This window comes from Eulemur rufifrons, chromosome 8, assembly GCF_041146395.1.
Source record: "Eulemur rufifrons isolate Redbay chromosome 8, OSU_ERuf_1, whole genome shotgun sequence".
NCBI classification, from domain to species: Eukaryota; Metazoa; Chordata; class Mammalia; order Primates; family Lemuridae; genus Eulemur; species Eulemur rufifrons.
The window spans coordinates 7,312,801-7,886,648 of NC_090990.1; the positions used below are offsets into that span (position 1 = coordinate 7,312,801).

The 573,848-nt window shown below is 46.1% G+C and overlaps 10 protein-coding genes, 2 non-coding genes and 3 pseudogenes across 17 annotated transcripts in view; 12 read left to right on the plus strand and 3 right to left on the minus strand.

The window, feature by feature from the left end:
* Positions 1-3,324: 3,324 nt before the first annotated feature.
* Positions 3,325-39,532, plus strand: TNFRSF1B (TNF receptor superfamily member 1B). Of its 2 annotated transcripts, none has more exons than XM_069477344.1 (10): positions 3,325-3,441; positions 22,402-22,501; positions 24,243-24,371; positions 24,766-24,915; positions 25,321-25,414; positions 25,774-26,012; positions 26,572-26,649; positions 27,205-27,239; positions 33,077-33,284; positions 37,550-39,532. In XM_069477344.1, exons 1-10 carry the CDS (start codon positions 3,364-3,366, stop codon positions 37,831-37,833), a joined length of 1,395 nt encoding a protein of 464 aa, XP_069333445.1. In that variant the 5' UTR covers positions 3,325-3,363; the 3' UTR covers positions 37,834-39,532. The 2 variants fall into 2 exon arrangements, with proteins under 2 accessions (XP_069333445.1, XP_069333446.1); XM_069477345.1 differs by having other exon boundaries at positions 37,553-39,532.
* Positions 39,533-41,162: 1,630 nt separating this feature from the next.
* Positions 41,163-42,526, plus strand: LOC138390238 (dnaJ homolog subfamily C member 13 pseudogene; annotated as a pseudogene).
* Positions 42,527-55,731: 13,205 nt separating this feature from the next.
* Positions 55,732-303,844, plus strand: VPS13D (vacuolar protein sorting 13 homolog D). Its single transcript, XM_069479363.1, has 70 exons — positions 55,732-55,775; positions 59,111-59,276; positions 64,784-64,861; positions 68,738-68,928; positions 69,005-69,085; positions 73,444-73,560; positions 77,350-77,454; positions 78,691-78,861; positions 79,315-79,415; positions 80,266-80,434; positions 82,070-82,171; positions 82,312-82,513; positions 83,240-83,419; positions 85,336-85,466; positions 86,318-86,393; positions 87,179-87,349; positions 88,673-88,803; positions 91,845-91,977; positions 93,507-95,720; positions 97,169-97,320; positions 99,929-100,960; positions 102,476-102,566; positions 104,755-104,881; positions 106,366-106,546; positions 114,281-114,463; positions 119,214-119,391; positions 121,810-122,020; positions 124,083-124,254; positions 124,443-124,555; positions 126,576-126,788; positions 130,159-130,424; positions 131,992-132,125; positions 134,388-134,543; positions 135,672-135,882; positions 136,709-136,783; positions 139,367-139,573; positions 140,785-140,874; positions 143,220-143,360; positions 145,879-146,001; positions 149,676-149,678; positions 151,968-152,070; positions 153,100-153,252; positions 155,156-155,291; positions 156,442-156,489; positions 158,797-158,947; positions 159,137-159,347; positions 164,784-165,031; positions 167,488-167,679; positions 167,990-168,116; positions 169,956-170,098; positions 173,891-174,021; positions 174,236-174,411; positions 178,682-178,805; positions 179,629-179,864; positions 182,958-183,066; positions 188,249-188,412; positions 189,617-189,725; positions 192,632-192,811; positions 194,589-194,705; positions 195,532-195,681; positions 202,196-202,345; positions 203,271-203,367; positions 205,407-205,555; positions 215,297-215,431; positions 216,611-216,778; positions 252,695-252,827; positions 256,289-256,484; positions 291,060-291,191; positions 301,001-301,241; positions 302,822-303,844. The coding sequence occupies exons 2-70, from the start codon at positions 59,180-59,182 to the stop codon at positions 302,951-302,953; spliced, it is 13,050 nt and encodes a 4,349-aa protein (XP_069335464.1). The 5' UTR covers positions 55,732-55,775; positions 59,111-59,179; the 3' UTR covers positions 302,954-303,844.
* LOC138390997 (U5 spliceosomal RNA) lies at positions 241,992-242,108 on the minus strand. The gene has a single exon (XR_011234643.1). It is a non-coding gene; the product is annotated as a U5 spliceosomal RNA (small nuclear RNA).
* LOC138391236 (small nucleolar RNA ACA59) lies at positions 301,400-301,542 on the plus strand. The gene has a single exon (XR_011234840.1). It is a non-coding gene; the product is annotated as a small nucleolar RNA ACA59 (small nucleolar RNA).
* A 37,744-nt stretch (positions 303,845-341,588) lies between the features above and the next one.
* DHRS3 (dehydrogenase/reductase 3) lies at positions 341,589-380,714 on the minus strand. 3 transcript variants are annotated; one of them, XM_069479365.1, is made up of 7 exons: positions 380,592-380,714; positions 378,826-378,975; positions 349,557-349,700; positions 349,031-349,150; positions 348,449-348,687; positions 344,410-344,535; positions 341,589-342,108 (listed from the first exon to the last, which is right to left on the minus strand). In XM_069479365.1, the coding sequence occupies exons 2-7, from the start codon at positions 378,973-378,975 to the stop codon at positions 342,024-342,026; spliced, it is 864 nt and encodes a 287-aa protein (XP_069335466.1). In that variant the 5' UTR covers positions 380,592-380,714; the 3' UTR covers positions 341,589-342,023. The 3 variants fall into 3 exon arrangements, with proteins under 3 accessions (XP_069335466.1, XP_069335467.1, XP_069335465.1); XM_069479366.1 differs by lacking the exon at positions 380,592-380,714 and adding an exon at positions 379,149-379,381; XM_069479364.1 differs by lacking the exon at positions 380,592-380,714 and having other exon boundaries at positions 378,826-379,382.
* Positions 380,715-400,933: 20,219 nt separating this feature from the next.
* On the plus strand, positions 400,934-413,005 carry LOC138389160 (arylacetamide deacetylase-like 4). Of its 2 annotated transcripts, XM_069477346.1 has the most exons (4): positions 400,934-401,110; positions 405,016-405,232; positions 408,875-408,938; positions 412,231-413,005. In XM_069477346.1, exons 1-4 carry the CDS (start codon positions 400,943-400,945, stop codon positions 413,003-413,005), a joined length of 1,224 nt encoding a protein of 407 aa, XP_069333447.1. In that variant the 5' UTR covers positions 400,934-400,942. The 2 variants fall into 2 exon arrangements, 1 of the variants encoding a protein (XP_069333447.1); XR_011234492.1 differs by lacking the exons at positions 400,934-401,110; positions 405,016-405,232; positions 408,875-408,938 and adding an exon at positions 410,678-410,714 and having other exon boundaries at positions 412,231-412,283.
* Positions 413,006-434,679: 21,674 nt separating this feature from the next.
* On the plus strand, positions 434,680-444,783 carry CFAP107 (cilia and flagella associated protein 107). 2 transcript variants are annotated; one of them, XM_069477347.1, is made up of 4 exons: positions 434,680-434,790; positions 440,519-440,632; positions 443,126-443,303; positions 444,596-444,783. In XM_069477347.1, exons 1-4 carry the CDS (start codon positions 434,680-434,682, stop codon positions 444,781-444,783), a joined length of 591 nt encoding a protein of 196 aa, XP_069333448.1. The 2 variants fall into 2 exon arrangements, with proteins under 2 accessions (XP_069333448.1, XP_069333450.1); XM_069477349.1 differs by lacking the exon at positions 440,519-440,632.
* An 8,364-nt stretch (positions 444,784-453,147) lies between these two features.
* LOC138390239 (PRAME family member 12-like) lies at positions 453,148-455,869 on the plus strand. Its single transcript, XM_069479141.1, has 3 exons — positions 453,148-453,434; positions 453,831-454,412; positions 455,323-455,869. The coding sequence occupies exons 1-3, from the start codon at positions 453,148-453,150 to the stop codon at positions 455,867-455,869; spliced, it is 1,416 nt and encodes a 471-aa protein (XP_069335242.1).
* A 6,025-nt stretch (positions 455,870-461,894) lies between these two features.
* On the plus strand, positions 461,895-464,262 carry LOC138390240 (PRAME family member 12-like; annotated as a pseudogene).
* A 12,754-nt stretch (positions 464,263-477,016) lies between these two features.
* On the plus strand, positions 477,017-479,647 carry LOC138390241 (PRAME family member 12-like). The gene is made up of 3 exons (XM_069479142.1): positions 477,017-477,303; positions 477,711-478,343; positions 479,263-479,647. The coding sequence occupies exons 1-3, from the start codon at positions 477,017-477,019 to the stop codon at positions 479,645-479,647; spliced, it is 1,305 nt and encodes a 434-aa protein (XP_069335243.1).
* Positions 479,648-486,707: 7,060 nt separating this feature from the next.
* On the plus strand, positions 486,708-487,756 carry LOC138390242 (smad nuclear-interacting protein 1 pseudogene; annotated as a pseudogene).
* A 7,597-nt stretch (positions 487,757-495,353) lies between these two features.
* On the plus strand, positions 495,354-495,830 carry LOC138389162 (large ribosomal subunit protein eL42). The gene has a single exon (XM_069477350.1). The coding sequence runs from the start codon at positions 495,377-495,379 to the stop codon at positions 495,695-495,697; it is 321 nt and encodes a 106-aa protein (XP_069333451.1). The 5' UTR covers positions 495,354-495,376; the 3' UTR covers positions 495,698-495,830.
* Positions 495,831-517,596: 21,766 nt separating this feature from the next.
* LOC138390243 (PRAME family member 12-like) lies at positions 517,597-520,380 on the plus strand. The gene is made up of 3 exons (XM_069479144.1): positions 517,597-517,883; positions 518,300-518,872; positions 519,807-520,380. The coding sequence occupies exons 1-3, from the start codon at positions 517,597-517,599 to the stop codon at positions 520,378-520,380; spliced, it is 1,434 nt and encodes a 477-aa protein (XP_069335245.1).
* A 38,383-nt stretch (positions 520,381-558,763) lies between these two features.
* The window catches only part of LRRC38 (leucine rich repeat containing 38), a 26,389-nt gene continuing 11,304 nt past the window's right edge, over positions 558,764-573,848 (minus strand). The window contains exon 2 of the mRNA XM_069479145.1: positions 558,764-559,017. Within this exon, the coding sequence (XP_069335246.1) occupies positions 558,764-559,017 (254 nt within the window). The remainder of the gene's footprint in view (positions 559,018-573,848) is intronic.

The window sequence follows — 573,848 nt, forward strand, 5'->3', positions numbered from 1 at the left end:
CGTATGTGTAAGCGTGCCATCAAGCCGGACCCCCGTGCGAGAGGATGTCTGTAAGCCATCTGGCCCAGAGCAGACTCGCCATAACCGCCAGTCTCACAATTACTAAGAGAGGAGAGGGTGAGTAAGCAACGAATAACAATACCGAGGTGAGAGTTATGCTCACGGTCTGTCCAGTCCCGCCTGGGTTGCTGGGGTGTGGTCAGTTTCACAGAGGAGGGGGAGTGGGGCTGTGACTGGAAGGACAAGTAGAGGATCACCAAGCAAACGAAGGGGGAAAGACATCCAGGCAGAGGAAGCTGCATGGACGAAGGCATGGAGGTGAAAACTCAGAGTTACCCCGGGTGCCCAGGGTTAGAGTGTGGAGTTGGAGTCATGGTGCGGGTCTGCCTGGCGGGCAGTCCAGGCCAGGACACGAAGGCTGAACTCAATTCTGAAGGCTGTGGGAGGCCACGGGCTGGGTCAAGTGTCTCAACCTTGGCATTACTGACATTTTGGGCTGGCTAATTCCCTATTATGGAGCATCCTGTGCCTTGTAGGATGTTCAGCAGAATCCCTGGCCTTACCCACTAGGTCCCAGTGGCACCTGTGCCTGCCGCCTGCAACTGTGACCGCCCCAAATGTCTCCAGACGCTGCCAAATCCCCTCCTGCTGGACTAGGGGACTGGCAGGAGTGTATGATGCTTAAAAGAAATGGATGAGCAATCAATCTGGAGCATTATGCTTTTGAGGGCTGGCCCTGACCACAGCGTGGACAGCAGACGAAAGGGACAGCCCCTGATGGCCAGGCCCCGTTGGGAGGCCACTGGAGCATCACAGGTGAGAAATAGAGCCAGGGCAGGGCTGTGGAGCAAGAAGAGGGCCAGGGGATCCGGGCTGTGGCAGGTGTTGAAAGGACTGACCCTGCTGTCTCTGAGTTCTACCGATTCCCCAATGGCAGGTACAATGTGGTGGCTGTCAAGATCAAGCCTCCATCCTGAAGAGAAAGTCCTGGGCCACCTGTGCAGGTCATGCTAAAAGACAAACTGGTTCAGCCAGAATTTGCCATTTCCCCCTCCCCTCCCAAAGAGAAAGGATTTTGGGGGAGGAGCCCTACTGAGTGCCCCCTGCTGCCCTTTGTTGGGGAGGAGGGAGCATGCCCCCCTTACCTTGAGCCAAGTGGGGTTTAGGAACCATAACACTGATGGGAGGTTCTTGTCTGTTTTGTCCACTGCTGAGTCCCCAGAACCCCAAAGCTGGCACATAGTAGGTGCTCAATAAAGACACCTGCTGCTAGGTGGGCATGAGCCGGGCTGCTACAGGTGCAGAGCAAAGAGCAGGGCAGTGGTGGACCCCAGGGAGGAGCCAGCCTTGAGCCATCGCCACCCCAGAGTGCTTCCTGGTGGGGGAGGTGGCCTCAGCAGGAGAAGTGTGGGAGACCACCACTCACGTAGGAGCCAAGGGTGGGGTGTAAACTGTGCTGGCAGGAGGTTCAGGCTTTCCTGGTGCTGGGGAGCCGTGGACACAGGAATCAGCAAGAAGGTCTCCAAGGAACCTGCAAAAGTGCCCCCGGAGAGAATGAGCCAGAAACTGCCTCCCAAAGGCCCCAATGCCAGGTGGGTGACAACTTTGGCTGCCATAGAACACTGTACCCTTTCTCCCAAAACCCTCACCCCTGGGCCTGACCCTCAAGGGCTCAAGAACTGCACTTGGCAGAGTTAAGACAGAAGTTGTCTGCCCTCAAGCCTGGCTCGTCCTGAAGAAGGGGAGAAGCTCCACATTGCACAGGAGACCGAAACTCTAATGTGTTCCCAGAACGGGCACTAATCCCAGGAGGATGCTTATGTTTGGGAGGTGATGGTGCCATTCACTGGAGTGGGGAAGCTGGCAGGGGAGCCTGTTGGAGGGCATGAGTCACTTGGACCCCTATGGGTTTGAGGTGTGTGTGGGACATCCAGGGAGAACTATTGTCCCCTGCTTCCACCAGGTGACATCCCACTCCTGGCCTTCGGCTCTCTTTTATAGATCTGGGAGGCCTCAAAACTGCTCCCAGGTGAGGCTTATAAGCACCAGAAGAAATCTTCATACTTGTTCTGGAAAGCTGACCCTCTCTGCAGAAGTAAGGGTGTAGGTCATGTTGGCCACACCCTCAGCCTGGCGCATGGCGCAGAAACGTGTGGGAACCAGGTGATTTCCCAGTCTCCTGGTCAGGAGGTGGGATTTTCCATCCCCGGAGAGTCACTTCCCAGTTTCTCACTCAGCACCTAGTAGCACCATCCTTGTGGTCTCCATCATGGGGTTGGTGGCCCAGAGCAGGGGCCTCTGTACCTCTTTAGGCAGCCTGCAGTGAGGGAACCGGGAACAGAATGGCCTCTTGCCGCCCTGCCTGCCCCACTTTCGGAACTGCCCTGTGTGCTGGGGGCAAAGAATCCCCCATAAGGATGTTTAAGGATAAACGAACAAATGAATAGTAGTAATAACAGCTAATACTTAGACAGCGCTTAAGTATATATATTAATATAATATAAACTATATAATGTATACTATAAATTTTTTTTTGAGACAGAGTCTTGCTCTGTCACCAGGGCTACAGTGCAGTGGCATCATCATAGCTCACTGCAACCTCAAGCTCCTGGGCTCAAGTGATCCTCCTGCCTCAGCCTCCTCAGTAGCTGCGACTACAGGCAGGGGCACCACCACACCAGGCTCATTTTTCTATAGTTTGTAGAGACGGGGTCTTGCTCTTGCTCAGGCTGTGTATATTACAAATCTTTTAATCTTCAGAATAGCCCTCTGAGGTCAGTGCAGAGATTCAGACCCAGGTGGTCTGGCTCTAGAGTCTCAATGACTGAATGATCTAGAGCCCCCTTGGTTCCCCAAAGAGCGGGTGTCAACTTTGGGGGAGGTTTTCAAAATAGTGTCCCTCTCCCACGGGAGTGGGAAGCCTGCGGGAGCTGGGAGGGGCAGGTGGAGAGGCACAGCGGGGGGCAGCCACAAAGCTAGTGGGAGCCTGTCCCCAGGGCTGGTCTCCTGCCCCCCACTGGGAATGGTGACTCCAAGGGGAGGGGGCGACAGGAGGAGGTTGAGGGAGTCACCCGAGTGCTGGGAGTGACGCTGGAGGTGGCCGGCACGGCTGGCTGGCACGAGTCTGGGTCCGGGTGTCCGGCAGCCGGCTGGGGCGGGGGCGTGGAGGCAGCGGTGGGGGTGGGGAGGCGTGTCCAAGAGGCTCGGGCCGCTGGCCCCGCCCCGCCCCGCCCCGCCCCGCCGCCAGCCAAGCAGCCCGCGGCCCGCGCCGGCTTTCGCTTTCAGTCGAGGCTCGCGGAGCCTGGAGAGAGGGTGCGAGCGCGGGGCGCCGGGACAAGCGACCACCAGACCACGCCCGCACTCATGGCGCCCGCCGCCCTCTGGGCTGCGCTGGCCGTCGGACTGCAGCTCTGGGCCGCGGGGCACGCCGTGCCCGCCCAGGTAGGTGACTCGCGTGGCCCCACGGGGGACAACCGCCCCGCGCGCCCACCCCCGCTGGCACGCAGCCCCCGGGAAGCCGTCACGGACCGCGGGCCCCGAATCGCTGCTCCTCATCCCCATCAGACACGCGCCACGTGTCTCGGGGGACCCTCTGGCGACCCCGGGCCGGGCACACATGCGCCCGGGGCAGAACTCCTGGCCCCGTAGCCCCGCGTCCCAAGGAAGCACCCGGCTCTGCCGGGAGTCCGAGCGCAGACCAGGGCTTCTCGGGCTGATCAGCGGGCCCTGGGCGCAGACCCTGGACCCCTCCTCCTTCACCCTTGCGACTGCCGCGACAGCTCTTCCCTCCCACGCGGGAGGAGGCAGCTGTACTGGGGCGCTGCCCCCATTGCCCACACCGGGCACCCTCTTCAGAAGATTTCCTCCTCCTCTGGGCTATGGTTTTCCTCTTTCTTAGAAATACTGGGGCTGCGGCGTGTCTTAAGAACAGGGCCAGGTGTGCGGCAGGGCCTAATAAGGGCACGTTTGCACCCTGCACTTCCCCTCGCCTGGGCTCCTTTCTCAGCCCCCTCCCGATGTGTCTGGGGGCTATTGCGGGGTCTGTTGTCTGTGGGCTCTGGGGACAGGGGAGGTGAGGGAGGTCTTCTGGGCTGGTATCAAGTAAGGCAGACAGGGTGCCCAAGGGGCCCCAGGAAAGTGGACAGAGCGGAGACCCTAAGCTGTTACTCCATACTGACATCACCTGCCCGCCGTAGCAAGGGCAGGTCTCTGTGGGTCCTTTGCCTGTTTTTGATCATCTCCAGGTCTGGTAACTGCATTTTACAGAGAAGGAAAGTGAGGCTCAGAGAACTTGTATTTCGTGGAAGGGCATGGGGAGAGGTCTTCCTCCAAAGGGGCATCTTCTTCCTTTGCCCCCCGTGGCTGGGGAGGAGGTGCGCCTCCACCCCTTCCTCGTGAGCCTACCCTGATGGACACATGCTGTGCTCATCTGTCTGGACATCTTACCGGGGAGGAAGGTGGGAGGTGGTGTTGGCTCTTGTGGTGACATGAGGTGACTCAGGAATCCAAGGCCAGAGTCCAGGTCTCGTGGGTGGAAGATGGGGGCTGTCACACTAGAATTGACTCACCCATGGTGGCTTCCAGGAGTGGGTCCTGGGGAGCTGCCCCAGTGGAGGTCCTGGGTGGCTTTTGGGTCAGGAGAATCCCAGCTCTGAGGACCGAATGTGACTGGGGACACCTGTGGTCCTCAGCCTGACTACGGGATGCTGCCACAGACTCTGGCCGCGGAGGGGGTCTTCCTGCCACTGAGCTTGGGGCTGCCTGGGGGAACCCTGGGGCCTTGTGAGCCGCTGGCAGGGTATGGAGGGCCGGCACGGGGCTGTGAGGACACAGGCTAAAGTCCTGGAGCTGCATGAGGGGTTTCCTTCCCACTTCCTTCCCCTTCCGCCCAGCTCCTGCGTCAGCTCAGACTCCCTCGTCCCGGGACTGCTGCCTCAGCCACTTAGCTGGTCTCCCCGCCGGCCCCTCTCCCACTGCTCCTCCTTGGCAGAGACCCTTCCCAAGTGTGGAGCACATCTGCCTGCCTGGGGAGCTCCCGAGGCTCCCAGTGGCCAAGGCAGAGACTCCCCCAGGTATCCCAGGCCAGAGTGAGCCATCTGGGTTTTCCGCCCACCTCCCCACACACATACTCCTCACCCCCGTGTAGCCGATGATTGTGGTCATTGTGTATCATTGTGCAAAGGGTCTTTGCCCATGCTGTCACCTCTCCGTGATACACCCCTTAGTCCTGCCCTTCAAGGCCTTTTGCAAATGCCTTCCTCCCCAGGAAAACCTTTTCTCATTCTCGAAGTTGGATCTGATCTCTTGGAACTCTCGGGACCTCTTGTTCATTTTGAGGACAGAATACATTCTGCTTTTCAATCTAGTTGTGTCTTATCCACGTTAGTGGATGGAAGGTTCCTTGAGGGCCGGGACTGTGGGTTCCTCCTGCACCTGATAGCTCCTTTTTCCTGAACGCCCGCTAAGTGTCAGGCACTGTGCTGGGTACTTTGCCACAGAATTGCACTGAAACCTCCCCTACAGCAACTCCTAAAAGGTGGAGGTGCTGTTCCCGTTGAGAGATGTGGAACCTGAGGTCCAGAGAGGTGATGGCATGTCCCGGGGTTGCAGAGCTGGGACCGAGGGGGTGGGATTTGAATACAGGTCTGCCTGATTCCCAAGCTCTTTTCACTCTTCACTCCCGTGCGTGTATCCCCTCTCCTGCCCCAGCCAGTCCCACACGCACAGTGGGTTCTCAGGAACGCTGGAGGGAATTTGACTGAGTTGTAGAAAGAGCCCCAGCGAGACCTGCTCCAGCTGCACGCACACTTTGCCATCAGGGCTTTTGCCCCCTTCAACAGCCTTATTTCCCAGTTGGTGTGGAATGCATCATTCATTCACTTAGTCGTTTATTCATTTGACAAATGTCAGTAAAGCTGGCGGGGCAGGTGAGTGCTTGGTGTTCTCTGGGGTGGGCAGGGCCCTGTCTGTCTGGGGAGAAGGTGAGGGGTCTCTGCCTGCTGGGTCTGGCCTGCTGATCCCTGGAAGTCTTGGGGCTGAGGGGCTGCTGTTTGTCTCAACACCCAGGGCCTGGGGCCAGCTCGGATTAGAGGAGAAATCGGGACTCCCAGGCTGGACACTGGAGAGGAGTTGGGTGATCTGAGTGCTTGCTGGACCCCGGGCTCTTCCCTCCTTCCACCACATCTCTGTTCCTTTGTCCCTTGCCTGTCGTCCCAGCAGGGAACCTGTGTGCTCACTGAGGATGTGGCTGCATGGTCGGCACCTCTTCAGAGGGCAGTGGGCAGGTGGCCAGGCACCCTGATGCGGAGCCCTTCATTCATTCATTCCCGAAATGTTCATGAACAGCTACTCCAGGTCCAGCCCAGTGCCTAGCTCTGGGGACCTCGAGATGACCTCTACCCGGCTCCAGCCCTCCAGGAGCCACACTGCCAATAGGTCACCTGGGCTCTGCCCTGACTGCCCTTGTGACCTGGCCCCAGTGAGTGAGCGTCTGCTTTCTCATCTGTTGGCCTGGAGGGCGTTCCCCACACTGCCCTGCTGCCCTCCACAGGGCCCTGTAGATATAGAAGGCTGAGAACCTGCCTGGCATTCTTGTGTTGGACAGTGGCCCTAACTGTTGTCCTGGGGCCTAGCCTAGTGGCTTCCTGTAGCACTGTCCCTCCTCAGGGCTGTGTGACACTTTATGGCCCTTACCATCCAGTGTTTCCTGGAGGAGTAGCCAGGACGGTGTGTGCCGGGAGGGAGGAGCACTGCTGCTAGCCGCCGTGTGTGTGTTACATTCAACTCACTTTTATGCCACACCGGCTGCTTTTCTAGTCCTCGAGCGTGCTGTACACTCACCTGCCGCAGAGCCTTTGCACTTACTTTCCTCTTTGCCTCGAATGCTCTTCCCACTGATAACCGCTGGTCTCACTCCCTCACTTCCTTCTGCTCAAATGGACCATCCTGCCTATAAAAGCTGCCTGCCAGGTACTCTCACTCCCTGACCTGCTTTGTTTTTCTAGATAACACTCTTGACCTGTTGTATTTCCTTCATTGTTATTGTGTCTTCCCACAAGAATGTAAGCACAGTGAGAGCAGAGATTCATTCACTGCTGCAGCCCCATAGCCTAGAATAGGGTTTCTCAATCTCGGCACCGTTGACATTTAGGCCATATGAGTCTTTGTTGTCGGGTGTTTATCAGCATCCCTGGCCCCTACGTACTGGATGCCATAGTGCCCCCCTCAGTTGTGATAATCAAAAACGTTCCAAAAATATTCATCTGACCTCTATAATGACCTCGTTTTACCGACGAGGAGATGGGAGAGTTTGAAAAGTCAGTGGAGGCAGAGCTGGGTTCTGGTTTGCCTCCCTCTCTGGGCCCCTCTCCCTGCTGTATGGGGCCTGCTGAGGCTGGAGATCCTCTCCCCAAAATGCTCACACTCCCCCTGTCCCCCCCTGGCTCACGATGGGGCCACCACTGGCAGTGACTCAGAGCCCCAGTAAGCATGTGATTTGCCCGGAAGCAGGCGGAGGGGGAAGTTGGGGGTGGGGAGAGGGGTGCCAGGGGGTGAACAGGAACAAAGTGGAGGTGCTGGGGCTCCCAGTTCTGGACCCTGTCCGCCAGGCGCAGGAGAGCAGCCCTGATGACTCTGGGGAAAGGCGCAGGCCTCCCTCTGCTGTTTACTGGCCATGTGACCTTGGCAAGTCTTTCCATCCCTGGGAGCCTCTGTGTTCTCGTCTCTAAAATGGGAATGAACCCCTCCCTACCAGCTGCTTGTCAGGATTAACAGTGCTTTCTGGTCCTACCTGTGGCCTTGCAGGCCTGACCTGATCTTCTGGGTCATGGAGGGGTGCTCAGGCCAACATGGGGACCCCCGTGGATTCAGACTCCCTGGCTCTGAGCCAGAGGGCTCCAAAGCTTGGGTGCCAGCCCTCTAGTTGACCAGAGTTCCTGTCCAAGTGGCTTTACTGCCCAACATCTCTGAGAGCAACTTCGCTCGTACAGGCCTCCCTCTCATACCATCTGCCCAACTGAAGGGCCTCCATATTGGGGCAAAGGCTTCGAGGTCAGGAAATCACCTCCCTACCCCTTTCAGCGAGTGACAGGCACTGTGTGTCATTTAGGGGTGAGCGAGGGATACATTTGGTGTGGTATAGAGGGGATGCAGAAGGTTTCAGCTTGCAAGATGCACACGGGTAGATTCCATGTGGTCTCTAAAACCTCTTCCATTTCCAACCTCTGTGATGATGAAGGTTGTTTACTTGTGACCCCAAGGAGGGCATGCTCTGTGAGGACTCTTCTGAGGTCACGCTGTCCATTCCCTTGTCTCCAAGTGACTTCTAAGATAGCGTGGCTCCAAGGAAGGAGCACTGGCCTGAGTGTTAGATAAGAGTTCCCATCTGAGCACTGTCACCAGCTTACTGTGTGACCTTGCTCAAGTTACTTAACCTCTCTGGGCCTAAGCATTCCTATCTATAAAACCTAATAGCACCGGCCCCAACATTCTCCCAGAATATTAGGGAAATGTCACCTTGTGTGCACTTGACAAAGGCCACAGATTTGGGGGGAGGGGATCTAAAAGTGTCTCCAGGAAGGAGAGCCTGGCACCCCCCACTGTTAATATGACGGTTCCCCAGCTTCTCTTCTTGCTGACTTTGATACCACTTGCTGTGATTGAAGTTATTTCCTTGACTGGGCCTCAGGGGTATGGAGAATTCATGGCTACCGTCAGCTAGTTGAGGACATGATGCGGGATCCTCCTCTGGCAGAACTGGGATTCCTGTGTTCCTGCCTCTCTGCCCCTTGGTGCCTAGTTAGCACCTTTTCAAGTTCACAAGCTAGACCCTTTCCCCAGACCTGGGGAAGTCCTCGCTGTCGCTGTCGGCCTCCACTGCAGGGCCCGCTGTCTGGGAACCCACAGGTTCAAGGAAGCCGTGAGCAGGAAGGGTGTTTTCCTCGAAGAAGTCCTTTGTCTCCGGTAATGGGCACACGCCCCTCCGCCCTGGCTCCCAGCCCTGCCCTCTTTGCAGCCCAGAGCTCTGGGCGTCTGTCTCCCTCTGCCGAGCAGCTGACTGTCGAGCTGGGGCTCTGAAGCTCAAGGACCACCCCCCCTCTGGGGACCACAGTCTTTTTCCACTGTGGTGCGTTGTGATGTCACAGGTGGTGGTGGCGTCACTGTGGTTTGGGGCACTCGACAGTGAGCCCGGGAGGAGGAAGTGTCTGTTCACTGACTGGGGTTCGGAGGAGTGAGTTTCCTTCTGCCCCGAGTGTGAGCCCCGAGCATGCTGGAAAAGTCCAGTGAGGATGCAGTCGGCGCATGTCCCGGGACTCCCTGTCTCTGGCCCTGCTTCCCTGCGGACTGTGACAAAACACCGTGCCTCGCGGAGCCTCCATTTCTGCTTTGCAGAGGAGGGTGGGTGGGAAGTGTGTGATCACTGGATGATGGATTCCGTGGCTAAAATCCCGAGACCTGTTACCCAGCTAGCTCACCCCAGGGGAGGGAGGCTGCAGAGCCACCTCCCAGGAGGGCCAGCTTCCCCCCTGTCCCCCGCTTTGGTGGCAGACACTAGTGGCATGTTCTGCTGAGGAAAAGTGACAGCGTGCGTGACTTGGAAGGCAGCAGGGTGAGTCCCTTTCGGGGGCGCTGGCTCCCTGAGAGGCCTAGCAGACCTCCGCTGTTGGCCCTTTCGGAGCCAGGGCCCTGGGTTGACCCGGCCACTCTGACCGGAGGCAGGGCAGAAATCCCCAGGGGGTTTCGTTTGTTTTCTATCCAGACAGTGGCCCACCCTCTGTTTCAGTCTAAGCCTCACCCTGCAGCGGGCAAGGCCGACGTGGCCACAGGTTCAGGGAATCGAGTGGGCCTGAGGGTGACAGCCAAGCGGGCAGGGATTGGTGGCCAGGCGGGCTGTGAACAGGGGGACGTGGTCCGGCTGTCAGTGGGGGGCCTGCTCAGATGCCTTTCGGGAGAGAGGCCAGGGGCTGCGGAAGTGCACAGAGCCCGGGGCTGGGGGTCGGGGTCTGAGGCCTGGTCCCGGCTCGGCCTCCACCTCAGGGAGGACTCGGCTGTGCCCTTCTCCCTTCTGAAGCTCAGCTGCCCCTGCTGTGACTTGACATTAGCAAGGACCTCCCCAGCCTTGGGATCCTGGGCCCCAGTGTTAGACTGCGTGGTGGCGAGGGGAGTTGAGGGTGGGTGGCTTTGAGCAGGGAGTGGAGTGCAGATGGGGCCTCCACGAGGCCCCTCTCCGAAGCCCGGTCTGGCCAGCTCAGGCCTTGACAGTGGTTCCATGGGGACGGGCTCCAGCACTCTGCCTTGGTTGGCGGGAGTCCCGCCAGCATCCTTCCCTGCCTGCCTTTCCTCTTGCTGAGCCTGGACTGGGAGGCCCCCGGCTGCTGGCGACCCTGTCACCAGATGCTCCTGCTCGGGTCTCCTGCTCCTCTGGATCCACGGCCCCCAGTCCTGCCCCTTTCCCGTCCTGTGCCCCCGGCTCCCTCAAGCCCCTCCCGCACCTCACAGTGGGCCCCCCTTTCTCCCCAGTCATCACCCTGCCCACCCCCTTGGCTCTTTTCCTCCTGTCCTGGTCCTTTGTTCACTCTCTTCATCTATTCTTGTCACCTTCGAGGTTCTGTCCCCATCCTGCCCCTCTGCAGGCCCACATGGGGGGCAACTTCCTAAACACTGAGCCTCGAAGGGTGAGCGGGTTTGGGATGGGTGGCTCCAGGTGGCGGAATGGTGTGGGGAATGGTGTGGCCGAGGTCTGGAGGCGGAACAGCAGGGGTCAATGCTAGACTGTCCTCGTCGGAGCCTGAGATTTGCCCGGGGCAGTGATGGCAAGTTTGGGGCCAGTTTATGGCGGTAGTAATGCCAATTACATTAAAAAATTGTACCAGCTATAATTTGGGGGGAGTTTACTGGATACATGTTTTATCTCACTGAATCCTCTCATTAGCCCCAGGAGGTATGTGCTATCATCAGTCCCATTCTACAGATGAAAAGACTGAGGTTTATTAACCTCCTTTATTTATTTAAAAACAAAAGAGCAACTCCTTCAAGGCTGCTCGCTAATCAGGTGGGGACTCTGGACGCAAAGCCAGGTATCCTCATTCCACAGTCTGGGCTTTCAGCCACCACACGCACCTGTTGGGAGTTGAGGCAGTGGGGAGCCACTGATAGTTTTTGAGCAAGGGAGTGACTGGGGCAGAGAGTGTATTAGGAAGGTCACTCAGGCCTCAGTGTGGGGACAGATGGGATGGAGAGACTGGAGGCTGTCACCGTGGTTCAGAGCTCTGGGCTGGGGAGAAGAACAGGAAGGAAGGGATGAGAGCTTGAGGGAGGAGGCGGAGGCGGCCTTTGGACTGGACCGTAGGTGCAGGGTGGGGACAGAAGCACGGAGGAGGAGGAAGAGGAGCTCCCTGCACCCCTATCTTACAATGTCAGGCCTCTCTGACCTTAGCTCCATCCTGGCCGAGGCCCAGTGGCCTGATTCTTGTCAGTGTCGACTCCACGTGTCCCTGGAGCTCTCATGGTCAGTCACAGGGCCAGCCTGGCCTCGGTCAGCCCTGGCTGGTCACCCTGGCTGGGGGGCATGAGACTGGGCAGGGCTGCTCTGTCCATCTCATGTGAAATGACACCCCCCACTGGCACGGGGGGCAGGATTCCCGGGGGCCTTTGTAGCTGTGCTGCCAGGGCACCTGGGGACCCCGTGAGCTGCTCCCTGGGCTTTGGCTTCCTCGGCTGTCAGGTAGGAGTAAAAGGACTCTCTGTCACTTCCCATCGGCGCTGGGAGCTGCTGGGAGGTGCCGTGAACCCAGAGCTAAGAGGTCACATCCAGGGGGTGCTTCTGGGATGCCAGGCAAGGGTCCGATGCATTAAAGGTGTGGGGTGCCTTCTATCCTCACAGCCACTGGGGGGCAGGGGGCATTATTATCCCCATTTTACAGAAGAGGCACCTGAGGCACAGAAGTTAAGCTACAAGCTCCGGGTCTCGCAGCTCACTGGAGGAGGAGCCAAGACTCCATCCGGGCGGCCAGGCCCTCGCCAGGTGGTGGTCGAGGTGATTGTGAGCGGCTGTTATCTGAAAACCGCCCCTCAGTTCGCCCCCCTCGGACACCCCCTCTCTTTGTAAGTCTTGCCCAGTTCTCATGCTAGCCCCAGCTCATCTCAGCTGATTGGAACTTAAAACTTTCGCTTCTGTCAAGCAGTTGAGCACCTATTAGGCACCAGCTCTAGGCCATGCACTGGCTGGGCGTGGAGCAATGAGTAATAAAAACACGGGTGACACAGAGCTCTTGCTGCCAGCGGGCATGGCACTGAGCACGTCACACACACTGACTCCATGATTCACAAAGCTGTGTGCAGTGGGCACTGTTTTTGTCCCCATTTTGTAGACGACAGAGGCGGGGGAATGGCAGAACTGGAATCAAAAGCTGGGTGTCTGGCTCAGAGCTCAAGCTGGGTGTGGGAGGAGGCACGAGAGGAGCAAATAATTCACCCAAAACTGGTCTGCTCTGGGCGGTACAGAGATGCACCCGGGTTGTCATGGGAGCCCCTAGGAGGGACCTCTGACCCCATCTGAGATGATAGCGGAGGGGACTCCCTAGAGAAGCCGAGGCGTTAGCCCTGCAGGGTGGGTTGGGACGCTGGGTACAGGCAGCAGCGGGAGTGGAGGACGGAGGGTCGGGGGCCAGGTGTGTTATGGACAGTGACAGGTGAGGTGCCCACGGCCAAGACGCTGGCAGGGGCTGGGCTTGCTGTGCCAGGGCACCTGGCTGAGGGGTTGTGCTCTGCCCGAGGGCGGCGGAGCCAGTGGAAGCTTTTAAGGAGGACCAGACTTGATGTAGGATGGTGGCTCAGGTCCATCTGCAAAGGGACATCAGGCTGGGGACCAAGAGTGAGGAGCCTGCAGCCGGCGAGAGCTGCCGAGGGTGGTGAGTGGGGGGCTGTGCGAGATGGGGGAGGTGGTATCAACAGGCCCCACGGACGGTGACGATGGGGAGGCTTAGGGTGCTCTCTGTCACTAGATGGAGCATTCCTTGGGGGCAGGGACCATGCGCGGGCATCTTTGCACCCTAGTACTTAGCACAAAGCCTGGCGTCGAGAACCGGATACCAGTCTGGGCTTCCTGTCTGCCCCCAGCTCACTTCTAAAGCAACATCACAGGCAGCAGGCTGGGAGTGGGATGTGTCACCCCTGGGCCGCCTGCCTGTGATGTGGTCAGTCCTTCCTGACGCAGATGCCGTTCCTCTCCGTGACGGCACACGGACCTCTGCTGCCTGGCCCCGGCATCGCTGTGGCGGCCTGGCCTGATGTGGCTGCACCCCATAATCCACAGGCTCCTGTGAACCCCCAAAATCGAGACCCAAATGCCTCTGCTGCCTCCCACCCCACCCCCGGGGCCCAGGGACCTGCCATGCAAAAGATGTGGTTTCTCTATTGCTTGAAGATGGTTTCCGCTGTTTGGGGGTCCTGAAGTCCCTGGGTCCTTGGGCAGACATCTCTGCCCCTCGCCACAGCTGCAGCATCTGCCCCTGGGACCCTGGAGACCCTTTGCCTGGGAGAGTCACTGCACCACCGCCCCTGCTTGCTGTGTGTTCTTAGAAGAGTCACTCCCCTCTGTGGGCCCCTTGTCTATAAAATGAGATAGCAGGACAAGATCACAGGGCATAAAATTGTCAGAGGGCACGGAGGCGGCTGTAGCTGCGGTTAACTCCTGATCTGCCGCTTGCTGGCTACATGGCCTTGGACAATTTGCACCAAATCTCCCAAAACCTCCATTTCTGCATCTGTAAAATGGGATCGTACTGACCTCTTCGCACTGGTGCAAGGATAAAGCGAGAGAGTGTATGTGAACATGCCCAGCACCGTGTCTGCACACAGTAGGTGCTTTTCCTGGATCTGAACAGTCTCTGTCCTTCTGGCTCTGTGTAAAGGGTAGGTTTGAGGAGTACTCTCCACCCCCAAATCCTGAGACTTCTCCCTGTGGCCACCTTCCCACTGTGTCACCTTCCTGCTCTCAACTGGCAGATCCCTGCCCAGGGGTGCTCCCTGGGGAAGGCTGGGGGTGTGACCCAAGGGTACTGGCACCTAAGAGGGATCTCCGGGAAATTAAAAAGCCACGAAGACCCCCAAAGGATGCTGTGCCAATGGCGGCAGGGAGCGCAGAGGGCTCCACAGATTCCCTTTCAGAGGACACTGTCTTGGTGGTGGCCACTTCTTCCTCTTCGCCCAGGCCTGCCCACTTTCCTTCCTCTCTCACTGTCTATTTATAAATAGGAGAAGGGACTGAGGGGCCCCACCTTGGGGTACTGGCAGGGCCTTGGTGTGGGAACAGAACAAGTGGCAGATAAGCTGCCCCAGAGTTGCGTGGTCGCCGGAGAGCTGACAGACTCCAGAGTCAGAGAGACCTGCGTGGGCCCTGGCCCTGCCGCAGAGGCCCCATCCTGAACTAGTGTCACTCCCCCAGTGCTGTCCACTGGCTGTGCCTGAGTCCTCCAGGGTGAGAGTGGGGCCGGGGACAGGAAGAGAGGGCACAGGGGGCAGGAAAGGTGGTGCCTGGCTTACGAGGTCAGCCTTCCTGTTCCAGGTGGGTCGTGTCCTGCTAGAGCTTTGTCCCCAGCAGGCCTCTGGGGCTCACTTTCTTGCAGGGACTCACAGCCACGTCGTCCTCTGGCTGGCTGCTCATAGACGCTGGCCCCTGGGCTTTGGCCACCCACCCACTCAGACTTTTTATTTTGGGGTCACATCACTCCTCCACTGTTCTTCTGAGCAAAGTCCCTTTGAGCCACCCCAAGGTCACTCTCTGGGAGGCCCATATCTTGCCTGCAGGAGTCTCCCCCCTCTTTTGCCCCACCCAGGCCTCTGCCCTGCCGTCACCTCAGACTATAGGCTTCCTTGGGAATGGGCCTGGTGCCAGCCTGTGGGTGACACCACAGCACCAAGAGGCACAGGCTGGCTTCCCCGCACTTGCTCTGGAGGCAGGAGGGAGGCTCCCCGCTCTGCAAGGCCCACATGGGCCGTCTAACACCCCACTAACACCGGCACCTCACTGCCAGGGTCTTGTTCTCACCTTGCCAGTTCTCAGCCGGCACCAAGGCAGAAAGAGGCGAGGTCTCATTCTCTGTAACACGTGCCTACGACTCAGGGCCTTTGCATACCCTTGTAGCTCCCCCGAGGGCCCCTAGGAGTCTGGGAGAACACGATGCCCCCACGTTCAGACCCTCCTGCTGCAACAAGCCCTGGAGGAGGCAGGGCAAGGTGTGTGACTCCCATTTTACAGGTGACAATGCTGTGGCTCAGAAAGTAAGTGACATCCCTCAGTCTCTCAGGACCAGCATGTGCACCTGGACCCTCTAAACTAAGCCATGGCCCTCCTACAATGCCGGGTGTCCAGTGTACCTGGGAGGGTGGACATCTCTGGCCCCTTTCCTTGCAGAGGTCACCTGCCCAGTGTGCCCTCCCAGGGGAGAGGGGATGGGGGCAGGGACTGGAGCGTGGAAGCTGCCCCACACCCGCCCTCAGCTCTGCTCTCCTCAGATGCCGGGGACCAGCCAGCTCTGCCGCTCGCCCAGCCCCCAGCCCCAGCTCCATCCACCTCCCCACCCTCATGTGGGTGGGACACACACCCACCCAGCACCCTGAGGTCTTGTGAGGGGGCCGAGCCTTTTGACACCCATGTTTAAGAACCCAGAGTTGGTTCTTTGGCTTGAAACATCAACCCAGCCCACAGTTTATAGGCAGGGAAACCGAGGCACAGAGAAGCCAGTTACCGCCCACAACAGAGGGGGCGCCCGAGTGTGTGGGGAGGGAGGACCTTCGGAGTGGGCCCAGGTGTTGAAACCCAGTCTTCCTGGGCTCGTGTCAGCCTGGTGCCAGGGAGAAGACACGGGGCTGGGGGTGAGGAGACCTCTTCGAGGCTGTTCCTCGCCCGTAACTTGGGACTGGCAGTGGCACCAGCCTGGCAGTGGCCGATGCGGGTTCGCAGAGGCTGTGCCGTGGAGCAGACCCTTGTGAGCTGCGCTGCTGCTGTTTTCGCCTCCCCTCGCCTTCTCCCCGGGCCCCGCTGCCCCGACCCCGGCCGTGCGCCGAGCCAGCCACACGCGTCTCCCGGTCGCCCTCGCTCTGCGCCTGGCTTTGCCTCTTTCCCTCGCTCTTACTCTCTTACTGCCGCCTCACGTTCGTTCCCCACCATGTGCGTACGTGTCTCCCAGCTAAGACGGTGGCTTCCCGGGGCAGGGATCGGATTTGCTCAGTGCTGCCGTGCACCCAGCACCTAGAACGACAGGTGCTCGCTATGTTTGTTGAATGAATGAATGACTTTGCCTTGCCTCTGACTTTCTCCACCATTAGAATGGGAGGTTGTCTGAGATAACGTCTGAGGGTCTGGAGCCTCTCTGCTGTGCCCCCTCCCCCTCTCACGGGCTCCCGTGTTCCCTTCTAGCACTTGCCAGAGCTGCCGACCAGCTCCGTGCGCACACACAGCTCTGAGCCTGTGCTGCCCTGCGCCTGCCTGCGGCCGAGCTGCCAGGATGGCGGGAGCCCAGCGTGTAGACGTGGGCAGCGCTGGAAATGGCCGGGTCTCTGGTGCTGCGTGTCCCCGCCTGCTGCAGAAACCCCTCGTTCTGGGGCTCCTGCGTGGTTACCTGGGAAGCCACGAGCTGAAGTCAGGATGGAGGCCTGGGTCCCCTGTACTGGGGTGTGTGTGTGAGAGAGAGAGAGAGAGAGAGAGAGAGGAGAATGTGCCCCAGTCCGTGCTGGAGGTGGGTGCATGGGGCTGGTGGCACGGTGGTGGCTTGGGGACAAAGGCAGAAGACAGAGCCAAGGAGCTGCCCCTTTAGCTGTCGTGAGGAGGAGCCAAGGTCTTCTCCAGAGTTACCAGGGAAAGGGTCACATCCCGACACCACCCGCTCCTTCCTGGATGACTGTGGACAAGTGACTTGATCTCCCTGAGCTGTGAAATGGGCCCATGCGCACCTGCTTTTTGGGGTGGAAGTGGGACTCCATAAAGTGCTGCCATCTGGCCTGGTGCATAGTAGGTGCTTCACAGATACCCTGTTTTTTTTTCCTGCCTCCCCAAAGGGCCGAAGCTGAGACCCTGCAGGAGCAGCAGGGTGGGGTCTAACCCCTGGGTGACAGAGACAGCTCCTCTCTGGGACGGAGCCTGCTGAGGTTGGGCCGTTCAGCTCCGGGGCCCCTGGAGTCTCGGGTCTGTGTTGAGGGGGAGGAAAGCTTGGGCCCCAAGAGAAGAGAGGCAGGATTGGGGGCGGCAAGGATCGCAGCTCTCCTGGTGTAGCCTGGGGCACGGCACGTCACCTCTGTGCCCATCTGTGACTGTCAATGAGAAGAGCAGGTCAGACCGTGGACCTAACACGTACACTTGTCCCTGGGGGACGGTGGGTGCTTGGTACCATTATCTACTCCCAACTGCAGGTGCCTGCGGTCCTAAGAGGAGGGAGCACCGTGCTGCAGAGAGGAAATGGAGGGCGGTGGGCCCTGGCGTGTGGCAGCTCTGGGGCCTGTGGGTGGGCCCCGATGGGCTCAGTGTGCACAGTTCCCCCTCTGCCTGCCACTGTCCAGGCGCTGGAATGGCCCGAAGTCTCTGGGAGGCTGGGGGAGGTGGCTTTGCCTGTTTCTGTCGCCATTATCTCATCTGTGAAATGGGCACGATCAGACCTGCCTCGACAGATGGGATGTTAGATTCGGAGGCAGTCATGTACCTATCAATCTATCTGTCTGTCTCTCTGTCTTCTCCAATTCCCTTACCACCAGGTCACAGATTCCCCACCTGTTCAACAGGCAGTTAACCCGTAGCAGTGATTTCCGAAATTTCACCCCTCATACTTTGCAAGACCAGATCTGCTAAACGTGCTGACTGAATCAAGTACTCTCCAGTTTATTTCCTCATTTTAAAATGGGAAAGATCCCCCGTGGGGGGTGGAGTGTGAATCGGAGCCTCCCAGCTCAGAGCAAAGGGGCTGCAGGCTTCCAGAGTGCTGCATTTCCCGTTTCCCGGGGCGGGGGGCTGCTGGCCATGTTCTGGGGACCTCAGGGGGCCCCCCCGTGGGACCTAGGCGGCTCCCAGGGCTGTGGTTTGGGCCCGACCCCTGCTCTGGGGAGCCCTGCAGAGGAGGGAGTAACCTTTTGTCCTGCTCTGCAAGGGGCTTTCTGTTCCTCATTGTTTAGCCATGACAGGGCTGCGGTTTTTTGTTTTTCTTTCTCTGTCCAAGGGGATAAACAGGCCTGGAGATTGCTTAAGGGGGCCGTGACCCTCCAGCCGCCGCTGGGGCTGGAGTCACACATTGTGCAGGAGGAGGCGCAGAGAAGGTTATTCACAGCGAAGAGGCAGAAGGCGGCTGGTCAACCGCCTGGGGGCTGTGGGGGTCCTGCCGCCTGTCCAGGGGCAGCAAAAGAGGCCGACTTGGCCAAGGCAGGGCCCTTTCCCATCAGGCCCTCCAGGCGCTGACAGGAAACCCTTCCCCAGCCAGGGCAGGATTGTCCCCCCCTGGAGCCGCCCTGGCCCTGCGGTTCTCAGGCCCTGGAGGGGTGAGGCTGGGGGCAGCGGGAGGGCAGGGGGCGGCAAGGAGAGAGGTGCAGCCCCGCCTGCCCTGGGGATGCTGTCTGAGGGCCTGGGTGGCCACTCAGTCAGAGGGGACAGGCACAGCCCCTCCCCTTGGGGAAGCCACGCAGCAGCCTCAGGGAAGGCCAGTTTGGGGGTCTGTGGGGGGCCGCTGGAATGATGTGTGCAGAGGGAGCTGTAGAAAGTACGATTTCTCCGGTCTGGGGCTTCCCAGCCTTTTGACACCGCTGCCTGTCTCCGTCCTGTGCCCTTTCCCCACACCTCCCCTCGGTCACCCTGCCCTGTCCAGGGAGCCCTAGGTCGTGGTCAGTGGGGGAGCATCGGAATCCCTGGGGAGGTTTCCTTTTGCTTTTGCCTTTTTTCCTTTTTTTTTTTTTTTTTTTTTTATGATAGCAGTACAGCTTCCTGTGCCCATCCTGAGAGCCTGCCCTGTTTGGGGAGTGGGAGTTGGCATTCGTGACAGACCCCCGTTGCTTTGGACACAGGCAGGGAGCTCCCCCGACACTGAGAACCCTGATAAGGCTTCTCCTCTTGTCCAGGGTGCCTGGACGTCTACTCCAGCACCCAGCTGGGAGAGGAGAGGTGCTGGGACTGCGTGTGCATGTGTGCACGTATGTGCGTGTGCGCGCGCCCACACACGTGTGAACTGACGGTCCAGAAGAGAGTTGCAGTTACTTCTTTGGACTCTGTGATGCAGAGTGGGCCCCACCTCCCTTCCTGGCCACCTGTGTCTCTCCCAGCCTCCCCCGAGCTGACTGTCCTGGCTTTGGCCCTAGGCCTGGGGTTGGGGTACGGGCCTCAGAGGCAGGCCATGGTGGTGGGTGTACCCACATTTGAGTTTCATGGCTCTGGTGCTGGGGTTGGACCCTTGCAGAAATGACACTGTGACAAAGCTCACTGCTTAGTTTAGCCGCCGCTGGGTACCCACTCCATGCCTGGCTCGGGGCAGCAGCAGAGAGAAACCCCAGCCCACAGTTTTAGGGGGTTCCCCACCTAGCAGGGGCCCAGGTGAGTGACCCAATGGCCGTCCTGTCTGCCAGGAGCCCTGAGGGAGGAAGGTGGGATTCTGGTTCCGAGTGACTCACTCAGGGTGGGGTGCAGACCTTGCAGGGGGAGGCTGCTGCCAGAGACGGGCTCTTGGGGATGAAATGGAATTTGTCAGAGGAAGCACAAGGCTGTTCCAGGCAGAGGACAGCTCGGGCCAAGGCACTGGGGCAGGAAGAGCTGGAGATTGCCCTGCAGCAGGGACCCCCAGCCCCCGTAGGTCCTTCCCGCTGATGGCTTCCAGCTGTTGGCGCCAGGCTGTGTGCAGCCAAGGCGGGTCAGCGCTGCCTGCCAGGCCCACTGGTCACTTCCTGTGGGGGCCAGCCAAGGGCCTGGGCTGTCACGACTCCCAGGCAGTGCTGTGGTGGGGGGAAGGGCGGCACGCTGATGATGGAGATTCGGCCAGGTCTGCGCAGGCCCAGCAGTGCCCGTATCGTGGCTGGAGTCTGTTCTGATTGGCTTGTTATAGCTGATGTCCAGGGTGACTGGTCAGTGCCTACGGATGTGCTGGCTGTTGAATGTTTTGAATATCTCCCCTGCTCCTATGTGTTAGGTGCTGAAGTCCAGAGAGGTTAAGGCCCTTGCCTAAGGCCACACAGCTGGTAAGTGGTGGAATGAGGATTGAAACCAGGTCTTTGAGACTCTCTCTATCCTTATCACTCATTCAGTGAGGTCTGTGGAGCTCGCACTGACCATGGACTGCGGCTGGCGAGGCAGTGGGGCCTGAGCCAGCTCTTGACTCTGACCTCCTGGTCATTTCAAGGTGATGTGTCTAAAGGGCCCCCAAGGGACCTTGGGGTGTGTGTATATACTTCTTTGTTTGTACAGACGTGCGCACGCCCAGGTTTGCCTACACATGAATGTAGCAACTTTGAGCTTGCTGACAGCCACTGCAAATGTGGCAATTACTGCTTGTCCCCAAAGGCCAGACGGCCAACCCAAATCTTTCAGGAGGAAGGGCAGGCCTCAGGGGCATGTGCCTGGGGACAGGCACAGTGGGGACTGTTGCCGCTGCCCTGCACGCCCCAAGGGCCGCTCAGAGACCGGGGAGGCGAGCTCTGTGTCTGGGGTCTGTTCAGGCTGCACCTTCTCTGCACTGTTCCTTTCTCTTTCCTCCTCCTCTTTCTTCTGTTTTCACTCACCGCTTGGCTCGTCTCCATGCGGAGGCAGGTGGCACCGTGGCTAAGATTGCAAGCTGTGAACTCAGACAGGACCCGGGTTCAAATCCTTCTCTGTCACTTACTGGCTCTGGGACCTTGGGCAAGTGACCCTCTTGAAGCCTCGGTTTCCTGTTCTGTAAAATGGCCACAGTGAGGAGACCTTCTTCACTGGGCTATGGGGAGGCCTCACAGAGATCACACAACCTGTCTTGTAGAAGACAACCTTAGGTCGGGTCTTCTAGAAGCAGAGCCCGAGGCAGGGATGCTTGTGAAAGTGACTTACTGGGAAGGTCTCCAGGAGAAGGGGAGGACGGTGGCAGGACAGGGCAGGGGTGTGGTCGCAGCCGGGGCCTGCTTCAGCCTGACGCTGCGGGGGGCTCTGGACCGTGAATGGTACCAGAGTCGGTGCCACCGTGAGACCAGGGGATGGCCCTTCCGCTGTGGAGCCGCTGTCAGGCAGCACCTGCAGAGCTGGGGGATGCCTGCTGGCGAAGGGGGTCTGAGTGGGGGGCAACAGCACCCACAGACTCGAGCAACCGAAGCACCTACAACAGTGCCTGGCACCTAGGAGGTGCTCCAAAAAAATGTTAACAATTGTCATTGTCATCAACCAACATTCATGCACTGAGCCCCACCTCCGCTATGGGTCCTGTGTCAGAGGCCAAGGGCCTAAAGATGACGAGGCCACATCTCTGCCCTCTACGTCGCAGGCGCGCGCGTATGTGTGTGTGTGTGTGTGTGTGTACATATGTGTGTGCACATATGTGTGTGCCCACACGTATGTGTGCATATGCACCCACGTAGGGCACAAGGACAAGCAAGTAGCCGGTTCAGAGCAATGAGACAGTCCTTAGAAAGGGCCATATCCAGCATTCAGAGAGAGCCTGGAGGAGGATGAGGAGCCTAAATTAGCCTGGAGGAGTCAGGAGTCAGGGAGGGCTTCCTGGAGGAAGCAGCACTCAGCTTGAAGTACAAAGGGACATTTCCGAGGTGCAGGAGGAAGGAGAGGCATCCTGGGCAAAGGGCAGCTTTGTGCTGAAGATCTTGGCTCTCTGTGACCAAGGCCACTGTCTTCTGGGCCTGTGTAGAAGTACAAAGGGACATTTCCCAGGTGCAGGAGGAAGGAGAGGCATCCTGGGCAAAGGGCAGCTTTGTGCTGAAGATCTTGGCTCTCTGTGACCAAGGCCACTGTCTTCTGGGCCTGTGTAGAAGTACAAAGGGACATTTCCCAGGTGCAGGAGGAAGGAGAGGCATCCTGGGCAAAGGGCAGCTTTGTGCCGAAGATCTTGGCTCTCTGTGACCAAGGCCACTGTCTTCTGGGCAGCTTCAGGGCCCCACATCTGCCCTGTGTAGTGTTAGGAGCCACAAGGCACTGGGGAAGGCCTAAAGCCCGCCCCAGCCTCTGGCCGGTGGGCTCAGTGCCTGCACCTGCAGACATAAGAGTGCTGCATGGAGGGGGGAGGCGAAGGAGGCAAAACAAGGCCAGGACTCTGCCTTCCACTCCTCCTCCAAAGAGAGAGACCCCCACATCAGTAGAGCCCAGCAGGGAGAGGGCCAGACATTTGCAGGACAGGGACCTGGGCGTCAGGTGTGGTAGAACCCAGGGTGGCACTGCTCATGGCTGTCTTCCCTTCCCCCTTCCAGGTTGCGTTTACACACGATGCCTCGGATCCCAGGAGCATGTGCCAGCCGAAAGAATTCTACGACCAGACAGAACAGATGTACTGTAGCAAGTGCCCGCCTGGTGAGGGGCAGTGCTGGGGCCCCGACCCTTGGGCTGGCTGGGCCTTGGAGGGCCGGTGCCCTGGAGGGGCGAGTGTGCACAGGGGCAGGAAGGGGCAGGGTCATGGCCCTCAAGCCCCACTGAGCTCCGAGTTCCAGGTGGCAGCCAGCACTCCCTCTTGCTTCTGGGCCTTTGCACATACTGTTCCCCCTGCCCAGCACACTTCCTACCTCCCTTCCCCTGGTTAACTCCTACTTATCCTTTAGATGTCTCCTCCTCCAGGAAGCCCGCCCCACACTGCCCAGCCAGGCCAAGTGCCTCCTTTGGACGCCCACCGGCCCCTGGTGATCCCATGGCAGCTCTTCCACGCTGTGCGATCGTGGCCTGGTCCTCTCTTGTTGCCCCCACTGTGTGCTCCTCCAGGGCAGGGACTGCAGCTTGTTCTCCGCTGAATCCCCATCACATGGCACAATGCCTGGCACATAGTAGGTGCTCAGTGCGTATCTGACTGAATCAGTGAATGCCTACCCAGTTCACAGATGGCGGACCTGAGGCCAGCCCCGGTTGGCAGGGCCAGGTAGCCAGACTCCTGGAGCCGTCCATCCTTCCATTTGTTTATGTATTCACTCCCGTCACACTCCTAAAGCATCTAAATGCTGGGAATACAGCAGAGAGCAGGGCAGGCAAATCCTTGCTGTCGTGGAGTCTGAGTCCAGTGGGGGACACAGACAGATAAACTAACAGCAGGCGTGTGGTCCTCCCTGTCAGCCAGTGCTGTGCAGAAAACAAGGCCAGCTAAAGCAGAGAGGGGCAGAGGAGAGCGAAGTGTCCTGTTGTACAGGGGGCGGTCTGGGAAGGTCGCTCTGAGGAGGTGACGTGTGGGCAGAGCCCTGCAGGAGGTGAGGGAGCAAGTCCTGCAAATATGCGCGGAGCAGCGTGCCAGGCAGGAGCAACAGCAAGTGCAAAGGCCCCGAGGTGGAAGCCTGTTTGGTGAACTTGAGGGGTGGCAGGGCCGGCGTGTGTGGCCCAGCGTGAGTGATGGGGAGCGTGGTAGGAGATGAGATGACGAGGTAAGCAAGGGCCACGGCAAGGAGTTTAGATTTTATTCTGTGACAGGCTGGAAGCCAGTGGAGGGCTTTGAGCCATGAGCTTGAGATGCGGGCTGGCACGTGTGTACCTGTCACCTCCTGTGGCCATTTAAGAGACCCCCAGGGAAAGTGACTCTTCTTTTTTCTGTGAATGGGCAGTGTCTCCAGGAAGTTGCTCGCCTAGCGTGGCAGTGGGCAGGATGGGAATGGGGACGGGGCTCAGAAGAGTGAACTCCTTAAAGGTCTCCCTTGGTGTCCTGTCCCCTGGCATGCAGGAGTCCGTTGCCCTGTCCTTGATAGGACAGCAGGGACGACATGACACTGTAACCGCCTTTTTGCCCTGTGGCTCACACCCCCAGGTGGGGAGTTTTAGTCAACGATCAAGAAGAAAGGAACTGGCAAACCGGCTCTTAGGGACTTGACTGGTAATAGATGGTAGGATTTCAGGCCCGTGGGAAGAGCAGAGAGGAAGATATCTTTTGAGCAGAAGGGGTGCAGAAATATACTGATGGCTGGTACATGCCAGATGCGAGATAAGTCAGAGGAATTAGAACTCCATCAAAACGCCTTCCCAGCTAGGGTTCCGGAACGCTGGGGCTCTGGGGACAGCCGATAAGCCCAGGGCCCTGGCAGAAGCCCCAGCCCGCTGAGGCCGCTGGCCCTCGCTTTCGCAGGCTGCCGCGTGAAAGAGTCCTGCACCAAGGCCTCAGACACCGTGTGTGTGCCCTGTGAGGACAGCACCTACACCCAGCTCTGGAACTGGGTCTCCAGCTGTTTCAGCTGTGACTCCCGCTGCAGCTCTGGTGAGTGGGCCCAGGAGGGGGGTGGTCCCCGCACCCTGCCCGGCCAGCGCCCACTCCAGCCCCTCTGGCTGCGAGCCAGCTGGGCTTACTCCAGGCCAGGGGTTTTCAGGACCCGGGGCCTGAGGTGGCCCGCGTACAGCTCTTTACTGCTTACACGTGGCATTTCCGCCTCTCTCCCACCAAACCCTCTCCACGGCCTGCGGGGCAGGTGGTGGGAGAACGGTGCCCATCTTAGCCTTGAGGAGGTGGTGGCCGGGAGAGCTTGTGTTCTGTTTGCCCCGTGCGTGGGGCCCACCAGCCTCCTGGAGAGCAGAGCTGTGCGGGCGCTGGGCTGGCTGGGAGGGCAGCGTGGCGTGGCGGAGGCGGGAATGACCCTGGGCTCTTGCTCCTCCAGACCAGGTGGAAACGCAAGCCTGCGGCCCAAAGCAGAACCGCATCTGCGCCTGCAGGCCGGGCTGGTACTGCATGCTGAGCAAGCAGCAGGGCTGCCGGCTGTGCGCACCGCTGCGCAGGTGCCGCCCCGGCTTCGGCGTCACCAAACCAGGTATGGGCCAGGGCCCGCGGTCTCGGGACCCCCTTGGGCCTCTTCTTCGTGGACATCTCTGCGATGGCACAGGCATCAACCCGTCAGTCTAGCTTGGGAACATTGTCAGTGGTGGCCCGGTGCTCACTACGCATCCATCTGCTCGGTCACCAATCAGTCCTCCCTCCGCACTCCTACCGTGTAAATCCGCCGAAGCTGCGGAAGATCAACCCACGTAGCCCTGGAGACCATGCGTGTGCGTGTGTGTGTGTGTGTGTGTGCACATGTGTGCGCGCATGTGTGTGTGTATATTTTAAGGGGTGGAGGTACAGAGAGAGGTCCTTGGGCCTAAGGCTCCAGTGCCAGGGCCCACCTGTTCCACAGAGCATTTGAGTTGTTGACAGGTTCCAATTTCTTTCCTCGAAGGAACTGCAACCTCAAACGTGGTGTGCACCCCCTGCGCCCTGGGGACATTCTCCGACACGACTTCATCCACGGATACTTGCAGGCCCCACCGGACGTGAGTGCCTGAGTCCTTTGGTTCTGGAGGAGCAGGGAGGGGCTGTCCCCGGGTGACCGTGGTGTCTAGGACACAGAGCAGCTCACCTGCCAGCATCGTCCAGACTGGTTCATCTGAGGGTGGGTCCCAGGATAGGTGGCACAGCAAATAGGAGCTTGTCCTGGAAGTCCGGGCGGGTGCACGGAGAGGCAGGGTAGGGACAGGAGGCGGTGGTGTGGAGAGAGGGCGTGGCACACCCTCTCACTCTCCCATCCCTGCTGTGGGGACCCGTGTCCACTGCCCAGGCTCCCATGAGTGAGCCCAGCCACCCCAAGCCACTGTCCTCTACTGCCTCCTGACCGAGCCTCCTCCCCCCGCAGCTGCAGCTTGGTGGCCATCCCTGGCAATGCGAGCATGGATGCAGTCTGCGCATCTGCGTCCCCCACCTTGGGAGTGCCCCTGGGGCCAGCCCGTGTCCCCCGGCCGGCGTCCACGACATCCCAGCACGTGGAGCCAACCCCAGGGCCCAGCACAGCTCCCAGCACCTCCTTCCTGCTCCCCGTGGGCCCAAGCCCCCCGGCTGAAGGGGTCAGCAGTGGCAGCATCTCTCTTCCCGTCAGTAAGCAAGCGGCCCCTTCATTCACTCGTTCATTCATTCCTCCTTTCTTTCTACTCCCCTCCCTGTTTCTTCCCTCCCTCCCTCCCTCCCTGCCTTTCCGAGGTCTTACTGAGAGCCCAAAATGGGCTGGACCCTGTGCTCTGTCCTGGCATACAGGTGACAGTGGGACTGGCCTCTTCCTGAGACCTGGGCTGGCACTAAGGATCCCTGGGTGGGAAGGGATGAGGTCAGCATTTTACCTGAACGTGGAGATGGTCTCCTGGTTTCTGTTTCTGATGGAGCCACCAGGCTGAGAACACAGTGGGCTGGTCTAGGTCACCTCACGGGTCTCCCTGCGGGGATTAGGCCTGCAGCAGGCCAGAGGTCTCAGACTGGTGGCTCTCGGGTTGAATGTGGCCCTCAGACAGGTCTGATTTGTAAAAGAGTTTGAGAACCTCCGGCCTGGACTTGCCCCTCACCTGCAGCCACTCCAGCCACCGGGGTCACTGACTTCCCTGCCTGGCCCCGAGTACGTTGGGGTTTGTTTTTGCAGCTGTTTGAGCTTCTCTTTTCTTTCCAGGTCTCATTGTGGGTGTGACAGCCTTGGGTCTGCTAATAATAGGACTGGTGAATTGTGTCATCGTGACTCAAAAGAAAAGTAAGATTCCATCCTTCCTTCATCCACTTGTTCAGGGGGCTTTTCTGGGGTGCCCCTTGTGAGTCTAGCACGGGCACAGCCTTCAGGGTCAGACAGGGCTGGACCTGTAGTCCCTGTTGCGTGGAAGCTTAGAGCCGGGGCAGAGGCCACTTCCACTGACTTAACTACTGAAACGCAAGACATGAGCAGGGTCACCCAAGGGAGTAAGAGTTCAGGATTCTTATCCAGGAAGCCGGGGGGGATTCAGGCCTCCTGTGGCAGGCGTCTCTGAGCTGGGCAAGATCTCTGTGGGTGGAGTATGTGCAGGAAAGAAAGGGTGCCCCACATGGAGGGCGTGGCGTGGGCAAAGGCGGGGAGGGGGCTGGAGAATGGTAGGGGTGGTGGAAGGCGGAGCTGGACGGGGCCTCTGTGGACCTCGGCTGGTGGGCAGTTTCCGCCCGCAGGGCTGGGCCTGCTCCGCTGGATCTCCTGGGCCTCATGCTGCCCTGCTGGTTAGAACAGACATTCCCCGAGGAAGTCACACTCCCTGACTTGTCCCCTCTTTCCTCTTTATAGAGAAGCCCTCCTGCCTGCAAAGAGAAGGCAAGGTGGTGAGTATCCCTCCGCCCTCTCCCTCCTCCTCCCCTGGTCTCCTTCCAGGCGGGCTGGGTTGTCACACAGGAAACAGTGAATTCTTTCTTTATTTTAGACAGAGTCTCACTCTGTTGCCCAGGCTAAAGTGCAGTGGCATCATCATAGCTCACTGCAGCCTCCAACTCCTGGGCTCAAGCGATCCTCCTGCCTCAGCCTCCTAAGTAGCTGGGACTACAGGCACACGCCACCATGCCTGGCTAATTTTCTACTTTTTGTAGAGTTGGGATCTCACTATTTCCCAGGCTGGTCTTGAACTCTTATCCTCAAACACTCCTCCCACCTCAGCTTCCCAAAGTGCTAGGATTACAGGCATGAGCCACAGTGCCCTGCCAGGAAACAGTGAATTCTCTAGGTTGATCTGTCCAGTGTCAGGAGGTACACAGAGCCCTGGAGGTGGAGGAGAGGCCTGGGGGCACGGCATGGGCGAAGGCAAAGGCCCTCCATGGGCTGAAGGAGACTGAGAGTGTGAAATGTCCCATAAGGGAGCAGGGGACTTAGTGGTGTTAGTGGCAGGCATGTGGTTCTGGACCCACAGTGTAACCTTGGGTGGACATGAAATTGCTCTACGGCCATTTCCTCATCACGAAGTGAGGGTAGTGTCTGCTTGGTCCAGCTGGCAGGGCTGTGCCCTTCAGTGAGCTGGCACAGTCCTCATCATCTCCGTGTGCTCACAGAGCGCTTGCGCAGGGAGCAGTGAGACAGTGAGTTCCAGGGCACCCCGGTGTGCCACCGAGGTTCCTGGGGGTGTCACCTCTCCGGTTTGAGATGGATGCTGCAGGGCTGGGCTCTGGGTCTTCCCCCGACTTCAACGCAGCTCCCCTTTGGTCTGTTGTATAGAGTAGGGTCTGTAAAGGACTTTTGTTAGAAACAGACCAACAGTGTAGTGTCACAGTATTTTGTTAGTTCTCCATCAGGAAGGCATTTGGCTGCAAGGAACAAAACTTACAAGTGACTTCAAACAAGGGCTTTATTTTTCTCGTATTCCAAGAAGCCAGGGGGCTGGTGTCTGCTGGAATGGATTCAGCCGTATCTTCCCGTGGTGCCAGCAGAACCCTAGACTCTGCCACCTTTAGTGTGTTGGCTTTAGTTTTCTCGCTTGTGGCCCCGTGTTATAAGATGGGGATCATCACTTCGTATGTGACCTCTGGGTTCGAGGCAGAAAGAGGGAGAATGGCCAGGTCGGCCATGTTGCCTTTATCTGTAAATCAGATGGCTCCCTAGAAGCCTTAGGTAGACTTCTTCTTTCATCTCATTGGCCAGAACTGTGTCATGTGACCACTCCTAGCTGCAAGGGAAGCTGGGGAAGGGGGTGCTTTGCTTTCCTAGCCTCTATGGAAGAGGAGGATGACGGAGAGGGGTTGGAAATGGGTGCGGGGTGAGCCAATACATGGCGTCTGCCGCAACCTCAAACCTGGTAGGTAGGGCAGGTTTTTTAGCCAATTTTACAGATGAGGAAACAGAGTCCATGGAGCTACGTCATGTTCCCTGTCCTGCTAGGGCAGAGTTTCTCAACCTTGTGGATATTTGGGACGAGAGAGGTCTTAGTTGTGGGGGGCTATCCCGTGCATTGTAGGCTGTTCAGCAATGTTCAGTAGATGTCAGTAGCACCCCCACCCAGCAGTGACGACCAAAAATCTCTTGACATTGCCAAGTATCCCCTGGGGCCAAATCTCCCCAACTTGAGAACCAGTGTGACCAGGAAAAGCTCAGCCCTGCGTGTCCCAGTGCCTGAGGTTTACAGGGGGCTTTTGAAATCAGGTAGACTGGTTTCATCTCCTGATTTTGCTGACAAGAAAAGAGGTGCAGAGAGGGAGAGTGACTTGTCCACAGTCACACAGCAATGTCTCCCAGCCCCATGCTCTGCAGTGTTTAAGTGGGGATCAGACTGTTTCTCATCCTCCCAGGGTGTGAATCCCACTTCTGCCTTTCTGTGGCTTCAGTTCAGTGATGCTGACAGTTGCTGCCTGGTGGCATGTAGAGCAAGTGTCCCCTCCAGGCTCTGCCCCAGCAGCCCAGCTGCGTCTTCTCTTTCCCAACCAAGTGTTTCCCAACCTCTGTGCAGGGAAGATGTCCTGGGTGTGGCCCGTAGCTTCCGCTTCCCCTTTCCCTCCGCCGAGGTTCCGTTCACTGCGTGTGAGCACCCCGTTTGTTGAGTGCCGTGTACACAGAGCCCAGTGATAAACCAGCGGAAAACCGGCTCTCCAGGGGGGAAAAACTCCAAAACCCTGATGTGTGGTGTTTGCTAATTTCTGTGGTGTAAATACGCCCACTGTGGTCAAGCTACCAAGGCCCTCCTGAATATGGAGTTGGGAAGAGATGTGCACGGGTCTGAGCTGGGGCCAGCTCGCCACGGGCGGGGTCCCTGAGCTGGTCTCGCTGAATCCTCACACCCCTGCGAGAGAGAGAGTGTCATCGTCGTGTTTTACAGAGGAGGCTCAGTTTCCCGTGTAAGGTTAGATGGTTAGGTAAGTAGCATATCCCAGGCTTGAAACTTAGTCTAAATCTGCAGGCTTTGCCAGGGGAGACATTCAAAGCTGTTCCAAGCCCTCAGAGGTTGGCCACCTTCCCACGAATCCTTCAAGCCCTGGGCTCCCACCCCCAAGCCCGGCCCCCTGCTTAGCCTGTGCCCCACGCCGCTCCCCGGCTGCCGGCTAGTCAGGCCGCTGGGCTTAGGTGAGTGTTGTCAACTCAGCACAACCTGTTCCTCCTGCTGCAGAAATAACTCCTGGGGCACAGGGACAGTGGCTTCCCGTTGTTTAGAGAAGACCAGCGTATGCACATGTGTGAGCCCACCCATAGTCACCCCCACGGACACGCTCGTGCATGGGCTCACGTTTAATAATAAGCACAAACATTTAGCAGGTGTTGAATTTATTTATTTTAGCAGCCATGCTGCAACACACAAGGAGTATGATTAGCGCCCCCATTTTATAGCCCAGGAAACTTGGGCCCAGAGAAGTTAAGTAACTTTCCCAAGGTGGCACAGCTGATGAGAGTGGCCTGGGACACAAACCTAGGAGTGCCTCTCCTCACCACCCCCGGCACACACACTAACCGCGCCACTCGTAGGGGTGTGTGAGCCTTGTGAACACACACTCATGCACACAGACACGGACCCAGCAGGAACCTGGAGGATCCAGCCGGTGGCTCTTGCCAGGGTGTCTGCTTCTGCCCAGCAGGAGAGGCTGGGAGCCGAGGGGGCTGGCGGCTGGCTGGGAGCCTGTGTTTTGAAGGAGCCTCCTCAGTACTCCACCCCTCTGGGGTCCCAGCCCAAGGAACAGGACTCAGGTTGTATCTGTGCCACCCGCAGCCTGTCTGAACTTTGCAGCTTGTGGCTTTGGAGGAGGGAGGTGGGCTGTGACATTTGAGGGTTTCTGTTCTGCCTGGCTCTAGCCACCAGCAGAGAGGATGAGGCACAGACCAGAAAAGCCCCTTCCCTGGGGGTTGTGAGGAATGACATTTGGAGGTTCCTCCTCCCCTTCCAAGCCCAGAGCAGGGCTGGGGGGCGGGGAGTGGTCAAGGTTAGACCACCTGAGTGAAGGTTCAGCATGAACTTGAAATGTCTTCCATTCCTCCAAAACTGGAGAAGTCAGCCCCGTGGGTGGCCTCCTGGGGAAGCAAGAGGGCACAGCGGCAGCACACAGCCCTGGCACACTGCTCTGGGCTTGTCCTGTCCCTACAATGGACCACCTGTGTGGTACTGAGCCTGGAACTCACCCTCTCTGGGCCCCTGTGGCCCCATGGGTGGCTTGCACAGGATTCTTCCAGTCCCAAGGCAGAGGGAGTTGAGGGTGGGTCTCAGCCATGCCCAAGGGCTGGTGTACCTGTGCCCTCAGGCCCCCTCACGTCCCCCTGCTGTGCTGGTGAGTCCTGCCAGCCATTCACTTGCCTCCATCCTCACTCTGTCCGAACACTCTCTCTCGTCCTGGGCAAGCCAAGGGGCAGGGCAGCTGGTGAGGACATGGCCCCTGCCATCTCCCTGTTTCCGGGGATCTAGTGATCACCGAGAACCCCAAGGCAAGGCCTTGAATTCCTGTGCAGTCAGTGTGGACAGACAGCAGTCTCGGGGTGGAACTTCCAGATGCTCCCAGCACGGTGTCTGGAAATGGGGACCTTGTCTTGAGTCTCCAGAGCTGAAACCCCAGACACCCAGGAAAGGCGTTGTGGGTGCCCAGCTGTGCTGTATCCGAACTGTGACCTCAGCCTCTGTGATTCATCCTGTCCGTGCCTCTGTTTCCACGTTTGCAAAGCGAGGACAACACGGGGCTGCTGGAAGGCTCCATAGAGAGAGTTTCTGGGGGAACTTTGGCACAGTGCTTGGCACTAGGTGGCACTCAAATGGCAGCTAATATTTTATGATGATTATAATATTCTATGGGGAAAAGATATCAGGAGAAGTCACAGAGCATCCTGGGGGTGGATTCTGGAAAGGGGAGGTGGGACGGCACGGCCGACGGTCCCCAGTGAAGGGCTCCCTGCCCTGGATGGGTCACCACGCTTTTGCTGCAAAGGGCCAGATAGTAAAAATTTTAGGCTTTGTGGACCACGTGGTCTCTGTGACAACCACCCCAACCTGCCCGTGTAGCAGCAAAGCAGCCATAGACAGCACGTAACCAGGCGAGAGTGGTGTATTCCGATAAAACTTTACTTATGGACCCTAAAACTCGAATTGCACATCATCCTACCTGTCACAAAATATCATTCTTAAAAAAAATATTTTTTTAACCGTTTAAAAATGTGAAAACCATTCTTAGCTTGCAGGCTGTACAAACATAGGTGGCAGGCTGGATTTGGCCCAGGGGCAGTACTTTGCCTACTTCTGATTTAATAAACTCTTGTGTAGAGCTTACTATGCAACAGGTATTGTGTTAAGCACTTTAAAAATATTCAGCTTTTGGCCGGGCGCGGTGGCTCACGCCTGTAATCCTAGCACTCTGGGAGGCCGAGGTGGGCGGATCATTTGAGCTCAGGAGTTCGAGACCAGCCTGAGCAAGAGCGAGACCCCATCTCTACTAAAAAAAATAGAAAGAAATTATATGGACAGCTAAAAATATATATAGAAAAAATTAGCCGGGCATGGTGGTGCATGCCTGTAATCCCAACTACTCGGGAGGCTGAGACAGGAGGATCCCTTGAGCCCAGGAGTTTGAGGTTGCTGTGAGCTAGGCTGACGCCACGGCACTCACTCTAGCCTGGGCAACAAAGTGAGACTCTGTCTCAAAAAAAAAAAAAAAAAAAAAAAAAAATTCAGCTTTTAATCTTCACAACAACCCTACGAGACAGGTTATTATTCTCCTTTTATAGATGAAAAATGGAGGCACAGAGAGGTTAAGCAAGTTGTCCAAGGTCACACAGCTAGTGAGTGTAGAGTCATGATTTGCCCTCCTGTGGGCTGGATTTGGAGTCCGTGCTCTTGGCTGCTAGGCTGAGCCACATCTCTCTGTGCGGATGGGGTGACCTTAGGAAAGTCGCTTTCCTTCTGTTTCCTTATGTAAAATGAGGATGGAAATCCTGCCCCAGTGCTAAGACTGTTTGGTGAACAGGGCCACGTGGTTGCAGCCCTCACAGGGGTCACACTGCCGTGGTGCAGCTGGATGCTAATAACAGAAACATGCAAACCACGGAGAGTCACACCTCCCCAAAGCGCCCACGTGTGGAAGGCCGTGTGGGTGTGGGCAGAAGCGGCAGGGTGAGCTGTGAAGTGCAGACGGCAGGAGGGGCAGGCGGTGGTGAGGAGGGGGAGGGGGAGAGCTGGCCGGTGGGCTGACCGCTCTCCCTCCTCCTGCCCGTGCAGCCTCACCTGCCTGCCGATAAGGCCCGGGGGGCGCCAGGCCTGGAGCAGCAGCACCTGCTGACGGCGGCGCCCAGCTCCAGCAGCAGCTCCCTGGAGAGCTCGGCCAGCGCTGCACACAGGCGGGCGCCCACGGGGAACCAGCCGCAGGCGCCTGGCGTGGAGAAGACCGGTGGGTCTGCCGAGGCCCGGGCCAGCGCCGGGAGCTCAGGTAAGAGCGTGTCTGTCTGTCTTGCCTGCTTGTCACAGCTTCTCCTCTGGGAGCCTCCCCGCAGGGCAGGGCGAGGCCAAACCACAGGGAACTTCTTTCGGTTCCCTGAACCCACCCCTGTCCATGTTGACCTTTCACCTGGAAGACCCTTCCTTCTGCTGGACAATCCCAACTTGTCCTTGGAATTCCCAAGATCTGGCAGGGAGTTTTCCTGAGACCCTTCCCCAACAGCCCCCCAATACCCCCCCCCACCCCCGGCTGGACTGGCTCCTCCAGGCTCGCAGGCCCTTGCATCCCCTTCCCGGGACTGTCAGGCTGCATGCATAGCCACTGCCTGTCTCCTCCTGTCCCCTCGCCAGGCTGGGGACTCCTGGGAAGCCTGGATCCTCTCATTCTTCCCTGTCACAGGCCCAGCACTGCATCTTTCTTGTAACAGTAGCAGTAACAGTAGCTTATACTTACTGAAGGCGTATGGCGCATCAGGTGCTGTCCTGGGCACTTTACATGCATAAAATTCCCCTGCACGTCCATGCTAAGAGAGAGTTATCATTGTTATCCCCATTTCACAGATGAGGAAACTGAGGCCTAGGGAGGTTAAACAGCTTGTTCGAGGGCACACAGCTAGTAAATGGAAGGGCCAGGAATCCCCCCTGGGCTGTCGGGCTCCAGAGCCCTTGGGTTGGGAGATGGATGAAGAAATGATGCCTCTAGGGCTCTACTCACTGTGGCTTGTTGCTGGGTCCCTTTGGGCTTGAGGAGTCAGGATTGTGGGGACCGTGTCCTGTTTACGCAGTCTGCATTTTATCCTGCACCTGGTCTGTGACAGATGTCACCCCTGGTTGGCATCTCTAGAGCCCACGCTAGAGGGGGCCCCCAGAAATCCTGGGGTTTCCTTGGGTTTGTTTGCACTGGGGAGGCCAAGTCTACTGGCCTGTGTCTCTCACTCTCGCCTAGCAGTGGCAGCCAGTGGGACTTCAGAGAACGACCATGAACTTGGGTCATTCCCAGATCCCTGCCCAGCAACTCTGGTGCCATGAGTATCTGAGCAGGATTCTTAACCCTGCCAAACCTCAGTTTCCTCATCTAGAGGTGAGCCCGGGCACCTCCTTGGCAGGGCAGGTGAAAGATGAGCCGCATTGTGCCTGGCTTGGCACCTGACCAGGCCAGGCTCCCTTTGGGCCACCTCCAGACGGGGACTGACAGCGGCAGTCCTCCCCCCACACCCCACGCAGGCTCGCACCCACCCTGCTGCACCCCTGCCTCTTGCCACCCTCTGCCTGCAACACCCTTTCCTACCCATCACCTGACTGCCCACAGGTGCTAGTATGCCCAACTCTGTCTGCCCCATCCTAGCCCACCCTCATCAGTGGGATGTCTCACTAGGGCCCCTCATTCAGCCTGAGAACTCCCCGAGGGAGGGCCTGGATCAGTGCCCGGAACAGAAGAGGTGGCCCTAAACATTTGTTGAATGAATGAATGAGTGAATGAATGCACTCCAAATCTAAACTCTCGGTCTTTGTCCACCTCTTGAATTTATCTTTCTGATTTCTTAGCTACACCTGGTGTGGCTTCCTCTTTGGGCCCAGAGTGGACCCCTGAGCATGCGTGCCTGTCCCTGACCCTCTGCCCCTTCTGCTCTGTGTTCCTTCTCCCAAGAGTCCCCCGACCCTCTCCCTGACGCTGCCTTGCCTCTGTTCTCTCCCTCTCCCCCCACCCCTGACACCTCTCCCCTGTGGGAACCTGTAACCCCCGGGCTGTGCCCCGTCCGCCCCCGCGATGTCTCATTCGCAATATGCAAAGGCCATGGTGACTCTGGGTGACATTTGGGTGCTGCGGAGGCTCAGGGTGGAAATTTCCTTCCGGCCCTCTGATCTCAGCGCCCCCCTCCCCAGCCTGTTCTGAGCAGAGCAGCTGGCCAGCCCCACGCTCCTCCCAGGCTCCCCCGAGTTCCTGGAGTCAGGGGAACCGGCCAGGGTGAGGACCGGAAATCAAACAGCTGCCACGCGTCTGGGCGCCCGGCAGATCCCTGCAGTAGCGGCAGTGACAGCAGCTGTCATTCTGTGAGGGGCTGCTGTGTGTCAAGCGCTGGCCCATCATCCAGCTCCTCCCCAGCCAGTTAGGAGACTGCTGCCTGCGGGGGCTGGGCCGGAAGGCGGGGTGCACCTGCACCCCAAAGTCCTCCCTGCCAACTGCTTCAGGTATGTGGGCCCGCCGTGGCCAGAGCGCCCGCATCTGGTCCCAAGGGAATCCATAAATCCAGATTTTTAAATGTAAACACCTGAATCTTAAATGTTGGCAGCCGATTCACTTAAAAATACTACTACCACCAAAAACAAAACATACCTGTTGGCTGGTTTTTATCCATCAACACCTGTCCCTGTTATAGGCACTGAGAACACGTGTATCAGGGAACAGTCAAAAAGTCCCACCTTCCTGGGCTCAGGGCCTGGTGTGGGGGGGGGTCACGAATGAGCAATAAGCAGTCCAGGAGCCAGGGCCCCCGGAGATCACAGAAGTGCGTAGGGACCCGGGAGTGGTGGGCGGAGCGGGGTGGAGGGGTGGGGGGGTGAGGGATAAACATCTCTAGGGAGGAGGCCGGGGGTTCTCCGAGCTGAGGCATGGATGACGGGAGAGAGTGAGCCACACGACCAGGGAGGAGCTTTCCAGGCTGAGGAAGCACTATGTGCAACGGCCTCGAGCCCTGGGCTCCGGGGGCTGCGGGGAGGTGAGCGTGGCTGGCAGGAATCCGGGCAAGGTCTTGGAGCGGCCGGAGAGGGGTGGGAGAAGGCAGGCTCCAGGCCAGGCCAGGCCCGGCCCTGTGGGCTGTGGTGAGGCCTGCGGGTTTGTGAGCAGCCAAGGCAGTGACCTGACAAGTTAAGGGGCAGCTCTGGCTGCTGGCAGGGAACGGACTTCAGAAGGGGGGGGTCGAAACCAGGACACAGGTGGAGGATGTTCCCACTGGTCCAGCTGGGAGTGGGTGGAGGCTTGCATGGGACAGTAGCCGGACAGTGGCAACTTTAAGTGATCTTTGAAGGTAGTCAAGGCAAGAATTGCTGATGGGCTGGTTGTGGGGTACAACGGAAAGACGAGTCCAGAGTCCAAGGCTCTGAGCCCAAGCAGCTGGGGGCAGGGGGTGGCGGGAAACGGAACTGCCGTGCAGAGGGGCAGGCAGAGGGGAGATGGGCTGGAACCAAGAGTAACGTTTGAAACCAGGTGTGGTGGCACATCTGTAATCCCAGCTACTCCAGAGGCTGAGGTGGGAGGATGCTTGAGGCCAGGAGTTCAAGACCAGCTTAGGCAACATAGGGAGATCCCATCTGTTAAAAAAGTTTAGTTTGAGATGACTATAATTCTCCAAGCACAGGTGCTGAACAAGTGTTCAACCCCTGGTTCATTGAGAATGTCACTCTGTGTCTAGGAGGTGTGTAGTCTCCAGAGATGCAGCAGTGAACAAGACAGAGTTGCCTCTGCCTGCACAGAGACGTACAGGGTCATTATGCCCATTTTATAGCTGGGCAGACTGAGGCTCTGAGAGTTAAGTGACTTGGCCAAGACTATGGAGGCAGAGCAGGGATTCAAACCCAGAATTGTCAGACTGCAAACACCAGGCATCCTGGACTCGGTAATGAAGACAAACTACCCCCTGACTTCATTCTGGAATCCCAGATTTAGTCCTAGAGACGGCTCTACGTGATGGAAAAAGATTTGCTGAGAATAAAGACAACTTCAGAGTCAGTGTTTCACCTCCATAAAGGCACAACAATTTCCAGGCCCTTTCTTGTTGATCCTGTGTCACTCGGATAATGTGCCCATGACAGGGTTCTTCCCTTGTATTATGGCAGTGGGCGTGGCCGGGCTGCCGCCGCCTCCCCGCGGCATGGGAAGGTAACTCAGCGTCCTTAGCGCTTGACCAGTGTTCTGGAACGTGCACTTCCTGTCCCCGCTCACCTCTCTGGTTCTTTTTTGGGAGCAGGTTTTGTTCCTGGAGCACTTTCATTTGCTTTATATAATTGGCGCCTCCCATCTGCGGGTGGTTTGGGCTGGGCAGGCGGTAATGCTGTTCTTACTTGGCAGGTGAGGGAACTGAGGCCCACGAAGGTTAAGTGACTTGCCCAAGGTCACATGGCAGAGCTGGACTAGAATATTGGTCTCCTGGCGCCTGACTCAGTGCTCTTTCCCACGTCTTCATTTGCCTCCTGGGCTGTGAAAACATCCCCCAGTCTGAGACCCCTGGACTGACGACCCCCCTCCCATCTTGTGCTTAGCAGAGTCTTCCCCTGGTGGCCACGGGACCCAGGTCAACGTCACCTGCATCGTGAATGTCTGCAGCAGCTCCAGCCACGGCTCACGGTGCTCCTCCCAAGCCGGCTCCACGGTGGGAGACACAGATGCCGGCCCCTCGGCCTCCCCCAAGGACGAGCAGGTCCCCTTCTCCAGGGAGGAGTGCGCCTTTCAGTCCCAGCTGGAGACTCCAGAGACTCTGCTGCAGAGCTCCGAGGAGAAGCCCCTGCCCCTGGGTGTGCCTGATGCCGGAATGAAGCCCAGTTAACCAGGCCTGACCCCTGGCAGGGTGACCCTGTGAAGGGGTCCCGGTCCTTCTAGGCCCCCACCCCCAGGACTCTGTAGCTCTTTCTAGGCCAAGTGTCTTTAGGGGCCCCTCTAGCCCCAGCCTCCCTCTCACCTGCAGGCTGAGGGATGGGACAGCGAGTCATGGAAAGCCTCTGCTGTCTCGGTGTGTCCCTCTCGAAAGGCTGGCCGGGCATGGATGTGCAGGACAGCCTGGGCGAGTCCTTGCCTCCCTGAGGCCTGCCCCTGAGCTGGACCTGCGAGCTTGGCTTTTGGAGCCCATGGTGTTTTCTTTTTATTACCCTGGGCTCTGGCCTGGCTCTGGCTTCCAGATGCTCGAGCATCCTCCCCGCCGGAGGGGCTTGCCGGGAAGACGGACGCTGCATGAGTCATCCGTCAAGACAGGCTTGTGCTTCAGCCTGAATGCTGAGACTGCAGGACGGTCCCAGCAGGGCAGGAGGAGGCCATCGGTCAGATGGTTCTGGGTGGGGAGGTGGTGGCAGCCCTCTGGGGGACGGGGCTCCCTCAGGTTAACTCAGGACTCTTGGAAAGCACCACCTCCAAATTCACTTCTGCTAGCTTGTCCTTTTGTACCGAGGTGCGAAAATCTGATGCCCAGTGGGCCCAGGCAGGCGACCTTATTCAGTGCTACGGCCTGGGCAAGACGACAAACTTCCTAACCGGAAATCTTCCAAGTTTAACATGTAGCAAATTTTTAAAAAGTAAGTACCATGCAGGCAAACAAGCCAACAGCCAACGAAGCCAGACTCTGAGGGCCACGTGCAGCCCTTCCCCTGCGGTTGCCCCCTCTGCTTCACTCCAGTACCCGCCGGTCCCTCCTCCCTCACCGTCTGGGGAGGTGCTCCAAGGCCACGCCTACGCCGATCAGGGAATTTCAGGAACTGGAGATGACTGAGGCCCCACAGCCATCTCTCTCCTCCTACCTCAGCTTGGACCTTCCTCCTGCTTCCAGAGAGGTGTGTGCCTCTCACCCTGCCTCCCGCCCCCTGGCCCCAGGGGGGCTGCCGAGCCACTTTGGTACCTGGCCACTGTGATCCCGGGTGGATGCGAGTAGCCGAGTGCCGGCCTTGTGTCTGTGTGTCGGTCTGTGCAGCCAAGGTCGTTAAGTTGAACGACCTGCCTCCAAGCAGCCGAAGCCATCGATTTTGTCAATGGATCCTCTCTATCAGAGAGCCAACCCAGCCCCCTCCAAACACGTGCCCAGAGCCTGGCAGAGGGTGAACTCAGAGGGCCTTGACCAGGTTCTGGAAGGAAGGGAGATGGGAGACTCCTTGAGAGCCTGGTCCAGTCTCAGGTACTTGGACCCCATGTTGGTAAATTCCACTGGACTCGAACTTGGCAGCTGAACTATTGGCGGGTGGGAGAGCCCAGCCGTTGCCATGGAGACAGAGGGTTTTCCCAGCCTGGAATCGCATGTCAGAGTGCCTGGACTGGCCTCATCAGCCCACGCTGGCCCGTGCACGGCTGTGGGGCGCGTGTGCCCCCTGGTGGGCAGTGCTGGGAGGCTCTCGGGCTTCCTCTGCATCCCCGACCAGAGCCAGCAGCCATGAATTCCAAGGAGACTCTTTCTGGGTGTGGCCTCCGTTCCCCCGCTGGATTGATCCCAAGACCACGAGAGTTTGTACTGTATGCTGGACAGCATTCCTGCTTGTGAATAAACCTTGCGTTTGTTTTACACGGTGACCCCTGGCTCTGGCTGGGGTCTGGGCTATGTCTGTGGTCCTGCTTGTTCACCACCAAGGTATAGGGGCAGATGGGGTCATGGTCACTGAGGTCTGGCAGGCCCGTGTTGTGAGTGGACCAAAGAGGCACCCCCATTATAGCCACCCTTGCTTTGAGCCTAGCCCCCCCCCCCCCCCCGCCCCAGGGCAGGGCACAATAAGCCCGAACTTCCTGCTCAGGCCCCACCCCCCGCACTGGTCTCCAAATATGCCCTTGTCCTTCATCTCAGTCTGCTCTCGAGATTGGGGTGGGGTCTCTGCAGACCACAGGCAGCCGGCCTCCTCACCCAGGCACGGAGGCTTTGCTCTCCCGGGGGGCCCCACGCTTCTCAGATCAGCACAGGGCTCTGGGGGCATGGAGGGGCCCTGGGCCTGGTGAGGGGTTGTCAGGGAAGGGTTCTGTTGCTGACCTCTGACCTATTCCTGAGTGATGAGCAGGAGTTTTGAACAGCAAGGGGCTAGGAGGAGCTTGCAGGCAAAAGGAGTTCTGAGTTTAAAGGCCTGGAGGGGAGAGAGACCCCTTGGTCACCTGCCGTCATTCTTGGCTCTCACCATTATTTATTGTTATTTGGTACTGGGTACAACTGTCTTTATTCTCATGATTTCTGGATCTGTGGATGGTGGGATACCCCGCCTCTTGGTTCCTGGATCTCCTCTCATCCAAGCTGTGTCCTCCACCCTAGACCAGGGCTGGACACACTTCTATAAAGTGCCAGAGAGTCAACATTTCGGACTTGGCAGGTCTTACGGCGTCTGTAATGACTTCTCTGCTGGTATAGCGTGAAAAGGGCTGTACACAATACATAAAAGAAGGGGCTGGCTGTGTTCTGGTAAAACTATTTATACAAACAGGCGGCAGGTGGATTTGGCCAGGGGGATGTGGCTGGTGCCAATGCCTGAGACCTGGGTCTTGCGGATAACCACACCATACTCCCGGTTTCCAGCATCCCACTTACCCCCACCCCTGCTGCCTCCTGTCTTTCCCCCTCACTGGCACCTGTGAGCCGCGGTTGTTTTCTCCCTTGTACACACCCACGGCTCCCTGTTCTGTCCCCGGCCTCGCTGCTCTCACTCTGGTTAAATGAGGTGCTTGTGCGTGCCACACCTGCCCTGCGCACCTGGGTGAGGCAGGATGATGACATTCAGCCACGCTGGCTGCTTTTGCTTTGATTTCATGATTGTTAAACTCCAAAGGGTCCTTGGTGCTGCCCAGCAGTGACAGCACGTCCCCCTCTGCCACCCCCACCATATTATTAATAGTTCCTCTTGCTGCTGTAACAAAGCACACACACTTAGTGACTTAAAACAACACGAGTTTGTTCTCTTCAAGTTCTGGGGATCAGAAATCTAAAATGAAGATGTAAGTGAGCCTCTGCGAGGCAGAGGGAGGAGATGGAGGGGGCGGGGAAGCAGCGCCATGGAGGCACCAGGAACCCCGCGGGGGACAGGGGAAGTGGGGAGGGCCAGGAGGCCTGAGGGCACCTCATCCCACTGTGGACGCTGAGCCGGTGGCGGCAGGAGGAGCTAGGACTGGAGCCTCTCCAGGCTTCCACAAAGGTTTGAGCACAGAATGAACCTAATCAGGGAAAATAAGGATCTGGCATGTTTCTATACAACAAAACATTCACGGAGGAGGAAGTACAAGCGTGTCTTTCCAGTTTGGAACCCATGTGATTACTACATATAATCCCAGTACCTTAGAAGTAACAGATCAGTGGCCTTATGGAGACATTTGCAGCATCAGCCCTGATGGAAAAGAACAAGGAATGGAGTTCAACCTCACATTTCGTAAGGCAGTGGGAAAAAGTCAGAAACTGTAAAATTTTCTACGGAGCACAGAACAGAACTTCTTACAGAAGCATTGGAATTTAGAACTGCTTTTTCAGAGGGAAAAATGACAGGAAGGAGATATAATTGCTATAAGCATCACTGGAGTGATAACAAGAAAACCTGTAATTTTGGAGGTAACTCGTGGAGGCTTTGACCAAATTAATCCTGCAACCAACAGAGTTCTCTGTTCCTATGACTATAGAAATATTGAAGGCTTTATAGAGCCCTCTCATTATCAAGGAAGATTTTGTATACTTTATGGAGGATTTAGTAGATTGCATTTATTTGCATCAGAGCAAAGATAAGAGATTATCAAAAGTACATACACCATGCTGGCAATTGTAATACACAGGTATTTCATTGTGGATCAGGAAAGAACCTTTAGAATTTGACCAATATTTGAATCTTCACTTTGGAAAATACGGCACTGATAAATCCATAATGTCTTTAGCAGAGATTATAGTCCAAAAGATGTCACCTAGACATTTGGAACCTGTGAAAAGAGTTCTAGCACTTATAGAAACACGTTTAGTAGACTGTGATCCAGCAACCTGTAATATTGCAACATTGAAGCCTTTAGGAGAAGTGTTTGCATTGGTTTGTAACTCAGAAAATCTACAACTTTTTACCATTGAATTTATAAAAGGACAAGTACAGAAATACTCTTCAACAGAAAGAGATTCCTTATTAGCAAGTTTGCTGGATGTTACGAGTAAGGGCCTCTGGTAACAGGGATGTTTGTGTAAAAATGACCCCAACCCCTAAAGGTCAGCAATATCTAAATTTAAAAAAAAAAAAAAAAAGAAAGGTATAGCCAGAGCTGCCAGGCTCTAGTGGGGAATCTGGTTCCTTGCCTTCAGCTTCTAGAGGCACCTGCATTCCTTGGCTTGTGGCCGCTTCCCCCATCTTCAAAGAGAACCCAGCGTAGTATCTTCAGTAGTCAAGTTTCTCTCTGCCTCCCATTTACAGGGACATTTGTGATTCTCTGGGACCCACCCAGATAAGCCAGGATACTCTCCCCATCTCAAGATTGTGCAAAGTTTCCAGGAATTCGGAGTCCACATCTTTGCAGGGGCCATTATCCAGCTGAGGACTGACCTCTGACCTTTTCTCTTTTGCCCAAATTCCTTTCTAAGAGGCGTAGTGAGTCACACCTACAAATGATAAAATGTCACTAAATGGGTTTTATTAACCTGGTATAATGTGATTTACTTTCCAACCTGATTCCAATATAGCATCACATGACAGAAGACACCCCCCCATCTTAACTCAAGCATCCCAGTGGACCCCTGTCTTAACCCAAGCATTCCTTTCTACCGACTCCAGGTCTTTAGGCAAAGCTTAACTTTTTCAATCAATTGCCAACTAAAGAATCCCTGAAGCCCACCTACGACTTATAAGTCCCCGCTTCAAGATGTCCCAACTCTTCGGGCCGAACCAGTATATACCTTCCATGTATTGATTTACGATTCTACCTGTAATTCCTGTCCCCAGTATGAAACCAAACTGTCATCCGGGTGCCTGCAGTGCATTTTTTCAAGACCTCTTGAGAACTTGTTCCCCAGGCCTAGGTAACACACATTCGGCTCAGAATAAATCTCTAAATTATTTTACAGAGTTTGGGTTTTTCCCATGACGCAGCCTACCATCACCCTCGCCACACACACACCATCCAGTCACCGTCTCACCTCCTAGCTAGACCACACTGTGCCCTCTCCTCTCTCCCCGAGCCTCCGCCCTCCGTCCCAGCGTGCCTCGAGCTGGCTGCCTGGCTGCCTGTGTCACTGAGAAAACAAAACAAACACTAGGGAATGTCCCAGGCTGCACCACCACAGCCTCCACTCCGCTGCATCCCTGCCTGCGGCTTACGGCTGAGGGCAGCTTCTCCTCTGCACGGATCTCAGCTTCTCTCCAGCAACCCTCCCCTCTCTCCTGCATCAGCTTCCTCTTCTCCTGGGTCTTCCCTGTGTCATACGAACATTCTAACTTTTCTTCCATTTACAAAGCAACATGCTGCCTCCCGCCCATTAGGGTGGCCGCTATCAGAAAACCTGAAAATAACAAGCCTTGGTGAAAATGTGGAGGAATTGAAACCTTTGTGCATTGCTGGTGGGAATGCAAACTGGTACAGCAGCCATGGAATACACTATGACGGTTCTTCAAAAAATTAAACATAGAATTCCTATGTGACGCAGCAATTCCACCTCTGAGTGTATACCCAAAAGAATTGAAAACAGAGTCTCAAACAGATAGACATTTGTGCACCACCGCTCACTGCAGCATTGTTCACAGTAGCCAAAAGCTAGAAGCAACCCAAGTGTCCAGCAGATGAACGGATAAACAAAATGTGTTCTTACATTCAATGCAATATTATTCAACCTTAAAGAAAGAAATTCTGACACATGCTACGACATGGATGAACTTTGAGAACACTACACTAAGTGAAGTAAGCCAGTCACAAAAGGACAAATTCTGTTTATTCCACTTACACGAGGTCCCTAGAATAGTCGGATTCCTAGACAGACAGACAGCAGTTACCAGGGGATGGGGAGTTAGTGCTTAGTGGGAACAGAGTTTCAGTTTTGCAAGATGGGAAGAGTTCCGGAGAGGGATGGTGGTGGTGGTTGCACAACAGTGTGAAATATTTAATGCTACTGATTGGCACACTTAAAAATGCTTCAGATGACACAGTTTATGTTATATGTATTTCACTACAATTAACAAGAACCACCTTCTAGCACATGATTTTCCTTCTAGGTACTGTCAGATTTCTCAACCACTCTTCCAGCAAAACGACCTGGAGAAAGAACACTGTCTGTCCAGACTCACTGTCCCCAGTTATCTTCTCCCATGTCCTTGGGAGCTCACCACTCGTGTCCCCCACTCCACGTAAACTCCTGTTGTCCAGGTCTCCACTGACTCCCGAGATGCTAAATTCAATGGTTGGCCTTGGTCCTCGTCTCCCTTCCCGTCCCAGTGGCACTTGACCGGAGCGATCAGTCCCCACTCCTGGGGACCCTTTGCTCCCCCGGCCTCCAGAGGGCCGCACTCCCTGGTTCTCCTGACACATCAGGGGCTCCTCTGCCTCCTGGCCTGTTTCCTCCTCACCTTGTCGGTGGCCCAGGGCTTGGTCCCTGTGCCTCTTCTCCCTCTCCAACTCACTCGCTTTTGGATCTCATCCAGCCTCGTGGCTTTATTTTTTTTTATTATTTTATTTTTTTCTGGAGGCAGGGTCTCACTTTGTTGCCCAGGCATGAGGGCAGTGGCGTGATCATAGCTCACTGCAACCACAAATTCCTGGGCTCCAGTGATCCTCCTGCCTCACCCTCCCAAGTAGACTTCAGGTGCACACCATCACACCTGGCTAATTTTTCTAAATTTTGTAGAGACAGGGGTCTTGCTATGTTGCCCAGGCTGGTCTCAAATTCCTGGCCTCAAGTGATCCTCCCATCTCAGCCTCCCAAAGTGCTAGGAGCACAGGCATGAGCCACCACACCTAGCCCAGCTTCATGGCTTTAAATACCATAAATATATCCTGACAACTCCCGAAGCTTGAAGGAACAAATATTTATCGTGCTCTTAGTTCCTCTTGCACTCTAGGTGCTGGGGTACAGCAGTCTACGTAGTGGGTGGGAAGAAAAGGAACCAACAAGATGATATCAGAAAATGAAGCTGGACAAAGAGGACTGAGGGATGGGAGTGCTCTTTGGGATCAGGGAGGGGACTGGGAGAGGGGACCTGGGAGCAGGGACCTGCAGAGTGAGGGGGGAGCCAGCCTGCCCTGGCCTGGGCAGCAGGTGGGGCTCAGCGAGAGGGAAATGAGGCTGAGGTGTGGCCAGTCCAAAGGGTGGCCACTGTCCTGCTAAAGCAGAACAGTGGCAAAAAGGACGCATTGGAGAGATTTCACCCGTGGGGAGATATGGTCAGACTTATCTTTTGGAAAGATGTCTCCAGCTGCCAGGGACAGAGGGGGCAGGGGAGGGCGGCTGTGGGGACTGCTTACCAGGAGGTGGGGATTCTCCCGAAGCCCCCTTTCGCTGGATGCCTTGAGGGGATGGCTGGGGGGGGGCAGGTTGGAGGCAGAGAGAACAGCAATGTGCTGATTATTCTCTGTCTGTCCCTCCGGTTCCTCTCTGCTCAGCTCTGTGCCCTGGGAGGCTGCCCTCTGCACGCACCACCCTGGACCCCTTGCCCTGGGGGTTCCGGCCCTTCTGACCATGGAAGGGCACTAGGGAGAGACTGGAGGAAAGCAGGCCTAGGCCTGTGTTCCCTCCTCCCCATGCACTTTCTAGCGGCTTCTCCCTGCGGCCACCATCTTGCCCCTGTAGCTTCTCCACGGTGCTCCTCCAGCATGGTCCCCTGACTCTTGTGGGTGCTTCTAGTGCTGCCCTCCCTTCTGCAAAAGGCCCTTCCTTCCGCTTGCCTGTGGCTTGCCTGTGCGATCTGTTTCCTGGCTACTGCAGCCGCGGTAGCTGGGCCACTCACTCACGGCGCATTCCCAGAACATCCAGGCTGCAGGGGCTGGAGATACAGCAAGTTCGAATCGGGTTCGGTTTCCTCATCTATACAATGGGAACAATAACAGCACCAACACTGCCCCCCCCCCCCCCCCGCCCCGCCTGGGGGTGTTAATGTATGAAAAAAATGAGCTGAGCTCTGGCTCATGGAAACCGGAGCAAGCTCCCTTCTGGGGCACAGAATTGACTCGCGGCTGGGGAGGAGAGGCCGCTGTCCTCTGCGTTCTTTGGCTCCTTCCTCTCCTAGACTTTGAACATCCCCTAGTGCCAAGCCCAAGGGACCCAGCTGTGCCCAGATCCAGCGCTTGCTGCTCCCCAGAGCTAACCGCTGACCTGTGGAGACGGACGAGGCACTAGACAGTCCCGTGTGAGAGGGTAAATTTGGAGCAACCGAGGCTGGCTACCTGCCTGACATGGTGACAATCTGCCTGACATGGTGACCAGCTAACATGGCCAGGTGCAGCCCCTTCTGCCTATTTCTTTCCTTCAACAGAGCAAGTTGTTTTGGCTGAGCCAGGGCCAGCTTGGGTGGGGAGGAAATGTCTTTTTGATTCTTCCTCTGGTTCTCGGTCACTCTGCATCATTATGGAGCACTCTGAACAGAGGCCAAAAGTGGTGGGTTGTCGAGGCCTACCTGCCCAGGTGCAATCCTGGCTGCACCACTTCCCGTTTGTGTGACCTCAGGCAAGTGAATGAACTTCTCTGTGCCTCCCTCTCCTTATCTGGGTTGAGAAAGTTGTCTCAGAGGCACTGGCATTTAAGCAGGCACCTTTGTGTGGGGAGAGTGGGACAGCCATGGGACTAAGGGATGGGATGGGATGTGAGGTTGGGGAGGGTGGCCAAGCCCTGTAGTGTGGGAGGTGCCATAGCATTGCCTGGTCTCACAGTTGGGAGACAGCTTGGGTAATTTCACCTCGGTATCTGCCCCGAGGGATAGGCAAGGTACCCATTATCCCTGCTTTGCAGAGGAGGACGCTGAGGCTTGCTGGGCTGGCTGGGCTGGCTTTGATACTTATCTCTGGAGCGGGTAGGCAGTCTGTTTACTGTGGGAGGCTCCTGATAACCAGCTCGTTAGAATTTCACAAGAAAGTCAACCAAGCCTGGATTTAAAGGTGAAGAGTTCTCTCTGGGCCTGGCATTGAGCTCTGTGTTCAGAAACTAACTAGAGTTGCCACCCGTAAAGCCGGGAGGTTGGGCTGAGCAGCTGCTTGGGACAAAGGCTAGGTGGTGCCTTAGGTCCTTCACTAATTTGCCTGTGAACTTTGAACAGCTGGCATCCCTCTCTGGAGCTCAGAATGTCCATCTCTAAGATGAGGGCCTGGCCTCTGAGTTGTGCTCTCTGTTCTTGGTCTTTTGTCTTTTTTCCCACAGGGTGACAGTACCACCCCTGCCCAGGCTATCTGCATTTTCACAAAAGACTCCGGGCACATGTGGCTGTTGAGGCCCTGAAACGTGGCTAGTTCGAACTGAAAGGTATAAGACACATCTCGATGCAAAATAGTGAATATGGAAGACTTACTGCAAAAAACTATATGTATATGTTCTGGTTACTGTGAACAAATAGAAAAAAAATGAAAAAAGTAAAATAAAAAAAGAAAATGATTTAAAAAAACTGTATGTATAAATATAAAAAACTATACGTAACTGTAAGGTTTTTGGATGGTTGGCGCCAGAGAAAGAAAGAGGAGCAGAGTAGAAAGGGGTAAGCAACGAGGCTTTATTGGAGCGCTCCCGGACGAGGGTAATGGGTCCCAAGAGAGGGGCCCAGGGTGAGGTTCATGGGTCCCAGGAGAGAGGGGCCTGAGAAGTCGTGCCGCCCAGTTTTGAGTAGGCTTATATAAGTTTTTAGAGTTGGAGGACGGGGGTTTCTTGGCGGGAAGAGTGAGGAATTTCTTTGTTGCAGTATTAGGGCAGGTGTTGAGAAATAGGAGGGGCTTTTATCAGGGTGACCATCCAGGTGTGGCATTCTTTAACTTAGCTGGGCCTAGCAGTTATTGTTTTCGGCAGGTCTCATGGGCTTCTTTTTTTTCATTAGGGAAGGAAGGGGTGCCCACCACCAGCCTTACAGTAACAATCTCATTAGTAACTTTATATTGATTACATTTGAAATGATATTTTGGATATGTTACGTGATGTTAATGAGAAAAAAAGCCAAACTCTGTAAAATAATTTTAAAGAGATTTACTCTGAGCCAAATTTGAGGACCATGACCCAGAGCCATGCCCAAGAAGCCTTGAGCAAGTGGGCTCGGTGTGGCTGCAGTTACAGTTTGGTTTTATACATCTCAGGGAGACAGGGGTTACAGGTAAAGTCGTAAGTCAAAATGTGGTTTGCATTGGTTTGGCCCAAAAAGTTGGGCCATCTAGAAGTGGGGGGCGGGGCTTACAGGTTATAGGTTGGTTTAAAAATTCTTTGACCTGTAATTGGTTAAAGACATGAAGCTTGTCTGGAGGCTTGGAATGTTCTACGATAAGAAGCTCTAAGCAGCTCTTAATCAGAGATAAGCCACCCGACATATATTTGTTGTGTAAATTGAGGACTTGTGAGTTTGTCTTGAATACCCTTAGGCCTGTTAATGGGTTACAAAGGATGTCCCCAAGAAGGGAGAGGGCATGATGAGGCCTGTCTGACTTCCTTCCTCCTGGCAGGCAATTTAGTTTTAAGATATTCCTTTGACCACGAGGAAGTCCATTCAGTCAGCTGGTGGGGGGGTGGGGGTAAGCCTTAAAATTTTATTTTAGTTCACAGTTAAATAAAATATTAACATTCATTTCACTTGTTTCTTTTTACTCTGTGATTTGGCTACTAGAAAATTTTAAATTATGTATTTGGCTGGGATTCTATTTCTTTTGGAGAGCACTGCTCTGGTAGGTAAAAAGCCTTTGAAATCCAATTAAATTAATTCATAGTTAAAATGCAAACTTCACCCCTGGGATCCTATCCCTCCCCATGAAATTCTTAAGGTACTTAGCACCTTCTCAAAGATAACAGATATCTTTGCATATCTTACTGGCTTGGTCTCCTGCTAGAACACAAACTCCAGCAGGGCAGAGCTTTGTCTATGTTGCTCAGTCACGTACCCCCAAGTGCTGAGAACAGGGCCAGGCACACAGTAGGTGCTCAGTGGACGCTGAATGACTGTAGGCACCGTTTTTCTAGAGAAGTTCTAAAGACACATTTTCATGTGTGATCTCCAGTTTTTTCAATGTTGTCACTAATTCCAGTGACTTTAAAGCATTATATGGGCCCAAAGAAACACTTCTGCAGGAGTTTTGGCTACCTGTCTGCACCCTGTGGTCTGGATGATTCTGGAGGCTGATACAGCAGGCCAGGTGTGGAGGGACCTGATGTGGGGGTACTGAGCAGGGCCCCTCAAATCTGCCTGTCCCAGAAAACTTGCCAACATGCATCTAAGTAGGTGGTAATTAAGGAACGACCCCCATCTCCTGCAGCCCCTCATTTCGTGTGTCTGCAACTAAAAAGAAAGCAAACTCTTTTTCTTATACTCACATAGTACTTCTGACTCCAATTTGTGGGTTTCCCACACTCCAAGCAATTCTCCAGTTCTCTGGAGATCAACTGGGTGTCCTACAATTCCATTCCATTCTGACACCATCTACCCGGAATTGGTGGCAGATCCCACAAGTTAAGGACCCAGCCCCACAAGACTGCCCCCACTTCAGATGCCAATCACAAGTCCAGGCCACTCATACTTCTGGCTGACCAGCTGTAAATCAGGGAGCTCCCATGACTTCTTTAGGTTTGATAACTTGCTATAATGGCTCACAGAACTCAGAGAAACACTTTATTTAGGTTTACTGGTTTTTATAAAGGATGCAACTAATAGAAGAGGTGCACAGGCCAAGGTGTTGGGGGTGGGTGGGGCTTGGAGCTGCCATGTCCTCTCCCTGTGAGCCCCCTTTCCAGCACCCCTGGAGGCTCTCTGAAACTTTAGGGTTTTTATGGAGATTCCATTATGTGGGCATGATTGATCGGGGATTGAACCAATCTCCAGCCCTCTCTGGAGGTCGAGGATGTTGGGTGTGTGTGTGAGAAAGAAAAAGAGAGAGAGAGAGAGAGAGAGACAGTTCCAACACTCTAATCACATGGTTGCTTCCTCTGGCACCCTGCCCCCACTCTGAAGCTATCTATGGGCTTTCAGCCACCAGTCATCTCATGAACATACAAAAAGACGCTCTTATCACTCCAGAGATTCCAAGAATCTTAGAAACTCTTGTGTTGGAAGCCTGGGGATGTGGATCACAGGGTGCAGAGTTTCAGTGGGACAGAAGGAATAAGCTATAGTGCTCTATTGCACAGAATGGTGATGATGAATAACGCCTTTTATATATCAGAATTGCTGAAAGCATAGATTTTAAATGTTTTCATCACAAAGAAATAAGTATGTGAGGTGATGGATTTGTTAACCAGCCTGATTTCATCATGGCACATTGTAAACATGTATGGAAGCATTGCATTGTACCCCATAAATATTTATAATTGTTATTTTTCAGTTAAAAAATTAAAAATAAGGGACTAAATATAACAAAAGATGCAGCCTACAATTCTAGGGCCACAGCATGGGTGGGGATCAAGGTAGGAACTTCCCTGTGACCAAAACTCCTCCCTTCCCCTCAGCCAGCCTGGCGTTTGATTGCTTTGTCCCCTAAGCTGTAAACAGCACCAGATTCTCCCACAGCAGGTTTAACTTATGCTGTAACAGTTGAGGCCACTGCTCAGGGCAGTGGGCTGGTACAGGAAGTTCTGGCGGCGTATTAGAGAGGGCTCCAGGCTTTCATCAGAGTCCTGGATTGTCTCATGGTCTTTTTGGGTGACTTTGAGCAAGTCCCTCCCTTTCTGGTGCTCAGGTTGCCCTTGTGAATAAAGAAGGCTTTGAGCCAGCTCTGCGTTTCCAAACCCACTACCTTGGGAGGCTGGGTTCCCCCTGCAGACTCGCTAGATCAGACCCCCTGGGGCCACATCTTCTCGTGGAGGCCTTTCCTGGCCACGTATCTAACACTGTACATCCCTCCTCCCTGTCTTACTTCTCCACGGTCACCACCTGCTTTGCTCTATATCTTATATTGATTTTGCATATTGTGTGTCTCTCCTCCCCTGCTGGTATCTAAGCAATAATTTACAAAAAATGTAACTTATCAATTTTAACTGTGTTAGGGACCAAATTTTCAGGTGGCAGATACAGGCCAGGAGGGCTGTTCCTAGGGGTAGGAGAAGGTGGGGGGAGCCCAATCAGGGGAAGGGACTGCAGGAAACTGCAGAACACCTGACCATCATGTATATCAAATCACCTGGTCACATCCCATGTGCCACACCCCCAATCCCGCCCTGCCTCCCCCCCTCACCACCAGTAAAAGGGAACCACCTGGGAATCCTTAACATCTTTCTCCACTTGTGGAGACTGACTGGTCCTCTCTGGAACATACTCTCCCTTTGTATAGCTCCCTTTTTTCTGCAGTAAAAGCTGTTTGTGTGTCACTCTGTCACTGTCCCTGCTTGTGAATTTTCCAAACAAGGAGCCAAAGAACCAGGATAACAGTCCACCAAGAGGCCAGACCTGACATTTGGTGCCAAAACCCAGGAATCTCTCTTCTTAGAAGGTAAGGTGCTGGAGTGTATGTGTGTTTACTGGAGGTGGCTTGTCACATGGTTTTCATGTCTCCTTGCTTTCCCGAGCCCGGTGAGATGTGGTGAGTAGTGCAAATATGGTGCAAACCCTGGAGTTCCTGTCTTTTTTGTTAAGACACTAGGACACAGGAGATGGCATTGTGGAAATCCAATCCTGCTACGTGCCAGTCCAGGTCTTATGGGACTCCCCTCGCCCCAGTCAGAAGAGGGTGAGAGTGAAGCCCTGATGTGGGGAAAGAATAAGAAGAAGGTTTTCAAGACCTAAAACAAGCCTTAACCCACCTGCCGGCCTTAGGAATACCAAACTTAGACAAACCCTTTATATTCTATGTTGATAAGGAAAAGAAAGTGGCTTATGGGAGTTTTGGTATAAGAGTTTGGAGGGGAATTGCAACTGGTAGGATATTTTTCTAAAAATGTAGACCCTGTATAGCCAGAAGCTGGCCCCATCATTTGAGAGTGCTGGCTGCCTCAGCTCTCCTGGTAGAGGAAGCTCAAAAGTCGGTCCATTCCAGGACTCTCAACGTTTGGGCACTACATCATCTGGCTCCTCTTTTAACCGAACAGGGACCGAGTTGGCTGTCCAATAGCCTGGTGTTAGGATATCAACTCCTCCTAATAGAATACCCAGATGTTACGCTGGAAACCTGTGCAGCCTTAAATCTGGCCACGCTGGTTCCCGCAGAACCAGGCAGAACCAGGAGAATGTGGAACTGTACTGTGTCAGGAGAGTAAGACACATTGGGTCCAAAATCTTCCCGTTGCTTTGATGCAAATCCCTGTCTCTCCCAGAGGGACACTAAAACTCAGTCCTCTTGAAATCTATGGCCGATCATTCCAAGTGCAAGTTATCAGGGAATGAGTTGAGGCTAGTTATCTTCTAAAACACCTCACAGATCTGGGGCAAGTACAACAGGCATTGTTGGACTATGGGCAACAAGTCCTGCCTGGTCCATAGGAAGGGAAAATCACTTCCCCCATATAACTGGGGGACTGGGTCCTTCTTTAAGATTGGAAAGAAAGGGGACCTGCCTACCAATCAATTAGAGCCCATGTGGAAGGGTTTTCTACCCCCACAGGAGTCAAACTGAAGGGAATCAGAGCTATGTACACATCTCAGGAGCTAAACCAGCGGACGCCCAGAGCCCAACACCGGCAAGGACGCTGAGACAACAGAAACCTACAAGTGCAAACCAGCTGGGGAATTAAAGGTTCTCTTCAAAAAGGTGAAATAATTAAACCTCATGGGTTATGCCACCACAGATAGTAAAATTCCCTACATAAATTTCCTCGTCTTATGTTAGCCTTTGTTGGAATCCTCTGCATATTAGATATATCTATTGTGCCACATGGGTATAATTCTGTACATGCCTATCTTCAAGCACCCATAATTTTCATATTTTCATTATGATTTCATTTTTCTTCATCGTACTGCAACTTTTTTTTTTCCCACTATTACCAAGTATGACCCGGTTGTGGGACCTTTAGTGGCCATTGTCCTTCTATTAATATTTGGCCCATGCATTTTAACCTTCTCATTAAGTTTGTGTGTCTTCAAGGCTTCAACAGTTCCACGTGAAGCTTATGCGAGCTCGGGGATTACACCCCATACATGAACAAGATAACACCACCAGCCATGGAGCCGCTGCGTAAGGCCACAAGTGACTTCCACCTGTATGTAGCTGGTAAAAGAGGTCATGGAGCCTGGAGAACATCGTATCTGTTCAGCTGGAAGCAGCTACAGAGGACAGACCTTCAGCCCTTTCAGGTCCGACTTCTTGGCAGACTGTTGTCCTGGTTCTTTGGCTCGTTACTTGGAAAATTCACAAGTGGGAATGATGCAATGGAGTGACCACAGACAGGAAGCAATTTCACACAAATGGCTTTTACTGCAGAAAAGAAGGGAGCTGTACAAAGTGAGAGTATGTCCCAGAGGGGGTCAGTCTCCACAAGTGGAAAAAGATGTTAAGGACTCCCAGGTGGTTCCCTTTTATTGGCCTGGTCTGGGGTGGGCTTGGGGGGCGGGCATGGGATGTGATCAGCTGATTGATATACATGATGGTCAGGTGTTCTCTATTTTCCTGCAGTCCCTTCCCCTGATTGGTCTCCCAGCATGTCCACCCTTAGGAACCACCCTCCTGGCCTGTATCTGCAACCTTCAGATTTGGTCCCTGCCTAACAAGTGCACACTTCAATGACTTTTGACAACTGTATACAGCTTTGTGACCATGCAACCATCAAGATAAACAACAGTTATATCACTCCAAAAACTCTCTCCAGCCGCTTCCTAGTCAGTCCCCTCCGTACACACCCCTGTCCCTTGGCAATCTCTGACCTGCTTGCTGCCTTTGTAGTTTTTTCTCTTCTGAAATTTCATAGAAATAGAATCATTACAGCATGTGGTCTTGTGGTCTGTTTTTTTTTTTTTCACATAGCTAATACTTTTGAGGTTCCTTCCAGATAATGCCTGTATCAGTAGCTCGTTCCTTTTTATTGGTGAGTAGTGTTCCACTGTGTGCATCTACTGCAGTTTGTGTATCCACTCTCCTGATGGACATTTTGATTATTTTTTTGGCTTTTATGAATAAAGCTGCCACAGGGCGTTCATGTATATAAGTCTTGGTGTGGGCATATGTTTTAATTTGTCTTGGGTGATACCTAGGAGTGGGATTGCTGGATGGTAAATGGATGTTTAGATTTTTGGGAAACTGAGATAACACTGGTCGAACAAATGGTGCCGTGGCATCTGCATCATTAACGACGTCCCCAGGTACAGCCAGGTGTCTGTGCTGGATGATTTGGACTTTGGGATCATTTGGCTCTGAAGGGTTGCCTGCCTTCTGCCTTCCATCTGCAGAGTTTGGGGTTTTAGTTTCAAACTTCAGCCCCTGAGGAGACCCAGCATAGAGATTCTGAGGGGTTGATCCCACCTACCAGGAACCCAGGTCTTGCTTAGGACTGAGCCAGCCCACAGCCACCCTCATTAGTTCAGCATTATGTAGGTTGACAATTATTATGATAAATACGCTTTTGCAACCTTGCCATCCTTCTTCCTGCATCTTCTGACTTTATATGAGCCTGAGGTGTTCCTCTTGCCCTACTTGTGATAATGCAAGAATGAAGTATCCGTTCATTCATTTATTCATAACACACTTATTGAGTCTTTTTGTGCTAGGCAATGTCTAGTTGTTGAAATATTTGTGAAAAAAATAAAATCTCTGCTTTCATGGTACTTTCAGAGAGGGGAAGGATGGCAACATGTATAAACAAATAAGATAATCTAGGTAATATTAAGTTCTATGAAAAAAATACAACAGAGTAATGGATAATGGAGCTTTAGATAGATAGGGAAAAGTCCAGTCTAAGGTGGAACATTGGAAGCAAGGAGTCAGCTATATGAATATCCAGAGCTATTCTGGAGCCGTTGGCCACAGGAGGCTATTGAGGACTCAAAATGTGGCTAGTTTGTATTGAGATGTGCTGTACATGTGAAACATTCCCGAATTCCAAGAAGTTACTGTAAAAAAACCTAATGTATAATGTATCTCAATATTTTTTTCTGTTGGCTACATGTTGAGATGATACTCTTTTGGACATATTGGATTAAATAAAATTTATTAAAATGAAGTTCTTTTTTTTTTCTTTTTTTGGAGATAGGGTCTCCCTCTGTCCCTGGGCTAGAGTGCAGTGGCATCATCATAGCTCACTGCAACCTCCATCTCCTGGGCTCAAGCGATCCTCCTGCCTCAGCAGGGAAGTGCATGGTCTATTGATTCATGCGGCTGCTAAGGGGAGAGTGGACTGTGGGTGGGCCAGATAGAGGGTCAGTTGCACCTTCCCGTGGATGGAAGGCGGGGCGTTCTAGGAGGAAGAATCTTAGGTTCCCATACTCTCTGAGCCAGGGTCATATGTGGCTGGGCCTCCCGTGGGACTCAGTTTCCCCGCCTGTAAAATAGGCCACAGTATCCGTGAACCCTGGAGGAGCCCACTGCCCTGCAGGAGCGGCCGTCGGCGCCAGGGGGCGCCTCCTCGATGACTCGGCGCTCGGCTGGCCAGGCGCTGGCGCGTCGCCCACTCGATTGGTCGGGTCCGGGCGGGCCTGAGCGCCGCCGGTCTGCGCCATTGAGGAGCGGCGGGGAGGAAGCGCCGCGCTGTGCCGGGCTAAGGCGCACGGCCCAGGGCACCGACAGGTAGGGGCCGAGCGGGGCCGCGCCGGGCGGCGGGCAGGACCGGGACCACAGGGTTGGCGCAGACCCGCGGTCGGCCGCTCGGGCTCCGCCTCAGACTTGGGGGCCAGGGCCCACCCTCGGGGAGCGCGGCGCTGGAAGCCCGGGGACCTCAGCGTCTGGCCCACCTTCTGAGCCCCTCCGGGGAGCCCTGGGGCGTCCGCGCCCCCGAGGGCTCCGAGCCTGTGGCCCTCACGGGGACCCCAGGAACAGGGTCGGGGCTGGCTGAGCCACGGGGATCCTGGCGTCCATGTCCTGGGGAGTCTGAGCCCCTGCCAGACCCCGGGACCCTTTTCAGGGTCCCAGCAGCCTGGCACCCTGGGATTGGGGGTTAGTCTGCGTCTGCCCACCTGAGTCTCGGTCTCAATGCGGGACCCCAGCGTGCGAGCCCCCCACATTACACCCAAGAATGGGGCGCCAGTCAGTTCTCCGGGGTGTCTTAAGTACCCCGTTTAGCCAGCTACCCGAGGTCACGCTATGGGGTGGAGACATCAGGCCTAAAACCTGCCTTTATCTCTTGGCCCCCAGGGTCGCGCCCTGCCCGAGACCTTAATCCCAGGTGTGGGACCCTCGGGACATTCCCTCCAGGGAATTGAGCAAATGGGTGGTGGGGTCTCGGTTCCTTGGAGGTGGGGTTAGGGTTCTTAGAGCTGAGGGAGTGGCAGGAGGGCTGTGGGAGCCTCTCCTCTGGGCTCTTCCTGTGGAGCCAGCGGCCTGACACCCGCCGCCGGCCCCCGGTCTCGGAGCTCCCTGATGGCGGGGTGCATTCTGCCCGACCGCCTCGAGGAGGGACGCCCGGGTACAGTGGCCAGTCCTTCCTATTCCCCGGTCTGGCCGCTCCTCGGTGGGAGGGGCCTGGCTCAAGGTCATACCCGGCTGTCTGCCCGCTGGTGGGCTGAGCACGATCCCCCAGTGTCACTTGCCCCACTGGGTAGGGGAGGCCAGGTGGTGGTTAGTGCCAGGCAGCTGTCTAGAAGCCCCGATGGACCAGAGTGTAAACACTTTGGGATTCTGGCCAGTCTGGCGGCCCTTCCTGACACCGGATTCCTTAAGGGAATCCTTGAAGTGGCTTCAAGCCCGGTTTCAGTGCTTAGCAGAGCTAATGGATGCTATCTGGTTTGGGTCTTAATTTACTGACCAGGGCCTTTTACAGTGCTAATCACTCATGTGTTTTGTTTTTTTTTTTTTAATCTGTGCTTTGCATTCTTTTACCTTCAGGGAAAGGAGGTAGAGCCTGAACATGTTTACAAACTGGTTGTTTCTCTTTATTTGGAGAACATTGTAGTTGGTACTTCAGAGAGAGTTGACATTTAGGGCCAAAATTAGTGGCAATAACTCCAAAAATAATGAGTACCCTGACTTTGGCACCTTGCCTAAGTGTGTTTGGAGTTCACATAGTGAGACTAGACTAGTGAATTTCACATTTTATTTTCACAGATTTATTTGTTTAAAGTTACAATAGAGAAATGTTTCTTTTATTTAGACTGTTAAGCATTTTTTTATTTTAAAAAATTTGTTCTTGTAACCTTTCTAAACAAATGTAGCCAATAATCCCTAGCAGATTCCTAATTTTACTTAACTGTAAACTTATCTTTAGGCCTTAAAACATATCTTCCGGCAAGGCGCTGTGGCTCCCACTGTAATCCTAGCACTCTGGGAGGCTAAGGTGGGAGGATTGCTTGAGCTCAGGAGTTTGAAACCAGCCTGAGCAACAGGAAGACCCCTGTCTCTGCACAAAATATAAAAACTAGCCTAGCAGTGTAGCATGCATCTGTCGTCTCAGCTACTCGGGGGGCTGAAGAGGATCGCTTGATTGAGCCCAGGAGTTTGAGGTTGCAGTGAGTGAGCTATGATGATGCCACTGCACTCTATCCCGGGCAGCGCAGCGAGACCCTGTCTCAACAAAACAAAACATATCTTTGGAAAGAAATTAGACAAGTATTTTACTAAATGTCATTTTTTTTTTTCTTTCTACTGTCTCTTGTTGACAAATAAAAATAAATCTTGTCTGGAAGTGCAAGATACTGTTGACAAAAGTCAGTCTTTCCGGGAGATTGAATTAACTCTTAAAGAGACTTTGTGTTTTGGGTTGTGATTCAGTAGCAACCTTTCAGTTGGGATAAGTGTGTCTTCTGGCACTAAGATGAAGCAATAGAGGTGGGGGAAAGTATTTGGAAAGGATCCTGAACCTTTCAGTTGGGATAAGTGTGTCTTCTGACACTAAGATGAAGCAATAGAGGTGGGGAAAAGTATTTGGAAAGGATCCTGAAAGTAGGCTGGTTCCCAGTGGGACGCATGCCATAGCAAATCCGTTGTGCCCAGCATGTTGGCTGATGACCAGCGTGGGTGGATCAGAGCAAGATTTGGAGTCACAGTTCTCACTGGGCTCTACTAGTTGAGCCATCTGAGAACCCATTTAAACTTTTGTGTCTGAATTTCCCTCTTGTTAACTTTTTGTAATATTAAAAGTAATGTTTTTTGTAATATGATAAAGATCAGTTATTAGAATGGGCAGTAGGTACTGAATCTAAATACTGTAGCTGGCACCAGAGGATTTCTAGAGTTTGTAATTAATGACTAAGGTTGTTCATTGTGTCAGCATCATGTGGTGCCCAGGTACCAGAAATGAAGTTCTAGGACATACAACAATAGTGATAAAACGCTGCCTTCTCCCTCCATTTATGTTATTTTATGAATGATCCTCATGAATAAATTTGCAAAATTGAATTAGGGCAGCCTTAATTAGGATCATTGGAGGCTGGGAATTTCATTCATATAATCTCTTAGGCATTTTGGCCTTAATCTAGGGTAGGTTTTCTTAACATTGGCCCTGTTTACATTTGGATTGGCTGATCTTTGCTGTGGGGGCTGTCTTGTGTATTGTAGGATGTTTAGTAGCTTCCATGGTCTCTACTCACAGATGCCAGTAACAGCCCCTAAGTCTTGATAATCAAAGATGTCCCCAGACATTGTCAAATCTTGCCCATATGAGAACCTCTGATCAGGACAAACTAATCCCAAGGTAAATCACTATAAGCAAGCAGTTTAATGTGCAGTTAAATTGAAAAGATACACAACTTTGAATTGTAGGTAATGAGTGACTATTCCTTGCAGCTGCATCAAAATGTAGGTGTATTGGTTTGGCCCTTCAGTTACTGATGGGGACATTTTATAGACTCTTACCCTGTCTTTTAAAAAATTCCGCTTTGTATTTGTCCACCTTCAGGGAGGTAGAGTAGGAAATCAGCTTAGAAAATCATCCAGTTTTTCTGTTGATTTCCATTTTTTTTCTTTCATAGATTCTTCTGTGACCATGAGAGAGAAAAATGATCCATGACTTTTAAACACCTTTTCCTGAGGATATAGTCATGTTGGAAGGTCTGGTAGCCTGGGTTCTCAATACCTATCTGGGGAAGTATGTCAATAACCTGAACACTGACCAACTCTCAGTGGCACTTCTCAAAGGTGAGTACGTGTATTTCTCTTTGGTTAAAGTATTGCTTTGTAGGTGGCATTTTCTGTTTTTTATATATTTTATGTTGTATTGAGAATCATAAAACCTAATGCCTAGATGGCTTTTTATTAAATACGTGTAAAAAGGTAGTATGTTCTCCCATATGGCCCTGATAATTATTACAGGGTAACTTAAGTATGTAGCTGTATTGCTGTAGATTTCAGGGAACTATTAAATATTTAAAACAAAACAATCTATACTAGTGGTGCCTGTGCTTTGCCCTGGTTAATTTTTTAGCTTTATGGAGGCAGCCACGCTATAGTGACAGTGGCATTGAGTTTGGTTTCAGATATCGTTTTGTCACTTACTAACTATGTGAACAATAGCTAATATTGAAATTCTGAGCCTCAGAATTTTTTTAGAAAAAGAGGTAATGTACTGCCACAGGGTTGCTGTAAGGATCACATGGTCTAACATTTAAATCTCCTAGCTTGCTGGCGTATAATAAACACCCAATATGCAGATGATGTGCGCTCAAAAAAAAAAAAATAAAAAATAAACATCCAATAGATGTTTTAAACTATATTACTGTGAGATCTTCAACAGAATTTCTGAGGCCTTTTCTTGCTCAGTAGTAAAGGACCGAAAGCTTAAGACATTTTAGCCTTTACAGGCCTATGTTTGGTAAATGCAATCCCTGATTTGGCATGGGGATTGGAAAACTGGACTTTCTCCTTTTCCATGTTTTAATTTAAATTCTCTTTAATATCTGTAGAGAAAGAAGGCAAACTTAGTCTGGAAGCATGTAAAATCATAGAAGTGGAAAGGAGAGCTCAAATACAGTGAAAACCTCACCTTCGGGGGTATGAGTTTTGGCAGGTAGGCCAGGACAGTTTAGTAGAGAAAGCAGTGATAATAGATGTTTGCATAGTCCTAAGAATAGGGTACCAGTGATTCACCTGTTCCTTAAAATGTGTTGCTTTCCAAGTTTTTCTGACCAAACACTTGTGGCAGCAATAGGCTGTGGGAACTGTCCCGGTCGCCCTTCTCCACTCCCTTCCTTTCGCTGGAGACAGAAGTGGGTTCTTTCCTATTCTGCTTTTCCTCCTGTCCTTAGAAGGGAGCAGCTCAGTGGAAAGTGAAAGTGGTCAGTCTGTCAGGGACGAGGAAAAACCAAACCAAACCGTTATTCTCTATGACTTTTTAAAAAAAGTTAAATTTTTTTTTCTTTTTTTTTTTAGAATATGAAGAGGGCAGTGCGAAGGGGAGTTCAGTTTTCTTTTTTTTTCTTTTTTCTTTTTTGAGACAAAGTCTCACTCTGTCACCTTGGGTATAGAGGGGCGTCATTGTAGCTCACTGCAGCCTCACACTCCTGAGCTCAAGGGATCCTTCTGCCTCAGCCTCCCAAGTAGCTGGGACTACAGGCGTGCGCCACAGTGCCCTGCTAATTTTTCTCTTTTTAGTAAAGACAGGGTCTCACTTTTGCTTGGGCTGGTCTTGAACTCTTGAGCTCAAGCCATCCTCCTGCCTCAGCCTCCCATAGTGATAGGATTACAGGTGTGAGCCACCACACCTGGCCATTCTCTATGACTTTTAATGAACCTGTGGAATTTGAGGAATGTCCCTCTGCAGAATAGGAAAATGCTTTTCTTTCATAACTGGTGTTAGTGTGGTATCACATACTTACGAATCCAAAGCACAGTGCAGTGCTTGGCCAGAAAAATCGAGGGAGCATCGCAGTGCCCTGGGAGAATGGCTTTGTAAAGAACCTGACGCTGTTTGTTCATCTTGATGACACGGTTAACAGTGTTTGGGGGTGAAGGGTACTAGATAGGAATGAGAGTGTTATTTCAGGCCATCTGCAGATGTTTACTGTCCTAGATGTGTTGGGAGATGCAAAGGAGACTGAAATATAGTAGCCAAGAGTATTGATTTTGTAGCCAGACTGTAGATTTACTCCCTTTACTGGTAACTTGGGCAAATTACTCAATTTGTTTATGCTTCAGTCTCCCTTTTTGTAAATTGGAGATAATGTTAACTATCTCATAACATTCTAAGGACTAAAATTCATGTGGGTTAAAGAGCTTAGAGCTGTTCTTGGCATATAGTGGGCTTTCAGTCAAAGTTAGTTATCATATCATCCATCTTCACGATCATCAACATATGATTGGCTGGTAGGATGGACTTCAAGGGTAGATGGTGCACACATGCAATTATGAAAGTAATAACATGCAAAGTAACATACAAGTAGTTGAAGGACAGAGATAACACTTGTGTTAGAATTTCACTCATACAGTCATTCAACAAACATTTATCGAGCATGTGCTTTGGTCAAGACTCCGTGTTATGGAATGATACAAAAAGGGAGGCAGTAGATTATAAGCTCAGGTGTAGGGTTGAACCCTGGTTTCTCCACTTACAAGCTGTCTGTGACTGTGGCAGTTTACCAAAGCCTCTTCACCCACTTTCTGTCTCCCACTTACTGCCCGAGATCAGACAGATCTAGTATGAACTCTAGCGCTACCACTCACCCCTCTGATTTTTAAGCAAATTGCTTGTTGTCTAAGCTTCATTTTTCTCATTTGAAAAATTGAGAAATTAATAATATTTCCTTGTTTCCTCATTTCCCGTGAGATGAAATGAGATAATGTGTATGAAGTGCCTGGTACATAGTAAGACCTCACTAAATGATAGCTGCTGTTGTTATTATTCCACCTCCACCGCTATAGTCCCTGCCCTTAGAGAGCTGCTAACCTGTCGGGGAGACACAGTATGTAGTAATACAAGGCAGTATACGTTCAATTGTTATGCTGGAGATACAGGCATATGCAGTGGAGCACAGAGCAGGAGAGCCATTCATTCTGTGTGTAGGACTCTGGGAAAGCTATAAAGGTAGCTTTTGAGTGGATCTCAACAGGATTTCAATAGTTGGCACAGGGTGGTTCACCACATTCCAGGTAGAAGCCTGTGAGCAGAGGCTGAAAACTGCAGGGCTTATTTGGAATGGTTTGGGGCCAGGGGGTAGAGGCATCCAGTGCCATGTCAGGGAGTCTGAACTTTGGTCTGTGGGCATATCTGTCTATTTGCAGTCCCAAACTTCAGTTCCCCTTCCTTTTTCTTTTTATAAGCTTTGAACCTCAGGTTGGCCCTTTAAATAACCTGGAGCAGAGGGAAGAGAATTCCGTAATCCTTAGAGATGACTGAAAACCCACCAACCTCTAAATTCACCCCAGTTTTAGTGAATAGATTTTTTGCTAACCTGAGATGAGTTTTTGGATGAGGCATCCATGAATAAGCCTATACGTTGTCTGTCTGGTAATAAATGAATGGCAGTATCATTTATAAAGTACTCACCTACTTTGAGTGCTTTACTGCCAGGCTCCTTAGAGGGACCTTTCCCAGCAGGGCCAGTTGTGGGTGTGTATTTGAGTGGGTAGAGGATTAGGAAACCTTCAGTCCGGAATCACGGCTGTGTTGTTTTGCCTGATCCTTTGCTTTTTGCTTGGTGCAGTCCGTTGTTTCTTCTCATTCTTTCCTCTATTTCCTCATCTTTCTAGACCTTCTCCTTTACTCTCTGCACTTCAGCTTCTGTAACTTTTCATGGTGCAAGTTGCCTATGATTCCTTCCACTTCCCCAAAGCTGTACAGCAGCTAAGCAAACCCAGGGCCCACCTGCCTTTGTGACAGATTTGGGTATTGAAAGATAAGGCGGTTCCAGGTGCAACTGATGCACTTCAAAAGAAGAAACTATATACTTGCCCCCTTTAAGTCAATCTCAACTAAGGAAAATGTTTCATGGTTTTTTCCCCATGATTATTTTCTCCCCAAATGTGGGAATGGGGAGTTGTCTGGGGTTGTCTTTTCCTTTCAGTTAGTTGTAGGGTATGTGGGGCCCCATGTGGACAAATGTTCCTGCAAAAATAAAAAAAATAAGCTAACTGCATTTGCTCAGAATCTGCCAAGTTACTAGATTTGAATTCTTTACAAGCTAATAATCCACAAATCCTGAACAGTCATTTAAAGGAAAAATAATCGAGTTTCTTGCATTGTTTTGTCTTTGGAATAAAAGGCTTGCCTGCCTTTCTTAACTAGTTAATGGTTGTTGTCTGTACTCCCTGTTCTTAAAAATGTATATCTCAGACAGATTTAAATGGTTCAGAAATTATCTTGTGTTGTGCAAACAGTTTTGTAAAATGATGGCTCTCTCCCCAGCAATTTGGGGATGGGAACCTGACCTTTTCTTTCATGTTTTCAGTGGCTAGCACAGTGCCTACTACAGAATAGGGCTCAGTATGTATGTGTGAATGAATGACTCGCATAGCCAGGAGGGTGAGAGATCTAGCTGCCCTCTCGTCTGTGCACTTTTGGGTTTAAGTTATCATAAAAGCTGAGTCTGAAAAGGACTTTCAGTGGTGGTCCATTTCATTGCTTTGCTTTCTGACCACTTATTGCACCTACAAGTAGAGGTACAAAGTAGAACACGCAGAGATGGTCTCTCCTGAAGAAAGAGTATAAATCCTTTTAATGGCCAGTTTTATTAACTAACCCGTGGACTTTAGAATGTAGTGTGCACTACACTCATTTTTTGGTGTGTAGGGGGGTGAGGATGAGAGGGGCTTGTTAAAAATTATAGATTCCTGTGTATCATTCCCCAAGATTCTGATCTAGTATGGGTGGCGGTGGGGCTCAGGAGCCTGCATTTCATCCTAGGTAAGTCAAATGTTGATGTCTCTATGGTGAATATTAGCCTAAGCTAGGGGTTTTGCACACTGGCCAGCTTGCCAGATTTGGTCTGCAGACTAAGGACGGCTTTTACATTTTTTTTTAATTTTTTAAATTTATTTATTATTATTATTATTATTATTTTTTTTGAGGCAGAATCCCGCTCTGTCACCCTGGCTAGAGTGCCGTGGCGTCAGCCTAGCTCACAGCAACCACAAACTCTTGGGCTCAAGCAATCCTTCTGCCTCAGCCTCCCAAGTAGCTGGGACTACAGGCATGCACCACCATGCCCGGCTAATTTTTTCTATATATATTTAGTTGTCCAGCTAATTTCTTTCTATTTTTAGTAGCGACGGGGTCTCGCTCTTGCTCAGGCTGGTTTCAAACTCCTGACCTTGAGCGATCCTTCTTCCTTGGCCTCCCAGAGGGCTAGGATTACAGGCGTGAGCCACCGCACCCGGCCAGCTTTTACATTTTTAAAGGCTTGTGGAAAAAAAAAAAGGACAATATGCAACAGACATCATATAGTCCTGAAATATCTACTATCTGGCTTGTTACAAAAACAAGTTAGATCCTTGCCTAAACTCTTCATGCGTCAGCTGTCATTTATGTGTGAGAGTGGGTGGTCAGGAAATTAGTGTAGATAACACAAATGGGCTGGTGGTAGCACTGCTGTGACCTTTTATAGGTCTATTCTAGATACAAAACTTTTCCTTTTACCTTCAGTGCTTTACACACAGTAGGTGCCCACTGTATTTGTTGGATGGATGTTTCATGATGTTGTTTTTATTTGTAGGTGCTGTTGAATTAGAAAACTTGCCATTAAAGAAGGATGCTTTGAAAGAACTGGAATTACCATTTGAAGTCAAAGCTGGTATGTAGAATTAAAGGAAAGGTAGAAAGTTTTGAGTCTTTGTTTGGAACATGAAACTGAGAGCCCTGGAGTTTTATCTATTTGACCAGGAAGAGGAAGGATAAGAAGTGTTAGGTTTTTTTTTTTTTTTTTTTGAGACAGAGTCTCACTCTGTTGCCCGGGCTAGAGTGCTGTGGCGTCAGCCTAGCTCACAGCAACCTCAAACTCCTGGGCTCAAGCGATCCTCCTGCCTCAGCCTTCCAAGTAGCTGGGACTATAGGCATGCACCACCATGCCCGGCTAATTTTTTCTGTGCATATTTTTAGATGTCCATGTAATTTCTTTCTATTTTTAATAGAGACGGGGTCTCGCTCTTGCTCAGGCTGGTCTCAAACTCCTGAGCTCAAATGATCCACCCACCTCAGCCTCCCAGAGTGCTAGGATTACAGGCGTGAGCCACTACGCCCGGCCAGAAGTGTTAGTTTTTTGATCAGTCTTAAAGTATGGTCCCTGAGCCACTTGTATCAGGATGATCTTGGGGTGCTGGTGAGGAGGTCAGGTGGCCCCCAGACTTACTGAATCAGAATCTCTGAGGGAGTGTTATTGAACCTGCATTTTTAATAAGCACCCAGGTGATTCTTATGTTTATTAAAGTGTGAGAACCTCTATTCTAGATACAGGGCATTCTTATTGTAAGAGAATTCATTACAGGTATTACAGAGAGACTGCATACTCTGTTGAGTAAGAGGTGGACTCTGAAACAGTATGCTTGGGTTTATATTCTATTTCTGCCATTTTCTGGCTATGTGACCTTAGGCAAGTTATTATACCTAACCACTCTGTGTGTGCTTCCTTATCTTTAAGATGAGATAGTAATAGTATCTATGTCATAGGATTGTTGAGAGGAATGCATGAATTAATACATTAAAATTACTCTGAACAGGCCAGGCGTGGTGGCTAACGCCTGTAATCCTAGCATTCTGGGAGGCTGAGGTAGGAGGATTGCTTGAGCTCAGGAGTTCGTGACCAGCCTGCGAAAGAGTGAGACCTGGTCTCTACAAAAAATAGAAAACTTAGTTGGGCATGGTGGTGCACACCTGTAATCCTAGCTACCTGGGAGGCTGAGGCAGGAAGACCCTTCGAGCCCAGGAGTTTGAGGTTGTAGTAAGCTATGATGACGCCACTGTACTCTAGCTGGGGCAACAGAACAAGACTCTATCTCAAAAAAAAAAAAAAAAAAAAAAATTAGAACAGAACCGTTCCTGGCACACTCAATAGATGTTAGCAGTTGTAGGACTTCTGCAGGTACTAGGTTGGGTAAGGAAATAAGAATTGTTGCCAAATAAAAATAGTCACTAATGAATGACCCTTATAAAGTTATTCCCTATTCAGATACCTCTCATCATTCAGCAATAGCTTGTTGATGTAAGTCTTCCCTTTATTTTGGGTGCTTATATTACATTAAAATGCAAGTATAGTGCAAATTGATTGCTAGGTGAAATAGAATGGAAATCTTGCAAAAGATTGAGGCTTTCTTAAAGTCAATTCAAGTGATGGGTGAACTGCCAAAATCACAAGCAAAGACATTGACAAATTATAGAGTTTGAAAGAAACCCTGAAGAATCATGACATTGTGGATACTTCCAAGACAATATTATTTTGGTATCAAAGGATTTAGAAGCTCTTCGGAAAAATTGATGAAGTTTTCTAGTATTTTTGCAAAAATGACCCTTTTTTTGCCTTTTGCATTTGCAAAAATGATCCTATTTTCTGCAAAAAGTAAAGTATAAGAGAGATTATATTTTGCTTGTCAGAGAGCTATCAGAATGATATACATCCTTAATAACATGTGAAGTGCAACTGTGCACTAATTATAATTAAAATTATTTGTGAAAATTGGCATGGTTTTACATAAATTTTATTTTTTTTTTTAGGTAAAGAATGATTAGAATTTTTATTATGAATCATATAAATAAGAAATATGCAAAAACTGTTTTTTTTTTATTTCAGCTTATTGTGGGGGTATAAAAGTTTAGGTTATATATATTGCCCATGCCCCCCCATCCCCCCGAGTCTGAGCTTCAAGTGTGTCCATTCCCCAGACAGTGCACATTGCACGCATCATGTAGGTATACACCCATCCCCTCCGCCCGCCCTGCATAAATTTTATTAAATATAAACTTATTTTCATTTTTTTAGATAAAATCCAAATTTTTTCATTATTGTAAAATTTCTTAATTTGTTATTATTAGTAGATTACATAGTGGATCATTTGGTGTTGTCATTAAAAATATCATTGTTGATGATGTTCCTTTATCTTAAATATAACAGATCAATCCCACTTAAATTCTAGATCTTAGTGGGTAATGATTATACCTTGATAACACGTGCCGTGTTTCGTAGGTAGAATATTAGTTGAGCTTGTAGATCTTTTAGCAACCCATTAGGACAGTTCATATATTCTTATGCTTATGTGTTATTCCTAGAATGGTGACTTGCCTCTTATAAATTGAATTTTAAGAAAGGATGGGCTGAGCGCAGTGGCTCACGCCTGTAATCCTAGAACTCTGGGAGGCTGAGGCAGGAGGATCGCTCGAGGTCAGGAGTTCGAGACCAGCCTGAGCAAGAGCGAGACCTTGTCTCTACTAAAAAATAGAAAGAAATTATCTGGGCAACTAAAAATATATAGAAAAAATTAGCTGGGCATGGTGGCGCATGCCTGGGGTCCCAGTGACTCGGGAGGCTGAGGCAGTAGAATGGCTTGAACCTGGGAGTTCGGGGTTGCTATGAGCTAGGCTGATGCCACAGCACTCTAGGCAGAGCAACAGAGCCAGACTGTCTCCAAAAGAAAAAAAAAAAACAAAAAGAAAGCGTGTATTCTAGGAGGCTTGGCTAGAAATGGAAGAACTCAGGAAATGAGTGTTACCATTTGTGTTACTCCATTTTGCACTACTATAAAGGAATATCTGAGGGTGGGTAATTTATAAAGAAAAGAGGTTTGTTTGGCTTATGGTTCTGCAGACTATACTAGAATCATGGCACCAGCATCTGCTTCTGGTTAGGGCTTCAGGGAGCTTCCCATCAAGGCGAAAGGTGAAGGAGGAGGAGGAGGCCTGTCACATCATGAGAGGAGAGAGAGAGAGAGAGAGAGAGAGAGAGAGAGAGGTGCCAGGCTTTTTTAAGCAGCCAGCTCTTGAGCTAAGAGAGTGAAAACTCATTCATTATCACATGGAGGGCCGCAAGCCATTTATGAGAGATCTGCCCCCATGATCCAAACACCTCCCACCAGGCCCCACCTCCAACACTGGGGATCAAATTTCCACATGCGATTTGGGGGGACCAGACATCCAAACCATATCACCATTTTACCAAGCCATGCTTTTTCTTCAGCCCAGGTTCTCAGGAAGAATCAGAATTCTTTATTGAGAGAGTGCCAATGCAGTGTTTCCGTTTGTGATGGTTGTGTTCAAGACTGGATAAATTATAGGTCTGATGACTCCGAATGAGTACTTATCAACGAGCCAATTAATAGTTAACAAGAACTGAGTTTTGTGTCCATGAATTTGTGCAGGTGCTATGAGAAGAAAGACACCTTAAGGAAATTTAAGACGTAGTCCAATTGGGAAAGATATTTTCTAGAGGAGAGATGTTGCATTTGATGTGATAAAGTCTCACTGAACTTTTTCTAGCTTCTAAGTAATTATGCTTTGTTCTTAGACATCTCAGCCTACTAACACTTGTTTCACATTTGCAAGAGCCTGCCGCCTGTTTTTTAAAATTAAAAAATAAATGGTAAAAGTAATACAGATTCCATAAACAAAACTAGAAACATACAGAAAAATGGAAAGAATTAAAAATGTGTACAGACTTTTAACAAGATTTTCCTTCTTTTTCCAGGCTTCATTGGGAAAGTAACCCTTCAAATTCCCTTTTATCGCCCCCATGTGGACCCTTGGGTGATCTCCATATCCAGCCTTCACTTAATTGGAGCCCCAGAAAAAATACAGGATTTCAATGATGAAAAGGAGAAGCTTTTGGAAAGAGAACGCAAGAAAGTGCTACTGCAAGCCCTGGAGGAGAAATGGAAGGCAAGGCAGAGATCCTGTTAGCCGTAAGAGCAGTTGTGGTGACACGAGAGTCTAACACTGGCTCTTTCCTTTGTAGAGTGAACGCCAGCAGAAAGGGGAATCCTATTGGTACTCAGTTACTGCCTCTGTCGTTACGAGAATTGTGGAGAATATTGAAGTAAGTCCTGCTGACTTTTATAAAATATTAGTGTGAAAGGAATTTGTCAGGCTTAAATGTGTTTCACTTCTTAGTTACTTGTTTCTTGCGGGTTTATCTGACACAGGGTGTATATGGGGCTGGTTGCCCAGGTGTGCTCTTTTGTAGCTTTTGCCAAAGGGAAAACCTGCAAAGCACGTCCTGTGCTATGTGGCAGACACAGCTCTTTCTTGCTTCAGCACGTGTGAGTAGTAGGAGTTTTTGATTCTCTTCCATTTCACTTAACTGCACTTCTTTTTGAATGTTGGAATCCCACTTGCTGAAGGATTTATCTCCCGAGAAGCAAGGTTACCCAAACCTTGACGGCTGTGTGGTTTCAGAGCAATTCACTTACCCTCTCTAGTCTCGATTTTCTTCTGTAAAATGCAAGAGGTTGGTTACGTGGTGTCTAGTTGATTACACAGTGAATTGTGAACAGCCCACTAAGATACTTAACCTCTCACTGATGTATATGGTGGCGATTGGATGAATTACAGTGCTGGGGCTGTTGGCCACGTTTTCTATTTTAATTAGAGTTTTGTTTTGTCCTCAAAAACTGGATCAGGGTCCACACTTAATTTTGTGAATGTCAAAAGGTAGTCCATAGTTATTACCTCTAGGGTTTTCTTGCAATGCCAAGGTGACATAGGCCAAATGTGTGCAAGGTATGCCATGTCCCCCCAAAATACAGTCTGAGGCTGTTGGCTTCATAACTTTGAGAAAAAGATTGGTACATTGCAGTGACTGCTTTAGGTTTTTTTTTACTGTAGAGACTGGAGTCTTGCTATGTTGCGCAGGCTGGTCTCAAACACCTGGCCTCAAGTGGTCCTCCTGCCCTAGCCTCCCAAAGTACTGGGATCACAGGTGTGAGCCACCACACCTGGCCAAGGTGACTGCTTTGAATTCTGTTTCAGGCAGTTACTATTTTTTAGATATCAGATTTTTTAAAAATTTGCCATCGTTTTTTAGTTTTATTAACAGGTTTGTTGAGATGTAGTTCAAAATCAGAAAGTTCACCCTTTCAAAATGTACAATTTAGTGGTTTGTAGTATATTTACAAAGTTGTGCACTGATCACCGCTATGTAATTCCAGAACATTTTCATCATCTCTAAAAGAAACCCATTTCCACGGTGGGTGCGGTGGCTCATGCTTATGATCCCAGCACTTTGGGAGGCCAAGGTGGGAGGATAGCTTGAAGCCAGGAGTTTGAGACCAGCCTGGGCAACATAGCAAGATCCTGTCTCTAAAAAAAAATAAAAAATTAGTTGGGCATGCTGGTGTGTACCTGTGTTCCTAGGTACTCTGGCATCTGAGGCAGGGGGATTGCTTGAGCCCAGGAGTTTGAGGTTGCAGTAGTCTATGATGGCATTACTGCCTGGATGACACAGTTCGACTCTTTCTCTTTAAAAAAAAAGAAAGAAAAAAACCCATATCCAATTAGTGTCCACTGCCAATTCCCCTCCCTCCGTTCCCTGGCAACTACTAATCTACTTTCTCTCTGGATTTGCTTAATCTGGACATTTCATGTAAATGAAATCATATAGTATGTGGCCTGTCTGCTTTCACTTAGTGTAATGTTTTCAAGGAGCATCCATGTAGTAGCATGTATCAGTACTTCATTCCTTCTTATGACTAATATATTCCATTGTATGGGTTGTCAAAGATAAAGCCTGACGTTAGTTAAAGAAGTGAAAACAGATTTTATTCAGTAACTACTGACAGCAGGGGAAAAAGCTGAGCTCCACTCCTGACTTTTGAAGCGAATGTGAGGGTGTAGGGAGAGCGAATGGGGACTCAAATGAAAAATTGCGAAGTGTTAGAGTGAATGTGATTACGCCAGCTGTGTCTGCTAGCTGGCAGTGATCAAAGTTAGGATTCTGTCCTTCACAGAGACTGGGAGGCAGAGGCCCTGCCCTTCCTGATGATTACATTTCAAAGGAATGGCTCTCAGGTCCTTGAGTTGCGCAGTGTCCCCACGTCCTCATCAGCACATGTTATTGTCTGTCTTTTGATCATAGCCATACTAGTGGGTGTGAAGTGATAATCCCTTTGTGGTTTTTCGGTTTGCCTTTTCTTGGAAGAGGAGAGCTTTATTTCTCATAAAGTTTCAAAGTTTGCAGTGGCCATTCCCACAGGCTGGGAAACAGCTCCCAGCCACAGCCAGGCTTCAAGGGAGGGACAAAGGGAACACAATGTTACACTGAGCAGGGTGGCTAAATACATACATATTTATAGGAGGAGTCATGAATAGTTAAGAGAACTTTGCTCCTGTGCAGTGGGGCTTTTTGTCCTTTTATGGAGTCCCTGTTTAAAAATGGCGACCCTCTGTATCAAAAAGGTGAAACAAAAACACTCTCTGTGCATGTAGTGTAGACTGTTAAAGCCACTTCATGGTTGGTGGTCTTTTATCAGGAAAGAATGATGGTCTAACTTTTGGAAATAAAGCCTGATGGCTATTAGCAAGGGAGGGGTAAAATGATACAAGTCATGGCTGGGAACTGAGGTGTTTTTTTTTTTTTTTTTTGAGACAGAGTCTCACTCTGTTGCCCGGGCTAGAGTGAGTGCCGTGGCGTCAGCCTAGCTCACAGCAACCTCAAACTCCTGGGCTCAAGCGATCCTTCTGCCTCAGCCTCCCAAGTAGCTGGAACTACAGGCATGCAGCACCATGCCCCGCTAATTTTTTCTATATATATTTTTAGTTGTCCAGCTAATTTCTTTCTATTTTTAGTAGAGACGGGGTCTCGCTCATTGCTCAGGATGGTCACAAACTCCTGACCTCGAGCGATCCTCCTGCCTCGGCCTCCCAGAGTGCTAGGATTACGGGCGTGAGCCACCGCCCCCGGCCAGGGAACTGAGTTTTAAGGTTTCTCAGGTCCCCTTGGCCGAGAGGGGTCAGTTCAGTCAGCGGGAAGATTAGCATTTTATTTTTAGTTCACAATGTAAATGGTGGTAGATTGTAGGAGCTACATTTCTCAAGAGGAAGCTAGAATGATCATTGTGGTTAGTGGATTGAACATCAATGTAAACTCATGCTTAGCTTAATATAGATGCAGATAGTTATATAGAAATAGTTATAGACACATGTGACCGGTTAGATATGGGACATGGGTCAGTATAAACATATACAGAATCATATGTCACTTAGTGATACGGATATATTCTGAGAAATGCATTGTTAGGTGATTCATCATTGGGTAGCTTAAACAACAGAAATCTTCCAGCCCGAGCAAGAGCGAGACCCCCGTCTCTACGAAAAATAGAAAGAAATTAGCCAAAACAACTAAAAATAGAAAAAACTAGCTGGGCATGGTGGTGCATGCCTGTAGTCCCAGCTACCCGGGAGGCTGAGGCAGGAGGATTGCTTGAGTCCAGGAATTTGAGGTTGCTGTGAGCTAGGCTGATGCCACGGCACTCTAGCCCAGGCAAGAGAGTGAGGCTCTGTCTCAAAAAAAAAAATAAAAAAATTAAAAAAAGAACAAATTTTTCTCACAGTTTTGGAGGCTGAAAGTCTGCAGTCAGGGTGCCAACATGGTCAGGTTCTAGTGAGGGCACTCATCCTAGCTTCTGGATGGCTGCATTCTTCCTATATGGGGTAGAGGGTGGATAGAGAGAGAGAGAGAGGTTTGCATTTTCTTAATAGCTAATGATGTTGAGCATCTTTTCATATGTTTATTGGCCATTTGTTTATCTTTTTTGGAGAAATGTCCATTCAAATCCTTTGCCTGTTTTAAAAATCAGCTTGTTTGTCTTTTTATTTATTGTTGGGTTATAAGAGCTCTTTATATATTCTGGATACTAATCCCTTATCAGATATATGATTTGCAAATACTTTCTCCCATCCTGTAGGTTGTCTTTTCACTTTCTGTAATTATTTTTCAATTCACTGAAGCAGAGTTCCTTTTCTGTAGTGCACTTCCAGGGGCAAGGGGAAATACGTATATACATACATACATACGTACAAAGTTTGTGTGCTTTCCTGGTGTTCCTGGGTCCCGATGCTGGGACACAGAGGCAAGATTAAGATATCAGCAGAACAGGAGGAACAGTTATTTGCATATAACTGTATTATTCTCTTTAATTACTTTTTTAAGGTATCTTGTGAAATGAAGCTGTGCAGCTCTATTTTTGAGATAACACTGATCACAAATGTCATTCATGTGCAGTTTGTGATTATAACTCTCTCAAGAACTTAGAGAATACTAGATATGTGTGTGACGTGTTTGTATAAAATGCCTGCTATGGTTTACTTCAGCGGCTCAAGGTCAGTTTGATTCCTACTTACAGTATCTCACCTACAGAAGTTGTCTACATGTTTTCTTCTTTTTTCTCTTCTTTGCAGTTAAACATTCAAGATGTTCATTTACGCTTTGAAGATGGTATCACCAATCCTTCCCATCCTTTTGCGTTTGGCATCTGCATTAAGAATGTGTCCATGCAAAATGCTGTGAATGAGCCTGTGAGTATGAAATACTGTCATACTACAAACCAGGAAGAAAGCAGTGTTCGAGGGAATGTGGGGCTCTGCCTTCTGTCATTTTGTGTCATGTAAATGAGATCTCATTCCTTTCCACTAGCTCTGTGGTAGGTATGCACGTCTCTTGTCTATATGCAACTTATCTAATTTGCTGAAATAGAGGAACAGTTAATTTTCTCCGACCTTTGGTTATATCACTTTTATTTTACACGGGAGGAAACTGAGGGGCAGAAGGGATTTCATCCTTGATTTTCTTCTCATGCTATGTGCACTCCCTGCATAAACTCATTCTGCTTCATAGTTTCAGCTGTCACCAGGATATCTGTGCTGATGGCTTTCGCATCTTGAACTCCATTCTCTACGTCTGTTTGACCTTCATATTCACATTTTATTTTAAACTACTTACAGGACCCCTCTCTAGTATTCTAGGCTTGTCCAATGAGACACTCTGCTTCTCTACAGTCTTCACACGACACTTTTGACACAAGCAATTCTCCATCAGACATCAACTGTGGGTCCTATAGTTTAACTCAATTCTGACACTAACTGGAGTTGAAGCAGGCCCACAGGTTAAGGACTCAATGCCACAAGACTGCCCCCCATTTCAGATGCCAGTGAGAAGTCCCAGGTTGTGACTTGTGCTTCTGACCTACTGGCTATAAGCTGGCCTTCCCACAACCCAAGTTAGGATGCTTCACAGAACTCAGGGAAATTCTTTACCTGCATTTACTGGTTTATTATAAGGGATATTGTGAAGGGTACAGGTGAACATCAACACAAAGAGAAGCGTCCACTCTCCAGTGTTTCGCAACTTGGAAGCTTATCAAATCTCATTGTTCAAAAGTTTTTATACAGTTTAATATCCAGCCCACCACCCAGAGGTTGGTGGGTGGGTTTGAAAGTCCCAACCTTCTAATCACTTGATCTTTCAGGTGTCTAGCCCCATCCTCAGGCTATCTAGGGGCCTCCTCCTGTCTCTGCATTAGCATAAACTCAGATGTGGTCAGAAAGGGCTCATTATGAATTACAAGAGGCACTCAGGAACTTTCAAGAGTTTTAGGAGCTCTGTACCAAGAACCAGGGGCAAAGACCAATATATTTCATATTATACCACAGCTCTTCATGACCAAAATGATCCCAGTGTATTTCGTCTGCCCATTGTGCTGCCCTAAATCAACTTTTTTCCTTTATTCCCAAACATGTTATTGAATGTTAAAACAAATACCATCTAATAGCTTTTGAGCCCTTTTGTGTACCAGGCACTGTTCTTAACACTTGACATGATCTAATTCATTTAATTCTCCTTAATTTTCACCACCACTGTTATCCTAGTATTAACAGCTGAGGACACTAAGTTGCAAGAGATGAAATGAGAAGTAGAGCCAGGTCTTGAATTCAGGTGGACCAGCTCCAGATCTGGGGTTGGCTAACCATGGCCTGTGGCCAGATCTGGCTCTTCTGCCTGTTTGTGTAAATAAAGGTTTATTGGATCGTGTCATTAGTATTGTCTAAGGCTGCTTTTGTACTCCAGTGGCAAAGTTGAGTGTTGTAGTTACAAAAGAGACTGTTTGGCCTACAACGCCTGCACTGTCTACTGACTGGCCCGTAGCAGAAAAAAGTGTGTCATCCCTGCTCCACAGCGTGTCTTCTTACCCACCACGCTAGTCTCTAGAAGCCTTATGCTCATCCTTGCACTTCTCCTGCTTCAGCCTCCATATCCACTTGGTCACAAGGCCCTGCTCATTTTTCCTGCAAAATGTCTCAAAGGTGTTTCTTCCTCTCTATCCTTAATGTGACTGTCATCCTTCAGGATCCTGTCGACTTTTGCCTGAGCTAATGAAATATCCTGTTCTGTGACCTCCTGGATCTTTTGATTCATTCTCTACCAATGCTTCCCAGTCTTTTTTTTTTTTTTTGTTTTGAGACAGTGTCTTGCTGTGTTGCCCAGGCTGGAGTGCAGTGGTGCGATCCTAGCTCACTGCAGCTCCGAACTCCTGGACTCAAGCAATCTTCCTTCCATGGCCTCCCAGAGTGCTGGGATTACAGGCATGGACCCCCCACTGGCCTGCTTCCCAATCTTGTCAACGTCATGGCACACATGGAAAAAAGTACTGTATTTGTGCAATACACTGAGACAAATGGCTGTGGCTACTTGGGGCTGGAAGTGGCTAACTCAGAGCAACGATATGTTTCTAAAATATAACTTGATCTCGTAAACTTGCTTATGCTTGACACACTCATAATTCATTTTTTCTGGCACGATGTGCTTTACACCATTGCCAAACTTTTCTTTCTAAAACTCATACCTGGTGGTGATACCTGCCTATATCAAACCCCATGGTGGCTCCATGTCTCTTGAAGTATGAAGTCCAAATGGACTAGTATGACATACACTTCCCTTCCTAGTGTATTTGTTTTCTAGGGCTGCCAAAACACATTGCCACAAACTGAATGGCCTAAAAATAGCAGAATATCTTCTCTAATCTAGAGGCTAGAAGTCTGAAATCAAGAGGTTGGCAGGATTGGTTCCTTCTGTAGACTTTGAGGGCAAAACTGTCCTCTCTCTTCGTCTAGTGGTTGCTGGCAGTCATTGGTGTTTCCTGGCATATAGATACATCACTCCAATCTCTGCCTTTATGTTCACATGGTTTTCTCCCCTATGTGTCTTTTTTTCTTACAGGGACACCGCTCATTAGATGTGGGCCTACACCAGTCCAGTATGACCTCATTTTAACTTTACATGCAGAGACTTTGTTATCAAATAAGGTCACATTCATAGCTTCTGGGTCGATAAGAATTTTTTGGGAGGGGAGGATACTATTCAACCCTGTGTACTTAGTAACATTCTTTTTTATTTTTTTAATTTTTTTGTTCTTTTTTTTTTTTTCTCAAGACTGGGTTCCCGAAAAGCATTTTATTTATTTATTTATTTTTTGTTCTACTTAGTAACATTCGAAGCTACTTTTCTCAACTGTTAACTAACTCCCCACTCCAAATATGTATTCATAAATGTGAATCAATACTGCCCCCCCACCCACATACAGTGTTCTAGTTACACAGATGTATTCACTGTCCCTGGATACCAGGCATTTTATATAGTTGGGCCCTGTATTCGAGGATTCCACATCCACAGATTCAACCAACAAGGGATTGAACGGTATTCCTCCAAACCCCCCAAACAATAAAAAAAAAAAATAACAATACACCATAAAAAATAATAGAAGTTAAAAAAAATTCAGCATAACAACTATATTTACATAGCGTTTATATTGTTTTAGGGATTATAGATAATCTAGAGATGATTTAAAGTGTGTGGGAGGATGTGCGCAGGTTATATCCAAATACTATGCCCTTTTATATTAGGGACTTGAGCATCCTTGGATTTTGGTATCTGCGGGGCCCTGGAACCAACCCCCTGTTGGTTGGTTCCAACTGAGGGATGACTGGTTGGCCCAGCCCTTGCTCCTGCCTGACTATGTGCCTAAAACTTTTGACATTTATCTGCACAGTGACTTTTCTTTCTTATTTGCTTATAGCATATTGTTCCTCAGGTTCCCTCTGTGTAATTAAAATTATTTGTTTGTGTGTTTGTATCCCCAGTTAGCTAGATATTGAACTCTATAAAAGCAAAACCATATTTTAATTCAGTTTCATATCCCCCGCACCTTGCAAAGTGCCTGATGCATGCTTCTTCCCAAATGGTTTATTGAATGAGTGAGTACATTCATGAGTAAAAATAGTCATTGTATTTTCTTCCCTTTCTTACCTCAGGTACAGAAACTAATGCGGAAAAAGCAATTAGATGTGGCAGAGTTTAGCATCTATTGGGATGTCGACTGCACTTTGTTGGGGGATTTGCCTCAGGTGGAGTTACAGGTATGATTCTGTCAGAGGGTGTTATTGCAAGACACCACTGAAGGAAAATGGTGTAGGATCACTGCCATGTGGGTTTTTGTCCCCTGCATCTCTGATGCCCATTCTCGTCCCCCTCTTCTCCATGGGCATCCACTCTCAGGTGTGTTGCTTGAGGTAGTTGCTATGTATGTAACTTTGAACAATATACAGTGTTTCATGTATGTTTTAAATTTATATTAGAGTATAGATTTCTTTTTTTCACTTAAATCTACGTTTTTAAGATGTTGCTGTTTCTACTTCAGATTCATTGCTTATGACTGTTGCATAGTATTCTATTGTATGTATGTAGTATAGTATAATTATTCATTCTCTCAGCCACCATGTACTAGGTATTTAGATTTTAAATGAACAAAGCACCAGATCTGATTCTTAAAGCGGAGCTTTCTTACCATATTTATGTTAAAACTTCACCTTTAGTGGCATTCCTTTAAGAAATAGTTAGAAATTCATAAATCATTGAATATAAAGTATTACTGTTCGTGAAGGATAAAATAAAATCTCAGTTTAATCTTTTTGTAAGAAATTTTAGGTGGTTTAAGTGAAATGGGGTAAATGACTCATTTTTCCCCCACCCAGAGTTATCTTTGGCTTGCTTGCTATTGTACAGGATGGGTTTTTGTTTTGCTAATTTGATAAAACAAATACCATATCCACACAGTAGAACAATGTATACCTATAAAAAAAGGTAAATATCTTTATGATGAATATGTAATAGTCTCTAAGATATAGTATTAAGCTAAAAAAACTAAGGCAAAACTGTTTATATATCATTTGTGTAAGAAAACAGAAAATTATAGATTTGTCTGAGTAAGTTCAGAATGCCTCTGGTGGGAGACATAGAAACTGGTATTACTGATTGCCTCTGGGGAAGGTAAATGGGTGGCTGGGGAATGAGAGTAGGAAAGAGATACCACCTTTTTTTGCCTTTAAAATTTTGTTACCTGTTAAATTTTAAATAAAAATTTTAAAATACTGGAGAGCTTTGGAATCCAGTTTTATAGTGGTTTTGGATTCTGATGTAATATAGTGTAGATTAGATAACATACCAACATGTAACTTGATCCCAGAAACATTTGCTGTTATCACACAGCCTGTGGCTTAGCTTTGACCATTTGTCATAAAACCCCAACGTTATAAAAGAGTGACTGCCATAAGGAAAGCCAGTCTGAGCAGAGCAGGTGCTCTTGTGACACGCAGGAGGCCATGGCCAAGAGCATGGAGAGTCGCAGTCATCACTACGTCCTGGAGCCTGTGTGTGCGTCTGCTCTTTTGAAGAGAAACTGCTCCAAGGAGCCTCTGCGGTCTCGGCACAGTCCTCGTATCGAATGTGATATTCAGCTGGAGACCATTCCCTTGAAACTCTCTCAGGTACGCTCTTTCTTCCCAGGAGCTTATACTCGCTGTCAGATTGGTGACTGGGGGTGCAGGAAGAATGTGGGTCGTAAGGGCTTGATATTTGATGAGTGTCCTCAGCTGTAAAGAAAGTGCATGTGAGACCACTTACCTCCAGACCAAAGTTGTGTTAGGTGTAAAACACACTATATCTATTATATAGTTTAATTGGGTTGATCTCAGGTTAGTTTTGTTTTGAGTTTTTAAGAGCTGAATGAAGAATGCAACAGATACAGTAAATATAAATACTTAACTGTCAGTGTTCAGACAGACATGCTACTTGGTGCTGATAGCTTGGTCTTGCAGTTTGCACTGAGTTTCAACTCAGTGGATCGACTAATACGAATTGTTCTTGTTAGATATAGGTCTTAACTGAGTACAAGAAGCAAATCTATTCTAAACTAGTATCTCTTAATCTCTAATAAAAAGCTGCAATACCGGCAAATCATGGAATTCCTCAAGGAGCTGGAACGAAAGGAGAGGCAGGTGAAGTTCCGAAAGTGGAAACCCAAAGTGGCCATATCCAAGAAGTAAGGACTTCTAAGTGTTGTATATGAAATACATCTACAGCATGTTCTTTTTTTGTACATAGATGAGAAATGTGCCTCACTTTCCTTTACCCATGATTGGAGATAAATGTATGATTGATTTTCTGGCCCTTGAAATGCCATTCCTGTTGCTTATTATTGTTGCAGTTATTATGGTATATTTATATGATGTCATAGGTTTACTCATTTTGAGTGTAGTGAAATTCAGGAGATCCTTTCGGTCTTGTTTAGCAAGTAGATTGACGTTGCTCCTGTGGGATCTGGTGTGTAGTAAATATTTTGCAATATTCCCTGAACCTGCTTCCCTCTATGTCTTCTCCCAGGTCGACTGGTCAACACGTACATGGTACGCTTTCTAACTTCCATTGCAAAACCAAATCCTCTTTTCACGTTGCAGTGATAAACTTGACCAGTTTGGCATATTAAAACGTTAAAGATCCTGTGTATTTCAATGTCTTTAGTTAGAAATATGCAATTAAAAACTTTGGTAATCAAATCCTTGGTAATTGTCTTAAGACAGTATTTACCTTACAGTCAGCACTTGATGTTCTGTCAGTGGCTGGGCCTGATACTGTGGGTGATTCCAACCAATTGAGTTCTGTGTGACTGATTTATAAGTTGGGGATCTATTATTTGATGTTCTTTGGCAGCAGATTTACTTTTCCCACATAGTGGGTTTAGCTTAGTATTCAAATGAACTCAAGACGTAGACCGATGGCTGACTGAGAAAAGATGTCTTAGAAGAGGAGTGGGTATGTGGATTGTCCTGGATTGACAGCATTTTAGTTGCTTTTGTTGTGAGAAGTAATTACGTTATTATGGACTATTTCAGCTGCCGAGAATGGTGGTATTTTGCTTTGAATGCTAATTTGTATGAGATCAGAGAGCAGAGGAAACATTGCACCTGGGACTTCATGTTGCACCGTGCCCGCGATGCTGTGTCTTACACTGACAAGTATTTCAACAAGTTAAAAGGAGGCTTGCTGTCTGCAGAGGACAAGGTGAGTGCACTGTTGTGTTTCTTGTCGTCATTCAGAGGATTAGGGTGTTCTCCCAAAGGATGAAAAAAATGGGATCTGTGAAGAAATAAAGTCCCATGCCAAGAGGCATAATTCTACAGGATGGAGTTGGTCTTCCCAGAGTGAGAACTTAGCCAGAAGCATCCTCCACCCTCTGCTGGCTGAGGAGAACCACACCATGGGGTAGAAAGAAGAAAAGAAGGTCATGGTCCTGCCATGCCTTTGTGCCCACACGCCTTCTCCCTACTCTTTGTACAAGGCCCAGAGAGACTTTCTCATGCAGTCACCTACATCTCTTAAAAGCTCGATCCTACTCCTAATTCTTTTCCTTCAAAGTCTGTAACTAATCTCTGTAAACTTTGGCCTACATTTTCTGCAATCCCAGTTGACTTGACTGGCCTTAGGGTTTTTGGTGGTAGAGCCTAGGCAGAAGGGGGTGAAGTAGATAGTGAAGGCAAGCCCATGTTTTAGTTAACAGTAGGGCTAGAGACCCTTAGAACCACCAGTCCTGGAGTCCTGGCACGGGACCCCACCCCTTCGCTAGCAGTCTACCTGCTGTCTCCTAGGGAAAGGTAGGGTTTGCTTTGTGCCTTGATTTGTTTTGGTTTGGTGAGCATCAATTTTTGCAATAGCTATTTAGACCATTTCCAAGATTTTGGCTCAGGTACTGTCTCTTAACTAACCATTTCTTTAGGAGACTCTTCTAAGCAAAAAGGAACATTGCTCTCCCTTCAGCACCTACTGTGTGGTAACAGAGGGCAATCCTGAATACCTAGGGGTTCTCACCTCGCCTGCCAGTACCCTGAGGCCATGGCCCACTCAATTTAATTCCTTTTTTCATCAGTGTCAGACATGGTTACCTACATAGGAACCTTATGAAAAGGAAAGAATAAACCAGACATTTTATTTTGAATGGTTTTCATAAAGGCATAGGGAAAGATGTGGAGAGAGAGAAAAATCTAAATTACAGCTGAGATGAGCAAATAAACATGTATAGACTCCTTTTTCTTAACATTAGGGTATAAGAAACAGTTTAGGAGAGCTGATTCTACCTTCTTTTTTTATCTTGGCATGTAGCTGGCTACCATTGCTTTTTCCTGACGAGTATGAAGCAAGTTAAAATGACCGTATCCTTGCTATTATCCTATATGAAGCATAAAAGAGCTGGTGTCTGCATACTTACTGTATAAAGTTGCTCCTCGGCTTCAGGAAGAATAACTAGTCTGCCTCCTTTGCTCAGCTGAGCTGATGCTTGTGAAAGCCCTTTGGGAGCTGCGTCAGTGCTGTGCAAAGTGTGGGGTGTTGCAGCAGTGTGTCTGCTTCACTGACCCACGTAACACTAAGTACTACTGTACTTTGCTCCCTCTCTCTTTACCATTAATCCCGGATACCGTGAAACTTGTAAGTAATATTCTTGAGACCAAGTAAAATCTATTGGATTATATGGAAAATCTGTTTAAAACAGAAACAGCAATCATGGAAACTGTTTGGCTTTCAGTGCCAATGCTGGAGGCCACGTGGTTCCTTTGCTGTATTTACAGTGGTTTTTAAGAGTGTCCAGTATCTCTGGACCTACAATGTCCGTTTGTTTGTTTGTTTTTGTTTTCACCAAAACAGGAGGAAATATGTCGGATTGAAGAGGAACAGAGCTTCGAGGAATTGAAGATTTTGCGTGAACTGGTTCACGATAGATTTCACAAACAAGAAGAACTAGCAGAGGTAAGAAATCCTCTGCGAGAGGATTTGTTCAGACCCAGCACTCTGAGTGCTACGGTTTTGATATGCTCATGTGTTTGTGGGGGTCAAGCTGCAGTTGCGGGCTCACCACAGCTTGCTTTTATCTTTGGTGATTGACACAGAGCCTGCGAGAGCCGCAGTCTGATTCTCCAGGAGCCTCTCCCGGAGCCCCGGAGCCTGGCGGAGGCAGCGGGATGCTGCAGTACCTTCAGTCCTGGTTTCCCGGCTGGGGTGGCTGGTACGGGCAGCAAACCCCTGAAGGGAAAGTGGTCGAGGGGCTGTCAGCAGAGCAGCACGAGCAGTGGATTCCTGAAGAGATCTTGGGTATGATGGGAGCTGGCCTTCACCTAGTTTATAAAAATTGGTCTGTTACTTATGCAACAGCCTGTGGCATTTTTCAAATTTCACCAAAGTAGATACTTAGAAAACAGTTTGTTTCATGTTCATAGAGGCTGAGAGAAGAAATGTTTTGGGAGATACTCCATTTGCAACTCCATTACTAAAAGTGAATGTTAGTGGCAGTTTCAGATAGATGGCAGTGATTGTAAGAGAACCAAATTTGAGCAAGTTCAAAAATTTTAAACCGAAGCTTGAGTACCAGTCCCGAGCCATTCTTTAAACCTGCCCTGTCCAGTATGGTAGTCATAGCCACAATGGCTATTTAAATTAATTAAAATTAAATATACGTAATAATTCAGTTCCTTAATTGCACTAGCCACATTAGCCACATGTGCTCTGAGTGCTCTGTAGCCACGCGTGGTTAGGGGCCACTGTCCTGGACAGTGCTGGTACAGACCATTTCGCTGTATTGCGTAACACTCCTTTATACTGAACTTTAGCATGAATCTTACCCTGCCTGGTTTGGTAATAAGTTCATAAGAGCCCTTATAAATAGTTAGGGTTTTAAATTAGGGAGTAAAACAGTCACCCATGACTTTGGAGTTCTTCCTTCAAAAAGGGAAAAATAGTTAAATAACATCGTCATAACTGCGATCCGTATGCATGCCTGTGCTTTTTTTTCTTCAAGTTTTTTTCTCCCTTACCTTTTAGGCACTGAGGAGTTTTTTGACCCCACTGCAGATGCCTCATGTCTGAACACGTATACAAAGCGAGATCATGTCTTTGCCAAGCTGAATTTGCAGCTGCAGCGAGGTACAGTGACTCTGCTACACAAGGAGCAAGGAACTCCTCAAATGAATGAAAGTGCTTTCATGCAGCTTGAGTTTTCAGGTACTTCCCCCAAAGAACTACCTGTTCCTGATTCTCTCTGTAGGTGCCACGGTCCAGTTGATTCTCATTATTTGTGGTAGTGACAGTCTAGAAAGTCACTACAAAAACTGCTGCTACACAGCCATTGCTTCTAGGGGGAATATAGGGTTAGGTTCATTCGAGCCTCTGGTCATAACATTTGTTGACCAATCAATACATAACCTTATTTTTTAATGTGTGTCTGTGTTTAAAAATATTTAATATATAAATGCATATATATGTGTATGATCCCTGACTTATGATAGTTTGACTTATGATTTTTTGGCTTTACAATGGTATGCAAAAGCAATACACATTCAGTAGAAACTGCACTTTGAATTTTGTTCTTTTCCTGGGCTAGCGATATTTGGTGTGATACTCGTGATGCTGGGCAGAGGCGGTGGCAGCAAGGTGCAGGTCCCAGTCAGCCACTGGATCATGAGGGTAAACTGGTGTTCTACGCTGGTGGTTTTAAGGTGAAGCCAATGCCCATTTACCATTCTGAAAATCCCAGGGCCCTTAAGAATTACGTTAAATCTACTCTGCCTGTGCTCTGCAAATGGAAGAACAAAGCCTGGATGACAGCACATCTGTTTATAACATGGTTTGCTGAGTATTTTAAGTCCATTGTTGAAACCTACTGCTCAGAAAAAGAGATTTCTTTCAAAATATTACTGATTGTTGACAATGTACCTGGTCGCCCAAGAGCTCTGATGAAGATGTACAGTGAGACGAATGTTGTTTTCATGCCTGCTAGTACAATATCCATTCTGTAGCTCATGGATGCAGGAGTGATTTCGACTTTCAAATCTTACTATTTAAGGAATACATTTTGTAAGGTATAGCTGCCATAGATAGTGATTACTCTTGTGGATCTGGGCAAAGTCTATTGAAAACCTTCTGTAAAGGATTCAGCATTCTAGATGCCATTAAGAATGTGATTCACGGGAGGAGGTCAAAATTTCTATATTAATGGGAGTTTGGAAGAAGTTGATTCCGACTCTCATGAATAACTTTGAGGGGTTCAAGACTTCAGTGGAGGAAGTCACTGCAGATATGGAAGAAATAGCAAGAGAACTAGAATTAGAAGTGGAACCTGAAAATGTCACAGAATTGCTGCAGTCTTGTGATAATAAAACTTGAACAGAAAAGAAGTTGCTTCTTATGGATGAACAAAGAAAGTGGTTTCTTGAGATGGAATTTACTCCTGGTGAAGATGCTGTGAACATTGTTGAAATGACAAGAAAGGATTTAGGATATGACATAAACTTAGTTGATAAAGCAGTGGCAGGGTTTGAGAGGACTGACTCCAATTTTGAAAGAACTTCTGCTGTGGGTAAGATGCAACCAAAGAGCATCTCATGCTTCAGAGAAATTTTTCATGAAGGGATGAGTCAATCAATCTTGCAAACTTCATCATTGTCTTATTTTAAGAAATTGCCACAACTACCCCAGCATACAACCACCACCACCCTGATCAGTCAGCAGCCGTTAACATCGAGGCAAGATCCTCCACCAACAAAAAGATTATGAAGGTTTAGATTATTGTTAGCATTTTTTAGCCAATAACATATTTTAAAATTAAGGTATGTACATTATTGTTTTAGATACAATGCTATTGCACACTCAAAAGACTATAGTATAGTTTAAACATAACTTTTATATGCACCAGGAAACAAATTCATGTGACTTGTTTTATTGTCATACTTTATTGTGGTGGTCCGGAACCAAACCTGCAATATTACGGAGGTATGTCTGTAGATAGATAGGGGTTCTAATTTCAAGGAAGAATAGTGCATGATATCTAGTATTCCTCTGTAAAGTAGAATATCTAATTCTTTTAAAAATACTTTAGGCTCGCATGGCATTGTGTCAACTCTCACATTTATCTTTTATAGATGTTAAACTTCTAGCAGAATCTCTTCCTAGAAGAAATTCCTCCTTGCTTTTAGTCCGGTTGGGTGGACTGTTTCTTCGAGACCTGGCTACAGAAGGAACTATGTTTCCTCTTCTAGTCTTCCCTAATCCAGTACGTACAACAGTGGGTTGGTTTATACATCTAGGGTCTTGGTGAATTGTGGTTTGCTTTAGGCAAACAATAAGTAATACTAACCTGATTCATTCTAACATTTGGTCATCTCGAGACAGATAGGCGGGGGTTAGATAAGTTTTTTTGAATTTGTTAGAAAATGTTGGTGAGTTTTATGGCTATGCCTTCCTCCACTCCTGTGTTGTAGCCACCATGGTATAATTTGCTCTGATTTGGAAGGAAATGCCATAATCACCACCATTTCCTACATTTAATGGTCAGTGATTGAATTTCCTCTGTATTTGACAGTCATTTTCATGCATTCTTACCGTTAGTCACTAATGTGAAATTCATCTTTCCAGGGTTCCAAAAGGGAATTGTCTCTAGTTTTCTATATGTGTAGTTTTTATGTATAATATACTTCATTAGTTATGAGATCTTTGATCTTATTAAGTTGGCAGCATATGGTCCAAATAGTTGAATATTTAGCCACTTATTTTAGCCATAATTTTTTTATGGACAGGGTGAGGGAAAGATTTAGGGGAGGGCAGACTTAAAGTTTGAAAAGTTAGACGCATATGATATTCATTTAGCAATCATTCATTAAACATGCTGAGTGCAAAGTAGCACACTGTCAATACAGAGGAACAGACATGTTCTTATTAGACTGGGAAAAAGGCAAAAAACTAAACAAGTCTGCAAGTACTCTGTGATCTAGCGTGAAGTGAGTGTTGATTCAATTGTGCTAAGCAAGGGTGATGCTAAAGGTAAAAATGTGTGTATGTACATAGTGCCTTGTCCCCCCTCACCCTGACATTTATGCATTTTTTTTTTTCGTCTGTGTTTAATAGCAAAAAGAAGTTGGCAGAGTCTCACAATCTTTTGGTCTCCAGACCACATCTGCAGACAGAAATGATCATTACCCAGGTAATTTGTCACATGTTCTTAAAACTTGTCCTTAAAGCTATTTTTATTACGGATCAGTAGTGTTTTTGAGACAGAGTCTCGCTCTGTTGGCCCCAGGCAAGTAGAGTGCCATGGCGTTAGCCTCGCTCACTGCAACCTCAAACACCTGGGCTCAGGTGATCCTCCTGCCTCAACCTCCCTAGCAGCTGGGACTACAGGTGCATACTACCACGCCTGGCTAATTTTTTCTATTTTTTTTTTTTTTTTTGTTGTTGCCCATCTAATTTTTATTTTATTTTTTATTTTTAGTAGAGACAGGGTCTTGCTCTTGCTCAGGCTGGTCTCAAACTCCTGAGCTCAAGCAATTCTCCTGCCTCGGCCTCCCAGAGTGCTAGGATTACAGGCTTGAGCCACTGTGCATAGCCAGGATCAGTAGTCTTTGATGAATAGCAAAAGAGGGAATGTTTTCTAGTTTGTGCATGGTGGTTTGCTGTGTGGATCTGCTTTTGACCTGGAGACAGCTTGGTGCTCTCTCTGTGGAGTTGTGGAGCTGAGGCTAATCGGGGCAGTTTTGCAGGGTTTCTACAACGGGAGCCAATATGACAGCTCAGCCATTATGATTCCTGTTGAAAATTAGAGTCAGTCCCTACTAGGCTCTCTATTTTAAAAATGTGATGAAAATATGCATAAGCTAATTGGAAAGTAATTTAGAAAATGTCTTTTTTCCCTAGAATTCTCATGTCTGTTTAGAGTAAGGTGATTGTTTTTGCGATGTTCTATTTTCTTTCTCCTATTCTTTCCTTCAGCTGCAGACCCAGATAACCCTGTTTTTGAGATGCTGTATGAGAGAAATCCAGCGCACAGCCATTTCGAGAGACGGCTCAACGTTAGCACGAGGCCCTTGAACATCATATATAACCCCCAGGCTATTAAGAAAGTAGCTGACTTTTTCTACAAGGGAAAGGTTCATACCTCAGGTTAACTTTTTCGTTTGTTTGATCTTATGTTACTTTTTAAAAACATCTTTCTTGTTATTTCTGGTGTTTTGGACAAGGGTTATTATACATTTAAATGACCCGATGATGGTAAAAAAGGCCTGCAGAGTAAGTGGCTAGAGTTTTCCTGTTCTGTTATTAAAGCATGGTAGATGTCCTTGGGCAGTGTCTTTTTCCAGGAGAAATCAGTATCCTTAAATATTTTCTCTTTATTTGCCTCCTTTAGCATGCATTTTTTTGTACTTCTTATTCCATTAGAATAGGGTTTCCTTCACTACCCAGGAAATTTTAGACCAGTGAACTGAGAAGGAATGTTGAGGAGTTGCCTTCTAGATGACAGAATCAGTGGTCTCTTTTACTTGCTTGATGCAGCACTAAATACTGCAAAGTTCTAAATACTGTCATTGATTTATTTATGCCACCCTTTGTTCCCAAGAAAGATTTGAGACAGTAGGTGCAGAAAAAGCACTTTTATTGACAGAGAAATTTATACAATAATAGTATTTTCCTATGTCTGTCCCTTCTCTCCTCCTTTGTTACAATGAAGATGTTTTAGGTTTTTAATCCAGTTTTTGAGTCTTTTCATGGAAATAGTAGCCATAAATGCCATGGCTTCATTGCTCAGGCACTGATAGAATATAGAAGTCATTTCCTTCTAAATTCCATTTGATGTTTCAACATAACATCTTGCTTTTTAAGGATTTTCAAATATAATGTTTGGAATCTTTCAGAAAATGGTTCAAGAAATCCTAGTAACTCAGGTACCCTTCCCTCTTGGATCTCCTTTCCCCTGATGGCTGTCCACTAGTCATCTTTGCTTCATTCCCCTTAACACTGTTTTTTTTTTTTTTTTTGAGACAGGGTCTTACTGTGTCACCCAGGTTGGAGTGCAGTGGCAAGTGGCATGATCATAGTTCACTGGAGCTTTGAACTTCTGGGCTCAAGGAATCCTCCTGCCTTAGCCTCCTGAATAGCTAGCACTACAGGCCTACACCATCACGCCCAGCTAATTAAAAAAAATTTTTGTGGAGGCGAGGTCTTGCTTTGTTGCCCAGGCTGGTTTCGAACTCTTGGCCTCAGTGATCCTCCTGCCTTGGCCTCCCAAAGTGCTGGGATTATAGTTGTGAGCCACCACACCTGGCCTTAACCCTGCTTATGCCAGGTCAGGTTGGAGTAAAGAATTGTTGTTACTGATTGTTTTTTTAGCTTTGGTGGAAATGCTTGGTGAGAATAGACATTATTAGCACTTTCATTCACTGAGCCATTTGAAAATTCTGACTCTCCTGTGTATTTCTAATCTTGCAGGTTTTGGTTATCAGTCTGAACTTGAGCTGAGAGTGGCTGAAGCTGCCCGAAGACAATATAACAAACTGAAGATGCAAACCAAGGCAGAAATCCGACAAACTCTTGATCGTTTATTAGTGGGTGATTTCATTGTAAGTGGGCATACATAAATAATCTCTAGGGTGTGGGGAAGGGGCGGGCAAGTTCTCTACTTCTCTATCTACTATCTACTGTAGATAGGTTTGCTTGTATCCATTGTACTGATTAAGTAAACTGAAAATATGAAAAAATTATCATCTGGCATAAAATGAAAGCTCTTGTCTTTTATAGTCAAGGTTTAATTTAAAAAATGAATGACTGACCTTGTACCAGTCTGGGATTACTTTCAAGACTCATCTTGTTCCATTTTCCAGACCTTATATTTTGTAAATGTTTTACCTAAGAGTGTCCCCCCTTTTTTTTTCTTCTTCTTTTTTTTTTTTTTTAATTTCATCTTATTGTTATGGGGGATACAGAATTGCAGGTTACATACATTGCCTATGTACCGCCTTTCCCCCCAAATCAGAGCTCCAGCTGTGTCTGTTCCCCAGGTAGTGCGCGTTGCACCCATCATGTAGGTATATGTCCCTCCCCCCCATCCCCCCTTCCCGAGTCAGCACCTTCAAGTGTTACCATTCCCCAAACGGTGTGCAATGCACTCATTGTGTAGGCATACCCCCATCCCCTCCCCCACCCCCCACCTCAGTCTGATATCCGATTGGTGTAGTTCCTAGATGTGTATTTAGGTGATGTTCAGGGAAACCAATTTTCTGGTGAGTACATGTGATGCTTGTTTTTCCATTCTTGGGATACGTCACTTAATATAATGGGTTCCAACTCTCTCCAGGAGAACCATAGAGATGTCGTATCTTCATCATTCCTTATAGCTGAGTAATATTCCATGGTACACATATACCACAGCTTACTAATCCAATCATGTATTGATGGGCATTTGGGTTGTTTCCACATCTTTGCTATTGTGAATTGTGCTGCTATAAACATTCGGGTACATGTGTCTTTGTTACAGAATGACCTTTTTTCCTTTGGGTATATGCCCAGTAATGGGATTGCTGGGTCAAATGGCAGGTCTACTTGAATCTGTTTAAGATACCTCCATAATGCTTTCCACAGGGGTTGCACTAGTTTGCAGTCCCACCAGCAGTGTATTAGTGTTCCTGTCTCTCCACACCCACGCCAACATGTGTTGTTTTGGGTTTTTTTGATAAAGGCCATTCTCATTGGGGTTAAGTGATATCTATTTGTGGTTTTGATTTGCATTTCTCTGATGATTAGGGATGTTGAGCATTTTTTCATATGTTTGTTAGCCATTCTTATATCTTCTTTTGAGAAGTTTCTATTCATGTCATTTGCCCACTTTTTGATAGGGTTGCTTGATTTTTTCTTGCTGATTTTCCTGAGTTCTAAATAGATTCTTGTTATCAGTCCTTTATCTGATGCGTAGTATGCAAAAATTTTTTCCCATTCTGTAGGTGGTCTGTTTATTCTCGTGACTGTTTCTTTGGCTGTGCAGAAGCCTTTTAATTTAATCATGTCCCATTCATTTATTTTTGTTGCTGCTGTGATGGCCGTAGGGGTCTTCTTCATAAATTCTTTGCCTAGGCCAATGTCTGTAAGAGTCTTTCCTACATTTTCTTCTAGAATTCTGATTGTATCATGCCTAAGGTTTAAGTCTGTTATCCACCGTGATTTGATTTTTGTGAGAGGTGAAAGCTGTGGGTCCTGTTTCAGTCTTCTACAAGTGACTAACCAATTCTCCCAGCACCATTTAAGGAGTGTCCCCTTTTTACTTACTGTTATCAGAAGAAAAGCAACTGGAACGATGCCCCAGCTTTTATTGCAGGGTATGATGATGGTCACTTTGTGGTGCCAAGTGACTAGCTTGTCCTGAGGATGCCATAGACAGGGAGAGACGAGAGACATTTTAACAGTCCAGCGAAAAAAAGTTTCTCACAATGTGGCCTGGAGGTGCACTGCCAAGATACAGCAGCAGGTGGAGCAGTTAGGAGGAGTGTGGCTTCTCTTGAACAGTGTACAGCCAGTTGTAGGTGTCAGGGATGGCAGAAATGTTCAAAGCAAAATGCTTAGAAGTCTGTAGTATGGGATGGAGAATTAGTCCTGTTTTCTTGGGGGGGTGTGTGTGTGTGTGTATATGTGTATGTGTTTCAGCACAAAGTATGACAATTAGTGTCCTCTTGTTATTTTAAACAAAAGAGATTTCTTTTTGATAAAATTTATGTAAATTAGCTTTTGTCAAGTACATACAATTGAGGCTAATTTTAGTCACAGGGAAGAACAATTAACAAATTATTAATTGGTATTTATATTTATATATTTATATAATTTATATATTTATATTATTTATATTTCAAATGTCAAAGCTTATGTTTTTCACTAAGATATTTTGGCATGAAAGTTCATGGTTACCAATGTCCACGAATAAGTAAAAATATTTGAATTTCTGTGTTTATTTGAATGCCATAATTTCTACAATACTTTAAAGTGTTAAGCCCTGTAAATTAGAAACACAGTCTTTCTTAAACCATGGATCATCATAATCAAAGTACAAACAGCTAGGGGCTGGGCATGGTGGCCCACACCTGTAATCCTGGCACTCTGGGAGGCCGAGGCAGGGGGATCACTTGAGCTCAGGAGTTTGAGACCAGCCTTAGCAAGAACGAGACCCCATCTCTACAAATAGAAAAATTAGCTGGACGTGGCGGTGCACACCAATAGTCACAGCTACTCGGGAAGCTGAGGCAGGAGGATTGCTTGAGCCCAGGAGTTAGAGGCTGCAGTGAGCTATGATGATGCCACAGCCCTCTAGCCCAGGAGACAGAGCAAGACCCTGTCTCAAAAAAAAAAAAAAAAAAAAAAGTACAAACAACTGCCCAAATCAGTAATTTGCTAAGTTTTCCTCCCCATTTCAGACATTTGCCTATGGTAATGTCTTAAATCTTCAAGCATTTGAATCTACTTTTGTCTTAGACTTTTTACTCTAATACCATAGACCACTAAGTCACTTGATAATCCTAGCTGTGGTTTTCAGAAATGCTTGAGCACCACTGATAAAGCTGTTCAGTTTTAGCAGTTACAGTTAGCAGTCATTTAATTAAAGTTTCTTTTATTTTTACAGGAGGAGAGTAAACGGTGGACTGTGCGGCTAGATATTTCTGCCCCTCAGGTGATATTTCCTGATGATTTCAAATTCAAGAATCCTGTGTTAGTTGTTGTGGATCTAGGAAGAATGCTGTTGACAAATACCCAAGGTATAATGTGAATGGGAAGTAATGAAAATGTATCTTGGTAGATCTATCTATCTATGCTTAACTAAGTAAACCTTAACAAAAACTTGATTGATTGATTGATTGCAAGCAGGCAAAGAGCCAAAGTTTATTAAAGCATCGTTCGTTCTGGAGAGAGAACGAGTCAACCCCCTTGAGTGGAGGAGACCAACAAAAAGTTTATAAAACATTTTAAACTCCAAAATTTACCTCTTATTTTATAAATAATAGTGTATTGAGATATAATTCACATTTTTGAAGGTATAGTTCTTTTGTTTTTAGTATATTGATAGAATTGTGCCACTTGCACTACATTTAATTCCAGAACTTTTTCATCTTCCCTAACTGAAACTCTGTACCTATCGAACACTAACTCCCCTTTTCCCTCTTCCCCCAGCCCTGGCAACCACTAATCTTCTTTCTGTCTCTGGATTTGTGTGCTCTGAATGTTTTATTTGAGTGGAATAATACAATATGTGGCCTTTTATGTCTGACTTTTTCGTTTGGCATATGTTCAAGATTCATCCATGTTGTTGTGTCTATCAGTACTTCTTTCCTTTTTATGGCTGAACACTAGTCCGTTACGTGGGTATACCACATTTTGTTTATCCATTCATTTTGTTGGTGGACATTGGGGGTTATTTCCACTTTTTTGTCTATTATGAATAGTGCTGCTATGAACATTTATGTACAGGTTTTTGAGTAGATGTGTATTTTCGATTTTCCTGTGTATATACCCAGGAGTGGAGTTGCTGGATCATGTGGTAACTCTGTTTAATATTTTTAGGCAGTACCAAACTGTTTTCCAAAATGGCTGCACCATTTTATATTCTCATCAGCAGTGTATGAGGCTTCCAATTTCTCCACATCCTTGTGAATTTATAAAACATAAATGAGGAACAGAGACATGGGTGATAGAACCCAGGGGTGGTTTTTTTTTTTGGTGGCTCCACTGGGACACCCCCGTGGTGTGTTATTGTAGTTGTCTCATCACTGCTCAGCTGTAGGGAGAGGGGTTAAGAGTGTGGACTCTGGGGCTAGAAAGTCATATACTGAGCAGTTACTGCTCGCTAAGTGCTGATCTAGGCACTAGGGAAATTGTGTTGAGCAAGACAGATGGGACCACTCTTCTCATGGAACATTCTCGTGGGGGAAACAAACGAACACATAGACAAAGAAGAAAGTGAATACATAATGATAGAGGGTGATGTAAGGATAGCAGCTTAAGGCAAGGCAGCTGAGAAGGTGGGAAAGCAACTTTGGGCAGCGGGTGGTGGTTTCCACCCCTTGACCTGTGATCATGTGTAAGTGGGTCTCCAACTTTTCTTATGTCCATTTTGATTTCCAAATCAACAGGAAGAATGGTAAATACAGAATATTATGCCTAGAGTTTTCATGCATTTTTGTAAAAAATTAGGGTTGGTTGATTCTGTACTTTTCGTAGTCATTACATTAAGGGAAAGAGGAAGGAAATAGCAGACATATACTTTGAAACTTTTTTTTTCAATCCGCAGACGACTGCAAGAGGAAAGGCGGGGATGAGTCAGCATCCGAAGAGAACCAGTTTAGCGATGATGAGTATAAGACCCCTCTTGCCACACCTCCTAACACCCCACCTCCCGAGACAAGCAGCAGCAATGGAGAGAAAACACCTCCATTTTCTGGCGTTGAGTTCAGTGAAGAACAGCTTCAAGCACATTTAATGAGCACAAAGATGTATGAGAGGTACTCGCTGTCATTTATGGACCTCCAGATCATGGTTGGACGAGTGAAAGACAATTGGAAGCATGTCCAGGATATTGATGTGGGACCAACCCATGTGGTAGAGAAATTCAATGTTCACCTACAGTTAGAACGTCGATTGATTTATACTTCAGATCCCAAGTACCCAGGAGCCGTGCTCTCAGGCAACTTACCAGACTTAAAAATCCACATCAATGAAGATAAAATATCTGCTCTGAAGAATTGCTTTGCTCTCCTCACTACCCCAGAAATGAGGACTTCTGACACTCAGATTAAAGAGAAGATTTTTCCCCAAGAGGAACAGCGGGGAAGTTTGCAAGACTCGGTAATGAACTTAACCCAGAGCATCGTGATGTTGGAGCAGCATACCCGAGAGGTTCTGGTGGAGTCGCAGCTCCTCCTGGCAGAATTTAAAGTGAACTGTATGCAGCTTGGTGTTGAGAGCAACGGCCGGTACATTTCTGTGCTCAAGGTGTTTGGTACCAATGCTCACTTTGTGAAGAGGCCTTATGATGCTGAAGTCTCCCTAACTGTTCATGGTTTGCTCCTGGTGGATACCATGCAGACATATGGTGCTGATTTTGACCTTTTGATGGCTTCACATAAGAACTTGAGTTTTGATATTCCAACAGGAAGCCTCCGAGATAGCAGGGCCCAGTCCCCTGTCTCTGGACCTAATGTGACCCACTTAACTGATGCAGCTGTACTGAACGACCAATCAGCTGCTAGTGTTTCACTTGACAAAATTCTCACAAAAGAACAAGAGTCCCTCATTAAATTGGAATATCAATTTGTGAGTTCAGAGTGCCCCTCAATGAATTTAGATAGCACCCTTCAAGTGATTTCATTACAGGTGAATAATTTAGATATTATCCTAAATCCAGAGACAATTGTGGAGCTGATTGGTTTTCTTCAAAAATCCTTTCCCAAGGAAAAAGATGATTTGAGTCCTCAACCTTTAATGACTGATTTTGAAAGAAGCTTTAGAGAGGAAGGAACTTATCAATCCACATATGAACAAAACACTGAGGTTGCAGTGGAAATCCACAGACTTAACTTGCTACTCCTTCGGACAGTTGGAATGGCCAATGGAGAGAAATATGGCAGAAAAATTGCAACTGCAAGTATAGGTGGCACCAAAGTTAATGTTTCAATGGGAAGCACGTTTGACATGAATGGTTCTCTTGGCTGTTTGCAGCTTATGGATTTGACACAAGATAATATTAAAAACCAATATGTTGTCAGTATTGGGAATTCTACAGGCTATGAAAATATCGTCAGTGATATTGGCTACTTTGAATCTGTATTTGTCAGAATGGAAGATGCAGCCCTCACTGAAGCTTTGAGTTTCACGTTTGTTGAGAAATGTAAACAGGAGTGTTTTCTCAACCTGAAGATGGCTTCCTTGCATTATAACCACTCGGCTAAATTTTTGAAGGAATTGACATTATCCATGGATGAACTGGAAGAAAATTTTCGAAGTATGTTGAAAAGTGCAGCCACCAAAGTCACCACAGTACTAGCTACCAAGACTGCTGAGTACAGCGAGATGGTGTCGCTCTTTGAAACTCCAAGGAAGACTCGGGAACCCTTTATCTTAGAGGAGAATGAAATATATGGGTTTGGCCTGGCTTCCTCTCATGCAGACACTGTAAAGCTAATCTTAAACATAAACATAGAATCACCAGTTGTTTCTATCCCTCGGAAGCCTGGGAGTCCTGAGTTGTTGGTGGGACACTTGGGACAGATATTCATCCAGAATTTTGTAGCAGGAGATGATGAATCCAGAAGTGACCGTCTGCAGGTGGAAATCAAAGACATCAAACTATATTCTTTGAATTGCACCCAACTAGCCGGCAGAGAAGGTGCTGGATCTGAAGTAAGCCGGACATTCTGCCCATCTTCCGGGTCTGCCAGTGCCAATAGTCAGGAGGAAGCTCATTTCACCCGCCATGATTTCTTTGAATCTTTGCATAGAGGACAAGGTGAGGAGCATAAATCTTTTCTTTCGTTTTGTTTTAAGATTCAAAACCCAACTTATGCAGTACTTTGCATAACATTACTTTGCAGCAACAACAAAAACCTTTTCTTTTAGAATTATTCTTAGTTAATATTTAAGAAATCAAAATAGAATTTTAATAGAATTTTTTTACCCTTTAGAGTAAGTTGGTCTATATCCACTCTTCTATTTAATGCTGTATTTGGCAAAATAAGAATTTTTTTTCCCTAAGTGTTCCTCTTTGAAATTGGGTGCATGCTCATTTACAGAGATGCTTCAGTGGATAAATTTTGTTAAGAGTATTGTTTAATTTGGTAAAATATATCTGATTTTCTTGTTCCTGAGCTGTAGATCTTTCCTAGTTAAATACTGTAGCACAAGATGGCTCAAGGATTTGATGTACATAGACTATGGAATTTAGTTTGTGGATATTATCTTCTGCTTTTAGTATTCTTCCATCATCTTCTATAGTGGGTTGGTCCAGGGTACTTGTGTGTGTATTCTAGATCTGATCAGCTAAAACCGAACAGTTCACTCTATTAGTCTTGGCATCCACAAAAGTCAGGTAAGCCCTGGAGTGTAGCTTTATTTATTGGTAAAGGAAACAATACCATTGAAAACTTCTCCTGTGGTTCTCAGATGTTAATTTGCTAATTTGTTTAAGTACTTACCAAAAGATTGCTTTCTTTGCTTGGGACAAAAGTTGTTTATTGGCTGGGTATGGTAGCTCACACCTGTGGTCCTGGCTACTTGGGAGGCTGAGGCAGGAGGATTGCTTGAGCCCAGGAGTTTGAGGTTGCAGGGAGCTATGATGACGCCACTGTACTCTAGCCCAGGTGACAGAGACAGACCCTGTCTCAGGAAAAAAAAAAAAAGTTGTTTATCCTGGTTACTTGGCAGGCTGAGGTGAGAGGATTGCTCGAGCCCAGAAGTTTGAGACTAGCCTGGGCAACATAGCCAGACCCCATCTCAAAAAAAAAAAAGTTGTTTACTTAGAACCTTCTTTGGTCTTTGATTCTGATTTAGGCCTAAAAAGAGGGACACATCTGTATTTGAAAGGTAGGTAAGGATGAAAATTTGGTTTGGAAAATGCTGTCTTGAGAGGCTAAGAGAAGGTTAATATAGTCTCTGGACTGGATTAATGTTCACCACATCATGTTTTGAAGCCACCAAATGGAGCATGTTATGAAAATATTTGTTTTTTTTTTTTTTTTTTTTTTGGTGTAAATTTATCTTGTACCTTTGCTTGCTATGAATTTTGGTCTTGAGATAATCATCAAAGTTTGCTCTCAGTCATAGATCCCAGGTGCCAGGCTAACCTGCTCTCTTGGTCTAAGTAACTCACGGGCTCTGCTTTATATACTCTACACTTACTCAGCAATAGCGAGCAAATATTAGGGTTTACAGTCTGTCATTTCCTCTCTCTTATGCCAGCTTTTCACATCTTGAACAACACCACCATTCAGTTTAAACTGGAGAAGATCCCTGTAGAGAGAGAATCTGAGTTGACTTTCTCCCTTAGCCCAGATGACCTGGGGACTTCTAGCATCATGAAGATAGAAGGAAAATTTGTCAATCCAGTTCAGGTAAACATCTAATCAATTTTCATGTCAGGGCAGTTGAAGTCATAATTTATTTTATGTTTATACTGTATAAATATAATGTTATATATTTATGCATATTAATTGTTGGAAGTAAACTATATAAATTTAAAGAGATATCAATAATGCATATAAATGTTGTTGATAACTTGGTCCAATAAACCTGGAATCCTTTTATTGTGAGGTATCAGTCTTTTTAGCCTTCTTCATGTGGAGGAGAGGTGAGGAAGGAGGCAGATCCTTAATTTCATTCCAGAAACGGGGAAATGATTGCTTAAAAAGCCAGAGTCTCCTTTCCCAGGAGGATATAATTCTTGTCACACTTTTGACATATTTGACCCAGCCTATAAAACAATGTGATTATCTGAGCTGTTGACAGATCCTTTCAAGGGATAATTAGTCTTGCTCTCTCTGAAATTAAATGGGCCAGGATAGGGATTTCGTGTGTGTATGTAAGTGTGTGTGTGTATACACGTATACCTTTTATCCTTTTTTTTCCACAAGTATCATTTTTTCTACTTTCACAGGGTGTAGAGCAAAGGGCATTACAATATAAAGCAACAAGGAGAGGAGGGATCTTAGGACAGTGGATCGTGTCTTGGGCAGTAATTGCTCACTATTCTGTGTCTAGCAGCTGCTCTGGAGTAACGTAGGAGTGCTGCTTACAGAACATGTGTACTTCTGACATCAGGGGTTCCTTGATATATGAGTCTCTGGGTGGGAGAACTTCCCCAGAGCTTTCCCTTCTCAGGCTAAGCTTTTGCCTCATTTGCAAAATGAGCTACCGAGATGAATTTTTAACCTTAAATTTAGTACATCATGTGAATTCTGTCAGATTATGTTGACTTATTCTGTGGGTACCATTGACTTACTATTGTTTTGATAAAAACCTTTTAAAATGTTATTTTAGATTATTTAAAAATAATTCTTTAAGATAATTATTTATTCTTTAATACTTGATATTTAGTCATATTTAATAATTTAATTCTTTAAAAATAATTTATTCTGAAAAAGTTTAAACATATACAAAAGTAGAATAGTCTTATGCTGTGGTCCCCAAGTCCTGGGCCACAGACTGGTAATGGTCTGTGGCCAGTTAGGGACCAGGCTGCAGAGCCCTGTGGCACTGCCCCCTGTGCCTGCTCCCCTCACTACCATCCATGGAGGAATTGTCTTCCATGAAACCAAAAAGGGTGGGGACCGCTGGTCTAATGAGCCTTACGTGACCATCACTCAGATTCCACATTTAGGAAGATTCTGATACATTTGTTTCATCCATCTTTTTTTTTTGGTGAAATATTTTAAGGCAAATCCCAGATTTCATGCCATTTTAACCCCTATGTATCTGCAGTGTACCTCTACAAACTATGTGCATCTTTTTACATAAATGTAGTGATATTATTATGCCTTACAAGATTAATGAGAATTCTTTGATATCATCTAAATTTTAATCTGTTTTCAGATTTCAGAAACATTTTTGATCATCTCAAAAACGTCTCCATTTTTGGTTTGTTTGAATCATGATGCAAACAAGGTCTGCACATTGCATTTGGATGATACATCCTTTAGGTCTTAATGCAGTTTCCTCCTCTTTTTCTTCTCCCCATGCCATTATTTTGTGGAAGCTCGTCCACCTGCTCTGTAGAATGTTCTGCCTTCTGTATTTGGCTGTTTGTTTGTTTGTGTGCCACTTAACTTGTTCCCCCATATTTCCCATAAACTGAACAGTTTTAACTGGATTCAGCTTCTTAGTTTAGTTTTTTTTTTTTTAACTAGAACACTTCAAAGGTAATGCTGTGCATGGTGTTTTACATTATATCAGGAGGTTTACAATGTCTGTTTTCTCTCTTAGTGACGCTAAAATTGCTAATTGTATTTAGGTGGCAAGAACCTTGATCTCCCCACTGTAAAATTCCCTGTCAGTCATTCACATAATGGTTTATTCCACTGATGAACTTTGATGGGATGTGTTTAATTAGGGGTTACAAAATGGTCACTTTCTGTTATTTTTGTATCGGTTGCAATTCCTCTGTTTAAAAATTGCCCTTAATTAAATAAAACGTGCCTGAAAATATTTTTAATAAGATACGGTAATTAAAAACAAAGTGAGGGAGAAAGAAACATAACTAATCATGGATCCTCATTATAATCTAGAAAGTACTAACAGCATTAAAGATAGGTTGTTACACTAAGTGGTGATGATGAGCCACTTTTATAGAACCGTGAGCCTTGTTTCTTAACCCTGTGGTGTACCCACATTAGACTTTTGGCAGGGTTCTCTTCAGTTTCTGCAGTTGTTTTTGTGGGGTTAGAAAGATTGACTTTGCTGATTCAGGCATACACTGCACAGCACTTACAGAACAGTTACTGTGTGTAGATTAGTCTGTGAAGTACTAGGCGGGGGCTTGTGAATAGAAGTGGGGCAGAAAGAGGTAAGGACAGAAAAGAAATGAAAGAGGTAGTCCTTGCTATCGACTAACTTACAACCTTGTGGGGAAACCCGTAAGTGTATCCACTGGAAATTTGTGGGCATTGCATCTAAGTGCGGTTAATAGCAGCAGTGGAGTAACTGAATTTTTCTCCTTGAATACAGGTGGTGTTAGCAAAGCATGTATATGAGCAGGTTTTGCAAACGCTGGACAATCTCGTGTATAGTGAAGACCCGAATAAGTTTCCGGCCAGTGCTACCTCCTCCCCTTGCCCGAATTCTCCTCTGCCTCCCCTCAGTTCCTGTGGAGAACCTTCTGTTGAAAAGAAGGAAAATGGATTGTTCAGCCACTCCAGCCTTTCCAACACTTCTCAGAAGTCCTTGTCTGTGAAGGAAGTTAAATCCTTTACTCAGATTCAGGCCACCTTTTGTATATCAGAGCTTCAGGTTCAGCTGAGTGGAGACCTGACTTTGGGGGCCCAAGGTCTTGTGAGCTTAAAATTTCAGGATTTTGAGGTGGAGTTTAGTAAAGACCATCCTCAGACTTTATCTATTCAGATTGCCCTGCATTCTCTGCTGATGGAGGACTTACTGGAGAAAAATCCAGATTCCAAATATAAGAACCTGATGGTGTCTCGAGGCGCTCCTAAGCCATCTAGTTTAGCACAAAAGGAATATCTTTCCCAGTCTTGCCCGTCAGTATCCAATGTGGAATATCCTGATATGCCTCGGTCTCTCCCTTCCCACATGGAAGAAGCTCCTAATGTCTTTCAGTTGTATCAAAGACCCACCTCTGCATCCCGGAAGAAGCAAAAGGAAGTCCAAGACAAGGACTGTCCCTTGACCCCACCCCCTTCTCCAACGGCAGATGAGCCCAAGATACTTGTTGGAAAGAGTAAATTTGATGATTCCTTGGTCCACATCAATATATTCTTGGTGGATAAGAAACATCCAGAATTCTCTTCCAGTTATAGTAGAGTTAACAGGAGCATTGATGTTGATTTTAACTGCTTGGATGTGCTGATCACACTGCAAACCTGGGTTGTGATACTAGATTTTTTTGGAATTGGCTCCACTGCAGACAACCATGCCATGAAGGTGCCACCTGAGGACATTCTACAAAATGTTAAGTTGGAATCAAATGCTTTGATAGAGTCTGAACTTCAAGATCCAGTTAACACCAAGCTGGATCTCAAGGTATCAGTTTCCTTTGGCTCCCTTAAGTTCTAAAATTGAATTTGGGTTTGTTTTTTATTTTTAAGTGTAAGCAACTTACATTTACTCTGGAAAATAGTTTTTGTTGGCAGGGGAGCTATATAGTCTTCTGGTTGTCTGTTACAAAAAAGTAGATGTTAATATTTTAGAAAAGGTTTTAGTGCACATCCCCTCTGGAGGCAGGGAAAATAATTGGTGTAACCATCTTGTTTTTCCTTTGTGGGCTTTGTAATTCTGTAGAATTACTTTGCTTCTCTGAGCCTCTGTTTTCTCATCTTCCATCATCTAATTAAGATAACTAAATGAGGTAATGTACGTAAGGCACCTAGCAAAGTGTTTAGTACATAATAGTAACTTTAAAGACTGGATTTTATTATCATCTCCCCATTTTCTCAGAACATTATTTGCTTTTATTGAGGGCAACTATATAGCTCTTTAAGAATAAAGTCTCAAAAGTTAGACTTGCCTAGGTTTGAATTGTGGTACCTTCACTGTGACCTTGGGCAGATAATTTATCTCCCCCCCACCTTGATTTTTTTCATTAGTAAACTGGAGATGATCAGTGGTGTGTACATCATAGGGTCATTGTAGGGATTCAGTGAGATAACATAGGTAAGTCCCTTTGCACAGCCCATGGCACATCATAGACACTCAATGAATGGTAGCCATTATTATTTTTACTATTACATGGCTTACCATACTTATAAATATGTCCTTTTAAATATTGTAAATATTTAAAAAAAAACAAACGTAAAAATGACAGCATTTGAATTCAAGGCTGTTCTGCTTTGTTTGCTAGAACAGTAAGATGTGAAAGTAGTTAAGTTGAATTGACCATTTGGGAGCTCATAGGCCTATTATAACTAGTCCCAGTCCGGAGCCCTGGAACCCCTGCAGGGGCCGACTACATTTGTGTACCTTGAGGATGAAGTTCTTCATCTTCATGCCTTAGCATGTGTGAACTTGCACTTCCTGTTGGGAGAAGTCAGGGAGGAGAATCACGTTTTATCCAGTTTATCCTGTTTTCTTATTTCCCTAGTTGGCAGTAGGCTCCACTCCTCTAGAAATGGAAGCACTCTCAAGGGAGAGATGGGAAGGAACCATTTCCCGCTCTTGCTTAGTGTCTGGTGAATGCATGACTTTGTGGTACTGTGAGGCCTCTGGTGCCCTGGGCTTAGCAAGGTGAATGGAAACTGGGGAGGCTTTAGTCATTCTTGGGGACTTCATGTGTTTGTGAAGAATAGACAAGGCAAGCGTAGAGAAGGTACCACAGAACCTGGAATTTAGGCTGCCCAGTTGAGTTCTTTTCTTATCAGCGTTGTCATCAGATCATGGCTTGTCTGTCAAGAAAGCTGAAGCGAAATTGGCATCATTAAAAGCTTTACCTTCACATTTCCTGAGCCTTTTTATATATTCCGTGATTTTGTTCTGCTATTTCAGAGAAAGATACCTTTTCTTCCACTAATACTTGCCTTGCTTTATCTTCTTTGTTCCTAGGTTCATTCACTCTCTCTCGTGCTGAATAAGACCACCAGTGAGCTTGCTAAAGCAAATGTGTCCAAATTAGTAGCGCACCTGGAAATGATTGGTAAGTGGAATGAAATCAAACTTGCAAAATCTGGTCGGCATTTGAACATTCTGATCACAAATCTAATTGTCCTCACATGCTAAGTAAGGTGTGGATTAGTGGTTTGTGGTTATTGTTCTGGCCATGATTTATGGGCGTGATTCCCAGATACTGGCTTATGGATCAGAATTGCTTGGATAGTTTGTTAAAAATACAGGTGTCTGGCTCAACCTCCTCCCCTCCTCCCCTCTCCCCTCTCCCATCTCCATCCCAAGAATCTAATTTAGTAGATTAGGGCGGGGCCCTGAAATCTATCCATATTTTTAACAAACTCTCTCTAGGGTACCTGTATAATTTTTTTGTCTGAATTGGGGTATTTTTAAGAGTGAAAGAGGGCATTATAAATAATTACACCTGACCAGCCTGGCAACACGGCAAGATCCCATCTCTACAAAAAATTAAAAAATTAGCTGGGCATGGTGGTAATCCCAGCTGTAATCACAGGTACTTGGGAGACTGAGGCCCGAGGATCTCTTGAGCCCAGGAATTCCAGCCTGGATGACAGAGCGAGACCCTGCCTCTATTTAAAAAAAAAAAAAAAAAAAAAAGAAAGAAAAAAATTACATACTTGGAAACTAGGCATATAACAGAGCTGTTTCTGGGAAACCAGGGAATGTGTTTATCTGTAGTCATAAATAGGGGCAGCTACCAATAAGAAGGCATGATTTTATGTAGGAGGATTTTGTAGCAAAACTGGCATTGTTTCTAATGGGACTTTGTAAGTTAAAATTCCTAGAACACAAGTGATCAACTACATCAGGTTCTAAGTAGTAGGGATTTATAAAGTGTATATTAAGACACTATTCCTTCCTTAATTATTAATAAATAGTGAAGATTACAAAGCTCAAATGTTGCTGCTGTAGTAAAAGCAAGCAATAATGTCTTTTGAGGAAGGACTGATCCGAAACTAAGGTTTCCTGCCTGGTGTGAATTATTTTAGCAAAGCTTCCTAGAAGAGATTGGTCTCCCCCCATCCTCCCCCGCCGCCCCACCGCAGAATGTATCCCTGTTGTTGATGGTCTTTAAGATTGGTAGAAAACTTGGGTATTTTTGTTAGAAGACATTAGGAATCAAAAATAAGCATGTGTCTTCAATTCATTGGGAGCTGAACTAGCATGCCAAATATGTATACCTTAGTAATTGTTTTGTGATGAAAATTATGGTGATAAATTTTGTTTTGTGGAAGCAGCAGTTCAGAATATTCTTTTCAGTATTCACACAATATTAAGAATGATTCATTACAGGTTCACATTCTAGTTGTACACGCCTTCCTCTTTCTTCCTACCTTTCAGGGCCTTCACTCATGTTGTGTCAGAGTAGTTTCAAATCTATGTCTCCAGTGTCTGTCTACCTCATTAATTTTGTTCTTTTAATTAAATCTCACTAAAACCCACTCAATGTTGCTTGAATACCTGACATATTCTGATACTTCGTATTTTATTTTTTATCCACAGTACAGTTAATAGATCTTATGATGCTTTGCTAATTCTAAATAGTGGTCTAATCTCAGAAAGGATCATGTTTCTATTTGTATTTATAAATGTTTTATCCTTTAAATTGTGTTTGCATTTACTTTAATTTTTTTTTTTTTTTTTTTTTTTTGAGGCAGTGTCTCACTCTATCACCCCAACTAGAGTGCAGTGGTATCATTATAGCTCACAGCAACCTCAAACTGCTGGGCTCCAGCGATTCTTCTGCCTCAGTCTCCCGAGTAGCTGGAACTACAAGCGCGTGTCAGCACACACAGCTAATTTTTCTATTTTTTGTAGAAACGGGGTCTCACTCTTGCTCAGGCTGGTCTTGAACTCCTGACCTCAAGTGATCCTCCCACCTCAGCCTCCCAGAGTGCTGGGAACGTAGGCGTGAGCCACTGAAACCGGCCTACTTTAATTTTTTTCCTTTTGTAGATGTTAATGTGTGATGTTACTGTATTATTTCAACCCCCTTTGGACTTCTACATTGAGAATCTGAAGTATTGCATAAAATATTTTTCTGGGTATATTAGAATATGAAAATTTGCTTTTGACATTTAGTTTGATTACAAAGTAAAAGCCTGAGGCATGTGCCTATCAGTTTTTCTTCCAGACACATTTGAAGTGTGTGACAAAAAAAGATACATAATAATGTCTTCTAATTTTAACATCCCTAGAGGGAGACCTGGCCTTACAGGGAAGCATTGGGAGCCTGTCTCTAAGTGACCTTACGTCCCACGGAGAGTTCTACAGAGAACGGTTCACTACAAGTGGAGAAGAAGCACTCATCTTCCAGACTTTTAAGTAAAAATATCAGTCATTTTGTCACTTGATATTTTTTCATAATCACTTGGTGTTTCAAATTCTTGTTGGCTAAACGATGAAGAAAAGTTCAAAAAAAAATTTTACCTTCTTAGGTAATATTGAAAAGATCTGTTGTAAGGAGTCCTTCTTGACTCACATTAAATTTCATTGAAATTGATGTGGGTTGAAGTAGGCTACTCAGGCTTCATAGACAGATCGACGTATGATTGAAATAATTCTGATTATTAAAAGGCCTGGGCTCTCATGCTGATGTTCCATTAACTTGCTGTGTGACCTGAGGCAAGTCACTTAGTCCCCATGCATCAGTTTTTCTACATAAATAGTAAGGGGACTGGAGTTAGATCATTTCTAAGCTTCCATCTAGGCTCTAAAAATTTTGGAATGGTATCAGCCTCTGAATGTTGTTGGTGGTATGAATGTTCATATACATTATGTGCTTTTCTTTGTTTATAGACATGATCTATATTGAATTGTTTCTGTTTTAGATTTTATAAGGTATCTTTAGGCCTATCCGGTTATTAAAAAATGATTTTCTCGGGAGATGGAGAGTTTAAGATGGTGCTTTTCAACCTTTTTGAAAGGTGTTAGAAAATATAGATGTCCAGATCTGTCTCTAAATGTTCTGGTTTTATTGGTGTAGGGTTTTTTTTTTTTTTTTTTTACATGCTAGTGTTAACCAAGGTTGAGAAAAACTTTTCTAAAAGATGTCTGAGGACCTTTTCTTTCATTTTTAGGGGGATTATATCCTACTCTCTTGAGAATTTAGATTGATTTAGTTATATTAATATTACATACCACAGTGGCATGATTCTATAATGAATGGGATAATTAATGCAAAACTCTTAATTTTCTGGCTGGCACAAAATAGGTGCTTGGCAATGTGAGTTGACTATGTCCTGTTTAATAATTTGATATCATGGCACTGTGCTCCATTAAATTCAAAAACAATTTGGAAGACTTTTAATTTATCTTTGAATGTCGATTCCAAAATGCTTCCTCCTACATTTCAGTGAAGTGAGAAGACTTCTTTCTGCCTCCAGAAGATAGTTTTCCCCAGAAACATTGATTCTGATGCCTCATTTTCTTTATTATTTTTTGGCCTTATTTTTATTGTTTTTCAAGTCCATATTGTCACAGTCTTTGCCTGGAACAGAGTATCCCAAATGCTCAACCTTTCCTTAAAGGCAGGAAAAAGAGGTGGCCTGTGAGTGAGCTCAGCGTCGGAGCCGTCCACCTGTTTAGAACCCTGGCTGTCACACCAGTCTCTTATTTAACATCCTCAACACATTGCAGAAGCATACAAAGGGAGTAATAATTATTGGAGTTTGCTTTGTAAAACCTAACTGTAGATTTGCATTTAATAGTTAAAGCTGTATTTAGGGAAGCCCCTAAATCAACCCAGGTTTTCTTCAAATACTAAGTTGCGTCCTGTTGCTGAGCCACATTTTCATCCTCACTCCTAGGTACGGACGGCCTGACCCTTTGCTCCGGAGAGAACATGACGTTCGAGTGAGCCTGCAGATGGCCTCTGTGCAATATGTGCACACTCAGCGCTTTCAGGCGGAGGTGGTGGCTTTCATTCAGCATTTCACTCAGTTGCAAGATGTCTTAGGGCGCCAGCGAGCTGCCATTGAAGGGCAGACGGTAGGTAGCCTTGTGTCTCCAAGCTGCTTTTCCAGTTTGACTGATCAGTAGAACTTTTAAGCCTTTAGAGGTAAATCTGGAAACTTTCACTGAAAAAAAAGTCAAGGTAATTTGTGCTTACTAATACATCCTCCATGTAGCAGATTATCTACAGAGATCTTACTGTAATTAGAGAGCTTTATTCTTTATTTTTTGTATCATACTTTAAGTATGTTTAAAATGTAGCTTTAACTCCATGTAAAAAAGAGAAGGCAAACTCACAAATAACGCTTGAGACTTCTGGTCCTTTCTAGGACTTTGGTGGTGGGGATACTTCAGTTGGAAAGTGATTGAGCTTTCTCCAAGTGCAGTAGATTAGAAGTTCCCAAACTTTTCAGTTCATGGCACCCTTCATATCTTGGTAGTTTTTCATGGCACATCCCAGACCAAAAGAAACACCTAATGGTATTTCCATTTACAAAGTAATTAAATCTAAATAACTTAATAAGTACATATATCCTAACAACTTAGTAGCTGTTTGAAAAAAAAATAAATTGAGAGGATAGTGTTTTTAGTTCGTTCTTAAATAACCACAATTACTAGTAGGATTTGTGTTCCTCTTGGGCACTGTGTAATTTCTCAAACTTGGAATCAGACTGGATACCACATCCCTCAATTCCTGTTCCACATTTATTTTCTCGAGGTACTTTTTTTTGGAGACGGAGTCTTGCTTTATTGCCCTGCTGGAGTGCAGTGGTGCCATCATAGCTGACAGCAACCTCAAATTCCTGGGCTCAAGTGATCCTCCTGCCTCAGCCTCCCGAATAGCTGGGACTATAGGCGCACACCACCACACGTGGCTAATTTTTTCTATTTTTAGTAGAGACGGGGTCTCACTCTTGTTCAGGCTGGTCTCAAACTCCTGAGCTCAAGCGATCCTTCCGTCTCAGCCTCCCAGAGTGCTAGGATTACAGGCGTGAGCCACCACGCCCTGCCTGGTACTTTTTATCACAGCAACTGCTGAAGACCTAACTTTGCAAAGATATGAAAGGAATGTAGTGTGCTCTAATACTGAATGTGAATTATGTCAAGCTAGTAGTTTGTGCAGTGTCCAGCAGAATTGTTTTTCCTTCAAAAATTTAAAATATCCTGGCAACACTGGAACTGCAATATCCTGTGGTATCTCCATGCAGTTTGGGAACCATAGAAAATAATTACAGTGTAGTTATTTGTAAAAACTTATTTTTCCTTTAAAAAATTATTAGGTAAAAGATTACAATCTAAGAAATAGACACTATATAGTGGCAATATTTTAATTAAAAATTATGCTTTAATTTATATTACATTTTTTTGACTATGTTAAGTATCGATTTGGTACAGTATCAAAGTAAAAAAGGGCATTTGGAGAAATCTCCTCAGTTACTATTCCTCAGTGATGCAGTTTCTCTCCCTGGAAGCAACCAATGTTACTGGTTTTGGGTATATCTTCTAAAGAATGTATTTTTTTAAAATGTGAAAGTAGCAAAATCAAATTATAGAAAGTCTGGAAAAAAGAATCATACTATTTTACCAGTCTCTCTGCACCATAGCTATGTTTTAATTTATTTCCACAGGTTTTTTTCTATGCATTTTTCCATGGTTATAATCATGGAACATATGTCTTTTTTTTCTCTTTAAAAACTTAAAAAAAAATTAGTATGTGTTTGACACATATAAAAGATTATCTGTAGCATGTATGTAAGTTACAGAGTATAATAATAAAATGAGCATCTCTGAATCCACTACCAAACTGAGAATCAAAACATCACTAAGCTGCTTCATCCTAAGCCTGTGTTCCTTTCCTGTCTCATTGCCCTGTGAATTCCTCAGGTAACCACTCTTGTGATTTTGGGGTCTACTAAGTCCCTTGAAAATGAAAAACAAAAGTTCCTTAACAATATCTTTTGTCTTGTTTGTGATCTGTATAAAAATGATATTAAACTGTATTTAATGTTCTGTGACATGCTTTTTTTAACTTAGTGTGTTAATAAGATTCATGCATGTTGTTACATTTGATAGCATTTATTTTCACTGTTGCATTTCATTGTGTGTATAACACAGATGATGTGTTCATTTTCCAGTTGAATATAGGAAAATTGGGTTGTTTACAATGTTTTGCTCTTGTGTGCTATCTCTCCTGGTGCACATTTGTCAGAGTTTCTCTGAGCTACCTGGGAGTGGAATTACTGGGCCGCAGGGTATGCACATATTTATCTTTATGAGATAATGCCAGATTTTTTTCCAAAACAGCTGTCTCGATTATATTCTCCCATGAGCAATGTATAAGAATTTCTTTTAACTCATATCCTTGCCAACACTTGTATTGTCAGACTTTTTATTTTGGGCCAATTGCTAGGTATAAAATGGTATTACATTTATGACCTATATATGCTTTTTAAAAAAATTTTAAATTGAGGAATAACATATAGTGTATACAGTAAATTGTGTAAAGCATGATAATGTTATGCATATACTTGGGAATCCAGCTTTTTTTCTTAGCCTTTTTTAAGAGTCTTTTTCCATCTTGCTTTGCATTTTTCACAGCCATCCTATGCACTGTGTAATCTATGAAGTTAGTTTATTTAACCATTTTCCTGTTTTTTAACTTTAAAAAGGAAATTTTAATTGTTCCAAGTTTTTCATTCTTATGACCAGTGCTTCTATGAATATCTTCACAGAAGTGAAGTTTTTTTCCACTTTTTGATTGTATTTGTATTGATAAGATTGATTCCTGTAAGTAGTATTGTTTGATCAAAGCTATGAATATTTTTGTGATTCTGGGTGCAACTCTGATAAATGTCTGTTAGAATTATTATGTACATTTAAAGCAATTAGTTTTGCATATATGGTTTAAACAGTAGTCAGTTTTATTGTGGTAAATCATTTGGGTTAGGAGATGAGATACTTACGCATTATTGGGTAAATGGGTTTAACTTCCTGGGTTAAGCAGAGTTTAAAGATAAATCTAAGTTTTGCTTTATCAAATTATATAAGACAAGTAGGAGGTTAAAGGAATGTCTTTCTGTTTGAACATTGTTAAATATGTGGGCTTTGAAGAAAAGCTGATCTTCTCAAGAATCTTTAATCCTAGCTGTTTGACTTACTTAGATTTATAGAGAGAGCTAAAGACCTACTTTTATTTGCCGATAAGATTAAGAGGCTATTTTGTTTGAAATTTAAATTTCTTTCTCCGAATATTGTATTGGTGATAGGTGTATTTGACCTGTAGCTGGACTTTTTTTCTTTTAAATTTTTCACCATGGGATACAGGTACCATAGCTAGTTTTTCATTCTTACATTTTCTTTCTTTCTTTTTTTTTTTTGAGACAGAGTCTCAATCTGTTGCCCAGGCTAGAGTGCCATGGCGTTAGCCTAGCTCACAGCAACCTCAAACTCCTGGGCTCAAGCAATCCTCCTACCTCAGCCTCCCAAGTAGCTGGGACTACAGGCATGTGCCACCATGCCTGGCTAATTTTTTCTACATATATTTTTAGTTGTCCATATAATTTCTTTCTATTTTTAGTAGAGACAGGGTCTCGCTCTTGCTCAGGCTGGTCTTGAACTCCTGAGCTCAAATGATCGACCTGCCTCGGCCTCCCAGAGTGCTAGGATTATAGGCGTGAGCCACCGCGCCCGGCCTTACAATAATCTTGTTTGTTCATTTCTTCAATTATTTATGAATGATGGATTTGTCATGCAATCTGCCAGATGCCTGGAACATAGTAGAAAACAAGACAGATGAGGTCATTGCCCTCATGGAGTTTATATTTTAGTGGGAGGATATAAACCAGAAGAAAAAAAGATAATTAGTTATGATGATACCTAATGAGGTGTAGTGGTAGGCAGGTATGTTTTTTTCATTTTATTGTATAAGGTGAGGAAACACTGTTAACCCTTAACTCTGGTTGACTGATCATTATTCATTGTTTTTCCCATTGGCATATAACTGAAGGCATGTTAAAAATGTAAGAGCTATTATGCAGGATACCATTAATAGTTTAGTATTTTTAAATCTGTAAATTATTTATAGTATATTGAACTTTAAAAAATAGAGATGTGTATATAGGAAAAAAGACTGAAAAGATACGGTTTGACTGTGATAATAATAATAGCTGTTACATATTCACCTTCAAGTGTTTTAGGTGTGTTGGTCTCATTTAATCCTTATAACAACTCTTTGACGTAGGGATGATTATTATTCCCATTTTACAGATAAGGAAACTGAGTCACAGAGACCTTAACAACTTAACCAAGATCACCAAGCTAATTAAGTGGCCAGAGTGGGGATTCAAACTCAGGTAGTCAGTCAGGCATCAGGGTTCATACCATTAATTCCTATGCTAAACTGCCAAAATGGTAACATTATTTATCTTTGGAGGTGAGATTATGGGTGATTTCAGTTTTCTTCTATTTGCATGTCTTTCTCCTCTAAATTTTCTGCAATGAATGTGAGTTAATATGTAATTCTCAAATTTACTTAAAACAGACAGACTAGCCATTAGTTGATAGATAATATTGACAAATCATGTACAGTTAGGAAATGGAAACAGTATTTATTTTTTAAATTCTCTGACTTGTATACTTAACATCTCAAAGAAATATCTTTTTATATTATAAAGTTATATTTTTTCTTTTTAAAAAGTAATACAGGTTTATATATAATTTTTGTCAATTAAAAATAAAAAAGTAATACATGTGTTTTTATAGGAGATAAGAAAATATGAATAAGCAAAAAGGTAGAAAATTTAAAGTATCTGTCTTGTTCTTTGTAATCTGTATTTTTTCATTGATCAATATATGAGAAACATTTTCCAAGTCATTAAATAACACTTGCAATGATTGTGTAATATTTCATTATATTAGTACATTGTATTTTTTGTCAACTTTATTGTGGTATAATTTACATACAGTAAAATCAACCAATTTTAAGTGTACAATTCCGTGAATTTTGACAATTGTATGCAGTCTTGTAAACACAACCACAATCAAGGTTTAGAACATTCTGTCATCTCAAACAGTTTCCTCAGGCCCCTGTGCAGTTAGTCTCCTTGCCCTAAGCCCTGCACCCTAGCAGCCATTGGTCTGCTTTTTAGTCACTACAGTTTTGTCTTTTTAAAAGAATTCTGTATAAATGAAACCATACAGTATATAGTCATTTGTGTCTGGCTTCTTTCATGTAACAGTGCTTTTGAGATTCATCCATGTTGTTGCAAGAATCAGCAGTTTATTTTTATTGCTATATAGTATTCCATTGTTTGAATATAACACAATTTGTTTATTCACTTGCCCCCTTGATGGACATTTGGATAGTTTCCAGTTTTGGGCTGTTATAAATAAAAGTGCTGTGAACATTCACATTCAAGTCTTTGTGTAGATGTTATGTTTTCATTTCTCTTGAGTAAATCCCTAGGAGAGGAACTGGAGTCATGTGATAACTATAAGTTTAACATTATAAGAAACTATCTTCAAAATTGTTTAGCTGTTCTGGGTTATTCGCTTTTCCATTTGGGTTTTAGAGTCAGTTTGTTAATTTCTGTGTACTACAGAAATCCATGTTGTTGCAAGAATCAATAGTTTGTTTTTATAGCTGTGTAGTATTCCATTGTTTGAATATAACATAATTTGTTTATTCACTTGCCCAATTGCCTACAGAAATTAACAAACTGACTCTAAAACCCACATGGAGTCTGCTACAAATTTGGTTGGGATTGTATTGGATCTGTAGATCATTTTGTGGATAATTGACATCTTAACAATATTGAGTCTTTGTATCCTTGAGTATGGCATATCTCTCCATTTAAATAGGTCCTTAGCTGAGTGCAGTGGCTCACGCCTGTAATCCCAGCATTTTGGGAGGCTGAGGTGGGAGGATCACTTGAGGCCAGGAGTTTGAGACCAGCCTGGGCAACATAGTGAGACCCTGTCTCTAAAAAAAAAAAAAAAAAAAAAAAAAGCCTAGTGTGGTGGTACAGGTCTATAGTCCTAGCTACTTGGGAGGATCACTTGAGCCTAGGAGTTTGAGGTTACGGTGAACTGTGATGGCACCACTGTACTTTAGCTTGGGCAACAGAGCAAGATCCTGTCTCAAAAGAAAAAAAAAGTAAATAGGTCTTCACTTTCTCTAAGCAGCGTTATTGTAGTTTTGGGTATACCAGTCTTATGCCTCCTTTGTTAAATTTATCTATGGGTATTTCAGATTTTTGGTGCTATTGTAAATTATATCAATTTTTCAAAAATTTCAACATCCAGTTTGTTGAAAGTATAAGAAATATAACTGACTTTTGTTTATTGACTTACTGACTTTGTATCTTGCAATCTTGCTAAACTTATTCTAGCTCCTTTAGATTCTTTAGAATTTTCTGCATAGATAATTGCATTATCTGTGAATAAGACAGTTTTACTTTTTCCTTTCCGACCTGTATGCCTTTTTTTTTTTTTTTCCTTGCCTTTTTACATGAACTAGGACTTCTGGTATAATATTGAATAGAAGTGGTGAGACTGGGCCGGGCGCGGTGGCTCACGCCTGTAATCCTAGCACTCTGGGAGGCCGAGGCGGGTGGATCGCTCGAGGTCAGGAGTTCGTGACCAGCCTGAGCAAGAGCGAGACCCCGTCTCTACTAAAAATAGAAATTATATGGACAACTAAAATATATATACACAAAAAATTAGCCGGGCATGGTGGCACATGCCTGTAGTCCCAGCTACTCGGGAGGCTGAGGCAGTAGGATCGCTTAAGCCCAGGAGTTTGAGGTTGCTGTGAGCTAGGCTGACGCCACGGCACTCACTCTAGCCCGGGCAACAGAGTGAGACTCTGTCTCAAAAAAAAAAAAAAAAAAAAAAAAAAGAAGTGGTGAGACTGGATATCCTTGCCTTGTTCCTAATTGTAAGAGAAAACATTCACTCATTCACCATTAAATATGTTAGCTGTAGGCAGTTGACTTTTTAAAAATGATTATTGTTCATAGGTTGCCTTATATTTTTAATATCTACGTTCTGTAGCAATGACCCTTATGCTTTCCCAAAGTTGGTGATTTTTGTTTCCTTTCTTTTTTCTTGATTAATATAGCTAGAGATTTATCAGTTTTATCACTCTTTTCAAATAACTAACTTATTTAGGCCTGTATTACTGCCCAGCCATTCTCTCAGCAAATATTCCATTTGCACTTGAAAAGAATATATGTTCTGTGGTCTTTGGGTACAATGTTCTATAAATGTTTAATTGATTTTTTTCTTTATTGTTTATCTGTTTTCTATATCATTGATTTCTGCTCTTTATTATTTTTTTCTTTCTTACTTTGGGTTTAGTTTGCTTTTCTTTTTCTAGCTTCTTAAAGTAGAAGCTTCAATTATTGATTTTTAAATTATTCTTTTCTAAAGTAATGGTGTACATTTTTCTCTAAGCATTATTTTAAGTGTAGCCCAAGAATTTCAATATGCTTTCTTTATTATTTAGGTGAAAATATTTTTTGTTTCCCTTGTGATTTCTTTCTTGACCCATGGGTTATTTAAAAGTGTGTTGTTCTGTTTCCAAATATTGGGGATTTTCCATTATCTTCTTGTTACTGATTTCTGATTTAACTCGATGGTGGTCATAGAGTGTACTCTGTGATTTTAATTGCTTTATAAATTCATGGAACTTTTGGGAACCTGAGGTTATTTGATTATAAAATTAGGGAATTAATTGAGCCTCTGAGTCAATTTGCATTCCTCTTTCAGGTGAGAGATCAAGCCCAGCGCTGCTCACGGGTTCTCCTAGATATTGAGGCTGGTGCTCCTGTTCTCCTTATCCCAGAAAGTTCCAGATCAAATAATCTGATTGTAGCAAATTTGGGGAAGTTGAAAGTCAAGAATAAGTTTCTCTTTGCCGGTTTTCCTGGAACATTTTCCCTGCAAGATAAGGTGAGCAATCAGTATCCATCCCCTTTTCAGTTCAACCAATATTTGAACACTAGTTGAAAAATTCACCTGCTGCCGTAAGATGGTCCATAACTGCTGTTATTTTTGTAGGATATGTGTCTTGAAGAATACTTTTTGACACCTTATTGACATTTCAATTGACTTTACAAATTAGGGTAGTATAAATTATAACTGTTACTAACTGTGGGTAGTAACTGGTTTTATCAAACAAACCAATGGAATCAGTCTTCCATCTTTTTATAATGCTTTCCTTATGTAAAAACCTTCTTTCTATAATACCAACTTTTTACACAATGTGACTTTTTTTAGAGGATGAGATTTGACCAATGGTTTTCCTAAAGCCATTTACAAATGTCTTAATGAAATTTTATACAGTATATTGCTTTACAGTTTTCAATTACTTTGGCACTTATTTATTTTTTACAACAGTGTTTGGAGGTAATTAAGATGAGGATTGTTGTTATTACATTTTACATTTGGGAAAACCAGGACTCTTTGAGAATAAACAATAAAAATGGAAACACCTAGTAAATCACAGATTCTTAAAGCTGAGAGGACCTTGGAGATAGTTTAATTAGCCCCCTTCCACCTAGTTTTACATTTGAGGAGACTGAGTGATGTTTCTGGAACTAGAGATGAGGTCTTGTCATTCTTGGCTTATGTGTTCATCATTCCTCGCTGGTTTCCACAGCAGCATTTATGTCTATTTGCTTACTCAGTCTGCACCCATTTTAGCATGTCAGGAAAGGACTTAACTGCAGTTCTCAGTTAGTTAGGCCTATATTTAGTCTAATAGCTAATAATGGGGAGAGAGAGCCTTTGAGAATATGTACGTAAGATTTAAGATGTTAGGACTGACAAAAATAGCAATAAATGGGTGCTGTTTGTTGAATGCTTACACATTAGCCTGTGTTAAGCTCTTTACATATAAAAGGAAACCACTCACCACACATCTGACACCAGAAGTGTTGGTTTTTTTCCCCCACACTAACCATTCTCCAACTCTCTAGATACCAACTGAGTGTCCTGCAATTCAATTATGACACTGCCTGTAGTTAGCACAGACCCCACAAATGAAGGGCTTAGTCCCACAAGACTGCCCACCCCCAGACACCAATCACAAGTCCTGTCTCCTGTACTTCTGACCGCCTAGCTATAAATTAGGGCTTCTAACGACCCCCTCCTCAGGTTCAATAATTTGCTATAATGGCTTGTAGAACTCAGGGAAACACACCTACCAGTTTATTATAAAGGATATACTAAAGGATACAGATGAATAGCCAGATGAAGGGGCACGTAGGGTGAGGTCCAGTAGGGTCCTGAGTACCGGAGCTTCTGTTCCCGTGGAATTGGGGTACGCCTCTCCCTAGCATGTGGATGTGTTCACCAAGCAGATAGATCTCTGGACCCCATTCTTTAGGGTTTTTAATGGAGAGCTCATTTATTTTTTTTCTCCCTTTGAGACAGGGTCTCACTCTGCTGCCCACACTGCAGTGCAGTGGCATCATTATAGCTCACTGCTTCCAAGTACCTGCTGGCACTATAGTTGCACGCCACCACGCCCAGCTAATTTTAGTAGAGATGGGGTCTCACTCTTGCTCACGCTGGTCTCAGACTCCTGAGCTCAAGCAATCCAAAATGCTAGGATTGTAGATATGAGCCATGGCTCTCCACCTTATGTAGGTATGATTGATTTAATCATTGGCCAATGGTGATTGGACTCAATGTCTAGCCTCTCCCCTCTCCCTGGAGGTCTAGGGAGTGAAGCTGAAAGTTCCAACCTTCTGATCACACAGTTGGTTCTTTTGGCAGCCTCCATCCTGAAGCTGTGTAGGGGCTTTCAGCCATCAGTCATCTAATTAGCATATAAAAAGACAATTTGTCACACTGAAGATTCTAAAAAACTCTTGGTGTCAGCGAGTAAGACCAAATACAGTCTTCCTCCCTTAACTACAGGGATACTTCTGAGAAATGTGTCTTTAGGCAATTTCATTGTTTACCAAATGTCATAGAGTACACTTACACAAACCTAGAGGGGATAACCTCCTGTCCACCTAGACTCTGGTATGGCCTGTTGCTCTTAGGCTACAAACCTGTAGCATGTTACTGTACTGAATACTGTAGGCAGTGGTAACACAAATGGGAAGTATTTGTGTATCTAAATGTATCTAACCATAGATAAGACACAGTAAAAATATGGTATTATAATCTTATGGGACCACTGTAGTATATGCCTTCATTGACTGAAATGGTATTATACAGCACATGAATATATTTCTTTGTGATATCTGTATTTCAAGGCCAGACTAAAATTTTTAGAAAGAGATCAGTTATAGCCAGAATGGGCGATCAAATTCAATAATAATATTTTTGTTTCTCTACCCTTCCTAAAAAGGTAATGACTGATTTTCTGTATCAGATATATCTATATATGGGCTTGCGAGCTAACTCTGAAGGTAGCCTTGGAAGAAGAATTGCTAAAATATTTTAAGAAATTTTTACAGAAGGGTTTCTATTTTGTTTAAGCCAAATAATAGCATGTAGTTTGTAGCATGCTAATGAAAAAATTTTCCTGCGTTTGTTTTTGAGGATTTGATTTTAAGTAGCAGTGCATACAAGGATCGTTTTTTCTTCAAGGTATAATGTGTTTTTTGCCTCCTGGCTATTCTGAAAACCTTATGGGATTCAGCAGTCAATTCACATTCATATGCTTAAAAAAGAAAATTTAAAAAATGTACAGAGTATCCTTTGTCCTGGGAAACAGTTCGTGGCTGGAAAGGTGGCTGCCCCGTCATCTGTCATGCAAAGCGCGTTTCATATGTAGCAGAGCAGCTTCCTCACTTGCTGTCTCTTGAAAATCAGCCCTCCACATGAGGGTTTGTAGTAAAAACAAACAAACAAAAGAAACGAAAAACCCCAAAACTAACTCGTAAAACTAACCCTTTGAAATATCTTATTACTTGGGAAAGCCTGCTTATTATTATTATTTTTGGTGAATTACTTCCCTCCTATGTAGAGAAGTCCTTTTTAAGACCCATTAAAAAGAATTTCTTTTTTTTTTTTTTAATCCCTGGGTGGTACTTTCTTGGTGATTGTATCTTTAAATCCTAGAAAAACTGTCTTGTTGCATACCTGTGGTTGTTCTGTAGAATTCCATAAGGGCTGCTTGGAGTGTGTTGTTTGTTAAAGTATTTGTAATCAGATAAACATATCTGTGAAGTTTACCTTTCCATGTGTACAGTTAAATTGATCAGCATCTATATGAAGTGAATAATTACCTTCTTCACCAAGCATCACTTTGCATTTACATTCATCCTTTAATATATTTGCATGTGTGAGGTTTGTCTAATATGCATTCCAGTGGTTAAAGAACAGGAAATAATCCTGAAATCAAAGCTTCCAGAGGGGTTATTTGCCCTTGACTCCTATGCATTTGGAATTGTTTTACATAGATCCATGTCTTAATGAGTGTAAGTTTGAGTTTTTTGCATATGTTTTCCTTTCATTTTTTTCAACCATAGCTTATACTTAAACCGTAATTCTAAGTCAGAGTCTTTCAAAAGCTTTGGGTTAATCTCCTCAAGCCATTGATTTATTTAAACCAACTACAGAGAGGATGTAGAGATGAATCCAATGAAGAGCAACAAACACTTTCCAGAATTTAAATAAACTAAGCAAATGTTGAAATACTTAAATAATGGCATTTACCTAGTAATTTACCTTGCAAAAAAAAAGGGGGGGGGGCAGAAAGTAAAAACTAGCTTTTTTGATTGTTACTTGTAACTACTACTCAAGGTAACTGTGAAAGGGGGCAGTATTTTTGTGTTTTTCCCCAAAGCTAAGAGAAGTAAACATCTAAGGCAGCGCTGCAGGGAGAACCACTCTTCCCTTCCTCCCAACCTGCACGTGGGACGGCTGGATGGGAACAGTCTGATGCAGCAGCCATACAGACGTGTAGCTCTGAGGCTTTGGTGAAGAAACCATGGGAAGTTTAAAAGTCAGTCATTGAATCATTCTAGTGAAATAGATTTTCCTCTGTTAACAATTAACTGAAGGTTAAGTACTAAATACTTAAGAAAAGTAATATTTTCAGTAGAATTACAGAATCTGTTTTATTCTGTATTAACCCTTCTTAATTTTGATGCCCTTTAGCAGAAACATAATAGGAATGGCTAACTTCTTTTGTTTTCCATTTTGGTTTCATTTCCACAGTTGCTTAGAGAGATGGGAAATGTAAACCAATGAAAGGAGACTTTTATTATAGAAAATACAGACACATTGCCACAGCCTAATTCCGTTGGAGCCACATTGCTACTAGATACGTTTTCTTAAAACAATAACTGCTCCCCCCGCCACCCCCAGCAAAGCAACAATATATCATATAGCTGAGGGATTTGCTTTTGTTGCATTTGTCCTAGATTAAACCACTTTGAAGCAGTTGGCATCTTCAAATTTGCTCTTGAATTTCCTATAAAATTGCTATAGTTTTCAACAGGTATTGAATTATATATACTATCTCTGCAGAGAATTATATGTGACAGTAAATGTCATGACTCTGTTAGCCTCTTGTTTATGGGATCTGGGAGGCTGAGGAAAGTGCAAATATTAGTCTTTGAAGATCCTAGGGAATGGGCTAGGACTTCCAGAATATTAAAGATATAGTCCCACCACCATTGTCTTCACCCTGCCCACCCCTATTCCTGCATTCTAATTTTATTTTGTTCATTCCCAGGAATCCGTGCCTTCAGCTTCCCCAGTGGGTACTCCCAAACACAGTATGAGGAAAATGACAAGCACGGAGGACTCCAAGGGGACCCATACCCAGGGGCAGTTCATGATGCCCAGTACCTCCACCAAGCAGCAAGGGTCACAAGCCACACTGTCTGTTGGCCAAGTTTCCAGTAGTCCAGGTAAAAGAGGAGAAAAGAGCTATATAATGAAGATGGGGAAATTTACATTGGGTACAAGCAGATGCTAGCAAAGAGATAGCCTTTCTTTAGTGATTTTGATTTTCCTTTAGAAGGCTTAAGAGTCTTTGGTGTAGATTTAGCATTGGGTGACTTGTAGATTATGGTTGAATTAGCAAGACACAGTATAAAGAGATTTTAGATCATCTATTAAGACTTTTTTTCTTGTACGTCAACATAGTTGCCACCAGATGGTGATAGTATAATTAGAAAGAGTCCCACATCCTTGCAGGCCACTCTATAGACACTATCCCTGCAAGTCACTGTTTAATTCTAAAAAATGGAAAAGAACCCAGTAACAAATATTAGTGTGAATTAAGTAACAACAGAAATACTATAAGCAACAATTTTTGAAGGACATGAGCTATCCAGTTATTGGTATTCTTCTCTGTAAGAATTAGTCATTCCAAATGCGAGCCTTATTTTGGCTTTGCTGTTTCTATATGTATTCCTTATGGGTGATGTATGGGATAAATGGGGCGCTGCTCTGAGGCACTAGAGAGGGAGGCAGAATACCATTAGCTGCAAAGAGAGGTGCCAGACACCAGCAGAGGGAGGCTGCTGAATGTCTTTTGTTAGATAGATACAAGGAATGGTCAGCTGCCTGCAGTACCTTGTAGTCCTAGAGGTGACAGGAAAGTGGATTATAGTTATGTTGATGATTAAATGAGATAATCTTAATCATCATGATAGTAGTTATTGTGGAACACTATGTACCAGACATTGTGGTGCATTATTTATATTAATTATTTCATCTATATAACACCTTTCAGGTTTCATTTTTATCCCCATTTTACAGATGAAGAGACCAAAGCTTAGAGAGATAAAGTAACTTAACTTGCCAAGGTTACGTATATAGTAAATAGAAGAGTTGGACGACAATTTTTGGCCCTAATTTTTAACCTACATGACACTGCCTGTCAGTCTGTATGTATAACGCATATAGAGCATGGAGGGGGAGGCACCTGGGGGCCACTCAACAAATGTTGTCTGTTGTTACTGATACTAGGATGACAACAATGATTAGGAATAAGGCCAGTCTCACATGTAGGTGGATGCCTTTAAGAAGTGATTTGGGATGTTTTATAGGAAGAAGTTCTCTCTTCTAACAATATTTCTTGTACTGATTTGCTATTTGTTTCTGAAATTCCCCTATCAGTGATATATTGCCTTGGATTAAGACAGTGGTTTTCACACTGTTTCCATGTAGTCCTCGGATTCCATGAGAGTACCCTAGGGAATCTCTAAAGCCTACTTCTTTCCTATTCCTTGCCCCCTTCTACCAGGTCAGCTCCACTTTTATGTTTTATATATTTATCAGTGTAATCAGCCAATGAAGAACTAATTTATTCAGTGCTCACTTAATGCAAGGTGTTGTAACATTTTGTTCCCAAGTGTATTAACATGCTGTTAGACATGGCTCCTGCTATGATGGTACTTGCAGACAAATGAGAAAGACATTAAAAAAAATACATAAATATTGATGGATTATAATAAATGTTATGCAGGGAAAGACAAAAGAACAGAGAGGACCCAATATAGATTGAGATGCGAGGGCCATGCCACTGCTAAAGCTGTTCAGGCAACAGAGAGCTTGGCATTTTGGGGGAAACAAAGGCCAGTAAGCCTGAGATTCAGTGAGCAAAGGCGGGAATGGCTTGAGATGAGTTTGGAAAAGTGGGCAGTGGGCTTCTGTAGGGCCTTATAGGGATTTGGGGGAGTTTTGCAGAAAGAATTTTTTGGATTAAACATAGCCATTAAAATGTATAAAGGAAGGGATTGTTTGGTCTATTTATTTTTTCAAGGATTACTCAGGTATTTTGTGGGGAGAATGGTTTTGTGAGGGCCTGAATGGAATTATGTAGGTATAATGGAGGAGAGTTTATTTTGGTGGCCCAGGCAAGAATGAAGGTAATTTGGATTTGGTGAGCGGAAGTGGAAGTGGTTACAGGTATTTGTTTGAAAAAAGAATTTTGCTACAGGGAAAAGTTTGTAAACCTTTGGGCAGCATTGTCTCTAGGGAGGGATTGCATGTGAAGTTAAATTTAGTCATAAACCCTCAGCTGGTATCTCAGGATAGGCAGGAGACACTGACGGACTGTGACACAGTGTGTGTTTGGAGTGGTGGGCAGGTGGCAGGCTGTGTCGAGCACACGGAGCTCTGTGCGGGGAGGTCTAGGTGCCGTAGTGGAGACTTCTGCATAGCCAGTTTTCTAAGTAGTGGACGGCAGGGGGAAGCAGGCAGTTCTAAACATTTTCCAAAGGCAGAATGAACTTACTTAGAATTTTAAATTTTGTTCAGGGCCAGCCCTTTTTGGGTCCCATTTTCTTCATTATCTCTCTTTCCTTGGGTCCTTGTAGAAGACCACATTTGCTTGTTGGATTGCATCGTTGTGGATCTCCAGGACATGGACATCTTTGCTGCAGAGAGACATCCACGAGAATACTCTACAGCCACAGAGGACAATAGTGGAGATCTGATCTTCCCCTCTTACTTTGTGCGACAAACAGGAGGAAGCCTCTTAACTGAGCCTTGTAGGCTGAAATTGCAGGTGGAAAGGAACTTGGACAAGTGAGTGTTTTACATTTGAATAACTGTCTATCGTAAGTAGAATCTTAACTTGGAAATTAATGCTATTAAGGTAAGTCTGGAAGAACATAGGCATTCACTTATTTCTTCATCTGTTTAACAAGTGTTTATTGAGTCCCTTACAGTGTGCTAGACATGAAGGTACTATAACGAAAGAGAAAGCATCTGCACTTGCAGGAGCTTACATTGTATTGAGGGATATAGGAAGGAAAGTAGATGATTCTAGCTCAATGTTTGATTCAGTGTTGTAAAACTGTGTTAATAAGATTACAAGTGCCTTGGAAAGAAAGAGAAAGGGACACAAATTGAGCATGGATTTGGGTGGTGATGGAGGGTAGTGATTTCAGGCAAAGTATCCTGGAAGAGATGGACATTTGAATTACGTGTTCGAAATATAATAGATTTTGAACCTGTTATTGCTGTTTACCCTGGAACTCCATTTCATCGTAAATGTTTAGGTGCAGTCTTGCCCATTTCACTCCACGAAGCAATCTGAAAGTATTCCAGAAAGCCTAATGAACTGACCCCACTTTTACCCTTATTGTTGGCCTCCAAACACAGGATGCTTATTTCTGTAGTTCAGCATTGCTTCAGTTGTCATTCAGTTCCATACCTGGCTGGGAACCTTCTTGAAAATAAACATTCCCAGACCTACCTGGAACCTGGAATCTGACTCTCAGGGCTGATGCTCGGGCATATATTTAATAAAGTTCTTTGAGGGGACTTCTGCTCGCCTGGTCCATGTGCATGGGCTGGGAACCGCCAGTTACAGCATATGATGTCTTTCAGTTTGGAGCACTGATTTTGGAGAAAGCAGCAATGTTTTGCATCTCGACTCCAGGGAAAGATGAAATGTGACTGTACAGTAAAGAAAGAGATTTCCATTTGTAGCATTTTGAAAAGCAGCCTCATTACTTATGATAGAGTATGATTTTAATCCTTCTTTGGCCACTCTTGTCACAGTTCTTGGGTTTGGGCAAGTCATTTAATGTCACTTTTTTAGTTTCTCTCTGGATTAATGATACAATTTAGCCGTTCTCACTGGGATGTTTGTGTTTCACTCTTACTTGTTATTCAGCTGCTCCCTGGCTGGTGTTCAGTTATGGTTGGCATGGGCTATATTTGGTTTTACTGGCTAAGCAGTCTTAAGAGGAGCTTCATTATTTAGAAATCGAACACTTTGTTTTCTTTTGAAGCAGTGCTTTCCAAAAAAAAAAGTGCTTTGCTACTCTGCTTATCTAAACTTTCCCCACTCCCATCAGTGTTTATGTGCAGGTAATTATACTCTGTTAGCCCAGATAGAAGGTGATACTGAACACAAGGTGTCCTCTCAGCTTCTTACACCCCAGAAACAGGAACTCAAGATGGCACTTCCCAGTTTTTCTTTGTTGATTGCATCATTGGTTTTTAAAAACTTTTATATGCTTTTCTCTATAGACAAAGTAATTTTTTGTATTCCTCTGCCACTTCAATCCTAACCCTCTGCTTTATATGCTCAGAGCATAGTGTCTGTAGGATCCATGATGCCCACTTTACCCATGGACGGGGTGGGAAAGTTTTATAGTGTTGAGATGAGGTATACATGTGTCACCCCCTCCCCATCTGCAACTTTGCTTCTGCCCAACCCAGCTGAGATGAGTAACCTATCTAGATTTTATCCTAACGTCCCCCCTGGGCTCAACATGAAACTGGTGGTTGTCCTTTACTTACCACTTTGCTTTATTCTTTCCCAACTGTGATGTCTAAGCTATTTCTGAGTGTCATGAGGTTTTCCTTGTTAATACATTAGTTAGTTAGCTCATGTTAGAGTGGAAGATTTTCCTGATGTATATTTTGGGAAAAAGGGGATATTTTGTAGTTGAAGCATGACAATCAGACTAATTTGCTACATTTGGAGCTACATGAAACTTTTGTCGTTGGGAGTTAGAAATGAACTGGTTGGTAATATATAGGTGGGCACATTTTAGCCCCCTATTTGGGTGTGAGCTATGTCAGTGTTAAGTTAGGACTTCTTTGTGCAAATGACCTTTTTTCTGTTTCGTAGAGAAATAAGTCATGCTGTGCCAGACGTATCTATCCATGGCAATCTCTCCTCAGTGCACTGTTCCTTGGACCTGTATAAATACAAACTGATCCGTGGCTTATTAGAGAACAACCTTGGGGAGCCCATAGAGGAATTTATGCGGCCTTATGATTTACAAGACCCAAGAATTCATGTGAGTGAGAGCTTATGTTCTTCTGTAACCCTCATAGTCTCAGCTGATGTCACCCTATGTATATATATTCCCCAACTTGACCTGGAGAAAGAAGGTGAAACAACAGACAAATTAGATTTCTTGACATATTAACCCATTTTTAGGTTGGCATCATCAACTATGGACTGATCAGCATTTTCCTCTTGTAGACTGTTCTCAGTGGAGAAGTGTACACTTGCATGTGCTTCCTCATTGATATGGTAAATGTAAGTCTGGAGCTTAAAGATCCAAAAGGAAAAGAAGGTGCTGGGTCTCTAGCCAGGTATCGCTTTAATTTTATTATTTTATTGTTAGTAATAATAATCCAAATAATGCACATATTTTGTGTTAGCATAGAGCGGAGGTTGCAGAGTGGTGGTCCACAGGCAGAATGTGGTCTTCAGAGTGCTTTTGGTCTACACAGTGCTTTTGAAAAGTTTCAGTTTGTTTCTCTGTCAGCCAGTACAGGTTAGGTTATGCTCTAGTAACAGACAACCCCACATGCCAGTGACTTAAAAGAGTGAGGATGTTTTTCTCCCTCATACTATGTGACCATTGTGGGTCTCAGGCTTCTCTGCTCATTGGACTCACTCAGGGTGACAGAGCAGCCAGTGTTTTGCTGTGCCAGAGAGAAAAACAAGAGCTCTGGAATTGGTCTCGAATGGCAGCGAAATGCTCTGGCAAACCTTGTGGACCTGGAATGTGGTCCCACACGGTGCGGCAGTCAGGAAGTACTGTCTCACTGTGTCCAGGTAGTTATGGGGCGGGGGATGCAGCCCTATTTGGTTGCAGCACTGATGACTCCATCACTGGCCAACATTTAAAATATTGAGAGATTTTACGTAAAAAGTTTGGATTTCAGCTTTGTTTGGAAAAGTAGAAGCTTTGGCAATACTAGGTCCACGTTCTCACTTGGACTCACCTGGAAGCTGAGTAGCAGCCGCTCCCTTTAGATGGGGTGTGTGCACTTATCTAACAGTCCACTTATTTATAGCACTTGCTTGGTCATGTAGATGTATGAATTTCTGGTTACTGGTGCAGAACTTTAAAGAGTGCATTGTATTTTCACATGTAATAACCTTTCATTTTGATTTTTTATGAGCCCTGTAAGGTTGGGCAGATATATTTTCCAGATAGACTTTCTGACTAAGCATAAGGTCATATGCCTGGAAAATTGGTTTGATATTTGAAAACAGGACTTCAAGCCTAGTAATTTCCCTGCTGAAGTACTCTCTCTTCTAGTTTGTCTTTCCCTTGAAAATCTGCCATGGTCTGTACCTAATTCAGCTGATGAGAGCCTGGTATAGTAAAACTGGGGTCTCAGATTGATGGTTTTGTTAGCCAGCAGCTTTTTCTTGATGACTGACTATGCCTTTAGTTTTTCTCAATATGGAATAGTTCTGTATATATTGTCACAATGGTGCTGAGTAATTATGAATTGTTCATTGCAGCTTTCTCTCATTTATTAAATATTTATTTATTTATTTTTTGAGATAGGGTCTTACTCTGTCACCTGGGCTATTGTGTAGAGGCATCATCATAGCTCACTGCAACCTCAAACTCCTGGGCTCAAGCCATCCTCCTGCCTCAGCCTCCCCAGGAGCTAGGACTATAGGCGCATGCCACCATACCTGGCTAATTTTACTATTTTTGTAGAGACAGGGTCTCGCTGTTGCTCAGGCTGGTCTTGAACTCTTGACCTCAAACAATCCTCCTGCCTCGGCCTCCTAGAGAGCTAGGATTATAGGTGTGAGCCACAGTGCCCAGCCTTTTCTTCTATTTTTTTAAAAAAGGTGGTTTCAAAGGCATTTCCTATTGGTAGATCAGTTGAATTATTTATCTGTATGAAGAGTGTTACTTGTTCTGGTTGTTCCCAGTATACTATTACATAAAAGTTCAGACAGACTGGTGAGAAAAACCTCCAGGGAAGCTAGAAGTTGGCAGATGAAGGTCTAAAGGGACCCTTGGCATCCCTTGGGGATTATTACAAATATATAGTCTTCTTAGACTTCTGATGGGAAATGAGAATGCTAACGAATCAAGAATATCATAAACGTGTGGTATTATTATTTCTCACAAAGTTCCTATGAACAAGATTATCTTCTTACAAGGCATAATGACACTAAATCCATTTGGAGGGATCTATTAACAAAATCAATGAAAGAGCTCAGAATGAAAGTTGTTCTCCTTTGTAGGACTTAGATATATGTATGATTTTGCTCTTGTTATCTTTAAACTTACATACTCTTGTAAAATGGAAGAATTATGTTTCACATCTTGTCTGTTCTCTTTTTCCCTTTTAGATTTGACTTCAAGAAATGTAAACTGCTGTATGAGAGTTTTTCCAACCAAACCAAGTCCATTAACTTGGTTTCCCATTCCATGATGGCTTTTGACACCCGCTATGCTGGGCAGAAGACCAGCCCTGGCCTGACAAATGTATTCAGCTGTATCTTTCAGCCCTCAAAGAACAGCAGCACTACCCACGGATCCATTCAGATTGAACTGCATTTCAGGTAGTAGATCCAAACACTGACTCTGCCTTTCCTATGGAAACACTCCCTTTTGTGGCCAGTGAGCCAAGTCCATGTTGGCTTTAGAACATCAAAGGACCAAGGAATCACTAAAAAGAGAATTAGATAATGGGTATTAGGGCAGTGTACTGTATATTGACATGTTATTTCTATAATCTTGCAGTTTCATTTATTGGCCAAAAGATGTCTCTGTTGCTTTAAAAATAAAAAAAGTAGCTTAGCATTGATTTGAACCAGGCCCTTAAAATCAACCTCCCTGTAAACTGAAGACTGTTTTAATTTGTGAAGCAACTTGAGGAAGGAAGAAATTATGCTGGTTTAAGGAAAACAGAGAAGACTTTTGGTCTCTACAAATAATGGAAGAGAAGGTGGTTTTGGCTTAAATTACCTATTTATTCAAGTCTTGCTGACTGATTTGTTCACGTATAGAGTTTTTACCTTTTTGAATTAGGTTATGTTTTTCTTTCTGATATTTTGTGAGGCAGTGTTGTATGTGTAAAGAGCATATATTTTAGAATCAGATCTGAGCTGAAAACCTTAATCTGCTACTTTTTAGCTGTGTGTCCCAGGATGAGTTGTTTTGTCTCTTTGAGCCTCAACTTCCTCTTCGATGAAATAGAAAAAAATAACTATATGTACCTCATTAGACAGAAATAATAATTAAAATAATTCTGGCATATTGCTTGACACAGATGCTAGCTGTTAATCTTACTGATGTATCTGTGTTATTTTATGATATACTGCTGTGAGATTTTATGACTGAGCCTACACCTGAAAACTAAAAAATTAGGTCTGATCTAAAGAAATCTTTCAATGGAAATCCAAAAGGAAACTTTTGGAACCAAGGTCAGTTTCATTCTGTTAATGCTTATAATGTCATCAAATACGTTGTAAGTATAAACCACTAAGTAAAAAGGCTGGGAAAAACTTTGTAGTTAAGCAAAAAAAGAAAAAAAATCATCAAGATTATTCTTATATGTTTATATTTCAGTGTGCTGTTCAGAATTCCTAAGGGTTTAGGGTTTTTGTTTTTATTTTTGTTTTTTTTATAGAGAGAGGTCGTAATCTCCCCATATGCCTTTAGGAAGTTTAGCAAAGTGGATATTTAAACTTTTGTATGAACTTTTAAAAAGTTCGGTAGCAGGAGTGCTAGTTGCCTCTTATTGGACCCTGCCATGAGGTAGGTGCTTTATCTGTAGTCAGTTTAACCCTTACAAGTCTGCACGGTGGGTCACTTCTTCCTCATTTTACAGATGCGGAGATGGACACTTGGAGGAGGGTTAAGTAATTCCTCCCCCCTTTTTTCCCCTGGCTGGATTTACTGAATAATTAAGTAACTCTTTTTAAGGTCACACAGTTAGTAGGTCAAGTAGTCAGAGCTTAAACCTGGGTCTCTGACTTCAAAGCCCATGTCCCCTCTAAGAGTCTTCAGGCCTACCAGGTTTCTCATTATTGGTCTGATTGCAATGAGATGATAAGATGGTTGTGTTTTGCAGTTCCTTTGTTTGAAGATATTTATTTGGACAAGAGGCTTGCATATGTTTGGTCCATTTCTTCAAAAAGAAATAATTTCTTTTTGAGTTTGTTTTATTATTATAGATCTGGCTTCTTAAACCATCAGCTAGTTGTCTCACGTGTCATGTTTTTAATGTACAAGGAGCCTCAAAATATTACTTGATTTACATATTAGAGGTATATATAATTTCTTGGAGTCAAATAATGAAGTCTTACCTTGGCTCTTGCTAACAGAAATACCATTGTTAGTGAAAGAAGTAAAATGTTCTCTTGATTGGAAATTTTGAACGCCTTCCGTGTCTCAAGAAGAATTACTCTTCTGTTGGGATTTTACATGTCAAATATAAATCACTTCACAGTGTTTAAAGGCTTGAAATATTTTCCAGAAAAGGGATTCAACACACTGTGACTTTCTAGTTAGTGCATAGTTCTGACAATCTGTGTTTAAACTGGGGTGGAAAAAATTTTACTGAGGGCAACATTTTTTCTCTATTACAAAAGAGTAGAGTGTTTCTGTGAAAAATGCTGTCGCTGTAAGAAGGAGACATGCATCATGATGCCCTTTTACTAGAGGCAGCGAGTCAGGTTTAGGAGAAATGAGAGACTAGAGAAAACAGCCTTAGAAAAATATCTTCAAATCATCTTTTCCCTGAATAAAAGCACCATTTAGGGCAGAGGACCAGGTACATGTACATGTAGCCAGAGCCCCAGAGTCTCTCTTTTGGGCGTCAGAACCCAGTTCAACCCAGAAAATCCTGTGTAAGTATGTCCCTAGCCCATGTTCCTTTTGTCCTACCCATCTGGGTAGGGTAGGAGTAATATCCTACCCATTAGTAGGCCTGGCCTACTAATATACTAGTAGGCCTGGGAACAGCCCCTGACTGCACCATGGTTTGAGGCCAGGCCTGAGGGTCCTCCTTGGGTTTTCACTCCAGATAGAGAATTTGAAGTAATGGGGGGAATAAAACAAGTGCTCCCCTCTTTCCTCATCTCCACCTCTAGGTTGCTTAGGTGTATCCCATGGTAAATGTCATCTTATTTGTTCTCCTTCTCAGGCTAAAAGATTAATTTCAGCTAGAGAAACTTTCTAGTACTAGTATGTAAACTTTGTGTTTGTAAAGGAGTGATCCTAGACATCAAATAAAGAGTGGCTCATTGATCTTCTTAAAATAGCCTATATGGAAGGAAAATGGCATTTATCAAATACCTGTTGTGTGCCTGGTGCTTTATTTCTTATGATATTAATATTCCTCATTTTATAAATGAGGAAACCAGCTGAGAGAAGGTAGCTAACTTACCCAAAACAGCATAACTTGTAAGTGATAGTATTTAAGTCTGATTCTTTGACTTCAAAGCCTGTGTTCTTTCTATACCAGGGTTTCTCAGCCTTAGCACTTATTGACATTTTGAAGGTCAGATAATTCCTTGCTGTCTTGTGCATCGTGGGATGGTTAACAGCATCTCTGGCCTTTACTTGCTAGATGCCAATAACAGCCCTCTGGCCCCCACCCATCCTGCCATTGCTATTACAATCAAAATGTCAATCAAAAATGTCTCCAGACATTGCCATATGTTTTCTGGGGAACAGAATCATCCCAATTGAGAACCACTGGGCTACACTATTCTGCTTTCTTATAGCATATTCCTTCTTGTTTAAAAATATGTCTTATTCACTGAATGTGTTATTAAACCAGTGTTCAGAGTTTATTGATACTCGAAACTGGCAGTTTAGAAAATATTGGAATACCACATGCCAAAACTGAGTAATACATTTTCAGGTTATTGAAATTCCAAGTTTGTTTTTCGAATTTTATTTTTTCTGTCTTCTTTCTTGTAGATCTACCAAGGATTCCTCCTGTTTTACAGTAGTTCTCAACAATCTCCGTGTGTTTCTCATATTTGACTGGCTACTCTTAGTCCATGATTTTCTCCACACTCCCAGCGATATTAAGAAACAAAATAATGCTACTCCTTCTCGCCATCGTAACTCTAGCAGCGAATCTGCTAGAGTTCCCAAAACTGTAAAGAGTGGAGTAGTTACCAAGAGGTCTTCCCTTCCTGTGTCCAATGAAAGGCACCTGGAGGTCAAGGTCAATGTAACAGGTGATTCTACATAGATGTGATTCAACTGGTGCTTAGTTTGGATGTTAGGCTCAATATCTGTCTTACAGGGTGATTTCTCTGTTGCTTCGTTTTTTGACATGAGCACTTATACGTTTGTATCTTTTACAGACCAACAAATGTCAAAGTTCTTGATCTCCATTTTCAGGTGTGAGTTGCCTGGCCCACTGAAGGCTATAGGATCTTTTGTCCCTCTCCTCTGCCTGCCTAGTGCATGTGCCTGGCCTGAGGGCCCACCTGGGCAGTGGTCTTTTTTCCCCAATGTGAAATCTGGCTTCAATTTTCTGTTTGATTTTTAGGGCCCCAACAGATGTGCATTACTGAGTTTAGACAAATCTGGTATGTGAAAAATCTCAATTTTGAAGATAAATAAGTGAGGGTATTGTTATTTTCTTTACAAAAAGAATAATTTCCCATACAGATGGATTTACTATTTTTGTTGACTAGTAAACTCTTCCAGTGCATCTGTATATATTTGTGTGTTTATTGCTATGTTTGTTATCCCCCTATCTACTTTTCAATGGTTTTGATGAAGCTGGCTAACACAATGCATTTTAAATGGGTTCAGTTACAAAAGCTCCATCTGTACCTGGTTTTTGATGAAAACAAAGTGTAAAACAGTGAATTTGCCATGGACAAATGAGTAGAAAACTGTCTGCACCTACTGATTTAAAAAATCTCAACATTAACTTGGTCTGCTTTCTTTGTAAACAACTTTGTGAACAGCTTCATAGATGCCAGATAGAGCCTTATGATGCCTCACCAACATTAGTACCTGAATCTACTTCCTGCGATTTTGAATCAGGGCATCACTTGGAGAAAGGATGATTTTCTGAGCTTCTGAATCTGTTAGGCCTCCCAGGAGAACTGGAATGCAGTTTCTCTCTAGCTTAAAAATATATGCTAAAGAGGCCGGGTGTGGTGGCTCATGCCTGTAATCCTAGCTCTCTGGGAGGCTGAGGCGGGTGGATCATTTGAGCTCAAGAGTTCAAGACCAGTCTGAGCAAGAACGAGACCCCGTCTCTACTAAAAAAAAAAAAAAAAAGAAATTAGCTGGACAACTAAAAAAAAATATATATATAAAAGTTAGCCAGGCATGGTGGCGCATGCCTGTAGTCCCAGCTACTTGGGAGGCTGAGGCAGGAGGATCCCTTGAGCCCAGGAGTCTGAGGTTGCTGTGAGCTAGGCTGACGCCATGACACTCTAGCCCGGGCAACAGAGTGAGACTCTGTCTCAAAAAAAAAAAAAAAAAAAAATATATATATATATATATGTGTGTGTGTGTGTGTGTGTGTGTGTATATGGTAAAGAGAGAAACCGCATCCTAGTCTTTTCTGCCACTGCAGTGCTCTGTTGGTTGACCTGTACCTGGCCAGACACAGAGAATTTATTCAAAATGACAGCGAAGTGGAATGTCGACAGACATCTTGGAGAACAAATCTTACTGGTTACTGTTCTTGCTGGGTGGAAACGGGCTGCTTTGTTTGCAACACCCTGGTGTTTTCCGGCTTCCTAGCTTTGGCTCAATTGACGATGCTGTCCTTTTCAGGCACCGAGTTTGTGGTCGTTGAAGATGTGTCCTGCTTCGATACCAATGCCATTATTCTAAAAGGCACCACAGTGCTTACCTATAAGCCCCGATTTGTCGACCGCCCCTTTTCAGGAAGTTTGTTTGGAATCGAGGTAAGAAGTCTACGTGTCGATCACAGCACTACATGTTTGGCTCAAGAGAAAAACGCCTGGAAGAGAATTTTACCTCCTAAACTTTCATTAGTGGACATAATTCATGGAATTGGAGGACGCTTGCCTTCTTTTCCTCTTTGTTTTCTTCTCAAATCTACTAGGTTATTCTAATGTGTGAATTCAGTCCTCTAAATATGCAGAGGGAATTTACCCTCCCTTCCTCAAGAGGTACAAGGAGACTCTTCTAGTCCCCGTTACCCTGTCAGGCACTTTGTTGCGTCCTCTAGTTCTACAGGTCTGGTTCCTGGCAAATTTGTGAAGGTGAGGCCAGAGTCTTCATTTCCCCTGCATGAGCACGGCTCTGTGAACAACCAGGGCTTTGGAGTAACGGAAACTCATTTATAAAAGGTGTTGAGGATTTTTTGTATTATCCTTTCAGGAATATCTGATCTTTAAAAGGGCAGCTCTAGACAGTCACGCCTAACCTAAAGGAGCGCATCTCTAATAATGGCGCTTTGAGCTCTGATGTAATCTCATGAAGGAGATAATTTGCACTACAGTGGCCTTTTTTTTTTTTATTTTTTTTTTTATTTTTTATTTTTTTGAGACAGAGTCTCACTTTGTTGCCCAGGCTAGAGTGAGTGCCGTGGCGTCAGCCTAGCTCACAGCAACCTCAAACTCCTGGGCTTAAGCGATCCTCCTGCCTCAGCCTCCCGAGTAGCTGGGACTACAGGCATGCGCCACTATGCCCGGCTAATTTTTCTATATATATATTTTTAGTTGTCCATATAATTTCTTTCTATTTTTAGTAGAGACGGGGGTCTCGCTCTTGCTCAGGCTGGTCTCTAACTCCTGACCTTGAGCGATCCACCCACCTCGGCCTCCCAGAGTGCTAGGATTACAGGCGTGAGCCACCTCGCCCGGCCTACAGTGGCCTTTTTAGCTTAAAATTTTCATGATGTTCGTAATTCACTGATCTTAGCTAATATTCCTCTTGTTAGAATGTTTGGTGAGAGTTCCTCTCACTTTACAATTGAGCTTTTCATTCCCTTTTCTTTCCAGTGGTATTGTTAGGAGGTTGAATGACTAAAACTTATTTTCATTGTCAGCTGTATATGGTACTTTTTTGGGGGGGGGTCACATAGAGCTGAATAAAACCTGCAGGGATTTCACTTCTTGACCACTTATTTCTCTCATGTAAAGAAACCTCAGTTTGAGAGGAAGGGTTTGCATGCTGGTGTGATGTGAGTTGATTATGAAATGGCAATTCATCTACTTTCCAAGCCACCACAATACCAGCTTTGAATGGAAAATCTTGGTGATTGATTAATGAACTGTCAGGTACAATTGGGTTTTGTATCACAGAATCCCCTGAAGGAAAAAGGAAAATGAAACTTTCCTGCTCCAAAGCCTTAGAAAAACTACATGGCAAAATATTTGAGATTGCTGTAAACTCTTTTGATTCTTATTCTTTAGGCAGCATAATTGTATCTGAATTTTAAGACCTGCTTGATACATCATTGGGGGAGAATTTGCAAAGTATGAGTTAATTTTGAATATGGCAAAGGACCTTGGTGTCACATGTTTTTCAATAGCACCAAAGGGTAGGGGGACAAAGCGGATCAAATTGAATGTTCTGTTCTTTCCTCTGTACTCTTCTTGAGCAAACAAAATAATTTGGTCCTAAAATGAGAGTCCTCTCTCCCTCCCTGACTTCTTCCTTCTCTTTCCCCACAAATATATTTATTTTTTAGTGTTTTATTCTATAATAATAGAACATTTCAATCATATGCAAAGTAAACAGAAAAATGTAATGAACTCCATATTCACTGAGCTTTAATAATTAATGTGTTTATTTCTAATTATAAAATTGTGAGAGGAGGGAAAATAACCTATCTTGCCACGTGTCATTTCTGTTGACATTTTGGTGTGTTTTTTTCATTGTGAAAATGAAATTTTCGCATTATTTCCTTAGGCTACTTCCTATAGAGAAGTAGGATTATTGGCTCAAAGGATGAGAGATTTTTAAGCCCGTTGGGAGGTATTGCTGAACTGCCTTTTCCTATGGGTGAACCACTGTACCTGCTCTTGGCAGTGGGTGAGAGTATCAGCCTTATTCTTCACAATATTTATTTCAGTGTTTGTTATGGGTCTTGTGATAATACAGGGCTGATTCTTGTGAGATAGTTTCTTTTTGTGCTGATGGTTAGACCCTTCTTAAATCAAACATTAATTCTTGCCATATTGCATTTCATTCTTTAGGTATTTTCATGTCGACTAGGGAATGAGCATGACACAGCTCTTTCAATTGTTGATCCCGTACAAATTCAAGTGGAGTTGGTCGGAAATTCTTCATATCAGAATAGTTCAGGGTTGATGGATGCATTCAATAGTGAAGATTTTCCACCTGTCTTAGAGGTAATGATGCAAAATCTGTAGAATACATTGATATACTCAAATGCTTTTCTACATAGGCAGTCTTACTTACTCGGAGCCAACAACATTTTAGTTACTTCAGCAAATGCAAAATAAATATGGTATTGTCTCTGTCCTAGAAGATCCTGCAGTCTTAGGGAGGATAAAAGATCTTTTCCTTGGCCTGGTATCTTGAAGTTCTATAGAATTTAACCAAAACTCAGAACTCCTTATAGATAGGAATAGAAATTGTGAGTGGGGCTCAAGGTAAGACGAGTGTGGGAGGAAGGGTAGGATGCAGTTAGGCAGAGAGGAGGAGGGACAGGTAGGTCTGACTGGAGCAAAGAGGTACATAGGGAAGTAAGGAGGATTCAGGGTGACACAAGGGAAGAAAGGCTTGAGAATTGGGTGCTTGATTTCTTTGATAGAAGAGGAAAAATTAATCCATTTGAACCATAGGAGATTGAAAAAGAGAGAGAGAGAGAAGGCATTCTGGCTTTTGGTCTTAGTGGTACCTCACAGAAAAAAAAAGTTAATAAATAAAGTACCATCAGCCATCCAGATTCCCCGTTTCTGCAGTGGTCTGGTGTTGCTGTCTGTGCTGCCTTTCTTTACCACTGGTAGCCATATTGCAAATCTCTAAGGAAGACTGGGTTTCAGGAAATACTAGTGTCAAACTTGACTCATTTAAAGTTAAGGAAGAGTTAAATTTTGTTGGTCAGTTTGTTTCAGAGATTAGAAAAATTAAATATAATAGATCCATGCAAAGTGGATTATCAAAATATTGCTAATAGGTGGTCCTTCCTCCCTCAGAGCCATTCTCTGATCCTCTGCTTTGATGATTAATATACTGGTATGAAAGTCATCCTGCTGAAATACTAATTGCTCTAGTAAATGTTCTAGCTTCGTATTTTCTATTTGGTGCAGTTTTGTGGCCATTTACTCTTGTAGCCGAGACATCTTACCTTATGGTTATTAGTGCTTAATTTCAAGACTGTTGCAGTCTTTTAAATGAGAAATTTGCTGTAGTATCTGTTGAACTCTTAGAACTTGAAATAGGAATTATGTCTGTAAGAGGTGTGGATGCAAAATCAAATGCAACTTTAAACAATTGCTTTTACATTTTGTTAGATTCAGTTACAAGCCCTGGATATCAGACTCTCCTATAATGACGTTCAGCTGTTTCTTGCTATTGCAAAATCCATCCCAGAACAAGCTAATGCTGCAGTGCCGGACTCAGTGGCCTTGGAGGCCAACGCTGTTAGCAGTTACCTTCCAGGGGCATCTCGAGTTGGAGAGGAAATCAGAGAAGGGACAAGACACACCTTAGATCCTGTCTTGGGTAGGTGTTTAACTATAAAACCCACTCAGTCTACCATAACGCTCTTTCTTTTTAACTCTTAAAATTTTCTTTTGCACAATTAAATTGTTCAGAGTCTAATTGTATGTCATTAAGTGTAAGTGTTAGTCATAAGTTTGACTCTCATTTTTTTAAGTTTAAAAACAAACAGAACACCCCAAACCAACTGCTCTAGCTTGTACAATTTTTCCTCTTATATTTTCTTCCAGAGTTAATATGGGTAATGCTAAAGTTTAGTTTTAAACTTTGAGAATTCTCTTCCAAAGTTATGGGGATAACACTGTTTTAGTTTTAAGCTTTTTAAAAACACAGTCAATATAAGGAAAAGAGGCCAGGCTTGGTGGCTCACACCTGTAATCCTAGCACTTTGGGAGGCTGAGATGGGATGATTGCTTGAGGCCAGGAGTTCAAGACCAGACTGAGGAGCATAGCTAGCCTTTGTCTCTACAAAAAATAATAATAATAAATAGCCAAGTGTAGTGTCATGTGCCTCTAGTTCCAGCTACTCAGGAGGCTGAGGCAGGAGGATCACCTGAGCCTAGGAGTTTGGGGCTATAGTGAGCTATGATGACACCACTGCACTCTAGCCTGAGGGACAGAGCGAGACCCTGTCTCTCTCTCTCTTTCTCTCTCCAAAATTTTCAGGGTACACTTGATAGAAGTCTCTAATAAGGAGCCTATTTTTGTTTAGAGAAATGAAATGTTTTACTCACCAGTTTCTGAATCTCTTTTCTTTTTTTCTTAAATTAGTTTATGGATTAATTTACATAAAATTATTTGTAAAAATTGTATACCATTTTTCCCCTAGAGTTACAGCTGGCTAGATTGCAGGAGCTGGGATTCAGCATGGACGATTGTCGCAAAGCTCTTTTGGTGTGTCAAGGTAATTTGAATGAGGGCTCCACTGTCTGTTGCTTGTCTTGTTAATAAGCTTCCTTCCCATTTCCTCCCCTGTTGTGCAAGGTGACTTAGAAAGCTGAGTGTATTTAGAAGACCTTTATGTGTCCTTTGTGGACTGAATGTAATCTTGGGTCAGTAATCATAACAAGCAGCGTATTTTACAGTGGATACAAGTGTGGGCTCTGCAGCTGACTGGGTTCAAATCCCTTCCCTGCTGCTCATTAGCTACTTATTAGTGACTTTGGGCAAGTTGCTTAGCCTCTCTGTACTAGTGTTTCCTTGTCTATAAAATCAGAGTAAGAAGCCATACCTCAGAGGTTTGATAGACATAAGTTACTGTATGCTAAGCCTTTAAGAAAGTGCGTGGCACACAGTGAGAACTCGCTAAACGTTAGCCACCGTTGCTAGTGGTAGTGCGAATGGTGGTGATGCTGGTAATCAGGACCATTTCTCCTGTGTGCCTGTCTCCGTGTTCTCTTGTTGAATCCTCGTAGCCCTTGGAGGGAGACATTGTTATTCTCACTTCAGGTGAGGAAACTGGCTCAGATAGGTTAAGTAGATTCATTAAACAAACTTGTCTGAGGTCAGGTCTTAGTCTCCTAGGTTGGGTTTAAAGCCAGGTCTGCCTGACTCCAAAGCCTATGTTGTTTCCAGTTGCATCTCACTTCCTTTCCACCTCCCTCTGTTCTCCTTTCTCTTAAAAAAGAGAAGCACAGCACAACTGTATTTCCTTCCAGTCTTGACTTGCATCCACTCTCTCTCTTTCTACCTCTCTGTGTATTATGGACAGTATATCTATACACATGTAATATTTCATTAATGTGTATTGGTAGATTGTATTGAAAATACAATTTTATAGTCTTTTAAATAATTTATTGAATTATTTATTGAATTATAATTTTACAATCTTAATATATTACAGCATCTTCCCATCTCATTAAAATTATTTGTGAATATTGATATTTTTACATTGACTCTAAAGATATATTGTAATTTAACCAATCTTTACTTGTTTTTCAGTATTATACATACAGTTCTGTAATAATCATTTTTTGGTGTCAACTTTTGCTGTGTCTTTTAAATATTTCCGTGGTAGAGAGACTAGTATTTTAAATACTTGACCAGAAGGTATAGATGTATTTTTTAGGCTCTTTACTTGAATTGATAAATCTTTTTCTAAAAACATTGTATCCAAGTTACATTCTAGCCAATTATGTGTGAAAATGCTTGTCTTAGAACGTAATTGTTTGCATTAACTATTACCTTTTTCATTCTGAAAAAAATGAAGGTGGATAACACTAGTTATCAAGTGTTCCTTAGTTTTATTCTACCCTAGCCATCATTGCTTTTTGGTTTATTAATTTTATGCCCCTTAATACTTACTTTTCCTATGTTTTTACTCTTTCTTTAACAATTCAAATACATTTAAAAAAATTTCTTAAGAGCCTTTTGGATTTCTTTGTTAATTTTTATTTCTTCATTAACTAAAGCCTAGTTCCATCTGTAATAAAGATGATAATAGCAACTAATGTTTATAGAGCCTTTATTATATGCCAGACTCCTGCTCTGAGAGCTTTACATGTACTCGTCATTTCTTCCTCCTGTCAGTTAGTCCTCTTAAGTGGGTGCTGTAGGGCAGCAGTCCCCAACCTTTTTGACACCAGGAACCAGTTTCATGGAAGACAATTTTTCCGCGGACTGAGGGTGGAGGGGTGGGGTGTCATGGGTTGCCGGGAGGTGGTGTGGAGCTCAGGTGGTAACACGTGGCCCATTTCCTAACAGGCCACAGACCAATACTGGGCCATGGCCCGGGGGTTGGGGACCACAGCTGTAGGGCACAAAGAGATCAAGTAACTTGTCCAAGATCTAACAGCTAGTAAGTATAGAACCAGGATCTGAAGCTGGACCATCTTGCTCCAGAGCCCGTGCACTTACACTGTTCCATTTATTGGCCTCTGGTGATTTTTAAGTATGGGGTTACATTGCTTTGCTTTGCTTTGCTTTTTTGGGGGGGCTGTTAGTAATCTGATTATATTCAAGCAGCTGTTATTTAACAGTTGCATATTACGCATGTGCAATTCTGTATTGCTCCCTGTTCTCAAGGAATGTGTGATTGGTTGAGAAGACACATTATACACAAAGTAAGACATTTGAGGATAATTACAAAGTAGCACATCAATGTGCACAGGACTTCATAATGAAGATTAAGTACTGAAGTACCAAGTGGCACCTAGAATTCAGATCCTCTCCTGTTCCCCTCTCTCCTTCAACAGGTGTCATAGTAGAGGAGGATGGCTTCTTAGAGGCATTTTGAGCCAAGTCTTGAAGGGTGTGGTAAACTTGAGTGGAAGGTGTGCAACAAAGAGAGTCTCATTCTATTTGCCTAAAAGGAGAATTGCTATTATGCTGGGGGTATTTTTCTCCTTTTTTTAAAGCCTAAGAATACTTCTAGCATCGAGGCTTTCTGAGGCTGCCCAGCAGGTCTCTGTAAAACTTTGTTTCTCTGTGAGTTGCCAGGGTAGCTGTGGAAACTGGTGGAATTGATCACTTTTTAATTTCTTTGAAGGCCAATTGAAAAAGGCAGCAAGTTGGTTGTTTAAGAATGCGGAACCTCTGAAGTCTCTTTCCCTGGCCTCTAACAGCCGAGATAGCCCGGGGGCTGTGCCAGCACCGTTCATCTCTGGAGTGGAGATCAAAGCTGAGAGCGTTTGCATCTGCTTTATCGACGACTGCATGGACTGTGATGTTCCTCTCGCTGAGCTCACCTTTTCCCGTGAGTATTGTCCTGATTTTCAGATTCATCTGGAATATTTTTGGTGATTGCTGAATTATTTGGAGCCTACCTTTTTTTTTTTTTTTAATGTTATTCATGCTGTCCTCTACTTAGTTGTATGGGTGAAATTTAGATAATGGTTTCACATATGTTTTTCATTATGTGTATTTTAAAGAAATTTGTATTTATTTGCCATATGTGGCCTTCAGCCTGTAGTTTGGAAATAATAGAAATTGTCATTGATAAAAATTTCCATTTTATTAATAGCTCTAGCTAAATAATTCCCCATCTCTCCATTTTTTGTATCTTTTTATGTATCTAAAGATTGTAGTGAATACTGTTACTAAAAGCATTTAAAAGATAAGCTCAGAAAATAATGGTTCTACTGTATTTATCTCTTGGAAATAAGAAAAACCCCAGAATCTTATTGGAAAGCTCACCTCTGAGTCTCTTTCACAGGGCCATGTGAGGGGCAATACACTATTCATTTGCGAGCTGTGCTTTAGTAGAATGGAGAAGGGTAGGAGGACTTTATCCTTAAGTGCATTGTTGCAAGCAGTGTTAACATGAGGACAGTAAATGGATATCTCATTTCTGTGTTTACTCTTAATTTTCCATTGTTTCAATTTTGCCAGCCTCTTCTCCCTTCAAGTAAAGTTTGGTTCGGGGGCTTTAATCTGACCTTCTGTCCATTGTAGAGGTTGTCCTTTTCCCTGTGCTTCTAGGCACCGCCAGGGTCACTTGATTAAAAGTTAACAGCTGGCATTCTAACTGTTTCCATGGATATCTTTTCTGCAGAGAATAATTATATGATTTCTTATTTTTCTATGGTAATCTTAAAATTTTGAGCTAATATTTATCAGGACATGTCTGCTCTTATCACGCTGCCGCCTTTTCATATATTCAGGTAGAAATTTCTTTTTAATATTCCCTTAGGCTTCTCATACATCTGGGTGCCAGGGCTGGGACTGAGTCACAACATTTAAGGGGGTGCCAGAAAACTCTGTAATCAGGATAAACAGTATTTTAACATAATATTTTTAAAAGCCAAAATTGATACCAAAAATGATAAACAAAATATCAAAATTTTGTGCGCTGTCCTATGAGACCATCAGTATTAGCTATAAGTAACATTTCTTAATGTGATTTGTTTGCAAGAGACAAATCCGATCCTGGCTTGCCACTGCGGTAAGATTTTGCTTTCATTGCAGGTCTGAATTTTCTGCAGCACCTAAGAACTAGCCCTGAAGGATACGCCCACTTCACCCTTTCTGGAGATTATTATAACCGTGCTCTGTCAGGTCAGTAGAAAGCATATGTTAGGATGGGATTTAAAAAATATATTTAAATGTTTGCCTGGACCTATTGCCACATAAATTTTGCATGAGGGAAGTAGATAGGAGGGCGGGACAGGGAAAGATTAAAAGCAAGTGACCACGTAAGCACAGAATATGAAGATTCTCTATTTTTCTAAAAACATATCTGATATGTTGCAACTGAATTGTTAAAAAGATGTTTTATAGTTAATTCTTTGTGATCCTGCATTTTGGCTCATTCTAAAATTTGCCATTGCTCAATATTGAAGGATTATTTGTTTGGCCCTATGAGTAGCTAAATTTCAAGGGTGATTTATGCCCTTAACCATTTTAAACCTCAAATCTCTCTCCCCACTGGGCTCATTTATTTCATTAGATGTGTACTGAGTCAGTGACAATGTATATTCTGCCTTACCTACTCCCTAAATAAAACATAGTTGATCAGAGCAAGCTGAATTTTGGGCGACATAAAACCTGGATAATACTGCAAGCATTCTGGTTTCTTTCCTCCCATTGGAAAGACCAAGGTAAGGCCCTATACAGGTTGAAATTCAGAAGCCGTCATAATTAGGGCCAAATGGTTTGAGCTGTGAACTTCTTTGCCTCAAGGGAGTTTAGAGAAGTTCTCATTGGAATTCCTAGTGGGTGTGGACAGAGGAAGCAAAGTAGTGCTGTGCAGTCCAAGGCTTAGCCTGTGAGTGATTATTACCTTTGCTTTCAATGAGAAATTAAGCCTCAATTTGTTGTGTTGCTGTTGATTGTTCTAGAGTATATATCACATTTAATTTTATGTTAACATTTTCCTTGTGTTCTAGATTCACTTAAAGGTAACACTCTTATTTCCTCATTGTTCAAAATATTTCACTTTAAGATAATGGCCCAGGTCTTTCTGATTGAGAGAAACTCTTGCAGGGCATATGGTAGCTATTTTTCTGAGAATCATTTATTTTCCCGGACCAAATATTACTTACTTTTAAAGTTGTATGAACATATTCAGGTCTTTAAGTGCCAAATGGTGTAAGGAGACTAATGTACCTACTCCCTGTTAAATATTGGATTGGATTTGCTCTATGGCAGATTGAGTGAGTATATGTAAAAGTCTGTTAAAAATTAACTTGCCTTGAAAAGTTGAGACTGTCAAATCACAATGAGATACTGTTTTTCACACCCAACAGATTGGCCGAAATTAAATGTGACACTTAGAATTGTAAATTGGTACAACTACCTTGGAAAACAATTCGGTATGACCTAGTAAAGTTGAGTATAAGCATATTCAACAGCCAGCATTACATTGCTGCTAGGTCTGTACCCTAGAGGCCACCTTGCCTGTGTGTACTAGGAAACGTGCACAAGATTGCTTGTAGTAGTATTCTTCCCAATAGCAACAAAACTGGAATCAAGTGAATGTCTTTCAGAAGTAGAATGGGTAAATAAATTGTATGCTAATCAGTCGGTTACTGTTCAGTGATGGAAAAAAATGTGCCACAGCAACCTGCATCAGTATGATGTAAAAATGTGCTCAAAGATGTGTTGTTGAGTAAAAATAGAAACTTAAAAAAGAATACGTACAGAGTTTCCATTTATGTGAAGATCACAAACAGGACAGACTAGTCAGTGTGTTTTAAGAAATGTATACATGCATGGCAAAATTATAAAGAAGAGCAAGGAAATGATTAACTATAAAAATTCAAGCTAATGGTTACCTGGAGTTGTGTGGGAGCGGGTTGGCAGGAAGGAGGGAAATAAGATGGGGGAGTGGCACTCGGGGGCTTCACAAGAACTTGTAATTTTCTATTTCTGAAGTTGAATAGTGTGCACATGAGTGTTTGTGGTATTAATAGTCTTTAAACTATACATTCATGTTGTTTATATATCTTTTGTACATATGAAAAAGTTAATGAGCCCCCAAATGTACCTATTCATTCAACCAATGGACTGTTCCTGTAACCAGGAGAATCAAATTTAATAATTATTTTAGCTGCTGTATTATTTTTCCAACCTGAGTCTGAGACTTTTTTTCCATCTTCAGGCTCAAGACCAGGTCCTGCTTGCTCTTTAATGGAAGAGGGCTTGTGTACCCCTCGCCCTCCTTCCTGCCACCTCTGGAAGACTATGGTGCGGGTGCATATGCTTTTCCACTGTATCCCCTGGACAACACAGACACCTGTAGGGTGAAATGTAGCTGAAGGTGGTGCTTTTGTTGTGAAATTGAATTGGAAATAAAATGCTATCACGCTCCACTTCGTCCTTGCTGAGTGTTTGTGAACAGTGTTCGCCTGTAAACTCTTGATATCTGCTGAACAGATGTCTTATTTCCTGTGTTCTTTTAGGCTGGGAGCCGTTTATTGAGCCATGGCCATGCTCTGTATCCTGGCAACAACAGGCAGCTAGTCGTCTCCATCCTCCTCGACTGAAGCTGGAAGTCAAGGCCAAGCCCCGATTGGATATCAATATCACTTCTGTACTAATTGGTGAGGGGAAAGTTGTCTTTCATGGATTGGTACCTTTCTGTGCATAAGTTCCGAGTCTGGAAAACTGTTAATCCTAGTTTAGCAAATACGTGGGCCCATGCCAGGCATCACTTATTCATTAGGGCTGCTTTCCTGATAAATCCTGACATGGCCTCATGATTCTTCTCAACCCATTTCTCCAGAGTTGGCATCTCATATTAATTGATCTGTGATCAAGCAAGAGTTTAGACTACTTGGGAAACATAAATGACCATGATGAACTCTCTCCTCATAATGCTTAGTCACTGGGGTTTATTAAATGTCCTGGAAGTGAATTTAGATTCACTTCTTTTAGGCTATTCACAGAATAATTCTTAAAAGGTATGATGTTGTACCCTGTCTTTGTAGCAGAGTTAGTTGCTTATATTGTTTTCCATCAAGTAGCACATTGATCTAACTCTGAAAATGACTTGCTTAAAGGGTTGCCAAGCTAATGGTGTGTGTTCTGAAAGTTTCTTTGTCAATACTGAAATATACATCCCTGGATTTGATGTAGTGAAAAAGAACCACTTAATTCTTGCATTTCAGTCATTTGAAAGCAGTAATATTAGCATACAATCAGGTAATATGTATCTTTACTATGAAAACTCACATCTCGTTTGATTAATTGATATATGTGATCTGATTTTGGAAATGCTGTAGTAATCTTTGAGTGATAACATGTACTGTTGGAGATTGTGAACTTTCTTCAGTGCGTATGTTGGATTGAGGCTATTAGAGTATTCATTGCCTTGCCCATGTCAGAGTAAGATGGGAAGAATGTATAGTGAAATGAGACCATGAGCTTTTTGACCTCCAAAATTTAAAACCCTGTTTTATATGATCAGATTTCATTCACTAATTTGCCTGGATCTTTTTTTTTTTTTGAGACAGAGTCTCACTCTGTTGCCCAGGCTAGAGTGAGTGCCGTGGCGTCAGCCTAGCTCACAGCAACCTCAAACTCCTGAGCTCAAGCGATCCTCCTGTCTCAGCCTCCCGAGTAGCTGGGACTACAGGCATGCACCACCATGCCCAGCTAATTTTTTCTATATATATTTTTAGCTGTCCATATAATTTCTTTCTATTTTTGGTAGAGATGGGGTCTTGCTCTTGCTCAGGCTGGTCTCGAACTCCTGAGCTCAAACGATCCGCCCACCTTGGCCTCCCAGAGTGCTAGGATTACAGGCATGAGCCACCGCGCCCGGCCTTGCCTGGATCTTAAAGCACCCATGTAATAGTAAATTGACCTTATGATCCTTCTAAACCTGCAGTCCCCAATCCCCGGTCCATGGCCTATTAGGAAACAGGCTTTGCATCACTGCCTGAGCTCTGCACACACCCACCCACCCCGATACCTCACCCCTCCAATCCCCAGTCTGGGGAAAAATTGTCTTCCATGAAACCGGCCCCTGGTGCCAAAAAGGTTGGGGACCATTGTCCTAAACTATATTATTTTGGTTCCTACAGTGTTTCTTGTATATATCCTGTTACCTTGGAAGGTTAGACAAAGTTTGTGGTAGTTCTTCGAAAAGCTACAGCAAACAAGAGCTTACCTCAAAAGGGTTCTTGTCAGTGTTTCTGATGAGCATACGTCTATTTAAAAATATCTTCCAAAAGGCTTTCTTGTCAGTGGTAAAACTGGTTTTTCTCCTCTTCAATTTTTTATTCCTAATACTGTTCTGAAACCCAGAAACATTGCTGTGACCTCTTAGTGTTTAAATAAATCTTATTTCTATAGCCAGCTATTGGAATTGGAAAGCAGAAACCAGTAATTCTTATCCCAAAAAGCATGATATCTTAATTAGTATAGCAATTCTTCTCTCAAAAAAGTAAAACTACTCGTAGAGAATTGTCAGCTGAGTTTCAATTGTTTTTTAGTAGCCTCCCAATTGTTGTCTCCATTTCCAAACCCTCTTCCTTAGCATAGCTTACCATGCTTGTCACAGACGAAATTCTCTTTTCTGGACTTCTCTACTGTACCCTATCCCAACATGCTGTGCTAAAGAACTAGTCACTGTTCCCTAAGTGGGGCATGTACTTTCATGTCTTGGATTCTTTGCATATGCTGTTCCCTCTGCCTAGAATGTCATTCTATCCCTAATCCTGCTGGTAAACTCTACCCATTCTTCAAGACCCAGAACAAAGGTCTCCACCTCTCTGAAGGTTTCCCTGACTTTGTTGCACATTCCCCTACATCTGCCAAAGCAGAATAAATCTCCCCTCTTCTTTGTTCCCATAGAATTTTATTTATATCTTTGTTTTAACATCTTCCACATTGTGACACAGTTTTGTGGCAGCAGTTGTTTTGTTCACATTAATCTCTTCTGATGGAGTGTGAAGTTCTCCAGGGCACAGACTTTCTCAGAATCTAGCATAGGACTAGCACCAGCATATAGTGAGGCACTCAATGAAAGCTTGTTTTGCTGAATTGAAATTATTTGGCTTAAATCCTCAGTCTTTTCTATTTCTCTTGTTAATATCTTTGGGGGATTCTTTCTAGACCAGTATGTAAGTACCAAGGAATCGTGGATGGCAGATTACTGTAAAGACAACAAGGAAACAGATTCAACCCAATCAGAAGACTGGATGGGCTCTTCGGTGGATCCTCCATGTTTTGGACAAAGTAAGAATTCTCTCTATGCATGTCTAAATCAGTGTTGACCTACAGAGTAATGCTTCACTGAGAAATCCAGATAGAACCATCATTCTTCATGGAAAAACCTACAGGAAATTCTGCTTATCTTCTATAGTTCTGTTTTAGTTTTTGCAAGAGACAGTTTTCTGGCATGAACTACTGAACTTTTAATGTGGGCTCTAATTCTGCCTTTGCGGGGGAGAAAGGATCTGCAACACTTAATTCCTAAATTCTGGTAATATTGCATATGACCTGGTGCACCTGAGAATGCATCAGGATCAGCTGTTGGTTTGTGTTTTACTCGGCAAAACATTGATTTTCCAATTGACTGGATTTTTTTTACCAGATTTTGAAAAATATCTTTTTGGTCTTCTGGATCTAAAGATAGAGGGTTTGGATATGTTCTTGAAAAGAGGGAGAGCAGGATCCCATGTGGAAAAAGATGTTAAACGGGCGCACTGTATTGTTCATAAAATATAAAAGGATTGAATGCCCAGCCTCTGGAAGAAAGAGGAGTCAGTTTGTTCTCTGTTGATGATGTTTTCTTTCCTTATTTCATGCCTCGCCGGCTTTGTTTTCCTCAGAGGTGGAGAGATTGTGATGGACAACTGCATGGTCTTAGTTGTTCCATAAGCCATTGTCATCCAAATTCAGCTCAGCCCCAACTCTTTCAGTGTGGTTTCTTTGGGGAGTCTTGGCCAGACTTCACATAGCTCATGAATACTTAAATATTCCGTCTGGTCTACAAACGTGTCATGGGAAGATGGGTTTTCTTAGCGTATGAAGTATTTGCACTGGTTCATCTCTCCTCAGGGTGTATAAGTGGACTTTCGATCTGCCTTGTACTTCTAGAAGGAGAGACAAAACATGTCGGCTGTGCTTGCTCTCTGTGTTCCCAGGCTGTTGCTTCTGAGTCTCAAGGTCATTACTTAGGAGCCAGGGCTTTTCGGGTATCAACAGCTTCAATTCTGCCTCCTCTTCTAACCTCCCAATTTGTGTGTCAAGAAAATGTAACATAGTTTACCCAGAAGACTCTAAATAACCTTTGTAATATTTAATATGTCTGAGAGAGTATGTTTCTGAAAACACTCAGACAGGGGGATCTTAAATCCAGAGTCAGTGCAAACACTCGGAAGGCCTCATCTTCAGGATTCTGAAGAAGGATTTTCTTACCGCCTTCCTTTCCCCCTTTCCTTCCTCTCTCATTTTCTCTATAGTTAATACGCTGCCTCATTTATGTTAAATGCCAGTGCTACATTAAAGCTTGATTTTTTTATTTACTTACATATTTTTATGATTACTCAGGCCTATAAGGGTATAATGTATCCTTTTAATCTGACGTAACTAAATATACCTAAATTTCCAAACCTGTGTTCTTATTGGAAGTTCCTGGGTGGTAGTATAGCACATTCCAGGATTATATTCTTTTAGTAAGCCTACTAAAATGATCACTAGACATTTGTTTTGAAGGTGAATAGGTTTCAACCTTGTTGAACTGATCGTGAACTTTCAGTTCTTAAGAATATTTAGTTATGTTCTCCCAAAAGTTGTGCTTTTTATTCAGTCCAGTCTTAAATTGAACCCTTACAATCACCCTTCAACATGAAATTCAGCCTAAAGGAACTGCTGATTTCTCATTGTTTAGCAGGGGAAAGAAAATATTGGCCTCATTTTAACATAATTGTTGGCTTTGTTCAGTGAGGACTGAGATTCTACAGGTAAATGTGGATGGTGTGATACTTCATTGAATTTATTACTTTTGTATTCTAAGGACATTTTATGGAAATATCTAATATAAATATTTTGAAAACTTCCATGCTTAATTAGAATTTAAACAGTACTATGAAAAAAATAGACAATACTATGAGGTAACTCTTTAGTAGAGATTGTTTAAATTTGGAACATAGACTGACTCCTCCCCTGAATGTTCTAGACCCCAAGACTAGCATTCTACTGCTCTGTTTTCCAATTGGAATGGAGCACCCCCCCCCCGCACTAAAATCTGTACTGATTGGTTTTTGTAACTTCTCTACACCATTTAAGAACATAACGTGCTTTAAAAATCCTAGGAAGGCTTGTCATTCTGTTCAGTGACATTCAAGAGAATGTTCAATACATGTTCTTCCCCCAATTCAGAAAAAAAAAAAAAAGGAGCAAACTACTTTGACACATCCTGTACAATAAAAGCTAGCGAGAAAAAGTTGTGTTCACTTTGTCAAGTACATTCTTAGCTCTTAGCAATCACAGAAAGCAATGACCCTGTAATTGCATGAAGCTTGCTATTTTTGTAATGTTCTCTATTTGTGCTTATTGTCTGGAGGTGAGTCTTCTTATTCACTGTTTTTATTCTTACCCTCTAACTTTGTCTCTCCTGTCTACCAGGCCTCCCCCTTGTCTACCTTAGAACTAGGAGTACAGCCAGTCTGACTAACCTAGAGCACCAGATCTATGCTAGAGGTACAGTATAGCCAAGCGAGGGCTTGCTTTATTATACTGTTTTAAGAACTGCCTTGTACGTCAATTTTTTGTGACTGGGAGCTGAATGGGGGTATATCCATTTGTGAGTACTTTGCTTTAGTAACAGAAAAGCACATTTCCAACTAACGAACAGAATAACACTTTATATCAGAAGTAAGGGATGTGCTGATCCTTATATTATCTCTCTTCCATCTCCCTTAACCTTTGTTAGAAGCTGGATAAACTCCACAGTATATGATACAGAAATATCCACTGTCAATTAGAGGTCATTTCTCATGTTGAAAAGCAAGTAGTTGGAAGAACCCCATGCCTGCAGTGCTGCAGGTCATTGTTTACAGAATACTCGGTGAACACTTACTCTCATTGGAATGCAAAGGGCTCTATGGAATAGGAGCTAAAATAATCAGGAATAGAGCTAAGAAAGAAATTTCCCAGTAAATAATTGCTTAGACACAAACCTTAATTTCTTTAGATATTGTGCTTAGGTGATGGAAATGAAAGTATTCTTTATTTCTATTTCTGACCCTTTAAAGTTCCCTGAGAATTTGACTGGCAAGTGAATGTGGTAGAAAACCCCATAAACACTGGGGAATTGGAATCCCAAGGTGTTCATTTCTTCCTTTGTTTTAAGGAGTGTGATTTAATCCGAACAATTTACGTTTGGATATAATGGGTCATGATATTTTTTATGAAAAAAGCCATTTGAGCTTCCTCTATCAAGAGTATAGAAGAGGGATATACATGGGGGCATTGCTATGGTACTTTTTCTAGAAGGTTTTACCAGGATGGATGTTTGAGGGAGGGCTCACCAAGAAAGCCCATGGCTGAATCTTCACTTATTCATGGATTTATACTTCAAAGCTTTTCTGTGTGTTATTTAATCTTTCAGGCTAAGCCAGGCATTATTCAGATTTAGCTGATGAGGACAGTGAGGCTCAGAGAAACTGTATAATTTGCCTTCATTCACTTGACTAGCTAGTAGCAGACCCGGGACTTTAATCTATTTCTTATGGTTTACAACCCCGGTCCTTTCTGATGGACTGAGCTGCTTATATAGCATGAAAATGTACACTGTTTATAATGGGAAAATTACTCTGTGAAACAAGTCCAAAGGAGTAGAAATTTCCTTAGCTGGAGCTGTTTGAAGCTGAACTTGGACGTGAGGGAGCTTTAGGTTCTCTCAGCCCGTGAAGAAATTGGGTTTGGTCACTGGGGGCAGATTTCCTGAGGCCAACAGGGAATAATGTTCTCTTTGATGGACTTGGGAATTTTTTTCCTCTGGTACTCTGCCAAAAGCAAGTATACAGTTTATTTGGACCCCAGTGCAGGAGATGTCAGATTTGTTGCCTGATGTCAGGTTTGGATTTGTGTGCACTCCTTGTATTTTTATCCTCGGAGAAGTGGGTTACTGAAGTCTATGCTGTTATGTCTAATCAACACAAGAAGCCTGGGGGCCTAAGCAGTGTGCCTGCCCATGCTGTTTAATTCCAAAGCCGTATACTTGTGAATATCTTTGTATGGATCCACAGCACTTTATTCTGTATTACAAAGTGATCAAAGCCATCTGCCACCTGTTCTTTTTAAATCTAATTTGCAAATGGAAACTTACAGTCTGGCTCACAGTGGGATATGAAAGCACATCTGGCTTCTTTTTCTCCTGGGTCCTTTATCTACTGTAATAAAAGCAGCTCTCTCATTGCACTCACGGAGAGGGAGGTGCCTTTCAAAGTGCCACAGTAAATACCGTTTACCCTGCAGACAGCTCTTAAATTTTTTACTCCCCCTCTGCTCTTGTCAGCAGCCTTACAGCTACTCCTTAATTTTCTACTTGATGAGCACTATTTTTTTTTTTTAAAGCAAACCTTGAGAACTAAGTGAGGCCATTGGGGTGAGAAATGGGCATATTCCTCGTAGGTGGAGATTATCTTTAGAAGTATTTAGGGTGTTTCTAAGTGACCACAAAATTGTGGGAACACACAGGAGATTACTCATGTAGTTAGCAGATTACTCTATCTTAAACTCCCCTGAGCCATTGTCATTATCAAAATAGAACTTGCCTTGACCTGGAATTGCTTGTTTCGCAGTATTTATAGTACTAACTTCTGAAAAATAAAAGAACAAGAGGGAAAAAGGAATGATTGCTTTTTAAAATGCAGTGATAATTACTGACTGTAATGATACAGCCCCATACCTTATTCGGGAGGTCAGAGAAGGCAGGACATGCTGCAGTTTGCCTTCTCGATTTTGTTGGCAGAAAACGTGTGGTCCTGTAGGATGGATTCAGTTTTGCTCGAGTGCTCTCCATAGTCAGCATTTGCACTCCCCTCTAGATACTGTTTTCTCCACAGCTGCAGACCATTTGGGTCGTAGTCTTCCTCAGACTGCCTTCTGCTTTAAAGCTGGACACATAATAAGATTGGGCCACACCCTTTTTTGTTGGTAGTGCATGTATGTTGTGAGCATGTCGTCCGGGAGGCTTCCCTGTACTGGATTGCTGCTGCCTTTGTGGTTGCTGCTGCCGCCTCCCTCTTTGTGTGTGTGGCCAGTGGAGGAGACATGGGCCTTTGGTCAGAGGAGCTGCTGCTCCTCCTCTCAGCACTCTCTGTCCCATGCCTAACGACAGAGCACAGACAGTGGTGCTTGCAGAGGGCTCTATCTCCCACGGCAGCCTGGGCACCGGAAAGCCTTCTTTGGATTTCTTACTGTGTTTGTAGTCAGATTACCTCACTCTAGAATTTGGTTACTTAGTTTCGTGTCGATCACCGTTTGTTTCCAGTTTTCCTGGTTAGAAGCTCTTTCCTATAGTGAGTTATAGCTCCTTTTGTAGCCTGCATAGTACCCACCCTTACAACAGGCGGTGGTATCTGTGTTAAGTGAGCTAGAAAAAGCTTTGGGATAATATACTTCTAATTTTCCAGGGAGGAAAAACCAACTCTTAGTATAAGAGAATAGAAAAGAATGTTTTTATTTTGTTATAATATGCATGATATGACTGAAGGTTAACTTTTATGTAAAGGGAGGCTTCATTATATAAAGCCTTCATTGAAGGCTTATTTTTTTATAAAGACTTTTTGGACAAAGTTTAAATAAGTAGAGGTAATATATCTTGGTACAATTTGGATTATCTACTTAGAATTTATTTCTTGAGAGTAATGGAGGTCCATTTTTATTTCTTTCTTGATTCTGGCCAGGTGAGGTCCTGATGCCTTCTCTGAGCAATAAGCCCCATAGGAGCTGTGGGAGAATTGGGGGCTGGGAGCAGTCAGAGGGGAGACCAAGTCACCCCACAGCAGCCAGTGAATACCTGGAGCTTCGTTTGTCCTGTTGACAAACCTGATAGTAGTTCTTTCTCCCTGCCTCTGCCTTCAGCCCCTTTGCCAAGAAACAGCTTTGAGCACTGTCTCCGGGCATGGGGAGGGTCTCTACCCTGCAGATAGAAGCATCTGCTAATAGCCTTCTTCTGTTTGTCATAACAGAGGTGAAAACCCCCAAGCGTCGACAGCCATTTGTCCCTTTTGCTCTGAGGAATCACACAGGGTGCACTTTGTGGTTTGCCACCCTGACCACCACGCCCACCAGGTAAGGAGCACTCAGTTTGCTACCCTGAGTCACCTCTGCCACCAGGGCCTCCTTGTGCCGGGCCAGGAGAGCAAGGTGGGCCCCTTCTTGATGTTCTTGGGATTATATTTGAATCAATAACTTGCTATCTTGCTGAGTTTATGATGAAGGTTCTGATTCTATGTAGAATCTGTAAACAGAAGTAGGTCCTGAATCTGAAATAATCAAATTATGATCTTGATCTTGGTAAACATTATGTTTAAAAGTGAGACAATCAAGGATATGAGTAGGAAGTGTGAAAAAAAAGTCATTCCATCTTTTCTCTTTAGTCTCCATCTCTCTTTCCCCTTTTAGAGAAGCTGTATATGGTTATTAAACTAAACGTTTTGCATTTTTCTTCCAAGAGTGCTTTGAAAACATCCCCCATCCTCCTCCACCCCTAAAGAATTATCATCTGTACCTAAAACACACTTCAACCCAGATGGAATTGGGGGGAGTCTGGAGAGCAAATGAGAGTTTACCTAAGCCAAGTGAGAACCTTTTCTAACAACTTTCTGCCTATTTAGATCTTGGCTCGAGGCTCCAATACATGGTGATCTTTCCAGCTTACATAATGAAGTACATGAAATGAGTAACAGAGAATCAATTGATTTGAAAGTAAACATTTCTCCTGTCTCCACTAAGTATGGCAGTGCTCTAGAAAAGAAGTTTTCTGTTTATTTTAACAATTTAGGTCTATTAAATTCTATCTAGTCACCTACATACTACTTTAAGAGTCATGCCTTAGATTACATGTACAAGATTCTACTACTGGAGGGAAGTGACTATATAATGATAGCTTTCACTTATTTCTGAAATTTCAAATAATTTGTTAGTGAGCATGAAGATGACTATAGTTGCTGACCTTCTAGTTCATCCTTTGGAGCCCAGTTATGCACCTTATTGCTGGGAGTCAAGATCCAGGAGGGTTCTGCTGCTCAGCCCAGAGCTCTTGTGAGAGGGAGCTGGGGAGAATGAGGGGCAAGCTGGTATCTTCTGATTTGGTTCCAGGGCTGCACTGTCTCACAGTGGGAGTCCAGGAGTAGTTCCAGAAGGGAATGGCACATTTCTTGATGATGCGCACAATGTCAGCGAATGGCGAGAAGTCCTCACAGGTGAAGAGATTCCCTTTGAATTTGAAGCAAGAGGAAAGTTAAGACACAGGTAAAGTATGGCTTATTCTTTTCCTTAAAAAGTGGATATTGATGATTGTAGTGTTTTGCCTTTTCATTTTCTTTATTGATCATTTTAATATTTTACTTTTAAAAGATATTTTGAAAATCAGTGTTTCCTTATATAATACAAAGTGTAGGCAGTCTTGTTATCTTGGAAATACATGTCTTCCGTTAATCATCCATTTATTTGACATGCGAGGTGATAACCTGTGTGTTTCACATAATTTGGTCGAAGCACAGACAGAGCATAACACTCAGGTTTATTGTATCTTGACCTGGTTTTCATGATGCAGCACTGCCGTGGTATTCTTTTCTCAAAGCATGTTGATTTCAATGTTAATGTGAATGTGTGCCACATAGCTCATTCATTCGTTCGTTCATTCATTCATTTTTACAGAGCCCAAGTCATAGAAGCCTATCACGTAGCACTTTTAGGAAGTGGATAGTTTTAGGAAGGAGAGCCAATAGTGATAAGATAGAAATTCTAAGAAGAATAAGAGTAACTCATCAAGGGAGACCGCTAGCTGATGCATTCCTACAGTAGCCAACCAAAAGAATAAATGGAATAAATGTGAAAAAAGGTTGTATCTGGTTGCTGAGAGATCATAAAGTGTTATATTATTTACAAACATTTTTAAATGGAAGGGCTGTTCAGTAGATATCAATCGGTTAAGACGTAGTCTTTGAATTGGTTCAGATTTAGTATTTGAGCCTCATACTTGTTTTCGAACTGAGCTGAAGTTGAAGAGATTGGTGTCAGCTTTCTGTAGTCATGTGCTCTTCATGGTGCTCTGAGTCTTTGTGTGCAAACCCACTCCCAAGGCAAGTACCTCTTCCTTTTGCATAGCTTTGTACCCACACACATTATTCCGAAGAGACAAGAGTTCTGAATGTGTGGGTTTCCAGGGGTCTTAGAAGAAAAAAAATTTTTTTAAAAAATCACCATGCAGGGCACATATATCTGGAAGCTACTTGATAGTTTCCAGGGATGAGTGGTGAGCATTTTCCTGTTCCTCTACATAATTCTTGGAGAAGCTAACTATAGAACTGTTAGCAGTATTTCTTAATGGGCATAGCCTCTGTTGTATCAGAAAGGGTTTGACCTCTTTGTCATTTCTGTTTTTGTTTCTGTGTTTCGTAACCCATTTCAAGTCCCACTATTCTGCTTGAATTCATCAAAATATAATGCTTTTTCTGGCTTCCCCCCGTTTGGCACTTTGTACCCCACTCTGTGCCTCCCTCCTCCCTTCCTGTCAGCCTCAAATCCAGTTCTCCATTTCACTTCTGGCTTGAATTAGGCAAAATCTAAAATAGAATTAAATGTGCAATTTCCTCCCGTTCCTCCTGTTCTGCCCACTGCCTTCTGCTCCAATTTCAACCGAACACTTCAGCCCTGAAACTCCGAGGGCTCTGTCTCGCATACCCTGTCTGTAGTTATGTAGGGTTAAAGCCAAACAACTGAATGTGGTTCTGAGAGCAGTAGGATATTCAACAAAGGAATCAAAAAGAAGAAATTTTTAATGCAAGAGTATGGTTATTGGGTTAAATGGCTAGTATATTTTTACCACCCCATTGACGTCATTGTTTTCTAAAGGTTGGGGTGGAGTTGGTGGGGGGAAGACCTGGGCTCATGTACAAGGTTTGCCTGGTTTGTACAATCCAGGGTAAATGCCACTCTTGCTCAAGTTTTATAGATTTTGCAATTTGTGTCGTAAGTGTAAAACTCAGTTAAACTGTGCTCTTGATTTCCCTTGTATTAGGTAATCCCCCAAAGATTTAGCCAACTGGGTTTTTACATCATTATGTAGTAAATCAGATTTGAGTCTTTGCTTCTACTTTTCTTCCCTTCTTGAGATTGTGCTTAATATCTTTTTCTGTCTTCTACCTGACAGACACACCCATGACCTCCGGATTCATCAACTGCAAGTGAGAGTAAATGGCTGGGAACAAGTGAGCCCAGTGTCTGTGGACAAAGTTGGGACCTTTTTTCGATACGCAGCACCAGATAAAAATTCATCTTCCTCTACGGTGTGTGGCTGCAGAACGGGTGTTTCATGGCGGAGTTGTGCCAGGGCCACACCCCCGTAACGCCAGTCAGTCGGATGGTTAAGCCTGTGATAGTCTTGCTCTAGCGTAGTTTTCTTACTCTTTATTTGCCCTGATTCTAAGAAGAAGACTTAAGGTCATATTGGGTCTGTCATAGGCGTTGGTAATCAACATGTGGATAAGCCAGGCAACGATTAATTTCAGTAGAAAAACAAGATGTAAAATTGGCAGTAACATGTTACCTCACTGGCTCAGATCCTCTTCATGCTTGGCTGGCCTGACTGGCAGTTTGCTGGTTTGCCAAACATAAGTCTTGGTTTTATTTCACATGTTGTTATGCTTTCTTTATACACTGTCTTTACATTTCTTACAATGCTGCTCCTTGATCCTTTTCGCTCTGTCTCCAAATCCTTCTCTGTGGCACAAAGAAATGTCTACCGTTGTTTCTTTTCTGATCACACATGCTCACATGCACCCTTGCCCTAATTTTATACCATCCTGTAGTCCTCGGGGTTGGAGGATCTGTCCAGGGAATGACGCAGGTCGCAGGCCTGGCTCGTGTGCGGGTGGACGCTGGCCTCCTGGCCGATGCAGCTGTCGTGACGCTCTTGCCCACACTCGTTCATACCTCACAGGATAATTGCTCTCACTTGTGCGTAGCTGGTGGTGAGGTGGAAAGTACAAATTTGCAGAGAAATATTGCAGCTTTCCTCATGCTTGCTTGCCTCATGAAAAATATTCTTGGAGAGCACTGTTCCACAAGTGTTCGTTTTCACTGTTCTCTGGTGCCCCATGTTTCTTAGGGAGAAAAAAACAAAAAAACTTATTTTTCTTTGAAGATTACTTTTTTGCCTAAGTTCATGTCTGATAATGAAAGGACTAAATTTGCCCATAGATACCTTTCCATGGTATTGAAGTGTTCTGAATGGAGAAATTTGGTATACATTGAATGGTTGTAAAATAAATATTGTTTTCCCCATATCTTTCAAGAAAAGATGTTTTATCTTCATAGGAGACCATACTTTACCTGAAAGTATTTGAAACACCATCCTTTCAAGCAGATTATATTGTTATTGAATTTAATGGTGCCTACTATCTGTGCTGACTCTCTGACTTTTGGAATCTTTCTTAGATTGGCAGCCCAGGCAGCAGGACAAATATTATCCATCCTCAGGTTTATGTGAGTATGATTTTCCTGTTGCCATTGTGTTTACTGAGTATATGCACTGCGCCTGAACCATACCTAGATGTGTATTTCTTGATGGCCAGGGGACTCAATGACATATATGTGATTGGAATTTATCTCTGCCCTTTTATTTTGTTTTATTTTATTTTATTTATTTATTTTTTGAGACAGAGTCTCACTCTGTTGCCTGGGCTAGAGTGCTGTGGCGTCAGCGTAGCTCACAGCAACCTCAAACTCCTAGGCTCAAGCAGTCCTCCTGCCTCAGCCTCCTGAGTAGCTGGGACTACAGGCGTGGGCCACCATGCCCGGCTAATTTTTTCTATATATTTTTAATTGTCCGGTTAATTTCTTTCTATTTTTTAGTAGAGACGGGGTCTAACTCTTGCTTAGGCTGGTCTTGAACTCCTGAGCTCAAACGATCCACCCACCTCGGCCTCCCAGAGTGGTAGGATTATAGGCGTGAGCCACCGTGCCCAGCCTCTCTGCCCTTTTATATTAATGATCACCTTCCTTTTCAAAAAACTTGCAGTAAGATGTTTTTACCTAAGTTGGTGTGTGAGACTGAGTAGTACAGGGAAGAAGAAAAGACAAATGTTTTGGTTCAAGCTGTGTTTTTCTTTCTAAGTTAAAATAGAAATTAACCCTGGTATGGCCATATGTATTTCATAGGTTTGGGTCTAAACATCATGAAAGTAAACAAGAAGGAAAAATAGTAAAATTTTTTTTTCCTTTTTGGCTTTTGAAACACCATTACAAGATGACATTAAAAATCTTTTCAGGCTTTTGCTTATAATTTCTTCTCCCTGAGGATCTTAAGTTTTGAAATATAAAATTTCAGGTAGATTTGGAGGCAGCAATATCAAAATTTTAAACAGTTGTTGTGGGCTTTGAATAGTGGGGCCTTGCAGGGCTGGGTCAGTGGAAGCTTGAGCTTTGATGATGATTTATGCCCAGAATTGTGTCCTTCTGAGAACACTGCAGAAAATTATAGTTTGCCTTTCCATTTAGACTTCCTGGAAGTCTTGGTTCAAAACATGGAGCTCTTCACTTTATTGTTTATTAGGTTGATTTTCATATACTGTTTGTCTTAATAAAAAAGTTGGCGGAATGAAAAGCTTGAATGTGATGCCATTTGTTTCTCCAGTAAAAAAAACATTGTTAATATGTTCTGGACACTCACTCTAAGAGTAATACTTTTAGAAACTTTCTCTTTGGTATACCTAAAGTGGGATTTTGTGCTTTTAAGAAAATTTCCTGTCACATGGTATTAACACAAAATGTCTGTTGAATGTGTGAATGAACATATGGAAAAATAACATAATGGCTGTAACCCAAAACCAGAAATAAATAATTTCTCTCAGTTATGTTGAGTTTCTGAAATTTGGTGTCCTGTTTATAAAAGAGTGAATTTTGAACAGAACCTAGAGGGTTTTTGAAGAAAGAAAAATTTGTTTTTAAAGTTCTTTGAAATACAAATGTTGGCTTTTCTATAGGCATGCAGGCCAATGAATAGTATATGGGCCTAAATAGTAAATTTTATGACATTTAAAAATATTATTATTTATTCCTGAGACAGGCACACTGATACAGACAATTCTTCCTTATACACTCTCTGGATTTTACAAAGACGAGTGTCAATCTCAAAAGGCTTTCTTCTGTTTTTCTGTGTATTTTTGGGTAGCACCCAACCCATTGTTAGTGTCCAAGGAATGCTTTCTCAATTTAATATTAATCTCTGAGGAAAATAACATAGAAGGGAAGTCATTTAATGTTTTGCAAAGTCCTGCCTCATTGTTTGTAATTTTAGTCGCTTGGATGATCTTTATTTTATTCCCCTCCGGTAGAGTTGAAAACAAGTCGTCTTCACAGTTTCCATGTAAGGGCTGATGTGTGGGAACCCAGGGGAGTATGAATGAAGGGTAACTTCCAGCGGATTGTTTCTTACCACGTTGCAGGAAGTTTAGAAAATTGGGTAGTTTATTACCACAGTCTTAGGCGAACATTCTTTATATTGTGTCTAGAGGCTTAAGACTGATTTTTCCTGGTGACACTCCGTGTGATACCACATATGACTAGATAATCTATTTTTGTTGAAATTTTTTAGAATTAGCTGTTTTTAATAATATTTATTTATAGGATATTCATTCCTTTTAAAGCAGAATGGTTTTAGGGTCTAATGACTGATTTCACTGAAGAGTTATAGCAATAAGATGTTTTTGATTTAGACATTCTGGTTGATATTGTTGTATCCTGCGTGTTTTTTCAGAAGCACACTATTTTATTTCTATTTCTCTTTCCCAGTTCTCTTCACTCCCACCTGTCCGGGTGGTCTTTGCGGTGACTATGGAAGGCAGTGCTCGGAAAGTAATCACTGTCCGATCAGCCCTCATTGTGAGGAACAGACTTGAGACACCAATGGAACTAAGACTGGACAGCCCATCAGCTCCAGACAGTATGTTTTGGTTGTCTAGAATGTAGTAAAAGCTTGGTAAATATTTGTTGACTGTTGTCCGCTCTCTGTTCCCCTAGTAGTATCTTCTCCAGCAGTCAGTGTACAGTGCTCTTCCTTTTGTCCTGAGACAGTCAATCTTTGGGGTGTAGGATCATTGCCTGAAAGTGCTGACACTTATTTCTATGGCAGAACCAGTGGTGCTTCCTGCTGTCATGCCAGGGGATTCGTTTGCTGTGCCTTTACACCTCACTTCTTGGCGGCTACAGGCCCGGCCTAAAGGATTGGGTGTATTTTTCTGTAAGGTTCCTATTCATTGGACCAATGTAGTGAAGACTACAGAGGTTAGTAGCAGCAAACGAGAGTGCCACTCTATGGACACGGAAAAAAGCCGATTCTTCAGGTATGTAGTATTGCTACTATGGCATGTCACTTTTTTTTTTTTTTTCTTCTTTTCAGGGTGACGTGACTCTATTACCATTCTTTCTCTAAAGATCCATAGTGATTTGGTTGTGCTTATTAAAAACCCTACAATTCTTGGCCAGGTGCGGTGGCTCATGCCTGTAATCCCAGCCCTCTGGGAGGCTGAGGCGGGAGGATTGCCTGAGGTCAGGAGTTTGAGACCTGTCTGAGTAAGAGCAAGACCCTGTCTCTCCTAAAAAATAGAACAAATTAGCCAGGCTTGGTGGCCTGCATCTGTAGTCCCAGCTACTCAGGAGGCTGAGGCAGGAGGATTGCTTGAGCCCAGGAGTTTGAGGTTACAGTGAGCTGTGATGACCCCACTGCACTCCAGCTGGGGTGACAAAGTGAGACTCTGTCTAAAAAATAAAACAAAACAAAACCCTATAATTCTTATTCGTGAAGTTAGAGTTCATGAGAACTCAAGACTTAACCCTTGGTGGGAGCCAGAGAGGTTTGGTTATCATTTAATATTTGTGGGAAAAACAACCGACAAACACACTACTCACATGTACAAGATGAGAAACTTGTGTGTGTACGTCAGCATAAAGTGAGGACATACAGGGAGAGGAAAAGAAAACCCCAAAAAACAACTTGTTCCCATTCCTAAATTGGGAAGTAAAATTCTGGGGTTGGAAGTTTTTTGAGTGAGATTTTAGAAGGTTTGTACGCCTAATGCTGACTTCCTTGAGGACTTTGACAAAATTGCCCAAGCATTTAAACTCCTGTTTTCTCCTTCTGAAGAATATAGGAATATGTTACTAGATTCCATGCTGGAAAAAATACTGTTATTAGTTTGCTATTATTAGACCCTAATAAACCTAGACTTTAAACTTGGGTAGAGATTGTTAGCTTTAGTTTCCTTTATAGTTAAGACAGGCATTCATTTAGTTTAAAATTAGGGAAGAGATACAAGAATAGTGTAAAGAATTCCACTATACCCTTTACTCAGTTTTGCCAGTGATTAACAGACTAGAGGGAGAAATAGATAAATTGCTGTAGCTGGTAATTTTAACACTTCCCTTCAGTAATTTATAGAAAAAAAAATCAATAAAGATATAAAAGATTTGAACAATGCTATCAGTCAGCTTGTTCCAGTCGACACTTATAGAATGCTTTACCCAACAACTCCAGATTGTACATTCTTTTCAAGTATGTGTAGAACATTCATCAAGAGAGACCATCTATTGGATCATAAAACAAAGATCAATACATATTAAAGAATTGAAACGGTATAGAATATATTTCCTGATCACAATAGAACCAAACTAAAAATAACAACAATAAGATGTCTAATAAATCCCCAAATATTTAGAAATTAAACAATATATTTCTAAGTAACCCATGGGTCAAAGAAGAAATCGCAAAGGAAATTAGAAAATATTTTGAATTGAACAATAATAAAGAGCAGACATGTTAAAATATGGGGGATATAGCAAAAGCAGTTCTTAGGGGAGAAATTATAGTTTTTAATCCTCATATTAGAAAATGAGGAAGACATAAAATCACTGATGTAATCTTCGACCTTAAGCTAGAAAAACAAGAGTGAATTAAACACAAAGAAATAGAAAAAGAAGACAATAAAAATAAGGGCGGAAATCAGTGAATTAGAAACAAATACAAAATCAGCAATCTCAAAACTGGCTTATTAAAAAGATTCATAAATTGGATAAACCTCTAGCAAGACTGATCAAGGAGAAAAGAGGGATAATACAAATTACCAACATGAGGAATGAAAAAAGGAGACATTATTACAGATCCTAAAGACATTAAAAGGATGAAAAGGAGATAACAATTTTATGCCAATCAATTCCACACTTAAATGACACTATTCTTGAAAAAGACAAATTATGAAAACTGATAAGAAACAGAAAATCTAATATCTATCAAAGAAATTTAATTTATAGAAAAGTCTTCCCACAAAGAACACTCTAGGCTCATATGACTTTACTGGTGAATTTTACCAGACATTTAAGGAAGAAATAATACCAGTTCTCTGCACAAGATCTATATCAATGCCATAAGAGAAAAAAAAGCTATGAACCAGTGTCCCCCGTGAAGACATGCAGATATCCAGTAAATGGGTTTATCTCAGAAATGTAAGATTAGCTTAACGTTTGAAAATAAGCAAATGTAATTTACCATATTAAGAGGCTAAAAGAGCAAATACATCAGATAATCTTGGCCAATGCAAAAAAATATCAATAGCATTTGCTAGAATTAAACATCCATTCATGATAATGCTTAGTGTCTTAGTCAGCTCAGGCTGCTCTGTAACAAAATACCATAGACTGAGGGGCTTAAGCAATAGACATTTATTTCTTACAGTTCTGGAGGCTGGGAAGTCCATGATTAAGGTGCTTGCCGATTCAGTTCCTGGTCAGGTTCTTCTTCTTCATGACTTGCAGATGGCTGCCTGACATGGCACAGAGAGCTCTGGTCTCTCTTCCTTTTCTTATGAGTACATTAATCCCATTATGGGTGCCCCACCCTCATCACTTCATCTAAATATAATTACCTCCAAAAGGACCCACCTCCAAATACGATTACATTGGGGGTTAAGGCTTCAACGTAGGAATTTTGGGGTGACACAAACATTCAGTCCATAACACTCAGCAAAGTAGGGATAGAAGGGAACTTTTAAAATCCACTAAAGGGCATCTATGATGAACCTACAGCTAACATCATACTTGATGGTGAAACATTAAACTCTTTTCCCTTTACACTTGGGAACCAGGCACTCTACTTAACATGGCAGTAGTAGTCCTAGCCATTGCAATAAGGCTGAATAAATAATAAATAAGATGTCAAAAAAGAGTAAAGATCTCAAAAGATATAAAACTCTTGTTGTTTGCAAATGACACAATTAGGTATGTAGAAAAGGCATGGAATATGTAAGAAAATTGCTAGACCTACTTATGCAAGATTTCAGGATTCAAGATCAACTTGTAAAAATCAGTTGTATTCTTATGCTCTAGCCATGAACAATGGGAAAATGTGATTTTAAAAAACATCATTCACAATAGCATCAAAAACATTAAATCCCCAGGAACCAATCTGAGGACAGATGTATGAGTCTTCTACCCTAGAAAGTTTCTGTAAAACCTTGCTGAGAGAAATTAAAGAGAATCTAAATAAGTAGAAAGATATACCAAGTTCATGGGTTTGAAGACTTGGTATTTTTAGGATTTCCATTCTCAATAAATGGATCTGAAGATATAATACAATCCCTATCAAAATCCATTGGGCTGCTTTAAAGAAATAGACAAGCTATTATAAATTTATATGGCAATACAAGGGATCTAGAATATTTAGTGTCATCTTTAAAAAGAAGAACAGGCTGGGCATGATGGCTCACACCTGTAACCCAGCACTTTGGAAGGCCAAGGTGTGAGAATTGCTTAAGCCCAGAAGTTCAAGACCAGCCTGGGCAACATAGCAAGACTCCATCTCTAAAAAAAAAGAAAAAAAAGAGAAAAGAAAAAGAAGAACAAAGCTAGAAGACTTGTAAAACCTGTTTTCAAGGCTCACTGTATAGTCACAGTTATTGAGACAATATGTAAATGGCATAAAGATAGAAGATAGATCAGTGTGACAAAAAGGGAATCTAGAAATGGACCCACGCATATATGGAGACTTGATTATCAGTCAAGGAGCCAAGTCAATCTAAATGAGGGAAAGGAAAGTCTTAAACAAATATTGCTGAAACAAGTGGATATCCAGATGAAAATGTGATCTTCAACCCCTATCTCACTTCATATGCAAAACTTAATCTGATCATGGACCTAAATGTAAAACTCAGAATCATAAAGTTTCTAGAAACCATAGAAAAATATCTTTATGACTTTGGAGTAGACAATGATTTCCTACACAAGAAGCACTAACCACTAAAGAAAAACTTGAGAAATTGAATTTTGTTAAAATTTTTGATTCATCAGTAGACAACAGTAAGAAAAGGAAGAGACAAACCGCAGAATTGGAAAAATATATACATCTGACAAAGGAATTTTATATAGAATATGTGAAGAACTTCCTACAAATCTACAGTAAAAAGATAAACAACCTAATAAAAATAGGCAAAAGACTTGAACTGTATTGGCCGGGCGCGGTGGCTCACGCCTGTAATCCTAGCACTCTGGGAGGCCGAGGTGGGCGGATCGTTTGAGCTCAGGAGTTCGAGACCAGCCTGAGCAAGAGCGAGACCCCACCTCTACTAAAAATAGAAAGAAATTATATGGACAGCTAAAAATATATATAGAAAAAATTAGCCGGGCATGGTGGCGCATGCCTGTAGTCCCAGCTACTCGGGAGGCTGAGACAGGAGGATCGCTTGAGCTCAGGAGTTTGAGGTTGCTGTGAGCTAGGCTGACGCCACGGCACTCACTCTAGCCTGGGCAACAGAGTGAGACTCTGTCTCAAAAAAAAAAAAAAAAAAAAAAAAAAAGACTTGAACTGACAGTTTACAGAAGAGAATATACAAATGGCCAACAGACAAATGAAAAGATGCTTAGCATCATTAATCATTAGGGAAATGCAGATCTGAACCACAGTGAAGAATATTTTGCTTTCACTAGAATGGCTAAAACAAGAAGGACTGACAACACCAAAAGTTGACAAAGATGTGGAGCAATTGGAACTCTTATAAATCGCTAGTGGGAGTGTCAAATGGCACAACCACTTTGGAGAAATTTGTGACAGTTTTTTATAAAAGTTAAGGACCCAACAAGTCTACTCCTAGGTATTAACCTAGGAATAGTAAAGATATACGGCCACAAAAATACTTGTAGAAGAATGTTCATTTAGTCCTAAACTAGAAGCAACCCAATTGGCTGTCAACAGGATAATGAATAAATAAAAAAGGATTCATTCACTAGTACCATGGTGTACTACCAGGCAATGGTAAAAATCAAATATGATGTATACAACAACATGACTGAATCTTGCTGAGAATCCATGTTGAGGAAAAAAGGCCAGGCACAAAGAGTACTATATACTGCATGATTCCATTTCTATGCAGTTCAAGAACAGACACAACTAATCCATAGTGATAAATGTTAGAAAGTGGTTACATTAATGATGGAAGAGAATATCAGTGGAAAAGGGACATGAGGGAACTTTCTGGGGTGAGAGAAATATTCTATAATTTATTTCAGGTGGTGGTTAAAGAAGTGTATATAATTATCAAAATTCACCAAACTGAATATTTAAAATCTATGCATTTCATTGTGTATTATGCCTCCAGATATATTTGGATTGAACATTGCAAATATCTTACTGACTTATCAAATCATTTTAATGTTACTCTTTCTCATACTCAGCTAAGGAGAAAAAAAAATTCTTCATTCAGGCTGATGGTTTTCACACCGTTTTGTCTTCATAGGTTTTGTGTGGCTATAAAGAAAGAGAATTATCCAGATTACATGCCTTCAAACATATTTTCTGACAGTGCAAAACAGATTTTCCGACAGCCTGGGCATACTATATATCTCCTGCCAACTGTGGTAATCTGCAACTTGCTACCCTGTGAGCTTGAATTTTATGTTAAAGGAATGCCAATTAATGGGACACTGAAACCTGGCAAGGAGGCAGCTCTCCATACAGCTGATACATCCCAGAACATTGAGCTAGGTAAGGATGTAGTCAAATAATCATTTGTTGTAATCCTATGAAAATATCAATGAGTATTTTGTGATTATTTCATAAATATCTTGGAGAAATTATGGTACGTATATCTCAATAGGCCAGCTGTCTTAGTCCATGTTGCATTGCTATAAAAGAATACCTGAGGCTGGGTAATTTATAAAGAAAAGAGCTTTCTTTGGCTCATGGTTCTGTAGGCTGTATAAGAAGCATGGTGTCAGCATCTATTTCTGATGAAGGCCTCAGGAAGTTTCCACTCATGGTGGAAGGTAAAGGGGAACTGGCATGTCACATGTCACATGGTGAGAGGGAGGGGAAGTGGGTCGGGGGGAAGTATGAAGGAGATACCAGGCGCGCGCGCGCGCTCTCTCTCTCTCTCTCTCTCTCTCTTTTTTTTTTTAAGAGCTGGGGTCTTGCTCTGTCACCCAGGCTGGAGTGCCGTGGTGGGATCATAGCTCATTACAGCCTTAAACTCCTGAGCTCAAGTAATTCTCCTACCTCAGCCTCCTGAGTAGCTGGGATTACAGACATGTGCCACCATGCTTGGCTAATTAATTTTTTCATTTTTTAAGAGACAGGGTCTTGCTATGTTACCCAGACTGGTCTTGCACTCCTGGCCTCAAGTGATCCTCCTGCTTCAGCCTCCTGAGTAGCTGGGATTACAGGCATGAGCCACCATACCCAGCAGGCTCTTCTAAGTAATCAGTTCTCGTGAGAAATAATGGAGTGAGAACTCATTTTCCAGAGGACAGCACCAAGCCATTCATGAGGGATCTGGCCCCATGACCCAAATACCTCCCATCAGGCCATATCTCCAACATTGGGGATCAGTCGCAACATGATATTTGGAGAGAGCTATATCACCAGCTTAAAGGAATTATGCAGTTTAAAAACAAACAAACCAAAAAAACCCTGTAGCTAATCATGGTAGCATGCATCTGTAGTCCCAGCTACTCAGGAGGCTGAGGTGGGAGGATAGCTTGAGCCCAGGAGTTTGAGGCTATAGTGCGTTATGATAGCACCTGTGAATTGCCACTGTACTCCAGCCTGGGAAACATAGCAAGACCACATCTCTTGAAAAAAAACAAACAAACAAACAAAAAAAAACTTACAGAAAATGATCAAAAGAAAAAAACTGAAAAGCCAGAATATTTATAGAGGAGGCACTCAGTGGAGCCTTTTTTCTTACATTGCTCACTTGAGGTATGTATTATTTTTAGACCATACTTTTTCCTAGCTGTAAAATGAACAAACTCACATGTCTCTTCTTCTTCTCTTTTCCGGGAAGAGATAAACATTTGCTAAGCATACACTGTACTCCAGGCATAAGCCAGACTTTTTCACACAGGCGATCTCATGTAATCCCTGTGGCAACAGTTATCTGCCCCATTGTACTGATGAAGAAATGGAAGTTTGGAATGTTTAATGCATCAAGTAATTTTCAGTTTTAAGGATGAATGAAGTCAAAGTAGAGAGTCATTATCATATTTGCAGCCCTTAAAGAGCAAGGGTGATTATAGGTGACGATACTGTGTGGTATGTTTCATAATAGCTAGAAGAGAGGATTTTCAGTGTTCTCAAAGAAACAATGAATGTGTGAGATTAGGGAAATGCAAAACACCCTGATTTGGTCATTACACAATGTATATATCTATTGAAACATCTTACTGTACCCCATCAACACATACAATTACTATGTGTCAATTAAAAAAAATCTTTAAGTTTAAAAAAAAGCAATGAAGTACTCCTGGAGTTTAAGAAGAAAGTATGTTTCTTTAAAACTGCCATAGACACGTTAAAGTAATAGTAACTTAGATATTTATCTTTTTGCAGTTATGTAATTGCTTTCCCTGTATCATCTCATTTGATCTTTACAACAGTGCTTGGCTCAGGCTGAGACAGGTGGTGCCCCCCTTTATAGACGAGGAACCTGAAACTAACTGAACTTGAGCAATGTGTCCCACAGTGACAAGATTACATTTCAATGACCATATAACCCTTGAGCTTAATTTAGAAAAGAAAAATAGTGCAATTCTATTCATTCTAAAGAAAGTAGGTCTTTAGTGTTTGTTAGTTTTTTAAAATATACTTCTTTAAATATTTGTTGAGCCCCAGTACAAAACAGAAACACCTGTCCCCCCTGCCCCCTTCCATCATAGGATATATCATGATCTCTTAATGATCATAACTGCTACTAATAGCTTTTTGGTATTCGGATTCTTCTACTTGTACAATTTAGACTCCCTAATGTGACTTCTAGGACTTCTGGTTTTCTTATATTTATTCTCACCTCAGCTAGAGGACAATGGCCAATCTAATGAGATATTTACCAGTGAGATATTTAGTTATTGCTCTTTCCAAAAGGAATCCAATTTAGTTTTCTGTGGGCTATTTTAACAAACTAAAGTGAGAACCTAGAAAGTTAATAATTTTATCTTCTTTAGGGGTATCATTGGAGAATTTTCCCCTCTGTAAAGAATTGCTCATTCCACCTGGAACCCAAAACTATATGGTGAGAATGCGACTCTATGACATCAACCGGCGGCAGCTAAACCTCACCATCCGGATTGTGTGCCGAGCAGAAGGATCCTTAAAGATCTTCATTTCTGCTCCATATTGGCTGATTAACAAAACAGGTATGTACAGAGGCCGCCCCAGTAAGCCTTTGGCGTTAGTCATGGGAATTCAGATTTATTTGCTCAGCTCACTAAATGGAGCCAATGCAAATAGATTACTTCAGCAGTCTAAGCTGCTGAAACCTTCCTGCTTCCATAACAAGTGCTTGATCCTGGTCAAAACTGTCCTTTTATTCAATGAACTGAGCCCACTAAATACACTCAATTTTAACTATTTTCACCCTTGATGATTTTTTTTTTATTTACCATTTGCATCTCTCTTGGGTAGGCTGGGTGGGATTGACATAAACCTCTCCCCTCCTTTCTCAAGGGTTACCACTGATCTTCAGACAGGACAATGCAAAGACAGATGCTGCAGGCCAGTTTGAGGAACACGAGCTGGCCCGGAGCCTGAGCCCTCTCTTATTCTGCTATGCTGACAAAGAGCAGCCCAACCTGTGAGTACAGTTATTTATGGGAAGGGGAAATAAGCTCCTAGGGAAGGGAAGAAATTAGCAAAGGCTATAATATATCCATGTAAGTAGAAATATACCATAGATAACAATTCTGACTTGGCAGGGGAATAGAACCATGACCTAATGGGATTCTTGGGGATCTAATTTCTGTGTTATTCGATACCGAAAATAAACCATTTGGTTGGTTTATAATGAAAGCTAGTTTTATTTTACATGTATTGAAGTAGTTCTCTTACTCATAACTCTGCCAGCGAAGAGAAACCTATGTGTTCCCTTTCTCTGCAGTTTCTCTTCCCCTGTAAGCTTTTAGCACAGGCAGAGGAGCTGGCATCAGAGTGGACATAGACTGACCCTTTGGTAAAACCTTCAGCCCCATTAATCCAATCCAGGATTTGTGTAAGGTTTTAAAATTCATCCCTTTTACCCTTGAAATAAAATGTACCATTTTAAAATCTCAAACCACTCATTGCATGTTTAAAAGCCGTGAAAAGCAACAATTGTGAGGACGAGATGACATGTCCTTTTAATGTATGGTAGGAGCATTAATTCTTTTTATTCTTGGTTTTGATGTTCTGCTTTTTATAGGAGTCTTCTCATTCAGAGCCCTAATCCAGAGATGAAGAGGTGTATCTGATAGTACTAGAATACCATGCCCTGTTATCTGTAGAATTACGCCGAAAGCTTAACAGGAAGGCTTCTGGAGTACTGCACTTTAGTGGGTACAGATGCACCTACCAGGGAGAGCTAGAATCTAGATTGGTGTTGTAGTCAAGGAGAGAAGATTGATTAGAGTTGCAGATATTGTAGGAGATACAGCCGGCTACTCGACATGTACCACAAGCCCAGTCTCATTCTTTTCCTGAAAGGATTTGGACAGTTTTAGATCTAGGACTTCACATTTGTCAAACAGTTTGTTTTATCCATGGATTTCGTAGTTCCCAAAGTATTTCCACATAGACTATCTCACTGGATTCTCCCCAACATCCCAGTGGTTTAGGGAGGGCAATTATAAGATGAGAGATAAGACATTGACCAACTGAACAATGCTTTCCTGTTGTAATGGTACCGATCCTTAGAAGCAATGCACCGTTGGCTGCATCTTATGTCCATACTCTTCTCTTGCTTTTTTTTTTTTTTAATGAACCCTTGAAAATACCTGAGTCAGGAAAGGATCAGTTTGACCTGAATCCATGATTTTCAGGGAAGTAATAGAAATGATAGTGTTTCCTCATATGTTATGCTTATAGAATCCTAATGTTTTCTCCTAAAGGATTTAGTCGTAGATGTCAATATATTTCACACACTGTTGGACTGTGGCTACCTCTAAGATAGAGGGTTGTTTTGGATTATTTTTTTTTTGAGAGAAGGTCTCACTCTGTTGCCTTGGCTAGAGTGCAATGGCATCATCATAACTCACATCAGCCTTCAACTCCTGGGCCCAAGTGATCCTCCTGCCTCAGTCTCCTGAGTAGCTGAGACTACAAGCATGCACCACATTCGTTTGGCTGATTTTTTTTTGTAAAGCTGAGGTCTTACTATTGGCAGGTGGATCTTGAACTCCTGGGCTGAAGCATTCCTCCTGCTTTGCCCTCCCAGAGTGCTAGGATTACAGGTGTGAGCCACCATGCTCAGCCTCTAAGGTGGAGTTTTGACCACTGATTAATTTCCCACTGTGCTTGGGAATCACATAAGAGTGAGGAAGAGAGTCAGTATTAGAGATCTAGTTTTGGGTAATAGCTACATTAGTATTTCCTGATTAGAACAAGTAGATAAGACTTTCTTGTGGATGAATATGTACATCTTTGCTTTTCTGCCCCACAGCTGCACGATGAGAATCGGAAGGGGGATTCATCCGGAAGGCATGCCGGGCTGGTGTCAGGGCTTCTCCCTGGATGGTGGTAGTGGTGTCCGAGCTTTGAAAGTCATCCAGCAAGGAAATCGCCCAGGGCTGATCTATAACATTGGTGGGTCACGTTTGGGGCAGGGGGAGAGTAAGAATCGTTGGCCGATAACCTCAGGCTGGGAGGAATAAGCTGGCTGTGCATTTGGTCTAGCTACAAGTGCTGATTTTCTCATTTGGCATTGAGTCAGGTATCTCCTCTCTGAATGCTAGGTTAATATCAACACAGATCTGTTCTCCTGGGGATCTGCGGAGCCACCTAAACACTGCCCTTTTGAGGTCTGTGGCTCTGTTTAATTTCAGACTCACCTGTGTCAGGAAAGTATCAGTTTGGCTTGAATCCTTGTTTTTCAGGGGAATAATAGGAACACTTAGAATGCTTTTCATCTTCCAAGTATTCCCACGGATTCATTAAAATTTGTAAACCCTAAGAGGGTAAGAAGCATTGTTCTTCTTGAAACTGAAGGAGAGAGGTTAAGTGACCTGCCTAGATACAAAGGGGAAGTCTGGGTCAGAAGTAAGATTAGGATTGGGGTCTACGAATTAGAGGCAGAAAATATAATAAAATGTACTTGGTGTTTGTAGTAATTAGAAACACCTCAACTAACTTAGCTTCTGGAGATAGGAAGGGTGGGAAGGGGAGGTGGGGATATTCTACCCACATGCCTTATGGCCACTTGAGAACAGTCAAAAGATTTTCTGAATGGTTAAGATAAATTTGATTTAAATATGCTTCAGGTTTAAAATGTTAGCAGGGCATCCATCCTTCTTTTATTATATAATTTCTAAGGATCTCAAAGAAATGTTTAGTTTTGAGTGTTTCAGCACCGTCTAGAACTGCACTGTCTTGTAGAACTTCTGTGATGATGGAAATGTTCTATTTTGCACTGATACAGGAGCCACTGGCCACATGCGGCTACGGAGCACTTGAGAGCACGTTACTGAGAAATGGGCCACGTATGACTGAGGAGTTGAATTGTATTTAATTTTAATGAATTTAAAGTTAAATAGCCACATATGGCTAGTGGCTCCTGTGTTGGACAGATGTGGTCATGTTGTAGAAGGAAAAACTGGGGTGGCATCATTAACATATTTCCCCTGAATCCCATGGAGAATCGGGGATATGTTTAAATGTTTGAGGATTTGTTAGGAAAAGAATCTTCCAAGTACAGTTTCCTTTTCAGATTTTTAAACATGGATTTGTATTCATTCTCCCTTGACATGCGAGCTGTCACCTTAAAGTTGACATTAAGATTTTTAAAAGAAATAAACTTTGTTTGATCTTCCAGCTGAGGATCGTTTTCTTTACTTTTTCTCACATTTGTTTGCTCCACCCCTTGACTAGGCAAAGGCTGCTTCGTGCTGAGTTTGGCTTTCTGCTGGGGTGCCTTGCCCTTGATATATTTTCCAAAGCAAGCTACCATAGGCTGGCTGGAAGCTGAAGTTGGGACAAATTGGGGGATGGGGTGGGGGAGCTTTTTTCTTTTCAAGCAGCTAGCACTAAGAACCGTAGACTTCTTGTGGAGAGGCAAATTGAGCAGACCAGTCAGATATACATAGTGATTGCCCATATATACTTTTATTCTAGGAGCATTCATTAAAGCTCCTAGTATAGGTTTTTAGGGACAAGACTGATTTGAGTTTTGTTGTTCCAATAAGGGAAAGGATATGGGGGGGGCAGTGGGCTAACATAGGACTTGATAATTCTTAAGGATCATGAGATTTTGCCGTATATTATCAAGGGAATTTGTGAAATCTCTAACTTAAATATTTGAAGAATTGGATAGATAACCAGCTCTCTATCAGGAAAGTTGAAAGCACAGTCCCAAACTGAAAAGCCAGGGACAGCCCTGCTAGTTAGCCTCGTTTGGACTTCCAAAAAGGATTTTGTGCCTTTTGATCTTATCATCTATTGATTTATTAGGTGTTTCCCAAGATGAAAAGGGGAAAAAAAAGTCCCCCCCTTTCCCCCAAATTATCTATAGTGTTCTAGGGTACCCTAGACTCTTTTTGTAATATTGAATTAAATACATCTTTTGTAGGCAGACTTTGTATTAGTTGAGATCAGCTAACTATGATAATGTTGATTTCTGACAACTAAATCTTTTCTGTATATCACGGAAAGAAAAGGGGTAGGTATATTTCTCTATCCCAGTATTACATAACATTTCTTAAATACAGAGTTTCAAGGAAATTTGTTTTTGTGATTTTCTTAGTCTTTCAGGTATTTTCAAGGCTTACATTAAAGGAATACCAGAGTTTTCAAGCCAGTATAAGTGAATAACTACAGAGTTACCAGATTGGAATGTTTATAACTGGGATTGTGTTGGGAAATCTGAGACACCTGGTTGTCATGTCCTATAGTGGAGTCTCTGTTTTTATGGTTCTGTTGTTACTTGGACTGCTGAGTAGGTCCGTGCATGTCCTGTCGCAGTATAAGCAAGCCGCGTGAGGTTGCTGGTTCCAGAGGCAGACTGCGGGGGTCTGAATCCCAGCGATGCCACTTACTAGCCGCATGACCTAGAGCAAACTACTTAGCTTTCCGTGCCTTAGTTTCCACATCTGTGAAATGGAAATAATGAAATATTTAACTCATAAAGTTGTTATAAGGATTCAGTGTAAAGCCTTTGGTAGAGGGCCTGCCATGTATTAAGAGTTCAGTAAATATTATTGTTGTTGATTTTATTATTTCTACTATAAATATTTTTTATCATTTTATAACCAAAGCTCAGCCCAGTGGCTTAGATATAATTGCTGTATTTATAACTGAATGAATGAATGAATAATTCATCCTGCTTAGTTTTATATTTTTAAAAATTTTTATCAGGGCCAGGCGCGGTGGCTCACACCTGTAATCCTAGCACTCTGAGAGGCTAGCACTCGTTTGAGCTCAGGAGTTTGAGACCAGCCTGAGCAAGAGCAAGACCCCGTCTCTACTAAAAATAGAAAGAAATTATATGAACAACTAAAAATATATATATAGAAAAAATTAGCCGGGCATGGTGGCGAACGCCTGTAGTCCCAGCTACCAAGGAGGCTGAGGCAGGAGGATTGCTTGAGCTCAGGAGTTTGAGGTTGCTGTGAGCTAGGCTGACGCCATGGCACTCTAGCCCAGGCAACACAGTGAGACTCAGTCTCAAAAAAAAAAAAAATTTTTTTTTATCAGAGTTTTTAAGGTAATTCAGTGCTGCTTCATTTTTCTTTCTTTATTTGGAACTTTGTTTTTTGCGATTTCCTTCGGACTGTTTTGTTATTTTTTCCCAGCACATAGTAGGTGCTGAAAACAAATTTATTTTATAAATAAATAAATTGTATAATATTTAGCATTATGTTTGAGCTGGATTCTTGGGCAATGGGCTAAAAGACAATACTAGAGAGGAGTCAAGTGAGTTGAGGGCATTATAGAATCCAACTAAGTAATCTGAAATTTCCATTATATCCCATAAAAGTGGCAATGTTCTCTAGAAGGAAATTTTGTGTCCCAAGTATAAACAGAAATTTATCATGTTAAACTGTCTTGGTAGTCAGCTTCGTAAATGGAAACCTAAGGTATGTGTGGCTCAACACCTGTACATTTCAGTTGCTGTTATACTGATATGCACTTTGTGAAGAAACTACGAATTATGAGGACACTGATGTTCTCTCTGAGACTTTGTAAGGTCTGAATAGGAAGAAGGAATAACATTTTGAGTGAATTGCTGCTTTCATTCCATTCCTGGAAGATTCAATATCCTCTCTGGATGATCCAGTAGTTTTTTCAGAGAAACTAAGTAATTTTGAAGGCTGTTTATTTTTGTCAAACCAAGAATTTTTTCTCTTCAGATTAATTCATGAAAATGGTTCTTGCTATTTGTAGGTATTGACGTCAAGAAAGGCCGAGGTCGATACATTGACACCTGTATGGTCATCTTTGCCCCCCGTTACCTGCTAGATAATAAATCATCTCACAAGCTTGCATTTGCACAGAGGGAATTTGCCAGGGGACAGGTAAGCCGTTTGCTTTTGAAGAATGACCAGTGCTTATTTACTAGTACAGTGAGTTTTAATGTCATAGCTTATCCCTATCAAGACTGTAAGTTCTGTGATGTGAATACTCATTCTATGACTTTACCCAAATAGCTTTTGGTAGAGGGTAAGCCTCAGAGTGGTACTCAGTAATCATTTGCTTGTTGACTAAAGCCAGTAATCCTGTGTGTTTTAGGGAACAGCCAATCCTGAAGGTTACATTTCTACCCTTCCTGGTTCCAGTGTGGTGTTCCACTGGCCTCGGAATGACTATGATCAGCTATTGTGTGTCAGACTGATGGATGTTCCCAACTGTATTTGGTCTGGAGGCTTTGAAGTCAACAAGAATAATTCCTTCCATATCAACATGAGGTAAGTTCAAGACTCTAAATATAGATAAAAAGTAGCCTTGTTTGAGGTGTAGTAATATAAATAGTAAACCCACACTGCTCTTTGTAAAATGGGTACATATATTTCTGGCTCAGATGAAGGCCTTAGAACTTACAAAGTCCAGGGAAGCATAAATGACCATTTAGATGGAATGAGCTAAACTGGGTGTTGCCAGTTTTGACCATTGTGTCATTGCTGTGGTCTTAGAGGCTACAAGTCCGAGGAGTAACACTGAGCTCATATCCTGATTACCTGCAACCCTGAAAAGTCTGTCTGCATTTAGATGGTAACACTGATTACAAATGTTTTTGTCTATTCTGGCACGTTTGCACAAACTCTTCTCTCATCTGATGCAGTTCCAGTAAGTCATCTGGCCTTCTGTGCCTAGCCCAGGAATGCTCAGCCCTTGTTAAGGCATATCAACCATATTTAACCTTAACTAGCTTAAGATGACTTAATATTTCTTCCTGCTTTCATCAAGTGCTTTTTTTTTTAATTGTTTAATAATTTTAATATTCTGATAAAACACACATAAAATTTACCATCTTAACCATTTTTAAGTGTATGGCTCATTAACGTAAGTGTGTTCACATTACTGTGCAATCTCCAGAAGTCTTTTCGTCTTTGAAAACTCTGTACCCATTAAACAACTCTCCATTCCCCTTGCCCCCAGCCATTGGCGACTACATTCTACTTTGTGTCCCTATAAATTTGACTGCTCTAGGTACCTCATAGAAGTTGAATCATACAGCATTTGTCTCTTTTGACTGGCTTATTTCACTTAGCATAATGTCCTCAATGTTCATCCGTGTTGTAATATGCCGGAATTTCCCTCCTTTTTAAAGCTGAATAATACTTCATCGTGTATACATACCACTTTTTGTTTATCCATTCATCTATTGATGGACACTTGGGTGGCTTCCATCTTTCGACTATTGTGAATAATGCTACTATGACCATGGGTGTACCAATATCTGTTCAAGACTCTGCTTTCAATATTTTTGGGTATAGACGCAGAAGTGGAATTGTTGGATCCTGTAGTCGTTCTATTTTTAATTTTTTGAGGAACCGCCATACTGTTTCCCATAGTAGTTGCATCATTTTACTTTCCTACCGACAGGGCATAAAAGTTCCAATTTCTCCACAACCTCACCAACATTTGTTATTTTCTGTGTTTTTGATAGTCGCCGTCCTAATGGGTGTGAGGTGGTATCTCTTTGTGGTTTTGATTCACATATCCTTAATGATTAGAGATGTTGAATATGTTTTATGTGCTTGTTGGTCATTTGTATATCTTCATTGGAGAAATATCTATTCAAGTCCTTTGCACATTTTTTAATTAGGTTGTTTGTTTTTTTAGGTTTCCCATTTTTGAATTAGGTTGTTGTTGAGTTGTAGGAATTCTTATTTTGAGATTTTCATAGTTTTAGCTCTTACTTTTAGGTCTCTGATCCATTTTGGGTTCATGTTTGTATATGGTATAAAGTGAACATCCAATGTCATTCTTTGGTGTGTAGATATTTGGTTTTCCCAACTCTGTTTGTTAAAAGACTCTCGTTTCCCAATGACATGGTTTTGGTACCATTGTTGAAAATCATTTGACCCTGTTTGTGAGGGTTTATTTCTGGGCCGTCTAATCTGTGCCATTGGTCTGTTTGTCTTTATGCCAGCACCACACTGTTTTTGATTACAGTACCTTTGTAATAAGCTTTGAAATGAGGAAATGTGAGACCTCCAACTGTATGCTTCTTTTTCAAGATTGTTTTCTCTATTTCTGCAAAAAATGCCATTGGAATGTTGATAAGGAATACATTAAATCTGTAGATTGTGTTTTGTAGTATTGACATATTAATTATGTTTTCCAGTCCATGAACATGGGATGCCTTTTCATTTATTTGTGTCATCTTTAATTTCTTTCATCAAATGTTTTTAAAGCTAAAGAATCTGAAATCAGTGCTGTATGAACACGTTTAGAAGCAAAATTTAATCTTTTACACATTATGGTCAGTTCTCTATTGAAAACACTATTGTAATGGAACAGAAATATGACAATTTAACCATATATGATCTAAAATAGTATTTATATTTGACTTTTAAATGCATTATCTGATTTATTGCTGGGCCCTTCTTAATTATACTTTGCCTTGGCCTTGTTAGTTTGAATTGCATTTGGGTACAGTGGTTTACAGGCTGTCTTCCTGGGAGCTGTTGGGCTTGAAGGAGATGACATTAGGGGCCAAGGGAACCAAGTGCATAGGGCTCCAACAGCCTCATGCCGACTTCAGCCAGAACTTTTGTCTGTTAGTGTGTGTTCTCCGTAAGATTTCACTGGGGTGGCAGGGAGAATGAAGACAGGTGTGGGATTCTGTAGCTAAAACCACCACTGTTTTATATACTGCCTAGGTGGAGGCAGCTCAGATCTGCTGTGTGAGAATAGGAAGTCAATTTGGAATAAACAAAAAAGTTACACATAATTACTACCAAAAGAAGTAAAAGAGGAGGAAGATGATTTGTGTACCTCTTGTTAATCCTTTAAAAATAGTTTTGTGTGCAGTCCTAAACTACTGAGAACAGAACTATGCCATCTATTTCTTTCACTTTCTCCAACTTTTCATTTGGAAACAATTTAAACTACAGAAGAGTTACAAGAATAGTACAATGAACATCCTTATATCTTTTACCTAGATTCACCAATTTTCAACATTTTGCTACACTTTCTCTCTCCTTTCTCTTCTCTCCCACCTTCTATCTCTCCTCTCCCACCTCTCCCCCTCTCCACTTTTCTGAACTATTTGAAAGTAAATTGAAGTCATCACGATACTTCAGCCATAAAAACTTCAGCACTTACTACCTAAACATAAGGACATTTTTCTAAATAAATGTTATACCATTATTACGTACTGAAGAAATTTAACATTGATGTGTTTTCTAATAAGCAGTCTTTATAGACTGAATGAATGACTAAAATGTCCTTCAGAGCAACCCCTCCCCCCATTCTGGGATCCAGTCAAGGATCAGTTATTTTCTGTGGCTCGTGTATTGTCTCCTTTACTCTGCAGTAGCCCCACTTTTCCTTTTTTGGTGACATTGACATTTTCGAAGACTCCAAGCCAGTTACCTTAGAGTGTCTTATATTCTGCATTTGGATGATAGTCTGCTGTATATATGAATTTGGGTCAAACATTTTTGGTAACTGCTACCTGTGCGATACATGTTTCCCGTTGCATCCCATCAGGAGGCCTGTAGTGTCTGTTGGTCCCATTGTTGATGGGGTTAAGTTTGATCATCTCTTGGTTAAGGTGGTGTCCACCAGATCTCTCTATTGTAAATTTACCTTTCTTCTTTGTGAATAAGAGTAATCCATTGGAGGGATGATTTAGACTGTGAATATTCTGTTTCTCAAAAACCTGTCACTCAATGGTTTGATGGTTCATATTTGAAGCAGTCACTACATTGGTGGTTTTAAAATGGTGACTTTCTAATTCTCCCATTTATTCTACATTTTTAACAGATATTTTTCTGTAAAGATGAGCTTTCATGGAACATAGGTAAAAAAAAAAAAAAAAAAGTAAAAAAAAGAAAAATTCCTTCCAATGATATATCTGTATATAAATGTATATATGTGCCCACACATACATCATATACATGCTCTGCTTTTTAGCTCTTCTTTACAGCTGGATATCAGTAAATATTGAAGAAATGAGAGAATTTGAAAATCACGGCCGGGCGCGGTGGCTCACGCCTGTAATCCTAGCACTCTGGGAGGCCAAGGTGGGCGGATCGTTTGAGCTCAGGAGTTCGAGACCAGCCTGAGCAAGAGCGAGACCCCATCTCTACTAAAAATAGAAAGAAATTATATGGACAGCTAAAAATATATATAGAAAAAAAAAATTAGCCGGGCGTGGTGGCTCATGCCTATAGTCCCAGCTACTCGGGAGGCTGAGACAGGAGAATCGCTTGAGCTCAGGAGTTTGAGGTTGCTGTGAGCTAGGCTGACGCCACGGCACTCACTCTAGCCTGGGCAACAGAGTGAGACTCTGTCTCAAAAAAAAAAAAAAGAAAAGAAAATCACCATTTTGTAATTATATTATCAACTTCTACTTTTTTAGTATGATCAAAAAACGCAGAGTGGTCTGTAGGTTCGGTGGTATTGATTGAGTCCCAAGCACTGTTGTGAGAAGCATAAGAAGAAAGTGAATTGTAGCTTGTTTCCTCCATTTTATGTGACCTCTTTTGTTTTCTTATTCTGCAGAGATACCCTGGGAAAATGCTTCTTCCTACGCGTGGAAATTACTCTCCGAGGAGCCACATATAGGATCTCATTTAGTGACACAGATCAGTTACCCCCTCCTTTCCGAATTGACAACTTTTCTAAGGTATCAAGTGGAGTTAAGGAGAGCCAGTTTGGCGGTTTCATGTGTGGAAGGGTGGAGCGTGTGCTTAAGATAATGGGGCAATACAGTTTAAACTTGGGTTTAAAAGAAGCTATAGAGACAGGCTTTCTATAGCTAGACAACCTTAGAAATCCTTACCATTAGGAGGTGGGTTTTGCTGCTTATTTGGATTGCTGGGCAGCCTTGTCCAGGCAGAAGTAATCTTTGAGCCACCAAAACTTATTTTGACTAGAGTGTGTGGTTAACATGATGCCCTCTGGAGACATTCCGGACAAACAGAGACAGGGATGAGATTGTCCCATGAAAATGGGAATGGGCAATTCCACTTTTGGTTACTTATAGTGAGCATTTCTATAAATCTTCCAAGTAAAGCCAGTGAGGAAATCATTCAATTCTATTTTAAAACATGCCTTTGAATAACAGTGTCTTCTAATATGTGATTTTCTGTAGCCAAATATCAAAATTCTTATTCCTTTCTATATTCAAAGTTTATCACAGGGGATTTGGAGTAGAAGAGATACCATTGGAAGGATAGAATTGCTTCCCCTGGATATTTGACTTGGCAAAGCTTCTTAAAGCTCTTTATCCAGTAGGCCCATGTCCTTTAATTGGTAGGTTTTCAGAATTTATAAGATGATTAGAAAAGCATTTGGAGAGGTGAGATGATGAGCCTCAGTGATGATTATTCCCTGTATAGGATTCATTTGGGAAGGATCTGGAACTTAAACCTAGGAAGCACTGACTCACTTTCCAGTAACACCACTCTGAATGAAAGTCCTCTTTGTCCTCTCTGCCGTCACTCTAGGTCCCAGTTGTCTTTACTCAGCATGGTGTAGCCGAACCCAGGCTCCGGACTGAAGTGAAGCCTATGACTTCATTGGATTATGCCTGGGATGAACCCACCCTGCCACCTTTTATCACTCTTACTGTTAAAGGGGCAGGTTCCTCTGAGATCAACTGCAACATGAATGATTTCCAGGATAACCGACAGCTTTATTATGAAAATTTCATTTATATTGCTGCTACATATACATTCTCTGGGTAATTCTGGATTAAATTACTGTTCTTGTAAAGCAGAAGGTTCTAATTATTAACTGGTTTTAAATTTTAAGCAGTTTCTCAGGAGACCAAAGAACAAAGGAATATCCCTTCATTCTTTACCAAATCCTAGGCTCAGGGTCTATCTTAAGAGGTCATTTAGTTTAAACCCTTGTCTTTTGGCTGGATTAAAATTTATCCAAAGAGGCAAGACTTTTTTTTTTTTTTTTTTAAAGATCTAGTATTTAAACTTTCTTTCAGCTATTTGTTAGTCTGTTTTGCCTCTTTTGAAACTGACTAATCTTCATCATAATTATTCAAGTCATCATTCTGACTTCCTCTCCTCCATTGAGAAAACTGATTAAGCAGACACTTGAAGGTCTATCTTAGTACTCACTAAAGCCAAGTGTAGGAGTTTAACTTCACAGTAATTCTAATTGCCTTGGAATTATAATTCTTCACTATTGTTTAACTAGTTGTATTTAGAAAACTCAGTGAAGAATATCGAGCTTATTTATTAATAACTCTATTAGATTGGCACATAAAGATTTTAAACACTGGGCTTTCAAAAAGTAGTTATTCCACCAACATGTGCATACAGTTTATTGTTTCTGTGCTGAAGTTAAAGGGACAATTTTAAAGTATATCTGTGAAGAAATGGAAATAGCTGAATCCTTAGCATTGTAAGTATAAATCACCTGAAAAACAGGACATTTCAAGTTCTGTTCCTTTCCAAAATATTCTGAAAATTTTTGCATGTGAAAGAGATTTTTACATGTGACGGGGACCCATAAAATAATCCTTGGATTTTTGCATTATCTTTTTTCTCATCTGCCGACAGTCCAGATTGTACAAGTAATAACTTGAATTTGCAGAGAATAGCCTCTTTCTCCTGTCTGTTGCAGTTCCCTTTGGTAATGATGGTGCTGGGATGTTTATCTTGTTATAATGGAGCCAATTGTGTTTGTTTGTTGTTTGTTTATTTGTTTTTAAAGATTCTGGCACCATAACAATGTGACATGCTTAAGGTTTAGTGCCTGAAAAACCAATTCTAAATCTGGTTGCTAGTCATGTTTTTCTCTTTGCCTTCTATAAATTCCAGTAGTTACTAAGCTCTTCATCTGAAGAATTCTAATGGAGGATTATGAGCTTAATGGGTTGAACTGATACGGAGCAGATATAAAGAGAAGCTTCTGGGTATCTTGGTGTTCAGACTCTAAAAGCAGAATTATTAATAGAATAATCCTGGTGCACTAAGAGGTTGAACCATCTTTTGGAGTATACTAGAACTATTTCTTTGCATTGTTGGAGAGAACTAATGATGAAGAAGAAGACAAGTTTTTTAAAATTTTGTTTTTGTTTTTACTGAGGTGAAATTCACATTACATAAAATTCGACTTTTTAAAGTGAACAGTTCAGTGGCATTTGTTACCTTCATAATGTTGTGTGACCACCACCTCTACCTAGTCGCAAAACATTATCACCCCAAAAAGAAACCCCAAGCCTATCAGGCAGTCGCTGCCATTCCTCTCCATCCCCAGCCTTAGGCTACCAGCAGTCTGCTCTCAGTCTCTGTAGATTTACTTATTCTGGACATTTCATATCAGTGGGATCATAAAAGTGGCCTTTTATGTCTGCTTTCTTTCTCTTGGCATAATGTTTCTGAGGTTCATCCACACTGTTGCATGTATAAGTATTCATTTTTTTTATGGAAAATATTCAGCATTTTTTATGGCTGAGTAATTTTCTATTGTATGTGTATACTACATTTGGTTTATCCATTTATCCATTGATGGATGTTTGGATTGTTTCTACCTGTTGGCTACTATGAACAGTGTTGCTGTGAATATCCCTGTACATATATTTGAGTACCTGTTTTCAGTTCTTTTTGTTTATACCTAGGAGTGGAATTGCTGGGTTCTGTGATAATTCTATATTTAACTTTTGAAGAGCCGCCATACTGTTTTCCACAGTGGCTGATCCATTGTACTTTCCCACCAGCAATGTACAAGGGTTCAAATTTCTTCATCTCTTCGCCAACACATCTTTTTAATTGTTACTATACTCATCCTCCTAGGTGTAAGGTGGTATCTCATTTGGTTTTGATTTACATTTGCTTAATAACTAATGATGTTCTTTTCATGTGCTTATTAGCTGATCATGTATCTTCTTTGGGGAAATGTTTATTCAAATCATTTGCTCATTTTAAAATTGAATTATTTGCCTTTTTGTTAAATTATATGAGTTCTCTGTATTATCTCATGTCATTCTTTTATCAAATGTATTTTTTGCAAGCATTTTCTTCCATTTTGTTAGTTGTCTTTTTGATTGTGTCCTTGGAAGCACAAAGGTTTTCATTTTGATGAAATCCAATTTATCTTTTTTAGGCGGGGGGTCAGTCGTGCTTTTGTTGTCATAAATACTAGTTTTTAACTCTGAATTTATCTGTTAATACCTTATTTTTGATAATAGGGATTAATGGTAACAGAATAATCTAAATAAAACCTCCTCCCAATACCCCAAAGTGTAGCCAGGCTGCAACATTCCATAAAGCTTAGGGTTCTTAAACCACAGAGAAAGACAACATGATTGAAGTGGAGGAAGGTGATTATGATCCTTTTCTTTTCATTCCAAAGGGACTTCTGATTTCTTGCCAAGATGCGGGGATGCAATGATGCTGATCTTCTGCCTGGCAGAATAGGGTGAATTCTTGGTCCCTTGATATGTTTGATGTCTGACTTGTTTTTTTCTATTGTTTTGGTTTTTGCCTTTTTTTTTTTTTTTTTTAGCCTCTGAAGACATATGGTTATCCTTTTATGTTTGAATTTTAAGCCACTAAAATTATCAGGAGAGGAAAAAACGTCAGAGTATGTCTTCTGACAGATGAATCTTTGAACTGTGCAGGAAAAGAAATACAACCCTGATCTTTCTGCTACGTCGGACTTTTTTTTCTATGCTTTAAGAACTTTTCTTCTTTAATAGAGGTTTTAGGCATTTGCTTACACTTGAATACATATGTAAGTTTGTACACATGTGTATATATTTATGTGTGTATATGTGTGTGTGTATATATAAATATTTTTTTTTAAATTCTAGTTTGCAGGAGGGAACAGGAAGGCCTGTGGCTTCCAACAAAGCCATTACCTGCGCTGAGCTCGTTTTGGATGTCTCACCGAAGACACAAAGAGTCATTTTAAAGAAGAAGGTAAGAGAGCTTAGAAATTGGAGTTCAGAATAAAAGATTTTTAGCACTGGAAGCAACTCAGGGTCTAGTCCAGAGTCTCTGTTTTATGATGAGGAAATGGGGACTTAGGCTGGATGACTTGCTTACATTGTAGAACCCCGGTGTCCTGAAGGCACCGGGTCACTGTTCCACTGTGCCCTGATGCCTGCTATGGGAATCCCAAGCCCTTCTCTGAGATGCTTTTGTCGTAGAGCTTAATTCTTGAATTCGTGATTTGTCTTTTGCACTACTTTATTTTTCTGTTGTAACACTTCCCTAATCTTTTCCTTAAACTGAATTGAAAAAAAAAAAATCAGACTGACTAAAATTTCCCTTTTTAATGCTGACTTCAGAGTCGAAACCATGAAAAGAGAAAAAAGTATCAGTTTGACATTCTTTTCAAGTCATTTTAGGGAAATGTTTATGCTAGTGGACCTATATTTGGAGAAAAAGGCAGTCAAATTTGGCCAGAAATATGAAAAATGACAGAAATAGTTGGTCTAAATAGTTGACACTGAAAGATGACAGCTATTTGGGAACACAAAGGTGCAGAAGCCACTTTAAGGGGAGGGAGGCCACCCAAGAGTGATCATTTGAAGCACTGACCTGAGAGGGGATAGTTCCTGAAGACCTCACATAATTTAAACCAAATAATTCAAAAAGTGCCCTGACAGAGGATGCCTCCTTACCACCGATTGTGGTGTCCGCCCTGGCGGTGACGTGCCTTGTTTACAGCTCATTTGGAGGTTATGTAGCTCTTGACAGAGTTTTGATTGGTGGGGGGATTCAAATTATTTCAAATTTTGTACAGCAAATGAAACTCTAATACATGTGTTTTAAAATTTAATTTAATATTTTTAACAGCTTTTTTGAGATATAATTTATGTACCATGTAAATTACCCTTGAAAGTATACAATTCAGTGGTTTTTAGTATATTCACAGACATGTGCAGCCATCACTACACTCAATTTTAGAACATTTTCATCACCTCAGGAAGAAACCCTGTATCCTTTAGCTATCACCCCCAGGGTCCCCCGTTTCCCCAGCCCTAAACAATCTCTAATCTACATTCTGTCTCTGTAGATGTCCATGTTGTGGACTTTCATATGAATGGTCTATGACTTGCTCTTTTCACGTGACATAATGTTTTCAACGTTCATCCATGTTGTAGCATGTATCAGAACGTCTGCATGTATTTTTGTATCATACCAGTTCCAAGTCATGTAATTCTCATTTGCTTAACATGTGATCACACTCTTTTATATATGGCTGTTGCTTTTGTGTGCAATACATTGTGGAAATGAGATTTGGGAATGGTGATAAGTAAAAGACCAATAGGCATAGGAATTGAAGGTAAACAGTTTTTGACGCTTTTATTGGAAGTTTTGAAAGACAGATTTTGAGAAGCAAAATTTTGGTCTGAAATCTAAAAGGAGTAGCAAGTCTGACAGACATGAATTTAAAAACCAAATGAAAGCACCATTGGACATGATGTCAGGTGACTTTAAAGAACGTGCAAGGTGGTGAGGCTGTCAGGGTGAATGAGCACCAGCTCGGAGTGAGATGGCTGACCAGGTGGGGTATGAGCACCAGCTGTGACCAGCAAAGCCTGAGTGATAAACGTGGAATTCCAAGGGCCAGTTACTGGTAGGCAGACGAGAAGAGATTTTTAAAATTAAGTAGCAATAATTGTAACATTTAAAAAAACATTTTATAATTTATTGAACTTTTTCACAGTTATTATTTTACTTGAGGATGAAAACTGGTAAATAGGAGGTTAGATAATAAATGAGTTACACTGACATCTAAAATTACGTAAAAGTATATGAGTGGCATTAAGAAATGGATTTATCCCGTTTAGGGCTTGGTGACTCACGCCTGTAATCCTAGCACTCTGGGAGGCTGAGGCGGGATGATTGCTTGAGGTCAGGAGTTTGAGGTTGCAGTGAGCTATGATGATGCTGCATGCTAGCCCAAGTGACAGAGTGAGACCCTGTCTCCAAAAATAAAAAAAAAGAAAGAAAAAAGATAAAAAAAAAAAGAGAGAAAGTTGACATCTTAGGTTTTGTTTGTTTGGTTGATTTTCCATTTTTTACTTCTGATTTTGAAACAAGCCCAAATTTCCAGAAAAGTTGAGAGGAATTTTACAAAAGTAGTGCTGTGTTGTTGATTTGTCCTAGTACTGGTGATGTTAACTTGGAGCACTTGATTGAGGCGTTTGCCAGCCTTCTCCCCTGAGAAGTGAAGTTGTACTTTTTCCCCTTGTCGTTAGTATTTTGTAGAGCAATACTTTGAGACTGTAAATATCCTATTCCTCATCAAATTTTCTATTTTTGTGTGTGTGTGTTTGTGTGGGTGTTTGTGTATCAGGCAGTCAGATAACCCAGTATTCAGTGGGTTATCTGTTACTGTCAGTATTTATTTTGATGCTGAATATTTCTCATCTTTGGCCAGTGAGCTCCTTTAACCTTTAGTGTTATTTTGACGCATGCCCTTATTTCCTTCCTTTCTGACACAGCAAGTTATCCTGGGCCCATCTTTTATATATATAGTTTTTGCATCATTCCTGGAAGTGGCCATTTCTCCAGGGAGCCTCAATCCCTTTTATCAAAGAATGGAATTTAGAGACTTAAGATATGTGCACTAGTGCACTTGTTGCTGTTGCAGTGTTGCAGTTCCCAGGCTCTCTCAGAGGACAGAGCTAGGAGTTCATCTGTGTACTGTATCTGTCTCTGTATATGTCAAAACCCAGCAGTTCACACCAATATTTATAATTCCAGTGCAACTTCACAAAGTTCATTGTCATTTTCTCCCCTTCCATATTCGTAAACGTCCTTGTCCAGCACTGAGAATATATTTATTGATTTGATCAGTTTCCCTAATGTAACTTGTCTACCATCACGACAATTGCCCCACCTCCTGTGTGGGCACTCTTGTTACCTCCCTTGGGCTCTGATCTCCACGTGCTGGGCAGCCCCCCTTCCAAGCCCTTCCCTTTGCAGGAATGTCCTCCTCACCTCCCTCTCTGTCTCTGATGCTCCACTTAGGTTCCTCTCTCTAACCCCTTGGCATGGATGTCAGATGTCATCACCCCCACCTCCCGGCTGCCCCATCGCTTGTGTGCATACCTTTCTTGTCCCATGTGCAATTCAACAGTCCCATACTGGACCTCCACAAACCCCCACCCCCAAACACACAGCCCGCATGGACTTCTGCCTTCTATAGTCTCATCTAATGGTTTGAGGACTAAATGGTTAGGGAAAGGCGGGGAAGGGAACTTGAAGGAGAATGGTGCATCTCAGATTTTTAAGAGGAAATTTTGGTAATTTCCAGCTTATGATGAGCTTATACAAATGAGCAGGCAGTAGAGGAATCCTGTATGAAAACTTGATCTCACCTTGGTGTCTGCATTTTGATTCCCAATCTGTAGCATCTACAGGATAATTGAGACCCTTTTCCATGTTGGTTCTGGTGCTATGGAAAGATGTATTCTCTTACTATGTATAAGATATATTCTCTTACTGTGAACAGAGAAGCAAGCATGTGGGGACTGGAGATGGAGAAGTGCAGCTCAGTTTCATCTCTTTTTGCAGACAGAGGAGGCAGCAGCACACAGTAGAAAGGGCATGATTTCTTTCTAGATTTGAATTCTGGCTTTGCCACTTAAAGATACATGATAGCTGGTATTTCCCGCTCCTCTCTGAGCTTCATTTTCCCACTGACCTCCCAGGTTTGTTAGCAGGATCAACTAAGATAATGTACATAAAGTGCCATGTAAAGGGATATAATGGTAATAACACAGCAAACATTTATTGAGACCATACCCTGTGCCAGGCATGTGCTAAGTACCTTGTGTTTATTACACTTGTCACAAGAACCGTAAGAGGTAGCCTAATTTCTCCCTTTGACAGATCAGGAAACAGAGGCTCTAGGAGATTAAGTAACTTGTCCAAGGTCACTCAGCTCGTAAAAATCGTACAGCTGGCTCTCAAATCCTGGCATTTTGATTCCAATGTTCATACTACTGTGTTAGTTTTTACTTTGTAGAATGTAATGCAAAAGCTGTCTTTCCAACACAGGTGTAGCGTTGAGTTTGTGGTACCCAGAAGTGTCTGTTGCTCTGGAGGAGCTCCTACCTGGTGAGAGTGTATGTCATCCTGACCAGTCTAGCTGGAGTACAGGTATGACCGACATGGAACTGTGCAGATCGTGTGAGGGAGGCCGTGTGGCAGAGCAGCGGAGCCTGCCAGCTCTGGCATCGGGCTGCAGATCTGGGGCCCACCACCTTCTAGCTATGTGACCATGCAGAAGTTCCTTCATCTCGCTAAGCCTTAGTTTCCTCACCTGTAAATAAGGACCATAATAGTATAAATGTCATGGGATTGTCTTTAGGATTAAATGAGTTATTGTATGTAAATCTCATGGACCAATGTCTGGCACATAGTAAATTCTCAATAAATATTATTATTAATTCTAGTATCTAATGGGTTTTATAGACTTTCTTGATTGACCTGGAAGCCCAACTGTTGTTTATCACATATTTCTGAGGAGAAAATATATTTAGAATTAATAGCAGTGAACTGAGTATAAACTTTGACTACAACCAACTTAACATTTGAATATAATCCACTTCTGAAAATTGGAACCCATCAACATAATATACTTCTTTTATCGACACTGGGGAGAGGGAAGAAGACCTCTGCTACATTCTGTTTTTCTCTGAGTCAGATATTGAGATTATCATATATTCTTTATATAACTGGATCCCTTTTTAAGGTAAGGGCACCAGAGGTCGCCATCTGGCACAGCAGTGATTGTGGCAGTATAGCTAGTGTGGGAGATTGCCCAGCTATTTGTTTCTAATTTCTAAAAAAAAAAAAAGAAAAAAATATTAGATATATGAAAAGAATAAAATTTTTAAAACTCATAGTATTTCTAATTTTTGGTTATTTGGTTCAAGAGGTTATCATATTTCATCCTAAGTGCAATTAGGAATTAACAACAATGAAAATTTGAATTAGGCATTTATATAATGTGGAAAAATATCTAAGTACAGTTTCTACTTGAGAACTTACTCAGCCCTTAGAGGAAGTTCTTGAAGTGAGGAACTGGCTGTGGCCGCCCTGATGGCTCTTTCTCTCTGTGTGTGCATTGGCTCCACAGGAACCAGGCAAGCGTTCTCAGCTGTGGAGGATGACGGGTACAGGAATGCTGGCCCATGAAGGCTCTTCGGTTCCTCACAACCCCAATAAGCCCTCAGCTGCCCGCTCCACTGAGGGATCTGCCATTTTAGATATTGCTGGTCTTGCCGCAGTGACTGACAACAGGTAATTTTTCTAGGCAACTTTTGATTCAACCTCATTGCTTTCAAATTCATACCCAGAGAAAATCTACACCAAAAAATGAGAGTTATGTAAATGAAGTTAAGGATTTGTATTTTTCTACGTATATTTTTCTTTACTGACAGATTCCCCAATATGAATATTGGGCCTTCCCTTTTATTTAAGTTGTTATGACAATACTCGTGCAGATATTAAAAAACTTCAAACATTAAAAAGGGTATGGTATGAAAAGTGAGTATTGGCCGGGCATGGTGGCTCAGGCCTGTAATTCTAACACTCTGGGAGGCTGATGCAGGAGGATTGCTAGAGGTCAGGAGTTTGTGACCAGCCTGACCAAGAGACCCTGTTTCTACAAAAAGTAGAAAACTTAGCTGGGTGCACCTGTAGTTCCCAGCTACCTGGGAGGCTGAGGCAGGAGGATCCCTTGAGCCCAGGATTTTGAGGCTACAGTGAGCTATGATGATGCCATTGCACTCTAGCCTGGTGACAGAGCAAGACTCTGTCCAAAAAAAAAAAAAAAAAAAAAGGCGAGTATTTCTTTCACCCAAACCTCCAGTCTACTCTTACTCAGTAGAAGTGAAATTTCTTTCTTAAAATCTTTCTAACAGTTTTTTTAAATGTTTCAAAAGCAGAAATTAAATTATCAAGAGAATAATTAAATGTTTTTATGAATAACTCCTTGGATTCAAATCAGCTGTTTAGGTTTGAATAAGTTATTTTATTGGCCTGTGCCTTTCTTCATAAAATCAATGTATTTGTTTTCAGTTGACACTTCGTTTGCTTCCAAACAGACTTTAGATGACTTACAAGTTAAAACACAAAATAAAAGAATTTGGAAATACAGCAGAAGAAAGGCTGTTGACAGGATTTTAAATACATTTAGCCGATATCCCTTCCCATACTGCATGGTAATTTGTTATTATGAGAATGTGAGAACGTTTATTATTGTGTTGTAGCGTGAATCTTTAGCGCCTTACCACTTTGTGTCCCCTCCTTGTTGATTTCCATCTTGTCTTACTCCTCTTCCTCATTAAGAGATACCTAACTGCCGCAGGACCCAAGCTAAAGTCCCTTTAGATTTTAAGGGCAGAGAGTATTAGGAAGAAGCAGAGCCAAGCCATGGTCCTCATGTTCTCTTCAGGCCTGAAAGAGTTGACTCAGATGAATTATTACACTTTCCTTTTTCTAGATATGAGCCGCTGATGCTGCGGAAGCCTGATCGCAGGCGAAGCACAACTCAGACATGGAGTTTCCGAGAAGGAAAACTGACCTGTGGGTTACATGGGTTGGTGGTCCAGGTCAGTAGTTTTTGACACCCCCAGTTGTGGCAAGCAGTGGTTAAGCCTTCTCTGAAACAAAGTCTCAACTAGGTTATACATGATAAATTATTAAACGGGACAAGTTAATAAAAAGGATTCTATTATTCCATTTTAGTTAAAAGAAAGTCAAGAAACTTGTTGTACATCTGTCATCTGTGTGTATTTCCATGAGAAATGTTTTGAAGGTGATACACAGCAAGTGTGTTTGGAATGGTTTCTGGGTGATACAAATTTTTTCATCTTGGCTTATGTGGATTTTTTTCTTTGACATAAATTATCTATGTAATTTTAAAAGAAAGAAAAATGTCAACTAAAAGTCTTAACAGTAAGTTAGGTAGATTAGTTTTAGACCTGTGAAGTTGATGTGATAGCTACGAGTCTTTTGTGAAGTATTCCAGGAGATGCTGAGCAGTAACCAGGAGTCTACATGCTCTTTTTTGGTTTACTTCCACATACTCAGTGGTGCCCAAATAAGCATTTAATTGTTGTAGCAAATGTCAGAATGAAGATTATGGACAGTTTCCTCTGTCCTCTTCTTGGCCAGTCTACCCCATGATAATTTCCTAGGTACTTTCTAAGCAAATACATGTTTGGAAAATTACCAAGAGTTTAGATTTTCTGCCCTTTCTGGCTTCAGGCTGGAAAGGAAACCATGAGTCTGAGACATAGGAAGCAGCCCTGAAACTATAGGATGCTGGGAAGTGTACCCTGGGGGCCTTAGAAGGTGTCTAGGAGGCGGGGCATATCGCAGAACAACACGTGCAACTGTGTGTGCAGTTCTACCCCAGCCCAGGGTTTTACCTGAAAGGTAGGTACTAGAACATCAGGCCCTTGATAGAGAACTGTTAGTGTGTTTGTCCCTGATAGAAACCAGGCTGTCCTTTCATACAGGGAGATTATACTCCAGGGCAGTTTGCAAAACCGTAAAGAGCCTCCGACTGCTTTTGGTGCGATTTATTTTCTTTATCTCTATCGCCCTGAGCCTTTTTCATCAAAGACAAGCTGCTTACTTATATGAAGCACACATCTGGAATGGATTTGTGATTTTCAATTAGCAATACAATTCAGACTTCTAGAGGCAAAAGAAGGCTTGTTATAATTGGTGGGTTCCGTGTCTGACCCTGACTTTACTTCTAGTTTGTTTCTAAAGCCCATGTAATTCCAATTCTCTTGGAGCATTTTCTTCCTTAAAATCCCTTTCTGGTGTTTGTTGTTTTTGTGAATCTGTTTCATCGTTTCTCTGCTTGTGAGTGACCCTGTAATAATAGTATTCAGCAGAGCAGAATGTGTTTTGGTTAGGGAAATGAGCTTGTCTCAACATTATTATGCTGAATAAAGTAATTGAAGACATTAAAACATTTCTGACACTACCCTTATTAGGTTGTGCATGTACTTTCTTTCTAAACTTACAATAGTCATAAAAAGCTTTCTCTGTGTTAAAACCTGTCTTATAAATGCAACTCTCAAGGTTTCCTTTTCATTACTCAGTATTTAAAAATGAATACAGGGGACTTAGACACTTTTTGCTATTGTCTTCTCCAGCCTTGTGCTTGCTTTCCCAGAGCCATCATCCCGTAGACTCCATGTACTTGAGGCTATAACAAGAAGGTACTTTTCCCCAAAGGCCTGAATAACTGGGCATCAAGTGACATTCCTAGCTCCATGTTTCATTTTAGAAGAGGCACCATCTTTCGAGTATTTGGGTTAGTTGTCCAGCTCTAGGCCTGTTTGGGGAGGTTTTCAACTCTAGAATACACTTTTTTTTATTTCAGCTTATGATGGGGGTACAAAAGTTCAGATTACATACGTTGCCCATGTACCGCCTATCCCCCCCCGCCCCGAGTCAGAGCTCCAAGCGTGTCCATTCCCCAGACAGTGCGCACTGCACTCGTCATATAGGTATAGACCCATCCCCTCCTCGCACCTCCCCTCCCTGAGTCAGCACCTTCCAGCGTGACCATTCCCCAGATGGTGCGCAACGCACTCATCATGTAGACATACACCCATCCCTTCCCCCCCCACCCCCCATCTCAGTCTGATATCCAATTGGTATCATTCCAGATGTGCATTTAGGTGATGATCAGGGAAACCAATTTTCTGGTGAGTACATGTGATGCTTGTTTTTCCATTCTTGGGATACTTCACTTAATATAATGGGTTCCAACTCTCTCCAGGAGAACCATAGAGATGTCGTATCTCCGTTATTTCTTATAGCTGAGTAATACTCCATGGTATACATATACCACAATTTACTAATCCATTCATGAATTGATGGGCATTTGGGTTGTTTCCATATTTTTGTGATTGTGAATTGTGCTGCTATAAACATTCGGGTACAGGTGTCTTTGTCATAGAATGACCTTTGTTCCTTTGGGTAGATGCCCAATAATGGGATTGCTGGATCTAATAGTAGGTCTACTTGAATCTGTTTAAGGTATCTCTATATTGTTTTCCACAGGGGTTGCAATAGAATACACTTCTTATTGGAAAGCCAAGTGATAGTACTAATTGTTTTATTTTCAGAATATTTTAGATTTTTAAGTAAACTCTAATCAGAGTACTCTTTGGCTACTTTTTTTAAAAGTTTACTTTAATGATTAGAAGTTTTTATAAGGCAGAGTAAAACTGGTATACTCTATTTATGGAATTGTCTCTTACTGATAATTCCCCAAATTCATGTGGCATAACTTACCATTTTACTCAAATAATCCTAACTGATTTTTATCATCTGCAAAGCTGAGCAAGTGGTAAATGCTTTGCTGTACATTGATGGTGACTTTTCAGAAGAGAATTTAAATTTAGTACCTTGTTTCAAATGGCATGTGAAATTTTCAAAGTCATTTCCTTTGCCTTTTCTTATACATCTTTACTCCAATGTCTTTTAGGCCAAAGGAGGGCTTTCTGGTTTGTTTGATGGAGCTGAAGTTGTTCTTGGTCCTGACACTTCGATGGAGCTTTTGGGGCCAGTTCCACCTGAACAACAGTTTATTAACCAAAAAATGAGACCCGGTTCTGGAATCTTATCCATCAGAGTCATCCCAGATGGACCAACTAGAGCACTCCAGGTAATAATTTATCTTAAGAACTGACATGGAACTCAGTGTACTTTTCCTTCCCATTGGTTAGTTATTCAACAAATATTTATTGAATATAATTATGTCAGAACATATTTATGGTATCTTCATCTGTAAAACAAGGATAGGATCTGCTTCACAAAGTTGTTATAACAAAGTAGAAGTAAAATATAAATATTAAAAAAATATAAGATAATCTAAAAAAATAAGAATTAAAGAAGATAATGCTAAGAACAATACATATTAATATTATCAACGTTATTGATCATTATACTAATATTAATTTAATCAACTGATACATTAATAACATTAGCAACAAGAAGATATGAGGTCCCTGATTAGACAATTATGAGAGTAGGAGTGAATGGTATAGGGAAAGGATTTGTATTCCTGGATTTGGCAGTTGGAGGAGCTTCCTGGGAGAAGTAATGTTTAAATTTTGACCTAAACGTTGACTGAAAAGAGTTAGCCAAATAGAGAGGGAAAGGTGGAGGGACTGTGCCCCCAATAATGAGCGTGTTCATTAATAGCTATTCAGCTCCTATTGGAGCCAGGCACAGTTCTAGGTACTGACTATGTACCAGTGAACAAACAGACATTCCCTGCCTTCCTGGAGCTTACATTCAAAGGGGGTAGACAAACAGTAACAAACAAAATAAGTAAGTTATTAATGTATAGTCTTTTGGAAGTTGATTAGTGAAGGCCGTCAGGTAGGAGAGGGATCTTCATCCCAAGTGGCACATAGAATATGGTAAGAAATAAGGCTAGAGGTAGAAGCAGGGGCCAGATCATTAAAAGTCTGAGATATATACTAAAGAGTTTGTAGTTTTTCTGAGGCAACAAGGATTCAGGGAATGGCATGGTCACAAATCTATTTTAGGTAGCTCACTCTGGCTGCATTGTGGAGAGTGGGGCAGAACTGGAGACAGAGCAAAACCAGTTGGGAGGCTCTTGCAGTGGTGTTGGTGAGAGAATATGACGGCCTGAATGGGAAGAAATAGCAGGAGATGGGCCTGAGGAGGGTGGAGATAAATGAACAGAAATGAAAGCTTGTTTAGGAGTAGAGTCGGTCAGATTTAGTGATTGACTGACTGTGGGGATGAAGGAGAGGAAGGAATCAAGAATGGCCTCCAAGGTTCTGATTTGGGCAACTGGGAGGACAACAGTTCACATCACTAAGAGATGACACAGAGCAGACTGTGGGGCAGTGAGAGGTTAGGTTTTGGACTTGCTGAGTTATGGTAACTGTATGATACCTATGTGAAGATGTTCCAAAAGTCGTCATAAATATGGATCTGAAGCTCAGGAGAGATCTGTGAGGGAAATATATTAATAGATTTATTAAGTCACAGTATAATTGGAGAACTCAGGAAAAAGATGTCGAAATGTAACAATTAACTCTCTGAGATAGTGCATCATAATCCACAATACCACTTTAAAAAGCGGTCTTCTTTTAAGGCAAAAATGAATGCAGTGATCTTGAATTTTGTATATTTTCACTTGAACTGTAATTTGAAATCATGTACAGATAACCTAATCCCACTACATGAGGTTCTCAGATCTATAGCTTGAGAGTTTGCCACGTAGACTTAAAACCAAGTTTGCTTCATCATTACACAAATCTTACCTTAGCGGTGCTTCAGAAACCATTAACTTCCATAGGATTCTTGAGCAGGTAGTGACTTTTGACATACACGATTGGCATGGGTTAAAATGAGTTTCACTGTGGAAGTGTGAGCCCTCTTAGTATTGTTTTATTTGACTTCAGATAACAGATTTCTGCCAACGGAAAAATGACCGATCATCGTATGAAGTAGATGAACTTCCTATAACGGAACAGGAGCTGCAGAAATTAAGGAATCCAGATACAGAACAGGAATTAGAAGTAAGTTTTAAATGTTGTAAATTTATTTCTTTGATCATCAATTTTTTTAGAGTTTTGCTCGGTGGTTTTCTCAGTTTAGACTTTCTGTTTTCTTTCTGCCCTATATGATTCTAAATACGGGTTTTGCTTCTCAGTGTTTGCTGTTATCATGTGAATGTGTGAATATGTCATGTAAATGACAACTTAAGTTTATGTGGAATCAGAATGTAACAAATATTGGTAAAGTTACAATAAAAGAAGCTAAACTATTTGAATTTAAATAAAATTTAAGATAAAGAATAAGTTAGAGTTTTTTGTTTGTTTTTGGCTTTAGTTCACTCTGATATCTTCCTTATTCTCTGTTTGGGCATTGGAGAAGAGAATGAAAAATTTGAAAAGGAAGATGAGATGAACATGAGCAAGCACATTATTTGATACCTATTCAGTGATTTTTTTTTTTTAATCAAATGCTTACGTGTAAAACACTGTATCAGGTATTATCAAGTGCAAGGTGAATGACCAATTAAGAGCTTTCATCTCAAATAGGAAAAAGATCCTCAAATAATTACATAATAAAATGTAGAATGTCATCAGTGCTCTGATAAAGAGATTATCCCATCACTCTGGAGTTCTAGCTGGGGTCGGGGGTATGCCTAGAAAGGAAGGCATCCAGTGAGATAGTGGCATTTGAGCCATCCAGCTGAATAATGGTACTCTCCTAAATAGTTTTCATCTGCTCGGTGGTAAGGAGTAGAGGGATGTAAAGCCATTTATTTTCTTGTACTTTCTTGGCTACCATGAGCTATGTTTTAAACAATTAGGGTGCCATATTTTGGTTTCCTTTCAGGTGCTCGTGAGGTTAGAAGGTGGAATTGGGTTGTCCTTAATTAATAAAGTCCCAGAAGAACTGGTCTTTGCAAGTCTTACAGGAATCAATGTGCACTATACACAGCTGGCAACCAGTCACATGCTTGAACTTAGCATACAGGATGTACAGGTAAGAGGGGAAATTCCAAAGTTGTTAATCTCCTTGTTTTCTTGCTGAACACCCAGCCAGATCTAATGTTTGGTGTTCTAAAAACTTTAATGTTTTTGATGAAGTATCTTGTGGCCTTCAGAGAATCATTCTATGAAATAGCTATTCATACCTGCATTTGTCTTGCTAATTAATTTTTCTCTGTACAGCAGAATTCTAAATATAATAGTTGGTCTATAAATAATTAAGAAGTCACTCAAGGTGGCATGGAGGAAAGTGATCCATGGTTCTCCACCTTGCCAATAGAAAAAGCAACAGGAAATCATCTAACCGTCATGTGGAGGAATTGAGGTTCATCATAGGGAGAAAAAGCAAGGGAGTTGGACAGTCTTCCAGTCTAGATGGAGTAATGGGGACTAGGTTTACTTTCCTGTCTGAAACAACTCTAAAATTCAAATAAAATATGGAGACAACAGTTTCAAGACACTGGATGTCAGAGAACAAAGGACAGTTCCTTGAAAGGTGGGAAACGGAAGAGGTGAGCCCTGTATTTGCCGTTGCTTATAGCCTTGAGAAGGTTTCTCGGCCATGGCACTGCCGGGGAAGACTGAGACGGAACCTAGTAGTGTGGATGGGTTGGAAAAATAGAGCTGAGAGTTCAGAGACCAGGGCATCCACGGTTTATAGGACAGTTACCTAGGAGGAGAGAGCTATGTAGAAAGACAGCTCTGGAGGTCTGTAGAGGATCCCCCTTGAATATTCAGCAGACTGCTGATCTGTGATGTATACGAGGAAACTACCCATCCGAAAGGATCAGAGGATCAGAGCCCTGTGCTGCTCACGCAGGGCTGGGAATGGTGCTTGTTCCCACCAGCAGGACTGGAAAAACTAAGCATTTATGGGACAATGGAAAGATCTCAGGAAAGTCTTGCTTCCATGGTTAATTAGCCCTAGACCAAGCACCGCTCTGGACCTGCCTGTCAAATCATAAAAGAAAGAGCTAAGTAAATTAATCATATCCCTATGTAAAGCTCAGGAAGGCTTATTGGAATACAAGAATATTCAGTACCCAACAAGGTACTGAAAATTCACAATTCATCCTATCAAAAATTATCTGGTATGCAAAGGAGCAGAAAAACACTATATAATGAGAATAGTTGATCAAAAAACCCAAAGCTAACACAGATGTTAGAATTTTTGGAGGACATTAAAACTGTTAATATAACTATATTCTGTGTGTTTAAAAAGTTAAGTAGAGACACGGAGGACATAAAATACTCAAACTCGTAGAGATTTAAATGAAGTGAAAATTACACTAGATGGAATATAACACACAACTATGAAGGAAACTATACCAAGACACATCATAATCAAATTACCAAAAACCAATGATAAAGCAGCCAGAGGGAAAAGAGATGTGGATACACAAAGGAACAAAGATAAGGATGACAACAGATTTCTTGTTGGGAATAATGGAAATGAGAAGGGAGTAAGCAAAATCTTTTTTTTTTTTTGGAGCCAGGATCTTGCTCTGTCTCCCGGGCTAACGTGCAGTGGTGTCATCATAGCTCACTGCAACTTCAAACTCCTGGGCTGAAGAGATTCTTTTGCCTTAACCTCTCAAGTACCTGGGACTATAGGCACGTGCCACCACACCCAGCTAATTTTTCTAATTTTTGTAGAGACAGGGTCTCGCTCTTTCTCAGGCTGGTCTCAAACTCCTGAGCTCAAGCAATCGTGTCCCGCCTCAGCCTCCCTGAGTGCTAGAATTATAGGCATGAGCCGCCACACCCAGCCAGCAAAATCTTTAAAGAACTAAAAGAGGGGAAATAAAAGCAAACCCTTTCTATGCCCAGCAAAAATATCTTTGAAAAACAAAGGTGAAATAAAGATGTTTTTAGACATACAAAAGCCAAAAGAAATTATCATAAGACCCACACTACAAAAAATGTTAAAGGACATCATCAGGCAGAAGGAAAATAGTACCAGATAGAAATCTGGATCTAAACAAAGTAATGAAGAATACCTGAAATGATGGCCACAAGGGTAAATATATTCGATTCTTTTCTTCTTATTTAAATCTCTTAAAGAGGTAATTGACTATTTAGAGCAAATAATGACACTGTATTTTGGGTTCTATTACATATGTAAGAGTGAAATACATCTCAATAACAGCCTAAAGGCTGAAGGGGAGAAATGGAAGTATGTTGTTCTAATCTTCTTATATGTGAAGTGGTATGATGTAATTTGAACGTAGACTGATAAAGGTAAATACTATAAAGTCTAAAGCAACCACCAAAATAACAATAACAAAAAAAGAGTTATAACTTACAGTCCAACAAAGGAGACAAAATGGTCATAAAAAATACTTGGTTAATCCAAAAGAAGGCAGAAATCATGCAAAAGAACAGGTGGGACAAATAGAAAATAAATAGCAAGATGATAGACTCAAACCTAACTGTATCTATTAATTAAATTTAATTGCTATAAACACCCTAATCAAAAGGCAGATTATCAGATTGTATAAAGAAGCTAGACCCAATTATATATGCTGCCTACAAGAAACACACATTAACTATTATATAAAGACAGAAATAGATTAAAAGGAAAAAAGGTGGGAAAAGATCTACCATACTAACACTAGTCATAAGAAAGTGGGATGGGCTAGATTAAGATCAGGCAGAATAGATTTCAGAGGAAAGACTATTACCAGGGATAAAGAACGTACTTCCTAGTGATAAAAGAGTTAATTAGTCAAGAGGACATGACAAATCTAAAAGTTTGTATATCTAATCACAGAGCTTCAAAATATAAAAAGTGAAAAAGCTGATAGAACTGAAAGAGGAAATAGATACATATACCTGATTATAGCTGGAGATTTTGATACTACTTTTTGAATAATTGGTAGAACAAATAAGCAGAAAATTATCAAAGATATGCTAGACTTGAACCCACTATCAGTTCACTTGACCTAATTGACCACATTCTGGACTATAAAACAATTTTCAATGAGTTCAAAAGGATTTAAGTCATGCACAGTATGTTCTCTGACCACAATGGAATTAAAGTAGAAATAACACAAAGATAGTTGGGAAGATCCTCCAAATATTTGGAAAATGATACATTTCTGAATATCCATAGATGAAAGAAGAAATCAAAACAGAAGTTAGAAAGTATTTTGAAAGGAATGAAAATGAAAACACAAGATTTCAAAATTTGTGGAAACATACTAGAGCAGTACTAAAGGGAAATTTATAGTGCTAAATGTTATATAAGAAAAGAAGAAAGTTCTCAAAACAAAGACACTCAACAAGAAGAGCAAATTAAAACCAAAATAAGCAGAAGAAAGGAAATACAAAAGATCAAAGTGGAAAATCAGTGAACTAGAAATCAGCAACCACAGTAGAGAAGATCAATAAATCAAAAGTTTGTTCTTCAAGATCGTAAAATTAATAAGCTCTGACCAATCTGATTAGGAGAAAAAAAGAAGATGCAAATTACCAATATCAGAGAGGTACCAGACTAGCCAAATACTGATAATTCTCTGGAATGGGGCTTTGGGGGAACTGCAGATGGCTTCTGGCTCCTCCAATGGCTGATGGGCAGCCTGTGTCACCACGATGATTGCCGCGATGCAGGGCTGTTGGTTTTTAAAGCTACTGTGGAGCTGCGTAAGGGGTAATGGGAATAGAGCAAGTTAAAATGCCACAGAGCTCACTGTTCTTACTGAGTTTCAGCTTATTTTCTTGAATAAATACTCCTTGGATTTTTGCAAGGCTTTGATTAATTTTGAGTTCTGAAAAAGTTGATTTTGACAATTTTTGGCAGAGTTCTGTTATCATGGTGGGTGTCAAAACAATTTCTATATCTCTTTGTAACATCATGCTTGGAACCCTCTCCTTTCCGACTGCCGCCAAAATTGAAATGTATCTAGGAAACTAGTTCCTGGTAAACATTTCCAAAAGAAGGATCTAACACCCCAGACTGTGGTTCTTTTCTCCAGTTGGACAGCCTGCGTTCCTACTGGGAGGGCACAGTGTGTCCCCCGGACTCGGCACTTGTCTGCCCCCTTAACACATCATGCAGTTCCATCCAGATTGTCAACGCCAAAACCTCTTTTCAGAAGAATTTTTTCTTTTATCATATGTTATAAATAGCAAAGAATCCAGGCTAATCCCATCCTATTTGTTGCAGACAGATAGAAAGTTATTATCTTACAGCTTTTTTTCTTTGCCTTACTTTTTTGACCTTACAGAGAAGATCTGAGGAGCCATTTGCCATTCATTAAAATACTTTTTGACTGTAATACCTCTAGATTTGACGTGTGCTGCAAATCATAGAAAATAAGCAGATTTTAGGGTTTACTATGGTTATAGTGCTGTGACACAGACTTTTTTAAAATAGAAAATATATTCCAGTGTGGATACTCTGATGTAAAAATAAATAAATAAAATAGAAAATATAAGTCTTGTCTTTAGGGGAGCATCAACTATAATTGGGAGAATAAAACTAGAATGAGTAATTCTCAGTTAGTATACCTTGTTATCAGATGTGTTTAGGGAAAGAAGAAAAGAGAGGGCAGAGTAGATGAGATCTTCATCGTCATTTTGTATATCGGATGAGATAGGTAATGATTCATGCATTCAGTAAATTCTGACAGGGCATCAGCTATGTTCCAGGCACTGTACTAGGCTCCGGAGATACAGCTGTGACTGAAACAATGTGGTGTCTGCTCTCTTTGAGCTAACCACCCAGGGAGGAGGTCAGCCAGAAGTAAGCAAGCAAGTAGTAATGACGCCCTGTGATACTTGCTGTAAAGAGGGACTACTTCAGATAAAGTGCTACTTTAGATAAAGTGGCTTGGGAAGATCTTCCTAAGGAAGTGAGAGCTGAACTGAAACTTGGAGGAAGAGAGTGAGCAAACCGTAGAGAAGGACACTAGGAACACCATTCCAGGAAAACTCAGAGACCCCAAGGAAGCAGGGACTTGCCCACATTTGAGAAACAATAAGGAGGCTCCTGTGCAAATGGCAGTGAAGTCAGAGAGTGGTGTGTGATGAAGTCGGAGCGTTTGGTAGTATCCAGATTATTCAGGCCTTGGAGGCTGGGGTAAGAAGTTCGGTTTTATCCTAAGAGAAAAGGATGCCACTGAAGGAAGGAGGTCTGTGACTTGATTTATGTTTTTTTAAAAATCACTTTGGCTGCTGCGTAGAGAGTACATTGTCAAGGGCAAGAACGGAAGTAGGAAAAGCCTCTCGGAGTCTCTCGCCCTTATCCCACCCTGGGAGCCAACACACGGGAAGTCAGCACTGGTCATACGACATGGCCGTGTGGAAATCTGTGTGACGTGATGGCAAGATCAAAGGGTTTGGTGCCACAAATATCTGCATTTCAATCCCAGCTCTTCCACGTACTAGCTCTGTGAATGTGGGCTTCTGTTTACTTGTTTGTAAAGTGAGAAGCGATAACACCTAGCCTTTAGGGTTTTAGGAAGGGATATGTTGGGTGGTGTGTAGAAAGTCCCTACAGTTGGTCTCTCAGGGGTACTCAACAGATAGTCTCCCCTCTTCCCTCTTCCCAGTGGTGACCTTTGGTGTGAAACAGAAAGCGACGATGGCTGCTTCCCCCAGTAGCCTCCCGACATCCGCACGCACAGTGCAGTGAGCGTGCTCTGTTACGGTGCTGATCAGGGCTGGGTGAATGGAGTCGTCCCTACTGCCGCTGACTTGCTCATGTCATTCCCAAGAAGGGAGTTGACTGTAGGACAGGGAACTCTTCCCATTTGGTAGCCATTTGAGCTCCTGATTCTCTTAATTTTAATTGTCTTTAAGGAATTTGGAGCAAGAGAGAATTGTCAATAGCATAGTGGTTAAGAGTGCTGGCCTTGGGGTCAGACAGACCTGGATTCAAGTTCTAGTTCTGCCATCGACTAGCTGTGTGACCTTAAGCAGGGGCTTCTGTCCTCAGCGTCTTCATCTGTACAATGAGGACAGGGCTCAGAAGGTTGTGGAGAGGATTGCAGCAAAACCCTTAGGTTAGTAACACCGACATTGTAGGTACCACATCACTTGATGAGATACTCGTATGAGGTGGGTAGCCTGGTGCTGGGCACATAGTACTCATCTGATGTCTAAAATTTTTTAAAAATTCTTTATTGTCAATTCATTTATTAATTTTTTTAATTGACCAAAGTTATATATATTTATCATATACAGCATGATGCTTTGAAATATGTATATGTTGCGGAATTGCTAAATCTAGCTAATTAACATGTGTATTACCTCATATATTTATCATTTTTTGTGGTGAGATAACTTAAAATATCGCTTAGTGAAGTGCTGGCCTAGTAATACCTCCTGTTGTTATTACTACTGCCGTTGTTATTACTGGTCTAGTGAGCTGCTGTTGAGACACAGTGAAGTGGCCGGGGACTGTCTGAGTAACATGCGTGTTACGAGGCGCCACTCGAAGGTAAAAATGCAAACGGAGAGCTTGTCTGATTTAGTTTTGGCTTTGCTGCCTTTTCGCCTGCCAGGTGGATAATCAGCTCATTGGCACCACTCAGCCCTTCATGCTCTACGTGACTCCCCTGAGCAACGAGAATGAGGTCATCGACACCGGCCCTGCCGTGCAAGTCAACGCGGTGAAGTTCCCCAGTAAGAGTGCGCTGACCAACATCTACAAGGTGGGCTGGTGGGGGAGGGCTGGTGGGTCAGGGCCGTGCCAGAAGGTTGACTGATTTGTTCTCTCACAGCCAAGTCTCAGAGCAACAGTGCAGCCTGCAGTAGTTCTGTAGGGTTAAGCAATATGCGGCTTCATAGATTGTTAAGGAGAATTTGCAGGAACTCCTTCTGTTGGCACTTTATTTTCTCAGTTGTGTTTTCAATGATCTTGCAGGTGATAGTTTGATAGTACTGAATCCGTAGGGTCCAGTCTGTTTTCATCAGAATGAAGTCACTGAATGAAGCATCTAGATTGGTCAGGACCCAGGCATGATCCAGATCTATTGTTAAAATAGAGTGATGCTGAATATTGGAAAAGGGCTATGAGGAGTCTGACCTTGGGACAGACATGCTGCTCTGTAAGTGAGTGACCACGCTGTTTACTGAAAGCAGATAGTTCAAAAGTGACAAACTCTCTTTCTTGGAGAAGTGTCCATGTACAAGCTAACTGTTTAGCAGCAAACTCTGAAAAAGTGGGAGCCAATTAAGTGGTTGCTTCCCACACTTCTGGTCCTTTGTCACCAGTGCTGATGGGAGCAAGCCCGCAGGCAGCCCTCAGATCCACCAGTGCAGTCACACTGCTCCTTAAACTGGTTGCATCGTAAAGTTCCTCTGCCACAACGCACCCAAAGCTGCAGTCTCACTAACGAGGCCCACAGGCCCCGGGAACCAAACAATAGGATGGCGACTCACCTACTAAACATCTTCTGGAGTTTTTGGTTAACTGTAACAATGTAGGGAGAGAGAGAAGCCAGAAATAACCTGGCAATATGATCATAAAGTCACATGAGTAAAGAAGCCATTCCATGTCATTGAGGCCTTCTTAATGGCACAGATGAAAGTTCGTTCTGGTCTTCACATAGTAAATCAGAATTTCTTTATCCCTAGCATCTGATGATCACGGCTCAGAGATTCACAGTGCAAATTGAGGAGAAACTACTCCTCAAGCTGCTCAGTTTCTTTGGCTACGCTCAAGCAGAATCAGGTAATGTTGTATGCTCTATGTTTGTGTCTAAGAATTGGCCCAAGGGTGGTGTTTTTTAGTCTGTTGTAAAAATAAGTAGCCCCTGGGTGCCTGACAAGCTCCCTCTCTACTTCTCAGCCTGAGCTGGGAAGCTCAGGTTTGTGTTTCAGTCGTTCTCTTTCAATGTATTACTTGTCCTCTAAGTTATCTCTGAACTATGGCAGCTACTCAGGGGTCTTCTGGTATCCTGGAATATCCAGAGGTAAGCCTTTGGGAAGCAGTATACTATTCCTGTCTGCTTTGCATTTTTTGATTCATCTGTTCTAAAATAACATAAATGATGTTAGTCATTTAGCAAACTACTTTGTTTCCTAACTTTTGTTTATTAAACAGACTCAGGGCCAAGAATCAGAAATCCCTTCGGCAGTTCCTTTGGTTTAGTTGAGAAAATAAAATTGGCTAGCCTCAATTCATTAACTTTTGACATCCATACCCTTATCCCTTAATGTAATTAAAACGTTACTTTACTCTAGTTACTTTGCTCTCTTCTTTGTAGAAAGGAGTAAGATAAGCTATTGAAAAAATCTAAATTTTTAGCAGTGCTACAGAAATAATTTCACTGTTGTCTCTTTATTTTAGATTCCTCATTATGGCATTTCTTCCTGCTTTTAGAGCTTTTAGGTGGACGTTTTAGGGCTGTATGTACAGCTTAGAAAGAAGATGATGCTTGGTCTTTTGAAGTTAAACTAAATATTGAGCCTGAAGAAATGATAAGAAGGAGACTTTTATTTTTATCTGCCCATATTGGCTAGAGAAAAAAATCACTGGGAATGTGTGTACATATGTACATACATACACACAGTGCAAGAAAAGTGTTTTTTGTTCTTTTTATCCCAGATTTAGAATTTAAGCTTTAAGAGTATTTGGGATCAAGAGCAAGATCCTGTCTGTTTAATGCTGTGTTTTCCACTTTGGGTTGGAACGCCAGTGTTTATTTGTATTCAGACAGCCACTTGGGAGCCTGCCTGCCAGGTATCCATTCTGTTTTGGTACCTTCCTGGGAAGTTTTACTTTAAATTTGATTGGACATGCTTTTCTTGTAAGTTTTCTTATAAGTTGCTCTAATAAATTTATCCCCAAGCATTGTGTAGTAGATTGGACTTTTACAAAATCCTTGTCTACCTTTTATTGGAGCATCTCCTCTCCTTTCTATGGCTATTTCTGTTTCCTAAGGTACAGATTGGTAGGTCTCTGTTGCAGTATCCTTTTTCTGTACGTAGACCTGATAAGAGCTTACGCCACGAGTTTGTTTGGTAAGTATGTATGTGCAGGCTCTCAGGTCTTATTTAAAGCACATGAAGCCAAGGGAAGATATGCTGTCCAAATGGATGTGGGTGTAGCATCAAGGCAAAGAGCACGTTGCTATGTTTTTGCCCATGTTAATCCTTCACATTGCATGCGATAGCAAGTAAAAAATTTGCCTTGATTGTCCTATTTAAATGGATGTCCACCATTTGGGGGAGAAGGTGCTGCGTGTAGTGATGTCAGTTCCTTACAGCCTGCAGCCTGATTCTTTTTCAGGCATTATGTTTCATTCAGATTCATTACTTAATGTTAATATTGTTCATTGTGATTCAGTTACAGTGCATTCTAAGACCTTATTTGGATATCATCTGATGAAAATGAATTCAGATCATCTGGGTCATTGATAATAACAATAACAATAGTTTCTAGATAGCCACTGCTAGCAGACACACCTGTGACCTTTCACTTTTCTACCTAGCTTATTTTTTCTGTAGATGATATCTGCTAGATGGTCTAGAGTAACAGGTTAAAAGACTAAGCTAGTCTTATTTTTTGATAAGCACCACAAAACAGATGTATTTTTACCAAAAATGGCATCAGAATACTATACGCCTTACTGAACCCTCAAAAACTAAATTGAAAGATGTTTACATTTGTTTTAATCAGTTTTTTCAATATGAATACAAGTGTTTGAATCATGAGAGTAAGGAAATTCCTTTTTGTTTTTGTTTTTTTAAATTCTGCCTTTGTCCCAGAGGTGGAAAAATACGATGAAAACCTGCATGAAAAGACAGTTGAGCAAGGTGGGACACCAATTCGATACTACTTTGAAAATCTCAAAATTAGCATTCCTCAGATCAAGCTAAGTGTGTTTACCTCCAACAAACTGCCATTGGATCTTAAGGTGAGCTGATATTTGATACATGTTTTAAAATGACTTTTCCTTGGAAAAGAATGAGTGTGTTTACTATTTGCTTTTTCTGTTTGGCATCATCATTCATAGCAGGTATTTTTACAGGCTTCCTTTTTTTAGAAGATTTATTGACTCATATATTTCTGTCTTTTTTTTTTTAATGTTTGAATATGACTTTGCTAAAAGATCAAGGAGTAACTCGAGAGAATAAACAGAGAATTATCTAAAACCCATCTGCTCTCTGCTGAGCTCCTGGCTTACCTCAGTAGATAAAAGCCTCTTTCCTAAGAGGAAAGACAATATCTTCCTTTTGTGCGTAAGACCTGCCCTCCCTCCTAGTTCTCTCTTCCTCTCTAAGTATCCACCTTTTCTTGAGTGATTGTCACTAGGAACGTGTACCACCCTTAGGGAAGACTCAGCCACTTGCCCGCTGGGATGTGCCTCGCCTGCCACTGCATCAGCACGTAGCACCCCTGCAGACGACCTTCATACCTACTGGATGGGTCCAGCCTGAACACAGTCTTCATTGTTAGCAATAAAATGTATTTTAAGTAAGGGAGAGGGCTGGGATTCAAATCCAAGCCTAACTGATCTAAAGTCTGTATTTTTTCACTATACTGTGTTGCCACCTAGAACATAAGGAATCAGAGAATTTTAGATCTGTGAGTCCTTGATGATGCCTTTACTCAGTATACAGAGAAATTGGAATTCAAAGTGTCTGGTTACCGAAGCCTGTTTAGCTAGGTAGTGATAGGCGTGGGAGTGGAACCAGGTGATTGTTAGAAAGTCTTTCTTGGCTGGCTCAGTGGCTCGCACCTGTAATCCCAACACTTTGGGAGGGTGAGGCAGGAGGATCACTTGAGGCCAGGAGTTCAAGACCAGCCTGGGCAACATAGTGAGACCCCCCCCATCTCTACCAAAATTTAAAAAATTAGCTGGGCATGGTGGGATGCACCTATGTAGTCCCTGCTACTGGGGAGACTGAAGTAGAAGGATCACTTGAGCCCAGGAGCTAGAGACTACAGCGAGCTGTGATCGTACCACTGCCTGGGTGAGAGAGCAAGATCCAGTCTCTTAAAAAAAAAAAAAAAAGTCTGTCCTTTGTTTGAATCAAAATCTGCCTCCCTGCAGCTTGTGCCCATTCGTTCTGGTTCTTTTCTCTGTTATGCTTGAAGATGGTTATTAAGACTTCCATCTTATGATAACCACCAGTCTGAGATTTTTTTCCCCACTGTCCCATGCTGCCTCATCTAAGATACTACAAGACGGTCTCTCTTTCTGAGTAGGAACAGCTAGAGATACGAGCAGATAAGGAGTAAATCTAGACTCCTAACTTCAGATTCCTGCAGGGGCTGCGCTGGCGATGCCGGTGAGCAGCACAGCGGGCCGTGGCAGGCCGAGAGCGCGGGCTGCATCTGAAGACGTGGCTGCAGCTCAGCTCCAGCCGCTTGTTGTCATGAGGGAATGTGAACCCAGTGTTGCCAGATCTTCAGATTTTTAAAGAGAAGCCGGAAATCTGGATTTTTATGTGGAATCTCCTGGTTTTTAAGCGTTGGAAACCAATTGAAGTTTCTTGGGTTTTTTTAAACTTGTGGGCCTAACAAAACCCATGTGTGGGCCTCATGTGGCCGCCCGTGGTCTCCCAACTCACAGCTTCTGAAATAGACTTATAGGTAATGAGACAGTAGTCTGGTCAACATCAGATCATAATTTGGATAAGGGTAGGGCAAGGGTAACTGCTTCATTGGGGTGGCAAGCTGGGGACAAGTGGCTGGGGGTGCTGGTCAGGTCCAGTGAGCAGTAATTGCTCCTGCACCCACCCTAAAATGGTGCAGTGTGCCCTTCTCCACTCACAGCCCTATCTGCTTAATTTGCTTTAATTTCATGTTTCCCAGGAGATTGAAGATACTTATAGTTAGCATGGGAGTAAGGGGAAAACCATGGGAAAACCACTATCTTGCTAATATCCACAAGTATCCACTTGACTTATGTGACCCTTTGGAATGGGTTTGTTTGATAAAGTATATATTCCCCCAGAACACTTGGCACTCGCCCAACAAACCAATGTTAAGCAGTTCCTGAGAGTTGAGGACTTCTTGTTTTTAAAATCATCTTACTAAGAAACACAGACACTTACCTATTCCTTTCAAATTATTCCCAGCAGAAAACTTCCCCAGACTGACAAAATCTGCATGATTTTCTGCAGTTGAAGTAGCTTCAGTCCCCCAGTTGCACGGTATTGATGCTTGTGTGTTGCATTCTGCGTACAGTAAGCTGGAAATCACTTAGGTCGAATGTTTCGTCTGGCGCTGTATTGAAGGAACATTTTCAAGGCATTTTTCAAATCATTGTTAAATAAATTAAATGGAGCAGCCACTTTATGAGGTGCAGGGGGGTGGGGGGCATCCTGAGTGCAGTGAGGTGATGTTTCCAGCAGGGCGCTTCAGAGTTACAGTCTCAGCTTATGGAAGGCACCGTTTTACTGTGTCTTGAGTTCTCCTGGTGGAGTCTGGGACTCATAAAATAATGTCATTTATTCAAAGAGTTTCCTAACAGAGTAATACGCCTTTATTAGTAGCTCTTAGAAAGGGCAATATGCTCTTTTAGATGAATATATAATGGCTAAAAGTATGTGCTTAGAAAATGGAGTCCTATCCCTGAACAGGAATCACAAGAGTCTGACTAAAAGGTAACCATGTCTTTGGTATTGAAGGAATAATTATCTTGATTCTCCTGACTCCAGGCCAGAAGTGAGGCTGTCAGAAATCTCAGAGGGAAGTCTCTTCAGGTTTACACTGAGGGTACATTGTTGCCAGATATAGTGTCTGTTCAAAAGGACTCAGAGTAATTTCACATCTGCTATCTCAATTGGATTCCTTACTCTGTGTTGGAAGAAGGGGGAGGTAATAGTCCCATTTCCCAAATGCAGAGACGAAAGTGCAGCATTCCTCCCCCATTCCTCCTTCTCTCCATTATTCTCCCAAGTTCGCAGGCTACAGCGTGGCATAGTAATATTGAAAATGCCAGGTAGTTTCTATGTGTTTTTCGTTTTTTTAAAGATCAAAAGCAGCCAGGAACCTTTAAAAGGTTTCACAAGGTGGCCTACAGCAGCCCTTTTTCCATTTAGAGCATTGGGGTATTACAAAGGAAGGGCTTTAATTGAGCAATCTAGTTTGGAAGAAACCCCACATTTTAATGGTCAGAGTGAGAGGGTGGGGGTAAGGGGGAATTTCAAACAAAGACACTATTTAAAAAGCCTAAAACTGTCTTCTCAAGGCTTGAAATAATTTGTTGGGAAACTTCAGACCCTTTACTTTTTTCCTCCCCTCCCTAAATAAAAACCAGATTTGTTAAAAGGAAAAAAGATCCAGTATTGTTAATTGTATTTCAGAAAGTGCCAGAGAGGGAAATATCCCTGTAGTTTTAAACATTGTCCCAAGAGGGAAATAGGCAAATACCCTGCTTCACATAAACAGTCTCTATGTACCATAAATAAACCTTTAAAGAATGAATTCCAGACAGTTTTGTTTAGTGCAGGATAAACTAAGAAAGGAAGGGACATGGCTGAGGGAATAGCTTGTGATCTGAGACCTTATGGTATATAGACAGGTATTTCTTCTTTCAACTCTATAAAGTTTCTGGAAGACTTCAGCATTTTTTTTTTTTTTTCCTGGGGAGATAGGAATAGACAGTTTCCTATTTTTATTAGGAATTTATAAGCACAGGATTGCTTTCTCTAGAATCCATTTTATAACAGGAAACTGCTACTTGAGCAAATAAGCATCAACTTTGTATACTACTGTATTTGATTAGTCATTTAGTTCTACAAGAAAAAACCCCGTTTGGCTCTTTCCCTCTCGTCTCGTCTGCTTTGACTGACCGGATCTACCTGAAGGTGGCAGAGTAACTCACACCAATAGGCCGTAGCTCAGCTTTTTCAAATGCGGGAGTCTCAAGAGCAGTAAATGACTAGTAAAGATCATTTTTACTTAAGGGCCAGAATATTCCCTTGGTTCAGACAAAGCACCTTTAGTCATTCAGAATGGAAATAGTGTTTATCATGGAGGTTTTGACAACCGAGTGGAGGTTTCAGAGTCTTTGTTACTATGTGTGGTTCTTCTTCAGTGTTTGGTTGCATTGAGGAAGTGGGGTTAAAAAGCTTTTTACCTTGAGTCTTTGTTTTGATCTCATTTCCTCTTCTCTGAGAAGAAAGTCGTGCTCAGAGTGGTACCGGCAACACAAAGTGCTGAGCTGGCTTTCCCCCATAGCTATCCTGTGGCTCTAAGCAAAGCAGTTAAACTCACTGAGCCTCGGTTTCTTTGTCTGTGGAAGGAGGAAAACTAGGCATGCCCACTTAACTTTATGGTCACTCATCATGGGTCGGGGTGAGGCATGGGTGAATGGATAGCAGATTTCAGGAAAAATATCATAGTCCTCCATTCTGACTTTCACACTTTCTACCTGGGAGTTTGTTGCTATTGTGAAATGAACATGTTCAAGTCTGAGGTCTACTAATAGCTAGCTACGTGAATTTAGGCCATCCACTTTTCTGCAGTTTTATTTATACAGAAAGAAAAATAAGAATGTTAGGCTGAATTAACTCAAGGTTGCTCTTAATCTCTAAAATGTTTGGTTCTGAAATTATTTAGTAGTAGGTTATCAGTGACTTCTCACGGCACCAAATACAATGGCCTTTTTTCTGTCCTTATCTTTGTAAGAGTCCTCTGCCATTTGTGATATTGCTGACCTCCCTGTTCTTCACGTGGGTCCTTTCTGATTCTTCTCTTAACTCTGTTGGTTGCTTCCCTGTCTTTCTCACTGTTTTCTTTTATTCTACTTCTTCTTTCCCTAACCCATATGTTAATGGGCCATTTTTTTCTGGCTTAACTGTCTGGTTCTATCACTCGTTTATTTTTCTGTCAGGTTATTGGCCTTTTATCTTTTCTAATTTTAGAAAACTCTGTTAAAGTTTTGTGTCTGATAAAAGTTTCAAGTATTTTTTTCAATATTTTATTCATCTTTTTACTTTGCTTTTGGAGATGTGTGTGTTTGTGTGTACTTAGTCATACAGGAACTTTTTATTTTTATGTTGTCAAATATATCAGTCTTGCCTTTTTGAATCTGAATTTTGAGTCACAAAAAAACTTTTCCACTCTGTTTTTCAAAAATTTCATCCATCTTTTCTTCCATTATATGATTTATTTTCAATTAAGCATACTCTTGCTCTAAAAGAATTTAAGGCAGCCTCTGAAAATATATGCAAAAAGATTAAAAAATAAATGAGAAAATCAAATAGAAATTCCATTAAATTATACATGAAGTTTTAATATACAATAAAGACATTTTAATTCAGTGGGGGAATATGTAGGCTTTTTAATAATGGTATTAGACTAAATAACAATATGGAAAAATATGAAATTAGATTTATTCTTTACACTCTACATAAGGATAAATTCCAAGTGGATCAGAGATTTACTGGTGTTATTACCATGAAAAAATGTTTTTTCACATTCAATAAAGAAGAGTATTTGGCATGCCTTCTAAACACCTTGAAGGTATCAATCATGTTAAATAAAAATATAATCAGAAAATAGACCCATATCCAGAAATTGTTAACTGGTTTCAGGCAGACCCAAGCTAGCTGAGAACTTCAAGAAAAGCTAGATAGGGGGGAAAAAAAGGTCTGTTTGAAGCCGTTGGAAAGTTACCAAGACATCCAGGACTTGAGATTCCAAAATTTATGAGAGGAGAGAAACTCAGTAAGGTGAGCCCAACATTTATTTTGCTTTTATTCTTGAGACTTTTTCTGATTTCTAAGCACTACAGGGAGAAAGGTAAAGAAGCCAAGCAGGAAGCAGCTGCCAAAGGGCAGAGAATCCACAGAAGGCTTTTGGCAGTCATAGAGTTGGGAAAGCACGGGTTAAGCTTCATTGCTACTGAGAGCTGATAACTGAAGGGCTAATATCTTACAGAGAAGGGACAGGCAGAAAACAGACCCCAGTAGTCTGAGCTGCTTTATTTCTTGAGGAATTTGCCAATTTCTAAGTGACATAGTCTGAGAGAAGCCAAGCAAAAAGTGGCAGCTGAGAGGCTGAAGAACTAAGTAGATCTTTTAGCAGTTTTACGGTACTGTGGAGGAATAGCACTGGTTTTTGGTTGAGATTGATAAGGGACTACACCAGCCTGGCCTCATAAGGACTGAAATAGACCAGGACTTTAAAAGATTGAAACCCAGCCTTGAGAAAACCCAAACCCTGGTTGGATTAAGACATTATGCCTCTTACTCTAACTACCTGTCAGAAGTTGAAGACTCATCAAAAGTCTTTACAAGTTTTCATACAAAATAGTGCATTCAGTAACAAATTACCAGGCCTACAGAGAGATAGGGCCAAGAAAAAAAACAAACACTAGAAATAGACCCATAGGTCAACTGGATGTTGACATTTTCAGACCCAGAATTTAAAATAACTATATGTTCAAGAAGTTTACCAGAATACTATAATTTATCTTTAAAAAGCTATCAAATAATAAAGGAAATTATAGACTAGTACTTGTTCATGAATATAGAAGCAAGAAATCTCAACAAAATATTAGTAAATCAAATATAGAAATATATAAGAAGGATAATATATCATAACTCAATTGTATTTATTCCAGGAATACTGTTTAACATTTGCAAATAAATGTTTTAATTCACATCAGCAAAACGAAAGAGAAAAAATATGATTATCTCAAAAGTCATTTGACAAAATTCAGCATCCACTTATGATAAAGTGTATCTATGAAAAAGCAACAGCAAACGTCATCCTCATTGGTGATACATTAAAAGCTTTTCCTTGAGATAAGGGAAGGATGCCCATTATCACCACTTCTGTTCACTGTTATACTAGAGATCCTAGCCAAGGGAAGAAGGCAAGGAAGATTTTTTTTTTTTTTTTCTAAACAAAGAAATAAAAGGTATAAGAACTGGAAAGAAAAATGAAAAAGATTCAAACTAGGGGGAAGTAGACTCCACCTCTTGATAGGAAAAGATGCAAAGAATTTTGGGCCATTTTTAACCTACCACAGATACCTAGGAATAAATCAAACAAAATATGTACAAGACCTCTACACAGAAAACAATTAAACATTATTAAAAGAAATTAAAGACCTAAATAGATGAAGAAATATGCTATGTTAAGCCTCATTATTGTAAAATTGTCATTGTTCCTCAAATTGATCTACAGATTCAATACAGTCCTGGTGAAAATTCCAGTAATTTTTTGTGGCAAATTCCAAAATTTTTATGCAATTGAAAAGCACAAAGGGTAGCTAAAGTAATCCTGAAGAAAAAGAGCAAAGTTGAAGAGCTTACTCTATTGGATTTCAAACGTAATTACAAAAGTACAATAATTAATAGAGTATGGTATTAGGTAGAAAACAAAACAAAGTAAATCGGAAAAGAGAATCCAGAAATGGATAAATACCGTCACTTGACTTATGACAAAGTTTGCGCTGTACTGCAGTAGGGGAAAGGATGCTGTTTTCAGTAAATACTAGTCAAGTAGATATCCACTGGGAAATAATGAATCTTCATCTCTACCTCACACCGTACATAAAAATCAAGTCTAAGTAGATTATAGATTCAAATGTGAAGAGTAAAACAATAGAACTTCTATAAGTAAACGTGAGAGTATCTTTATGACCTTGGTGTAGATAACAATTTCTTTGTTTTAATTCTTTTTTATTTTTTAGAGACAGGGTCTCACTCTGTCACCCTGGAGTGCAGTGTGGCATGATCCTAGCTCACTGCAGCCTCGAACTCTTGGGCTCAAGTGATCCTCCTGCCTAAGCCTCCTGAGGAGCTGAGACTATTGGCATGTGCCACCACACCCAGCTAATTTTTCTTATTTTTTTGTAGAGATGGGGTCTCACTATGTGCCCAGGCTGGTCTCAAACTCCTGACCTCAAGTGAACCTCCTATCTTGACCTCCCAAAGTGCTGTGATTATAGGTGTGAGCCACTGCACCGAGCTGATAGTAATTTCTTAACCAGGACACAGAAAGCTCTTACCATAAAGGAAAAGATTGACAAGGTGGATTTCCTTAAAATTAAGAATGTCTGATCATTAGAAGACACCATTTTAAGAGTAATAAGACAAGTCATAGAATGGGAAAAGATATTTGTAATACATCTGTTCAACAGAGAACTTATATGCAGAATACATAAGAAAAACTCTTACAAATCGGTAAGAAAAAAACAGGAACTCACTACAAAAATGAGCAAAAGACTTGCATAGGCACTCCACAAAAAAAGATATCCAAATAGCCACATGCATACTAAAAGGTACTTAATCTCGTTTGTCAACAGGAAAATGAACATTAAAACCACACTGAAGTACTATTACACACCCATCAGAATATCTGTTTTTTTAAAAAGCTACCTATACCACGTGTTGATGAGGGATGTAGAATAACAAGGATTTCTGTAGACTGCTGGAGGAGCGTACATGGTTCAACTGCTTTAGAAAACTGGCAGTCTATATGAAGGTTGAACATGTCCTTTCTTTATGACCCAACAGTTCTACTCCCAGGTATATATCTAAGAAATATGCATAAATATGTGCCCCAGAAGACGTGTCTGGTAATATTCGTAGTATTATTCATAATAGCGAAAAATTTCAAACAACCCAACTTTTTATTAACAGTAATGATTAAATAGTGTTTTACTTATAGAGTGGAATATTATATGGCAATGAAAATTAATAAACTGCAGCTATATGCATTAACCTAATGAATCTCACGTAGTTATACTGTCTATAAGAAGCCACCTACAACAAACTACATACTAATGATCTTATTTATATACAATTCAAAGCAGGAAAAACTAATCTGTGATGATGTAAGTCATGATAGTGGTTCTCTCTGGGAAAGAAGGAGGGAGTAGTGAGTGGGAGTCTGCAAATGGGGAGGGGTCTGTTTCCAAGATGGGGATAATAATTTACTTTCTGATCTGGGTGGCGGTTACATCATTGTGTTCACTTTGGTAAAAATTATTGAACTATACATTTGATTAGTACCCTTTTCTGTATGTGTGGTAAATGTCAGTGAAAAAGTAAAACATAATAAACACACAAGTACAAAACAGACCAAAAGAAATTATGCCATGAAGCTAACTGTTTATTTCTTTTACTTTTTTTTTTTTTTGAGACAGAGTCTCACTCTGTTGCTCAGGCTAGAGTGCCATGGCGTCAGCCCAGCTCACAGCAACGTCAAACTCCTGGGCTCAAGCGATCCTCCTGCCTCAGCCTCCCGAGTACCTGGGACTACAGGCATGCGCCACCATGCCTGGCTAATTTTTTCTATATATATTTTTAGTTGTCCATATAATTTCTTTCTATTTTTAGTAGACACAGGGTCTTGCTCTTGCTCAGGCTGGTCTCAAACTCTTGAGCTCAAACGATCCACCCGCCTCAGCCTCCCAGAGTGCTAGGATTACAGGCGTGAACCACCGCGCCTGGCCTGTTTATTTCTGTGTGATATATGTGACTTTGGGTGTGTGTGTGTGCGTGTGTGTATTTTCCTAATATTTTACTTTTATGATTATAGGGAAAATCCTTATTTATAAATGTCAAAACCTTGACTCTGATTGAAAAGTTAACATGACTTGAGGCTTTTATGGAATCTAGAATTATAGTACCCTGGAAGGCCATCATATGGCTACAGTATATAATTTCCTTTCTTCCCTAATTAGGCCCTCAAAAGCACCTTGGGATTTCCTTTGATTCGGTTTGAAGATGCTGTGATTAATTTGGATCCATTCACTCGTGTACATCCCTATGAGACCAAGGAGTTCATCATCAATGATATCCTCAAACATTTCCAGGAGGTGAGCTTTGGAGAAGTGCTTATTGGCTGGAGCATAAGGAGAATGTTTGTTTTAGTTGTTTGGAAATTTTGGTTACTAAGACATTACTATTGAGAGCCCAGTTAAACATTTCAGCTCTGTTGTGTTATGAGTCAGGTCACATCCCTTGAAGCCCATTTACAAGAAAATCCTAAGACAGTACATTTGACTTATGAGCTGTTAGTGTTGTCCTTTAGAGCTAGTCCCAGGGGCTTCCACTAAGTTAGTCACAACTCTTAATGGTTAAATTGATGCTTTAATAATAACACAAAATACTGTGAGCTCTTTATTTACCAGGCATGGGCCTACTTTCAACAACCACACCAGTGTTCTTAGAGCCTATGAGATTGAACTGCCCTTGAGTTGAACTTGAAAATTTTTTTAAATCAAGTTGAACATTTTCCATTTGTTATCCAGACTGCAAAGACCAAAATGTAAAGCCAGCGCATACTTTTCAATGAATAGATAGGTTAGGATCACATCAAATTTATTAGCTTTCAGAGTTGAAATATATTCTGTTCTTGCTTCCTTGTCTCCCTCCCTCCTTTCCTTTCTTGCCTCCTTCCTTGACTTTTCTAACTGGCGCTATTTCTACCTAACTGTACGGAAAGTGATACAGCAGATGTCACCGGAACCTGGAACCAGGCAATTGGAAGTACAGAAAGAGTGGAGGGTTGGTTAAGTCTTTCCATCTTCCCCATCCCCCTCCACAGCTCAGAAGGGGGAACTACAAATCTACCTCCTTCTCTCACTTTCCTGTTAAAATTCTCCCTGCTGCTGATTAATTCTCTATTTGTAGGAATGATGGAAAGGAGAGTATGAAGCATACGCTAATAAATATACTCATGAAGAATATTTCCTGACGTTCTTGGCTGGATGTTTAAAAAATAATAAATAAAAGAATATTTCCTATTTCATAGCTGTTTTTATCCTTCCAACTGGCTTTCTATTTCTAAGAGTATCGAAAGCCATCTCAGGGATATATGTATTGGGAGAAGTTTGGGTAGAGCCCGTGAAAGGACAGGAGATTATTTTGCCGTTGATGAAGGTAATTGTTGGTAGTAATGGGAATGGAGGGCTAATCTTTTTGCTTGGGACACTGGTATCTGCAGATATAAACAAGTGCTGATTTGACTTTTCTCTTCTTACTCCATTTGACAGGAACTCCTCAGCCAGGCAGCTCGAATTCTGGGATCAGTGGATTTTCTTGGCAATCCTATGGGACTTTTGAATGATGTTTCTGAAGGGGTTACTGGACTGATAAAGTATGGAAATGTCGGGGGGCTCATCAGAAATGTTACACATGGAGTCTCAAACTCTGCTGCCAAGGTAAGGAAATAGAGGTGAAATTCCGTTGTAATTAACCTCATGAGTCCTCTACATTACTGTAATTTCCTTTATAGTTAATAGGCTGTGAGAAGTTACATTCATGGCCTTTGCTTCATTGCCCACATGCCTTGCCTTTTCCTCACCTCTGATACCCTGTCGCCAGGTCCACCGAGTCCACCTCTGAGACATCTTTTTTCCCTTCCTTTCCATTGGCACTGCCTTACCTAGTTTACTGCAATACCTCCCTGTCCCCTTGTACTTCATTGCATCTTTCACAGTGCGGCTGGAATTAACCCACTTTTTAAAAAATAAAATTGAATCATGTCATTGTTCTGCCTAAAATCTACCAGTTAATCCTCATAGCTTGCAGGGACAGTCCAAACTAAAATACAGCCTGCTGTAGTGACACAAACCTTTAGGTCGTCTAAATCCAGCAGCAGAAGGAAAGTGAAGTAATCATTCTGTGTCTGCAGCCTAGTTGACTTTTTTGTTCACTGGCCTCTTACTTGGTGGACATTTTGTTAGTTCACCATGTATTTTCTGGGAGGAGCTGATTTTTTTCTGTGTGAAGATAGTTGAAGGGTAGTTACTATTTGCAACATACAAAAAGCCTCTTAAGAGCTCTGCTTTCTTGCCCTATTTTCAACTCCACAAACTTTTCTTGTAGAGACTTTTTCATGAGTGAAGTAGGTTTGAGAAAGCACCTGTGCTGTGTCCTTATTTACTGTAAAGGGAGCATTTGTTGTAGTGAGGTCATGGCTGCACCTGTACTGCCGGCCAGTAGGATGTAAAAGTAGCTTTACTGACGGAGACTTCTGTGGTGCTGCATATCAATTTATCCTGAAGAGCAAGTAAGAAAGTAGAGTTGAATAGCATTTCTATATTGCATGGTATTCTTATTAATGTGTGAAAGCTGGGAATTTATTCTTATTTTCTAAACTACTTTCTAGAGATGATAGTTCTTCGGTCAGATCAATTTCTTCAGTACTGTAGTGTTATTGAACTAGACCAAAATGTGTACTGTTTGGCTTGTGGTTCAAAATAGGCAACACTCTCACTTTTAGATAAAGAGCGAAAGGTAGAGGGAAGAGAGCTTTCCTAACTCATGGTTTGAAAACAGACTCAGGTTCAAAGTCTGAGTGTGTGTGCACATTTCTGCCTTGAATCATTTCTTACGCTGCCCTTGGACCTTTATCTCTTACAGAACGTAACACATCATGGTGGTAGCCCAGATTCCTCGCTGTTCTTATTTTAGCTATTGGACTCGACATAAACAGTTACACTTACACATTTAGTTGTGAATGCCCAGTTTAAAGATTTTATTAAATTTTATTAACTTTGTTAAATTCTAATTACCATAAGAAAGCCTCTCAGTTTCATAATTTCTCTCTTTGTTTTTGTATCGTTGGGCTTTACTGTAATTTTAAAAATGAATATGCATATGGTTTATCGAGAGGATGAGAGTACTATTCCTCAATCTGGAGTAGAAATGCACCTACTTTACAGGCTTATTGTGAGAATAAAATGATTTAGGACATTACAAAAATTTTGAAAAATACAGACTGAAGAAGAGAAATAGGTCATCACTTTCACTGTAATATTTGTGTCAAGACTTAAGCCACCAGGAAACCATTAGTGCCCTTGAAATGAAAACCAATATATTACAGTCTAGAGAGAAGGAAGGTGTCAGGTGCTGAGAGTGGGAGAGTCAAACCCCATCTGGGCCAGTTTGGCTGTTGGGAACCTCTGTGGTTCTCCTTCTAGATAAGAATAAAGAAGCTGTTATAATAACTCACCGGTGACTTATCAACAGGTCAGACCTCTTATGCGTTTCTCCAGAGTTCCCTGCGATATCCTGTTGAAAAGGATTGGCCCTTTCTTTAATCTCCATGGTTTGTGAAAGTCTCATTTATTTCCTGGTTCTTTTTTTTCCCCTGGTAAACAAGTTCTGAAGCTTGAGGGTCAGCATGAGACTGTAAATTAGGCAGAAAAAAGGGCAGAGTCCTCTCTGTCCCTACCGTCACCCCCAGGTCTATATGAAGGCCTGGTGGCAGTTATAATACATTTTATTGGATATCATGCTTTATATTTTCACTGGATTTGCATAAGAGTATTGCTTTCCAAGTTAGTTTCAATGGGAACCTTGTTCCCCATGTGGTTGGGGTCCTTCTTCATGTATTCATCTTGACTTTAATAAGATAATTAATATTGGAGTCACAGGTTGCTACTGAGGAGAATTGCTGTGTAATTTACAGTCATGCGTCACTTGACAATGGGGATAGGTTCTGAGAATGATTTTATTAGGTGATTTTGTCATTGTGTGAACATCATGGGATATACTTACACAAACCTAGGTGGTAAACCCTACTATACATCTGGGCTATATGGTATAGCCTACTGTACTCCTGGCATAGATGGTATAGCCTGTGGCTCCCAGGCCTCAAATCTGTACAGCATGTTACTGTACTGAATACTGTAAGCAGTTGTAACACAGCGGTGGTGAGTATTTGTGTCTCTAAACATAGCTAAACACAGAAAAGATACAGTAAAAATATGGGACTATCATTATGTAAGCAACCCCTCATTGACCGAAACATTATGCGGCACATGACTGTATTTTAATACTAAGAACTCTAGATGTATTATGAAAATGAGTTATATCTCTAAGATGAGAAAGCAAAGAAATGTCAAATTATCACTTCACATTGGAAATGGTAGATCCAACATCTGAGTCTGTCATCTAAACACTGATTCAGGTCATCTGTGATTCTGCATATGTGTGGTTGGACTACAGATCTCCATTTTCTTATAGTTTTGTGGTTTGAAATCAGACCTTTAATGTTGCTTTGGGAGAATGTTTTGTTTGCTTCTCTGTGTACACAAGAGGAGTTTGAGGAAGTGCAAATGACCACAATAATCAACAGCTGGCCTGTGGGAAGTATTCCTTTAAAGAGAGCCCGAGTTCCAGTGATTACAAAAGGGTCAGGGAGGACAGGGCTGCACATCGCTGAGCCCCAGCCAGCCGGCCCCACTTTGCTGCAAAGACCAAACAGCTTTACCCTGGTTCCCTGGGCTTTGAGTGGAGTGGAGAGGCTCTGTAAACCTCTTAAATTAATTGTAAATATTGTATGACTGTGTGTTTCTCTGGGGTGAGGGTCTAAAGTGGGGGTGGGGAACCTGTGGCCTTAAGGCCCCGTGTGACCTTCTACGTCCTTAAGTGCATCCTTTTGACTGAATCCAGATTTTACAGAACAAATCCTTTTATTTTTATTAATACATTTTTATTCACCTTTTTTGTTTTTATTTTATTTTTAAAATGACCATATTTAAAATACCAAAGAATAAAATAAGTTTCAGTGAAATAATCCTCCCTCCCAGATTGACTGGCACAATTAGAACATTAGTAAGCCACAGGGCTATATTGACGGCTGCTACACTCATGATTAAGTTCTAACTTCCCCTGCCCGACTGGCGCCACTATCGCATAAGGCTGGTTGGCTAGAGTTTATGTGGGTCCAGTACGTCAGTCTGTTATCAGCTTTTGACAGTAGTGCACTGTTTGAAGTGGAATTTGTGAATAGTTGCATAGCTCAACAGTATTTTTTAACTCTGTCTGCTTAACAACCCATCATGTCAAAGCAGACCAAGAGAATGCTGAAGGAAGAAAACAGATTTTTTTAATGAGGATTGGGAATTGCAATATTACCTTGTTTCTGCTAAAGATAAAGTGATTTGCTTGCTTTGTGCTACTACAATATCAACATTAAAGAAATTCAGTGCTCATCAGCACTGTAACACTCATAAGGACCACAAATATTAGAGGGAGAGGTGTGGAAGGTTGTACTGCACAAATTAAAAGATGAAAAGCAAAAAAGCAAAGGCAATTCTTTTAAGCAGCAACAAGACCTGTAAATAATGCCACTGAAGCAACTTACAAAGTAGCTTATATACTCAGGAAAGAAGGGAAGCCATTCAGTGATGTAGTAATCGTAAAAGAATGCATTCTCGAAATTGTAGGATGCTTAGACCCCAATAATGTTTCAAAGTACTAACAACTATCTCTTTCAAGGAGAACCATAACTGATCGGCAGCACGAATTAGCCTTCAACTTAACAGAACAACTTCATCCAATACTTCAAAAGAAAAATATATATTATTTAATCACTTTGGATGAATCAACTGATACTACTGACTAGGTGCAGGTTTCATACTTCATTTGGGTCATAACAGATGATTTTCTTTGCTACAAAGAGTTACTTGCTTTGGGCACTGTTGCAGATAACACAGGGAATAGATATCTTCAACAACTTTCAAGATAAATGTTATGAAGTTGGACTGAATTTGGTAAATTTAATGAGTGTATGTACAGATGATGCACCTTCCATGACAGGAGAACATGAAGGGTTCATTGCACAGATAAAAAAGGGTATTAACAGATCCAGATGATCTCATTTATTTTCATTGTAAATGCAATATGGCATCATCAGTAACATGCTAAAGTTGAACGAGGAAGTATTCCGTTTGGATTTGCAGTGTCATACAAAAATGCATTGGCTATGGCAGGAACAGGTACCAGCCAAAATTTTATCTCTGAGAGAAAAGATAGTTAAATTTTATGGAGAACAGAATCAGCATTGTGAGTTATTGAAAGAAGATTTCTATAGGATGCAGTGTTTCTGTGTGATATGTCAAATCAAAGTGACTTGAGTATTTCTTTGCAAGGTGAAACTAAGTCTATATATGATATGTGGCAAAAAATCCAAGCATTTTGAAAGAACTATCTTTTTTCAAAACACTTTTTCAACAGGAAATTTCAGATGAACATTTTCCCCAGTTAGCAAAGGTCATTGATGAGCAGAATGATATATGCGAATCATTTGAAGAATATGCAGCTGTTTTAGACCTATTAATTGGAGAATACAGTGAAAGTTTTACTGACTTTGAGAATCATGACATCACACTCAGATTAGCATTTCAGCCTCATCTAATTGATATCACCAAGACACCTAAAGAACTACATGGAACTGAGCTCTCAGTAGATGGCATTTTAAAGTCATTGTTTGATGCTAAAAAGATCCAATTGAAATATGGAAAAATGCAGTAGAATACTCACTCCTTTGGCAACATGCCCCAAAAATACTTTCTTGCTTTTCAACCACTTACTGCTGCGAATCTACGTTCTCCTACCTAACCCAAATCAAGACTCCCTTACGGTCACAAATGACTGATACCCATCTAGAACAGCTGTTCCCAACCTTTTTGGCACCAGGAATGGTTTCATGGAAGACACTTTTTCCACAGATAGGGAGTGGGGTGGTATCAGGATGATTCAAGCGCATTACATTTATTGTGCAGTCAAACCTCTCTGCTGATGACAATCTGTATTTGCAGCCGCTCCCCAGCGCTAGCATCACTGCCTCAGCTCCACCTCAGATCATCAGGCATTAGATTCTCATAAGGAGCTGTAACCTAGATCCCTCACATGTGCAGCTTACAGTAGGGTTCACACTCTTTTGAGAATCTAATGCTGCAGCTGCTGATCTGACAGGAGGTGGACCTCACGCTGCGATGCGAGCGCTGGGGAGTGGCTGTAAATAGAGATGAAACTTTGCTCCCTAGCCTGCCGCTCACCCCCTGCTGTGCAGCCGGGTTCCTAACAGGGCACGGACTGAACTGGTACCAATCCACGGCCCAGGGTTTGGGGACCACAGATCTAGAGGATCAGCTGGAATTGTAGGCCTCCATGCTTCAATCAAATATTCAAATGCTTTCCAACAAGAAGCAGACACAACAAAGTCATTAGAAGGTTAGTTAACTTTAAAATTAACAAATAGTTTTCATTTTTTGAGATTATTAAGTACATAGTAGTTAGATTTTTACAAAATAGTATACATGTTTAAGTGTATCTAGTTGAAGTTTCTTGAATGTGGTCTTATTTGATTACAGCTAAATTAATGTGGCCTTCCAACATGAAAAGGTTCCCCACCCCTGGTCTAAAGTTTTTACTGGATTCTCAGAGAGATTCATGCCTCCAAAAGATCGTAAACTGTTACACATAGGGTTGTGCTTTGAGGGGAGCTTGGGGCTGGTAGCCAGGATAGCATGGGGCTTTAATCCCATTTCTACCTTTAAATATTCTTTTCCTCTTTTAGTCTTGAGAGTTTTGTTTTTTAAATCTGTGAAGGGGGGTGGTAATTCCCCCCGTCCCACTGACCTAAAGAGCAAAGGAGATGAAGTGTGTGAAAACCCAGTGAGAAGTTAAAAGGGAATTCATTCTGTCACATAAAAAGGTAATAGACCCACAGGTCTTAGTCATCTGTGGATAGATATTGTGAATTATTCACTTCTAATTTTTAATTTCAGGTCTGTAGTGTATCTACTTGTGGAATTTCTCGTTTCATCTTTAACTCTTATTCAATTTATTTAATATTGGCCTCAAGGAACAATAACTAGGAAATAACCTGTGCCTTTAATCCCCCTCATTTCTCTTTACCTTTTCTTCTCCTTTCCCAACTCCTGGAATTCAGTGTGTGGATTCTAAATCTAAGGTGGTGTGATTTAGGTGTAGCCACCAAGTTGTGAGCATCTGTCCTACGACTCCCCTGCCTGGATCTTGGCAAGGTGACTCTTAACCTCAGTGGAACTTCAAAGATCTGATCCCATTCCTGAGGCCATGGCAAGACAGTGGTTTCTGGAATCGCTTCTGTGATTGAAGAAAGAAATCACATTCCATGCCCATGTCAGAGGAACAGGTTTCTCTCTGCATCATGAGTTGCAAAAAGGATACTTTCTCCTAGCTGAGTGCCACGTGCCTATCTGCAAGCCCTTCTAGCCTCTTTCTAAGCCAGAGAACTGGGGAGGCCCCCTATTAAGTAGATTCTCTCTCTTACATGAACTCTAACTTCATTTATATCTTGATTATTATATATTTTGTATAATACTGTCACATACTTATGGGAAAATTACATAGTTATCCTCAGAAAAATAAAAGTTCTTTTCAAACTAAGAAAGTCTCAGCTGTTAACAATAGAGCAAATGAGTCCATTCCCTTTTCTGCCCCTGTAGAAACTCAGTGTTTGCTCTGCACAGCTGTGGTCTGGTCTTCCGAAGGGAAGAAAGCCCACAGCATACTAAATTTCTTTCAGCAAAGGAGAGGAGCACTTTTGGTTGTCACTAATGGAACCTCTGCTCTATTCTACTTTCCATCCTTCTCTTTGTGTTTTTATCAAGTCAATAGACGATGCTTTTGATTCTGGGGACCTTTTTGATCCCAAGTATGTTTTGATTCTATGTTTATGAATACAAATATTTTCATAATTTTGCGTGTTTTTAACTGAAATTATTTTCATCATGGTCAGCTGCTATTTGTGGAAATTAGAATTCAGTTCATTGCTCATTATTTGCTTCATGTTAATTATACTGGTAACTTTTACGGTTGTGTGGTAGGCTTCTTTCTTTTTCCCTTTGTGGCATTCATTTCTATCAAGCCCAAATTTCCTAACTCAAATTCTGCAGATTTAAATTTTTGTCAAGGAGTTGTGATTTTTCTGCCAGCTTTTAGTTAATACATTTTATTCTGTGTCGTTTTAGCTGTTGTTTCATTGTTTTAAATCAGTTTTGTTTGCTATGAATTGGATAAAGACCTAATATTTTTGTATTATCTCTTGGTGCAAACATTAGTAGGAGAGGGTTTAGGAACAGAGTGGAAGCAGCCTGCCTCATTGTGGAATATGTACTAATTTATGAACATTAATTGGACACCTTCTGTTAGGCCTTGTGTGAGACCTTTTACTTATATTGTCTTGTGCGTGTTAATCTCTATTCTACAAAACAGGAAACCGAGAGTTAGAGAAGTTAAGTAATTTCTTTAAGGTCACACAGCTAGAAATGATAGGGGTGGGTTTGGATCCAAGTCCAGCTAATTCTGAAGGCCTTGGTTTTTTTCTCCTGTGTGATGTTTTTCCTTTGTGTAAGGCAGCCTTCCAGGCACTGCAGAGAATATAAAACATTAATTACTAACTTCCCACCAGAAGTTTATTATTTGACATCATTTTGTTGCTGATAAATTGACCACTATCATATCGTTCTTGTCACAAATCAGGCCCTCAGAACATGGTGGTGCTCATGGTCATTCTTGTGTTAGGTTGGTTGTAGCCTGTCACCAGCTCCAACCACATTTGGTGACTGCAAATGTGGTTGTACTTATGTGATATCATTTGATCATCAAAATAACCTGATCAGTAGCTAGGGTAGGCATGTTAAGCCTCATTATATAAATGAGGAAACTGAGGCCCAGAGAGGTAAGGTGACTTGCCCAAGGTCAGTCAGGTAACTGCATAGCCGAAACCTGACCCTTGTGTACTAGCACCTCAGTTCTCATTTTTAGTTACACTTTTGAAATATCACTCACTGCCAGATTTATTCTAGACATGCCTCTATATATTAAAAAATAAATAAAAGCCAACAGGAAAAACAAAAAGCAAACCAATCAAAAAGCCCTGCCTAGTCTCAGAATGAACTTTGATAACTACTAGGAAAAGCACCTAAAGATAAATACAAGCAAGTACAGTGAAAAAGAGAAATTCAGACTGTTTAGTTTTAGCTAGGACTTGAGGTCATATTTTGTTTTATTTCTTTGGTCTCTACTTGGGACAGCAGTGTGTAGATGAGCCGCTCCCCTTCCAAGCAAACCTTTCACCAGCCCTTTGTCCCAGGAAAGCAGATCAGGTTCATAGCAGACCCAGTGGAAACTGACTTTCCTGTCCCTGCACCCAGAGATTCTCAGCCAGCCCTGACATCAGCCAACCTCCTGTCCTATGTAGTGTGACCTGGCTGAGGGCGGAGGGATCCATCTGCCTTTTGTTTAAGAAACAGCATTTTTTGGTGTCTGTTTTGCAGGCACTATATTTATAAGGCTCAAACAAGACTGAAAGCACTGTATATTCAAGGTGAAAGTTTTATCTTTGCACAAAAGAATGCACTGAGTGCCTGCATGGATTCTGAAGGGGAAAAGGCAATTTATGACTTGTATCTGTTTTTGTCATTATGTATGACTGCTTCATTTTATAGTTGAGCTGATTATCCCCATAATAGCTTTTCCATGTACCTATAAGCAAGTAATAGGTGAATGCCTTCTCATAAGCAGTGGGGTTTTAGTGTATTTAAGTTGGCACAAACCTTTAGGTTAAATGAAATTCACTTCAGACAGTGATCTTTCCCTTAGAGAATGCAGGGTTTTCTATTTTCAAAAAAACTTTGATCCTAAGTAAGTCACTCAAGGGATTTCCTTTCTAGCCAAGAGGAGGTACCTTCAAGCTGTTGTATATAGAGAAATGACTCAAATTTTTAGCGTTAGAGTTTTTGTTTTATTTTCCTCTGATAACCTTGAATACTAAAATGATTATCTTAGTGTGAGCTCTTTTAGTTTAGAGGCAAATTTTAAATGCTGAATCACCCACTCTAACTTTGGCAAATCTCAAGTATCTAGGAGGATCAGAAGTGCATTTGGGGCGGAAGGGTGGTGTGATGTCATGAGAACCACAAGTGACCAAAATTCGCAGGCAGTCCCTACCCACCCAACTCGGCAGCCTTGCTCACAAGGAGCCAGGTGAGTGGAGTGTAGCTTTCTTTCCCTTCCTTCTGCCCAAATCAAGCAGCTCAATAGCCAGAGGTGAAGCAGCAGGGAGTGAGTGACAGTGATACCACCACTGAAGTCCTATTTTTGAAAAACTTCAGACCTTATCTTCATTTCCTAATAGTAGTTCAGTTAAGAACAAGGTTCTTAGGTTATCTTCTTAGGCATGAACGTGTCATATTTCAGCGGAATTCACTTTATCTTCCAAAACTTCAGTCTGTGTGATGGAAAAGTGTGTTCAGTTGCTAAGTTGAAAAGGCAGAAAATATTTGTGGCCCCGAAAGAGTAGTGGTTTTCTACCCTAGTGTAAACTTGGTTAGTAAAAGAATAATATTATATGTTTAAGCTATCTTAGGCTGGCTGGTTACTCCTGGGGTGGGGTAATGCATCCCTTTTTTGCATTTCAGTATTCTTTTTTATTATTATTTGGCCTTTCTTGAAAAATTGTGACAAACTTAGTGTGAGATGAAATTTTCAAGACACTCTGTTTGAAAGGTTCTATTTTTTTCCCTTTCTCCCTTGTAATTATCTATTAAAAATCACTCTCCATCTTGAAGAAGAGCTAAATCAAAGTGTTTTCTTAGGAGAAATAGGGAATTTCTTGGTCAATATCATGCTTGAAAATCAGAAATGGATGTGAAGAGTATAACCATCGTTTATTAACTACTACATGTCAAATATGGGCCTAAGAACTAATGCTATCTCATTTAATTTTCACATATACCCTATAAGGAAGCATTAACCCTATTTTACAGATGGGAAAAATGAGACTCAGAATGATCAGTAAACTTGACTAAAGTTAAATAATGAGTGACTACTATTGGAGCCAGAAGTTTTAGAAAAAAGTGAACTTGGGCGTCAGTCTCTATATTTTTCCTCCACACAATGCAGCTTCTCAGGTATAATCTTTTACCAAACCATTGTAGAAACCAAAACACAAGCAATTGGCAACAGCATCTATTGAAAGTAAAGCTCAAACAGTTTTCCATTCATTCCCAACTTTGACTCCTCTGTGTTGAGCCTTGGAATTTTCCAACTGTAATTTCTAGGCTTTCTAAATTAATCTTTACTATCTGGGAAGCCCACTCCAGTGTAAAAGGGTTGAAATGAGAGAAAAGGATTGGAAGATTTTTCTTTATCCAAATAGAACATGTGTGACTTGAAAGCATTTGAGGAAACTCACACACCTGCTGTACCTGCCAGAGATTTATTCAGATTTAAATCATGTGGGTTGTACAGTCTCCAGGCCTTTCCTCTTGCTCTGCCCAGGTTGCAGAACAGAACTTCGGACCACTTCAGTGTGTGCTGAGCTGATGGTGATCTTCAGACCACTTTCCTGATAGCCATCTTCCTCTCAGTGTGCATGTTAAATTGTAATTTCTTTAAGCCATTTCCTGAACTTCACTACTTTAAGCATTTCTAAACAATTAGGGTGTCATCTAAAAATAATAGTAAGTATTTTTCTGTGCAGAATACCTGAAATTAGGGAGAGTTGTGCATTTCGACTATCAATTAGTGGCAGAAAATAAACTCATTCTCCCCAGTAGTCCTTTTCCCTCACTTTCCTCACCTTAATTTATCACACAGCTTTTCAAATTTTGTGGAGATGTTTTTGTTTCTGAGTTCTGCTAGCAGATTGGCTTTCAGATCCTTAGGGGTACCATTGCTTGAGTTAAGAAGCCAGATAGAAAGTGTTGGGAATAATGTGTTATTCCTGAGAGTTTTATGTTTAGTTCTGTTGACTTGTTCTATAGTTTGCTTCTTGGAGGGAAGGAGAAATATGATTAACTTATTAGAGTTTAATCATTCCTTATTAGAATAATATTAATACCACTTTATATTTGTCTTGATTTTTAGTTGATAAAGCATTTATATATCTTTGGGTCCTTTCTGTAAACCTAAAACCAGGCAGATGGTATTATTACTGTTGTTACTGCTACCACCTTTTTCTAGATGAAGAAACTGAGGCCTAGTGGAAATAACCTGCTCAAGATGAGCAGACGGAATGTGGTGGCACTTTGGACTCCTTCCTAAGTCTCCTGCTCCTAGAACACTGCTGACCAGTACAGTCAGCTCTCCACATCCACAGGTTCTGCATTTATGAATTCAACCAAATGCAGCTTGAAAACATTTTTTTTAAAAAGTAGTCGTGTCTGTACTGACCATGTACAGACTTTTTGCCACCATTCTTCCGTATACAATACAGTATAACAACTATTTACATAGCATTTACATTGTAAAGCAATGCATTAGAAGTAATCTAGACACAATTTAAAGTATACAGGAAGATGTGTGTAGGTTTCATTCAAATGCACCATTTTATATCAGAGGCTTGAGCACCCATGGATTTTGGGATCCGTTGGGGTCGTGGAACCAGTCTCCCCTCTCCCCCAGGTACCGAGGAATGACTGTACTTCTTGACTCTTACCTGATACTGTAGAAACTGACATCATCTCCATATAATATAAAATAGTTGGGTTTTCTATCACAGTGTCATCTCTGCGCCTTATTAACATGTCCTTTCCTGCAGAGTGGGTTTCGGAGAACAGGTAGAGAAAAATGTGTCTTTCCCTTTTAGAGGCTTCTTGTATCATTCATTAACCATGCTGCTATTTATATGAGATGTTTGCTAATAATATATTTGGGAGCTCACAAACAGTATATGACAAGAACAATTTTTGGAGCAGAATGTCTGTGGTGTGGAGAGTGCAGGGAGACAGTTTAAGCATATCAGGGCATTACATGAAGTAATTTGCACAATGTTGGGGATAAGGGAACCCCCCCCCCGCCCCCCGCCCAAGAGAGACCGTGGGAGGAAAAGGAAGATAATTCCAAAAGGGGGTGAGAGTCTGGCTTTTCTTTGGTTTACTGCCATCCAAATGCTGGCGTGTCCAGGCCTAACGTGTAAGGGCAGCTCAGCGTGTCCTGCGGTGGCAACACAGCTAGCAGTGAAGTCAGGCAGAGGCGCACCACACTCGCCTCCAGCAGGCAAGTGGGAAATGCAGCCTCTCCCTTTCTTTTCTACTCCACACCAGGGGGGAAGCCTTCCGGTGCCATGTCTAAGAACAAGGGAGTTTTCTAGCTAGGCACATGAGGAAAGTGGACATAAGCTCAAAAACTGGGAGCCACATCGGGGAAGTCAGCTTTAAAGTGTGAAGAGAAAGAGGGCTGTCTGGGTCACTTCCCAGTGGTGCTCACACTGTCCTCACCTTGCACTTGTGCTCAGAATCTTGCTTCTGTTTGAGGTGTCTTCTCCCATCTATGGCCAGAGCCTCTGAGTTGGTAAGGTCCAGTCCACACGCTTTGTAAGAATGTGGTCCCTTCCCACTCTGAGTTCACCTGGCACTTTTGTGCTTTGGTTATGGCAGCGACCACATAGTGCCTGGACTTAGAACCATTTGTGCACATCTCCAACATTCATCAGCAAACACTTATTATTGCCAGTTAGGTGCTGGGTGCTAAGGAAGACTTTAAAAGAATTTTTATTTCTTTTTGTGAGGATATGGAACGGGTAAGGCAGATGAGGAGTCAGTAATCATCCAGAGGGAGCAAGCATCGCGGTGGGATCTGTGCAAACTCTGTGCGGCTCCATGAGAAAAGTGCTGTGGGGCCAAGGGACAAGAACGCTTTATTCCGTTCCTCAAGGATGAGGTTGGCTTGAAACGAGACATGGAAGACAATCGTCTGTGTTCTTTGCATCCGTAAAGCTCATCTGACCTGACAACAATTTTTGCCAGTTTCCCCTGTGACCAGCCATAAATATTTACTGTAAGAAAAACTGAAGTGATCCGGGTTGTATCCATGTGGACTCTCTTATATCTAGCTTAGCATTTTTTACATGGTATACATTCAACAAACATTTATTAAATAAATGAAATAGCTGCTTGATTTCTTTTTTTTTTTTTTTGTCTATTTTCTGGTTTTTATGTCAATTAAACAGAATCTTTTAAAAGTTTATTTATAACTTTCCCCCCAAATATGTCTGTAAGTTGGCAGATAGCCAAAATCATATTATAGAGATATAGATAGGAAAAAGACATTGATTGGGGGGATCCTGTTTCTCCTCCCCTCCCCACATCTCTGGTCTAGTGCAGCACTGGTGCATAGCAAGTGCTTGGCAGGTGCTGACCTGGATGTGACAAGGCCAGGTGTGCACTGTTGGATCAGGCCCAGGCTCGCCTTCAGGTAGCAAGAAGCCTTGGGAAAACTATTATAGGGGAAAGAGAGGAAAACCCAATTCCTCTTAATCTAATAAATTAAAATCATATTTATGGGAAATACCTGTTTGCTTTATTAGAGGAAAATGGTTAAGTAAACATTTCCTGCAAGCTATTGAATTTATATAATAAAACATTGGTTTGGAATCATTAACTTGTAACGTTTTCACTGAAATGATTAAGCAGAACGTGCTTCCAAAAAGCCCATTGTTTCAGTTTTGTTGCCTCTGTAATGTTCAAAGCAGGATATTGTGGCCATTTCGGTATTTTCTCTTTATTGGTAACCTGGAAATGAGCAAAGGTCATGCCAAGGTTATTTATAAAAGAAGAGGCACTAATGGCGGGCTCCTTGTAGTTCCATAGAAATTTAACCTTTGTAGCATGCTCCTGTTATTATTTGATCTTCACAAACTTATACATTAAAGAGTTAAAGTATTGTCCCCCTTTTGGCACATGAAAAAAATGAGTCACAGCGAAGGTAATTGACTTCCGGAGGGTCAAACAGGGAGCTTGTGGAAGACCAGAAGCCAGGGCTCGTTCGCAGCCCTATGCGCTTGCACATAGACCACACTGCTGCTTTAGAAAACACCCTTTCCTCCTCAGGAAATAAAGCACTTTAATGTCTCTGAGATCATTTAACCTTGCAGCATCCCTGTGGGGCCAGCAGGGCAGGTGTGGTCATCACTTCCCTTCTAGTGACGGGAAATTATGTCATACAGGTTCAGTGGTTTTGCCGAGATGCAGTCAGCGCTAGAACCAGGGGTTGGTGCCCAGCCTGCACAACTCTAAGGTGCCTCTTTTCCCACCAGACCAACCCTTCTCAGAGGACAGCCAGAAGAGCTTCTGACATGGGTAGTGAAAAATCCTACTTCCAAGAGGGCCTCGCTTCCCTAGCACCCATGCTAGGTTGTGTGGATGTTTGGTTCTAAGCTCTCAATCGGTCATGCAAACCTCCAGTCACACAAACACCAAGAAACAAAGGAAAAGGAGCAAAGCCCAATAGATTTTACCCACCTATTTCTAGGCATGTTACCTACCTGTTTGGATTTTGGGTCCAGTAGCATCAGCAAGTGAAATTTTTAGGATTGCTACAAAATAGTTGCTTAGTAATCAATGGACATGACAAATTGAGGTGCCTCAATAAGTAAGTTATATGGTGAGATAAAATTTCTTAGAACTAAACAAAGGAAGAATTTGCCACTTGTTTCTCTGTAAAAAACAAAACACAACAGTGAAGAGTATCTAACTTATGTAAAGAAATTGATTTTGGTGAGAAGCCTAGTTTCATAGGGTAACTTAAACTCTCAAACCTCTGCCTTTCTAGTGAAGCCCATCTTGTATTCTTCCTAAGAGATGTCTCAAACCTAAAACATTTCTTTCTTATTCTAGCTGAACGTGGCAAAGCTAGCTGTTCCCAGATTTGAACTCTTAACATAATCTCTGACAGTTCAGTAGAAACTCTTTGGAGAGCAGATTTGGGAAAGAACATTGAGGTCAGCTTTTAGTCCTTTAAATTACAGATAGAAAAACTGAGACCCAGTAAGGTTTTTACAGCTAAATGGTAACAGGCCAGCTCTTGAACCCAGGCCTTCTGGCCACAGATCTAATATTATTGCTGAGACTGGGCCAGCGGCTTGTGGGTAACTGCTTCTTGTCCTTTAGGACTGAGGGAGAGAAAAGTAATAGGGCCTGAACCCTACATTGTGTATATTTCCTCAGCATTCTTCATGTGGATTTTTATCTGTTTATGCATCTGCCTCCCACACTAGACCAAGCTCCTGGAAGACAAGGGACTAAGTCATACTAACCTGGTATCTTTAGGCCCAAGCACTGTGCATGATTCGTAGAAAGCCCTTAAGGAATTGTTGCGCAGAACCAATCTGTTTTGTATAAAGGTCAACTTACCTGTAGGGGGTGGAAGGGGAGCATAGCTCTTTTGAAGCACCTTATGCCACTGGTTCTTCAACTGGGATCTTGCCTAACCAGTAAACCCATGCAAAATTGCATCTTCCCTGAAAACAGAACAAGACCTTTCCCTGCAAAACAAGCAAGCAAACAAAAAAACCAAAAAACAAATTTAGGGAATCCCTCCACAATTAGATTTAGAGGGCAGTTGGTGAGACGAAGTAGAGATAAAACTTTGATGGACACATAGTCTTTGGTTGATGCAAAAGTTAATATAACTTTGTTGGTTAAAATAAAATTTAAAAATTTCTCTAAATGTTCGTATGTTTACCTGTGTGTTGTTATTATAATTGTTGTCATTGGGTTCCTTCTAAAGTCTGGAACTCTACTTTTTTTCTTTCTGAAAAGAGAAAGAAAAGAGAGAAAGGATCTTTAGTACTGGTCCTGACCCTCGGGCAGAAATGGCTGCGAGCCGCTCCTCCCTGTGTTCAGTTGCCCACCGCCTCGCGGCCCGACAGAGCATGATGGCTCTGTGCTTGCTTATAAGAACACTTTGATCTGACCTCTTGCCTTTTCTGAATCCTCTTTCAAAAAGGAACTCGCTGCGCTGCCTCTGGCTGCCGCAAACAAAATGACTTCCAAGCCGACTCAGTAGGTGATGGGGGTTTGCACAGTTGATTTCTTCACCGCTTAGTCACCTTTTCTCTCCTGGCTTAGCATGGAAGCCTCACGAAGGCCCACGCACGCGTGCGTGGGTGTGCAGGCCCCACGGCAAAGTGAGCCGGGGGAGTCTGGACGGAGGCGTTGCCGTGGCGTCGGCCTGGCTGAGGGCTGTCACTGTCAGGGCGACTCCTGGCCCACACTGTCCTCACTGGACTAAGTGCTCAAAACCTTTGCTTTTTGCCTTTTACTTGAATCTGGAACGCTTTGACCAAAACAGCCCACCAAGTGGTGACTGAGCCCTGACCCTTCTTCAGGCCAGATGAAGTCACAGTCCCTGGTTGTACCATTGCTCTGTCTCACAGTCCTCATCTGGGTTCAAACCCTAGATCACACAGGGGAGCCCCTCCACAGCCTAAGTGTTCTGTCAGAGCGAGATTGCAAAGAGTTAATGCTTTTGCTTTTTCGGAAAGTTATCTGTGAAGAGTATTAGTTGTTTAATAAAGTGTGCCTGCCCTCCCGATGAACCCGCCAGTGACTCTGCAGCTGGGGTCATTCCAAGTTCACGCGGTGGACTTTTGACTGCCTTCTGTGTCTGTGAAAACAGTCGGCAGCTCCTGCGGGGATCATTCATTCAGGCCTGAAACACAAAACTATTGCCAGTGGGCACCTGCTGGGGCAGCTTCCCAGGAGGGCTGGGAGGGAAGATACCAAACTCTTCAGGCATCTGTGGAGATAAGAGCAGCAGGGGGTCTGCTGGGATCCCGCTAATCAGGCCTGCACTGAGACCCCACTGCCTGGCCAACAGGCTGGTGTCGGAATGTATCAGGGAGCCCTGATCAGGATAGGATGTGAGCTAATTAAAGGCCTTTTCCACAGAGGAGGGAAGTGGGGAGGGGGAGGGGGGGGAGGAGGAGGAGGAGGAGGAAGAAAGGTTTAAGAGTGTATTCCCCAAATTTCCAGCACATTCTTTATTCCTCTGTTTTATTCTTTAAAACAAAAGAAAACCAACTAAAGAGTCTGAGCATTTGGTTATTTCTAACCTTAAATTGTCATTCATTCTGCCTGGTAGTATATTGGTTTTAACTATTTTTATACAATTACATATACCATCAAAGACATATTTTGCCACTTTTTCCATGGAAACATCCTGTTCTTGAAATACTGTAGGCCAACTGCTTGAATTTTGCCCTTTTCACCAAGTGAAACTGGGTAGTAACTACATACTTTTCGTGTATTCTAGGTTTTCCCCCTTTGCTTGGAAAGTCCACTTGCCAACTGTAGAGGGTATTACTGGGAGGATTAAATAAATCAGTACACAGCGTGTGCTCTTAAAGTTCAGTTGAGGTGGTGATGGTAACGGCTTGGTGCTATGGTTTGAAATCTTGAAAATATCGGGTGGTGCTAGCATAATACTACATCTTACAGTGATATTCACGTAAGGAAAAAACTCATTTGAAAATGTCTGATTTTCTTGCTTTTTTTTTTTGTTTGTTTATTTAGCCTGTATACTCCCCCCACCCCCCAATAAGCAGTAAACTGACTTATTTATAGACCTTGGGTACTTTTAAATCTGTGATATTTTCTTAATCAGCCTGGTAATGATACATTTTTTGAAAGCAGTTTTGTTCACACAGAGACCTAAGTGTTTATTATATTAATTCTGATACATTTCACATAAGCTTGTCTGTGTGCAAAGAAACATTCAGATTAATCTTGTACTACATAGTAACAATCCTAGGAAATTCCAATCAAAAGCCAACAATCTGTTTCCTTCATTCTGGACTGTTGGCATATCTGGCTTTGTCTGTGTTCTGATAAGGAGTGACAACAATGTTAATTTTGTATTTCCTTGGCTTTTGTCTCACATAATCAAAGTTGACCAGGAGTCTTGTCCACTGTCGTGCAATTTGTGGAGTATGTAGTTACAATGGAGTAATTAGCTTGATCATGTGGATGGAATATGTTAGTGAATTTTTCCTATAAGCATTTAAAATATTTATTATATTTATCTTTATTCCTCAGTATTGCTATACAGAAAGCATGGGATAGACAGGATACTGATTATGCAGTTGAAGTAAGTTTTGAATTTAAACTAGTAGCTGAATGGATATCTTTAAAAATGATACCAGCTAATATTTTTTTTGACTGCTCCACCATGTGCCAGGTACTCTTCTGAGTCTTCGAACAAATTGACTTGTTTAATCCTCATAACAACCCTATGAAAGGCTAGTTTATAAATGAGGACATTGAAGCTCAGAGAAATTAAGAAACTTGCCCAAGGTTTCGAAGAGAGCCAGGCTAAGAACCTGGATTCTCTGATTTTGAGCCCCTACCCTCAGCCCCAATGCAAAAGCTGCACTGTATCTAGTAGGCTTCATTCTTGAACCTCTCTGTAATATCATATTTGTGGGAATTAACCATGTAAGGCTGTATTCTCAAGGGGACACAGAGAATTTGAGTCACATTTTAAAGTCATTTCCTGTAGTACCCTCTGTTGCATACTTAGCTCTTTTGTAGGTGCTATACCATCCAGGCCAAAGTGTGTGGCCAAAACCAAGAAATTGTTCTAACCCTGTCTGAGACACTTAATGAAGGAGTTTTAACTTTGTTCTAGCTCCACACGCAGAGCTGACTAAATATAGGTTTATGTGCAAAAAGCATAACCTCATGTTAATAAATCTATTTATTGTATCTGTACCAGTTTACAACTGTATATGGACAGCTAGAAATGCCAGGCTCTGTGCTAGGGACAGGGGAAACAAACAGGAACCGAACAAGGTCTTGTCCCCTCGAGGTCACCATCTAGCAGGAGAGAAGGCTGTGCAATCACATGCCTGCAGGAAAGTGTTCCAAGTACAAGGATGAAGTCCGCGGGGGTTCCAGTGGGGGCACTTAAGAAGGGGCAGACTTTGCTACCAGAGCAAGGAAGGCCTCCACAGAGGAAGGAACGCTGGTGCTGCATCCTCAACTCCAAGGAGGTGTTTGCCGTGTGGACAAGAGATGGGTGGGGACAGGGGGAGGCACACAAGAAGCAGCCCCAGCAGGAAGGAGCCTGGGGGGTGTGCAATGGCAGGACCTGGGGAGGTGAGTCAGTGGCGCCAGAGTTGGGGGGGACAAGGGAGTATGCCACTGGGTCATCTAGTCTAGTCAGGAAAAGACTGGCTTACCATTTTACATCCCTTCGTTTTCCCTCCCCCCCCCATACCAGTTATAAGTGAGTTTAAGGGGGAAGTGACTTAACTGAATGTTTTACTTTTTGAGCCTAGTATTGTCATGATCCAACCATAAGCTGCATATATAAAATGTTAACATTATTTTTTTGCACGTATTTTTATGTGAGTAGAATAGTTATACCTTTCACAGAGAGGGCCAAAACAAACAAAAACAACAGCCTCTCACACCCTTGGGGGGGAAAAACCCTGACTCACTTTTTATATAACTAGAGCTAAAACCAAACCAAATCATGGCCTGTTTGCAGTAGGTAGACTGCAAATTCACAAGCTGTTCTTTCTGGCCAGAGTGACTCAGTCTAGTACTAAGTCATGGACTGCCTCCGGCATTTCCCATTAACCTAATATCTCCATCTAGACCTAGCAGAAAATCACCCTCCCTGAAGGCCAGAGCAAACAAACTCCAAGGGTCCTTATTAAAGGAAAAGAAGGCCTTTAGACCTCACTTAAAGCAACTGACTAGAAAGGCAGGAAGAAGGGAGGGAGCAGGTTTATTCTTCAACTACGCTTTTCTGCATAATTTTGGACACAGCAGGTGAAGTGCTTGCCATTGATCCCCAGACTACATTTTGGTAAATTAATTTATCTGACCCCCTCTGACTGGCCATCAAATGGTTTCACTGTTTTCTTTATACAAAGCTAAATTAGATGTGACCTAAATTTGAGAGGAAAGAACACATTATATGTAGGAATGTGTTTCATGGTTTTCTCCCCCCAACCGGCCCCTGCCCCATCCATTCCAGTCAGTAGATTTTTCTCTGGAAATCCATCCTTCCTGTTTCCACTCAAGGCAACTAACAGTGTCCAGATTTTGATTTGGAATTTTAGTTTTTCATGTATAGTTTAAAAGGGGACATTTTTCTTGAGGAAGGATACTGTTTTTCTGCAAATATTTAGACTAAAGCTAGGTAGGTTTCCTGTTGACTTCTTGGAACCTTTGAGCCCTAAATTTTCCCCTACACTCGCAATCACTGTGTTGATGACATCTCTCCGGCCGGCCCTTGGGATGGGAGACAGACTGAGTCCTTTGACTTCCTGGATTGAACTTAGGTTGGGCTGCTCGGCAAATGTGGTAAAGAAAGGGTTCCTTGAGCAAAACTTGGGAAAATCTCATTTGGGATGAAATCTCCTATCTTGGCTTTTTCAGCACACCGTGTCATAGATTCTGTAGTTGTTTCCCACCCACTCACCCACACCTAAAACTTGAGCACTTGTAGCTTGCCACTTGTGTCCTGAACTTGGTGAACTTAGTCACTGTTATAGGACTTAGGGAAATTTGCATATGCTATGGACTGAATGTCTGTGGTCCCTCACCACCAAAATTCATATGTTGAAATCCTAACCCCCAAGGGGATGGTGCTTAGGAGGTGGGGCCTTCGGGAGCCGATTAGGTCATGAGGGCAGAGCCCTCATGATTAGGATTAGTGCCTTTATAAAAGAGACCCCAGAGAGCCAGCTTACCTCTTCCACCATGTGAGGTTCCAGTGAAAAGATGGCAGCGTGGGAAGCAGGCCCTCACTGGACACTGAATCTGTTAAACCCTGACCTTGGACTTCCCAGCCTCCAGAACTATGAGAAATAAATTTATGCCGTTTAAAAGCGACCTCGTTAATGATACTGTGTTATTGTAGTCTGAATGGCCTAAGACAACATATAACACAGAATGCCGTTTCTTTAAAATTTTCTTGAGGTCTTTCCACATGGTTTATTTCTGTTTTCCATTGATCCTCCTTTGTTCAGCGGGGAAAGCAGAGTTCTGCACTCAGCACTCACTGACCATGTGAAGATTGACATCTCACCTGCTCCTCTCTGGCAGAATTATTATATAGTGAAAGATACTCTGTTTTTTAGAGAAAGTTAATTGATGTTGGGGTGTGTGCACAGTAGAGCTGCCTGAAATTTTGACAGGTGAAGAAGTATTATTTGACCATTTCCTGTGTGGCAGGCACAGTGCTAGGCCCTTCGTACCTTTTTAACTAGTCTTCTCCAATCTCCTTCCCACCAGTTGCTCAAATACCCTGGAGCCATCCCTGACTCCCTTCTGCCTTTCTGCATGGCCAGACCATCAGCAAGTCCTGTCAGCTATACCAAAATTTGAACATATCACCCCACCCACTGCTACCTTGCTAGTCCGCATGATTATCTTTGGCCTGGTTTATTGTGGTAACCTTCTTCTTCCACCCGTGTTTCCCCTTCTCACGTCTAGTCTCATTGTGGCAACTAGAGTGATCCTGTCAAAACATACCTCAGACTGTGTCATTCCTCGGCTCAGACCCCACCAGTGGCTTCCTGTTTCATTCCGCGTAGAAAGTTCAGGTCTGTGCAGTGATTCACGAGGCCCACGTGGTCGGCCTTCCCCGTCCTTTTCTGACCTCATCCTTGCCCTCTCCCCACTCTCCACCCCGCTCACCCAGCTCGCCCCACACTGTCTTCCTTGCTGATTCTCAACCAGCTCCCTCAAAACTTCTGCCTTGGGGCCTCCACTAGCACTCTTCTCTTCCTGGAATGTTCTGTGGCCACATGGTTTTCATCTGCATTTCTTTATTCAAATTTCACTTTCTCAGGGAGGCCCATCCCCCATCTAAAATTGCAACCTCTCTGCCCCATAATACCTCTTATCCTCCTTCCCTGCTTGATTTTTTTACTTAACATTTGTTACTGCCTTTATTTTATTTATATTATTTATAGCCTGTGCAACTTTGAATGCAACTAGAATGTAAACCCCATGAGGGCTGAAAGTTTTGTCTCTTGTTCACTGGTACATCCCCTTAGAACAATGTGTGGCACATTTTAGTGCTAAGTAAGTTTTTGCTGATAGGAGGGAAAGAGGAAAAGGAGGAAGGAACAGACAGCCCCTGGAAGTTAGGCCTGCAGTCCCCAACCCGGGGGCTGGCCACAGACTGGTACCAGTCCGTGGCCTGTTAGGAACCAGGCCACACAGTAGGAGGTGAGTGGCAGGTGAGCGATCAAAGCTTCATCTGTATTTATAGCTGCTCCTCATCACTCGCCATCTCCACCCCCCCCCACCCCCTATCCCTCAGTCCGTGGAAAAATTGTCTTCCATGAAACCCATCCCTGGTGTCAAGAAGGTTGAGACCACTGAGTTAGGCATGATCTCAGTTTACACTGAGGCTCCTAGAAGTTGCCTAAGATCACACAGCTAATAAGTGAAGCCGGAATTTGAACCCAAATGTGTGACTCCCAAAGCTTCTCTGATTCCCACTTTACTGTGCTGTTTTCCTATGACTGTCTCATCCTCGTTATATCCACAGTAAACATAGACTATGAATTTGTATACACATATATAGTAATACAAACACTTTAAAATGCCTTAAAGGGAATACTTTGCCAGAAGCTCTTAGTCTCCTCTATATCATCTGGCAGTTAATATATAGAACAGATAAATAATTATCAGCAGATTCCTAAATCAGTTGCCCCTCAACATAAGAAAAGTTATTAGCACTCATAGCTAAAGAGGTAGCATTTGAAAAAGGAGCACATTTTTGGAAATACAGAATTTCAAGTTCAAACCATTGAACAGTATTTTTGATCATTTATTCCCAAAGCTACTCTGGGTTCATTCTGGGGCTTACCAAGCCAGGAGACTCGCACCTGTCAGTTCTAGCCTCAGAACAAAACACTGAATTGGTCCTGTCAGGTGTACACCAGGCCTGTGCTAGGCCCTGTCCTTAGCACTGGGGACACAGTGGTGGACAAGACAGGCATGGTACCAAGCATGCCTGCAACAAGCTCCACTCTCCTTTGACCTTGAAGGGCTACTGTCAGTAATCCCCACAGTGGGTGCAGTTTTTTGTTTGTTTTTAGGATCTTGAAAACAATCCCCCAATTTTATTTTCTCATCTCATTCTTTGAAGTTCTGAAGTTCATTTAAAATCCATTTTGCACTACTCTTTTGCTAATTTAGAAAGTTTGTGGCATTTATCTGAAGATTCAGAAACATCCAGGGCAATGAATTCCCGTTTTACTGTCTCTCTGAGCCTTTGTTAGCGATTGTTAGGTTCAAGATTCTCCTAAATACTCCATTCTTGCCCATCAGCAAAGCCACAGGCACCCTGTAAAAAGAAGTGATAGTTGTGCCATCCAGCTCAGGGAATTCTTTGTCTTATCTCCCACCTTTTGCCTTGAACTGTGGATGGTTTTTGTTGTGTGAAGTTTATTTTGTAAAATGAATTCTGCCGTTGGTGACATGCTTAGAAAACAAGTTCCACAAACATTTTTTAAATTGTGGAAGAATCAATCCATAGAGTATTGTGTAGTATATGCACGGTTTAAAGAACAATGAAATGAACCCCAGGACAGAGCACTCAGCTTAAAATGATAGAATGTACCAGTACTTTTGAAGCCTCCCTGATCACATCCCCTTGCTTCACTTTATACCCTGAGGTAGTTACTGTCCTGAATATTTTATTAATAAAGTCTTTTCTATATACAGTTTTACATTTGTATGTTTCATCAAACAATATGTTTGTAGTATTGCCTGTTTTGAACTTACATATAAAATCATACTGAATGTATTCTTTTGTTACCTTTTTTCACTCAACATTACATTTTTTAAACCCATCGATACTGATATAGGTAGCTATAGTTCATTCATTTTCTGCTACATGTAGTATTCCATTGCCTGAATTTCTCACGGTTTATCTATTTTACTGTTAGACATTTGGACTGTTCCAGTGTTTTGCTAGTATTAACTGAGGTTGTTACAAACATTCTTGTTAATGTTTCCTGAAACACATATGCGATATAGTCTCTTCATTATATGCTGAAGATCAGAGTTACTTGGTCATACTTATTTGTTCATCTTTATTTTGTTTATTTTTTTCCTTGCTTCCCAGGCAATGCAGGGTCCTTGTAGCACTTTATGTCCATTTTTTGTCTCCAACCTTTTTTGTTATTGTTGTCATGTATTTTAGTGCTATGTATATTATGTTTAACCCTCACAAAACACTAGATTTTTTGTGTTAAGTGATTGATATTCATTTAAATCTATACACATATTTATCCTGTCTGTTGTCCATTCTTTTCTTTGTCTATGCTTCCATCTGGCTCACCTTCCTTCTGCTGGAGAACTTCCTTTTGTGGGTCTTCTGGCAACGAATTTTCTCAGATTTGTTTTTCTGAAAACATCTTTATTTCACCTATATTTTTGAAAGATATTTTTACTAAGTTTAGAATTCTAGATTGGCAAATGTCTTTCAGCCCTTTAATGTTATTCCATTGTTGTTCCATCATTTCTCTTGAAACAGCTGTCAGTATTATTGTTTATCCTCCAAAGGTAACGTCTTTTTTCCTTTGACTGCTTTTAAGATTTACTCTTTAGCTTTATGTTTTAAGAATAATGTGCCTTGATATGATTTGTAGAACTTCTTGAATTTGTAGTGATGTTTTTTGACAATTTTGGAATATGCTTGGCCAGCGTCACTTCAAATATTGCTTCTGCTCCTTTCTCTCTCTCTCTCTCTCTCTCGCTCTCGCTCTCGCTCTCTCTCTCTTTCCCTTCTGTGGCTCCACTTACAGAGAAATTGGGCCTTTTTACCATGTCTTATATGCCTCTCATGCTCTTTTCCACATTTGTTTCATTATTATATAAATGTTCCTCTCCACGGAAATCTTTAGTAAAAGGTGAAAGATTTATACGATCTGAAGAGAAACCAGAGTATCTTTTCTGTATTTTTACCCCCTTGGTTTTTCTTCGTTTTGATCTGGATACTTTCTGCTGACTTATTTTTCAGTTCACTAATCCTCTTTGATGCTCTGTCTACTCTGCTGTTTCACCATTTATTAAAATCTTAATTTCAGGTTTCTGCTAAAACTCTTCATCTTTTTATATACTTTTCTTTTGAAGATAGTCATCATACTACACTGGTAAGTGATTTTTTTCTTCTTTTTTTTTCCCCCTTAGTTTTCAGTCATTTAGTCTCATTTTCTTACATGTCTGGTAATTTTTATTGAATGCTGGACATTGTATAGGAAAAAATTTAGAGGTTCTGGCTAATGTTGTTTTTCTGCAGAGAGCATTTAATTTTCTTCTTTCCTTCTACCTCAGGTGCCCAGTGCTTTGATTTTCCCCCATGTGTACCTCCCTTGCAAAACCTGTTTTCTGAGCTTTCATTTGCAGTAGGGGGTAAATAACTTCAAGAATTTCCCAAAGGGGCTTGTATTTCAGAAAGGATCAAAGTCTGATGCTTAAAGGGAAGAGTCCAGAGGAAGGATTTTTTTCCCCCACTCTGGGTGGACAATGGAAGGATGGGGGTGGGGATGGTGTGTTGGGTGGGCAGAGAATAAAGCTTCAATTCCTGAAATCATGACAGAGGCCTTAATGAAACGTAGTCTTAAAGGATCAGTTGTTCTGTTTAGGCAGGAAAGTGGGTGAATGTTTTAGACAAAGGAGGGTTAATTAGCTTTTTTTTAAGTAAAAAGTATGTTGAACCAGAGCCCCCATTTTCCTATCTTTCTAGTAATTGAAGGTTTTCTCTTAGAAACAACATAAGGCATCAGAATAGGCCCATTAAGTCACCTTTGGAAAGCGCAGCTATTGAGTTAAATGGACTATGTGCTCTTCCTCATTCCAGGACTTTCCAGGCCTGAAATCTATTAACCTGGAAGTGGCTAATTCAGCATGCTTTAAAACACCAGATCTGTAGGAAGTAGATGGGTGTGAATTCTTAATGTCTTCTCCCAGGTCACCCTGTGTGGGGTGGGGTTAAAAGATACCAAAGGTAAGAACGCCTATGGAAAGACTACTGAGGAATCCAAGGGACATCCCAGTCAAAACCAGAGGTCCTGAGGAGCTATTGGGAATTAGCCAAACTGCAAGTTTATTTTTGTATTAGCCTATCTGCAAAGAGGAAACACTTGAGTCCATTTTTAAAAGAACTTTCTTTTGGCCTATACTTTGAGAGTGAACTGAAGCCAGGTCTCAGGAGAAGTGAGGCAGGACCAAAGTAGCTTAGATCTGAGCTATCTCCCATTCCCATTCTACCCCCCCAACATACGTTCAAAAGATAGGTCCAACTTCTTTGTTCTCTCAGATGCTAAAGACTAGTTCCCAATTGGTGGTCTTACCTAGATTCATCATACTTGCTTATAAATAACTTCCTTTGACATTACCTAGAAGTGAAGTGTTGGCTTTGTATACATAGCTTTCCCCAAATGCAGGCCGTATCCCAGTAACCTCCATAAAAAGTTAGTTAGCTGTTAGAAATGGTAGCTTAATTTCCACTGTGAATGGGCGTGTTACTCTCAGGTGGATAGTAAGTTTGAATAGCAGAAGACTGGCAAAGGTGGAGAGAAGAATGAAGTCTGAACTGGGTGAACTTTCAAGATCTAGTCCATCTTTCCTCCCTGCATGAACGGTACATGCTAGTAATGTAATCTGGTCTGCTGTAATGTGATCCACATAACGGACATGTACCAAGCCTCTATTTCTTTGGGGCCTGTTTCAGGTTGTGAGAGTAATCGTTTTGGGGAAAGGGGGAAGTGGATCCGGGGATTGGAGCCTGACTCCTTTTTCTTTTCTGGGGATTTGCATGTAATTTTTCAGAAACTTTATCATTTATATACTTTTGTCAGTTGCCGTCCTTTGTCAGTTCCACTGCTTGGGAGAGGAAAGATATGTGCCTGGTGTCTCTTTGGTTTTCACTGGCATTTAGGAAGGAATTTTTCCATGGGGACAATAACAAAAATCATGGTTGGGTCCCTCCCTAGATTATGTAGTATCACATGTAGGTGGACGCTTAGCAGACTTTTGCTGGAGATGATCATGGTCTTTCCAGTTTCATCTGTAAAATGGACATCATAATATGGCCTGCCTCATAGGGTTGTTGTGAAGATTAAACTAATTAAATGACTTCATAGATGCCAGGGCCTTAGAACGATGCCTGGTGCATGGTAAATGCTGCTGCCCAGTGCTCATAATTCTAGAAGTTACACTTCTGCAAGTTTGCCCATACCTATTCTGTTCCATACTCACTTAAAACTTCGTTTATTTAAAGAAACAGTTGGGAACAGATTTCTTTCTGAAAACCTCATCAAGATTATTTCAAACCCTTGAAAGCTACCTGACTTTTGCAGCAAGAAGTTCAGTTTATACTGGTGCCCAGCGTCTGTGGTTATTCACTCTGATGTCACCCACTTCCTTTCTTCCTGAGCTTTTGGCATTAAAGAGAATTTATCTATTCATTTGAAATACCAAGTACTTTGCAAGAATGGAGTCCTTGTGACTAGGAAGGAGGAGATAAGCTTGAGCTTCTTTTCTGTTCAGGAATGTCCTGTTCATTTCTAAATTTCTGTATTTTGAGATTTTAGTCTATTTGTAATTGATGCATTTGTGCTTTCCTTTGTTCCAGAACAAGCATAAGGTGATTCCTGTAGTTTAGGATGAGACACGCAGGATTCAGTGGGGGAGAAAGAGAGGGTGCAGGGAGAGCACTCGTGAGAAGAAAGAGTAGGATTTGTAGTAATAACCCTTTGCTTTGTGTTCTCTCCCAAGTGCTTTCGTATCCAAGGTCTCAGTGGGTAACTCTGTGGGTAGAGTTCTCCCTGTTTTATATTAATAGATAAAGATGCAGATCCTAAAGAGGGCGTATCTTTTGCTCATGTTCCTCCAGCTGAATCTAGTGACAGAGCTGGCGTCGGGACTCTGTTTTTCAAAGCCAGTGTGCTTTCCTAGAGTTGAAATAATTTATCTGCCAAGTCAGGCATTAAAATGTGACCACCACAGGGGAAATTTTTTTCTGCGTCATAATCTAGCTCCTAGTTCAGCACCAAGACAGGAGATATTTATGTATATTGAAAAACCTTGTTAGGATGGCAAAACTGGAACTCTGCCAGGGTTGAAAGGCTTATTACCTATGGCTAGCATTAACTATATGGAAACCCACCTTCGACTTCCTCTGCATCTTCGTGGGGTTTTCAGCAGTGGGCAAGTGGGGGGCCCGGCATCCTCAACATGATCACTTACCCATTCTGTCAGAACAGCTGACGGTGAGTCCTAGCTAGTCAAGGTGGGACACAATTCCATCCACAGCTGGCCTTAAAGATTTATCTTGCCTACGTGATTCTTTATAACCGGTGTAGAAAAATCATGAGGAAAATAGGAATTGACTAAGCCCTGACAACTTGTCTGTTGTTGCGATTCGGTCGTCTTGATTCTACCTTTGTGCATCTTGCTTATTTCTGTGCCCTTAGCCTTATAGCAAATTCCAGCAATCTTTTTTAGAGAAAAAGCAAAATCCTATTATGGGAGTGCTTCAAACCACTCTGAGCTTCCCGATTAATCTGAAACAACATCTGAGTTCATAACTGGGTCAGAGTTGCAGACTAGCGAGAGACTCACCAGTGCAACAGGCCTGTATCTTGGGCTAGTTAAAACTCTGTGACAGTCCTGAGGTCTGACTTTGTTGCAGGCGTTTTGACCTTGTGTGCTGAGATAATTCTGGGTGGCTGGGGATAACTTTGTTTCTTAACTGAAAAGGAGTGTCTGTTGCCTGATAAGTGTTTATCCGTGAAATAGCAACATGGTGTATGTCTTGGGGTAGGAGAGCTTTTAGATCTCCACAAACCCCCACCTCCACCCCACCCCCCAAAAAGCAAGGTCATTGGCTTAGGCATGTTACTTGAGTAGAATGTTAGTCCTAGCTTTAAAATGTCTTTATTATTTTTATTTAAGGTCCCCTGTGTAGGTTCTTTTCCCCTTTTCTTTTTGCCTTAAGGGTTATACATAATCCATAACCAAGTAGAACTGAAAACAGACAAACCCGCTCCACTTCTGGTGGATAGAAATCTGGAATCCAAAAATGCCTCTTTCTTGCCAAACCTCAACTTGTTCCATGCCTTTTTTTAAAAAAAAATTTTTTTTAATGTCTCTCCCCAGTCTCCCCACCCCATCATTATTTGGCTGAGTGAAGACTAGCTGTTTGGTTTGCCTTTTATCAATAATAGATATTCACTGCTTTTTGAATCACATTTTCCCTTAACTCTTCCCTGTTTATAAGTATCACAAAAGGTTTCTTCAACATCAGGGCAAAATTCACACTCCGAGAATAATTTTTAACTGTGGATATTTTAACAACATCAAAAAGAAGGAAATGGTGAAGACTTTAGTTTTCAAGTTGCTTAGCTCTTACATGACTTGAGGGAGGTTTTTCTGGTAGCATACCAACAGAATTGAAAAATATTCTGAACTTTAAGGCCCCAGACTACTTCCAAGAAACTTGTAAAAAATGATGGCCAGCTATTGCACCAAGCATTTTGCATTAATTATCTTCTTAACCCTTCAAAGCCATCCCTTTGCAGTAGAAAGTATGGGTCTTTTGCAGACGGATGAACTGATGCTCTGGAAAGTTAAGCAGGATGCATATTTAGTAAGTGACAGAGTAGGATTTGCCTCCTTTGCTCCTGCCTGTTTGACTACATTAAAGCAGCCCCACAAATTTCATGTCAGCCTTACTTATAAACATGATATATAGTTGGGTTTTTTGAATTTACATGTTCAAGCATAGCTTATAGAAGGCAACGCTTAATAGAAATAGAGCTGTTACTAGTAGCTGAGATTTGTAGGTATAACTTGTACAGATGGTCCCTGACATACAATGGTTCAACTTATAATTTTTTCAACTTTATGATGGTGCAAGAGCTATATGCATTCAGCAGAAACCATACTTCAGATTTTGAATTTTGATCTTTTTACAGCTAGCAATGTAATCTGATACTATCTTGTGATGCTGGGGAGCGGCAGTAGGCCATGCATTCACGAGGGTAAATACCAATGCTCTACAGCACACCATGTTGCTAGATGATTTTGCCCAACTATAGGCTAACGTAAGTGTTCTGAGCATGTTTAAAGTCGGCTAGGCTAAGCTGTGATGTTCGGTAGGTTAGGTGTAGGAAATGTGTTTTCAACTTACAATATTTTCAATTTACTACAGGCTTATCCAGATGTAACCCCACTGTAAGTCAAAGAGCATCTATGCTTGGAAGAATATAAAACTTCTCCCTCATGCTGTAGAGTCATGTCACTTCTCTCGCTTTTCCTGTTATATGTGATCACCATCTGCCCTGGTAACAAGGAAGATATTGCTACCAGCAATTACTCAGTGGGGCAAGGATATTAAAGAGGAAATTTCCATTAGGTAAATAACTGAAAGAAGAACCCAAGAGAACGGGGAGAAATTCAAGCCCAGGATCCTATTACACTGGCCAAATACCTTTGGCATCCCATGCTTGCTGAATATCATAAAAGGGTCAGGAAAACTGATAGGACAGAACAGAAGGGCACAGCATGAATATTTTCCCTGCACCATTCCAGCATCTACTTGAATTTCAGTTTTATAAAATCAGCTTTTCAGAACTGGGCCCCAAACTCAAGCTAAATTGCAATGTCTCCATTTGTATAGATAATGGGATTATTTCTGGAAGGTGGGGTGTTGACACACATCTTGAAGTACTTCTGAGATTTTTACCCCCTTGCTGAAAATATTGCTTTATAGAAGTTAATGATTTTGGACTGTGGCCAGAATTCACAAGTAAGGTATGTGTTTAAGCTACCTATAGGGAAAGAAAGGGGAAAATCATTGTCTTTGTGAGTGTAATAGCAGGTTTTCTGAAGGACATTCTGTTCCTTGGAACCTTTTTCATCTTAGCTAAGACAACATTCACTTGAAGCCTTAAGTATTTTGTGGACTTGAAATTGCAACAAAATGAACTAGGTTGACTTAAGTCTCTATAAATGCTTCTTCTGGTGTTGAGGTATTGTAGATAATGAGCAGTTACAAATTATCTACAGATTACCTTCCAGTTGCTAGTTGTTTTCCCATTTTGATAGCCAAGCACGCACTCCCTTCTCTGGTGCTCTTATGCCCCTCTCCAGATAGCTTCCGCTTTACTGGGGGATGCACCATGCCAGATGCTTGCGCTGTCTCGTTAAATCCCTGTGACAGCCTGTAGAATCTGGGTATTCCCATTCTGCATATAAAGAAGTTCACATTTTGATAATTCGATACTGTTTTTATTGAACGACTCATATGTATCAGGCTCTGTGCTACATGCTTTCCACGTATCGTCTAATCCTTATGGTGTCCTTGTGGGTGATATTTTTAGCCCCATTTTGAAGATGAGGAAAATGGAGGCTCACAGAGGTTAAGTGACTTGTCTGTGACCTCACAGCTTTTAAGTGTCACAGTTAGAATTTGAACTCAGGTGTCGTTATGTTTCTGTGATGCCACATACAGACCTCCCAACTGAGGTCTTGAAGGCAGAAGGCAGAAACCACTTCTGATTTCTGAGTCTCAGTCTCCACCCTGGCACACTGTAGGGGCTCCGTACATGTCGGATTGCTTGGGAGGCTGAGTGGATGCATAGCTGAATGGTACTCACTCACATCCTGGTGATTTTCAGCCTCTGGGATTCATTTCTCCTTTGTTTGAATACTCTGAATATCTGCCTCCAGGATCCATTTGTCACAAGGCAGTTGGGAGGGAGGTGTGAAGGATGTCCTGGGCCAACCACTCCATATGCCATGATGTAGCTCTAGTGGGTATCTCTGCTATATTTTGATGATCGTCTTCAAAGTTGAGGACATGGATAAGATAATACTTCCCAGACTCGGAGAAGACCATGGCCAGAGGGCACCCATGCTGAGTGTTGCTGGAATCCGCTCCCTCTGCAACCCACGTGTTCTCACACTGTCTTTGTGTGAGAAATAAGGGATGGGTCTGATTTACCTTCCCACTGAGGTGGGAAATGAGAGGTGGAATTAAGGATGACTAAGTGCTCCCGCGGTCAAAGGAGGCCACATGCTTTGTGCTGGCCTGGGTTCAATACTCAGAACTCAGTGAACTGGCCCAAGGCCCTGCGTTTGACCACTATACCTGTCATCTAGCTGGCTTTGTTTTAATTCCTACAAAATGCCTCTCCCAGTAAAATCTGATTAACCTCTCATCGATACGGTTTGGTTGGATCACAGATTTCAACATCTACCCAAGTTTTCTGAATTCTCAACGCCATAGTTCTAGGGATGAAGACTTTTGTAATGGTTGACTGTTAATAAGTGACAAAGGGCAAGTCCAGTTGGCTTGCACAAGTAATTTTTTATGGACAGAGAAGTGGGAATTCAGATGAAACCCCCACAGTAAAGTAAGTTGAGTTAGGTGTAGACGCCTTTCTACAGCAAAGAAAGGTGAGGCAGCTGAGAAGCACATGGAAGAATCTGGCATTTGGAGGGAAGAGTGGTGTCTTAGATCATCTCATCCCATCATCCTCCTTGGGTCAACGCAGTGTCATTGGACAGAGAGCACCCAGGAACCAGTCGGTGCAGGGGAGCTGGGGCTGCGCAGCAGACTCCATTGGAAATGAAGCTTTGGCATGGGCTCACTCACAAACCTTGGATATTAAACTTGTTTAATCGACGGGGGTTAGAAAATGAGAGAGAGGTATTGAGCAGTTTGCCTAGATTATTCTCCCTTACTCTCTTAAGGGGGAAAGTATTATGGGAATTGTTAACTTCTTCTAGTGAGCAGCCAGAGATAGGGAAAAAGCACCTTAACGTAATCTCTCTTCTCAAGGAAAATCAGAGCTTGAGAGAAATGGGAAAGATCTGAACAAGACCCTGAAAGTAGCTGGGGTGCACGGGGGCCTCTTCAGGTGGAGCACGTGCCTCTCGGAGACACACAGGGCATGGACGCACTTCACATGACCGCGGTCTCACTGCTTCTGAGGCAGCGGGGAGAGGTGTCTTTGTCCAGACGCTGAGTGAAGAACTCTGCCAACCTGTGTGACTCTAGAGCATAGCAGGGGCTCTTGCTGACCGTTTCCAAGATGATAGTCACAGTTCCTCCCTCTGGATCCCTGAGTTAGTACAGTCTGTGTTCCAGGTTCTTGTCGCTGGCTGTTTCACGTATGTTGTTACCTTCCCAGTGAGACTGTCAGCTCCTTGAGAGTAGGGTCCGAGGCTTTGTTTGTTTGTATCCTCAGCAGTACCTAAGTCTGTGTTGGGCCCAGAGTAAGTGCTTAATAGAGACAGTCTGCCTTGGGTCGTAGATCTGCCACACTTTCAGAGCTGGAAAGGATTTTGGAAATCATGAAGTTCAGCACTCTAATTTTATAGATGGTACCACTCCAAAAACTTACTTTGGAGGCTGGTGTTTTGTCTGCTGGAAAGAGAGGGTTTTATTGTGTTAAACTGTAGTGCAAATGAGCATAATTCTAAAGCATTGAAAGGCTTTTTTCAAAGACAACGCGATTCAGCTGCTACCTGGACAGGTAACCTCAGAAGAGGCTCAGTTTCGCTCTCAGAGGGATCTGGGAAGGCTCCTGTCGAGCAGCTCTTCCTCATTATGTTAGGCCATCTCCTCCGGCTTGCTGGGTTATCATGTTCTTCCTTGAACTAGTTGCTGACTAATAACAACAATAAGAATGCTAACTAGATGCCAGACCCTGAGCCATTGTCTCTAATCCTTTCAGCCATATGACAAAGTAGGTACTATCACCTTTCTCCAGATGCAGAGGGAGGCTCAGGCTCATGTAGCTACCAGAATGGTTGAGAGAGGACTAGGGTCTGGTTCGGTCTGATGCCCCCAAGCTTGTGGCCCTTCCCCTGCACTGTGGTGGCTCTCCATTGGGGTCTCCATTGGGGGCTATACCCCTTACTTAAGGGCTGGTTTTGCAACACCCCATGCTGTCTCCAGTTTCCTAAAGGAAGATGTAAAATTAATTTTCATTAACTTTAATTCTCTTAATTAGACAGGGAGTGATGGGGAATGTATGACAAAAATCAAACAAATAATGACAGGGATTGCACCTCCAGAAAGGTCAATAATTACTGCCCCAGAGCATAAAAGCATTTGGGACTGAGCAGAAGGAATGAGTCTTCTCATAGCTTGCTCCAGGAGCCATTGCTTTACATGGAATTGCTGCTCCTTTCTCTAGTCCCTCTTCTGTGCCCAGAACTCTCCTGTCACTGGTGTCAGGAAGCCTGAGGGCCAGGCACAGTGGCTCAGGCCTTTGGGAGGCCAATGTGGGAGGATTGCTTGAGTCCAGGAGTTTGAGGCTGCAGTGAGCTGTCATGGCACCACAGCACTCTAGTCCGGGTGACAGAGCAAGACCCTGTCTCAAAAAAAAAAAAAAAAAAAAAAAAGTGTATGTACAAAAAAGAAACGTAAGGCCTAATGGTGTGCAGGGCAGATCTGATCTGTGTAACACACACCACTACCCCCACTGCTGCCGCCACCCCACCCCTGGCTTGCCAAACCAGAAAGAAACAGGCCCCAAGAAGGCTACCCAGTGTACTAGTCTTCCAGGCAGGCTGTTTGCCTTGAATTTTTCCACTGAGCTTTATATCTAAGTAACATTCCTGTGAGTTTTCTAAAAGGTTAGTCCTGGGTCATTGGCACTTAAACCACTTGTTTTGGTAGATCTTTCCTGAGAAGGTTAATTATATATTTGATATCCTTCTCTTTTTATGCCTGAATGATGAGGATAAGTACCCTGTGGTTTATTAACTGTCACTTTAAACCTTTTCAAATTGTCCTGTGACAAAACAGAGTTTTATGTCCTTTTTATCCAGCTTTGATGGATGAGACAGCTTTTCTGGTTGTCACGTATGCCAGGATAAATAAAATCTCTCTGATTTGTGGGGGAGGATGGGTTAGCACTAAAGTCATGAGTTCAAGTCTTCTGCTTCCTATGAAAGGTGACCTGTCCTGTTAATCTTTCCATCTACTTAATTTTTTTCTTTTGATACACGGAGCTTGGCACCCAGTAGGCACTCGGTAATTGTTGAATGAATGAAAGAAAGGATTAGGTGAGGAAGGTTGATATCTCCAAAATTTTGATACCAAACCCTAAAGCAATAATGTGACACATTTTCTGTTTTCAATCAAAGAGCCTGTGTCTTTACTGTCATAGAATCCCAAAGTTTGCCTTTTCCCCTAAGGCCGTTTTGTTTACCTTTAGTTTTTCAGTAAATTTGCAGTAGTATTATGGAAAGTAAATGTCATCAGGGATTATAGTGTTTGCTTTGCAAGTCTAGTGTCCCCATTGTAAGTGTTCCACAGTTTGTATATGTCCAGTGTTTCTGAGAACCACCCACCTGAGACAGACAGTATATGTAATTCAGCAATTAATCTCTCTCTCTAGTCACTATTTACTGAATCCTGGCTAGGAGCAAGGGAAAGTATTTATTTAAAATAATTAAAATAGTGAAAATAGTACTGAGGCTTTGAAACTCTTCTGTTTTAATTCATTCCAGTTTGCAGGGACATTATCAGATGGCTTAGGGAAGACAATGGACAATCGGCATCAGTCAGAGCGGGAGTACATCAGATACCACGCAGCCACCAGTGGTGAGCACCTCGTGGCCGGCATCCACGGCCTGGCTCATGGTAAGTCACTTGATGTCGAGCTCTTCTGCCTCAGTCCCTCAGAGGTGCCCTTGCACCCTTCCGGTTGCAAAAATGAAAAAGAAAGCTGACAGCAGAGGAAATCCTGGCTTGGTATCTTGGTGTACCTGATGGCCTTCCAGGCTCTCTTACTTTATCCTCCTTTCAATTGAAATGTGACAGCCCACGAGAAGTCCTCATTCACTTCCAGAATGTTGTGCACATTGCAGTTCCTTCCTGCTCTCTGGCTTCCCTTCCCGACGTGTCGTGAGGTGTACTCTTCTGAACCTCTTCTTAGAATTGGAAGGAATTGCTGCTTCAAGACTCTGTCTTCTAGGCCGGGCGCGGTGGCTCACGCCTGTAATCCTAGCACTCTGGGAGGCCGAGGTGGGCGGATCGTTTGAGCTCAGGAGTTTGAGACCAGCCTGAGCAAGAGCGAGACCCCACCTCTACTAAAAATAGAAAGAAATTATATGGACAGCTAAAAATATATATAGAAAAAATTAGCCGGGCATGGTGGCGCATGCCTGTAGTCCCAGCTACTCGGGAGGCTGAGACAGGAGGATCGCTTGAGCTCAGGAGTTTGAGGTTGCTGTGAGCTAGGCTGACGCCACGGCACTCACTCTAGCCTGGGCAACAGAGTGAGACTCTGTCTCAAAAAAAAAAAAAAAAAAAAAAAGACTCTGTCTTCTACTTACTGATCATTCCTTCCAAAGAAATTGAAATGAGAAATTGGCGGCCAGGTTTGTGGCGCAGATGTTTTTTAGTTTTGCATCAATGTGCATTCACCAAAATTATAAATCCATCTATGTGCCTAAGAGATACAGGTGATGGCATGAATGTGTTCGGTCTCTGAATTTGTTTGAATTCCAGCTTTAATAGTTTAATTCTGATTCATTTGCCTTTTGTTGCATTTTTCTCCACAACTTCTTAGTGTGACATTCAAGTCCCTCGAAAATATAAACCTAGCCAATTCCCAACCACCGTCCCCGAGGCACGCTGCGTTTCAGGCACACAAAGCTATGTACTGCTTCCCAAACATGCCTCCAAGTCCTTCCTCACTCGCAGTCCTTCTGCCCTTTCCTCCCCTGCCTGACTTCCTTGCCTATCAAAATCCTATTCAACCTATAGGTCCCAACTCAAATGATATTTCCCCAGGTATGCTATCCCAGTTAGAATTAATGACAGGTGGAACACACATGGCATTCTGGGTTGTGAATGTCACCAGCTGTGTGTATCCTGCTCTCTGATAGATTGTGAATGCCAACAGAGCAGAAAGGCCATTTTGCATTCACCGTTATTCTTGTATACCTCACATGACACCCGGCATGTAGCTCATGGGTAGTGATGGTTAGTATTTTGAACTGTTTGTACCAGGTCCTTAGGAATCATCTGAAGCTGAGTCATATCAAGATCAATCAGTCTTGATTATCTGCATTTGGAGGAAGAGGAAGGAATATAGATAATAAAAAATTATATTTCTATTTGTGCTTAGGACACAATGTTTAGGACAGGATTTTTGTTTGTCAACTTTCCTAGTGGTGTTTTGGATCAAAATGCCTTTGCTTTTCCTAAGGCTGCCCAACTGTAAAGGGAGCAGTCTCTAAGGTGACATCAGGCTAGAAGTAAAATTTGGCTGAAAGTAATCTGTTTATGGACTTTAAGGTGACTGTTCGGCACTCATTTAGGTTAAAGATTTAATGATTCTTTCTGGCAACTATAAAATGCTTTGCTATGTATAATTGCTGTTATCTGGCCAACATCCTTGGAGTATGAAGAGAGAGCTGTCCTCACTTTCTAGATGAACACACAAATGTGCTGAGAAAATGGATGATTTGTTGAAGGTTGCAAAATCACCTCCCACCAAGGATTATTCCAATAATATGTACAGCCTCTCCAGGAGCCAGAAGGCTCATCCAAAGAGAATCCATTGAGCTCTGAGTTATATGAAATCAATAGCCTAGAGTGAGATTATTCCCTCAGGATGAAAAGACCTTTAAAAGATGAGGACCAGAATCCACTCAGTCCCCTTGGCTTCAAAACTGGGAGTTGTGCTCAGTTCTCTCTGTAGGCCCTGCTTGCCCTGAACATTCAGTAACGTTCTGTCTCTCGGGTCCCAGTCTGAACTCCTGTACTGGGCATGCTCTGCCAAGAACTCAAAAGTTTGGGAAAGGGATATTGACTTACTGGAGCAAATGGACCCAGAATCCAAAAGAAACGTGAATTGTTAGTACATTCTCACCCAAGGAGTTTCCTTTACCAATTTGTCTCACTAGAGCTGAAGAGTCTAGAGAGCTTCCTCACACCCCCACTGTCAGAGGGTAAACATCCTGTGAGTGTCCCTGGCACAAGTCCTGGGAATGCTCCCCGGACAGGGCCTGCCTCTTCCCTACAATGCCTGTGACCTCCCCAGCCTTTGCCAACATCTGGCCTCTTCTGAAGTTCTTAAAGCCATTGCTGTCAACTTTCAAAATGTTTGGAATATCTTTTTGACGTGGGTTGGAACTGACTCCTTTGAGGGTCCTGGCTAGTTTTGGCAGCTTTTGGGGGGTGCCCTTCGTGAAGGCTTCATCATTTACTGTGATTGCCTACGCCTGATTTCAGCAAAGCATGCAGTAGCTTTTACCCTATTTCAAACATTTGGTTGTGTTGGCCAATCACATAATGTTCTTTGAAAACTGAAAACTGAACACAGTCAGTACAGTCAGTACAGTCAGCTCTCTGTATCCATAGGTACTACAACTATGGATTCAACCATGTATCAAAAATATTTGGGGCAAAAAGAATTCACAAAGTTCCAAAAAGCAAAACTTGAATTTGCCATATGGGCCAAGTACTATGTTGAATCCACACAAATGAAGTAATGTGTGGGCACTGTATTAGGTATTATAAGTAACCTAGAGATGATTTAGAGTCTACAGTAGGATGTGCATAGGTTATATGCAAATACTGTGCCATTTGATACCAGGGACTTTAGCATTCTTAGATTTTGGTATCTGTGGAGAGTTCTGGAACCAATCCACTGTAGATACTGAGGGATGACTGTATTTAGTTATCTTTTTGCCTTATGTTTCATAGGATCCCAACTTCTTCAAACTTTCACCAAGGGCCCCATTTTCTCGTCTTCTAGACTTAATCCTCTGTCTGTATCCTCTCTCAAATGCCCGTCTCTAGAATTGAAAAAATGGCCACTGTTAGCCTCTCAGCTTTTCTTTAATTTTTCTTAACTGGAGGACACTTTACTTGTGACTATCATGTAATCTATATCCTCTGACACTGGACTTAATGGGCAAATCTGCTGGGTCCCCTTCTGTGAATTGGCCTGTGTCTGGTCCGTCTGGCACAGAGATTAACTGAATGCCTTTAAGTTAGCATCCCAGGTGCATGGAATTGAGGGGTTTGGCTTTAAATGCTTTTGCTTTTGTCCTTGGCCAGGTTACAATAGCCCTTGTCTTTTTCACTAGGTATCATTGGTGGATTGACCAGTGTTATAACCTCGACAGTGGAAGGTGTGAAAACAGAAGGGGGTGTCAGCGGTTTTATATCTGGCCTTGGGAAAGGGCTTGTTGGCACTGTAACCAAGCCAGTGGCAGGTGCCCTGGATTTTGCATCAGAAACAGCCCAGGCGGTGAGAGACACAGCCACACTCAGTGGCCCCAGGTCAGTGGTCGTGGGGGGAGCGGCTTTTGCAATTTCCAGCCCAGGTCTCCTGCTTCTCCTAATCCATAGTGATGTGTTTAATCATATACTTTCTGCCTTAGTTATGTGATTCTTAATTTGAATACTTAAAAATTTCTGATCAGCCTAATGTAAATACATGAAAATGAGGTGCAGAAACCTGGCATGAATTTTTCAGATATATTTCTAGTACACAATATTATTTTTCTTCATGAGAGAGGTCGGAAATAGGATTACATTGTTATAAGCTCCCCGTTCACCAAGCTGACTGTATCCCTACATGCCCGTGAAGAAAACTATCAGGTTATAGTGTGGGTTCTTGCTTAGGCCCCAAGGTATAGTTCTAGAATTCCTGCAGTTGCAGTTCACCATGTGGGTCTGTTCCTTCTTAATTTGCCTTCTACTTGAAAGTACCAGCCAGTCCCCCAGCCTCATAAAGAAAATCTCTGCATCCCCATACAAGTTAGCAGTTCTACTGTGGGATGTTGTCTTGTTTTGTTTGTTTGTTTGTTTTTTTAAGAGAGACAGTGTCTCATTATAATTGCCCAGGCTGGTCTCAAACTCCTGGCCTCAAGCAATCCTTCCGCCTGCAAAAGTGCTGGGATTATAGGCATGAGCCACTGCTCCCAGCCTCTATCTTGTCTTGATACCAGCTGAGACTGGGAATCAGGGACAGCCCATACAGCTCCAAATCCCACAGAACCCACCACTTTAACTTAGCTATTCACTTTAGTAGCCTATTTTAACCTCTTTTCCAGAGTGACTAATTGGGGAGTCTTATCAGCAAGGGGCATAATGAATGTTAAAAGTTCCCAGCCAAGCTGGACTCTGCCTTAAGCCCAAAAGGCTTTTTGCTGCTGCCTGGATAATAGATGTTCTCTGCGTGAATTAGTGTGCCCTTGTAGAATGCCTAGGGCCTGGGCCACGTCCACACCCTGTCGCTCCCTCAAATAGGATTTGAAGTGAAATCATCCCCAATTAAAGTGAATCCATTTGTCTGTCACCAGGAAACCTTACTGAAGACACATTACTGCAGTAGGGGAAATGCTTAGATTGTAGACTGGAGCCACGCAACATGTTTTGCCAGAATGTCTTCCATCTGGAAGCAGCTGCTTTTAAAAAAAAAGGAGCTGTAGAGTTTACTTTAGTTAAGTAACCATTCTATTCTCAGATACAAAGCTAAAACAAGCCCTGAGTATATTTTGAAGGCATTATGAAGCTATGTGGAGTGGCGGGCAGTCAGGAGGCTTCAGAAGTTTTTCCAGTTAGTTTTTCCATTTCTGCTTAAAACCCAAGAAGTCCACTTGCAGTACTTCGTTAAGGTAATAGGACTTAATGAAGTGTGATAAAGCAGGAGACCCCTGAGAGTTCCTGAAGGACTAGCCTTATTCTTAACATCTCAAAATGGCCAAGGGGTTGACTGACTTGTTTCAAAAAGGGTTTAAGGTACATGTGTTAAAATTTGTAAAGATTATTTTATGCTGTAAAGTTTAATGAGGTTGACTAGAAAGAAATCACTTGAATTTTGTACATTGTCAGTTTGAAAGTCTTGATGAGGTTTTCATTTTTTTAGGGGCATAAGTAACATAGCCAGCACACTGCAGAAGTGTTCTTGTCATTTTTACCAGTTGTCCAGCGTTGCCATGGAAGGTTTGATTTAGTGTCAGCCAGTACATATCTGTCATCCGTTCATTTCCAGTCAGTAAATACTGATTAAAATTTCCCTATGAACTCAGGGTTGGGAATAGAGCAGAAAGCAAAACTGTCCCTAGTCTCAAAGAGCATGTGATCAAGGCGGGCAGCAAACATAAAACAAACAGGTAAATAATTACTTGCTAAAACGATGATAAATGACACAGAGGAGATTTATGGGGTGCCATGCGACTGTGTTAGCTAACCTTGTGGTCAGTGTAGTCAAGACAGGCTTTTCTAGGGAAGTGGTATGAAGACGAAGCCTGAATGTAAGTAGAAGTTGGCCAGGTGACGAGAAGGGAGAGTCAGGTTCCAGGGAGAAGGGAACTGTGTGTGCAACACCAGAAGGAAGGAACTCATCAGTTAAGTGCCAGGCCATTGTCCAGGTGCCTCCACATGTGCAGTGTCACTCAGTCTTCATATTTCATTTACACACGAGGACAAAACAATTCAGAGAAGTGACGTGGCTTGTCCACAGCCACACAGCTGGTTGGAGGTGGCAAAGCCAGACTCATGCCTGGCTCGTCTTCTGACTCTGTGCCCAGCACTGCTGCATTGCACTGCACTGCCTGGGCCTGGTGGTCCTCGTTGGATTTCTCCTGCACATGTGTCAGAGTCAGTTGGTGTCAAGATATGGCATGCGGCACAATTTCTTCTCTGCTGACTCAAGATTTACTATTAGCTAAATAAACCCTGACATGATTCAGCGTCTTGACCATCATGCATTTTTCTCTCTCTGGTTCCTCTGGCCTGTCACCTTGGCATTGTCAGGATGTCAGCAGCAGAGACCACGCCCTCTAGGATGTGCTTCACTGGGAGCCATACCTAGTGACGGCACGGTAGAACCATTCACTGCCAGCACTGGTCGTTCGTTATCACAGCCCATTGAAGTTTCACATTTCCATGTAGATGAGGCACCCGAGATACAGAAAAGTTGTACAGCTTGCCCCAAAGCAAACAGTAATTGGGCAGCCTAATTGGAGTTTAACTGCTGATTTCATGGAACAGCTATCTGCCTACCATTCACTCTTCCTAGAAACAAAAGCTACGTGGTAAGTGAGGAGCAGCCAGGTACTCATGGGCCTATGGACATGGATGCTCAGGGGCTGGGGGATTAAGTTTTATATCCTCTTTCTATTCCTGGAGGCGTCAGTAGTGGCAGAGCCAATGCAGAAGTTACCAGAGGTGAGTGGGACATACGTTGCACTCATGCTAATTGGGGACCGTGGTGGATCACAGTGTCCTTTATTGCACTGAAAAAGCATTACAGATTCTTCTGAAGGGATAAATAGCCCTTGCACCAATTTCCCTCATTCCATTTGTCCAGGTCCAAAAGTAGGGTTATTAATGAGGAGCCATGTGTTAGAAAAGAGCACCTGACCTGGAAAACAAAAGGTCAGCGTCCCAGGCCCCTTACTTATTAGCTTTAGGCCCTTGGTCAAGTCTTTTAGCCTATCTGAGCCTCAGTTTTTTTCATCTATAAATTGGGGATAAATATACCTGTCTATTTATTCTCTCTCTCAGGGAGTTGAAGCCCAACCAGAGTTATTTTAATGTGGAAGCTATAGAGAACTATAAAACCGCTGGGCGATATAATTTTTGAGTCATATTAAAGGGACATGGAGATCTTGTGCAGGTGGAGAAATGTTTCAGTGCCAGTTTGTTCTGATGACAACTGTGTCTCTTAGGAACAAAGTGGTTCTACCCAAGGGATAAATCACCCTGGTTTCTTGGAAGTGAGTTATAATCATCTCCAACTATCCCAGTTGATTGAACAAGATCCAGGGGTGTTACTCAGGGTTTTTCCCCACTGTTTAGACAACAGGGACTAACAAATGATTTGAAGGGATTAGAAGTGAGACTCTGACCGAGGGCTGACCTGAGCCCAGGGACCAAGCCAGGAATAGAACCCAAGAGTCCAAGAGTTCTGCCTCTGAGCCTACAATTGGAATGAGACTTTCTGCTTCCTTTGTAATATTTCATCCAAGTGAAGGCTTAGATCTTAGCATCTATGTTTTAAAAGACCCAAATTTTAAGCAGATGATAGCAAAGTAAGCCATAAAACTGTGAAAGAATACTCCTTCCAGTAATCCATCTGAAAAGTGGCCTTACAGGAAACATTGGCTTCTTTTTGTGTTTATTTGAACATGGTTTTATTTATAGGGAACCCCCCCTTATGTTCTTTTAGATTAAAATACTTCCAAATTTCTCTTGTTGGAGTGTGCAAGCATTCCAAAAAGACAGCCACCTAACTTTCCTCTGATATTTCTAGGCAACCTAATAGTTCTGAGGAAGGCAGGTGGGGGCAGGGGAGAGAAGAGGGCGGAGGACAGCAGAGCCTTTGGCCTCGACACGAATGTTGTGGACCAATATCCCCCGCTGCATTTGTTAACTGTACAAGTATGTGTGGTTTGGAACTGAAATAAGAAGCCTTTTCCAAGGCAACGTTCTGCTGGCTCAGGTTGCATCTTCTTGTCTACGTGTATTGGGCCACATTTGTCTGTTCCTAAGTAAAGTTTATGAAAGTGGCACAGATGCAGCCACACTTGTGGTGCCATTGAAGCCATGAAGCCATGTGAAAAGCCTGCCACCCTTCAAACAGACCAGGCCAAAGCAAGGCCCCATGCCTTGGGAGAGTACCCAGTTCTCTGCACGAATGTGGTGGTGGTATCTGATGGTAGCATTTGAACAGATGATCCAGTAGAAAGCTGTAGAGACCCAGGAGTAGCCATTTCGCAAAAGAAGGCAATACCTTTGAAAAGAGAGGAATGTCTGACTCTGTGCTATGTATTTGCTTATTTGTTTCTCCTAATGCCATCTGTTGTAAACTTTGGGGTGCATGACATTTTAGGGAAGTAGCAGATGAAGATTTATGAAGCTGGACAGTGAAGTTTCCTCCAAAATATTTCTTCACCTTTTTAGTCAAGACCCAGAAAGGCGGGTAGAAGTGGGAGTTGGCAGAACTTGAAATATTTAAACTAATTTAGCAAAGCTCCAGGAGTGTTGGAGCTTATCTTGTTATTTAAGTTAGATAAGGAGGAAGGGGGAATTTGAAAGATAATGATAGATCAATGTTTAAGAATATAGCCCTCAGGACTGATAGAGTTCTGGAATCCCAGGACCCTTGTGTTGTGCGTAGATGTAAATTCCGGTTGCTCTGAGAGTTTTTGAGTAAGCTTTCGGTTGATTTCACAGGAAAGATTTATGGTGGGCATATTTGACTTTCTCAGTAAAAACATTCCCAAGACTTCACCAAAAATCCGTTAAAGACACTTTCAGCTAATAGCCTCTTAGATGTGAAATTGAAATGGATTTTCTTTAGGAAAAGCCCTTTTGTGACAGTGTTTGCACCGTACTCATGACTCTCCAGGATAAAAAGGACCCTCTTGTGTCACTAGAGCCTGAATGCAGTCAGGTTGGACAGGTCAGAAAAAAGTCTGCAAAGAGAACTTAAGGAATGTTTCCACTAACTCTTTCATTCTCGTTTGGCAATACTGCTTTTAATTGTTCTGCTCTGAAAGCAGCCATTTGTTATACTTGATATTATACATAGCACATCCAGCAGAATTATTAATAGCTTGAATTGAGCCTTTAGGGCACTTCCAAAGGTAAAAATCCAGTGAAAATTGAAATGTCTATTAGGATACCCCAGTACCTCAGATTTTTCCTCTAGTGTTCCATTTAAGGCAGAGGACATTAGACTGACGATTCCGTGTATCTGGGGGCAGAGCAAGTTCAGCATTTCTTCGAAAGTTCCTATTTTATCTTAAAACTATAAATGAGTATTATATTTTATTCCATATTTGTTTTAATAAGAAAGTATTTTTAATTGCTACCTAGTAAAATGAAACTTTCCAGAAAGATGTACCATGCCATCCTGTGGCTGCTGCCTCCTGCTCATTTAAGAAGTTCGAGCCACTCCTTCCAGATGAGTCCTGTAGACTGTGGTAGCGTCGATATAAGGACATGTGTCTTGGTAACGTAGACTGTGGTAGCATTGATATAAAGACATGTGTATTGGTAAGGGTGAAAAGCTGGAGCTTAGTATATGTTTGACCCTGGGGCTCTGTTTTTTGTCTTTGGGCATATTGTCTGTTGGCTTAGAAACCGTCTGCCATGTGGGATAGCCAGTGTGTCATCTCTCTCCCATGTTATCCAAAGGTGGCACAGTGGATATAGTGGCAGCTACTTTATCTTCTGCTCACCCTTGCATGTATATGTATGAGGTGAGGGCCATATATTCCACTCCCTGATCTTGCCATACCAGGTCTTTCCAGAGAAAGCTTGAAGGTAGATGGATCATGTTCTCATTCCTCATTCTACCTGAACAACCCCAGAAGAAGAAACAACATTAAGATCTGTGTTAATGGCATTGGATGTCTCTCTTGGGTCTGAAATTAAGCTGATGAAATTATAGGATAAGATATTTTTGAGAAACATTTTAACAGTCCTTCATGCCTTATAAGTTAAAATTCCTCTCACAGGAACACAGCAGAGAAATCCTATTTCTGAGAAAGACTTCTTCCTTCTTGCTGAACTCTAAACACTGTATTCCCCTTTCACTCAAGGGCCTCAAACGATGCTGTTCTCATTATAACAGAACTTATGGAAAGCTCAGAACTATTGTTGAAAAAAAAATGCAAAGTGTGTGTGTTCATGCACACACGTATTTGAGAAAAGCCTTTCCATTTCTGAAATCCCATGACTCATTTTTATGCAAGATTATCTGTTAAGAAAAAAAAAAAACACTTTTTTGGTCATGGTACATTATAATCATTTCTAGAAAGGAAAGCGTCTAATTTTTGCCATTTTTGGCATACAGAGTTAACTGACTTCATGGAAACCACACAATCCTGCTTCCAAAAGTAAAAATCAACTGAATTTGGGATGTACATCTTTAAAGATGTATCTCAACCAGCAGGTCCTTGTGCAAAGAAAATGAACAGAAAGTATGATTGCTTTCTGATTTTGTCTTTTTCCATTTAAAAATTAAGTAATCTAGCCATTGTAAATCTATAGTCCCTTCTATGTTCAGTGAATTTGATTTTAAAACTCTGGGGTGACTTCTAATAGTATGTACATAAGACACACATTTGAGATTCTTGATTTGGACGTCAAGAAAAATAGAACTGTGTGTATATTTCTTCTTAAGAAAAATTTATGTTTTATGCATTAGAGAAGAATGAAGAACCATTTATAATTTGTGGAACTCCTCTGCAAAGGCATTGGCTTTACTTATTTTTAGGTTTTGATGACTATCCTGTCTTTCATGGTTTTCCCTTACAGAATCATCCATCTTTGCCCAGGATGAAATTGAAATCTTCCTTAAAGAGAAGATCCAGGTTTGAGTTCAAATCCCCTGCTCCCAGAGAGCTTCAGACTGTAAGATAATTCTGAGATACACAGAGGACATAGAGAATAGCAGGGAATGAAAGACTTAGTATTATATTACAAATAGTGGCTTGTAAGCTTTGGGGGAAGGAAAGATAGGTTTGGGTCTTAGAATTCACCCTTAGTTTTCTTGTCCTGATACCTTTATCTAGTACTCTCTTGCCAGATTGCTTCTCCAAGTTTTAAACTTGCCAAGTTTCTAATTTTTCAAAGGGGGGAAAAATAAGATTGAATTAATAGAACAATTTTATCACAATATACTGTAAAAGAAACAGTGTCTTATTATGTTTGGCTTATATAGTTCAATCAAGTTAACAATGTTACTTATCTATATCCTTAGTGGATTTACTTTAATACATACAGGAAACCGGTTTCTAATTAGCACAGAATTTGCACATATGGGTTCTTTTAGAACAGAGGGTCTCAAAATATGGTCTAGGAACCCCCAGGGGAACACAAGATCCATAACATCAAACCTATTTTCACATATTTAGGTATGAATATATTTATATAATGATTTTTATAATATTCTCCAATGAGTGTACAGTGGAGTTTTCCAGAAGCTACACAATATGTGACATTGCAACAGTTTGAATGTAGAAGTAGATATGAGAATATAGATAGCTATTTTCTGTTAAGCCAGATTTAAAGAGATTTGCAAAAATGTAAAAAAGGACCACTCTTCTCATTTTTTGTGACTGCTTTTGTGCTACCAGCCAACAAATATACCTGTACTTTGTTAATTTTTTTTTGACAAGCTGCTCTATTTGAAAATATGGTGACGATCTGTCATCTTGGTGATAAGTAGCACATATCGGCAACGGTGGATTAATTGGAATTAAACGTATAGGAGCCACTGTAATGTGATGTTTCACTTTGACTTCCTGCCAACGGTTGTCAGCCCTCCTGGTTTGCTCCTGACTTTTACTGGGTTTCTTGAAGTAACAATTGGAAAGATTTTATCACGTATCAGTAAGACTTCTTACAATAATTTACCTAATTTAGTCCTTCACCTTAACCTACCATCCAATAAATTTCGATTTCAGCAGCATAGGAAGTACAGAGCATCTCACTTCAAAGTGCAAGATCTTGTCAAAAGGCCACCTGGTTGTGTTAGCACTGCCCTGACTCTTTCCGGTAACCGAGAAGGTATATCTATTTTAGAATTTACTTGCCAAAACCTCAGCTCTCTGCCCTAGCAAAGTTGATGGAGCAAGACAAAGCCACGATATTTGGATAAGCTCCTTTGAACTCCTTGTGGAAAGCCGTTTTTATGAGGCAGTTGTTCTGTGTTAACACCAGAGACAGCTCCTAGTAGATTTTCCCCAAACATACTTCAAACATCCATAATGGCAGGGGTGACCCACGCTGTATCATAAAATCCCAGGGACTGCAGAAAACTTCAAAGGGGCGTTAGAGCAAAACCTCACCTCTCGTTATGAGGAGTATGGGTCACAGGAATCCTGGCCAGAATCCATGGTAACCTCACCGAGTAATGCCAGGGTGGACAGAGGGCAGGGCTCATGAGTTCCCTAGACTTCCCTGACTGATCCCAGCAGCACGGTTAGGGTAGTGGTAACTGGCACCCGCCCACCTGTGATGTAGTGTGGCATTACGGGCCAAATTCCAATGCAAAGTGCTTTTATATCCCTTAGTGAAAAGATGCAAACCACAAAGAGTTTTTATGTTTTTGGCTGAACTATGTATTGAGTGGCCCCATTAATTTACTTTAAGCCAATTCTGAACTTGTGATACTCAGATCATTGCTCAGTAAGTATAGGCAAATTGACAGTATATGTTTATTAATTGACTAAATCTTGAACTTCTCCTGTGTTTCAGGCATATAAAAGGTATTAGGTACTAAGAATATTTAAATAATTGAGGACAATTGAAGAATTGCTTTGAAGAATCTTCCAGGTTCTTGAGAATCACCAAGCTGTTTGGTTTGTGTGTTGATATTCTTAAATCAGTCTTATGTGTTCATTAAAGCAAGCATCCTATAGCTTTCTTGAAATACCCCTTTATTAGTGAATTGACTTACTGTTTAGTCTTGAAAACAACAAAATTGCATTTGCATGTGATGGTGTGTGTTGGGGCATAGTTACAGGCATTTTTTTCCACTTTATTACCAACCAAGTCCATCACAGCTCTTTCAAAGGAAATTGGTATAGTTTTACTAATTGTTCATAAAATTACTAATGATCCTTTGATATTTGTTATTCTTTATACCTCATATGTATTTAACAAATATTACTTAGTATCTACTCCACAATTAATAAGAACAGTGTTTAAAAACCTGTGACTTTTGACCTGAACTATTTTGCTATAACAAAATTTTTTCTTTCAAAAAGTAAATATGTGTTCACACTGTTAATGTTGAAGTCTTTCTAAATGTCTGAAAACAAAAAAACAGTAATCTCCTGCCCCACCTTCTCTGTCCCTGATTCCTAATCCCCCAGAGGAAACCACTTTCAATACTTCTGGCTGTTTCTTCAATTTGGAGGTATTTACCTCCAGATTTCTAAAGTAAATAAATAAGTATACTGCTCTTTCTTGACATCACTGGACTTCCTGTTGTTATGCATACGTGTTCCCTCTCCCCATTGTTCAATATAGTTAGGTCATTCTTTTGGATAAATCAGTATTCAGTTTTTACATTATTAGTATCACTGGGAACCTAAGCCACATAGGCTACTATGGTTTACTTTTTTAACTTTTTGGTTTGTTTTTTCTCCCTGGAGTTAGTAAATGCATTTAGTATTGTTGTTTGCTTACTTTTCTATATGCATATTCCTAATTCTTAAATTTTTATTTACTTTCAACTTCTTTTACTCCTTTTTCTTTTTAAAATAATTTTCTATCTTCCTGTTGCTAATTTATCCACAGACTCTCCTCTATACGTTTACAATATGTTGGGTAATTTATCCATTTCTTTTCTTTTTTTTTGGAAATTCTCTCCTTAGATTTTTCTTGCTCTTATCTGACTGGTGGCTTTTTTGTCTTAGTACTATTCTGAGTTTCTTTCTTCCATTTATTTGTTTTGGCCATTTTCTTTCATGAATAGAAACGGTCCTCAGATGTTTAGTGATTCTTGACTATCTGTTCTATTTAAAGATGAAACACTAAAAAGCCAATTAGGAGCTCTTAGTGTGGAGCTAGGGGCCTTACCATGGAGTGATCAAGTGAGGACCTGTTGACCCTGGTCTTCCGTTGAGAGGAGCAGGCTGGATGGGGGGGAGAGGGGGGAGCTACAGGCCCACCTGCCTCTTGTACAGAGATTTAACCAATCATCTTTCCGTTTGCACTTCACAAACATGCCTCCTTGTTCCTCCTTTACCCCCCAGTCCTTCAGGGCTACTTGGTGCCTCCATCTTTCTGAAATGTAGTGGTTCTACCGTACTAATTAGCTTAGCGCTTTGTGGCTTCCACTCCCTCAGGCTTATATTTCAGCACTGTATTTCCATCTGCTTTTCAGCTTCTAAAATACTGTTGACACCTTCTCTTTATCCTTTTGGATGCGTGCCATTTGTATCCCTTTGCTTTCACTTTAGAGAGGTCTCTGGACTAGATCTGTCATATTTCATCAGAAGTCCTATAATTTAGACTTTTCACTAATTCATTTATCCTTTCTTGATGTCCTTTCCCCTCTACCTCCAATAGCTCTGAATTAGTGTGGTTTTACTGAAATCCATATCCATTAATTCTGCAGAAAACAATCTTTCTAAGTTTGCTGGTATTAAATAATAACAATGCTAACATTTTTAAGCTTTTACTATGATCTAGCCATGGTTCTATATGCTTTACATGTATTATCTCATTTAATCATCACAGCAACTTTTGGACAGCGTCCGCTCAGGCAATCTGTGGCCCTTCTATCCCAGAAAGATTTATAATGCATCTGGTGAGAAGCTGTTGCCAGTCCCAACCCCACCTTTGAGTCTGGTATTGGTCTTTAATCTCTCGTTCTGTGTGTTGTAAAGAAACAGGTTGTAGAAGGCTCTTGTCAGATCCCAGGAACATGAAAGAAATAGCACACCCTACCGTAGTGACATGGTCTTGTCACCACCCCTCGCTGAACCATAAAAGCCATTCAGAGGGGCCAGCAGCTGGTGAGCGACTGTACTTAGATCCTGGGTGCTGATGGGTGTTTTGTAGTTTCCAAGGGAAGTTGCTGAAAGTTTTCTTATCTTGACACTCCAAGGGCAAGAGGTCTTTCTTCAAAGAAAAGCGCTTGTTTCAGAAAGAGATGTGGAAAGAACATAAAATCACAGGTTCTTCCCCAGTTCTGAAAAAGAAGTGGGAAGGAGCAACGTGGTAGTGTAAGAAGAAACCCAACGTTTGCAGGAATCAAGAAGAGGCTCCCACGGCACTATTTGGCTCCCATATCTGCAATACAAAGTTAGAGAGGCCTACGGGAGAGTCAGCCCTAGATTTGAGTCATTATACTGCTGTTTCTTAGCTATGGCCCAAAGCAAGGTTTTCCTCTTCTTAATCTCCCTGAGATGAGATTCCTTTGACTCATGAAATTGGGATCATAATGCCTATCTCAGTGAGTGGTTATATGGATTAAATTATATCATGTATATAAAGCACTTAGCCTGGCATGTAGTTAGGGCTCAAGAAATGGCATTTGTATCAATATTATCTCCTGAACGTAGAGTGTTACGTGAAAGTAAAACGGATTGTTTCAATAACTCTTACTTACGCCCTGTCCCTGAATTCTTGCTGACCACTTGGTATGGTACTAAGACTAGGATTTGATGTTTTGCTGGGTTTTTGTCCTTCCCATTCTCTTTCTTCACACAAAATGGACAGTTAAATTGAGCTCTACACACCTGGTTGGAATTGCTGGGTGGAGGGACTCACCTGGCTCTCAGCCTTTGTGTGTGAGAACCGCACTGGAAAAGGTGTGCAGAGGCCACGAACTTGCTCTGAACCCATTTGTGAAGAGCAGGTGATCCCAAACTATTGTTAGTGTCTGCTGTAAATGATATGCCTCTGGGTTCGAGCAGAGTTCAGCCAAAAGCCCCACATGACATGGAAATCTGTCCTGGAGCCAGGTTTGTCGGGTAAAAGTTATGTAGCGAGTGTCTCCAAACATTGGCATCTGTTGTCTGCCGAGAGCAGGACAACCGAGAATGATGGAGTGCTTGCGGAAATTAGGATGGAGCATGCGACCCCGCAACAGCTGACAAACCATTTCAGGCCACGGTGGCTCATCCAGCTCTTTTGATAAACAGCTTTAAAAGCATTACGTGGTTTGGAAAGCATTCTTCAAAAATGGTTATGCTTTCCAGACACACGACAGTCCACTGTTCAGTATTGTTTAAGGGTTTTGAATTATAAAATCAGATTCCTCTTCGGTGGGGCTGTTGGAACACTCTGGAGCTTATCTGTCTGACTCCTGCCAGGATAATCTCACAACAATATTATCAAGTAGGTCGGGGTCCCCTATCTCTGTTTTCTCTGTTTAAAAAAAAAAAAAAAAAGTGCTCTTGGGTTCAGGGCTAAGTTTAAGAGGATAAACTCTTTCATTTCTAGCTAAGTATGATGGCCTCTTTAAAACACTGCTTTCATCATGCACCTTTTATTTCACAATTTCTGCATAATGAAAGTACAAGATAGGTAATTTTGGATTACTACAATGCTTTGAGCCTTTGAAAATGAACATTCTCTAGATTAGAAATTTACATTTTGTAATTCATTTCAAACTTCATCCTCCTGTTTGCCCTACTCCCAGAAATTTAGATGTTGCCTTTTGAACCTCCTGGGAAATTCTGTCTGTCATGGGGCAAGGGCTCATGGGGGAATGGCATTCAGGTCGGGCAAGTCATTTGGGACTTAGACTCCTCTAGACCATATGATAAGTGCAAAGTACTCTAGTGACAGATTTTTTAAAACTTTATTGAAGTCTAATATGCCACAGATTTTTTTTTTTTTTAAGTTTCAGGTTAGGATTCATGGGATTTTATTCTTATTCCCAAAATGCAGCGATGGAACTGACAAAGTAACATGAACATCATTCTCATTTATTGTGTTAAAGTGACAGCAGTTCACATTCTTTCAGTCTGTCAGTGTAGGATCAGTTCCTTCTTGACTCAAATCTCTGTGATCAAAATAACCTATCTGGATGTTCCCTTTGGGTACTGGAGGCAGCTTGGCCTCTTGGCAAGAGAACAGGATGGCAAATTGTGAGACCAAAACCCCAATTCCAGCCCTGACACCATTCTGCTTCGTGGCCTGTGCAGATAGTTTTTTTATCCCCTCCTCATGGTCATTCTTCCCACTGGCAAAGGGGGAGGCTGAGATGAATAACTAGTTGTGTAACTTCCTGGAGAAATGGCACAGAGGGGGCTCCCTTCCCAGGGCTGGCTCTGCTGTCACGGAGGAAGCTGGATGTTAGAATGAAGAAAGCCTGTGCAGGACGTATGAAAGCTTGATAATGTTTTCCAAAAATAAAGAAGTACCAGGTTAATCTGAGGCTGTATTGTACGTAAGATATTCCGTAGCAGGTTGTAGCTCTAGCCCTAGTCCCAGCTGGGCTTAGCACCATCTAAGTTAATTACATCTAATCCCCCCCAAAGGGTTGAGTCTATAGCCAAGGCTGCCTTGTCACTGCTTCAGCCCTCCCTCTGGTTTCACCTCTCGGAAGACTACAAAGTGGCCCAGACATAGCAGGCTATATCATTTGGGTGGAGTGGGTCAGGACAGCCTACATAAAATAAAATGTCCAGGGAACCTGTTGCAAATGGACCACTTCCCACATGCTCATTGTGGAGGTACTGGAATGTTCACAATTTCTTTAGCTGATGGCCAAGAAATCAATGTAAGAACAAAAAACAGACAAAAAAAACTTGACAGAGGCATTTTGTCCAAGAATGGATTTGTGTGGTGTGAAAAAGCAAATTCCAAAATATATTTCCTTTTAGTTCTCATACCTGTATCAGATTAGTACTTCTTAGCTCTGTCCACAACGCTACAGTAAACAGCAGTGTCGGGTAGCTCATGGAAAAGGAAAGCCACAAAACAGAGAGGAATTTGAAGTGTGTCCGGGTGCGAGTCTACTGATGGCAGCTCCGTGTGCACTGGCTGCCACATCCGATTTGCAAGCAACTTATGTTCCTGCATTTTTGGAGTTTGGCCTCTTTGTTTCCTTACAAATTGCATATTCCTAGTATCTTGACATAAAAGTGATCCTGAGATAGAAAAAGTCCGCAGGAAGTTGGAGCACTGAGTTTATAAGTTCTCAAAGTCTGTCTTGTCCTAAATAGAGTCTCATTCTCAGGGGTAGGTCCAGCTTTCCCAATTTTAATATGTCAGAGACTCTTAATGCATCTGGGCTCACGATGGGTCTTCAAGAGTCCTTGTGTTGCACACTTTACACCTAATGGAGACTGGATTCATTTATGTGCATTAACGTAACCTGTGTGATAATGTGAGTGCAAGTGCTTTGTGGATTGTCCTGGGAGATGTGAAGTATTATTATGACTAAAGACTTAATTGGACCCTGAACATGTATATGAAGAACTAGGGACAGATTGAATGGATTACACATTTTTCTTGGGAATTTCCTAAATCAGCCTTTTTTTTTTTTTTTTTTTTTTTTTTCTTGAGACGCAGTTTCACTCTGTTGCCCAGGCTGGAGTGCAGTGGTGCCATCATAGCTCACTGCAACCTCAACCTCCTGGGCTTAAGTGATCCTCCTTCCTCAGCCTCCCAAATAGCTGGGACTACAGGCATGCACCACTGTGCCTGGCTAATTTTTCTAATTTTTGTAAAGATAGAGTCTCGGTATGTTATTCAGACTGGTCTGAAACTGCTGGCCTCAAGCAACTGTCCTGCCTTGGCCTCTCAAAGCGCTAGGATTACAGGCACGAAGCCACCATGCCGGGCCCTAAGTTAGCCTACCTACCTTTTTCCTTGCTTCCGGGATGACCTGCCTTTCCAGCCATTTGACAGCCTCCTCTGTAGTGAGCTATAAGGGCACCACTCCAGAACCATCCCAGGAGTGCTCTCCTCTTGGATTAAACTCTAAAACTAAAATGAAGTCCTGCCTGTGTGAGCTGACTGTTTAACACTTTGGACACTAATCAGAGATATTAAAGGCTCTGGATGAGAACGAATGGGTAGATTTGGCAGGTCTGATGTTTGGTTCCATGAGACCAAATTCCCTATAAACACCTTCCTTCTGTGCATACACACACACATCCACATACAGTACTCACATGTCCCTACCTTGTAGCCAAGGACAGAAAAATAAGTTTACTTCTATCTGTATTAAAAATAAGTGACAGCTAATAGTCAGCGTTTTCATTCCTGTGTCCTGTGAAACCTGGGAGGACTAGAAGACGGCTGTAGAAGTATGTCTCCTTTTAGTGTCTTCGTTGGATTAAGGGCAACCTTGCCTCCCGTGTACTCCAGAAAATCCCTGAGTTCAAGAGGAGGTGCGCTGCGGGAGGACGCAGTGGCTGTTTCATAGAAAGTTCGTCAGGGATCAGACTGAAGATTTTGCTTTTGTGAGAACAAAGTGAAATCTTACATTCAGGAGCAGCCTGGGGCCTATATATAGGGGCCCGGGGCCTGCTGGGATGGGGTTTTACACTTGGGCTGTCCTTTTGCCCTTCCCCTGAACTCTTTTCATTTCAGTCATGAGCAAACAGTCAGTGCCTGAGCTAACAACCCTGCAGTCCTCCAAAGCACGGCTCGCTTACAGTACCGAACAAAGGGAGGGAGGGCCGCGTGGGCCGGCTCAGGCCGAGGAATGCGGCTTCAGGGTTCTGCTCCATAAATTTAACCAGCACGACGAAAAGGAGATAATATGAGCCTTCGTGATGATCTGAAAGGGGGAGGTTCTGTGTCCCATTGATTGCGGTCTGGCCCAGCGCCAGGCCCAAGCCTGACCGACAGTTGAACCATATCGTTAAGGCGTGTAATACAGCTCGAGTCTTGTACTGCCGCCAATGAGTACATATCCACAGGGCAAAAGTTTATAAAGAGTTGAGGCTGTCCTGTTTAACCCTCTCACACTGCCTGTAATAGACCCAGCTGCCATTCAGAACTTGCCCATGTGCGGTCAGAAAGGAAAGCCTCACGTTTCTTTTCTTCAAACGGAGCTTTTCAGGACTGGGGAGAGGGAAGAAACACCGTCTAGAGAGGGTCAGGGCGCGGTGATGTTTCTCTCTGGAGAAGCAAATCAGTCGGTCTCCCTCCCCCGCCCCCGGCCAGAAACGGGACACCATAGTGCTTTCTGCAGAGTAGCTCTCTGTTTGCAGTATAATGTTGCTGGAGGAAACGGGGCTGACACAACAGGAAACCTACCCGTCTCCAAGGAGGCTGTGCCGGTGGCAGAGGTGGTCGGATGCCGGCAGTGGAGCGTTCTTGTCGAGCCGCTGAGGCTCAGGATGATACTGTTTTCCTTCCCTCCCGCCTCCAAAGCTGTTAATAGCCTCGTTTTCTGGCTGTCCACAGCTAAACCTAGTTGCTAAAACAGAGCAGGTGGAAGGCTGTCCCATGGAATGACCTAGTAGCCCAGTGTTCTTACTGTCGGAGGCAGGCGGCCCCATAGGAGCGCTGTCCCTTCCCAGGGAGGGGGTGTGGAAATAGGCACACTGTCACAGCAAGGCCTGGAGCAGCCCGGGTTCTCACAGAGGATACTGCCTTGAGCAAGGGCAGCCCAGCAATGATTTAGCATAAGTATCGTAGCATAGTCAGAAAGGGCTGTCTGTGTTCAAAGGACCCAAGGAGAAAAGTGGGTTAAGGAGTAGTTCAGTCATGTCCTGCAGCCAGTTACTTTCCTGGGCCAAACTGAGACCATCCCTATGCTTTGTCCATACTGTCCAGCAAGATGTCTATTGCTGTCATTTCCGGAGTGCTGCTCATCTGCAGTGGACAGGGCATCTTAGGTAGACCCGTGCTCTCGATGGCAGTGCTGCCGTGACTGATCCAAACACTAAATAGCTTACATGTGCCAAACACTAGGCACTTTGTATGTGTTGTTGTCATTAACATTTAATCCTCACTACCACCCAGTGAAGTGGGTGCTATATTTTCCCATTGCACAGATGGGAAATTGAGGCACAGAGAGGTTACATAACTTGTCTAAGATCTCAAAGGTAGTAAGAGAGGGAACCAGAATTCAAACCCTGAGTACAGAGCGCACACTCCTAACTTCTATGGCGTTTCTGGGTCGTCTCTTGGTCTCTCTCATAAAAAGACCTTAGGGTTTAAATCCGAGGCATCTGACTAGGTCTTAGATCTACTTTTGAGGGTAGGAATTGGATATCTGCCTGTGACCAAGAAGATTTGGCTAAAGACACAAATGCATTTGGGAGGGGAGGTACTATAAACTTTGGACCTCACAGTGTGAAAAGTCACCCCCACCAGCTTACCCAGAGATAACGTGGGGGGTATACTGTAGCTAGAAAGCTGGGAAGGGCTCACGTTCAAAGGCTTCTTTGGGCCAAGCAGCAGTGGGCCTGCGCATGGAGAGACCTGGCCTTTCTGCTGCCAGTGTCTGGAGGACAAGGTCACTGCACTGTGTATCCAGGATCCGTGCTGCCCCTGGTCTTGCCCTCTGTACCCCTCCCCGCTCCCCAAATGATGAACCACTGCAGCCTTCCAAGTTCAGAGTTTGCCAGTTTGTCACAAAATAGCAGTGACATTCTTGGCTCCAACCTTGACTTTGCTCTGCCATCCACCAGACCGTCTTCACTAGCTGGTCACCTGGGAGCTCCAGCTGGTCCTCAGTACAGGAAGCCTCGGCAGTAGATTGTTCAAGTCGTGTGTGTGCAGCATGCTATAACCTCCTCCTTTTCGAGGCCAAGAAGAACTTACTTTGGTGCTGTGGAGCCTGAAAGAAAGGGATTCTAGAGGTAGGAGAAGAGACTAAATGGCCGGCCAGCCCTCAGATGGTTGGATTCTATGTTATGCCTCTGTGGTCAAGGCACTTAAAAAGCCTAGAAATGGGCTCTGGTAGTGAGTCCAGCAGCTAACTTACGAGCTGGACTCCACTGAACAATTGCTAAACCCAAAGTTTAGCACATGTTGGTACTGGGTGACTTTTAATGGGGCACCTGCTTGAGGGTTCTCTTCATCAGGTATTTGAGGTTAAATTGTATGAAGAAATTCTACTGTTCTTTTAAAATTTGTTGTTTCAATTTAACAATGACTGAAGATGCCATGAGGTAGCCAGATGATCCACTATCTGGGATTTATGGAAATTCCTTTTTTTTTTTTTTTTTTTTTTTGAGACAGCGTCTTGCTTTGTTGCCTGGGCTAGAATGAGTGCCGTGGCATCAGCCTAGCTCACAGCAACCTCAAACTCCTGGGCTTAAGCGATCCTACTGCCTCAGCCTCCCGAGTAGCTGGGACTACAGGCATGCGCCACCATGCCCGGCTAATTTTTTCTACATATATTTTAGTTGGCCAGATAATTTCTTTCTATTTTTAGTAGAGATGGGGTCTTGCTCTTGCTCAGGCTGGTCTCGAACTCCTGACCTTGAGCGATCCACCCGCCTCGGCCTCCCAGAGTGCTAGGATTACAGGCGTGAGCCACCGCGCCCGGCCGGATTTATGGAAATTCTTATCTGAAAAAAAATCTTAAGACAGAATACTAACTAGAAAGTTCCCAATGGTCTCAGCTGCTTGGATCTGAGCAGTCTTTGGAAGGAGAGCAGTGAAGAGCAATAACTGAAGAGTCACTTCCTGCCTTCTGGGGACTCACTCTCCTTTGTTAACTTCAGGGTTGTTCCACGCTTGCCTGCTTCTCTCCTCCCCAAGGAACTTGGTCGCCGCATAGCCACATGCTTGCCCTCCCTTTCTGCCTTCTGCCTCCAAACCCAGCAGGAGAAGCAAACCCTCAGTGGGAGGAAGGGCTAGAGTAGAGGCTCTTTGTTCCCCCTGAAGGGCGATAGGAAGTGGTGCTGGTGCCTCTGCACGGGACAGACCCTTGTCTGCACCCGCCGTTCTGAGACGCACAGTGGACGAGGCGCAGGCAGGAGGGCTGGGGCCTGCCGCCGACCACTCTGTCCTCCCCGCATGCCTGGATCCCAGTGCCAGCTAGGAAAAGCACGTGGTGGGGCATGAGCAGTGGCTGTCACCAGGTCTGGGGGGGACTTTATTCTACTGTGCCCTTCTGAAAGGGTCTAACATCTTTCCCCACTGCCTCCCTGGTTCCCACAAGTTCTAACACATTTTAAATACACATTTTATTCTAGTCCAGCAGAGGCAAACCCCCAGTCCAGCAATTTAAACAGATTCAGTCTTCTTGGTTCCTGTTTCCTAGAAGGACAAGTGCTCTGAGGGTTTGGTGTCAGCTCTGACCCAAAGAGTGCACCTGAGGTGACCCAAGTCCTTTTCTTTCATTTTTTTATTTCCCAACACCTGGCCTGGACCACAAATTCTGCTTTCAAAGGTAGTGGGGGGTGGAGAACATTTCAAAGCAAAGTTGATTTGGTCTCTGAACTGGCTTGTCGTCTAGGTTGTGCCTCACCCTGATGAGAATCAGACAGGACAGTCTGTAAGCCCCTTCACCCTAGTGGCTCTGCAGCTGGAGAGCCTCAAAACCAGTTCCAGATGGTCCCTCTCTCTGTGTTGGCTAGAAGGAAATTTGGGGCAAGCTGGGAGGCAGAGTGCTTTTGCTTTTGCCCATTCTTAGAGTACCCCCATTTGCAAGTTGTGTCTTGCCTCGTAGCTCTTTAGGGAGAGTGCTGTGAGTGCCTGGGTCCGTTTGGGCCCTGCCAGCACCACCCCCTCCTCAGTCAGAGCACGTTACTCTGAGCTGGCCAGTTACTGCTAAGGAGAGAAGCCCTCTCTCCTGCTCTTTGGGGTCAAAAAGCAAGACGGCGCTGGAAAAGTAAGTCAGACAGGCTGGGAAGGAGTCCTGCAGACGACCCTCAGGTTAACAAAGCAACATTCATGGCCCTCTGCGCCACCGTGCAGGACAGAACAGGGCCTGCCTTCCGGTCTTGGGAGAAGAGGCAGAGATAGTAAAGGTCAGTCATGGCCCTTTCCTCTTGAGAAGTCTCCACTCGAACCTCCTCTCTTCCAGAAGAAAGCCGTTCCTGACTAAGCCTGGCCATCCTGACTCCTTTCCTAGTCTGCACCCAACCCGTGCTAGATACAGTATATGATGATAGAAATTTGTATTCATCTGTGCTTTGATTTTAAATGCACTGTAGACATTTTGGTGTTTGTACCCAACTGCTTCCTGAATCATCTGTTTAAAACACTTTGATTGTATAAGTTAAAAAATATGTACAGATGTAAACTGTTCAGAAAGTACAATATATGAGCACTTACAGTGTGGTGTGTAGACACTGTTCCAGAGACCTTGCACTAAATATTTCTTTAATCTTTATAAAACTAATTAGGTAGATACTATTATTCCCATTTTATAGAAGAAAATAAAAAAGACTCAATCTCCCTGGGCATTGCCCCGCCAGACACATATATATATGTACATACACATGCATACATATATGATTTTACATGAATGGGAGCACAAAAGTTGGTGTCTAACCCTTTTTTGCTCAACAATGACTCTAGACTACCTTTTCATTCCAAAGTAGATCATTTTGAACATTTACATAATATTATATTGCAAATATACCATAATATACTTAACCTAGACCCTATTGATGGGTGTTTCTAATTTTTTGCTATTATAAACATCCTCTACGTATATCTCTTCATACTTGTATAAGTCTCTCCTTAGGGCAAATTCCTAAAAATACGATTGCTGGATCTGAGGGTATGCACATTTTCCTGTTTTGAAACACATTACAAATTGCCTTCCAGGGAGTTGAAACAGCTTGTACTGCTACCCGCGATGTTCAAGAGGACCCATTTCTCCAACCCTGCACCAGCTCTGGCCATTCATTCATCCAGAGTTCAGTCAAGAGGTAGCTAGCTGCTCTGTGCCAGATACTGTACTCAGAATCAGATGTTGTTACTCGTTAAGTCTCTGCCAGTCTGAGAGAGTGAATATCTCAGTGTTACTACTTGCATTTCTTTGACAATTAGGAGCATTAAATCATCTTTTCATATTTTGGTTGACCATTTGGATTTCTTCTTTTATGAATTACTTTGCATATGCCTCGGTCCTTTTTAAACCCCTTGAGATCAGAGTTTGTCTTCCTTTTTCGTGTGTTTGTTCTTATATATTCTCATCCTGTCTTGGTCCAGACCTTTCTAACAGTTGTCATTTCATCCATTTCTCATCCATGTAACTACACATCTTTTGTCCAAGTATTGATGAAATTTAGCTTAGTTACTTGGTGAATCCTGTTCTGTAAGTTAGAGTCTGTATCACTACTTTATAAAAGGCCATCTTTGCCTGCAGTTCTTCAGTAATTGCTTTAGCATTAAGAATGAGGGTTCAGCCAGATGTTTTTGTATTGTATGTGGTGTGGCCTGTTGAGTGACTTTATCTTATTACTTGTTTCCTCCTATTTCTTAGGATTTGTTTACCATCAGTTCCTATTGTAGAACTTGGCAGATTTGTACTGATGCTCTGCATTGTCATATTAACACAAATCCCGCTCTGCATTGAGGCAGGGCCCCACTTGAAGCCAAGCCTTCCCAGGAAGCCGCCCTGCCCTCTGTAGCAGGTGCTGCCAGACCTCCTTGGTGCTTCCGCTTACCTCCTTCATTCTCTCATCACTGATATGTGGTCCAGAGTCATTTCAGGGATATAGATCTTATCTTCCCAATTGGATTGTGAGCTTCTTGTTATTGCCTTTTTTGGTATCCCTCCAAGATCTCCAAAATGCCTAACATAGTGATGGACTCAGAGTATGTATTAAAGAGGTTTTCATCGGCAATCATGCTATTCGGTAAGTTTACTCAGTCCAAGAGAATCATACAGACCCAAAATCAAGTTGGGCTTTGCCACTTACCAGCTGAATGGCCTTGGACAAACTTCATAATCTCTCTAAAGTACAGTTTCCTCATCTTTAAAATGAAATACTGTTAAGAAACTTCCTTGTAAGAATGTTGTGAGGATTATGTGTCCAGCATATAGTCAACACTTAGTCAATGCGGCTATAGAGACAAGCTGTGGACCTTGGTGGCCCAGCAATCTCAGTCTTGGTGTCTTCTTACCTAAGGTTGACAGAAAAATGCAGATGTAAGAGCTGGTGAAGGTGGTGGTGCCCTAAGCTTTTCCACGGGGTATCCTCAGAGGCTTACATGCTCTTCTTTGTTGAGTCGGAGTCTGGTTTTTTTTTTCCCAGTACAGAGCCTTATAATCATTGAGGGACTCAGCATGAGGCCACAAGTTTAAAACATGTCAATTTCTATCTCATGTTCTGCCAGTTTTTCTTAAATGAGAATGCGCGTGCCTGTGTCCATGCACATACACGTGTGTGTGCTTGTGTGTGCTCTGTGTGTGTGTGTGTGTGTGTGTGTGTAAAATGCTTGGGATTGAAAAAAGATGGGTCAAATTTTGCCTGGCATGACATAGCAACTATCATCTCTGGTAGCCGCTAAGCATTTTACCAAATGGACTTTAATTGATTTACTTCAATTCTATTTTTATTTTGTATGGGGATCCAACTTCTTCAAATGAGAAATTTTATCATTTAAACATGTTATTTAGTTTAACCACCATGGGCCCAGCTTCAGCAAACTGAGGACTCTGAGGAGGGTTCTGAGCAGTTGCTCCCTCATGACCTAACCACAGCAGCGAACCGCCAGTCTACAGTGCACACAAACCAAAGCGGGCACACCAGGCAGCCAGGTGTCTTCTGCATAATGGGCTTGGGGTCTCCACCTCTGATGCCATCGCCTGCCCCTCCCTGCCCGCATATGGTAGCCCCTGGGGCTGCTGTGGCATGTGGCACAAGAGTCCTTCTGGCCCACCTCAGCCTGTGCACTGATTAGACAGGAATCAGCAAATCTGCCGAGTGCATGTTTAATGTGACACAGATGTGAGACATACTGCAGATCTTTCTGCTTTACAAATTTTCAGCTTTTTACATTTCATCAGTGTTGCTTATTATTTACAGAATGTAACTTGAAACAGCAGAACAGATTGTAATTTTTAAAAAGGTTTGGGGGAGGATGGGGCCGCAGGGGATCTGGGAGAAAAAATCCAGTAGTGTGGAATGTTGTTTGCTGTCCAGACCAAACAAACCAGTTTGCCAGGGGTTGATGGACTATGACAGTCCAATTCATGTTAACACTGGTGGCACTTAATTAAAAGGCAGCTTGACCTTCTTTTCATCAAATAAAAAGTAATCTTTTGTCACCAGGTGAAACGTCACAGCTCCAGGCAGAACTCCTTGTAGAGGCACTGGAGGGTATCACTGAGCTGCCAGCTCAAGTTCTTCTTCCTGTTCACAGAGAAGGGACACCACTGGCCAGGCACGGTGGCTCACGCCTGTAATCCTAGCACTCTGGGAGGCCGAGGTGGGAGGATCGCTCAAGGTCAGGAGTTCGAGGCCAACCTGAGCAAGAGCGAGACCCCGCCTCTACTAAAAAAAAAAAATAGAAAGCAATTAGCTGGACAACTAAAAATATATAGAAAAATTAGCCGAGCATGGTGGCACGTGCCTGTAGTCCCAGCTACTGGGGAGGCTGAGGCAGCAGTATTGCTTGATCCCAGGAGTTTGAGGTTTCTGTGAGCTAGGCTGATGCCACAGCACTCTACCATGGGCAACAGAGTGAGACTCTGTCTCAAAAAAAAAGGAAGGGGCACCATTGAACCCAGTCCTCACTCCAACACGTGGATGTTCCCTTGTCTCATTCCTGCTATGGCTTTATATCCAGGCACTATGGCAAGAGTCAGAACAAAGAAAAGTCTCTTCTTCTGCCTGAAAAATCCGAGGTACTCTTGAGGGTATTGGAATGACAGGCCAGAGCCAGTTTGACACAAGTTCAAAGAGAAGGTGCCATCTCTGGTTTCAAGAGAGGCAGATTTGGCTAGAGGTGGCCTTGGCTTCTGAGAAAGCTCAGCCGTAGGTTAAATTTGAGGGCAAATAATAAAAAAGCACCAGCTGGTCAGAAGGAAGATGAAGAAGAGTAGGTGACTGGTTGATTCTTTTATGTTTCTAGGTCAAAAGAACCTAAAACTTGGGCCTGAAATAATGAAAGCCATACAGTAAAAATCCTTTGAAGAGAGTTCTCCTTGGGATTTGAGCTAGTGCAGAGACTCGATCACTTGGTCAGAAGGTTCTGAGCTGTTAAGTGCTGAGTGTCAACTCTCCGTAGGGAGCCAGACCCCTGAGTGGTTGCCAGGGTTCCAAGCCCCACTGTTCTTTTCCTTCCTGGAAAAGTACAGACGGTGCACGTTCCCCCAAGGCCACCGGGCAGCTCTCCAGTTGCCCTCTGGGAGGATGTGACCCAGGTCAGTTACTTTCTAGTGTCCCCCCACGATGGAATGATCAGCATTCCTGTGCTCCAGGGGTTCCTGGGTTGTTACCAACACTGAGCCTTTCTCTGGCTCAGTCTCAGAGGAGGAGTTCTGCTACAGACTGTCCCTTTTTCACTCCCCCTGGCTTCAGAAGCAGCCACTTTGACCCTCCTGCTTTAGCTCTGACAGTCTCGTGGCCGTTGGTCTATTCATTTATCACATACGTATTGAGAGCCCACTCGGTGCCAGGCACTGTCCTAAGTGCTGGGGTGCAGCAATGTGTAGGAGACACAAAAATCCCTGGCTCCACATAGCTTTCCCCCAACACTAAGCCAGACCATGGCTTAGGTTAAGAACAGGAGCCCCCTCCCTGGAAGAGATTAGTGGCTGGAAGGAGGGTGTGTCACTGGCTGCCCTTTGTCCCTCCCAGCGTCTGTTTCTCCCTCGACCACCTAAAGTCTGACTACAGGACCTGAAACAGACCCTGTTTAATGCGTGTGACCACTGTGCATAAGCTTTCATTTTCATGAATTGTTAATCTCAGTGCTCTCAGTACTTTTTGAAGCATCTTCTCTTGTCTCCTCTTTCTCCTTTTCCACCTCACCCTCCACCTCTGTTTGACAGTGGAATATATTTATATCCTCCAGGCTGAGTGAACAGGTGGTCTTGACTAAGCCAACAAATCAGAAAGCAGGTCTCCCCTAGAGGGGGCTGTAGCATCCCCATGGTGCCTTGGGGCTGCCTGGGGAAGAGGTGACGCCAAGGACACGCTGCCTCACCCGATTCAGTCAGGGGAGCCCCATTTTCAGCAGTTGTATGGTTGAGAGTATCTTATAGGGTTCAGTCAGAGAAAGTGTTTCACCACTGAAAAGTTTTTTTGAAAACCCCTGCTATGGTGAATTTTGTTAGTGTTAAGATTCTAAAACTTTACTAATTCCAATTCTAAGAATTTGATAGCTGGTATAATTGAGCTGCTAGGTTGACTAGCTGTAGCTCTTCTTGGAAGGTTCTGTAGGGCAATGGGATATGGATGGAGCAGGTCAGGTGAGTGAGCACTTCAGGTGCTTGTTCCTTTGGAAAACACCTATGTACCCAGCACTTGATGTGCTCCTTTCGAATCAGTTTGACATATGCAATAAATCTTTCCGCCATAGTGCTCTGTCAAGGTAAAGTTTTAAATACTGCAGTGTTACATTTTGGTATTTTAACTTGAAATGGCACCCAGTCATTCTGAGTAAGGGTTGGAGGGAAAGAGACAGTTAACTTTTATGAGTACCTACTATGTGCCTACTGTGCTGTGTGCTTTTCGTATTTTATCTCGACATTGTCACCACGTAGGTATTGCATTCTCACTTATTGATAAGGAAACTGAAGCTGAGAGCCATACGGTAACTTCTTCTATGTCACCCAGCTAATAAATGACTGGACTAGGATTTCAGTCTATGTTTGTATTTTTTCAAAGCCCTTTGTTCATCTCTATACTACCTTGCTCCTAAATTTCATCTCTTCTTTTAAAAGAGATCAACTTTTGGGAAAAGGTAGATAACTTTCACATTAAATGAAAGAAATTATATAATTATTTGCCAGAAATGAATCTAAAAATACCTAGTTTATTTAGTTTAACCAGCTTGTTATGATTAGCATTTATATTTAATAGCCACAAAATCAAGTTTATCAGAAATTGTGTATTTTGGCCCATGTGACCTATCTTGGGATTGGCATTAGAGGTGACAGATTAGCAAGGAATTTGGCCATGACTTGAGAGATTCCAATAAGCACCACACTCTCTGATTCAGAATGTTTAACATAGAACACAAATAAACCTTGCATTTGTAAAGTGCTTCATTCTTATAATGATGTCTAAAGTTGCAAATCTCTTTATAAGTTGTCTACTATTATTTTATAAAAGCAAAGCAATCCCAGAAAGCATGCAAAAGTTATGGCACTTTAGGATATCCAGGGCTGTTAGGCTCTACACTCACTGTAACATTATCCATTTGATTGGAATTCTTTATAAAGTGAGTCTGCCTTGCCCCTTCCCACCTAGCCTAATTAACAGGTAGTCTCCCCCCCTGTGGCAGTTGACTAAGAAAAAAAAATCTGGAGTGTTTTTGTCTTAAAGTTTAAATCCCAATAGGCATATCTGTTGGCATTAGTCCTACCAGCTGTCACAGTTGCAATGTCATGGGGTCCCCAAAACATGTGTTAGATTATGGGAAGCCTTGACCCCTATAAACAAGTCAGGTGTGAATCCCACTGATGGGGGAAAGCCCAGCCCAGGAGATGTTGTCCCTGCTGATGGATGTCAAATTACTAAAAACCTAACAATATTAGTACAATTTCTAATGATTTCTTGAATCAGTCTCTTTCCCACATCTTCAGTGGCAGCAGTACAATGTGGGATTTTATGTGTTGTTACACGTATGACTTCAGAACTCTAGGGAGAGGTGAGTGGAATGCTAACAAGAAAGCAAGGGGAAAAGGAAAAGCCTTCAGTTAGAAGCAGTGAGCCTCCCCAGTAGAAAAACAGTGTGAGAGTTTGGATGTTGTGCCCTGGCCCATCTTGGGCCCCAGCCACCTAAGCTAGGTTAGAGCCCGCCGTGTGTACCCGTGACACCCTCTTATGAGAATGAACTAACAAAGAGAATAGGTAGCATTTTGAGTGCCTGTTATGTACCAGGCACTGTTACATAACACTATACCTGTATTGTACTTCTTTATTTACTTATTTAAATATTGACTTATTTACTCCTCACAACAACCCCTTATTACCCCCATTTTGCAGATGAGGAAACCAAGGCTCCAAGAGGGTACATAACTTGCCAAAGGTTACAGTTTGTAAATGGCCGAACTGGGATTCAAACCCAGGCAGCCTGGCTCCAGAGCCAGTCCTCTCAGCCATTGTGTTACGCTGCCTCTATCCTAGTGCTCCCCGGCTGTGCTGTAATTGCCTGTTTTTGTTTATCTCCCCCATTAGACTCCAGCAAATTCCCCGGGAACTCGGTGCATCCTTGTCTTCCTCAAGGCCTAGCACTGGCCTGTGCATATGACAGCTCAGGAAAGGGTCCTTTCACAGGGTGGGGGTGGAGTGCAGAGGAGACGCCAGCCATTCTCAGGGCTCCGAGCAGTCTCATGTTTCTGGCTACCTCAGTTTGTATCCTCAGTCAGTAATCTCGTCTAAGATCCAGTCTCTACTGACATAGCGTTTCCTCCTGCCCAGCCTGTTTTCCATGTGTCCAAAATCTGAATTGTCCAAGTAGGTTCTTGGTACAATTTTCTTGATTCAAGATTTAATGCAGCCAGAGCTCTATAGTTATTATTAAACCTATGGTTTGGATACTGTCTTTGAGTAGGTTCTGGAAGGTGGGTTTCAGTTTGTCTTGGAACTATGGGAAAGAATTTCTCATGTAAATTGAGCCAAACTTTAGAGGTTTTCATAGTCTAGTAGAATCTTCTCTGATTATAGTTTGCACTGAAAGGAGTGCAAAGGAGTAAAATCTGGGGAGAAGAAATACTTTTCCACTTAGTCTTTGAAAGTAGATGCATGTAGCAGAGAGGAGAGATCTACAGGTCAGAGATCAGATGCAGCCATGGCATGGAAGTCTTCTTAGAGTTCCAGACACTATATTGCTGTGGCTGGCAGAGGGAGTTTTAACCAATTCATCTACTCCAGTGCAGAGAGTACTGTTTAGAGAGACTGTTGGGTTCCTTGTAGAGAAATGACAAATATTTGATTGAGCCATTCAGTCAAACCCTGGTATCTTGTAGCTGTTATCAGTTAACAGTATTTGAAGAGGTAGTCAGGGCTGACCTTCTGTTCTCAGTCTAATTGTTTGTGCTCAGTCGAGCACAGTGTATATCAGTGAGATAATTAAAGCAAAAGTGTTGGACACATACATAAAGCAAATGCAAGCACAATCCATCACCTTGTTGAGGTCAGCACACACAACTCTTAAGGAAGATGGCAGCATCAACTGAATAAACATTCTGTTATACGAGGGAGTCATGTGTTTGACACATACACCTTTTACTCATTTACTGATTATTTTTGAACATCACTTGGTTGACAGACATTGGCCATGACAGGCTTCTCAACCAACTAGTATCTTCAGCTGCACAGGGGCATGTGTATGTGTGCACAGCATCTGTCTTCAACTAATACAACTATGACATAGTTACTCATCATATAAGCTAAGAACAAATAATGACTGGCCAACCGTTGACCCTCAGGCTGAAAGGCAAGATCAACCAAGTGGAATTGGTTACATCTCCTGTGTCACCTTGTTTGGATTTATTCTTGCTTAAAGAAAGTGACATGAATTGTTTTTACTACTCTGATGTTGGGCCTCTAGTGTACGTCAGACAGCAATGGCCAGACGCAGACTTGCTCTGCATTAGCTGCTCTCACCGGGTGGGTATCTGCAGTGTATCAGCCACTGCATCAGCAGCGCCTTCCCTGGGGGAAGAGTCCTCCCTGCCATACAGCCGACTCCCTGACGTTTTCATGGAGTTCAAAGCTCAAGTTCGTTTGGTGCTGACATTCTGGATTAGCTGGTTGACTGGAAGGACTGTTTCTTTCTATACACTGTGAAATTTATAAACCGCAGCAGCTGAGGGCTTAACATGGCCGACAAGCCCCAGCTGGCAGCAATTAAATACACCGCAGACCTTTGGGCAGACAAAGGTTTGTGGAGGCAGAGCTGCTGCCTGTGCGCTGAGCAGGCCCTTCCCTTCTGCGTGCTGGTTCCTAAGAGATGCTGTCGACTCATGAGACGCGAGTGGGTGGGGCTTTGCCACCTCCTGTTTAGTGGTCCATTATCGCCAGGACTGTAGTACCGAACCCTGCCCACGTAGCAGCACATCTTGACACTATCTGGGAAAGGAGCACAGCCACCGGGGGAGGCCACGGGCTGGTACAACAGTGGTGGGCCAGGGTAGTTCAGACGTTGATCTTTCTGCTCCAGTGCCAATGACAGGATCTAGAGCTACTCCACTTTTTTTTTTTTTTTAATGGATACCATTATGCTTTAGATTGAAAGGAGAAGATGGGAATGAAAAAACAGTGAGATGCCATTTTATACCCATTTGAGCAGCAGAGATTTAAGAGTCTAGACCATTGCTGTCCAAGACACAATTTAAATTTATATTAATGTAAGTTAAATTTAAAATTCAGTTTTTTAGTTACACTGGCCACATTTCAAGTGCTCAGTAGCCACACATGGTTAGTGGCTGCATATTGGACAGTGCTATCCTAGACAATGCCAGGTGTTGGAAAGGCTGTGGATTGCTAGGGCCTCTTAAATGCATTGTTGGTGGGAGTATAAAAACGGTTCAGGCACTCTGAAAACAGTTTGAGTTATCTTGTTAGGTAAACATTTATACCCTAGGATCCTGCAAATGTCTCCTAGATATATTCTCAATGTTCACCAGGAGACATGTATAGGAATGTTCATAGCAGCTTCGTTTATAATAGCAAAACCTGGAAATAACCCACATGCCGTCAACAGGAAGATAGAAAAATCATGGAATGGTCATATAATGGAATATTAATAAAGCAGGCACAATGAATGAATTAGAGCTGCATGCAAAACAACAGCTGAATCTTAGGAATATGGCAGTGACATTCTTTATTCAAAAGCCCAAAACTAAACCCAAAGAATACAACAAAAAAGTGCCCAAGCATGCTTTGAAATATGATAAGACTACATAAAAAAGATAAGCACAGGAATGATAAACACAAGATTCAGAACAGTGGCTGTCTTAGGTAGAAGAGGAACAGGGGTGTGGGGTGGCAGAACACCATATAGATGGAGTCACATGGTCACCGATGGAGTTTTTGTGCTGGGGATGGTGGTTTCAAATAAATAAAGAGAGCCCAGTGCTGATAGTGGGCCCTGAACGAAGGATAATGATGAGTCCATTTAAAAAAAAAAAAAGGACTAGAGTCCTTTCCCTCCTGGTGCTCAATAGTTTCACTGGAAAATACATCAAAGGCATTTAGAAGTGGACAGGCTGTATTGCTGAGTCACAGAGCATGGACAAATTTGGGGTTGCTGTTGCATACAGTTACACTAGTTCCAAAGGGCTATTTGGATTTATAGTGCCACGTCAATATATGGAGAAAACAGTTCCATCACACGGTGGCCTGCACTGAAGAATATCGCTTCAGACTTTCTGCTGGCTTGTGAGGTTTGCTAGCTTGTCTTTTTAAATAATTCTTTTGATTAAGTTTGAAACTAAATTTGTTCAAACACAGTCACTTTAAACACCACCCTCTCTCCCCCCTCCCATAGCCTACTGACTTGGACCCAAGAAGTTAAAATTTTAGTTGAGCTTCAGACAAAATAGAATAGTTTTTCAGGCACCGATGATGGTAAGGTAATAAGGAATGTGGGGAGAATTCCTTTAATCCAGCTTTCTGCTTTTAGTAAGAGTGTGTCTAAATCACCCGTCCTGGAAGTAATCCTTATATTTATAAGACTATAACAGAAGATGTTTCCTTTCAGGGTAAAATTTAACTTTCTTTGCTTCTATGTCGATGTGAAGAATGAGCCTTGAATGGCACATTGAGCTCCTGTAGCCAGCACTGTTAAATACCGTATCCAGCCTTGCCCTTGATATTTGTTTGATCAAAAAGTGAGGACCTTGGAAATGGGCAGAGAGTTTGCAGCCTGTTAGGAAGACAGATAAGAAAAGAAACATAACAAATAGGCAGTGTATACCCACAAGGGAGCTGCTCTGCTTTCGCATTCTCTGATGTTTCAGTGAGTTTGTAATTTGCAAGTTAGATAATAATGTATTGGGGATAGACAGAGGTGAGGTTAGATCACCAAAATTTGGGGAAGGGTCTGAGGGAGGCCACTGAATCAAGAAATAACGGTTTACAGAAAGCTATTTGGTAATAGGATAAGATGGGGCACATTACTTACATTCTCAGCTATCGTGTGGTTGTTATGAGATGTAATTTCCCGGAGCTCAGGCCTAGAAACAAGCCACCTTTCCTTGGATTCTTTGGCTTCCTTGGATCCCACCAGAGGAACTTAAGTTTTCTCCTACTTGGTAGCATGTTTTGGGTACTATTGAAAAGATTGTTCCTTGTAAGGAAAAAGACATATGTCAACAGAGCTGTCAGATGCATGTCATTGCCTTCGTGCCCCTTTCTTTGTTTCCATCTGTGGACCAGACAGAGACGCCCTTGACCTTTCTGTCAGGAAAGGGGGATTCTGGCTGGCTCTCACTGTGCCTTAACATTGATTGTGGGCTTTCAAAGCTCAAAATCTCTCTCTTCAAACTGTCCACCAAAGTCTGCATGTCATCTTTCTTTTTCAAGTAATGGCCCTTATACCATCCGCCACCCACAAATGTGCTCATTCATTTATTCAGCTAATTCTTATTGTTCTTTCACCATAAACCAGCACTCTTTGAGATCCCAGGATAGCAACGAACGGAACAAAGTCCCTCTTCTTATGGAGCTTACGTTCCAGATGAGGAGTTGAGCAATAAATAAATATATTTATCCAAGTGAGATGTGAAGCACATGTGTTTTGAACAGATGACTGATTTGATCTAACTTATATTTTGAAAGGACCATTCTCATGGCCGTGAGGAGATTGGACAGGGGTGGAAGTAGAGATAGTAAGTTATGAGGCTGTTGTAATAATACATTATAGATCCAGAGATCATTTGTTAGTTATGACAGAGATGGAGAAATGGTTGGATTTGGGATACATATTGAAATTGAGCCTACTGGCCTCCCAATAGATCGGGGAAGATGTAGTGAGAGGAGGTACAATCAAATCTTACGTTGAGAGGTGGTGAGGAAGCTGACTGCACCATATTCCTCTTGGAGGGGCCTTTGGGCTTCTGCCATGACAGCCCGAACCTCTTCCAGAAGCTCCCTGAGTGAAGGAATAGTAGGACTGCCTTGGGGAAAGGTGCGTACCAGCTTGTTTGGGCTGTGTTTGGAATGACAGCAGGTGTTTCACTAGGCAGCGAAATGTCACAGGGCTCTGCGACCTGGAGAATGCACCGAGCTCCTTACCTGCAGTGTTGCCAGAAGCCCTAAAACAGCAGACGTGGAGCTTCTCCACTGATGGGTCAGCAGTGGCTCCCTGTGCTGCGCTTCCTACTTTCGATCAATAGCTGACCTCTAAATAACCGGCAGTCTAGAAGGCCTATGTCTTGAAGGAGGAATTGAGACTAGGCCCAGTAGGAGTATATGAGTATATGATAGGAATAAAGTTGGGTTTTTTACCCTTTCCCTTTTCAGTGCAAAGCATTGAAACTTCCTTACAGTCTCTTTGCATCACCCTTGAAGAACACAATTAATAGTACTTAAGGCATCCTCGTAACTGGACTTTTGAAAAATTATCAGTGGATTTCGGGCTTTCCAGTACATGCCAAACCTCAGCTGGGTATGGGGCTGTCCTTCAGACATCGAGGCCGGATGCACTGAATGTTGACCTGGGTTCAGGAACACTTTGTGATGATCCCAGCTTTGCACCTCCCCTATTGCATGGCCTGTGGCGAGTGTCTGATTGTTTCTGTTCATGTTACTAATCTGATTTGCCCACCAGGGCACTTTTTGCCCTTCTAAGTAAGTCTCTACACTACTGTCTGTGGCTCTGAAATGCTGATTCAGTGTGTAAGCCTATTCGTCTCTTTTAGATATGTCTGGAGAGGGATGTTTTGCTTCACTGGGCTCCAGGAACAAATAATAAAAAGTACAGCAAGTACAAGGCCGAGGACAGACCCAGTACATTCTTATCAGTCATCTGAAATATGCACAGCCTTTCCAAGACAAATATGGACTCCTGTTTCTAGGAAAACACCAAAAAGTACTTATCAATTACCCTGTATATGGTTTGTGGAAAAAGACAACATCAGCCTACTCTGAAAGCCATAGCAAAGCAGATTCCTCTGGGCAACCGACAGCTAAGCGGCATGAGTTAGAGCCGCTGCAGAGTCCCAGACTGTGGCCTGGGACTGGTCCAGGGAGCATTTCTTCCCCTCACATGATTACTGTGTCCCTCACCCTTTACCCAAGCCACTGAAGTCATCTTAGAAGTCTGAAAGCTTGGTATGTTCCTACTAAATACCCAGGGTCCCTCAGTCGTCTTCTGGACCCACTGCAAATCCAAGGATGGCTCTCCTGAAGAGATTCTTAGAAAAGCAGGGTGTGACCAGTAGAATCGACCAAGAACAATGAGAGCCACCATTGGCTCTCATGTTTCTCCCATGTTTCGTCCAGCACAGGCTGGACAGGCATTATTTTATTTGATCAGTCCTATAAGGTAGGCATCGTCATCCTGTTTCACAGAGAACACTGAAGCTGAGGGCTAAGGAAGTTAACTGACTCATCCATGATCACATAGCTAGAAAATGGTAGCAGCAGGATTCAAAGTCAAATGGGAGCCTTTAACCACTATCTTTTTCTCAATTTATTTATTTATTTTCTTTTTTTAAATTTCAGAATATTATGGGGGTACGAACATTTTAGCTACATATATTGCCTTTGCATCACCCAAGCCAGAGCTACAAGTGTGGCCATCCCCTAGACAGCGCGCTCTGCACCCATTAGCTATGAGTTTACCCATCCCCTCCACCCCCCCCACCTGCCCAGCACCCAATGAATATTACTTCCATGTGAGCACCTAAGTGTTGATCAGTTGGTACCAATTTGATGGCGAGTACATGTGGTGTTTTTTTTTCCATTCTTGTGATACTTCATTTCGAAGTATGGGCTCCAGCTTTATCCAGGATAATATAAGAGGTGCTAGTTCACCATTGTTTTTTATGGTTGGGTAGTACTCCATGGTATACATATACCACATTTTATTAATCCACTCATGTATTGATGGACACTGGGGTTGTTTCCACATCTTTGCAATTGCGAATTGTATTGCCATAAACATTCGAGTGCAGATGTCTATATTATAAAATGTCTTTTTTTCCTAACCAGTATCTTATAGTGCATGCACAGGCAATACTGTAGTTTAATTCTGTTCACTAAATTTAGAGTATGTCTTGTATTAAGTAGTACTTTTATTTTAGGTGAGGAAGGGAAATCATTTTAACCTTAACATTTAACCTCTTTGCTTTTTGTCCACTTACTCACCTAGGACTCAAGCACAGAGGGTTCGGAAGCCACGTTGCTGCACGGGGCCCCAGGGGCTGCTTCCCCGCTATTCTGCGAGCCAGGCAGAAGGGCAGGAGCAGCTCTTCAAACTCACGGACAACATACAAGACGAATTGTAAGTTGGCGCCCTGGAGAACTGGCCCTGTTGGTCCACTGAGTTGTCTTTTCTGTCTCTGAATCTGCAAAATTTCCATCTGATCCAAGTTATCATCATGACTCCCAGACCTTGGAACTGGTCCAAGGATTCCTTGCCCCAGTTGTTTCGTAGATTTAGATATAACTACTTGTAAACAGCCTTTTACTCAAAGGAGTGGTTCTCAAACTGTGTTCTATAGCCAGACCCTAGTGTAGTTCCTAGAAAATGGTAGTCTCTTTCTAGTTAGTTCAGAGAGAGAAGATAATGGATAAAATGTTCTCAATTTTAAGGGCTTTTTTTCCCTTTGAAATTTTCTTAAACTTTGAGATCCTATTGTTTGTTGCAGAATGCTAGCAAAACAAAACAGATAAATAGCAAACAGCTAGTAGTTGAACCTTTTGGAAATGTGATTTTCTTCAGACTATTTTGTTTCTTTTTAAATATAAAGCCTTATATACCTGGGTCCTTGTCATATCTATATTGGGTGAAATTATATCTAGTCGATATGATAAAATTAAATATATCACTATGTTAGGCTAGTTTGCAAAGACCCTTATATCATAAAAGTGCTCTATAACCTGAATAGGTATTAGAACTACTAGCCCAGAGAAAGCAGATAGTTATGTCTAGTGAGTAGCAAAATGACAGTTTATTTCTTTTAATGCTTATTTGTTTCTGTTAAAGTAAAGCAGGCTGGGGCAGGCATGGATCCTAGCACTCTGGGAGGCCGAGGCAGGAGCACTGTTTGAGATCAGGAGTTCGAGACCAGCCGTGAGCAAGAGTGAGACCCTGTCTCTACTAAAAATAGAAAAAATTAGCCAGGTGTGGTGGTGTGTGCCTGTAGTCCCAGCTACTCAGGAGGCTGACGCAGGAGGATCACTTGAGCCCAGGAGTTTGAGGTTGCTGTGAGCTAGGCTGACACCACAGCACTCTAGCCCGGGCAACAGAGCAAGACTCTGTCTCAAAAAAAAAAAAAAAAAGTAAAGCAGGCTGGGGGGTGGGGAGCGGTTCTGAGCACTGTGAGTGCTTTTTGGTTGGTAGAGCAGCATCTAAAGTACAGGTCAATTCAGGATAGTTTTCAGTGTCGCTGTTAGAGACAGTATTAGGTAGACCTCATCTCATAAGTTTTGTAGCAGTATTTGGGGATATCATATGTCAAGTCCAGCATTCATTTATTGCTTGCTGAATAGAATGGCATCTTCCTAGATGTATCTTGTACAACCCAAAACCCCTGTGGTGGTATTGGAAGGTCTCTTGATAATGGAGTTGTATTTTGTTGTCTTAGTCTGCTTGGGTTGCCACAACAAAATAACAAAGCTAGGTAGCTTAAACAACACAAATTTGTTTTCTCACAATTCTGGAGGCTGGAAAGTCCAAGATGACGGTACTAGCCGATTCTGTTCCTGATGACGGCCACCTTCTCACTGTGTCCTCACATGGCGCAGGGAGAGAGGGCACTCTCTGGTGTCTTATAGGGACACTAATCTTGTTGGTTCAGGACCCTAACCTTTTGACCTCATTCAACCATAATTACTTCCTTACTCCAAATTGGGGATGGGGCTTTCACATATGGTGGTGGGGGGGCGTGACATAGCAGGTGTCACTAATAGGTTCTGCTGTTTCAGTCTAGCCTCTGCCCGGAGTCCCCATGCAGTTCATTCCAGAGAACTTTATATTCCTGTCTTCCTTGGAGTGGGGATTTGGTGCCATGGCTACATTTGGTACCACTTTGCAGATGGAACTTTTAGCTTTTGGATTGGAGGTCCAGAGAGTTATTTCTGCGGTCTAACAGAACTGGTGCAGAATCTACTAGAATGGCAGTCCCATGAGGGCTGGGATTTTTGTCTGTTCTGTTCACTGAAGCATCCTCAGCACCTAGAACAGTGCCTGACATATAATAGGCACTCAGTAAATATAGCTGGATAGCTGCAATTTAGCATTTGTATTAATACATGTCCACTTTTCAGTCATTTGGGGGTTTTCTTGGATCAAAGTTTGAGATTATAAATTATTATATGTTATATTTTTAATTTCCTCACCAACTCACCTCTATTCAAGTCAAACCATCTCTGGTCCTCTGGAAATTCATTTGCCATGAAGACATGTCAAAAACACAAGGGAGTAATTGCATAGTACGGCCCACATAGGATTGCTCCCACTGAGATAACCAGGCAGATAACCAGGGAGAGCTGAAAACAGGAACAAAATGAAATGAGTAAAATAGATTTCATAAAACTCTTGAAATTCATATGAAGTAGGAAAAGATATTGGCATGAGTGAATTTTGACTTTAAAGATAAAAACCATGTATCTCCACCCAAGATGGGGGTTAAATCTTGCCAGTGAATGTTAAAGGAGGCACGTGACCATGGCCTTCCTAAGAGTGCGAGGAAGAAGGCATCAGGGAACCCGGCAAGAGTCTTGCTGAAGTGTCCTCAGTTGTCAGCCTGGGCCTTCACAGTGATGTGAACATTACACTCATCACTTTGCAAGAAAGGGGTATTCAGGAAAAGTACACGAGCACCAAATTATACCTCTGACTTTTATCCTAGATTTGTAATTAAAAACATGTTTAAAGACCTAATTATTTGCATATTTCCCTTCAGAGTTAACCCCTTAAAAGGGTCTTTAATACCTTGCTCTACTGTTCTAACTAAATGTTTCCACATTTTTTTCCACTTAGACTCACTGTTTCACTTCTGGAAAATATTGTGTAATTACTTCCTGATGGAGTGAAAACCCCACAAAGTCCCTGGTGCCTTGATGACTTCAACTTTGTTCTCCCAGATCAAGTTGCATTTAATATTTTTGCTTTATTTAATTAATTAGTATTAAAAAGATAGTTAATGACATGATTTCAAGTCTGGCCAGCTTCAGTTTCAAATTAATCAAGTATTTCTCTGGTATGTTGCAGAATAGTCATTGCTTCCCATTTTGCTCAGTTTTGGTTTTGAAATAGGATCCTGGGTTAAGATAATGTTAAAGTAAAATTTATCCTATATGATCAAATTAATTTTTATTTCTAATTAATGTCTAATTTGTAGCTAGGAACTTGTGTTCATTTTTTTAAAAAGCACTTATTTTATTTCTAATACGTCATCACAGATAAAGGTACATCATCTAGGTTTGTAAAAGCACCAGGATGGCTCTTACCTTTTCAGAAAAGATGCTGTTAAGTGACCCACATGACCTAGGAAGCTGCTCTCACATGCTGTGTTCTGGAATTTGACAATTTGATTATATGGTTTAAATATAGTTTTATATATTTGTTTTTGAGACAGGGTCTTGCTCTGTTGCCCCGGCTGGAGTGCAGTGGTGTCATCTTAGTTCACTGTAGCCTCAAACTCCTGGGCTCAAAGCAGTACTCCCCCCTCAGCCTCCCAAGTAGTTGGGACTACAGGCATGTGCCACCACACCCAGCTAATTTTTCTATTTTTTATATAAATGGAGTCTCTCTGTGTTGCCTAGGCTGGTCTGAAGCTCCTGACCTCGAGCAGCTTTCCAGCCTCAGCCTCCCAAAAAGTGCTAGGATTATAGGCGTGAACCACTGTGCCCAGTCTAAATGTTATTTTAGAAAGTAACATTTGTGAGATTTTTTTAATACAGAAAAGTATAAAAAGGAAAACAAAAATAGCCTATACACCTACCAGCCAGATAAGTTCTTACTCTTTTTAATAAACAAACTCATGCGTATAGTTAGCAAATTCAGGAGTACAGAAGAAAATAAAGTCAAGACTAAAAGTCTCTTTTCTTCTCCTTTGTAAACATGCCTTTTATGGTATTTTGTATCTTGTCTATTCTTGAGAAATTGCATAAAGAGGGAGAGAGAAATCAGGAAATTTTTTTGGAGCATGCGCCATAATGTTGATTCTAATGTACCTTATAGTAACATAGTCTCAAAACAAAAACAAAAGGCTAGTCCTTTGAGGAATGGAATAGAATTTATTAGCTTCCGTTTTCTAAGCCAGGAACTAATCTATCAATTACTATTGACACTTAGGGAATTGAGCATTCTTTGATATGCCACTGAATTAAAACTTTCATTTAGCAGATTACTCAGCTACTCTGATAAAAGTTAATGATTTGCTAAATCTTTAATAGGTTAAATCAAGAGTTCCGAGAGAATTTTTCCACTTTACTACGGGGTAAAATATGTCTAGCATCCAAAATTGCACGTGTACTGTCAAATTCCGTTGGACCTTACAGTGTAATTTCACCATTGTTTTCTGAGACTCCCTAATACACAGATTTATTGAATCCTACTATATGCCAGGATGAGTAAGAAATTTGCTCTGTCCTCAGCAGGTTCACGGTCTAGCAGCCCAACTACCTGTAACAGATGATTGCTGTTAAAATATAAGTACGAGCAACACGTTATGGGCCCACAGACAGGAAATGATTATTTTATGCCTGGAAAGCTGAGGAAGAGCTTTGCAGAGAAGGCTGTAGATGACTGACCTGACCTGTGGGAGGGGGAGGAATGTGCCAGGGAGAGAAGGAAGAAAGGCCATGTGCACAGAGATCAGTGCTGGCCAGAGGCCTCGGCGGAAGAGCTCACGGCATGTCCAGAGAATTCAGATTGGCCAAGAGTGGCAGCAGCACGTGTGTGGGAGGGAAGGAGTAGGTGTCGGAGAGCTGGAAAGGGGGTTCCGAGGCCAGACTCTGAAGCCTGACCCTAATGGTCATGCTAAGGAGCTCACCTCTCCTGTAAGCAGAGGTGAGACTTTGAAGAAGAGGATCCCACTCAGAATTACATGTTGAAAATGAGGCCTTAATGACAACAGAGAAATTAATCCATTTGGAGAGGCTGGAGGGAGGAGTCCAGTTAGGAGGCCCTTAGAGTAATCCAGGTGGAGAGGCCTGAACACATGGTGGGCGTAATGATGAATAGAGGGGGACAGATTGGAGAGGTCTTTAGGAGGTCACATCAGTGGGGTCAGTAGACTGCGTGGATTTGGAATCTGAGTGAGGTGGAGGGTTGCCTCTCTGGGCGATGGGGACACCGTCAGCTGAGATTGGGGTGCCGATGAGAGGGTTGGAGAAGAAAGAGCTCAGCTGTGGACATGCCGAGTGGGCCACACTCGTGGGACATGCATGTGGAGATGTTCTGCAGAGGGTCTGACACTCAGAGTGACACCAGGCTCAGACACAGTCAGGGGTCACAGGTGGACCTGGTAGGGGTGACACCTGGAGGTAGAGCCTGTTCTGGGAGCACTGCTTCTGCAGTAAGATGACTCAGAACGTTTCTGATTTTGAAATGACTCTAAAAGGAGTAGAAAAAGATATATAAATAAAGTTAATAAAGCAAAAAAATAAAAGAGTGGGAGAAACAGGAAGAAATCAAATAGAGTAGTTGAAAAAAAACCCAGATAGGGTAGTTGAAACAGTTACTTGGAAGATTTCTCTCCCTCTAAGAGAACTTGGTCCTGAACCTGTTTTCCACGTGGCCTGTTAGAGGGACAGCCATTTCTCTCACCTGCTGATGAAAGGATATGTAGATTTGCGGGGGGAAGAGGGTTGTCCCCACAGGATTGGGTCACTTGGCATCTGTTCTCAACAGAAGGAAGAAATAACCAGGGCCACCATCAACTGAGGGTCTCTTCTGTGTTGGGCTCATCGATTAGCTCTAATTGTCATACAGATTAGCCCTGGAGAGTAGGCTTGTTGATGCTGTTCTACACCCCAGGCAGAGAAGCTCTGGGCAAAGCCCTGTGGCTGGTGAGAGGCAGAGCTGACCAGCCCCAGGGCAGCTGGCTCCCATGGCGAGTCTGCGAGTCTGTCGTGTGACTTGGGGAGAAGGTTATTACCTGCCACAGAGGGAGAGGCCTGAAGCTATTGTTGATAACGGTGCTGCTGTTCTGAGAACACCCCCGTGGTTTGCGGATTGTGGATATTGTTAGTGATAGTGGATTCGACTTCTGTGGCATTGAGTCTTGCCAGATTCACCCACCTCTAGTGCCTGTCATCTTGGAAAAGGATGGAGAAGGAGAAGCCGTCCCTTGTCTCAGAATAAACTCTCTGATGCTGATCCCCTAGGCTGGAGTGTCCTCTTTCTCTAACTCCAAAGTTAAAACATCGTATAAAAATCTTTTTTTTTTTTTTTTTTTTTTGAGACAGGGTCTCACTCTGTTGCCCAGGCTAGAGTGCAGTGGCGTCAGCCTAGCTCACAGCAACCTCAAACTACTGGGCTCAAGCAATCTTCCTGCCTCAGCCTCCCAGTAGCTGGGACTACAGGCATGTGCCACCACACCCAGCTAATTTTTCTATTTTTTTGTAGAGACAGGGTCTCACTCTTGCTCAGGCTGGTCTCAAACTCCCGACCTCAAGCCATCTTCCCGCCTCGGCCTCCCAAAGTGCTGGGATTACAGGTGTGAGCCACCGCGCCTGGCCAAAATCCTATTTTTTAATAGAATCAATTATAGTATCTACAGCAACCTATAACGTGTCAACAGAACACGGGGTGGCTTCTCTAGTTCTCGTATCTGAAGGATGAAGCTTATCCAGATGCTTTGTGTTTCTGGCCACATTTTCCATTCTTCCTCAGAGTTTATAATAGAGCAAAGAGCAGAAGGCATGTACTCAGGATCCACCTGAGACCACAGTGGCTCTCTTCCTCTGTGTCATCCCACGAGGTTTCCCTGTAGTCACCCATTCGTGGGCAGAAGCTGTGCTTGCGTGAGGCTTGGTGAGACGGGGATAATGAGCGGGAGCCCCGGTCAGGGCTTCAGAGCAGAGTGCCAGCGGCGTGGCCAGGACCTCTCAAGTGAAGCAAGTGAAAGCCTGTGGAGAACTAGGCCAGGAAGGGTGAGAAATGGCCCATGGCTTCAGAAAAAGGGACAGAGGAGCTGGGGCGGGAGGGGGGAGAGGGGAAGAGTGTTCTGGTTTTGCCGCGCTCTCTTGTCACCCTGACTCTGAGTTCCTCTCTCACAGAGTGACAAGTCTGGGACCAGCCTCCATTAGATAGGGGACTAGTGTGGAGCTGTTTCAATTATTCTTTGATGTAGTTTCCAGATTTGGTAAAAGAGTAAAAATTAAAAGGATGATGAGGAAACCCAAAGCCTTGGCCGTTGGTGGCAGGAGTGCCAGGCAAGTGGCAGGAGGGGATGGAGACACAGCTGGTGGCCAACCAAGCCTCTGGGGTCACTGCTCAGCTCCGGCAGTGGCCTCATATCCCCCTTCTCCTTCCCTCAATCATGCCCTTGGCTCTGATTTGCATTTCATTTGCAAAGACTTTAGGAAATTTCATGCAAATGTCCAAAAAAATGTTATTATCAGTAGCAGCTTCCGAGTGTGACTGGGGCCCCCTGGCCTTAGAGAATAGAGACCTGTAGATGCGCAGAGCTGGTCTCCCCTGCTCGTGCTTCTGAATGACCTTGGTGCTGACTTTGGGAAGAAAGCTGGCGGATGTTACCATCTCCGTGAGAGAGATGAAGAAACCAGCCACACGGAAAGCAACTGACTTGGCCCCAGTGCCCAGCTGGGCGGGCCTGTGTCTCCCTCCCCGAGTCCCCCACCTTTCCGGAGGGCATCCGGCTGCAGCGCCCGTCCTCCAGAAGTTGCTCTGACCCGACGGAGGACTTGCACCAGCTGCGGCATCCTGGAGAGGAGTCTGTTTTAAGGCCTATAGAGGTGTCCCAGTGTGGACAGTGCACTGGTGATGTCCGTGCGCTGGCTCGGGCGTGGGAGCAGCACCTGGATGGACAGCCCTGGCCCTGTCCACTGGCCCTGTGTGAATGTCAGCTACCGTGGGGGCCCTGTGGGGAGGGGCTGGGGGGCAAGGGTGCTGGGCTGGAAGTGCACCGTCCTGTGCTGGCCCAGGGGAAAGCACCTTAACTCTCAGTTGGATTTTCATGCACATTCCTGTCACCCACCCCAGTCACAGTGGCCAACTTTGGAGTCTCCAACTCAGCGGCTGTGCACCATCCCCACCCCCCCCCCCGTCCCCAGCATAGGCTGCTTTGGGGTGTCAGCTGCGTCCCAGCACATGCTGGCTGGCGCCGTGGTGCTCCCTCTGTGTGTCAGAGTCATTTCATCTCTGTCTGTCTTTCTGTCTCTCCGTGCGGACCAGCACTCGCAGATTCCGTTCAGCCTGACTCTGTGATGCTGCCCTTGATACTGTTCCGTGTGGGATGTGAGGGAGGCTGTGCTGAGTGGCCTGAGCACTAAAAGCTGCTGGGTCTTTCTAATTTTGGCATTGGGAGTTTACAAGTCTACATTCTTGGCATTGCCAACCAGTGAGAATAGAACAATAAACTCCAATTTTTGTCATGGGAGGCTGTAATTAAAATGGCAGCTGGAACAAGGCACACTTATTTCGTACTTTGGGGGTGGCCGACTCAGTGGGGTGCTGAGGGAGACATGGGGATTTAAGTGTGTCCCCCACTCTTACGGGGCTTCCACTCAGAGAGCCAAGAGACTTCTCCAGGACACACAGAAAGGACAAGTCAGCGTTTGGCAGTGCTTGGGGAGGCCGCCACAGTTAAGCACTCAAAAGTGGGCGAGGGTTGAAGTATTTAGGGGACTCTTGTTGGAGAAGCTGGAACGGTGAATCCTCAGGCCGGGGGGCATTTGAGAGGTTGAGAGAGCAGGGTGTGTGTCCTGCACGGACACAGCAGTGAGCCCGGGCCCAGCAGCTGCTCAGGCCACAACGGAAAGCAGCCTGTGCCCAGCAGGGCGGCCGCCCTGGCCCCGCAGGTTTCTGCCTCTGTTGGAGGGTTTTGCAACTGCTGACCTGGGAACAAGGCTGCCCTGGACCCAGGTTCCAGAACGGTCTAGGTGGAGCCTTGGCTCTGAGCAGCTACAGTTTGGCAGCCAGAGCTCGGCAGCCAGTCTAGCGTCAGTTCTTATTATTCCTGCCGCCATCCGTCCTCTGCTGCTGTCCCTTGACGCTGCAGCCCATTGTGAAAGGCTGTCACAAGATGCAGGGGAGGCAGCCAGGCTTGGGGGAGCTGTCACCGTGGTTTCCAAGGTTCACTACCCTTCATTCAGTAGCTGAACAGAGAGGTTTGACATGCATAAATTCCCACTTGAAATCTGTGAGCTCCGTGGAAGAGGTTTTTTTCTGAGTGGCCCTAATGCTCTTAAAAGTAATGACTAAAAGTTTAGAAAATGAAGATTACAGCTTTACCTACGAAAGCATTTTCTGTTAGAGTTTTCTGAACCTAGAGTGGTCTCCTGAGTTCCCTGTCACTGGAGCTGTTGAGCGGGGACGGTGACCTCTCGGCAGAGCGTTGAGAGGGTGGGAGCCGACACAGGCGTGCACGCACCGTGCAGTTTGGGGAACCTGTTTAATTTGGCTTTTCCCTTCAGTACTCGTGGCCCCGGGCCGCATCTTCTGCCTCCTGGTGTCTGCCTCGCTCTGCTCGGCCGTGAACCTTCTCGGCTGCTACTTCAGTTGAGCATTTAAAAGCAGTACTGTTTTCTTTCTGTTTTGTCCAAGAAAACATTGTTATAATTTTCTCTAAGCCGTAAGCTTTCTAAAAACACTCACCAAAAAAAAAAACCACCGCACAAGATACAATTTCAGGATGTGAAATTGTTTCTGTTATTAAAACTGCTGGACGTCCTCGCTGGCTAGCACTGGCTGAGCACCCCGCGGAAGGGTGCCGTGTGCTGTGCACGTGGGCCTCACAGTAGCTCTGCGGCCAGGGTCACTTTTACTCCGAATTTGCGAATGAGGACATGGAGGCTGGAGTGACTAGGCCACCTGGACGGAGGTGCAGTGAGGCGGGGGCCTCCGCCCGACGTGAGGAGCCCCGGGTGCCACTCCTGTGTTCCTCTTCCTTGCAGCTTCATAGCCGTGGAGAACATCGACAGCTACTGTGTGCTCATCTCCTCCAAAGCTGTTTACTTCCTGAAGAGCGGAGACTACGTGGACCGCGAGGCCATTTTCCTAGAAGTCAAATACGATGATCTCTACCACTGCCTCGTCTCCAAAGACCACGGGAAGGTGTACGTGCAGGTGACCAAGAAAGCCGTGAGCACGAGCAGTGGCGTGTCCATCCCAGGCCCCTCCCACCAGAAGCCCATGGTGAGTCCACCGGCCTGTGGTCGGCACTGCTGGGTGGCGCGTGCGGGGTTTGGAGGTGGAGGGTCTCTGAAGGCCCCCGCCGCACCTCCCTCTGGCCAGCAGGAACTCATGGCCGGGCTGGGCTGGGCTGTGGCGTCTCAGTCCTGGACGCAGGAGGGGCCCAGGCCGTGGTGACGGTGGCGCTGCCCTCCCGGCCAGCCTGCTCATGACCCCAGGCAAGTTACTCCACATTCGTGCCCCAGCTACCCGTCCATACAGCGGGGGCAGCAGTACTTACTCTAGTCAGTGGTGAGGAGCGACTAGCACGATACGCAGGGGGTTTATTCCCGAAATGTGAGTCTTCAGCGCATTGAATCTAAGAGGGCACCAGAGCGCACACTGGCTTCTCTGTCATTTCTCCTGAACGGTGGAAACCATAACTTTTGGTTCTGCACAAAGAAGCGGTATCTAGCATGCTCAATAAATATCTGTAAATAAAAATTATGCTGGGCCTCCAAAGGAGACAAGGTATTATGAGGACTTTTAAATAATGAAGCTCCTGTTAATGACTAACATCCCTGAAGGGCTTGCTGCATGCAGGCTGTACGCCGAGTGCTTCCTGTGGGTCATTTGGTGTTGTGTGCCACCACCCCCACTTCCCTGTTGCTGGGGGCAGGTGACTCGTTCCAAGCTACACAGCAGACCTGGGAAGGAGCTGGGGTTCAAACCCAGGTGGTCCAACTCCAGAGCTGGCCGTCCAGACCGCAGAGCCCCTTGCTGTGCTGCCCCGGGTCAGAGGTGGTGTCGTGCCGCAGAAGCAGGTTTGAGGAAACTCACTCCTCTAGCCAGTCTGACTCGGTGGCTTGTCCTGACACTCAGGTGTTAGTCCTGCACATTCGCACCTGGTATGCCAGGATTTTCAAGCCTGCAGTCAAGAAAGTTGTGTCATTCAAAAGGGCCTGCCCATCTCTGGTCTTTCCGCAGATCAGAAATAGCAGCCCCACTGGGCCTCTCTCCTCGGGAGTCCTCTGACCTTCCCCTGCTCGGGAATGCACTGGGGCTTCCCTCCGCTCAGGCGGGCTCCCCTGGGGTCACTGGCTGGAGTCAGGGCTGGCTGATGAACAGAGTTAACACCCGAAGTGTGCGTGTTTTCCCGGTTCCTGTGCGTGGTGGGCAGCCTTGCCCTGCTACCCTGCTGCCCCTTTGCAGGCAGGTGGGCAGCGAAGCCTTCTCAGTGAGAAGGGCCTAGAGGCATCTGTTTGCTAATTCCTCTTCCTCCTTTGACCATGGCCAGACCTTAGAGCTGAATCCGCAGTGCAGTCCTTTATTCTCGCTCTCAGTCTTCCCTCCGCACGTCCTCACCTCCTCGAGACTGAAACTGCGTCTCAGTTACGGGGTCCCCAGTCTCAGGGGATTGTGGGTTGGCTGCACAGTCACATGGGGAATAATGCTTGAAAAACAGATTCCAGGGATCCACCCCGGACTTGCCCTTGGGAACCTGTATTTATCTCCGGGGTACCCCTGCCATTCTGATACACGTGCCCAGGTTCCATTCCGTCTCCGCGCCTCGGGGCCGGTACTCACTCTGCTCTCCTCCGCAGGTCCATGTGAAATCTGAGGTCCTCGCTGTCAAGTTATCGCAGGAAATAAACTATGCAAAGAGCCTTTACTACGAACAGCAACTTATGTTAAGACTCAGTGAAAATCAAGAGCAGTTGGAGCTGGACTCCTGAAAAGTCCCAGCTGCTGGAGAGACACTCCCGGACACACACCCAAGCCAGCCAGGAGGAAGGAAAAGGCCCGCACTCCGGTATTACATTAGAGGCAAAACAGAATAAGGTTTGGGGGAAGATGTCAAGGAATGAGGGAAAGTAAATCCTCATTCTATTTGAAAAATACAAATAGAAACCATATTCATTTGTGGGGCAGGGAGTTACTTTAGATTATGGGGAAGTAATTTTTCAAAGGTATTGGTTGAATAACGTTAAGAAAATGTACTGAGATGAATCTAATTTTTAGATTGCCCTGTATTTTGTTAACATGTATATATGTACAACTATGTGTTTGTAAATACATAGGAGCATTTCTGCACAGGGCCTGTCATGTGTGTAAAGGTTTGTTAACTGTAAAGTAATATAAAATTATATTGGATCTTCTATTGCACTAATTCTATATGTCTAATTCAGGGTACTCTCTATAGAAAGGCATTCTTAAAAATTGAAGAATGTTATGTCTTAGTTTTGGAAACTAAAGTATTCAAAGTAAAGTAAAGTGGATTGAGTGTTCAAGATGATGGATTGATGCCTTCGAAACCTTCGGTTATCCAGGCTGGAGCTGTGAGCCAAAGTGTTCCAAGCAGAGCTGGTCCTTTGGAAGGCCCTGGGAGAGGGGCTTCGTAGCCCACCTTACATTTCTCACGCTCATTTTACAGATAGTTCTTATATTATCACAGGTTATTTTTTAAGTTATCTATCTATTTGACTTTCTCATGACTAGCTCTGCCAAACTTAGAGGAGAAATTGTGTTCCATCACCACACACACACACAAATCAGCCTTTAAGTTTTTCTTGGGTTATAATTAGAACTTTGAAACATTGGTAGGCTCTGTTGATTTAAAAGGGAAACAGATCCCATTGAACTGTTGTAACAAATCAAAAACCTGCAATAAGAATGTTCTCCTTCCTGGGCGACAACAAAGGATGAGGTCCTGGGACTGTTTTCTTTTTAATAAAGCCACCTGCCAGCATCACAGCTCCACAGCCCTAGGGGACACAGACATGGTGACCCCAGGACACAAAGGAAGAGGGAGAGAATTCCAGAAAAGGGAATGAAATAGGAGTATTAAAAACCAGTGTTTGTAAGCTTTTCGTGGAACCAAGATTTGGCCAAAGCATCTCTTGTCCTTGGTTTTAAATTCCAGCCAGCAGCAAGGCCTAGCGCGAGTGGGCGCGAGTGCCCTCTCTTCCTGGGCCTTGTTTGTGGTGGTTTTGCTTTTCTCTAAGGAATATGCAAATAGGGAAAGAAAAAAGTGGAGGGGCTTTACTTCAGAATGAATGACGCACCTTGTGATTTCTACATTTTTATTTTAATAAAGCTAATCAATTTCTACAACCTTATCACATGTAGCCGAGTCCGGGATGACTCAGAGGATCAGTGGATGTGCAGAAGGTTTTGGTGTTTGTAACTCACCCAAATCCTTCCAAGACACAAATGAAGCTAATCTCTCTCCCTCTGTCCCACCCGCTTCCCCCTTCCCTCTCCCTTCCCCACTTCCTTCCCCTGTGTGTGTGTGTGTGTGTGTGTGTGTGTGTCTGTGTGTTCGTGTTTGTTCCGAGAGGAAAGAAGGGAGCTTTAGCACAAGGGTTTTAGCTAAGTATTTTCAAGGATTAGTTGTCTTGAACTCCAAGGTTTGGATAGTCTTCACTGAACTCCAAGTTAGTGGATTGCAAAATTGAAACTTGGCTTTTGCAGGGTTGGGTGGGTTTAGGTTGTTTGTGTGTTTCTTGCTGGGTGGTAGTCATGACTGTGTCAGCTCATGCGGCTTCCACAGGATCTGAGAGCCAAGTGTTAACTCCTCCCCATCTTCCTCACCAGCCTCCCTCCCTGCACCCCCACAGGCTTGGCTTGTGGTTTTTGTCATCAGTAACCCACTGCCTGAGATCATGATCTCTTAAAGTTGAGACTCTCAGAAGGGTTGATTATGTGTGTCAGTGAGCCTTGTATCTCTTTGACTTCTAGAACGAAGTCACTTGAAATTTCTCCGTTGAATTAAGGAGTATTGCTGGAGAGGTCTGCTGTGGGTCCCAGCACACCTGGAATCCTCGGGTCTGACTGCAGGAAGCTAGTGAGGGCTGCCCGCGGGCTGGCACTTCAGGGGGGCTCCAGGGAGGTGCTCACGTGCCCCTCCCGACTCCTGGCTAACTTTAATCAGCTCTTCCAATAGTTGCCCATCTCCCATGATTGCACAACTGCTCACTTTGACATTGGCGCCTAGGAGGAGGCAGGTGTTAGAATCAATCCGGAGACCTGGTGGGGTGGGGCTGGGTGGGAGGCGAGAGGGCCACCCGCCAGCCTCTCCGTCGCTCAGCTCTCCGACGCCCTGTGGCGCTAGGGCCAGGCCTGGTGAGGAGGTTTCACAGGCTTTTGACATAGTTTCCTGGTTCTCACCAGGAAAAAAATCCAAGCTTTGGAGGAAGCAGGCTCTGCCTCTAGCTCCTTGAATGCCCCGTTTCTTTTTAAATTGGTATTTAGCCAGTGATGTCTAAGACTTTGTTATAATTTCTCCTGATTCTCTTGCTGCCTCAAATACACAGCTCCTCTCTGAGGAAAGTAAAATGAGTAGGACAAGGGGAAATCGGATAAGGAGACATCCAAGACCATCCCAATTCCCTGACCCAACCAGCTGGCCGCCTCATGTCACCGCCCAACCATAGCTGCTTTTCTCCACCCACGGGAATGACTAGCCAGGCCGTGTCCGTCCCACCCTACCCTGCGCCCCTGGGCCTGTCACTACACGATGGAAAACAGACAAGCAGCCTTTTCCCCAGCCCAGGGCGTCTTGTCGCTTGGTGGACTCGCCACAATGTGCAGAAAGCTCCAGGGCCACTTTCTTTTTAAGTATCATCTGTGCCTCAAAATATCATAGTAGCTGCTTGATAAAATTCTGAAAATGAAATATCTGGTTCTCTACTGTGTAAACACTATTACAATCACCAGTGTGTTAAGACTCTTGAACTTGGTTCTCATGTCAGAGTCATCTTTTTCTTCCTGTGGAATAAAATGTTTTGTTGACTTCCCAGATTTGTTCTTTGTTTTCTTCTGGTTTCTTGGTAATCCATAGATTCTAGAACTATCTCCAATGAAAATACTAAAGACAGTACAATATTTGCAATGAAATGTAGCCTCTCCCTGCAGCCCAGGGAAGCACGTGCCAGGGCAGACCCCACACACCGAGCAGGTGTCGACTTCCAAGAGTAAGTGGCAGTCGCCTCTGCAGGCCCGGAGGCTCCACGCTGGCTGCTGCTCACCCCGCGCCGAGGTGTCAGGTCCAGTCCCCAGCAGGACGGAAGTCGTCACTCGGCCTTTAGACTGATGAAGTGCAAACAGCAAAGGAGACTCAGCAGGCACGTCCAGGGACGGAGCAGCACCAAGCGGGTGTGGTCCAGGAAGGTTTCAAAGCTGAACTAATCGGGGGGTTGAGAACCGACACTGGACAAGGCACTTGGCAGCATCAACGTCACTGAGACCAGTTTTAGAGGAGCGGCGGGGCCAGGTCGTAGGAGAAAAATGGAAGGAGAGAAACTGGAGAGAATGAGTCTGACCCTCTGGAGGAGTCTGGCCATGAGTGGAAGGTGAGCAGGGACTGGTGCTTCCCGGGGGAAGGAGGAGCGACGACGGGGAGAAGGAAGACCAGCGGCCGGGGAGGGGGGACTTGGGATTCCGTAGGTTGCTCCTGTTTCTCAGGGGGATGGGCCAAGAATGGGTGGAGGGCAGGACACGGTGGGGATTGGAAAGAGGAAGATGCCAGTAGTCATGTAGGATAACGGGAGAGCGCTGCCCAGGCCAGAGAAGCGTGATGTCTTTGCCGGGCAACACTGGGGGCCGTTTGAGGTTGGTGACCATGAATTTGAAGCCAGATCGGCAGCCTGGTTGTGTTGTTTTTCCCCAGCCACGTTTAGCTGCGGGGTTCAGTGTGGATTAAGCAAAACCCTGGATTTAATCAAGAGTTGTTCCCCTCACCTGTCGAACTACCTCGTCCACCAGCGCCACTTAAACTGGACAAGAGCCAGTCCGAGCAGAATGTCGAACAGAAATCCAAGAGCTTAGAGAGGGGAAGGGCTACGCTTTTCAAACCAGAGCACAGCATCTAAAGAATATGCCCCTTCTAGGGGGAAAGGGTGGGAGGTGTGGTTAACACCCCCAAATGAGACTAGACTATTTCGGGGGCTCAGAGGCACAGTGGGGCGATACTTGACCACCAACCAGACAGTCCAGGGCATGGGGATGCCATTGGCCTAGAAAGCGTGTGCGTGTGACATCTTCAGTTTCCTCCAACAAGTTCAACGTGCCACCTTGCATGCACCGAGTCACTGCAGAGACAGCTTGCACCTAGCTCTGGAGAGCAAGAATGTGACTTCTAGTACTGCCAGAAAAACTTGCAGTTTGCTGCTCGCTGGGACACTGTATCTCAGGACCCTAAGAACAGGTGTCTAAAAGATGCTGAAGTGCTTTCTCAACACAGATCCAAGCATGTTCATTATTATTTAGAAGTTTTGATTAACCCCGAAGAGCACTTGTTCAGGAAACTTGGAGTGAGGTTTCACTATCACCTGCAAGGGCCCTGAAGGTAACTGCTCACCTGAGCCGTGGCCCTCTGGCTAGGGGACGATGAAATCGATCATAGAAAAAAGAAAGATGTCTGATGCTGACCAATCCTAATGACACTTTTAAAATTCGTTTTTAGATTTTTATACAAATGCAAAACACACGCATACTTTCACATGTCTGCTGTATACTAGGAGGGCAATTACTGCAGCATCTTTGCCTCTGCTCCCCCTGCAATGTCACCCCTCTTTCCTCCGTCTGCTCCACCTCGAAACTCATAAACCTCAGGTATTGCCCGAATTCTCACCACGCTTGTATAACTGCATACAGACATGTATGTATGGATAGACATAGTCATGGTTTCCTAGCACTCGTCTTTACAAAAATGGAATCATGCTGCATATATACTATTTTGCAACTTGCTCTTCCCTTCAGGGTGGCAAGTTAAGTGCTGCACAATAATTATTGGTGTAAATGTTGTGTAATTTCCTCAACTGATCCTTCATCGATAGGCATTCACTTAGTTTGCAGGCTGCCTCCACCTTGCTCTGCAAGAGCAACACTGAATATCCTCCTGTTGATGTGCTCAGGCCCCAGTTTTATTCCCGTGCAGCAGATGCCCAGGAGCGCGTTGGCTAGGAGGTGTATTCAAGGTCGTTTTCCCAAAATCCTGGTGGGAATGTGAAGGGCTGCAGCCAACCATGAGCACCTTTCCTGTGCCTGTGGTCAGTCTGAGTACAGTACAAAGCGGTATCTCTTTGTCACTTTGTCTTGCATTTCCCTGGCAGCAAATTTAACAATACAGACCATCATTTGTTTGTTTATTTGCATTTGGATTAACTGTTAGGAATGGTGCTGAATTATAGCAAATGCCTTTTCAGAATCTATTATTATGACCATATTATTTTTTCTCCTTTAGTTTTTTTTGGGGGTGGGGGTGGGGGTGTAATACATTGTGTTGATAAATTTCCTGATACTGAACCACCCTTAATCCTTGGAGTAAGGGATTCCACTTGGGCATAATGTGTCAGTTTGTTATTCTATGGATACATTTCCTGGTTTTTTTTGGCTAATATTTTGAATCTTTGCATCTTTAAAGTGAAAGGGATCTATAATTTTCTTTTTTTCATAGTATCTTCATCAGATTTTAGAATTAAAATTATGCTGCCTTCATAAAATGGATCGGGGACCAGCCTGAGAAAGAGTGAGACCCTGTCTCTACTAATAATAGAAAGAAATGATCTGGACAGATAAAAAAATTAACCGGACATGGTGGCCCATGCCTGTAGTCCCAGCTACTCGGGAGGCTGAGGCAGCAGTATTGCTTGAACCCAGGAGTTTGAGGTTGCTGTGAGCTAGGCTGATGCCACGGCACTCACTCTAGCCCGGGCAACAGAGCGAGACTCTGTCTCAAAAAAAAAAAAAAAAAAAAAATGGATCGGGGCGCTTTCCACCATTTTCTATGGCTTGCAATACTTAAATTACATTAGAATTTCCTCTTCTGGTTGTTTTTTTGTTTGTTTGTTTTGTTTTTGTTTTTTTGAGACAGGGTCGTGGTCCGTCTCCTGTGCTAGAGTGCAGTGGCATCATCGTAGCTCGCAGCGACCTCAAACTGCTGGGCTCAAGGGGTCGTCCTCCCTCAGCCTCCCAAGTAGGTGGGACTACAGGCATGCACATCAACACACCTGGCTAATTTTTCTATTTTTTGTAGAGACGGGGTCTAGCTCTTGCTCAGGCTAGTCTTGAATTCCTGGCCTCAAGTGATCCTCCTGCCTTGGCCTCCCAAAGTGCTGGGATTACAGGTGCGAGCCACTGCGCCCGGCCTGTTCTGGTTTTTAAAGGTTAAATAAAAGTGGGCTGTAAATCCTTGGGTTCTAGAACTCTTTTCAGTGGTTCCCTTTCATCATCATCCCACTCTCTACTCTGTTCATTGGAAGATTCAAGTTTTCCATTTCTTCATAGGTCAGTTTTGGTAGCATTTGATTTTTTTTAATCATTCAATTCTCTTAAGTTTTTTAATTTGTTGCCATACACTTGCATGTATTCTCTTAAAATTATTTTCATGCCTCCTGTATCTGGTTATTTCTCCTTTCTCATTCCTAATCTTGCATATTTTTACTCTTTCTTTTAACAACTAACTTTTTGAGGAGGTGATTGTTCTTTTCAGAGAACCAGTTTGAAATTTATTTCTCTTCGCTTTGTTTTTATTACTCTATTGATACATCTTTGATCTTTTACTCCTTGTCCCTGGCCTGTTTTGATTTATTTTGCTGTTCTTTTCTTGCTTCCTAAGGTAAGTATTTAGTTTTGTTGTGTTGTTTTTTTCACCTTTCTCCTTGAATGATGATGGCATTTTAGGGTTTTAAATTTTCCTTTGATTGCAGCTTGCTTTATCTCATAGATTTTGGTATGAAAGTATTCTCCTTTCATTGTTTTCTGTGTAGTTTTAAATTCTCTTTTAATTTCTTCTTTGATCTAAGGATTACTTTGATCTAAGGATTACTTAGGAATATGTTTCTTAATTTCCAAATAGTAAAAAAATTATCTCTTTTAAATTAGTGTTTTGAATTTTATTGGATTATGACCAATAAGTGTAAGCTAAAGATTTCTACATTTGAAAAAAAGTCTTGTGATTTTCTTTTTGTCCAAGTACTTGATCAATTTATGTAAATGTTCCACTGACATATGAAACAGATGTATATTCTCTCTTTGAGGCACGGGTAGAGAGAGAAGTTTATAGACTGTATTAATCAAATCCTGTATGATCTTACTTATTTTTTTGTGTAGGAGAGATCTGACCTACATCTTCAAGTGGCCTGAGGGGCCATTTCTAACTGAAGCTATATCCTCTGGAACGGCAGTAAGTGCTTAAAGTAAACAAAGTTAGAAGAAAGGCTGAAGAAGAAAAGAACACAGCAGCCTTAATTAAGCTTCCTCCAAATAATCCAGTTGGAACTTTAGAAGGATTTGATGCAGGAACAATTGCGCTACAGAGCGGCCTTCTCCGCGCCCAGGAGCCGGGCCAAGCCATTTGTCGCTCTGAGAGGAGCCAGACCATGTTCTCTCGCAGTGTTACCCAAGCAGCACACCCAGTATAAATAGTTCCCAGGGACTAATAAAACTTCACACCTCATGCTTATTCTGGTCTGACTCAAAATCACAAAAAGGTCACGGATACATTTTGACTTGGAGGAAACGTATAGATCTAGACCGACTTGACTCTCGAAACCCTGCGCCAGTCTGCCCCGGAGGGAGGTGGTGTGTGGGGGTGTGGAGGGGACAGGAGCTGAGATGACTCCCAGGGGCACTTTAGGGGGAAAATTCCTGCCTCTGAGGCATGTTTTCCTAAGACACTTAACTTCAGGGTACATGGAGACTTCTGGGAAGTTTGGCGAACCCTGCAGAAAGGCAACTGTCAGTTTGTCCGATGATTTGCCCATAGAGCTCACACATCCCCAGGTGTTCCCAAAAACACAGGTGACTCTGATTCTAGAGTAACCAAGCCTCTGCCCTCCCGACCACAGGGACGCACTGCCAGCCCCTGCTGTTGAGCATGTACTGTGTGCCAGGCCCGGTATTGGGTGCCAGGGATACGCAATGAATAGGGTGACACTCTTGCTGCTCCCTGAACTAAACTAGTGGACGCTGGGGTGCGGCAGGGAAGACGTCACTGAGGAAGAGGCAGGTGACCCGAGTCCAGAAAGGCTGAGAAGGATGCAGGAGGCAAAGAGGAAAGGGCGGTGCCCACGCGCAGTAGGCGCTGCTCAGCGCTGGTGAGCTGGTCTGGCTGGAGCACAAGGGCAGCAGGTGGGAGGCGGTCGGGGCCAGATCATCCTGGACTTCATGAGCCACGTTGGGAGAAGTTTTAAGCTAAGGATTCCACGGTAAGACTGGCATCTCAAAAGATACCTCTCTGGCTGCAGAGTGGAGCCTGGGAAGCGTGGATCGGGAGTGGGAGGCCGCTGCCATAGTCCGGGCAGGAATAAGGGGCGCTCAGGCGGGACGGAGACGCGTGCAGAGTTGGGACGTGTTTTTGAGCAAGAACGGACAAACCAGAGGGATCGATTTAATGTAGAGATGAGAGAAAAAGACAGCCAGGGTAGCCCCCAGGTTTCCAGCTTCAGTAACCAGCGAGGCGTTTGAAATCGGGGCAGACTGGATGGTAGTGGGAGCGGGACGTGAGGAGGAGGGGCAGGAGCCAGCCCTGGGGACCGCGCACCGAAGCGAAGGACCCTGAGCAGCGCCCACTGGAGAGGCCGGTGGGAAAGGAGAAGAGAACGTTCCAAGAAAGGGGACGTCAGCGGCATCGCACGGTGCTGACACGTCACAGCAGACGCACGTTGTATTCACCAGCATGAGGGCATCGCCGGTCAGAAAGGTTTTGCTGGAATTGCGGGAGCAGAAGCGACGCTGGAGAGGGCGAGGTGCGGATGGCAGGGCAGGTAGAGGTAGTGGGTGGGACAGGGTGGCCATGGAATGGTTGGCCCGTGGCAGCCAGCGGGAGTGGGACCCTGGGTGCCGGCAAATGAAAGCGTGCACGGCCACCTGCAGACAATTCAAAACAATAAGAAACCCAGGGCTAGAAGCCAGTCTGGTTTTTATTACCACCGCGCTCTTGGCGATTCTAAACAAATCTGGAGATTTTCTGTGAAGATAAGTTTCTCCTCCCTTTAAAAATCTTCAGTGGGTTTAAATTCCATTGAGTGTGTGTGTGTTTGTGTGTGTGTAAGCTTCAAATTAGCACATTTGTATTTTCCTTTAATAAACCTTGCATTCCACATGGACATTAATTCTGAGAACGGCCAGTTACGCAGTGGGCGCCAAGGCCCCTGCACCCAGCCACGCACCTTCCTGCGGAGAGAACGTTCTAACGGTTTGGAATTGCTCAAGCTTGCTCCCAGCCCTCTGTTCCTACATATTCCTGCGTTTAAACAGATTTGAAGTGAATAATGACACACAGTGATTGCAAAGAAGAAGCAATAAAACTTGAGTCGCTTCAATTCTGTCATTCTATGTGACCGCTTGCAGTTTGTGTTTAAACATTTAAGCAGCAAAACAGGGTGCATGCAGACTATGAAGTGTAATCTTTTTGTTTGGTAAGTACAAATTTTTGTTCATATAGGAAATATAAAGAAAATAGTTAAATTAGTGGTATGATTTAGTAATTACCAAAATTATAGATGTACCTTTTGCAGAGGTAATGATTTCATTAAAATCCACCTACAAGTTACTAGAGAATTATTTAAGTAAGCATTTGTTGTATAGGGCTATAACGAAAAAAATCAAAATTCATTAAGTGAATATAAAAATGTAAAAATATGAAATGGTTAAGTAATTCTGCCCTTTTTGTATTGTAATACTTATTTAATTTTTACTGGCATGATTATGTACTTTTTAAATTTAATGAAAACTTTTTACTCTCTATTTCTTGTTAGTATTATTTGTTTCATCCATGATTATTACTGAAGTTCATTTTGGCATATCGAGGAGTAGAGTGTTACAAAAAAAAAAAAAAAGATTCTCTCTGGGTTTCCAGCACACTGGGGACACCACTGGCCCAAGATGAGGATCCCTGGGCATTGGAGCATCTATCACCCTGGAGATGGGAGGGGGACTGGGTCTGAGGACCAGGGAAACCAGGCTGGGTGGATGAGGGGAGTTCACAAAAGCACTGAAACATCTTCAGTGCAGTCTGAACTGGCGAAAGGCAAGGCAGGTGAGATCTGGACTAAAGGAGCTCTGAACTTGAGTTTTGTACTAGTTTGGAAGGAACTATTTTTCAATCCTGTGCCCCAGCCCACACTAATCCTGTCCCCACAGGCAACTACTTTGAACTTTTCCAATTTCTTCTTGTATTTAACTTCATTTTTCGAAATATCATGTGTCTACCACCTATTCTTGAATTTGTTTTTCCCAGTTAGAGGTGTTATCTATGATTTCCTGCTCTGGAGGATTAGGATTTGGCTCTTCCCACTCCCCAAAATATTCCACTTTGGGGGAAAAAAAGGACATCATTATATTAATAGATCCTACAGACATTTAAAAGATAACAAGGGAATATTATAAGTAACTTTTTGCCTTTAAATCTGACAGCTCAGATAAAATGGACACGTTTCTTGAAAGGCACAAATTACTAAAATTGATAGAAGAGAAATAAAAAATTTGTGTAACACTGTAGCTATTAATGAATTTAAATTTGTAATTAAAAGCCTTTTCCAAAGAAAAGTCCAGACGCAAATGGTTTCACTTGTGAGTTTCATCAAAATTTAAGAAAAAGTTATTATCAATCCTACACAAATCCTTTCAGGAAATAGAGACAGCACTTTCCAACTCATACTATGAGGCCAGTTGCTCTGGTACCAAAACCAGACAAAGGCTTTACAAGAAAAGAAAACTAAAGACCAATATCCCTCATAGACATAGATGCAAATTCTCTTAACAAATTTTTAACATATCAACTCAGTAAGTCATGCAACCCAATTAAAAATAAGCAAATAATTGAACAGACACTTTACAAAAGAATTAAACAAATGACCAAGAAGCACATGAAAAATGTACAGTATCACTCTCAGGGAAATGCAAATTTAAACCACAATGAAATAATGCTGCACACCTACAATGTGATTAAAGTTAAAACATCTGACAATAGCAAGTGTTGGCAAGGATGTGGAACACCTGGAATTCTCATACGTTGCTGGTGGGAGTGTCAAATAGTACAACTACTTTGGAAAACATCTTGGTAGTTTCTCAAAGAGTTAAACATGTACTCACCATATGACCTATCAGCTCCACTCGCTGGTACCTAATCAAGAGAAATGGAAACATGTCCACACCAAGACTTGTGCTCAGATGTGTATTCACAATAGCCAAAAATTGGAAACAACTCAAACGGCCATCCACAGGTGAATGGATAAACAAATTGGGTATAACATAAGGTTGGAATACTGTATGGCAATAAAAACAAACTGCTGACACACAAACCACGTGGATGAATTTGAAAATCATGCTGAGTGGAGGAAGAGTAATGGCCGACCTAAGCTTTGCAAAGATACCCAGGTTCGTGGTGTGAAGAGATGTGAATGGGAGTGGCTGGAGGGAAACATTTGTCTTAGAGAACTACAGAAATAGTCCGGGCAAGAGAGGATGAGGAGGGTCACACTAAAGAAATGGAGAGAAAAGAAAAGACTTGAAAAAAAGAGTCAGCCTGATAACTCTGAGTGGGGTGTGTGACCGGAAGGGAAACGCCACGAGGGCAGGGAGGGGCTTCACAGGTTGGCGTGTAGACACTTGCCACTGTTTCACCAGAACGGATCCTCCCTTCCTCTGGAAACAGACCCCAAGTCCCCTCTGGGGAACCATCTCCCACCCACTCTGTGCCCTGGAGTTTAACAGGGGCTCCGTTCCGTCCCCTGCCTAAGGGATGACGCCTGTAACTTAGTCCTGGCCCATTGACAACCCGTCTCCCTGGCAACCATTTCTGGGGGGCGGGGGGGGGGGTGGGAAATGCGTGCTGAGAAACACGGCTTTAGGAGTTTTGTCGTGCGAACCCCATGGACCCAGACGACACAGCCAGCCACACTCTGGGCTCTGAGCTGCGTCTGTGGCTCCCCGGCCACACACCTGTACAGCACGCTGAGGCGACTGTAACACGATGGTAGGTATTGGTGTGTCTAAACATAGCTAAGCATAGAAAGGGTGCCGTAAAAATACGGAATTATGATCTTTTGGTATCATCACCATGTGTGTGGTCCATCGCTGACCAAAACAGTCACACACGTCGTCGTGCACGTATGACTGTGTATGTGACCGTTTCAGGGACAGTCATATGGTCCAGGCTCGGCCCGCCTGTTAGTGCGATTCCAACCCTGGATGCAGGGGTTGGTTCCAGAGTGGACACGGGGTCCAGTCACAGTGAATCCAGGGGCTCGGGCAGAAGTTTTCAGGAGGAGATAACTTTCCGCTGGACTTGAACCTGGACGACAGAGCCAGGAGCTGCCGGGAACCGTCGAGGGTGGGGCGGGGGCGGGGCTGCCCAGGGTGAGGCACGCCAGAGGCAGCCAGCCTGAGCCACCAGGAGAGGCCGGGTCCCGAGGACTTCGTTTGAGCCCCTGGACTTTGCGTAAACATGTTCGAAGGTTCATTTGCCCTTTTAGGTCATTTGCAACGGAAAGGGTCTTGACCCCTGGATCAGATGGAGAACCGGGAGAGGAAGGGGGTGAGTTTCCCTTTGGACTCATTGAACACGGGCCCCAGGGAGCGTCCGGTTGGCAGCGCTGGATGTGGGTAGAGATGTGGGCGCCATTCCTTCCGAGAGAGTGGGTTCAACTGTTCAATGGCAGTGCCCAGAGAGCGTGCAGAGTGAGCAGTGGGTCAAGGCCAGGGCCCTGGGGAAATCTCCAGGTAAGGACTGCGGGAGGGAGAGGGGCCAGGGAGGGTCAGTGGGGGGTGACCGGGAGGGGGTCGTGGGCAGGGCTGACGGGGGCGGTGCCGGAGGCTGAAAAGGATCTGGTGGATTTGGAAACCAGGCCACGGTGACTTCTCCCAGCAGCCCTGGGAGGTGGGCCAGGAGCGGCCCTGTGTCGAAATAGGATCCAAAGGTGAGGAAGAGAGGACAGATGAGTCTTTCAAATTTGACGGTGGGAGGGAGGGGGGGAGGTTTCGTCTCCTGCCTTGCAGGTGTTTTAAAGCAGCAGGGAGTTGAGCATGTGTGTGTGCTGGAAGGAAGAAGCCAGTCGGGGTGGTGGGTAATGGAGGGCGGGAGGGGGAGAGAGAGAGAATGATTAGGAGCAGGGGCGGGGGTGCAGGAGAGAAGAAGGACTCCTAGAGGCCCAGGCAGGAGGCCTGCCCGCTGGGCAAGGAGTGGGCCTCTTGCTTCTGCGACGGGGCTGGCTGTATTGTGGGACCGTAACCCGCATGTTTCACGTTCTCAGTTGCATTCGTTGAGGCCTCCAGTGCCTTGTAGCCGTGGGTATGAGAGTTCAGCGAGGAAGCAGAGCCATGAGTTCTGCTGTGGGATACAGAACGTGTTCTAGGAGTCAGGCCTCACGGGCTGGTGGGGGGACAGGACGGCAGAGGGGCCAGCTGGGCCTCTGTGGAAGGTCTCTGGCTCTCTGGGCCTCTGTGAGTTTGCAGCAAAGGGTCTGAAGAGGGCCTGGGGTCAGTGTGGGGCAGCGAGGCTGGCCTCACCTCTGCTCCCAAATCTTGTGCACCTTCCCCGAGCCGTGCAGGGCGGGGACTGTGACAAACGCAGCTCCCACTGTTCCCGAGGAGACCAGCACTGCCCCGTAAAATAATGCAAGTCACATTTGTCATTTCAAACTTTCTGGGAGTCACATTTTTTAAAAAGGAAAAACAAGTGAGCAACTAATTTTAATAATACACTTAATGCATCCAAAATGCCATTTAATGTGTAATCAATATAAAAAATTAATAAAAGGATATTTTACGTTCTTATTTTGTACTGAATCTTCAAAACACAGTGTGTTTTCTCGATTCAGAATAAGCGCATTTCAGGAGCCACTGTAGCGGGCGGCTGCCGAACCCGACAGCCCTGTAGACTCGGGGACAATCCAGCGTTGGCTGTTACCCAGAAAGGCAGAGAAAACGCTTTCAGTGGGGTCTGGATTCTGCCCCCGGGGCCCTTGGGCGCCCAGCGTGAAGAGCTGTTCCTGGAGCCTGTAGGTGGCTGAGGAGCCGCCTCTGTCCTTCGTGGCCAACACGTCACCTGCTATCTGTCCAGTCCAGAGAAGCGACTGTGGCCCCGCCTGACTCCCCCACGTGGACATTGCCCAGGACACTCACAAGCCCTCAAGACGGGGAGGGGGCTGGGCTTGGCAGCGGTGGCGGGAGGTGGCACGAAGGGCACGGACCCCCTTCCCTGTGCCGGACGGGGCTGTGCGGGGAGGGGGGGTTGGTCGGAGCCCTGCGGGAAGGCTCCTCTGCCCCAGGCCCTCCCGATCCCCAACCCTGTTCCTAAAGGTCACCATGAAGAGTCATGCCTTTGAGTCAAGGCTCTGACACTTGGGGGGTTTCTTGGGGGACAAAGGCAGGTCATTAATGTCGGAGCTCCGCAGGGACTCGCAGCTGGTGAGAGGAGGTTGGGGAGAGACGGCTGCAGGGACCAGGCCAGACCCGCGGGGCTCTGAGCTGCTGGGAAGCAGCGGGCACCTGGGGAGGAGCCTGTGGGGAGCCCGAGGGTGGCCGTCTCGGCCCCACAGCCTGCCCCAGGCCAGCCTCACCAGGAGTGGCCTGTTTTCTTATAGCAGGATTCCCCCCATGGGGTGGCCTGACCCTATAATTTCCCCTCTGAAGAAGTCCCCTGCCCGCCATAGGGGAGGTTAACTCAAGCCTGTTTGGCTATGAGATTTGGTGGCATCTCACGGCACCTCTTGGGTTCACTGGAGGTCCCTGGGGGTCAGAGGAGGCGAGAGGGCCACCTGCTGCCCCCTCCCTCGGGCTCCGGGAGCCTGGCTCTGTCTGCTCAACGCCAATGCTAGATTAGGCAACTCTGCAAATAGAGCCAAGGCCTGGCCCGGGGCCCGGAGTGTTTAAAGTCCGAGCGCCCAGGCAGGGGACGTGCACGAGGACAGCACACACGAGAGCAGGCCGGGGCGGAGCAGCCCGGAGAAGACCTCGGCGCCCGGGTCTGACCCACAGGGCCCCCTGCACGTCTGTCCCCGCACGGCAGTTAGTGGTCACAAACTTCAACCCATTTATTTCAGAAGATAACATTAATTATGTTAACAAGAGCCGAGGTATTCGGGGACAGGGGCATCCTAGCAACCTGGCCGCTCACGTTTTGACCCCAGGCTTTGTTCCGTTCATCTAGTTATGACACCAAGTTCTCGAAAATGACGGAAGAAAATGTCCGTAGCTATTGGGGTTTTGAGTTAATAATTTACAATATTTTTAAAATGTCAACAGACTGAAAACAGGAAAGGTGAGTCATTGGTTGTGAACTGTCTCCCGAGAGTGGCGGTTTCGTGTTAAGCACAAAAGAGGTTCTTAGCAAAGACACCAGCGACCTGCCCCCAACTCACCTCTTGGCCACTTGGCCTAGTTTATGGCCAAACTGCTGGGTTTAAATGCCCTTCAAGTTTTCTAGATGGAATTCCTGACCCACGTCTATCTAGAAGTAGAAATGTGGTGTTTCGAAGGGGAGCAGGAAGAGCCTATAGTGAGCAGTTTGTTAAACCCTGTCTCCTGGCTTCTGTGTTTGTTTTTGTTTATGATTTATCTTTTCCCTCCCTCCCACCATAGCGTCCAGCTATCCACGTTCCCCTCTCTGGTTTTTTGTGTGTTTGTCCAGGGAGACACACACACAAACACAAACACACATACTCTTTCTATATAAATGTAGGCAATTACATATATAAGCACACATATATATCTATATACTCTTTCCCTCTTTTTATTCTTTTTTTTTTTTTTCCAAAAATTTTAGTATGCTACCTCCTTGCTCTTTTCACTCACTGATATGTCTTGGAGATCATTCCATGTCAGCACAGAAAGAGCTTTCTAATTTTCTCCTATGCTGGTGCGATTCCCGTCGCCTGGATGTACCGTATTTATTTCACCAGTCCCCTCCTGAGGGTCACCCGGATCACTTCCAGGCTTCTTACTGTCGCACACCAAGCGGCAAGCAATCACCCCGTGCGCACTTGATTTTGTGATGTGTAAGTTAAAAGTCTTAGGAAAGGAATTACTCAATGCTTCGCTCACTTCAATTTTGATAAATATTGGCGAAAGGTCTTCTGCAGAGTTCGTGCCAACGTACCCGCCACGGGAAGCGAGTGCGCGGGCATTTCCCGCACCCTCACCCACGTGATGTGTTACCGAGTTTTTTGAACTTTGCCAGTTTAGGGGAAGTGAGTGTCTCAGTTGGAATGTGTACTTCTCTCAGGGGAAATTATGTTGAAGAGCCTTTTCCTTTTTCTGTGAACCAATTACTTAAAACATTTTTTAAAACTCCTTATCTGACACTGCCTGAGCGCAGCGGGCAGCATGTCAGTCTCAGAAAATCCTTATCTGTTATGTTAAAAGGCTGAAACAAATCTCTAAAAGTTAAAAAAATATATATAGCAAAGTTATAAAGCAGCACTCTTGCTCCAGCCTCTTATGGTGGGGTGGCTTCCCTGACCAGCTAGCGTTATCTGGGGACAAAGACCTGGAAAATAACAGAGCACACTGAGTCGCAGAGACGGGCGAGGGTCCTGCCCAAGCTGCCCCTGCCCGTCCCCAGGAGGCCTGGCCACATGGCAGCGCCCAGGGGCTCAGGCCAACCCCACCTAGGGAAGGCGCCCCTTCTCCAGCTCCAGCTCCCCACACACGCACACACACCTACTCTCGGGCCAGCTCTTCTGCTTGTGCCCATGCCATCCCCCCTGGCCTACTCAAGGACACTAGGCCTGAAGTTGTCCACTCACTGTCCTGAATCACCAGATCCCACCCCTCCCGGCTCATCCCACAGCACACAAACATGCTATCGTTTCTTCCATCCTAATCCACTCTTTTTTTTGGTGACAGGGTCTTACTCTGTTGCCTGGGCTAGAGTGTAGTGACATCATCATTGCTCACTGCAACCTCAAACTCCTGGGCCAAGGGATCCTCCTGCCTCAGCCTCCCGAGTAGCTGGGACTACAGGCATGCACCACCACGCCTGGCTAATTTTACTACTTTTTTGTAAAGACAGGGTTCTTGCTCTTGCTCAGGCTGGCCTTGAACTCCTGGCCTCAAGCAATCCTTCTGCCTCGGCCTCCCAAAGTGCTAGGATTGCAGGTGAGAGCCACCCTGCCGACCCCAATCCATTCTTGAGCAGACCCCAATGCAGCCACTGATCAATTCTCTGCTCTCTTTATAATAAAATTCCTTGAAAGATTGAAGTTTGTCTCTCCACCTCTTCTCACAGTCTCTTTTTCAAATCCTCTATGTCTGTACTTATTTGTCATGTCTGCTTGTTCTATCAATGTCTCAGAGAGGAGTGTTAAAATCTCCCATTATGATTGGTGGAGTTCTTTTTTTCTGTCCATTTTTGTTCCATGTATTAGAACTGTGTTATTGGGTTTATACACATTTAGGATTATTACGTCTTCATGATGAATTGACTTTTTCATTGAGAAATATCCTTCCTTATCTCTGATAATATTCTTTGTCCTGAAATATTCTTTGTCTGGTACTAATATAGCCACATCAGGAATCCTTTTTTTTTTTTTTTTTTTGAGACAAGGTCTTACCCTGTTGTCCAGGCTAGAGTGCCGTGGCATCAGCCTAGCTCACAGCAACCTCAAACTACTGGGCTCAAGGGATCCTCCTGCCTCAGCCTCCCGAGTAGCTGGGACTACAGGCATGTGCCACCATGCCTGGCTAATTTTTTCTGTATATATTTTTAGCTGTCCATATAATTTCTTTCTATTTTTAGTAGAGACGGGGTCTCGCTCTTGCTCAGGCTGGTCTCGAACTCCTGAGCTCAAATGATCCGCCCACCTCGGCCTCCCAGAGTGCCAGGATTACAGGCGTGAGCCACCGTGCCCGGCCTAGATACTGTAATTTTGAGTTCTAGAATTTCTATTTAAAAGTTTCCATCTCTGTGCTGAATTTCCCAATCTGTTCACATGTATTGTCACCCTTTCCACTAAATCCTTTAATACATTTGTATATTTTAAAATCTATGCTTATTCCAACATCTGGATTATATTGAGTTTGCTGCTGTTGACTCTTTTCTTCCCTTGTCTATGGGTCCCAGTTCCTCCTTCTTTACACGTCTAAGGTTTTTTATTCACTAGGCATTTTAAATGTTACATTGTAGAGACTCTGGGTTAAGATAGCATCCTCTGAAGAGTGTTAAACTTTTTTTTCCCTGGCAGACAGTTAAATGCCTGGTGAATTGATTTTAGACTTTGTTAGGGGAGGTCTATTTCAGTTTTACTCACAGTCCTAGGATGAAGCCCTTACTCCCAAGTGATGGTCCTTCTGAATGGTAGCTTTTCTGGATTTCTCCGTGGTTCTCTTCTTTTTTGTAACCTGCCCCACAAATTCTAGTTGTTTTAGCATCTAGAACTCTCTGAACTCTTTTTTCTCTATCCACTGAGACTGCGGCTCTCTGCTTGGAATCCTCTTTCCTGTGCCCTAGTTTGAAAATTATCTCCAGGCAGAAAGTCAAGGTGAATGTGGAGCTCAGCCTTGAGTGCTTCCCTCCTCTTAAGAGCCTAGCCTGGACTTGCCTGTGGTCCAATGCCTGATAATGTTTGTTTCACATGTTTTGTCCAGTTTATAGTAATTTATGACAGGCAGATATGTCCAGTACGAACCACTCTCCCATGGATAGAACCAGGAATTTCTCTTCTTTCTTCTTCTCTGAGCCCTTTCCAATTAAGCTTTCATCCCCACGATCCCACCCTTTTCAAGATCATCAATGATCTCCACTTTGCCAACTTAATCTTCATTATACAGCCTCATCTAACCTGAACGACAAGCTGTATTTGCCATGGTTGATCACTCTCTGTCCATCTTTAACACTTTATTTCCCCACTTTGCTTCCAGGAAACCATTGTTCCTTGGTTTTGCTCCTGTTTCACTGATAGCTTCTCTTTACGTTGTATTGCTGTATCCTCCTCATCCTCTTGGTCTTTGAATGTTGGAGAGCTTCAGTGTTCTTATCAGACCTCTTTTGTCCTCCAGCCAAACTGTCCTTGGTTATTTCACCAAGTCTCATGGCTGTAAATGCCATCTATGTATTCACAGTTCTCAAAGTTATGCCTCCAGCCTGGATCTCTGCCCTGAAATCCAGACTTGGGGCTCCAACTGCCTTCTCAATGTCTCTACTTGGAAGTCAAAAAGCATCCCCAACTTAGCAGTCCAAAAGTGACCTCCTGACTTTCTCCTTTCCAAGCCTGCCTCCCCCTGGGTCTTACCCATCTTGACTCGCAGTTCTCTTCCAGGTTACATGAGCGAGAAATAAGCCCCTATTCTGTTTGAGTTACTAAATATTTGGGGGTCTATTTCTTTCAGTTTAGCCCACTTACCTTACCTTAGACACATGTAAAACAAGGGTAACAACTGCATCATCGCCATAAGGTTGTTGGGGGAATTAAAAAAGATAAAATTGCTTAGGACAATGCTTGGCATATCATAAGTTCTTAAGTGATGCTATCAATTACTGCTGTTATTATTTACTATTTAAAATGAATACATAATTGTGCTATTAATTTTTTTTCAATGCCTTGTTATAGGCTTTTTTTTTTTTTTTTTTTTTTTTGAGACAGAGTCCCACTCTGTTGCCCGGGCTAGAGTGCCATGGCATCAGCCTAGCTCACAGCAACTTCAAACTGCTGGGCTCAAGCAATCCTCCTGCCTCAGCTTCCCGAGTAGCTGGGACTACAGGCATGTGCCACCATGCCCGGCTAATTTTTTATCTATATATTTTTAGCTGTCCATATAACTTCTTTCTATTTTTAGTAGAGACAGGGTCTCGCTCTTGCTCAGGCTGGTCTCGAACTCCTGAGCTCAAATGATCCACCCGCCTCAGCCTCCCAGAGTGCTTGGATTATAGGCGTGAGCCACCGCGCCCGGCCTTTTAAATGCCTTGTTATAGGCTTTAAGGGGATTCTTTTAGAGAATAGATGAACATGGAGGATATATGTATATGGGAGGGGAGAATTAGAGCCTCCCCACTGCACACCCCATCCTACACCCCAGACGGCTATTGACCCATTTGCCCTCAGGCTGAGAGCCCAGGAGAAAAGAGCTGGCTCTGCTGAGCAAAGCCTCACCCCTGGGATCACACTGTGCTGTCCAGTCTCCAGGGATGGCCCTGGGGGACCACGGCCTCCAGCATACACACTGAATCTGGATGGACCCTGACTCACTCTGCGACAGGCAGCCATTACTCTGTGCCAATTCCAGGTGCAGTCTTATGAAAGCCTAGCACCATCACTCTTGTGCTTTTGGGAGCCCGAGTCACAGATAAGGAATCTGGCCACACCGTGGGAGAGACCACGTGGAGTGGCCACAGAGACAGGGAGAGGCCCTGAGACTCCATGGAGATGGAGAGACGGGCCCAGCCACCCCAGTGACCCAGGTGAGCCCAGCCTTCTGGGCGTCCCCACCAAGGCACTGAGCCATGCTGAGCCTCCTATCCAGCCCAGGGGAGCCCAGCTGACACCACTCTGGTCCCCACCCCACGGAGCAGATGATCCACCCCACTGAGCCCAGTCTACCCTCAGATTCAAGAGAGATAATAAAATGGCTGTTGTTTTAAGCCATGAAGTTTGGGGTGGTTTGTCGTGTAGCAGCAGGTAAGCAAACAGTGAGCCAGGCCTGCCTGTGTGCGCAGGGGCTGGGGGCGGGGTGGGTATTTGCTGCTTTGAACTTCCAGCTCCCCATCCTCCCTCATGGCAGCGAAGCCCCAGGGCCGGCTGCTCTGGGGATGTTGCAACCAGATGCCCAAGGGCCCTGGGCAGAATTCGCCAGGCGTCCTTGCTGGGGGGAGACTGATTCCTGCCCCCTCGGCCGAGGAGGCCAGTGTGCTCGGCTTGCCTCCATTCCTCTTCTTGATTGGCACTTTAATGAGGGCAGAAGGGGCTGACCCCCTGCCAGGGGGCCAGTTCATGCCCCGTTTATCTCACAGCCCGAGTCAGACTAAAACAACACTGCAGGCTGAGCGGCCGGGAGCCCCCGCCCCCGGTGATGGATTGAGTGACCGCGGCGAGTTGGCAGCTGAAGTGTGTGGTGGCTGCACCATCCTGTCAGCGTGCAACAAAGGAGCCTGGCCAGGCGGCCCTCACACCGCTCCACTCCCCTCCCCGGGGCAGCCCGAGGGGCCTGGTTTCCCTCGGTCGCCTCCCCCAACGCCAACGCCAAGTTGGAGACAGGCCTGGGGACTGAAGTCCGATATGCTGGGGCAGCGTTCCGGGGTCCCGGGGGTGCAGGGCATGGGCGTTGCGGAATCCTGGGCTTGCAGACAGAGCCGGCGCTGAACACTCCTTGCTCTCGGGCTGCTCCATTCGGGGTCCAAGACTGGACCTGGTTCTCAGCAAACCCCCTCCCGACTGTGCAGTGGACGGACTCCTGGGCCCCGCAGTCTGTGGAGGATCCTAGCTGGCCCTTTTGCCTGCTGTGCAACCTTGAGTGAGTTTGTCAACCTCTCTGAACCGTTGGATCCTCATCTGTAAGAGGCCAAGCCTACTCATGCCTCCATCACTGGGCTCTTATGAGATGAAATGAGACCTGCTGGCAGAGCCTCCCTTACTGGCATGCAGACTCCTACGGGGAGGCCTCAGTTTACCTGGATGGCACTGACCATTCCCCGGCACCCAGGCCTGTGTTGACTGACTCTCTGAGAGGAGCCACTGGTAGCAAACCCCCTCCCCACCCACACTGCTGTCAGGAATTGTCACCAGCTGCCACCATTGGTACCACAGCTCTGCAGCTTAGGAGTGAACCCCATTTTACACATGGAGAAACTGAGTCTCCAGGAGGCCGATCTGGCCGGTGTCTGGCAGAGAGTAGAGACAGGCCAGGGATTCGGCCCAGAGTGGTCTGGCTCCAAGTCTATGCAGCCGTTCCCAAGGCCCTGAGTTATGGGCTGGAATTTCCCTGTGAGGACGGGGTCGGAAGCCAGTGACAGCCCCCAGGCGTGCACAGGGCAGAGCCTGGTTTGTAGCGTGCACTTTGCAGGCCCTGAAGTGCTCAAGGCGCCGGTCACTCTCACTGCCCTTGTGGTGCCACGGCATGAACTTGAGCTCTGAGCACCTGCAGGGAAGCTGCGGCCCCTCCACGTCAGCAGCCTGGAGGAGTTGCAGGGGTCCAGCCTCAGTCCTTGGGTCCCCAGGTCCGGGGTCCGATACAATCCTCGGAGCCCCAGTTGCTTTGTCCCCTGAGCAAGGAGTGGGGAGGACAGAGCTGGACAATTGGCTCTTTGGATCCTCCAGGGCCTCTGGAAGAGGAGAAAGGGGCCTTCCCAGGCCTTGTCTGGCCGGCCCAGGCCTCCCTGGAGGGGAAGGAACCGCCTCCGCTCGGAGGAGACTTCACCTCCCGGTGAACTCCTGAAGGGCGAGAGGCCAAGCCCCAGCTGAGGTCAGAGAAAGTAGCAGGGTGACAGTGGGGCGCATGGGGCCTTCCCTCGCGCTCTGCCACGGGCTCCAACAACGGCATCTGCCCGCGGCTCCCCTGCCATCCCTCCCTGCCCGTCAGACAGAAGACGAGCTGTCCAGGTGGCAGATTGGGCCCCTGAGAGTGGGCTGAACCGGGGGAGGGGTCCCCCAAACTCTGACCCACTAGACTAGAAGACACGCAGCTTTTTGGCCCCCAGAGTCCCAGTGTCCAGCTCTGGCCCCAGCCCTGAGTGGGCCTTAACACTATTTCTTCCCGCCCCAAGTACGGTTCCCTTTGTCTCAGAAAGTCTTTCCCCCCTTTGTCTGATTAACTCCAAGTCAGCCTTCAGAGTTCACTGCAAATGTCACTTCCTCCGGGAAGCCTTCTCGACTGACACCCCTCCTGGTGAACCCCTGGTTAGAATAAGTCACATCCCTGTGCTACTGCCCCACGGCTCCACCGGCCCTTTCTTTGCAGCTTTCACACGTTAAATGGCCTTGTCTGTGTTGATGACAAGCTGCTGAGCCCCTGTGTGTCCCCAGCCCCAGCCTGGCACACAGCACATGCCTGACGGACACTCCTCGACTGCACGCCGTGGACCAGTGTGCAGCTCCTATAAGTATGCAAATAAAAACCAAAGGACTGGTTGAATTGGGAAAAAAACCTTATCACAATAACCCCATGGGGAGATGACATTGTCCCCAGCTTATATCTGACAGTAGGAACTCAGGTTAATTAACTTGCCAAGTTCACGTGCTTTGAACCAACACATTGAGAAATGTTTATCCTCACTAATAACCAAAGATGGGTAGATTAAGGCAGCATCGGGAGACGATATTATATTTACTAAGTTAGCAAATACAAAAACAAAAATGGTTTTAAGGCCCCACCCAGCACTGGCAAGCGTGCAGGGAAATTCAGCTACTCACTCTGCTGCTTGTGGCGTTGCGAATTGTCACTGCCCTTTGAAAATAAATAACATCGAGAAAAAGGACGTCATAAAACTATTTATGTCGTTGGTCCCAGGAATTCATCCCAAGGAAAGGGTTTCACACACGGCTGCATTATTGTCAGTGGCAAAAAACCCTGGAAACGACCTAAACATCCTCTCGGAAAAAAACTTTCCAAAAATATGATAAAACCACATGAAGGCATAGCATCAAGCCGTTAAAAATTATATGTAAAGTGAGAATTTTGACTATTACGTGGAAAAGCAGAAAGCATCTATGAAAGTGTTAAGTAAAAATTAGTAAAAGAAAATTGGCTAAATTGTACAAATGTGTGTGCACTAAGCGGAGGCCCGAGGACGGGAGAGGAGAGACGGAAGGATGTTCCGAGCTCGGGGAGTTGGAGAATGCCCAGGTTTGTTTTTTTTTTTTTCATTTTTTTCTTTCTTGTCACGATACCGTCTTTTTAATAATACTGAATAAATATTTGAAGACAATGAGCCCATGGACAGACCATCTGCTCTGGGAAGCCCCTGGCCCGAGAACTGTGGGAAAGACAGGAAGCAGGAAGGTCACGGTCCCCGGGGGAAATCCCGCTGTGTGCCCGGCCCAGCGTCGGGGGATCCTGTTTCCCTGGGGAGCAGGACGCTGATGACCACAGTGACCCGCTGTAAAAGTCGTCACCTCGTGTCGAAGTTTAACGCAGAGCCAGTTTATCCCCCTTCACTGACTCATCCGTTCGTTCACTCTCCATGTCTGACGGGGCGGGGTCGTCAGGGTGGCAGCCGCCCCCATGCGGTGAGATGTCGCCCCAGATCTGAATGGGTTTTAGCATCGTTTTAATTTTTAAAAATAATGAGGACAGTCATGCATATTATTTTTGTAATCAGAAAACATAGAGCTAATTTCATGTTCGGAAGCCAAGGAATGGTGATGGTTTACGGAATCCCAGCAAGACTCGCTGAAGTCAGGGGCGTCTTTGTAGGACAAATTCTCACCTTTCCACCCTGGGCCCGAGTTCTCTGTGTGCCTGGCCACAGCTACGATGATGGCGTGAAGACCACAGGGTCCATCCCCCAGGTCCCCGTCCACGGGCCGGCAGCCCCCTGGACCCAGGAAGTCCAGGCCGGGGGCTGTGGCTGGTCTGGGAAGCACAGCCCCACTCTTAGGACCCCAACCCTCGGGGCCGGGCTGGTGACATTATCGTCCTGAGATGTGCTGTCTCGATACATTTGCTTAATGGGACAGACGGCTCTGGGTCTGGTGCAGGAGCAGGCAGCTTGCCCAAGTCCACAGTCACATCAGCACAGACCCTGGTGGGGCCAGGGCACGAGGGATGGGCCAATCCTGGCTTCCTACGCGGGTCGCAGGCCTGTCGGCGCTGCAGACACCCCCGGGAGAGAAGAAAGTCGCAGATGGTGGGACAGAAGCATTCAGGTTCTCATTTCCTCCACGGGGTGTTGGCCACATTGTAAAGTCTGTGCAGGGAGAAGGGGGCCAAACGCTCCCGCCGGTTGCCAAGCTGCAGGCTCACTTCCTCCTCCTCCTCCTCCCCCCCCTCCTCCCCCTCCTCCCCCTCCTCCTCCTCCTCCCCCTCCTCCCCCTCCTCCACCCTGTCTCCAGGGACCAGCACTTCCCCAGCAGCTGCATTTTTTTATTCTTCCTCAGTCCTTGAGAAGGTCACTGTTGAGTTCCCATTTTACAGAAAGCCAAACTGAGTCCCCAGGCAAGAGTCAGAGCCTCCCTGGGGGCTCGTCTCTCCTTGGTCCTCCCCGGGGGTTGTTGGACCAGAGAGTGCCCCTGTCACGGAGGAGGGGCTGCCTGGAGCCACCAAGAGGGCCAAGGGCAAATGTCAACTTGTGACCTTGGCCTGGCCCCTGCCCACTTCCTGGCCTCTGACACTGCCCCCAGCCCTGTGGGTCTGCCCCCCAGGCTCTCACCCTCGCCCCACACCACTCTCCTTGTCTTGCGGAACTCGGCTCAAAGGCCGCCTCCTCCCAGAGACCTCTGCTGCCCACCCCAGCCAAAGCCATGCTCCAAGGATCCCATTAACTCCCTGTGGGGCTCCTGCCACCGTCTGGCATTTGCGCCGTGGGTGGTCTGTGCCCACGAGTGTCCACCCACCTCTTGCCTCCTCTCTGTGTCTCTGAGAGCACAGGCGCCCAGCCCAGACTTGCCCGCGGGATGCGGGAACACCAGGCCACCCCGGTGCCCTGAGCTGTGTCCCGGCTGGATCACCCTTCGCCAGACCCGGCTCCCCCATGCCTGCGAGTCGAGCCTCTTCTCAGCCCCACCTGTGGACCCAGGCTGTGCAGCCACCAGCGGACAAGATGGGGAGGAGGGTGGCCTGGTGGCCGAGCCTCGGGACCTCCTCCAGCTCTCCTGAGACCCTCCTTCCTGGAGAGGCCTGACCCCCACACCCCCTGTCCTCTGGCACACTCTCTATGGCTTGGGGGCCTGGAGGCTGTTCCGTCCATGTGAGGGACAGGCCCCTTTTGGGCAGGAGCCTGGGGCAGTGGCCGTTGCCTGGGGGCCGCTGGAGCCCACTTTGCCATAGGGAGGGTCCCTTCTCTTGCTCCCTGAAGGTGGAGCTGACCCCCAAGGGGTGGCTCAGGCCAGACACAAGCAAAGAGAAGAAGGGTTGGGCTAGAGGGCCACGCCTGGGAGATGCCCCCAAACACCAGGGCCAACTTCGGGGGGACCACTCTGGCCCACCTGCAAGGGTCCCCTCTCCATGTCAAGGACAGATGCTGGGGTTTGCCAGGAGTGTGTGGCTCACCCAGGTGAGGGCATCGGCGATGGTGGGGGGGGGTTGGCCATCCTGTCCGGGGGGGCTTCAGGCTGCGTGAGAGCGCCGAGTGCCCAGACGAGGTAATGGCAGCTCCTTGCTGGGCCTTTGGCTCAGGAGCCGGTCCGAGCCCTCCACTTTCACACTCTCACCTGGGCTGGCAGTGGGGGAAGAGGCAGGTGACAACCCCCCCAGAGGTGACAGCCCCGGGGCGGGTGCCACCGCCACCTGAGAGTGGGTGAGGAGCAGGTTAGCTGGGTGAAAAGTTCACTGCGAGGGGAGCTGTCTGTTCCCTCGCTTAATTTATCCACTATTTGGCTAACCTTGCTCTGAACCCAGGCCCTGAGACCCCTCTCCCCTCTCCCCCGCCTCCCCACTGGGCTTCCGAGCCACCAGACCTCCCGCCTGCACCGTGATCGGGGACACGCTGGCCTTGAAGGGGCCTGGGGCCGGGCCGAGGGGGGAGAGGCTGGCTGCGCGGCCGGGCAGTTATTTATGGCCTGAGCCTTCCCATCTTCAGTAACCAAAATAAAGTCCGGTTGCCGGCGAGGTCCAGGCCCCCAAACGCCAGACGTCCGCCCAGCCTCGGAAGGCGCCCCACCCGCCCGCCTTCGCCAAACACACAATTGCTCGGGAGACGGTGACCTTTCCAATGGGGGCCATCTGTCATCCTGCTCTCCGGCGGGAGCTGGACACATGGGCCAGCCGGCTTCGGAGGGGAGGCCAGCCTCTGTCCCTGGCCCGGGGGTGGCCTCCGGGCCTCCCGTATGCCCTTGACAGCTCAGGGACTGGGCCCCGCAGACCCTTCCTCATCCCTGTCTCCCTTTTTGTCCGACATGTTGGGAGGGAGGGAATAAAGAGGGCGTCGGGTGGGGGTGGAGGGGAGAGGACAGTCATGGCAATAGTGACAACCACTGACTGGGCAGGGTCCCAGGCTGCACAAAGCAGCCGGCACATGTGACTTCCGTAATCCATGCAGCCCCTTGGTCTTCCGGTGGAGGGGACGGGGCTGGGGAATCGGGGCGAGTCACCCTCCTTGTACGTCCAAGTCGATGGTGACAGAACAACCCAGGTCGCCCTGACCCTGAAGCCAGCGCGCTCAGCCACTGGCCTCACTTTCCCGTTCTCACTTTTCATTCTTGCATTAAAACCCCTTTGGGGCAACTGTAAAAGTCCCACATGTTCGCCTCAGCCAGTGGGAACACAAAGATACACACAGAATGAATCATCCCGTCCCCAGGCCCCACCCCCGCACATCTCGGGTCACCTGTCTCCACTGTCTCTCTACTCACAAACGTGCACAAGCGTGTGGACGCCCGGGCGTGTGTGTGGACAGGGAGTCGCTTGTTTTGACCATAACGGGATCCCGATGTCCCCTTGGGCTCTGCCGCTGTTTACTAACGACGCAGCCCCGGGGGCAGCCGCAGGTCGAAGGCGTCTGAGTCATTGTTCTTAACAGCTGCAGGATATTCCTAATCTGGATGCACCACGATTATTCTCACCTGCTCACTGCTGGATCGAGGTGGGGCTTACGTGCCATGACGCGCACGGTTCGGAAGTGCGCGGCTCAGTCAATGCCGAGCGTGTGCGGCTGCGTCACCGCCGCTCAGATCCCGACACAGAAGATCCCCCCACAACCGTGGCGCCCCGACGGTGATCACTGGGGATCTTGGGTTAGGTGTGCTTGCTTTAGAGCTCCCTGGGGATGGTGGCATTCAGAATGAAACCTTTGTGTCTGGCTCGTTTTGCTCCATAGAGTCTGTGAAACGCACCCGTGTCGTTGCTGGAGAGTGTCCCACTGTGAATGTGTGCCATAGTTTATCCACACCACTGTTGGTGGGAATTCGCAGTTTCCCACTCTTTTCCAACACAGATAGTGTTCACGCATACCCCTGTGTGTGCTAGCTCTGTTACTTGTAAAGGAGGGACTCCGTCTTCCCGTGTATTGATAAGAATAAAAGGGTTTCTTTAATGCTTGTCCAGGGAGATGATGTTCCTTCCACTCCAGAAAATCATTCAGGGAAATTTATGGAGCCCTCATGGGCTGGACCAGGTCAGAAAAAGCCTTTTGGGCCTTGCTGAGCAGTAATAAAAGCTTTGTCCTGCGGGCAGTGGGGAGCCACTGAAGTTTCTAGGCAGGGAGCGGCATGGTCAGACCTATGCCCTGGAAAGGACTCCCTGGCTGCCTGGTGGTGGTGCCCATGCAGTGGCACATCCTGGAGGCAGAGACCACTCAGGAGACCGTCCGAGAGTGCAGGTGAGGCAGGGGCCTTTGTGGTGGGTGTGACGATGGGGAAGGGAGAGTCCAGGAAGATGGAAGGAAGAACTGATAGGATTTGGGGTGAGATCGGCCAGCGGCACAGGCCAGGAAGAACCAGAGAGTAGAAGCATGGTGGTGTCTGGGGGCCTTGTTCCTGCCTCACCCAGGGCCCCGGGCCCCCGCAGGACGGCCTCCTCTCAGGAGCCCAGCCCTGGAGGCCCAAGTCGAAGGGGCAAGTGTTGCTCTCCCCTTCCGTGCTGGCTCTGTGCGACGGCCACCCCCTCAGTCCTGATTTCTTCCTGCTGCAGACAGGAGCCCCGGCCCCCCTCACAGGGGTGGTGAGCGCGGACTGCACGATGCAAACTTAGCAACGCTCCGTGAATGCCACGGCACGACAGGAGCACATCGAGTTTTCATGGCGACAGGCTGCTCTGCCAGGAGAGAGGCCTGCAGCTCCTCCTCCTGGCCGGGTCCTCCCCGCTACACACACAGACCCTCAGCCTTCTGCCGAGTCCCTGAAGGGAGGGGATGACCTGCTGCTCCCCCTGGGCCTGCCCTGGCCCTGGGCCAACCCCTCGCCCTCAGCCCCCGGCCAGGACTGGTATTTCCTGCCTGCCTCTGCTCAGCCCTCCCAGCCTGGCGTCATCCTTTCCGAGGAGCTTCCCCGGCCTGGGGGGCTGGCAGGTGCACAAAGCACCCCGAGGCTCCATGGCGCCTGCACAGAGGGGCTGGCCTTCTCCTCCAGCGGCCGTGCCCCCTTCCCGGGCCTGTGTGTCCCCATGCAGACCCGCCCAGGCCTGACGGCTGCCCCCTCCTGCCCTGGCTGCCTCTGTCTCTCAGCTGGGTTATGAACGGGCTCCCTGCTTCCGCCCTTGTCCCCCGCAGTCAGGTTCTCTGCGCTGGTGCAACCGTTCTCAAACGCTGCTCTCATCGTGGCCCTGTCTGCTCTAGCGCCTTCTGCCTTGAGAAGGTTCCAGATCCCCACCAGGCCCATATGTCCTCTCGGATTTGGCCTGGCCACCTCTCCAGAGCCCGGGCCCCTCGCTCAGCGTCCGTCTGATGGCCCTCCGTCCTGAGCTCAATGGAGACAGGCCTCTGCCCAAGCTCACGGCCACACAGCAGGCCTTGAAGAGCTATTTGTTGGAAGCTGAGTGACGCTTAATGAGCAGGGACAAGCCAGGCACTCATTCCAACATTTCCTGAATTCCTCCCCCCAGGGCCACTGGCCACTGGCGCCTGGAGGGCACTGCTGGCCCCAAATGGCCTCTGGCTTCTGCTGGACAGGCCCTCCTGCTACCACTTGGGGACAAAAGGCTTTCAGAACCAGCTGCCATTTTCCCTCCGGGGCTGGGGAGTGGGGGTGAAGGGCTAATTCCATTCCTGCAAGGAGGGGCAGATTCAGAGCCAGAGGATGTCCACCCCGAGGCGTGTTCCCTCCCTGCCTTGGGGCAGCCCTGAGGGACGGCCAGGTAGGACTGGTCAGCCGCCCACACTGTACTGCCAACTGCCCACCAGGACGCCCACCGGCTGCCAGTCAGGAGGGGGGCTGCCAACCGCCCGTCACCGCACTGGCCAACTGTCAGTCAGGACAGGACAAAGTCCCAGAGCTCAGGCCTGCCTGGCAGGGTGTGGGCCAACTGTCACTCAGAAAGGCCCAGTGGCAAGTCAGGGAGTCCACCAATGGTCATTCTGGTGACAGCTCTTGATTTTGCTACCCAGTGTCCTTTTACCCTCCCCCTGGCAAGGACTCTCCACTGGACTTCCTGGGAGCCTCTCCTCCCCAGCTTGCAGTCCATGTGTTCCAAAGGGCTAATTCCCTGCCTGGCTGGAGGGACAGAACACAAGACTCTAGGCTGGCCAATCAGAATGTTGCATTCCTCTGGCTGCTGTGATTGGGTCACACATGGGCATATGACTCAACCCAAGCCAACTAGAGCCAATCAGAACTAACGCTGGGTGACTAGAATCTCTCTTTCTCTGCTGCCCTTGAACTTGGGAGGGTTGGTGTGAGGCTGGAGCTGACGCAGCCAGCTTGCCATCACGAGGGCAAGATGTTGGAGAATGAAGCCAGCCCAGAGGATGTGGAAATGAAGGACAGAGAAACAAAGTGGGGTCCCGGAAACACTGCTTGCACCCTGGATCCAGCCATAACTGAAACCCCTTATGTGAATCAATAAGTTCTTCCCTTTTGCCCAAGCAAGAGTCGCTGTGGGGGGAACCAGTAACCACTCAGGGAGCACCAGTACCTCGTGGGGGGCCGCCTGCTGGTCAGGGCACTAGTCCCCTGTCTGAGGCGTGGGATGTTTCCAGGGAACGTCCAACTGTTAGACAAACAGGCTCCATATTCGCCCTCCCTGGCCCTGTGGTGAGGCGTGGGCACAGTCGTGACTTGACCAATCAGACGCTCCCAGCCTGTGACTCAGCAAGACGTGAAGCCGAGAAGCAGGGTGGGGGTTAGGGGTGGGGGTGGCAGCAGGGGATATCCAGGGCCAGCAGGGTCTCCCAGGGTCCTGTGGGGACAGACAGCCAAAGCGGTGGCAGCTGAGCCTCGCCAGACCAGCCTGTGGCAGGATTTGGAGGCTGCGGTCCGGCGGCATCTCTCCGTGTCTGCCCAGGTTTCGAGCTCGCTGCACCTGTTCCAGAAACTCTGCAGGTCGAGTCAGCGCCTGCTGCTGGGGACCGGGACCAACCCCGTGTTCCCTCGGGAAGAGGCTGCTGCACCTGCTCCAGGCTGGGGACCAGAGGCAGCCTGCGGCAAGCCCAGGAAGGGAGTCCCGGGCTTGGGGGTGGCAGGCTCCTGCCTGGTTTACCACTGTTCGCACAGCAGACACGCCGCTTCCTCACTCTTGTTAAGTGTCCCTCAAGACACGTGGCAGAGCACTGGGCACATCTGCCGGGGGGAACAATCTGCCCACGAGCACTGGCTTTGTACCCAGCCCTGGGGGCTGGAGAGAGAGTGTGCGCAAGTGCGCGTGTCTGAGGCAGGGTTGGGACATGGCAGATGTGGACACTCTGCTCCCTCCCAGGCCAGCAGTTAAGAGGACAGGGCTGACCCCAGCGAGCTCTGGAAGGAGACCCACACCTAATCCCAGGCAGGCCTCAGAAGCCCACCCGAGGTCGGCCCACCTGTACCCAGGGGGTGAGCAGGTGGGTGGGGCATATTGGAATCTGGCGGCAACGTTGACGTGGATTGGCCAGCAAGACGCCATGTCTCAGGCCAGATAAAGGCACTGATGAACAATGGCGGGTATTAGATCTGCACCCTGTGCACACTAGGCTTCTTCTTCAAGAAGTCACAAAACCCAGGGATGAAGAACTAGTCTTGGCCGGGCGCGGTGGCTCACGCCTGTAATCCTAGCACTCTGGGAGGCCGAGGCGGGTGGATCGCTCAAGGTCAGGAGTTCGAGACCAGCCTGAGCAAGAGTGAGACCCCATCTCTACTAAAAATAGAAAAAAATTATATGGACAACTAAAAATATATATATAGAAAAATTAGCTGGGCATAGTGGCGCATGCCTGTAGTCCCAGCTACTCGGGAGGCTGAGGCAGGAGGATCGCTTGAGCCCAGGAGTTTGAGGTTGCTGTGAGCTAGGCTGACGCCACGGCACTCACTCTAGCCTGGGCAACAAAGTGAGACTCTGTCTCAAAAAAAAAAAAAAAAAAAAGAACTAGTCTTGCAACTAGTATCTGGGTTCAAATCTCAGCTCTACCAGTTACTAGCTGTGAATAAGCACCAGGCAGATGACTTCATCTCTCTTTACCTCTGTTTCCCATAAAATGTTGGGAAATTTTAATTATTAAATGCATATAACTTAGGGTCTGTCACATACAAAGCACAAAACGATTTATTACTTTTATTATAATAATATAATATATCTATTACTTTGTTACTTGGTATTAATACCATGCACACATGCATGAATTTATGATGTGTATTGCTCCCTTGATTTTCAGAAGCAACTCTATAGGGACAGGGTTATTTGTTCCATTCCATAGCTGGGGAACAGAGGCTCAGGGAGGTTAAGTTAAAGTTAAGGTCAAGCTCAAGTTCCCACGGAGCCAGGGTTCAGACCCTCAGCCGGATATGGCTGGCCCAAACTCCAGTCTGTTCTTCCCCACGGGCTCCATGGTGCCGTGTCACTAGGGAACGTGTAGCCTCATCTCACACTCCACAGGCCAGAGCTGTAGACGTTTGCGTGCCGGTGGCCAGGCCCAGGCTGGGGCTCTGCCCGAGGTCCCCATGTGACCTTCCCAAGAGGGATCCAGTTACATCACAGCAGCAGCTCAAAGGAACAAACACAGCTTGTGTCCTCCTCCAAGTGCTTATTTATTTCCTTTGTCCCAAGAACATTGAAAAATGAAAGGAATGATAAGGATTTGGGGGGAAGGCAGCCCGGAAAGTTCTGCAGTGCTGGTGTGACCTGCCAAGAAGGCGGCATGAGGGAGTTTTCAAACCAAGTCCAAAGAAAGAAACTCAAGTGGTGACATGGAAGGCCCAGGAAGTTTCCTGGGTCCCCATGGGGGGCTCAGGGCACAGCTGGGGGCAGCTGTCACCTCCTGGTTCTGCTGCCGCCTCTCTGTGGTCAGGCCACCAAAGCTCCCTGGGGCCAGTGACGCTGCTTCTGCTGCTCAGGGCTGTTAGGAAGAGGTGAGAGAATGCTCAGACCAGGGGTTCTCCACAGGGGGCGAGTTAGCTCCTTAGGGGACATTTGACTATGTCCGGGGACTTTTTTGGTCATCACAAGTGGGAGGACAGGGTGCTCCTGGCAACTAGTGAGTAGAGAAACTTCCAGTGCACAGGCCAGCCCAGCACAGAGAATGATCCGTCCCAACGGCAGCAGGGCCGCGGTAGGTCCATCGCTTACTAACACCTGTCGGGTTTCGCCGGGCTCACAGGGCAGGTGGACGAGGGAACGGGCTGCACTGGGAAGAAGGTGGCCGCCTCCGACCAGGCTCTGTTCTCCTTCACTCGGGAGCAAATGTGGACGGAGCGTTTAGTCTGCGCAGGGCCCTCTCCCAGGGCCACGCCCGCCCTCCTGGAGTGTCAGAGAGGCTCGGGCAGACGGAATCCACTAGTAAATAACAAGAGCCCAGAGCGTCCATTAAGAATGACCAACAGATAAACCAAGTAACAGATTCCGGTCGATCCCACGATGGAGACTGCTCGGCAGCAAAGAGGGCTGAGTCACGATGCCGTCGGCAGTGCAGGTGAGCCCAGAAGAGGCCACGCTCGGTGAGAGAAGCCAGTCCCTGAAGGCCACGTGTTTACGACCCGTCTCACTTGCAGTGTCCGGGGTGGGCAAATCCACGGGGAAGAAAGCAGATGAGCGGTGGCCGGGGCTGAGGGGGTCGGGGGAAAGGGACTGCTAAAGGGGGCGGGTTTCTTCCTGAGGGATGGAAATGTCCTGGGTCTGGTTGTGGCGATGGTCGCACAGCTCTGTGAATGTACAAAACTCCACTGGATCGCACATTTCAATGGGTGAGTTGTGTGGTATGTGAATTATTAATATACCTCAATAAAGCTGTTGTATAAAATAATCATAATGGTGGGTGGTGAGATGGTTGACGAATAAATAAGCCAAAGGCTTAGATGGAGCAGCCCAGCCCCCCTGGGCAGCCGGGACGCGGGGACGCCAGGAGGGTCGGGCCCCCTGCACCGGCCTCCCCTGCCCGCGGGCTTGAGACGGTGCCTGTCTGAGGGCCCTGCCTCCGAGGACGGCCGCCCACCCGCGGGGATCTGCCTCCAAGGACAGCCGCCCACCCCAGGGCCCTGCCTCCGAGGACGGCCGTCCACCCTCGGGGATCTGCGTCCCAGCAGGGCAGTGGCGATGCTGCCACTCCCAGCAGTTCCTTCTGGGGGAACTTCCGTGTTTATTTCCGTCCTGGACTATGGCGACATTTGGGCACCAAGGGGCTGCCCGGAGCCAGCAGTGGTGGGAGGTGCCAGAGAAATGTCCTGTCAATGTCCCACCTGCCTGCACTGGAGGACAGCAGCCCTGTAGCCCCTCCTGTCCTCCTGGGCCCCTTTGCTCTGCCCTCCCCCCGCCACGCTGGGGTCCTCTGAGCTGCAGCGTCCTCCCACCCCAACCACCAGGGAGCCAGCCTGGTGTTGCAGGACGCTGCCACCGCAGGCCGGGCCACGGCGGGGACCCCCGGTGTTCCGAGGGGCAGTCGGGTCCTGGCTGGCTGCTGTGGGAGCTTCCGCATCACACCTGCCCTCGAAAGTGCTCAGAGCCCTCTCGGGTCCCACTCCCACACGCCGGCCCCTGGAGGCAGGAGGGCATGAACGTCGCCTCTGCTCTGCAGGAGCAGAAAGTTGATGTCACAAGAGGAGGTGGCATAGCCAGGATTTGAACCTAGACCAGTGGGATCCAGGGTCTGGATCCAACTTCAAATACCGGGGTTTCCCACCTCCCCCGGCCTCAGGGTGGGTCTGGGAGCACCTGGGCACTCCTGGGTGGGCACCTGAGCACAGGGCTGAGGGTGCTGGGGGGAGGCTGGGCCCTGCACAGCTGGGGGGCAGTGGCCCCCAGGCCCAGGCTGGACCGACTCTGGTCCACGGTGGGCAGCCCTCAGTTTATGAAGAGCCCTGTGTGGACAAATGTCTGTAAACTGCGTCACAGTGTGACGGCCCCTTTCCAAGGAAGATGAGCACGGGAGAGGTGCCCGAGAGCCGCTCCAGACCTTCCTTCTGAGTCCAGGGACGTGCGTCACATCCTGGCTTTGCCTAAAGCGAGGGGTGCCTGGGTAGAGAAGCCCTCCTCACAAACACGGACCTCTGGGCTCTTATCAACAATCCACGCCCTTCGAAAGGACCCTCCGGAATATGGGGGAAGGCACCTCAGACAGAGAAGTCCCAGACGTGCTGTGGTGGGAGGGGTGTCTCTTCTCTCCTGCAATGGCCCTGTGTCCACCCCACACCTGTCCTCTTCCCTCTGTGCTCGTCAGCACGGGGGCAGCTGGATGGCTTTGTGAACTGGCTCCTTTCATGGTCCCCATCAGACTGGGACAAGGGCTGTCTGCCCCATCAGACAGGGCTCGTAGGGCCGAGCTGTGTGGTCAGCCCAGGAAGTTTTGGTCACCCTGGTCCTTCTTAAACATAGTTTGGCCCGAGAAGAAGAGAGTCTATTTCTCAAAGCATCCTGGCCCCCCGGGAGCAGAGTGGTGGCCACAAGACTCACTTCCTGACCACTGGCCAGGCCAGACAGCCTGGGCTCCTGGAACAGTGCGAGGACGGGGCCTGGGGCTGGTGCCTCCCTGGGCTTGGTGCCCACCCGCAGCCTGGTTCTCTCTGGGGACGGGGAGGAACCCTAAGCATGGCAACTGGGTCATTTCCCAGGACCCAAGTCGTCTTCGCGGGGCTGGCACACCTTGTCCTGCGCCTCAGGGGCTTGGCACTTGCCACTGTCCTTCGCGCCGAGCTGAGGGACCGAATTAGCTCCCCACTGCCATTCTCCAGGCTCTCCAAGCAGCCAAACCATCTGGGAGAGGGACCAGAATGGGGCCTCCTGGGAATGTGCCCAAGGCTTTTTCTCCTGGTTCCTCTGGGAAAAGATCCAGAAAAAGACTGAAAGCTTCCTGGCTGGCAGGAGGGGGTGGGGCGGGCGCAGGCCTGGCCCTGCCATCAGGAGAAGCCGCTGGGGCTCTGGGAAGCTGGTGCTCCCCCTCAGCCAGGACAGTGACCACCTCTCACTGGGCTCCGCTCACTCCCAGCGTCCAGGCAGACCTCAGGGGTCCACGCTACAGTCCCGGCCCACAGGCCAAGTGCCATTTCACGAAGGCCTCAGGAGTCAAACCCTCTCCAAAAGGTTGGCCTGGAGCCAGGCGCTGAGCCCTGAGGTCTGGCTGCTGCGCCAGCATGGGCAGAAACATCGGGGCTCGGTAGGTGGGACCCACACGTCATCCTCCTCCCGACCCCTGCCCACCGAGATGTGCCCGCCCCCAGCCTAGCTCCTGGGAGAGCCAATGACCGGCACCTGCCCTGCGGACCCACCCGCGCTCTCCAGCACGCCAACGCAGGGAATGCGGGTGCAGACATTTTGGGAGGGCCCCTCAGCAAACCACCAAGACACTTTGGCAATGCAATTCCTGTTCTCAAGGACCAAAAGGAAGGTGAAGGATGGGTCACGGCTTGGCGCCACGTCACTTGCTGTTTGGTGCTGCAGTGAGCAAGGGACTTGCAGACCAGGGAGAGTGGGTTCAAATTCTGGCTCTCGTGCTCACAAGCCCTCAAACCCAGGCAAGGGCTGCCCTGCCCGGAGCCCGTTTTCTCGCCCACGAAATGGGTTTCATAACACTGCCTCCCAAAAGGCTAGTGAGAGGTGAGCGCTGGCAGGTTCCTCTGTAGGGCTCTGCTCGGCACCTGCTGTGTACGTCCTCGGGCTTGTGGTTGGAAGTGGTCGGCTTCCCTCCATCCTCTGCCTAAATTTCCATTTTCCTCATGACATCTTCCATGGAGTGGCAGATCGTGTTATAGTTTAAAACAACTGACTGCTTCTCCATGGGGGATTGTACTTCCTGCTCCATCAGTGGCAGGTTTGACCACATGACCTGCTCTGGCCAATGACATGTGAGCAGAAGTGACATGCGTTGTTTCCAGGCAGAAAGTTTGAAAGCAGCGCCTGGTTCAGTAGGTGTGTCTGCCTCTGCCACGATGGAGGCTGCCCGGCCACCCTGAGTGTCAGGGCAAGATGAGCCAGAGCAGAGCTGCAGCCGCCCTGGAAGGACAGGCAGCAATAGTAAGACAGAGACCTTCATGGTTGGAAGCCATTGCAATTTGGGGGTGACATCCTGGTTGATACATGTCACGGCTGTTGGAGTCTTTAAAGCGGGCTCTGGGAGCTGTATTTTTCAGTCTCAGCTGCTTCAAGGTGGCATGGATAATTAACAGAGCTCAAATGTGCTGTCCTGAGACTGGTGGCCACTCTGTCGGTACTCACTCAGGAGCGAGTATGTGGTTATGCCTTGGCACCCCTGCCCGAAGGCCAGACTGACATCGCCCAACCTTCGTGTCTAATCCTCCTCTCACGCAGGGTGGCAGGGTTCAGACTGAGGTTCATCCGTGGGTGCAGGCTTTACGAGACTCTCGGGGAAGCTCCTCTACTGAGTCAGAGGCCTGTGACCTGCTCCTTCACCTCCTGGGAACCCCACCTGCTCTCCTCCCCCCACCTGCAAGAGCTGTGTGGATGGCGGCTACTTAATATGAGATTGCATTATCCACCTCTTCCCTCCCCTGCTGCCCAAGGTCAGGTGTATTAAGCTTGCAGCAGCAGGGAGAACGCACACCAGAGGACCCAAGGGGCATCTCTACCCACGTCTTTTTAGCTGTAAATTTCCCCCATTGAGGAAGCCCGTGCCAACCCCTCTGCCACCACTCCAGACCTGCCCCTGCCCCTGTAATCAAATGGGACACAGGGGTCTGGAGACCTCTTAGCACTGGCCTCATTATGAAGAGCTGGCGCTAAGTGTTTCTGGTAACTCGCGATCCTTTCTCAATCAGGTTATTGGCCTTTTGTCTTGGTTGTCTGTGTTTCACCTTCTCCGCAACGTGCCCCTCTCAGCACCGAGTGCATGCTAGGTAGACAGTAGGTGCTCAGTAAAGACTGCTTCTGCTCTCCTGAGTTGGTGGCCTGGTGGCGCTGTGGCAGGACAGAGGGCAGCTCTACCCGTGGCCAGCTCTCTGCAGACTAGATCATGAAGGTCACACCAGGGAAGCAAAGTGGCTCCCGACCCACAGCCATTGGGAATGGCCAGGCAGAGCCGGCAAGGAATAAGGCAAGGGGGGCCCTCCCTCTGCCCCCGGCCTGGGCTCCACTTTCTCTCCTGGTCTCTGCCCCCTTCCCTAGTCCCAGCGGCTGGGGACCCTGAGCAGACCAATTCTCTCTCAAAGGATGGAGTTCTGTGGTTGGGACTGGCCCCTCCCAACTGCCCACCAAGGATTTGAACACAGTAACTCACAAAAGCCATTTCTCTTTATTTTTCATTCCTGCCGTTCAACCAGTTTGCGCAAGCTGAAGATGAGTGGGTTTTGGAGGGGGAGGCGGAGCATCTGGGGACAGACCCTCCCGGAAATAGTCTGTGCACACTGCTGAGGCTGGTTAGACTTGAGAAGCGATTGAACAATAAACTCTACAGAATTAGAAATGTACAAAAGTGTCAAGGTGGCTGCTGGCTGGTTTCTCACCTCCCCATGGGGGTCAGAGTTACACCCATCAGTCCTGTGCAAAGGTCCTGGGGCTGGCCTGGGGTGGGGCAGCCAGATTCTTCCCTGGAGACAGGAGCCGTCCTGCTCACCCAGCACAAAGGTGCCGACAGACAGGCACATGGGTGTGTGCCCAGGTGCCATGGCCCCCTCCGGCTCTGTGGCTCCTCGAGCGTGTCTCTGTGTCTCGCCTCTATGTCCGCCCTTTGAAAGTGTTCATGCAGGTGTAGGTTCCTGAGAATTTGTGGATCTCCTCGAGTGCAGCCTGCGGGAGTATGCTGGGGAGTGGGGAGGAAGAAAGGAAGACGGTCAGCAGGGGTGGGGACCAGGGGCTGGGTCACTGGGGGCCACACAAGACACCGCGGTGGAGTCATAGTTCCCAGAAGCGCGCCCTACCCAGCTCCAAGCCACGCACCAGTTGCCCCCAACCCACCCTCCACGGGGAAGGCTTTCAAGTAACTGGACAAGCGGCTGCCGACCAGGCAGAGGGGGTGGGAGGACAAACTTTCAAAGCCACATTAGTGCCCGCAGATGTCTCAGACATCAATCAACTCCTACTGCCACTTACTCAACAAAGATTTACTGCGTGAGTCTGAGCAGTCAGGTACGATTTGGGTGGCACAACCTCCGGTGGACTGTCCCAGCCTCACCCTCAGGCCTCTCCTCCATGCAACCCAGAGCTCCTGTGCTTCCCCTGTAGGCCCTGGTATTGTCCTCCCCTGGTCACTTGGCAAGCCCGTGGCTGCCTTTGTGGTGGACATTTCACTTCTGGTCCTCAGCCCCTAGCACAGGCCCAGCATGGAGGGAGCCCTCAGTCCACTTGTTGAATCAGACTGAGGGGACCCAGCCCGCTCTAGTAGGAGATGGGAAAGGTTCACTTTCAGCTGGAGCAATCTGGAAGGCTTCCTGGGGGTGGTGGCACTAGAGTTGAGCCTTTAAAGATTTCTCTTGGGGATGCTGAGGCCGGATGCACGGCAGGGAATGCTTCCTTTTTGAAAAGTAGTGGAGGAAGGCGGGAAATGTAGGCTGGGGGGTTGCTGTGGAGAGTACTGAGGTGTTCTAGACAAACTGACTTTTCTCTAGAACATTCCAAAAGGCTTCTAAGAGGCTCCCCTAGGTGGGGGATGGCAGCCGGGCTCCGTGAGGACCTGAGCCCCTGCTCTCCCAGGGCTCGCTGAGGCGGCCGAGGGGCATCTCGGATGGACAGGCAGGATGACTGAGGGACGCCAGCGTGTGGGCTGAATGCCCCCGGGTGCCCCATCCCTGTGCCTCTGACAGGGCTCTGAGTTTGGAGGAGAAAGGACTGACGCCGTCTCTGTGCCCACAGGTGCGCGGCAGGCAGAGGGAGGCTGGCTTTCCTGGGAGTCGGGGTCTGACTAACGCCGGGCCCAGCCTGGCACTTGGGTGCTTCCTGCCCTGAAAAGGCTCCCGGGTCAGAGGGCATCGGTCAGGCAGCGGCGGGGCTGGAGCCCCCAAGGAGCCAAGGGTCCCCTGTGGCTCCAGGGACGAAGACCTCCCTGCTGTCCTGACAGGCCCAAGAAAACTGCGCTTGGGTGGCCACCTGCAAGGCCCCTTCAGTGTGGGACTGGGATGGGCAGGGTTTGCTGCGGGAAGTCTGGAAAGTTCTAGGGGAATGTGATGCCAGGCGAATTCGGGGGGAGGACTGTTTCCTTTATAAAGGGGCTTGGCCTGGCAAACCCCACCTGATGAGGGCCAGGACGTTTCTGTGAATTCTGAGCCTTGGGCTCAGAGACCCCTGTGCTGCCCATCAGAGTAAAGTTCCTGAGGGCCAGGCTGTGTCTCGTGGGCGCTAGAGCAGTGGTTCTCAGAGTGTGGTCCAGGAGCCCTTGGGGTCACCTGAGATCTCTGCAGGGGGCCATGAGGTCAAAGTATTTTTATAATACTAAGATGTTGTTTGCATTTTTCTCTCTCTTTCTCTCAGTGCACAGTGGAGGTTTCCAGAGGCCATATGACATGGGCTATAGCACAACAAATTAAAATCAGAAGCAGGTATAAGAATCCAGTTGTCTTCCATTAAACCAGACAACACAGAGATTTGCAAAAATGTAAAACAATGCCCCTCCGTACTACATTTATTTTGTTTTAGAAAATCTAATTACAGAAAGTTTTTCTAGTGGTCACTAGAAAAATATTTTATATATATATATATAAAAAAATTACTTGTCATAAAAATATTTATGTTAAGGCAATGGGTTTGTTATTGCTAACAATAGATATTCTAAATATAAACAGATGTATCGATCTTGTAAAATTCTTCTAATTTCTAATACAGCAAATAGTGATAAGATACAACTTGAATCAACAAAGCTCTTCAGGCTCCTTGACCTTTTTTAGGGCTTAAAGGGTCCCGAGACCAACGAGTTTGAGAACCGCCACCCTATGTGGGGCCAGTACAACCACGGCAGACGTGTCTCCACTGCCCACTCTCGTGCCCACGGCAGACGGGATCACGGATCCCATGTGTACTTTCTCCTGCCTGCCACCTCCTCCCCACAGGGCCCGGTGGAGCAGGGGACGTGGCCAGCGCGAGCCTGGCCCAGGGCGCGCCCCCGCCGTACCTTTTCAAGATGACGAGGACGTGCATGGTCCACGGCAGCAGCAGCAGGGCCTGGTTGAGCTGCACGGCCTCCACCGTCCGCCGGGCCACCGTCTCCGGCTTCAGTGGGGGGAAGAGGTTGGGAAACCTGGAGGCAGGAAGAGACACAGTGGGTTTCTCCCGGAGAGGCACCTGCTCATGCTAGAAGCTGCTATGTGGCTGACACGTCTGGGTCACCCTTTGGCCTTTTCTGTTTGGGAGACTGGAGGCCTGTTGGGAACCCCCCGCCCCAGCCCAGGCTTGCCGGGAGTTCCACGTTCCCCCACCCTCCCCGTGCACAGGGGTCTCCCCTAGAGTCCAGGACTTCCAGCCCCCCCCACCTGGGACCCATTCTCCAAGCTCTCCCAGGGGCTCCAGTGCACTTGGACTCTGTCCCACGCTCTCCGCGACCCTGCGCAACCTGGGCCCTGCCAATCGCTCTGCCCCCTCCTTCCTAGTCACTGCGCCAGCAGGACTGGCCAGTCTCTCTGTTCTTGTCACATTATGCTCTGTCCTGTCAGGGTCTTGTGCCAGCTGTCCCATTGGCCTGGCTGTCTCCTACCAGCTCCTGGGAGACGTCTCAGCCCAATCCACCCAGAGTGGCCTCTGATCTCGTTCCCTGCTAATTTCCTTGGCTGCATTTCCACCAACTAGAATGGCTTTGCTTATTAGTGGCCTGTCTCCCTCATCAGACTATGAGTTCCACCAGGACAGAGGCCTGGTCAGTCTTGCTCCCTAGCACAGAACCCGGCACATAGTAAGTGCTCAATAAACACTTGGTGAATGGGTGAAGAACACTGAACCCTGCATGTTCCTGCTGTTCCCTGCATGTGTCCTGCTCCTCCTGTCTGGAGACAAGGGCTCTGCTGGAGGTGCCTTCTGCCCAGATTGCTCACTAACTCACCAATTGATTCATCGATTCCTTCAAATATTTATAGAGCGCTTTCCATGGGATTTCAAAATGAATGAATGATTGAATAAACAAATACCAGGGGCTTCTCACGTGTATTTAGAGGCATCTGACCCCAGACCCATATGATGGTGATGTTCCCTAAGTGCCAGGCCCTTGCACGAATGACTCTCCCAATTTACAGACAAGGAAACTGAGGGTTCAGTGAGTTAGTGGGACACCAGGGATTCAAATCAAGCCAGTGCTCTACCGCCTTCACTCACTGCTCTTCCTGCCCTCCTGGGCCTGTAGGTGCAGGGCTGATGCTGCTGGCTCTGACCCCAATCCTACAAAGGGCTTATGATCCGCTCTGGCACCAGGAAGATTAAGGGTGATGAGTCACCCAGCCCTGATGTCATTCCTGAGCAACAGGCAGCCCTTGGGCTCCCAGCGGGGGCTTGGCCTCGGAGGGCACACGGATCTCACCCCAGCCCCTACTTCCTGTGCCACCACGATGGTGATTCTAAGACAGCCCTGCAGTCTAGAAGGGCCAGCTCTGGGGTTCTGCAGAGATGAACATGCAGAGGCAGCTGACACTGGAATCCTACAGATGTGAGGGGCAGTCTAGACTCTCCAGCCTCCACGTGTGGCCTGTCCTGTTTCTTGGGGAAGGGGAGACAGGGTGGAGAGACCAGGCTCCATGGTCCCGGGGGGACCCTTCCTGGTAAGACCCCTGCAGGAGAACCCCACAGAGGAGGCCTCAAGCATGTTTGCAGGGAGACATTCTCCTTCTCTGCGGTGGGTGGGGTGGGAATTGTCATCGCCCAGGGAGGCAGCACAGATCCATGGGAAGGGCATGGTCAGCTAGCCAGTTTCAAGCGGTGTGGCCTTGGGCAAGTAACTTTGCTTCTTTGAGCCTCAGTTCTCTCATCTGTAAAATGGGGATAGGAGCCAAATGCAGCAGCGTTTGTAAAGGGTCTGATGGTGTGGCTGGAACACAGATGAGGCTCAGTAAATAGTGATTTACAAACGGCAGCACCCACTGACATGGCCAACCTTGCTGGGAAGCCCATCAACTTTGTCCTAAACAGCACCACCCCCCCACATTTAACCCCGGGAAGCTGCTAAGCACGGCTGTAGGAAGAAGCCAATGCTTTCACTCATTTTTTATCCTTTCAGGAAATGGGAGTTGGTTAAGTACCAATCTTCCTAGTTCTACTCTTCTGGCCAAGCCCCCGGGGCTCACCTGCACGGCCACAGGTAACTAAAGTTCACTAGCGCTCACTGCGTGCCAGGCATGGCTAGTGGATTCACACACAGGAGCTCATCTAGCCCATGGAGTAGGGGGTACTATTATTCATCCCTTTTTACAGACGAGAAAACTGAGGCACAGAAAAGTTAAGTAACTTGCCTGAGGTCACACCGAGCTGGAATTTGACTGCACCCACTCTGAAGTGGAAAAATGTCTTGGGAAAACCTTGAATGTCTCTCTTAAGTGGTGGAGAAGAAACTTAAACTAGGAGGTGAAATAGACACACAGGCTCGATGTCTGTGAATGTCCTGCCCACTTCTGTGCTCAGGGCACCCAGTTAAAACTGTGGATTGCCACTGATGCACTTCCATCCAATATGTATTTATTGAGCACCTCCTGTATACTCAGACGAAAAAAAACCAAACCAAGTTGTCATGGGGGAAAAAGCCAACATGCAACATTAATAGACATTAGTCCAGCCCCCTCTAAATTCAGAATTTATGATAATTGGCCCACAAGCCTGGTGGAAATACATGCTTCTGTGACAAACTCTGAAGATATGATCTGCTAGGAAAATTAATACCATATGTGTTTATGAAAATGTTTGTTGTCAGTAAAAATAATGAGAGCAGTAGCTCTTTCTTAACCATCTAGTATGTTCTGGGCTTGCAGTAGATGTGTTACATGTATTATTTCTCATTCTCCTGATAATCCTACAAGGTAAATATTGTTTCCACTGTTTTACACGTGACCAAAGTAAAGCTCAGAGAGGTAACAAAACTAGCCCAAAGTTGCACAGCTAAGAGCAGCCGATTCAAACCAGGAAGTTTTGATTCTTGATGACCAAAACCACACTGTCCCTATTAACAATAACTGAGGCGTCCTGAGTGACCCCGCGCGGCACGCACTACGCTGAACTGTGTCATTTTATCCTCATGAGGACCCTTCCCGTCATCTTTATTTTTGGAAGCTGCTGAAACATATAATTCAGAAGGTGGATGATCATATGCTGGATTGCAAAAAAGCCCAGGGAAAACAGCTTTTGGGTAATTCTTTTCTCATTTATCTATAACCACATGCCCCTACACGACTGCACGTCATTATAGCGCAGTTTGTCCAGTGCTTAGTATGGAGCTCATGTGGTGTTCCAAGCCCCATCCCATTGTGGCCTCACCACGAATCCAGACATTCTCGTCACCCCATTTTACAGCTCAGCCACGAAGGCCAGAGCAGTGACTAATCGGACCCAACATCACACAGTGCATCACAGCCACAGGGGGGTCACTACCCCGGTGCCTGGCTCCCAAGGGCTCCCAGTGGGCCCCATCCCCCTTGATTTAATTGGTCCAGAGGAGGAGGGGCTGGGCCTCGTATCTCTTTAAATTGAGCTATAATGTGCATACAATAAAAAGCATAAATCCTAAGCATACAGCTTGATTAACTTTCACCTACTTAACCACCACCCATCTAGATCAAGAAGAGAGAACATTTCTAAAAGCCTAGAAGGTTCCACTGGGCTCCCTGGGGTGGGCACTGGTCTGATGTCCAACACCATAACCCAGCTTTGCCTGTTTTAGAACTTCCCACACCCGGTGCCCTCCGCGCACGTTGCTCGCGTGTCCACGCCCTGTTCTGTGCTTCAGCCCTGGCATCCCGTACAGGCTCCCCGAACTGAGAAGCGGGACCCTCACCGCTGTGGCACCCCACTGCCTTTCGCAGACAGAGAATCAGGTAGGCGAGCGTCGAGCTCAAGCCAAAGGCAAAGGGCCTCTGGATTATTCGATACCAGGGCTCTCTCCGCGCAGTCGGCTGCCAGACTTGCAAGGCTCGGGGAGGCAGGGCAGGAGGCTGGTCCCCGACGCTGGTCCCCTGCTCACTGACCTGACCCTCATGCCCTGGAACATCTCGGTGCTGGTGTGGAAGGGGAGCACCGTGGTGGCACTGACGCCCGGACAGTCCAGCAGCCCCAGGGTCAGGCTCTCCATGAAGGCGAAGGCCGACGCTTTGGACGTGCAGTAGTCGATGGCTCCGGGGATGGCGGACAGCGCCAGCACGGAGTTGAGGCACACGATGTGGCCGTTCTGCAGCTCCAGCATGCGCGGCAGGAAGGCCTTGGTGGTCTGCGGGTGGACGGGGCGTCAGTGTGGGGTGGCCGCTGCGTCTCTCAACCCCTCCTCTACCCCTCTCTCGGGGAGCGCAGCCCACCCTGGACACACACGCTGCTCCGGTGCCCGAGCCTTCCCGAGAGGGAGGGGTCCAGGGCTCCCCACGGCTGGACACTGAGCTCACGTTCCAGAAAGTCTGATGCCTCCTGGGGCTGGTCATTCCTCCCATCCGGCCACCGTGTCCTTGCACATCCCCGCTGGCCTGAGTCCAAGCCCTGGCGAGCGTCTCCTTCGCGCCCCACCCCGCCTGGGCTCCCCGGCACGCCCGGGGCTGGCTCTGGCCCAGGACAGCCCTTACCCAGAACTGGCCCAGGGTGTTGATGTGCTGGGACTTGAGGAGGGCGTCGTCGTCACTGTCCATCAGGCTCTTCCCGTGGACCACGGCGGCGTTGTTCACCAGGATGGTGATGTCGCCCACCTGCAGGCGAGAGGGGGCTGTGGGGGGGCCACGAGGGCAGCCGGCCCCAGGGGCCTGCACGTGCAGACCTGGCTCCACCACACCAGCCACGGGGCCCCGCAAAGCCACGTCACCTCTCTGAGCGGCAGTCTTGATTTGTGAGATGGGGCTAGTGCCGTACCAGGGCTGTTCCGAGGACTGGAAATAATTTATGGCACATAATATACCCGGCACATAGCATATTTATAATAAATGAGGTTATTGTTGCATAAAAATAGTTAACATTACCACGTGCCAGACACTTAACAGGGTGGTTTTTGCTCTCTTGGAGTTCACGGATATATATACTCCATCCAAACAGACGCCTGAGTCAGAAGGATTTTCCCAGAGGACAACGGGACATGCGCCCCCGCACCGGGCCGCTCACCTTCTCCCGGACAGCCTTGGCCGTCTGGTACACCTCCTCCCGGTTGCCCACGTCACAGATGAAGTAGTGGCACTCGGTGCCCATCTGCCGAATCTCCTCCGTCGTCTCCTTCAGGCATTTCTCGGTCCGGCCCCAGAGAACAATCTGGAAGGAGAGAATAACAGGCCTGAACGAGTGGTCACTAAGCAAGCCACAGTGGTTCAGTGACTGCCGTCAGGAATCCAGTATGTAAGATAACTTGTCTTTAAATTACTGGCCTCCCTGGTTTCACCCAAAGATAAGGTACAGGAAGCAACATAACAATATAACTTTTTAAAGGGACATAGCCTACTCTAGTAAACCGAGTAGTCTCTGAGCCCGAGTATGATCAATCGATGTGCTATGTACGAGCCTTTCGTACACACTCTTCCTGCAGGCCGCCTGCTGCCAGCCCAGCTCCAGGCAGCCTCCACCCGCAGAAGCAGCAGCAGCGACGTCCGTGTGCAACGTTCAGGGTGTCCCCGGCTAGGAATCGGCGGCGCCTTCTCACCAGCCGGCTCTAGAGCCCGGATTACTAACAGCAGCTGTTAGGATGCACTCAGCGGTTCCAGCCTTGAGGTTCACAGAGGCGAGGAGAGCGTCCACCTCTGTCCACCTCGCTGCAGTCACTCCCTGAAGGAAGTTCCAGAAAAGCATCGGTGGCCAGTCTCCCACAGAGCAGAACCCGGAGCCTCACCCAGCAGGGAATAAATGCGGGCTGATTAGGCAGGAGGTGACCTTAGCAGGACCAGTAAGGGTTTGCACAAATTTATGAATGGCCGGCTCATAAAGGGCTCAGAAGAACGACTTGGCTAATCCCAACCTTGACCTACAGGAGCGCAGCACAGTTCCCCACGGCTCCTCAGTGGGGGCAGAAGGGCCCAGGGTTGCAGGACAGGGAGCACTGAGAGCCCCAGCCACACATCGGCTCCCCTAGCTGGGGCGAGGCTGGCGCTGGGCACTGCCCGGGACCAACGCAGAGGAAGGAAGAGCTGAGAGGCTTCTTGGGGAGTAGCTCGGTGGGTTTCTATTTTTGTTTTTTTTTTTTTCCTTTTCTTTCTTTTTAAATTATCAATAAAATTCCCCCTTAAAAACAAAACGCAGCATGGAAACCCCAGTGTGTGAAACCAATAAAAGGAATAAATGATACCTCCAACTCCATAGTATTGTCTTAAAGGCTACTAATGAGGACAAAAAGGCTGCTTCGGGAAGGCAAGTATTTCACACTGGGGTGACAGAGGGTAGCTCCAGACCAGAACGCAACTGATTTCTCTGTTTTGCTTCGTTACATGGGGTAGAGAAAAGTCCCACGGATGAGGGGTTGCAAAGGGTGACGTTTATCAACTGCCAAGCTTGACATCTCAGAGCTGTCACTTAAGAAGAAAGGGCACAAGATGGGCTTGGCCGGGGGACACACAATATTCTGGTGGTCTCCAGTGGATTTGATTTTTTAAATTGGAGTTTTAAAACTTTTAAAGTATTTTGTAAAATAAATAAATAAATAAAAGTGTTCTCTCAACCCCTAAAGCAGCTCCGGGAAAGCCCAGTTTGAAAACCCCATTAGTCCAACCACTTTATTTATTTTAATTGAAGCCTTGAAACGCAGGAAGAGTTTTACGAGGGAGGAGTCTACCAGCTGCTCTCCGTGACCACGAAAGTCCATCAAGGACAAACGGACTGCAATTAAACAGGCTCCAAGGGACACTTTCTTGTCTGTTGAACTAAAAACCGCCTGAGAATTTGTTCCTCCAGGAGAGGCTGGGAGGTGAAGTTCGTGGAGAAGGAGGGCAGCATTTGTTCTCTGTGTGCATTGCTCCTGGAAAGCAATTTGGCCAAGGCATCCTCCGCTCCACCGGACCCCACCCTCACCTCGCAGCCATTGTCGTCCAGGTTTCTTTCTGTCCTCCCTTGTCACCCCATCCATCCACCCACCCATCCACCTGTCCGTCCAGCTACCTGCCCACCCGCCTGTCTACCTGTTCATCCACCCACCATCCACCCATCCATTTACCCATCCACCACCCACCCATCCATCCATCCATCCGTCCATCTGCTTATGCATCCACCCGTCCATCCATCCACTTACCCACCTCTCCTTCCTTCCTTCCTTCCTTCCTTCCTCCCAGCCCACTCCATCCATCCATCTATCCAGTTTCTGAGGGTGTCAGCCTGAGGGGATGGTAATCCTTAGTCTTCTTTCTCCTGCTCTGGTCCCTGCCTAACCCCATCCCATCCCTAGCTCATGTGGGTAACAGGACCATGGGGCTTGCACAATTCCCTTGGGTCTGGCTGAGCCAGGGAGAGGGGCCTCTTGGGGACCTTGAGAACTTCTGGGCAAGTTAACAGAGAGGGAAAGCTTACAACTGGGGAGCTGGTTGGGAGGCACAGGGTTCAGATGCCTGGGAGGACAAGCTGTGACCCCAGAGGGGTCTGCAGCAGTGGTCCAGATGGGGTTCCTTCCGCTCTGGGAGGCCTGGGCTTCCTTCTCAGCATGGACGGGTAAACATGGGGCTCCCTGGACCCAGATGAATGGCGTCTTTCTGGCTCCTGATTCCTGGGTAGGGCCAGAAGGGCAGGGGTCTGAAGCTCCCCGTGGTCTGACCAGGAAACCTGCAGAGAACTAGGGAGACCACCCTAGAACTAGGAGACCACCCTGGAGAGGAAGCGGGGCAGGGGTAAGGGCGCCGGGATGAAGGCTTGTGCCCCACGTCCACAGGCAGGGCCCTGGGGCTTGAGGGTGCCCCAGGGGGCTGGGGGTGTGTCCCCCCCAGAACCATGACAGTTTTGTCTTTCTCCCTCCTTACTCCCGACCCAACCACTGGGCAGGGAGCCCCCTGAGGCCCCCGATTCTGTCTTGTTCGTTTTCACATCCCGGGGCCGGCGGGTCCTCTCTGTGGAACGGCGGCACAGGTGGGAGGAGGGTGAGTGAGGCCGGGTTTCCGCAGAGCATGAAAACCATGCCGGGCTGGGCTGGGGGGCAGGAGCCGGCACTCGCCCCGGGGCAGGGGGTTCATCTCAGACGAAAATGAGGCTCAGGCCGGGTGTGGGTGCCCTGCCACATGTGTCTCTGTGTGTTTGTCAGTGTTTCTGTACTGTGTCTCTCAGTGCGGGTCTCTGCGTTTGTATGTCTCTGTGTGTCTGTGTCTCTGTGTGTGTGAGTGTGTGTAGCCTTGTGTGCTGCTGTGTCGCCTCAGGTCCTTTGGTGGATGCTCAGAGTCCCCGGGGAGCTGGGCTGGGCAACTTCTGTCTTAGGAACCAGCTGTGTCTCCAAGGTGACGGGGTGGCAGGCGGCTGCCGGGAGGGGCAGGGCGGGACAGAGCCCCTTCCTGGTAGGTGCTATCAGTGCAGCTGCTCCGGCCATTGTCCCTTCCTGGCCCCTCCTCTCCCTCAGTCCCTTGCCCCAACCACTCTGGGGATTCTGAGTCACTGACCAGGAAACTGCAGGTGTAGCTCAGCAGGCCCGCCCAGGTGGCTCCTGCCAGAGTCACCTGCGGGTGACCCGGACGGCTGGCAGGACGAGTCCCGCCCAGTGCCAGAGGGAGAGCCAGGACGGCAGGCGGGTGTCTGAGGGTGTGTGGGGCAGGACGCCTTCAGGGGGTGCAGATTTATGAGCCCCAGGAACCCAACCTGGCATCGTCTCTGTGCACTCCCAGGACAGGGAGCCGCTGGGGAGGGTCAGAGGCCGGAATGTGCTCTTAAGCTGGTTTACGAAATAAGGCTGGGGCGGCTCGACACCTCCTGGCCACCGTTCCCCTGTGGGGCACACAGCAGGATCCTGTCCCCCTTCCCCATCCCTGCCTCACCCAGAGCCGGCCTGACCCCCTCGGCGGCCCCCTGCATTGAAGGCGATTATTATCTACTCTTCATAGCTCAGGAAACCATGGCTCAGAGGAGTTAAGTATTAAAACCTTGCCCGACGTCACCGGCACAGTGTGTGGTGGACACAGGGTTTGAACCCAGGGCCGGGGTCCTCTGCAGAGGCAGCCCTCAACCCCAGGCGCAGGGGGACGGTCTGAACTTTGAGAACGCGCTCCAGTCCCACGAGACCCGGTGCCCAGTGCTCACTCGCGCCCTGCAGGTCCTTCTGCTTCCCCTTGCTCATGCCTCGCCCAGGCGGGGAGCCCCCCACGGGCTGGGTGCTGTGTCCCGCACTGGGATCCCACAGAGACAGAAACAAACGTGGTCCTGCCTCAGGGAGCCCACGTGCCACCAGGAGACAGAAAACAGCCGGCCACAAGTTACAACAGGTGGGATAAAAACCAAAAAGGGGCCAGGTACGGTGGCTCACACCTGTAATCCTGGCACTCTGGGAGGCCGAGGCAGGAGGATCGCTTGAGCTCAGGAGTTCGAGACGAGCCTGAGAGAGAGTGAGACCCCCGTCTCTACTAAAAAAAAATAGAAAGAAATTAGCTGGACAACTAAAAATATATAGAAAAAATTAGCCAGGCATGGTGGCGCATGCCTATAGTCCCAGCTACTCAGGAGGCTGAGGCAGGAGGATTGCTTGAGCCCAGGAGTTTGAGGTTGCTGTGAGCGAGGCTGACACCACAGCACTCTAGCCCAGGCAACAGGGTGGGACTCTGTCACCAAAAAAAAAAAAAAAAAAGAACCAGTATCTGTGACTTTTAAAATAGAAAGCTGAATAGAAGGTCACCCCCAGTGATCCCCCAAACAGACTCTATGTGCAGGTATACCCCACCCCTGCTCGGGCCCCAGCGGTGCCCTTCGGGGCTCCTGTCCATTGTGAGGTGACTGTCCACTAGCATCTCTCTCCCCACTGTTGAGGGAGACAGAGCCAGCGGGGTGTCCAGAGTTCCCCGTCTACTCTCACTTGTGACACAGTGCCCTTGGCTGTGTGCATGCTGCCATTGCCATTTGGAGTCTATCTCTTGTCTCTTGGAGGGCAGGAACTAAATCTCACCCATTCTGGACTCCCTGTGTCCCTGCCTAGCATCTAGCACAGACTGTTTTTTGCTGTTTTAAATGCTTAGGCTACTTGTGGACTCCTATTCATTCTGCAAAACCCTGCTTGAATACCCCCTTAGTTCTGAAGCCTCCCTGGCTACTCTGTCCATCCTTCCTACGGCAGCAGCAGCAGCACTACACACCAGCTGGCACCTACTGGGCACTTGCCACGGGCCGGGCACTGTGCTGAATACGTCAAAGTGATTTTTCCTTTAATCCTCACACCCCATGCTTACCCTCCCTGTTTTATAGGTGAGCCTCAGACAGACAAAGTGACCTGTCCAGGGTCACACAGCTCATAACAGCAGAGCCGTGTGACGCAGAACTCCAGTTCTTCACTGCTAGCACCGGCCCTGGCTGGTTCCTCCACAGCACACAGGTGTGCGTGTGCTGACCTATCGTGGACAGCCCCGCCTTCCCGTGACCTTCCAAGGTCCCCCAGGGAATCACATTCATCCCATAACCCAGCATCCAGCACCGGCCGTGCACAGAGTAGGCGCTCAACTACCGCTGTCACACAGCACTGGCCCCAGGAGGCCTCTGGGAAAATGTGCTGACCAGAGAACACTGGGTTCCTCTTCTCTACCCCGCCTTGCCTTCCTAGCCCAGAGGGGGCTGCGCGAATGCCTGCCCTTGGCTTTCATTCCTGGAGTTCAGCTGTGGAGCACCGTCCCACCAGGACATGAGCTGGGTGGTCTCCGGGTGGGTCCCAGGAGAAGCATCTGTTGATAATTGGCAGCCCCGGAAAGATCCAAGTCCCTGGGCAGGTCTTTGGCAGGCCAGCTCATGTCCCACCGGCCCCCGTCTGGGAGCTGGATCGGTGCTGAGTTGGCTTCTTAGAGAGAGAGAAAATTCCCATCGGGGACCCCAAACCACAGCAGGCCGGGTGGTGGGGTGGGAAGGCCACAGTTCGGAGGGTGCACAGCTCCCAGCTCCCAGCTCTCCGGCAGGAGGATGTTAACAAAAATCCGTCCTTGTAGCCGGATGAAAATGAGCAAACAAAATTTAGTCTGTATTAACATATCCAGAGGTAAAGTGGGGTGCTGAATAGAAGGGGATTAGCATGTGCACAGCACAGGTTAAAATTTGAGTCTCACTCTCTTTCATACCCCTGTCTATTTGCAAAGAGAGAGCCCCTATCTCTTGAGTAGAGTGGCCCAGATCACAGGCTTGGAGCCAGACTGCCAGGGTTCAATTCTTTGATCTACCACTTAGGAGTTACATGAACTTAACATCTATGAATTAAGGTTTAAAACATACACTTTGAAGGGTAGTTAGGTAGATTAAGAAAGAGCACGATAAATGCCAGCTGCCATTATTTTTATTAGTAGTAGTAGCAGCAGCAGTAGCAGTTCAGCAACAGAAACAGATCCCCCTGTGCGTGGAAGACTCCTTTACCCCCACAAAACTGGAGCCACTGGGGTGTTGGTTCCTGGGAAGACCTCATATGGGGATCTATGTCTTGCCTCCCTTAGACACAGCCTTGACGGGGGCAGAGCCACAGAATCAATCACCTCTCAGTCCCCATCCTTAGCGACCAGCGGTCAAACCACCCACCTGCAGAGCGAGCTGTGGTTCATCCAATGGGAGGATTGCTTGGGGAGAAGAAGTTTTCAAGCTGAGCCCCGGGGAACCCTGGGGGTTCTAGTGAGGAGCTTCTGGGGCTACTGAGAGGTGAGGGGCTTGGCAGACATTGTCCCAGGCCTGCCCCCAACCCAGTCATCCAGAGCAATTGCACTTTAATTAGGCTCCTATGACAGTCATTTCTGTTCCAATACAAAGACTCTATTGCTAAAAAACCAGTAAGGTTTGAATGCTACTGTCCTGGGTCTGCAGCTGCCCCCTCCAACACAACTCTGTCCTGAAGTTTTCTTTCTAGGAATGTGCCCCAATGGGTTCCCTCTAGCTGTCACCCGCTGGGAGTGCTGGCCTGTCACCAGGGCACACTCAACAAGCCTACCGGTCCTTCCTCTTCCAAAGACAGCCCTTCAGTATGGATCCACAGGGACTGGGTACCGCCTCCAGACGTCTCCTTTCTGGACTTTTATTAGAAAGTCCTTCCACCTTTTCTCCTAGGAGGCCTCTTTCCAACCTTACACGCTCCAGTCCGCACCCTGTCGGAAGGAGGGGGACGGCGGGGATCGCTAGATTCTGTGGTTCTGCCCCAGTCAAGGCTGGGTCTAGGGGAGGTAAGACTCAGTGGGTCTTCCAGGCAACCATCACCCCAGTGGGATACAGGGATCTCCTACCAGCAAGGCGGGGTCTCTTTCTGTTGCTGTGTTAACAATCACAATAACAGCTGGCATTTATTCGTGCAGCTTCAGGTTCATTACAGGTATCCGCTGCTGATCTCTGGAGGCCAGAGGGGACAAAAGCCACTGGGCCTCTTCTCTACTAGGGACTTCAGCTAGATCCTCAGGCGTCCTTCCTGTTCCTGCATTGCTGAGCCGCCCAGTGCCGCTCCCACGCAGCGCTGAGGAACAGGCTCTCGCTGGCTCCGGCCCCTGTTTTGGCCTGCCGAGAATGTTTTGGCTACCGCTGGCTCAGCTGTTGGGGAGGATTGTTATGAAGCTCCTCAAATTAGATCAGCCAGTGGTGTCGCCCTCCCACAAGTCCCTGACCGCAACCTGGAGCAGGGCAGAGGCTTCCTCCAGGCGGACGTCCAGGCTGGAACCGGGCCCCTCGGGAGGCACGGGAATTACAGGGAGCTCTAACACGCGTGCAGGGCTCACTACCTGGCCACGCCGGGCTCAGAACCAGTGCAGTCTGGCATCAAGTGCTCTGACAGCTCTAGGAGGGTGGAGCATGCCCGTTTCATAGGCGAGAAAACCCAGATGCCAAGGGGCCACGCTACTGACTCCAAGTTGCTCAGCCGGTAAATGGTGGAGCTGGACCTCCAGCCTCCGCCGTCTGATCCCCACACCTGTGCCCTCGGACACTGATTTCACCTGCAGGAGTGAAGGGAACCCATGAAACAACACATCCGTGCGTTGCACAGGTGCCAATGGGCACATGCCGTGTGCCAAGGACTGGATGGAGAGGTACCTTCCTCCCAGGGACGGAGAAAAAGATGCCACCCTGCCCAGGTGAGGCACACGGTCCTGCTGACCAAGTGGTTATGACATGGCTGACAGGGATACTGCGAGGATACTGGGAGCCTTATGTGGCTCAGGTGGGAAGGCAGGTGAGGACAGGTGCCGCTCTCCTGTGCATGGGTCAGCACGGTGCACGGGAGGGACTTGTGGCCCTGGCGAGGGTGTGGGGTATGCAAGGAATGTGCTTAGTCTCCAAGTGGGCAGGGAGGGACGGTGTCAAGCACGCACCACCACCACGGCTAGCAGTTCCTGGGCTCTCATTGTGTGCTGGGCTCTGCTCTGGGCACCTAGGTTTAGTCCTCACAGCTACTCAGGGGGTGGACAGCAGGCTGATTTGTGTCCAGTTCTAACCCCTGGTACCTGTGAACCTTATTTGGAACAAGGGTCTTTGCAGCTGTAATTAAGGATCCTGAGGTGAGATCACCCTGGATTAGGGTGGCCCCTAAATCCCGTGACTGCTGTGCCTACGAGAGACAGAAGAGACACACAGAGAAGACAGCGAGGCCGTGTGAAGACAGAGGCAGAGCGTGGAGTGACGCAGCCACGAAGCCAAGCAACGCCAGGAGCCACCAGGAGTGGAAGAGGCCCGGGAGGATCCTCCCCTGGTGCCCTTGGAGGGAGCGGGCCCTGCTGACACCTTGATTTTGGACTTTGGGCAGAAATCCAGCACCGTGAGGGAATCAAACTCTGGTGTTTTAAGCCACCCAGCTTGTGGTCATTTGCTGGGGCAGCCCCAGGAAACAGACACAGGTGGGCCCCGTTATCCTGTTGTCCGCAGTCAACAGATGAGGGCCGAGCCTCCCTTCTCCTCCACCACGGAGGAAACACAGGCGGTGTTCTCAGATGCCCACCTCTTTTTAACCCCTGAGCCTCTTCACTGTCCCACATGAGGTGTTTTCTGTCACCTTACGCTCAATCCACCAACGAACCTTGTCAGTCTGACCTCTGAAATCCAGAAGCTTCTCACCACCTCCCATCTCCTCCACAGCTGCCACTCTGGGCCCTGCCCTGTCACCTCTCACCTGAACCTGCTCCTACCCTTGTCCCAGGGCCCCTGCCGCAGTCTAGTCTCAATGCAGCAGAGATCCTTCTAGAACGTGTCAGACCTTGTCACCCTGCTCACGACTCCCAATGGCTCCCTGCCTCACTGAGTGGAATCTAGTGTTTACTGTGACCACAGGCCCTTCCAGATCTGCCCCCATCTCTCTGTCCTCCCCTCCTTGGGCTTGCTGGTCTTTGCTCCCATAACCACTGGGCCCACTTCTGCCCCAGGGCCTTTGCATTAGCTGCTCCCTATTCTCCTCCCCTCAGTAGCCCTCTTCTCACAGGGTACCTCTCATCTTACAGGTTCTGCTCAAGAGTCTCTTTACCTGAGAAGGCTTCATGCAAAGTGCCCCAACCCCACAACCGCTAGCTCTCCAGTCCTTGCACTGCCCGTTTCCTAGATCTCTCCTTTTCCAGTTGCTGAGATGCGAGTGTCCCCTGTGATGGACACCTCATGTTCTCGAGGACAGACAGCACCCCCCAAGCCCCAAAACCATTCCCTGCCAAGAGCCAGTGTTCAGCATTGGGTCAAAAACCAAGTGTGACAACTGGACCCAGTCTCTGCCTCGTCCCCGGGTGTGATCCTTTGAACCTGTCGGTTCTGGGGCCACTTGGAAAACCCTCCAGGGAGACAGTCACCAAGGCTGACTCTGAGCAAGGGCAGAAACAACTGCTCATTTCCAGCCAGAAACCCAAGGGCTGATGTTTCTTTTCACAAACATTCACAGCCTAGGAGACTGGCCCAAGGGCCCCACCTCCCTCCGCCTGCCCCGACCACACTTGGCAAAACATGGGGGTGGAGAAACTCAGGCAAGAGTCACTGGCTGGAGCCCCATGACCTTTGCCCCAGTGCCCCCAACTGGACCTCTTGGTGCAGAACGCCAAGTTCTGGGTGGGGGTGCCCAGGAGTGGAGGGAGGAGCCAGCGTTTACAGACCACCCTTGAAGCACAGTGCACATCCTCAGTATGGCGTCCTGCAAAATGGGATCCTAAGCGGCCGTCTAGGTCACTCATGCAGGCTGCACTCCCAGAAGCTTCAAAGCGGCACTTGAACTTCAAAGCCAAGCTCTTTTAATACCCCCGTGCTACCTCATTCATTCATTCATGGAGTATGTATCGGGTCGTGACCGTATGCCAGGCACTACCGGAGGCCCTGAGATACAGCAGGAAATACATTTATCCCATTTTTGTGGAGTTTGGGGTGTGTGTGCGTAAACTGGGGGACACTAGACACATGAACACGTGACTATATGATGTATAGAGGTGGCAGCACACAGCTCTGTGGGGGGTGGCGTGATAACGAGTGGGGGTGGTATGTAGATGGGGGCAGGGAAGGCCTCTTGGACTAGGTCACATCCGGGCAGAGACCCGGGGGAGGTGAAGGCAGGAAGGAGTGGTGCGGGCGTCCGGGGAAGAGCATTCCAGGCACAGGGAACCGCAAGTGGAAAAGACCCAGGGCGGGAATGAACTTCCACAGCAAGGAGTGGCAGAGCTGAGTGGGTGACACCAGCCGCAGTGGGGCTTTGAATTCTATTCCAAGTGCGATGGGAGTAGCTTGGGAGGGTTGTGAGAAGAGAAATGACAGCCTCTGACTTGGATTTTGGAACAAGTTCTGGCTGCTGGAATGGGAGCTTGGAACGGGGGTGGGAAGCAGGGCGGTGGGCGGGGGCCATTTAGGAGCTGCCGTATACAGACGCCGCAGATGTGCTAGCTGGAGGGGGCTGGGCGCTGGCTGCAGAGGAAGTGGGGAACCCAAGGGGACCCCAAAGGGTTTGGCCTGGGAAAATGGGAGAACGGGGTTGCCATTTACGGAGCCCCAGCGCCTCCCTCTCCAGGGAAGGTTGGCTTTGGTAAGTCCCAGGTGTGGAGGAAGAGAACCCCAGGTCCCTTCGGCTTCCAGAACACTCGGCTGAAGCAGAAGGCGGGGGAGGGGAGGCGGCGAGAGGAAAGCGTTCCAGGTGGCAAGGGCAGCTCCCCAGAAGAGGCTGCCCGGCGGGGCCTGCGGGCCGGCGACCCCCTAGCGCGGCGGCGGTGAACGCACACTTTCCAATAACAAAGTGGCCGGGCGCCCCAGCCCTGCCCCGACAGCTAACGAGCTGCAGCCGCGGGCGCGCGGCGCGGGGCGGCCAGCCCGGCTCACATGACGGCTGAGGGGGTGGCAGGAGGCTCCGGGAAGTCTTCCTGAGCGTGGGCCCAGGGGCGGGCGGAGGGCGGGGGCCCGCGGGGGTCCCGGGGGTGGGGGGTGGGGGTGGGGCGGGGCTGCAGTCCTGGGTGGGGATCGGGGCGGGACGTGGACGGGGGCAGGGCTGGGGCAGGGCGCCGACGGGAGGGGCCGGCCCGTGGGGCCGCTGGTGTCCTGGCAGCAGATGGGGAGGGGTTGGGGGGAAGAAAGGGGTACGCGCTCGGGGTCCTGGGAAGGGCCGTGCAGGAGGGCGGGGCAGGGCTGCGGTGCAGATGGGGAGGCGAGGGGCGTGCGGAGGGGGGCGGTGACGGTCCCGGGTGCAGATGGAAGGGGACACGGTAGAGGCTGAGAAGGGGGCCGGCTTGGGGTCCCGGGTGCAGATGGTGAAGGGACTAGGCGGAGGAGGTGAGGAGGGGTGCTGGGCTGGGGGCCGGGCGTGGCCGGGTAGGGGCTGGGGTCCCCCTCCCGCCCCAGGACCGCCCGCCCCCTCTTGCCGGACCGGGTGGTAAACAGACGCCGTGATGTCACGGCGCCGCTGACCTGTGGCTGAACCCGGAGCTGTAAATGAGATGCAAGGTGCCAGCAGCCTCTGGCCCCGCGGCCTGCGAGCCACACACGCTCCTCCGCGCCGGCCCGAGGTTACCCCAGCTGCACACGCGGACAGGATGCTGCAAACGCCACCAGACATTGCAACACGCAGCCAGTCTGCTGGCCGCCGCGTGAACCGTCCCGACAGCCCTCCGCCGCCCCCCTGCAGGCACCGGTCCAGCTGGAGCGACTCCCTCCTCCGCAGCACCCCTGGGGGCTGGCAGCTCCCACCCATCTGGGGACAGACTCTCCACTAGGAACCCGGTCTCCGCCTCCCCAAGGGGCCTCCAAACCCAAGGGCTGGGCCTCTGGGGTCAACTTTGGGTTTTCCTGGGAACAGATTAGGGAAGTGCCTGCCTTTGCTCTAGGCTTTCTGGGAAGCTCATGCCCTCTCCCTTGGAAGCCTAGGGGAGTAGGGTGGCCTCCAGGTATGGAGGGGTGTAAAATGTCCTGGTGGCCACTCAGGAAGCAGGGGCGGTTTATTCCCCAGAGCTCCCAGAGCAGCCCTGGACTGCATACCCTTGGCAGTGCTCAGCGCCCAGCGCCTGAACGAGCCTTTGGAATGGAAAGCAGCCTGGCTGGGGCCTCAAGGAATCTGCTCTGGAGTTGATTTGCTGTGTGACTTTTAGATGAGTCACTTGGCATCTCTGGGCTTCACCACCTCCATCTGGGGAAGTGGGGAAAATGGAAACTGGCCTCGCTATGCTAGTGTGGGGAAGGTCAAAAGTGCGAGAAAATGCTCACCAAGCAGCTGGGGTTGGTCAGAGGCCTCAGGTGCTGGGCCTGGCACAATGAGAACTGGAAGATGCTCCGAGAAACCAAGACAACCTTCTCTTCACCCGCCTGCCCCCCAAACTTGGCCTCTGGGCTTACTATGGATGGCTGGGGCTATGGGGCCTTGGGGGTGAATAATCCCCTGGGCCCAAGGAGCCCCCATACTGGTTCCCCTACCTGGACCCCCCTAACTCAAGACCACCCTGCCCTGTGGGGGGTGGGGAAGCTGGAAACAGCCCCAGATATGTGAGCACCCCTGGAACGCAGCAAGGCACAGTCTAGAGCCAATGCCCTTCTCCTTCACTGAAGTTAATATTTAAATCCTTCTCGCCCACATCACCCTGTTTTCTTGTCTCTATAGCACTTTGTCATTATCTGAAATTATAATGTTATTTGTTTCCTTGTTTTTTGCCCGTCTTCTCCATTCCCAAACACGCACACTCTAGCACGCAGGCTCTCCATTCCCAAACACGCACACTCTAGCACGCAGGCTCTCCTGATGAGTTCCCGGACCTGGCTTGGCAATCAGGTGCCCGGGAGTGTGTGAATGAATGAATGACATAATTTTGTCTCCCTGGTGAAACAGCTGTGGTAACCCGCCTTTAGGGGACCTCGGGAGGGATGATGTTGACACCCTGTGTGGTATGGCTAATCATGAGGACCAGCCACATAGTTTGTGGGGGTCCTTGTTCAAAAATTATGAAGAATTTCAGGATGGTGACAACAGAGCCTTAAATCAAATGTAGGGCCCTTCTGAGTGCAGGGCCCAGTGGAAAAGCTGGCTGTCACACAGAGGCACTCAATAGCAACACCCAGTGGGACCTGATGCCAAGTCACGAGCCTTCCACCCTTCCCTGGGCAGCAGGAAGCAGGGCTCGGGCACAGCCGTTCCATGATGCAAAGTGTGCAACATGTCCCGAGCAGACAGCTGACACCAGCCTCTACACACGCAGAGGCAGTCAACTCGGAAGCATATCAGATACAGGGACAAAAGTCATAACCACAACAAAACTCATCATAGTTAGCATTTACTCTGGGCTTCTCTGAGTTCAATGGTAAGGTTCATAGCCCTTATTCTCAGTTCTAGAATCCAAAATGCTCTAAAATCCTACATTTTTCTTAATTTGGACCCATACTTTGGGGGCAAGCCCTAATTAGAACAATCATGAAGCTACTTCTGGTTTCTTTCTTTACCCCACTGTGGTGACTCTTATTGTGTCTGACTGTGGGGGTGGGGGCGGTCCCCAGACCCTGCTGTGGGCATCACTAAGCACATGGCCTTGTGTCCTGTTTCGTTTCTAAAGTCCAACACATCTGAACTATGAAATGCAACTGGCCCCAAGGGTTTCAGGTAAGGGGCTGTGGACCTGAACTGTGGGCCCATTTCAGAGATGGGGCACTGAGGCCCTGGCAGTGCAAGTAATTGGTTAAGAGCACAGCCAGGAAGTCATTGAGCGGGGACCCTAACCCTGGTAGGCAGTACCTCTGAGAGCTGCTAGCAGAGGTCAAAATTCAGCTGTTGTTTTAGAAAAAGAAAGATAAACTTTTTATTGGAGTAACTTTCAGCATCTCCTTCATCCCCCAACATGAAATTCAGAGGTCGCTGAGCTGGTGTGCCCAATAACACACCAGGGCTGGTGTGTCCGGGGAGACCTTCAGCTAATTAAACATAATTTATGGACCAGCCTCCAAGGACAAGCCTTACATTACTTGCAAGCTATGCCACGGTAACTATCCTATAGGCTATTAATTAGGAATCAGTTTAATCTCTGCTAGGACGGAGGTCAACCACCTTGGAGTCGCCCCGCTGGCTGACCGGCCTTGTGCCCTCAGGCTGGGGATCTGGCCCAGGGCACTGGGGGACTCAGGGGAAGTGGGACACTGCAGCGGGAAGTGGCTGGGTCACCACATCCCGCAAAGGCCAGGATGCGGGGAGCAGACCCGGGGCTTGGCCCACAGGGCCAGGTGAGGCAGGGTTTCTCCTCAGCACAGCCCCACAGCGTGGCGTTCAGCGGTCCTCGGAGAGCATCCCATCCCTCCAACATCGGAGGATTCTGATGGAAAATCAGGGCCCCCTCAGCTTCCACTGACCTGGTCTGATCATGCGTCCTGTAGAAACCCTTCAGGGGCTCCCTAGTGCTCTCCTGATCGAGTCCAAACCCTACCTCACAATCACCGAGCCTGCGGTGTGCGGTCCTGCCCAGCCCTCCCCACTCCCCACTCCCTTTTTTGTTCTGGCCAGGCCAAGTCTCTTGGGTTCCCCCTGCCTGGCACATTTTCCTTCAGCTGCCTCTACCTACCTCCTCCCTGATGTCTTACTTCAGACCCTAACCTGGGGCATAGCCAGAATTCCTCTCCTGGATGCCAGACTGCCTGGATTCCAGTCCCATGGCTGCCTGTGCTGTGTTGCCTAAGGCAAGTGTTTAACCTCTCTGAGCTCTAGTTTTTTAAATCTTTAAAATGGGAACAGAAATAGTTCCTACTTGATAGGGTTGCTCTGAAGAGCAAATCAGACTGTCCAGGTAAATTACTTAGCGTGTGGGAAGTGCTCAATTAACAACAATGGCGTCCAAGCCTGACCGGAAGCCCCTGTCTGTGCTCACAGCTGCCTCTCGCCGTGTCTGCCCCATCAAAGCACCCGTCCCACCACAGCTGCGCGCTACTGGCCCGTTTCCCCAGCTGGACTGAGGAGGGGCCCGGAACCCTGAGTGTCTTTCCCTTGCCATACCTGTGCAGTGCCCACCACGTCCCTGTGACCTAGGAGAGACCCCCATGCCCTTCACCCCTGTCAAGTTTAGCCCTGGAGGAACCCTCCAGGATGATCCAGGGTTTTCTCTTCTGTGGATAAGCCGCCCGCCCCGCGTGGGGCACAACGTCCCTCATTTCTGTTTTGCTCTCCAAGGGCAAACCCTCCTCGACGACCAGCTACATTCTGGCCACTCTACAGCAGGGACTGTGACATCTTCCATTCCTAGAGACTCCATGTGGCACCTGAGACACAGCTTTGTATTCAGCAGGTGCTCAGGGCAGACCCAACCAACATTTTCCGATCCCCCGCCCGGATCCCCTGCCCGGTGTGCTCAAAAATCTCCTGGAATCCCCCCAAGGTCCCTGGGAGGGGAGACTAGCACTGCCACTTTAGAGGTGAGAAAACTGAAGAGTGTGGCTGGCAGAATGACGGGCCCCCCAGGATGCCGGTGTCCTAATCCCCAGAACCTCTGCCTATGTTGCCTTCCCTGGGAAGGGGACAGAGGCGGCAGGTGGAGGTACATTTGCTAATCAGCTGACTTTCAGATAGAGAGACTGTCCTGCTCTATCCACGGGGGCCCGAGGTGAGCCAGGGGCCTTTAAAAGTCAACAAGGAGGCAGAAGAGTCAGGTGGGGAGGTGCCTGTGGGCGAAGGGTCAGAGTGATGGAGCTTTGCTGGCGTTGAGGATGGAGGAAGGGGCCACGTGCCAAGGAAGGCGGCGAGTCTCTAGAAGCCGGAAAGGGCAAGGAAGAGGGTTCTCCCGGGAGCATCGGGAAGCGCAGCCCTAACCCTTTGCTGCAGCAGAGGGAGAGCAGAGCTGGACTTCTGAGCCCGGAACGGAAGAGGGCAAATGCGAGCTGCTTTATGCCTCGGGTTACGGTGACTTGTTACAGCAGCCACAGGAGGCTCGCACAGAAGGTGGAGGGCCTGGTTCAAGACCTGCAGCCGGAAGAGCTGGGATTGGAAACCGAGTCTGTCTACAGCCTGTGGTCTCTGAAGGTATAGCGTCCCCTCCCCACTCTAGCCTATCAGCATCACTTATAACAAACAAAACAAACCATTTCCGTAGTAAAGAGATGCCCTGGACACTTTTGTAGAGGGTGCAGCCAAACACCACCCTCAGCCTCACCATCACGGCTGACACTTACTGAGCACGCATTTTGCGCTCACGACTTCAGATACATTATCGCATTTAATCCTCACTTGACAGATGAGGAAACTGAGGGTCAGAGAGGCCTCGTAACTTATCCAGGGTCACACAGCAAGCGAATAGAAGAGCCAGCCTATGAACTTTGGTGTGCTCGACTCCTGAGCTCAAAATCTGAATTGCTGTGCTGTACTGGCATCTTGAGAAAGAAAAAACCACACACAGGTGTGCACACACACACACACACACACTCTCTCTCTCACACACTAACGCACACACTTCCGCTGATTCTAAGGCTCTGGAGATGTCCCCAGCACCAAGGCAAGGGATCTGCCAGCTGAGGTGGTATGAACCCTCGCAGGGTACACTGTGTCCCCCGCCCACACTGACCCTGTGCCCTGCCGTCCCTGAAGGACCCCGGCCCCTCTGCTGTACGTTCACAGGGAAGTGGCCTGGAGAAGCCAGGTCAGACTCCCCCTTTTTTGCCAGCAGAGAAGTGAGGACGTGGCATGTGCAGCCAAGGGTGGACGAGCTCCATGTGGGTGTGTCTGGCAGGACGGCCGCCTGCATGAAGGTCACACTGCCCTTTGCGGTCACGCTGGCCCCAGCTCCCCATGGTGACCTGCTACTGCGCCTGTGAGAAAGGCCACAGCATTCTGGGATGTGGGAGCCCCAAAGAGACCCCAGAGAACCTCTCCCCACCTCGGAAGGATGTGGTATCAGCTCTGTTCTGCTCACCTGCCTGCAGCTGGAGGGGAGGGAGAGCTGGCCTCTCTTCCCCATGGAAACAGCGCTGGGAACCGTGCCCTAGCAAAAGGGCTTCCTTTTCTTTCATATCAAGTGGCCTTAAATCTTCTAGAAAAGATTCTAAAGAAAGTCTGTTGACAACCTGCTGCACATGGTGGCTGCACATTTTGGCTCTTTGAACTACAAACTCCATTATGGCAGAGAGGTTTCAGCTCGACACTGAGAAGTCTATTGCATACTTTTTTGCCCAGGGGTGTCAGCGAATGACCTGATAAGGTCTGCAGGATTAGACCTGGAGGGCTGCCTGACACCGGCATGCCTGGGTCTTCTGGCAGTTTCCACTTAGGATGACTGAAAACGAGATGTCCTTCCACAAGGAAGTGTACTGGATGTCTGCACCTGACCCCCTTGCTCCTGGTCAGAGCACCCCAATTTCCCTTGCAGAAGCCCACCTCCCCACTCTCAAGCCTGTGGCTTGGCTGGGGCTGGTATATCCCTGGCTCAGGGGCTGGCCTTGACCGTCAGCTGGCCAATTAGAACACCATTTCCAGTGACTGGTTCAGACTCACCCCAATCACTGCCAGGAAGACTCAATTCCTGGACCCTTCCAGAACTGCTGGGCAAAGGACACCTGTCTGTCCACTCGACTGGGAGCTGGGAGGGTTTGAGTTAGGAGCAGCCAGGAGCAGGTGGGAGCAGCTCCAGGGCAGAGAGGTCTGCCTAAAGGTGAGAGGAAGAGAATGAAGCAGAGAGACTGAGTCCTGACAACACGGAGCCCCTGGGGACATGCCCAAAGTTGGCTCTACCCAAGGACCTGCCGGTTCGATAAGTCAATCAACCAATATGAAGGACCCCTCCAGACCCCCCCATCAGGAGACCCGGAGTGATGCCGTTTGACCTGTCCAGACGCCCTGGCTGCTGATGGCACACACCACACAGACGCTGTCAACAGGGTCTCTTCCCCGGAATGACTGGGGCAATAAGGCTCGCTGGTTATGAGCAGATACCCTGGGTTCGATTCCTACTTGGTTGCTTACCATGTGTGTGATTTTAAGTTACTGGGCTTCAGAGTCTTGTCAGTAAGAAGACGGCAACAGTACCCATGCTGGAAGGTTACTGTGGAGAGTAAGTGACCTCGTTACATGTAAGTGCTTACATCGGTCCTTTGGCACACAGTAGGTGCTCAGTAATCACTGGCTCTAACTAGCTGTGATGAGTTGGTCATGCATTCATTCATGCAACAAACATTTATTAAGTGTCTACTGTGTGTCAGATGCTGTGTCAGGTATCAAAGATGCGAGTGAGAGGGACACGCCCTCTGCCCTTACTGATATTGACAAGCAGCCACACAGCACAGTAAGTTGCCACGGTAACCCCTGACTGTGGCCTCACCACAGCCCAACCCTGACCAATTGAGTCATTTGGATGCAGAGATGAAAATGACCCATGCCCTGTGCAGGGGATTTGGGGAGTTGGGGGGCTTGGGCAGCTGAGACCAAAGTGGTGGCTAGGACCCCCCGACCACCAGCCTTGCCAGCCTCTGCTCCTCGGCTGCAGGACGGCCTGCACTGGACCAGCCCCTGCCGAGGAAGAAAGGGGCTGTGTCGCTGGTGAGGCTTTGGGTCTTGGGTTGCCAAGTTACACGCCCCCAGGGCTGGGTGCTCTTGAGGCGGAGAAGGATGGGCAGGAGCCTTCTGAGTCCTTTCTGGTGGATGAATTTGGGCTGGGTCCCCTTGGAGAGGCTGTCTCAGCCTGGGGTTGAGTATTCGGGGCTTCCAGCTTGTTGACTCCCCAGGGGTGAAACAGGGGCCCTGGCTGAGGGCTGCACACGCCTGGGGTGGGAGTGGGGGGCCCTCTCCTGAGGCGCAAAGGCACAAGCTGTTAGCACATCACCTTGGAGTAAAGAGCCGAAGGTTGAGGAACCACAGAGATGACATTCAGCAAATCCAGATGAGGGTCACCGGGGAGAGGGAGAGCCCTGAGTAATTTCCTAGAACAGTTATTTTCAAGCCTTGTTTTTTTCTTCACTTCAAAGCAGTGGCATTCTTTTAAAATGCACACAAAACTCTTACATGGAATTTTCAGCTACAAAACAAAAGTGACGCTGATCTAGCCTAACGGAGGTCGCTGTCCCTGGAACGTGCTCTGCCTCCCACCTGGCCCCACCTTCTCAGAGCCTCTGAGGTGCCCTGGAATCCAGGTTGAAAACTTGGTCCTAGAACCTCCACTGGTGCTGAAGTCCGCACTGGGGCCTGCCGGGGCTCAGATGCCGGCAGAAGTGGTTGCTGGAGGTGGGGCACACAGACAGGAGGCAGTTACCTATAAACACCCCCTAGGAGTATGTTTTAATGTGGACAAAAGGATCATATGCTCTGTTGATCAAGGTTTTTCTAGCCCCTTCCATGAAAGGCCACTGAAAAGGGAATTTGGGGTCACATTCCTCTAAGCAGGGGACGAGCAGTGTAGTAAGACGGGCTTGGGCCCGGTGGCCTTTACCAGGCTGATCATTGTTGGCATCAAGCACCGAGCCACAAATCTGTCCTGTCTGCCCTGAGCTTGGCACCGGCTTCTGCATCACAGGACACCAGACTGTCCCCTGCCTCTGACGTGAGCTCTGGTCCCGGACCTGCAGCTGAGCCTGTAGGACTTGGATGGGTTTGACTGGATCCAGCCAAGCCGTCTTCACCGAGCGCTGAAGACAGGCATCGGGAGTATGAGACCCCTCAAAAGGGGTGTATTTTGCACATTCTTCTTGGCGCAGGATTCGTACTCTCTTCCTTGATGGGCTCTACAACCGCGGAAGACCAGTGCAAGCCCTCAGGTGCCACCTCCTTCAAGTCTTCTAAGTTTCCCTTCATTTACAGCGATCTGTCCCTTCTCTGGACTATCAAAGCGCCCAGGTGACCTCAGGCTGGGTTGCAGGGAGCTGTCACTCACTCATTCCTCAACAGCTGGGTCCTTGAGGCGCCACACTGGTTGTCAAAGGAAAGAAATTCAACTGGGCTACTCTCCTGCTTGTCACTTAACTCTTTAAAATAAACCCTAATTACTGATGACGACTTTAATCCTTTGGCAAGTATCCCATGCATTGTATGCAAATACTGCCACTCGGGTGCTCTAAAAAATGTTTGTGTAAATGTGGCTTTAAAGTCCCTGCCTGCATCCTGGTGACTCACTCACTGCTTATCAAACTTTTCTCCAGAACTCTCTGTGTACGAGGCCCCATTATTTAACAGCTTGTCTCTTGACCTCTCCATAACCCCAAATGAGGTAGGCCAGGCCAGGCTGAGATTATCTGTCCCAGCGGGAAAAGCTCTAGTTTGGAAGCTGGGAATCCTGGCTAGGAAGCCTGCCTCGGGCTGCACATCCCCGGGCACCTCACTTCCCCCGCGCCGCGTCTGAGCCTGTCGTGGTCAAGCAAGACAAGGAACGTGACAAAGGACTGTGCTGTCATATAGAGTACTCAGTCACGTATACAGCCGCAGCCACGCACAGTGCCACGTTACGTACAGTAACACAGTCACGTGGAGTACCGTGCCATGCACAGCACTACAGGTGTGTATATTACCACAGTCGTGCACAACGGGTCTTCAAAAAGTTCACGGGAAATGAGTATTATGCAAAAACTATGCATGGATTTCCAAATGTTTTTGTACCAAAATAAATTCATACTAAGTTGTTATAACACATGTGAACAGCATCTAGTTTGAGGCACTAAGAAGGATAAGACATCAGTTTGGAAAGAGCCCCTATCAGAGCAATGAAAATTCTGCTAAAATTGAAGGAAGAACGAACATAAAATTTATGTTCACGCTTGGGAGGGGAGAATGATAAAATCGCTGATGGACACAATGGCCCATCAGCAGTTGACAAATGGATAGCTCGTTTTGAGAAGGGGTGAGAGGATGCTGAAGATGAAGCCTGGAGCAGCAGACCCTCCACATCAATCTGCGAGGAAAAAACTCATCTTGTCTGCGCCCTCATGGGAGAGGATTGAGATTAACAGCACAGTAGCCCATGTCGCAGATGTCTCAACTGGTGCAGCCCACATGATTCTGGCAGAAAAGTTATAGCTGTGCAAACTCTCTACTTGATGGGCACCAACACCGCTGAGCCCAGATCTGCTGCAGAAGAGACCAGAGCTTTCAACTGGAATTTCAAACAAGTGGGGTCAAGATCCTGAAGCGTTTCTAGGGAGAACTGTAACAGGAGATGGAACGTGGCTTCACCAGTATGATCCGGAAGAAAAGAAAAGACGGCATTGACACGGTTAGACTAAATGGCTGGTATCACTGCTTACAAAAGTATCTTGAACTTGATGGCACTTATGTTGAGAAATAAAGTTTATATTTTTTATTTTTATCTTTTAATTCCATTTTCCATGAACTCTTCGAAGTCCCATTGTGTATTCCCGCAGTCATATATAGTGCCACAAACACATATGTTACTAGGAGCCCAAAGAAGCCGTCAGTGTCCGATTCGGGAGCCGCAGGGGTCTGAGTTAGGGCCGAAGTTCAGGGTGAAGGATGTGAACCTGTGCCTGCCCCTCCCAGCTCCCCCCAGCACCCTGACAAACCTGGACAAAGGAATGACGGAACTGCCCAAGGAGCCTGGCGAGGTTACGCCGAGAAGGGCTGTATTCTTTTAAGTGTTGGTTGATTGATGGCGGTGTCCCCTCCTCCTCCGGTCCCCCATCCCTGCCTGGGTCACTGTCGTCACTGACATCACTCTGGTGATGATGACTCATAAAATCTAAGTGGTGGAAGGGACCCAGGAGGTCGTCCAGAACCTGACCTCTCTGGATGCAGGAATCTCTACGTCACGCTTAAAGCGCAGCCTATTCATTTGCAGAAAGCCCCAAAGGGCAGGAAGGTGTCCCCGTTGTAGGGTCCAGGTCTCCTTCCTGAGCTCTCTCCACAGGCCCGGTGCAGCCCTCCAGAACCATCTGGAACAGGTCCCATGCCCTCGAGGTGTTGGAAGGCAGCTGGTACAATCTTCTACCTCTTAGGTAGTCAACTAAACTGGCCAACCTGCCAGCCAGCCCAAGTCGTGACTTCCAGTCCAGTCATCCCGAGTCCATTCCTTGGACACCCTCCAGTTGCTCAAAGACCCTCCCCGCGTGTCAGCCGACCCATCCCGACATCCTGCGACAAAGTAGAACGGAAAAGCAACTCTCCTTCCGGGCACCAGCATGGGTGATTGTATCATTAGGGGGAATTGAGCACTATTGCCACTGAAAGTCAGCTTGCTGGAGTCCTCACACCCTTCCAAAGCGTCAGGGGCTGTTCAATCTGGAGATGGTCGTTGCTCTAGGGACACTAAGTGCCACGAGGAGAGAAGCTTGTTGCTGTGGCTCCCTGCAATATCTCCAATGCTCGATTACTGAATCAATGAACGAAGCCAACGCTGTCACAATTCCTCGGAGCTGTCAGCCTCGAGCTGGTTGTCACTCCCAGTTACCGGCAAGAACAGCTCCGGACCCAGCGAGAGCAGGGCTTCCCAGCAGAGGCCCAAGGCCCGGGTGCCGGCTGACTCCCACCTACTCCGACGGTGGCACACAGGCCCGCCTGGATGCTAGGTGCCGCTCAGCCCGCACTCCCACTGTGACTGTAATGCTACCGGGGAGCCCTCGGCACCCTCTAAAACCCCAGGCGCGATGCTGAGACCGTGTCCTGAGCTCCGGGAAGCTCTCAAAGAAGATGGTGAAGCAAGTCTGGGGTACGATGTTCTTCGGGGAGCCACGGGAACCCAGCAGCCTCCTAACTGGTCTCCCACCCTGGCCTGGCCCCTTCCGCCCGTCCCCTGGCTGTGCTCCCCAGCATAGCAGCTGGGTGGTCCCGCTAAGACTTAGGTTAGAGCATGACACTTGAACAGCTCCCAGCCTCACTCGGAGTCAAAGCCAAAGCCCGTCCTGGGGTCAGCTGGCTGGAACCCACCTGCCTCGGTTTCTCCTCGTTCCCCTTGCTCTCTGCTCCAGCCATACTGGCCACCTCTTGTCCCTCAAACACCCGGGCACATTCTGTCCTCAGAGCCCCCACTTTTCCCTCTGCCTGTAACGCTACAGCTCCCTTCCCACCACGCCCCGGCTTCCCTCGGGCCTTTCCTCATGCCCTACTCCAGGTGGCCTTTGGATGCCCTGTCTAGAATGTCACCCCCTCCATTCACTGCTCCCTCCTTGCTTCCCTTGTCCATAGCGCTTACTATGATCTGACGTCCTACCTATTTTATTTGCCTGCTTAATGTCTGTCTCCCTCCCTAAAATGTCAGCTCTACATGGGTGGGGACTGTCATCTGCTTTGCTCCCTGCCATCTCCCCAGTGCCTAGAACCGTGCCTGCCACTTCGTAGGTGCTCAGTAAATGGGTTGAATGTATGAATAAGTGAATGAATGAATGAGCTCCCACCAACCATTTGTGCTGGTGTCTGAGTAAATTTACTTCTCTCATTTCCTTTGGCTTCAACTCTTTCCTGATCACCAGGGTTCATCTGAATAATATGTTGGAGATCTTTCCTTCAGTATCCTGTAGACCGGTGTATTTTTAGATTGAGTCTCCCGAAGGCAACAACAAGAACCATCTCGTAACACTCCAGGTGTGGTCATGCTTGTGTCCAAGGATAAGGGACAATGTGTTGGGTCTGGAACATTTCCTGCAGTGACATTCAAAATGATGGGGGATTTTGGTGGTGGCAGTGGCAGGTTGGGACTAGGCTTTCCAGGATGAGTTACAGTGATTGTGACAAGCAGATACATCTCCTGGATTAGAAGGGGCACCTTCCCATAAACACAGCTGAGATCACTTTCTCAAAGTAGATGGCCTCCAAAAATACCCAGACAGAAATGAACCAGGGAAAGTAATCACCACGATAAAGGGACCAGCGGGCTCTGCGCCTTCATAAACAAATGCGCTTGGTCTGGGGAGATAAAAATTCAGAAGAGCTTGAAGTCCAAACAAGAATTAGTAGAAGGGCTGGGTAGACCAAAAATGGCCCTGTCGACTCAGGGTCAGCTTACAAGATGTAGGGAGCATTCTCTAAAGCCCAGACAGTTTCGTGATTTGAGGGTAAAAAACAGGAAATTTTGCTTTACGTGCTAGATAGGGAACTTGGCCCCTTTATTCCCTTGAAAGCTACAGGTTGAAAACATCCACATCTCCCACGAGAGTTGAAATGAATCCACTGTGGCTGTTGAGGGGGCTAGAACGGGCGTGGGGCCTCCTGTGAGTGAGGGCACAGGGCGTTTCCAACCCTGATTTGCTCCTTTTTCATGCAGTGGGGTCTGAAGACTTGCAGGAAAGCCTGAGATCATCAGTGACGAGGACAAATGATTTTCTTCCCCTGAAAGTTTCCTCCTGGCAACCCAGGGAGCGTGGCAGTCCGTTCTCTCCTGGGGCGGTGGATCCACAATCTGAGAATTGCGGAGCATGCCGGGATCTTAGGGATCACCATGTCGCTTCTCATTTGGTAGCTGTGTTTCTTGGCTGCCACCGGAGAAGGCAGTGACTTTTCCAGGATGGAGAACACAGTGTCTGGCCTCTGCCCAGGTGAGCCAGCGAGGCAGCAGGAGGCGTGGGCCCAGAGGTAGACACCTTTGTTCCCGGAGGGAAGGGGCGGGGGAGTAAGAGGGAGCTGTTTGTTTATTCTTGAGACAGCTCAAATTGTAAGGTGCATTGTTTGAAAACCAAGGACCGGATGCTCCAAGCTGAAAGACGTCTCCTGGACGCCACAGGCAGGACAGGTGGCCCACCTGCCTGCTTGCAGGCTGCACGCAGTGAGGATGGAGGATCTGGGCCACTGCTCTCTCCAGGTCAGTTGTTTATGCAGCTATTTTGGCCTGATGACTCTGGGTCCCACCAAATGACCTGTCTGGACCCCTCTCCTCTCTTGCTCTCTTCTCCTGTTCTCACCAGGACTGACCCTACCCGGAGTCCAAGAAGTGAACTCCCCGCCTACCGCCCCCTCCCATTATCCCACGCTGTCTTGCTTCCCTCTTCGTCTCCCTCCGCAATTCCAGTCAGATTTAGTCTTTGACTAAAAGCCCGTCTCGTGTCCCTTCTGGCTAAAACTCTTGACCTTCTGCAAGGCTCACTCAAATGCCACTTCCGTCATGAAACCTTCCTCGAGCCCTTGTTCTAACTGAACTGCTCCTCTGTGGCTCCACTGTGTAATGTCTCCCCCAAACTCATGTCTATCAGGAACTTCAGAATGTGACCTTATTGGGAAATAGGGTCTTTGGAGATGTGATTAGTTAAGGATCTGGAGATGTGATCACCCTGGATTTAGTGTGTGCCCTAAATCCAATGACTAATGTCCTTACAAGAAGAGGAGAGGACACAGAGGGACACACAGAGAAGGCTCTATGAAGACAGAGGCAGAGATTAGAGTGATGCTGCCACAAGCCAAGGAATGCCAGGAGCCACCAGGAGCCGGAAGACAAGAGGAAGGATCCTCCTGGAGTCTTCAGAGGGAGAATGACCTTGCCAACACCTGATGTCAGACTTCCAGCTCCCAGAACTGGTAGAGGATACATTTCTGTTATTGGAAGCCACCAGGTTTGTGGCCATTTGGTACAGCAACCACAGGAAGCTAATATAATATACACAGCCATTTGTGCCTTCATGGTAAGCACCTGGCCACGTCTCTGGACCTTTATTCATCTTTGCTACATTCTCCCAGAGCTGCGCCAAACACTTAGACACCACAGGTGGGTTTGCTGAACGAGGTCACTCAGGGATGGCTGACAAGGGAATGAATGATGGGCCTGAGCCTGCCCCGTGCTAGGGATGGGAAGGATATGGGACTTAGGGGATGGACGTGATGGAAGATAGGATTCACAAACCCACCTACAGGGCTAGTTCCGGGGTAGTTGCTTTAGGAACGGGGTACATACCCACGTACTGTAAATTCCATAATAACAAGGCAGATCCAACTCCGAGCTAGCTCACATTCTATCTCCCTGAAACCAGTCCTTGAGTCCTGATGAGGGGACTGGGCCAATGTACGTTGGCCCTGCCTCCCCCAGCATGCAATCATGGCTCTGGGCTCTCATCTGGCCACAAGTCTGATACTGAACCAAAGGCTGGAACAGCCACCGCAATTTCAAACAAACAGGCCACTTCTCCCATGTGCTCCTGCTAAAACCACAGCAAACTCAAAGATTTTAGAGACTGAGCTCACTGCTAGTCAATTTGTTCCTGTGCGGGACAGAGGATTGGGCCTGAGCTTTGTAAGTGCTTTCATGGGACGCATTCCAGGAGGGGACAGGAAATAAAAAAGGAGTGTGGTGGGGGATGAGCCAGGAGGAGCCTCACCCCTGGAGACCCTCACCATGATAGGGCCCTGCCTCTGTCAACCTCGGTGCATTGTGGGTAAGGTGAGATGTCTCCTGATTAGGAAATTCTGAACCCCTGGTCTTTGTGTCCCTCAAATAAAAACCTTTATTTGAGCCACCTGTGCAGCCTAAGGCTCACTACCACCCACTAATATTGCCAAATCTCATTTAACTCAAGGTCATTAAGGGAAACAACTGGGTTGTCAACTCCTCCCCAAAATTAAACAGCTATAATATCTCTGAGACATGGCAGTGGTTTGTAGAGACTCTGGTACTCTTTTTCCCCCCTTTTGGGAATCATTCCCCCTCAGATCCAATCCCACCAGAATCCAGGTTTGAAGGCTCTCAGATGCAGCCTCTGCTCCACCAAGGGGAGATGGGAGTCATCTGTGTTTCCAAACTGCTATCTGGAGGGGGGAGGGGCGGGGCGCCAGCACTCTCCAGCTCCCTCTGATGCTCTTGGACCACCCCAAGCCTATGGGTTCACATCTGTCCCCAACCCACTCCCAGTAGTAAATTCTCCACCCCCACAGCACTCTGCTCGTTGTCCCCAAGTCCACTGGGCCCCAAAACATTCTTGGCTGGGGGTATGTCCCAAAGTCCACTCACTGGTCTCAGCCGGACTCAGGCAAGAAGCCACTATTCCAAATTCCCCACCGTGACCGCAAGCAGAAGTCTCATTAAAAAGTAGTTCCAGTAATTGGACAGATAATGATGAGTGACAGGGAACACTTCTGGTCATCCTGACTTGGTCCAATGACTGGACCTAGCGTGAATGGCATTGGAAGTTTCACAGGCCCCCATGGATCCTGTTTTCCGGGGCCCTGACACCAATCTAAGACATTTCTCATGGGCTTGGGTTTATTCCCTGGAAGAGGTGTCCATCCCTAGTTAGGAGGGGCTGTGATTCCCAGTGCACGGACTGGCAGGTTCCACTCTGGCACTATCATACCCACCCCCCAATGCCATCTACTTCTTTCAATTTAGGGTTATTTATAGTCCGTCAAGTTTTTCCAGATTGACTAAGAGTTCCTCATCTGCCTACTGCTGTCAGCCACAGAGCAGTGAAAGAGACCCAGGACGTGGGCCAGCTGGAAGATGCAGAAGAAAGTCTCTGTGGGATGCAGACAGCTAAGGAATAACAATCACACACAGTTGTCCCAAACCCACATTCTCTCCCCAAGGACAGCCTCATCTGCCCTCCCGATGCCCCTCCACGAAGGGCTTTGGGAGCCCAGCACCTCGAGAAAACGAAACTGCTGAGAACAGCTCTTACTTCCCCTTTCCCCAGCGCGTCCAAGGGTTAAAAACACTTCCGAACTCCCCTTCCAACTGCAAGGTCGAGCAGCTGTCCAAACCACCCAAGGAGAAGAGGGAGTCCTGGACGGCCCGACCCCCACCGGCTTGGCCACGACAGGCCCCTGCCAGCCCGGCTAGGGAAGAGTTAATCGGATCAGCTTTGGCTGATAGTTCAGGCTCCAAAGTTCAGTCCCAGTCAGAGCCACCAGGAGGAATTGTAAATCTCAGGGCAGTATTTAACAAAACAAAAGCAACCTGGAATTACATGCAGGTTTGGTTTTCTACAGTACATATTTACTTAATCCCCAAGGTATGTGGCTCCATGTCAGATCAGCTGGCTTTGCCGGCCCTTTCACCCCCCTGGTTCACAACAGTTTAAGTTTCAAACTAATTCCCTGTTTTCGCTCTTCCTTTTCACTGGGCTGGCTGGAGACAGCCCGGCCTGCCTCCCTCTCCGGAGCACTCCGGTCACTGGGTGAGTCAGCCTGGCCTGAGTTGGGAGTTGGGTGACAGCCGGCTCGCCCTCCCCACTCTCCAGCACCAGGTCTCCAAAACCTGGAGCAAGGGGTGCTGGGACCACCAAAAAGTTAAATGCAGTGTCCGGTGGAGAGGACCCTCCCTACAGCACCACCTCCCAACTCGCTGGGGAGGGATCCCCTCCGGGGCTGTATTGGGGGGGAGGGGACAGGGTTGAAGGTGAGAACAAGGGCTCTTTATCTGTTGCTGGTTACCCCCGTTCTCCTCTTTACTGATTTCCAAACACCTGGGCCTCTCAGTGCCAGTCCGGCCAGGCTACCCAATCCGAGACTGCTCCCCACCCCCTTTCAAACCCAAACCAAGTACCCCCTCTCAATGTGTCTACAGAGCTGCAGCCGCCCAGGTTGGGGCTGGGAAGCGGGTTGCCAAGGAAAATACGAAGCGCCAGCTAGCAGGCGGCTCCCAGCTCCAGCGAGGAGCGCACACACCCTGCACTCCAGGGTGGCGGCAAAAAGGGGAAGGCGACGGCGGGGCGGGTCGCGGGGGGACACAACTCCTTCCTTTGGGAGGGAGGAATGTGGCAACTGGGTGGGTCTCCTAAGTTTCGGGGTGGGGGCGAACAGCCAGCCAGCCACCGATCCCAAAGGAGCGAATCAGCTCTGGACCTGCCAAAAAAGACAGTCGGGTGCCCGGGAAATTTACAAGGTGAAACCGACTAGCTCAGCACTCGCGGGTGGCGCAGGGGAGTGGGGTGGCTGGCGACTCTCCGCGCCCGGGCGCGCGACCCCGCAGCGGCGGCAGGTGGGCGCACCCTTGCCCCGGGGGCCCCCACCTCCGGGAGTCGCGGTGCCCCGTACCTTTCTGGCGCCGCGCTCTGCGAACTCGCGAGCGAGCTGACGGCCGATTCCTCTCCCGCCGCCGGTGATGAGGACGTTCTCCCTCGACAGGTCCCGCAGCTTGGCGGGCAGCACCAGTCCGACGGCTGCTTTCGCCACCAGATAGATCATCTGCAGAGGGAACACCACCAAGGCGCCCAGCCATTTCCACACCATCCTCCGCGCCGCGGAGCCGGGCAGGGGGCGAAACTCCCCGGACCGAACAAAACAGGAATTAAAAAAAAAAAAGAAAACACCACAAACAATAATAAATAAACCGAATAAGGAGGAGAGAGTCGTCCCACCTGGCCACTCTTGAAATCACCTCTTCCCAAGTGCAAAGCACAGGGTGGGGGAAAAAAAAAAAAGATAAATCCTCCTCTGGAGGAGAAAAAGCGTCTCAGAAGGTTGGGACGGTACGAGAGGTGGAGGCGAAGCCGGAGGTGGAAAGTTCTAACAAGAAGTTTCTTGCCCCAGCAGCCGTTTCGGCTGGGGAATTCTCAGGTAATGTTTACAGACTGACAGAGGAGTTTAGGCAGGGGAAGAAAAAAAAAAGGCACCAACCGCACGCGCGCACCCTGCTACAGTCCCGCGGTTTCAAAGTGCAAGATAAAAAAAAAAAAAAAAGCCGTTTCCAAATTGTAGCGCGCCCCCACCCCTTCTCCAGGAAAAAAAAAGTGGTGGTGGTGGGGGGAGTGCATGGAGCTCCCAATTTCAGCCCGCGAAAGTCTCCCGACTCATTGCTATTCTTGGGCTCAGGAAATTGCTTAAACGCGATCTGATTGCCAGCAACGTGCAGGAGAAGTGGGGGGTCCGGGTGTCAGTTTCTTTACGTGCAGGGCTCGCCCTCGCGCGCGCTCGCTCTCTCCGCTCCCTCCCTCCCTCTCTGCTCCAGCAGACGCTGGGAGTTGCCGCTCGATCCGGCTCCCTCTCTCTCCCTTTTTAGCATTTATTGCCTTCTTTTTGTCCTTTCCAACTTGGAGAGGGCTCGGGTGCGGAGCGCGCGTGGATCGGACGCTCCGGTCTGCGCGGCCTTATTCATTTACTCCCCGGGCAGTCGCGGCGTTGAGCGAGAGGGCGGCCCTTTTTCCCCCATTTTTTTTAATACCCCATTAAGTCTGATTGACAGTTAAAGTTGTTGGGAGGCTTCACTACGGTTCCTCTGAGTGGCTGCTGCGGCCTCCCCTCCCCCTGCGCCGTCGCGGGGCGCGCGCATAAGCGCGCACACGGGCTCGCTGCGACTTGCGCTCTCCCGGGACTGGCTCCCGTCTCTGCAAGCCGGGACTTGCCGCCGGTGTCCCTGAGGGCTCGCAGCTGGAACTCGAACACGCTGGAACCGACTCCTGCGAGCCAGCTGCCTCCCCGAGACTTTTCTCCTTGCCCGGGCCGCCCTCGGGCCAGGTGACCACCCCTGCGTGCGGGGCAGGCCCGGGGGAGCTCGCGCATGCCTTGATCCAACCAGGTCCCCCAGGGCTTTCTTTCAGTCTTTCGGTCATCCCTCGCCTCCAGGTAGGACCAGGAGGCCACTCCCCAGCTTTGCCCGGACGTCTTCTATCTATCTTCACTCAAAGTGCACTTCCTAGGTCTGACCGAAGTCCCCCACATCGCTGGGGAGAACCGCTGGGGAGCAGGGTTTTGTTTTGAGGGGAGGGAGTGGGCAGGGTAAAGGAACCTCTGCCCCAGGTGCCAATAAAATCCCCGTAAGATTAGCTGGGAGCATATTTATTGCTCATCTGGGCTAGAATTACCTTGACTGACAGCAATTTCCTTAATAACAAAAGCCTGTAAACAAAACGTCCTGTACCCGTGCCCCTGTGCCGTGCAGGCAGCGTCTTCTCTCTTTGGGTCTCCCTGACCTGCCCTGGTGGGGCGCCCACCTTGTAACCTCCTGCCCTCCCCAGCGGAAATGTCTCCCCTGCTGGAGGGTGGGACCGAGCTAGTTAGAGCTGTCTGTTGCAGGAAGTCTGGGAGGTGAGTCACTAAAAAGCAGCCCCAGTTCAAAGTGCTGATGGGACTTGCCTCCGCCCCTGAACATCCCCAGGCCAGAGGATCGACAGGGAGCCAGGGAGCTGCCCTGTAATCTGGGGCAGTCGTTTCCAGCGGGCGACTTGTTCAGACGGGGACTCCAGGGCCTCACCCCCAGAAGTTTCTGATTCAGCAGGGCTGGGTGCGCTGGGATCGGTATTTTTAATGCTCTGCCTGGGTGAGAAAGTCACTTTGAGCAATGCTGATGTGCTGAGGTGTGGCTGGAAATCACCTCTTCACCTGCAAAGACCCTCTAGTTCTGGGGAGAAGTTCTGCAGGGGAGGGTCTTCCTTCCAGGTGAATTGGCTAAGCCGCTGGGAGAGCAGGAGGCAGGAAAGGGTTAGGAAGAGAAAGTGTCCCACATCCAGGGCCTGTGTGTGGACGCTGAGTCCTCTTGCTGACCTTGCAGTGGGGGTATTATTATCCCATTTTCCAGGTTGCCCAGCCAGGAAGCGCAGGAGGGAGGAATCCAAATCCAGACTTCTTCCCACCCCACCCCACTCTGGCAAGACGGGAGGAGAGGGGTGGAGGAGGCCGTTGGGCCAAGGACTGCCGAGCAGAGACTCCCTGAAGCCTCTGCCCACCCTCCAGAAGTGTGGCTGACGGGCAGACCACTGCCTTCGTGCACCTCCCAGGGCAGGACTCCATCCTGGTGACCGCCTCTTCTCCTCTTTGACGTCTGTGAAAATGAGAAAGAATTCCCAGCCTGGGGGCGAGAGGCCCTGCCCGCCCAGCAGCGCCTGGTGCTGGTGTCAGCCAGGCCCATGAAGACTGGGAAAGTCTGAGGACAGAACCGCGGTGCAGACGCAGCCTGTGCTCATCTGTTAGCCTCGGAGCCGCCTAGTGGCCCAGGCGGGACACTGTGCCTCCACGCTGCCCCGGCCTCTGCCTCCCACATTCCTGCTAACTAGCTATACTTTTCTTCTAGGCCTTTCTCCCCATGTAAGGTTAACACCCAAAGTCTAAAAGGGCTTTTAAAGACCGCCCCCCCCCCCCACTGGCAATGTTTTATGGCTGGGGAAACAAAGATACTGAGCAATTCATATACAGAGACACATGTTCACCCCAACCAGCTCTCACCCCTGTCAGATGACGCCAGACCGGCTAGGTGACCACTAGGTCCCTCTTACTGCTCCCTTGGGTGTGTTTGGGATGGTGGGCCGAGGGTGGTGGGAAGGAGGTTGAGAACCCAAACTGACCTCTAGTGTGAGGGCCCTTTACACATATTCTCATTTAATTTCCTTAACAGCCCAAAGAGGAGGTGGGTGTCGTTGTGCCCATTTTATGCAGGAGGAGACAGGCCATACCGTATGCTCTCCAACAGGTTAGGGGTGAAATCAGAGGGAAAAAGAACACATCGGGCAATCCCAAAAGGCGTTGGCAGCCCCAGAAGTTGGCCCGAGGAGGACTGTGGCCTTTTTCTACCTGGTCCACCTACAGGATGTGGGTTTTGTGGGCCTGGCATTCCTGTGAGCCACAGGCTTCTCTTCAGCATCAGCTGCCGGGAGGGGAACTGTCCCCTCCTCTGTGGCCCTCCCGCCAGGTCCCTGGGAAGATGGGGGTGAGCAGGCACGGTGCCCTGGGCTGGGGCACACGGTTCAACAGGCCTGCCCTGAGTGTCCCTGTGGCCTGGCTTCATTGAGAACGGCATGGGACACATCCTCCCCTGTCTCCCCTACCTCCCCCATCCTTTATGCTTTGCTCTTGGTACCCCTCCTGGAACTTAACTCGAGGGCCAAGTTTGAAATTTCACATCCCAGGCCTGCCCCTGAAAGCCTGAAAGGAGCCTTTATGGGCCGAGGGAAGAGGTGCGCTGCAGCCTGGAGAACCGACGTTTTCCATGACTCAGCTCTCCCAGTGCAGCGCGGCCTTGGCGCCCACAGTGTGGTCCCTGCACCAGCAGCAGCAACGTCACCCAGGAGCTCGCGTTGGAAATGCAGACTCCCAGGCCCCACCTGGCCCTCTGGAATCAGACTCTGATTTTACTGAACAAGATCTCTGGGTGCTCCTTGGCTCACGGAGGTTGGAGAAGTGCAGAGGTCAGTCCCGAAGGCCTGCTCGGGCTGCTGGGGCCGGGACGGAGTCTTGGAACCCAGATGGGTGTGGGCAGAACAGTGAGAAGTGCTCAGACCAGGGAGGGAATGGTAGGATGCCACCAGTCAATGATAGGTAGACAGTGACGCCTGGAGGCCCTGCTGCCATGAGCACCAAGCTCAAGACCTCCCAAGGAGTCCCTTTCCTCCCAAGGGACTGTAGTCACAGGAGCCAAATCCTGGCGGGTCAGCACCCACCACGTGTTGCCCCCTCCCCCTTCCTGCAGCTGTGGCGCAGAATCTAATACCAATAACTGGGTGCCATGGACACACACGCACATGCATGCATACACATGCAGACACACATGTACATGGCTTTATTTGACGATCGGCTACTTTCCCCTGAGCAGAACAAGCCAGCAGTGTTGAACTGAGGGGGTTGGATCTAGAAAACCTTCTGGTCTAGTGGAAAAAAGTGTTCCACAAAGTTTAAGATCAGCTTCCCTGGAGGGGCTTCGTGGAGACAGACTCCCCGGAGAACGTGAGCTGATGCGATGGCCAACCTGGGCGTCTTGCCCAGCCAGAGGAAAGGGAGGGGAAACAAGCTTCAGGCCGGTGGAAAAACCCCTGCGGGGAGGGGGCGCTTGGGCACCAAGGTGTCCAGGAGAGCAAGTCTGCAGAGGCCAGAGACGGTTTAAAACCTTCGCGAAACAGCTCCCCTTCCTAACACGGAACATTTGCCGAGAGGGCCCCGCGAAACAGCTCCCCTTCCTAACACGGAACATTTGCCGAGAGGGCCCCTTTTCTCCTTGGGGAGGCCTAGCTCACAGGACTGGACACACAAAAGCAGGTAGAATGTCCCTTTCAGTCCGCAGAGTGCCCCCTCCCTGTCCCACCGGTGGGTATTTTCCATGGAATTGCGGCTCCCGGTCTCTCCCAGCACCCGCTGGAGTTTTCTTCTCCATGGTTGTTCGGAGCCGCGGGCCGGCAGCAGGGCGGTGGGTTCTGCTGGCTGCGTGTGAGCGGATGCTGGCCAGGCCGTGTTTATCCTGGCGCCAGGGCCGGCTGAAAATGCAGACCCGAGCCAAGGCCAGGAACGTGGCAGGAACAGGGGGTGGGGTGCCGAGCAAGGGGACAGGCCCCAGGGTGTAACGTGTCACCTGAGAAAGCTTGGGCCGAGGCCAGAAGGCACCCAGTGGTCCTCACCTGCCTTCTGCCCCTGGGTTGGTCAAATAACTTTAAACCAGATATAGAATATTGGTTAGAGGTTGGCAAAACTAGGTTCAAATCCGATCTCTGCCGCTTATTGGCTTGGGAAGGTTATTTGCCTCTCTGAGCCTCAGTTTTCTCATCCCTAAAGTGGGAATTTTGCCGACACCGAGACGAAATCTCCGAAGGGCCTGGTGCAGTGTCTGGCAGGGAGAAGACGCTCACTGGGTGTTTGTTTCCTTCCCGCTGGCTTCATGTCCTCAAGGAACACGCTCTCTGGGGTGGGGCTGGGGGTGACGGGGGAGTCTGGGTGGCAGAGCTGGGGCCATAGGAATATAACTCCTCACTCTAAACCAGGGGTCAGCGAACCTGTTCTATGAAGGGCTTTGTGGGCCACGTGGTCTCTGTCGAAGCAGCTCACCTTTGCTGTTCTAGCACGAGGAGCCACAAACAATACACAACATGAGTGAGTGTGGTTGTGTTCCAGTAAAACTTCATGGACACTGATATTTGAATTTTTTTTTTATTCTTATTTCAGCATATTGTGGGGGTACAAAAGTTTAGGTTACGTATATTGCCCTTACCCTCCCACCCCACCCCCAGTCAGAGCTTTGACAATTGAATTTTATACAACTTTCACAGGTCCTGAAATGTCATTCTTGTTTTGATTATTTTCCAACCACTTAAAAACGTAAAGACATCATTAGACGTATAGACTGTACCCAAAAAGGTCGTAGGCCAGGTTTGGCCCGTGGACTGTGGCTTGCCAGCGTGGCCCCAACACCACCATCGGGCTAGCAAACAACGTCACTCTCTCAAGTCCTAAGAAATCAATGAAGCAGTCTGAGAAAAGTGGAATCTGCTTTCCTTTGCTCTTTCTGGAAATAAATTCATAGAGACTGACCCAAGTTTTAATATCCATTGTATGAAGTAAAGGGATCACTTAGAGACTGGATCTCACTGAGACGTTAAAAAAAACAGACACGGCAGTCTGGTGAGGGATTTAAGCCATCCCAGGGAGCTAACATGCATCGAGTGCTTACCACATCCGGGTACTTTTCTAGCTCCTTCCAGGTGATCTCTCATTTAGTCCTAACAGATGAGGACAGAGACCCCTGAATGTTCAGTAACTCACCTAAGGCTACTGCTTGTAACCTGGCCTCACTGCCCCTCGACAGTGGGCCCCTCCCAGGGTCTGTGAAGTCTCTGCCATTTTTATGAAGGCTCTGGAAGATGGCAAGCAAAGCCCGGTCCCTGCCTTCAGGCGGGAAGACAGATCCGAGTCTCCCTGGCTGTGCGCGTGCGCCCTGGCGCTCGGCCGCCTGCTTCCTCTGCTGCGCGCGGCCCACCCCTCGCAGCGGGCAGAGAGCACAGGCGCTGCCGGCCAGCCGTGGCAGCAGCTCGGTTCTTGAAAAGCTGTGTTTGGTCAGTTATTTTACTGTCTTATTGCATGTTGTCCTAGTCAGTTTGTAAAAACAGGTAGAAAACAGACAAATGGAAGTGCATATGTGTGCAATATGAAGATTGTGTCTCAAACTTGAGAAACTTAATAATTATCATTATTTTACTTGTTACTGAGCACCTACTGGGTTACCAGGTCCAGTGCATCACACAGATTAGCTCACTTTGGGGGCACTGGTGCTGTCCCCACTTAACAGATGAGGAAACTGAGCCCCAGAGAGGAGGGGTAGTTTGTCCAAATCATGCAGTTGCTGGACACAGATGGACCAGTCAGATCCTCCGGATCTGGTGACTCTGCGGCCTCGGTCAGCGGCTTGTTGGGCTTATGCGGGGTGGTCCGTCGTGAAGGAAAAGAACAACAACAAAACCCAAAAGACGTGCACGCTATTGACAATACACAACATCATTAAAATTTTAGTCTAGAAAGCAGCAGTAATTGGGACTTTTATACTTTTTTTTGTTTGTTTCCTGGGAACAGAAGTCCATTTTCTCATATTTATAGCAGTGAAACCCTTAAAGTATTGGGAAACAAAATCGAGTTGCCAATGAGATCCTGTTTTGGGAAAGGAAAAGCCTCTAGTATATGTCTGTATTTCTTTAGTTACATTTGGTGGGGATTTACTGTGTGTCAGGCAGTTGCACTAAATGCTTTATATTCATTGAATTTAATCTCATCTAATCAAAACAACTCCCTGGAGGTCGGATGATAGCCCTGTTTCACATCTGGGGAGATGGAGGGTAAGGACTTGGCCAAGGTCGTGAGACAGCGGGCGGCAGACGTGGAGTTAGAATCGAGCTCAGTTGTCAGAGTCTGTCCTCTCTGCCTCTGCCCCTGCTCCCTGCTCTGAAGCCTTATCTGTCCCGTCTCCCTACGGGAACGCCCTCGCGCGCCCACGCACAGAAAAAAGACAGGAAGGAAACACAGAACCTGAAAAGTGGCTGTCTGTGGATGATAGCAGGACCCATGATTTTTATCTTCTTTTAATGTCTTTTTTACATATTCCTGGTGTTTTATGATGAGTTTCTGTTAAGAAATATCCACCACGTGACCTTTTTGTAAAAGCAAGCTGATGTCAGAGTGGGCAGGATACCGGAGCCCCGGTGCGAGGCCACGGAGCCCCTGACCACAGGCCTCTGAAAACCCTGCTAAAAAATAAGACAGAGCGGGGAGCCAGGACCTCTGCTTCTTGGAACTGCCTAATCCATCCTATAATACCTTGCTTTGTAGGAAAGTTCTGTGCATAAATCCCATAAAATCCCATAATGTGGAGCTGACACTGAGCCTACCCAGAACAAAATCTGCTAATGATCACTGCTTGCCAAGAGCCTGCAGAAAACGATCGGACGTGTTGCAACCCCCATGCCTGCCTCCTGGCTAAGCCCTCTCTAATAAGGACTCTTTTCATGAGTTTATAAAAACACTTTGTTCAGATCATGTTGGGTCTTTATTTCATCTTAGTTGAACATTGAACGTCTGTGGGGCTGGGGCTGGAAGGGGCCGAGGGGCTCCCAAGTTTTGGGACCCGAAGAAAATAACAGGTTTGTAGAACCCGAAATGATTACCTGCCTCCTCCCAGCCCGTTGTCTCACTTTGGGACAGGACCTTTTCTGAGCCTGCTTTGGGTGATCAAGGTGGCATCACCCTCAAAAAGTGGGACAGAGGCCGGGCACGGTGGCTCACACACACCTGTAATCCTAGCACTCTGGGAGGCCGAGGTGGGAGGATCACTTGAGGTCAGGGGGCGGAGATCAGCGTGAGCAAGAGCGAGACCCCATCTCTACAAAAAATAGAAAAATTAGCTGGGCCTGTTGATGTATGCCTGTAGTCCCAGCTACTCGGGAGGCTGAGGCAGGAGGATCGCTTGAGCCCAGGAGTTTGAGGCTGCAGTGAGCTACGATAACGCCATTGTACTCTACCCAGGGTGACACAGTGACTCTGTCTCAAAAAACAGAAACAAAAGTGGGACAGAGTGAGTGTGAGCGTTGGCTGCCCCAGCTGGCAGCGGTACCTGGAAGTGGGTGCTGCCCTCGACAAAAGCTGAAATGACTTTGAGCAAGAGAGCTAAACTCTTAGTTTCCTTAGATTTAAAATGAAGATTGTCTTAATTGCCTCGCAGGGCTGTGGTGAGACCATGGAGGCCGCCTGACGCTCAGACGTTCAACAGTTGTCCTTCCCTTCCTGCCCTGCCCCTGCCATAGTGCCACTGAACGGTGACCTGCTGCCTTGCATCCCATAGTTCAGCACTGAAAAGTTTTTAAACTGTGAGTGTGAAAAGACAGAAAAGTTGCAAAAATAGAACCAGGAATCCCCGTATACCCTTCCCTCTTCTGTTAGCTAACATTTTGCATTTGCTTTGTTATCCATCCATCTATCTCCCACCTACATATAACCTTTTTTTCTGAGAGTACACAGCAGACATGATTGTCTAATAGTCCCAAATATTGCAGCGTATATTTCTTAAAAACAAGAACTTCCTGTGACACAACCACAGTACTTTTATCAAAGGCAGGAAATGGACACTAATACAATACTATTATGAAATTTACTGACCTTATTCATATTTTGCCAATTGTGTCACTAACATCCTTTATAATATGAGAAAAACAATTTTTTTCTGGTGTGGGATCCAGTCCAGGGGTACATGTGACACTTAGCTGTCATGCCTCTTTTGACTCCTTCAGTGTGGTCTTTTATCTTTCTTTGTCTTTTTGTGACCTTGACATTTTTGAAAAGCACGAGTTGTTATGGGCTGAATTGCATCCCCCAAAACTCTTATGTCGAAGCCCTAACTGCAGAATGTACTCAAAATGTGACTGCATTTGGAGATAGGGCCTTTGAAGAAGCGATTACGTTAAAATGGGGCTGTTTCGGCAGATCCTAATCCAACCCGACTAGTGTCCTTATAAGAAGAGGAAATTTGGACACACGGAGAGACACGAGGGATGTGCGTGCTCGGAGGAGAGACCACGTGAGGACACAGCGAGAAGGTGGCCGTCTGCAAGCCAAGCAGAGAGGCCCCGGGGGAAGCCAAGCCTGCCGACACCTCGATTTAGGATTTCCAGACTCCAGACTGTGAGAAAATAAATGTCTGGTGTTTAAGCCGCCGGGTCTGCGGAGGTGGCAGCCCCAGTAGGGTAACGCACAGTTCGGTTATTTCATAGTCTGCGCCTCTCCTTGGCCCTGGCTCATTCTTAGTTGTCTCTCCCTGCTACCTAATACACACGCCTAGATGCTTCCTCCAGCTAAATAACCAGCTGCCCCCATGTGTCAGCCTGTGCTGAGGGCCTTACACACGTGATCCTCCCAACAGCTCAGCCAGGTGAATGCTACTCTTACGTCCATTTCACAGACGAGGAAAACCGAGGTGGACGGGTTAAGGCCACACAGCCCAGAGACGGAGGAGCCTGGATCCAGGAAAGAGAAACTAATTTGAACAATTTCATAAACAAAGGGCCACGAGGAAGATGAAATCTGCTGCCATCACAGTCTTACCAGTCTGTGTGATTGCCGTGTAGCCTGTGTCTGTGTGTGGGGAACACGCATCTGCACGTCAAGGCTCGGGTCCCTCCGTTCCAACAGCTGTTCTTGGAACTGCTCCCTCTCTCACTCCCAGAACGGGCCCTTCTCCCCTTTTTTGAAGCTGTCGGAGTAACAATAGCTATTACTTACTAGGAGTGTGCTGGTGTGCTAGTTTCTGTCCCCGTGGATGTACGAGCACAGTTGTCCCTGCTGTCCACGGGGATTGGTCCCAGGACCTCCCTCGGATACCAGAATCCAAAGATGCTCCGGTTCTGACGAAAATGGTGTAACTAAGCACCGGCATGGGCCGCCCTCGGGCCCCCGACTCCCAGCTTCTCCTTGGTGGAGCTGAGTCAAGACAAATATTAAGCGAATAGCCGAGTTTACCTGACATCTCCAGAATCTAAAAACGATTCAGTCCTGCTGAGCCCAACCTGTTCTTCATTGCTGACACCCTGCTGCTAAAACCATAGCAACAATCCTCTCTCTAGGCCCAGGGACAATTGCAGAAGAGGTTTCTGATAACTTTGGACATCATACCAAGGGATGAGGCAGAAACTTCCAGGACTCTAATTAAAACGCTGCTGCGATCGTGAGCACTGCTCAGCCGGCACCAAGTGGGAGGAGAATTAGTTACACGGGACTGATGGAGAGGGGACCGAAATAGTTTTTTAATGATATTTTCTTTTAAACATTATTGATTCTTTTTCTGCTTTGTTTTCCAGAGTCAAGAAAACTGTTTTTTCTCTTTTGAGCTATGTGTAACTTTTAACGATTGAGTAAAGTACACTTTTGGGGGCAAAATTTTTTAAAAAAGGTGTAGTATTTGCAAATAACCTAAGTATATCCTCTGTATACTTTTGTTTGTTTGTTTTTTTTGGCAGAGTCTTGCTCTGTCGCACGGGCTGGAGTGCAGTGGCATCATCATAGCTCACTGCAACCTCCAAGTCCGGGGCTTAAGCCATCCTCCTGCCTCAGCCTCCTGAGTAGCTGGGACTACAGGCCCGCACCTTCACACCCGGCTAATTTTTTGTAGAGATGGGGTCTCACTATGTCACCCAGGCTGGTCTTAAACTCCTGCCCTCAAGCAATCCTCCCACCTCGGCCTCCCAAAGTGCTGGGATCACAGGAGGACCACTGCCCCTGTCCTGTAGTGAGCTTTTAAAGTGGTCTCACCACACAGTCCTGGCCCCGACTAGTTTGTTCCCCCTGTAGGGGCACAAAGGGACATTAGAAGCCCTGGCCTCAACATATGGTTTGTCACTCCTAAGATGGGGCTCTGGCTCCTTTGGGCTACCCAGGCTGTGTGGTGGGAAATGGCTCTGAGGACTTCTGCCCCTATGATGTCATTGTTAACCTGCTAATTAAAGGGAAGGGAAACTTTCACAGTGTCAGACACACAGACCCGGGGCAGGCTCCCTGGGCTTAAATTCCAGCTCTACACTCACTTGCTGTGTGTCCTTGAGCAAGTTACTTAACTTCTTTGTATCTCGGTTTCCCGGCCTGTAAAATGGGCACAATGTCCACGATGCTACTATCCCTAAGTGTTTGTAAATGCTTAGACCAGCGCTACACAATGCTGCTTGGTCATGAAATAAACATCAGACTCCTGACGGAGGACGTTCCTTTGAATTTGAAACACTAAGTTTCTGCTTGAGACATTAAAAAAAGAAAGTTCACTGCCTGCCCCCACCCTGCCTCCGAAGGGCGGCTCACACCCACCCCAGGAAGGTTCTCTGGCTGCACATAGCTCAGGCTTTTTCCAGCCAACACTCTGGGAGGCTGGGGTAAAATGGGTGAGTATCTTGGCCTTTGCCCCCGGGCGCCTGGGTTTCTCCCTCAGGAGGACAAACCCAGCCGCAGGGTGTGAATCCTCCCAGGTCCGGGATGGAAATGCCGTCTCAGCCCAAATATCAAGTCATGTGGCCTGTTTTCTCCAGAGCTGCCCTCCTGAATTCTTGGGATTCTTGGCTAGGAGGAGTGTCCCCAGAGGATCTGCTCCCAGGTCTGGGTCAGCATGGGGGGCACTGCCTGTGGCCCAGGGCGTGGGATGGGGTGGGGAGAGGGCGTGGGGCCAAGGATTTTCACTGTCCCGTGAGGCCAGGGTGCTGTGATGGGGTTCAGGCCTCACCCCATCTTCCCCAGACACCTTGGGCCTCCTGGGGGTGACACCCGCAGCAAGTTGCTGGGAAACGCTGGCTCTCGGGTTCTCCCTCCTTCTCCCTCCTACTCCTTCCGAGGTCACAGACGTTACAAGATGGATTTTTGCTGTGAAAGACAAGAGGGAATTACGTGGTGGCTGAGGCTGAAGCTGGCCACCTAGAACACCTTGTATTGTTTTCCCTTCTGGACTTGGTGTTTTGGAGCATTGGTTCAAACCCCACTGTGATCAGGGATGCTCACTGTCTCCGGTTTTTAATTCCAGAAAGGCTCTGCCCCCATAAACTCAGGTGCGTTCAGCCAGAGTTAGAGCACGTCTCTGTGTGGAGGGCGGGAGTGCCAGAGGGTGAGCCTTCATCTGTCTGTCCATCCATCGTCTGTCTGTCTGACCAGAGGAGGGACAGGGCAGGTACTTGGGCTCTGGGCCGAGCCCTTCCACTTCCTGGCTCTGCAAACGTGGCCAAGTGAGTTCAGCAATCTGGGGCTTGGTGTCCTCATCTGTAAAGCGGGGATAATGCCAGTACCCAACTCTTAGGGGTGTTGCGACACTGAACAAAGTCATACAGGTGAGGCACCTCGCAGCTGGGCCAGGGGTCATTGACCCTGGTCACGTAACCAGTGTTGGACTTTGCTTATTGTTGTTGCTGTTGGTTATTGCTGCTGTTATCATCGCATTGCTATGGGGCCCTGCATGAAATTAACACACAGTCTCACACACTTGGCAGGAACTTCTTCACCTCTGGTGGTGATCTTGGGAAAGATGCAATGTTGTAGAGCGCCAGGGTCGCCCCCATGTGCTCACTGCAAATGACTGTAGGTAGGACACCTGCTTGGCACACAGGCCATACTGAGTAAATGGCAACTATTATTAGTTGAGTTACTGCCTTGAGTGCCTGGAATTCAAGCCGCAGGCAACCCCACCTGATGTGCCAAATAGCTTGTGCAGCCTATGTCGTCTGGCTTTGGGAAATACCAATACCACATACGCCTATTGCTGTCCTCACAGATCCCTGAGGGCTGCAGTCCCCTACCCACGCCATGTGGAGCAGAGGTCATGAGAAGAGAAGGGTCTGAAAGTTAAAACCCTAAAACTCTGAGCTCTCCTTGTCCTGTTCGTCCCCTGGAGACCCTAAGTTGGGAGGAAGGAGGAATACCAGTTAAGACTGGACTCAGGAGGCAAACCGCTCCACTGGTTAGTAGCTGTTAAATCTTGAGTCCAGGGCTTCCGCTCTTTGAGCCTCAGTTTCCTCATCTGTCAAATGGGCATAATGATAATATGTACCCTATGGGCTTCTACTGGACAGTAAATGCGATAATATTCCTAAAGCACTTAACCCGGTACCTGGCACAGAGTAGGTGGTGAGTAAATGTTACTCTCCAGTAGGTTCAACTTCTCCCCTTTCCTTTCCAGAATCCAACATAGCAGAGGGCTCACTCTCCATCCACTGGCCTTCCTGGATCCATCCCTCCCTTCTCCATCACCTGGCAGGTCTGCCCTGGGAGGGAGCCCTGCTGTGTCCCGACCACCTAGAGGGAGCTTGCTAGATGGGAACCACAGCATGAGCTCCTGTTCCCAAGACCAGACTCCACTTCCATGCCTCTCCCCTGCCTCTCGCCACCCACAACATGCTAGACTTCTCTGCTTACAGACTGGAGGTTATTCACTCATTTAGCGCATTTGACTAATTATTTACATACAAACTCACATGATACAGGTGCTCAGAAAGGCAGGATATAAACTGGGCATGGTGGCACATGCCTGTAATCCCAGCACTTTGGAAGGCTGAGGCAGGAGGATCGCTTGGGGCCAGCAGTTCTAGACCAGCCTGGGCAGCATAGCAAGATCCCCATCTCTACGAAAAATACAAAAATATTAGCTGGGTGTGGTGGTGCCTGCCTACAGTCCCAGCTACTCAGGAGGCTGAGGCAGGAGGATCCTTTGAGCCCAGGAGTTTGAGGTTGCTGTGAGCTGTGATGACGCTACTTCACTGTAGCCAGGGCAACAGAGTGAGACCCTGTCTCAAAAAAAAAAAAAAAAAAAAAAAAAAAGAGGTAAAGCAGGATATATAAGCACAATGTCTACCATTGTGTGTTGCCTCATTTAATATAACAGAGGCACAGCGGGTTAAGCTTGATCAAAGTCTCAGATTCAGTTGGTGGAAGAGGCAGAAACAACCCCCAGTGGTCTGTCCCCAGAGCTCAAAGTCTTAAACAACAGGTTGTCTGAAGTGGCTCTGTTCTCTAACAGTAGCACGGTGGGTTATTGTCACGATTAAATGAAAAAATATATGCACGGTGCTTAGCACAGTTCTTGTCACAGTAAGAAGAGCTCAATAGAATTTAACTCTAAAATGGCGACAATAGCTAATATTATTATTACTCTTGCCAATTTCCAGATCCACCGATGTAAGACAATGTCGGAGCTTCGATCACAGAACCTGCGTATAGCAGATGCCCACGAGATGTATTAGCCTCCTCCCTCCCTCCTGTCTTCTTCCCCACCCCAGCTGAATTGATAGTAAAACCCCAGGGAACCGGGCAGAAGCGACTGGAGCCTAGGCCTGAGTGCCTGATTGTAATGCAGAAATGTGGGTTCCCATTGAGTGCAGGAAAATCATAAAATTCTTTGTTGATTGTAAAGGTATCATAAGCGCCACATGGTTATGGGAGACTAGTGAGAAGACCCCGTGCAATGAGATGGAGACAGTTTATGCTCTAGGATTCCAGGGTGCTCTAGGATTTAGTTTATGCTCTAGGATTCTAGGGGCAGGGTGGAAGGTCAGACCCTCCTGGCTGTTCAGGTTTGTGCAGGAGAAGCCTCTCGAGTTGGGGGCTGAGGTTGGGCATGGAGTTAGGGGTGTGTTTGCATGGCGGGGGGACATGCAGGTTGTGGAAGCCAATGGGGGGGGTGGATTCCCAGAAGTGGGACCACTGTGACCCCTCCCTCCGGTTCTTCTGTACCCTAGGGAGGTTTCTGAACTCACAAGCTGAACGTGACAAGGTTTCTTACAGGAGAAATCGACAGAATGGCAGAGTGGAGGCAGAGCTAATCGTAGACGACACGATCGAATGCAGGTGGCAGGACAGAGAGACGCAGAAGGAAGTGTCAGTGCCTCCCTTGGAGCCCTCCAGGAGTGCGTGGAGAAGGGTTTTCCTTGCAGCTGAGGGGGAACACACCCTGGGGAACCGTGGGGCGCCTCAGTGTGGGGTGTTAGGAAGCGGGCTTTGCTCTGGATAGGATGCTGTCAGGAGCAGAGATGCTTCTTCATCAATCTCGTCTAGAAGTGGGGAACTAGACTGAGCAGTGACTGGCAAGGAAGCAACAATCACTCATATTCACCATTTTTGGGCATTATTGTGGCTTGGACACGTTCGTGTCTTGCCCGTGTTCAGATGTGGTGAGAGAGGGGTCTTGTTTTTATATTGATCCACTGAAGTCACAGAGTGGCCCCGTCTGGCGTTGATGGTCCCTCAAATTGTTCATGTTATCAGGAAAATGCCAAGACCCGGCTGTTTGAACCAGGACCGGCTCCCGCGGGTCCGGGGCTGCTCTTCTCTGTCTCCGAGGGGAGGTGCAGGAACGTGCAGGGGCTGGGAGCAGCCTTGGGCTTCCCCGTGGGCTGGAAGGCGGAGGGGGGACAGTTGAACCAGCTCTCCGAGGGGTGGGCCCCATCTACACACTTGGGTGACAACCAGAAATCTGCAAGGAATGAACTGGAAACCGTGGATGAGCCCATCCTGCAGTAATATTTTGTGTGTTCTCCGGGGTCAGCCGACCTGGACCCAGTTCGTAGGTCTTATTAGCTGTGCAACCACTGATCCAGTTATTTAACCCACCTCGAGGTTCAGTTTCTTCATCTGTGAAATGAGGATGACAATAGTGGTCTCCTCGTGGGGTGGGTGGGGATTATGTGAGATGAAGTATACGAAGGGTTTAGGACACGGCCTGGCATACAGTGAGCACTTAAGCCTGTGCCCCACATAGCTGTCCTCGTTTTTGGCTAAACAATGGACCAAGAGGATCCCATTTGCTCATGTGGCCCCACGTCCAAGAACAATGCTTGGCACAGAGTAGGCACTCAAATGTTTGTTGATTGAACAAATGAGGGCATTTATGTAACCATTTCTCTACCACTAGATATTTAGATGATACATTTTTGTTGTCAAAAATGACACAGTGCAGTGCACATCCTTTAAGTAGAACATGCACTGTCTGAGGTGCCCTAGTTCACATCGCCCCAGCGCCCCTGATGCTAAAGTCATGGGCAGTTGCTCTTTTCATCATATCTGCACTCCGGTTTTTCTTTCTTCCTTTCTTTCTTTTTTTTTTTTTTGAGACAGAGTCTCTCTCTGTTGCCTGGGCTAGAGTGCCGTGGTATCAGCCTAGCTCACAGCAACCTCAGACTCCTGGGCTCAAGGGATCCTCCTGCCTCAGCCTCCCGAGTAGCTGGGACTACAGGCATACGCCACCATGCCCAGCTAACTTTTCTACTTCTAGTACAGACGGGGTCTTGCTCTTGACCTCACGGTCGGGCAGGCCATGTGGCTACAAGTGAGGGAGATTAGGTCCAAGACAAGGACGCTCCACATGTTAAACACACGAGATGCTCATGGGCTTCACGGAGAAACTTGCTCTGGAAACAGGCAACTCTCTTAGTCCTGGTTTTATGCATCCATTTTTGATAGAGACATGGGCAGAAAGCAATATTTCTCTACTTTAAGAAAAACTAGGCCAGGCATAGTAGCTCATGCCTGTAATCCTAGCACTCTGGGAGGCCAAGGCAGGAGGATCGCGTGAGGTCAGGAGTTTGAGACCAGCCTGAGCAAGAGCAAGACCCCGTCTCTACTAAATGTACTAAAAAAGAAAAATTAGCTGGGCATCATGGCTGAGGCAGGAGGATCACTTGAGCTCAGGAGTTGGAGGTTGCTGTGAGCTCCACTGCACTCTACCCAGGGCGACAGGGTGAGACTGTCTCAGGAAAAAAAAAAAAAAAAAAGAAGAGGGCAATCTTCATCACTTAGTCTGCCAGTTCCAATGTTAATCTCATCCAGGGACACCCTCACAGCCACTCCAGAATTACGTCTGACCAAATGTCTGGACTCCTCATGGCCCACAAGTTGACACATAAAATTAACTATCACAAGAGCCGTGAGAGGGAATATGAGTGGCCTCTAGAGGCTGAGAAAGGAAACAGATTCTGCCCTAGAACATCCAGAAGGGATGCAGCCCTTCTGGCACCTCGATTTTAGCCAAATGACACACATTTTGGATTTCCGACCTCCAGAACTGTGAGATAATAAGTTTGTATTGTTTAAGCCACGAAGTTTGTGGTCACTTGGTACAACAGCAATAGGACACTAACAAACGCCAGCCAGCATGAGGTTAGGCATGGGCTTGTTTGGTTTTTTTTTTTAAATAGATGCCCTTTATCAGGACGTTCCTTTCTAGTTGAGTTTGTTGAGTGTTTTTATCATGAAAGACTTTGGATTTTTAAGTGCTTTTGGGGCATCTACTGAAATGATCGTGTGGTTTTTGTCCTGTAGTTTATCAATATTGTATGGGACAGTAATTGAATTTTGCGTGTGGAAACAACTTTACACGCTGGAATGAATCTCACTTAGTGATGGTTTACAATCCTTTTCATGTGTTGCTGGATTTGGTTTGCTGGTATTTTGTTGAGGATTTTTGTGCATATTCATAAGGGGTCTTGGTCTATAGTTTTCTTTTGATGTCTTTGTCTTTGGTATTAGGGTAATACTGAACTCATAGTATGAGTTGAGAGGTAGTCCCTCTTCTTTTTTAAAGAAGAGTTTGTGCAGAATTGGAATTAATTCTTCTTTCTTTTTAAAATTTTCTTTTCAGAGCCCCCTTTCTTGCATAATTTTTCTTTAAATGTTTGGCAGAATTCACCAGGGAAGCCATCTCTTTGCATTTGTCATAAGGTTCATGGAGCTTCTTGGATGTGTAGAATAATATTTTGCGTCAAATTTAGGAAGCTTTCGGCTTTCGGTCATTATTTCTTTGAATATTTTTTTGCTCCTTTTTTTCACTTCTCTCCTTCCGGAACTCCCACCGTGTGAATGTCGCTGCACCTAACGGTGTCCCACTTTTCTCGGAGACTCTGCTCCTTTTTCTTCAATAATTTTCTCTTCATTTTTCTGTCATTAGACCTTGCAGTTAGTTTGCCGATTCTCTCGTCTGGCTCAAATCTCCTGCGGGGCCCCTGTAGTGAATATTTCATTTTGGTTATTGTACTTTCCAATTCCATAATTTCCGTTTGGTCTTTTATTGATATTTTCTATTTGATGAAGCTATCCCTTCTTTTACTTCTTTTTTTTTTCTTTATTTTTATTTAATCCTGAGCCATTCTGTCTACCTTCTTTTACTTCTTTAAGCATGATTTTCTTTAGTCGTTTGAGCATATTTATAAGAATTTCTTTGAAGTCTTCACGAAGGCTGATAAATGCGCCTTCTGGAAGGCAACTTCTGTTGCTCATGTTTTTCCTTTGTATGGATTATTCTTTCCTGTTTCTTTGCATGTCTCATAATGATTTTTGCTGAAAATGGGAGATTTTAGACATTATATGGTAACAACTCTGGATACTAATTCCTTCCCCCTCTCCTCCCTGGGCGTATTATGTATGTTGTTTGCGTGTTTGTTGGTTTAGGGGCTTGGATGGACTATTTTCAGTACAGCCTATTTCTCTTGAGCCTGCAGCTTCGGATGTTACCTCTCAGGTGGTCCAGCCTTGGGCTGCGTACAGTCCCCCTGAGGTGACAGTGTCTCAGCAGGGCCCTTTCTGGCTCTCTCCCTCCCCGACCTCTCTGTTGAGCTGTCTGCCTCCCTGGGCGTTGTACCCAGCTGTCAGCTCCCCTAACCGCAGGCTACTTGCTCTGCCGTTTGCAGGGAAGCTCTGGGGCAGTAACTGCTCTAGCTGCCTCCCCGGGCCCAGGTCCTGCAGGGTGTGTGGCTCCTCCGGTTCCAAGCTCCGGCAGTGCAGGGAGGTCAATAACTTTCCCTTCTAGTCCCCTTGGGCAGTGGCATTTCTGAGAGCCCCTGGCGAAACACCTCCCTATGAACGAATGGCTTTCCCTGGCACGCAAGAAGCCAGACTTTCAGCAAATTTTTTGGGTGTGAGGGGTAGATGCCAGCAAGTCCCATTGGTGCAGCAGCAGAGCAGCGTCTTTGCCAGTCCAGTGAGTCACACTGAGCCTTTCCAACGAGATCGGGATCTCAGCCCTGTGGGGTGGGGAGTGGGGTCTTTTCCGGGTGCTCTCTGTCAGTCCTAGGGGTAGTGGTTTTTTCTTATATGTGTAACTCCTATGTTCTTTGGAGCTTCCTTTACTTCTTGCTAGCCACGCCCTTGTTACTCCAATACCCTACTATAGTTCATAATTCCTTATCTTAGACTTTCCCCATACACTGCAGAAGCTGGGTGCTGGGGAAGCTTCACCCAGAACCACGAAGCAGAACCCTTCTCTTCTGCAGTGTCCAGTACCCCTCACTGACAACGTGTAGGCGCCAACAGGTAGAGGCAAAATATTTAAAGGTTCCAGCTCCATTTTCACAGAGCAGGCACAAACTGTGAATTTGGAACTGAGAGGTGATAAATTGATACCTGGCTAAAACTCAAATGTCTGTCAACAACAGAAAGGGGAAAAAGCTGTGGTAAAGCCATGCAATGGAATGGTAGACACCAATGAGAATGAACACACTGACATACACAACATGGAAGAATCTTGAAAACACAGTATTGGGTGAAAGAAGCCAGACATAAAAGAATACTCTCTGCACGATTTCATGTATATAAAAGTCAGAAACCAGCCACAGGAGTCTTGCTGTTAGAAGGGGGAGAATTGCTACCCTTGGTGTGCGGTGATGGGGAGAAGGGAACATCTGGGTGCTACAGATGTTCTATATTCTGATTTGGGTGTTGGTTACTCGTGTGTATTTATTTTGTGAAAATTGCTCAAGCTGTACACTTATGATTTATGCACCTTTGCAAATGCGTATATACACATACATTTATTATAGCTACATCAAAATGTGTTTTGAAAATGAGAGAATATTTGCACACCCATGTTTATTGCAGCATTATTCATAATAGCCAAGAGGTAGAAGCAACCTAAATGTCCATCGATGGATGGATGGATGAAGAAAATGTGGTATATAAATATAATGGAATATTATTCAGCCTTTAAAAAGAAGGAAATCTTGTCACATGCTACAGCATGGATGCAGCTGGAGGACAATTTGTTAAGTGAAATAAGTCAGTCACAAAAAGACAGATCCTGCATAATTCCATTTATATGAAGTATCTAAAGTAGTCAAACTCTTAGAGAGAAGAACGGTGGCTTCCAGGGGCTGGGGCCAGGGGGAAGGGGGAGCTGTTGTTCAGTAGGTGTAGAGTTTCAATTTTGCAAGATGACAAATTTTAGAGATCTGATGCACAAGAAGGAGCATATAGTTAACACTGCTGTGCTGTACACTCAAAAACGGTTAAGATGGTCAATTTTATGTTATGTACTTTTTAATGACAGTTGAACACACAAGCAAGTAAACAAACAAGAGGAATACCCTGTACTTTCTTCCCAGCAAACCTTACCTCCACTCTGAATATGGAGCCCACATAAAACTCCATCTGCTGGAACCTGGCCTACTTCTCACCGCCCCTGCACACTCTGGGCCTCTGGCCAGACCAGGGCTTGGCCAGACAGCTCAAAAGCCCCCTGGAGAAGATTTGCACGTTTTCTTCTGGTAATGGTCCTCCGGGGTGCCGGGACCAGGAGGGAGGGATACCTTCGCAGGCAGAACTGGGCTTCATCCAGACTCATATTCCTTCTCCAAAAATGGTGCCAAGGGCTGGTCTGGGGACAATTTTCATCTGCATCACTTTCTTCCAAGAGAGAAAGAAATGATCAGAACAATGTTGGAAAATAGGCTCCAAGCCTGAGAATTTTTTAACAAATACTTGTGCTGTGCTTACCACGTGCCAGTTCTTTATAAGTATTTACTTACCAGTAAATAAGTCTTGGTAATTATTTCCTCCTCCATTAGGTACTGTGATGGTCTCCACCTTACAGACGAGGAAACTGAGGGGCAGAGAACTTGGCTGAGGCCACAGAGCCAGTACTCGGAAAAGGCAGGATTTGACCAGATGGGCTAGGATCTGAGGACATCCTCTTAGCCACTCGGCTACTCTGCCTCTCCCCCACAGCCTGGATGGGAGCAGGAAACCGGGGTTGCGGCCGCTCACTAAGGAGCTGGGAATGAGTTTGCCCACCCTAACCAGACCCTGGTGAGGAGGGCTGGCCGCGTCTCCTATCTGCCAATTGAGGGGTCAGGCCGCGGAGGCCCCTGCAACCCTGGGAGACCTCTCCCCTGGGTCCCCAGGAGCCGAGATGCCATTTGAGCCAGGCTCCTTCCGCTCTTCAGTCTTTGGGAAGCCTACCTCCCAGGACGCCCTCGATGGGCAGGATTGGCTTCCTGGCCCCTGCGCTCCTCAGGGAAACAGGTTCCTCCGGCTACCATTGGCCCACTGGCGCTTGCATCTGAGAAGCCCGGTCAGGCCACTGGGTCAGCGTAGCCCCAGAGAGTGGGGTGGAGGCGGTGCTGGCATAACCGGCGAGGTCTTCACGCAAGCTCCTGGGCTGCTTCCTCAGGCAGCTGCTCCTCGGGGCTCTGGGGACATGGCTGTCCTGTGGCTGGTGCCACTACTGGTGCTGCCCACCTTTCTCCTGGGGGTCTTCGTCTGGGTTGTCTTTGAGCACTTCCGCACAGCAGATGTCCCCGCTGCCTTGCAACATCCCGTGAAGTTCAGATTTCTGCATTGTATATTCCTGTACGCGATCACTTTGGTGAGTTTACTCTTAGGGCACACCATAAGTTGGGGGTGTTCTCTCTCTCTGTCTCTCTCTCTCTCTCTCATTCTCAGTGTGTAACCCTTTTCCTCATTTACTTCCCTTCCCTCTCTCTCCAGACTCCCCCAAGACAGACTGTGCTACACTGTCCTCTCCCTCTGCTATTCCCGTCCCTCCCCTCCCATCCCCTGACCTCCCTGCCTGCTTCCCTCCTCTCTCCCACCCTCCCTTTCTTCCTTCAGCATTAGACACTTGCCAATGCCAATCACTGGGCTCTTTTCTGAGGATTCAAAAACAATTTCGGACCCAGACTTTGCCTTCCAAGGACTTACGGCCTGACCTCCTTCAGGTGGGGGGCATCTTTCACGCTGGTTTGCCTACAGGTGTTTTTTCCTGCATGGATTACAAACACTTTGAAGGCAGGAATTACTTTATTTACCTCTGTAAACCCAGCCCCTAGTTCAGGGCCTGGCACCTAGTTGGCACTTACTGCCTGACAAGGGCAGGTGGGGGTGAACCCGCCCAGAGCTGCAGCACATTTGGAAACAGCAGTCTGACACCCGGTGGGAGGCAGGCAGCTTGAGTTAATCCCAATGTCCCAATCCTGGGCGGAGACCTTACAGAGACCAACCTGCTCAGGCTGATCACCTCTGAGGGCAACTGTGGGATGAGGAGGCCAAGCTCAGCTTGGACAGCAGGGCACAGGGACGAGAAGCGTGGACCGTGGCCAGACTGCCTGCGTGCATCCCAGCCCTGCCACGCACTTGCTGCGTGATCTTGCACCATTAACTGAACCTCCCTGTGTCTCAGTTTCCTCATCTGTGAAATGGGGGTGATAGTATCTATATCAGCAGGTCAGTAAGAGGCTTAGGTGATGTGGTAAGGCTTACCATGTTTAGAGATGTTTGGTAGGTAAATAAAAAATGCTTTCGTGCCACTGGAATTGCTCCCCAGGAGTATGGATCACTTGTGGGGAAATGAATGTGTCTGGTTTCCAAGCGTACCCATGCTGGTGACCCAAGGAGACAGGCCGAGGATGCAGTGAGCACTCGTCTCTGTCACCTGCCCTGGTCATGTGCTTCCCTGGCGTCAGGCTGTTTCAAGCCAGTGGCTGCAATCCATGTGGACTGCATGTAATTACAAGCTAGTTTGGGGCTCCGGGATTAAAAGTGAGGGTCTCCAGTGTGCACGTGCTCAGAAAAATCGACGTCTTTCCAACTTTTGGTATTTCTGCTCCAGAGTAGCCCACAAGCTCGGCACCTACTCACGGCTGCTAGGGCTGCTCACGGGAGACGCTGAGATGGGTCCACAGCTGGCTCTGAAGGGGGACTTCTCCTTGTGGGGTCCCCTCTGGGTTCCTCCAGCCCTGGGGCCCCGAAGGGCACACTGCCCATCACAGCGTGATGATGATGAGAATAACAATATCCAAGCGGTTAATGTCTGTTTAGTTCCGGGAGACAGACAACGGAAGAACAAAAAGCTTAGTGAGGACAAGGAAGAAGCTAAAAAAGGTTCTATGGCCCAGAGATCAAGAGCCTGGTTTTGGCGTCGGACAGACAATCCTGGGTCTGGGCCCCCAAACCGTCGCTGGCTACCTCTGTGGCCTCAAGTTCCTCTGCCTTTGTTTTCTTCTCTGAAGAGTGGGAGAGCCAGGGAGGTGACGCGGGGATTGCGTGCGAAAAGCGCTGACAGCGGACATGCACTGCGGGCACTCGGAGGGGCTCCGTGACAGCAGAATGTTGGGAGTACGTTTGTCAAATCCCTGCAGGCAAAGATACCGCATTTCCTGAAATTACTGCAGATTTGGAAGTTGCTATGAATGATTTCAGCCTGACGAAAAGACAGAGTAATATTGCAACACTATTGCTTTGTTTTCAAGGGCAAATGATGCTAGAATATTTTGCACAGGTGTCTCAATGGCTATCTAAAGTTCTAGACCTCGGTGCTGCGAAAATGTTGACGCTCCCATTTATGATCCTCATAATCTTTGTCCAGTCTGCCTCCGTCCTCGGCTACCAGCTGTGGAAAATGTGGACTCCTAACCTGAAAACCAAAACAAAACCATTGTGACTTTGCGGCATAGCTGGTGGCCTTTCAGAATGTGATGCTTAGAGAGGTTTAATGTCGCCTTGCATTGTTCAGAATTTCCCAGATAAACGTTTACTGTTCTAGAGGCTGCACACGGAGAGGAACCAGATGTTTGCTGGAAAGAAACACGCGTTAGGTTTGGTGGTAGGAAAAACGTGGGTGACCTATCCAGGCAATAAGCCTTAGAGGAGGCTTTATCGGGGCGGGGTACCGCGGGCCAGTAAGAAGGCAGCAGCCGTCATGTGAGGGGGAGGAGGATGGGGCCCATGAGAACATGACCCTTGCCCTCAGATATGAAAATCAGTTTGGTGTCCGTCCACCCGTTGGACAGGTAAGAAAGACTCGGGGGGAGGAGTGGGAGGAGTGGATGAGCCCAGCCAGTGTGAGCAAACACAATGGAGGAGATAAGTGCTGGAGCCAACCTGCCCGACAAGAGGTGCTGTGACCTCAGGGTGCTCAATGTGGAGCAGATGAAGGCGCGAGTTGTCTTGGCATGAAGGCGCGGGACTCTCAGATGTGGGTCAGGTGGTGGCCTCCTCGCCCTCCTCCAACTCAAGCAGGAAAATAATTGTTTTCTTTGGAGTTCCTTTCGGGGGAGCTCCCCATGGAGGGAACACATCGGGCAACCCACCAGACCTAAGATAAGACCCCTGGGGTGCAAGGAAGAGAAAGGGTGGGGCTCACACTTGCCAGGACCCCCAGGGAGACACGCCACATGGGTGGTCACACGCAATCCTCCTGCCTGGTCCTCAGACCATACACATCATTTTCCTCATTTTATAAACAGGTGAAACTGAAGCTCAGAGACAGTAACGCTCACGGCTTTTCCGTTAGGCGGTGGGAGGGCAGACATCTGAGCTCAGATCTGCTTGACTCCAAACCCCAAGCTCTTTCTAGTTTACTGGTTCAGAATACAAGTTCTGCATCTTACTCCTTGAACAAGGAACTTGACCTTGGCACGCCCCCGTTCCCCATTGTAAAATGAAGCTGATAGTTGCGTTTGACTTAGAAGGATTGTTGAGAAGTTTAAGCACATTAATAATCCAGACCACTTGGGCCAGTACTGGAACATTGTAGGTGTCTAATAAGTATCAGCTGTTTTTATTTTCGATAGCATCGTCACAGCCTGTTTTGCTTATGACAAAGACACACTCCTAATGTGAGGTCTGTGGGAGACACGATCCGAAACGGCTGAAATGTACTCAGTACCTGAACTACGGCTTTGCGTAACTGTCTTTCGTGAGATGTTCAGATGTTTGCTTGTTTGTGATTAGGGCGAGCACATGCGTGTAAAAACACACGTGGCAAATATGCGGCCCTGGAGCTGCTACTCCCACTGCCCGAGCCCACGGCAGATGTCCCTCAGTGATCACGTCACTGCTTTCTGCTGAGCGGGGACACAGCTTAGGAGCCTTCCTGACCCAGAGTGATGATGTGTTGACACAGGTGCTGGGCCACCTCTGCCACCTTGGGCGGGCGGAGTCCAGCACGGAGCCAGCGAGAGAGGGCTCGCCAGCCAGCTGCCTTGGAAAATGGACTTTGCTCAAGTCAATGCCTTCCTCCCACTCAGCCCCCAGAACTGCGCTACTCTTTGGCAAAGTCACACCATTATCCAACCAGGAGCTTTGCGAGGAAGAGTCTAAAAACCCAACCCCCTACCTGGACACAACCCGGAGCCCATTGCTTTGGACGGGTCCCCCTGTGCATATAGGAGGCAGGCAATAGCCTCCCAGCAGGGACAAGTGTTGGGAACATCTACCGTCCGGGTCCTCACCTCTTCTGACGTCTGGTTTCCTTTCTCTTACCTCCAACAGGGGACTATATTTGAGAAGCTGGGAATTTGCTCCATGCCCAAATTTGTCCGTTTTTTACATGACAGAATGGGAAGAAAGAAGGACCATAAGCTCGTCGTGACCAACCTGTGTTTTGGGACCGTACCTGTGAGGCTGTTCCAGCCCAAGGCAGCGTCCTCCAGCCCTCGGCGGGGCATCATCTTCTACCACGGAGGGGGCGGGATATTTGGGAGCCTGGGTAAGGGGCTTCCCTGCGGTTCCTGGCTTCGTAAAGGAAGGGCTGATCCCCGTGCACGATGTCGCTCACGCCTGCCCCCGAACCTTGCTGGAGGAACTCAAAGGAGTCAGCAGTTGGGAGTTTTATGGGGAGCCCACACACAGGGCAGTGACACAAGTCAGTAGGTGGCATGGCAGCCTAGGTGGGGAATCTTTTCTTTTCCATCCTGTGGTCATCTTGGTCAAGGTGGGGGCAGTGGTGTCCTGCTGGGGCTGCTTGTCAGGGGGTTGCCGAGTGTTGACTCCCCTCTTCCCTTCCTTTCTGCTCACAGCCCGCGCCGTCCCGTCCGTGCTTCAGTGACCCCAAGCCCACGTACTCCCCTCCAGCTCTGCTGTGCCCCCGGGGCCCGAGACCCCGTCCTCGCTTGCCGGCCCTTGCACCCCAGAACTGGGTCTCAGGACTCACCTCTCGCCCCTCAGCCCAAGCAGCCAAAGTCCCCCCACCAAGCAGCCAAAGGGATCTTTTGAGAATACAAGTAGGAGCTTGTCAGTCCTGCACTTAAACCTCTCCTGCGCCCTTTGATAAACCCGAGCTCTCCCCTCCCCGGCCTGGGAGGCACGGACAGAGCCGGCCCTGCTGTCCTGCCCAGTCACCTGCTACCTGTTACCTGTCTCCCTCCTCCACGCGCTCTGCCGCAGACACGCTGGCTTTCCCGTCTCGGGTCTGCTGCGCTTGCCGTTTGCAGGGCCTCGGAAGCTGTCCCCGCCCCCGACTGCACAGCTGACCACCTTGTTCTTCTAATCTCAAATGTCCCTCTCCAGAGTGGCCTCCCTGGACACCTTATCTGAGGACTCTCCCCGCCCACGCTGCTGCCCTACCCTGTGTCCCATCTCCATTCCTGGCATCGTCCTTGGTCATGTTCTTCGAGGCACTTGTCACAATCTGAACTCATCCCGTTCCTTCCTGTGTTTCCTCCCTTGCTGCTTGTCTGCCCTGCTGGAAATGGGAACTCAAGATTGCAGGGAAGTGACCTCTGTTTTGTTTGTTGCTGGATCCTCAGTGCCTGGACTACTGTTTTAATTTTTTTTTTTTTTTTTTTTGACAGAGTTTCACTTTGTTGTCCGGGCTAGAGTGCCGTGGCGTCAGCCTAGCTCACAGCAACCTCAAACTTCTGGGCTCAAGCAATCCTCCTGCCTCAGCCTCCCGAGTAGCTGGGACTACAGGCATGCGCCACCATGCCTGGCTAATTTTTTTCTATATATTTTTAGTTGTCCAAATCATTTCTTTCTATTTTTAGTAGAGACGGGGTCTCGCTCTTGCTCAGGCTGGTCTCGAACTCCTGAGCTCAAACGATCCTCCCGCCTTGGCCTCCCAGAGTGTTAGGATTATAGGCGTGAGCCACCACACCCGGCCTTAATTTTTTTTTTATTTTTTATTTTATTTTGTTTTTTTGAGATGACATCTCACTCTGTTGCCCTGGCTGGAGTGCAGTGGCATCATCACAGCTCACTGCAACCTCACACTCCTGAGCTCAAGCGATCCTCCCTCCTTGGCTTCTCAGAGTGCTGGGATTACAAGCGTGAGCCACTGCATAGGGCCTATTGTTTTTATTTTGTAAATTATTAAAAAAAATTTTTTTTTTTTTAGTAGAGACAAGGGTCTTGCTATGCTGCCCAGGCTGGTCTGAAACTCCTGGCTTGAGAGTGAGGCGTGAGCCACATGCCCAGCCCTGTTTTTGTTTTTTCAATGAATGAATGCATAAATAGATGGGTGGGTAGGGAATAACTGGATGAAAGGATGGGTTTGTGAATAAGCAAGTGGGTGGATGGATGGACACACGGACATACATGAGGAAATGTGCCCCTGTAAAACTCCACTTCTCCGTTATCACCTCCCTGAGATTGGGGTGTGCCGCCACCTGGTGGTGAACGTGACAAAGGCCATGCTGTATCTGAAGACTGTCTTCCCACTCTCCGTCATCCAGGAGTTAACCTTGGTCTCTCCCATCCTCTGGCCCCACCTTGCCTGAGATCACCCTTTCCTTTCAGAAGCCCGAGAGTCCCCCGTGAGTTGTCTGGGACTGTCAGCCTTCCTCTGTTGAGGGATAGTGTCATTTCCAAAGCTAAAACCAGGGATCATTCAGCAAGTGTTTACTGAGCACCTACTTTGTGTCAGACCTTTTCTAGGCACAAGGGACACAGTGGGGAACAAGAAAGCCCCAGCCCCTGCCCGGCTGGACCTGACAGTCAAGGGAGGGAGCTGGACATTGAAGGAGGAAACAAGCAAGTAGGATAATTTCTGGCCTCAAGCAATCCTCCCTCCTCTGTCTCCCAAAGTATTGGGATTACAGGCAGAGCCACCGTGCCCCGCCATGATTTCTTAAAATATTGCATCAGAATGTTTTTATCTGGATGGCTGAGTGTCTGGTGCCCCCTCGCCTTTGCACCCAGGGTGGCTGCCTCACTTGCATGGCCCCAGCCCCAGCTCTATTAAGTGTAAGCAGGAGGGATGGGAAGTGCGAGGCTCTGGGATAGACACGACCCGCCGTGCACGAGGGAGGAAGGAACGTCCGGGTGAGAGGGCGGGAGATGAAGTTGCACAGGCGGGCAGGGCCGAGATCATGGCTGGCGGCATTCTCCCCCTTGTCATACTGGCTCCCAGGTCCTACCCCAGCTAAGTTAGTCTCTGGGAGGAATAGGGCCCAGGCATCAGTATTTTTTCCTTCCACTCACACCTGCAGTGGGGATGGGCATCAGTGTGTTTAACAGCTCCCCAGATGCCCTCACGGTGCAGCCAGAGCTGAGAGCCACTGGCACAGCCACTTAGACTCAGGAGCTGCCTGTGCTGACTCAGTTTAGCCCCTCCGTGCTTCTGGATCCATCTCTGAACTCTGTTGCCCCCCTCAAACAGCGTCAATGAAGCGTGCCCCCACCTCGGCAACCTCCCCTGAACACCGGCATTACCTGGTAGGATTTAGAAAACCCTGATGCCAGAGCCCCCACAGCAGGGATTCTGATCTAGTAGGTTGGGGCTTCAGCTTGGGCCTGAGGACTTGTGAAAACTCGAGTCCCTCTGTGATGAACAAGAGATCAGCATTCATATAAAGGCAGGATCCAACAGGGCTGAGTGAATTGTGCAAGTGCAGAGTAGAAGCCCGTCTATGTAAAATTGTGTGGCCGAAGTTGAGAACTACCGAGTTAGACAAAAGTGTATTTGGCACCGATTCTGTGCCTGGCACTCATGTTCATGGACCTGCCTTCTGAGCACTTCTTATGAACCACTCTGCTAGTAGAAACATCCCATCCAACCATTGTTTATTTCTTAATAAGAATATATAAAATTATTATTAATATTCCCAGGCAGGCACGTCCAACTTCCCTAGTCTTGGCTTTGTCCATTTCAAATCACCAAGCCTTCCTGGTCCTCAGTTTCCCCCACTGTAAGAGAAATGTCACAGAGCGTGAGCCCCCAGGTGCCTTCGAGTGCTGACATCCAGGAGCTGCCTAACCTGGCCAGCCAGAGTCACTTCGGAGCAGGCAAGAACAGGAACAAAGAGAGGAGGTCGCACCCACACCAGCATTGTCAGCTGGCCCTTCCTGGGGGCTGTGATGAGAGGCCCCAGGCCCTACTCACGGGCCGTTGCTGTGACTGGTTGTCTTGCAGATTGTTACCACAATGTGTGCAGTTTCCTGGCCCAGGAGACCGACTCTGTGCTGCTGTTGGTTGGGTGAGTTGCTGGAGATGGTTGGTGGGTTTTGCATGGAAGAGAGAAGGTAGAGTGAGTTCATGGATGATTTATAGACCAGAGACGGGGGGCCCTAACCCCCAAGAGGCACTCTTGTGCCCACAGCCATGGAGACGGGTGCAATGTTCAAGATCGCAGAAACCCATCAACGGTGAAGTGCGTGAATGAACAGCGGTAGAGAGATAGATCATGTAGCCACGAAGATTTTATAGAATGTTTTGTAGCCATTCAAATAACTGAACTGAAAAAAGCACCATACCGCAAATGATCTTCATATATAGTATAAAATGGAGTGAAAAAATTTCAAAAGATTACATAAAGCCTCTTTTTGTAAAGTTAAAAGCAATTAGAATCAAAAGACTACTTTTTAGGAATACACATAGACAAAACAAAACAATGTAAAAAGGAAAGAAAAGGAAGATGGAAACAGGATTCGGGGTGACCGTCCTTTAGGTTGGGGGAGGCAGAGAGATGGGATGACGGAGGGCACAGTCGGGCTGGCGGAGGGTTACGGTGCAGGGCCGGGCTGTCTGGGGTAACCGTTCTGCGGGTGCCCATTGCATTGTTAAAGCTAACTGACCCACTGTCTGGCCGGCACTTTGTGCTCTAACAAACTGCTGGCCGGATGGGGACCAATGTTGAGAGCGTGTTAAGCTATAACTCTGGTCCTTTGAAAACAAAAAGGAGACGGAGGTGCCTTTTGAGTGGAGGCAGGGGGGAGTGGGGGCTCCTCACTAGGATTCTGGCTTTTGGTCTAAGATGTCACAAATGACTTGGAAACAGTTTAGAGAAGGCAAGTGAGAGAAATTAAAAACTGCCCTTTTAAAGTTTACAATGAAACTTCTCAACCCTTGGCTGCCTCTGGGCTTGGGTAGACAGTATAGCTGTGTGACTTAAATGAGGTCACTCAGCATCTCTGGTCCTAGCTAATGAGCTTGAGGAAGGCAGCATCTTTCTATTAATAGTATTCATTGACATACTTTCCAAGTGGCACCATTAGAATCTGTCTCCAAAAGCCTTTGTGACAATAAAAAGATCTCTTGAACAGGTTGCACATAAAGGTATTAATAAGCACCTGCATTAATCCTCTATAGGAAATTGCTCGGTAGCATGACTCCAGACACTTGCAAAGACCTGGTGCAGGTGCCAGAGCAGTTCTGACGGGAAGCGGCTGGTGGAGCCACACACACACATAAGGGGCTTCCGGCTGCCGGGGGGCTGCAGCAGGACAGTGCCCGGGAGGGGACTTCTGAGAGACATTGAAAAAAGGGGTGGTGTCTAAGGCCTGGGTGTTCCCTGATTTCTCATCTGGGCATAATAGGCTGCCCTGCCCACGTCCTCAGAGAAGATGGGTCTTTTGACCTGTGGCTTCTGCAAAGCCTTCACTTCTGAGTGGGTGTCTTGTTAGGGCTGCTCTACCAAATTGCCCTAGACGGGGACATTTATTTCTCGTCGTTCTGGAGGCTGGAAGTCCAGGATCAGGGTGTCAGCGTGGTCGGGTTCTGGTGAAGACCCTCTTCCACGATGCAGAGTGCCAACTTCTCGTATCGTAGTGTGGCGGAAGGAGGAGCCAGAGCGCCCTCTGGAGTCCCTTTTATAAGGGCGCTGCCTGTTCACGAGGTTCTGCCCTCACGACCTGATCACCTCCCAAAGGCTGCACCTCCTGACACCCTCACACTGTGCTACAGGATTCAGTCCATCGCAGCGGGCAAGAGAGGAGTGCACGAGGGCCGGGGGCATCTCTGCTTCTTCTGGCAGGTCGGGGATTTTGCCAGCAGCAAGCACATCGTGTGTGTTATTTCTTTCATCCTGCTGGGTTCATATAGTCAACGTTTAGTGAGGAGTATTCACTTCTAGAAATGGGGGGAAAATGGAAGCTGAAGTGTGTGCTCGCTGCTCCCAGGCCCTGAAAGAAGCTTCCCCTCCCTGCAGGGACCCTCCAAAGCATGTGTTTTGTCTGAGTTTCTGTGGAACTCATGTTGACAGCATTGATTTTTTTTATCAGTATATCGCTCACGCAGGAAATGTTGCAAGGCTAGGCTGCAGCCAATCAAACCTTACTTTTAAAGGTGAGGCTTTTAAAGGAAACAAACAAAATTCAAGGGCCCATAGAAGGCAGTGGTTTTCAAACTGTTCCCTGGAACCCTAGGGTTCCCCGGGATGCCTTAGAGGCAGCTATGAAGACCAGGAGGAAGAAAAAAGAGCGATGGCTTAGGTCCCTTACCCTCGAGCAACACTAGAATAGCTGCACTTATTTATTTTATACAGTGGGGCTCCTTATATCATTTTAATTGAAAAAAAATTGTTTTGCTCTCACAAAGTTTGAAAGCCTTAGTCTAAGGTATCATTTTTCCTTGGGCTTTCTCTAAATTTCATCTTACCATTAGAATATACCTTTTTGATGTTTTGAATGATAGATTGTAATAAGAGAAAAGATGATTAGCAACAACCCTCAACTAAAAATTTAAGAAAAAAAACTGTTTACATAAGCTCTCTAATCCATGCAGTTTAGCCAAACTGTTTCTATTTTTTAAAATTCATTCCTTTCTATTATCCAAACTCGATTCATGCATTAGGTAGCTTGTGCTTTACTGGTTTTAGAGGTTCATTTTAAAGTTCCTTTTCCTTGCTCTTGAATTCCTTGGAGGAGACACGCTACGGGGACCGAACCTCAGGATGTTTTTCACCAGCTGCTGGTCCCTGGGTCTTCCACAGCTCGAGCTGGGTCTGTTTCCTGCCTGGCTCCGTTTTTCTACACCTTTACCCTCAGAGCACCTCCCAGCCCCTTCCTGCCTCCCCTGGCCCTGGAAGAGAAGGCCGTTCTTTGAGGCATTAGGGAAGAACAAGCTTTGGTGATTAGATTTTTGATTTTTTTAAAAAATTCTGCCTGAAAGAAATTTCCCCTTGACTTTATTGCTTAGTTTCCCCCGTCCCTTTCTCTACTGACCGGCCGTGGGACCAGCAGTAGCTTCATTTGCCTCTTTTTATGTCCTTGCTGGCTGTTTTGCTTCCAAAGCCAATGGCTTTAAAGTTGCATAGCCTTCTATGAAGCTCATATGTCTGTGGGAAGCAGACAGAGCACAGGTTTGGAGTCGAGACCCCTGGCTGATATGACTCTGGGCAGGTTCTTCATGTCTTCGTAGAAAAAAGGCGGGGATAAAAATCAGTCCTTCCCAGGTTATTCAGGGCAGGACGCGTGGCCGGGAATGCTGCTGGGAGGCACCCGGCAGCACCTGTCCACGCCGCGGGCTCACGCTCCCTGTTTTCTCCCCAGGTACCGCAAGCTCCCTGACTACCGCTCCCCTGTCATATCCCAAGACTGCCTCAGCGCCTCCATCCACTTTCTGAGGGGCCTGGAGACCTACGGGGTGGACCCTCGCCGGGTCGTGGTCTGCGGAGAAAGCCTCGGAGGAGGGCTCGTGGCCTTCATCACCCAGACCTTGGTGGGCAGATCAGATCTTCCCAGCATCCGGGCTCAGGTCCTGGTTTATCCAGTTGTCCAGCTCATCAATTTGCAGTTGCCGTCCTTTCAACAGAACCAGGACGTCCCATTCCTGGCCCGGAAGTTCATGGTGACTAATATATGCAGATGCATGTCCATCGACCTCTCCTGGCGGGATGCCATCCTGAATGGGACGTTTATACCCCCGGATACCTGGAGGAAGTACAGGAAGTGGCTCAGCTCTGACAACATCCCCGAGAGGTTCAAGGGCAGAGGCCACCAACCCAGGTTTCCTGGCCCTTTTAATGAGGCTGCCTATCTAGAAGCCAAATGTATATTGGATGTAGAAAATTCACCCCTCCTCATAGATGACGAGACCATCGCTCAACTTCCTGAGGCCTTCCTGGTGAGCTGCGAGAATGACATCCTTCGAGATGACGCCTTGCTCTATAAGAAGCGCTTGGAGGACCAGGGAGTCCGTGTGACATGGTACCATGTGGAGGATGGCTTCCATGGTTCTCTTATCTTATTTGATATGGCACCTTTCTCTTTCCCATGCTCCCAGAAAATTGTGAATGCTGTAGTCAGTTATATAAAGGGCATATGATAGTCACAAGAGCAAATTGACAACCTACAGAACGGGAGAAAATATTTGCATGTTATACATCTGATAAAGGGCTGATAACTAGAATCTATATAGAACTCAGGAAAATCAAGAAAAAATCAAATAACCCTATCAAAAAGTGGGCAAAGGACATGAACAGAAACTTTTCAAAAGAAGATAGACTAATGGCTAACAAACACAAGAAAAAATGCTCAACATCTCTAATCATCAGGGAAATGCAAATTAAAACCACAATGAGATATCACTTATCCCCAGTGAGAATGGCTTTTATCAAAAAGTCCCAAAACAATAAATGTTGGGGTGGATGCGGAGAGATAAGAACACTCACACACTGCTGGTGGGACTGCAAACTAGTACAACCTCTGTGGAAAGTAATATGGAGATACCTCAAGAAGCTAAAAGTAGAACTACCATTTGATCCAGTAATCCCATTACTGGGCATCTACCCAAAAGAACAAAAGACATCATTCTGTAAAAAAGATATCTGCACTTGAATGTTTATAGCAGCACAATTCACAATTGCAAAGATGTGGAAACAACCCAAGTGCTCATCAATACATGAGCGGATTAATAAAATGTGGTATATGTATACCATGGAGTTCTACTCAGCCACAAAAAGCAATGGTGATCTAGCACCCCTTGTATTATCCTGGATAGAGCTGGAACCCATTCCACTAAGTGAAGTATCCCAAGAGTGGAAAAACAAGAACCACATGTACTACCATCAAATTGGTATTAACTGATCAACACTTAAGTGTACATATAGTAGTAGCATTCATCGGGTGTCAGGCAGATATGTGTGGGGGGATGGGTGTATACATACATAATGAGTGTGATGCACACCATCTGGGGATGGACACATTTGAAGCTCTGACTAGGGTGGGGGAAGGGCAATACATGTAACCTAAACATTTGTACCCCCGTAATATGCTGAAATAAGAAAAAGTTAAAAAAAAAAATAAAGAAATATTTTACTTTCTCAAAAAAAAAAAAAAAAAAAAGGGCATCTGATAGTAACCTTGAGTGGGGTGTGGCAAGTATGGAGTCTGCCACAGCTGGGGGCTTCGGTGATTCTATTTTACTGATTAAAGAAACGCTCAATCAATGCTTGGCTTGGCTGGGGAGGCTGAGCAGTAAGCTAAGAACAATTTTGCTTAATATTCAAGAAAATCCAAACTATGTCTGTTTTCTTCCAGTGCTAACAATGTCTAATATGGATCTAGCAACATTCTCTAACATGCCAACTTGAGCGAAATAAATACCAAAGGGAGTCCGGGCGCGGAGGCTCTTCCCTGTAATCCTAGCACTCTGGGAGGTCAAGGCAGGAGGATCACTTGAGGTCAGGAGTTCAAGACCAGCCTGAGCAAGAGTGAGACCCCATCTCTACTAAAAACAGAAAAATTAGCTGGGCGTGGTGGCACATGCCTGTAGTCCCAGCTACTCGGGAGGCTGAGGCAGGAGGATCACTTGAGCCTGGGAGTTTGAGGCTGCAGTGAGCTATGATCACAACACTGCACTCTAGCAGAAGAGACAGAGCGAGACCCTGTTTTGAAAAAAAAAAAAAGAAAAAAGACAAAGAAATCAAAGGGAGAAAAAAAATGCCTTTAAAAGTTTCTTAAAGCCCTAACATATAAGGTCTGTGCAGAATAAATGCCAGCAACTAGTCACACTGTCAATTGTGAGTCTACACCCATGATGACAAAGCAGTGCTGGGGGCCATGGTCTCTGCTGGAGGAGGAGGCACCTAATTGTTCCTTGGGTCAAAGGTCACCGGTCAAATTCCCAACTTTGGTTGGCTCCAGCTGGCCTGCAAAATGTTGTTGCACTGAAGCTCCACCCTCAACACAGCCACCCTTGGGCTGGACTAAAGGAAGATCTCAGAGGAGACTGTGAGCAGAGACAGTGGCGTTGGCTAAGCAAAGGCAAGGTTCTTTGTAGAAGTGCAAACATTATGGAAGCTCATCAAAGGAAGGAGGCTGGCCCCTTACTCCCTCAGGGAATATCCCAGATACTATCTGGAGATTCCCAAGACATCCCTTACTTGCAGAACCTGCCTCTTGGATTCCCGTGATCTACCATTGGAATTCAATTAAAGACTTGAGCCCAGACGGAGCTCATGGCTCCCCAGAGCCCACGCTTTTCTTCCATTCCTTTCCTCCTGCCTCTTCCTGTCTCTCCCACAATCTCCTCTGAGATCTTCCTTTTTTTCCAGGCCATTCCCTCTGTTACGTATTCTCTACTCTCAATATTTCCCTTCCATATCTGTGGGATGGCGTAATCACCCAGCTCCTTCCAGCGGAAATGGGGGTGACGTTTCAAATGAAAGGTTCGTGCTTATGTATGTCATTACAAATTTTTTGGCAGTATGTTTACAGTAAGAGATGACTGGGGGAAAAAGTCATAAGGAACAATTACAACAGTGAGGACTGACGAGACGGAATGGGCTGACGCCTCGTACACACTGTCTGAGACGGGCCTGGGCAGGAAAGTACCCGTAGGCGATGAAGAGACCAGCTTCTGTAGAGTCGGAAATCAAATACAGATGACAAACACAGACCAACAGAAGAGGCGATAGCCCGGGAAATCCTCACTAAGGAGTTGTCTCTCCATCCTACAGACAGACAGAACAAATAATCAAAGAAAGGTTAGCAAAAAAATATTAACTTTTTCATTGTTTTTGCCTGTCTTTAAACAGTTACTTTAGAGCACCTGAAGTCGGCCCCTCCACGGGGGGCTTGGTTCTCTTCTTTCATGGGACCCCTCTTTACTCTGGTATAGTGGACCCAAGGTTTCATTTCTGACAACTTCAACGAGGTGTGAGCCGTTAGGGGCACTTCATAGGGTCTCTTCTACTTTTTTGTTTCCAACTGGGGTGGGAACCTGAAAGAGGAAAACTCATGCATAGTGGTTAGTGCCTGACCCATTCATTTGGCATATTGTTTTACTGTTTTTTTTTTTTTTACTCGTGATTATATTATCATACTGACTTTGGGGTGCTAGGAAGGGTCCCTCAAACTAGTTCTTAGGGGCTTAACTTAAGCCTGCTTCTGAGGGATATCCATATTCAGAGGGGGACAAACAGTGATACCCTACTCTACTTTTGTGACTTGCGGGGTTATCTCTGATTCAAAAGCATGTCCTTACTGCTTTGTATGGAGGAGGGGACCCATGAACATCTTGATGACTTGTGGGACCACTGAGTCCACTGTGTAGAAAAGGCTCACCAGGTTCCCATGGAGGCCCCACTCAAGTTCATGGGTGACCACAGGACACCGTGTATTAGATCCAGGTGCAGACCACAGGAAGCAACACTGCTGTGGAACAGTCACCTTGTGAGATGCCCAGAGCTCCTGGGCTCCTGGGCCCTGTTGACAGTGGGGCTGTCTGAGCCTGATCAGTTTCCGGGTCCCTTCCTTCTTGGCTGCGGAGCTTGTTGACATCCTTGCTACGGAAGGAGGGGCTGGTGAGCTGTCTTTGCAGCTGCCTGTCCACCACGTCCATCACCAGCGTGTCATTTTATACCTGCGTGGCCTCTTTTTCTGGACTGCTGATGTCCATCATCCCGTTGTCCTCTGAGACTCATTCCTGCTCTGCTGGCGAACACGTACAGGAACTCAGCAAAGACCATGTCCCAGGCCAGCAGCTCCCGGTAGGAGCCCATCGTGGAACTTGAGATGCTCTGTCCATTTGCAGCCTGAAGAGATATTTACTTATACCAAGTGAAACTGTCAATCATCGAGAGGGTTGGGCTCCCTGCGCAGTGGGTAAGGACCCACCTCGAGCATACAAACAGCTTGTTGCACACAGGATCTTTCCAAATGAAGTCTCACCAAACCATTAAGGCAAGTACGTGAACAGTCCATTGCAAATGGGGTTTTCCCAGATGAGGTTCCCCAAATCCGTTAAGGCATCACATCTCTAATGCATGCAGGTGCCTCAAAAGAGGCCAGACCGAAGTTCCAAGTAGGAGAGAAAGTCCATGAAAAATTTGTCTCCACTTAGCTGTGTCATCCCAAATGGCACAGAGTCCCAGTCTTTAGCTCTAAAGGAGATCTAAATCTAGCCAGGGGATCAAGGTCCAGAGAACAGTCACCTGCAGTGGCCTTCTGAGCAGCTCTGTCACAGTGGCCTGACGTCTTGCCATGCTGGCCACCTGCTTGGGCTCAGCCATGGTGTGTATCAGGGGCATTGTTTTAGTGGCAGACTTCTCTCCTGCTGACAGGAGATGTCTTTGAATGGTGTGTACAATCACAAAAGCATATAAATGTTTACCTTTTCCTCTCAATAACTGCCACTCCGCTTCCCGGGCTGAAGTCCCGGGTGGCAGTGCCACTGCAGGGCTCACCGCAGTGCTGTATACAGTCCTCATGAAGCTCCAGGTGTGTGACTGCAGAGTGGTAGGATTATGCACTATTCAACACATACCTATCGAGCCCTGACTCTGCGCTAGGTGTTGTTCAAGGTTCTGGGACTACGGTGGCAAATGCAAAAGGACAAATCTCACAGGGAGCTTGCCTTTGAGCGGGCGGAGATGGGCAAACAGAGCAACCCACTAAAACAGTGCTCTAGGTGGGGTGCGGGTGGGGGGATGCCACAGAGAAAGAAAGCAGGAGAGGGTGGGAATGTCTGCTTAGGACCTTTTTCTTTCACAGGTGCTGGTTTCCCATCAGTCTGTTTTACAACCATTGTACACCTAATGTAAATTCTATTTCCTCATTAGTGGGTTCAAGAATCTGTTACAGCCCAATCAGGATCATTGCCCGCTGCCCAGGAGGAAGCCAGTACACTGAGGCAGCAGGGTTACAGCAGAGAGAGTTTAATATCGCAGGTATTAAACAAGGAGACGGGAGGAATTTCTCAGATCCATCTCACTGAAAATTTGGGAGAAAGGGTTTTTAAAGATAGTTTGTTGGGCAAAAGCCTAGGCAATTGGGTCTGCTAATTGGCTGGGTTCAAGGTGGAACCAGAGGGGTGCAGAAATGTTTTCTTTGCTGAGTTGGTTCTTGGGTGCTTGGGTGGGGGGTCGCAAGACCAGTTGAGTCAGTTCCTCAGTATGGGCCGCTGGTCTGGGTGGTCAGCCATTCCCCCGGAATGCAGGGCCTGGAAGACATCTTAAAAGCTAGCCTTAGGTCTCACAGGGTGATGTTATCTATGGGAGCAATGAAGAAAGCTGAGAATCCTTAAGACGGTCAGCTACATGACTCTCGAGTAGTGAGGGATTATCGGAGGGCAAGCTGGGGAACAATGGCTAGTTTATATATAGTTCTCCACCGTAGTTCCCACCTTGTGGCCCTGTATTCATTTCATAAAGGGTGGTTTCAAATCCATCAAGTGTGAACTGCCTTCTGTAAGAGAAAGCCTAGATGAGGTTCTGTTCAGATTGTCAACGCCAAGTAAGTGACTGAGGCAAAAATCTCAATCAATGGAGGTGTATTAAGCCAAGATTTGGAGGACGTGCTTGGGAAAAACACGAACCGCAGACAGACTGTGGCTGTTTTTCCCAAGGGGAAGTTGGAACCTTCAGCATTTAAAAAGCAGCCAGAGAGAAGGAAAAAGGAGGGTGGGGGCTGATGAGTCAAAGTGGTTACATTCTTGTGAGGCCCAAGAAATCTACATTTTATATAAAATAAGGGGAATGGTAGAAGGAAAAAGGGAGTGAAGAGAGCATCAATTATGTAGCTGTCCCTGGGAAGGTGGAGGAATGTCTGATTCTGTCCGGTCTCCAGTTCTGTTACCAGTACGATAAATGTGTAATTCATCATTAGTGTGGAACTGAACAGGCTTTAGGTGCTAGACGTAGGTACGTGCATGTCCTTGCTTAAGGGAGGTTAGCAAGGAATTTCCTTAATGAGTGATCTGTGGGGCCTGTTCTCCCAGGTGCCTCAGGCCTTTACCTTCTCTTTTGCATAAGGAGTCCGGGGTGGCGCCAAGACTTTGATTTTCTTTTTACAAGATGCTTATGCAAGAAGCTCCTAGGTAGAAAATAGATATGAGGTTTGGCAGGAGAATAAAACCATTTATTTTTGCTCCCTTTTCAACCATTAAACAAATATTTATGGAATGCCCGTGGGTGTCGGGCACTGTCCTGGCTCTGGGGCATGGGGCTGAGTAAAAGCAGACTGGGTCTATTGATTATCTTTTGCTTGCCACATAGCTTTACTGTGATCTATGTGGCTGTTTGTCCAGGGAGTGCAGCGCTGTACTTCTGTTGCTAGGGGAAGAAAGGAGGAGAGTTGGGGGGCAGGGTGTTGGGGAGAGAGGAGAGCACAAGTGCATTGAGTGGATGGAGGGGGCAGTGGTTTCTTGGAGGGGAGCAAGGGGCTCAGGTCTTTTCACGTGAGGCCTGTGTTGGGATGAACTGGTCCTGTGTACCCTAAAGTCAACAACAGTAGACCAAATCATAAAAAAGGAGGAAATTAGGAAAGCATGGCTAAGTCAATTTAGAAAAAGAAGAATACAGAGGAGGGCTTTCTTCCTACCAGATATTAACAGTATGCTACAATACAAAGCCGTGGTAATAAAGGCACTATGCCACCAGTGTAGGAACTGGCAGGTAGACCCACTGGACACAATAAAGGGCTCAGAAATGGACTAGGTCGGTGATAGGTGGTACCACAAAACAACAAGGAAGAGAGGGGTTGTTTAGGAGATGGTGTGAAATCTCGTTTAGGATACGCAGAGAAATAAAGGCGGATCACTGCCCAACACTATGTACTCCTCTGCTCAAAAGAGACACCACGAAGAAAATTATCAGAAAGATGACAGTCTTGGAGAAAAAACATGCAATGTCTGAAATCAACAAGGGAAATCTAGAATACATAAGAACTCTTGAAAGTCAATAGAAAAGACAAAAAAATCTAAGAGTGGGAAAGGATGTCAATAGGCAATTCAAGAGTAGGAAATGTAAATGGTACATGTATATGAAAAAAAATCCTCGAACCCACTATGAATGAAAAATGTAAATTAAAACAACAATGAGTGTGCATTTACATTCTATCTTATTGGCAAGAACCAGAAAGAAGGGCAGTTGTGGAGGACGTGAGGAAATGAATTGCTAACCACTGGCAGGAGACCAGAGCATGCCAGGCATTCAGAAAGATGCTGGCAGCATTTATTCAATGAGCCTCTGTCTATCTACCCTGTGTTCCGACCACCCCTCCTCTGGTTATGTATCCCAGATAAATGCTGCCAGGACCGTGACAAGACACATCCAAGGACATTCATCAGAGCATCTCAGTGTTTATGGTGACAACTTGCTTTCATTCCTAAGAAAATGGATAAGTAAAATGTCTTACATTGATGTCATGGAATACTATTCAACAATTTTATAGAACACACCAGATGTCCACACAGCAACATAGATCTTAAAAACTCAGTGTTGAGTTAAAAATATATGCAACAGACAGAAGGAAAACAATAACAGAAAATTTATGTAAATTAAATAGACACACACACAGAGACAATACAGCATGTTTTATAGGATACTCATATATTCATGGGCATACAGCAAACATCCTTGGGTGGTGCCCAGGGGAGGGGGAAAGGGAATGGAGAAAAGGGTCAAAGGGAGTAAAGACTTAAAACAGGAGCAGGACCATGGTTTGCCATGACTGTGAACTCCGGTTGAAAACATTCACTAGCTGTGGTGAGCCGGTGGAGGGCACAGGGCTCCAAGCAGGACCACCAGACTTGGATGAGAGCCTGGAGCGGAATTAATCCCGCATTTGCACAAACCACTTGGTCCAAATCCTTCCCTCCCAGGAAGGTCCTGGGAGCAGGTGAACTAAGTAAGGGATTTGAGCAGTTAAGTGGCAAAGGCAGGGCCAGAAGCCACTTTCCTGACGCTCACTCAGAGGGACTTTGCTTCTGCACGTCACCCCTTTGGCCACGGGGAGGCGCTTTCACAAAGGCGGAGGCTACGGGGCGTCTGTGGGCGATTCTCCGTGTCCACGTTTTTAAGGATGGCGGATGGATTAGCCACAGAGATAATCATATACATAAGTCCCTCGGTGTCTGCTCGAAAGGGTAGCTGATGAGATGGGCTAATTCTCTATGGAATATGAGCAAAGCAGCCAAAAGCATCCGTTGAAAAGACAGCACACAGAGCATCCTTTCTGAATAAGCCTTAATGGATGTGGCACAGTGACAAGCATCCCGCTGTCAGCTGTACTACTCACGAGGGCCGTGTTCAAATCCTCGTCTTGCTGTACAACACGGCGGACCTGGGTCATGCCTTACTTGGCTCAACAAATATATATTGAATAGTCGTCACGTGCTAGGTATTATCCCATCCAGCGGGATACATCTGACAACAAAACAGACGAAAGTCCCGGGCCCTCTGGGGACTCGCATCCTAACAGGTTTCTGGACAGTGGCTGCAAGTGAAGCCACCACAAGTTGGAGACAGTTTCTCAAGCTTTGAGACTGGACAGGAAGTACTTGGAGGTGTAAGTTTCTAAGGAGCACATGTTTTGAAGGTTGACTCTGCAATCTCTGATTAGAGGGGACAGCAGCAAGATGGTAGGTGGGATGAGACACAAGACAGATATGTTTTGGCAAATAAGACGGCGTATAGAGAAAGGAAAGTTCCGTCACCCAAGGAAGGGGCAGACTATGATGGAGAGAATCCAGGTGACTGGGGGGTGACATACAAGGACCACAAGGGAGGCAGAAGGTCACAGGCAAGTTTCTAGGTCACAGTTTTGTTTAATATCAGCCATGTATGCTGTGGGAAATGACCCTGTTGGAGTAGTAGCCCTGAGTACTAACAGGCAAGAAATTCTGGATGTCACTGAAGAGAAGGGCTCATAGACCAGACTGAGATGGTCTAGTCTCAAGGTTTAAAGCTGCTTAAAACTTAGCAAAAAGCAAGGGGAACGAGATAAGGGAGTTCACTCCTATAGGATAAGTGGAAGGTTCGTTCCTGTTCCATGCTGGGTTACCCAATATTCACATGCCCTCCCTCTCTGCTGTGTCTGCCTTCCCCTCCGCTGGTGTGGTTGAGAGGATCGGAGTCAAGACTGAATAATGGGGGGAAACAGGATGGAGGGAATCTGGAGCCAATGTACAGTTACACTAGTGGAGAGAGATAGGGGCGGGTAGAGCCCAAGCAGTCACTCACTCATTAGCCTGCTGCATGGCCATGAATTGTGTCTGTATTCCTTGGGAGGGGACGTGTAGGGCCAGAATGGGGCCATACTGAGTGTCACCAATGGGTGACCAATTTAGGATCACGTAGCAGTCAATCTAGACGTGGCATGCTCGTGACTCATGACTTAGTCTTTCTGTTCCTTTCTTTCTATAAGTGGCACTTTTATTTGTTCCATTTATCCACTCTATCTTTTTTTTTTTTTTTTTTTTGAGACAGAGTCTCACTCTGTTGCCCAGGCTAGAGTGCCGTGGCGTTGGCCTAGCTCACAGCAACCTCAAACTCCTGGGCTTAAGCGATCCTCCTGCCTCAGCCTCCCGAGTAGCTGGGACTACAGGCATGCGCCACCATGCCCGGCTAATTTTTTCTATATATATTTTAGTCGGCCAGATAATTTCTTTCTATTTTTTTTAGTAGAGACGGGGTCTCGCTCTTGCTCAGGCTGGTCTTGAACTCCTGACCTCGAGCGATCCACCCGCCTCGGCCTCCCAGAGTGCTAGGATTACAGGCGTGAGCCACCACGCCCAGCCCACTCTATCTTTAATATGGTCACCATCTCACTATTTTGAACACACTGTATGAGTTATTCCTGTGTCTCCAAGTACTTCTCTGCTCACTACCTGTACTTAACATGCCCTACACGTTTTGTCTATGTCTCAAGCTATCCACTTACTTCTTAGCTATGCGTCATACTTCTTATGAGTCTCATCTATTCTATTTTTCTTTTTTTTTTTAAGAGTAGAATTGGATACTCTTAAATAATAAGGCAAACACCCATCATGCCAGGCTTCTGCTTTCTTGTCTGTACAGTGAGTAATAATTTTTGCCCAATCTGTCTCGCAGGAATGCACTTCTAGATCTTTTGACAACTGTAGGGTAGGACATGGCTAAAATGTGAGTGAGTCTGAGAAACAAAGGGGGAGGTGTTTGGTGGTTGCTGTCAGCTTTGTGATATGTGGACTGGGGAGGCTGAAAAGCGATGAACTTGGCCTTGGAGTCAGGTTTGAATTGAACTGGATTTAAATCACACTGGCTTTGAACTGAATTGGATTTGAATCCCAGCTCTGTTGGCCTCTTGCCAGCTGGCTGAACGTGGACAAATTGCTTCATTAAACGCAGCTTCTGCTTCCTTATCGGTGAACGTGGAACTGACAGTGGTGCTGGAACTCTCCCTCCCCAGCAGCCATGAGCCGTTTGGGTCCTGGGGTAACACAGAGGAGACAGAGGCTGCAGAAGCTGCGGGGATTTGAGCTACAGATGGTTTCAAAGAAATAAACTTTGAACACAAATGGTAGGCGTGTTGTCCCAGGCTTTTCTCATCCCCACCATTGCCCACGTCCTGCAGCAAAACAACCAGAAGGGCAAGAGGACGCACCTTCACCTGGCCCTGCCCCTGGTCGATGTGTCATCCTTTGTTCATCTGTTTGATGGTTACTGATTGAGCGGCTCCAGTGTGTGCTGGACATTGGGGACACCATAGTGAGTGTCATATCTGTGTCTGGCCTTGCTGGAAGTGCGATTTCCTTGGAGAGACAGGAAATAAACAGAAACACAAATAAACGTAATTCCAAATTCCAACGCGATCAGAAGATGAGGAGCAGGGAGCCACGATCGAGAATAATAAAGAGGGATGGATACGGACGTGTTTGGGATACGGAATCTAACTTGGGTGTGAGGCTGCGGGGGCAGGAAGAGAAGGGATGACCGCAGGGGTTCCGGCAGAAGCCACGGCAGTGCGATTTGCTGAGGTGTGGAAGCCTGGGGAAGAAGTGGACAGAAAAGGGCACACCAATGTAATCGGCTCTATGAACAAATTTCAATGACGCCTGTATGTTTTTTATAATCCTCTCCCTTACCTAATTACTTGACCTCCTGAGATGTTTCCCAGAAATGGTAGATTTTTCTGCAAGACAAAGGAGTCGAAGTCCTGAAGGCCCCTGGGCAGACTTCCCGATGCCAAGACTCACCTGCTGCCAATGCATACGGCCCCTTGTTAATTGCAGCACGACCTGTCCCAAGTCATGTGGCCCCTCCTTAAACAGCCCATGATCTCTGTTATTTGGGGAGAACGATTTGAGGCAGGTTCTTTCATTCTCCTGATAAGAGGCATTAAAAAATTCCTTCCTTCCTTGGCAATCCTCATTGTCTCAATAATTGGATCTTTGTGAGATGAGCAAATGGACCTAGGCTGAAACCTTTCGTGGCTTTGATAGCAATTATGGGGGCTCGTTTGGGCTGGTGTTGCTCGTGGCTTGGGGGCTGCGGAGCAGGGAGAGATCCAAAGCCTCCCTCAGCAGCTGCCTGGCCGGGTTTGCCGGAGGGCAGCTCCCACCAGCTCTGCTGTCGCTGGCCTCCAACACACGCGTGATGGCCTCTCGATCGCCTCGGAAGAGAGGACCTGTGAATCTTGACATTTGCGTTCAGACGGGTGAGTGCTATTTGAAGGTACTGCGTAGTGGGGGATGCCCCTCTCACTCTGGGGGATTCTGAGGGAATTCACGTTTGCTTTGCATCGCATAAGCCCCCAGCCATTGTGAGAGTGGGAACGAACCTAACTTTTGATCTGGCACTCCCAGGGCTTATTAGGTGAGGCTGCAGTTCATTTGTTCGGAACCTCTTGAATTTCTCTTTCTGTTGAGCGTATATCTGTATTGGTGTGCGACACGTAAATGTGGAGTCTGTTAAGCTCTTTGTCTCTATTTTGTTTTTGCCTACTTTAAATGTGCTGTTTAGAAGGTAGGAACAGGTCGCCAAAAATAAATAAATAAGTAAATAAAATAAATGTCTTGTTGATGGTATCATAAGTGCAGTCTAAGGTCTGGGAGGTTAAAAGTCACCTCAGTCCTACGGTCTGGGAGATTAAAAGGCATCTCCATCCCGGAGGCAGCCTGGCCAAGATGCGGGGACCCCTGCTGTTAGACAGGGAAAGAGAAACAGAAACAATGCACACAGATTTATGTGGAACTTCAGAGGAACTCATGGCTGGAGTTCTGAGCTAAAAGCTATTGAAACTTCGTGTGTGTGTGTGTGTGTGTGTGTGCTTAGATGTGTTGTGTGTATGTACATGTATTATATATCTATATGGTACCAAAATTGGCTTATAAACAAAAAGAGCTCTCATAAATTAAATGAATAAGCCCCAATGCTCTTCAAGTTCATGTAAATTTTGTAGTCTTTGGTAAATAAGCTGGTTGTTAAAAGTTATTGATAGAATAGCAACAAAAATGTCTTCAAAATGGTCATATACATTTTTGTCTGGGTTTCCTGGTCATTTTTATATTTGAAGGTATCAGGGTTTGACACAAAGTTTATAAAACTAAACTTTCCAGCAAAAAGAAAATTATCTGTGTTTGTGTGAGTTTTGATAAGTAAGCTTAACTTAATATTGTTGTTGTAATGAAACAGCTAAGTCTCCTGAGTTAATGGCAAAGTTACCCATGTGTTTAACTTTTAGGTTCTTGCTTACGTAAAAAGTAGGCAAGCCTAAGCAAAAATAAGTGTCAGTATTAGAATAAATGAAACTCTAAGTAAATGATAGCACAAAACAGAAACTTATGGTCAAAGATTTATGAAGATATTTTGGTTTTGGTCTCTTAATCCTAGTTGCAGGGGAAGTTTCTTCCATTGACTTTATTGTCTGTGGAAATGTATACAAAATATCTGTTTCTGACTCACTCTATCATCTGGTATTAACAGTACTGTTCGGGATTTAAAGCTGCCCTAGGAGCTGGAGTTACAAGAGTGTAAATCAGACTGGAGGCTTCAGTTGTCCCTTTGGTCTGGCTCACCCTTGATTTGTTCTGAGTACTGGCTGCAAGCTAGCCTGTTATGTGCACTTTGTGTTGCCATAGCAAAGGCCTTTACCTAAAAAATTTGAGAAAGAATCTTTGAACTCTTAATTTTTGTATAGTAATTATTCTTAGAATCCAAAGACAATCTCAAAACAATCTTACTCTCTGGAAGTATTCTGTGTACTCAAATTTGCACTTAAGTAGGAAAATGGCTTGAGACTATTTAGATTGTTTTAAAAATAGCTTGATCTTAATCCTTATGTAAAAATATTATGACTTTGTGTCATTATTTAAGATGCTAAGGATTGATGTTAGAGGTTTATTCAGTCTACAGTCAGGCGATGTCATGTCAATAAATTTTACTTTGGGATGTTGGCATTTTAGAAAGATCTTATTAGTTAGATCTTTAAGCAGGTTATGTTCTCAAACTTCTACTGTATTTATAGAGCCTAAAGATGTTACATTATTCAGAATAGCAAGTCTTACTAGAATACTTACATTTGTTAGCTCGGTAGATTTTTTTTAAGTTTAAAAGTAATAACTAAAACCACATTTTGTGATTGTTTCTTGGTCTATGTTTTAAAATTATTTTCCTTCTCTTTGCCCCCAATTTTGTTTATGAAAATATGTTTAGATATTAAACGTGTTAAGACAGTGATGAGTTATTGAGGGCACCATAATTCACATTGGTTGTATAACTAATATTCACAGGCTATAAAAATGGTTAACAGGAAAATAACCTGAAACAATAACTAGAATCTAAGTAAAGTGTTAAAATAAATTAGGTAAATAAGATAAATACTTATAACAGACAATTCAAGATTTCTTGCTTCCTAGGTTTTCACTAAGGTTTGGGTTATTAGGAGTTAAAATTTCAGGTTAATATATGTGATACTGTATATAAAGTAAGGCAAAAATAAACATATTTGATATGTTTTTATGGAAAAAATGGGCATGAAATGCTACTCTTTATTAAAAAAATAATTTTATTTACTTTGGAGGTTACTTAAAGTTTTCCATAAAACAAGAGAAAAAACCAGTTAAGTAGGAGAGGGAGATGTGAAGAAAGTTATAAATATAAAAATACATTTTGACAAATAAAGTTAAACAGAAAAGAAAATAATTTTATATGAAAGAGATCTTATATGGTCCTAAAGTAAAATGATTGTTTCTTCAAGAAGCCCCAAAAAATTAAAAAAAAAAAAACAAAACACGAAAAATAAAGTAAAATAATTGGTTATTTAGGATAAAGCAAAAAGTCCAAGGCGTGTCAGAGATGGTTTATATAAGTTATAAAAATTTATAAAGGAATTTTGTATGTGATCGAGTTGGCTATAATTAAAAGGAAACATTTTAGGTTGAAACAAGTTTCTTTTAAAATATTGGTTTGTTCTTAATACCATTACAAGCAGTTTTAATTCTAATTCTATTATCTACTTCTTTTGAAACTTCTCAGATCTGTGTCTCAGAAGTTCAACTTTCTTTGCTGTGTCTTGCTGCTTTCAGCTTTTCCTCCCCCTGAGGAGGCCTGAGATGACAACCCTCTCCTCTCCTTCAACCTTTTCATCTGCTCCTGCCACTACCCCTCCCCGCTTCTAATTCTCTATGTCTACTGTTAAGGTAGGATGCTGAAATGTTTGCCTTAAAGGTCTGAAAAGCAATGTTTTTTTCTTAGCTTCTTGTTAGGTCTGAATTGTTCAATATGGTAAAAAAAATCTTCCTGTGCTGTTAATAAGAGTTGTGTTAATACACATAGTTTTCTAGTTTCTGGTTTCCTTTATAATGTAACGTTCACTCATGACCCTGGACACACTCTTCTCAGGTATACTAAATGCTGGGGTGACAGAGGGACTAGCCTGGGGGGGAAAAGGGGGGCAGAAAGATTTTCTGTCTTTTTAAAACTTCCCTCACTCTTTTGGGACCTGCAGCCTGTCTTGCATCCTTGAGGCAGGTTAAGTCTTTTGTTAAAACGCCCAGGTGGTGCCAGCCCCCTTAGGTGGGCGGCTGGCAGAGAGCACAGGCTTTGGTTTTGGCCCAGATGGGACGATTAGAACAGTTAACCACAGTAATTGCCTGAAGCTGAGAACTCTCCCTTTAAAAGCTCTGTATTTCTGCCTATGTTCAGGAAATTTGGGGTTTCGAGAAGAGAAGGTCTACCATTTTTCCTCCTTTGTCGGCAAAGTAAACTCTCCTTCGTCCTCAAACTGCTTGTCCTTGTTCTACTCAGGCCTCGTGGACAAGTGGCGGAGCTTTCGGTAACACTGGTACCTTTTCATGAGGTTTATCTTCCAAGTTGTCTAGATGTGTTTCCCATAAGTAAAAACAATTGTACTAAAGAAGGTTTTTCTTTACTTTTTGGTAACTGGCCTAAGAAACAAAGATTTTATATTTTGTCAAGATGATTCTTATGTTGTCCTTATTAGGTTTTTGGTTACTCGGGGAAAACTGAGCTTTAAAAAGTTAAGGTTTTCTTCTGTATTGCTTTTAAAGTGTTCTGATTACCACTCTTGGCTAAGTGAGTTGCTATTATTTTACAATAACGTGTGATTCTGTTTTGATCAAATGTGTTGAGACTTTTAACACCTTCGACAAATGTCTGCCAAATCTAGACAATTTGAATATTTAGCTACCTGTGAGCTTCCATTTTCCTGTCATTGTTGGAACCAGGCAGGACTTAGAACCTTTTGTTTAGGATGTTGTTTGTTCATTCTGATTGAAGAGTGTCCTGGCCAGGGTGCGGTGGCTCACGCCTGCAATCCTAGCACTCTGGGAGGCTGAGGCGGGTGGATCATTTGAGCTCAGGAGTTTGAGACCAGCCTGAGCAAAATCGAGACCCCCGTCTCTACTAAAAAAAAAAAAAAAATAAAATAAATAATAGAAAGAAATTATCTGGACAACTAAAAAATATATAGAAAAAATTAGCTGGGTATGGTGGCACATGCCTGTAGTCCCAGCCACTCAGGAGGCTGAGGCAGGAGGATCGCCTGAGCCCAGGAGTTTGAGGTTGCTGTGAGCTGGGCTGATGCCACGGCACTCTAGCCAGGGCAACAGAGTGAGACTCTGTCTCACAAAAAGAAAAAAAAAAAAAAAAAAAAAAGTCTACAGAGCCTGTGGCATCCCCTAGTCCAAGTAAGTGGTTTTTTTTTTTCTTCCCCTTTTAAGGCTTTGTAGAGGGGTTTTGCTATTAGCCTGAAGTTAGGAATCTAAATCCAGCCAAACCCAACCATACCCAGGAATCCTCACGACTGCTTGGGGGAGGCAGGGACTGCTATTCCATTTACAGCCACTCTCCAGTCTGGAAGCGGGTTCCAAGTTCCCAGAGACAATTCAAACCCCAAGCATTTGACAGTGGGAAGTGAGACCTGAGTGTTTTCAGAGATGCTTGATACCCTTTGGGAGCCGGTGAGTTTAGCACAGCTGTGGCATGTCGCCTTGATTCAGCTTTGGCCTCACTAGATGTCAGGATATCGTCTGCATACTGTACAATCATTCCCTTCCCCAAAACTATTTCCCTCAAATCTCTGGCCAACATTTTTCTGTAAATTGTTGGGGAGTTTTTAAACTTCTGAAGAAGGTCAGTCTAGCAGTACTGGCATTTGGCTTTATACTTTAAGTCTTCCATGCTAACGCAAATGCTTCCTGGGATTTGGGAGCAAGAGGAATGTAAAAGAAAGCATCTCTGAAATCCATTACTGGAGGCCGGGCGCGGTGGCTCACGCCTGTAGTCCCAGCACTCTGGGAGGCCGAGGCGGGAGGATCACTGGAGGTACAGTAGTCCTCCTCACATCTGCAGGTTCGCTTGAATTTTTTCATGCGTTTCCATCACCCATGGTCAACCGCAGTCTGAAAATATTAAATGGAAAATTCCAGAAACAAACACTTCTCGTAAGGTTTCAATTGCATCCCATTCTGAGTCGTGTGATGAAATCCTCTGTCCCCCGGGATGTGAATCTTTCCTTTGTCCAGCACATCCACGCTGTCTACACCACCCACCTGCTAGTCACTTGGTGACCTTCCCGGCGGTCAGCCCTACTGTCACGGTGCCGCAGTGCTTCTGTGCCCGTAACCCTTACTTTACCTCATGTTGGTGCCGGGATCAAAGGCCCTGGTGCCATAAAGGTTTGCTGAAATGTCACTGGCATGAGGCAGATTGATTAACAGGAGGAAAAAGAAACAAATTCATTTAATGTGTTTACATGGGAACCCTCAGAATGCAGATTCAACTGCTCAGCAGTGCAAGGGGGTTTTAAAGCCTGGGGGCTCCGAAGCAGCAAAGCAGGTTTTTGGGAGGGAGAAAGCGGGAGGCTCGAATCGCTAGCAAAGGGGGTCTTGCTGCGTAAAGGAACAGTGACTGGCAGCCGCCCTCAGAGAGAACAGCCGGGAAATGTTTCTCTTCAGACCTTTGAATGTGTCACTCTCAGTTAACCTTTCCCAGAACGGGTGAGGATAGGCCTGGCTGTATTCATGCAGATTCTCTGCAGATTTAAATTTCCCCACACGGAAGACAGCTTTGCGGTTTTATTTCCATCTGTGAGGCTCATGGCAGGGCAACCATTTCAAAATATGTCAGAGAAATATATCTTAGGGTGAAATATTTCTAATTTCCTTCGATGGCCCCAAAGCGCAAGCGTAGCGATGCTGGCATTTCAGACACGCCGGAGAGAAGCTGTCAAGCGCTTCCTTGAAGTGAAAAGGTGAAAGTTCCCAACTTAATAGGAGAGGAGAAAAAAATCATGTGCTGAGGTTGCTAAGATCTATGGTAAGAATGAATCTTCTGTTTGTGAAATTGTGAAGAAGGAAAAAGAAATTTATTCTATTTCTAGTTTTGCTGTCACATCTCAAATGGAACAAGTTACACAATGCCTAATAGGTTCTCAGTTAAGATGGAAAAGGCATTAAATTTGTGGAGGGAAGACATGAACAGAAAGCTCACTCCTGTTATCCCAGCACTTTGGGAGGCAGAGGTGGGAGGATCACTTGAGGCCAGCAGTTTGAGACCAGCCTGGGCCAAATAGCAAGACCCCATTTCTACAAAAAATAAAAAAAAAATTAGCTGGGCATGGGAGCATGCACCTATAGTCCCAGCTCCTTGGAAAGCTGATGTAGGATTGCTTGAGCCCAGCAGTTTGAGGTTACAGTGAACTACAGTGACGCCACTGCATTCCAGTCCGGGCAACAGAGTGAGACCTGTCTAAATAAATAAACAAATAGAATAAAAAAAGAGCAAAGGACCTGAATAGTCATTTCTCCAAAGCAGATACACATATGGCCAATAAGCACATGAAAAGATGCTCAACATCATGAGTCACTAGGAGAGTGCTGATCAAAATCACAATGAGGTATCATTTCACACCCATCAGGACGGTTATTATAAAAAAATGGAAAATAACAAGTGCTGGTGAGGATGTGGAGAAGCAGGAACCCCTGTGCGTTGCTGGTGGGAATGGAGCATGGTGCAGATGCGGTGGAAAGCAGTTTCATGGTGCCAATTTCACTCCCAGGTATAAACCCAAAGAATTGAAAGCAGGGACTCAAAGAGAAACTGTACAGCAACGTTCGCAGAGGCATTGCTCCCAAAAGCCAAAGGTGAACACAAAGTCAGTGTCCAGGGACAGACGAATGGATAAACAAAACATGGCAAATACTCACAATGGAAATACCATTCAGCCATAAAACGGGATGAAGCTCCGATGCATGTCGCAACTGAGACAGACCTTGACAACGTTATGCTCGGTGAAAGAGAACAGACGCGAGGACAACTGTATGATTCCGCTTATATGAGGGACCCAGAATAGGCAGATTCATAAGGGCAGACAGGAGACTAGAGATGGCCAGGGGCTTAGGGGAAGGGAGAATAGGGAGTCACTGCTTAATCGGTACAGAAATTTGGGGGGATGCTGAAAAGGTCTGGAAATTGTGGAGCACTGGAAACACTCGCACACGCGTAGTGCGAATGTAAATTGATACAACACTTGGGAAACTAATTGGCTTTATCTAGTCAAGTTGAAGACACACACACCCTCTGACTCAGCAATCCCACTCCTGGGTATACATCCTAGAGCAGCAGTTTTCAAAGCTCGATCCACAGATCCCTGGAGGGCCCAAGAGCCTTTCAGGGGGCCTGTAAGGTCGAAAGTATTTTCATAGTAATACTGAGATGCTGTTTGCCTTTCTTCACAGCGATGACGTTTGCACTGAGGGTACGAAAGCGACATTGGGTAAAACTGCCGCGCCTGTGCTGAATCCAGGCGGTGCCATTAGTTGTGTCAGTGGTCGTTTATGCTTCACCGCCACGCAGCCACAGGGGGAAAAAAAAAAGCTAGTTTCACTTGAGAATGTCCTTTGATGAATTTGATTAAATCTTGCCTTTCACACTCTGCGTGACGAAATGGGAAGGAGACGTGGGCAGAGCACTGCTGTTGCACCCCCGAGCACGATGGGTGCTTGGGAAAGAGCACTCGCGTGGGGGGTTGCTCGAGTTGTGAGCTGAATGAGCTGGCTTGTTTTTTCAAAATGAAACAGGAAAGAATAACTGGAAGGCAAACCATGATTATTTAAATGTGAATATTTGGCAGACCTTTTCTTGAAAATGAATGAAGTCATTTCAAGGTAAATAACAGAGAGGAGCTGTCGTCAATGACAAAATTTTGAGCTTGAAAGCTTAAACCAGGATTTCAGAAAACGTATATCCACCACTGTGAGCTTGACAACTTCCTAATACTTCAATGCCTTTCTGTGGATATCAGATATTAGCAAATGTGATTTTTAAAAAATATTGTGTGATGAAACACATCAACATTTGGAAGATCTGCACAGCTCAGTAAACCAATATTTTCCAAATTACCACTACAAAGACCACCAAAGTCCCCAGTGCGTAAAAAACGTATTCAAAGCACAAAATCAACTGGTGGATTTTAATGTAACAGAGCTCCAAGAGTTTGCTGAGTAGTTTCAGCTTCCACATTTGACCTTAAAAGACTACCAAGGTTTCAGGCCGGGCGCGGTGGCTCACGCCTGTAATCCTAGCACTCTGGGAGGCCGAGGTGGGCGGATCGTTTGAGCTCAGGAGTTCGAGACCAGCCTGAGCAAGAGCGAGACCCCATCTCTACCAAAAATAGAAAGAAATTATATGGACAGTTAAAAATATATATAGAAAAAATTAGCCGGGCATGGTGGTGCATGCCTGTAGTCCCAGCTACTCGGGAGGCTGAGGCAGGAGGATCACTTAAGCCCAGGAGTTTGAGGTTGCTGTGAGCTAGGCTGACGCCACAGCACTCTAGCCCGGGCAACAGAGTGAGACTCTGTCTTAAATAAATAAATACTTCTCTTTCTTCTAACTACATATCTGTGTGAGGCCAGACTTTGTCCTATAAACAAAACAACGTATCACAACAGGTTGCACACAGGAGAAAGGAGAATCCAGCTGTCTTTTAGCAGTCCAGGCATTAAACGTGTTTGCAAAATACATTGAAGTATTTTACTGAGGTAGGAAAAGAAAAAAAAAAAAAAGGTGGCTGCCCCACAGACAGAGCAGCAGCTATCTCCCAGAGCAACGGAGAGTAGCACTTGGTGAGTTTCTAGGGTGTTGTTTTATACACTTTATTTAATTTTATGTTAAGCAGAGGGAGAATTATAAGATTTCCGGGAAAGGGGTGGGGAGTTCCTGGAACTGAGGGTTCCTCACACTTTTAAAGCGTACTTCTGGGAGTTGCCATCGCACTCGCAAACTGTCATGGCGCCGGCGGGAGTTTCTTTCAGTAGCTAATGCATTAATGAGCAGTGAGGGTAACCTGAGGGATTGCATGGCCATCTTGGTTCTGGCCGGTTTTAGCCGGTTTCTTCACTGCCTCCTGTTTTATTAGAGACCTTGGTTCTGGTCTCCTGACTCTTTATCGAGCAGGGCCTGCCGGTTCCCTACCTCAAAATAATCTTGGACTGAACGAACGAAGACTGATGGAAGGATCCATATCGTACCAGTGTGAGCACAAAGACAGGGTTCTTTACGGAAGCCCCTTAGTCAAAGTAGCAGACAGGTAGGGAGTGAAGCCCAGTGGTTTAGGCCTGAGTCAGAGTAGATTCAAGCCCCTGCACTTCCACATGGTAGCTACAGGACCTTAGATAGCTACTTAATCTCTCTTGGCTTCAGTGTCCTCCTCTGTAAAATGGGTACAATAACGGCATCTGGCTCAGAGGGCTGCCGTGAGGATTAAACAGGTTGAATACATGCATATAAATTTCTTAGCATGGGATAAGCACGTTGATCAGCATTCCTTAAATAGCAGTAGAATTCTACTCACCCTCATTGTAAAAAGGCAGCAAGGATGATGCATGTCCTGGGATCATGACACAGAAACCAGGTCGTTCTGACTACCGTTTTTAGGGTGGTGGCTGTCGATTTGATTTGTTTTTATAGGGTCAGTTTTGCTTCTGTAGAATCAGCTGCTCCCTGAAGGAGAGTGTTTATACCCAGAGTCTGTCACCGTGGAGACAGTCAACAGTAGAGAGTCCACGATCACGTCACCTCTCCCTGGAGGCCGAAAGTGGACTCTCAGCCGTTTGGTTCCCTGAAGTCATCAGGGTGTCAAGCTACTCCCCACTCAGGAGAGCAGCTGGGAAGAAAAAAAGGCACCCCAAATTCAGCAGCTTCCTAACACCTCCCCTGCCCCTGAAACCTTAAACTGTGTGGAGTCAAAGACACGTGGGGGCAAATCCTTAGCATGCTTTCGACTGCAATAAATCCCCAGTCATTCTCTACTCCAAGCTGGCAGATCGAGACCAAGTATTCAACCAAAGTGCTCACTGGAAATTGGGTGGAAGAGAGGAGGAAGGTAAGGGGGCGGGGGTGGGCAGAGGGCTCAGTGGGAGGACCTTCGGGAGAGGTAGGAGTGAAGTTCCCCTATGGGGGGCAGCAGATGGTTGCGTCTTAAGGATGTGGCCTTAGGGTCTCTGTGCATAGGGGAGTTACACTCAAGCAATCATCACAGTCCCCATTATATCTTGAAAACGCCATAGCAGGGGTATAAATATAATTGTGCCTCTAGAACTGTTCTCAGTGGAGCGTTTTTCCAGGCATCTGGATATTTCCTGCCTCCCATTCCTTTGCACCTTGGTTTGAAGCACATCTGCTGTCCTTGGCGTGGCCCGTCCCAGAATGCAGTACCCACTGAGGCAGGTGTGGCACTTCCTGTATGCATGTCCAGGGATGTGCTGCTGCTCTCTGGCACTGGTTCCGCAATCTGTGCATTTTAATTTTTACTTTCAAACACTATAAATAGGCTCTTGGTTTTCCACTATGCTTTAAAGGCTTTTGGAAAATACTGTGCCTGAATAGGCCTACTTCAGATTAAATATCTTTATTTGTGGCCAGCAAGACCGAGGCACTTAAACTTTTTTTTTTTCAAGACAGAGTCTCACTCTGTTGCAGAGAAGAGTGCCGTGGTGTCAGCCTAGCTCACAGCAACCTCAAACTCCTGGGCCCAAGCGATCCTCCTGCCTCAGCCTCCCGAGTAGCTGGGACTACAGGTACACAACACAACACCTGGCTAATTTTTCTATTTTTAGTAGAGACAGGGTCTTGCTCTTGTTCAGGCTGGTCTCAAACTCCTGAGCTGAAGCGATCCTCCTGCCTCAGCCTCCCAGAGTGCCAGGATTACAGGCATGAGCCACCATGACCGGCCAAACTTTTGCAGAGGCATCTACACATCCACCTGTCTTCTTGGGAAATGGGCAAGGAAAAGAAGGCGAGGCCAGGCGCGGTGGCTCACACCTGTAATCCTAGCACTTGGGAGGCCGAGGCAGGCAGATGGTTTGAGCTCAGGAGTTCGAGACCAGCCTGAGCAAGAGCCAGACCCCGTATTTACTAAAAATAGAAAGAAATTATATGGACAGCTAAAAATATATATAGAAAAATTAGCCGGGCATGGTGGTGCATGCCTATAGTCCCAGCTACTCGGGAGGCTGAGGCAGGAGGATTGCTTGAGCCCAGGAGTCTGAGGTTGCTGTGAGCTAGGCTGACGCCATAGCACTCTAGCCCGGCTGACAGAGTGAGACTCTGTCTCAAAAAAAAAAAAAAAAAATCATAGAATCGAAGGGGGAAATATATGTCTCTACAATAATAGCAGGATATTTAAATACCCCACTTTTATTACTGGATAAAACAACCAGACAGAAAATCAAAAAGGAAACAGAGGACTTGAACAACACTATAGACCAATTGGACCTAACGGACATGTAGGGAAACTCCACCCAACAACGGCAGAATATACATTTCCCCAAGTGCTCATTGAATATTCTCCAGGATAGACCATATGTTAGGCTACAAAATGAGTTTTAATAAATTTACAAAGTTTGAAATATATGAAGTATCTTTTCTGATTACAAATGAAATGAACTTAAAAATCAATAGCAGAAAAACTGGAAAACTGGAAATTGAACAATACCCTTAGAAAATTAATGGGTCAAAAAAGAAATCACAGAAAAATTAGAAAATATCTTCAGATAAGTGATAATGAAAATACAACATACCAAAACTTATAGGATGCAGTAAAAGTAGTGCTAAGAGGGAAATTTGTAGCTGTAAACACATTTAAAAAGAAGAAATAGGGTGCAAAAAAAGAAAAAAATAAATAAATAAATAAAAAGAAGAAATATCTCAAATTAACTATACTTTAAGGAACTAGAAAAAAAAAAGAACAAATTAAATCCAAAGCTAATAGAAGGAAGAAAATAAAAAAGATTAGAGAAAAGTAAAATAAGTGAATAGAAAAACAATAGAGAAAATTAACAAAACCAAGAGTTGGCTCTTTGAAAATGTTAACAAAATGACAAACTTTTAGCTAGATTGACTAAGAAAAAAGAAAAGAGACTCAAATAATTAAATTAGAAATGAAAATGGGAAATTATTACATTTTTTTTCTGAAATAAAAGGATTGTAAGAGAGTACTATGAATGATTGTACACTAACAAAAATTGGATAACCTAGATGAAATGGACAAATTTTTGGAAACACACAATCCACCAAGAATCATGAAGAAATAGAAAATTTGAATAGACCTCTAACTAGTGAGGAGATTGAATCAGTAATCAAAAACCTTCCAACAAAGAAAAGCCTCGGACCAAATGGCTTCACTGGTGGATTCTAACAAACATTTAAAAAAGAATTAACATCAATCTTTCTCAAACTCTTCCAAAAAATTGAAGAGGAAGAAACATTTCCTGACTCGTTTTATGAGGCCAGCATTACCCTGATACCAAAGACAGACAAAGATATCACAACAAAACTACAGACTAATATTCCTTATGAATACTGGTACAAAAATCCTCAAGAAATTAGTAGAAAACTGAATTCAACAGCACATTAAAATGCTATATACCATGAGCAAGTGAGATTTATTCCTCAAATACAAGAATAGTTCAACATATAAAAATTGGTCAATGTATTAGAATGATGGAGGGAAAAACCCCATATTATCATCTTAATTGATGTAGAAAAACCTAAACATTTATACCTCCATAATATGCTAAAATTAATTAATTAATTAATTAAAAAGTATCATTTGAAAAAAAAAAGCTTTTGACAAAATTCAACTCCTTTTCATAATAAAAGTACTCAACAAACTAGGAATGGGAAGAAACTACCTAAACATAATAAAGACCATATACGAAAAACCCACAGCTTTTCCTTTAAGATTAGGAATAAGATAAGGATGCCTGCTTTTGCCACTTCTATTCAACATAGTACTGGAAGTTCTAGCCAGAGCATTAGGAAAGAGAAAGAAAAACATCCAAATTGGAAAGGAACAGATAAAATTATCACTTTTTGTAGATGGCATCATTTTATATGTAGAAAACCCTAAATATCGTACACAAACACACACACAATTAGAATACATGAATTCAGCAAAGTTGCAGGATACAAAATCAACATGCACAACAAAAATAAATTGTGTTTCTAAACACTAACAATGAATTCTGAAAAGGAAATTAAGAAAACAACTCCATTCACAATAACATCAAAAAGAATAAAATACTTATGAATAGACTTAGCTGAAGAGATGAAAGACATACACACTGAAAACTTTTTTTGCTGAAAACTTTCACCAAAAGTTTTCAGTGTTTGAAAATAAAACACTGCTGAAAAAATTAAAAAGGACATAAATAAATGGAATGATATCCTGTGTTCATGGATGGAAGACTTAATATTAAGATATCAGTACTACACAAAGCTATCTACAGATTCAAGGCAATCCCTACCAAAATCCCAATAATTCTTTTTTTTTTTTTTCAGAAATAGAATCCATCCTAAAATTCATATGGAATCTCAAGGGATCCCAGATAGCCAAAACAATCTTGAAAAATAAGAACAAAGTTGGAAGACTCACACTTCCTGGTTTTAAAACTTACTGCAAAGCTACAATAATCAAGACTGTGTGATACTGGCATAAAGACAGATACATAGACCACTGGAACAAATGAGATAGCCTAAAATAAACATGTGTATGTACCGTCAAATGACTTTTGACAAGGGTACCAACATCATTCAATGTGCAAAGGACAGTCTCTTCAACAAATGGTATTGGGAAAACTGGATATCCACATGCAAAAGAATGAAGTTGGACCTTTACCTAATACTGTATACAAAAATAAACTCAAAGTGGATCAAAGACCTAGATGTAAGACCTAAAACTATAAAACTCTTGGAAAAAGAAATAGGGGAAAAGTTTCATGATATTGGATTTGCCAATGATTTCTTGACCTGACACCAAAAGCACAGGCAATAAAACAAAAAATAGATAAATTGGCCTTTATCAAAATAAAAAAATTCTGAGCATCAAAGGACACTATCAACAGGGTAAAATGGCAACCAACAAGATGGGATAAAATATTTGCAAATCATATATCTGATAAGGGATTTTTTTTTGTTTGTTTTGCTTTGAGACAGAGTCTTACTCTGTTGCCCAGGTTAGAGTGCCATGGCGTCAGTCTAGCTCACAGCAACCTCAAACTCCTGGGCTTAAGCGATCCTACTGCCTCAGCCTCCGGAGTAGCTGGGACTACAGGCATGCACCACCATGCCCGGCTAATTTTTCTATATATATTTTTAGCTGTCCATATAATGTCTTTCTATTTTTAATAGATACGGGATCTGGCTCTTGCTCAGGCTGGTCTCGAACTCCGCAGCTAAACAATCCGCCCGACTCAGCCTCCCAGAGTGCTAGGATTATAGCCATACCCATGAGCCACCGGGCCCGGCTCTGATAAGGGATTAATATCCAGAATATGTAAAGAACTCCTACAATTTAACAACAGAAAATAAACAACCTGATTAAAAATGAACAAAGAACTTGAATAGACATTTCTCCAAGGAAGATATACAAATGGCCAATAAACACATTCAAAAATATTCAACATCATTGATCATTAGGGAAATGCAAATCAAAACCACAACAAGATACCATTTCACACCCATTAGGATGGCTATTATCAAAAAATAAAAAATAACAAGAATTGATGAGGATGTGAAGAAATTGAAACTCTTGTGCATTGCCAGGGGGAATGGAAAATGGTGCAGCTACTGTGGAAAACAGTACGTCAGTTCCTTAAAAAATTAAGCATAGATTTACCATATGATCCAGCAATTCCACCTCTGAGTGTATACCCAAAATAACCAAAAGCAGGGACTCAAAAAGATATTAATATTTGTTGCCCACATTCATAGTAACATTATTCACAGTAGCCAAAAGGTGGATGCAACCCTAGTGCCCACTGATGGATGAATGGATAAACAACATGTGGTACGTGCATACAATGGAATATAACGCAGCCTCAGAAAGGAAGAAAAGTCTAACACCTGCTACAACATGGATGAATCCTGAAGACATTATGCTAAGTGAAATAAGCCAGACATAAAAGGACAAATTCTGTGTGATTCCACTTCTGTGAGGTCCCTATAGTAGGCAGATTCATAGGGACGGCAAGTGGAATCATGGCCGCCAGAGGCTGGGGAGAGAGCGGGGAGTTGGCGTTTAATAAGTACAGAGCGCAGTTTTGCAAGACGAAGATAGTTTTGGAAACGGATGGTGGTGGTTGTTACACGACAGTGTGAATGTACTTAATGCCACTGAACCGTATACTTAAAAATGGCTAAAATGGTAAATTTTATGTTGAATATATTTTAGCATAATAAATTTTAAGAAAACCAATTAGAAAACAAAATATAATGAAAAAAATGAGAGAGTAGAGTTGGAAAGAGTGAAGAACAAAGAAGAAAAACAAAGGGAGAGTGCAGGTAGGACAGAGGAGAGAGAGAGAAGTGGAGGAAGGAAACAGGTGTGGACCACGAGCAGGTGGCCCCGTAGCCAATCCCAGCTTTCCCCAGGGCTGCTGGATGTGGGCGGCCGCCCCGAGCACACGCCTTTCTTGTGTCGAGCAGGATGCCCTGGGGTGTGCGTTTACCCTTTCTCTGCCAATCTTCCAATGGCCCAGGAGATAGGGTACCCGGCAAAAGTTTGAGAAGCAGCATCTCAGAGGTTCTCCTGGGTATTTGGTCTTTTTCAGTTCGCCAGAGCCACTGAGAAGACACCCCAGTCCCTTCACAGAAAAGAGTACGTCCCCTTCCCAGGCCACAGAACGGACCAGATCTCCAGGTGGTACAACAAGAGGAGAATTGAGGTAGGGGGGAGCGGCGGGTGACACTCAGGCCTGGGCCCCTCCCAAAGCTCAGGGGACACCAGCCAGCTTCCAGGCTAGTACCCTCTTGGGAAAACTGAAGTGGTCTTGTTAGTAGCAGCCCAGGGCTGCCGAGAGCATTAACCCATAATTACCTGTGTGAGCTGGTGGTGTGTTTAATCTCAAGCCGGTGGCGTCTCCCCACACCCGTATCCCAGCCCCTGGATCACACTCTTCGGACAGGAAACAGGCAAAGCATGAGAAGAAGGGAAATGTCGAATTCAGGCGAATGTTGTGAGCAATCACCAAGGTACTCCACAAGCAGGAGGTGACGTTTGGACAGACAGCGTCTGTGCTGCCTGCGCTCCGGCTTCCCGTTCCTTTGTATGCAGAGTCGACGGTCACTCGTTGCTGACCGGGCACTTGTTTGTGCATGTCATTGTGTCCCAGGTGTCCAGGGCAGGGAGCAGCGCACTGCAACCTCAGGACATACTCCACCCCCCACACCAAGGAGGGACATTCAAGACATTTGCTAACTCAGTGCGCTGAGGCTCTGAGATCCTGGCGCTTCCAGGAGCAGCAGGGAGAGCCCCCTCCTCCATCAACCCCTGTGGGTCCCTCCCACCAGATGGACCCGGGGACAGCCACCAGGTGCACAGCTGTGCTCTGTCCCCACCACACTCTGGGAGTTGCCTCTTTTGCCAGCCTGCTGCTCTCAGAAGCAATTTCTGTCTTCCCACCCCGACCCCGCCTGACCCTACAGCAGAGTAAGCTCAGGGTGGGAGCAGGTGGGCCCAGAGTAAGGTGGCGGACGTCTTTCGGAATTAGAGCATTTGAGAGCTTGAAGAGACCCAAGAGATCACTCAGCTCGGTGCCCAGAGGTGGCGAGCGCCTTTTCCGAGACACCTGGCTTGTGGTGAGGGAACGAGCGGGTCGCTGCTCTGCAGATCAGGCAAGGACCAAACAACTGGATATTGGTTTCTAAGGATTCTGTTCAAACTGCCTGCTGTGCGCTGGGGCCGGGACACGGCACTGCGTCAACTCTGCCAACGGTTACGTTTGTTTCATTTCGCACGCCTCCCCTAGACAGCTTCCTCCTCCATCTCCTGCGCCCCCCTCACTCTTCCTTCTTAGGCACAGACGACTCCAAAGCCCATATCCCAGCCACCTCCTTTCTCTAACTCTCACACACCCAGCCGATATTCCCCTGCCTCAAGTCACCCCAGGGCCAAGTACTGGACAACGAGAGACCACCCCTGTACCCTGGAGCCCAATCCTAGGCCTGCTCCAGCTGCCTGCCCTGCCCTGCCCATGGGGCTCACGGAAACCACAACGAAGGCTCTGGGCCCTGCGCCCCCCTTGCTCGTCTGCCCCTCGTGTGTCCCCGTGTGGCATGGTGTGCCCCTCCTCGGGGAACTGTAAGTAACCAACTCTTCTTCCAAAGGCAACGTCTCCGTGTCCGTGGCCTCACCATGCCTGATCAAAGACAAGTCCCAGGTACACGATCAAGGCAGCAGGGCCGCGCCCAAACCAAGAGAAACAGCAAGAAACTCCTAGGCCTCTCCCCTCTCCCTGACGCGATGCCTCCCCAGCACTTTCCTCTGCTGACGGGAAACCCTCCAACTCACTTTCCTGGGCACTGGACACACCCTGCGGGGCTCCTGGTGCAGCAGATCTTGGGAACCCTGCTCAACGTCTGTGCCCACCCCCCCGTCTCCCCCTGGCATTGTGGTCTGACTTATTTATGGAACCACCACTTGAAATATTGGGTGCAGCCGGCACCTCCCGACACAGCAGACACAGACCGCCCTGTCTGCGCCAGACAAGAGGACAAGCGTGGAAATCGACATCATCCTCCCTTGTAAATCAGCGCAGTTCCCCGGATTCCCTTCCAGGCCCAAGAGGATTTTCTTAGGAAAAGCACCGATTCAGGCAAACATCCCAGAGTAAGGAGAACGTGGTTTTCTTCTCCTTGTAAATAACTCCCCACCAAAGAAATCACTCCGCTAGTTTCCAGCCGAGGGAGCTGTAAATCCTTTGCAAGAGAAGGCGATTTATGGAGCTCTCCGATTCTTCCCACAGTCACTGATGGAAATCTAGGGCTGGTCTGCACCACCCTCCGCTTGCCTGGGAAGGAGGCTCTTGGACGGATGAGACTCGAGACAAATCAGGGTGTAATTTCAGAGGACAGGAGCACACAGAGAGGTGGCTCTGACTCTTCCCATTTAGCAGGGTGTCCTGACCTTCATTTTAATGTCCCGCCATAGCTCACTGTAGGATGCATTGGCTTGGCATAGTCTGGGGGCCGGTCGTACACACAATGACTGCGGCCAGCTCAAAAGTGGGCTGCACCAGGATGGGACAAACTGCCAGCCTGTGGAGGCCCCTCTCCAGGAGCCCCGCAGACCCCCGTGGTGGGCAGCTCCTGTCTCCACCCACGGCCAGGTGGATGCCTCGCTCCTGTTGCTAACGTGCCCACCGTGTCTGTCCTCCCAGGGGCTTCCGTACAAACACCTGATCACCCACCACCAGGAGCCCTCGCACCGCCATCTCATCAGCACCTACGACGACCACTACAACCGGCACAGTTACAACCCGGGCCTGCCTCCCCTCCGCTCCTGGAATCGGCACAAGTTGCTGTGGCTACCAGAGAAGTCCGACTTCCCCCTTCTTGGTACTTTTATGATTCGGGACTTTCCTGTGTTGGTCAGTAAAGGGTCCACAAATGCCTGCCTCACGCAGAGGGAGCCACCCGAGCTACCCTGGCTCCAGGATAGCGGCAGGATGAAATTATGGGGGAATGAGTCCTATCTGCCCCTCAGGACTGCTGCCAGCCCTCTCCCCTCGACACAGGATAATCCTGGCTGTGTTGTGACGTCCTCACCTGTGCACTGGGGTGGCATGTTTACCTGGAGCACAGGTGGCAGGGAGCAACATTGCTGCACAGTCCCTATCAGTCCTATTCACTCCATAAATAGAGACGGAATATTTCCCAGGTGGCATTCCCTGCTGTGGCACCTGGGGACACAGCAATGATAAACACTGAGGAATTTCTGCCCTTGGGAAGTTGACATTCCAGTGGGGAGACAGATAAACCACCATGAACCAATTAGAGAACTTACGCATGAGTAAACAAGATAATTTCAGACAGGGATATGTGCCAAGGAAAGAAATGGGTTATGGATAGACAGTAACATGTGGTATTTGTGAACCTTCTTTGGTTCACAGATTCCTCCTAGGGTTGATGTCCAGTGGTCTTTCTTGAGGGGACAGTTGAGCTGAGAAGGAGGGAGCCATGCAGAGATTGGGGGGGGAAGAGCATTCCAGGGGAGGAAGCAGTAAGTGAAAAAGTTCTAAGGCAGGAATGGAGGAGAACCACATAGGAACTTACAGGGTCCAACAAAGGGAGTGGATTTTGTCCAACCCACGATTCCAAGACCCTACAGGAGGATTTTTGTAGGACAGTGCCTTGATTTGGTTTACATTTCAAGCCACCCTGACCCTAATGAGGGCTCAGAGCAATGCCATCTCTTTGCAGTCCTACTTTTGATGCAGAGGGAAATCGGTCAGAGAATGAGGGGCTTGTCACTGCGTGACAAAGGTTTCTCCTTGACATCACTCACACAACCCACACTGCTCCTTTCTCTTCTGGGGTGGGAAAATGATCCAGGACCTGGCGGGGCCATACTCAACCATGCCATGGGGCTGACTTCTCCTAGGCTTCTGGTGCAGTGCCTGGTCTTTCTGGAGTACTCGGGGAGAAGCCTCCACCCTGAGACTCCCAGGGGCTGCCCGAGCCGACACTCTCCTGCAAGGCCGTCTCTTCCTTTGGTGCCTTGCAAGGCTCGGTGGCTGATAGAGCAGCCTGGGAAATTCTCCAGGCCCCCCAGCCACCCATTCTCATGGCCAGGTGGGGCAGACTCCTCCTCTAAGCCCTGTTCATCCAGACCCTGGTTTCTCTTGCAGCGCCCCCGACAAATTACGGACTCCACGAGCAGCTGAAGCAGAGGTGGCTGGCATCCAAGGTTGGCCCCAGGGAGAGGGAGAGCATTTATACTTCGTCCTACCCCAGACCACCGCTGTGGGCTATGTCCCAGCGGGAGCACGCGATCCCGGTCCCTCCCCCTCGCCTGCACCCTGCCCCGAGATTCTGACAGCTGCCACCGCAGAACCAACTGGAGACCCACAGCGTCACCGGACTTGCCAGACACAAGTGGCTGCAGAAAAACTCAGAGTACGGGATCCAGCCCATCGGACGCCCCCTAGAATCATGGTCTGTGTCGCACAGAACCCTCCCCCTCCAAATCCGCAGGCTCCTTTCTTTTCCATCCCACCATTAAAGCTTTCTGATGCTATTGCGGCCCTGGACGTGCAGAAGACAGATTCTGACCGTTGGAGAAAACCGGAGGGACCCTTAAGTTCAACCCCCTCGTTTCGCAGGAGGGGAAACTGAGGCCCAGAGGGGTAACGTGACTCCCTCAAGTTATCTCAACTTGGTAAGCACCTCAGTGAGTGTCTGGTGCAATGGGAGAAAGGGATGTGCCTGTGAACCCCATCTCGAAACTTCCACGGAACAGCCGGGTGTGGTTCTGATGTGGGAAGGCGCCTGGCAGGTTAGTTAGAAGCCCAGAAAGGTGGTGTCTTAGTTTGCTATTGGGGCTGTAACAGAATACGGCAGCATCAGGAAACCGGGGGATCCCAAGGGAGCCCCCGGACCATGGCTGCCCAGGCGTGGGCAGCAGTCCTTGGTTCCCACCACACGCCTTATAAAGCGACCGTGAGCACTACAGCAGCCAGAAGTACCAGAGTGTTACGTGTTATGTGTCCAGAAGTCAAACTAAACCATTGCAACCAGATCAACAAATTGGGATGCACGACCAATAGCAGTGGCTCTGGCTGCCCAGGGCGGAGGAGTTTCCTACCTTTTCCCAGAGGGAAATCAAGCCAGTGAGGGACTATTTCCTAGGCCCCTGCTTCAACTCAGCCAGCGGTTCCCAAACTTGAGCCACAGCAGCTTCCCCTGGGGGGCTTGTTGGAACACAGGTGCTAGGCCCCCCACGCCCTGAGTTTCTGGATCAGTAGGTCTGGGGTGGGGCTGGGAAGTTGCTTTTCTGACAAGTTCCCAGGGGGTGCAGCTGCTGGTGGCATGGGGCCCATACTGAAGCCACTTCACTAGGCTGAGCTGGTCTATTTTTATGTTGTTTATACAATTTCTTTGGAATAACAGATTCTGCAGTGAAAATAAAGATAATAAACATTCGGCGTGATGCTCTGGAGGGCCTCCTCCAGCTACAGCAGGAGGCTATGGCTCCAGAATTTTATTACAAAGCAGGAAGATGAGCAGTGAATTGCTAGGAACTGGAACAGTGTGATGTCACTGCTGAGAGCGCTGACAAACATTCTGTAATTCCTGTCCCACCACTTACGGGCTGTGTGGTCTTGAAGAAGTTACTGCCCCTCTCTGAATCTTCTTTAACAAATGCATACAAGGATAATCTCTATCCTCAGATAGAAATACTGAGCCCTAAGCTTAGTGCGTAATTAATCCTCCATAATTGGTGGATGCCATTGTTTGACATTCAAAGACAACAAGCATAATCAAGGAAACAGCCCAGGCCACAGGGCACGACCCAGACCTGAGGCAGAGGCCACCCACATACCAGCTACTCCCCCTGCCAGGCCACCAGGCCTTGGCTGTAGAACTCAGCACCAGAAAATTCCGTAGGTGCCAAGCTTGGGCGGTACCTGGGACAAGCCTGCCCCCTGGTGGCCAATGACACAAATTTGCAGAAGTCTGTGGTTTCAGATTCAGGCTTCTCTGTGATGGGCGCTAATTCTGAGCAGCAGGTGTGAAAATGATTCAAAACCGAATTTCCCCCCAGTGATTTTCTGTTTCTTCTTGGAAAGCATCTGAGGAGTGGTGGTGAACGTGGGTGTACCTACCTATGCTCGGAGAATTCATGCCTGAATTTGAAGGCTAAGCATTGTCGGCCCTCGAGCCCTGTGGGGTGCATATCCGGGGCCCAATCCTGATCCGATATGAACCTGGGCATGTCCCTTCATGTCCTGGGACTGGGTTTCTTCATCTGAGAAGTGAGACATCTCTGAGGTCCCCAGGGAGACTGGGGTGGAAGGCTGGACCCTGGCTGCTCCTGAGTCCAGCTTTTCTGCTAGGTGTTGTTTTCTCGTGGCCTGGAATTCCCACAGCCCTGGTGTAGGAGGGGCGACTGCACGAGGTTTCTGGGAACCCAGGTTCCCAATTCCCACCGCCGGGGTCTTCCCACCAGTTGCCCACTGCAGGAGGCTTCCCCACAGGGAGAAAGGTCTCCTCCGTCTGGCACAAAACCCCAGCCTCAGTCAAGTTGCCCAGTATCTTTCTCCAAGAGACACGCACCCCAAAGCCCTCAGGGTCAGGCAGGGAATGAGTGAAGGGGCTCAGGTGGGGACAGGGAAACCTGGAGGAGGGCACAGGACCCCTGAAGGGACGGCTGCCTCTCACTTCATGCCCAATGACACCCTTTGGGATTTGGGACCAATGTTGCTGGATTTTTTTTTTCACCCCAAGGAAAACTGGAGAGTGAATTGTGAGATAAAATCTGATTTTTACTCTGGCCACAAATTTTATTTTTTTTCCTTTCTCTTTAAATTTTTTAAAATTTACAAATAATACTTGTACCCATTTATAGGGCACAGTAGGATGTTTTGGTATGTGTATACTGAACCTTGTGGAATGATTAAATTAAGGCAATTGTCATACCCATCACCTCAATATTTGCTTCTTTGTGGTGAGAACATTTCAAATCTACTCCCTTAGCAATTTCAACTATACAATAGGTATAACTGGCGTGTGTTTGTTGTTTTATATATTCTGAAAGGTTTAGGGCCAGCAAGGAATTTTTGTGCAAGCGACCTGTAAGGGTGGCCAGCCGGAGAGGCATAGGCTTGTTGCCAGTGACATTTTGTCATTGGCTTATGTATGATGTCCTGCCACAGGGTGGTGAAATCATAGCCATCTCTTTGCAGAAAGGAATGGCAGTGTCGCATGACTTGGTTCCCAGGCTTAACTCTCCCCTTAATATTATGAGTCTGGGGAGTCCTGAGATTTTATTTTCCATTACACATCCAATCAGAAAATGGTATCGATTAGATTCCTGAAGCTCCATGCATTTATTGCTGATCGGGTTTTGCTTTCTCCGGATTAATGGATTGAATCGGGTATTCCATCATGAAAGTGAATGAATTAGGGACGGGGGTAAAGTCCAGGATTCCTTCACGGAGGTAATTCACAAACACTGATGGAGTTTTACTAACAGGTGAGTGTCATAGTCTTTGTTCCTGAGATTAGAGAGAAAAAACAAAACAAGAAAGTATCCTTCTTGAGGGATTTTTGGCCACATGAAAATTATCAGAAGGTTCAGAGTTAAAAGAGCTGCCTCACCTGAAGCCCAGCAAGGTGCACAAGGTGCTCTGGATGGGCCTGAGGTTCTGCTTCACCAGAAGGTTTCCCCAGGGGAGCTTAACCCAGGTAGCCTGAAAAGCAGGGTGCAGGAGTTCAGGGAAGGGACAGCTGGGAGGTGGAACCTGCACATGCTGAATTTACAGAACATTGATCAGAACTTCTGCAGGGAATGGTGTGGAGCTGTAGCCCTTTTCTGCTCCCCAAAGGCCTTGAGAAAGAGAAGAACCTTGGGGGATCGTCCAGGGATGGGAAGGCAGCAGCCCTTGAATGTGTTCATACACTTTTGCCTGCAGGAAAGAGTCCTGGATGAATTTCTTACCTTTCTCTTTACGTGGGCTGAGCAGAAGTACTACACCCACCTGTGCTTTAAGCGGCTGGTGATTCCTGTAATGCCTGTCCTAAATACCGGGGGGCCGGGTGCGGTGGCTCACACCTGTAATCCTAGCACTCTGGGAGGCCGAGGTGGGAGGATTGCTTGAGCTCAGGAGTTTGAGACCAGCCTGGTTTTCTGTGAACTGCCTTGTGATAATGATCTGACCTCATGACCAAGAACTTGGAGATCGGGTCTTCAGGAAATGACACCAGGGAAAACTGCCCTGGCGATGTCTTTGGAAGGGACCATGCCAGGTCATTGCAACTTAAGGATTTCCAAGGGAAAGCTTTCCATAGATGCAGAGGTCATCTCGAAGTAGACAGCTTTCTCTAGATGATCGAATGAGACTCCATTTATCCTCCTTTCATTGACTAAGACGTGTTTTTGTTTTGCATCAGCACAAAATGTTCAAATTCCTATTTCATTTTGTTAGAAACTTTCACATCTCAAACTGGAGATTTTCTAAGGGCTACTATTCAAAGTATGGCCACTCTCCCTAACCAAAGCAATCACTGACTAGTCATTTAGATGAGTGGGAAGGATCACAACTAGTCGTAGAACATGCTTCCATGCACACGTAGGTGAGCAAAGGAGGAAATGGATTTTATGAGAAGGTTGTGTATCCTTCCCTTGCAGGTTGATTGATATTAATAATCAAATGACTTGGAACTGAGAAGGAGACATAGAAGCAAAGGGATGGCCTATAACTGCTATTGATTTCCTTCCTAGTAATTTATCCCTCTCCATAGAAAACATTAGTGCAGCTGCACCTAATCTAGGCAGTGTTCCCGACTCTCTCTGTAATCACACTCCGGTTTGACACACTTTATGGAGACTGGAATCCTATACGTATTTAATGACATAGATGTAAAGCAGAACATGACCATGTTACGCTTTGCCATATAATCAGAGAACTTACTTTAACTAGACATTGTTCGATGAAAACTCTGGAGCAAATGAAATGCCTTATAGTTCTACTATCTGAAATAATAATAGCTCTGTTTAGTGGATGCATTAATACTCAGGGTATGTTTGGAGAGGAACCCAATCATCCTCAAATGGAGTTGGAATGCATGGGTGACTTTATCAAATGCATAGAAATATGTTTTCTTCCTGCCCCAATTTTAAACTGTCACCATGCAACTTGGCAATGTGCAGAGGCAGATATGACCAGGAATAACATCACAGTCATATCACTCCCAACAGGTAGGTAATGGGATCCACTTTGACTTCCTCTCAGTAAAACTGGGTTTTTCCTCCTGTGTGTCAACAAAATATATTATATACACACAAAGAGACTCTCTAAAAAATAATATTAGGAAATGAGCAAAGCAATGACAATAAGTGTGGGCATATTCAGGGATGTAAACGAAGACAAGGCCGGGCGAGGTGGCTCACGCCTGTAATCCTAGCACTCTGGGAGGCCGAGGTGGGTGGATCGCTCAAGGTCAGGAGTGCGAGACCAGCCTGAGCAAGAGCGAGACCCCGTCTCTACTAAAAAATTAAAAAAAAAAAAAAATTGAAAAAAAAATAAATAAACGAAGATAAGGGTTTTGAAAGAAAAATAAGGAGGATTTAATGAGTCATTTTAAAAGAGTCTTCCTTGGCTACAAGGATCACTAGCAAGGACATATCAATCCAACGATGGACAGATCATCCTCCACCACCCAGAAACTCCAACATATTAATATTTGCCATGTCTTGGTTCATTATCAGGGTCCCACCCAGGTAAGAACACCCAGCCCCACCCTGACATCTCATTGTCATTTACGCCTGATTTTCTCCAGAGAAAGCTTGACCTAAGCCTTAGATTAATCACACCCTCAATGGTCCCTCTCTTCCACCTGACTGGAGACACCACCTGCTATTACCCCTAGGTGAGCATTGGATACACAGAGATGTCTATTCCTTCTTCTTCTTCTTCTTCTTCTTCTTCTTTTTTTTTTTTTTTTGGAGACAGAGTCTCACTCTGTTGCCCGGGCTAGAGTGCCGTGGCATCAGCCTAGCTCACGGCAACCTCAAACTCCTGGGCCTAAGTGATCCTTCTGCCTCAGCCTCCCGAGTAGCTGGGACTATAGGCATGCGCCACCATGCCTGGCTAATTTTTTCTATTTTTAGTTGTTTGGCTAATTTCTTTACATTTTTAGTAGAGACGGGGTCTCGCTCTTGCTCAGGCTGGTCTTGAACTCCTGACCTCGAGCAATCCACCCGCCTTGGCCTCCCAGAGTGTTAGGATTACAGGCGTGAGCCACCGCGCCTGGCCTATTCCTTCTTCTTGAGGGATGAAATCACTGTTTTCATAAAGCTGTTTTAACTCTGAAATAATTTGGCAATTTTGATGTGGCAAAAATCTCACCACAATACTTACAGGTTTTGTTTTTTTCTGCCTAATGTCAGGAATAGATTAGATTCTTCTCCTTCATAATCAGGACTGTGAAGGTCACATGTTAGTCAAACTCCATGTGTTTCTGGAGTGCATTTATGAAAGAATTACTGACTTTCAGCCCATCCCTAATTCTTTCAGTTTCATGATTGGATATCTGATTCAGTCAGTCAATATGGAGAAAGCCAAAAAGTCCATCAGGGTGAGCTGGGTGGAGCTTCAGAAATCTCATCAAATATCACATTCTGATTGGAGGCTGGTAGTTGAAAAGGGGAGGAGTGATTGGAAAGGTCAATGTGAGCTCCCGAAGATCCACAGGAGAGTCCCAAAGCCCTGCAGACTGGAGTTGCTGCTTGCTTCTGCCTGAGGTCCCAGCGCCCTGCACACCGAGTCCAGATCTGGTAAGTCAGCGACCTCCATAAGGACAGTCCCATCTGATCTGCAGGCAGCCAGTCTCTGATGCACAGAGAAGTATCCTGTGTGTTTTTTTTTCGCGTGTTTTTCAGATGAATAGTCTTAGGCTTTGAATTTTCCTCTAAATGCAGTTTGTATTTATTCTAAACATTTTGATTTGCACTTTGGTTTATAACATTTCAAAATGCTTAGGCCTCACGCACGGAGGCTCATGCCTGAAATCCTACCACTCTGGGAGGCCGAGGTGGGTGGATCGCTCGAGGTCAGGAGTTCGAGACCAGCCTGAGCAAGAGCGAGTCCCGTCTCTACTAAAAAATAGAAAGAAATTATCTGGACAACTAAAAATATGTAGAAAAAATTTAGCCGGGCATGGTGGCACATGCCTGGAGTCCCAGCTTCTTGGGAGGCTGAGGCAGGAGGATCGCTTAAGCCCAGGAGTTTGAGGTTGCTGTGAGCTAGGCTGATGTGATGGTACTCTAGCCAGGGCAAAAGAGTGAGACTCTGTCACAAAAAAAAAAAAAAAAAAAAAAAGCTTGACCAAGCAGTATTTTTTTTAAAAATAAACATCTAATTGAATGAAAATTTCATTCCTCCAAATGTTGAACATTATTTTGTGTGACCCAAAATTACAGTTCACACACTTTGTGGTACTGACATTTTACAAGTTAGGCTTTCTTTCCTACTAAATGCTGAAAATTATTTTATTATTATTTTTTATTTTTTATTTTATTTTTTTGAGACAGAGTCTCACTCTGTTGCCCGGGCTAGAGTGAGTGCCGTGGCATCAGCCTAGCTCACAGCAACCTCAAACTCCTGGGCTCAAGCAATCCTCCTGCCTCAGCCTCCCGAGTAGCTGGGACTACAGGTATGCGCCACCATGCCCAGCTAATTTTTCTATATATATTTTTAGCTGTCTGTGTAATTTCTTTCTATTTTTAGTAGAGACAGGGTCTCGCTCTTGCTCAGGCTGGTCTCGAACTCCTGAGCTCAAACGATCCACCCGCCTCGGCCTCCCAGAGTGCTAGGATTACAGGCGTGAGCCACTGCGCCCGGCCTGAAAATTATTTTATATACTATTTTTAAGAATGGATTCTTTGTTCTGAACATTTGATCCATTTCTGCCCATAGACTCCATCCCAAAGTGGCTAATTTTTAGTATGTGTAAGGGATGTGCTTTGGAATCAAAATCTCAGAGAAATGATTTTCCATCTCTAACTTGCAAATGCTCTATAATATTGCCACAATTTCTTTTTACACTTTTTCATTAGTAATGGTGCCTATTTTAGGGAGTTCCTTTCGTCTTTTGCAATTAACCAGGTGAATTATGGGAACTGAGGACGTGGGCTGTGTTGGGGCCACATGACGCTCCCATTCCTATTGTTTAAGGGTCTGGAGTGATGGTGAGAACTTCTTCCTCAAAAAGGTGGGGGCAGTGCTCAGTCTCCTGGTAACACTTCCCAGAGGGACTGGGATTTAATGGAGCAATGGATGAAAACCAACGGGCTGGTGGTCATCTTGTTGCCCGCCCCCCACACCCTCGGTGGTGGGAAGATACTCATCTTTGACTCAGCAGGGGCAGGGTTATGGCTTTATGGCCACTGAGTGCAGAGTGCAATTGGGGTAAACTGAGGACTCGTCTACTTCTGCCAGACCAAGGACATTTGCTCTAGGAGATGAGGTGATTGGGATTGGCCTGAGAAGAATGCATTTTGGGTGGATTTGTCTTCTGGATTTTTTCCTTGCAGATTTTTAAAAAATTTCAGAATATTAAGGGGGTACAAATATTTTTGTTACATGGATCACTTTTGTAGTGCTTGAATCACAGGTACAAGTGTGCCCATCATCCTAATCATGTTCATTGTACCCGTTCCTTGCAGATTTTCATCAGGATGAGCCTCCAGGCCCCACCCAGACTCCTGCAACTGGCGGGGCAGAGCCTGCTGAGGGACGAGGCCGTGGCCATCCCTGCTCTGGAGGAGCTGCCAACGGAGCTCTTCCCACCACTATTCATGGAGGCCTTCACCAAGAGACACAGCAAAATCCTGACGGCCATGGTGCAGGCCTGGCCCTTCCCCCGCCTGCCTCTGGGGTCCCTGATGCTGACCCCTGACCTGGAGACCTTAAGAGCTGTGCTGGAGGGGCTCGATGTGCTGCTTGCCCAGAAGGTTCGCCCCAGGTGAGGCTACCCCAGGGAGCCTGGTAGGGAGGCCCCAGGGGTCTGGGGACACAGACAGCTGGGTCAGGAAGAGTGGGGGCCCAAGGGTGGACCAGAGGCTTCTGAAGGTGCAGGGAGGAGGCTCAGAGACCTGACCATTGCTGAGCCCACTCTGGGAAACTGCTCCCAGAAGTGTAAGACTGCTCGCCATGCTAAAAGAATGTGAACCTGTCTTCTCCCAGTGGCATTTAAAGATACTAGAAGTAAGGCCAGGCAGGATGCAAGGGCAATAGGGCATGAGGAAGGTCAGGCAGAGGAGAAGAAAGAGTGGGAGCAGCCGATGTCCGTGTGTGGAATGAAAGGTCAGGTCAGAGGAGGGTCCTTCCCTAAATTCTGAGACTCCCTTTTTACCCACAGGGGGTGGAAACTGCAAGTGCTGGATTTGCAGAATGTGGACGAGAACTTCTGGGTCGTGTGGTCTGGAGACTCTGTGTGGTCCTCAAAAGCCATGAACAAGAGGAAAACAGCAAAGGACTGTCCAAGGATGGGAAGGCAGCAGCCCATAAAGGTATTCATACACTTTTACCTAACGGGAAAAAAGCTGGATGAGTTCCTCACCTACCTCATTCTGTGGGTCAAGAAGAGAAAAGATTTCATACACCTGTGTTGTAAGAAGCTGGTGGTATTTTCATTGCCTACCCACAATATTACTATCAGGAAGGTCCTGGAAATGGTGGAGCTGGACTGTATCCAGGAGGTGGAAATGAATTGCCCCTGGGAGCTGTCCATGCTGGCGAGGTTTGCTCCTTACCTGGGCCGGATGAGTCATCTTGGCAAACTGGTTCTCTTCAACGTCTATGTGTCTACCTACGTGTCCCCAGAGGAGAAGGAGCAGATTCTCGCCCAATTCACCTCTCAGTTTCTCAAACTGGACAACCTCCAGAAGCTTTATACCTACACTGGCTCTTGTCTCGAAGGCCGTCTTCACGAGGTGTTCAGGTGAGGAAGGATGGTGGGCTTTCTCTGTAGACCAGACCAAAGCCCTTTGCCACGGTAAACACTGGTGGGCTCCTACTGTGTGCCGGTTGCCGGCGATGTAACAGTGAAGGAGCCTCTGGAATGGTGGCCCATTGTCTGTTCCCTGCTCATGCCTGATGTGGGTGTCACATCACCACCCGGAAGAAGGCAGAGGGATGAACGGGGGTCGATTCTGTAGAGAGAGACAGCAGGCCAGGGAGCCAAGTGTTGGGGGATTCAGAGCCAGTGAGGGTGCCTTTGACAACTCCCTGAGAAACCGTTTAGAAAGATGACGGGAAATAGGCAAGGGAGGAGGGCACTGAGGAAGGGAGAGCACATCACATCCAACCTGGGCGTTTCAAACTATAAGCTCTGTCTCATCAGCTTAGTGAACATAATTGAGCCTGTCTCTAACTCCATCTGTTCTAGAAGGTTGTTGTAGCTCCAGGTGAGGTAGTTCACATGGAAAATGCCTGCTCCTGGAATAGCAGTGAGGAGCAGGGGTGAAGAACTAAAAAGAGATAGATGGTTGGCATCCTGCAGGTAGCAACTCAGGCTGACGGTGCTGGGTCTTGCCCAGGCGTGTCCTTTGAGTGTCTCCCACTGGGCTTGTGTGGTTTTTCTGCTTAACAGATGAGCCAACCGAGCTCTGGAGATTGAGGACTGGACCCAGTAACAGGAGTGATGGTGAAAGGACTCAGCCTCCACTGGGAGTGACTTGAGTGATTAGACTTTTCAACAGGCAGCATCCTGGGTGTTGACCATCCTTAGGTGATCAGAACAAACTTGGGTTTGGGCGAAAACTTCATCTCTCGTGTTGATGTTATTCCTCACCATCTACCTCTTACTACTAGTACCAATCCCCAGAACTAACTGCTTGTTATATCCGCAGGTCCCTCAAGATCCCCTTGGAGACCCTCTTAATAACTAACTGCCTGCTATCAGCATCAGACTGGGAGAACCTGTCCTGCTGGCCGAGCTTCAGTCAGCTGAAGGAGCTGCATCTGAGAGGCATCAGACTGACCAATTTCAGTCCTGAGTGCCTCCAACGTACGCTAGAGAAAGTTGCAGTCACAGTCCAGTCCCTGCTCCTAGAGGACTGTGGGATCGTGGACTCCCAACTCAATGTCATCGTGCCTACCCTGAGCCGCTGCTGCCAGCTCACGACCTTTAGTTTCCGTGGGAATCCCGTCTCCATGGCTGCCCTGGAGAACCTGCTACGCCACACTGCAAGGCTGAGCAAGTTAAGCCTAGAGATCTATCCTGCCCCTCAGGAGAGTTATGACGCCCAGGGTGCTCTCAACTATGGGAAATTTGTCCAGCTTCGGGCTGAGCTGATGGAGATACTGAGGGACTTAAGGCAGCCCAAGACGATCGTGTTCAGTACAGTCCCTAGTCCTCACTATGGCGACAGCGAATATGATCCTATTATGGTCTAGAACCCCGTCCATGCTGCTTTTGAACCTCCGCCTGGTTGAGTGGATATATCAAAAGCTTTCTTCCGTGCACTTGGAAACTGAAACCTAAGACACAGGGGCATTGTAAAGGGAGCAAAAACCCATCCTTTCAGATACCCGCTCTGTGTGACTGGGAGAAGGAAAGGCGGCACAGCAGATGGTAGGCCTGGAGGGGAGATGTTGACTAGGGGAGTCCATGGGACCTTCAGGGACATGCCTCCTATAATTTCAGAAATAGGACACTGAGTTTTTAAAGTGTGATACATGTTTGAGAAATGAGTTAACTCTGCATGGACAGTTGTAAAGAATCATCAGAAATAAATGGGAAAATCAGTGTAAACTGTCTGGTGTCCTCCCTGATTGGTTTACCTGTTTTAACAGTTTAAACATCAGGAATGTCCAGATAATTGTGAACTAAAATAAAAATCTTTAGTCCCCTCGGATGACTGAACGGATTCCTTCTGGGCTAAGGAGACCCCTGAAATGCCCTAAAGCTGACTTGCTGGCCATGAGAAGCGTTGTCATGCCCGGCCCCCCCCCCCATCCCTGTGTAACTCATTAGCAGGTCTAAGCCTGTACAAGACAGCTTAAACCACACCTGTAGGCCATCAATTTACTTAGCAGATCACTTGAGTCTGGGCATATGTCCTGTATATGTCCAGTGGCTTGTCTCTGATTAATAGACTTACTTAAAACATTCCAAACCTTTAGACAAAACTTAATTTCTTTAACCAATTACAAATCAAGAATCTTTAAACCCACCTATAACCTGTGATGCCCCACTTCAAGATGTTCTCCCTTTCCAGGTCAAACCAATGTACACCTATGTATGGATTTATGATGTTAGGTGTAATTCTTGTCTCCTTGAAATGTATAAAACCAAGTTGTAACCCAACCATGGTGAGATTACTTGCTCAAAGCTTCTTGGGTGTGGCTCTCTGGAGCGTGATCACACATTTTGGCTCAGAATAAACCTGTTTAGATTATCTTACAAAATTAGGATTCTTTTCCATTGACACAATGACAAGGGAAAAAAAGGAACAGAGTTGTTTGTGATAAGTGAGGTTCTGCCCCTGTAAATCAAGGCATCAGAATGAAATTTGATCATTTTGATAAATTTCCTTCTGTTCTCTGTTTTTTGGCATACATTACCTCCTAACTAAATTTTCACAGAGATGTTGTTCTAAAACAGGAACCCACGTGGAATCCCACAGTAATCTGAGCCTAGACAACCTCCAGCTGGTGCCATTCTGATAGCCGAGACACTGGGGATCAACAGACGTGGCTGCCACTGCAGCACTGCAGGGGGAGACTGAGGGTTCCCATGCAACCCTGGGGAGGTCCCCACTACTCTGCTGTGAGCTCCTTTTGTGACTGTGATGTGAGTGGACCATGCTGTCCAAAGGCCCTTGCCCACGCTGCCTGCCAGGAAGGGACCCCACTCTCTCTGGTCACAGATTAAAGATGCCATTTTGCAAGCATAAAGCTAGGCTGCACCCTACTCTCAGGCTGAGTTCATGTCACCATAGCAGCAGCCACCACCTGGCTGAGGAGGGGAAAGGATACCATACTCTCCTAAGCTCACATAAGATAGTATTTACTGCTCTGCAACTGGTAGTTGCAAGATCGAGGCATGAGTGGACCACATTTCCTACAGCTTCTTGCCCATGTTGCTTACCTGAGTGAGGGCCTGCCCGGCTCTGCTCATAGGCCCATAGCTGATGCCATTCCAGAGTTTAATGCTGTGCTTCTCTCTGCCCTTGGGCCAAGTTAGAAGTGAAGTGGCTGCAGCCTCCACACGGCCAAGGAGGAACATGGAAGATCAAGGTATCCTAAGCACACCTAAGACCATGTCCACCACCCTGCCACAGGTGGCATGGGACTGAAGACTAGCCCACCCAAACCCATACAGCTACCAGCCATACTAGCATGGATACTTTTGGTCCCAGTAAACTGCTCCACCACCACTGCTCCACCACCACCCACATAACACCAGCTGTCCAGGGGCCTGAGAACCCACCCACACATCTGGCCTAGTCCTCCCACTACTAACTTCTGAGTAAGCAATGTGGAGGCCCAAGAATTGGACCTTCAGGACCAGCTCACACAGGTGCCATTGTAAGCTGCTCTGGGCCTAAAATCAGGCACACTTAGCACACTGTTGCCACCACTAGGGCCTGAAGACTGGTTCAGTTGGCATCTAAGTCCCCAGCACAACTTTACCACAGCCTCAACTAATAGCCATACCTTAAGCCACTCACTGAGGAAATCACACATACCACTGACCCTAAAGTGTACTGCTAAAGAAATCATATAAAGGTCACACTACCACAGGCACTTAAAACCAAAGCCAAAGTGTCCTATTCAACCAGCAACATATATACAGCTTCAGGAAAAAATTCTCCCCTTTAAAAGCAATTTCATAAATTGAAAGAAGTGACTAATACACCGTCTGGTGTATCAATGTATCAGCAACAGATCCCAATCATAACAAATTCCTTGGCCAGGTGTGGTGGCTCACGCCTGTAATCCTAGCACTCTGGGAGGCTGAGGCGGGTGGATTTGTTTGAGCTCAGGAGTTCGAGACCAGCCTGAGCAAGAGCAAGACCTCGTCTCAAAAAAAAAAAAAAAAAAAAAAAGAAATTCCTTGAAATGTCAAAGAATCCAAAATATTGATTTTAAAGAGGCTCAATGAGATGCAAGACAAACAGGAAAAGGAACACAAATAAATCAATAAAATGAATTCAGAATATGAATGAGAAATTCACCAAAGAGAGGGCTACCTTAAAAAAAACCCAAAAATCCAAACTGAATTCTGGAACTGAAACACTCATTAAAGGAAAGACAAAATACATTTGAAAACCTCAATAATTAGACCAAATAGAAGAATGACTCTCAGAACTTGAAGACAGATCTTTTGAAATAATCCAGTCAGACAAAAACAAGAAATAAAAAATAAGAAAGAATGAACAAAGCCTTCAAGGCCGGGCGCGGTGGCTCACGCCTGTTATCCTAGAACTCTGGGAGGCCTAGGTGGGAGGATCTCTAGAGGTCAGGAGTTCAAGACCAGCCTGAGCAAGAGCGAGACCCCGTCTCTACTAAAAATAGAAAGAAATGATCTGGACAGCTAAAAATATATAGAAAAAATTAGCCGGGCATGGTGACGCATGCTACTTGGGAGGCTGAGGCAGAAGGATCGCTTGAGCCCAGGAGTTTGAGGTTGCTGTGAGCTAGGCTGATGCCAGGGCACTCTAACCTGGGCAACAGAACAAGACTGTTTCAAAAAAACAAAAAACAAAAAACACAAAACACAAAACACAAAGCCTTCGAGACATCTGGGACTACATAAAGTGACCAAACTTACAAATTACCATTATTCAGAAGGGAGGAGAGAGATCAAAGTGTTTTGAAAATCTATTTAAGGAAATAATTGATGAAAACTTACCAAATCTAGAAAGAGAGTTTTTTTTTTTTTTTTTTTTTTTTTGAGACAGAGTCTCACTCTGTTGCCCAGGCTAGAGTGAGTGCCATGGCGTCAGCCTAGCTCACAGCAACCTCAAACTCCTGAGCTCAAGCGATCCTCCTGCCTCAGCCTCCCGAGTAGCTGGGACTACAGGCATGCACCACCATGCCCGGCTAATTTTTTCTATATATATTTTTAGCTGTCCATATAATTTCTATTTTTTTTTTAGTAGAGATGGGGTCTCGCTCTTGCTCAGGCTGGTCTCGAACTCCTGAGCTCAAACGATCCGCCCACCTCGGCCTCCCAGAGTGCTAGGATTACAGGCGTGAGCCACCACGCCCGGCCTAGAAAGAGAGTTAGAATTGAAATACTGGAGGTCCAGGGATCCCCAGGCACAGATATTGCCAAAAGGACATCAACACCACACGTTATATTCAGTATGTCTAAGGCGATAGCAAAAGAAATAATTTCAAAATTAGTAAGAGAAAAGCATCTTGCCATTCATTTATAAAGGAAACCCAGGCAAAATAACAGTGGACTTCTCACCAGAAACCATACAGGCCAGAAGAGAATAGGATGACATTTTCAAAATGAGAGAGAAATTTTTTTTTTTATATATCCTGTCAGAATAAGCTTCATAATTGAAAGAAAAATAAAGTCTTTCCCAGATGAGCAAATGCTGATAGGAATTCGTCACCACTAGACAAGCCCTACAGGAAATGCTCAAAGGGGTCTTAAACACAGAAGCAAAAGGTCAATACTCTTCATCACGAAAACACACAAAAAATAACTAACAAGTCATATTAAACAATTACAATAAAGAGGAATCGAAAGGAATCAAATAGCAACACCACAGAATTTCATCAAACCACAAAGAGAAAAAGACAGGGAAATAGAAAGAAAAAAAGAATATATAAAATAACTAGAAAACAGTCAACAATATGACAAGAGCAAAGCCTCACATATCAATATCAACCTTGAACATAAGTGGGTTAAATGCAATACTGAAAAGATATAGATTGGTAGAATGTATAAAAAACCATGACCCAAATATATGCTACTTACAAAAAACTACATATAGACTGAAAGTAAAGGGGTGGAAAAAGATATTCTACACCAATGGAAACCAAAAGTGAGCAGGAGTAACTGTATTTATATCAGATTAAAGAGTCTTTAAATCAAAAAGGTAAAAAAAAAAAAAAGACAAAGAACATCATTATATAATGATAAAGGGATCAATTGAGCAACCAGATATAACAGACGAAATGAAAAGCTGCTTCTTTGAAAACCTAAACAAAATGGTTAAGACATTAGTTAGACTAACCAAACAAGGAGGAGAGGAGATCCAAATAAACACAATTAGAAAGGAAAAAGGAGACATTACAACTGATACGACACAAGTACAAAAGATCATCAGAAGCTATTACGAACAAGTATACACTCACACAGCAAATGGCGCTGGAAAGAAGCTATAGTAACAAAGGACGGCCCCAGGAACAGCATGTGCAAAGGCTCTGCGTTGGGAAGGAGTGGGCAGGTTTGTTAGAAGTCCAGGAAGACAGTAGTTTTAGATTCCTATTGCTGCTGTAACAAAATACCGCAAACTCAGGGCCTTAAAACAGCCACGTTTACGCGCTTACAGCTCTGGAGGTCCGAGTCAAAGGGGTCCACAGGGCTGTGTTCTTTCCAGAGGGTCTGGGGGTGAATTGTTTCTCTGTGTGTTCTAGTTTCTGGGGGACACCACCATTCCTTGTCCCATGGCCTTGTCCTCCCTCTCTAGAGCCACAGTGTGGAACCTTCTACTCTTTCTACATCCCCCCATTAGGACCCTTGTGACTACACTGGGCCCCCTGGATGACCCAGGACAACCCCCAGCCCAAGTCCTTCTCTTTATCACATCTGCAAAATTCCTGTTGAATAAAAACTAAAATATGAGGATGTGGACATTTAGAAGGCATGAGGAGGGGCCGGGCGCGGTGGCTCACGCCTGTAATCCTAGCACTCTGGGAGGCCGAGGCGGGTGGATTGCTCGAGGTCAGGAGTTCGAGACCAGCCTGAGCAAGAGTGAGACCCCGTCTCTACTAAAAATAGAAAGAAATTATCTGGCCAACTAAAATATACATATATACAAAAAATTAGCCGGGCATGGTGGCGCATGCCTGTAGTCCCAGCTACTTGGGAGGCTGAGACAGGAGGATCGCTTGAGCCCAGGAGTTTGAGGTTGCTGTGAGCTAGGCTGACGCCACGGCACTCACTCTAGCCCAGGCAACAAAGCGAGACTCTGTCTCAAAAAAAAAAAAAAAAAAAAAAGAAGGCATGAGGAGGGACAAGTCCTCTGCACGTGACAACTGCTCGCTCACTCACCCCCCAGCACATTCTGTCCAGGCAGCTGTGACGGTCAGGGCAGTGGCAGGGGATCCAATGGAGCCCACAGACTTCCTGCTTACCATGCGGGGACCACTGAAGGCACAGGGAACTGCCTCCTCCCAGTGGCACTTCAGGGTACTAAAAGTGGGGACTGGGCAGGACCAACGGGGAAAGGGGATGGAGAAAAGTCAGGCAGAGGAGAAGCAGCAGGGACAGAAGCAGCTGATATACAGGGTACACAGTGAAACTTACACTGAAGTTGGGTCCTTGCCTAAATTCTGAGACTGTCCCCCTTTTTACCTGCAGGAGGTGGAACTGGCAAATGCTGGATTTAAAGAATGTTGCCAAAACTTTTGGAGCAGGTCCTCTGAAGCCAGGGACTTTTCCAGCTGGCCAAGGGCCATGAGGAAGAGGCAAACAGTAGAGGACTGTCCAAGGACGGCCCTTGAAGGTGTTCACAGACCTTTGCCTCAAGGAAAGAACTTCTGATGAATTCCTTACCTACCACTTCAATGTAAGTCGAGCAGACAAAAGATTTACTACATGTGTGCTGTAAGAGGCTGATGATTTTTGCAATGTCCATCCAATATATCGGCAGAGTTCTGGAAATTTGAACCTGGACTATATACATGAGCAGGGAACTGTCCACCCTGGTAAGGTTTGCGCTTTACCTGGGCCCCCAGATAAGTCTTGGCAAACTCGTTCTCCCTGACATCTATGTGTCTGCCTACGGTTCTCCGATGGACAAGGCGCAGGTTGTTCCCTGATTGACCTTTCTGGTCCTCAAGCTAAACTGCTTCCAGAAGTGTTATATGGACTCAGTCTCCTTTCTCAAAGGCCACCTGGACCTGGTACTCAGGTGAGAAAGGATGGTGAGCTTGCTCTACAGACCAGAGCAAAGCCTTTCCTTGTCACAGTAAACACTTCAGGGCAGCTACCGCGTGCCAGCAGCTGGTGATGTAACAGTGAAGGAGATGCTAGAATGTCAACCCCTTGTGTTCACTGCTCTGTCCTGAAGTGGGTGTCACATAACCACCCCAATAAAGGCAGAGGGGTGAACTGGGGTCTACGGTGTAGAGAGGGACTCCATGCTAGGGAACTAGTTAGTGGCTAGGAGCTGCAGAAATAATGAGAATGTGTTTGTGAATTCTTCTTTAGGAAGAGTGTCTAAGTAAACATTTTAGAAAGTAAGCAAGTGAAGAGGGCACTGAAGAAGGGAAAACACATCAAACTTGCACAGTTCAAAATATAAGCTCTCCAGCCTGAGCAAGAGTGAGACCCCGTCTCTACTAAAAATAGAAAGAAATTATATGGACAGCTAAAAATATATATAGAGAAAAAATTAGCCAGGCATGGTTGCACATGCCTGTAGTCCCAGCTACTCGGGAGGCTGAGGCAGAAGGATCGCTTGAGCCCAGGAGTTTGAGGTTGCTGTGAGCTAGGCTGATGCCACGGCATTCTAGCCCGGGCAACAGAGTGAGACTCTGTCTCAAAAAAACAAAAAAGCAAAAAAACATATATATATATATGTGTATATATGTGTATATATATATATATATATATATAAGCTCTGTTCTCACCAGCTTAGTGAACATAAATGATCCTGTTTCTAACTCCCCGTGGGCAAAAGGTTGCTTTGAGCTGCAGCTAGCGTAATTCACATATGGGAAATGCATGCACCTGGAACGAAGGGTGAGGAAGCAGGAGTGAAGAACTGTGAAGGGCGATGGAGGGCTTGCTACAGGTGACAACCCCACCTAATGTTGCTGGACCATGCCCAGGTATGTCCTTTATGTGTATCTCCCTCCGGGCTCGTGTGGCCCAGAGGCGTGGTTTTCTGCTTGACAGATGAGGAAAAGGGAGCTTAAGAGATTCAGTGGACTCGACCCAGTCACATGAGTGATGGTGAAAGGACTCAGCCTCAAATGAGTCTGAGCTGAATGACCAGACTGTTCGGGATGCAGTATCCTGGGTGTTGACCATCATGAGATGATCAGAGTGACCTCTGGGCTTGGCTGAACCTTTCCTCATCCATCTTGAGGTCATAAATTACCACCCTCCACAAGCCAGTACCATCCCAAAGAACTAACTGCTTGGTCTCTCCCCTGGTGCCTCTAGAATCCCGGGAGACCCTGGCAATAACTAACTGCATGCAATATAGTTCGGACTTGAATCCTTTGTTCCTGTGCCTGAACATCGGTCGACTAAAGGAGCTGGATCTGAGTGGCATCAGAATGACCAATTTCAGCCCCTCCAATTTGTTAGAAAAAGTTGCAGCCGCCCTCCAAATTCTGACATTACATGAGTGTAGGACCGTGGACTCCCAACCTGTGTCATCCTGCCTGCCCTGAGATGCTGCTGCTAACAGTTCACGACCTTCAGTTTCTGTGGGAACCACATCTCCATGACTGTCCTGGTGAACCTGCTCACCACACAGACAAGGTGAGCAAGTTAAGCCTAGAGCTGTACCCAGGCCCCTGGGGGAGTTGTGACAATGAGGGTATTCTCAATTGGGAGGAATCTGCTCCCCTTCCCGCACAGCTGATGGGGATACTGAGGGTCTTGAGGCAGCCCAACCAGATGGTGTTCAGCATCTCCTCCTGCCCTCACCGCGGCAAGTGGCATCTGTAACATGGACCCCAGATCATGCTGCTAGTTGATGCCTGCCTAGGGGCGTGCGTATTTCTGAAGCTTTCTTCTGGACATTTAGAAACTGAAACACAGGACACAGTTGTATCTTGAAGGAAGCACAGAACCCACGGTTCCAGACACCTGCTCGGTGTGAATGGGAAAGCACAGGTGACACAGCAGGGGCAGGACTGGAGGGAAATGTGGACGCGCGGAGCTGATGGGACTTGGGGTACGTGAGTCCTGTAGAGTCAGAAATGGGGATCTGAATTTTCCGAGCAGGCTGGAGAGCTACATGACGAATTATCCTTGCATTGAAGGTTGTAAAGAAATGGACAGAAATCAAAGGAACTTCAGTGTAAACCATCTGGTGTCTTCCACGACAGATTAGCCTGTTTGAACAGTCTGAGCCTCAGGAATCTCCAGTTACTGACGGGAGAAGAAGGAAGGTACGGAGTTGTCTGTGCTCAGTGAGGTTTGGCCCCAGTTTCTCACGGCATCAAAACACAACGGGGCCGTTTTGATGAATTATCACACCTTAGGCGTTTGAGAATCCCATTCCATTTCTCATTAATCTCTCAAGGGCAAAGAATACCTTATAGATCCTATCAGGGAATTTTGAAGGTTTGGGCAAAGTGATTTGCTTTGACAAATGTACCTGGCACAGAATTCTCTTCTTTTTCCTTGTTCACGGCCTTTGCCCTAGTTGTTCCACCTGTGATCAGCTTTCCACAGTTTCATGGAAATTGTCCTGACACTTGCTCACGCCCTGGTGGTAATCTTGCCTGTCCAGAGCCAGTTTATCCCAGCAGGAAGACTCGTCCTCAGAACTCACAGATTTGGTGACCACCCCGGGGCTTTCCTCTGGCTTGGCACAGGGCCTGACCTGCAGTGAGAGCTCAATCAGTGCCTCTTTCTCTTCTTTTCCCTTTTATACGAAGCCCCCAGTACTCCTCATTCTTCAATTTTACACTCTATTTCTGAAAACAGGGAGGAGAGCAGGAACACAGGGCCCACACTGGGACTCAACTTTTTTATATGCGGTCACCATTGAATCATGTTTCACCCAAAGAGCAGAGGCTTAGCAGCCAGGAGGGGTGGGGAGTGGAGTGTAAGACTGGATTCAGCTCTAGGTATCATGAGATAAAAATTTCCCAGCTGTAGGGTTTACGTGCCACCTACCGATAAGTCAGACCATACGGTAACGTTTCAAATTGTTATAAGCAGGACCGTTTTATACTTTTGATAATCTATGCTATATAAATGCTGCTTAAGTATAAATAGTTGTGTTGTGATTTCTATACATATTAAAGATATAAATCGCATTTGTAAATTATTAAGGAAACTTAGTAGTTTTAAGGAATGCTTGTGGACTTGAAAAATGATTAACTTGGTTTAGAGTCTGAAAAGTAATGAGACTTTAAAACTGATTTGAAAGAACAAAAAGGGGGGAAATAAACAAATAAAGATCAAAAACCATTATTCGGCCGGGCGAGGTGGCTCACGCCTGTAATCCTAGCACTCTGGGAGGCCGAGGTGGGCGGATCGTTTGAGCTCAGGAGTTCGAGACCAGCCTGAGCAAGAGCGAGACCCCATCTCTACTAAAAATAGAAAGAAATGATATGGACAGCTAAAAATATATATAGAAAAAATTAGCCGGGCATGGTCGGCGCATGCCTGTAGTCCCAGCTACTCGGGAGGCTGAGGCAGGAGGATCGCTTGAGCTCAGGAGTTTGAGGTTGCTGTGAGCTAGGCTGACGCCACGGCACTCACTCTAGCCTGGGCAACAGAGTGAGACTCTGTCTCAAAAAAAAAAAAAATAAAAAAAACCCCAAACAAACAAACAAAAAAAAACAAAAACCATTATTGGTTTCTTCCGTACAAATATTTAGAATAATACTATTTTGGAGTATCAAAAAAGATGACAATGTTATAAATAGACTAATTTTTAGAGCAGTTTCACAATCACAGCAAAACTGAGCAGAAAGCACAGAGTTCCCACATACTTCGCACCTCCACATGTGCACAGTTTCCCCCAGGGTCTGCGTCCCGCAGCAGAGTGATACATATGTGACAGTCCGCGGACCACATGGCCGTATCAATACCACCGTAAATTCATAGCATACATCGCGGTTCCGTGTGGGTGCTGCACATGCCATGGGTTTTGACAAATGGATAATGACATGTACCCAGCATGGCAGCAGCACACAGAGTAGTTTCACTGCCCTAAACATCCTCTGTGCTCTGCCCATTCATCCCTCCCTCTCCACTAACCTCTGTCACCCACCCACCCACCCACCAGGCTTTTTACGCCGTACTTTGCCTTTGCCAGCAGCTCATATGGTGGGAATCCCACGGCATGTAGCCCTTTCAGGTTGGCTTCTTTCACAGAGTAACAGCCACTGAAGTTTCCTCCATGTCTATTCATAGACTGATAACATTCGACTGTTTGCATGGTCACAGTTTATGCATTCACCTAATGAAGGACATCTTGGTAGCTTCCAAGTGTGAGCAATTATGAATAGAGCTGCTCTAAACATCAGGGTGCAGGTTTACTCACTTGGGTAAATACCAAAAAGCAAGACTGCCGGACCACGTGGAAAGGGTATGTTGCAAAACGATTTTTTCCCTTAACATTCTTACCTGCTGGACAGAGATTGCTCCTTAGAGGGCAAGGACTGTGTCTCTGTCACCCTGTGATCCCACACCTGAGCAGGGAGCATGGCACATGGTAGAAAATGTTTGATGACCTGGCCAGGCACGGTGGCTCACGCCTGTAATCCTAGCACTCTGGGAGGCCGAGGCAGGTGGATCATTTGAGCTCAGGAGTTCGAGACCAGCCTGAGTAAGAGTGAGACCCTGACTCTACTAAAAATAAAAAGAAATTAGCTGGACAACTAAAAATATGTAGAAAAAGTTAGCCAGGCATGGTGTTGCATGCCTGTAGTCCCAGCTGCTTGGGAGGCTGAGGCAGGAGGATTGCTTGAGGCCAGGAGTTTGAGGTTGCTGTGAGCTAGGCTGACGCCATGGCACTCTAGGCCGGGCAAGAGAGTAAGACTGTCTCAAAAAAAAAAAAAAAAAAAAAAAAGAAAAGAAAAGAAAAGAAAATGTTTGATGACTGTATGGTGCAGAGAAATCTTTGTCATCAGTTTATAGCCACTAAAATGCAAATGTGGGGAAGTCAATATTAGCTGGCTGCCAGTAATATAAATAAGTTGGATATAGACAAAATAGCACTTGTGATACTGTGTTCGCTACATGTGGCCTACCAACCATAAGAGGTGCATGTGGCAGAAATTCTCTTGTTTTTGATACCTTTTCCCCTAGTCAGACAGGACGGCATCCTCACTGTAAGACACCCCCTGACACGGACAGAGCACGCGGCTTCCCTGGTCTTTCCCTTCACCCCAGGCTCCTCTGCAGATGGTTCGGTTTAGTTTGCCGCCTTCAAGACTTTTCTCTGACTTCCTGTACATCTCTATGTGCTCACAGCGACGTCGGATTTTCTCTTCCCTCATAGCCACAATGTCTTCCTGCAGTATCGAGCATCGCACTCTTCCACTCAAGCGTAGGTCTGAAAGGTTGTCCTCGTTCTTCGTAGCTGGCATATATGAACAGTACTTTATGAAACGAAGGGCCCACACTCTGATCTTTTACCTGTTTATGTCAATGCACACTCTGCTGGTATTTCGCTACTACCAATCACACGGTTTTAATACTAACACTCATCGTGCGCACCAAAGATTCTCTTCAGCTCCTCAACATTTTCTTCTCTGTTTATCCCATCTCTTCACAATCATCAGTTTAATCCTGTCGGATAAGTCACGTTCCTCACCTCACAGACATGCTCTTCACATGCTGCAATTTACAAAAAAAAGCACCAGGAAGGAAAAGAAAAATTGCTCTTGTTGTCATGTGATTCCCCACCATTTCATTTTGTCTCTTAAGAGCAAAACTTCTCTACAGAGTTCTCGACATCCCTATTGCTACAAGTTCATCTTTCATCTCACTACAGTTTTCTTTACGAACAGGTCCAAATACATAGAACGGTGTACTGAGTGTTATAAACAACACGTGGATACCCACACCCAGGTTTACACTGACAATGTTAGCATTTTGCCATATTGGCTTCAGACACCCCTGAGGCGTTATCCTGCAGACGAATCTTCCTGGGTCACCCTCCCTTACTGTGGAAGCCCCTTCTCTTCCTTCCTGTGCATAGGTAACCTCTGGATTGAATTTGTTTCTAAATCATTACCATCCATGTTTTAATTATATTCTTCATGCACGTGTTCATCAATAACAGAAATTATTTTGAATGTTGGTAAAATTCACATCAATGTCATACTTTATATATCCTTCTCAATGTGCTTTCTGGGGAAAGAGCTTTCTTTTGAGATTTATTTCTATCAATTCATGTAGATTGAAAACTGCATTCTATTTTGCTATAATTTGTTGATACAAAACTACACACATTAAAAGTAAGGGTGACCCTTAAACAACAGGAGAATCAGAGCAGCTGACCCTTGGGGGTATAGCTCAGTGTAGAGCATTTGACTGCAGAGGAGCTGGCCCACACATTCAGAAACCCCTATGTAACTTTTGACTCCCCAAAATCTCAATTACTAACATCCCACTGATGAGCAGAAGCCATATTAATAATATAAACAGGGCTGGTCGGGGTGGCTCACACCTGTAATCTTAGCACTCTGGGAGGCCGAGGTGGGTGGATCGTTTGAGCTCAGGAGTTCGAGACCACCCTGAGCAAGAGCGAGACCCCGTATCTACTACAAATAGAAAGAAATTATATGGACAACTAAAAAAAAAAAAAAAAAAAAAATATATATATATATATATATATATATATATAAAGTTAGCTAGGCATGGTGGCGCATGCCTGTAGTCCCAGCTACTCGGGAGGCTGAGGCAGCAGGATCGCTTTAGCCCAGGAGTTTGAGGTTGCTGTGAGCTAGACCGATGCCACGGCACTGTAGCCCGGGCAACAGAGTGAGACTCTGTCTCAAAAAAAAAAATAAAATAAAATAAATAAATAATATAAACAGTAGACTGACACATATTGTGGATGTTATAGATATTATATGCTGTTTTCCTTTTTCTTTTCTTCTTCTTCTTCCTTTTTTTAGACAGAGCCTTGCTCTGTCGCCCTGGCTAGAGTGCAGTGGTGTCATCATAGCTCACTGCAACCTCAAACTCCTGGGCTCAAGCGATCCTCCTGCCTCACCCTCCAGAATAGCTGGGACTACAGGCACACACCACCACTCCTAACTAATTTGTTCTCATTTTGTTTTTTCTTTGTCTTGTTTGCCATGCTTACTCACTGGGGGATAATTTTTTCCATTTTTGGTACAGACAGGATCTCACCCTGGCTCAGGCTGTTCTGGAACTCTTCAGCTCAAGAGATCTGCCTGCCTCGGCCTCTCAGAGAGCTAGGATTCCAGGCCTGAGCCACCGCACCCAACCTGCATTATATACTGTTTTATTAAAATACATTAAGGTGTAGAAAAAGGAAATGTCATTGAGAAAATCATAAAGAAGACAAAATATATTTATCGGTTACTTATCCAGGGGAAGCGAATCATCACAGAGGTTTGCATGATTTGCATCCTCATCATCTTCACGGTGAGTGGCCTGAGACAAAGGAAGGAGAGGAGGGATTTGTCTTAGTGTCTTGAGGGTGGCAGAGTCAGAAGAATATCCACGTATAAATGGACAAGCTCATTCAAGGGAAAACTGCACGTAGTTTGATGAGTGGGATTCTTGGATTCATCTATATCAGTTTATGTTTCTCTGTTTCCCTGATAACTAAAGGTGTCGAACATATTAGTGTATGCTTTTGTGCACATTGTATGTATTCTTCTGAGAAGCATCTTTTGCCCAGTTCTTGTTGTCATATTATAATTGAGTTGTAACCATTGTTAGAATATGTATTCTGGAAGTAATTTCTTGTTAGAGATATTTCCTGTGGTTATTTTCTTCCAGTGTGTCCTTGTCTCTTTTTTTACTGCTACCTTCAGAAAATCCAAATTTTAAATTTGAATGAAATCTTTTTTATCAACTTTCTCATTTATCATTTTTACTCTTGGGAGCTAGTTGAAGAATTTTATTTACTTTAAGGTTACAAAGATTTTGCCCTAAGTTTTCTACCAGTAGTATTCTAGTTTTTTTACATGTAGATTCTATGGTCTATTTCAAGTGAATTTTCACGTATGATGTGAGCTACGTTTCGTTATTTATGTTGTTACCCTGTTGACACCCAGTTGCTCCACCAATATTTGTTGCAAAGACTTTCTTTCCCAGTCGAAACATCTTGGCAGGTCATCCAAACTGACATAGAGTTGTGGATCTATTTACGGATTCTCCATTCTTTTCTGTCAGTCTGCATACCAACAGCATGCTCTCTCGGCCACTGTAGCTCTATAGTAAGTCTTGAAATCAGGACTGAGAAAGGGAACTGGCAGGTCCTGCTTCAGGTAAGGCATTGCTGCAGGCGTTGCCTTGGGCATCGCTTTGGGTATTGTTGCTGCAAAACCTAACCGACTCAGAGGGTCCCAAAACAAAGTTTCAGATTGCCATGATCAAAACAGAATGGAGGCAGGACAAATTTTAATTAGTTAGAACCAAGATGGTGGAGGAATAGATGTTGTCACCCTGATTCCAGGAAAACACTGCCCCTGCCATCAATATTCCTGCCCCTGTTAATTAAGCTGGTGCTTCTATAGAAAGGCAAAGGAAACCAGGATGCTGGTTCTCTTCTACAGGGAGAACTTGCCTCTGCTCTGTCTGTGGAGGAGACTTTCCATAGTTTCTGAATGAATCTCGCTTTCACTTTATACTGTCAGCTGGCTCCTGAATTCTTTCTTGCATGAAGCCAAGGTTACACTTGGACCCGAGTGGCTCCCAGCATTGGGAGTCACTTTCCTGTGTCAATATCAGTGCTCCAAATTGCTCTTTTGTAACACTGCTTTGGTTATACAAGTTAACGTAAACTGCCCTATAAATTAAGAAGAGGTCTGTCAATTCCTACGTAAAAGCCTGCTGGGATTTTGATTTTGATTGTACCGTATGTATGGATTAATTTGGGGGAGAACTGACATCTTCACAACATTGAGTCTTCTACTACTTGAGTATACCGTATCTCTCCATTTACTTAGATAGTCTTTTTCTTTTTTTCAGACAGAGTCTCACTCTGTTGCCCAGGCCAGAGTGCCGTGCCGTCAGCCTAGTTCACAGCAACCTCAAACTCCTGGGCTCAAGCCATCCTTCTGCCTCAGCCTCCCGAGTTGCTGGGACTATAGGCACTCGCCACCATGCCCAGCTAATTTTTTTCTATTTTTAGTAGAGATGGGGTCTCACCCTTGTTCAGACTGGTCTCCAACTCCTGACCTCAAGGGATCCTCCCGCTTTGGCCTCCCAGAGTGCTAGGATTACAGGCCTGTCCTACTTAGATATTCTGTGGTATTAATATATTTCAGCACTGTCTTGTACTTCTTGGTGTACACATCTTGAACATACTTTATTGAATTTATGCCTAATGTTTCATGCTTTTAGTGCTCCTGAAAATGGAATTTTTATTACTATTTTCAGTTATTTTTTGCTAGTGGCTAATATGGAAATACAATTGATTTTTACATATTGACATTGTATCCTGTGACTTTGTTCTAGGAATTTTGGTGGAGATCCTTTAAGCTCCTCTGCACAGATGTTCATGTTGTTTGCGAGTATCGACGGTTTACTTCTTCCTGTACACTCTGTTTGGGTTCTATGTCTGGTTGCCTTGTTGAAATGGCTAGAAAGGCCAGGCCAGCGGCACGTTCAATACACACTGTGAGGGCGCACAGCCTTGCATCATTCCCGTTCTGAGCAGGAAGCATTTAGTCCTTTACCCTGAAGTACGAGGCTGGCTACAGGTCTCTGAGAGTGTTGGTTAATGTCTTAAGGAATTATGGTTTTCCTACTTTGCTGAGAGTTTGAAGAAATGAGTCACTGAATTTTTTCAAATGCTTTTCCTGCATCAATTGGGATGATCCTATTTTTTTGATTTTCTTCCTTTGAGTTATTTAATTATGTTGATTTTCAAATCTTAAATCTTGCATTCCTGGCTGATTTGGGAATGTTAAAACCAATCTTGTTAGCTGGGCATGGTGGCAGGAGCCTATAGTACTAGCTACTCAGGAGGATCTCTGGAGCCTGGGAGTTCAAGGTCACAAGACCTGTGATCCCATCTCTGCTCTCCAGCCTGGGCAACAGAGCAAGAGACCCTGTCTCTAGAAACAAAACAAACAAAACAAAACAAAATAAACAAAAGAAAATCTTACATGCTCTCCTGAGACTGTACTGGAGCAAACAGTGTCCCCTCAAGGTTCACGTCCACCTGGAACCTCAGAATGTGACCTATTTAGAAAGAAGGTCTGGGTCGGGTGCGGTGGCTCGTGCCTGTAATCCTAGCACTCTGGGAGGCCGAGGTGGGTGGATTGTTGGAGCTCAGGAGTTCGAGACCAGCCTGAGCAAGAGAGAGACCCCGTCTCTACTAAAAAGAGAAAGAAATTAGCTGCACAACTAAAATATATATAGAAAAAAAAATTAGCCAGCCATGGTGGCACTTGCCTATAGTCCCAGCTACTCGGGAGGCTGAGGCAGGAGGATTGCTTGAGCCCAGGAGTTTGAGTTTGCTGTGGGCTAAGCTAAGGCCACATCACTCTAGCCCGGGCAACAGAGTGAGACTCTGTCTCAAAAAAAAAAAAAAAAAAAAAAAAATAGAAAGAGGGTCTTTGCAGATGTAATTGCTGTAGCTCAGTTTAGGTGAATATCCTGAATTAGAGTGGGCCCCAAATCCAATAACGGGTGTCCTTAGAAGAAGAGGAGAGAATGCAGAGGGAACACTCACTCACAGCCATGTCACTACAGAGGCAGAGATTGAAGTGATGCAGCCACAAGCCAAGGAATGCCAAGGTTTGCCAGCACCTGCCAGATACTAGAAGAAAGTCATGGAGCAGGTTCTTCCTAGAGCCTTCAGAGGGAACATGGGCCTGCTCGTACCTTGATGTTGGATTTCTGGCCTCCACAACAGTGAGGGAACACGTTTCTGTCGTTTCAAGCCACCTACTTTGTGAGACTTGGTTACAGAAGCCTCAGAACTAGTACTGCCGGTCTCTGCAAAATGTCTTGTCTGAATCTCAGGCCTCTCTGGCATCCCTGGGAGGGATGACATTTTAAACTCTCATTATTCTTTATACGTTGCTCGGAGTCATATGTAATGTAGTTCTTGAAAGCATACAAGGGGGATAGAAAAGAAATATAAAGATACTGATGCCTTCACCTAAATACAAATCTGGGAACGACACCAATTGGACATCAGACTGAGGTGGGGGGTGGGGGAGGGGATGGGGGTATGCCTACACAATGAGTGCATTGCGCACCGTTTGGGGAGTGGTAACACTTGAAGGTGCTGACTCGGGAAAGGGGGGGGTGGGGAAAAAAATATGAAACTGTTTTTTTTTTTTTTTTTTTGAGACAGAGTCTCACTCTGTTGCCCGGGCTAGAGTGAGTGCCGTGGCGTCAGCCTAGCTCACAGCAACCTCAAACTCCTGGGCTCAAGCGATCCTACTGCCTCAGCCTCCCGAGTAGCTGGGACTACAGGCATGCGCCACCATGCCCAGCTAATTTTTTTCTATATATATTTTTAGCTGTCCATATAATTTCTTTCTATTTTTAGTAGAGGTGGGGTCTCGCTCTTGCTCAGGCTGGTCTCGAACTCCTGAGCCCAAACGATCCGCCCACCTCGGCCTCCCAGAGTGAAACTGTTGTTTTTAACTTGCAAAAAAAAAAAAAAAAAAATAAGTCCATTCCTTCTAATTAAAAAGGAAAAATTAAAAAAAAAAAAAAGATACTGATGCTAAGAGTGGAAAGGAAAACTTAGCTAAGAGGTGATACGGTAACTAAAATGGCTTCTCTTTACATCCCAAATTTGCCAGCGTTTAATGGACAAAGTGAGTGTTCTTAGCCACACAACTGCTTTGATTTTAGGACTAGGGCATACTGTTTATTTTAAGAAATCACTTATTAATATTGTTTAAAGTAGAAGCATGGAGATTGTCGGAGGTTTACCAGTCAGGGTTCTGCTCCTCACTTACTGTGTGATCTAGAGAAGTCACCCAGCGGAACTGGGTGACTTTATCGATGAATAAAGCCCTCTCTGGACTTGGGCTTTATCACTGATAAAACAGGCACAATCATACCTGCGGTACATCAGTACCTGAACAGTCTCAAGAACTTAGGATGGGATTTGAGGGACTCACAAAAAGGTTCTTCACTCAAGGACAGGATGTAGGCCACAAATCCTAAGACCTTCCCCAGGCGGTTAATTGGAAAGCCTGCCAGATGTGACCTGTAGGGTATCACTGCCGATCTGCAGATGCAAACGGCAGAAAGGATAACCAGGACATTCGCATTCCATTGATCTGGGGTGATGGGGTCCTTTTGACCCTTTCTCTCAGTAAAAATGGGTTGATCACCTTGTCAAAAAAAGATATTGTCTACTTAACAGACAAAGAGACTCTCTTAAAAAACACTATTTAGGCCAGGCGCGGTGGCTCACGCCTGTAATCCTAGCACTCTGGGAGGCCGAGATGGGCGGATCGTTTGAGCTCAGGAGTTCGAGACCAGCCTGAGCAAGAGCGAGACCCCATCTCTACTAAAAATAGAAAGAAATTATATGGACAGCTAAAAATATATATAGAAAAAATTAGCCGAGCATGGTGGTGCATGCCTGTAGTCCCAACTACTCAGGAGGCTGAGACAGGAGGATCGCTTGAGCTCAGGAGTTTGAGGTTGCTGTGAGCTAGACTGACGCCACGGCACTCACTCTAGCCTGGGCAACAGAGTGAGACTCTGTCTCAAAAAAAAAAAAACACTATTTATCATGAAATGAGTAATGCAATGGGAATAGGTGTGGGCGTTTTCATGGAGCTGAAGGAAGACAATGGTTTTGAAAGGAAAAACGAGGAGGGTTACATGAGTGGTAGAGGCAAAAAGTCATCCTTGGCTACCAGGATCAATACCAGGGTAGCCTCAGTCTAATCTTTATTGTACTCTCCCTCCACCCGCCAAAAAATCCCAACATAGTCACTGTGTTTTAGTTCCTTCCCAGGGCCCCATCGAGAACACACAGCCCCACCCTACCGGGCCCCCACCCTTACTTCTCTTTGTAATTGTGACCTGATTTCCTCCACAGAAGCCCTGCCTGGCCTGAGTCTCACACCATTCACATCATCAGTGGTCCCAGAAGACCACCCAGTGGAAGAGAGGCTTCCACACGAAGGGAGACACCAACGGCTATGTCAGTTATTTAAACACAGCCTACAGAGATTTCTGTTCTGATTTCCTACAGATGCCACCACTGTTTTTAGAAAGCTGTTTTAACAATGAAAAAATTTCATAATTTTGATGCGGCCAAAATCTCCCAGCAACAATACTTTCAGGTTTTGTTTTTTCTGACTCATGTGAGCGACAGGTTAAACCCTCTTCTGTCTCCCAATCAGGACTATGACGGCCACATATTAGTAAAACTCCATCCATGTTGGTGGAGTGCATGAAGGAATGAGTTCTTGACTTTCAGCCTCTCCCTAATTCTTTCAATTTCATGATTGGATATCTGATTCAGTCAATCAATATGCAGAAAGCCAAAAAGTCCATCAGGATTAACTGGGTGGAGCTTCAGGAATCTCATCAAATATCACATTCTGATTGGAGGCTGGTAGTTGAAAAGGGGAGGAGCGATTGGAAAGGTCAATGTGAGCTCCCGAAGATCCACAGGAGAGTCCCAAAGCCCTGCAGACTGGAGTTGCTGCTTGCTTCTGCCTGAGGTCCCAGCGCCCTGCACACCGAGTCCAGATCTGGTAAGTCAGCGACCTCCATAAGGACAGTCCCATCTGATCTGCAGGCAGCCAGTCTCAAGGAGGGAAGCTCAAGATGACACAGAGAAGTATCCAGTCATTTTCCCTTTAAATGTAGTCTTGTCTTCATTGCAAAAATTCTGATTCGTGATTTGCTTTACCTCATCTCAAACTTTTATTTTATTTCAGAATGCTATGGGGTTAGAGATGGGGTAAGAAGGGTCTTCCTCTTGCATGGTATCAAACTCCTGGCCTCACACAATTGTCCTGCTTCAGCCTCCCAAAGGGTTGGGATTACAGGCATGAGCCATGGTGCCCAGCCGGGATGTCCTTTTAATATTCCCCAGCCACATTGTGTGAACTGAGAATGTGGGCAGTGTTGGGCCCCAGGACACTGCCGTTCCCATGGTTTTGGGGATCGGAAATTTCTCCTCAAAAAGGGTGGAGGCTAGCTCTCAGCCTGCTCAGTAGCACTTCCCAGTGGTACGGGGATTTAGTGGAGCACTGGGTGAAAATCAGTGGGGTAGTGGTCAACCTGTCCCCTCCTTGGCAGTTAGGAGACAGTCCTCCTGGTGCCACAGCTATACCTTTATGGCCACGGACTGCAAACCGCAATTGGGGAAACTGTGGACTGGTCCACCTCTGCCACAGCAGGGATATTGCCCCTAGGAGAGGATGGGGTGATCACGACTGGACCGCAAAAGATGCATTTTTCATGGATTAGTCCTGAGGACTTTGTTCCTGCAGATTTTCATCAGGATGAGCCTCCAGGCCCCATCCAAACTCCTGGAACTGGCAGGGCAGAGCCTGCTGAGGGACGAGGCCATGGCCATCCCTGCTCTGGGGGAGCTGCCAACGGAGCTCTTCCCACCACTATTCATGGAGGCCTTCACCAAGAGACGCAGCAAAACTCTGACGGCCATGGTGCAGGCCTGGCCCTTCCCCTGCCTGCCTCTGGGGTTCCTCATGCTGACCCCTGACCGGAAGACCTTAAGAGCTGTGCTGGAGGGGCTCGATGTGCTGCTTGCCCAGAAGGTTCGCCCCAGGTGAGGCTGTCCCAGGGAGCCTGGTAGGGAGGCCCCAGGGGTCTGGGGACACAGACAGCTGGGACAGGGGGAATCGGGGGCCCAGGGTGGACCTCAGGCATCTGATGGTGCCAGTGAGGAAGCTCAGGGACCTGACCGTTACTGAGCCCACTCTGGGAAAGAGCCCCTGGAAGGCTGAGACTGCTCTCCGTGCAGGGACCACAAAGGGAAATGAACCTGCTTCCTCCTGGTGCCACAAAGGCAAGAGAAGCAGACACTGGGAAAGACCCAGTCGGGGAAAGGGCATGGAACAATGGAGAGTGCAAGGAAGCAGGGATGGGAGAGGCTGATGTCTGGGGTGTGGAAGGAAAGCTCAGGTCGCAGGGGTCTTTGCCTAAATCTGAGACTCTCCTGTGTTTTACCCACAGTGGGTGCAAGCTGCAAGTGCTGGATTTACGGAAAGATGAGATCTTCCGGAGCATGTGGTCTGGAGCCCCTGTGAGGTCCCCACAGGCCATGAGTCAGAGGCAAACAGGGGACGACTGTCCAGGGACGCAAAGGCAGTGGCCACTGAAGGTGGTCATAGACTTCCTTTCCACCTGCGATAGTAAGCAAGAGAAGAAGTTTCTCAAGTATGTCTTTGAATGGGCCCAGCAGAGGGAGGATTTAGTACACCTGTGCTGTAAGCAGGTGATGATCCTTGGATTGCAAACCCCCAGTGTCAAAAAGTTTTTAGATATGGTGGAGCTGAAATGTGTCCAGAAGCTGTATTTAGATATGGTGGAGCTGGAATGTGACCAGGACGTGAAAATGTGTAACTTCTCGGAAGTGTACGAACTAGGACGGTTTGTCCCTTACCTGGCCCAGATGAAGAGTCTTCAAAAGCTCCACATCAGCTACACCTTCGAGGATAACTACACTTGGATAGAGAAGCCGGAGCCAGAGAAGGTGGGACAGGTTGTGGCCAGGGTCGCCTCTACGTTCCTCAAGCTGGACAAACTCCAGGAGCTTTCTCTGTTCAGCGTCTGCTTCCTCCAGGACCATCTGGACCAGTTAGTCAGGTGAGCAAGGATGGTGAGCTTGCTCGGCAGAGCAGACCAAAGCTTTCCTTTGTGATGGTAAGCACTACAGGACATTTTCTCTGGGCCAGCAGCTGGGCATGTAACAGCGAAGGACACACAGGGATGTCAAAGCCTTGGTGTGTGCACTGCTCTGTCCTTAACTTCCCCAGTGAAGGCAGAGGGATCAAGTGGGGTAGAGGCTGTTCAGAGGGACACTGCTAGCCAGCTAGCTACAGGGGGGCTCAGGCAGTGAGGGCGAGTTTGAGAATTACTTCTTACGAACTGTGACTAAATTAATATGATGAAAAATAAGTTACAGGGGAGGTTACTGAAGAAGGGAAAGCACACCACACCTGCCCAGCCCAGTGCACACGCCAGCTACATTCCCACCAGCTTAGTGAACTCGATCCTGTCTCTAACTCCCCGTCCGTCACAGGGTGTTCTGAGCACAGAGAAGGTAATCAACATGGGAAACACGTGTTTCTGGAATAGAGTGTGAGGGAGCAGGACTGAAGAACTGTGAAAGGGGTTTGCTGATGACACAGGCGTGTCAGTGAGGCCTGCAGGCTGGGAACCCCAGCTGATGTTGCTGGATCTTGGCCTGGCACGTCCTTCAGGCCTGTCTCCCAGTGGGCTCATGCGGCCCAGAGATGTGGTTGGCTCTCAACATGAGGGTACAGCTTTAGAGATTCTGTGGGCTTGACCCAGGGGCACAAGCGATGGGGGGAGGACTCAACCTACAATGGGACAGACCAGAATGAGCAGAGTCTGCCACACACAGCACCCTGGGTATTGGCCATCACGAGGTGATGAGGACCAGCTTGTGTTTGAGAGACACTGTCCTGCCCTGGGCTGCTTCCCCACCACCCTCCACTCACCACTGCTATTCCCCAGGACTAAGTGCTCCCTCTCTCCCCAGGTGCCTCAAGACCCCCTTGGAGACCTTTCAAATGACCGAGTGCCGGTTTTCCGAATCAGAAATGAAGCATCTGTTCCTGTGCCCAAGCATGCATCAGCTAAAGGAGCTGAACCTGAGTGGCATCATACTGAGTGATGTCAATCTTGAGCCCTTCCAAACTCTACTAGAGAACGCTGCAGCCACCCTGCAGGTCCTGATCTTAAAGGACTGTTGCATCACAGACGCCCAGCTCAGTGTCATCCTCCCTGCCTTGAGCAGCTGCCACCAGCTCATAACCTTAAACTTACGTGGGAACCGAATCTCCAAGGCGGTCCTAGAGAACCTGTTGCGCCACACCGTCAGCGGTTTAAGACTAGTGGGATATCCTGTCCCTGAGGAGTGTTAGAGTGATGATTTTACACATTGCAACCAGGAGATGTTTCTCCAGCTTCACGCTAGGGTGATGGAGAGACTGAGAGACCCCAGGCCGCCCAAGAGGATCGAGTTCCATACCCTGCCCTGCCCTGGTTGTTCTAATAGGTCATCCCATGTAATTGTGGGGAGCTTGGAATGAATACGTGGACACGGTTATAAAGGAAGAGTCTTTTGGAAATAAAGGGAATATGAGCGTAAAAGGTCTTGTTTCTTCCCTGATCAATTAACCTGCTTTTCAGTTGGACTCTCAGGGATCTCCAGTTACTGATGTAGGGAACAGAGGCATTCCGGAGTCTGATCAATGAGGTTCCGCTCCAGGAACGGAAGCTATCAAAATGAAACTGTTCTCATTTTGATCGATTCCCTCCTTTAACCTCTTCCTAGATTTCTGTTCTGTATGCCCTTGCCTATTTCTGTGCTGTTCAGTGCGTTAGTACCCACAAGATGCATGTCCAGGGTCTGGAACATTCTCTCTGGGAGTGAGCGTGAGCTACTAAAGCCCCTTCTTCCCAGGGGCCCTCCCTGCTAACCAGAGACTGGGACCCAGTTCACTCCTGATCAATGGATCCAATTTCCTTCCGCAGCTGCTGGCTATTGGCTATGCCAGGAAAGGGCTTCACTAAAGAAGGTGGGGCCCCTGCCCTGGAAGGGGACATCCACGCCCTGTATTGCCAGGAGCCTCAGGGCTCCTCCAGCCCATGCTGCCTTCTTGAAGGGCAACGGCGCTTTCTGAACTAAAGTCAGGGACAGTAAAGACATCCATGTTCTCTTTTAGAAAAAACCTAAAATCATTTAGGCCTGTGGCATATTTTAAGGACGTCCATCCCACATTAAAACAACTCATATCCTTTTGCAAAGCTAAGTCATATTCATGAGATAACTTCCTATAGCAGCCCCTATCAAGGGAATCGGATAGGACATGCTGTGATATTGGCATATCATCGGGATGAGTAATGGTGAAGTACCTGTGAGTAATGGGCAACACACCCTGTGGTAAGGGGCCACATGACGCAGCGGAAGGACCCCGCTAAAGACTCAGGGGCTGGTGTTTTGGGGCAGAGTCCTTAGGCATGAGCCTTCATTTTCTTTAAAGGGTTGATGATGAATGTGTTCTCCAGCTTACGGGACCACTGAAGGACCTGATAAGATGATGCATGTTTAGGGCTGTGCACAGGGCCTGACATACAGTAGGAGCTCTATAAATGCATCTATTTCTGTTTTTCCTCTTATCAGAAGCCCCCAACCGTATTCATTTTTCTATCTCACCACCTATTCCTGATCACAGAAGATCAGGAACACAAGGCACAGGTGGGACTGAGCTTTTCCACGTGACCACCACTTCATCACGGTTCTCCCAACGAGCAGAGCTTCAGCTGCCAAGAGAGAGTGTGGTAGGGAGCAGAAGACTGGATTTGTCCCTAGCTAGCGATCATGACATATTCCCAAGCCCAGACCCGGCACGGTGGCTCACGCCTGTAATCCTAGCACCATGGGAGGCCTAAGGCGGGAGAATCACTTGAGCTGGGGAGTTGGAGACCAGCCTGAGCAAGAGCGGAAACCCCATCCCTAGTAAAAATAGTAAATATTAGCCGGGTGTGGTGGTGCACGCCTGGAGTCCCAGATGCTTGGGAGGCTGAGGCAAGAGCATCGCTTCAGCCCAGGAGTTTCAGGCTGCCCTGGGCTACACTGAGGCCATGGCACTCTAGCCCGGGCATGTAGAGATCTCCAGCGTCTCTACCAGTGTTACGGTGCAACAAAGAATGCTCCAGAGTACAACCTCAGGCTGAAGGAGAAGGAGAGACTCTTTTCCTATCAAAGAGCTCCTGTACCTCTCCAAACCTCTGTATTTATTGCAGAGAAAGGCATCCAAGGTCAAAGCAAAGAACATACAGATAGAATGTTTGGAAAGAACATATAGATAAAATCTCTGGTGCCAGTAAACACATTATTCTAAAGAAATCTAGTTAGTGATAATGCAACATATCCATACTTATCTTGGGATTTCTTGGGACTCCTTAAGGCTATAAAGAAAAGGGCAGGGAGCCGGGCGTGGTGGCTCATGCCTGCAATCCTAGCACTGTGGGAGGCTGAGGCGGGAGGATCGCTCGAGGTCAGGAGTTGGAGACCAGCCTGAGCAAGAGCGAGACGCCCCCCACCCCACCCCGAGCAAGAACAAGACCCCATCTCTACTAAAAGATAGAAACAAATGATTTGGACAGCTAAAAATATATATAGAAAAAATTAGCTGGGCATGGTGGTGCATGCCTGGAGTCCCAGCTACTCGGGAGGCTGAGGCAGAAGGATTGCATGAGCCCAGGAGTTTGAGGTTGCCGGGAGCTGGACTGACGCCACGGCACTCTAGTCCGGGCAACAGAGCGAGACTCTGTCTCAATAAAATAAAATAAAATAAAAAATAAGAAAAGGGCAGGGGCCCAACATCAGTCACACTCCCATGCCTTCCAAAGCCTGCTGTAAGCAGCCGGTTGATAAGCATTCATATCCCAAGTCCTGTTTGCCGGACTGCCAGATTTCCACCTTTCTCCCAGTCCCTTACTCAGGCCTTTATACCTTTTCTATTATCCCCTACAGGGTAACAGAGTGAGCCTCTGTCTCAGAAAAAACCAAACAAACATTTGTTTTCGGTAGAGACGGGAGTCTCGCTAGTTTGTCCACTCTGATCTCCAGCTCGTGGCCTCATGCGATCCTCCTGCCTCGACCTCTCAAAGTGCTGGGATTTACAAGAGTGAGTCACCACATCCGGCCAGCCAGGCTTCATTTCTTCTGATTGCAAAGGGAAGTAAGCTGACTTCACTTGGCCTCACAGAAAACCAAATCCAAATCCGCAGTGCTGAGATACCAGCAGCAACATCCCAGAACTCAAATATGAGGCTGAGACACTTTCTGGGGCCCCAGAGAATGACAAAACATTGAGCAGACAATAACAGAATGGACTTTCATGTCTAGGGTGACTCTCCCCCAATCTGCCCACCACTAACACATGGAAAATTTCCCCCCGACTCATAGTTTCTCCACTTGAAATGTTGAAACGGAGGTGACAATCAGCTTCCCTACAATCTTGGATTTTCTGGCAGGAGACCTGTCCCTCCCTCAACCCCGGAAAACCATCAGGAGACACGAAGGGAGAATATTGCTGAGGACAGCCAGAGACACGGGGGGAGGTGGGACTTCCATCCCCAGCCCCAGAGACTCTGCTCTGCTACTTGGCCAAAGGGAAAGCTAAAAGACAGTGGCTGCTCCGCAGGTCCACACTGTAGGGGGTTTGTTCCACAGGTGCCCTGGGTACAAACCCTTAGCCAGCCTTCCCACACTGCCAGGATATTTGGGACGGCGCCCATGCAGGACAGGTGGCAGTCCTGTCCTACGTGGTGCTGGAGCCAAGGCCAACACTGGCTTAGGGGCCATCTAGTGCCACAAAAGAGGCCAAAGTCCTGTCCGGCCTTCCCTCACTTCTGCCATAACCTCTTTGGGACTTGCCCCATTTGAGAGCGGCGGCATTCCGAATAGTTACTAAAACTGAGAAGAACCTGGGCTTACGGCACCACCTAGAGCTGAAGAGGAGGCAGCAACCTAGCTGTAAGGATGCGCTGAGCGAAGATGTCTAATACAAATCAAACAAGCCTGACAGAGACCACCTAACCCTGTGCTGCAGGGCAAGCACGCAGACCCACAAGAAACTACAGCAAACCGGGAACCGCTACCGCCCCCAAATTTCAAAGGAAAAATCCAATGACTGACCCTAAGGGGACAGCATCTGCTGAGCGCTCTCACCAAAAACTCAGAACAGCCATTGCAAGGAAACTCAGCGATCTCCCAGATAACACACAAAAGCCATTCCGAAAGTTATCAGAAAAACTTTACCAAAGAATGTGAATTGATGAAGATGAATCCAGCAGAAATCTTAGAGCTGACGAAGGCAGCTGAAGGAGGAAGAACCCGTCAGAGACCTTGGGCGGCGGCCGCACGGCCCACGAGGAGGAAGGGCTCCGTGGGCCGGGACACTGGCTGTTTTAAAACACACGGTCCCGGGGAAAAAGGAAAAAGGATAAAGAGGAGCAAGGACTGCCTCAAAGATATCCAAACTTACTCAAAAGACGAAGTCTAAGCATTATCGGTGGTCAACATGCAGCTGAGTAGGAGCAAGGGGTAGAGAACAAATTCAAAGCAATAACCACAGACGAGGTATCACAGTGTGAGAAAGATAAAACTATGCAGGTGCAGTGAGGTCTCTGATCACCAGAGACTCCACACAAATAAGGTTTCCCGAGGCACAGAAAAGTCAGACATTCAAAGGTCAAGGATAAAGAAAGAATCCTAGGCCGGGCGCGGTGGCTCACGCCTGTAATCCTAGCACTCTGGGAGGCCGAGGCGGGTGGATCGCTCAAGGTCAGGAGTTTGAGACCAGCCTGAGCAAGAGCGAGACCCCCGTCTCTACTAAAACTAGAAAGAAATTATCTGGCCAACTAAAATATATATAGAAAAAAATTAGCCGGGCATGGTGGCGCATGCCTGTAGTCCCAGCTACTTGGGAAGCAGAGGCGGTAGGATCGCTTAAGCCCAGGAGTTTGAGGTTGCTGTGAGCTAGGCTGATGCCACGGCACTCACTCTAGCCTAGGCAACAAAGCGAGACTCTGTCTCAAAAAAAAAAAATAATAATAATAATAAAAAAAAAAAAGAGAGAGAATCCTAAAAGCAGCCAGGCAAAAGCAGCACATGACATGTAAAGAAGGTCCAAATTTCTGGGGAGAGGCTTCTCAGCAGAAACCATACAGGCCAGGGGGACGTGGAAAGACATTTGCAAGGTGCTCAAAGGAAAAAACAAAAGCAAAACCAAAACACCATTCAACACTATCATATTCCCCAAAATTGCCCTTCAAATAGGAAGGAGAGAGAAAGTCTTCCCCAGACAAACAAAGCTGAGAGAATTCTCTACACCAGACCCATCTTACAAGACGTGCTGCAGGGAGTGTTTCAAGCTGAAGAAGCAAAAAGCCAGAACAGTAAAATCATGCTTACTGGACCTTTTCAAAGGGATAAAATCTACTGGTAAGGATCGTTTCAGTTCAGGAGTTGGAGACCAGCTGTGACAATACAGCAAGACCCCATTTCTCCAAAAAAATAAAAAATACGTAGCGTGGCACAGTGGGGCACATCTGTAGTCCTAGCTACTCGGCAGGATGAGATGGGAGCATCACCTGAACCGAGGAGTTCTGAGTTGCAGTGAACTATAATCATACCACCGCACTCCACCCTGCGTGATAGAGTGAGACCCTGTCTCTAAAATAAAGCAAATTAAAATAAAAATCCACTCGTAACAATAAGTACATGAACAAACCCAGAACGTTCTATTCCTGTAACTGTGGTGTTCAAGTCACTCATAACTCCAGCCCAGAACACAAATCTAGCAAAAACAATAATGCCTAGAGCCACCTGTTAAGAGATAGGTAACATACCATTATGTAAACTGAGATAACTAAAAGGCGGAGGTGGGGTGGAGCCAAGTGCAGAATTTGTGTGTTTTATTGCCGATATTTGTTTCTATTCTTTTATGTGTGATATCAGTTGTCAGCTCTTTAAAATAGCTTGTTATATCCCTAAAATATTTTCTTAATTTTTATTTTAAAAATTTTTTACTTTTTTAATTTTTTTCCTTCTTTTTTCTCTTTTTTTTTTCACCACAGAAAAGAGAAGCACATAAAATATTTTTGTAATCCTCACGGTCAGCACAGCAGAAAACTCTATAATAGATTTGCTAAAAATAAAAAAGCAACAAATTAAAACCCATTACCAAAAATAAAATTACCTAACCACAATGGAAAACAGTAAGAAAGGCAAAGAGGAAGAGAGGAATCAGAACAACCAGAAAGCACACAACAAACTGGCAACAGTAAGTCCTTACTTATCTGTGATCACAATGAATATAAAGGGTCTCGATTCTCCAACTGAGAGATATAGATAGGCTGACTCGCTAAAGAAACAAGACTCAACTGCATGTTATCTTCAGGAAACCCAACACACCTGTCAAGACACACATGGACTGAAAGTAAAAGGGTAGAAAAAGATGTTCCATGCAACTGGAAACCAATAAAGAGTAGGACTAGCTATAGTTATTTCAGATAAAACAGACCACAAATTGAAGATTGTGAAAAGAGATGCAGAGGTTGAACTGACATTCAGGGACAGGATATAGCAATTAAAATATCTATGGACCCAAGTGTACAAAGCAAACATTCCTACAGCTACAGGAAGAGATGGACTACAGTGCAACAGTGGTAGGATATTTTAGCACCTCCTTCTCAGTAATGAAGAGCTCATGCAGATCGACAATTAGCAACAACAACAAAGTAGACTGAAACTACACACTAGATCTAACAGGCCCAGTGACACTTACAGAACATTTCACCTACTGCTACAGCGCACACATTCTTTTCATCAGCACTTGGAAAATTCTCCGGAATACACCCTACTTCAGGGCACAAAAGAAATCTGAACAAATCCCAAAATAGAAAACCCTATCAAGTATCTTTTTTGACCACAATGGAGTAAAAACTAGAAATCAGTAACGAGAGGAACCTCGGAAAATAGACAAATGGCTATTAAAGAACCTGCTCCTGAATGACTAATGGGTCAATGAAGAAATGAAGAAGGATGTTTAAAAGTTTCTTGAAACAAATACAAACAGGGACACAACCTACCCAAATGCATGGGACACAACAAAAGCAGAACTAAGAGGGAAGTTTAGGCGAATCAATGCTTATATCAAAAAAGTAGGAAGAGTTCAAATAAAAAACCTAATGATATAAATCCAGGAACTAGCAAAGCAAATACAAACAAACCCAAAATTTGTTAAGGGAAAGAAATAGGAGGAGCTCCATGGACCTGCTCTCTTTCACTCAGCCACAATCACAGAACCAAGGCGGCGAAGAGCGAGCTGGAGCGTGGGAGCCCCCGAAGGCACCAGGCAAGGACCTAGGGGCCACGGTGGGGAGCAGAAGTGCAGCAGCTATGATGCCATGACTTCCGCCCTCTGCCATCGGGACTTTTCTGGCCACCGCAGGAACTCAGGCAAAAAGAAAATCAGGTCCTCAGGGAGAAGAAGCAAGTCTCCTGGGAGTAAGAGAAGCCAAGGTCCTCACCACTGGACAAAGTGAAGCAGGAACATGAGTGCTCATCCCCGGGGAGCACGGGAGCATCAGCAGACCTGGTAACCATGGGAACAGGAACACAGGAGCTAGGCACAGGGACCCAGACAGACCCGGGGTCATTCCCACCAGAGGAGATCCTCCAATGAGAGGCCTGGGCGTGGGCAGGCTCAGATGGACAGAGATATTCAGAACCTTGCAGGCTCAGGAGGAAGAGTGGAGATTTATGATGCCAGATGCATTATAAATGCATATAAACGGGGGCACAGCCAGGAGAATGAAGTTAGTAGTAGTCGTAATGCGTCTCAGGAGTTGGTTCCTCAGCCTGGTGGCAATAATAAAGAAAAAGAGCTGCCCACTAAAGAAGAACTAAACTTTGAACTTTCTGTGGCACTTCTGGAAGACACCAACACCTTCCTGGGTGTAGTCATTCAATATAGTTAGCCTCCAAAAGCACATATTTGCCCAAAACGGTGACGTCTCTACCCATTTGAAAATGATGAGGTGCTTTCAGTTACGCACCTACACGGACAAAGTGTGCATCTCCTGGGTCAACACTGCTGCTTTGCAGACCTTCAAAACTAATCATCCTTCTTGTTCAAAGCAGCATGGGGTTTTCCAATATCGTTTGTGGAATATACCTGTGCTGATGGCACAGTTGGCTGAAGGGTGAAGCCCTGCATCATTGACCTTGGCTCAGGCAGTGAAACCTTCTAAACAACAAACGTATTGAGCCACAGAGACAGAATGACCGAAAAAAAAAAAAAAAAAAAAAGATGGACTCAAAGTTTACTCGTCCTGTAGCAGAGAGTATGTTTTGCTCCATGAGTCACTGGACACTTCTGAAATAGGAAAAAAAAGATGAGGATGAACAAGAGGAAGTGTCTTACAGCTATTCAACTAAGAATCCAAACTACTGAGATACCCTTTCCTTTCTGGAAAGCTTTCACTCAGCACTCTGTGCTTTCTGTAATGCCTCTTTATTGCCTTAAGCCTTTCCTCTATTGCTGACCAGCTCATGTTAGAGTTCATGAACAGTGACTCACGTTTTGTTGAACTTGTTTTCTGGAGCACATCAGTCACATGTCTAGGGGCATCTGTTTTCAGAACAGTCTCACAAATTACAACACGCTGTGTTTTAGTAGAACTGTTGTGCTTTAGTTGGTGCTTTCAGAAATGTTGCCTAGGGGGGAATCCTGGCTTGTTGTCTTTGTAGAATTACTCTATTTATATAATTGTTAAGCTTTGTGGACCAGTGTTTTTATCTTGGGGCAAACCCCTGAGCAGAGAATATTACTAGGCTCTGGTTATCACCAAAAGAGCCTCCAATATATACCAAAGATTTGACATAGTTCAACTCTTGAGTTTTAGAAACTGATTTTGCACTTAGTTTTTTGGGGTGGGAATTTATGGCCGTCAATAAATATTATCGACTGTTTAACTTAAACAGATGCTTTATGGCACCTGCTTAAGTTTATGACTGTACAGAAAGATCATGGCTTCTACCAATAGATGCTGATTTAATGTCCCAGCAGACTGAAATGAGTCATGGATCGCTTCTCTGCGAGAGAATCCTGATTTCTCCGTGGAGCATATACGCAACCATTTTGATCATCTTACTGTTCTTCACTTCTGCATTTTTATTCAAATATTACGCGTCCTTTTTATTCTTCTTTGAAAAGAAAGAAAAAATCGCTCTTTTTCTTCTTATATGGCAAGCTTCTTACTTTATTCTAACAACATGTATATATGTCTAAAGGAGGTTGTGCTGCTTATGCGTTTCTACACATTTCATCTTTTAAAAAATTGTTCAGAGAGGTTGCATTTATCTTCCCAAGGTTAGAAATCAAGGGAATGTCCTAGTTTCCTAATTTTCCACCAAACAAATATATATAAGTAGAAAGGTATTAACTACGTATAGTATGATGTGTGTGTGTTCCTATAATATATATACACACATAAATTGTGTGTTAAAGACCTGATATTGATTTCCATAGGACAGTCTTTTGTGATGTAAATACTATGACACAGGCATAGGCCTCCATGCATTTGAAGAGCAGGTTTTCATTGATACCTATTTTGAGGGTAAACAATAATAAAATTTGTAAATATGTAGAAAAGAAATAATAAAGATCAGAGCAGAAATACATACAATAAGATTGAAACTAAAACATACAGAAGATAAACAAAATGAAAAGGTGCCTTTTTGAAAAGATAAACAAAATCTACAAACTTTTAGCTACACTATACAAAAAAAAAAAAGAGAGAGAGACAAGATGCAAATAAAGAAAATCAGAAAAAAAAGACATACAACAGAGACCTCAGAAAAGCAAAGAATCATTATAGACTATTATCAAAAATTATACATCAAGAAATTACAGAACCTAAATAATTAAGGATAAATTCCTGGACACATAACATACAACCTACCAAAATCGAACCATGAAAAAATAAAAAAATTAAAAAACCTAGCGAAGAAATAATGAGTAACAAGATTGACGCCATAACAGAAAGTCTCCCATCAAAGAAAAGCCCAGGACCTTATATCTTCACTGCCGAATTCTACCAAACATTTCAAAAAGAACTAATCCCAATCCTACTCAAAATCTTCAAAAGAACTTTAGAGGAGGGAATACTTTCAAACTGATCCTATGAGGCCATCATTAGTCAGATAACAAAAGCAGACAAGGAAACAAAAAAATGAAAATTATAGACCAATTACAAGGACGGACATAGATGCAAACATCCTCCACAAAATGCTACAAAAATCAATTCTTTTTTTTTTTTCTTTTCCCAAAAAGTGGGGGAAGTTTTAATGCAAAAATGAATTCAATGACACATTGAAAAATCTTTCAGCCTGATCAAGTGGGATTCATCCGAGGGAGGCACAGACGGTTCCACATACACAAAATGATGAATGGGATACACCACATTAACAAAATCAAGAATAGAAACCATTTAATCATATCAACAGATGCTAAAAAAGCATTTGATAAAATTCAACATCGCTTTAAATAAAAACCTCATCAAAATGGAACTAGAAGGAACACACCTCAAACAAAGGTCATATTTGAAAACTCACAGATGACATTGTACTGAATGGTGAAAATGTGAGCGTCTTTCTTCTAAGGACTGGAAGAAGACAAGAATGTCCATTTTTACCACTTTTTCTCATCATCATACTGGAAGTCTACCCAGAACAATCAGAGAAGTTAAAGAAAAAAAGGGCATCCAAATTGGAAACGAAGGAGTCAAATTGACCTTGTTCAAAGATAGTGTGATCTTATACTTGGAAAAATAATCTACAAGTGGAAGCTTCTGAAAAGGAAAAAAAAAAAAGAAAAATAGGAAGGCACACCAAGAAACTATTAGAATTGAAAAACAAATTCAGTAAAGTTTCAGGATACAAAATAACATGCAAAAATCAGAATTTCTGTACTCAAACAGCAAACAATCTGAAAAGGAAATCGAAAAAGCAATAGTACTTAAAATAGCTGCAAAAATTATAAAATACCTAGAAATCAATCTAACCAAGGAAGTGAATGATCTGTACAAGGAAAACTATAAGACACAGATGAAACAAATTGAAGAGGACATACAAAAAATGGAAAGATATTCCATGCTCATGGATTGGGGATTGGAAAAATGATTACTATTAAAAGGTCTGCACTATCCACCAAAATGTAGAGATTCAATGTAATCCTTATCAAAATGCCAAAGAAATTCTTCATATAAATAGAAAAAATAGTTCTAAAACTTATATGGAACCATAAAAGACCCAGAATAGCGAAAGCCATTCTGAGCAAAAAGAACTAAACTGGAGGAATTGCTTTACCTAACTTCAAATTAAACTACAGAGCAGTAGCAACCAAAAGAGCAAGGTACTGGTCTCAAAACAGACACATAGGCCAATGAAACAGAATAGAGAACCCAGAAATAAATGCACTCATCTATACGGAACTTATCTCTGACAGCCAGTGCCTGGTTTTAACATTCCATCAAGGAAAGGAGCACTGAAGAGGGCAGAAGAGACAGTCTTGCATTGCCCGCACTACCCTTTCCCCAACCCATGGCAGTGCTGCGCCAACACGCTGGGGGAAGAGGGAGTGTGTGTGCCTTGGGGAGGGAGACTGAAGGGATTGTGGGACTTCACATTAGAACTCAGGGCTGCCTTGTCTCAGGGGAACACACAGCACAGGGAGGGGGCATTGAGACCCCCATGGCTGCAGGGAAATCCTCCGCCCCAGCAGTAGAGACATGAGGTTCTGGTTAGCCCCACCGCTGGCTGACAGAAAGTGTCCTGGAGCTTAAAATAAATTTGTAAGGCAGGCAGGTCACAAAGCCTGCATCTTCTGGGCAAGTCCTGTGGCTGTGCTGGGTCTGAGACAGTGGACTTGGGGTGCCTATGACTTAGTGAGACACCAGTGGAGATGGCCAACCCAGTGCCCGTGTCACCTCTCCCCCAACTGCAGGCACTGCAGCTCCCGGGGAGTATTCTACCACTTGGGAAAAGGAAAGCGAAGAGTTCAGAGGACGTTGTTTTGCAATTTGGGTAGCAGCTCAGCCACAGTAAAATAAGTTCCAAGCAGACTCCTGAAGCTTCTGATTCCAGGCGTTAGTTCCTGAATGACATTTCTAGACCAACCCTGGACCAGAAGGAAAACCACTGTCCTGAAGGGAAGGATGCAGTCGTGGCCTGATTCACCATCTCCTGACTAAAGAGCCCTTGGGCTTTGAATAAACATCAGAGGTAGCCAGGCAGCAGTCACCACAGGCTTTGGGTGAGCCTGGGCAGGCTTCAGGTGTGACCCAGTGCAGTTCCTGCTGTGGTGGTCATGAGGGAGTGCCCATGTCACTCCTCCCCGAGATCCAGCAGTCCAGCACAGAGAGTGAGGGAAGATAGTCAGAGACCTTGCCTTATAATCCAAGGAATTCTCCCATACCTTACCCAAATCCAGGCAAGGTAGCGTGACCAAGAGTCTGCAAAAAGCCACAGATTACAGGGCTTGGGCCACTCCCCATGCTTATTCGGCTGCAGTGACCAGAGACTTAGATCAGAACACTCAATTCCCTTTGATTACCTACAAAACCTTAAGAAGGATGGCTTCAAACAAGCCCAGACTGTGAAGATTAGAATAAATACCTAAGTCTTCAATGCCCAGATATTGACAAACATCCAAAAGCATCTGTCCATCCAGGAAAACTATGACTTCACCAAACTAAAAAAGGCATTAATATAGAATCCCAGAGTGTAGCCAAATATGCCAGAAAAGAAATAAGAGAAAAAAAAAAAAAAAAAAAAAAAGAAGAAAATAAGAAAAAAAAAAAAAAGAAAGAAAAATAGAATCCCAGAGTGATGAAGATATGTGAACTTGCAGAAAAAGAATTCAAAATAACTGTTCTTAAGAAGCTCATTGAACTTCAAGACAACACAGAGAGGGAATTCACAAGCCTATCAGAGAAATTTAATAAAGAGCTTGAAATAAGAAAGAAAACAAACAGAAATTCTGGAGCAGAAATATTCAGTTGACAAATCGAAAACTACATCAGCATCTCTCAACAGCAGAATTGATCAAGCAGAAGAAATATTAGTGAGCTTGAAGGCAGGTTATTGAAAAATGCACAGTCGGAAGAGAAAAAAGGAAAAAGAACAAAATAGAATGAAGCATACTTCAAAGATCTAGAAAAGAGCCTCAAAAGGGTACATCTAATAGCTACTGGCCTTCCAGAGGAGATAGAGAAAGAGAGATTAGGGTAGAAAGTTTATTCAAAGAAAGAGTAACAGAAAATTTTCCAAAGCTAAAGAAAGTATCTTGGTGAGATCTGTGTCCACGCAAACAAACAAACAAACAAACAAACAAAAAAACCAAAACAGAAAGATATCACTATTCAGATTTAAGAAGGTCATAGAACACCAAACAGATTTAACCCAAACAAGACTATCTCAAGGCATTTAATATTCAAGTTCCCAAAGGTCACAAATAAAGAAAAGGTCCTAAGAGAAGTAAGAAAAAAGAAAAAAAAAAACATATAAAGGAGCTTCAATTTTTCAGGCAGCAGACGTCCTACTGGAAACCTTACAGGCCAGGAGAGCGCCATGACATATTCGAAGTGCTGAAGGAAAACGATCTTAACCCTAGAATATTATATCCTGCAAAAATATGCTTCAAACATGAAGGAGAAATGAAGACTTTCTCAGACAAACAAAAGCTGAGGGATTTCATCAAAAGCTTACCTGTCCTATAAGAAATGCTAAAACGAGTTCTTCACTGTGAAAGAAAAGGATATCAACGAACAATAAGAAATCATCTAAAGGTATAAAACTCATTGGTAACACTAAGTACACAAATACAGAATAGTGATTGCTATCAGTATCCGTAGCAAGACTTGAGTAGGAAGACTAAAAAATAAACCTGTCAAAAATAATAACTATGTAGATTTAAAAACGCATGATAGTTTGCTATAATTAGTTGATACAAAACCACCCACATTTAAAGTAAAGGTGACCCTTAAACAACATGGGAATCGGAGGCACCAAGCCCCCCACATATTCAGAAATCCATATATAATTTTTGACTCCCCCAAAACTCTACTACTGAGACCCTACTCTTGAGCAGAAACCTTGTGGCTAATACAAACAGTAGACTGACACATATTTTGGATGTTATACATATTATATACCATTTTTCTTTTTCTTTTCTTTCTTTCTTTTTTTAATTTTTTTTTTTTGAGACAGTGTCTCCCTCTGTCACCCTGGGTAGAGTGCAGTGCTGTCGTCATAGTTCACTGCAACCTCAAACTCCTGGGCTCAAGCGATCTTCCTTCCTCCTGCCTCAGCCTCCTGAGTAGCTGGGACTACAGGTATGCACCACCACGCCTGGCTAATTTTTTCTATTCTTGGTAGAGACGGGGTCTCACTCTTGCTCAGGCTGTTCTCAAACACCTGAGCTCAAGCGATCTACCAGCCTCGGCCTCCCAGAGAGCTAGCATTACAGGCCTGAGCCACCGCACCCAGCCTGCTTTATATACTGTTTCATTAAAATCAATGAAGGTGTAGAAAAGAAAATGCCATTGAGAAAATCATAAAGCAGTCAAAATATATTGGCTACTTATCCAGGGCAAGTGAATCATCAGAGAGGTTTGCATCCTCATGATCTTCACGGTGAGTGGCCTGAGGAGAAGAGAGAGGAGGGGTTTGCCTTGGTGTCTTGAGGGTGGCAGAGGCAGAAGAAAATCCATGGATAGGTGGACATGCTCAGTTCAAGAGTTAACTGGATGTAGTTGGATGGTGAGATTCTTGGATTCATCTATAATATCAGTTTCTATTTCTCTTTATAGAAAGAAACTATATTTCCCTGTTAAATAAAGGTGATGAATATATTTATGTATGTTTTGTCCACATTTGTAAGTATTCTTCTGAGACGTGTCTTTTCAAACCTTTTGCCCAATACTTTTTGTCTTATTGAGTTGTAAGCATTTTTAGTGTATATATATTCTGGATATAATTTTTTGTGAGATATATTTACTGTGGTTATCTTCTCCCAGGGTGTCGTCATCTCCTTTTTAAATGTTACCTTCAGAAAATCCAAATTTTAAATTTTAATGCAGTCTCTTTTTTCCATTTTCTCACTTATCATTTGCTAGTTGAAGAATTTTGTCTACTTTAATTTTACAAAGATTTTATACTAAGTTTTCTACTAGTAGTTCTCTAGTTTTATTTTTTTGCATGTAGATTCTATCATCTATTTCAAGTTAATTGTCACATAAGGTGTGAGGTAAGTTTTGGTATTTGTTTTGTCACCCCGTTAACACCCAGTTGTTCCACCAATATATCCTGCAAAGACTTTTCTTTCCCAATCGAATCCCCCTGGCATGTCATCCAAACTGATATAGAGTTGGGGATCTATTTATGAATTCTGTATTCTTTTCCATCAGTCTGCATACCAACACCGTGCTCTCTCGGTCACTGTAGCTTTAGAGTAAGTCTTGAAATCAGGAATGCGACAGGGACCTGGCAGGTCCTGCTTTAGGTAAGGCACTGCTGCAAGCGTTGCCTTGGGCATTGCTTTGGGCATTGGTGCAGCAATACCTAACTAAGGCAGGAAGTCTCAAAACAAAGTGCCTTTTTTTGGCAGTCTCCCTCCATCACCTGGGCTAGAGTGCAGCGGAATCATCACAGCTCACAGCAACCTGCAACTCCTAGGCTCAAGCGATCTTCCTCCTCAGCCTCCCGAGAAGCTGGGACTACAGGCACGTGGCGCCATGCCCGCCTAGTTTTTTTTATTTTTAAGAGAGATGGAATCTCCCTCTGGCTCATGCTGGTTTCAAACTCCTGACCTCAAGCGATCCTCCCACCTCTGCCTCCCAGAGTGCTAGGATTAAAGGTGTCAGCCACCCGACTCAGCGTCAAAGCAAAGTTTGAAATGCCCTGATCAAAACAGGATAGAGGCAGACAAATTTTAACCATTTACAACCAAGATGGTGGAGGAATAGAAGGTGTCACCCATGCTTCTTTCGTTGCCGACAGCGCGCGCGCAAACATGGTGAACGTTCCTAAAACCCGCCGGACTTTCTGTAAGAAATGTGGCAAGCATCAACCCCACAAAGTGACACAGTACAAGAAGGGCAAGGATTCTCTGTATGCCCAGGGAAAGCGCCGTTATGATAGGAAGCAGAGTGGCTATGGTGGGCAGACTAAGCCGATTTTCCGGAAAAAGGCTAAAACTACAAAGAAGATTGTGCTGAGGCTTGAGTGTGTCGAGCCCAACTGCAGATCTAAGAGAATGCTGGCTATTAAGAGATGCAAGCATTTCGAACTGGGAGGAGATAAGAAGAGAAAGGGCCAAGTGATCCAGTTCTAAGTGTCTTTTGTTTTATTATGAAGACGATAAAATCTTGAGGTTATGTTAATTAACTTCATTTGGTTGCCGTTGGTCTTTTGGGAGGGAATAAACTAGAGCCATCAATAAAATTACCCTTGCGGGGAAATTTATGGTAAAAAAAAAAAAAAAGGAAGGTGTCACCCTGATTCCAGGAAAACACTGCCCCTGCCATCAATATTCCTGCCCCTGTTAATTAAGCTGGTGCTTCTATAGAAAGGCAAAGGAAACCAGGATGCTGGTTCTCTTCTACAGGGAGAACTTGCCTCTGCTCTGTCTGTGGAGGAGACTTTCCATAGTTTCTGAATGAATCTCGCTTTCACTTTATACTGTCAGCTGGCTCCTGAATTCTTTCTTGCATGAAGCCAAGGTTACACTTGGACCCGAGTGGCTCCCAGCATTGGGAGTCACTTTCCTGTGTCACTATGAGTGCTCCAAATTGCTCTTTTGTAACACTGCTTTGGTTATACAAGTTAACGTAAATTGCCCTATAAATTAAGAAGAGGTCTGTCAATTCCTACATAAAAGCCTGCTGGGATTTTGATTTTGATTGTACCGTATGTATGGATTAATTTGGGGGAGAACTGACATCTTCACAACATTGAGTCTTCTACTACTTGAGTATGCTGTATCTCTCCATTTACTTAGATAGTCTTTTTCTTTTTTTCAGAGTTTCACTCTGTTGCCCAGGCCAGAGTGCCGTGCCTTCAGCCTAGTTCACAGCAACCTCAAACTCCTGGGCTCAAGCGATCCTTCTGTCTCAGCCTCCCGAGTAGCTGGGACTATAGGCACTCGCCACCATGCCCAGCTAATTTTTTTCTATTTTTAGTAGAGATGGGGTCTCACCCTTGTTCAGACTGGTCTCCAACTCCTGACCTCAAGGGATCCTCCTGCTTTGGCCTCCCAGAGTGCTAGGATTACAGGCCTGGCCTACTTAGATATTCTTTGGGATTAATATATTTCAGCACTGTTTTGTACTTCTTGGTGTACACATCTTGAACATACTTTATTGAATTTATGCCTAATATTTCATGCTTTTAGTGCTCCTGAAAATGGAATTTTTATTACTATTTTCAGTTATTTTTTGCTAGTAGCCAATATGGAAATACAATTGATTTTTACGTATTGACATTGTATCCTGTGACTTTGTTAAATTCCCTTAGTTCTAGGAATTTTGGTGGAGATCCTTTAAGCTCCTCTGTACAGATGTGTTCATGTTGTTTGCGAGTATCGACGGTTTACTTCTTCCTGTACACTCTGTTTGGGTTCTATGTCTGGTTGCCTTGTTGAAATGGCTAGAAAGGCCAGGCCAGCGGCACGTTCAATACACACTGAGGGCGCACAGCCTTGCATCATTCCCGTTCTGAGGAGGAAGCATTTAGTCCTTTACCCTGCAGTACGAGACTGGCTACAGGTCTCTGAGAGTGTTGGTTAATGTCTTAAGGAATTATGGTTTTCCTACTTTGCTGAGAGTTTGAAGAAATGAGTCACTGAATTTTTTCAAATGCTTTTCCTGCATCAATTGGGATGATCCTATTTTTTTGATTTTCTTCCTTTGATTTATTTAATTATGTTGATTTTCAAATCTTAAATCTTGCATTCCTGGCTGATTTGGGAATGTTAAAACCAATCCTGTTAGCTGGGCATGGTGGCAGGAGCCTATAGTACTAGCTACTCAGGAGGATCTCTGGAGCCTGGGAGTTCAAGGTCACAAGACCTGTGATCCCATCTCTGCTCTCCAGCCTGGGCAACAGAGCAAGAGACCCTGTCTCTAGAAACAAAACAAACAAAACAAAACAAAATAAACAAAAGAAAATCTTACATGCTCTTCTGAGACTGTACTGGAGCAAACAGTGTCCCCTCAAGGTTCATGTCCACCTGGAACCTCTAAATGTGATCTATTTAGAAAGAAGGTCTGGGTCGGGTGTGGTGGCTCGTGCCTGTAATCCTAGCACTCTGGGAGGCCGAGGTGGGTGGATTGTTGGAGCTCAGGAGTTCAAGACCAGCCTGAGCAAGAGAGAGACCCCGTCTCTACTAAAAAGAGAAAGAAATTAGCTGCACAACTAAAATATATATAGAAAAAGAAAATTAGCCAGCCATGGTGGCGCATGCCTATAGTCCCAGCTACTCGGGAGGCTGAGGCAGGACGATTGCTTGAGCCCAGGAGTTTGAGGTTGCAGTGCGCTAAGCTGACGCTACATCACTCTAGACCGGGCAACAGAGTGAGACTCTGTCTCAAAAAAAAAAAAATAAAATAAAAAAATAGAAAGAGGGTCTTTGCAGATGTAATTGCTGTAGCTCAGTTTAGGTGAATATCCTGAATTAGAGTGGGCCCCAAATCCAATAACGGGTGTCCTTAGAAGAAGAGGAGAGAATGCAGAGGGAACACGCACTCACAGCCATGTCACTACAGAGGCAGAGATTGAAGTGATGCAGCCACAAGCCAAGGAATGCCAAGGTTTGCCAGCACCTGGCAGATACTAGAAGAAAGTCATGGAGCAGGTTCTTCCTAGAGCCTTCAAGGGAACATGGGCCCGCTCGTACCTTGATGTTGGATTTCTGGCCTCCACAACAGTGAGGGAACACGTTTCTGTCGTTTCAAGCCACCTACTTTGTGAGACTTGGTTACAGAAGCCTCAGAACTAGTACTGCCGGTCTCTGCAAAATGTCTTGTCTGAATCTCAGGCCTCTCTGGCATCCCTGGGAGGGATGACATTTTAAACTCTCATTATTTGTTATACCTTGCTCGGAGTCATATGTAATGTAGTTCTTGAAAGCATACAAGGGGGATAGAAAAGAAATATAAAGATACTGGTGCTAAGAGTGGAAAGGAAAAGTTAGCTAAGAGGTGATACGGTAACTAAAATGGCTTCTCTTTACATCCCAAATTTGCCAGCATTTAATGGACAAAGTGAGTGTTCTTAGCCACACAACTGCTTTGATTTTAGGACTAGGGCATCCTGTTTATTTTAAGAAATCACTTATTAATATTGTTTAAAATAGAAGCATGGAGATTGTCGGAGGTTTACCAGTCAGGGCTCTGCTCCTCACTTACTGTGTGATCTAGAGAAGTCACCCAGCGGAACTGGGTGACTTTATCGATGAATAAAGCCCTCTCTGAACTTGGGCTTTATCATTGATAAAACAGGCACAATCATACCTGTGGTACATCAGTACCTGAACAGTCTCAAGAACTTAGGATGGGATTTGAGGGACTCACAAAAAGGTTCTTCACTCAGGGACAGGATGTAAGCCACAAATCCTAAGACCTTCCCCAGGCGGTTAACTGGGAAGCCTGCCAGATGTGACCCGTAGGGTATCACTGCCGATGTGCAGATGCAGACGGCAGAAAGGACAACCAGGACATTCGCATCCCACACTTCTGGGGTGATGGGGTCCTTTTGACCCTTTCTCTCAGTAAAAATGGGTTATTCAACTTGTCAAAAAAATATCTTGTCTACTTAACAGACAGAGAAAGAGACTCTCTTAAAAAACACTATTTATCATGAAATGAGTAATGCAATGGGAATAGGTGTGGGCGTTTTCATGGAGCTGAAGGAAGACAATGGTTTTGAAAGGAAAAACGAGGAGGGTTACATGAGTGGTAGAGGAAAAAAATCATCCTTGGCTACCAGGATCAATACCGGGGTGGCCTCAGTCTAATCTTTATTGTACTCTCCCTCCACCCGCCAAAAAATCCCAACATAGTCACTGTGTTTTATTTTTATTTTTTTATTTTTTTTGAGACAGAGTCTCACTCTGTTGCCCAGGCTGGAGTGAGTGCCATGGCGTCAGTCTAGCTCACAGCAACCTCAAACTCCTGGGCTTAAGCGATCCTACTGCCTCAGCCTCCCGAGTAGCTGGGACTACAGGCATGCGCCACCATGCCCGGCTAATTTTTTTTGTATATATATATTTTAGTTGTCCATATAATTTCTTTCTATTTTTAGTAGAGACGGGGTCTCACTCTTGCTCAGGCTGGTCTCGAACTCCTGACCTCCAGCGATCCACCCGCCTCGGCCTCCCAGAGTGCTAGGATTACAGGCGTGAGCCACCGCGCCCGGCCGTCACTGTGTTTTAGTTCCTTCCCAGGGCCCCATCAAGAACACACAGCCCCACCTTACCGGGCCCCCACCCTTACTTCTCTTTGTAATTGTGACCTGATTTCCTCCACAGAAGCCCTGCCTGGCCTGAGTCTCACACCAATCACATCATCAGTGGTCCCAGAAGACCACCCAGTGGAAGAGAGGCTTCCACACGAAGGGAGACACCAAGGGCTATGTCAGTTATTTAAGCACAGCCTACAGAGATTTCTGTTCTGATTTCCTAGGGATGCCACCACTGTTTTTAGAAAGCTGTTTTAACAATGAAAAAATTTCATAATTTTGATGCAGCCAAAATCTCCCAGCAACAATACTTTCAGGTTTTGTTTTTTCTGACTCATGTGAGCGACAGGTTAAACCCTCTTCTGTCTCCCAATCAGGACTATGACGGCCACATATTAGTAAAACTCCATCCATGTTGGTGGAGTGCATGAAGGAATGAGTTCTTGACTTTCAGCCCATCCCTAATTCTTTCAGTTTCATGATTGGATATCTGATTCAGTCAATCAATATGCAGAAAGCCAAAAAGTCCATCAGGATTAACTGGGTGGAGCTTCAGGAATCTCATCAAATATCACATTCTGATTGGAGGCTGGTAGTTGAAAAGGGGAGGAGCGATTGGAAAGGTCAATGTGAGCTCCCGAAGATCCACAGGAGAGTCCCAAAGCCCTGCAGACCGGAGTTGCTGCTTGCTTCTGCCTGAGGTCCCAGCGCCCTGCACACCGAGTCCAGATCTGGTAAGTCAGCAACCTCCATAAGGACAGTCCCATCTGATCTGCAGGCAGCCAGTCTCAGGGAGGGAAGCTCAAGATGACACAGAGAAGTATCCAGTCATTTTCCCTTTAAATGTAGTCTTGTCTTCATTGCAAAAATTCTGATTCGTGATTTGCTTTACCTCATCTCAAACTTTTATTTTATTTCAGAATGCTATGGGGTTAGAGATGGGGTAAGAAGGGTCTTCCTCTTGCCCGGTATGAAACTCCTGGCCTCACACAATTGTCCTGCTTCAGCCTCCCAAAGGGTTGGGATTACAGGCGTGAGCCATGGTGCCCAGCCGGGATGTCCTTTTAATATTCCCCAGCCACATTGTGTGAACTGAGAATGTGGGCAGTGTTGGGCCCCAGGACACTGCCGTTCCCATGGTTTTGGGGATCGGAAATTTCTCCTCAAAAAGGGTGGAGGCTAGCTCTCAGCCTGCTCAGTAGCACTTCCCAGTGATACGGGGATTTAGTGGAGCACTGGGTGAAAATCAGTGGGGTAGTGGTCAACCTGTCCCCTCCTTGGCAGTTAGGAGACAGTCCTCCTGGTGCCACAGCTATGCCTTTATGGCCACGGAGTGCAAACTGCAATTGGGGAAACTGTGGACTGGTCCACCTCTGCCACAGCAGGGACATCGCCCCTAGGAGAGGATGGAGTGATCACGACTGGACCGCAAGAGATGCATTTTCTATGGATTTGTCCTGAGGACTTTTGTTCCTGCAGATTTTCATGAGGATGAGCCTCCAGGCCCCACCCAGACTCCTGCAACTGGCAGGGCAGAGCCTGCTGAGGGACGAGGCCGTGGCCATCCCTGCTCTGGAGGAGCTGCCTATGGAGCTCTTCCCACCACTATTCAGGGAGGCCTTCACCAAGAGACGCAGCAAAACTCTGACGGCCATGGTGCAGGCCTGGCCCTTCCCCCGCCTGCCTCTGGGGTCCCTGATGCTGACCCCTGACCTGGAGACCTTAAGGGCTGTGCTGGAGGGGCTCGATGTGCTGCTTGCCCAGAAGGTTCGCCCCAGGTGAGGCTGTCCCAGGGAGCCTGCTAGGGAGGCCCCAAGCCTCTGGGGACACAGACAGCTGGGTCAGGGAGAGTGGGGGGCCCAGGGTGGACCTCAGGCATCTGATGGTGCCAGTGAGGAAGCTCAGGAACCTGACCGTTACTGAGCCCACTCTGGGAAAGATCCCCTGGAAGGCTGAGACTGCTCACCGTGCAGGGACCACAAAGGGAAAGGAACCTGCTTCCTCCTGGTGCCACAAAGGCAAGAGAAGCGGACACTGGAAAAGATCCAGTCGGGGAAAGGGCATGGAACAATGGAGAGTGCAAAGAAGCAGGGACGGGAGAGGCTGATGTCTGGGGTGTGGAAGGAAAGCTCAGGTCGCAGGGGTCTTTGCCTAAATCTGAGACTCTCCTGTGTTTTACCCACAGTGGGTGCAAGCTGCAAGTGCTGGATTTACGGCAAGTTGATGAGAACTTCTGGAACGTGTGGTCTGGAGCCCCTGTGAGGTCCCCACAGGCCATGAGTCAGAGGCAAGGAGGGGACGACTGTCCAGGGACTCGAAGGCAGTGGCCACTGAAGGTGGTCATAGACTTCCTTTGCATCCACGATAGTAAGCAAGAGGAGTTTCTCACGTATGTCTTTGAATGGGCCCAGCAGAGGGAGGATTTCGTACACCTGTGCTGTAAGCAGGTGATGATCTGTGGATTGCAAACCCTCAGTGTCAAAAAGTTTTTAGATATGGTGGAGCTGAAATGTGTCCAGGACGTGAAAATGCGTAACTTCTCAGAACTGTACCAACTAGGACGGTTTGTTCCTTACCTGGCCCAGATGAACAGTCTTCATAAACTCCACGTCACCTACATTTTCGAGGGTAACTACACTTGGACAGAGATGGTGGGACAGGTTGTCACCAGATTCGCCTCTACGTTCCTCAAGCTGGACAAACTCCAGAAGCTTTCTCTGTACAGGGTCTGCTTCCTCCAGGACCATCTGGACCAGTTAGTCAGGTGAGCAAGGATGGTGAGCTTGCTCTGCAGAGCAGACCAAAGCTTTCCTTTGTGATGGTAAGCACTACAGGACATTTTCTCTGGGCCAGCAGCTGGGCATGTAACAGCAAAAGACACACAGGGATGTCAAAGCCTTGGTGTGTGCACTGCTCTGTCCTTAACTTCCCCAGTGAAGGCAGAGGGATCAAGTGGGGTAGAGGCTGTTCAGAGGGACACTGCTAGCCAGCTAGCTACAGGGGGGCTCAGGCAGTGAGGGCGAATTTGAGAATTACTTCTTACGAACTGTGACTAAATTGATATGATGAAAAATAAGTTACAGGGCAGGTTACTGAAGAAGGGAAAGCACACCACACCTGCCCAGCCCAGTGCACACGCCAGCTACATTCCCACCAGCTTAGTGAACTCGATCCTGTCTCTAACTCCCCGTCCGTCACGGGGTGTTCTGAGCACAGAGAAGGTAATCAACATGGGAAACACGTGTTTCTGGAATAGAGTGTGAGGGAGCAGGACTGAAGAACTGTGAAAGGGGTTTGCTGATGACACAGGCGTGTCAGTGAGGCCTGCAGGCTGGGAACCCCAGCTGATGTTGCTGGATCTTGGCCTGGCACGTCCTTCAGGCCTGTCTCCCAGTGGGCTCATGCGGCCCAGAGATGTGGTTGGCTCTCAACATGAGGGTACAGCTTTAGAGATTCTGTGGGCTTGACCCAGGGGCACAAGCGATGGGGGGAGGACTCAACCTACAATGGGACAGACCAGAATGAGCAGAGTCTGCCACACACAGCACCCTGGGTGTTGGCCATCACGAGGTGATGAGGACCAGCTTGTGTTTGAGAGAGACACTGTCCTGCCCTGGGCTGCTTCCCCACCACCCTCCACTCACCACTGCTATTCCCCAGGACTAAGTGCTCGCTCTCTCCCCAGGTGCCTCAAGACCCCCTTGGAGTCCTTTGCAATGACTGAGTGCCGGTTTTCCGAATCAGAAATGAAGCATCTGTTCCTGTGCCCAAGCATGCATCAGCTAAAGGAGCTGGACTTGAGTGGCATCATACTGAGCGATATCAATATTGAGCCCTTCCAAACTCTACTAGAGAACGCTGCAGCCACCCTGCAGGTCCTGATCTTAGAGGACTGTTGCATCACAGACGCCCAGCTCAGTGTCATCCTCCCTGCCTTGAGGTGTTGCCACCAGCTCATAACCTTAAACTTAAGTGGGAACCGAATTTCCAAGGCCGTCCTAGAGAACCTGTTGTGCCACACCATCAAGCTGAGCAGTTTAAGCCTAGTGATATATCCTGTCCCTCGGGAGTATTATGATGATGATTTTAGATGTAGCAACCAGGAGATGTTTCTCCAGCTTCACGCTAGGGTGATGGAGATACTGAGAGACTTCAGGCAGCCCAAGAGGATCGAGTTCCGTACCCTGCCCTGCCCTGGTTGTTCTAATAGGTCATCCCATGTAATTGTGGGGAGCTTGGAATGAATACGTGGACACCTTTATAAAGGAAGGGTCTTTTGGAAATAAAGGGAACATGAGCGTAAAAGGTCTTGTTTCTTCCCTGATCAATTAACCTGCTTTTCAGTTGGACTCTCAGGGATCTGCAGTTACTGATGTAGGGAACAGAGGCATTCCGGAGTCTGATCAATGAGGTTCCGCTCCAGGAACGGAAGCTATCAAAATGAAACTGTTATCATTTTGATCGATTCCCTCCTTTATCCTCTTCCTAGATATCTGTTGTGTATGCCCTTGCCTATTTCTGTGCTGTTCAGTGCATTAGTACCCACAAGATGCATGCCCAGGGTCTGGAACATTCTCTCTGGGAGTGAGCGTGAGCCACTAAAGCCCTTTCATCCCAGGGGCCCTCACTGCTAACCAGAGACTGGGACACAGTTCACTCCTGATCAATGGATCCAATTTCCTTAGCTGCTGGCTATTGGCTGTGCCAGGAAAGGGCTTCACTAAAGAAGGTGGGGCCCCTGCCCTGGAAGGGGACATCCACGCCCTGTATTGCCAGGAGCCTCAGGGCTCCGCCAGCCCATGCCTGCCTTCGTGGGGGGCAACGGCGCTTTCTGAATTAAAGTCAGGGCCAGTAAAGACATCCATGTTCTCTTTTAGAAAAAAGCTAAAATCATTTAGGCCTATAGTATATTTTAAATATGTGTATCCCATATTAAAAAAAAAACAACTTACTTTTGTAAAGCTAAGTCATAAGAAATGTAAAGATCAGAGTAGAAATAAATGAAATTGAAAGAAGAAAATACAAAAGATCAACAAAATGAAAAGTTTCTCTTTTGAGCAGATGAACAAAATTGAGAAACTTTTAGCAAAACTAAGAAAAAAGGATGGAAGACCCAAATAAATAAAATCTGAGATGAAAAAGGAGACATTACAACTGAAATTACAGAAATTCGAAGGATCATTAGAGACTCCTATGAGCAACAATATGCCAATAAATTGGAAAACCTGGAAGAAATGGATAAATTCCTATACATATGTAACCTACCAAGATTAAACTAGTTAGAAATAAGCCAAAACCCGAATAAATCAATAGTAAGTAATAAGAGAAAAACAGTAATAGTCTCCCATCAAACAAAAGCCCAGGATCTGATTTCTTCACTGGGGAATTCTACCACACACATATTCCAAGGCTAATATGAATCCTACTTAAACTATTCCAAAAAATAAAGGAAAAGGGTATACTCTCAAACTCATTCTACAAGGCCTATATCACCCTGATAGCAAAACCAAACAAAGACATGACGAAAAGAGAAAACTATAGGCCAACATCTCTGATCAACATAGATGCAAAAATCCTCAACAAAATACTAGCAAACTGAATTCAACAACACATTAAAAAGATTTCATCATGATCAAGTGGGATTCATCCCCGGGATGCAAGGATGTTTCAACATATGCAAATCAGTGTAATGGTTCATATTGACAGAACAAAGAACAAAACCCATATGATCTTTTCAATTGATGCTGAAAAAGCATTTGATGAAATTCAATCTCCCTTCATGATACAAACTCTAAAAACACTGGGTATAGAAGGAACTTAACACAATAAAAGCTGTATTTGACAGACCCACAGCTAGGACCACACTCAAGGGGGAAAAACTGAAAGCTTTTCCTCCAAGATCTGGACCAAGGCAAGGATGCTCACTTTCAACACTGCTGTTCAACATGGTACCAAAATTGCTAGCTAGAGCAATCAGATAATAGAAATAAGTAAAGGGCATCTAAATTAAAAAGGAAGGAGTCAAGTTATCCTTGTTTGCAAATAATGTGATCTTATATTAGAGAAGCAGAAAAACTCCACAAAAATACCTGTTTATAACTGATAAACAAGTTGAGTGAAGGTGCCGGATATAAAATCACATACAAAAATAAGTAGCAATTTTATATTCCAATAGCAAACAATCTGAAAAAGAAATCAAGAAAGTAACTCCATTTACAATACCTTCAAATAAAATAAAATACCTGGAAATAAAGTAATGAAATCTCTCCATTAATACAATGGAAACTATAAATCATTCATAAAAGAAATTGAAGAGGACCAAAAAATGGAAAGATATTCCATGCTCATGGATTGGAAAAATCAATTTTGTTAAAATGTCGACACTACTCAAAGTAATTTACAAATTCAATGCAATCTGCATCAAAATACCAATCACATTCTTCACAGAAACAGAAAAAATAATCTTAAAATTTATATGGAACCACAAACGATCCAGAATACCAAAAGCCATCCTGAACAAAAAGAGCAAAACTGGAGGAATCACATTACCTGGCTTCAAATTATACTACAGAGCTGTGGTCCTCAAAATAGCATGGAACTGGCCTAAAAACAGACACATAGATCTATGGAACAGAATAGAGAACCCAGAAATAAAGTCACTTGTCTATAGTGAACGTACCTTCCACAAAGATGCCAACAACACACATTGGGGAAAGGATAGTCTCTTCAATAAACAGTACTGGGAAAATTGGATATACAGATATACATATACATCAGAATGAAACTAGACATTCATCTCTCACCATAAACAAAAATCACATCAAAATGGATTAAAGACTTAAATCTAAGACCTTAAACTATGAAACTATTTTAAAAAATTGGGGAAATCCTTCAGTTCATTGGTCAGGGCAATGATTTCTTGAGTAATAGCCCCAAAATATGGGCAACCAAACCAAAATTAGACAAATGGGGTCACATCAAGCTAAAGAGCTTCTGTGCCAGAAAGGAAACAACCTACAGAGTGAAGAGACAATCCATAGAATGGGAGAAAATATTTACCAACTACCCATCTGACAAGGGGTTAGTAACTGTAATAGAATAGATAAGGAGCTTTAACAACTCAATAGGGAAAAAATGAAATAATCTCATTTAAAAATGGGCAGAAGACTTGAATAGACATGTCTCTAAAGAAGTCATACAGGCCGGGCGCGGTGGCTCACGCCTGTAATCCTAGCACTCTGGGAGGCCGAGGTGGGCGGATCGTTTGAGCTCAGGAGTTCGAGACCAGCCTGAGCAAGAGCGAGACCCCATCTCTACTAAAAATAGAAAGAAATTATATGGACAGCTAAAAATATATATAGAAAAAAAAAATTAGCCGGGCATGGTGGCGCATGCCTGTAGTCCCAGCTACTCGGGAGGCTGAGACAGGAGGATCGCTTGAGCTCAGGAGTTTGAGGTTGCTGTGAGCTAGGCTGACGCCACGGCACTCACTCTAGCCTGGGCAACAGAGTGAGACTCTGTCTCAAAAAAAAAAAAAAAAAAAAAAAGAAGTCATACACCTGGCCAACTGTAATATGAAAACATGCTCAATATCATTAGTCATCAGAAAAATGCAAAGCAAAACTTCAATGAGATATCATCTCACTCCAGTTAAAATGGCTTTTATTAAAATGACTAGCAATGACAAATGTTGGCAAGGATATGAAGAAAGGGGAGCCCTTGTAAACTGTTGGTGGGAATATAAATTAGTACAACCACTATGGAGAATAGTATGGAGGTTCCTCAAAAAACTAAAAATAGAACTACCATATGACCCAGCAATTCCACTGCTGGGTATATATCCAAAAGGAAGGAAATAAATATATCAAAAAGGTATCTGCACTCTCATGTTTATTGCAGAACTATTCACAATAGCCAAGATTTAGAATTAACTTATGTGTCCATCAATGGATGAATGGATAAAGAAATTGTGGTACATATACACAATGGAATATTATATAGCCATGAGAAAGAATGAAATTCTGTTATTTGCAACAACATGAGTGGATTTAGAGAACATTATGTTGTGTGAAATAAGCCAAGCACAGAAAGACAAATCTCTGTTTTGTTCTTACTCATATGCGGGAGCTAAATATTAAAACAATTGATCTCATGGAGACAGAGAGTAGAATGATGGTTACCAGAGAGGCTGGGAAGAGTAGCAGGGAGGTGATGATAAAGTGGGGATGGTTAATGAGTACAAAAATATAGTTAGATAGTTAGATAGAATGAAGAATATTTGATAGCACAATGAAGTGACTACTGCATAGTCAACAGTAAGATATGGTACACTTTAAAATAACTAAAAGAGTGGAATTGGAACGTTCCTAACGTAAAAAATGACAAATGCTTGAGGTGATAGATACACCAATTACCCTGATTTGATTAATACACATTGTATGTCTATATCAAAACATCACATAAATTCTATAAATATATATACAACTATTATGCAGCCATAATAATTAAAAATAAAAAAATTTAAAAGATAAAATGAATTATATTGCTCTATAATTTAGTGATAGGAAACCATACACATAGGAAGTTTACAGTTTGATGAGTTTTACACATGTATACACCCATGAGACCATCACCACCATCAAGACACAGCATATTTCCCTCAACCTCAAAAAATCCCTGTATCCTTTGTGGTCTATCGTCCTAACCCCACTCCCAGTAACAATTTATCTTTTTAGACCATTTTCTAGAATGTCATGTTAATGGACATACATAATAAGTCTCTACAGAAGCATGTAGTAAATTGTCTCTTGTGTCTGGTTACTTTAACTTAGCACAATACCTTTAAAAATCATCTATATTGTTTTATGTATAAAAAGTTTCTTCTTTTTTATTGCTGTATAGTTTTCTGTCATATGAGCAGACCACACTTTGATAGGTATTCATCTCTCATTGGAAATTTGCATTGTTTCTATTTTGTGGCTGTTTTGAAAAAAGCTGCTGTAACTATTATGTACAAATCTTTCTGTGGACATATCCATTCATTTCTCTTGGCTAAGTCCCTAGGAGTAAGATTACTGGGTCAAACAATAAGCTTATGTTTGTGGTTATAAGAAACTATGTTTCTGAAAATTAATGACGAACATCTTTCATATACTTTTTTGAGATTTATATATCTTCCTTTCTAAAGTGTCTGTTTGAGTCTTATGCTCAATTTCTTTGGTCTTATTGAGTTGTAAAAACTTTAAAAATATTTATTCTAGACTGGGTGTGGTGGCTCATTCCTATAATCCTAGCACTTTGGGAAGACAAGGCAGGAGGACTTCTTGAGGCCAGGAGTTCTAGACTAGCCTGGGCAACAAAGCGAGAACCTATCTCTAAAAAAAATTTTTTTTAAATTAGTTCAGTATGGTGGTGTGCACCTGTAGTTGCAGCTACTTGGGGGGCTAAGGCAGGAGGATTGCTTGAGCCCAAGAGTTTGAGGGTGCAGTGAGCTATGATGATGCCACTGCACTCTAGCCCAGGTGACAGAGTGAGATCCTGTCTCAAAAAAAAAAAAAAAATTATATAGTCTAGATAGAAGTATTTATTAAACATAGGTATTGTGAATATTTTCTCCCAGTCTACCTTTGTGTTCTTATATTCTTAATAGTACCTTCACAATATCATACAGTTTAAATTTTAGTGGTGTTTAATTCCATTTTCTTACGTTATTTTGTTTTTGTGTTCTAGTTGAAAAATTTTGTCCACTCCAAGGTTACAAGGATTTTTACCTTAATTTTTTAGAAGTTTTATAGTTTTAGGCCGTATGTGTAGATCTTTGATCCATGCAAGTTTATTTTCTCATGTGGCACAAGGTAAGTTTTGATATTTATATTATTCCCATATTGATTGATATCCACTTGTTCCAGCTATATTTATTGGAAAAATTTTTCTTTCTTTATTGGATCCCCTTGGCACCTGAAAAGGGCCCATCGAAGGAAATGGAAGAACACACAGGTGAGGTGATGGCACCAGCTGGCCACTCTGGGAGGAGCTCTTGTGGGGAGTGGGTACACCAGTCCTCCTACACTGATCTTCTCTTACAGTGTGACATCTGCAATGATTCCCTGGAGTTTGGAATTCAGGTATCCAGTAGAGAGCGAAAAGATTTTTGCATCTCAAGCTACAAGAAGTAGTCCTTAAGGATGTTTTAAAAACACTTCAAAACTTCTTATATTTTCATTCATTTCAAGCGGTGTCTCAACATCTTTCGTTGCTGGGATATTCTTTCATGTATGATGTTTAATGTTGCCTGCTCTGGCATGCCTCAGTCTCTTCCAAATAGAATATGAGGCACGAAGTCCGGTATGGCCGCTGATCAGTGTCACGGACTAGCATTCCTCATAGATGGTGGTGACCACCCTAGTGGCTCTTAGCTTTCTGTCCTCTGCCATAGTTTAGAATGCTCATTTGTGCTCTGAAAACATGTTCAGAAACAAGCAGGGGAATAAAAATAAAGGAGCACATATCATTTACAGATATGTGCTGCAAAACCAAATGAAACTTTTTATTTTATTTATTTATTTATTTTTTTTTTTTGAGGCAGAGTCCCGCTCTGTCACCCTGGCTAGAGTGCTGTGGCATCAGCCTAGCTCAACCTCAAACTCCTGGGCTCAAGCAATCCTTCTGCCTTAGCCTCCCAAGTAGCTGGGACTACAGGCATACGCCACCATGCCCGGCTAATTTTTTCCATATATTTTTAGTTGTCCAGCTAATTTCTTTTTATTTTTTAGTAGAGACGGGGTCTCACTCTTGCTCAGGCTGATCTTGAACTTCTGAGCTCAAACTATCCACCCGCCTCGGCCTCCCAGAGTGCTAGGATTATAGGCGTGACCACCGCGCCCGGGCCAAATGAAACTATTTAAAGTAAGAGTTCTCATGAAAATGTTCAACCAGGCATGCAGACCAAACAAACGATTAAACTAGATATGCACAAAAAAACCAGAGTGAATTTATCAGAAAAGACATGCCTCACAGACAGAACATAAGATCTGCAGAAACCAAAATATCCACCAGAAGAATGCTGTTCTCATAGCAATATGGGTTTGCAGAAAAGACAAAAGGCTTTTATGGTCCCAAGAGGCATGCAACGTCCTTTAACTAAGGCAGCCTTATAAGCACACCAGACACCAACTAAGCCAAAGGAAGTCATCAAAAGAAGGAGTGTCTGAGAATCCAAGAGGAGATTCACCGGAACAGAAAAGGTGACTCGTGGAATCAGAAAGTGCAGCGGGCTCCTTGCAAACCACATTCCATACCAGGGCCCTCAATCCATCTGAGGGGAGTTCCTTTCCTTCTCACTGCTTGACACCAGATAATGTTAACCTAAATAACAGAGAGACACAGAGACACTCTGAAGGAAAATGATATTCACTCAGGAATGAGCAGGAAATAGCATGGGCATATTCAGGAAGGTAAAGGAAGACAAGGGTTTTTAGAGAAAAAATGAGGTGGATGACATAAGTCCTTTTGAAACCATTATCTTTTGCTACAAGGATCAAAAGCAAGTGTGGCATCCGTCCAAGTACGAACAGGCAGTTGCTGGGCAGATGTCCTCAAAGAAGTGTTTTTTGTAAGAATTTGGTGGCCTTTGGGTAAGGTCGTGGTTTTTGCAGAGTTTTGTGTGATAATTCTTGTTATCAGACATAAATGCCTGAGATCCCTCCCTTCATGGACTTCCCTGGCTCTATTTTGTCAGGGTCTGACACAGTGACTCCATATTGCCACTGACAACATTTGCAAGAGAAACATTTTCCAGTTAAATGATCTTGATTTGTGGTGATCTTGTGGTTTGGCTGACCCTCTACCTAAAATAACCAGACGTGACTGTTTAAATGCTAGTAAAAATTTTAATTTAAGGTCACTTGGAGATAAAGAACTCCTCTGGTGAGCTCCCAAATTCAATCATACTAATTCTGGATTTCATTTTTTTTTTTTTGGCAATAGTTTATATCCTTAGATGGGAGTCTCTGAATCAGTAAAATCACTTATTAGTATTTTAGCAACTCTTGGAAAAAATTGTAATAATTCTTTGAATTGTCTTCAGACCAGTGTAATCTAAGATGATTAGCCTCAGTAGTATTCCACCACAGCAAAATTCTTGATGCTTTCACTGCGGAACAGGAAGGAGCTTGTGCCCTAATTGGTGCAAAGAGTCGTTTTTATATTACTTATCAGGCATTGTTGTCCAAAATTTAAAAGACCTTAGAGAACAAATAGGAGACTTTAATCAGATAAGCACTGAATCTACCACTGATTTATTCTGTTGGTCGTATCCTCCCTCCTGGGGATCTTTGGTCACAGGAATTTTTCAATCCTTGGATATGATTCTCCTTATAGAAATTATGTTTGTGCCTCAGCTGCCATTTATTCTCTCAGGATTTTAAGTGCTTTCCAGAAGCCACCTCCATGCTAATGATGGTCATCAGAGAGACAAGTCAAGGAAACCAGCACAGACTGTGTAATTGCTGACGGCAGCTTCGTGGATTTGAGTGTCAGCGTGCCCACTGATGACAATAACATCTACCTGTTTGTCCTTCCTAATGACTAGATCAACAGTGGTAACTGAGAGTAATGCTATGCCCTTTGGTCACACTCTCAGCTTTCAGAGAGGATGACCAAAATGGCAAAGCAGTTAAAGCAAAATGAAAATGGAGACCACCTTGAAAAGTTCCTGAGCAAACAAAACCAATTAGAACATAAAAATAGCCAGAATCTTGCTTCAACTGCAAGCATAAGACAAACTTAACTTCAGTTATTTCTCGTAAAAGTTTGTTAGGCACAAACAAAACTTAACCTCAGCCCATCATAAGCAGCCAGCTAACATACGATGAGGTGACCAGGGACTTTCCTGCAAGGTAAACTAAACAAAAAAGAGTAATTTTGTAACTGTAACCTATGAAATAATGTCTTTATCTTGCTTCTGCACTTTCTTCCTAAATACTTGCCTCTGATGGTCTGTCATCCAAACACTAAACTTCTTTTGTTCCGGTGTTCTCCAATTCATGACTTGCTTTTTACTAAAACTCTTTAAAATTTTATTGTGCCTAAGATTTTTCTCTTACAGGCAGAGGACCCTGGATAATAACTGGGCCAGATTATTGCCTGGAAAATGTCCCAACGTGTGAAGAACACTTAGTCTAAATGAAAAGGTCTCCAGGTGGTCTTCACCACAATGACAGGAATACATTTGGCATTTGAGCCGTGCTCATTTCTCTCCAACATCCCGAGGAGCCCACAGCCTCCACCCTCAGTGGCTTTCATTCTTGGAAAAATCTCAATTTCCAGGTCTGGCCACAGTGCTGCCCCCTGGACTGTTCCACAGCTCATACTCTTGGATTTAATCTTTTCAAGCTGGATTGCTGAGCTGATCCCATCTCCTTGGGATGAAACACCCTTTATCTTCTGAGGGAGACCAAGAAGAATCTCCCTCCCTCCCTTCACTCAAGGATAATGTTGGGTTTTAAGAGTCTACATTTTCTCCTTTGTAACTACTCCCCTTTAAAATTTCTTCCTTTTTTTTTCTGAATTTTAAAAATTTCTTTTCTTTTTCAAAAATAAGAATTTAGCATTCAGAGCACTGGGCAGAAATCACATCGCATCAACACCCACCCTGGGCCTTCATGATGCTTTGTTTTAACTAAACAGTCAGATTCCCCTGGTCTGCACCATCCCCTTTTAAAATTCCTGAACTCCATCCAGACAAGTCTTTCAATTCTTCCCCCTTTACGCACTCCAACATAAAAAAAAAAAATCCCACATGCCATCTGTGAGACAAGAAAAGAGAATAAAAAGAAAAAAATAAGAATAAACAACAAAAAAAGAAAGAATAAAAAAACGAAATAAAAAAAAATCCCATATATTTTATTTTGTTTTGGGTCACTCCCAGTGTCCCATTAACAACATCCAGCCCCACTGTTCCCAGCCTCCACCCTAGTTTCTCACTTTAATTTTGGCCTGATTTCCTTTGAAGAAGCCTTAATCTTAGCCTCGAAGACCAATTACACCTTCATGGTACCTCTCTGCCTCCCTGAATGGGCACATGATCTTCCATGCCAGCTAACATAAAACCTAAGTGACCACTGGATAAAATAAGATTTCTATTCTGTTTTTGTAGGGAATGACATCACTGTCTTCATAAAGTTGTTTTTGTTACCGAAAGCTCAGCACTTGAACGTTGAAAACGTTTAATAATTTTCATGTGGCCAAAGAGCTCCCCAAAATGAAACTTTCGGGTTTTGTTTTTTCTAATATCAGGAAAAGAGTAAACCCTTCCCTGTCTCATGCACAGGACTATGAAGGTCACATATTAGGAAAATTCTATCAATGTTTGTGGAGTGCATCAATGAATGGATTCTTGACTTTTAGCCTATTCCTAATTCTTTCCTTTTTGTGATTACATATCTGGTTTAATCAATTAATCTACAGAGAGCCAAAAACCCATCAGGATTGATTGGGTGGAGCTTTAGGAAACTAATCATATATCTCATTCTGATTGGTAGTTAGTGGTTTAAAAGAGTTGGTATGATGAAAAGGTCAAAGAAAGTACCTGAGGAGCCACTGGAAGGACCCAGAAATCTGGATCCTGGAGTTACTGTCTGGTTCTCTGTGAGGTCTGAGTACTCTACCAACCGAATCCTGACCTGGTAAGTCCTTGATCTCTGTGAGGTGCCCATCTGATCTAGCATCAGCCAGTCTTGAGTTGTGACATGCAGCCCAAGGTGGTATGGAGAATTTTACTTTTTCTGTCTTTCAATATGAATAGACTTACAGCTTTGATTTTTGCCTCTAAATCCAGTGTTGCCTTCATCTCAAATATTTCAATTTGTGCATGGTTTATTTATTTATTTTTCTGTAGCCCAATCTGATCTGCAGCAGAATTGAATGGTTTACATCATTTTAAAATTTCTTAACCAAGTAGATTTGCTTTTAGAAAAAACTAAAAACAGCTGACTGATTGGAATTTTATTTCTTGATAGTTTAGATATTTAGCTTACGTGCCCTTGAAACATAATTCATCGGCTTTACAGATTTGGAATTTAGATTTTCTTTTTTATGAAAAACTTAAAAAAAATTCCATAAAATCTTTTTAGGAGTGGGGTCTTTGTTATGAACATGGGTTCTATTTCCTCCCCTAGACTCATCCCAAAGCAATATAAGAAATGTTTAAGTGGCTGGGCGTGGTGGCTCACGCCTGTAATCCTAGCACTCTGGGAGGCCAAGGGGGGAGGATCCCTTGAGGTCAGGAGTTTGAGGTTGCAGTGAGCTATGATGACGCCTCTGCACTCTACCCAGGGCAACAGAGGGAGACCCTGTCTCAAAAAAAAAAAAAAAAAAAAAAAAAAAAAAAAAAAGAAAAGGAAAAGAAAAGAAAAAATGTGCAAGATGTGGAACGTACATTGGAATCTACATCTGAATTAGAATTTTACATCTCTAATTTCCAAATGCTTGATAGTACTGTAACAAGGGTTTCATGATTTCTCCTTAAAAAAATTTTTATGAAAACAAATGGCACCTACATTAGGGATGACCCCTTAATTTATCCCTGCCGGGTTAATTTCAAGAACTAAGAATGCAGATTGTGTTGGGCCACATGAAATTCCTATTTCCACTGTTCTAGGGCCTTGAATTATAATCAGTTAAATCCCCATGAAGGGTGGGGGTAACCTGTAGGCGGCTCCTCAGTACCTACTTCTCAGTGAGACCAGAATTCAGTGGAACACTGGATGGAAATGAATGGGCTCATGACCACCTTGCCCTCTTTAGTGCTTCTGGAAAGTTCTTCCTGGTGACAGCAGGTGCAGAGCTATGGATTTTTGGATACATGGAGACTTCTATTCTGTTTTCTTTGGGAATGACACTGCTGCCTCCATAACCCTGTTTTAATTCTGGAGCTTCTGATAACTTTAATGTGGCCAAAGACTCCCCAACACTACTTTCAGGTTTTGCTTTTTTTCTGTCTCACGTCAGGAACAGATTAATGCCTTCCCTATGTCGTCACACTCAGGAGTATGAGGGTCACATATTAGTAAAACTCCATCAGTGTTGGAGTGCATGAAGGAATGAATTATTGACTTTCAGCCCATCCCTAATTCTTTCAGTTTCATGATTGGATATCTGATTCAATCAATCTAGGGAGAGCCAAAAATTCCATCAGGATTAACTGGGTGGAGCTTCAGGAATCTCGTCAAATATCACATTCTGATTGGAAGCTGGTAGCTGAAAAGGGGAGGAGTGATTGGAAGGGTCAATGTGAGCTCCTGAAGGTCCACAGAGAGTCCCAAAGCGCCCAAAGCCCTGCAGACTGGGGTTGCTGCTTGCTTCTGCCTGAGGTCCCAGCGCCCTGCACACAGAGTCCAGATCTGGTAAGTCAGCGACCTCCGTAAGGACAGTCCCATCTGATCTGCAGGCAGCCAGTCTCTGATGGGGACATGAAGCTGAAAGTGGCACAGAGAATGATCCTGTGTGTTTTTCAGTAGAACAGTTTGGGATTTGATTGTTCCTCTAAAGGTAGTTTTGTCTGCGTTCCAAAAATATGTATTTGTGCTTTGGTTGATATCATTTTAAAATGCTCAACCAAGCATACTTTTAAAAAAATCTAATTGATTAAAATTTTATTTCTTGGCTTTTTTCTTCTTCTTCTCTTTTTTTTTTTTTCTGAGGCAGAGTCTTCCTCTGATGCCTGGGCTAGAGTCCCATGGCGTCAGCCTAGCTCACAGCAACCTCAAACTCCTGGGCTCAAACCATCCTCCTGCCTCAGCCTCCCGAGTAGCTGGGACACGGACATGCCCCACCATGCCCGGCTAATTTTTTCTAGTTTTAGTAGAGATGGGATCTTGCTCTTGCTCAAGCTGGTCTCGAACTCCTGACCTCAAGTGATCCTCCCACCTCAGCCTCCCACAGTGCTAGGATTATAAGCATGAGCCATCGCACCCGGCCTCTTGGCTTTTTAAATATTTAGTTTGTGTGCTCTTACAGTCATAGACTTTGTGGTATTGTGATTTTACAAGTTAGGCTTTCTTTTTTACTAAAAGCTTAACAATATTCTATATAATATTTCTAAGAGTGGAGTCTTTGTTCTGAACATGTGATCTATTTCTTTCCCAAGACTCCAACCTAAAGTGGTTAATTTTTGATATGTGTAATAAGAGATGTGGGTTGGAGTCTCTACCTCAGAAATTGTTTTCTATCCTTAACTTGTAAATGCTCTATGACATTGTAACATGGGTTTTACAATTTCTCACTGAAATTTTTAAAAATGAACAAATGGCCCTCATTTTAGGGATGTTCCCTGAATATTCCTAACCGAATTATTTGTAGGAACTGACAATGTAGTCCTGTAGGGCTCGTGACACTCCATTCCCAGTGTCTTAGGGCCTTGAGTGATACTCAGAAACTTCCCCTAAAAGGGCGGGGACTGACTTTCAGGCTCCTGCGTACCCACTTCATAGTGGGACCAGAGCTCAGTGGAGCACTGGATGAAAATCAAAGGGTAGTGGTCACCTTGTCCTCCTCTCATTGGTTGGGAGACACTGGTCATGGTAGCAGCAGGAGGAGAGGTATGGCTTTGTGGCCACAGAGTGCAGAGTGCAGTTGGGGTAAACTGAGGACTCTTCCATCTCTGCCAGAGCAGGGACATTGGCCCTAGGAGAAGATGGGGGTGATCAGGATTGGCCTGAGAAGGATGCTTTGTCCTTGGATGTGTCCTCAGGATGTTTTCCTTGCAGATTCATCAACATGAGCCTCCAGACTCCACCCAGACTCTTGGAACTGGCAGGGCAGAGCCTGGTGAGAAACGAGGCCTTGGTCATGCCCCCTCTGGAGGAGTTGCCTGTGGAGCTCTTCCCATCACTGTTCATGGAGGCCTTCAATGGGAGACGTGGCGAGATCCTAAAGGCGATGGTGCAGGCCTGGCCCTTCTCCTGCCTCCCTCTGGGGTCTCTAATGAAGACGCCTGACCTGGAGATCTTAAGAGTTGTGCTGGAGGGGCTGGATGTGCTGCTTACTCAGAAGGTTCACCCCAGGTGACGCTGACCCTCATGGCCTGATAGGGAGGGCCCAGGAGTGCGGGGACAGACAGCTGGGTCAGGGAGAGTGGGGGGCCCAAGGGTGGGTGGACCAGAGGCTTCTGATGGAGCCAGTGAGAAAGCTCTGAGAGGCCTTGGCCATTGCTGAGCACACTCTGGGAAAGCGCTCCTGGAAGGGTAGGACTGCTTCCCATGCGGGAAGCACTGAAGGAACATGTAGCTGCCTCGTTTTAGTGGCACTTAAAGGTGACAGAAGTGGGCGCAAGGCGTGACACAAGGAGAAAAGGGGATGGAGAAATCAGAGAACAGGAGAAGCAGGACAGGGGCAGCTAGTGTTCAGGATGTGGAGTAAGAACACAGGTCAGAGGTGGGCCTTGCCTAAATTCTGAGACTCTCCCCTGTTTTGCCCACAGGAGGTGGATCCTGCAAGTGCTGGATCTGCGGAATGTTGATAAGAACTTCTGGGTTGTAGGGTCTGAAGCAATGACCCATGCATGCTTACCAAATGCCATGAATAAGAGGAAAACAGTGAAGAGTTGTCCGAGTATGGGAAGACAGCAACCCTGGAAGGTGTTCATAGACCTTTGCCTCGAGGAAAGACCACTGGATGAATTCCTCACCTACCTCTTCTTGTGGGTCAAGCAGAGGAAAGATTTAGTACACCTGTGCTGTACGAAGCTGAGCATTTTTGCAATGCGCATCCAAAAGATCAGAACTGTCCTAAGAATGGTGGACCTGGACTGTATCCAGGTGGTAGAAGTGAATTGCAATTGGAAACTGTCCATGCTGGCAAGGTTTGCTCCTTACCTGGGCGAGATGAGTAATCTTCAGAAACTACTTCTCCTCCAAATCTATGTGTCCAACCTAGAGAAGAAGGACAGGTTTATTGCCCAGTTCACGACTCAGTTCCGTAAGCTGGACCACCTCCAGAGGCTTTATATGAACTCCGTTTCCTTCCTTGAAGGCCACCTGGACCAGGTGTTCAGGTGGGTAAGGATGGTGAGCTTTCTCTGCAGACCAGAGCAAAGCCTTTTTTGGTTATAGTAAACACATGTACCAGTGAATGTTAACCCATAGAATGTTAACCCATAGTTGTGTTCACTGCTCTCTCCAGAAGTGGGTGTCACATAACTTGCCCAATAAAGGCAGAGGGATAAACTGGGGTAGATGCTGTAGAGAGGGACTCCATTCTAGGGAACTAGCTACTGGGGGTCTCAGATCTAGTGAGGGTGTGTTTGTGAATTTGTCCTGAGGAAGCGTGTCTAAGGTAAGATGATGGGAAACAGGTAAGTGAGGAGGGCACTGGAGAATGAAAAGCACATCCAACCTAGGCATTTCAAAATATAAGCTCTGTCCTCATCGGCTTAGTGGACACTAATGATCCTGTCTCTAACTCTCTGTGTGTAATAGGTTGTTTTGAGCTCCAAGTAAATTAATTGGTCTATGGAAAATGCAACATCCCTCACTAGAGGGTGAGGGAGCAGGAGTGGAGAACTATAAAAGGTGATAGATGGTTACTGTGGTTGCTGGTGACACAGGAGGCGTGTCAGTGATCCTGCAGGTGGCAAGCCCAGAGCACGCTGCCGGACCTTGCCTGCGTGTGTCCTTTATGCACATCTCCCACTGGGCTCGTGTGGCCCAGAAATGTGGGTTTTTTGGCCAACATAGGAGGAAAGGGGGCTTTAGAGATTCTGTGGACTTGAGCCAGTTGCATGAGTGATGGAGGACTCAGCCTGAAATGGAACTGACCTGAATGACCAGAGCCTTCAACAAACCACATCTTGGGTGTTGACCATCATCAGATGATCAGGATAACTTTGGGCTCGGGCAAAATTGTCATCTAGCACCTTGACGTCCTTCCCCACCACCCTGCTCTCACTGCTACAATTCCCCAGAACTAACTTCTTCCTCTGTCCCCAGGTGCCTCAAGACCCCCTTGGAGACCCTCTCAATAACCAACTGCCTGCTTTCGGAATCGGACTTGAGGGATCTGTCCCAGTGCCCGAGCATCAGTCAGCTGAAGAACCTGGTCCTGAGTGGAATCACACTGTCCGATTTCAGTCCTGAGCCCCTTCACCTTCTGCTAGAGAAAGTCGCTGCCACCCTCCAGACCCTGGACCTGAATGAATGCGGGATCACAGACACCCAGCTCGCAGTCATCCTGCCTGCCCTGAGCCGCTGCACCCAGCTCACAACTCTCAGCTTCTGTGGGAACCACATCTCCAAGGCCACCCTGGAGAACGTGCTGCGACACACCCACAGGCTGAGCGAGTTAAGCCTAGAGCTGTATGACATCCCTCTGGAGAGTTACAGCGCCGGCGGTACTATCTGCTGGAGGAAGCTTGCCCAATTTAGGGCTGAGCTAAGGCAGATACTGAAGGATTTACAGCAGCCCAAGAGGATCTTATTTAGCACTGTCCTCTGCCCTCGCTGTGGCCGCAGTGAGTTCTATGGCCTGGACCTTGGTCAATGTTGCTGTTCACTGCCTGCCTAGTTTGGGTAGATCCATCAAACTCATTCTTCTAGGCACTGGGAAGCTGAAGCCAAGATGTAGGAGCATCTTAAAGAGAGCACAGGACCCATCACATCAGACACCTGCTCAGTGGGAATTGGAAAAGGAAGGCAGTGCAGCAGGGGAAAGGACAGGAGGGAAATGTTGACTTGGGGAGCCACTGGGACCTTTGGGGACATGTGTCCTATAAGCCAGAAATAGGAATCAGAATTTCTAGAGCAGGATTCAGGCTTGAGAGGTACATGAGGGCGTTACCCCTGCATGGTTGGATGTAAAGAAACGAGGGGGAGCACTGTGGCTCACACCTGTAATCCCAGCACTTTGGGAAGCAGAGCTGGGAGGATTGCACAAACCCAGAAGTTTAAGGCTGCAGTGAGCTATGATTGTGCCACTGCACTCCAGCAGCCTGGGTGACAGAATGAAGCCCTGTGGGGAAAAAAAAACCACAAATAGAAATAGTCTGAAATAAAGGGAACCTCAGTAGAAACCACCATCTAGTGTCCTCCTTGAACATTTAGCTTGTTTTTCAATTTAAACCTCAGGAATCTTCAGTTACTGATATTAAAGAAGAGACACTGAGTTGTCTGTGATCAGTGAGGTTCAGCCCCGGATACTCAAGGCATCAAAAGGAAATTTGATCATTTAGATCAATTCCTTTTCCTTCTCTGGGTATGTTACCTCTTTGCTTTCTTCTAAGGCTGTTTATTGTGTTAATACACAGAAGGTGGACATACGGGGCCTAGAACTTTGGAATTGGGCAACGACTGAGCCACTGGGCAGGGGCCCTCCCTGCTAACCAGATGCCAACACCTGGACACTCCTTGTGGGTCTCTGTGTGGATCGAGAAGCCTTAGTTCCTGGACATTGGCTTCACTGCGCAAGGAGCCACCTCCACTCCACACACACACACACACACACACACACACCCCACTGCCCTGGAAGGGGATGTCCACACCATGTATTAGCAGGAGCAATATTTCTATCCACATTTTACAAATTACATCCTTTGGGGAGTCTATGTTAGTGAGATTTTCCCATCCACATCCCTCCCCTCCCTAACAAGGACGACTGACAGAGCATGTTTTCCAATCACATATTGTTAACAAACTCGCATGGGAGGTTCTCTCTGTTGCTCACCACACAGAAAGCCAGTTACTGAGACAACAAGGATGGTCAGGGAAAAAATGAGATTTACTACAGAGGACATGTCAGCCAGGAGGTGGGAGGAATGACTGCCTCAAAGCCGCCTCCCCAGCCAGCAGAGTTGGGGTTTATCTGGAGGTGAAATGAACAACGCATGAAGGGAGTGAGCATCATTACATGTTTGGGGCAGGGTGCAGGGCACGCAAGCACAGTGAGAAATCATGCTAGTACATATATCACATGATCAAAATGACATGTAAGTCCCTCTCAGGGTGGGGATTTTGGTAGTATAATGAGCTAGGGGCTGATATCGGCCTCTTTCAGCCTTGTGCACAGGCGGGATGTGGGGAGGAGGCTGCTCGGCGGGTCCTTGGGTCCTTGGGCACAATCTGTGGGGTCGCTTATCTTGTCTTCTCTGGACAAACAGGTGGCGTGAGGCTTAGGTATCTCGTGGCTGCAAGGAGGTTCTGCCATTTCTGGGGCGGGGAGGGACTCAAAAGGGAATGCATCAGCACAACAGGAAGTTACAGAGCTCTGGTCAGCAAATCTTACTGGCCTGGGAACTTGAAACATAACTATAAAGAAAACTATTAAAAAAGTGTTTTCTTGCTTATGGAGATGGTTATAATATCATCAGACGATGAATAACATTAAGTGACTGTGGCTACTGAGTGACCCTCCCTGTGGTGAGGGATCCAAAACAAAGGGCCCCTGAGCGAAGGACCCTGCTGAGGAGTCAGGGGCTGCTGTTGCTGGGCAGGAACCTTGGGCACAAGCCTCAGTTTCTCTGTAACATGAGGATGATTATGGCTACTAGCTTATGGGACCCTTGTAGGGTCCAATGAAATGGTGCATGTTTAGGACTTGGCACAGGGCCTTGCATACAGTAAGAGCTTAATAAATGCATCTTTTCCTTTTTCATTTTAGCAGAAGCCCCCAACGTTCTTCATCATTTATTCTTACCCTCTATTTCTGGCAAAAGAGAAAGGCAGGCACACTGGCCCCACAAGGGGCCTCAGCTGTCACACATGGCCGCCATTTAACCATGATTTACACAAACAGCAGAGCCTTGCACCCAGCAGGGGGTGGGTGAGGAATGCAAGACTGAATTCACCTGTCCCAATCATAAGAGTAAATGTTTCTAAGCCACAGGATTCGTGCGCCATCTGCTGGTAAGTCAGGCCAGGTTGCATAAGTTAGTGTTTCAAGAAGGACCACATTATATAGCATTTTTTAATATCTGCTATTATGTAAATGTTATTTGAATATAAATATTTGTGTTGTGATCTATATGAATGTTAAAGATATATTTTTAAATTTAAAATATATTTTTTAATTTAAAAAAATTTAGTACTTTTTTTTTTTTTAAAGATGGGGTCTCGAACTCCTGGCCTCCAGCAATCCTCCCGCCTCAGCCTCCCAAATTGCTAGGATTCCAGGCATGAGCCACCTCGCCCAGCTAGATTTAGTACTTTTAAAGAATGTCATGTGATGTTAAAACACGGTTAACTTGGTTTGGCATCTCAAAACAAATGACACGTTACAAACTGATTTTTAAAGATCAATGAACAATAATTGCTGCTTCTTCTTCTGTTTTTTTTTTTTTTTTGGCTTATAACCACAGAAATTTATTTCTCACATTTTTGGAGGCTGGGAAATCTAAGATTAGGGTGTGGGGAGATTTGGTGTCTTGTGCGGACTGTCTTCCTGGTTCACAGATGGTGGCTCTGCTGTGTCCTCACATGGTGGAAAGAGCTGAGCAGCTCTTTGTGCTCTTTTCTGTAAGGCCACTAAACCCATTCGCCACCCAAAGGCTGGATATCTTGAGACCATCACATTGGAGGTCAGAACTTCCGCATATGAATTTGGAGGTGACACCCACATTCAGACCATAGCACCCCATGACTGAATGAGTGGTTCCATCTCCACATTTATTCATTGTCAACCTATTCTCGGTAGAGCTAGAATAAAACAGTGTTTCACAGATTGCGTGCTTATGTAATTCCCACTCAGTGGATTTCAATCAGATGTTTTCAGTTCCCTTCAAAGTTACAGAACTACAAAAACCTGGCGGAGGGGACAAGATAGCTGACCAGAGAAACCAGCTGCCAGATCATCCCAGAAAGAAGGGAAAAGTTTTAGATGAAAAATTAAAAAACAAACAAGCATAGATCAGGTGTATTTCTGAGGGAAAAGTACCAGAACCTACCAGAGATTCCACAAGAAGAAGTTGTGGAGCAGAACAAGATGGAGCAAGATATTGGCAAAGGACAGCCCCCGAGAGGCTTGGAGTCCTGTGGAAAGGGTAGGTGGGTGGTTTGTTTCTCGCCCCCTCACCTCTCTGGCAGTCAGCAGGCTCCCGAGCTGCTAGAGAACCTTTCTACCCTCAGAGCCCAAAAGCTTCTGCCACCAGTGAACTGGGAGCTTCTTGAGGACAAAGCAGCAGTCTGCCAGCCGCCTTGGGGTGCTTCCAGTCACCGCAGACCTGAGCCAAGACAGGAGGCGCCATATTACTTCTCCCCCCACCATGCGCCTTTGTCCTCCCCAGGAGGCTTCGGCCCCTCAGTGTTTGTCTTGCTCATTCCCACACAAATATGTCCCAACTCTGGCTCAGACTGCAGGAGCAACAGGAGCAACAGGACACCAGTGGGTCCCGGGGAATCTGCATGACCCCAGAGCCTGGACATTCTGAGCAGGCTGCCTCTGCTGTGGTAGACAATAAGGATTCACCTGGAAGTTCTTCCATAATTGCTTCTTTTTTTTTTTTTTTTTGAGACAGAGTCTCACTCTGTTGCCCAGGCTAGAGTGAGTGCCGTGGCGTCAGCCTAGCTCACAGCAACCTCAAACTCCTGAGCTCAAGCGATCCTCCTGTCTCAGCCTCCCGAGTAGCTGGGACTACAGGCATGCGCCACCATGCCCGGCTAATTTTTTCTATATATATTTTTAGCTGTCCATATAATTTCTTTCTATTTTTAGTAGAGATGGGGTCTCGCTCTTGCTCAGGCTGGTCTCGAACTCCTGAGCTCAAACGATCTGCCCGCCTCGGCCTCCCAGAGTGCTAGGATTACAGGCGTGAGCCACCACGCCCGGCCTATAATTGCTTCTTTAAAAAATATTTAGTGACTTTCAAGTCAGTGAGGAGTTAAAAACAATTAAAATTAAAATATTTAAAATAATACAATTTTATCATTAGAAGGAAGCATTACAATTGTTTTTTTAAAATATTGACTTTATTTTTTTAGGGCAGTTTTAGATACACAGCAAAATAGATACACAGCAAATCCTGCCTGTTCATTCTCCTGTACCGGCAACCCCTGGCAACCACTGGCCTTTCTTCTGTCTGTATAGTTTTGCCCTTTCCAGAACATCTCCCAGGATGCAGCCCTTTCAGATTGTCTTCTTTCACTTGCACAGAAACACAAATTTAAGGTTCCTCCATGTCTTTTCATGGCTTGATAATATGACATTCACTGGATGAATCACAGTTTATTTCTCCATTCACCCACTAAAGGACACCTTGATAGCTTCCAAGTTTTGGCAATTATGAATAGAGCTGCTAAAAACATTTGTATGTAGGTTTGCTCATTTGTTTTATATTGATCCTTTCCTTTCCTTCCTTCTTTTCTTTTCTTTTCTTTTTTTTTTTTTTTTTTTGCAACAGGGTCTCGCTCTGTTGTCCAGGCTGCGGGTGCAATGATATGATCATAGCTCACTGCACCCTTCAACTCTTGGCCTCAAGCAATTCTCCCGCCTTGGCCTCCCCAAGTTCTAAGATTTTCTGTTGAGCCTCTGGTCAGAACTCTCCCTCCTGGCTGGGCGTGGTGGCTCACGCCTATAATCCTAGCACTCTGGGAGGCCAAGGCAGGAGGATTGCTTGAGCTCACACCTGTAATCCTAGCACTCTGGGAGGCCAAGGCAGGAGGATTGCTTGAGCTCAGGAGTTCGAGACCAGCCTGAGCAAGAGTGAGACCCGGACACTGCTAAAAATAGAAAAATTAACTGGGTGTGGTGGCGAGGGCCTATAGGCCCAGCTACTCAGAAGGCTGAGGCAAGAGGATGGCTTGAGCCCAGGAGTTTGAGGTTGCTGTGAGCTAGGCTGATGCCACAGCACTCTAGTCCCAGCAACAGAGTAAGACTCTGTCTCAAAGAAAAAAAAAAAAAAAAGATATAATTTCTAAGTTGTTTACCAAGAATCCACATTAAAATAATACAAGGTATTGATTGGCCATATATTGTTGTTTGTATCGTAAAATCCAAAAACATGAAGATATTGAGTGAAGCAGCTAGTCAGGAAACTACAGGGAAGAAAAGAACAAAATGCCTTTAAACAATTGCCCCTAGGCATGGGAGTGGGCGTGGGCCTGATAAATTTTGCATACTTCCCATACATAACTCAGACTGCTGAGTTATTTTTGTTTTCTCATTTCCCCCCTTTAATCAATTTTTTTTCTCTTCTAAGAGCATCAATGATCAGCATTCTGGATTCAGATTTGTCCCATGTCACTGAAAGGCTCATTCCCAGGCAATGTCATCCACATTGGAAGGCAAGAGGAGAGGTATCATGGCTTATGAACTTAATGAGGTCACAGAGCCACACTGATTGCTGACACAAGGGACAGAGCAACGGGATCTCAGGCCATCCACTTACAAAGAAGCCCCCACGTGCTGGATCATTTCCAAGCACCTAGCTATTAGGATTAGTTTTTGTTGTTGACTTTAGACGTCCAGAAATACAAAGGAAAATGTATTTAAGAATGAAAAATATGATGCAAATAAGAACAATTGTTAATAAAACAATTTGCAATCCAGATCTGAAAAGTGTTCCTATTCCTGAAGGCAACCAAGTACTCTGCTTACTTCTTGTCCTGGTCTGAAGAACAAGGTGTTGAAGACATTCGGGGATGAAGGTGTCCACTCAGGTGAGGCTTCCTGATATGATCCTTTCCAATTTGGCTGGAAGGAGTCCTTTACTTGATGCTGTTTCCCAATAAACAAAATCTCCAGATCTGAGACCAAGATCTTTGATGTCTTCATCTCCTGGGAGGTTGCTGTTAAAAGAATCCTAATTAATTTAGAATTCATAGGGAGAATTTTATAAGGCCTTGGCAATAATAAAGAATATCTGATTTAACCTTGGAAGCACCTTAGGCCAGGGAAGGTTAAAAGTTTCTGTAAGCGTTGCCAATTGCTTTTTTTTTTATCCCATTGTGTGTTCCGCCAGTCCAGAAAACTGAGGGTGGCGTGCACAATGGAAATGCTGATCCAGTGAATCTCAACCAGCTTTGACCACATAAGATTTCTATAAACCTTTTATAACTTCTTATACTTTTTTCCCCTTCTATCTTTCCCCAACTTTTTATGTCCATTTAGCTTTATCTAACATTCTTTTTTAATCCCTTCAATTTAAAACAACCTTTAAAAACATCTAGACAAAATTGCTTTTCCTTTAACAAAAACCACATTCTCATGCCTTCTTAATCTTCTTTACCAAAAACATCCTATTTTTCTAATACAGTCTGTATATGGAATTATTTGTTACCTCTAGTAGTGTTTTTTTTGTTTGTTTTTTTTTTTTGGACGGAGTCTCACTCTGTTGCCTGGGCTAGAGTGCCATGGCTAGCTCACAGCAACTTCAAACTCCTGGGCTCGAGCAATCCTTCTCCCTCAGCCTCCCGAGTAGCTGGGACTACAGGCATGTGCCACCATGCCCGGCTAATTTTTTCTATATATATATTTTTAGTTGTTCATATAATTTCTTTCTATTTTTTTTAGTAGAGACGGGGGGCGGGGGGGGGGGGGGGTCTTGCTCTTGCTCAAGCTGGTCTCGAACTCCTGAGCTAAAACCATCCGCCCGTCTAGGCCAGAGTGCTAGGATTACAGGCAAGAGCCACCGAGCCCGGCCTTTTGCCCACTTTTTAATGGGATTATTTGGGTTTTTTCCTTGCTGATTTGTTTGAGTTCTTTGTAGATTCTGGATGTTAGTCCTTTATTGGATATACAGTTTGCAAATATTTTCTCCCATTCTGTAGGTTGTCTATTTACTCTGTTGATTATTTCCTTTGCTGCTCAGAAACTTTTTAATTTAATTAAGTCTCATTTATTTGCTTTTGTTGTTGCTATATTTGCTACTTGGGATCTTAGTCATAAACTCATCCAAAACTCAACAATCACTCTCGGGCAGGGCGCGGTGGCTCACGCCTGTAATCCTAGCACTCTGGGAGGCCGAGGCGGGTGGATTGTTTGAGCTCGAGCTCGAAACCAGCCTGAACAAGAGCGAGACCCTGTCTCTACTAAAAATAGAAAGAAAATTAGCTGGAAAACTAAAAAACATATAGAAAAAATTAGCCGGGCATGGTGGCGCATGCCTGTAGTCCCAGCTACACGGGAGGCTGAGGCAGTTGGATTGCTTAAGCCCAGGAGTTAGAGGCTACTGTGAGCTAGGCTGATGCCATGGCACTCTAGCCCGGGCGACAAAGTGAGACTCTGTCTCAAAAAAAAAAAAAAAAACCCCAAAAAACAATCACTCTCTTACACGTCTTGAAATCTCTGATCACCCTGAAACCAGAGTTCTCAAGGTGCCGGGTGCCAACACTTACTGCACCTTCTGGCTGAGCTGAAAGCCACGTAGATGTTCTTCTTGTGGAGAGGCCCTATGGGACTGCTACATGTCATGGGCAAATGTCCCAACACCTCTCTAAAATACTGAAAAGTAACCAAAGATCAGTAACAAAAAAGAAGGAAAAGTAAAAGAAAACAGAAAAAAAAAAATTCTCTAGTTGCCTAGAGCACCCAAATGGGTCAGAGGGAGCAATTATCGCTTCTCTTTGGGGTGAAAAAACTGACCCTCATGCATCTTTCAGTCGAACTAACAAGAATTGGTCACAAATGAAAGGACAAGTCCAAATTACGAGCAATAGGAAGCAGCTGCAATTTGAAAAGCACGCTATGTAGTTTAAGGCCAAAAGACGTGAAACCATCATTGCTAGATTTCCCATCCTGGAACCCAGACCTTTTGCAGAAGTCCCCTGCAGAGCTCCTTGCCAGACTGCGATCCAAACCTCTCGCCCTGCGCCCTGCGGCAGAGGTGGAGAAGGCAGTTCACAGAGACTGAAGCTCTCACTCTTAAAGGAAAGAGAGGGTTTGGAAAACAGCCCAAACAAAAGCTAGACATCAACCAAAACGGGGGAAGGTCAAGATTCAGGAGGACTCGCCCTTTTGCACTCGCTTTTGAAACCTCTGGAAGCAGAGGGACACAATGGGTTTGTGCTGGTACCAAGTGTGGAGTCCAGGAGTGAATGCCAGGTGGTGTGCTGCACCCTGCTGACGTCTTCCAGATATGTCAAAGGAAAAAGCGGGGGCAAAATTAATATATGTAGAGAGTTTATCTGGGCCAAGTTTGAGGACTGCAACCAGGGAACATATATTCAGGACAACTTGCATCTCTGCTCCCAGGTTGTAGTCTTCAAACTTGGCCCAAATAAACTCTCTGCTTATATTAATTCTGCCTCCGCTTTTTCCTTTAAGTCAACAGTAGGATGGTAGGGAGCGGTAGGAGTCATGTCCGCTCTGCCATCCTTGGTACAGGGAATACCTTGTGTTTTTAGCTTTTCACTAGCTTTTCTCAATGAATCTTTTTAAAAAGCGATTTTAGAATCCCATTATGTCTTTGAGGCTTCTAAATGCCAGTGAGAATGCTGTTCCCTCTGCCTAATTTGGGAGGCTTGGGATTCCAGTGCACTTCTTAGATGAACTGTCTTATTCATCTGGAATGTTCCACATAATGGCCATAATAATTCAAAATTATCTTTAGTGAGATTCTTTTTTTCCCCACTTTTTTTTTTTTTTTTTTTTGAGACAGAGTCTCACTCTGTTGCCCAGGCTAGAGTGAGTGCCGTGGCGTCAGCCTAGCTCACAGCAACCTCAAACTCCTGGGCTCAATCAATCCTCCTGCCTCAGCCTCCCGAGTAGCTGGGACTACAGGCATGCACCACCATGCCCGGCTAATTTTTTCTATATATATTTTTAGCTGTCCATATAATTTCTTTCTATTTTTAGTAGAGATGGGGTCTCACTCTTGCTCAGGCTGGTCTCGAACTCCTGAGCTCAAACGATCCGCCCACCTTGGCCTCCCGGAGTGCTAGGATTACAGGCGTGAGCCACCGCGCCCGGCCCTTTTCCCCCACTTTTGTAAATACTTGTAGCTTCTGGGGCCAGAAATCTTACACATGAAAAGGGCAGGTCTACCAGGGGTGGAGCACTCAGGTCTTTAGAAATCAGGAATCCTATTTTTATGTTGGGTCTTGGGTCTCCAAGATCTCCTTGACCAACTTAGCAATGATTTTCCAGTTTCTGCCTGACCCAGTCAGACACCTGAGGCCTTCCGTAGCTAAGCACAAGAGATAAAGGAAGCCACGTACCTGCAAAATCTGAAAGTCTCGTTCACGGCCCCTGCAGGAATGACCACTTGCTGCCACTGCTGCCAATGACCTGTAAAACTGCAGCTCTTCATGCTAGCTGCAAACGGGGCGCAGCCCACGCTGCTGTCTGGCCATGGTCTTGGGGGCTTGGTGAATATAAAATAAGCCCAACCCCACCCCAGGAACAGAGTGGAGGATTGAATTTATGAGGGGAGACAATTTTATCCCATTCAGAACTATCCTTGCACTGGGAGGTGGACTTGTAGGATCCATCCTTTCACACAGGGTGAGATTGTGACGGCCCAGCTTTAGGTGGTGGCATTAATTCCAGTTGCCTGTCCTTCACAGGTCAGTGTGACTGTCTCTCCTGGGCACCTGCATATCTGATGTCTTAGGTGGGGTTTCCTGAAGCAGAGCCTGATGCAGGGATTCTGTACACAGTGAGTTACAGACTTGGGATGCTGGGGGTGGGGCGGCATGACCTCCCTGACAAGGTGGTTCCATTTCTGCTAAGGGTGAGTCTCTAGAAGGGGGAGCTGGGACACATTAGCTATCCACACTCACAGCACCCAGATGTGCCCAGTCCTGAGGATTTGGATGGGACACTAACAGTCCCCTACACCTAACCAGACCTGTTTCTGGTGGAGGAGGATGTTCTGTGGGCACTACTGCCTGACCAAGGAATGGACAGCAGGTTCTCAGGACAAAGGACTATAACAGTAATGCCAATAGTCAATGTTGCTCCAGGATTTAGGACCTGGGCACCCAGCCCATTGGATAAAGCTGTGATATGCAAAAGGGAAACAGGGCTTCAAGAAGACACTTTAAGAAAGAAAAACGAGCAATGTGCAGGAGGTAATCACTTCTCACTCTGTCGCTTTTAAACATATACATATTCATGAGAGGGCACCAGGAGAGGTTGTCTGAAAGTTAACTTGTTGTCAAAACATAGTATTTTTTTCTTCCACTTAACATTGTGATCTGACCCCACATCCCCAACACCTCCATGCAATCCAAAGGCTCCTGGGTGACAAATATTCTATTAGCTTTCCATCATGGGCTGGGCCTGGTGCCAGCTTCCTATTTGACAGTGAAATCTGTTAGAGCAGATACGTGACCTACTTTGCTGTGGTTGCAGACAGAGGGCTCAACCTCCTTCAAAAGGCAAAGCCCTCTTGGGTCCCTGGAGGGAGGAAGTTGACTTTAACGAGTGACTCCCACCCACTGTATGGCTCTGAAAAGTTTTCAGCCTTGTAGAACCTCTTACTCCTCAGGAGAAAGAAATAGCAACAGAAGAAGAGGACGTTTTGAAGATTTACTACTCTTTCTCCTTGTTCCCTCCTTCAGCAGGAGAGACGTGAGTTATTTTGAATCTTTTGGTTAGCGTGGAGCACAACCTACATATCTGTCTCATCTGATTTGAATCCCTGATTTTTTTTGTGACTCTGTTCAGGACAAAGAAGAAAACCTGTGACACTGAGGGAGGCAAAGCAGCGAGGAGAAGGTGCCACATTGGTGCAGGATATAAAAGGGAAAAGTTGGCTCCGAAGGAGCAATACCATTTCCAAGGTCAGAGAGAAAGATGAGAATTATTGGCACTTTGGAATTCTAGTCTAGTGCTCTGTATAACCCGCTATTTTTTTAAACTTTCTTTTGCCTAATTCAGACACCACTGGAGGTTAAGTCTCTATTGTGACATCATCCAGGAACATTACAAAAGACTAGTTAATAGTGGGGTTTTTTGTTTGTCTGTTTGTTTGTTTTGTTTGATTGCAGGAGCTGAAAATGGATTTTCCACGTTGTTCTTTACTGGAGCTGCCTTGAAGAGGATCTGGTCGGTGTGATAAATAAGTTAATTAAGCAGGCAGCTGTCCCCCCTCCCCCTGCCCCATTCCTTTGTACGTGGATTTAGCCAAACTCTTTCAGATTCTCAGCAATTCTTTTTGCTACCGAATAGTTTCTTCCAGGCTTCTGCTTCCTGAATAAATACGTATGCAGGTTGGCTCGTCCAAATGCACTTCAGCTCTGTTTAAGTTGCTGCCTAGTCACGGCCTGGGAGGAGTGTCAGAGAGAGATAAATCAAAGCCCTGTCACCTTCCACAGCAGCACGTCACAGGGGACATTAACTCGCCTTCAAACAAGACAGAGGTGGCCTTTCTCTCTCTGGGGTAAAGTCTCCTGCTGCTGGAGACGGGTGGGAGTTAGTGCAGGGAGCCGCAACTGGCCACGTCAACGTTGGCCCTGGAGGGGTGGGAGGAGACAGGCAGGGGACCTCTCCTCTCCTCCTGGCCCACCCCCACATCTCCTTTTACTAGATAGGCTCCTTCTGTCCTCCAGGTCCCAGCCTCAGTGTCACCTCCTCAGAGAAGCCCTCCTTGGCTCCCTCCACTGTTGCCATCCTCACCCTGTTGGTTTCCTGCACAGAACAAACGTATCTCAATCTGCCATGACACACACCCTTGTTTCTTCCAGGTGGCCAGCTCCGGGAGGGCAGGGCCCACCCATCTTATTCACCCATGCTGACCCCCAGGCTCGTGTTTCAGGGGGAATAGCGTCTCTGCTCCTCGACGTCTGGGGCCTCACCTGGGGTGCCTGGAACGGCTCCATTGAGGCCACTTGCCTGTGTCCTGGGCTTCTGCATGAGGTGTCCACAGTGCTGCAATGTCCAGGTGGCTCCTTTGCTCACGTGTCTGCCTCCTCGATGCTCCTGGCCTCTTCCTCTCTCTCTCCATGGGGTCTGTCACCCACCAGGGCCTCCCCCGTGGCTGGCTTTTCACAATCTGGTGGTCTCAGGGTAGTCGAGCTCCTATAAGACACTGGCTTCAAAGGGGCGGGAAGCAGAGCCTGGCAGATGGGCTCTTCCCCCGGAGCCGGTCCAGCCTCACTTCTCCACCTTCTATTGGTCAGAGCAGTCCCAGGGCCACTCCACAGTGACGACCGACCTGCCTCTTACTGGGGACATGGCAGAGCCATGGTGCAGAAGGATGGGAGACCTCACTGCATACATTTCTGGAAACTCCAATCTGCCACATAGAAAGTGGACAGAAGTGGACAAATCTGAGGCGCTTTCAGGAGATAGACTCAATAAAACAACAGTGCGGGGACGGAGAGAAGAGGTACAGATATGAACACCCGTGTGTGGTTAACTATGAATCTAGGTAGAAATAATGCTTGGTAAAATAAATTTTTCTTTTTAAAGTTTAGAGGAGGGAGGGATTACTTGTATCTAGGGGCAGGCCAGCCACCACATCTGGTTGTACAGGTTGTGCACTGCAGAACTCTGCGGGATGATATTCACAATTGCATGTGACAAGCCCTGCAGACAGGAATCCAGGAAGCTTCATGGAGGAGATGGCTTCTGAGACATAGGATTTCAAGAGGTGGAAGAAGTTGGTAGGTGGCATTCCAGGAAGAAGGAAAATTATAGGGAGTACTACGAAGGTCAGAGCACTTGGATGGTCATGGTTGTGTGAGCACTCTAGTTTGGCAGGAGTGTAGTGTGGGACAAGACAATAGTGAGCGGTAAGGCTCAAAAAAGGAGTGAGGGAAGATCACAGGAGGCCTTGAATGCCAGGCTCAACCTGAGCTTCACTCTATAAGCCAGGGGTCAGCAAACTGCGCCCGTGGGCCACATCTAGCCCGTATCGTATTTCAATATGGCCTGTGGACTGAAGCCAGATAGAGAAAGACAAATACTGCATGATCTCATCTATTACTATATAAAATCGTCAAACTCTTAGAAGCAGAGAGTAAAACTGTGGCTGTCCTGTGCTGGGGAGAGGGGGAATGGGGAGGTAATGGCCAGAGGTTACAAAGTTTCAGTTGTGCAAGATCAGTAACTTCTGGAGGTCTGCTCTGCAGCACAGAGCTAACATCACGGTCCTGTGGGTGGAACACTTGCTGGGGGTAGGTCTTAAGTGCTCTTCCCACACACGTTACGACTTATCAAGTAACAAATATTGCTTATACATTATTTATGAAATAATAACGAAAGAGGGGATGGGAGGAAACTTTGGGAGGTGATGGACATGTCCACGTCCTGGATGGTGGGGTGGTTTCACAGGGACTACTCATCCCCAAACTTGAGTTGTAGACATAAAAAATGTACAGCTTTTGATGTGTCAATCACATCGCAATAATGGGACTTTTAAAAAATAGAGTCGTATTAATAAAAACAAAATAAGAAAATTATACAACAGAAGTAGCATGTGGCTGGCAAAGCCTAAAATATTGACTATTTGATCCTTTATGGAGAGTGTCAGAAGGTTCTTGCAGCTGTCACTGCGCCCGACAGAGTGACAGAGTGATCTGGTGACAGGAGATGGACTGCCCAGAGGCAGGAGGAGAGAGGAGGCCGGGAGGCCGGCAAGACACTGCTCTAGTCACCCGGGCGCCAGGAAGGGGGAGCTGCAGCTGGGGAGGGCGGTGGCGGCACCGCCAGAGGAATGAGCCCCAGGACCAGGCACCTGTCGCCTCTTCTCAGCTGATGCTGATTTCTCCAACCTCACGGTCACACCCTGCGGGGAGATGGGGGCTGTGCCAGGCAGGCGGCTCCCCATGCCGCTGGGCCCCTCCATCTCCTACTTGCATCAAAAGTTCTTCGTCAGGTTCTATTTGAAGATCTAAATAATTTCTTTTTCTAAAAGTAGATATTATTGGAAATGACTGGTGGAAACGGCATGGTCCCCTTTTCATTCCAAGGAGCTGGTGGAACTGTTTCAAACAAAGAACTATAGAGGAATTATTAATATACCTTTCTGTCCACCCCATCCAGAGCTGTTGGCTTCTGGATGGTTCTAAGTGTTGACGGTGGGACCCGTGGTACAGTGGGAAAGATACAGCCTCGGGCAGGCTGTGTCGCACTGGGCGCGTGGATTCCCAACTGAGCACCAGTGTCCCCAGGGGAAAAACGGGTCAGTTGGACCTGCCTGGCGCAGAGGTTTGGAAAACGAGTGGAGGTTCCCGGCATGTGGCAGGGCTCCCCTGGGAATTGTCATCACTGTCCTTTTCATCCTCCATTACTGGCATCCCCAGGACATATGTCTGCAGGCACCTTACGTGGGAATCCCAAGTAAGGGATGTGAGTCCCCAGTCCGTGACCACACCCCCATCTTCATAGTGATTTCTAACACGGACCTGGGGCCCAAATGGAACGGGCTGCCTTGGAACATGTCGCCAGTGCTGCCCCCGTCGGAACCCTCTCAACGTTGCCAGTCGTCCATGGTCAGCCCCACCAGGAAAGCCAGGGTGCACGGCAGCCCACTCCGTTTGGGAGGACAGAATTCCAAGGACTAGGAAAACTTAGGGTCAGTTAGAGCCATCCTCTTCCACTTGCTGGCTCTGGGCTTCCCGTGGCTGTTCCAGTTTTGCTTCCATCTCAATTTTTCCCCCAAGTCTTCTCTTCCAAACTAAACAACATGAACTCCTTCTGCAGTCGCCGTCTGCTGTTTTCATATTTTTCCAATGGTGAATACCTTTCTGTTCTTTCTCTTGGGACCTGCTTGTGAAGGGACTTGCTGGCCAGATCCCGGGGCCCGGGCTGGGCTGCCAGCTGCCGGCGTTGTGTTCCCACATTCTTCAGATGAGGGATTGCAGGACTTCTGCGAAGCAGAGGAGGGAGGAGAGACAGCAGCGATCAATCCTCAGTTATATATAACTGCCCACCCGCAGCGGAGCTGGCGCTGCAGCTCAGCCCTGGCAGGGCCCAGGCAGCTTTGTTCCCTCTCCCTGAGGTCCCCCAGCAGAGAGCGGGGCCGGAGAGAGTGGGAGAGCAGAGCTGGACACTTAATCCCTCTGACCAAAATTCTTGACCTTGCTACCTCTACCCTGTTCTTTGAATTTACCCCACCTCCCTCTCCTTATTTATTAGTATTATTATTTTTACCCCTCTCTCTTTAGCCTGGAGAGGGGCAAGTGGGAGAACTTAGGCTAAACAGGACTGACTTCCAGCCCACTCGTCGGCTGTGTGACTTTAGGGAAGCTACTTAACCTCTCTGAGCTGATTTTTCCCATCTGTTAAATGAGCTTAATGATTTCTCCTCCGTGGGCGTATTGTTAAGAATTCAATGAGATTATACATATGTATATGTGTATGTGTACACAGTTGTTTCTCATTATTTGAGATAGTTCTCTAAAGTCACCTTGAACACTGAATTACCAAATACTAAATCTTTTCCCCTAGGGAAAATACAAGGCTAGATTCCTTGAGTCTCTGGCCACATTTTCACCAAATAATCAATACATAACCTTGTTTTATGTATGCTTCTGTTTACAGACAGACACGTTATTTAATGTATATTGTTGATTCATGAATATTGAACTTGCCGACATCACCATAACTCAGGCCCGGATGAAGCTTTTCTATGACACGCATTTTCTCTGTAAGGCACATCAGACTTCTTGCACTTAGGAACACTAGACAGCACTTCAACACTATGCGTGGGGGCCATTTGAAACGGTGAAATCACCAACAAAAAGTGCAAAAATGTGAAACGTGGCACTGAATAGACCACGCAAAAGGCACTTGCGTACAGTTTGAGAGCTGAGACAAGAAGGCAGAGCATGGCCTTGTTCAAACTCAGCTGGGAACGTGCAGCCCACGTGGGAGAACTCAGATGTTTTTGCCTCTCTGCACATAGGCACGTCCACAATTGATCGCCAGTGTGCTACAAGTTATTGATTTTGGGATTACAAATAAATTTTAGCTGGTAGGCAAATTCACAAATATAGAAGATGGAAAGAAAATAAATGTAAGTATGTGTATTTCCTGACAGAAGGGAAATTTCAGGTTCTTATATACACATGTGGTATGACCTCAGGGCCTGGCATCCAACAACTGATAGCTGCTCCTCAATTTTCCATTCCCCTTTCCCACTGTTTTTTCTTTTTTTGAGACAGTCTCACTCTGTCACCCTGGCTAGAGTGCCCTGGCATCAGCCTAGCTCACAGCAACCTCAAACTCCTGGGCACAAGCGATCCTCCTGCCTCAGCCTCCCAAGTAGCTGGGACTGTAGGCATATACCACCACGCCTGGCTAATTTTTTGTATTTTTTTGTAGAGATGGGGTCTCGCTCTTGCTCAGGCTGGTCTCAAACTCCTGAGCTCAAATGATCCACCCGCCTCGGCCTCCCAGAGCGCTAGGATTACAAGTGTGAGCCACCACACCCGGCCTCCCCACCATTTTTCTGTCATACTGTATTTAATTTCTCTGGTGGCTTCTAGCCCGACTGCCCTAGACTATACTAATTGCACCTGGAACAGTTGTGAGTTTATGTTTCTTTGTGTTATAATTTACTGGACAACTGTCTCCCACCAATAGTCTGGTGGAGGGGTCAATCCATTCATTCAACAACAATTCTTTGAGCATCTACACGTGTCTTCTTACCACGTTCCTCTGTATTATGTGCAATCGATGAGGAGCTGTTGCTTCACTAAGGCAAATGATCTTTTCCCGTCCCATGGGGTGACCTTGGGCAAGTTACTTAGCCTCTGTGTGCCTCAGTTTCCTCATTGACAAAGTGGGGATGATCTCAGAAGGTTGTTGTAGGGATGATATGAGATAATAATTCATTAAAGTCTTTTAACACAATGTCTAACACTTAATACCCATTCAATAAAAGTTTGTTATTCGCTCTATTTAAGTGCTTGCCGGTATTGGTCAACATCCTGTCCTCCAAGGGGGCACAAGGAATTACATGTGAAATTTGAATCTGCATCTTCCGCTTTAGATGTCTCAGTGGGAAAGTCCCAAGAAAGCACAGAGTCATCGAATACTGGTGTGACTGGCAATAGGCTGACGGGACCACCACGAGCGGCCGCAGGCCACCAGCCCTGCCGAATGGGGCGAGTTCACTGCAGATGGGCACAGTTGCTTTTGGATGGTGGGGATGTCGTTTGGAGGCTTATTCAGGGTATCAGTCCCTTTTCTTTGATGCACTTGTCAGCAAACTTGCCCTGGGGTTCTAATGCTTTCATGTAGCACGTATTTATTGAATACCTACTGGGTGCCAGGGCTGTGCTGACCATAGCAAACGGTGCAACGGACCAGACAGACCAAGTCCAGGCTGCAGTAATCTCCAGTCCCGTGGGGAAGAGGAACGCTCAGCAAATGATATGGCATTGATTAATCACGGTGGTGGGAAGGGACGCAGATGTCCCAGAAGTCTCTCTACTGCCTCATTTCCAGAAATAGTGTAGGGAATCGGCACACAGGCTCTGGAGCCAGAGCCTTGGGTTCAAATCTTGGCTCTGCCCCTCACTTACTGCATGACTGCAGGTGGATTCTTTAACATGAAAAGATTTATTGGACTTTTGAGTGTCTTCTGTGACAATGCTATTGAGGACAAATGAGATTCTGCATTATGTCTGTGGTCATACCACCCTGAATGCGCCTGATCTTGTCTGATTTGGGGAGCTAAGCAGGGTTGGGCCTGGTTAGTACTTGGGAGATACTGCATTATGTTTCAAAGCTAATTGCTTAGAGTCACTGTTTTATATGAAAAGTAAAGGAACTTTTGAAAATATGTGCACCAAGGTGTGTTTCTACTTCTTTGGGTCTACGTAGTCTTTTATTCTGGTTAATTGGAACTAAACTAAGGAAGTACTGTTTAGTGCCTTCATCATCACAAGCCTGGTAAGGTCAACCTTCTAGAACCTCTTAGAGCAAATATGTCTTACATCCCTAACCAAACACACAGGTTTGGGTTTTTTGGTTTGTTTTTTGATTTACAACACACATTTTAATATAGGTAGCTTCCTATAATGAACATCCATAGCTTCAAGTTCGTAAGTCACAGTCTTCACATCTATCAAAACAAATTTTCAACATCACAAGAAAGAAGTTTTCCCCTCTTGGCAAATGGGTTTGACAACCTAGATTTAATGTAAATATTAAATGGTAATTGTAATGCATGAACTTGCCGATCTTTCCAACAAAAGCAAATTGTTAACTGAGCGCTTTGCATTCTCAAAATCAAAGAGTGTTGTGCTCTCTCGAGTATCCTGCTATGGTAACACGTGGCTTCTAACCATAATTTAAAGATACATGGGGCTTGCCATTTTTTAACTATAATTCTATAGTTAGAAAGCATAAACTTTCTTTCTTTATCAGTTTAGGCAAATGATTATTTCAAGGCAGTTCTGCATGGGCATTTAATAAATATTTTTGAGTGAGTCCATGAGTGGTTGAATAAATGAATAAATACAAAAGTCTAGGGGTAGGTTAGACTAAAGCTTGCAGAAGGAAACTTGAAATGGTTGAGCAAAAAGGAGAGAGAAGGACTTTTGAATTTAAGGGCTAGCGTGGTCCTCTGAATACTCCTCTAATCCAGCATGTTGGATTCTCAGGGTAGGGATCTCCTCCGTACAAAGCATTTGAAGAGCACCTATCACCATTCTCACGGCTGCATCAGGTGAACATACACTTTCGAGACCCTCGTATTCCTCTCAGAACAAGATGCAGGGGTCACCCGAGGGTCTGGGCTGGCTACTGGCCCTGTATCTTCCAGATGTCATTCATAAGAGCTGTTGTCACCCTCTGAACAGAGGGTAAAGAAACCACCAACATCACACATGGCACCCCAGGGCCAGGGGCTGTCATAGTTGCCAGCCAGCATGACTCAGGCATGACCACATTCCCAGGTATAACAAATGCCAACAGGATGAGGCGTGGCTTTCAGCAAGAGCCAAAGAAGAGGCAAAGCAGAAGGGGTTACACACAGGGCTCAAAGCCAGAACAACAGAACTCAGTGGTCACTAAATGCCCTCCAGTCTTCGTCTGAGAAAGTGCAAGGCTTGGGGGTTTGTAGACTCTTCTGAAGATCCCCTAACCCCAAGAGGGGGGTTGTAGATCTGATGGTGACAATAATATTTTATATCTGTACAGTTATTTCTAGCTCTATTGCCTTAGGCAAGTTGCTCAATCTCTCCATGCCTCAGTTGCCTCATCTGCAAAATGTGGAAAATTAGAGTAACCCACCCTGTAGAGTTGTTGCAAAGATTAAATGAAGGAATGTGCACAAAGCACTTAGAACAATGTCTGGTCCACATACAGTGTTGGCTGTTATTAATATTATTATTTCTGTTTTGAAGCTCAGAAAAGAGCCTGTGGTCTCCTATCATTTTTAGCCATCTTGCAGATTAGGCAGGGTGGGAAGAACGCATGATCTTTTCTTTGCAATGAGGAAACTGGCTGCATTGGTGTCACCTGCATCTCCTGTTTCTCTCCTCCCCGTCTCTCAAGGGTTTGTCTGGAGCCATAACAATGTCTGCAAAATTCCCTTGGCTTTCTCCCTGCCGCTGACTCCTGGGAGGCAGTGATCTCACGAAGAAGAGAAAAGAACCCCAACGTCCACAAAGAAACCTGCACGTTGTCTACCAAAGAATCAAGCAAAGAAACTCAAATGCAATTGCTTCAAGGCCAGATGGTGGCGGTAGTTTTCCAATCTGAGATTATCAAAAAGCGTAAACCCTTGGGCTACTTACTCCAGCAACTAAAACAGGGAGCTGGCTCTGGGCAGTTTCCACTATTGGCAGTGCTCCTAAGGAGCCAGTGTGACACCATGACCTTGAACACCATGATCTTGCCCTTACTCCACCGAATTAACACGTGGTGATTCTTTTCTGTGAATTTCCTTAGCAAGCATCAGCCCCCACCATTCACATGGTGAAACTGGGCCCCCATGGAATGAAACCTGGGCAACTCTGCCTTCCAATCAGTTCAGGGATACCAAACCCAAATGCAAAATACCAAGTCCAAATTTGATTCAAATCATATCCAATAAATATTGCATGGGATATACTTACACTAAAAAATTATTCATTGCTTAGCTGAAATTTAAATTTAACTGGGGGTTCTGTATTTTATGTGGAAACCCTACCTCTGCTATACTTCCATTAAGCCAGTTGTTTTAGGCAGTGGAACAAAAAGAGAGATGCTAGATTGTGCTAGCTCAGTGTGTGAGCTCTGAGGTTAATCTACCCTGGTTTAAATTCTAGATCTACTGTTTTCTAGCTGTGTGACATTAGGTGAGTTATTGACCCTCTCTGTGTCTCATGTGTAAAGTAGAAAGAATAACTGTACTCTCCACACAGGGCTTTGCGGTGGATCAAATGAAATAATGCCTATAAGACACACAGTAGGCACTTGGCAAATGATATTATTTTTCATAGCACTGGACAAGCTAGGAACATCATGTAACTTATGCCTGAGGGCTCAGGTTCACTTCCAATCGTCCCTTAGTTTTCCGTTGCCATCTGCTAGCAAGCCCTGACCCCTCGCAACACACAGGCACAGATGGCAATGACCTCAGTAGAACTATGTTCAATATTGTTCTAAATACTAGGCCCCTTCCCCAGTCCGGAGTAATACAGAGAGCTCGGACTGGTAGATTCTAGTTGCTTCTCATCTCTCATCTCAGTACCCATCTCCCCTTCTTCACTAGTGAAAAACAACATTCTAGCTGGTCACATGACACCCTCCCTCACTCCCAGCTAAATGACTTCATTTCCCAGCCTTCCTTAAAATAGTTCTGGCCCAGTGACCAAGTCCAGACCAATACGAAATAAGCTGAAGTATTCTGTGGAACTCCTGGGAAGTGCTCCTCTCTTCCCTTTCCTTCTTGCTGGCTAGGATGGTGTCGTGATGGCTGGAGTGCAAGCAGACATCTCAGACCATGAGGTTCCTGGAAGCCAGAGCCACAGTGGAGCCTGGGATTGTAAAGCAGTTGAAAAAATCTTCTACTGACCACCAAGTCTGAGAGAGAAATAAGCTTTTATCTTATCCAGGCTGAGGCCGGTGGCACCCTCACCTCCCCGCTGCTCACCTTCACTTTCCTGTTGGTTTGGAGCTATAACAGGTACAGTGGTCCCCCCATATCTGCCGTTTCACTTTCTGAGACTTCAGTTATTCACGGTCAACGTGCATTTGAAAATATTAAGAAAGTTTGAGAGAGACCACACAAATGTAAATGTTATTACAGTAATTGTTATAATTGTTCTATTTTATTATTAGTTATTGTTGCAAATCTCCTACTGTGCCTAACTTATAAATTAAACTTTACTATAGCTAGGTATTAATGTGTATAGGAAAAAACATATACATTGGGTTCAGCACTATCCGTGGTTTCAGGCATCCACTGAGGGTCTTGGCACGTATTCCCTGGGAATAAGGGGGGGACCACTGTACTGCATTAAAGAACACCCCCATCTTTTGAGGGATCCCAGGCCTCTTGGCTGGCTTGGAGTCGACCCCGGAGCTCCCACCTAGACAGCAAGAGATGGCAGGACCTGGGGAGCAGACCAAAGCTGGAACAGCCCTGGGGAACAGAGGCACATTTCTGGAGACCGATGAATACAAATGCCCAATTTTGAGGAGCCAGAAGTGTGGCCGGAGTTTGCAAATAAGGACCCTCAAGTTTGCAGCCCAGGAGATGAGATCGAGGAGCTCAGTTTGGGAGTGAACAGGTGGCAGTCAGTGGCGGGCAGGGGCAGTGCCATGACTGTTACCGAGGCCGCATCAGAAGAACGAGGACGAGTGATTGGGGAAAAGGAAAGAGAGATTTATTAATTTGCCAGCAAATGAGGAGGATGGAGACTCTTGTCTGAAATTCCATCGTCTTAATAATATACAGAAATACAGAGCTTTTAAAGGGAGGGTTCTCAGCTTCAGGCAACTGCTGTTCAACTACAGTTGACGATTCTGATCATCCCATCTCCGTCCCATCTCTGCCATCCCAAGACAATCCCATGACCTCCGCCAAGGCCCTCCATTGGCTGAGCCATCGCCTGCAGCACAAAGAACAAGAGACGCTCCCCTGACCATAGTCTGAGGCAGGGAGGCAGGTCCTAGTTCTCCAAAAGGAGTGGGGGATATTTTAAAGAGACATAAAACAGTTTTTTGCCATTTTTTTAGGCCATTTCCTCTGTTACATGACTGCAGTAAAACATAGCTTGGCCTGCCTTTCTTTTTTCAATTGAGGGGAAATTCACAGAAGGTAAAATTCACTATTTCGAAGTGAACTCAGTGGCATTTAGTATATCCACAATGTGGTGCAACTATCACCTCTGTCTAGTTTCAAAACATGTTCATCACCCCCAAAGGAGACCCCACACCCATTTCCAGGAAGCTCTTTTGTGCTGGGAGGAGGGTGGTGCCAGCTAAAAATCAGCCCCATTTAAGAGCCAGGACCTGGGGTTTCGGGGATGTGCGTCCACCCTCCAGAGAGATGAGGCGTAGTCCCTATTCTGCCTTCAAAGTGGATGCCACACAGGGGTGGGAATGGCAATGTCAACTATTGTTTTGAGTAGCTGATTTACAAAAAAAAAGAAATCCACTAGCCAAGGCCTGTGGAGCTGCATGAACCCCTCTGGGGGCCCTGGATTGTGCCTGACCATATTTATTCTGACTCAGACGTGCAGGTTATGAGGAAAGAAGGGAGGTAGAGGGGGGTGGGCAGGAGCTGGAATCGCACGGAGTTACATTCTTGGCTCAGCTTCCCCCACGGTCTCTCACCCCAACGTGGTCTGAAGAAACGTCCCTGTCACTCATGAGGATTCAGGAGAGCCGAGACGGTGCCCAGCGAAGGCAGAGATTTCCTTCTGAAAGCTTCGTCCCAAGCAACACTAGGCCTGTCTTTTTCTGGTGAATCTAAGGAAATCTTCCCCTCACACAAGAGAAAGATCCCTGGACCACATGGGGCACTTGGAAGGTGCTGGCGGGGATGTCAGGGTCGGGGTTGCAAAGCGTGAGCTGGTCACAGTGGGGGTGGGGGGCAGACGCTGAGCAAGGGCGCCCACCATCAGCTTCTGCCTGCAGCAAGCTGCCGTGTTCCCTTAGCAGCCCCCTGGCTCACCTTGGCTCTGCCTGCCCTGGACGGGGAAGGACTTCACAATGAACACAACACTCAGGGAATTCCCGGAGACTGTCTAATTGATGGGTAGATAACTCAGCGATGCTGAAATAACTTCCTCCTCCAAAGACCCTCCCTTTTTTCCCAGGCCGCGTGCTGGAGAGGCTTCGGAAAGCCTGGAGGTTCTCCACAAATGTTAGTATCCATTCTGCCTTATAGAATGTTACCCCAGTGTCACCATGCCCTTGCTCAAGAACTTTTAGTGGCTCCCTACTGCATAACATAGTGAGCCCAAACTGCTCTGTCTGGCTTTTAAGGACCTTGTTGGGATGGAAAGTGATTGCTTATACTGGGCCATCTTTCGAGGGTTGCCAGGCACTCCCTGGCTCTGGGCTTCTACCCACTCCCCCTGTCTCAAGGACCCTTTGGACCCAGCCATGATGAAAGTGCTGCACCCCTGGTTCGATTTGGCTGTGAGCCCCTCCTCCCAAGGCTGTGGCTTGTTCCCTCCTCCTTCCCACACTCCGTTACTTCAGCTCGTTTCCTCCATCCCTGGGTCTCTCTTGGGTCCCGGAATCTCCCCAGATCTTGCAGGAGCTTCTGCCTACAGCAGTGGGGATGGACTAAACAGAGGGGGCTCTGCCTCCGTCTAAGGACAGTGGCTGAGAGGGGACACAGTTATGAAGGGGGAGGGAGTTGGAACAAAACTAATGTGAATTGGACATAGTTCTTTTTTCCCCACTTAAAATAACAATAATACATTTAAGGAAAAAAAAGAGGAAGCATATTTTGCACACTTCTGTGTAAATGCTATATAATTGAAAAACAGTATCGTGTAAGTGGGTTTTTTATAGTGTAAACAATTTTGTGGGGGGTCCAATCCATGATAGGTCTTCCTACCATAATTTGATGTGTGGCCATGACATTTCAAGGTTGAGTGACAGAATCTGGAGAGGGGGAGCAGGGAGGGGGATGATTTTGTCCCCCGGGGACATTAGGCAAAGTGTAAAGTCACTTTTGGTTGTCATAACTGAGGGATAGGGTGCTATGGCATTTGGTGGGTAGAGGCAGAAACGCTACTATCAACCTACAGTGCACAGGACAGCCCCCGACGTCGGTGGTGCTAAGGGTGAGAAACCAGCCCTAGAACCACAGTTGCCACACACCTCCTCCCCCGATCAGCATGCTCCTGAGGCATTTGCCAAATAAGAGCCCAAACCGGAGCAGAATGCATCCAAGTTTCCAGGGAATGGGGCCTGACCAAGACTTTCAAAGCCTCTAGAGATGATGGAGCCCACACTTGTCCTTCTCCCTGTGAGCCTGGAAAGATCACGACTCGGGGTGGAAGGGCCACGTTGCAAGTCAGTGGTGGAGTCGAGACCAGAGCTCAGACTTCCTGCTTTCTAGCCAAGTGCTCTTCCAACTGCACCACAAATATCACAGGCCATGGTCATGCCCTCCCTCCCGCCACTGTCAGAAAACCCACATGCTGGAGTGGGGTGCAGTAAGGAGACCCTCCGGCTGACCTCAGAACAGAACTGTTGGGCCCAACACTTGTTGGAGAAGCCAGTCTTAGGCAGGTCCCCTAGAAGCTGAGCCTGACACCGGGAGCTGTGGGCATGGGATGCACTGAGCGAGAGCCCTGGGAAGAAACCAGAACGGGAGTGAGAGAAATAGAACAGAGAAGGACCCACAGCGGGCCCTGGAGCATGAATTGGCGCACAGGGTCTGTCTCACCTCAAGACAGAGGAGTGGGACTTTAGCACCCCTGACTACCGCACCCCATCAGCCGCAGGCAGCAGGCTGGCTCCTATCTGCAGGTGAGGCCAATTGTGCACATCTCTTCCCAACTCTGTGGGCAGTGACTTCATGTCGGTGGCTTGAAATTGGCCAGGGCATGGATATTTACACCACAGAAATTGGCAAATGCTGCAAGTCGGGTGCTTTCTTGGGTGGGCCATTTCCCAGCATGCCACTGGGGGAGGTTTGTATAGCTCCCAGGCAGTGGCTTTAACTGCTCAAGGGCAAATGCCAGAGAAGATCACAGGTGTGGGCTGTTAGGCACAGCAAGTGGGATGGGCAAAGCCTAACCAGAATCTGCATCCCAGCTGCTCGGGTCTCTGGTCCATCAGCACATCTGTCTCCTCCCCAGGCATTTCGACCAAGGAGAATCTGCTTTTGCCAAGCAACGTGGCTGCACTTCTGGAGGGCACGTGTGCCTCTTACTAGCAGGGATTGTGAATTAGAGCGGCCATTGGCTCCAACGCCTGCAGTTGGAGTTACTTCCTAGCGGGAGGCTGTGCCATCTGGCGAGATGGGCAGGGAGCTGGGGGGAAGATGCAGTGCCCCCTCTGCGGGTCTGGGGCTGAGACCAGGCTGCTCCTCGCCCCGAGCCCTACCTCCTAGAAACACCCATCTGCATTCAAGCTGGGTCAAAGCATGTATTCTGAGAGCTCTTCTTCCTTCTCCCTTTTGGAGTGTGGTTCAGGACCAGACTCTGCATTTAAAGAGAGGCTGTGACAATGGGGACTGGAGACACTGCAGCTAGAGGTTCTGTAGCTGAGCCACACCCGCCTCACAGCCTCACACGTGGGAACCCGGACACTCTCAGTTACCTGCCCTGGTGAAGCCTTTCTCCAAGGCGCTGCGGAAAAGAACAAGGGTTGCAATCAGAGCCCTGGGTGGGAGCACCCTCACCACCCTGTGAGGTTTTCTCACCAGCCCCCAAGAGGAGCCAGGAGGAGCCTGGTACCACTCTGTAGGCAAAGCCAGAGCCTGGAGGGGCGAGTGGAATGAAGGAACAAGAAGCCACGAGCCACTTCACACCCACGAGGATGGCTGGAGTCAAAAAGATGGACAACGACAATGGGTGTCAAAGACGTGGAGAAACTGGAAACATTGCTGGTGAGAATGGCAAATGGTGCGGTCACTTTGGAACAGAGTTAGGCAGTTCCTGAAAAAGTCAGAGTTACCGGGCGACCCAGCAATTCCACTCCCACATGTGCACCCAACAGAATCGAAAACATATGCTCATAAAAACACATGGGAACACACATGTCCACGGCAGCATCATTCACGATAGCCAAAGAATGGAAACCATCCAAATGCCCATCAGCTAATGAGTGGATAATCCACATGTGGTATGTCCACACAGTGGAATGCCATTCATCCATAAAGAGGAAGTGCTGACACATGCTATCACACGGATGAACCGTGGAAACGTTATGCTCAAGGAAAGAAGCCAGACACCAAAGACCAGGTATTGTACGATCCCATTAGTGGGAAATGTTCAGAATAGGCAAATCCACAGACATGGAATATGGATTAGTGGGTGCCAGGGGCGCGGAAAGGGGGAAGTGGGAGTGACTGCTAATGGGTAGGGTTTCTTCTTGTGGTGATGAAATGTTCTGGAATCAGATAATGGTGATGGGCTGGGTGTGGTGGCTCACACCTAGAATCCTAGCACTCTGGGAGGTCGAGGCAGGAGGATCGTTCAAGGTATGGAGTTCGAGACCAGCCTGAGCAAGAGCAAGACCCCCCCGTCTCTACTAAAGAAAATAGAAAGAAATTATCTGGACAACTAAAAATATATATAGAAAAAATTAGCCAGGCATGGTGGCGCATGCCTGTAGTCCCAGCTACTCAGGAGCCTGAGGCAGAAGGATTGCTTGAGCCCAGGAGTTTGAGGTAGCTGTGAGCTAGGCTGACGCCACAGCACTCTAGCCTGAGCAACAGAGTGAGACTCTGTCTCAAAAAAAATTAAAAAAAAAAAAAAAAGATAGTGGTGATGGCTGCACAACCCTGTGAATATACTAAAAACCTTTGATTGTATCCTTTTAAAGGATGAACTTTATGGTACATGAATTATATCTCTAGTTTGTAATGGGTGTGTGGGAGCCATGTCCAGAGAGGGCAGGACAGCAGAGAGGGGGCACAGCAGGCTGAGGGCCAGCTGGGTGGAGCTGATCAGGAGGGCAGGAGGCTGGGTGGGCAGGAGCAGCTCTGGGTGGGCAGGAGGCTCTCGGCACCTCCGTGAGAGGTGGTCACTGGGGATGAACGGGCAGGCTGAGCCTGAAAAGGGCAAGGAACACCCTAGTCCTCCACTGTCCCCTTCAGCCCCTCTAAGCCTCTTTTGGTCCCTCCTTATTATCTTTCTAGAACATTCTCCCCCCCCCACTCCTGCCTTGCCCCCCACACCCCCACTCAGCCCTGCTAACTCCTGCTGGGCTCTCCAGCTTCGGACAACGCCCCTCACACAGCGGCAAAGACAGACAAAGCGGACACTCGTCAAAGCAGTGAAAACATTTTATGCAAACTGCAAGGGCAAGGGCTGGGCTCCATTCTGATTTTGGCAGCGGCGACTGGGACTCGAAAGGGAGAAGGAAGGAGGGGAGAGCCAGAGAAGTGGAACATTGCAAAGGCTGGTCAGTGTGAACGAGGTAAGGCCAGCTGTGTCCGCGGGCTGGACATCCTTGAAGTCACGGAGCCTAGGGGACACAGGCCTCACCCTCCCTCAGGAATGCATGTCAGAGGAGTGGCCTTCGGTCCTGGAGAAAGACACCCTGAGCTGTAGCAGACACACACACATCTCCCAGGGCCGGAGGAAGGACACACAGTCGGAGCCTCCTGCAGGAAATGCCCTAAGAGAGGGGGTCAGGGGCTCTAACAGGTGTTGCTGTGACGGTGGATTCTCCTGCAGCCTTGAGCCTCGTGGGGCCAGCGCTTCAACAGGGCTGGGACCACCCTGGGGACATGGCCTCCTGCTGCCAGGAGCCAGGCGAGAGTCTGAACGTCTCTTAGTGCAGACGTTTGGATGGACACATTACGGGCGGAGGGTTCTGTGGTTCTCACCAGGGACCCTTTTCCTGGCCCTTGACTCCAAGATGGTCCCAACTCTGGGCTCCCTGTACTTCCTGTCATAACTCACATTTGTTGTGATCACTTGTTGATAGAAAACTGCGTGTGGCATGTGGCGTCTGGCTAGAGGCCGTGTTTGTCCTGTTTGCTGCTGTGTGGCCAGTAGCACGGGGTCAATACTTGACAAATCCTGAATGAATGAATGTGTTCCAAGTCAGAAACATCTGGGAGAAGGAGGATTGAGGCAGGACAAATCAGGGAATGAGGGAAAAGTGCAAACCCAAATAACACGGGCGCCCGTCCCACCCTCCCTGGAGCCGCGGGAAAGGGGGGTCGGCACCCACACACAGCAGGTGACGGTCTGAGGGGCAGCGGGAGCTGTCGGCCTTTGTACCCCACTTGGACTTCCGAGCCGTGGGCCGCAGCTCCGGGCAGGCCTTTTCTTGGACGTGGGAGTCAGAGGGGGTTAATTCCACACTGCACAGATGACCCGGAGCTTTCTCCCGCCTTCCCTCCCTCTCCTGCTATCACGCTGTTTCCCCCAACAAGCAATCAGTCACTTCAGTCACTTTAGGAGATTCGGGATTAGCGAGAGAATAAGCTCTTTGAGGGAACCCGTCAAACTGACAGGCGGACATCAGTCAAGGCTCAGAATCTGAGAGAACAAATCTTTGGGAAATTGAATAGCCTGAGCGGTGCACCTTCCCCTTCCTCTGGAGGCAGGTGGTGGACAAGGACTGATGAAGGACACCCCCTTCCCGCCGTCCCTGGGTTTTAAGGCCTTTTTGCAGGGAAAGCCTGTCCAAGTAATTAACAGAAGTAATTAGGGGTCAGATGGCCACGAATGGAAATCACTCGGTGGCCAGCACCGGTGCCAAGGCTGGCGGCGCGAGGAGGGGAGGAGGCAGCCACCACTGCCCAGCCAGACATGGTGACCTGACTAGGGCCTGGCTCTCCCAGGCTCTCAGAGCAGAGGCAAGGCACGGGGCCTGGGGGGTTGCAACCAAAATCAGCAGCCCGAGCTATGACAGGGAGGGTCAACCGCCAAAGGAGGAAACTCTATAAGTGGTTCCTGACATCGCTGCAGCCCTGGGCTCAGAGTTGTGCCCTCTGCAAGGCAAAGAGGGATTTTTCTCTAATGCATTAAGTAGGAGTCTTGTAAATTCTTCCTCAGCCATATTTCTCGCAGATTATGGATGGCTTTCAAATCCATGAAAGAATAGGAAATTTATCACCCATTCATCCATCCATCTACAATTCCCCCCCCCCCCAACCCACCATGCACAACTCACCCCCCATCCATCCATCCATCCATCCACGTACTCATCCATCCACATCACAGGTATCTATCAGGCTCCTGCCAAACTCCAGGCAGGTCTAGGCTCTGGGCGTACAGGGTAAGCAAGGCAAGCATGGACTGTGCTCTTGCAGTTTATAGTCTAGCAACGGGAAGCCATATACAAACAGGCAAGCAAAACTCAAGCAGCCACACAGTCATGCAGGTAACCAAAGAGGATGACAAAGCATTAGTCAGGGCTCTCCAAGGAAACAGAACTAATCGGTAGGCAGATAGATAAATAGAGAGAGACATAGGTAGATCCATCAGAGGGATTTATCAGGGGAACTGGCTCATGGGATTAGGGAGGCTGAGAAGTCCCACTACAGGCTGTCTGCGAGCTGGAGACCCAGGCAAACCGGTACATGGCTCAGTCCGAGTTTGAAGGCCAGAGAACCTGGGGGCTGCTGATATAAGTCCTGGAGTCCAAAGGCCAGAGAACCTGGAGTTCTGACGTCCAAGGGAAGGAGAAGAAGTTGTCCCCAGCTCCAAAAGAGAGAAGGGAGTGAGTTCACCTTTCCTGCGCCTTTTTGTTTTATGCCGACCCTCGACTGATTGGACGATGTCCTCCCACATTGGGTGAGGGCTGTCATTTCTCACTCAGACCACTGATTAAATGCCAGTCTCTTCTGGAAACACCCTCACACACATGCCCAGAAATAATGCTTCACCTGAGCATCTCTTAATCCAGTTAAGTTGACACCTAAAATTAACCATCCCTGAGGGTGACAGGTGAGGGTTTCTTCAGCTGGGATGGGCAGGGAAGGCCTCTCCGAGACGGTGACCTTTTAGCTGAGACCCGGGCGCTAAGAAGGAGCAAAGGTCTGGGGGAAGAGCCTCCCAGACACGGGGACAGCAGGGGCAAGGGCCTCTGGCTGGACTGGGCTGGGCCTATGTACGGAGCCAAGGCAGGGCAAGGGCCGAAGGGTGTGAGTGACCGGGAGAGGCACAGAGCGGGCTGGCAAAGTCGGGACCCCAGGGCAGCATCACAGAGCCTAAAGGGCAGCTGTGTGAGCAGCAGGCCCAGCTCAGCTGCCCCCTAAATACTCAGATGGATTGTGAGTCTCCTGTTCTGCTTGGATATTCTGTTACTCTATTCTAATACTTGGGTAATACTATTCCCAAATACTCTGTTAGAACCACTTCAGTGGTTGTGGGTTTTTGAAAAGGTCAAATGCAATCGACTCTGGCTTGGACCCCATTGTGGACTCTACCAGGCCTCCTCACTCCTATGGGCTTACTTCCTTAAGGGAGGCCACGTGGCGTGGCCCTCTGCAGACTGGGAACTGCAGGTGCTCCTCTGTTCGTGCCTCCTGGGTCTCTGCTTGGTATTTAATGATGGGTGACACCCACTAGCCCTGACCTCATGGAGTTTACAGTCTGGAGGGCACCAAGCCCTAGGCTTGTAAGAGTGTGTGGAATCACGGATTCCCGGTCACCAGCAGGAGCCTGCAGCCTCCCCAGCAATCGGGAAGGAGCAGAGGTGCTGAATGGCTTCAATGTCCTGTCCCCCCTGAGCCTGATCTAGGGTTTGCTGAAAGCCGGAACCTGAATGGTCACATTAGTGAACCCGAGTGGAGGAGGCTGATGAAAAGGAGGTCTTGGTGTTCAGGGAAGAGACCAGAGAGATAGAGAAACTGGGGCGATATCAGGGGGTCTGGTCCTAAGCCTGGCCTAGGGACTAGGTCTGACTTCATGGAAGAGTCATTGTCCCCATTTCTGTGAGAAGGAGTGGCCCTGGGGGGTGAGTAAGGGCTGAAAGGACACTCACCCATGAGGGCACCTCCAGGGACTGACAGTTTAGGATTAAACACCTGGGCAGGCAGGGATGGCTTAAGGGCGGGCCCAAGGAGCACAGCAGGCCCTCTTGGAGCCGCAGTTTAAAGTCTGGACGTGTGCCACACTGCCTAGGTCAGGGTGAGCCCCAAGCAGACACCCTGGATGCACAGTGGACGCCGGCTAGGCTGGGCTTCAAGCCTGAGAGAAAGGCTCCCCGCCCCAGAAATGCTTAGTGCCTGTGGGCTGGAGCACGGAGCGTGGGAAGAAGCACTTTTGCAGGGGAGAAATCTTGCACTCAGGCCGTGGGATGACCAGGACAACATCATTTGGGTACTCATGTGGCCTCATTTGTATTCCTAGGTGAGTGGACTCTGGGGATGTGTGGGTCACACGTGCAAAAACAGCCTCGGACCTTTACATAGATTCACAAGCACTGAAGTGTAGCTGGGTCATTAGGCCAATCACAGGGTGCTGGGGACTCATTATCAGTCAGTGAACATGAGGACTGAGGTCGTCAGACCACTGGCTCTCGGTTCCGTCATCCCATGCCGGGATGTGGGCTCTGATGCTACAGTCGTCTTGCAGCTGCACCCTCTTCCGTGCACCTGCGAAGGCTCAAGGAGGCACCGCCAGGACTCTGGAGGGGGAGGGCAGGGAACCCACGTTTGCTGGACGACCCCTCTCATTGTCTCCTGTGCTCTCGTCAGCTCTGCCAAGAAGTCAGTGTTACTCCCTTCCGCAGAAGGGACCCACAGCATGGCCAGGGCCACTCAGCTGTGGGGACAGAGTGGATGCTCCATTGGAGGGCCTGTCCTCCACTGCCCCACGGCTCCTCGCAAGATGGAGTAATGCACCATTGCTTCCCTCTGTGATTATCCACTGTCAGGCTCACAGTGGGGTGAGGGCTCTGCACCGAACGTCAAACTCAGAGAACGATTCTTGGAAGACACGATGCCCAGCTCGGGTTCCAGTGGAACTCCAGAGGGCAAATGAGTTCATGACACACCCAGTCCTGAATCTGGGCATGAAGTTTTACCAGAAATGTACCTTGTATTTTTTCCAAGGCCAAAATAAAACAACTCACACCCTGGAAAGGTATGTTTTAGAAAAAACAGATTGCATTTGTAAACAGCAGAGAACAGTGCTCTTTTTTCATTTTTAAAAAATCTTTTCCATGGAAAAACAATTTAAAGCTCGGATGTGTGTTTATTGGCCTGGGGATGCAAGAACAAAGCTCCTCTGTTGGTTGCAGACGAATGAAACCCACAGGGCTTTGCTTTGGGGAGGTTTCACAGCACAGGGTTCCAAAAGTCCACTTTGCAAATAATAAATTACTTAACCCTCAAAGCCACTAGAGGCCACTAAAAAGTTTAGAGTAGAGCCAAGGCACAGGGTTGGTGGTTGGCTCAGTTGCAGGACGTCGGTGAAACTCAGAGTCCAAATGTGCTCTGGGTCCAGTTAAATTCAATAGAGTTGGAAAAACCACCTGCCCCCAGCCACTGACTGTGTCTAGAATTCATGCCTGTAACTTTGGCCACCTGAGGCTGTAGAGACATTGGGGTGGGAGGAGGGGGAAGGGGAGGGGGAGGGGAGAATGGGGGGGTGGCAGTGGCAATAGCAGCGTGGACAATCCATGCACACCCTTCTCTGTCACTGGGGAGAGCAATCGTGCACATGCGTTTCTCAGACTTCCTTCCCGTAGAAAGGCCAGTGACCAGCAATGCAGGGCAGAAGCGGCATTGGGTCCTGAGGCCAGAGCCAGGGCAAGAGGCCGTCCTTTGGTCCCTGCTGTGGTACCCAGGCCCATCTGTAACATCCACAGAACCAGGACAGGAGTGCAAATACCCTCCACGCATCTCTAAACATTTATAAGTCATGAATGAAGATAAACTGTTATACAAAGTGTTCTGTCCAGATACTTTGACAGAAGTACTTTCTTCATGACTTAAAGACTAGGGTTACTTGGTATATTCACGAATTGCTGGAAATCTGCACCAGAATAGGGCAGTGTGGGGACAGCTGAGCTGTCCGAGACCTGCCTCCCTTCCCTTGCCCCTCCCCCCAGCTCCATCCTGCACCTCTAGGGGTCTACGCACACCTGTGTGGACAACCAGGCCTGCGCACCTGATTGCTCACATTCCCTGCCAACACCCTGTGTGGCCACTCAGTCCACCCTGGAGGCGGGGTGCTAGGAAGAGGCCCATGCTGGAGCTCAGGGGGTTGTTTGTGCAGGAAATTCTGGGGCCCTGAGTACCCAGAGAATGTTCTAGAAGGGCACACTGGTTCTGCACAGGCATGTTCCCTTGGTTCCACTGTTCCTCACTCCTTGGGGAAGAGCACAGCTGGAGAAGGCTGGAGCAGGGCCCTCAGAGCACGGCCTAAGACAGGGCCCCTCTTGCCCAGGTCCAGGGGCTGTGCTGGTGGTACCCACAGTCACCACAGTAAGAAGGATGCGACTGTGATGCTGCTGGAACCCTCTGGTCATCGGGTGGTAAAGAGACCAAGGCAGTGAGACAAGACATTCTGGTGGTTTGACTCTCCCAAAAGGATCTGAGATGTTTGGTTTGAGGCTTGAAATAAAGACATCACGAGTGCGCACAGCAACTGCCGGCTGCTTTCGCAGGAGCTCAGCACACAGCCCCGAGAAACGTGCCACTCACGCTGTCCTTGCCGGGCTGCCCGCTGGCATGAGGAGGAAACACAGTGGGTGAGGAGAGGCCACACCGTGCGCGTCAGAGCATCTGCGGCCAAATCCTGCTCCATCACTCATGGGCTGCGTCCCGCCCGAAAGTTTCTCCCAGGCCCAAACCAGTCATTCCAACAGTAGAACAGGCAATGGAGTCGTAAAGGGGAGGCAGCGGTGTACCTGCCTTTCGGGGTCTGCGCGTGGCCTGAAGGAGGGAATCTGCACAGAGGACCAGGCCCAGCATCCCGCACAGAGCACGCCCTCCACACGCACGAGCTGTCAGAACCAAGGGCACAGGCTGAGTCCATCAGCCGCGAGTCTGCGCTGGCTCAGCTGCATTCTGTAAACGCCTACTCTCTCTGAGCCTCAGTTTCCTCATCTACAAAACCGGACAACAGATGCTCTTATCTGGAGTTGTGAGGATGCTTACACAGAGCTCAGGTTTGCAGGGCAGCTCGTGTGCTACACGGAGCTCATTTGTTTGCTCTTCCAGCCAATATGTATATTGGTTGTGCCACTGCTACGTGCCAGGCATGATTCCAAATGCTGGGGACATGAGTGGCCCAAGATCCCCCTCTGGGGGAGCTCAACTCATAGCCCAGGGAGGTAGAAAGTAAACGTGTAAATAGGTCAGATCATGGTGTGCTGTGCAGAAAATGGTTATGAGGTGGTGTGCTGAGGTTGACCCTGAGAAGGTGGCATTTGAACTAAGACCCAAAAGACACCTGTGGAGATGTAGGAGAGCCCCTCCACGAGTATGCAGGCAGCACTGTTGTCATTGTCAATAATGACAATAACTCGAGACCCCAAGGCAAGTCAGAGAGTTCCAAATCATTGCCCATTGTTTGTGCAATGTCATGTCTCAAAAGGCATCTCCCCGGCTGAGCTGTGGCCCCTGGTCAGTATATTTTATTTTCTTGGGCCTGATGATGGGTGCCGCTTCCCTCCTTCCTGTCCCCCATCCCCAACGTCCCATGTCCCCAACGTCCCCAGTATTTTACGGGAATTTTATAACCAGGCAGTAAGTGACCATTTTAACTGGCAATATTTTAAAGCTCCTCTTCTTCCCAATAATCACGTTCACTCCAAAACCCTGGGGTGCAGCCAGCAGACACTTCCAGAGAGCCAGAGAGCCCTTCCCCCGCTCACTGATTCATTCAGCAAATGACACCCCGGCCCGTCGCCATGTAGGGCTTGTGCCTTCTAAGGTAACAGCAGAGCCTGTGAACCAGCGTGAATCACTTAAGGCAGACTGAAAGAATAAAACAGACTCGTTAGGGGAACTTCATCCACCGGAACCTATTAGAACAAGGGTCTGGCACTATGTCCCCAGCTTGGGACACCATCTCCCCAGGACTCTGGGAGAGACACGTTATGACTTCGGCAGGGCCCCATTGGGTTCAGGCCTTTAGTTGCACCCCCAGTAATGGTGGTCCCAGGGCTGGGAGCAGGCGAAGGCACCATCCCAACCCCACACCAGACTCAGCTGAACCCGTGGCCAGGCTGGGGAGGTGCTGACGGACAATCATTTTGTCTCATGCCCTCAGCAGAAGGGCTACCTGCACCAGGGTCAGAGCCCACAGCGGGGCTCTCAGTGCTGAGGCTGCCCTGGAGTCACTTCTCCACCTGCCCAGGACTCTGAGAACAGACAGACAGTCCTCCGAGCCAGGGGTCCCCGCTGCCGGAGCCCAAACTGCTGGGGAGCAGAGGGTGGACTGAGAGTCTCCCCAAGGTTGAAGGAGAGAGAGAGAGAGTAGGAAAGAAGGAGGGAGAGTGGCCAGGAGGTGAGAGAAGAGGGAGGCAGGACCCAGCTCCAAAGCCACCCAGAAGCACTCTGGGACGTGATGGTGCATTGTGTGTGTCAGCTTGACTGGGCCATGGGGTGCCCAGATATTTGGTTAAACATTATTTCTGGATGAGCCTGGGGCTTGGGGTGGGATTAGCACTTGAACAGGTAGCCTGGGTAAGGCAGACGGCCCTCCCCAGTGTGTTTGCTGGGCACCATCCCATCCACTGAGGGCTAGAACAGAACAAAACGGTGGAGGAGGGAAAAGCTACTCTTTTTTGTCCAACTGCAGAGCTGGGTCTTCTCCTGCTGTTGGACTGGAATGAGGCGACACCCTCGGCTCTCCTGTCTCCAGCTTGCCAAGTGTAGATCCTGGGACTTCTCAGCCTCCATAACCTCATGAGCCAATTCCTTGTAATAAATATCTTTGTCTGTCTGTCTGTCTCCTGTTGGTTGCTTCTCCGGAGACCCCTAACACACACATCTGAGTGCCTACTCTGGAGTGGGTCCACCAGTTACTCTCGGTCCCAAGACCTCATTTACTTTCCTCATGACACTTCTACCTGCGATGACAGTTTTGTTTCCTTGTTTGTTTTCTGTTCTACCCATAAGAATGTCAGGCCCAAGAGAACAGGGAACCTGTCTTTCTTACTCAATGCACAACCACAATGCCTGGACCAGTACCTGGCACTGAGTAAGCACTCGATAATTATTTACGGAAGCGAGGATGGAAAGAAGCAATGAAGGAAAGAAACGTCAGTAACATATTATAGGGAACAATGGAAAAATGATTCTCAAAAATATCCCAAGGGCTTTTCATGAGCCCCTGTCCCAAGTCTCAGCCCCCAGCCCAGGCCAACGCTGCTAACACAAGTCATCTTGTATTAACCCACTGGGGCGCAAGTCTTGTTTGTTTCACATTGTCTCTGAACCAAAGTTCTGCATCCCACATCCTGGAAAACACTGCCTGTCACAGCCTATGTGCCAAAGAAACGTCACATATACCCTAAGGCCACCAATGGAGGTTTTTCAGAGGCCAAGTCCCAGCATATTTTTTTATCATTTTGTTGATCCAGTACAACCTGCTGATTGGAATCCAGGCCTCCAGGAAGGTTTATCAGGAGTTCTGGAGATGACCAGTCCGGAACTGTGGCATAGAGAATGGCAAAGCGTTACTTAGCTGAAGAGGGACCCAGGAAGCGGCTGGGAGAGAGGAACAACCCGATTGTACCTTCGGAGAGAAGAATGATTCTGAGCAGAGAGACCATCACAATCGTACAAAGCAACTATCCTTCCCCTACAAGTTGCCACCTCTTAGGATAAGGATCAGGGGTCGAGTTATGTCAACAAATTTTTCCAACTTTTGGTAAACCCAAAAGCTTACCGAAATATAACAACAAACACTGTTCGGTCAGGTCTTAGCTTCTTCCTTGGTGCCATTTTAGCCAAACATGGTGTCTTGGTCCATTTCAACTGCTACAACACAATACCGTAGTTTGAGCGGCTTAGAAACAACAGATATTTATTCTCACAGTTCTGGAGGCTGTTAGTTTGAGACCTGGGTGCTGGCATGGCTGGGTTCTGGTGAGGGCCCGCTTCTTGGTTCAGAGACAGCTGACTTCTCACCGGGTCCCCAAGTGGAAGAAGGGGTGAGGGAGCTCTCTAGGGCCTCTTTCATGAGGACACTAATCCCATCACTCGGGCCGCACCCATGACCTCATCTAAACCTGATCACCTCCCAAAGGCACCGCCTCCAAATACCATCACACTGGGATTAGGTTTCAACATATGAATTTGGGGGAGGACACAAAAATTCAGTCTATTGCACATGGGTTTTGTGTTTTGCTTTTGTTTGGTTTTTTTTTTTTAGAGACAGGGTCTCACTCATTCTGTTCTCCTGGCGGGAGGGCAGTGCTGTGATCACAGCTCACTGCAGCCTTGAACCCCTGGCCTAAAGCGATCCTCCCGCCTCAGCCTCCCACAGTACTGGGATCACAGGTGTCAGCCACCATGCCCGCCCCTTGCACATGGTTTATTAGTTCTCAGTATAACATCCCAAGGTTGCTGAGGCCTACTAGACAAAGGGTGGAATTCTTGCTCCTGTGGAGAATGATCTGAATTTTAATTCCCACTGTTTGAGCTGCTGTTTCTTGGGAGGATGGGGATGCTTGGTGACCTCCCAGTCCAGGTCAGGGAAAGAATGACATAAAATCATCTTTGTGGTCAAAAGCCGCAAGTCTTCGCATCTGCTGGGGAGGTTTTCAGCCATCAGCTACGAAGCCTGCCCCAGCCGTCTTCTCCCCCAACACACACCTCCACCTGAGAGGCGGGCTCTGCCCTGCTCCGCTCTGCTGATGCTAAACCTCATGACCAGGGGTCCCAGTGGGGCACCCGGGGGCCCAGACTTGGAGCAGGCTCTGTTCTGTTCACCCACGGGGGCCGATGCTTTTCCCTGTCTTCTCAGAGAGGAGCTGCTGGCTCGGTGCTGGACAGTGAGGAATGGGAAGAGGTGGCTCAGTCATCCTCGTCCTCGTCTTCGTCCTCTGTGTCTTTGTTGGGGGCGCACCTCTGGAAGCACTGCACCACGGTGGCCAGGAAGAAGCTGGAGATGATGGCAGCGATGGACACGGCCACGCCGGAGAAGATGATGATGAACAGGTCTGTGAGCGACAGGCTGAACTTGCACTCACTGAAGCTGGCCTCTGACAGCTCGCGCAAGGATATCCTCCTGTTCTCCATCGGCAGGGAGCACTGGATCGTGTCCAGGCCTGAGAAAGGGCGGGTAGAAGGAGAGAGAGGTTTAGGCTGCAGCGCGAATTGCCTACAGGTGGACAAGGTGAGTGCCTGCAGAGCCAGCAAAGCAGGTGTAGTCCCCAAAAATAAAAGGGGGGAAAGGCTGGTCTGAATGGAAGGTAAACTTTTTTTTTTTTTTTTAAAGCCTCAGAGTAACCACCAAGGAAAAAATCAGAAAATGCTGTTCTAAGGTTTAGTACTTTTTTTTTTTTTTTTTTTTTTTTTTGTTGAGACAGAGTCTCACTTTGTTGCCCAGGCTAGAGTGAGTGCCGTGGAGTCAGCTTAGCTCACAGCAACCTCAGACTCCTCGGCTTAAGCGATCCTACTGCCTCAGCCTCCCGAGTAGCTGGGACTACATGTGCCACTATGCCCGGCTAATTTTTTCTATATAGATTTTTTTAGTTGTCCGTATAATGTCTTTCTATTTTTAGTAGAGACGGGGTCTCGCTCTTGCTCAGGCTGGTCTCGAACTCCTGACCTCGAGCGATCCACCCGTCTCGGCCTCCCAGAGTGCTAGGATTACAGGCGTGAGCCACCGTGCCCGGCCTTTTTTTTTTTTTTTAAGAGACAGGGTCTTGTTCTGTCACCCAGGCTGGAGAGCAGTTGGCCCAATCATAGCTCACTGCAGCTTTGAACTCCTGGGCTCAAGCGATCCTCCCACCTCAACCTCCCAGGACTACAGGTCCGGGCCACCATGCCCGGCTAATTTTTTGTTTAGTTTTTATAGAAACAGGGTCTTGCTATGTTGCCCAGGCTGGTCTTGAACTCCCGGCTCAAGCGATCCTCCCACTTCAGCCTCCCAAAGTCCTGGGATTACAGGTGTGAACTACCACGTCTGGCTGGTTTATAACATGTCAGAGATACTGCCTCACTGACTGTTCCCTTATCACTGAGCCATTTCTCTTGGGAAACCTCATCTGCCATCAGGTGATGTAGGGGGAGTGAAGAGAATCGCAGGTAAACTCTACACTCCCATCTACTGACATGAGCCTACGGGGAGACCTGCCTGAGGCATGAGAAACTGGGCACCATGACAGGTGGCTCTCCAGACACTCGTTTATTCATTCAACAGATATGTATTGAGTACTTTACTGGGCTGAGAGACAGGTGATAAACGAGGCCAATAAGGCCCCTACCCAGAGCGTGTGAATTCTAGTGGGAGAAGACATTCATTCATTTATGCCACAAATATTTTTTTGAGTTTTTGCTATGTCCTAGGCCCTCAGGACACAGCAGTGAATAAAACAAAACCCTTGCCCTTATGCAGCTTACGTTTCAGGCAATAAATGAGTAGATTGAGTTATATAATAATCAAATGTTTAGGATGAAACATGAGGGTGAATTGGTAAAGAATGTCTGGGACAAAGCTCTGTCTTTGGATGGGGCAGTCAGGAGGTGTTATGTTAGCTCAGGTCTAAAGGATGAGATGGAATCAGCCATGGGAAGAACACTCTAGGCAGAGAAGATAAACTAGGCAAGAGCTTGGCACTCTGGAAACACAGAGCAGCCGGGGGCAGCAGAGTGGGCAAAGGGGAACTTGGCACGAGCTGAAGTTGGAAAGACAGATGTGTTGAGACGAAGCCCCTGAGGACCACTACTCTGCATGAGTAATATGAACTGAGCCCCCCAGCCCTAGCCCCAGCCCCAGCCCTCATTCGACATGAACCAAAGACACAGGCTTGCATAGTGCTGAGCCACTAAAGACTGCTTGTTACCAAGCATCATGTACCCATCCTGACTGGTACATAACACTAACTATGCACAAACTCAAATGACTGCCACGACTTTACAAACCTCAGTTACAAGAGAATGCATGATATTAGAATGCATAAAGAGCTCAGATCTTCTGTTTCTGATCTGGAAGAGGAGAGAAAAACATAATAGTAACTAATAGTCACACTGCACTTACTCTGTCAAGATACTACTTTAAGTGCTACATATGTATCTACTCTCAGTTCTCACAACCACCTATGAGTAGGTACTGCAATTATGCCCATTTTATGGATGAGAAAACTGAAGCACAGAGAATCTACATAGCTTGCCTTTGGCAACACAGCTTCAAGGTGATGAAGCTAGGATTTGAACCCAAGCATTTGGCTCTGGAGCCTGCCTCTTATCCTTTGATTAATAAAGTCCCCCTTTTCCAGCAGGAGTAGCCAGAGAGATGTGAGGACACCATCTTGACAGGAAGCTCAACCGCCTTCACTCTCTGCTTCCCTCTGGCTTCCTTTCAACTCTCAGGAAAACCTCCCCTGCCCTCCTCCCAGTGCTTCCAAGTTTCAACTAGCTGACCCTCCACCCACTTCCAGCATGACATCAAAGGCGGGATGATTTCCTCTCACCTCGCTAATTGGCTGGCTTCTATCCTGCAAAGAGCAGCCCTGCTCATTGCACAGGAACCCCGCAACCAACCACTCTTGGAGTCCTTATCTGTGTGTCTTTTCTACTCCAGCTCAGAAACAGAAGATGGAGGAAGAGTATCTGAGCTTCCTGCTTCCTTCTAGCCTGGCCCATCTTTTACATAGTCTACAACCAACCCACTGATGCTTTCCTCCCCGTGGGAACCATTGCCTAGCAACCAGCCTCTGCTCTCCCTCCTCCCCCTGCATCAGTGCCTGCTCTATAGAGCCAAAGAATTAGCTCTGTAAGCTTCTTCAGTTTACACTTGATTACAGTTTTTGACGCTTTCTTTTTCTTAAAGAGGCCAAAGTTCTGAGCATTTTAAATGCATTTGAATAAAACAGGAGAGCTTTAAGACAGGTTCTATTGGAGTTCCCTCGCAGACACTGATCTCTTCAATGGAAAAATGGAAAATGCAATCAACCTGTCTCCTCTTAGCAGCCCACACCCAGCCAAAGCTGTGCAAATAAATAAGATGGACACCAACAGATCTCAGGAAGCACAGGCAGTTTCTAAAGACAGCAGATTATTTGCAACCTTCAAGCTAGTAACAGGTCATTATTTAGCTACAGAAACTTTCTAAAAATCCTTGTCTTCAGTAAGCAGTATTAAATGGAAAACAACCACAACACAATAACACAAGCCCACAGCGCCTGTCATTTCAATCCAGCCTTTGCTGGCCACGACTTCTCGAGTCAATTTTGATTTCCACAATGTTCTTTGTGCCTTGAGATTAGTCTTGGCATTTTTACAAAGCGACAATTTTAGAAAATGTCATCTCACATTTCTCTGTGGCTGGAAGAAATGGGCTTGTTGGAGAAACACTGCTCGCAAGCCCACCAGGGATGGGGGACTTTGGAACGATGATAGTGGCGCTATCATGATAAGACTCACTGACTTGATGGGTTTTTGCAGCTCATAAAGTGCACAGAAATAAGAAGAGTTGGACACAGAGAGTCAGGCAGGCAGACAGGGCTCAGCAGAAGGCGGGAGGACACTGCTACTAAAGCATCTAAAAGTGCTGTGAGACCAACTGCAGAACTCTGGAGTTGGCATAGGCTGATTTTGGGGTCCCCTCTTCTCCCCTGCAGGACCTTAGTTTAGACCATGGTTTCTCAGCTTGGGCGCTACTGACATTTGGGGCAGGACAACCGTTTGATGTGGGGGCTTTCCTGTGCACTGTAGGGTGTTTAGCAGCATCCCGCCTCTACCCACTAGATTCCAGCAGCAGTCCCCACCCAGTGGGACAATCAAAAATGTCTCCAGACATTGCCACATGTCCCCTGGGTGGGAAGGACGAAGTCCCCTTGGTTGAGAACCACTGCTTTAGACCGAAATGCTCTGATAAATAGGTAGCTGTTATGGACTGAATGATTGTGTCCCCCCAAAAATTCATATGTTGGAGCCCCGGCCTCCAATATGATAGTACCTGGAGATGGGGCCTTTGGGAGGTAATTGGGGTTAGATGAGGTCATGAGGGTGGGGCCTTCCTCATGGGATTAGTGCCCTTATAAAAAGAGACACCACAGAGCTGCCTGAGCCTGTCTCTGTATCTCTCTCTCTCTTTCCGCTTCTCTCTCTCTCTCACTCTGTCTCTGCCATGTGAGGATGCCACAAGAAAGTGGCCATCTGCAAGCCAAGAACAGGGTCCTCTCCAGAACCCAGCCCTGCTGGCACCTGAACTGTGGGGAAACAGATGTCTACAGACATCTGCTGTCTAAGCCACCCCATCAATGGTATTTTGTTATGGCAACTGGAGCAGAATAAACAGTAACCTTCTAAGGCAGCCGCTCTTAACTACTCAGTGGACATTTAGTTACTAAATGGCTTCCTGTAATTCATGCATTAAGAAAAACAGGTGAGGCTTTATGCTAAGGGCCTTGATGGATATGAAAGAAAAAGGGAAAAAGGAAGGAAAGAAGAAAGGGACAAAGAGAGGTGGGGAGGAATGCAGAAAGGAAGGGAGAGAGAAAGAGAGAAAGGGAGGAAGGGAGAGAAAGAGAGAGACAGAGATAGGTGCACTTGGCCTCAAGGAGCTCAGGTCTTAGGGGAGAGGTGTCAGGACAGGTGCAAAGGACACCTCAAGTAGAACGTGAAAAGTTGCATGGCAGAGGCGGGGGGAAGCCCACGGAGGAGCTCTGGGGGAAGTGGAAGGACAGGCTGGCGCGGGGCATGAGCAGGTGAGGAAGGGAGGCCCTGCAACGTCCGTACGTGACTTTGGAATGTTCTCTCTCCTTTCCCTGACCCACCTCTTCAGCTGCCTGAGATAAGAATAGCAAAGGAAATAAACAATACTGACGTGGCACCTGTCGTGTGACGGGCACTGCTCTTAGGGCCTCACACGTATGCGCCCATTTATTCCCCAGGCCCACCCGAGAAGGAGGCTACTATAATTATGCCCATTTTACAGATGACCAAACTGAGGCACAGAAAGGGCAAGTGAGTTGCCCAAAACCACACAGCGGGGAAATGCCAGAGCTGGGACTGACCCCAGCCAGTCTGGCTGCAGAGTTTGACAACTAACCACCCTGTACCCGCCACTCTCCCAGGCAGCGAGACCCAGGGCTGCCCCAGCCCGGCCTGGCGCCCCAGAACAAGCTCCCCTCAGGCAGAGTGTCTTTTAAAGACATGTCCTAGAAGTTTCCAGAAGACCTCCTAGAAGAGCTGGACAGATTGGGAAGGTCAAGTGACAGGCGTAGCCTCTGGACAGCCCTGTCAGGAGAGCCCCAGATGCTCTGAAACACAGACATGGGGAGATGCCGCCCGTGAGGGCAGAGCAGACCCCCTGCGGGGGCTGGGCCACCACCTGATGTCTGTGTGACCCCGCGCCAGGCCCAGCCACCCCGAGCACCCCCTCAAGATGAGGCTGTGAGCACGAAATGAGAGAATATTTGGAAAGTTCTTACCACGGTGTCTGGCCACCACATGTGCTTGAGAAACCTGTGGTTAGTGTTCAGATTTTCAAGGTTTCAGATGGTGCCTGTGTTCGTTAGGGTTCCCCAGAGAAACAGAACAGAACGTGAGAGAGAGAGAGAGAGAGAGACTATGTGTGTGTGTGTGTGTGTGTGTGTGTAGAGAGAGATTTATCCAAAGTACACCCTGACATCCCTGCAATAATTCCTTCCCTGCCTCCATTAGCCAGCGCTGGCTTCTGCTGGGTACACTCAAGGGGCCCAACCAATGGATTTTTTTTTTTTTTTTTTTGAGACAGAGTCTTGCTCTGTCACCCAGCCTGGAATGCAGTGGTGCACTCATACCTCACTGCAGCCTTGAACTCCTGGGCTCAAGTGATCTTCCTGCCTTAGCCTCCCCAGTAGCTGGGACACCAGGGGAACACCACCACACCCAGCTAATTTTTAAAAATTTTTTATAGAGGTGGGGCCTTGCTATGTTTCCCAGGCTGGTCTCCAACTCCTGGCTTCAAAGCGATCCTCCTGCCTCAGCCTCCCAAAGTACTGGGATTACAGGCGTGAGCCACCGCACCCAGCCCAACCAATGGATTATAGGAAAACGGAGTTCAAGGTTGAGCTGGAACCTGTCCTAACCATCAGTCTTTGTCTCACAGCCACAAATCATTTGACTCTGTCCAGCTGTCCCTACAAAACCATGTGCTTGGTGGCACGAGGGTCTTGGGAGGCCATGGTAATGATGCAGCTTGCACCCTCCTAGGGAGACGACCCCATGGGCAGGGGGTTGACGTCCTACTTTCTGTCTCGTTATGGGTCTTCCTCCAACCCACATCTACCTTCCACCAAAGGCAAAGTGAGCTCCGTCTCATTCTGGCCTAGGCAGACCGGGGTCCACAGTGCCTTCCCTTCATGGCCACGTCTTCCTTCTCTTCCAGGACACACTTGGAAGAGATGGGCATGTCCCTTGTGCAGGGCCGCTGGGTGTCCTGCCTGCCACCACCCCTCTGGACTCTCTCCCCTTGACTGATGACTTCTCCCCAGCAGCTGACACCTGAGCTGGAGAGGGTGAAGAGCTGCCACTCTCCAGAAATAGACGGTGACACAGCGGATGGTAGATTGAGATTAATCTCCTGCACCGGACCGGCCCCCTGCCAGCAGTCAGGCCTGCAGCCAGAGGATCTCTCGGGGCCTTTCCCCGGATCTGGCCTCGCGGGACTGCATAACACAGATCAACGGACGCTGATAAGGGCTTTTGGTGGTTAAAAATATATTTTGTTTTCTTAATTCCACTTATTAGGCAAAGTCTGCAAACACACTGAGACAAAAGAAATAAACAAAAAGAAGGGGAATAAAACAACCCATAAGGCCGGGCGCAGTGGCTCACGCCAATAATCCTAGCACTCTGGGAGGCCGAGGCGGGAGGATCACTTGAGGTTAGGAGTTTGAGACCAGCCTGAGCAAGAGCGAGACCCCGTCTCTACTAAAAATAGAAAGAAATTAGCTGGACAACTAAAAAATCTATATGGAAAAAATTAGCCAGGCATGGTGGCACATGCCTGTAGTCCCAGCTACTCAGGAGGCTGAGGCAGTAGGATTGCTTGAGCCCAGGAGTTTGAGGTTGCTGTGAGCCGGGCTGACACCACGGCACTCTAGCCCAGGAAACAGAGTGAGACTCTGTCGCAGGGGTAAAAAAAAAAAACAAAACACCCATAAATATATGATTAACACTTTGGCTTTCACCTTTCTAGAATTTTCCTGTGTGTATATGTGCATAAACCCACCATGTAGACATACTCCGCCACTCTGAAGGATAACCCAATATGGAACAGTTTTTCATTCAATAAATAAAATTGTAAAGCATCACACTTAATGGCTGTAGGGTATTTGGGGCGAGATGAACCATGACACACTCACCCAATTGCAGGGTGCTTCCAGTTTTTTCCGTATTAGAAGCCAGGCTGCAATGAACAGCCTTGTGCACATTCTTCGTTATTTCTCTAAGATGTGTGTCCACAAGTTGAAGGTTGTGTGTGAGTCCTTGAACTCTCACCAACGATGGATTTTTGTCATTCTTTCATCTTTGTCAATCTGATAGTCCATAAAGGAGTATACTGTTGATTTAATTTTCATTTCTCTGATTACCAGGAGAGCTGAACACCTTTCCCTGTCCTCCCTGCCACCATTCCGGAACACCAACCCTCGAAGGCCCAGGAAACAGAAGCAGCCTCTTGGCCTTTCACACCCACAGCCGGACTTTGACCAGCACACCTGGTTTCACAGCACGTTAGGTTAGATCTGAAGGCACATTTGACATCTGTCTCCCGCCCTCCCCACTCCGCTCCCAAATTTTACAGATGAGAGGCCCAGAGAAGTCCGGCAATTTGTCTAAGGTCACTTGGAGTCTGGACTGAAACCTAGGTCTCCTGATTCCCTGTTTCATGCTCTTCCCAGGCACCAGGTTCCTACTTCAGCTCTGCGCACCTGGAGAAGCTGCAAGTGTTATGGCCGCTGCTGCGGCAGAGGACAGCGCCACGTCCAGAGGCATCCGAGGCCACTGCAGGGCTCGCTCCTGCTCCTGGGCGCAGGGGTGCCAGGGAACACCAGCTCTAATTTCCGATAGTGCTAACCTTTGTTCTCCACCATCACTTTCATTAAATATCGACCATCACATGGGGGAAAATTCCCAATTAAAATCCCAACTCAGACAGCAGACACTTCATCTGATTAAGTAACAAGCTGATTTTGCAAGAGGAAGATGCATCTGCAGTGACGGGTCAAAGGCTCACCCTGGCTTGTCCTGGCTCCACCGACAGTGTCCTGGAGAAGGGACAGTCCAGCAGCAAGGATGCAGCACCAGGGATGTGACTTCATTTGTGCCCTGCACCCCAGCCCGACTCCCACCCCTCACCTCAGGACGCAGACATCAGTCGCACACGGAAGCAGGGAAAATCAACTGACCTCCTCCCCACAAGAGATAAGCAGAGAATGATCACAAAGGGCTGAAAATAGGGAAGGAAGGCGTGAGTTTCCACGACCCCCGCCCATGTCGCCATCACAGCCGTCATCTCGGCCATCGCCACCGTTCTGCCTCTACCTTCCCTTGTCCACCACCCCGGCTCCACCGTCAGTAACAAGCACCTCCCACGAGTCGGGCCCCAGGCCGAGTACTCAGGGTGCTAGCCTGTGTCTGGTTATTGTCGATGATCTGGTTAGAAAGAACCTTCCAGTAAGGCCAATGTGAGGACATCTAAGAATGGCCCATGAGTCTGGGACCCGCCATGGCTCGTTATGGTGATCAGAGTTCCACGCAGCCTCTGGATGCTCAGACCCCGGACCCCACTGTGGCTCCGCCCCTGGACCTGCCCTTGTAAGCAGCACGTGCAGAGACAATCTCCCGTGGTGGGCTCGCAGGCCGGCCGGAAGAAGAGACGTGCCACGTGTCTCGGGATGCAGAGGGGTGTGTATGCTAGTGGGCCCCTCCTATGACACCGTCAAGATGACGTTCTATCGGGAAGTCATATTCATTGAAAATCCTACGATTTCAGGAACCATGAGTACTTCCCTGTATCATCTCACTCCATGTTCTTCCTCAGCAACCCTCGGGGCAATGTTTCCCAACTGGGGGTGAATCTGCCCCTCAGCGGGCATTTGTCAATGTCTGGAGACATTTTTGGTTGTCGTACTGGGTGGGGTGCCACCAGCCGCTAGTGGGTAGAAGACCAGGATGCTGCTGGGCATCCCACACGGCACGGGACAGCCCCTCGGTAAGGAGGGGGCCAGCCTGAGATGGCCACAGTGCTCAGGAGGAGACTGCTTCGGGGTATTTTTCTAACCTAGTTTTTAAAAAATATTTTAATTCTGGTAAAATACATATAACATAAAATTCACAATCTTAATCATTTTCAAGTGTCCAGTTCACTAGCGTTAAGTTACATCCACACTGCCGTGCAGCTATCAGCACCACCCATCTCCAGAACTTTCTATCTTCCCAAACTGAAACTCAGTCCCCACTAATCCCTAACTCCTCATTCCCCGCCTCCACCAGCCCCTGGCAAATCCCATCCCACTGTCTGTTCCTGTGAATTCAACTACTCGAGGTACTCCATGCAGTGGAATCATGCAATATCCGTCCTTTTCTGTCTGATTTATTTCCTTGGTATAACATGAACCTCGAGGTTCATCCGTGCAGCCTGTGTCAGAATTCCCTTCCTTTTAAGGCTAATATTCCATTGCATGTATAGGCCACATTTTGTTGCTATATTTTTGGGGGGAGAAATGTAATATAAAAGAAGAAGAAAATGGAGAAAAACTTCACTCTTAAAAAAAAAAAAGAATTTTTAGAAAAACGTAATTACCCAGCCCTGCAACTCACCCAGGACATGTTTGGCTGTTAATGCTCATGTTATTCTAGACCCAGGGGATCTCAAAATGCAGACAGGTCCACACAAGGTAGATTCCAGAATTTTATTATAAAAGATACGCCGCATCTCTGCTCAGCAGTGCGAGTCTCCCTCCCTCCTCTGACCCAGTCCTTCCCCCGACCACGTGGGACCTGCCTAGCTCTGAAGCTCCCCAGGGGCCACTCCAGCCCAGGGGTTGGGGATTCCCCCCTGTGCTGCCTGTGACAATCATCCCAGGGACATCTTCCTCTGAGTGCCAGAATCTCCCCCTCAGCCCACAAAGTGCTCTCTATGCCCCAACAGCTCCCGAACCAACAAAAGCGATTCTGATTTTTCTGGCACGGCAGGAATCAAGTAGGTTTTGAGGTTATATTTATGATTTTTTCCACAGCGGGGGCCAGGATCCTGGCAGAAGACACCTGTATCTGGGAGTTTTCAGCAGCTCCCAGCACTGTGGCAACTACTGTCACCAGGGCAGGGTCGTGGAGTTTTGGGGACGTGATCTCAGGGTGAGGCGTTGGGGCCGGGGCAGGGAGAGTTCACGAGAAACACGCCTGTGCCGTGTCTCACTCGACTCCCACAGGTGGGGAAAGTGAAGTTACGTCCCTGTAGGAGGCAGAATAAAGACCCCCAAAGTCATCCACATCCGAATCCTCAGGATCTGTGACTACGTTACCTTACACGGCAAAAGAGGCTTTGCAGATGTCACTAAGGTTCTTGAGATGCGGAGACTATCTTGGACCATGCAGGTGGGTCTGACATAATCACAGGGTAAAGACCTGTAGGGGAGGGCAGGCGGGTCAGGGAAGCAAAGGTGACGATGGAAACAGCGGTCAGGGTGAAGCAGGCCGAGCGCCAAGGCACGTGGGCAGCCTCTGGAGCTGGGAAAGGTGACAGGAACAAGGACATCTCAACTTGGGCCATAAGACGTTTTGGACTCCTGACCTCCAGAACTGTGAAATAACAGATCTGTGTGGTCACCTGTTCCAGCAGCAACAGGAAACTCACACATCCCCCAATGGGTCAGTGGCAGAGCCAAACCTAGGAGCCAGGTGTCCCCTCTTAGTCCCACCCACCTTTAGTGAGACCTCACTGAGACACACCTGTAGCCCCTGAGAGGCAACACGGACTTACTGCAGGGATGATAACGACAGTGGCACTTATTACAAATCCTGTGTGCCAGGCACTGTGCTGAGCGCCTCACAGGGATCATGTCTTTGACCCTCACGATAGACTTATGAATATTTCCATCCATGTTTTCCACATGGGAAAACCAAAGCACAGAGAGGTTAAACAATTTTCCCAGGCTCACACAGCTGGGAGACAAAGACATTGGATTTGAACTATGGTGGATCTAAAACCAAAGCCTGTGTTCCCACCACTGTGCTACACCTTCCCCTTACAACTGCTGGGCAGTATGAGGGGGACATGCTGGACCGGGAATCGGGGGGCTTGCCTTTTGCTTCGGCTTTTCACTAGTTTGCGGTGTGGCTTTGTGCGAGTCACTCAGCCTCTCTGAACCATGGTTTCCTCTCTGAAAATGAAGAAGGCTAGATTAGATAACCCTGCAGTCTAAGCTTTTCTGAGTCTTCTGGAATGCTGGCTCCAAGAGGACAGAGCCTTTGTCAGACTCACTATGTCCCAAGCACCTGGAGCTGAATTTGCTTTCGGCAGGTGTTTAGTCTGCTCTGGTTTCTGCTAATATGTTCAGGTCACCTTTGGTTTAACCCATACCAGGCCAGGTCCTGAAGCAGGGAAGCTCACCAAGTGTGGTTCTGAGCCTAAAGCAGGAGTTATGGACACAAGAGGGTGGGGACACAAGCTTTTGATATGCGATTTGAGGAAGCCATGGAATGGTCAGTGACAAGATGCTGGAGCGAGTCTCTCTGGAGCACGGGGCAGAAGCACGACAAATATTCAGGACGGAATGAATGAGCCCAGTGGCCAACACGGTGGGCCAGCCCCAGGGTGCCTGCAAGCCCAGGTTACACGGGCTCTCGGGGAGAGCTGCAGAGGTCAGTGTCCTGGTTCCAGGGAGGACATGAACTAGACATGCACAATGCATATTTAGAAACCGATTCTGGTTGCTGGCAGGTGATCTGGTTTCCGACGAGGATCCGGTGTGAGCAGAACGAGACCGGAGAGGTGTGAGAGGCTGGGAGCTTTGCACGTCTTTCTCAGCTGTGTGGCTTAAGAGCTTTGTCTATTTAGGTTCAGAGAGAAGCACGAGGGAGGGGAAGGGACGGGAGGGGGGACTGCACTAGGCATCAAGGCAGGTGCAGTCACTGCAGTGTGAGCACCGGGGACCCTCCTTCAGGACCTACTGCTCCAGCCAGCAGAACGAGGACAGGAACCCTGGAAAGTCAGAATCAGAGGACAGAAGCACCCTGGGCTGAAATCTCACCCCATACCTGATGCTCCCTGCAGCACCACTGCAAAGTGGTCATTTGGCCTCTGCCTGAATGCCTCCAGTGACGGCAACCTCCCTCCCTTCCGAGGCAGGCTACTTACAGAGCCCTAATGGCTACATGTTCCTCTTTATGGTGCATCAAAATCCATTTCCCCGTGGTTTCCAATCAGAGGTCCATCTCCTGAGGCCAGAGCAAGTCTCCTCTATTCAATGACAGCCTCTCAGGTGTCTGGAGACAGAGACCGTGTTCTTCCAAGTCTCCACCTCTGAGAATTGAACATCGATTTTCCTATATCAGCACAGCCTTACTCTCCAAACACAAAGTGTTATCTGGCATTTTCTAACAGACAGGAAGCCCAGCTAACTGCTTACAAGCTGTGATTTGCAGGGGTACGGGGGCCCCAACCTTCCCCGCTTCCGACCTCCCCATCCAAGTGTCACCACGTCTGGAATTCTATGCAGGTTCACACCTCAGTGACTAGCAGCGCCCCCTTCCTTCTGCCTTTGTTGCATTTACTCCTGGTAGACCCTGAAATCACTAACACTTGGAGGAAACGAGTTTGCCACACGGGTTTCTCCAAGCGAGGGTGATGGCTCTGGAGGCCCCTCCTCCCCACTCATCTTCCCTTTGCCTTGGCTCAACGCCCACCCGCCGAGGCAGCCATTCCTTCAGCACATACCTATCGAGCACCTGCTACCTGCCGGCACCGTTCTAGCACCGTGGTTAAAATGATGAACAGAACACACAGGTCCCTGCCCTTGTGGCTACAATTTAGTGAGACAAACAGACGACGAGTGAATCAGTAAAACGTACAGTAAGACGGATGGTGACAGGTGCAATAGGGAAAAGAAGCACAGAGGGGACAGGATGCAAGAAAGGAGAGCCAGGGGTGGCAGGGGACAGGGTTCAACAGGCTCAGGAAGTAGGTGGCATCTGGGAGGAGTGAGGGGCGAGGACACTCCAGGCAGAGAGAGCAGCAGGTGCAAAGGCCCTGGGGTGGGACTGTGCCTGGTGTGCGTGAGGAACAGCAGGAGTTTGGGCACCTGCACCAGAGTGAATGAAGGAGAGGACAGTAGGAAATACCAGGTCAGAAAGAAACTAGGAGGAATTCGGATCTCGGGGGCATGTAAACCTCTGAAGGACTGTGGCTCCTACTCTCCATGACATGGGAGTTCCTGGGGAGTTCTGAGCCCAGGAGGGATGTGATTTGACATCTGTTTGACAAGCAGGGAGGGGTCACTGCTCCAGATAAAGCTCTCACGGGAGCAGATGGTGGGAGTCGAACTGCTTTCACCAGGTGTTCAGTCTGCTCTGGTTCCCCTACTGGGCTCAAGTCACCTTCATTCACGGCCCTCCAAGGCAGGGCTCCGAGTCAGGAAGACTCACGGGCTGAGTTTGGCTCTGAGCCCAAAGCAACGACAGACCCGAGAGGGCGGGCTGGCAGCTGAGGGACTCCAGCTCCTGATGTGACAGTGGAGAGGCTGCTGAACTGCTAGGGACCAAGATCATGCAGAGACTTTTTCCAAGTCACAGCTCTGCTCTGCTCGGCCAAGTTAAAGTGACCTATCTGTGCCTTGGCTCCCTCAACCTGTAAAACAGGGTGATTTTGAAGACGGTATGAAAAAAAAGAAAGGAAAAATATCCCATCATTAATTTTTCTATTGGTTACAAGTTGAAATAACATTCTGGATATGCTGGACTAAATAAAATATTCAAATTAGCTTTTTAAAATGTGGCTACTAGAAAATCTGGGATGATCTCTGTGGCTTGCATTCTATTTCTGTTAGATGGCCCTGCCCATGCTTGGAATTGAATAGATACTTGACAAAATGAAGCCAGAGGAGCAGCTTGCTCTGGGGCAGGACGCAGGGACAACCCTCTACCAAAAAGAGCCCAATTTGTGCCTTTAGTGCTTATTTCCCCACATGCAAACCAAGGGAAGCAATTTGTTTTGCTGTTGTTGTTGTCGTTTTGAGACAGGCTCTTGCTCTGGTGCTCCAGCTAGAGTGCCGTGATGTCAACACAACTCATTGCAACCTCCAACTCCTGGCCTCAAGCCATCCTCCCACCTCGGCCTCCCAAAGTGCTAGGATTATGGACATGAGCCACCATGCCTGGCACAGAAGCAATTTGTTTTGATATCATAAAATCCCAGGGCTGGACGCATTCTGGAGAACATGTAACTCATCTCCTTTTGCTGGCAAAGTGACTTATCATCCCCTGCGGGAGCTTCCTGGGCTGCGGCAACACCGTACCACAAACTGAGGAGTTTATAAAACAAAAATGCACATTTCATAATTCTGGAGGCTGGAAGTCAGAGATCAAGTGCCTGCAGGGTTGGTTCCTTGGAGGGCTGGGGGGAAGATCTGTTCCCTGCCTCTCCCCTTCCAGTGGTTCGCTGGCAACCTTTGGTCTTTCCTTGGTTTGCAGAAGCATCACCTCTCTGCCTTCATCTCTACACAGTGGCCTCCCGGTGTGCTCGTCTGTATCTGTGTCCAAAATTAACTTTTTTATAAGGACACCAGTCACTCCGGGTTAGGACCCACCCTAGTGACCTCGTCTTAACTAATTAATTACATCTGCCATGACCCTATATCCAAATAAGGTCACCTTCCGAGGTACCAGGGTTAGGACTCCGTGTAAGAATTTGAAGGGGAGGAGCAATCTAACCTGTAACACCGCCTTC

Bases quoted from the DNA above. Each gene is read 5' to 3' on its own strand.
- TNFRSF1B (XM_069477344.1), top strand. From the start codon at position 3,364: ATGGCGCCCGCCGCCCTCTGGGCTGCGCTGGCCGTCGGACTGCAGCTC. The intron at 3,442-22,401 runs GTAGGTGACTCG...TCCCCCTTCCAG, and splicing joins GGCACGCCGTGCCCGCCCAG to GTTGCGTTTACACACGATGC. The intron at 26,013-26,571 runs GTAAGCAAGCGG...TTTTCTTTCCAG, and splicing joins CAGCATCTCTCTTCCCGTCA to GTCTCATTGTGGGTGTGACA.
- VPS13D (XM_069479363.1), top strand. From the start codon at position 59,180: ATGTTGGAAGGTCTGGTAGCCTGGGTTCTCAATACCTATCTGGGGAAG. The intron at 119,392-121,809 runs GTAAAAGAGGAG...GGGTCCTTGTAG, and splicing joins CCAAGTTTCCAGTAGTCCAG to AAGACCACATTTGCTTGTTG. The intron at 256,485-291,059 runs GTCAGTGGTCGT...TTACTCACCTAG, and splicing joins GCCACACTCAGTGGCCCCAG to GACTCAAGCACAGAGGGTTC.
- DHRS3 (XM_069479364.1), bottom strand. From the start codon at position 379,020: ATGGTGTGGAAATGGCTGGGCGCCTTGGTGGTGTTCCCTCTGCAGATG. The intron at 348,688-349,030 runs GTAAGGGCTGTC...GTCCACCCGCAG, and splicing joins ACACCCTGGGCCAGTTCTGG to ACCACCAAGGCCTTCCTGCC. The intron at 342,109-344,409 runs GTACGGCGGGGG...CCCACTCCCCAG, and splicing joins GTCCTCGTCATCTTGAAAAG to CATACTCCCGCAGGCTGCAC.
- LOC138389160 (XM_069477346.1), top strand. From the start codon at position 400,943: ATGGCTGTCCTGTGGCTGGTGCCACTACTGGTGCTGCCCACCTTTCTC. The intron at 405,233-408,874 runs GTAAGGGGCTTC...GTTGTCTTGCAG, and splicing joins CGGGATATTTGGGAGCCTGG to ATTGTTACCACAATGTGTGC. The intron at 408,939-412,230 runs GTGAGTTGCTGG...TTTTCTCCCCAG, and splicing joins TCTGTGCTGCTGTTGGTTGG to GTACCGCAAGCTCCCTGACT.
- CFAP107 (XM_069477347.1), top strand. From the start codon at position 434,680: ATGCTTTCGACTGCAATAAATCCCCAGTCATTCTCTACTCCAAGCTGG. The intron at 440,633-443,125 runs GTAGGGGGGAGC...CTGTCCTCCCAG, and splicing joins ACAACAAGAGGAGAATTGAG to GGGCTTCCGTACAAACACCT. The intron at 443,304-444,595 runs GTACTTTTATGA...TTTCTCTTGCAG, and splicing joins GTCCGACTTCCCCCTTCTTG to CGCCCCCGACAAATTACGGA.
- LOC138390239 (XM_069479141.1), top strand. From the start codon at position 453,148: ATGAGCCTCCAGGCCCCACCCAGACTCCTGCAACTGGCGGGGCAGAGC. The intron at 453,435-453,830 runs GTGAGGCTACCC...TTTTACCCACAG, and splicing joins GCCCAGAAGGTTCGCCCCAG to GGGGTGGAAACTGCAAGTGC. The intron at 454,413-455,322 runs GTGAGGAAGGAT...TTATATCCGCAG, and splicing joins CGTCTTCACGAGGTGTTCAG to GTCCCTCAAGATCCCCTTGG.
- LOC138390241 (XM_069479142.1), top strand. From the start codon at position 477,017: ATGAGCCTCCAGGCCCCATCCAAACTCCTGGAACTGGCAGGGCAGAGC. The intron at 477,304-477,710 runs GTGAGGCTGTCC...TTTTACCCACAG, and splicing joins GCCCAGAAGGTTCGCCCCAG to TGGGTGCAAGCTGCAAGTGC. The intron at 478,344-479,262 runs GTGAGCAAGGAT...CTCTCTCCCCAG, and splicing joins CATCTGGACCAGTTAGTCAG to GTGCCTCAAGACCCCCTTGG.
- LOC138389162 (XM_069477350.1), top strand. From the start codon at position 495,377: ATGGTGAACGTTCCTAAAACCCGCCGGACTTTCTGTAAGAAATGTGGC.
- LOC138390243 (XM_069479144.1), top strand. From the start codon at position 517,597: ATGAGCCTCCAGACTCCACCCAGACTCTTGGAACTGGCAGGGCAGAGC. The intron at 517,884-518,299 runs GTGACGCTGACC...TTTTGCCCACAG, and splicing joins ACTCAGAAGGTTCACCCCAG to GAGGTGGATCCTGCAAGTGC. The intron at 518,873-519,806 runs GTGGGTAAGGAT...CTCTGTCCCCAG, and splicing joins CACCTGGACCAGGTGTTCAG to GTGCCTCAAGACCCCCTTGG.